The sequence below is a fragment of the Balaenoptera acutorostrata genome, chromosome 14, assembly GCF_949987535.1.
Source record: "Balaenoptera acutorostrata chromosome 14, mBalAcu1.1, whole genome shotgun sequence".
Taxonomy (NCBI): domain Eukaryota; kingdom Metazoa; phylum Chordata; class Mammalia; order Artiodactyla; family Balaenopteridae; genus Balaenoptera; species Balaenoptera acutorostrata.
In genome coordinates, this window is record NC_080077.1 from 86,094,280 (window position 1) to 86,642,920 (window position 548,641).

Consider the following 548,641-nt stretch of genomic DNA (forward strand, 5'->3'; position numbering starts at 1 on the left):
TGAAGTCCTGAGTGCTGAAGAATATACGAACGCTGGCTGCAGTAGGTCATAAAGGAAGAGAGATTATAAATAATCGAGGTCCCTAAGCTGTGAGAGTTTAAAATTTGAGACAAATTTTGATATGAATAGAACCACATGAAAATATAGAAAAGACCTTTACTACTACTTTTTGTAGTTTTTAGCAAAGCACCAGCGATGTAAACCTTTGGACGCAGCTCACTCAATTAGGGCACCAAGTTGGTGACCTGTACAAGGGCAAATTTTATCAGCTCTTGAAGGAGTTCTTAGCTTGGGGTTTATTTATTCATTTTAAAAATTTCCAATATAGACTATATTTCTACTTTTTAAAATGTGAACAAATGATGGAAACAGGGAAATAATTATACTACCCTGTAAGCTTGGGGGGTTTATGAAGAAAGGAAAATAATCGTGAAGGATTAGATGCACAGTGAGATGGAAAATGTACTTAAGCTTACGTTGCATGTGTGTGAGTGTGTGTGTGTGTGTGGACTCAGAAACAACAAATTATAGGAAGAACATTGGCTTTGGTGTCAGATAAACCAAACTTAGGTTTGGCGTGCCCTCTGTGTCCCTTAGCAAGTTTTCTAACACCTTTGAGCCTCACTCACCTCCCCTATAAAATGGCAGTGAGTTGTGTAGATTGAAGGGGATGACGTCTTTTTAAAGCATGAAGCAGTTCCTGGCATGGTAGAGGGATCCCTTCTCCCATATCCTCCTTATTTTGCACTTCTAGAAAAAGCCCCGGAAGCCTGGGAGAAGCCCTTGGTCCAGACAGACGGGGATGACACCAGTGGTCCCGATCCTGAACCTCTGTCAGCATCTCTGTACTTCCTGCCCATCTGTCCACTCCTCCTGGTCCATTCTGGACAGACGGCTGCCTGGAATCACTGTGCTCATGCCAGAGCCCTTTCAGCTTGCGGGGGCTCTAAGGTCAGCCCTTAAGGACAAAGACTCTTTATCACCTGCCCATGTGTCGGTTGCCATTGCTATTCCTGGCATCAGCCATGGCTTCGGGGATATTTGAAATGCAGGCATGGCAGGAGGCATGGCTCCTCTGCGGTGGCCCTGCTGCCTCTGGAATGCCTGCCACGCCTCTGCTGCTTGGTGGTTAGTCAGCTGGTTGTGAGTTTATGGTCCCACATGACTTTGGGTGAGAAAAGGAATGCCTTTCAAAAACCGTGAGCTGCTGGAAGAATCTGCCCCAGTTACTCAATGGTCCTTTCTGTACAGTTGTTCTTTAGAGGTTACAGCAGTAAGAATTAAAAGGTGTAATCTTGACTTCAGGGCTAAGTTCCTACACCTGGGCTTTGCTTTCTATTCTGTACATGCCACATCGCCGCATTTAAATTTGGGGAAAGAAAATGCTACCTTCTTCGTGACGTGTATTTACAGAGGTTGTGAAACTACGTAGAATATGATCACAACTTGCGCATAGAAAAGGAACTGGAAAAAATATCCTAAAATGGTAACAGTGAGTTGTCTCACTGAGTGATATTTTTCTTTTTCCTTCTCTATGTCTATATTTTCTACTTTTCTATAATGATCACATATTACTTCTAAAATGAAGAAACTGATTATATACAGATATAGATATATATGTATATAGTAAGCAGCAGTTTCATTGTTGTATCTGTTCCAGATTCAGTCAATAGACTTGGGTACCTCCGTTGTCACCATGAACTTAGGCAGCTCTCTTCCATCTTCACCAGGAAAACAGGATGGTCACATCTATCTTGTTGGCTTGTTGTGAGATACAAAGGAGATTAGGATGATAGATGTTCTTGAAGAACCACACAGCATTATGAAAGAGAAGGTTTTATTGAAGCTGAACTGAGCTTACAAGGCTTAATTAAGGGCAGTTTTGTAGGAGGAAGAATCATAAAAGTGTAGCAAACAGCCAAAGATGTGAGTATGGCAGGGAGGAGGGGGCTTCCGATTGGTTTACTTTGATAGCTGTAGGTGGGTTTTCCAGTAGTTGTATATTGCCTGGGAGTTTTCAGCTTCTAGCACAACCATACAACCCACACAGGGAAAGCTTTTCTAAGGAGATCTCAATTATCTACCGCTTGCCCCAGCAGAGTGGGACTGAGTGGGAGAATTATGTTTAAGAGAGTGAGTTACAGTAACAAAAACACTTGTAGCTGAAATTTATTGAGTTCCAGGCACCATGTTAAACTCTGGTTTAACCCTTAAAATATACCTATAAGGTGGATGCTTTTATTATTCATATCGACACATGAGGAAACTGAGTCACAGGGAGATTAGCGAACTCTTCTGGGTTTCCCAGCTAGAAGGGGGTAGTGTTGAGTTGAACCTAACTAGTTTGGTTTCAGAGCCCATACTCTTAACCTTGGGGATGGCCTGCTTAGTTGTAAGGCTCAGTTTGGTGGTAGTGAGGGGGACAGAGTGGATGGCTCACCTCTTGGGGCAGAGTTAAATTTAATTGTTCATTTAATGTCTTTCTCCTTCAAAAGACTTTCAGAACAATCAGAGTGCATTGTATTTGCGCATTTATTCTGAGAGCAACCCCAAAATGCAATCAGTTATAATACTCCAATATATACAAAAGGGAATAACCATGAATGGAATATTTGCATAAAATCAAAATTGTCTACTTAAAGACTGGAAATCAGATTCTAGTCCGATGCCTTAGCTTAGGTTTCAAATTTCAGGATTACACTGCCATCTAGTGCAGACAAAACATTTCCCCAGAGTGTGGAAGCTAGTGAATCCATATAAAATTTCTTGGGATGCAACATTAAACAATGTTTATGTAAGGCTTCTTTCATAAAAGAGAAAGAACAATTCAGAATCAAGGATCTTTCTATATATACTGATAAAGGGTAACATGGAATTCAGGAACGCACTTTCTAGTTTTTGGTTGATAGTTGATAATAGTACAGAAGGGAAGGCTTGGGTTCCTGTACTTCATTTAATTTCAAGTACATTTCTTTAATACATATCCAGTAAGGAAATTAGTACAGTTGGGTTATTTTTTTCATGATCATGAAAGTTCCTGTAGGTCTTATGAGTTCAATTGATAATTATTTTAAAAATTTATCCTGCAAACACTTATTAAATGCTACAGTCAATAGCAGCTGTAAAAAGGAGGGGTAGCTTAATGGAGCTGAAACCATTACTTTTACGAGCAGCCTTTCTTGACGAGTAGTACCAGCGGCACCCGGGAGCTGGCTAGAAATGTAAATTCTCAGGCCCACCTGAAATCTTCTGAATCAGAAACTCTGGTGGGTGGAGCCCTTGATGTGTTTTTAACAAGCCATCCAGGTGGTTCTGGTGTAGCTTTGGGAACAACTGTTAGAAAAGATTACAGTATGTAGAAAAACATGCTGAGGTACAAGAATGTGGAGTTTCTTGGAAGTAGAAAAAGAGGCTCAGGACACGTATCAGCTGCTACAAACTGAAGATCCACAAGGCAGCAGATGCAGCAATATGTGTTGGAAGCCCACATATGGTGGAGGAGAATTGATTTTTCTCTTTCTTGGGGAAAGGGAAATTCTCATATTTTAGAGAAAACAAAAGTAACACATTGAAAGGCTTGGGGTAGGGATGGGGTTTATGTTAAATAACACATTGTTGTATTAATGGTCTATGGCAAAGACACATTTATCTGTGAGTGATTTCAGAGAGAAATGGCTGTCATCATGGGGCTCTATTTGCTTGCTATATATGATTAGGCTACAAGTATAGAACCAAAATAAGCAGATTCAAAATAGAGCTTTGATTATGGTGAAATTTCTTTACAGTAAAAACTGAACCCAATGCAAAACTGTGGGAGTCCTGGTTTTAGCAACTCTCTGATTGTTAATCAGCCTCTCAGCCAGATTTCTATGATAAATTTCAGGCCCTTGCTGTGTCTGATTTGTGGCATCCTCACACAACTGACATGTGCCCTTAGGCATTTTGGGTCTTTTATTTTTAAAGACAAGAGAGACGGAAGAAAACTTAAGCCTAGATACTATTAGGAAGCTAGTTTTTAAAGTGCCTCTTCTTTGTTTTACTCTATAATGTAATTAATAATGGGAGTTGTGGCATCTTTAATTAATGATATAAGTTAATGGGAACTTCACAAGAATACTTTCTAAAAAATATAGTCGTGTTAAAAGCAAGGAACTTGTTCTACCACTCATGAGTTTTATGGGGCATCCCAACTATTGTGCCCCGTATGGGGAAATAAGAAGAAAGCTACCTCTTGCCATTTCTAGTGCAGCTGTATTCTAACCCAATGTTTTTCAAACCATGGGTTGCAGCCCATTAGGTGGTCCTAAAATCAATTTATTGAGTTGATCACATCACTAAAAAATGTAATAGAATAAAACAGAAAATAGAGTGCACCACACTTACATGGGTAAGTACTATTTTCTGAAACTTTTGTTTCAGTTTTATGTATGCATATTTATCAAATCCATTCAATCCATCTTTCCAGAAATGCCAGAACCATCTTTCTGAAGACACATCTGAAAAGTCATTCTTGACCTCAAACTCTTCACTCATTTGCTTAACAGCCAGAATGAAGTCCAAACTCTTTCAAAGATTTTCAAGATCCCTTACTCATCTCCTCCCGCATGGTCCTTCTAACTGTCATTTAAAAAGAATCACCATCTACTCAGTTACTCAAACTTCTACTTCCCCACCAAGTCCTTTTCTAATGTTCCACCCATCAGTCTTACCTCCTCATTCTCATCTTGTCTGAGTTAAAATTTACCATCTCAGATAAGCCTTCTCTGACAGCGCAGTCTAGATCACCCTCTAAACCCACCCTTCCCTTCCTCTAGCACACTTTACCCTTTTTTGTATTTTTTAAAAATAATAGTTCCAACTGAAATTATCCTGTTTCTTCTTAAAGCGTATTTAGTATCTGTCTCCCCAGAAGCATGTAAGCTCCATGGGGCAGGGACCTCGTCTTGCTCTGCCATATTTATGCGCTGAGATCCATTCAGGCCTCATGGTAGAAAAGTCACCATTAAGTATTTACCAAGTGAAAGAGTTCCAGAACTAAACTTATGGTTCCTGAAGTATACTCCTCTACCTTTTTGTCATGGTATCTGTTGTTTCTTCTGCCCCAAATGCACTGTACCTGTTTGTTCTCTTGGTAGGCATCTATTCATCCTTTAAGATTTCACCTCCTTGAGACTTCCTGGTTCAAGATGGTAGTGTAGGGAGATCCTGAGTTCACCTCCTCCATCAGACGCAACAAATCAACAACTATACATGGAATAGTTTCCTCTAAAAAAGACCTGAAGACTGGATGAACAGAGCCTCCACAATAAGGGATAAAAGGGCAGCATGGAGATGGGTAGGAGGAGCAGGGACACAGTCTCTCTCACACACACAAAACCCCACTCCAGGAACAGTGATCCAAAATTGAGAGGTATTTAAGAAAACGTCGAATTTTCCCATAAGGAGTGAGGGCTTTGTGTTCCACATCAGGAACCCCAACCCTTAGGCCCTGTACAGGAGCGATGAAGCCCCCAAATGCCTGGGTTTGAAAAACAATGGGGATTATGTCCAGGAAAACCGTAGTACTGTAGGGGAAGAAGAATCCATTCTTAAAGGGCTCCTGTGCAGACTCAGTCACCCTGGGATCCAGAGCAGAAAACACCAGCTTGAAAACTGCCTGGACCATATGTGAGGGAGACCCACTTACTAATCTTAAGGCATGAGCTGGAGAGGCAGGGACCTGCTGGGACTCTCCCTGGGACAGACACACAAGTGAGTACCATTTTGTGATCTTATTCTACCTTACTAAATAATGCCAATGCTGGTGGGAGCCGCTTTGTAACTCTCCCTCTAATGTGCTAGTGCTGGGAGGTGTACCCTGCCGAGAGCCCCACCCATTCCCATGCCACAGCTGCATGTCACAGCTGAGCTAGATGAGAGCACCCCCCATACCCATGCCACAGTAAGTGGGCATGCCCAGACCACACTGGGGACGCCCCTTGAGCACCCAGCTCTGGTGGCCAGGGGAGACTGTGCTTCTGGGCCCCATGGGACATCTCCTACCCAGGGCCACTCCTTCAAGATTGGGAGAAGTAGCTGATTTGCCTAATACATAAAAACAAGCACAGAGAGTCAGGCAAAATGAAGAGACAGAGGAATAAGTTTTGAATGAAAGAACAAGACAAAACCTCAGAAAAAGATCTTAATAACATGGAGATCAACAATCCACCTGATAAAGAGTTCTAAGTATTGGTCATAGGGATACTCACTGAACTTGGGAGAAGAATTGATGATCATAGTGAGAATTTCAACAAAGAGACAGAAAATATAAGAAAGTACCAAACAGCAGTTACAGAGCAGAAGAATACAAAAACTGAACTGAAAAAATACACTAGAGGGATTCAACAACAGACTGAATAAAGCAGAAGAATGGACCAGTGAGCTGGAAGACAAAGTAATGGAACTCACTTAGAGCAGCAAAAAGAAAAAAAGAATTTTAAAAAGTAAAGATACTTTAAGGGAACTTTGGGACAACATCAGGCAGAAATAGCATTCACATTTTAGTGGTCCCAAATGGAAAAGAGAAAGAGGGCCATAAAACTTCCTTGAAGAAAAAATGGCTGAAAACCTCCCTAATCTTGGGAAGGAACCAGACATCAAGGCCCCGGAACCCCAGACATTTCCAAACAAGTTGAACCCACAGAGATCCACACTAAGACACATTATAATGAAAATGATATAAGTTAAAGAAAGAATCTTAAAAGCAGCAAAAGAAAGATACCTTGTTATGTACAAGGGAAACCCCATAAGACTATTATCAGCAGATTTTTCAGCAGAAACTTTGAAGACCAAAATGGAGTGACATGGCATATTCAAAGTGTCCAAAGGAAAAAAAACCTTTAACCTTTAACTGGCAAGTTATCATTCAGAATTAAAGGAGAGATTAAAAGTTTTCCAGATAAGCAAAAGCTAAAGAAGTTCATCACCACTAAACCGGTCTTACGAAAAATGTTATACATATATATGCACCCAATGTTATGCATATATATGCACCCAACATAGGAACACCAAAATATATAAAATGAAAATTAATGAACCTAAAGGAAGAAATTGAAAGCACTACAATAATACTAGGGGACTTTAACACCCCACTTACATCAATGAATAGAGATCATCTAGACAGAAAATCAATGAGGAAACTTTTGCCTTAAACAACACATTAAATCAGATGGACTTAATAGATATACACAGAACATTCCATCCCAAAGCAGCAGAATACACATTCTTCTCAAGTACATATGGACCATTTTCCAGGACAGATCACATGTTAGGTCACAAAAGAAGTCTCAAGAATTCAAGAAAATTGATCAAGCATCTCTTCTGACCACTATGGTATAAAACTAGAAATCAATTACAAGAAGAAAACTGGGGGAAAAAATGTGGAGATTAAACATGTTATTGAATAACCAATGGGTCATTGAAGAAATCAAAGGAGAAATTAAAAAATACCTAGAGGAAAATGAAAACAGAAATATGACATACCAAAATCTATGGGATGCAGCATAAGTGGTTCTAAGAGGGAAGTTCATAGCAATACAGGCCTATCTCAGGAAACAAGAAAAGATCTCATATAAACAATCTAACCTTACACTTAAAGGATCTAGAAAAAGAACAAATGAAGCCCCAAGTTAGTAGAAGGAAAGAAATAATAAAGATCACAGCAGAAGTAAATGAAATAGAGACTAAAAAGACAGTAGAAAAGGTCAATAAAGCTAAAAGCTGGTTCTTTGAGATGATAAACAAAATTGGCAAACCTTTAGCTAGACAAATTAATAAAAAAGAGAGACTCCTCAAATAAAATCAGAAGTGAAAGATGAGAAGTTACATCTGATACCACAGAAATAGAAAGGAACATAAGAGACTACTGTAAACAGTTATAAGACAACAAATTGGACAATCTAGAAGAAATGGATAAATTCCTAGAAATGTACAATCTGCCAAGATTGCATCATGAAGAAAAAGAAATTGGAATAAACTGATTACTAGTAAGTACATTGAATCGGTAATCAAAAATCTTCCAGTAAACCAAAGTCCAGGACCAAATGTCTTCACTGGTGAATTCTATCAAACATTCAAAGAAGACTTAATACCTATCCTTCTCAAATTCTTCCAAAAAACTGAAGAGGAGAGAATGCTTCCAAACTCATTTTATGAGGTCAGCAATACCCTGATACCAAAACCAGACAAGGATACCACAAAAAAAGAAAATTACAGGCTAATATCCTTGATGAATATAGATGCACATATTGTCTACAAAATATTAGCAAGTCAAATTCAACAATACACTAAAAGGATCATACATCATGATCAAGTGACATGCAAAGATGGTTCAACATTTGCAACTCAGTCAACATGACATACCATATTAAAGCGAGGGATAAAAATCATACTATCATCTCAGTAGATGCAGAAAAAACATTTGTCAAAATCCGACATCCATTTATGATAAAAGCTCTAAACAAAGTGGGTATGGAGGGGAAAAAAGTGGGTATAGAGGGAACATACCTCAACCTATAATAAAGGCTATATATTACAAACCCACAGCTAACGTGCTTAATGGTGAAAGCTGAAAGCTTTTCCACTAAGATCAAGAAAAAAACAAGGATGCATACTCTTGCCACTTTTATTTAACATAGTATCAGAAGCCTTATTTAGGCAAACAAAAAAGCATCCTAACTGGAAAGAAAGAAGTAAAACCATCACTATTTGCAGATGACATGATACTATATATAGAAAATCCTAAATACTTCACTGAAAAACTGTTAGAACTAATAAATGAAGTCAGTAAAGTTGCAGGACACAAAATCAATATACAGAAGTCTGTGGAGTTTCTATACACTAATAACAAGGTATCAGAAAAAGAAATCAAGAAAGCAATTCCATTTACAGTTCAATCAAAAACAAACAAACAAAAAATACCTAGGGAGAAATTTAACCAAGGAGGTGAAAGACCTATACACTGAAAACTATAGGACTCTGATGAAAGAAATTGAAGAAGACACAAATAAATGGAAATATATTCCATGCCCATGAGCTGGAAGAATTAATATTGTGAAAATATCCATACTACCCAAAGCAATGTAGAAAGTCAATGCAATCCCCATTAAGATTCCAATGGCATTTTCCACAGGACTAGAACAAATAATTATAAAATTTGTAAGGAGCCACAAAAGATCCCCAAAAGCCAAAGCAATCTTGAGAATAAGAATAAGATTGGCGTTATCATGCTCCTTGATTTTAGATTTTACTGCACAGCTATAGTAATCAAAGAGTATGATATTGGCATTAAATATATGGACACATATATGTACAGTTAATTTATGACAGAGGATCCAAGGACATAAAATGGAGAAAGGACAGTCTCTTAAATAAATGGTGTTGAGAAAACTGGACAACAACATACAAAGAATGAGACCGGACCCCTGTCTTACACCACACACAAAAATTACCTCAAAATGGATTAAAGATTTGAATGTAAGACCTGAAACCATAAAATTCCGAGAAGAAGACACAGGTGGTAAGCTCCTTGACATCAGACTTAGTGATGTTTTTGTGGATCTGACTCCAAAAGCAAGGGAAACAAAAGCAAAAGTAAACAAATGGGACTCCGTCAAACAAAAAAGCTTCTGCACAGTGAAGGAATCCATCATCAAAATTAAAAGGTAACTTACTGAATGGAAGAAGATATTTGCAAATCAAATATCTGATAAGGGCTTAATATACAAAATATATCAGGATCTCATAGAACTCAACAATCAAAAGCCAAACAACCTGATTAAAAAATAGGCAGAGGATCTGGAGAGACATTTTTCAAAGAATACATACAAATGGCCAACAGACACATGAACAGATATCCAGCATCACTAATTATTAGGGAGATGCATATCAAAACCACAGTGAAATATCACCTCGCACCTGTTAGAATGGCTATTCTCAAAGACAAGAAGTAACAAGTGTTGGCAAGGATGTGGAGAAATGGGAACCCTCTAATACTGTTGGTGGGACTATAAATTGGTTGAGCCACTAATTCAAAAATATATATGTACCCTTATGTTTGTTACAGCATTATTTACAATACTCAAGATATGAAAATAACCCATGTCCATCAATGGATGGATGGATAAGGAAGATGTGATATATATATTCCATTGTATATATATATATATATATATATATATATATATATATATATATGTATATATATATACACACACACACACACGAAGAAGGAAAAAGACAAATACTGTACAATTTCACTCATATGTGGAATCTAAAACAAACAAGGAAACAAACAAATGAACAAAGAAAAGAGAACAAAAACGAACTCGTAGATACAGAGACCAAATTAGTGGTTACCAACGGGGTAGGGGGTTCGGAGGTCAGCCAAATGGGTGAAGGATCAATTGTGTGGTGATGGATGGTAACTAGACCTTCAGTGTTGATCATTTTGTAGTGTATACAGATGCCAAATTATAAAGCTGTGCACCTGAAACTTCTATAATGTTACATGCCAATTTTACTTCAGTTAAAAGAAAAAAAAAAGGTTTTTTAAATGAAAAATGTCCCAGTGCTCCTGGACTGAGTTCATACTTGTTTTCAGTGATGCTGCAGCCTCTTTCACTCGCTGTTTTGCAGTCATTATTGTATTGGATTCCCCACTGGGGCATGAGCTTCCTCAGGGCAAGGTTGTGTTTATTCATGCTTTTTGTCCCTTCAACTCCTAGCCCTTGGTAGCAGTGGCATATACTTGGGGTACATAGTGATTCAAGAAGTGTTTGTTGAATGACTGAGTAAACTGAGTAAAAGAAAGCAGATAATCAAGGCAGATGATTATTTGTGATGATGTTCCCTGATTTAAACTGTAAATAAATAAAATTCTGGGTTTATAGAAAGGAAAATATTAGTGTATATGTATGTTGTGTAGAGGACAGTGTGTCTGGGGTGGGGGAGGGAGTAAAGAAGGGTAAAAACACAGTTACTCTGTATCAAATACTTTTATTTACAAAATGGATCATTTAAAATATCAAGCTGTCAATGCATTGACAGTCTGATATGATTGACCAGATTTCATTTCCACATGGTTTTTCAGGGTCAGAACTGTTAAGTAAGGTGAGGGAACAGAGTTAATGATAAAAAATCTTGTGTGCCTATGATTTTAGGATGCAGCCTGACCCAGACAGGAACAGCTTGGGGTTTGCACTGTTCCCTGTGAGACTCTAATGTCATATTAGGAAATATGATTAAGAGAAAATGGGGGTGGGAGGAGGAGAAAACCTGTCCTAAATATGTGTGTGAGATAAAAATATCTTGTTTTCTCTGGATTTACATTCTTCCTTAATAGAGTTGTTGCTTGCTCTTCACCACCTTAAATAAAACTGCCAAGCTGGAAAGAAGCCAAACTACTTATAAACAAACCCATTTTCTTCTCTATTCTTTTATTAAAGTCTCCCCCACACTTGTCTTCAGATCCTAGCTGTAGAGGATTCTTCAAAGTGAGAGGGAGGGAAGGCAAAAGCAGAGGTGAGATCTCTAAAACACTTAACAAAAGGATTTCTCGACCACTTAATTCCATAGGGAAATCTGCCTCTTCTTTCCCAGAGTATTAATATTAGAGGATCTGTACTGCAGATAGAGAACTTCAGTGGAGAGGGTCCCTTTGGAAAAGGTCCTTTTCCCTGTGGAGCTAGGGCTGGCTTACCCTGTGTGATTTCAGGATGTCAGGAGGTCCCCAGCTGCACAATTTCTCCTCTGATGTCCTACCAGCAGAGGGTCAGTTCTTTGGGCTAATAAACTGCCCCATTTATGTAAGATAAGCCCTGGCTGACTTATAAGAATAAGCTAAGACCCTCTGTAATTCTGTGACTCAGCCAACATGGCTGCCCTAGGAAACTGCAACTTTGATAGATGGAAGAAGAATGACAGGGCCGTGTGGAAAGCCCCAGACAACGTGAGGAAATGGATGTCCCAACGCCGGGGGGAGACAGGAGTCCAACAGATATGTCATGAACAGAAAAGTGATGGGGGGCAAATGGACAGTGGAGTCTCAACTTGTCAGGCCAAACCCTCCAGCGACCTGAGAGAGGCAGAAGAGGAAAGGATTTTAATTTTTTCTGGGGTGGGGGGAGCACCAAACAAAACATAAGAAGCAACACTGCTTATTTTGCAGTGAAATAGAAAGTTTAATTAATTTAAAAATTAAAGAAACGTCAAGGAAGCAAAACAACTTCATGCTAGATACCATGGACTTATTAGGATCATTGGATCCTCCGACCCTGAAAGTCCTTTGATTTTGGGCTGGACCATCCTGAGTGGGTGGCATGGGAGCTTGCTCTCAAGCTGCTCAGGTTCTGGGAGAGGGTGGGTATGTGTGACACGGGGCTGATACAGATCTCTTTCTCCAGGTCTCTGCTCCTTGTAACTGGAACTCAACTTGTTTTTAGAGCATAATATGCTGCTGATTTCCAAAGATATTCTGCTCAGCTGTGGTGCTGTAACTATAGAGTTTAAGAAGAAATAAGACCTGGGCTTGATGTTACATTTTATCAAGATTTCCAGCCATCAAGTACAGAGAGCTTGCGTGTATTAAGTAAATTAGCTGTGCAACTTTGAAGTTACAAGTTACTTCATTTTCTGGGCCCCAGTTGTCTCATTTCTAGAATAGAGATAATTTTAGTCTTACCTTACAGTGAAATGAGAATTAAATGTTATCAGGCGTCAAGTACTTTCAATAGAGGGGCACGCATGGTGAAGTGTTAGCTACAATGGCAATGATTATGGGGAATAAGGATGGTTTTCCAAAGCCAGGTGTGAGGCTCTGCTATTTTGTTTGACTCTTTAACAATTGTTTGGGGTAACTATGTTCAACTTGTATTGCAGTTAAGGCAACTAAGTTACAGACAGATTAACTACTTTGCCTGAGGACAACAGCTGAAGAGCTTTAGAACAAACCGGGATTCAACCCTAGGTTGGCTGGGCACCAGGGCCCCTGTGAATTCCCACATCCCTGCCTTCCAGGGAGCCCCTTTTTACCCCTGTCCTCCAAAAGCTTGCAGTGTATTCCTAGAGCAGTTCTCAAAGCTTCCACTGTATTCCTATAGCAGCTTGCCTGGATTTTTCTGGTGAATTTCTCCACATCCTGATTTTTTTTTTTTTTTTCAGCAAACGTTCCCTTGCTAGTCCCTCCTTCAGTGTAACCTTGTTAGCTTTGTGGACACACCCCTGGCTAGGCCTGGCCTTACAGGGTGGCCTCTTCCCACCCCTTCCCTCTGCTTTGGCTTAAAGTGTCACCAGATGCCTCTGGTTCACTCCCTTTGCTTTAAGCCCTCACAGGGGCAGGAGGGACCGAGGCTGGCCTGGGGTGGCACTGAAGGGGTCCTGGGGGAGCACTGACTTCCCACAACCCCTTCTTCATTGGGACTGTTGGCAACAAAGGAAAAGCAGTTGGGAAAATGAAGAACTTCTGGTAAGACCTTGACGCAGAAAAGAGTGGTGGGGAGATGGGGCTGGGGACCCTTGGAACCCAAGGTCTGTGTTTTTGCAGTGGTGGTAGGAGGGGAGGAGGGGAGGGGAGAGGGGAGAGCAGAGAGACAGAGATAGATGACGGAGTGAGACAGAAAAGAGCAAAAATGAGAGACAGGAGAGAGACAGAGAAAGAGGGAGAAAGAGACAGCCACCCAAATGGAGATGCAGAAAAAGGAAGATAAACGAAAACAGAGACAAGGGTATGGGTGTAGAAATAGTGAGACAGGTAGGTATGGAGAGAGTGAGACAGAAATGTGAGAACCCATTACATCTCTTAATCGGATTTAATAAAGAAAATGGAAAAAGTAAACTAGACTGAGGGCCGGTCACCTGCATTCATCAGGTGCGCCGTATTTAAAATAGTGAAGTAGTCCCCACGTGGAGGGACTCCTGTTCGAGTCATTTTTCTTCTCTCCTCTTCAGGAAAATCCCAGCTCTCTTCTTTGTATGCAGCTTTGTGGGACCTTGGGCATCCGCAACTGTCAAGCGTCGCCCAAGTAAGGACCACAGTTTCTAGATTTCAAAATGTTCCTCGTTCTGGAAAGGATCAAGCAGGGCTGTGGCTGAGTGAAGCATCCAGGGCCCTTCACACCCTCCTTCTTCACCCCTGCCTTGGCCGTGGGTGTGCTCTATAGCTTGTTTTCCGTGCTCAGTGTTGCACATGGAAAAGTCCTGGCTGTGATTGCAGCTGGGCAGCAAACCTAATCTGTGTGCTCCAGTGCCTTGCCCAGCGCCTACCTGGCTCAGATGGTGATTGGTGATGATGGATGGATAGATGGATGGAAGCCAGTAATCTGGGGTCAGGGGACATATAAAGAGTACGTTTCATGTACTGAAATGGCCAGGCCAAAGCTGTGTAACTGGAAAATGCTTTTTCTGAAATCTAGGACATGTCTGTCACCAGGTGAGGCTCAGCAGGGCACCGGGGTTGGACAGTTACAAGAAGCCTTCTGTGTTGTTGAAAAAACTGTCCCCCCCGCTACAACCTTTCACTTGTGTGAGGAGCACCCAATTTCATTCTAGGATTTCTCATCCTTCTTGTGATTGAGGGTTTAATTCTCACAATTCTTTTCTTCTTGTTACTCTTCCTTATTCTAAGATGCTGGTAATAGTCTAGTTGGGATGCTTATTTGATCTCTTAGAATAAATTTATGAAATTAAGTGCATCCTCTATATTTTGTTTAGGGTTAATGAATCCTAAGACATGCTCAACTTGACAAAGATTCTTAAGAACTTCACTTTTCAGAAGTCCCATTGAGCTGGCTCTGGATTCTCTTAGGATTTCTAAAATTTGTGGTGTTAAAGGAATATCTTCTAGCCCAAACCACCAGAAGTTTTCCAAACAGTTTTCTGACACTGTACCATTCAGAACATCATGCAGCTCTGGTTCCAAAAAGAACAAATTCTGAACTTCCCCAAAGGGAACATTTTCCCAACACAAATTATTAAGGCAACTTTGTGCCTTGCCTCACTTCCAGGATGGGTTGAAGATGAATAAATTATAATCATAGAGTCATAGAGTTAAAGCCAAATACACTACTTGTAAGTAAATATAGCATAGTTTAGTATGTTTAGTATAACTTTGTACTTTAAACAGTTGCTCAGCTCATTATTATTGATATATCCCCGTGATCCCTGTAGGGGTTGAGGTAGGATGACATGTTATCTCTCTTGCAGGGTTCCCTGTTAATTCAAATTCTAATGGTGAAAATGAACTCTGTCCAAAGATCAGGATTGGACAAGATGATTTACCAGGTGAGTATCAGTGTATCCTATTGGCAATGCATGTTTTCTATAAACCTACCCGATACATCTTTTATTTGGGAAGGTTGTGGAAAGGAATGAAACCAATCTAATTTTAGACTTTTATTTTGTGTTCTCTTTCTGTAGGGTTTGACTTGATTTCTCAGTTCCAGATAGATAAAGCAGCATCCAGAAGAGCTATCCAGAGGGTAGTGGGATCAACTGCATTACAAGTAGCTTACAAACTGGGAGATCAGGTAGACTTCAGGATTCCAACCAGGTAACGTAAAAAAAAATACTTGATCTAATTATCTGCCTCAAGCGCAACTTAAAAAATGAAAATCTAATCAGTGTTGAGAGTCTTCTCCTGCTCAGTGTTTCTTGGATCATGATTTTATTTAAAGATGAAGGAATTTATTTACCTACCAACCTTTAGTACCTGAATATGTGAATGCTCTTCATGTTTTCAGTGTGTAATTTACTTTCCATTCCAGGAAAAAAGGATCACTGAGACTATTATACATTGATTCAGGACATGTTCTTATTACTTTGCTCTGTTTTTCTAAAATGTGTCTGGTTTTGCCTGAAAGGACCCTCTGTGAAAAGTGCCAGAGGTTAAGCATAAATTTTTTTTAACATCTTTATTGGAGTATAATTGCTTTAGAATGGTGTGTTAGTTTCTGCTTTATAACAAAGTGAATCAGCTATACGTATACATATACATATATCCCCATATCTCCTCGCTCTTGCAGCTCCCCATAAATTTACCTAGAAACCACTAAGTGGATAGAAGGCTCACGATGGCGCTGTTCAAGCATCCTGGTGCTGAAATAGATCCACACATCTAGTGCTTGGCTCCTGGCAGGGACCAAACAAAAGCAAAACTAGAATAATGATAACAGAAACAATGGTAGTGATAATACTTTAAAAATCCTGCATCTCCTTCTCTGGAACTAAGCCTTTTCGTCTTTAAATTATTATAACTGAGGTGGTTTAGTGCATGTGTAAGTTTTGAATCATGCCACTGCTAGGAATGAGCTTCAGGGTTTTCAGTTTTATATCACCTAAAAACCTTAAATGTGATGATGATGATGATGATGATTGAATGTTTTAGGGCACTGTAAAAAATGTAATTAAGATTCCTTTGGTATATGAATGAGAAAATTAGGGCTTTGATAGAAATTAAGATGTAAAGGTAAATAATGATTTATAAGAGCAGTAAAAGGATATCATGAAATTCTAAATGTTTATAGTAATGAAAATGTTGTTAAAATTAGAATATTCTGATATAGTGCCAGATTGCAGATAGAAATTCATGTTTTGAACATACTATATTTTATAAAACAAAATAGTGTACTGTATAAGCTCTTTTTATAGATTTACTAATTAACATCTTCACTACAATTTTGTGGTGGGGACATTATTATCCACATTTCATGGAGGAGAAAACTGAGGCCAGAAAGTTTGTTACCTGCATAAGGCCACAGGGTTAGGAGGTGCTGGGAGGATTGAAACCCAGGCAGAATCATTTCCGAAGCTGTGCTTCTAACCACTATCCCATACTGACCCTGGAAACCAGTCACATTTGGAAAGATTAAAGGCATGATAGCAGCCATTGACTTTTTTCTTATATTTTCTTTTCATGTGCTAGATGTGTTCTTAAATAAGCTTTAGAATACTTTGGTTTTTCTTTCTTCAGTAAAATAATTAAACATGACACAAGACCCTCAAGGTTGACCTTTCTTCTCTATAATTTAAGGTACAATCTGGACTGTCATTAACTCTAAGTTCAGAGGTTGATAAACTTGAGGCCATGAAGTCTTCCTACCTCCTGCTCATCTTCGTTGTTGTTTTTCTCTAAGTGCCTAGAGTGATCACGAAATAGTTTTCACAGGTAAAAATGTCACAGGACGTTTTTACCAATGTCCCGTATTTTCTGTCTCCTTGACTCCTTGCTCCCACAAAGACTAAAGGCTCTTGTTTTACTGGCAAGGCTTATTAAGATATGAAGAAAGAAGGAGGAAGGAATAGAAGAAGAGAGTAGCAGAAAGAAATAAAAAAGGAAGGAGGAGAGCCAGAGGGCTGAGATAGGTGGAGTCCCTTGGGCAAGCTGCTTAGACTGTCTTTGATTCTGTTCCCTCAGTTAGGAATAATAATAATGATGCCATTGGTTTGCCATGAAGAGAAAATGTTAATACATGGAGATGACGAATAGAGCCTGGTACATGGGTATTTGTGAAATGTTTATTGTAAGTGGTGGAGAGCACTAGAAGAGAGAAGTGTAGATGGGGGTGTTTTCACCTTAGTGGATTCTTTCTTTACGAGCTGCCCTCCAAGTCCTATTCACTCAAGAAAGGCAGGGACAAGAACTGCTCTCAAACCATGCATGCAGTAGACTGTCTTGGTTTTTAAGGGAATCTGTGCAGGAGAATATAGGCTCCGAAGGAGTGAAAGAAACTATTAGCAGGATCTTTCTGGGAGGGAGAGTATGGCATATGGAGCTAATGTGATAGAGTCACGATTCATCCTTATTTATGTTTTCAATTTTAAAAAAATATTAGGAGCCACATAATTTTGGTGCTTTATATTCTTTTTTTTAGGCATAAGAGTGCCACAATCTCAACTTGTACTTCAAATATATTGTGTCTGTTTGCAGTAACAATCCTTAGCTTTTCTTTGGGTTAAGGTCATAAACAAATGTTCCAAGGTTCAAAGATTTCTTATCTTTTATTCAAACCCTATGGTTCTCCTTTTAAGGTATTCTGTACAGATTGTAACATAATGAAATAAATCATTTATAGATTCAGCTTCTTTTAAATTATGTATCCTGTCAAGTTTACTTATCGATGTGTAGAGCATAGTTGCCAGAAAAGAATCTCAGTTGTTCAAAAAAGAAAATGGGACTGACTGTTCTATAAACTTATGAGGACTTTTAAATGGCCTTAGGTGTACACAAATAAACAGACACACATATATATTTTATTAATTTGAACACTAAAAGGAATTTTCTCTTCTCACCATGTTTTTCCTCTTACCATTCTCCTCTTCCCTCTTACTGCATTAACCTAGTTCGAAAGATTAATAGCATGATAATCCTGATGACATTTGTATAGACACACAAACACATATTATACTCATATATATGAAGAAAGAGAGATGGGTGCTCTTGGCTTCCCCACATGTTTATCATGAATCATTCTTCCAGCAACCTCAACCACCTACCATTTTAAAAAAGTTTTTGGCATTACATGACCAAGTCAGAAGTAAATGAAGACGTTTTGTCATATCCTACCTTCAACATAATCACTTTGTTCACTTAGCAGGAGAGATTGGATGAAGCACAAATTGGGAGAGATCCCTCTGTTAACCTCATAATGTCTTTGCAAAGGAGTCATGAGAAGTTACTGTGACTTCTAGGATCAAAACACCTAGACTTGTTTTTCCTAGAGACTGATGAAATTCTGCAGCCTTGCTCAGTACATCTTTAAACAAATATATAGGTGACACAGATAAGTTTTTTATTTTTTAAATTTTTTTATTATTATTATTTTTTACACAGATAGGTTTTTAAAAGCCTAGAAAATTAATGCTTTAAGGAAGAGAAGATAAAATATTAGGATTATCTTCCTTCTTGGAAAAACTCACACCTCAGCAATAACTATCTTGGGCTCCCCCTAAAACTCTTTAAGTATCTAGTTAAATTCAGGTCATTGATTGGAAAGAATAATCAAAAAATTTATAATTTAAATGGACACTTGCCAAATTTCACCATTGAATAAAACTTTTAAGTTATCTCCTAGCTCCAGATTAATCAAGGTTGGTTAAATGAGATGTATAAACTTCCATAAGGTTTTACAATTACACAGTAGGCAATATCTTTTTTTTTTCACTGTTTACAATTACTATTTTGTTGAACATTTACATTATTTCCAATTTTTTTGTTATTACAAATGATGCAATACATGTTTTGTAAATAAAGCTGTTTCACCATTTTGTGATTACTTTCTTAAGTTTCCAAAATGAAAAGTATTGGATCAAAGGGCATGAATATTTTAAGGATTGTGTATGGATCTAGTATTATCAATACTAACATATCAATATTAATTTAAAGTAGGCAACGTCTTATACTGTCATTAGTGAACCTTAGTTTCTTCTTTAGAAGAACTTCTGGAATAGGTGTAATCTGAGAAATCTAAAGTCAAAGGAAATATGACAAATAGAATCTATATTAAAAACAAATATCAAAATAGATATGCTAGACATCCTTTTTCTGGGAAAATAGGATAGTAAATAGTTCTTGCATACGTTCTTTTCTTCTTTAGTTCCAAACTGAATCTTCTAAAATGTACATATTTAAACCTCCTGTACACTTGACAGACATAAAATATATTTAGCAAATTGAAAGCTTTGCAATAAGAATAATAAACATCACCAGCAATCAGTTAAAAATATGAACTGAAAATTGAATTCACCCAGTGTTATAAATAAGAACTAAAGTCATATTAGAAAATAATGACTAAAGAAGTACTTGGATGATAAAAGAATATTCAGATGAAGCTTTCACATTTTTGTTATTTTTATAAAACTAACAAAGCAATGACATTTGTTGACATAGTTGACAGCTAACTATGACAGCTAAACATTTGGGGCTGAGGAAATTTTTGGTTTAGAACTTTTCGACCCCGACAATATATTTTAATGTAACTGCACAGTGCATATGCTAATACAATGAATTTTTATGTTATTCATATTAGTTTGTAACAAATTAAACCAGTATCCACTTAGCTATTTCTTCTTGCCTTTTCTTCTTTACACAAGAAGAGGGCTATAAAACAGGAGTTTGACCTGAAGGAAGGTTATTTGGGACTTTGGATCCTGGTCCATAACTGTTCAGACAAAATTAATTGACATCTAGTTTTCCTAGGATTTCTCCTTTGCTTAGGAATTTTTCTATGCTTATAAGGAGGAAGGTAGAAGGAAACAACCTTCAAGCCCTTGAAGCTAAAGATGTAACGGTGATGTTTACATTTACTATGTCCTGATTTTTTAAAGTTCGGTCTTCAGCTTTTAGCCTCTTGGCTTCAACAGAAGACCCAGGTAGCTGGTGCAGCTCCAGATGGCTACCTCCACAGAGAAGGGGGATGCAGGAGGGACTATGAAGTCTTATGCAGCCATTTAGAGCAGTAAAGGAAGTTGCCATGATACAGATTTAACTCGCAGATTGGGGAACAACTGGGTTGGAGTAGAGAATTAATAACTGGTCACCTTTCCCTGGTCACATGTCCAGCGACAAGCAACCAGCTGCTACTTTAACACACTCTAAAGTCCTTGGAAAAGACAGACACGCTCAGCGTGAAGGGGTTTCTTATGTCTGCAAGTGACCGATTCTCAAAATACTTATGAGTCTAGGTTATACTTGGGGAGGGGAAAATCCAAGCAATTATGGAAATAACAAAAAATCCTAACATATTACGTTAAAATAAAATTTCAAGAACCCGCTTTAATTAAAGGGTGTTCTAAACTGGTAGAGCTGATTTGGATTCCAAATGATCTCTTCTCTCATTTGTGGAAGAATGTTGCCCAGAACTTTGCAAGAATGTGGTTTTGGCGGAATGTGTTTTTTGAGGTGGAATTGCTGAATAGCAGCTCTTTAAGTAGCATAAATAGTAATACTGTTGGGATTATGTGACATTTGGGAACACTCCTTAGCTATGAGGGAGGGTTTTTTTTAATGTGTATTTTAAGATGAAACATTAATGTACATGAATGAACTTCAGTGAAGGTCTTTATGAACAGTCATGAAAGAACAACTTGTACATGGTTTTTCACACTGGAGCCTTTCTGTAGGTCTAGAATCTAAAACAGCATAATTAGGAATTATGGTAATATGCTTGGGTACAGAAAACAAGGTTTATATTTACTGTCTTAAAATTTTACTCAGGCAATTATATCCCAGTGGGCTGCCTGAAGAATACTCCTTTCTAACCACTTTTCGGATGACTGGAAGCACACTTGAGAAGAACTGGAGCATTTGGCAGATTCAAGATTCCTCGGGGAAAGAGCAAGTTGGCATGAAGATTAATGGCCAAACAAAATCTGTTGCATTTTCATACAAGGGACTGGACGGAAGTCTCCAAACTGTGACCTTTTCGAATTTGCCCTCCTTGTTTGATTCCCAGTGGCATAAGATCATGATTGGCGTGGAAAGGAGCAGTGCGACTCTTTTTGTTGACTGCAACAGAATCGAGTCCTTACCTATAAAGCCAAGAGGCCAAATCGATGTCGATGGCTTTGCTGTGCTGGGAAAACTTGTAGATAATCCTCAAGTTTCTGTTCCGGTAAGTATACAACCGTACACTGTGGGAGATTAAAACAAACACAGATTGATGAAAATTAATACCTCAGACATCTTTAAAAATCATCCGAATATCTTAAACAATGGACAGTTATTCATCTTTAAAAGTCATTCAAGCAGTTTTGCAAAATGCCTTCAGTGCCTCTTTTGAGCAGAACACTTGCCAGATGGAATGGGGAATCAGAGCAAGTTGAGTAGACGGTTCCTCATCCTGAGGAGCTTGAGGTCTACTTGGGAGATGCTACATGCCCACCTAGAGCACCCAGAATCCTTTGAGGCAACTTGAAAGAAACCCATACTTGTGTGGTACATATTGCTTATAAATAACCAATGAGCATATTCAAAGTAAGGTTAAGATGAGTGGTGGGTTCAGTTAGTGAAGAATCCCATGCTTCTCAGAAGCAATGAAACCTTGAAATGGAAGGAATTGAATTGGTAAAAAGAGGAGAAAGTATATTCTAGCTGAGAGAAAGAGCATTAAAGGAAAAAGAAGTAAGAGAGTAAGTAGGCACATTCAAAGATCTGGAGCCTGGCTGCTTTGGATGAAATGTGTATGTGAAAATGTGAGTGCGTGTGTGTGAGGGGGGGATGGTGAGGGCAGGTGAGAGGCAAGATTAGGAAGCTGTATGGTATCTGACCCACAAGAATGAAAATTATGTAGACGGCACAATATTTCTTTATTTAGAAGTAGGTCTCGCATGACATATTATGAAAGTAAAGGATTTTAGAGCTCTGTTCGTGATTTTGCTGTAGAGACCCATGGATATAAAGGTAAGGAATTATATGATGACACAATAATTGTGTCAACTAGTACCATATAGTTCTATCATTTTGAATCATTAAACTTTCACTGAGCTATCCTTTAAAAGGATATTTCATAATATTGTTACGGGAATTTAAAAACTATATCTTACAGGGCAAGTGATCTGTTAGAAAAAACAAAAGAATTTAGAGCTCAATAAATAAACTATTGATTCCCCCCCACTTCTGTCTCTCGTACAGAGCTGTTAAATTGTAGTCACAGAACTCATATCATGGAGTGTAGCAGAGGTGACACAATGAGTTTGAATGGTTCCTGTGCACTCGTCCAAAGAAAGAAAGGTTATCGGGCATCTCAGTAATGGAATTGTTCAAATAACTTATTTTCAAGGGAAGAAGTGTGGTTAGTGTGAAGGATAGCGTGAAATTTCTATATTCTGTGATGGACAGGAAGCAATTTGTAACTGCCACATTACTGCTCTGACTTGTGGACACTTGAGAAAGTATGTCTGCAAATAATGAGTTATCACACCTCAAGTGGCTGGGTTAGAAAGCCAGTGGGACCATCGTTGTGCCATCTTGAAATTTTGTGCAGCAAGATCTTTGCAATGGCACTGGGGTGGCTTTCAGACAACACAACCTCTGCCATGTCTGTGTCACTTCTGGACCATAGGTGAGGGAAGGAGACCTTAGGGTATGTCCTCACTGTGATGAATCTCGGTCAAGTACTTGTATAATGGATTTACTAACTCATTGCTCTTGAAAAACATTTCAAGTCATTATAATTCTGAATTCTGCATGCTAAGATGTTATTAAGTTGACTGATGGCCAAAGCAGTAAAGTCTCAGTATTACTTCGTTATATTATAGTCTAGCCAATCATGTTACAGCTGACTGTAGGTTGTCTGCCAAGTGTAGTCTCACATCACAGTGGAGACCAGTTGGGACCAGTTATCTTTGATTTTATTCTGCCGTGTGCAGGAATGCAACTAAGGTGCCGGCAGCTGGTGTTACATTTCACTTTTGTTCCACCAAGGAGCTTTTCAAAGTCAGCACACTGTCCATGTTAAAAGTATTTGGAACAGGCATGAACGATTTTTTTCTTTTGTACTGAATTCTGACTCTACCACAAGGAAACACAAAAGAGACTTGAGTCTAACGTGTCATTAAAGTTCCGTATTTGATGATGTGGTTGGTGGTGGCAACAATAACTAAAATAGATCAAGGTTATAGGTCCAAAAATATCCCACTTACGTCCAAGGACAGACTGTGACAATGTCAAACTCAAACTTGTCACCAAAACATATTCCTCAATTTTTACCCTGTATAAGACAAAGAAGTAGAAAACTCTATGTAATTAAATCCCATTTATGATTTTTAGCATCTTAATACCCCTAATATACCAATGTAAAGTTTTAAAAATACTTTTATTTCCATTAACTTACTTTATCCTTTCAACAATTTCATAAGAGAGCAAACACAGATTGGATTATCTCTATTTTTCAGTTGAAGACATGGCTTCATGTAGGTTTCTTGGCTTGTAAGAAGCAGTGTTAGGCATAAAATTTCTAATCTACCTCATTTTGTCTATGCCAACTAACTTTCCGTTGAGAAAAATAGAAACATATGTAATAACCACATATCTTTTCTTATAAAGGATCTCATCATTCTCATTTTGGAAGGTATTTGTGATTTGCGTAGATTTTTCAGAATTTACTTTGCAGGACAAATAAAATAAATTTTTTTAAAAGAAGGAAAACTGTGCAGTATAAAACATGTCCTCAGACATTGGTCCTACTTGTTATTCATTTAGTGAGATTTTGTTTTTGTTTTTGTTTTTTATTTACTTTCTGGCTGCACCACAAGGCATGTGGGATCTTAGTTCCCCAGCCAGGGATCAAACCCATGCCCCCTGCATTGGGAGGGCAGAGTCTTAACCACCAGACAGCCAGGGAAATCCTTAGTGAGCTTTCAGTTTTTGCCTCTATACTGGGTGTACAGAATTAAACAAGTCACAGGTCTTGTTCTCCCAGTTCCTGGGAGGGTGAGTGGTTGAGATAAGTAAACGATGACAATATAACACGATAAGGACCAGGAAAGTGGAGGGAGGCACAGGGAAAAGGCTCCTCACTCAGATGGGGGCAGGGAGGCATGGGAGTGAAATCCAAGGAGGTTTCCTGTGGGAGGTGGCCTTTGAGAGGAATCCTAGGAGGAGAGGAGAGTTACCCAGGAGAAGATAAAGTCCAGTGTTCTAGGAAAAGGAACTCTCATGTGGGAATTCCCATGTCTGTGAATTCTTCCCTTTTCTAGCTTTATTAGTTTTCCGACACTGCTCCTTACTTTTCTAGACTAAGAATAGTCAAGTACTCATACAAGTCCCCAGACGAACCCAAATGCCCACGAGTTGTCCCTACGCCTTTGTTTTTATTTTGTGGCCTATGATCTCACTTTGGCTGAAATCTCAAGTTGCCATCAATTACTGAAGTGACTGTCTCTTGGAAGACTTACAGAGTGGTGAACAGTGGAATCTGTGTATTCTGAGTGGTAGAAGACGTATACTGATAGGGCACTTTTCTCTTGATTTGGAGACAGCAAGTATTCAGTATTACTTGTGAGAAATTTTAGATTAAAATGAAATGTGCTGCTAGCATGAAAGCAACAAGTAACAGTGTATTTTTCTATTTTTCTTCATGAACTCAGATTCATTCTAATCTTTGACACTCCACATTAATTAAATACTTTTTTCAGGATCAGCACTTGCTTTTCTTTAGTAAAGCAAACACCCCTTATAAAGGTATTAACAGATGTCAAAAGGTAACCCTAGGAACTGCATAATAAAGATGCAGTGGAAAACAACATTTGATGGCACACTAACACTACGAGCCTCATTTATATTGTGCTTGTTTGCGATTTCTCCCGATCTAGCCCATCTTTTGTCTCTTTCCCTTTTCTAAATTGGAAAAGGAAACCAATTTCAAGAGGTTTCCATAAGACTCGCAGAACAGCTGCTCCCATGCTGTACAACTCAAACACCTTCGCATCATTCGTGGTTATTTCGTGGGCTCAGAGTATTTATATTTTCCCCAAAGTACTGCTATAATACATAGCTTGATTTCAAAGCAATAAATTCCATATTTTCTATTTGCCTTTGTGCCCGTATTTTAGGCTGGTGTCATTTATTCCACGGCAAAGCTCAGTTTCTCGGCAGTATACCATAAAAACGTTATTTTATGGCAGGTTCTTTATTGCTTGCTGGCAACGTGGTTGCCCAGGAGAGTTATTCGGTACAGCTCCATTCGAAAACAAAGTTAGCCCTTCTACCTTTTCAGGGATGTACACTAGGGGTTTGGGCTTGTTTGAGGGAGGATGAAAGCATATATGGCTTTACAAATACATGATTCAAACCCTTTATCTTTTTTTTTTACATTTGAATTTTGTTTTATTTTATGTTTTTATACAGCATGTTCTTATTAGTTATCCATTTTATACGTATTAATGTATACATGTCAATCCCAATCTCCCAATTCATCCCACCACCGCCACCCCCGCTTTCCCCCCTTGGTGTCCATACATTTGTTCTCTACATCTGTGTCTCTATTTCTGCCCTGCAAACTGGTTCATCTGTACCATTTTTCTAGATTCCACATATATGTGTTAATATACGATATTTGTTTTTCTCTTTCTGACTTACTTCACTCTGTATGACAGTCTCTAGGTCCATCCATGTCTCTACAAATGACCCAATTTCATTCCTTTTTATGGCTGAGTAATATTCCATTGTATATATGTACCACATCTTCTTTATCCATTTGTCTGTCAATTAGCATTTAGGTTGCTTCCATGTCCTGGCTATTGTAAACAGTGCTGCGATGAACATTGGGGTGCATGTGTCTTTTTGAATTATGGTTTTCTCTGGGTATATGCTCAGTAGTGGGATTGCTGGGTCATATGGTAATTCTATTTTTAGTTTTTTAGGGAACCTCCATACTGTTCTCCACAATGACTGTATCAATTTACATTCCCACCAACAGTGCAAGAGGAAAACCCTTTATCTTTTTAACTATGCATATTCTGAATAAACCAAGGCAGAACATGATTATCAGACAGATATAATGCTTTTAAAAATTATATTTCAACTGTGTTGCTCTATATTATTTTTGTTAAATTCAGAGAAAATGTGAGAGCAAATATTATAGAAAGAACCAGCAAAATCCAGGATGGAGAAGTTATGTCTTTCTCTCTATCCCACAGAATTAAGTCATACTAACTTCCCAGTGTACAAAGTTTCATGAATGATAACGGAAAAGATAAATTACGAGGTTGTGATTAATATTATTTTGGGTATTTGAGAAATATTATAGGAAAGTTATGTTTTCAGTGATTTAAGAAATGCATATCTACTGTGAAAAATATCTAAACTATTGTTTGCTTATTATGTTGCTTTTGACAAGTGCTTTTTACAAATACTCTTTCACTTGGAAGTATTAAATAAATATGAAAGAAATGGTAGTGTTATCTGTACATATCCATAGAAAATACTTTTTATAACACTTTGGCGTGATTTGATCAGGTTATTTTTGAACGTTGACTGTCAGTCTTTCAGAGATAAAACCTAGCTTGCTACATCTGCTGGATCTTGCACTAGGTGGCAATAAAACAAGAAGAGCACAGAAAATAGAGCTGCTATCACAGGAGGAGCCATGATGGGGGAAGGTGCTAAGGACAACCAGAGTGAAAACTAAATGACGGCCAAACTTGCTTTTAATGGAAAATTGAATGTATGAAAACTTTTATTGGCCTCAGCTGTGCCCAGACTGTTGCAATGAAAAAAAAAAATCATTGTTATTAGTATTCTATTTTTCCTAAAATGTTTACAGACTAAGATCATAAAGAAATCTTTGTTATGTAGACTGGGTGACTAGAAAGCAAGAGATTCATTCAATGGCATTTTTCCTTCTCTTCACGTTAATTTCTGTATGGTTAGTTTCTTTGGTTACAACATGGTGTCCATAGAATCATGGACTTTCAGAGCTATAGGAACTTAAGTCTATGTAGTTCCAACCTCTCAGTTTATACATGAAGAAATTAAAGCCCAGACAGGGGAAGGGGCTTGCTCTAAGTTGTAATCAAACAAGAAGACAAATACTATCAATACTTTCTTCATTATATTTCTTATCCATTTCTATGTATTCATTTATTAACACTCAGTAACTATTTACTAAACATCTGCTAAGTTATAGGCAGAAATTAAAGCTGCAATGGGGCTTACATTCCTTCTAGGGAGAGGCGATGGACACAGATGAGTAAATGAATACGTTTATAGTATGCCAGGTGGTCATAACTGCTGTAGAGAAAAAAGAAGACAGTTGGAGTGCCTGGAGAGAGAGCCTCCTTGAGAAAAAAAAACAAAACATGAAGGAGTCGGGGGAATTAGCAGGTATATACTATCTGGGGGAGGAGGATTCCACAAAGAGAGAGTGAATTAAAGGGACTGTGTTAGTGTTGTCGGCTGTCTTTGAGGAAAGCATGGAGACCAGTGTAGCTGGGATGAGACGGAGAGAAGCAGGCTCTGAGGCTGGAGAGGGACCATGATGTGAAGGTGAGAGACACTGTCAACATGCTGGCTTTCCTGCCATGTGTGAGATAGAAAGCTATCAGATAGTTGGGCTAGATAAACAACATGCTCTCTTCTTCTTAAAGCTTCGCTTTGGCTGAGTTTTGACAGTATATTGGAGGGGGAGATAAGGACAGAGCATTTAGGAGCATCTTAAGAGGAGATCTTTTTTTTTTTTTTTTGAAGTATAATTGATTTGCAATATTGCATTTGTTTCAGGTGTACAGCATAATGATGATTCAGTCTTTTTTCAGATTATATTCCATTATAGGTTATTGTAAGATATTGGGTATAGTTCCCTGTGCTATACAGTAAATCCTTGTTGCTTATCTATTTTATTTATAGTAGTTTGTATCTGTTAATCCCATACTCCTAATTTGTGCCTCCTTTCCTCCTTCTCCCCTTTGGTAATCATAAGTTTGTTTTCTATGTCTTTGAGTCTGTTTCTGTTCTGTATATAGCTTCATTTGTATTATTTTTTAGATTCCACATAAGAGTTATGTCATATAATATATATTTGTCTGTCTCTGTCTGGCTAACTTCAGTTAGTATGACAATCTCTAGGTCCATCCATGTTGCTGCAAATGGCAAAATTTCATTTTTTTAAAGACTGAGTGATATTCCATTGTATATATGTACCATATCTTCTTTGTCTAGTCATCTGTTGATGGACATTTGGGTTGCTTCCATGTCTTGGCTATTGTAAACAGTGCTGCTAGGAACATTGGGGTGCATGTGTTTTTTCAAATTAGGGTTTTCATTTTTTTCTGGATATATACCCAGGAGTGGGATCGCTGGATCATATGGTAGGTTTTATTTTTGTTTTTTAAAGGAACCTCCATACTGTTTTCCCTAGTGGTTGCATCAGTTTACATTCCCACCAACAGTGTAGGAGGGTTTCCTTTTCTCCACACCCTCTCCAGCATATATTACTTGTAGACTTTTTGATGGTAGCCATTCTGACCAGTGTGAAGTGATAGCTCATTGTAGTTTTGATTTGCATTTCCTCGAATAATTAGTGATATTGAGCTTCTTTTCATGTGCTTATTGGCCATCTGTATGTCTTCTTTGGAAAAATGCCTATTTAGGTCTTCTGCCCATTTTTCAATTGCATTGTTTGTTTTTTCCATACTGTATTGAGTTATATGAACTGTTTGTATATTTTGGATATCAATCCCTTGTCATTTGCATTCTTTGACAATGTTGTTTCCCATTCTGTAGGTTGTCTTTTTGTTTTGTTGATGGTTTCCTTTGCTGTACAAAAGGTTTTAAGTTTGATTAGGTCCCATTTGTTTATTTTTGCTTTTATTTCTTTTGCCTTGGGAGACTGTTCTAAGAAAATACTGTTATGATTTATGTCAAAGAATGTTTTGCCTATGTTCTCTTCTAGGAGCTTCATGGTATCATGCCTTATATTTAGGTCTTTTTTTTTTTTTAAATTAATTTATTTATTTATCTTTGGCTGCGTTGGGTCTTCGTTTGTGTGCCAAGGCTCCCCCTAGTTGTGGCAATTGGGGCCACTCTTCATCGCGGTGCGCGGGCCTCTCACTGTCGCGGCCTCTCCCGTTGCGGAGCACAGGCTCCAGACGCACAGGCTCAGCAATTGTGGCTCACGGGCCTAGTTGCTCCGTGGCATGTGGGATCCTCCCAGACCAGGGCTCGAACCCGTGTCTCCTGCATTGGCAGGCAGATTCTCAACCACTGCGCCACCAGGGAAGCCCTATATTTAGGTCTTTAAGCCATTCTGAGTCTATTTTTGTGTATGGTGTGAGGGTGTGTTCTAATTTCACTGATTTACATGTAGCTGTCCAGCTTCCCCAGCACCACTTGTTGAAGAGACTGTCTTTTCTCCACTGTATATTCTTGCTTTCCTTGTCATAGATTACTTGACCATTAATTGGTTTATTTCTGGGCTCTCTATTCTGTTCCATTGATCTATGTGTCTGTTTTTGTGCTGATACTGTACCACACTGTTTTGATTACTGCAGCTTTGTAGTATAGTCTGAAGTCTGGAAGGGTTATATCTCCAACTTTGTTCTTTTTTCTCAAGACTGACTTGGCAATTCTGTGTCTTTAATGGTTCCATATAAATTTTAGGATTATTTGTTTTAGTGCTGTGAAAAATGTGATGGGTATTTTGATAGGGATTGCATTAAATATGTAGATTGCTTTGGGTATTATGGCCATTTTAACAATATCAATTCTCCCAATCCAAGAGCATGGGATGTCTTTCCATTTCTTTGTATCATCTTCAATTTCCTTCATCAATGTTTCATAGTTTTCAGAGTATAGATCTTTCACCTTCTTGGTTAAGTTTATTCTTAGGTATTTTATTCTTTTGATGCAATTTTAAACAGGATTTTTTTTCTCTTTCTGATATTTCATTATTAATGTAAAGAAACACAACAGATTTCTGTATATTAATCTTGTATCCTGCTACATTGCTGAATTCATTTATTAGTTCTAATAGTTTTGTGTAGAGACTTTACAGTTCTCTATACAGAGTATCATGTCCTCTGCAAATAGTGACAGTTTTACCTCTTCCCTTCCAAATTAGATACACTTTATTTCTTTTTCTTGTTTGATTGCTGTGGCTAGGACTTACAATACTATGTTGAATAAAAGTGGCAAGAGTGGACATCCTTGTCTTGCTCCTGAATTTAGCAGGAAGGCTTTCAGCTTTTCACTGTTGAGCATTATGTTGGCTGTGGTTTGTCATAAATGGCCTTTATTATGTTGAGATATGTTCCCTCTATACCCAGCTTGGTGAGCATTTTTATCATGAATGGATGCTGAATTTTGTCAAGTGCTTTTTCTGCATCTGTTGAGATGATCGTGTGATTTTTATCCTTTGTTTTCTTAATGTAGTGTATCACATTGATTGATTTGTGTATGTTGAACCATCCTTGTGACACTGGAATGACTCCAACTTGATCATGGTGTCTGATTCTTTTTATGTATTGTTGGATTTGGTTTGTTAATTATTTTGTTGAGGATTTTTGCATCTATATTCATCAAAGATATTGGCCTGTAATTTTCTTTTTTCATAGTGTCTTTGTCTGGTTTTGGTATCAGGGTGATGGTGGCCTCATAGAATGAATTTGGGAGTGTTCCCTCCTCTTCAATTTTTGGGAATAGTTTGAGAAGGATAGGTATAAGTTCTTCTTTGTATGTTTGGTAGAATTCCCCAGTGAAGACATCTGGTCCTGGACTTTTGTTTGTAAAGATTTTTTTTTAAATTACAAATTCTATTTCACTTCTAGTGATCAGTTTGTTCAAATTATCTGTTTCTTCTTGACCTGGTTTTGTCAGTCTGTATGTTTCTGGAAACTTGTTCATTTATTCTAGATTCAATTTGTTGGTGTTATTGTCACCTTCTCTCTTCAGAACTCTATCCTTTAACCTCCCCATCTCTGTTTATGAAAACCTTAAATGCCTTCAAGTCCCTCCTTATGTATTCCATGTTATATGATCCCCTTGTTGATGACCTTAGCCAGAAATATATCTTTCTCATCTCAACTGCTGTCGTATTTATTTTCAAAAACATTTTTCAGCTTAGATACTGTCCTATACACTAAACATTTTTGTGTCTTCCATACTGTCTTTCTTGAAGCACATGAATGTGCTCTATAAAGATATGCTGACTTAAAACATGAGTAAATGACTAGTTGCCAGTCTGTTAACTCCAAGTCCACTGCTTTCCCCTTTCACCATTCTGCCTCTGCCTTTGGTGTGATTTGGATGAGTGTTGCCCACTCATATTTAACCACATTCTTAGCACTAAGTCTGGAACTGCATGGCCTAGTCTACAGAAAGTTAGGGGAATTTCTGATTTTGTTGCAACTCAGAGCCTCCTGCTCAGCTACCAGGAAGCTTCACCTAGAGGAGGTCCCTTATGATGGTAGAAAACAACATATTATCATAAACTGAAAAGAAGCATGAGATCTATGAATTCAAGTATTTATTTAAATCTTTGTTGCTACTGACTAGACAAAAAGCTTAATGAATCACCTCTCCTATCAAAGAATTTATCTTTGAAGAGCTAGTTTTTAGGCAATGTATATAAAATTTAATCAAAATTCAGTTTGCAAAAAATTAAGCCTTGTACCATTCTCCTTAATATAGAGTCAAGTTCCATAGTTTGTCATTAAAATTCTCTCTTGGAGGAAAAGGTAGTTGTCTGCTATTAGTTTTTGTTTAGTTCTTCTGAATGGCTTAAGTACCTTATTAATATTTGTCAATAACCTAGCAAAGTAAGTAGAAATCTCTAGCCCTATTAAAAGAGTAGAGAGTTGGGGCCAAAATTCCTTGGTTTAATGTGTTGTCAGCAGGACCCTACTCTAGCTTAGGGGATAGAATTATACCTTAGAGTCCTATTGAAAAGAATTGGATAATGATGAATCTAGGCAGATGTAAGACACCTTACACTCACACAACTCAGTTTGCCTTGAAACAATGCAGAGGTATTTTACGTTGAGAAATATGGATTGTCCTAGGGCCTTTTATGTTCTGCTTAACAGATTAAAAAAAAACTTTTTAGTTTTTATTTCTCTACTTGTATTTTTTTTTCGTGTCATATACTGTAAGCCCATTATGGGGAGGAGAATATCTGGTTCCTGTAGAATATTTCCTTAGTCCTTGGCTTATATTGGGACTTGAAAAATGTTTGCTGACGGACTAAATTAAAACATTAGTCACATATGTTTTGTCCATGGGTATTCAAAGTGAAGAATGATTCTTTCATCTCTATGAAAATAAGAGATGTGTGGAAATCAGCATTTTAGATGTATAATGAGAGTGACTTTTACCAGGGAACTCTGCCAATCTTCCTTGAAAATAATTAGTATGGAAATTGGAATTCATATTGTAAGCCCCCAAAAGGTTGTTGTATAGATGATTATTAGTGCATAGGTGGTGTTTATGTGGAAGCACAGATGTGTTCAGAAACCTCTGATCTGGGTGACACTCTGTCACAACCCAGCCTGTATTCACAGGTGAATTCCATTCCATTCCCCCTTATCCTGCACCACAACTGCATCGTGCGTACTTACACAGGTGTACCCATTTATCCAGACAATTACATTTTTGAGGAAATAGCTTAATGAATTACTTTGCATTTGCAATAAGTAACTTTAATGAACTATCTAAACAAAGGATATAGATTTCCTGGTTAGCCATATAATTAAAATTTCTCAAGGTGGTTAAGGTATGAATTATTTTTGAGAATCAAAGAATCACCCACATACAATGCATGCCTAGTTTGATACCAATTCACAAAGGACTTAGTGAATAACATTGTATGAGTGGTCTCTTTTATTTTGAGAGTTAGGGAGGGGGAGACACTTTTTCTTTTTCTGGTAAAACTTTTATCTGGTCATTGAGGAAAAAAAATCACATTTCCTATGTGATATTTTGTCATACTCATGAATATGTAACTGCATATAGAAACAGCTGCCAGTTTTGGGAGGAACAGTAGAAATTTTGCTTCTGGATCTGTTTCTATAACAAGCATGCAAGTAGGGTAAGTTTTGAATTCTTATGAAAATTTATTAGTCTAGTTCTGAAGTTTTCTAGTATATGTAGGAAGTAAGTTTATGCAGTTTTAATTTCTAGGTCTGTCTTCTTTTCTATTCATCTTTAATACAAATGTTCAATCACCACATGCGTGGGTTACCTGCTTAGAAAATCATGATTCATTCTGGAGAGATGTTGCGTTCTCCAAGGAGGCTGGCTGGGAGAGTAGAGAAAGTCCTTATTTTAGAGTCAGGAACATTTGGAATGCCAGCTCTGACGTTTACTAGCTGTGTGACCTGGCAAATGATTTAACCCCTCTGAGCCCCTTTACCCATGTGTGACTGGCCTCCAAGAGATGTTGGGGGCATGCCACGTATTTAGTAGTCGTTAAGGAAAAGGTTGTTCCATTCTTTCATCTTCCTTTCACAATTTCCTCTGCAGGTTGGAACAGAACCAAGATAAAATCCCTCCCAAGCAAACAAGACTATTCTGATGAAAAACAAAGTGTTTGATTAAAGTGATTTCCTTAGCTGCAAGCTATTGTGTGGTTTGGAAAGCAGTCCTTTTGTAGGATGTCAATATGCTATTGTTAAATAATTCACACCAAGAACACACAGATCAGCATAGTTTTCATACAATTTGTAGATAACTTTCCATCCTAAATTATGTCTTGATTTAGCTGCTCACTTTCTTTTCATCCCACTTAATTCGTTTTTCCAGTGTCCACATTTTCTGGAGAAAAGGCATAGTAGGGTTGAGGGAAACAAGAAAAATGGAGGAAGAGGAGAATTCCAGGGCAGTTAGTATCATGTGAGAAGGGGCACCAATGCAGGAATGTCAAAGCTTGATGTCTTATTTTCACCCCTTTATAAAATGTAAAACCTCCTTTTGGTTAATTTTCCCTTCCTCTGTGGGGAGAAGGAAAGGACTTCATCTTTCATTCCTTCCAACTTTGATCTTCCATCCAGTAACTTCAACTCTGGATGCTTCTGTAACAATGGGAAAAATGTGTCTAATTTAATTCTAGATCCAGTAGATGGAGTCATTTTGGCAGGAGGCATGGAGTGCAAATCACCATTGGATGAAAGAAAAGAGATTACCTTACATTAAGTTACCTTATATTTAAATGACATTATGTTTAGATTTGGGAACTGGACATTTGCATAATGCCAGGAGAGTCAACTGACCAAGAAACATGGATCCAAATAGAAATGCCTGGCAAGGAACTTCCTCATTGAAGAGGGGCCAGAGTGGCACGTGGTGGCAGGCTTCCTGTGGGGTACTTTTTTTTTTTTTTTTTTGCCTTTTCACCTGAGGCTTTCAGATTCAGACCTGGACACTCTTCCTTTGTTCTATTTCTCTCCTGTTCAGCTCTTCTTTCTCCCTTAACACCTGCTAAAAGGTAAGAAGTTGTCAAGACACACCTGACTTTCAACTGTCTAGGAGTTTTATATCTCTTCAACCAATGAATTAGTTAAACTGAAATTTTTTTATTATCTTGTTTTTTCCTGAGTCCTAAATTTCTCTCATTCCCTCCACTTCCAGACCTTCCTATTTCCATTTTAAGCTGTGACACTCCGTGGCAAATGTCTAGCACGCATATTCCCCCAGGACCCAATTTTCCTTTCTCTACTTTATTCCTGGTGCCGCCTCTTTTGCCGCCTCTGTTTCTAATCTTTTCCCGTGTGAAGTGTTAGTGCATATGTCCTCTGGGATCCCATCCAGACTCTGACACTTATTGGCTTGTGCCTAGGACAGTTTCCTGTTCTCTCTGAGACTCATTTTAACAGAATCTACCTCTTGAACGTTGTGGTGAGGACAGAAATAGAAAGTCAGTGCCAGTGGTGGGTTTCCTGCCTAGGGCTGTGCTGGAGCAATGCAGAGCTAAAGTCATCTACATCCAATGATAGGAGAAAAGTGGGAAGGGTTTGCAGCCCATTTCCACTGGAAAAAAATGGTATTCAGGAACAAGAGTCCTGGTCCGCTGAGATCAACCAGTTCAAGTTGGTGACCAGACACTTAACAATTGGACCACACTTACAAACTCATCTCCTTTTTAAATGACCTGCTTCTGTGCTCCAAAAAGACCTGAACTGGCTGCTGTCTTTCCCCAGTTTGAACTTCAGTGGATGCTGATCCATTGTGACCCACTGCGACCCAGGAGAGAAACTTGCCACGAACTGCCAACCAGGGTAACCGTGAGTCCCTGGACCACCTGCAAAGACCATTTCCACCCAGCGTAGCTCCCGCCGCCTCCTCAAAATCCCCCCCTCCCCACTCTCTTTCCCTAAAGAATCCAGGCTTTGCAGCCCAGACCAGATAGACAGTAAGGAAGCCCCGGTCCCACCCACAGCTGGGCGGGTAGAAACCACCTTGGGGCGGGGGTGTCTGTTTCTACCTTGGGTGGCTTACGACCCCCCCTCCTCCTCGCAAACATCTCCGCAAGAACACTGCCGGTCGCAGCCCTCAGTGGCACGCAGGCCATCGCCTTGGCTCCTAGGACAGCAGGATGCCGCCCTGGGGCGGGAGGGGCGCGGGCAGAACCGGCCTGAGCGGCCGCGGGGAAGGGGTTAAAAGGGACTGTTGTCATTCTATCCGTCCTCCCGGCCCCGCAAGCTCTCCTCCAATCCCCAGGACCCTCTCTGGGGCCACTCGCAAACAGGAGGAACTTACGCCTCTCTGTCTGGGGGCGCTCTTTGTGGGGACAAGTGCCACCGTGCGCGCGTGGAGGGCGGGCCCGGGGATTAGCAGCGCGCGGCGGGGATGGCCTGGACGGCGCGGGCCCGCGGGGCCCTCGGGCTGGGACTGCTGCTGTCGGGGCTCTGCCTGTGCGCGGCTCAAGTAAGTTGCGCGCGGGTTTAGGGGGACGCCTTCCCACTGTCTCCCCATCTTTTCTTCTCCAGCCCAGCCAGACCACCGACCTGGTAAGCCAGGGGGCGCAGCCGTCGGGGGAGCCGCGGGGAAGGTGCCGAGCATCCCGTGGGCTGCCGGGCCCCGCGCATCCTGCGGCGAGCACGGTGGGAGGCGGGGGCCCTAGGTGACCCCTACGGTCCCGGAAAGGGCGCCCCCTCGCCCACCGGGCCCCATGCTGCAGGCTGAGGCGGTGGAGGCCGGCGGAGGCTGGAGGCCCGGGTTTAATTTTCAGCCTGACTGCTCCTCCCCCGTTCCCCTCCCCCCTCCTCCCCTCCCCCTCCCCTCCCCTCCCCTCCCCTCCCCTCCCCTTCCCCTCCCCTCCCCCTCCCCTCTCCTCCCCTCCCCTCCCCTCTCCTCCCCTCCCCCTCCCCTCCCCTCCCCTCCCCTCTCCTCCCCTTCCCCTCCCCTCCCCCTCCCCTCCCCTCCCCTCCCCTCCCCTCCCCTCCCCTCCCCTTCCCCTCCCCTCCCCCTCCCCTCCCCCCTCCTGGCGCGGTCCAGGGCAGCCCGGCGGGAGTAGGCGGGGTTCCAGCAAACTTTGCATCCCTCCCGCTGTGCCCGCCGGTCGGGGTGGACCCGCGGCCCGGACTCGCCTCGAAATTTCGGCAGCTTCCCGAAGGCTCGGCGTCTCCTCCCTCCGCCCAGGACAGGACCCCGCGGGGGCAGGGGAGCCAGAGCCGTTTGAGGTTTCACTTACAAAGACCCCATTGTAACCTGTCTGGTCACCGGAGTTTAGAAAAACCAAGTTTTCCTTGATGAAAGAAGCTTTTTTCTTTCTTTTTTCAAATTTAGAAGAGAGAGAGAGAAAAAAAATCTCACATTCCCTAAGCAAGGTGTGCAAACTATTTCAGTGGCCAGCCTTCCCTCTAACACCATCAAAGCTGAGCTGCTTGCAGCTGATAGAAGGGGTCACCCCCTAGGGTCAGCCTGAAATTTGGGGTGTTTCTGAAGCGAGGTGCCCAGACCTCCTGCAAGAGGATCGCTGCAGGCGGATCTGAAAGGAGGCCAGGCGCTCGCTGGGTCTCACCGCTTCTCCGCCCCATCCTCCCTTGTCTGTCCCTGAGAGGATTCCCCCAGCTTTCTCCTGAGCACAGGAAGGACTACAGAATGACACTGTAGTTGATCTGGGCGGGAGCGCCTCTGCTCCCACCTGTTCAACTTTGGCCAAAACACTGACCCGCAATCACCGATTAAATCGAGGTGTTTATTCAGTGACCACCATCTTCAAGATCGAATCCCTCGAGGAAGAGGCCCCCTCTTCCTCACAAGCCCCCTTCGGTTGAGTGCTCTGTAGACGTGAGGACTCCACCCTGGGGGCCTGGGTTGTGCTCTAACCTCACTGTCAGCCTCACTGAGAGCCTTGAGGAGGGGAAGAAGTTCCCTTGGAAGTTCTATCCCCGTGTGTTATGCTGGGTTCAGACCCTGGCCTCTGCAGGGCAGTGTCTTTACCGGGCTGCGCCGGGGCCTCGGGCCCTGGTGCCCAGTTTCGCGTCGTTGCCCCACGTACTCCACTAACCCGTGTGCGCTCTCTTGTCAGAGGGGCCCCCCGGGTGAGCAGGGTCCTCCGGGGCCGCCGGGCCCCCCTGGAGTCCCGGGCATCGACGGCATCGACGTAAGTGTCACCTTCCCCCAGCGGCTCGGGTGGGTTCTTTGAGAGCGCCCGGAGCCCCCCACCCAAAGGCGGGATGGGACGTGGGTGGGCCTGGAAGCCTGGGAATTTCGGAGGGAGGAGGTCACGTGTCCTGTGGCCCCGGTTGGTCACGGACCAGCACCGTTTAGCCCGTCCCCGTCCCCGATTCGTGAGGGGTCCTCCCGGAGGGGTCCCCAGCGCCCCCCTCTCACGGACTGCTCTCCTTTTCCTCCCGTCCTCCAGGGTGACCGAGGTCCGAAGGGTCCCCCGGGCCCCCCGGTAAGTGGATCAGCGCCTTGGCCCTCCACTTCCTTCCTTCCTTCCGACGTGGTCTGCAGCCACGTGCGTCAGAAGAGTCTCAACTTTGCCCCCTTTTCTCTCCTTTTTTCTCTCCCTGCCTCGCGCCCTCCCTGCCCAGGGTCCCCCTGGAGATCCGGGAAAGCCGGGAGCTCCCGGCAAGCCTGGCACGCCGGGCGCAGACGTGAGTAGTGGGAACTGGGGGCGCGCAGCCGGGCCCAAGGCGTGTGTGCGTGTGTGCGTGTGTGCGTGCAGAGAGGCGCAGGCTGCAGGGGTGGGGGTGGCCGTGGTCCCAGCTGCAGCAGGGCTGTGGCCCTGAACTTGGCCTTGCGCGCGGGCTTGGCACGGACGTGGCCGTTTCTGCGCACGGGTCTGCGAGGGTGGAGGCTCCGCGCAGCTCCCTGGGGAGAGCACGCAGCGCTGGCATTTCCTGCTCTCGGAAAACATAGGTGGGTACCGGTTCCTGCCTCTAACCGTCCGCTCCCCTGCTCACCCGGCGCCGGGGAGGAGGGATCCGACTGGCCTCTGCAGGGGCTTCCCAGCCAGCCGTCTCTGCCCTTGCCTTCCGGCGCCCCCTAAATGCATTTAGAAGGAGAACCTGCAGGGGAAGGTTCTTGGGGTTCTCCTCCTAAATCCCAAGGAAGAGAGACGAGAAAGATGCTCTTGAGGGGAGGGTCTGAAGCGGGTGGGGATGGGTGGGAGCAGGGCTGGGGCAGGGAACTGGTCAGTACGCGGGGCACAGGAAATTCAAAACTAGTCCTCTCTCTTTCCACGGGTGTTTTCTTGGCTGACATCACTCCCAGAAATAAGCTGACTAGGGTTGCTTGAAGACCGGGAACCAGCAACCTCTCCCCAACCTACCCACCAGCACACCTGCCTTCCCCCCATCGGAAGGACTCTCAGATGCTGTGTGATAAACCTAACACTAAGTAACATTTCTTCAGAGTAAAAGGACTTCAGGCCTCTCGGCTTCTCTGTCCGTACACTGGACTAATATTTATTGAGGTCTCACTGCAGGCCACTCCTTGACTTTGCCGCTGGATATGAAGTGGAGTAAGATCCGGCACCTGCTCTCAGAGAACAGACAGGGCTGGGTCCCTCAAGTTATCCTTCAAGTTACCATTTCATGTGGTTTGGCCAAACTAAGGACTTTTCTAAATCAAAAAAAAGCACCCGAAAACCTATGATTATAGATTCCGAGAACTTTTGACTGGAGTTTAAGACAGAGCCTTCATTTTGAGAAAAAGAAAAACCAAACAGCTAGATGTTACTGGTTATTAAGATGTGCTTTCTTTATCAAGATTAGCATAATGAAAATATTTGTCTATGCTATTCATTGCCTTAGGAGAGATTGACTTTGTTTTATGCTTCAAAGGCCCTAGTTTGAACTTTTTATGTATGCAAAGTGGCAGTGCATGAGGTTCCCAGGGACTAATATCTGGATAATATGAAGTGAATATCAGCCTAATATTTGTATAATACAAACTGAAATTATATAACTTGTTGGCTATCAAGCTTTTCTTTGAAACTCCGTGAATTACTTATGACACATTATAACAAAAAAGTCTGATAAATACAAGGCCACTAAGTAAACCAGTAGCCCAACATAGGTTGGATTTATTTCTGCATTCCTTTGAAACGTGGACCTTGTTTTATGTGAAAAGAAAATTGATGATTAAATGACTATCATTATTATTGATTTTTGTGGTGGTTGAAGCATAAACCAATGACCTGAAGTCTTGTCTCACTATTGAGTTGCCATAATTTCAGACAGAGGACTAGAATTATGTGTCCCAATTTCATGGTGCTTTTGTAGCAGGCGCAACAAATTCTTCTTTACCTCTAAAGAGGAATAAAGACAATGCCTGGTTTTGCTTTAAAGTAATTTCCACACTTAAACAGAAACTTGGGATAAATAAAAGTTCTTCAAAATCTTCAGAAGTACAATGTAAATAACACTTACAAATAGTTTTTTTTTCCCTTTGTCTATAGTTGCAGTACCACAGTGCAGATTTCCAAATCAGATTTCCAAAGTTAAAAAGTGTAAAATAGTAAGGTTTCTTATATCATAGAACTTTGACCCTGGAAAGTCCTCAGGGAGAAACTGATGAGGGCATTGAATCAATCTTCTGGGATTGCAAAGGAAAGCAAGAGAAAAAGAAAAAGAGAAAGGAAGAAGAGATAAAGTAAGAAATTCGTGTATGTGCCAGTATTTTGGGCATTTTTAGAACTGAGCAAAAAATTAACTATACTAATTTGCATTTGAGTAGAACTTTTTTTTCAAATGCAGTCACAAACATTATTTCCTTTAACTTTACAATAAGCTGGAAAGTAGGTTTGGCTAATATTATTCTTCACAGATAAGGACACTGAATAATTATGAGGACGAGTAGTTTCCCCAGGGGCCCAGAGTTATTCAGTGGCTAAGATGGTGAAAGAAACCAGATTTCTTGATTTTTAGAGTCACTTTCTTTCCAGATAGCTTTGCCTCATGCAGATATGAATAAGGTTCTTAAATAGATGAATATTTGGAGAAAATAGGGAGAAAAAGAATGATAGTGAATTTTTGTTATCTGAATTACCAACCAAGAAATATGATATTAAAAATTCAACGGATAGTAAACATATTTTAATTGATATTTTATAATTATTTGTAAATATTGGTATAAATTTCATGTTCCCCAAATTTTGAAATGGAGACACATGCAACTTCCAAGATCCTGACCTGAAAAGTTTTTTTATTCCACTCTTTTGACACATCTGACATTTTAAACAGACCTTTTACCCTAAGTTGAGAATAGACCTTGAGACTAATGAAATACTAGAAACTGGATCAGAGTTCGCTGTTTGTCTCTGGGCTTGAGAGCGAAGTAAGTGGGAAAGCGTAAGTTGTCTTTCTTGGTAGGTGAACCTAAGTGCAGTGGTGGGACCTGAACCCTCCAACCTTGGTTCATTGCAAAGCTGTATTTTTTGGTAATGTTAATAAATGGTTAATCAGATGGTGTTTGGAAGGATCTGAAAGGAATATGGCTTAAAGGTAATTATCCTGAATCAAGTGGATTTTTGACAGAAAGTGTAAACGAGTCATGGCAGCTAGTCTTGTAGGGTTATGTGTTGGGTCTCTTGAGCTGAGTGGTTGGAATGTTGGAAGGAAATTACTGTTGATGGCTGGTGTGCTCTGCCAGGCAGCAGCAGGCAATTTCAGAACACAGTTGGCTTTAATAGCACCCCATATAGAACTTTATCTTCATAAGCATTCATATGAAAGCAATTCTTTCTGCCACTGGCGATATTTTCCTCTAGTCATTTCTTTGACAAATAAGAATGATTGCAAGTTGGAGTTGTATGCGTGCATCTGTAAATGTAAATTGTAGGAGATTTATGTACATACATATAAAATCCCTCCTTTCCTGCTAAGACTTTAGTAAGTTGATTCTTTTCCCTTATAGACATGTAAAATTAAAGAGGTCAGAGCTTGGTTGGAAGCTCTGCTCCCAAAGGACAACTGTGCTGTTATCATTCATCACTTACATTCTTACAGGCACTTTTGCTGTGGCATGCTTAGTGAGCTCTGTAAAGTAGTATTTTGTTTTTCATTCGTATAGCATCTATCTCAGATACAGAGAGGAGGAATTAGAGTTAAGCCATGCTACTTTTTACAGGAAAGAGGTTAGAACATCCTCTGAATGTATACAACTATCATCCCTGATAGATGTTATATGATTAGGATAGTGAGTCATAAAGAAACTACTCTGAAAGGTCAGTGTAAGTGGAAATAGGCAGCAAAAAAAAAATGTGAGGGGGGCCTAGAAGCACAGTGCCTGTGGTTAATACGTAGATTTTTTTGCTTGTTTATTTGCAGAACCCCTTCTGAATGAGGTTTTAAGCTCCCAGAGGGCAGGAGACATCACTTCATGTGAACTCTTCATTAGCATCTAGTGTAGTCTGACCACACAATAATGCTGATAATAAGAACAGCTAACATTAACTCAGTGTCTGCTCTGTTGTAAACACTCTGTGTGTAATATCCCAGTGAATGTTCAAAATTACCATATGAGTTAGATATTATTATACCTATTTTACAGATTAGGAAACTGAGGCTGCATACAGTTGAGCAACTTGCCCATGGTTCCACAGGAATTAAGTGCCAGAGTCGGGATTTGAACCAAAAGTAAAGATGATGTGGAAGGACAGGTGTGAAATCCCTCCACCCAACAGGCTAACCCAAATTAATTTATTCAGTAGTCGTGTACTGAGTGTGTGTTAGATGTCGGGACAATGTGCTAGGATTGTAATGGACGCAGTCCTGTCCTCATGGAGCTTATGCTTTTCTACATGGCTAGTTCTTAAAAGAGTTCACTGGATCATCGGACACCAGAATGTATTTTCATTAATTCAAAGAGCCTCCTAGTGATTAGACATAGTTTATCATGTCTTATGGAAGACAGTATAAATAAGAAGTGACTGGAAGCAGCCTCCAGGGCATCCAGCCATTCTGCTTCCTTATTATGGAGCTGAAGTTCTACCATACACAGTAGCTACTGTCCTCCAACCTTGTCAGTTATTTCAATCACTGAGTGAAGATGCTTAGCTGGCTGTGTGTGTGGGAACTGACCAGGATTGGTCTTGGAGGGTATATGCATAGAGTGGGCATTAGACGCCCCATTCGTCAGACATGCCCTGAGGTTTATAAAACCCATGTGCCATATGTGTTACCAGAGTGCCCCTGCAGGAATGGTTTGTTTGCTGAAATACAAAAGCCAGCGTTCCGTTACCGTAGGTGCTCAGCAACTAAGATGCTGGGGCCTGTTCCCAAGTTACAGCGTTACAGTTATACTGGGGAGACTGAAAATCTAAGTCTGTCAGAAACTCTTCCGTGTGTGTTTAATAACTTTCTTCTTTGCTAAATTTCCAATAATTAACATTTTCAACTCATTCTTTTCTACTTCCTTTGATTCACTCTTTGGAGTTATGAGGGAAATTAATTGATGTAGAGGGATGTAAAAGTGGTGATCCGTGAAATAGTTTTCTATATAAGCTACATGACTGCATTTTCTTGATATTTATGCAGACTATGACAGATTAAATATAGATTTTGGTGATTATTTTTAAGTAGTGCTTTCATATTTTCAAGGAATCCATTCCTCAATTAATGTCATTTTAGTCTTTTTTAAAATCTTGATAATGTATAGGTTTTATAAGGTATTTATATTGTATATGCATGCATATATGTATATGTACATATATGTATGTATATATCTATAGATACACATACACATATTTGTCTTTAGCAAGGTGTTCCCTTCAAGATTACATTATAAATGACAACATCTGAAAGTAAAGAAAAAATTAAAAAGATAAAAATGCATCTTTACCTGATGTGGAAATTTGGATGTACGTGTAGTGCTATCATGCTTTGATATCTATTAAGTCAATTACTGTGAAACACATTTATAACCATCATATGTAAAGCTAAAGCAGTTATTAAAGCATCACTTCCAAACATTGTCATTTTCCCTACTAATTTTCAGTAACTGACTTAAATTCTGCATACTGAGAGGCACACATGAAAATGTATACTTAATAATTAGCAGTTTTACTAAGGGAGATAACCTAGAAACATACATGCTCTCAAGTGATTCAATTTTAAAAGTTAATGTATTCCCTAAGCAGTCGTCTTTGCTAAGATGACTAGAGAGCTTTAGACGGCTCTAAGGCAATAATGAGATTGATTAGTTTTAATTACTATTGAAGGAACATTTTAACTCTCAAGACGTTATTCAGAAGCTACAGAGAGGGCTTCCCTGGTGGCGCAGTGGTTGAGAATCTGCCTGCCAATGCAGGGGACACGGGTTCGAGCCCTGGTCTGGGAAGAGCCCACATGCCGCGGAGCAACTAGGCCCGTAAGCCACAACTACTGAGCCTGCGCGTCTGGAGCCTGTGCTCAGCAACAAGAAAGGCCGCGATAGTGAGAGGCCCGTGCAATGCGATGAAGAGTGGCCCCCGCTCTCCACAACTAGAGAAAGCCCTCGCACAGAAACGAAGACCCAACACAGCCAAAATAAATAAATAAATAAATAATAATTAAAAAATAAAAAGCTACAGAGGCATACAGTATTTTTGTTTTATAAACAAAGTAAAGGAGGTACATAAATATGGCTAAATGGCAGAGCCAAGACCTGTTGTCCTATCAGATTTACCTATTAGAACACTGTAACTATTATTTTGCATTTTTCAAAGCAGAGACAAAAGTACTAAATTATTGAACCCTGTGATAAACAATGTATTTAGCAGGAAGTTAGGAATAGGATAGAATTTATCAACAGAAAGTAACTAACAGGCTGATCTTAAACATTAGCTTTGAGAAAGAATATGCAAAGGTATTTCTTTACAAATATTTGTACCATACATAGGTAACCATTCTGTATATAATTAATAAATTAAGTAAAATTATCCACTTAGTGGTTTGCCTAAGGATGCTGTATTAGTTCTAACATCATCTTGCTTTATTAGGGATTAACAGGACCTAATGGATCTCCTGGCTCCATTGGACCGAGAGGACAGAAAGTAAGTTAGCCACCTGGTATTAATTGCTGGTATTAATTAAGTGTGGAAGCATAATTTCATTGTGGTGTTTCCAAATCAACTAACAGATTAGTTGTGAAGTAGCTGAAATACACTTGTTCAACTAAAATCGTGTTTCAGTTGAATAAAATTACATCCGAAACACCAAGATGGAGTGTTGTAATGATCTCAATATTTACGCAGTTTGCATACTTACATATTCATTCTACTAAAAGCTAAGTACAATGGAGCTATTTTTATTTTTAGGGAGAACCTGGTGTGCCGGGACCTCGTGGATTTCCAGTAAGTAAATGTAAAGTGACGTGGTTGATAATCTCCTATCTTTAGGTAAAATTCTGCCACTGTGAAATTTTTCAATGTAGTTTTCTACATAATACACATCACAAAGGAGTTTACGACTTATCTGCTATGATAAGCATTCTGACTATGAGTAGAGAAATTTTAGAGCAATTTGAATGTATGGTGTAAAATACATACATCTGTTTGCAGGTGGCATTTCCCAATAGACATCTCCCTCTCTATCCCCACTGATGGAAAATGTTTCTTGCATAACAACAGCAAATCTAAGTATTCAGTGTTTAGACCTGGGCATCACCCCACTTTCTTCACAACTGGTTTTATCTCTAATGAAATATTGGCTGTCAGATATGTCAGATATCATCACCCACCTGGTTCCCTGGCAAGTCTTTTTCTACATTGCACAATCTGGCAGACTTGTGTTATTTCAGTCTACAAGAGAACTGGGGTCTCAGGCTGCTATCTTTTTTTTCTATTTTGCTCTTCATTCCTCTTTTATTCTTGTCATGAATCTGTATTTTTCCTCCTTGTTTTCTATTCTCACTGTTTTCTTTGCCTTATTTCAGTGTCTGTCAACTTTTCCATTATAAGTCTATTTGCAGAAGTGAATATCTTGCTGCCCTTTCTCCCATATTTTCAGGTCAGAGCTCAACATCTTATAGAGATGCCTTGTTTTTTTTTTTTTTTCAGGTTTAGTGAAATTTATCAAACCTCTAGGTCTCTGATAATGAAATAACTTATTGATTACTTTGGTATTGCCAAGCAGAACATTTATTCCCCAAATTGATCCACATATTAAAATGTTCAAATAGAAGTAATTTTTCAAAGAATGGCTTTAAAAAGTCCCACTTATCATTAAAACATGCTGGTCATGTGAAATTCATGCTTGTTGTGGCTGCCTAAATAATTAGAAATAATAATATCATTATCAGAGGATGTACACTGATTCCACTGGGTGCTTCATATAAGGATATTTTAGAAAAGGAGGTCTGGAAGTATAAGCTATCAGGAATACGGTATCAGAGACAGTTATGAATACAAGGGATTCAAGCCAACAGAGGAGAGGAAACCCAAGGCCGGGAGACTGACCCTGGAAAGCATAGAGAGAATAGGGGCTCTAGGTAGCTGATGCTCAGTTTTATTAGGTTCAACAAGCGTAGAATTAGAGCTTCTTATGTACTAGGCCCTGTGCTTGGAACTGAGGTTGCGAGGCTGCAGAAGGCGTGGTTTCAACCCTTGATTACATGCAGTTCAGCGTTGCTCAAGAGATAGAAAATGTAAAGGAGCGTGAGATGGGGTGACCAGCTCTAAAATAAAATTCAGCATACTAAATTAGGATCCATTGGAGGTTATTTCATGAGTGACACCGTTTCATTTTCAGTATCTCCTGGATTTGGTGTCTGGACATATAGCCCTACGTGTTGAAGGGTGTGTTTCTAAACCCGTTTCTTCTCCCCCGCCTCTCTGTGCTAAAGGGAGAGAACTTTAGGAAGTTCTCTCCTAAACTAGGGAGAGGAAGTTTGGGGAATTTCCAAATATCACATTATAAACTTTAAAGCAGTATTGTATTGCTTTTAGTGTAGGTTTCTTATAAAACACGACAAGTGATATCACTTATATGCAGAATTTAAAACATGATACAAGTGAACTCATTTACAGAACAGAAATAGGCCCACAGACATAGAAAACAAACTTATGGTTACTAAAGGGGGAAGCGGGAGAGGGATAAATTAGGAGTTTGGGATTAACGTATACAAACCACTAGATACAAAATAGAAAATCAACAAGGACCTACTGTAGAGCACAGGGAACTATATGCATCATCTTGTAATAGCCTACAATGGAAAAGAATATGAAAAAGTCTGGTTGTACCTCTTTGTGAGTAATGGTATTTTGGTTTTCTTTAAAAAAAGTTTGGAGAAAATATTACTGGTTAGCTTAGACATCAAAAGAATATTTGAGGAGCTGAAACAAATTTCTTCCTTTAGAAGTAGAGCTGTGTTTGCTTTTCTTTACCCAGTCCTTTCTGTAGAATGAACATCTTATGTTTATTTAGTGATAAACTTTATTGTTTATTTTTGAACTGAGTTATTTCTGCGTCTGTATTTACACTAAGTATGGGTCATGTACCGTAACAACTTTTATTTTAATCTTTTAGGGCCGTGGTATTCCTGGACCTCCTGTAAGTATTATCTCTTGGTTTGTTTTACATAGTCTACAAAAATGGCCCACTTCTCAGATCCCAACCCTAGGCTCCAGCTAACACTGTACCCAGTGGTGTTTATAGTGTCCTACCTGAATGATCTTAGGGGGCTACTATGACAGCACCCCTATTCTGCTAACAGTATTTTATTAATTTAAGGAATTTCTGTTAATTTAATTGATTTCTATTTAAGTAATTAAAATTTGGTCAAATGGGTCATCTCGTTGGAAACCAAAGCTAGCACAGATACATAATTCTAAGTCAGTTTATCGTATTTGATATCACTTGTCATAGATTGTAAAAACATCCGTAAATCACCGTGTCCCTTTAATTTGTTGACTGCAGGGTCCTCCTGGGGGAGCAGGGCTCCCCGGAGAGCTTGGCCGCGTTGGACCGATTGTGAGTACACACACACATACAGCGCATTGATAGACATTTGCTGATTTAACTGAAGATGTTACTAGGGAAGGCACATTGCCCTAACTGTATGCTTCCCCCTGCAAATCCAGGCAATGGCAGATGAATTTCCTTCCAGTTTATAATATTGATGAGGACCAGGGTAATAATGTTCCCTCGTTTTTGTAGAGTGATTTAAATTTTTTCCCCGAAGTTTTCAGCTAAACTTTTCTTCCCAACTTCTAGAATTAGTGATCAAGTCGAGAAGTGTCACCTTCGTTTTACAGACTCTCAGCCAGGATTGGGGTCCAGTGTCTTTTGTATTAGTCTCTCTGCAGGAAATGAAGTGAACAGTCTAAAATTACTACCAGGTACACTTATGTTAGGATCATGAAATCATAATCGAACTGACAGAACTTAACTTTAGTCCGTAAAGAGCTGAACTTCATGGAAGAAATTGCTGGTAGTGTGTTTGATGTTAATATTCAATAAATATTCAAAAAAGTTGAATCATTGATGTTATCTGAACGACAGATAATAGTAAATCCACTGAGAGTCTGTAGGTTCTCCTGTTTGACAAATTTATTTAGTGAATGATGAATGAATATGAAATGATTGTAAAATTGATTGTCAGATGCTTTTGACTTCTTATGAGAGAACATTAGGAAGGAAAAGTTGTGCCAGGAGTGAACTCTGGATATTAAGTCTAACTGGAATCCATTTTCATCTGAATGGCATATTTGAACTTAGCCATCTTGATCTTCTGTCCCAATTGCAAGAGCGTGCAGTGACAGACCGAGTGACAGCTTCTGGGTGAAGAGCCCCAGGGGTGGCTGGCCCTGCAGAGGTGACGACCTTCCCTGCTGCAGCTTCAGGCAGGCGCAAGCCTTCCTTGCTGCTGTTAGCTGGACGGCACTAGCAGTATTGGCTGTTCTGGTTCCCCTGAAAATCAACTAGAAAAATACGTAGTGTTTCCAGTTTGTTTGCAGAGTAGATTAAGTGATCATCCTATAGAGAAGAACTGGCTTTTTTCCCCAAGTCTCCCTCTGCCTTGTCTTATTACTTTGGTGAGACCGGAACTCCTTTATTCTTCTGGTTTTGTGGAGGTAATTGGATTGTGGGTCCCCTATCGATTTTGGTGGCAGGTCCATGCAGGCTGAGCTCTGCAGGGTTTCTAGGAATGTCAGTTTCTCATGCCTCACCAGTTTTATGCGCTATGTTTTGACATGTGTATAACCACTGTGTCACAATTTTCAAATAACTTAGGGTGACCCTGGGAGAAGAGGACCACCGGGCCCCCCTGGTCCCCCGGGACCCAGCGTAAGTTATTTGCAGCTTGAATTTCTCTGCGTCTGAGAGTTGGGATTAAAGAAACCTAAGAACCAAAAATGGAAGTACCTTTAAATCAAGTCATTGTCCTAAAATTCCAGAATGACTATGATTTTTTCACTTATTCAGAGCTGGTCTTTTTAGGCCAGAATAGTAGAGAAATCACAAGAATTTAAAAGATGGTTTTCACAGGGAATGGTTTACTCATTGTATTTGAAGTGCTTTGAGGGTTGTGATTTCTCAAATGTTCAAAACTTGGACATATAAAAGGAACATTTTCAAAGGAACTAGTTTTTACAAAGGATTTACACAGTTAAGTACTTTTTAAAATGCGGTTAATTAGGAGATTATCCTTATTTTTAATTTATGATTTAGAGTTCTCCATATTTTCTATTCTCTCATTTTATTTCCCTTCAATCCCCTGAAAGAAATAATCTACTGCAATTTAGTTTTCTCCAAACAGAATAGGCCAAGTCAAGTTTTTAGAATGTTAGCATATTATATGCTCTTTATTCCTTATAGGTTATTGAACAAATACATTGACTGTATTTTTGTCCAATGAACTTTCTGTTATTAGTAGTTTGAATGAAAATGTTTCACTATATTCTTAACTTTAGTATTTTCTTTACTTTAGGGAACAATTGGCTTTCATGATGGAGATCCATTGGTAAGACGTTTTCCTTTGAACAAAGTACAGTTTAGGTCAAAGACCAGGAATTCTCTTTAAAAGGTGAATTCTCTTTAAAATGACCTCACTGGAATATGCTGTATTTCTGTCTTTTACTTTACTCAGATAGCAGAGCAGTCGGCCGGACTGGTGACCTGGTCACTTGTGTACACTCAGAAAAACCATTTTTCATTATAGAAATATCTTTTTTTCCATAATCTTTTTACTTTATGACTAAGACATGCTTTTTTTTTTTTTTTAATTGAGGGGAGAATTTCTTAAATTTATTTATTTATTTATTTATTTATTTATTTATTTATTTTTGGCCGTGTTGGGTCTTCGTTTCTGTGCGAGGGCTTTCTCTAGTTGCGGCAAGTGGGGGCCACTCTTCATCGCGGTGCAGGGGCCTCTCACTGTCGCGGCCTCTCTTGTTGCAGAGCACAGGCTCCAGAGGCGCAGGCTCAGTAGTTGTGGCTCACGGGCCCAGTTGCTCTGCGGCATGTGGGATCTTCCCAGACCAGGGCTCGAACCCATGCCCCCTGCATTAGCAGACAGATTCTCAACCACTGCGCCACCAGGGAAGCCCTAAGACATGTTTTTTTTACCAGAGCACTGCAATGTTAGAAGATAGAAGTCAAATAATCCCCTCTGAGACTTGTTTTACTTGCAGACTGATATTCAAGTGATGTAGGGAAACTGCACTAAATGCAATTTTGGTCCATTTGTTGGGGGGACGTGACCCTTAGGACGGAGCTGTTGGAGTGGGGGGCAGGTGGGAGGGGACAAAGGTCAGGTCTTGGGACAGTGGCCTGTCTGCAATCATTTTATTTTTTTAACAAGTTAAATCTGAAGTAAATATGGCAAAATAGTAACATTCATTAAATCTGGGTGGCGGATACATGGGGAAAGGGTTTGTTATGTTCTCTGTACTTTTCTGTAAGCTAGGAATATTTCCGAGTTTAAAAATAAAAGAATAAAAAAGGAAAGGGGGTAGTCAGAGTTATTTAATGAATGTAATTGAATTGGGGTTCTGTAGCTGGAATCCTAAAAGACGTACCCTTTTGTCATAAAGTAGAAGCTCTGGTTTACTGTCTCTCTGTCTCTCTGGCAGTGTCCCCATTCCTGTCCACCGGGTCGCTCTGGATATCCAGGCCTGCCAGGCATGAGGGTAAGAGAATAATTTCCATGCTGGATTCTGTTTTCAAGAGTATTATCCACAGGAAAAGTAGAGCCTTTCCTTGAAGCACTGGCCTTTCTGGTGCAGAGTGCCCACTTTGACGGATTAGGCAAGTCTGTGTCGCTTATTCTGTGGTCCTTATACAGTCCTGGAGATTCCCGCTGGTACCCTGACAGACACAGATGCTTGATTATTCAGTGCTGTTCAGGGAAGAAATACCAGTGAAATGTATTGGACGGAGGGGCCCTACAACACCAAATGAAGGTTCAGAAGTTTGCTCCAGTGATGAGAGATGCGGGCCAGGGACCGTACACATAATGTATGTGAAACTGTCTTAGTTAAAAAGAATTGGAAAAACTGCAAAATAGAGAAGAAAAGAGACTTTCCAAAAGTGTTTTTCTCTCACTCTGCCATCATAACTACTTCAAAATTGCCCATAAAAATAAGAGAATAAATACCAAAAGCCGGGGTTAAATAGCTTTCTCTCTCTAGTCCAGACCAGGGAAGTTCTGCCAAAGACCTGAAAGGCTCCGAGGCCCTGGGTTTCCCACTGTGGTTTTCGTGGAGGTTAGCTTTGGTGGGTTCCCATAACTGCAGAAGACTTGGGCCTGGCTTGGTGTCTTGTTTTTCACAGAGACTTGCACCCTTGGTACAAGAAAGGTTCTGAGGGCGGCAGCTCTGACAGACTTAATTTCAGAATGTTTATTTGCCTCATGTCCCTGACCCAAAGCACACATATGCTTAGAACAGGTGGCTTGACAGTGAAAGATGGGGATTTCTGCTCATGCGCTGCAACCTTCATGGGCTGCTGCTTATAGCTTGTCACTGGCGCTTAAACTGTGTACAAGAAGAGGCAGAAAGTCGTGTGTCTGGGGAAGCCCTTCTTCTGCTTCTAGGAAGGAGATGGGCACAGAGGAAGCAGAGGGTTTTCAGGGGCGCCTCCAGAGAGCAGGGAGTAGCCCGTTGAGTGGGTCAGCCGTCACCTCTGGAGAGCGAGTTACTGATGCTGGAGAAGACGTCATGCCCTTCGCCCAACTGTGGGAGGGAGCTGAGGGGGGAGGGTTAGGGACCAGCTGGCAGTGAGTCATTGCCCAGTGTCTGAACTAGGTAACGGGGTGTTTGCTATTCTCGAAGAGTGTTTGTCTATTAACTGAAACTGATATTTATTATATACAGTGGTCATGTAGCCCACATGGTGTTATCAAGGTCTTCTAAGGCTGTCATTTCTCTGACATCACCTTTCTATTAGCAGCACATGGACATAGATTTTGGGGGAGCAAGGTCATTTTATGAGCCTTCTGACCACTTTCTGTGCCAAACTCAACACGTCTGTTTGTTTGTCTATTTATTTATTTCTGTACTTACGTACTTTTGCATTTGTTAGGGTCATAAAGGGGCTAAAGGAGAGATTGGTGAACCCGGAAGACAAGGTCACAAGGTAAGGACAATGAATATTTAGTGGGAAAATTGTGATTAGGAGGTTGTGATCACTTTCATTATAAAGAATTATAAGGAATAATCAAAGCATACTATTTTATCCTTCCTTTTCCAGTGATGATTAACAAGTTCTCAGTAGATGCGTCAATATTCTGATTAAGCATCATATTCTAACATTGTTCAGTTACAGAAGAAAAGAACAAAGAAAGCGCCATACACTTTCATTCTTTCCTGTATTGCTACCCCTTGCTTTCCTTTTCAAATCAGTCACACTCAGTTCTTTTCCTTGATGGTTTTGATAGTCAAATGTGATTCTAGCCGGTTGTTCCACTCCACTAAACAAAATTTTATGACAGGAGTAAAATTTTATGACAAGTGTTGCTGAGACTAGCAAACAGGGAAGTTGGAAATTGGCTCATAGCTTCTCATCTTAAGTTCTGAAATAGTTTATCTGTTTGTTTCTGACCTCATTTCAGTGTGACTTAGATTTTGAGTAATCTGGAAGTTAGCAATTGGCACTTATATTATTTTCTGGGTAGAAACTGAAATCCACAGCACAACTTGCATTGGGGCTGGCATGTCCTGCAGAAAAACCAAGGCTGAAATTTAAAGCAAGGTGACCTATTTGCTTTATCTTTTCATCCACTAGGATGAAATCGCTTTAGAGTAACTAAGAATTTGACTTCTTGTACGGTAGAATTTTAGTTCCGGTTAACTCCATAATATTTTACAAAGTCAAACTGTTCTTATCAATGCGGGTCTTCTAGACTTTGTTGAATATGTCCTTCTACACCTTTATTGGGTGGCAGAAGTCTTTTTCTTTAGAAGTTAAGAGCTTGAGAGGCAATTTATTAATACCTTCAGGCAGGCATTACTATTCCTTTTTTTTTGGCTGTGCCGCAGGGCTTGCAGGATCTTATTGCCCTGGCCAGGGATCGAACCTGGGCCCTCGGCAGTGAAAGCATAGAGTCCTAACCACTGGACCACCAGGGAATTCCCAGGCATTAATATTCTTGAACTCCTTAGGTAAAGCTGTTGAACAATCTCAGATAATGAGGATAAATAAGCCAATTTCCTGTACCTTATTACAGTGTGAACATTCATTTTAAAAGTCTTTTATTACTTAGGCTCTGAATAGTTAAGGCATTTTATTTATCTGGCATATAACAGCTGGGTTCTTGATGTCAAACTGGAGAAAATAGAAAAAAAAATCAAGTACTTTGAAAATTTCTCTGTGTGCTCATTCCTCCATTGCATTTTTCAATTTGTAATTTAAAAAAACCAACAAATATTTATTAAGTACCCATTATGTGCCAGAGTTTATTCTAAGCGCTAAGGGCGCAGAAATGAAAAAATGTCCAATATGGCTAAATTAAGTATGACATATCCATATAATAGAATATCATCTAACCACAAAAACAAGTGTGTAGGAATATTAAATCACACCAAATATTCAGGAGGTAATACGTATAATAAAGCAGATTTAGTAGACTTCTGCTATTTTTGATGCCCTACATCCCTTTCTCTTTTTTTGGGTGACCTCTTTTCTTTGGGGAACTTCCACTTCCCCATCCCATGGGTTTTGGGAATGGACCTGTCAGTCAGAGTGTCTCTCCTCTCTCCCACGAAACTAGCATTTTTTGAGACCTATACAAGTTAGTTATCTGGACTTTCAAATTTGGTTTGGTCTTCACTGGGGAACCTGCAATTTTTTTGGTGTGTTAGGTAACTGGGCAAAATTTTCATTAACAGTTGTTGAAAATTCCTTTAATTTATTTCACATGTTTATGTCACTTAAAACTTTCAGTGGTGTCTTTGAAAATCGACCTATGAAGATAAGATAGCTCCTTGGACAATGAATCTTGAAAAGGCTAATAGATGCTTTTAACTGTAGACTGAAAGCAGAAAGATGAAGAATTATGAGACTAGGGGCCTGAAGTTTGCTTTCAGATTCACAGTTCTGCCTTGAGTTTACTCTACAAATTAATTAATGAAGATTTTAAAAATTGTTTATAAAGATAAGAATGAATAGTCAAAAATCTTTCAGTAAAATGGTAATAAATTGCTATTCCTAAATTTGTCATTTAGCTTTGTGGTTATTGATTAGTTATTGTGTGCTATTCATCTGCTGGTGAAATATTTCAGTCAAATACATTACTCCAAGGTTTATCAAGAATCTATGGGAAAATACCCCAAAACCTGCTAATGAAAAATTACAGTCACTGTTGTTTTTGTACTTACATGGGGAAATACAAGTAGTATTTAATCATACGTATGTGTTGATTATCCGCTCCATGAACTAGCTTATTCACTGGCTTTCCTATCAGGACCACCTCCCTCCACTGTCAATCTTATGTTCTGATGGAATGTAATCTGAATATAATTATGAGACAAAGATCCACTCTGTAAGACTCTCAGAGTTCATTCAAAAATCAAGTGTAAATTATTTAGGTATAGCCTAGTTCTTTGCATTAGATGCCCAAATGTTCTATATTAATACTTCTACTAAATTTTTTGTATTTCTTTGTGGGTGTGTGTGTATGTGTATGTTTGTGTGCAAAAATCTCTATGTATAAAGTATAGCATGTGGAGTAAGAAAATGGGTGAATTGAAACATGTAATAAACAATAGAACTGGATTTTAATCTACCATTATGAACAAATATCAAAAACTAAGAATGTTTCTCATGATGAACTTCATAATTTAAGTTATTCATTACCATAGAAGATGTAGAACAGTATATCTATTGTGAAAATTAAAACCTTTGTCAGAGAGAAAATAACTTTTTTCCCAGAGTCCGTAAAGTAATCTTTCTGTAAGTAACAGTAGTTGGATTTCTGTTTAGAATATCCTAACATTTTAAAGTATATCAGAGATTATAAAATTAATATCAAAAAGTTAAACCAATAATTAGTTAAAAAACATAATGGAAGAAGATTCCATTGGCAATAGCCACCAGGTAGTCAAAATACTTTAGAACAAACTTAAGAAGTATTCAACAAAATGAAAAGAACAAAACTTTATTGGTGGAAAGAAAAAGAAAATGTTTTGACTAAATATGAAGATACACTGAGTTCCGAGATGGAAAGACTCAGTATTGTGAAGATTCTAACTCTCTCTATATAATCTATTAACTTAATGAAGTCCTAATACAAAGCAAGCAGTGTTTTGGTGAAGATCCGCCCAACAATTCCAAAGTTCATGTGGAAAGGTAAACATTTAAGAAAATCTGAAAATAAGAGTAACTATAAATGAAAAATAAAGGTAAAGGAATTCTCCCAACCTGAGATTAAAATGTATTATAGAATTTTGATAATTAAAATGTTGTGGTATTGACAACACCATACAGCAGACCAGTATAGCTGAATAGGAAGGAAGTCCAGAAACAAGTATATTTATCAATTTAACATACATTAAAGATGAATTTTTCAACCTGGGTGGAGAGAATCTATTATTCAATAAACGATATTGGATAGAGTGCCAGTTATCAGGAAAAAAAAAGATTTCTACTTTATATTTACATAAAAATAAACTACTGATAATTAAAAATTTCTATGTAAGAAATTATAAAATTACTAGAAGAAAAATATAGATGAATATTTATATATTTTGGAGGAGGCAGAGAAGGCTTTTCTGAGCAACATCAAAGGTAGAAGCCATGGAAGAAAAGACAGATTTAAATTTAAGTACAATTAAAAAAAAAACTGTACATGGTACAAAAACTGTAATGAAAAAGTTAAAATGAAAATCATAATTAAAAATATTATAGTTTAAGGAAAAGTTTGCATAGTGTGATCACACTTTCTTAATAATACACCCACAACACACATACTTAAAACATGAATGCATACACTCCCTCTCTCTCTCTCTCCCCCTCTTCCTCTTTCCCTCCCCTCCTCTCTCTCTCTTTAGAAAAGCTTTGAAAGGATAGCATCCAAAATGTTACTGGTGTTTATAGTGGAAAGGTGGGATTTGGGTGACTTTATTTATATACATCTCTGTATTTTCTGAATGTTCTGCAATTAATATGGACTACTCATATAAAATAATTTAAGAAAGTGTAGTAGACTAATTCAGGAGATGCCAGATGAACTTACCACGTGCCGAGTTAGACCGAGCCCATTTCAGTGTCCATTTGCTGGAATAGCATTTGATGCCCTTCTCTCTGTGGTTTTTCAGGGTGAAGAAGGAGACCAGGGCGAACTAGGAGAGGTTGGAGCTCAAGGACCTCCGGTGAAGTATTTTTAGAAACATATTTAACTATGTTGCCGGACCCCGGTGGTCTTTGGAGGATATCATTACTGCTTGCTGAACTTCTGGGGCTTGGGAGAGGATATGCCAAAATATTTCTGTAAAATTCACAGTTTTTCATTTTCTAAATATACAGCATCTGTCAAGGAACGCAAGATTTGTAAAAAGTATGCTTTTTGGAACACTTATGCACAAGCTCGGGAGACAATACGTGTCATTCTCATGTCTCTGCTATTGACCCAAATATTTCTGGAATTCTTTTTTGAATTACCTTCAGAGTCAGAAAATAAGCCCCACAAGAATGAGCAGCTTTAATCTGATTTGGCCAGATCTCACTTTGTGTCCTGAGCTGGATCACCCCGCCCATGTGTATTTCAGGCCATTCCTAACTGATCTACAGAGAACTGGGACTGACCTGGATGCAAAACAAGCAGTTGGCCATGGAGATGCCCCGTTTTCTCCAGTGAGAGCACAGGGAAATGACTGGCCTAGAGCTACTTTATCCTAAGCCATTGCGGACAGTCAGCAAGTTGCCCGGAAGTGGGTCCCCCGCTTTCCTGATGGGGCGTCTGCCCGCTGCTCCTCCCCAGGGGGCATCTCTACAGCATCTGCTTCTGGAGCCCTGCCTCTGTGGGTCCAGACAGTCAAGCATGACAACATTCAGTGTTGAAGGGGGTCCTAGGATCGACACCCTGCACCCTCATTTTGAGGATTACCCACTCCTGTGCCCGAGAAGGGAGGAGATGGGTTCCTCCTGCCCCAAATTGGAATTCAGAATGCCTTTTCTCGTAGAAACGGTGTAACGTAGAGTGATGGCAAGTGAATGACGGAGACCCCAGCTGCACTTATAGGAAGGAGCTTTTGTGGGCTGCCTGGGGACCTCTTGCCTTGGATGGCACACACCGGTGGGGAAAGATTAGTCCAAGGTTTAAAATCACGATCATGTGACCCGTAACCAAGTTACAAACCGTGAAGGAGGCAAAAGCGGCAGTGTATTCTGTGTGAGTTAAAAGTCAAATGCTCTATCGTCATTCTTTGATGCTCATGATACTTACTTTTTTGCCGTCAGTCATTGTTCCGATTCCAGATTTGTGTAAGTCTTCAGAATTTTTAAAAAGGGTTTTAACCATCGGAAGAATTCCTTTCGGATTTTTCTTCTAAACCAGGAAAGTTTGCCTGCAATACAATGTCACTTTTTCTCAGTGTTACCTTTGGTTATGATAACATCCTTCTTCTGGATCAGCTTTTGTGAGGACATCAAAGCATGTGTGCTTCAACTAGAAGAATTTACTTCTCTTTTTTTACATTTCCAGGGAGCTCAAGGTTTGAGAGGCATTACTGGCATAGCTGGAGCCAAAGGGGAAAAAGTAAGATCATGATGGTGATGACACACTACCAAACTGCATCAATGTTGAAGTTTTGGGCCACTTCAAATATCTCCTTATCTTTAACAACATCACTTTTTATTTCTTATTGGGTGCTTTGTAGATGTTTGGTTGGGTTCTTACTTTCTGTTATAAATGTAGACGATAGAAATGAGTCATACACAGGATACTTGTTATTATTATATATTTTAAATTCTTTTGGGTAAATAGGAGTAAGCAGGGCTGTTATGTCTGATCTCTTTTCTTTATCTGTAGTTGACACTGATAACTGCCACAGTACCTGGAGTGCCCGGCAAAGGCAGGAGGATGGAGAGGTGGAGCTGAGAAGGATGAGGCATTGCCCTTGGTGGGGTGGGGGAGGGCAGGGCAGGGATTGCTTGTCTGAGTGAATAGAAGAAGCAATAACAACGCAAGCTTGAACGTTCATGATGAGCTCAGAAATATTTTTCTTGCTGTGTGTGCGCGCGCGTGTGTGTGTGTGTGCGTGTGTGTATGTATGAGTGGAGGGCGTGTGTCTAGCTTCTCTCAGATGTTAAGGAAGTGGTCAGAACTTTTTAGAAAGTTTGTTAGGAAAGCCCCTTTGTAGGCTCCAGAAAATTAAGAACGGGGCTCTTTGCCCACCACCCCTCCAGACCCTCGCCTTATCCTCTGCAGAACCTCTGAGGCTAATTCATGTTGTTCTGCACAGAAGCACAGAGTCTTTCATTAGCAACCAGACAGGGATAATGGGCACATTGTAGGTACTCAGTAAATGAAATTCAACCTTTTTAAAAAAAAGATGCACATTTTTGTGGATCGAAGGAATTGCTTCATGAATAATTCCATCAATTTCATTTTTTCAGCCGCTTTCTCTGTCTCTCTAGGTTCTCTCTCTGTGCCTGTCTCCCTCTTCTGTTTCCTATAGAATTCTGTTTCTTTTCTAAAAACACTGTCTTTTTAAAAACATATTTTGCATTTCTGTATTCATGTTTCCTTAAGTAACATTCTGTGTGTACTCTTCTGTTATTAAATGATAAATCCCATTTATTTTGAAGTTGCTGATACCCAGGCCTTTGCTTTTTCTGGGTTTAAATCACTTCCTGAAATATGTGACCCTCACTTTGAAACCAATTACTGTTCTTGATAGGCTCTTTATTTGAGGCATTTTGCTACTTGGTGGTTTTCAAAATTTCTCATTTCCTCTGAGTTTTGTCAAATTGTTTTCAATAAAAAGAAAAAAGCTCTTCTGGTGAATTCAGACCTGCGGAGTGGTTACCTAGTAACAGCAGTTTGGGTCTGAGCTGGTGCTGAACAGCAATGAGAGAGAGAGAGAGAGAGAGAGAGAGAGAAAGGGACAGCAGCCAAGCCATTTCTATAACTCGAAGGCTGGCTCTGCTTCCACCAGGCAACGTGAGTGATGAATTCAAGGGCTTTTTCAGGTCTCCCAAACCTCTTCTTCACTGGTGGACGGAGAATGCCTTCTGCTGTATTCTAGTTTTAGGGATCAAAGACTTTCAAGGCTCTGTGGTGCCTCTGCTTCTTTCTTTGATTCTACCCATGTCTGAACCTTCTAGCAAAGGTTTTCTAATTTTTAATTCTTACTGCAGACACCGTCCACCTGGTTTTCTTGGCCTGACATCTACCCAATACCCTTTTGACTGTTTTCCATTTCTTTTATCATCTCCTCCTCTCAAGCCTGTTCGTTAGGAGACGGCTTGTTCACTTCAGGTGCCCGTCTGCTTTCTTGTTCACCTGGTAGATGAGAAAAAGTTTTAAACAGGGGGGTGTGTCTTGTCATGCAGCATATGTAGAGAGCACTAAAAACCCCATATTTTTGTTTTCAAATCACATTTTGATTCTTATAATGAAAATAGGGAGGCGATATGTACAATAGATAACAAAGACAGAGATAGTTTCATGATGATTAGATGTATAAAGCTCTGTAGTTTTTAGCCATCATCACTCGGCAGGGTAAATCTGTTGTGGAGAAAATAGATCAATTACTTTACACATACTGAACCTACCATCTATCCAGGATGGAAGAGGGGATGCTTCAATCCTTATTACAATTCGTTCCTCTGAATCACATGGCTGGACTCCTGATTCTAGGTCTGGGTGGGGATCTCGAGTCCCAGAAATCCCTCCCACTGGTGTGGGGGCTGTGGAGTCCACAGCAGCTACTATTTGGGTGGCCCCTTGGTCTTCACCATCAATGAGTTCCTGTAGGGATCCTGAGAACCCTGGAGTGTGATGACCAAACCTTTTCCAATAGGCTTGCCAAGTTCTCTAAACAGGTAGCTCATATCAGCAATCAGGAACGGACGCAGTGTTTGTTAACTTAAAATATTCAGGGTGGTAGCAAAGATTGGGTGTAGGTACTTTTGGTGGGATGAGAGAATGTAAACGAGTGTTTTAACATCTGAGGTTTCTGATTAAATACTCCTTGGGTTCACTAATGAATAGAGTATATATTACAAAACACAAAACCTCCTTTTTATCTGGCTCTCGAAGTTCTTTAGAAAGACTAGTGTGCCCTTTAGCATACATGGCTGATCTCAAGTTCATTTCTTTGTCTCGTTTATTTCCAGGGCGCTCGGGGCTTAGATGGAGAACCCGGGCCGCAAGGTCTCCCTGGTGCACCTGTGAGTAGTTTTCCTTTCATGGGATCCACTGATAGATTTTTTAGCAATGATCAATGATAGATATTTTTGCTGTATGTATGTGTGTGTGTGCAAGTGTCTTTGCATGTGAATAAAGTGGAAAAATGGGCAATAGTTTCTATATTTATTTAAAATTTTAAAATTAAGACAAGCATCTCTTTTTTGTACAGAGAAATGTTCTTCTGACTTGATATGGGTTTTGTTTTTCTCATAAGTATAGTCAAATTGTTAAGTTTTTATGCTTGCTGTGTTTTCCTTTTGCTTTGGTTGCTAGGATGCTTAGAGTCACAGAAACTGTCTCACTTTAAGTTCTTGGGTAGTTCTGTCCTTTTTCTCTCCTGTGATTTCTGATCTCATTATTTGATATTCTGACGGCCATGTGCACACGTGTCCTTATTGTGGACTGCCTCACACCTGTTTTGGAAGTAAATAAACCAAAAAGCTGTTCATTAATATCTCTCATACCACATTGAAAAGAAGAAAAGGTATAAGTAAAATAGAATTTCCAACTATCAAGGTCCAGTGGGAGGGACAGAATGTAACTGAAGGATAACATTTTAAGATCAAGCTCCAGAACACGTGGTGGAGGTAATGCACCAAGTGGACCTGAGAGGAAGGAAGGCCTGCAAAGCCGTGCTGGGAGGGAAGGGCAGCGAGCACAGGTGGGGAGGGCAGGGAGCACAGGTGGAGAGAAGCCCTGTTGGGGTGATGGGGGTGTGTGCTGCCTTAGGGCTGGCACGGCCTGGGTGGAGAGCTCCTTTTGAGAAGATGAACTTGAATAGATAAGGTAGAAGCACATTATGGAGAGTGTTTAATGCCCATCTGGGTGATCCGAAGTGATCCAGTGGCAACAGGAAGCCATTTGAGGTTTTAGAGCAGTTAAGCAGTTCAACAAAAGCTGTATTTTAGGAAGACACCTCTTCTCATCTATTACCGCCTGCACCATATATCAACATTAGCTGGATAATTCTGACAGAAATCATTATTATTGACTGGGGGAGTAAGTAATATGGAGAAAAGGTTGGCAACTCATCCAAACCTCAACCCACCATGATAGTCAATGAGGCTAGAGAATGTGTAGACATAGTTACTGATGTCAAGGTTACCTGCAGTGTGGACCTTAATTTTATTATACCTATTCATCCAAAGAGCACAGAAGCATTATGCCTTTACAGTGAAATCAATAGACATGTAAGTCTCAATTATCCTTATGGTAATATCAATTTTTAGGACAATATAATTTTTATAAAAAGATTTCTTGAGGCATCCATGATAGAGCAAAGCCATTGGGATGAAAGAACAATAGTGAGGTAAAATAGATGGTGTTTTATAGTTTCAAAAGTCTATCAATAAGTTATTTTGCTTACATAAACGCAATTTTATTTTCATACAGGGTGATCAAGGGCAGCGAGGACCTCTAGGAGAAACAGGTCCCAAGGGAGACAGAGTGAGTTCGAATTCGTGTTAATCACTGCGAGCATGGAGGTTGTGCTGATCTCTTTGATGTGACCTAAGTACACGTGGTAATTGATTGTGTCTTGTCTGTCTTCTCCCTTCTACCCTGCAGGGGGCTCAGGGTTCTCGAGGAATTCCTGGTCTCCCTGGGCCCAAGGGCGATACGGTATGTCCTGAGCTGTAGTCATCAAGCCCATTTTTCAAAGTGATAATTGTAATAAAACTTTAGAAAGTGATGAAGGGAAGAAGAATGTGTTTCTAAGAGACAGTGTGTTTCTTTGTGCGTCTTTAGGGCTTGCCAGGTGTGGATGGCCGGGACGGGATACCTGGAATGCCGGGAGCAAAGGTAGCTGTGTGATTTAGTCTAAAGGTGGTGGAGTCGTCCCTGCCAGGGGCCCGCCAGGCACAGGGTTTCCATTACTACGTCACTGGGACATTTATTGAGCTGGTTTTGGCTTTTTTTCCTCCTTTTAATTTTTTAATCAAGTGTCAATTCAAGATACTTATTAGAAGTCAGAAAGAGAAAGACAAATACCATATGACATCAATTACAAGTGGAATCTAAAACATGGCACAAATGAACCTATCTGCAAAACGCAAAACAGACTCACAGACATAGAGAACAGACTTGTGGTTGCCAAGGGGGAGGAGTTTGGGGAGGGACAAATTGGGAGGTTGGGATTAGCAAATGCAAACTATTATATATGGCATGGATAAACAACAAGGTCCTACTGTATAGCACAAGGAACTATATCCAGTGTCCTGGGATAAACCATCATGCAAAAGAATAATGAAAAGAATGTATCTATGTGTATAACTGAGTCACTTTGCTGTACAGCAGAAATTAACACAACATTCTAAATCAACCACCATTCAAAAAAAAATTTTATTAGAATAGAATGTTTGTTTGCTTGGTTTCAGAAAGGCAGTAAAATTGCCCCACTGATGAAAGTAAGCAGAAGGAAATTATGTATTTTGATTGCATTTCTGTCCTAAGTCCTATCCCATCTCCCCGCCCTGAACTGGGTCATGCTATAAAAGTGCACGTAAGGTCAGCTGTGCGGAGAGTCCTTTTGCTTAGAAGGTCTTGGTCTTTCCTTTTCTTAAAAGAAGGACAGCAGTTCATACAGATTCAACGAAAATTTTTTTCAGGGTGAACTAGGGAAACCTGGACCTCCTGGTGAAGCAGGGTTGCAGGGGTTACCTGTAAGTATTTGAATATTTAAATGTTGATTGGTTTATATACATAATTTGAAGATATGCACTTGGGGGAGAAACATGTTTTGTATGTAATTTGATAAGTTCTGGAGAAGAAATGATGCTTTAATTTTATATTTTTACAGTTTTACATTTACATTTTTGTACTTTTTCTCTGAATACCTAGTTATTTCTCTGATAACCACACTAAGCTTTAACTTTGTATTTTGCATCCCTCCTCTCTCTTTAGTTCACTAAATCTTCCTCATATCGTTTCACTAACCCTGAGCTGTGGTCCAGGCTTTAAACTTCCTCCTACTTTTAACCAGTTCTGAAGCTCTTGTACCAGGGTTGAGCCATAAGAGGTTGAGAGTATGTTCAGGGAACAATGTGAAATAATAAGATTTCATTTTTTGATCGTGTGCTATTTTGAATTATTCAAATTGGTGTTTTCCTGCATTAATGTGGTTGGAAGTTCATGTGGGTTATACCACGTGTATTCTTGGCTCTTTGGAGGCAATTATTTCAAGTTAAAAGGGATACTTGGTAATGATGAGGACTGCCCTCGGTTTATTATGATATCTGACACTTTAAAATACTCAGAGAAATCAGGCCTCCCAGTAGCACCAAATCTTAGACCCAGCATTCTTCTGCCATTCTCTTTCTCTATTTAAGGCTTAGAGTTTTTGATAGGTCCTTGCTTTGTATTCCATACATGAAATCATGCCAGGAAGAGCTCCTGTTGATCTGAAAATAGGATTCTAATTTGGAAGTTCATCCTTGAAAAGTAACTTTAGTTTAGAGCTAGAATTTGCTGTAAGGGTGTTCAGACATAACAAGGCAGTTACAGTAAAGTTGCCTTCTACACTGTGGGTAGGTCTATAACTGTTCAAATTGGGGAACTAGGAAGAATCTCCCTCTAAAGCTTTGAGGTTGTCACGATACCCCCAGCCCCTCCCAGCCCCTCGGCAGTATGCAGTGGGCTTGGCATCTCACGGATTCTCAGAGGAGGTGATTAAACCTAAGTTCTGTGTGCATTCTTTCAGGGGATACCTGGAATTCCTGGCGCAAAGGGTGTTGCCGGTGAAAAGGTAAAAGATGAAAACTTTGTAATTAATATTTTTCTCTATTTCTTTATTATTTACTAATATATTTTATTTATCATTTTATGTATTTCCAACCTGCCTTTTATTTTATGTTTGACCTTAAGGAGAAATCAAAAAGGCCTTAAGGCTTCAGAAGCTAATCTCTTTCCCAGCTGCAGAAATAGTACTTTGACGAAGTGTTGCTGATCGAACTTCCTTCTTGAAAGAGTCATCCTTTGCCAGTGTAAAACAGAGAAAGTTTTATTGCTCTTCACGATTTACTATGAGGATGATATTAAGCCATAGAAATTGTCGGTGCATATTATTAAGATGATTTACCTTAAACTAAAAGATATTAAGCATTTTGTTCACATAATGATCAGTTTTAAGTGCTTATATTCTGGCACTTAAGAACCAATAGTTGAAAGAAAAAATTAAAGGGCTAAAATATAGCTTTACTTTTTTTAAAAAAATTAATTAATTAATTTATTTTTGGCTGTGTTGGGTCTTCATTTCTGTGAGGGTTCTCTCTAGTTGCGGCGAGTGGCGGCCACTCTTCATCGCGATGCGCGGGCCTCTCACTGTCGCGGCCTCTCCCATTGCGGAGCACAGGCTCCAGACGCACAGGCTCAGTAGTTGTGGCTCACGGGCCCAGTTGCTCCGCGGCATGTGGGATCTTCCCAGACCAGGGCTCGAACCCGTGTCCCCTGCATTGGCAGGCGGATTCCCAACCACTGTGCCACCAGGGAAGCCCCCTAAAATATAGCTTTACTTTAAATAAAATAGATAAAGTGTGAATAATGTAGAAATTGATTACTGTTAGATTACATGGCTCCAGCCCTCCGATCGTAGTGGCTCATGGAGTCGAGCAGAGATGTTCGCTAGTAAGTGGACCACGGGCAGCTGATGGTGGCGTGGGACCCCAGACACCTGCTTTCCCTGGAGCCGGCTGGTGCATCCCTTATTTCCTCATGCTGCCATGATCTTTTACAAGTTTAATGGTGTCCATGTCAGGTATCAAGGAAAAGGCTCAAAGAAGTGTATTGGAGGCGGAAATGCTGAAGAAAGACATATATAATTAATACTGTAAAGAAAGAAAAATCCTCTCTTATTCTTGTCTGTCTAAAGACCTTCACTTTTGGACATCTGGCCTTCGCTTTTAAACATTTTTGACATCTTTATTATGCCTCTGGGAGTGACAAAACAGTATCCTAACCTAAATCTAAAGAACTTTGATGTACCCACCAAGAAAGAGAGTTTACATCTCAATGTAAAATCAGGAAAGTAATGCTATTTAAGTGTAAGAAATACCCAGTCTGGGTAAGACAGGTTGATTATTATGCTTATTTACTGCCTGGATTACTCTAAATATTGTATTTTATCTTCAGGGTAACACAGGTGCTCCAGGGAAGCCCGGGCAACTGGGGAATTCAGGCAAACCGGTAAGTTGCCATAGGTTACCTTTTCATACCTTATAACCTGTTGTAATCACTAAGCAAAGGATTAGGGAGTTTAACTTTTTCTTGACCTGCCTTCCTCATAACAGGGCCGCCAGGGGCCGCCAGGAGAGGTGGGACCCCGAGGACCTCGGGGCCTCCCTGTGAGTATTCCTTTTCTGTGGACCCCTCCCAAAGTGCCTTCCCTGGGCTTTGCTGGGTCTTCCTTCCCTCATCTCCCTCCCTCCCTCCCTCCCTTCCTTCCTTCCTTTATTCATTCATCCATTAACTCATCCAGGAATGCCTTCTGATGTTTTAATATGTGATAATCCAGATAAACAATGGAACAGGAATGCTACTTAGATATACAATATGCTTTTTTTCCCCTAGAAAGTGGAAACAAAAATGAAGTATTAAAAAAAAAAAAAAAGATGACCCTTTCTGCTCTCATCCCATGCTGAAGGAAATATTTTAGTGTGATTAAAAAAAACAACTCTATTGAGGTATAATTCACATACTATGTAATTCACCCGTTTAAAGTATACCATCCACTGAGTTTTAGTACATTTGCAGAATTGTGCAACCATCACCACAGTCCACTTTAAAACATTTTCATCACCTCAAAAAGAAACTCTAGATCCACTTGCAATTCAACATTTCCCCCCAGCCCTCTCAAACCTAGGAAACCACTCATCCGCTTTCTATAGATTTGCCTATTCTGGAAATTTCATATAAATGGAATCATGCAGTATGTGGATTTTTTAATGATTGGCTTCTCTCGCTTAGCATAATGTTTCAAGGTTCTTCTATGCTGTACCATGTATCAGTACTTCATTCCTTTTTACTGCCAAATAGTATACAGTTGTATGGACGTACCACATTTTATTCATCCATTCATCCATCGATGGGCATGGGGGTTGTTTCCACTTTTTGGCCATTATGATTAATGCTGCTGTGGACATTTTTCTACAAGTTTTTGTGTTGACTTGTTTCATTTCTCTTGAGTACATACCTACGAGGGCAATTGCTGGGTCATGTGATAACTCTATTTTAATCTTTTGAGAACCTGCCAGACTTCTTTTAGTGTGAACTTGTAAATGTGTCTATTTTGCAGCAAATATAGCTATGTGTATTTTCTCACTAGATACATTTTAACCCTTAGAGAGAAACTGATTTGGAAATGAAACATGACGCACTCAAATTTAACTTTAAAAAATTCTCCCTGGTCTTGATTTTAAGTTCTTAGTTTCAAAGCGTGCTGGGTAACACAAAGAACTCCAAGTGAGAACACAGAAACGTTCCCAAATATCATTGTTACTTTTTAAAGAGCATCTCTTGAGTATGTTGGGTGAGGATTTTCACACTTCAGAAAAGTGAAATATCCCAGGTATCTTGCGATATGAGAGCAGAGAGTGGAGTTTTTCCACTTCTCACAGATGTTCGTCAGCTGACCTGTACCAGGCGGTGTCCAGACGTTTCTCTGCAGCCAGTGAAACTAGCTGCTCCTCACGCCTCACTTATCCTTTTCTTCTCTCTTTCTGGGAGGCTGTGAATTTCTAATTAAAATACTTTCCCTCCATTGACTGTCAAAGCAGTGAGGTCATAGCTGGATCATATTTCTAAAGCATCAGAAAGACTGACGGTGTGGAGGAAGGGCGCTGGAGCTTTGAGAAAATTGACTATTTCATCGCGTGCTCACGTTATAGGGCAGAAAGCAGTCCAGTTGTAGGTCCCCCTGCTGATGGCAGGACCAGGCACGGAACACAAGCCGCCCGGGTGGACCGGGCTCGGCCCATCCCCAGCTCAGGGCTCGAGGCCGGCCTTCGGAAGCGAGGGCGTGGGGTGGAGGCGGTGCTGACTTCACTCACGGGACGGAGGCGGATCCGAGGAAGTTATGCTGCACAGGGTTTTGAGCCTGATTCCGGTTTTGCTTGTTCAGTTTCTGTTAAGCGTCCCCATTCTTCCCACTGTTGCCGACATTGCGGAGCACAGGCTCCAGACGCGCAGGCTCAATAGTTGTGGCTCGCGGGCCCAGTTGCTCCGCGGCACGTGGGATCTTCCCGGACCAGGGCTCGAACCCGTGTCCCCTGCATTGGCAGGCAGATTCTCAACCACTGCGCCACCACGGAAGCCCCTACCACCTCCTCTTTAAAGCCTCCTGTCGGACTCTTCTTTCTAAGCCCACGTCCACCCCCTGGCTCAGGTGGTTCACTGCTGCTTGATTATTGCAGTCGCTTCCTGATTTGCCTTCCTTGCTCCCATCTTTCCTTCTACTGCGGCTCGCAACAAGGTTCTCTTGGTACTTCGGCTGGGATATCTCTCCGTTCTCCAGGACTCTTGCACATCGCAGGGTGTCCTGCATCTAGAACTCCAGCCGTGTCCCCGCAGTCCTGGTGACAAACGTAAATGCCTGGGGAACGGTAGGGCTCCAAGTCTGCACATGCCTCCATATTGGTCTTTGCAAAGTACAGCATCCAGCATCATTTCTCTTCTTCATTTAAAAATCTTCAGTGGATTTCCACGGACAATAAGGGAACGTCTGAAATCCTAAACTGTCTGTTTATCCCCTAGTTTTACTTCCCATTTCTGCCTTGCTCAGAGCCTGTGTTCCAGCCAAGCTAGACTTCATGCTAATTCCCAAACACTCTCTGCACTTCTCAGCCTGCCTGTTTTCTTTGGGATGCCCTGCATCACAGGAGGAGATGGCTTTTTCCTCTATTTCTTTGACTGGACATCCCATGTGCCCTCCTAGATACAATTGAAGTGTTAGTTCTGCAACGGAACCATCTCTGATGACGCCCTACCCCCCAGATAGAAGTGATCTCTCCTTATTCTGAACCTGTAACCCTTGGTCCCTTTTTGCCCTGTGGTGTGGAAACTGCAGGAAGTCAGGAACATGTCTGATCCACGTTTGTGTTCCCTACATCTCTTTCCTCGGGGCCTGCCGTAAGGTCGTGCTCAATAAATATTCCTTGAAATGCATTGGATGGGAGGTACAGTAAATCTTTCTGTGCTGCTTCTGTTCATAATTGACTTCTCACTTACTGCCGTAAGGTCATGCTCAATAAATATTCCTTAAAATGCATTGGATGGGAGGTACAGTAAATCTTGCTATGCTGCTTCTGTTCATAATTGACTTCTCACCTACTATAAATTTTTCAGAAGAGTATCATGAGTGGTTATAAATATTATAGTTCTGGATCAGAGTTTTTACACCAAACGTACTTACTGAAAGATACATTTGTTCTTTCATTTTACATCATTAAATTCATTTTCTTGGTAAATTCACACACTGTCACCTATTCCCCACAAGTTTGATCAGTTTTTCCAGCAAATCTTAAATTGAGAAGCTGAGTAGAAGGAATGAAACCTATTTCTAATGTGTCCTGTGAAAGAATCAAGGTTAACTGAAGTCTGTCTTTGAAATTAAAGTGCCCTTCTCCCCTTTCCTCACCATTGTTTCATCAACTTTCGCCAATGCCACGGCAAAAAATACTGGAGTTTTGGCATCTCTAGGGATAACATATGAGCACATATCTTTACCACTTGTCTTGTGCTTCCTTCCGGCTTTCTCTGTCACATTCCCCTGGGTCTACACATGCGTCTGGGGGACTCCTGGTTTAGAGCCAGCAGGTGGCTGGGGCCTCTGATTGGGTCCTACCGTGTAGTGGCTCCTGGTCCATCTTCCTCTTCCAGGCTTCTCAGAACTTGCCAGGGCTTTTGTTGAGTGGGTTGTGTTTGCTCTGCTCTCGTGATTTCAACTGGGATGAGTGCCACACAGATCTACCCCCAGTTTTCTGAAGACTATACACTCGTGGAGTGTGGAAGCCTGTCTCCTCTCTCTTGAAGTCTTCTACCCTGACCCCATCACCAACAGCTTCAACACAGAGGTCCCACATGATGTGCTGTTGAGTGACCTAAGCTGCCTTCCTACCCCACCAGACTCTGGAATATTCTCCCTGTCAACACTTGGTGAAGCAGCTGTGATGGTTATAGTGTAAACAGATTGTCCTCTGCTTCTGTGTGAGGGGATATTTAAACCTACACTGGAGAGAAATACAAAATACACAATGTTGTAAAATTGAATAAATCTTAAAAAATATTTCTGTGGCAAGCCTAAAAATTATCCCTGTAGTAGGACTAATATGATCTGCCAATGTTAATATGAAAATGGGTTTGTAAAAGTAGCAGTCTTTAGCAATCATAACTCATCTTCTGGGTTGAACATCCTTTTTGCCAGAAAGAGGCATTTAGTGTGTACTACAGACTGAGTATAGAGATTTATAATTTCCCAGTTCTGAAACTGGCAAGGTACTAAGGATAATGTTCGTTCTTCAGTTACTTAGCATTTTGGGTTATCAGGCAAATACAACAACCATCACAATCTAGAGCACAGTGGAGTAAAATCCATTTTTTTGGTAAAATAATTACGACAACCCAAGTATAATAAAATGCATTTTTCGGTGGTATTTTAGAAGTCTGATAGTTCCATTTTGAAAGGGAGACTTCCATATTGAAGTATTTGTATTTATTAAAATGAGTTTTACAAAATAGCTCCTAGAATTTGTTTATAAAAAAGGCTCCTTCTTAGTGATCTGACAGAAACTTGAGAAATGAGGACTAGAGACTGGTTTTTTCCAAGCATAACTCATGCTTTTAAAGAAATTTGGAAGATTTGAAGCGAAAAGAACATTTAATGGAACATTTGATTAAAAACTATCATTTTGACTGATGTCTTTATTCCTTGGATAAACATAAATAACTAGCACATCTGTGGTGCCTACTATGAGCTGGATGTTGTTCTAAGTACTTCATGTATCTATTCAGTCCTCCCAAAAGCCCATTTTACAGATGAGGAGACCGAGGCACAGAGGGGTTGAGTTGCCTGTCTGGAGTCAGCTGGTGCATGGCAGAGCCGGACTTCAGACCTGGCCTTGGGGCTTAGTGTCCAGGTCCCCATCTCCACCCTCTAATGCCTCCAAAGTCAAGGTTCCGCTGGATGTTTTTATTTGAAGTTAGCTTGGCAAATTCTAACGGCACAAAACACATTTAGCAAATTTTAGTATTTATGGAGCTTTCTCAGTGAGCATTTAACAAGAATCTAAGTAAAGCTGGTGAAGACAAACGAACAGAACATAAGCCCCAGCAATTTCCTGGGTCTTACCCCAGACCTACAGAATCAGGACCTGGGGGAGAGGGGTGGAATGGGGAGGGGAATGGGGAGGTGGGGTGGTGAAGACACCAGTGAAATATATTTCTAAAACCTACTCAGGGGATTCTGATGTACAGCCAGGGTTCAGAATCACTGGTAGAGGGTCTGCATCTTTTCTTTTTTCTTTAAGCCTTGATTGGCTTCTTAGATAGGGATGAATTGGAAGATGTGTCTTAACATGTTGGAGATAAATAAGGTGGCACAGAGCACCCAAGAGAAAAATAGAGCATTTTCTTATGGTCTTCACATGTTCAGTGGTAGGATGTTGCCTTTTTTTCTGGTTCCTTCCGATTCTCTTGTTAAAACCCATAACTTTTGTCAACAGGTTTGTAAATATCAGCCATGGGACAGAAGAGCCATTTCCCCACCAGCCTCTCTGGCCCACATCTGAGAATGTGGTTTCACCATAGCTGTTGAAACAGAAGAGATTTATCATTTTTTTTAGCACTCTTGTTGTTACCAGGTTAGGGTGAATTGCTCCCTGCAGGATGTATTTAGTTTAACCTGTGTTTTCTTAGAGATTACTATTTATATCTCATTTGCTCATGTTCATCTTAGTTACAGGCGAAATTAAAGAACTTAGCGGAAGAATATGCATGTTTCTAGAACACATAGAAATCATAAGAATGGCCATGAGAAAATCTTGTCCTAACTTTTTTTTTTTTTGGTAGCTGTTTGGTCATTGTGAAAATAAACATTACCTTTTTGCACAGTGGGATGATTTCTATAGAAATACCTAAGTTCAGAATAGCCAAGGATTTATAAGCTAGACGTGAAATAAAAATGAGGACCCACACGCTATTTGTGCAGGGACAGAAAAGTGAATGCCCGTAATTTCACCCATCCCTCCCCTGGTCCTACGTGTGTTGCCCTGTCACGGCTATAGGTCAGCAGAGCAGGCTGGCTAGACTGGGTTCTGAGCCGTTCGTAGGTATTACCAAGGGCTGCCGGGGCTTGGAAAAGACTTCTGAACTAAATAATAAGAGCTCATGAAAGACAGAGAAAATAAGATTCCAGCAGAGAAAATCTTTGTCTTTGACTGAAAAGATAATTAATCTCTCCAGAAGTAAATGAAAGGTTATACAGTCCTTTCTTTTCATTTAGCCTTTTGGTTTGTGGAAGACGAAAAGAGTATATTAATCATTTTTGTTTTGGATAAGATGGCATAATGGTTCATTTATTTAGAAATGAATATGTGGAGTTGTATCGAGAACTTTGCTTTCCCTTTCTGACACCATTAATTATGTTTCCCACCAATGACTGTTAATCGTTCTGTGAATTAAAGTCATTTTATCTCAATGACATTTAGGATCTCAGTCAGGATGCAGTTCAGAAATAATTTGAAAATGCCAGCAGAGCAGATGTACTGAAGAAAATCTATCTTGAACTTTGAAGTGCTGGGTCAGTTTAATGGGGTGAAACCCAATCTTTATGTGTAGAGACGCATAGAAGAATCTATCGTAGTGGCTGGTTTTCACCTGACTTATCAATATATCCTTCTAACATCCGTCCTCATGGGGCGCTGCTTCTGGCTTCCAAGCTGCTCACAAGGGTTCTGTACCAATGTATTATTCAAACTCATGCATTAGACAGAACATTTATATAAAAGTTTCTGAAAAGCATTTAAGAGTATTTTGTTTAAATCACCTGTAAGTCATATGAAACAACTGCCATGAAATTATAGCTAGAGACTTGTAATTTGGCATACATTTCTCAGTCCTTTAGAGCAACTGAAAATGCAGAAGGTTTATAGATCTTGACATTTTGTTCTTTTTATAGATGAATGAATAACATATGGGTCAGATCAGGATAATCTTATCAGAAGCACTTAAAAATATTAAACATTAATATGAAGTTGTCATGTCATTTTAAGGAAAAACAAACTCAAAAGGCTACCTTCATTTTGTGTACACCATCCAGGAAATGTGATTATTTATCCAGCAACCTCAGTGTTCAGCTTAGTTGAACTTGCGTTAGAAATGAAACAAACTTTTGTCAGACTGCATACAAGTGTATGAAGTTCTCAGAGAAAGAAATTGAAGAGTTCATGGTGTTTCCTTTTCTCAAAGGGCTTAGAGTTTCAAATAAAAAATTGATATTGGCTCACAAAATGAAATTAGAGTGTTGCTTTTGGTGTATCTACATTATAAATTGTACTTTCCAAAGTCTATTTAATCTTTTAAGACATGCTTAAAACGAGTAGAACAAAGAATTTTCCAGAAGCTTTATAAATTTCTACTGTTTATGTCTTTTTGAAGCTACAGTAGTAATTTGAAGGCCAACATCTCTGTCCTTTTGCTTTTTCACTCTTTCGAGGTTCAAGATCATTTGCCAGATGCTGCTTTAAAATGTACTGTAGACCTGAAATTTACTCTGTGTGTTACATTACATTTATGTGGAATTCAAAATTTTACTATACCTATACCTCAAGAACATGTAGTCTAAATGAGAGGATAAAGCATGTACACAAGTCACCATAATCTAATTTGGATGGTGAAGTCGATGCTGAAAATTCCTAATTGCCATTTCTTGTAGATGTATCAGGTATGATGTCCATCGAACAGTCTGTATTCACAACAAACAGCATTAGGACTGTTAGAACTCAGGATGAACACTGAGGAGGCTGCAGGCATTTAATATAAAGGTTTCTGCCTGCAGTTGAAGATGGGGAGAATACTTTGGTGACCTTTATATTTAGACAAAAACCTAGGTAGCATGTTACTTCATTGAAATAGTGATTAAACATTTGCATTTCGGCAAACTGTCTGGTTGACCATCATGTTTGTGTGTTTCTAGGGCAGCAGAGGTGAACAAGGACCAGTAGGACCCCCAGGACTACCAGGTAAACTGGTAAGTAATATTTCTAGTCCCTGGCCGTTTATTTGCTTCATACGAAACACAATAAAATTTTTTAAAAGAAGCAAGGAGAGAAAAATAATTTACAAAGGGTAATTGAATCACCCTTACTTGATTTCTATTCCTATGTGAATGTGTGAAAATGTAAATGAGGAATTTCAAATTAAATCTAGGAGACCCTTAAAGGGTATTTTAATCAGCGTGGTTTGTAGCATTTATTGGAAAACTGGGAGAGATACAAAGTGCTACATTTGGCTCCTGGTTGTTCTTGGCCTTGGAGAGCAAGTGCGTGAATGCCGCCTTTTACTTCTCCAGCCGTGCTTGTTTACACAGCCAGCGAGGCGGGGACTCAGCTCAAAGAGCCCACTGTTGGGAAGGGGTGCTAGCTCTGGAGCTGGGGACCTCAGAGGTGGGATGGAGTCGGGGGGGGACTGGCTCTCTTCTCCTGGGAGCTGGGAGAGTGACAAATTTGAGAAGCAGAGTTAAACCAACACAGCACATTTATTCTAGCCAGGAGTCCACACACCCAAGGTTGTGTCTGGCTTATGTGCTTTCACTGTTGCGGTAGCATTGGTTCTGGGGACTCTGTGTTTGTCTTTCAGGGTTCTCTCGGCAGCCCTGGCCTCCCCGGCTTGCCTGGCCCCCCTGGACTTCCTGGAATGAAAGGTGACAGGGTAAGATACCTAGCTGTCCAGAAAGTTCCTTATTTGGAAGGGTGATTTCTACTATGTTGAGAAACCAAGGTCGCTTTTGGTCCAATGGAGAATTTTTCTAGAGATTACCATAGAGAGCTATCAAGAAAGATATCTTAAATTACTGAGAGTTGAGATTAAGAAACAAAAAAAAATCTATTAATATAGTAATTTATCAGAAGGGAAAAATAAAAGCTGAGTAAAGTAAAAATTTCAGCTGTAATCACACCTCTTATTTAGTTCTAAACTTCCAGTCCTACTAATTACATTTTACATGGATGTGATCAGAGGACACTTCAGGTTGCCAGTGATTTTTTTGGACAATTGTCAGTTTCTCCAGGTCTGACCTGACTCTTGCTAGGTGGTGAGGCGATGGGGATTATTCATACTTGTTCCTATTCACCAGCCCAATAAGGGGAGTTGGTTCGTTTGAAATTATATAGTTAAAAACCTCAAAACACTGAAAAAGTATATTTTATTCATTACAGGGTGTAGTTGGTGAACCTGGTCCAAAGGGTGAACAGGTAGGTGCCACGTGTGAAATGCAGCGCTTAATGTGCATTAATGTGCTTTACCAGCAGGGGGCACTGGCTGATCTGCGGTGTGGGTAAAACGTGGAGGCTCAATGTACTTCATAGTGAGTGAAACGCAGGGTTTAATTTGGTCTGTAGCCTTATCTACCATTTTAATAAGCCGGAGCGAATGATGGCTCTGCCTTCAAGAATACACATGGTCCTTCCTTTGAAGAGAATGGCCCTGTCTCTCTTACGCAACAGATGGGTTTACTCCAGTGTGATGAGGCCTTCCATAGCCACATCATAATGTTTTGTTTTTTCTTTACCAAGACCTTAGCAAATAAACAATGCATGTGAATTAGAGTTAGTCCTTGCCCTGGTGTTTTTTGTTGTTGTTGTTGTTTTTCAACTGTAAGAGCCCTTTTTAAGTATTACCTAATTATAAAATTGCTGGATATAGTCATTAATCCTTAACTTTAGCAGAAAGTCAACTTCACCTTCTGGCTTTTCTCTGGGCTGTTTTCTGGGTTGGACAAGCCCCTGACAGCTAGATAGGAAAACCACTGAGATCATTTTGTATTTCTGCATGATCTTGGGGGGGGCACCGCAGGGACTTTTGAATGCTTCTCAATGTTGACTGGTTAGAATGCTTCTCAATGTTGACTGGTTAAAATTGAGCCAAGGAACTAAGAATTTTAAAAATGTGACTTTTAATTTTTAGGGTGCCTCTGGTGAAGAGGGAGAACTGGGAGAAAGGGGTGAACTCGTAAGACACTTTTTTTTTTTTGGTTATTGATGGAGACTCACTGATTTTGAACTGTATTAGAAACATACATACTTTTTCTTTTCTCTGACCTTGCTATCCTTGCTGACTTCTTTAAAGGTAATACGTTTCCTACATAAGCTAAAAAACAACCCCCGAGAATCGCACCCAAGATCAAGTAAAGTGGAGGGGAAACACGCCAACATTGATAGACATGGCCTTAAGTGTTGGGAGGACAAAGCGTTCCCTTTGGAGGGCATGTTTTCTTGTGGTTTTCCATCTAGACATTCAAGGTGGTTCTTATATGGCTGTAGACAAGTCTATGAATAATGCCCACCACGGAAACAAAATTAAAGCTTTATTATAGTTTGTATTATAGGTTATTGTAGTTAGAGAGTTGAGGGTCCCAAGTTTGACCGTGGGTATTCTCCATGGCCTTTTGGAGTCTAAGACCCTCCAAAGAAGTGATTCCAACTACAGGGGAGGCTTCTGCTAAATCTCCAGGAAGGCGGGGAGGAGGAGAGCAAGTCATCACCTCCACAGCACTGCTAGGTCTGCTGGCTTATCCTTATGGTTATGAGACAATCTAACAGGACCTCGTGTGGAAACTTATGCTTGGTCCTTTGGGGGGTGTATGTGTGACAGAATTCTCAGAAAATAGTTTCAGAGAGCTTTTAGTACAGGAGAAAATGCTGATAGTGTTTTATTCAGAGTTTTAGGATTTCAGTTAACATCTGAATGAGGCAAAGCTTCCTAACTATTAAGTAAATTAGAAAAAGGGTGATTTCAATTTTATTTTCTGTTGAAACTGTTCATTTTATAAGCTAAGGGGATGTTTTATTTTTTAATTTATTTATTTTTAAATTTTTGTCTATTTTTGGCCGCACTGCGCAGCTTGTGGGATCTTAGTGCCCCTACAAGGGATCGAACCCGTGCCCCCTGCATTGGAAGCGTGGAGTCTTAACCACTGGACCTCCAGGGAGGTCCTTAAGGGGACGTTTTAAATCATCCTGTTTTGTAGTGGACATGCACTGACTTGCTAAGATGAGCTGAATTCATACCTAGAACTAGTGGTGGGAGATAGTCAAGGTTTTTTTTTAAGCATAAGAGCATGCACATTTGGTTTGATAGACTTTTGGGGATGAGTTTAAAAATATTGTTAGAGTTTCAGAAATGAAGTCATCTGGTTTAAATGTCTATTATGTTTTTTTTTTTTTTTTTTTTTAAATGAGGATCTTGAATCAGATGTGTATGTTTTTTTTTTTTTTTGATTGATTGATTGATTGATTGATTTTGGCTGTGTTGGGTCTTCGTTTCTGTGCGAGGGCTTTCTCCAGCTGTGGCAAGCGGGGGCCACTCTTCATCGCGATGCGCGGGCCTCTCACCGCCGCGGCCCCTCTCGCCGCGGAGCACAGGCTCCAGACGCGCAGGCTCAGCAGTCGTGGCTCACGGGCCCAGCCGCTCCGCGGCATGTGGGACCTTCCCAGGCCAGGGCTCGAACCCGCGTCCCCTGCATCAGCAGGCAGACTCCCAACCACTGCGCCACCAGGGAAGCCCTATTATGTTTTATAACAGCATGCTAGCTTAATGTCTTTTGACTTGCCCATTTCAGTTCTCCACACCTAGCATTTTAAATCTGAATGCAGCCATGGAGAGCTGTGATTCAACCCTATTATTTAACAGACAAGTTAGCCAAAGGCTGGGAGGTTACAAAGTTTACACTGGGTCCTGAAGTTAAGTAGCAGAGCTGGGACCAGAATCCAAATTGTTAATCTAATTTTTTTCTGTGGTGTCATGGTTCTTCTGTTCATGGTTTTCTATTGAGTTTGGCAGCATGATAACCTTTTTAGAGTTTTTAGTAAACATTGTTCTAATATAATTTTGTTTTATTGATTTAGGGAGATATAGGATTACCTGGCCCAAAGGGATCTGTAAGTATAATGAACAGTAACGGTATAAAAAATAAAAATATGAATAAAGCTATAGAAAATGCAATGCTCTGCTTTATGAAATCATTCTAGAAAATTCAATTCTAAAAGGACTTGCCTTTAAGGAAATTAACATCTACATTTATTCTTTAAGTAGTGGATTAGTCCAAAGAAAAAACCTCACAACAGTGTAAATGGATCTGCCTTTTGACCTAATCACTCTAAAGGAAGTTTTTTTTTTTTCATATTATAAGTGGCTCACTGAATATACATCGTAATTTCTTCCACAAATGGGTTATTTTATAAGAACTGACCTGTGCTTTGCAGTGACAAGAACATGAGTGAATTTCATGGTCAGTCATAGCATTGCAAATATTTCAGTAATTTTCTTAATCTTCTGTGTGTTCTCGTTGGGGAAGTAAGATATAGGCACGATACCTAAGAAAATACAGATAATTATTAGAGCGAGAAAATAACCATCTCATTCAATTTATCATTTTACCGAAACTAAACTGATGTCCTTAGAGATTAGATGTATTCAGAATTATAGAATCAATTAATAGCAAATCTAGAATGGCTTGCTAATTTGAAAGGACCGCACATCTAATAAAACAAGAAATTTAAGATAATACAAGCAGAAAGGAGGAAGCTCAGACTTCAGTCTCAAGTGCATCTATCACCAGCTTCCATTAATCTCCAAGTCTTGTTTCTGGAATCCCCGCCCCCGACTTCTCTCTGTCCTGGTCCAATGTGTTATCCTCGTGACAGCCAATGTCATCTAGATGAAAAGATAAAGCCCACTATCTATTCCTCCTCTGCTTAAAACCCTTTAAGAATAACATTTCAGAGAATAATTCAGACTCTTAGCAAATGTATACAAAGCCTTCGATGAAGTGGTCCGACCTCTCTGGAAAGTCATCTGTCTGTGGTTCTTTTTACTTGGCATATGCTGATTAATGCCTTGTGGTCTTCTCCTAGTCCAGGACACTCTTTCTCTTTCCTTAGAATAGTACCTCCTACCTAAGCTTTTAGCGCCATCCTCAGCTCAGCTTTCTCCGGGAGGACCCACCCAGCCTTGCATACAGTGCCCTGCCCCGGGCTCTTCACACAGCACTGAGATGGAAACTATTACATTGTATTACCTTACCTGTTTACGTACTGCCTCTAAACACCACGTGACAGTCTCAAGCTTCAAATAACAGCTTTATGCCTAAGAATCTTTGACAGAAATCATTTAGGATCGAGAACAATGTAAAGAGTAAACCTTGATAGAATTTGGTAATGGAAATCCTCCTTCACTGTCTAGAAATAATCAGTAATGTTCCAAGGTGAGAATTCAAGTTGTAAAAGAAAAAAGTGGATGAACAATGCAGGTGTGAAAATGAGTTAATTTCATTTAAATTTGGATATAATACTAGGAATGAGCTCTTGATTCATTACCTCCCTTCCTACCCCTGTCTTTCCTGACATTACCCAAGTAATACAGATGAAATTGAAGTGCACCGTCCCAGAATCAGGAGAAAAGAGTTACTAACAAAAAAGCTTTTCCTTTTCTCAGTGATTTCAGCAAGACAAAGCTGGTAAGTGGGTGAGGTCTGCACTCTGGTTTCTACATCAGCGTATCCCTCCTCAAGTGACGAATTCTTTCCCAAAGACCCAGGGCCCTGTGACGTCCTGGTCATGTTGGCCCTTGATCTCTTCATCAAAAATGCCCTGCTCCTTGTTCTAGCAAAATTTCAGATGTTGCCAGCAAGGTAATACCCAAAGACCCAGGGCCCTGTGACGTCCTGGTCATGTTGACCCTTGATCTCTTCATCAAAAATGCCCTGCTCCTTGTTCTAGCAAAATTTCAGACGTTGCCAGCAAGGTAATACACTCTGATTTGGCCTCCTTTGTTTTCCGCCAGCTCTTTTAGCACATTCTGAATTCATTTTGGCTTCTCCTCCGGGTTTTTTTAGAAGTTGCTATGGTCTTGCATACCAGTCACCCAACAGTTCCCCAGACTTCGTTCCATAACACATCCTTAGCTTTCCCCCTTGACCCTGACTCTAGAAATCTTTTAAGCCATAATTTCTTCATAGAGGCAATTTTGACAGGTTGACTTAGACGAATATCAATTTTTTTTTGTATAAAGAGAGATTGGAAGAAGCACACTCCGTGAGCTTTCTTTAGATGTGTCTAGTGAAAGCCTTGCATCATCACCTTTATTCCTTCAGTTTAAAACATGTGAACTTTTGAACAAGTTGGCTTTTCCTGGATAAATGTTGCATATGGAAAAGAAGCAGGATTGAGCTGCTTTATGAACATTCAGGTCTTGAGCAGTGGTGTTCCCTCCATGTCTCCTGTGCTTTTATCTTCTCGTTTTTATTCTGAAAACAACAGTCCACTGAAACTACTTTGCCACAAATTCCACCAGAGGTAGTTTAAGAAAAAGTGAATTAATTTAGTCTCTCTGTAAAGCAGTTTTTGTAGATGAGGACTTTAAAGATGCTTTTAGTGGTCTGCTTTCAGAAGAAACATTTAATTGGTATATGCTTTTGTACTAAGGAAATAATTGGTTTATTTTTAACATCTTTAATGTTTAGATTTTTAACTTCCTCAATACTTAGATAAATTGTGGACTCACTCTTTTTGTTCTGGCATTTTAAATGCACTGATTAAGTTTTATGTTAGTATTTTATAATTCCTGGATACATCTGGCTTCTTCAAACTCTCCAAAGAATGTTATAAAGGCTAAATAACTTACGTTCTTGGAAATATCTTTATTTTATGCTTTCTATATTGGTGATAGAGAATGTGACATGTCTTGTGAACTCAGTGGCCTTTTTGTGGCCAGAAAAAGTTAACACGTTTTATTAAAAATTAACGTGCTCTTAGAAGTGACTTCAAGTGTGAAGAATGTGGTTTTAAAATATATTATTCCCATTAACATTTTGAAATAATAACTAAACCCCAAAGAAAGATCTTTAAAACGTTTACTTGAGCTGGAATTCTAAGAGATTGGAGAGCTGCTGTGTGGCATTACGTGCGTTTACCTTGAGGCTTTGTAAGCTCTCAGCAAACACATCTTGGGAGACAGAGCGTAAGTAAACCCGCAGTTTCATGGCAGCGCTTGTATTATCGTGAAGCAGACGCATTCCTTGCGTCTAGCCTGGACTTACAGCGTGCGCTTGTGTTCCAGGCAGGTAACCCCGGGGAGCCTGGCTTGAGGGGACCCGAAGGAAGCCGGGGGCTTCCTGGGGAGGAAGGACCGCGAGGACCACCTGGCCCGCGAGGCGTGCAGGGAGAACAGGGCGCCACCGGCCTGCCGGGGATCCAGGGCCCTCCCGTGAGTGCTGGGCAGCCCCTGGGGTTTCCCTTTGGAGACTCCATCCCACGGCAGGGGGCGCGGGGGTAGGACCAGACCTCAGCGGCTCAGCAGCATGGGGCCAGCTCTTCTGGTTCCAGCCACCTGGTCCCTTGCCCAGCCTGTCGGTTTACCATTGGACAATGTCCCCTTTGCGGTGCGGCGTACAAGCTGGCTTTTGTCTCTTCTGTCCCAGGGCAGGGCACCGACGGACCAGCACATTAAGCAGGTCTGCATGAGAGTCATACGAGGTAAATGAATCATCGCCGCTTGGCTTTTTGCGTGCTTTAAAGGGGGGGGGGGATTTTGAATAACAGCAATTTCACGTCTGTTCTAGTTAATCGGTATATGCGTTTGTGCTAAGGAAATAATAGGTTTCTTTTTTAACATCTTTAATGTTTATATTTTTAACTTCCTCAATACTTAAACTATGGACTCAATCGTTTTGTTCTGGCGTTTTAAATGCATTGATTTAGTTTTATGTTAGTATTTTATAATTCCTGGATACATCTGGCTTCTTCAAACTCTCCAAAGAATGTTATAAAGGCTAAATAACTTAGGTTCTTGGAAATATCTTTATTTTATGCTTTCTATATTGGTAATATAGAACGTGATATGTCTTTTGAACTCAGTGGTTCGCCATGTGCAATAGCTTATAGCCTCAAGGAAAAATATTACCTTTCTGGGCTCGCCTGGATTTTTTTTTTGCCAGTGGGGTTAATTTACAAGAAAGCATGCACACACACACACACACACACACAGATACAGACACTTTTTTTCCCCCTTTGGAACACAAATTCTCAGGCTCTTTCCCCTCTTAATATCCTACCACTTGGTGTGTACCTGGCACTGACCTAGGCTCTCTCTATAGATTATATGAGAAGTAACTGGCAGACTTCTGCCCAGAAGAAGTCTGTGGAGTTTGCTATTTATTATTTGATTCTGGTTGGAACCAATTCTATCATGAAGAAACATCATCTTTTGTGTGTTCAGGAGATAGTATAATTTGTCTAGTAGAATCATAGAGTTTTTCAGAATGAAATGGTCCCCTCTATATTTGAAAACCAATATCGCAGACATCTTATCTTGAAAAGATATTTCCATTTTAAACATTAAGTGTTGAGAAAATTATGACTTTATGTTAACTCTTACTTAAATAAGGCCAACTGAGGATACTTGCATTTGAACAATTTAAAAATCTTGTTGAGAAATGTGTTTCCAATTCATTTTCTCCTTCATACCCTAAATTAAAAAAAAAAAATTACGCTAAAGTATTTCCCCTATTTTAATGGGAAAATGTTCTTGTTCTCCATGGTTTTAGTGGATGTTTCTTAATCTATTTAATGCTTCCTGAAAGAGCCTACACAGTTATGAATTTTTAAGACAGGCAGTGACCATTCCTAAGAAGCAGGCTTTCTTTAATGTCTGGTGTCTCTTCCAAGCATGAAAACCTTTTGAGAAGGAGAATTAATAGAAAGTCATGAATCCTCAGGGTATTTCATATTACTTAATATCTTCAAGCTAAAAACGTGAGCCTAGGTCTCAAATGGTATCTCAGTACTAATTCTGGACAATGTCCTTGCATTTGAGAAGCTTCTGGATGTCCACTTCTTTCTGTGTTGAGAAGCTCACTTTCTTTTCGTCCTGGCTTTTCAGGTAACCAGCCAGGTTCAGGTGACACACTTATCTCTTTGGACACTGCTCAGCCCTGAAGTTTAAGGTCTTTGATCCCCTTGTCTCACAGCAGCAGGACCAGATCCATCCAGGCAGGGCTGAACAAAGCAGCACCAGTGAAACTTCCTGGCAGAAAGCCCGTGGAAATGACCCAGCTTTATTCAGGCCTCACCAGCAGTTTTGAAGCTCTGGTGACACATTTAGAAAAAAGGCACTCGAAATAGTTCTTTTTTCGTTCGAATCACTTTCATGTTTCTGACTTCCCTGGACTGTTTTGTTTATTATCTTTTAGAGCATTTTGCTGAGATGGCTGCAAGTCTCAAGCGTCCAGACTCCGGAGCCTCGGGCCTCCCCGGGCGGCCTGGCCCCCCTGGTCCCCCAGGCCCCCCTGGAGAGAACGGTTTCCCAGGCCAGATGGGACTTCGAGGCCTCCCGGGCATGAAGGGCCCCCCCGGGGCTCTTGGTTTGAGGGGAGCGAAAGGTAAGGCATTTTGTCCACGTGGAACCAGGAACACACACTGGCTTTTTTCAGATGAATTCACTTGTCCAAAGTGCCAGGTATCTATGAGACAAGAAGATGACCTCTTTTACTGTGGTGATGGTAAAGATTAGAGAACTATCGTTTGATATTTTCTTGACCTTGGTGTGTGACGACAGTAGACCCAATACCAGAATTAAGGTCCCTTGACTTTTGGTGCTCATCTTTTACAGTTACAATGCTTTAATCGTAGTTCAAGATAAACTTTACAGGATCTGGTAAAGGATCTTTAAAGTTTTGTTTGTTTGTTTTTTTGAGACCTTAATATCATTGTAGAGCTCTTCTAAGATGGCAACTGGCCCTCGAATGTTTGTATCTGTTACTTCAAGTAACAAAATTTGTTAGCAGGACATCAGAAAAATCACAGCGTGAGTCAAAGCCGCCTCCCTCTTCTTTTAAAGAGTGACACTGGATATCAGTTTTGTTGGTTTTTTTTAAATTTTTGGCTCTGAGGTACAACTTTATTCCTTATTTAACATGTGAGAGGGTGTGAGGGAGTTTGTTTCTTCTCCTTTTATTTAAAGCAAGTTAAGCCCTGGAAACCAGCATTTTGTAGGAAAGCGGGATTGTGAGTGCGTTAGGTATTCTGCAGAATTTGCAGAAGAACTGGCTGCCTCTGATGATGTTTGCTAGATGAGGTGAGTATGTCAGCACGGGGGCCGGTGGGCCTGGGATAGTCGACAGAAGGGACTAAAAGTGCAGAGTTTCTGCATCATGATGAGCGACTGACAGCTCTCTGCGGGAACTTCAGAAAAACGTGGCATCAAAAACAAGAGAGGGACTTTGGATTTTTAGGCAGTGGTGCTCCAATTAGGGATAAATATTATGGTGCTAATGGTCAGAGGTCAAGCAAGATGCCTTTCTGGATCTGTAGATGAATGGCTGATGTGTTTGGCTCACGACACCCTCAGCTGGAACAGTGTTGTTAATTACTTTTTTTGTTTGTTTTGGCATGTGCAGAGATGCGTGTTAAAAAAAAACAAAATGAGCCCTAATTGGGGCCTCTTGTAAACCTGGCACGATTTCCATGTTTTTGGAGGCTGGACAGAATCATACGGAGGGAGCTCCAAGTTCACCTTAAAGAGAACTGGACCTCTTCCCTGAAAGAACCCCTCAGCCATTCATTCATCTTGGTCCTGCTTTGAGCTTGCGCTCAGGAATCCATAGCGGAGGTGCTCTCCCCATGGTCGGGCCCCGCTCGCTCCGTAAATCAGTCTAGGGAGCTCCATGCTGTGGGCGGACTGCTGGCTGGGCTGGCCCTGTGGTGCCCCAGCCCACGGATGCCTCCTCTGCCTTGGTGAGTTCACTGAAGTGAACTGAAGTACAGTGGTTCCGAAAGAGTGGTCCCTGCAGCACTGCATCACCAGAGGCCCCCTGAGTCAGCAACTCAGGAGAGGGGCCCGCAGGGGAAATGCCCAAGTGCAGGGTGGTCCTTACCCGACAGGCAAGCTCCCGCCTTCCCAGGGAAGGACCACCTCGTAGGGCCAAGAGGATCACAGCCCTGTTTTCTCTGGCCAAAAGGAAGTCTCCATTTTTGGGGCCGATCTTAACTTTGAGTTAGTAGGAACCCGCTCCTGAAGCCCCATCTTATTTCCTAAGACAGGAAAATGTCTGTGCACTTGCTGTACCAGGAGAGCCTGCCAAGGGCTGCCTTCTCCAGCCTGGGCTCCGCACGGGACTGACCCGAGGAGCTTTAAACGCTGCTCGTGTCTGGGTCCCGTTCCCAGAGATTTTGATTGACTTGGTCTAGGCCCCAGGCTTTGAAAATATTCCCCAGGTTATCTGAACAAGCAATCAGGGCTGAGAAGCTCTGGAAACAAAGGTGACATGATCTGGACACTTTCCGGGAAGCTGGGAATCGCAGCGTGGAATTGTATCTGGGTTGGGCTGGGTTGGCTCCAGTAGTGAACCTTATTTTGAAAGGAAGAAAAATATATTTCTATGTTTGGAACCTGGGAAATGTCTCTGGCACGAAGTTCATTCATCAAGCAGAGTTCGATGTTACAAGGGACTTCCTCCTATTTTTTCTGCAGTGTTTATGACATAGCCTGTAATCTAGACGTGAGATAGTTCTTTTCTTTTTGCTAAAGAACTTTCTCGCCCCGCCCTCCTCCATACCTTTCTTGGCATTGGGTTCCTTTAAAGCAGCATCTCCTCTGAGTTCTACTTCTTAAGATTTGGGGTGTGGGCAGAAAGGAATAACCAGATTTTCTATTTCAGTCGATGCTGTCATACATTTGGAGCTGTATGGTTTTAGGTAATTGGACTTGACCTTTCTTGTCCACCACATACATTAGCAGTCCTACTTAGTAGAAAACACATAGTGTTCTACTTCCCAAAGGTAGTAAAACAAATTTTCCTTGAGAATAAACACTCCACCATTTGAAACTTAACTGTTCCACCAATCAGAGAAGAGACGTGTTTCACTGTCACCTGTTGCTTTTTTGTTTTCATGCTTAACAAAGAAGGGATGGTGGAAGTCTTGTTTGCCATAGAGTTGCTTTGAGGGTCTTTTTCCAGAGAAATTGCTCTGTAGATAAGTTTTATTAAAACAAATAAATTTTACCAAACCTTTTAACAGTTCAGGCTATCACTGTTTTCTTCCTAAAAAGTTACTTTGAAAAACACAGTGGAACATTTTTAACAGGAGCTAGTAGAAAAAAGCCTCAGACCGTACTGAAAGCTTCCATCATGTTTGTGTATTTTTTTGGTTTTCACCGACATGTTTTGCACACTTTTACACAAACGCATTAGAGCTGTGTGTTCATTTCATGTGATGCTTGAGCAGAAACACGAGAGGCATCTGACTGGCCCTGAGTCCACTTTACTTAGGATTAAGGCAGTCTTTCATGTCATCAATACTCTTTTTAAATGTTCATGGTTTGTTAATTTTAAGTCCCTTTGAGGAGGGCTGTGTGTATTTTTAGATCTTTTAATGGGGGTCAAGCAGACGTGTCCCCGTGTTAACGAAGGCTTGGGAAGGTACACCGGGCATATCTGAGACTCACCTTTTCCAGTATTAATCTGCTCACCTGGAGGTGAAGCATCAATTATAGCTTCCAGATAGATGAAATCGATAGCAATTTTGGAGCAATGAGAATTTCTCTAGTTTCCCCAACTCTGTTCGTAAAGAGCTATTTTTTGATTCAAACTGTCTATTCCCTTCATACCTTATGCAAAGCTTATTTTACAAGCTTTTTATATGTCTTTTCTGACAATAGGCTAACAAAGGTGGACTTTAGTTCCCTGAGCCAGGTTTCCTATTTCTTGAAGGAAGACGTGACCAGTGTTTGAAGAAGTAGATTAACCCTGGGGGTTAGCAGAGCCGACACACGACGGCTGCGGCAGGTTGCAGTGTGGCTCTGTCCCGGGGCTCGTCGAAAATGTGTTTTCCCATGACTGACCACCAAAAACCAGTTTCAAAGCTAAGACAGGGGTCTTTTTTTTTAATTTGGAGAAAATGTTATTCTATATTATCATACAGTGCTGTTTATTATTGTCACCATGCTGTCTGTATTCCCTTTATTCTGCAGTGTCCAAATATGTTGGCAATCCCATCCAATGAATTTTTACTTTCAGATCTTGTGTTTTTCAGTTCTAGAATTACCATTTTTTTCCTTAAGAGTTTTCATATCTCTCCGGAAATCTCACATCACTTCGCCCATTATTTCCATCTTTTCCTATAAGTTTGGTAACATATATTGATATATAAAATAGTCCTTTTAAAGAGCCCGTGGTCTTACTCCTCGCAAACAACATTTTGAAGTTGTTGCGGCTTCACGCTAGAGCGTGCTTAACTGTCACGATCGCTGTGAAAGTTGCATTTTAATTTATAATCTTCATCTCGTGTCTTCAGAAAATGTGGCACGTTCTCATTGCCAGCCTCAGAAATTACAAGATGACATATTTAAATTGCTAAGTTAACAAGAGAGCTTAAGCTGTTAGTTTTAAAAATGCTAATTGTCATATTTTCCTAATACAGTAAGGCCATATTGATGGTGAGTGTAAGAAACAACTAGTTTATGTATGAGTTCAAGCTGAGCTCTACATCCTTTCACAGTATTTATAAAATTTAAATTGTTTTCAAAATGTAGTTGATTCACCATAAAAATGTTCACACAAGGACATTCACAGCTAAAGTTAAAGTATGGTAACTTTTAAACATTCATGTCACAATTAGAGACTTTTGACTATTTGACAAATGCGCAGATAGTTGTACAGATGTTCTTCCTATTTTTGTTGTGCACGTGACTTTGTTTTTTAAATGGTAACAAACCTGTCGATATTCAACGAGGTTGGGCGAATATATGGAAAAAGTGATTATGTATAGAATTTGTTGCAAAATGCTATTGCATCTTGTAACAATGTAGTAAAATAATAATATACTACTATACTAATGGGATGGTAGAACTTGTCTTGTACTAGGAGCAGCATATGTCATTTAGGACCAGTTAACTAAGGTATTAGGTCATCTTGTTAATGAGGCCAAGTTTCTAAGTTTGGTCTCTGCAGGGCCAGGATAATTCATGTAACTTTGTTCTGTGGCTGCCGAATCCCTGAATTCAATCAACTGTCTTGCAAACACACATGGTTAGTTGCTATTACAAATGGTATCTGTTTTCATGTTGGATCTGCATATTTCTGATTAAACGTATTTTCCTAGTTATTTGATAATTTAGTTGCTATTACAAGTGGGATCTTTGTTCACTACATCTTATCACTGATTGTTGTTTGTATATATGAAAATGATTGATTTCCATGTATTTTGTACCTTGCTACTTTACTGAATTCTCTTATTGCTTTTAGTAGATTTTGAGTTGATTTTCTAGGGTTTAAGATAACCAGTCATATCATCTGAAACTAGGGATGGCTCAAACCAAATAATAAATAATAATGATAAAGTGGGCATCTTTGTAATGTTCTGGCTATAATGAAGCTGCTCTTTGTGTTTCCTGTTAAGCATTATGCCAGTTTCAGGGCTGAGATAGATATACTTTATCATGTTAAGCAAATAGTCTGAGTCTTTTTTTATTGACTGTTGTATCAGGGATGCATGTTTAATTGTCAAATATCTTTTCCAGCATCTACAGATATGATCATTTGATTTTTTTCCCCCTTAGATCTCTTAATATAATTAACTTGATTTTTGCCTTGCTACATACTTACTACGACCTACATTGTGGCAACTTCCTACTTTTTGGTTTCTGAATGTAGGCTTTGCTTTAAGTTTAAAAATATGGAACTTTACTTTTATAGACATATAGAACAATAACATTTCTCTAATAAAACGCAGGTGACATGGGGGAAAGAGGTGATCGTGGCCCCCCAGGAAGAGGTCCCAAAGGTTTGCCCGGGGCTTCAGGTCTCCCAGGTAAGGATGAGCAGGATGGGGTGGGACCTTGGTAGCGAGTGGGTGGTCTGAATTGGATCACATTTTACAGAATTGCTCTTTGTTTACCTCTGCTTATCATGTGATGTGCAATAATGGCTGGCGGCCATCTTTCAGGACCAACTTTAATGAAGAGTTAAACAGTCTGTAAATCAAGTCTGTATTCTTTGAGAGAAAATACATGTCAGGGCTTGAAATATTACTTTCTTGAATAAATACTTTAAAAAATAGTGTCAAGGTCCAACAACAATGCACTCGTTATAAAATTCTGAATGAATGGGGTCCTGTCCACTTCTAGCCCAGTTGAGAGTTCCCTCTTCTTTTCTTTTAAACCAAAAAGTCAGAGCAGCAGGAAAACGAGTCCACGTCTTCAGCGATTCGTGACGCTCGGGGAGTAACTGACATTTTATTCTAAAAGCTTCTCCTTCAGGCATCCAGACCCTCCAGAGGCCCACATCCCCAAATAAATAAACCTGAACATTCCTACTCACGAAAATCATGCCCAAGGACGCATCCCAGCTGGGTCGACCGAGGTGACAAAGTGGCCTCTGTGTGAGAGCCCGGGTCCTCTCACTGGCCGTCTGTTCTCTTTACACACTGGCTGCTCTGTGGCCGGAGTCCAGGCTGCCGCACGTTGGGAATGACTGCCAGGTCGAACCACAGAAGCAGCCTCGCGGGCAGAAAGCCAGTTCAGTTGAAGAGCATGAATGGCCTGCAGTCTCCCAGCAAACGCTCTGATCACTGCTGGGCCAGGGCTCAGGAAGGGCCCCAAAGCTCCAGGGAGACCAGTCCGGGGAGGGGGGGCTTGTGCAGGAGAGTGGCCCACACTCCCACAGTGGATTTGGAAAACTTGGTTGAGGGAAATCTAGCAAAAGAAATGATCGTTTTTCTAATTCTGCCGGAGGCTTACATAGCCAATTGTGGCTATAATTGCAGCCTGAAGCATCATTGCTTTCTAATTATCCATTGCATTGCTCCTGGGTTTGGCTTTCTCATTTAAAAGAATTTTTAAAAAATACGAATACATTTGGAGATAGCTCTAACACTGCCTTTCTAAAACGGTGATTCACGGGCTGTCGAGATGTTTTCACAAACTGATGAATTTTTGTGATCGGAAAAGGAAGCCTTTATGATTGGAAAAGGAGAGAAAATCTGGTTGGAGTTCAATGGGACCAAGATGAGAAGATTTTAGTAAACAATAAAGTCTGGATTCATTGATGGATGTCTAGAAGAGAGAAAAGGAAAATAGAATTTACCGAGTGCTCTTCTCCTTTATCAATGGTAGGAGTAGGAGGTTTGAAAGCTGATAAAATATCGTCATTACCATTTACTTAGTTATCTATGTATTTATAGGAGAGACTAACAATTTCTCCTTTGAGCATTTGGTTGACAAATAACAGTTCTTGGATCAGTAACTTGCACTATTAGCACGATTTTCATTTATCAAAAATATATGATCATTTCTGGTGACTCATTTAAAAAAAAATCTGTTGATAAACCCCATTTTGAGTTTAAAAATGGGAAGGTCGAGAAAGACCAGCTTGGATTTGTGCAGTGTCCCGGGCTGCCACGAGGGGGCGCGTTATTCCTCATCTCGGGCTTACCTGGTGCTCCTGGGTCCTTGCTCTGCCCCAGGGGGTTCCACTGGTGGTTTTGCTTTTTAGCACACCTGTCATCTGTGCGGGTGAGTGGTAAGGTAGGGCAAGGCATCTCTGGCATCTCTGCCTGGCCCTCATTGCATTTCCCTTATGACAATGGTTCAGCTTGTTGCAGCTGGTCTTGGAATTAACACTTAAATCTGATTTCTTAAAAAGCTTCGTGGGCTTCCCAGTTCAGGACCCTGAAACATGCCCTTTTCCGTTTCCTTTCTGCCATTTGCCAGCCCTTGCCCCTCCCTTCCTGGTACCACTTGGAAATCTGGTCTTTCTTTTTCTGTGCTTTTATTACATTTTCATTGAGAGGATATTTGACATTATTTAGTGAAAAATCGGAGCTACAGATTATTCTTGAAAAAATTAAAGCTAGCTTTCTGAAGCGTGCAATTTCCTCGGTGCTTTACCACGCAGGCTCAAAGGGTCCATATTTATCAGTCTCCTTGAGGCACGAGCTGAGCTGGGGCTATGGCTTCGGGTCAGCTCACATCCCCTTGTCTACGCCTAAATGTACTCAGATGACAGTTTCCCAAATCCATCAAGCCCCTGAACAAGAGCTTTTAGGGCCATTCTGCCTCTAAAGTGAGTCCTCTGAAAGTGGACTCTTGGGAGTTTGGGTTCCATAAATCAGACATCTGGGCTCAAATCCTGACTGTCACTTACTAGCTTTATGACATCGGGCAAGTTCTTGACTGCCCAGTGCCTGTTTCCCCACTTACGAAAGAGTGATAATGGTCAATAATCACATCTCCCAGAGAGCCTAATTCTGAGAATTAAAGAAAAAATCAATCCATGTAGAGTGCTTAGGACAGTTTCTGGCTCTAGTGGGTGCTCAAGAAATGTTAGTTACTGGTACTATTATTAACGTAACAAATGCACTTTTGCGTTTGGAGGTAGATGAAGGTCCGAGGTGGACCCTAGTTCAGTCCCTGTGGCTTTTCCCCTGGCTCTCAGTAAGAAGATGCTACTCTTCTGTCAGTCGGCACCACCTCTGACACCTCGGACCTTCCCTCCGTGAAATCTACTTCAACTCCAAATCACAAATGCAAAGTGCTGGGTCACAGTAAATCATGTCATTAGTTCATTATCCACTGAGAGGCTGGGCCATTTTTCATTTCCCCCGTAGAGCTTGGAATGTGATTAGGAATGTGATTTCTGGTCTCTCACAAACATGACCTTACGAGGACTTCAGGACCTGGGGGGACCTTCACCAGGGCTGTGTTCAGGAACTTGTCCGAAACCTTCTAGGTAAATATACGTCTTATGTAAAGGAAGGAGCCTGCAGAACAGGATATTCTGTGACCCCCTTTGTTGTCCCGATTGTTGGATTTGGGACTTGAATCCTCCTGAATGGAAAGAAGATCCTTTGGTCATTCTTGGTGCTAACACATCTGATATCCTTGAAAAAAGGTCACTAATACCTTCATGATCTGTCAGTTGTCAGGATTGCTTTATTCTTTCTGGACTGTTTTAGTTCTCGGTCTCCCCTCCTTCTCTCAGCTTGTTCAGTGTTAAGTATTATGTGCCCGTTGGGTCTGTGATGGTACATCGCCTAATACGGACCACGGGTTATTATTATGACCAGGACGTGGACTGTCATTTTGGCCGTAGTGCTCTGTTGTCTAAATGTAGACCTAAATCACCTAGCTTGCTTCTCGCCTGCAGCCAGAAGCAGGCAGGGCAGATGTGTAAGAAGGATGGGCTCCAGAACCGGGCTGCCCTGGGGTAGGCTCTGCTGTGTCTCTCATTCTCAGCTCTGCCACCTCTGTGTGCGTCATCTTCTCCCCTGCACATGGGGGTGGTTTATACTCCTGCCTGCCCTATGGACTCTTCTAGGAGGGTCTGTGGATGTGTTGATACAGGGAAAGCACTTAAGTTAGTGCCTGGCTTATGGCAAACATTCTGCCATTTTAGCTCATGACTATTATTATTATTTTTCTTCCTTCTGTGTTTGAAGAAATACAGACTCACAAAGGTCACAGGCCCTGACAAAGGTCTCCCAGGTAGTAAGTGACAGAGGCCATGGTTCACATGTGCAGGTTCACGTCGTGGACAAAATGATGGGCTGGTGGTCCGGGTGTGTGCTGAGTCTATCTCGCCATCCTGGCACCCGATTTCGGCACGATCCCCTTTCTGCCTCTCTCGTGGAGCTGTGGGGACCACATTGAGCGAGACCCCTGGGACCTTAGACCCCGTCCCTGCCCCTACCTCCCGTCTCCTACCAGAGGCCTTCGGTGGGTTGTTTGATGTGGCTCTCTCATCACCAGTAACTATCTGCCTGCCTGGTCCACTGGGGACTAGTTCCTTGGCACTCTGGAGATTTGAAGAAAAGATATTTGCGAGTGGGTCTCGACTTCCTCTTTGTGCTTCTAAATGCACTGGGGGAAGGAGGAAGTTAAGTGACGGTCGTGTGTGAATGTGACCCGGAGGTTAGAGCTGACTCGTGGACATCATGCCGGGTTTCTTGTGCCAAATTTGCAGATAGGTGAGATTCACTTGTGAGTACTGAGTGGAAAAAGTCCCCAAGCGCGAGGGGCACACCCGTTTTAGGCTTATGTGCAGCAGTAGTCATTTGTCCTCTATTTCCACTGCTGTCCCGTTTCCACTATTTTATTCGGTTGTGGGCATCTTATGTAAACAGGCCACTTTGCACACCACATCCTTAAACACATGTGCTTTGTCAAACACCGCAAAAGTTAGCTCGGTACGAGGTGAGAAATGTAAGAGATTCCCTACTTAGTGCTGAAAATTATTTCCAGGTTTTGTTTTGTTTTTAAAGCCTGCTATGTACCGCCCCTTTTATTTCGTAGCAGGTATTATTTATTAGGTCCCAAAGAATGTTCCAGCCAGGATACGCCTCTGTCAGTGTAACACGACTGCCCTCTCCTGTCAGCTCAGAGAATGGCAAGACATTCATTTTTTTTTTTTAATTTTTTTTTAATTTATTCATTTATTTATTCATTCATTTATGGCTGTGTTGGGTCTTCCTTTCTGTGCGAGGGCTTTCTCTAGTTGTGGCAAGCGGGGGCCACTCTTCATCGCGGTGCGCGGGCCTCTCACCATCGCGGCCTCTCTTGTTGTGGAGCACAGGCTCCAGACGCGCAGGCTCAGTAGTTGTGGCTCACGGGTATAGTTGCTCCGCGGCATGTGGGATCCTCCCAGACCAGGGCTCGAACCCGTGTCCCCTGCATTGGCAGGCAGATTCTCAACCACTGCGCCACCAGGGAAGCCCAAGACATTCATTTAAAAAAAAAAAAATCATGAAAAGTTTGGCAATAACATTTTACAGGTCCTTGAAATTTCAGAAAACTGTGTAATCATTAGGCAGTTAGTGTAGCTAACACACCCATGAGGTAGGCAAAGCAGAATGAGAACACTTCAGGTCCGTGCTTTCTCTTCCTCATAAGAGTTGAAAAGTGGTTTATAAATATTTGCTAATGCAGCTGCTGGACTTCCTGAATGACTTGGTGTCACCCCCAAATTTGGCTCCCACATAATAGTCTTAGAGCACCTTGGAGGGTAAATACCCAGGGTCAGGGCTCACCAGAAACTCATAAGCTGTTATGGGAAGGCTGGTTTTTTTCTCTGGCCATTTTTACAGGGTGAAACCTCAGAAAAATAGCTTTAGTCACTTGTGATAGTTAGAGTTGCAGAAGAATCGTTAGTAATGCTTGGCTATTGTGTCTCTTTCTGCCTCTCTGTCAATTCAGGCTCAGTGAATTAAACCACACACTCACACACACTCACACACACACACACACACACACACACACTCATGCATGCACCTTGTCAGAGTTAGCAAATCAGTGGGTGTGGAAGCACAGTTAGGATGGAGTAGGGGTCCAGGGCCCGCATTTCTAACTCCAGCGCTTTCTAGCCCCGTGACTGTGTGACTCTGGACGTGATTTCACCTTCATTCTCTCAGTTTACACACCAGGAGAGTGGGATCGCCAGTGAGTGGCACAGGGTAAAGGGAATGCTGGGGGGAAGAGGATGACTTACCCAGCGCTCCAAAGGGCAACTTGCTGTGTTTGCCAGAGGAAGACTTGGACTCGATGTGCTTTTCTTAGAATAAATCCAGGGCAGACAGGACGGTTTCATCCACTCTTTCCTTGGAGGATGAGCGGGAATCTGGAGTAAACTCAGTCACTGAAAACACCCTCTCCTGGATTGTGTTAAAATGGGGGAACTCAACTTGAAAAAAAGTTTTCCTTCTGCTTTTTCATATTGCTTGTGTAGTAGAAAATAAACTCCCTGAAATTTTAGGTCTTAGGCAGGAGGCTGGCGTTACACATGTTAAAAAAGTAAATTAGTGGCTAAAAACTGAGAGCTATTTATTTAAAAAACTCAGCTTCTGAGTTGCCCTTGAAATGACCAGAGGTCTGGCAGCCCTGGCCCGTGTTCGCCGTGGCAGCGGGGACATGCTGGCATCCACTCTCCAGGTCACCGCATGCCTCAGCCCTTCCTGCTGTCTCCATAACCCTGATGTGTTACAGCTTCCATTACGTCTGTGGTCTCCCGTGAAGACAGAGGGCGAATTTCTATACTACATCAGGAGTCAGCAAACTTTTTGGGTAAAGGACCATACTTTTTGAGCTCTGCAGGCCAGGTGGCTTCTGTTACCGCCCACACCTGTGCCCTTGTAGTGCCAAAGCAGCTGGGGCAACATGGAAACTAATGGCCATGCTGTGTTCTGATGACACTGCTTACAACACAGGAGCTGGCTCATGGGCTGCGGTTTGCCCATCCCAACCTACACTCCCTGCCCCTGTGGTCACTGCATGTGCCACCTCTCCTTTCGGCGTTTTCTCCTCCTAATCTTGATTTGATTTTTGTTAAGCATCCTGGTATGTCTCAGTGGGAGCTCTGCTGATAGGGTGCGTGAAAATCAGCTTTTAAATGCATTTATATCTGAGCTATCTTTTTAATCCTTAAAAGATCAACTTAACCTTCAACTGTCCCAGCGCCAGGAGATCTGAACAGGCTCTGCTAAAGGCACGGTTCTGCTGAAGCCTTGTTGATGGGTGCTGTGGATTAGGGACAGACTTTCTCAGGTGCCTTGTCTTGAGAGGGAAACGCAGAATCATCTGCTTCATCACAACTTATTACAGTCAAATGAAAGCTCATGGGATAAATGAAGGGAAATTACTTACATCTGCTCGTCTACAGCCTTGAGATGTATAGAACCAAAGATAATTATTCTCTGAAAACTTAGTAATGTTTTGTCCTGTAATGTTGCTTTGTGTGGATCTAATTGTAAATAAAGCAGGAAAAATGAGGTGTTATATCTAAAGCAGGATCTCTAACCTAGTTTCCTTCTAAAAGTATGTGGGCTATGTAATAAGACAGCTTAATAAGACCAGATCACTGTAATGAGACCAACAAAAAGCACATGTAATAAGACCACTAAAATAGGAAAAGAAAACTAAAAACCACCAAGAAAGAAGGAAAGGAAGTAAACCTAAGTAAATATATAGTTGAACATATAGATTTGGTTTTCAACTTTTTGGTTGAACAGCCAAGTTAAAACAGTTGACACGAATGAGGATCTGTGTAAGACTGTATTATCCTGGCATAGACGGTTCCTTTTACACGGCTGTCTTATTGCCACCTTTGCAGTAATAGTATGACAGCGCTGCTGGTGTGATGAAGTAAACATTCAGCAGAAATGTCTCTCGGTTACGGGAGCCGTGCCTCACTGGTTCGTGGGTGAACCAAACAACCTCTGGACTTGAAGAAAGAAAGCGACGGCCACAAGAAACCTAGGACATCGTGTAGTTCCCGTTGGGGTAAAGTGCCTGATGAGAGGAATTTCCGGGAGCTTTGCGGGGTGCATTGCACGGTCTTCTAAGAGACATGAATCAGTAACATTCTAATAGTCATTTATTGGGTGCATTCAGGCTCGAAATTTAATTATCAGGCAGGCATCATCCATCCTGTAGAGGAAGAGACGGGGAGGTGAGTGCCTTGCTGATGTCACCTGACTCATAAATGGCAGAGCTAGAACTTCCAGCCACCTGTCTGCATCTTTCCACCACCGAGCTGTACCTCTCCCTGCCTGCAAATTGAGGACCCACTAGAAATAAGGGCAGCTGCTAGCGGAGTCCTATTCAAAGAAACCCAACATGAGCCACATGAGTTGAGTGTATAATTTTAAATCTGCTAGTAGCCACGTTAGAAAAGTCCAAAGAATCAGGTGAAATTCATTTTAATAATATTTAATATGTATATCTATAGTATGATTTAATAATTATTTAACCCACTGTGTCCAAAATATTATAATTTCATCGTGTAATAAGTCCAAAAGTTATTAATGAATTATTAAAAAATCGAAGTCCAGATGTGTTTGGCACTTCCGGTTCATCCCCGATTTGACATGGCCATGTTCCCAGGCTCGGTAGGTGTCTGTGTAGAGAGGCTACCATACTGTGCAGTTCAGCTCCTCTGATGGAAATAGGGGTGAGAGAGGTGAGGTCTCCTAACACTTTTAATTTTGAAGCAACCCAACTGCAATGAGGGAATTTTATGATATCATCATCATCATCATCATCTGCTTTAATGATCCTCTGTCATTTCTAAAAGCGTTTGTTAAGGGCCTCTGTACACGCTGCCGGGCGGCGGGCAGGGTGGAGGGTCCAGTGCCCTCTGCGTCTCTAGCCATGAGGGGACCCCTGCTCACATGTGCATCTTCTGTGTGTTTCAGGTGACCCAGGTCCCGCCAGCTACGGGAGGAATGGCCGGGATGGTGAGCGAGGCCCCCCAGGGGTGGCAGGCATCCCTGGCGTACCCGGCCCCCCGGGACCTCCTGGCCCTCCTGGTTTCTGCGAGCCAGCCTCCTGCACCTTACAGGCTGGGCAGCGGGCATTGAATAGCAAAGGTCCAGATCAATCAAAGGCTTAGTGCAGCACAGCTGTCTGCACAAACCATGCCTGGCGAAGGGGTTGGAGGAGAAACACCCCCAGAAGCCAGGGCACAGGTGACGGTGCATTACCTTCAATGTTATTCTATTGATAGAAGTCCCACCTGACCATCAGGTTTAGAACAATGGTGCTATTCAATAAATCCTCTTTCCTTTTCCTTGGAGTGAAGCCACAGAGTCAACAATCAAGCAAACAAACAAATAAAACCTTCCCTTGAAGTGAACTGACAGTCCTGTCCCCAGGATCTTGAACTTCCGTGTGCTATCCGTGTGTGTTATGTCATGGGCCACTGAGCCAATAAACAAAAACAGCTGTTTGGTTTACCTCAGTTGCAGTAGTTATTTTCATTTTTTATGGAGAGCTTGTTCTCAGATGATAGTTTCAGCTCTGTGATTACCAGACTAGTTGTGAAGAAACCCCACTACCGTCAATAGAGCTGGTGCTCAAAATCCCCATCACTGGGCTCTCGGGAGGGCCGGGGAAGCTGTGCCGCTGGGAGCGGTTCCTGTGGTGCACGTGTGGGTTCTCGCATCAGCTTGAATTTCTGTTGAACTGTACTGTATCCCAAACCCGCTACTATTTCGGGCTCTTCTGTGTGAAAGCAAAGAAGGAATCTTAACATCCTGCCATTCGTAAGTTTTATTGATGAGATTATTTATTTTAAAGGTTTGAGGTAATGTCTCTGGTTGTACCAAAGAAGCAATAAATACGGTTTCTTGATCTCTTGCCATGTTTTCTTATAGTCATGTTCAATGAAAAAAAGTCACTGAGATTATTTAGATACTTAAAACTTTCCTCCTTTCTGTAGGCGTATGTTTATAGTGTTAGTGATTTATTCTACAGAGAAATTAAAACGCCCTGACTGTTCCCCCGAGGGTGTTGTTTTGTGACAGAGTTCTTTGCACGTATGTGTTTGGTGGGGGACTGGGGGGAGATGGGGAGGGCTTCATGGACCTTTTTGAAATGAAATGAAAACTATGAACCCATACCCCAGAAGAACGCACAAATGCATATACGCAAATCTGCTTGCATGCTATGCCAGAGAGTTCACGGGGCCCCTAAGCCTAGCCTTGCTTGATTTCTAGGAGTGGAACCACTGACTTCATTTCAATGGTGCGTTAGCGCCCTCCTATTTAGAACTTCACTGATGCAAAAGTGATTTGTGTTTTGCCGTTTCTCTTATAAAGGCAGCTCAGCTGAAGCACTGTATTCTTATCAATAAGATAGGTATTGCCTGACCACTCAGGCACTTTATTACTACTTACATAATCACATTGGCCTGCTGTTTTATCAACAACATCTATGTTAACTATTGATCAGACTTAATATATTCGTTTTATGTCACAGTGCGTACGACTGACTTGCCCCAGGCCATAGCACTGTGCTCCAAACAGCCAATATCTTTTTAGTTTATGGAACTCAATTCTCTCACGTCAAGGGGAGTGAGCCCCAGTAGGATTTTTGATGCCATTTTTTTTCCTCGGGTGTACTTTCTCTACATTTAAAAACTTTAGCCCGATTCGTTTGGTGAAATCAATCATTATATAGTCTGTACTTGGGATTCTTTAAAACTGCTCACGGCATCTAGTTCTGTGCTTCTGGTATGGATTGTGTTTAAGGGAAATAATTCCAACTTGGCTGCAATAGATCAGGGCCATTTACACCCTGGGAAGGATGGTCTTCCTTCTTGGGGAAGAGAGAATCTTTGGAAACAGAGACATCTGTCATAACTACTTAAAATTGTCTTCATATGAATGGCAAACCTTTTCAGGTACTGTGGCATATAATCAAATAAATGCAAAGAAATTGCCTTGCCTTTTCACCAAGGTGGTTTTATTTTAACTGGAGTAACATAGTCAAATACAACAAAAGAAAAATTAGATAACCAAATAAATATGTTTCTCAGTTCTATACTTTCAGATTCATAAGAAAATTTAAAAAAAATAAAATTTCAAAGAAAAGTTGAATCAACTGTTTTCCAAACTTGATATACAAAAGGCGGTACAGCAAGCTTCACAGATACAGCAAGACTGGAAACAACCACTTACAGGGAGATTGGGCAAAATGAGCACATTCCAAATGGTGGGAACAATCCACTGTAAATCCAGTTCGGTCAAATAGTTTACAGAAGCAGTAAATACTTGACTGAGAAATTGCAAAGAAAAGCATCTCACAAATCCTCTCCATGAAAGAGAGTTGATGAATACTGAATTAGACCAAATCTCTCTCTCTAGCAAAACAGAAATCTTCAAAACCTTTGGGATATTTTTCAAAGTTGGATGAAGTGTCAGAGTTGCTGAGAAGAGTGTGTGAATAATTACAGGTGTTTAGAAAACGGGCATGTCACTTACTCAAGGGCAAATGATTTATTTCCAGTCAGTGCTTCTATGGCATCGTGATCTGATTTTCATCCCAAAGATCTGACAGGTTGGTTAAAAACTATGGACGTCACTTCCCAGGGTGATGGAGCACATCAATTGCCTGGCATAGTTTGGGATAACTGACTTTGTCTAGCCGAAGAGTATGAATGAGTAGTCACATCAGTTTCATGATAGATGTGATTATTTATGGACACTTAATACTTCAAGCTGACTAAACGAATATTGCTATTCTTAAACATCATAAATAAAATCTGATTTACTTGCAGCCTGAAATAAGCTGAATGTAAATCCCTGCTTTAGAAGATCACCTCTGATTGTAGTATTTAATTTTTTGGCTATTACAGCCTCTCTGATATCCAACATCTCTGAGTTTAAAAATAGATCAATATAGGGGGAAGATCACTAGAAATACATAAAATCACACCAAATATCAAGAAAATTGCTTTTAAACATTTTCTGGGAGCCCTGGCAAAAGGTGTGAAAAAGCAATATTAAGAAAAAAAAAAAAACTAGCCAACTAGTAATCCTGCTGTTTACAAACAGGGAATGGACATAAATTATTTAAAATATATTTTTAGAAGAAGAACATTTGTGTTCAATACATATACGTCAAGTCTCTCTGTTTTTTTCCTAGAGTAAAATAGATACTTTTCAGCGGTGTACTGAGTCTTTGTTAGTGAGCTTGTGATCTAGGACATGGCAGTAGTCATGCATATGGCTCGGTAAATATTAAATCAAAATTGGTTTACCATAAGAATGTATGACTATAAATACACATGCCCAAATGCTCTTTAAATGATTAACTAGAGGAACTGTAATGTATTTGTTAGATCTGATTATCAGAAAGAGGATGCTGACCGATCCTATTTTTAATCGTAATAAATGGGAATCCATGCTAACTTTCCCCTTAACAATGCCTTCACATCTTGCCCTTGACGCCAAGTTTTCTAAGAATACCCAGAGAGAGAACAAATGATGGAAATTGGCTCCAAGAAACTAACTTTTTTTAAGATTTATTTGAAATTGTCTCTGACCTCCAAGTTGAAAATTCTTGTATGAAAAGATTTGAAAATATCTTAGAGATATCTTAGCACACGGTAAATTTATATACTATGTCATAAGGGGACCTGAGGATCAGGACAGTTAAGAACTACATAAATCGTTTCCCAGTCTAGGCGGACATCTAAATCCACTGGCATGTTTTCATGTGATTCATTTCAGTTACGGAAACATGCTGTGTATTTAACCTTTTGTCGCCAATTGGCCTGTCACTCATGATGGAAGAGCTTATGTTTATGAGAAAAGTTAACTGTGACATTTCTTGTCTTGCTCAAGCCCACGTGATTTACTGAGGAGATCACTTTGTGGGACAAAAGTCACAAAGGCCTGGCTACTACTCTCTGACCTTTATTTCTGCTTTTAATTCTCATCCGAAATCATTAGACCAAGCTTTTTATGAGCTGCCCTGGAGATGGGCTATAAACTTAATTATTACGACCTAAGCATTGATTCATGTGACAAACGTAAGTGTTTGTCACCAGCATGGTGTCGAGCCAAACCCTGCAACAGGCCCATTTGCAGGTTCCTCGGGCATCCATGTGGCTCACGCGGGGCATGTGAGTGCTTCTGCAGCTGCCCTGTGGTTGAGACCCATCAGAATGATGGAAATGTGAGCCTTCAGCCAAAGAAGAGATGCTGTTAACAACGGCACCTCAGAATTCCCCGATTTATGGTCAAATCCTTTATTGCTGAGATAAGGGACAAGCTCATTATGCATCATGAACATACAGGACTCTAGGCCTCAAAGCATTCTATCCACGTGGGATCTAGCATAAAACTAGCGCCATTCCACTTCACATCAGTATGTTGAATTAAAGAGCTTGATGAGGTAAGACAGAGAACAAACAAAATGGGCAAAGAATGCATCCTAAATCTTATCTTAAAAATAAATAGCTATAAAATATGCCATAAAACAATCTGAATTTAAATACATTAATACACTGAAAAATATTTTTCCCTAAAATGTACTTTAAATAATACAGTCAGGTAAAAAATTGTCATGTAATTAGCATCTTTATACCCATATGCTTATAATCGTCAAGCGACACACACCCTTCTGATAAACTCAAAGCTTACTGAACTACCCCCAAATTTAGTGAAATCTCCTACTTTATTAGTATTCTCTTTTGACAGATTCATGAAGCAGGTAGGTGACTCTTTGAGCTGTAACCTGTATCACTCACTGCTGGCTCTGAACACGACATTTTTTCCATTTAGATTTTCTTAGACTTAGCTTGGTTTTATAAGCCTGTCTTATCTTCAAGGTAAATTTTTGCTATTCTGGGTCTGCTTCTCTGGATGAGTTTTCTGTGTTCACCTGGATCTTCATTCAATTTAACGAGCCTGACCAGTTACCCTGGCATGATTTGGCTGAGTGAAATGTTTGGGTTACCGCTCCAGCTATACTGCACAATAAAACTGAAGTTATCAATTTGTCTTGTTTCCTGAGACTGCTAGTAGTTAAACACATTTAATGTCATTAATGCTACCTTTACCAGGCAACTAATGAATGAATACAATTCAATGGGCTAAGTTGCTTTGAAGTAATAGGCATAAAAGACACAAATTCAATTCTGTCTGCATCTCCCCCTCTTGGAAGGCCGTGTAACCCATGAGAGAGAGAGAGGGGTATAAAAAGGGGTCTGACCCTCCACACTAGAGTATTGGGAAAGAACACGGGAAGCAGTGACAATAAACACTTGTGTGTCTTAAGAAGGTGGACACGGACAAATGTGAAAAATAATTTAAAAACGAGAGCAATGAACAAACCTGCAAAACTATTCTGAGACTTCATTGGAAAAAATTTAAGCATATAACTTAACCTGGAGGTTCTCAGTATCAGGATATTATTACCAGTGTTAGGAAAATTTAAATGGTATTTTGAAAAATAGTGTTCCTTATCTTACTTTTGTAAATAGTGATACATTTCTAGAAAAATATATTTATACAAATCTAATTGTAAAATTTTAAGTACTTTGAACAATATGGAGATTTGGACATTGTCTAATTCTGTAAATGGTCTACTTCTTGTGATAAGCCAAATTCTATTTGCCAAAAGAGACTTTCTATTCTGTTTAGAAGGTAAGATGATTCCTCGAGGGTTTTCATGTTAATCACTAAAACATAAGGGTAGCATACAAACTAAAGTTACAAACAGTAAATTTGCAAGTTAACTAGGCATATAAATCCCCTGATGAAATAAAATTGAAACAGCCAACAAATCAAGGGTTATTGTGCCTGCTTCATAAAGATACTTAAAATGAAGAAAAATATAAATTAACAAAACAAGATAACAAAACACAAATTAACAAGAAATTATTTACAAAAGTAAAAAAGAATAAGTGCAAAAGCAAAGGTTCTGACTGAGTTGTTGCCCACTAAACTGTTTCTAGATTTGTATTTCTGCAAGTCTGTTCAGTTCTTCTGATACAAATTGCCTTAAACACCATCTTGTGGACAAAAGGAGGTATATCACAGGTTCTCAACAGATGAGAAAGACTGCAGAAAAGCTAAATCTCATTTAACTCCTAAAACATATTCATAAAAAATTATTTTATAACCCAAACATCAAATGGCATCTTTTACAGATAACACATCTTAAGATAATTACTGAATTTCTATAATAAAAGTGACTACAATTTTAAAGTTTCAACAATGTCATGAAACATAGAAATAAGCATATGGGATTATCAATACTTCAAAGTCATTAATTAAATTACTTTGATCATGAGGTGAAAAATTTCAAAGGTTAAGACTGGCTGTGTTTCTGTTATGGTTATGAAAAAATGGTTAATATCTTCAGTAGGAAAGAACAATGAACAAACTCATGAATTATTCTTCCTTTTTCCTTTAGGCTCCAAAGGCCATAAATATTAATTGAAGTCATATCTTGTTCTTTGCATAGAAGGATTTCTATCTGACAGTGTTAACTGATCTTGGTATAAAATGTTAGACTGGAAATCAAACAAACTTATATAGGGCAAACACAATTTTAATTTTTAATAGCCATCATGGCCAAAATTATTTTGTACTTAAACACTTATGTTGTCTGGAGTCCAAACAAGAGATAATTCAGGAAATGTGGTCATTCTTCTTCCCTGCTGTGGACATTACTGACGTCTGTGTGAAAGTAAACAAAGGTTTTGGAATGGAAAAAACAAAAACAATACAAGAGAACTGGCAACCACCCAGCCAGTTAGGGGAAATTTTCACACCCGACTTTGGGGCCTTAAGTATCCACTTTCTTTTTTGTTAGAAGAATCAGGCAACTGCCAAATCTCCGCTTTATTTGGTGTTGTGTTAGCTGGACTCAGGCTTTCTTGCTGCTTTTGGCCACATCTCGTGTATAGAGATGAGACGGTGGACACACAGGTGGCTGAGCAGAGGCTCTCTCCACGTGACACAGCCTGTTCCCCTGGTTACGCCCCAGGTAGACTGAGTCACGTGTGCCGGTGGTTAAAAAACAGCCTGTGTCGTTGTGACAGCTCTACTTTGTAACATGCACCAACTCCTCAAACCAGCTGAATAAATCCAGATTCTTGAAACAGGAATAAACCAGCCTGGCCTTAATGGAATTTAGAACAAGAAAGGTTCCTAAATATACCATTTGTAAGAAAGGATACGTGACATATTCTCTGGAATTAAAATAAGCAGAATTGATAAAACAAGAAAGTGAGCCGAGTCTTCTTATGTCTGTGAAGGGATCGACTCAAAGAAAACAAAAATACGTTGATCACCATTAGCAAAAAAGTTCATGAAAACAGTAAAATGCTAAAATAAATACTTCCGGATTAGCAAAGAGGCAAAAGGATAACCAAACTATTAACTAATTTGAAAAAATAATCTTTGAAAACATATAAAATGTTGAGCTTTATGACAAATTCAAGTAAATTAATGAGTGGCACAGGAGTTGTAAAGCTTTCAGAAAATTCAACAAATTAAAGTTCCACAAATTAAAAGCTCAAGATATACACATAGCACCAGATTTTAGATCTCTGTACATTTTGGGGGCGGGGGGGAAATAAATGATCATTTTACTAAGAAAATGTGTATGTATATTCTGATTGTGTTAAGTCTAGAACACAGCACCATTGTAGGTATTGCACAGGAAAGAAAATGAAGAAGAAAATCAATTTAAAGTTAACAACACTTGAAATAAATAAAATGACCTTGGAAAAGAAAATAAATAAACTTGGAAGTGAAATATACAGCATCGTTCAACATGAAATAATGAAAAGGTTGCATGTACGCACGGCCATGTAGACAGTACCTGACCAGCAGTTCATCCGTCTACAGTGAAACCCAGTTCAAACCCTGGGTGCATCTGAACAAAGCCGCTTTCATGTAGCAACGCTCCCCACAAGACCCGGCTCGCAGCTTTTCCCAACTTGCCCCGCGGCCTCGGGATGGGGTGCCTGCAGCGGGAGGGCTCCGGGGGCTTGCTCTCAGCATCCCTGGGACCCACCACTTAGATTTCAGCAATTTCCTCATGCTCGGTGTCCTAGGAAACCCATTCTTTTTCAACCAACAGTTTCTCAAAATAATGTAGAGCCAGGCAATAGAAGAACCGTTTAGCCATGTGGTTGGCAATCACACCTTTTCGTTCCTGGTCAGAGGACGTGGTCTGGGAAGCGCCTGTTTCCCTGAAGTGCGTGGACTCTTTGGTCTCGGCGCTGGTTGCATGTTGGGTCTCGTGGCTTTCCTTCTCTGCCCTGCACCTCCTGCTGCAGCTTCTGAGAAACGTCATTCTCCATCAGAGCTTCTGGGCTTGGCAATATGCATCTGCTCACACCACACATTCATCTCCTAGGTCAAGGGGGTTTCTTTTCCAGTCGCTACAAGTCCCATCCTTTGTTCTGATGGCTGGTTCTTAAACTCTGAGAGTGATGAGGTCAGAAGGATAATGGACGCAGGGGCCCAAAGACCTTGCGAGGCCCTTTAAGCTTCGAAAGTACCAAAGACAGCTTGGTGCCTTCACCACCAGATACCTCCTGGGAAGACAGCTTCCTGTTTCCCAAATGAGAAACTCAGTGAAGGGGCCACAGTGCTGGGCTTTGACTTCTTTCCTCCCTTCTTATGCAGGACATACTCATGCCGGTGGGATTGCTTTGAATGGAGCGCATTACACAGAGTCGACAAAATCATTTCAGCAGTTGGCTATGGCAGGATTTTGGGCTCCTTGATAAAACAGCCGCCTGGGTTTTCTTCCAAAATATAAGTTATTAAGTGAAGGTCTTATGGCCTACCTATTTCTCTGCATGAGTAGAATGGATACAGGATGGTATAAGAATTCTTAAGCTATAAAAAGTAGTCAAAAAACATTCAGCAGGAGCAATGCACTATATCAAAAAAGGTGATGAGATTTTTAGCAATGATAGGAAATTTAAACAACAAGAAAACTTTCAGATAAGTCCGAAACTTTAAAATTCAGAAATCAAAGGCCAAATACAAGTTGATGAGATTATAAAACGTACATCACCATCAGTCTGCTAAATCATAGGATGTCATTTCCTCTTGAAGAACTAATGATAAGATCTGCTTGCATATTTCATAGAAAACTCTGAATAAAAATCATAATAATGGTGAAACAAGACATATGGAATGAATTTGGAAAAATTCTAAAAGGCTGATATCACCATTACTATAGGAATAGGATTCCAATTTTTGCTTTTAATGTCTGGCCTACATCAAAAAAAAAAGTCACCCATGCATCATGAGGGTCTGACAGTACTAAGAAAGCTCCAACAGCAAGGAGGGATGGCTGGGAATCAAATCTTCCTCAGGTATGGTTATTTCCCACCTGTCTGCTGACGGGCATGAGAGACGGGATACAGGCAGTCTCCTGGGTTACACCTTCCACTGGGTCCTGCGGGGCCCTGGGGCCCTGGGGCACCTGGTAAGCCTGGCAGGCCCGGAGCTAATGAAATAAAAGACCCCATCAGAACGCGGGTCAACATATGGCTCTTCCTCCCTCCCTCCAAGCAATGTGGGTCACTCAGTGTCACCTGCAGCGATACCTAAGGGCCATTGGGGAGCAGGCATGGCTCCTATTTTGGGAGGTTTGCTCATGTTGTGAAGACAATATCACTATTACCTGAGGTCCCTGGAAGACCTGGGCTCCCTGGAAGCCCCAATCCCGGTTCCCCTCTTTCTCCCTTCTGTCCTCGGTAGCCTAAGTGAGAGATATACAAAAAGAGAGACAAAAAAGTAAGTGTGTTCTCTGGCAACAGACTGATAAACATTCAGGAAATATTTTGAGGTGTATATTGAAAATCCACCCAGTGGAATATCTTCACACATTTATATCTGAAAACTATGTTACAGAGGTTCAATACAACCCTAGAACCCAGACAGAACACTGGAGTGAACACTAAATAGATACATACTCAAGTCTAAAATATCACCAGGATTTCTTTTATGTAAGTGACTTTCATTTAACAAACGTGAACAGTAAGGAGAAATGTTTGGACTTAGGGTCATTTGAAAGCACACTTTCAAATCTATATTTAAACATTTCTGCAGTAAAATAACATTTACCACCTGAGGTATATTTAATAGTTCAACCCAGCTCCCGCTATTACAGACACCTCGTTAAGGTGGCTCTCAAGTCATCTCAGTGAGGGCTTAAGATCATAGGCTAAAAAAATGAGGAAGAAAGAAAAATAAGTGAAGATACATGAACTTCCGATTAACAAGAGGGTTAACAACACTGAACACAATTCCAAATGAACAACGTAGGTGCTAAAAGCTACATATTTAAACTCAGTTCTCAGATTTCAACATAATGCAAAATATATTATTCCACATGGATTTCAGTGCATATGGTATCACAAAACAAGAAATAATTTGTGTATTTGTATAATAAGGTAATATTTACATTTCTCCTGTCAAATGTAACAACTTGTTTGTACAAATCTCTCATATCATTAGGTTAATACGGACCCACTATTAACAGATAAAGATGTTGAAGTGCACAAAGCACATGAGAACTTTCTACTCTTAACTTTCCTAATAAGGTCCCAAGCTCATTCCTTATGAAGGCTCCCCAAAAGCCTCAGGGTCTTATTTATTTATTTATTTTTGGCTGTGTTGGGTCTTTGTTGCTGCACACGGGCTTTCTCTAGTTGCGGCGAGCGGGGGCTACTCTTTGTTGCAGTGCGTGGGCTTCTCATTGCGGTGGCTTCTCTTGTTGCGGAGCACGGGCTCTAGGCGAGCGGGCTTCAGTAGTTGTGGCACGTGGGCTCAGTAGTTGTGACTCACGGGCTCTAGAGCGCAGACTCAGTAGTTGTGGCACGTGGGCTTCAGTAGTTGTGGCGCACGAGCTTAGCTGCTCCGCGGCATGTGGGGTCTTCCTGGACCAGGGATCAAACCCGTGTCCCCTGCACTGGCAGGCGGATTCTTTACCACTGCACCACCAGGGAAGTCCAGGGTCTTATTATTATTATTTTTTAACATCTTTATTGGAGTATAATTGCTTTACAATGGTGTGTTAGTTTCTGCTTTATAACAAAGTGAATCAGCTATACATAATTTTTTCACAGCAATATTTCAGATAGGAATGCTAATAAGGTCAATAACAACTTCTCCATTTTCTAGAATTAAGCTTTTCACCCCCTTAGGGTAGGCCTCTCTTGAAATTTGGAAAAGACGAAAAGGCTGGTCTAGCTTCAAACAGACATGTGTTTTCTGGGCCCCTAGGTGCAGGATGAGAGTTTGATATCAGTGTAACTTATGTAGGAAAAAATACAGAACAACAGCAGTGCCCTAATCCAAAGCATCTAGAGATTCTCATCATTGCAGAACTGTGCTTGCTGGAGTTTTTAAGGTGTTAGACTTTATCTCCATTTCAACACAAGGGATTTACTCCTAAAGTTGTAAATCAGTGCATTTACATGCATGCTGGAAAAATGAGGTCAGAAAAAGAGTGTTACTGGCATTTGGGAGGATGACTTTTCATGTGGGACCTTACAAGCTGTCTGCAAGCCTTCCACATTGTCTGGCCTGCTTGTTCTGGCCCGCTAATTGGCCACTGAACCCTTCACCATATGGACACACATATGCCTCCTATTTCCTAAGGCCCCTACTGCTAACAAACCTGAAGGGTCAAATCTGTATCAGTCACGTCAACTACTCTGTGGGCCACTGGCTTATACATAACAGGTGGTTTCTTCCATTACAAACCAATAACAGCTGAACTTTAGAAGTTCAAAAGTAAGAACCATCATTCCCAATACCACCCCTCCAAAATTGATGTGGGATAGAATGACTGGATATGTTTTCTCCTTGTAACCCCACATCTACTTGGTGTGCAGGGTTCTTTCTAAAATGGATAAGGCTTTCAAGTATGGTACCTATTCTTGAGGATTTTCACAGAGGTGGAAGATCAGCACGTTTTTGGAAGAAGTTTAAATCAAGTTCTTTCAAGGTTCCTGATCAAGGTGAACTAGAAAACCCTGAGCTCACCTCTTCCCACGGACACACCAGAACTACAGGTACAAATGAAACAACTATCTCTGAGAATGACCTGAAGATAGCAGAACAGATTTTCCACAGTGGAACATATACAGAAAAGGCTAGATCAAGATGGGTAGGAGGGGCAGAGAAGTGGTCTAGTTAGCACCTACTCCCCTGCCGTGCTGACCCACAGGGGGAAGGAAATCACAACTGTGAAGGTCCCCCTGAGGAGCGAGGGGTCCAACAGAGCCCATGTCAGGCTCGCCAGCCTGGGGGACCTGCACTGGGGAGACAAGTCCCCATACATCTGGCTTTGAAAACCAGCAGGGCTTACATCCAGGAGAGCCCGAGGGCTGTGGGAAACCAAGACTCCACTCTTGAGGGGCTCACGCACAAACTCACTTGCTTTGAGTCCCAGCACAGAGACAGCAGATTGAAAAGCACCTGGGTTGTCTGAGAAAAGTGATTCATTGGCTAATTTTAGAGCATGTGCCAGAGGGGCAGGATCTAGTGGAAAGTTCTCCGAGCACAGCAGTGCTGGTGGGCGCCAGTTTTTCTCTCCTTCCGCCTACTTGGCCAGGTGGTCATGGGCAGCATTCTGTCACTACCCATCCGCCTAGCTAACACGGTGCACCCCACCCCAGCACGCCTCTGGGGAGCTGCCCTGCCCAACCTGCCTGCCCCGGCCAGCACCTCCAAAGTTGCTCCTGTCCCACCCAGTGGGCAGCCCTGGATGGCGCTGGTGTCCCCCAAAGCAACTCCCACTCTTGGGGGCTGGGAATGAAGGACACCAAGGAAAGCGCTCCTCCCAGCGCACAGTGGGAAGGCAATGATCAGAAACCCACAGGATGGTTAAAATCTAAAACTGTCTGGAAATGCTTTTGAATTAAAAAAAAAAAAGGCATCAACAATTGCCCTTTGGGGAATTTAGGAAAAATGCAAACGAGGTGACCCAACTCAGAATCATATTGGCATCTATTCTCACTGCAAGAAGATCAGGTGCTGAAGGAGGGTCCACACGTTTCATTATCAGAGTCTTGGTAGGAGCAGTACCTCCCCTTTTCAAGTTGGATTGTTAACCTCTAATATAGGCACACCTGGTTTCATTGCACTTCCCAGATACTGAATTGTTTACAAATTGACGGTTTGTAGCAACCCTGTGTCAGGCAAGTCTATAGGTGCCATATTTCAAATTTTTTCACGATTATTATATTTGTTAGGGTTCTGCAAATGGAACAACAAAGGCTGGATGGCAGCACATCTGTTTACAACATGGCTTACTGAATATTTTAAGCCCCCTGCTGAGACCTATTGCGCAGAAAAAAAGATTCCTTCCAAACTATTACTGCTCATTGACAATGTGCCTAGTCACCCAAGAGATCTGACAGAAATGTTCAACAAGATTCGTGTTGTTTTCACGCCTGCTAACACTACATCCATTCTGCAGCCCATGGATCAAGGAGTCATTTTGACTTTCAAGTCTTATTATTTAGAAAATAACATTCTGTAAGGCTATAGCAGCACTAGGTAGTGATTCGTATGATGGATCTAGGAAGAGTCTACTGAACACCTTCCAGAAAGGATTCACTATCCTAGATGCCAAAAAGAACATTCGTGATTCATGGGGAGAGGTCAAAATATCAACATTAACAGGAGTTTGGAAGAAGTTGATTCCAACCCTCATGGATGACGTGAAGGGGTTCAGACTTCAGTGGGGGAAAGCTTTTCCCCCTGTGGTGGAAACAGCAGGAGAACCAGAACTAGAAGTGGAGGTTAAAGATGTGACTGAATTGCTGCAATCTCATGATAAAACTTTCAACAGATGAGGAGTTGCTTCTTATGGCTGAGCAGGGAAAGTGGTTTCTTGAGACGGAATCCACTCCTGGGGAAGAAGCTGTGAAGATTGTTGAAATGACAACAGAGGACTTAGAATATGACATAAACTTAGATAAAAAAGCAGCAGCAGATTTGAGAGGACTGACTCCAACTTTGAAAGAAATTCTACTGTGGGTAAAACGCTATCGAACAGCATTGCGTGCTACAGAGAAACTGTTTGTGAAAGGAAGAGTCAGTCGGTGTGGCAAACTTCTTTGTTGTCTTATTTTAAGAAATTGCTACAGGCACCCAGCCTTCAGCAGCCAGTACCCTGATGAGTCAGCAGCCCTCAGCATGGAGGCAAGACCTGCAAAAAGATCGCGACGCACTGAAGGCTCAGATGATGGTTAGCAGTTTTCAGCGATGAAGTCATTTTTAATTACATTGTTCTTTTTAGACATAAAACTACTGCATGCTTAACAGACTACAGAATAGCGCAGGCATAACTTTCATATGCACTGAGAAACCAGAAAATTCTCGTGACTCGCTTTACTGCAATGTTTGCTTTATGGCGGTGGCCTGGGACCAACCCCGCAATATCTCCGAGGTGTGCCTGTAGTCTCACGTCGATTTCTCATTGCTCTCTACATGTCTCCTGCTTCTCAGGTAAGCGTAGGAATCTTTATGAAACCCCTTTAAACTTGTGTCCTTCCCTAAAGATTAAGATAATAAAGGACTCATTCCATAGTGCATGTTTCAAACCAAACCACTTCATTTCAAATGAAAATGGATTTCTTTCCTGAAAAATACTGAAAAAAAAAAAAAGTCCCTTTTAGAAATTTCTGAAGAGCCACCATCAAACAGAACTTGTGAGTGGGCAGAACATACGGCGTCACGTTCAGGGCCCTCATTCCGTTTCCCTTTCTGTGCTGGGCTTCTCACTGCAGCCTTTCCTCAAACTCAGTCACGCTGTGTCAGGAAGAGGACTGATTCAGCCGACAGCACCTAAGGTTTCATGGTCACTAGGGTAACAGCATGTTTTTAATCGTCCCTCATGGAAAGGGTAACAGTTTTATATGCATACTTTTTCCTCTTTGAGAAAACTTTTAAATCGAGCAGAGCAAAGCTTTGAAGTTACATGCATAACTGCATCTTCTGAGCACTTCATATGTGTCTGTCTACCAGAGAAAAACCCTTCAGTTCCTGTCAACTGCTGGCGAGGCACCAAAAATTGACCAGCAGGCCTTTTCTTTTCTACAGTAAGATTTCCTGGTGTCTTTAGACAGGATTATCAATACAGCATGACTAACAGGCAAATATTTCTTAAAAACGAATCCCATATTTCACGAGTTTTATTTTTTGGCTGCATTTCTGGCATGTAGCAAATCCTGAAAAGGAGATATGCAAATGTTGAGGAGACACCTGAGTTATAATCAAGATATGTCTGTTGTCAGAACCCTCTGGTGGGACAAGAGTTTTGTTAAGTTTACTAAATGTTCTTTTTAAAAACGTTGGAAATCATATGGGGAAGTCTTTCAAATTATATATACAATGGAATGTTACTCAGCCATAAAAAAGAATGAAATAATGCCATTTGCAGCAACATGGTTAGACCTAGAGATGATCATACTAAGTGAAGTAAGTCAGACAGAGAAAGACAAATACCGTATGATATCACTTATTTGTGGAATCTAAAAAAAAATGGTACAAATGAACTTATTTACAAAACAGAAATAGACTCACAGACATAGAAAACAAACCTATGGTTACCAAAGGGGAAAGGCTGGGGGAGGGATAAATCAGGAGCTTGGGATGAACAAACACACACTACTACATACAAGATAGATAACCAACAAGGTCCTACTGTATAGCACAGGGAACTCTACTCAATATTCTGTGATAACCTATATGAGAAGGTTTGCTGCGTACTCACTTTGTACATTCAGGTGTACTTACTTTGCTGTAAACCTGAAACTAACACAACATTGTAAATCAACTATACTTCAACGTAAAAGAAGAGAGAAAAAACCCCTTAAAAAAGGAACTGGATCCGAAGCCCCGTCAGGAGTGGAAACAGTAGGTAAGGTCTCCTCGGCAGCACAGCAGATAAAACCCACAGAAATCTTTTGCGGAAGTGAAGGCCAATGAGTGGTGAACAGAGGTCTTGTTTCCAAAAGCTGCACGAACACTGCTGACCTGGCACGGCCTCTGCCCGAGAGCCTTCCAGATGGGCCTTCCCTGCATGGGAGGGAGCCCGAGACAGGGGTCTGTGTGGACAGGTGACTCTAGTTCCAGAAGGGCTTTCCTTCCTATCCGGACCATGCATTGCTCTTGCCCCCTTAGATGGCCACTGTGTGAAGCATCTGTCCAAGATCTTTCTCCTACTGGTGTTGACAGTCCTGGTTCTTCACATGGTTTGAGGCATCAAACATCTTCAGATGGGCTATCAAGGTCTTCCTTCCCATCTCCTATACTCTGAATTCACAACAGACCCAACTAGCAGAAGATGGTAATTAACCACCCTTTACACAATGGTACACACACAAGGCTACACCTGATTCTACACTTGCTTCCAATTCCCTGCCAAACCTCTCTGTGACCTAAGAGAAACTAGGTAGAAAAGACAGTTCAGGTAAACTAGAGTGATTCACTGCCGCTGTTTTACACTGTGCTAGCTAAACCAGAAGCCTTGTCAGTCTCAGTGGGAAGTTAGGATCCTAACAAACCCCACGACCGGGGAAAGCTGTGCCTCTTTCAGGGGAGGGAGGGCACGGCAATCACCTTCGGGCCCTTCCTACAGAAAATAGAGAAGCCATAGGAAGGAAAGTGAACTAGTGAAAGGAAAATAACTCTCCGCACATATAGTATTTTGAACTGTATTCCTATGTGATATTGGTGTTAACTTTCTCTTTTCTCCTTTATCCATTCATCTGTTGATGGACACTTAGGTTGCTTCCATGTCTTGGCTACTGTAAATAGTGCTGCAATGAACATTGGGGTGCATGCATCTTTCCAAATTAGCATTTCTGTCTTTCTCCTTTACACAAGCTTTTGATTATTCCAAGGAGAGCCCTTGAGTTCCTCTATAATAACACATGAAAAGCAGTGTCTCTGGCCTTACCTCTCACAGTACGTACTCATTGGATCTAATGCTTCCTTGTCAGAGCGGTGAATCTTCTAAACCAGGGTCCCCTTGGCCCCTCTGCTGATTGCCAATCACATTTCTAGAAAATGCTCTTGCCAGCTGAATTTAGCCAAGCTACATTTAAGATCATGTGTCTTGTCAAGTTATCATAAGTGGAGCAAATTTTTTGTTGCCAATTTAAGTCTTGCTTTGAAAAATTTAGAAACAATGAGAGAAATTTTTCTTTTTTTTAAATTCAGAAGTTATCATCCACAACTTTTGCAGAAGAAGAAAAAGGATTCTAAAATTTCTCAAAAATATATTTCGGACCCAAATCACTAATTATAGTAGCAGGTCTTAAGACTTTTTCCTCAGTTTCTTTAAGATACTAAGATACTAAGATTCTTGTTGTCTGCTTACATCAACAGTGAGGCATAAACAACTAGAAATTTGCAGATAATAATGATAAATAAGCACATTATTGCTGTTATTATCATAATAAGTATTGTTATTAAATACATTTAGATTAGCAGATAATTATCAGTCAGGTTTAAACTGGAATGAATAATAGTTAAAAATTTATTTCTAGAATATCAAATATTAACAAGATATCCTATATTAAATCATTATATATGCATATGTATATATAAATTTATAAAATACATACCAAGTATATATATTATATATTATATATAATCTAATATACATACTTTTCATGTATATTAATATATATTTGTAATGTATATTAATATATATAAGTTTTGCCTTAACTGTGATTAGCATGTTATAAATACTGAGAGTTAAAGAGTTGGTAAACAAATATTGTCCTCAAAGACGTACCTTGGGGCCCAGGGTCTCCTGGTGGCCCAGGTAACCCATCCTTTCCTGGTGGACCAGGCCTCCCGTGAGCTTGAGCAGCCAGCATTGCTGCTGGTAGCTTGAGCTGGGACAGGAACACAGCCATCCTCTCTTCATTGATGAAAGGGAAAATAACATGCATGTTATGGAAATACTTTTTATGTCAAAAGTTTTCAAATATTTTTACATAAAATTCAACAAAAAATTACTTGGTTTTCAATTTAAGCACATCTAGTTTACCAACTGGTCTGATCGTGGAGAGATTCTTTTGATTGTTCAAGTAAAACAGATTGTACAAAGTTGTTTGAAATATGGATACAGATGAGTTGTGTTGATCAGAGGATTGAGAACCTTCAGTGCTTCAGAGATGTCGCCAATCTGGCAGACAATACCCTAGAGCAGGGGTCCATGGCCCGTTAGGAACTGGGCACACAGCAGGAGGTGAGCAAGGGAAGCTTCGTATGTATTTACAGCCGCTCCCCATGGCTCGCATTACCGCCTGAGCTCCGCCTCCTGTCAGATCAGCTGCGGCAATAGATTCTCATAGGAGCACAAACCCTACTGTGAACTGCGCATGTGAGGGATCTAGGTTGCACGCTCCTTATCAGAATCTAATGCCTGATGATCTGAGGTGGAGCTGAGGCGGTGACGCTAGCGCTGGGGATTGGCTGCAAATACAATTATCATTAGCAGAGAGGTTTGACTGCACAGAGACCATAATAAATCAATTGCTTGCAGACTCATATCAAAACCCGATCTGCGAGTGGCAAGTGACAAGCTGCATCTCACGGAGTAGACTGGACATAAGCAACACACGTCAGGTGTCACTGTCCCCATCACCCCCAGATGGGACCATCTAGTTGCAGGAAAACAAGCTCAGGGCTCCCACTGATTCTGCATTAGGGTGTGTTGTGTAAGTATTTCATTATATATTACAGTGTAATACTAATAGAAATGAAGTGCACAATAAATGTAATGCACTTGAATCATCCCAAAACCACCCCCCTCCCCGGTCTGTGGCAAAACTGTCTTCCACAAAACCCGTCCCTGGTGCCAAAAAGGTTGGGGACGGCTGTCCTAGAGCCTAATTAACCTCTGGTAATGACTTGTGGAGAGAATTCAGGTTCATATTAAAAAATGGTTGTTATAATACATTTAAGCCACTTTCCAGCAATGTTGTGAATGTGCATGTGGTGGTTTAAAATACGTTGACAAGGTCTTTGACACTCCCTTCCAAATGGAATTAGGTGGAGCCTAATCCCGCTATTCTGGAGTGTGGGCTGAACTTCCTTTCACTTCTAATGAATAGAAAAAAGGCAAGTGGGGACACTAAGTCCTAAAAGCCTCGTGGCTTCCTGGCTGCTTTCTCTCTTAGATTCTCATTCTGGGGGAAGCCAGCTGCCACGTCGTGAGGGCATGAAGAGACCCACAGGGGGGTGAGCTGAAGCCACCTGCCAACAGCCACGTGAGTGAGCCCGGAGGTGGATCTTCCCGCCCCAGCTGAGCCCTCAGAGGACCTCAGCTCTGGCTGACACCCTGAAAGCAACTTCATGACAGACGCTGAGACAGAACCACACAAGTAAGTGACCCTTTAAGTCCCTGACCCACAGAAAACGCGCGATAACAAACACTGTTGTTTTAAGCCACTGAAGTTTTGAGATATTTTCTTATGCAGCAATAGATAACTCATATGGTATGTGACACTTTATATCCTTGAACAAAACTGCATTATTGATAGAGAGGTTTATTTATTGAAAAGATGGTCACTGGCTTCAGTCATTATGATTTCATGGCACTGTTTAATTTCTATATATAATTCTGTAATTAAACTTGCTTGTTTTGTTTATATTTTACATAGCTCATATTTAACAAATCTAATATATACGTAACTAGATTTAAAATAGAAAACTGGAGGAAGGCATATCCTTGCCACGACAAAAAAAGTAACATTTTTTTCTTTTCACGTATTTTCTTTAAAAAGCAAATTCAAATCATTTCACTTGTAAAACTAACAATTTTTCAAAGATATAGCTAGTGAGTAGTAAGAAATGACCCTTTCATGTGAAAAATTCAGCATAGGTTTGGTGCAGACAAATCTTCTAGAAAAATGTTTTACTGATTAAATTAGTGTTTATTTTGCAACTAAGAACCAAATGACAGTAACATATTAGAATCTATAGCTGCCAGTTAGAAAAAACAAGGGCCAGATCATATAGACCTTGTAAAGAATTACCTCAATTTTCTCCAGTCTCTTCGCTCAGTTTAATTCATTTAGTTGAACTTTAAAGACACTTTTCGCTTAAACAGGATGTGTATGCTTTACAAATTTTTGATAAAGAGCAAATGACTACTGAGTAAAACTTATTTTTCAATGGGCTTTCAATAAAAATTTTGTTTAAAAAAATGTAGGTCCCCCAGGCTCTTAAAAAAAAAAAAAAAAAAAATGTAGGTCCCTACACTGTTTAGGAAATAAAACCAAAATTCTTTTCAAATAGAATCATTAAGGGAAAAGCCCCAACAAATGTGGAGTATAAGCTGTAATTAACAAAAGGGTAATCACCCTACACTCACATTCTGAAATCACAAAGCAAGCCGAATGGAAACATGCCAGTACCCACAGGACCAGAATCTCTGATGCGGACTGATTGACAAAGATGATGAAGACCAATGAGGGTCTGATGAGTCATCCCTAAGAGTGACATTAAGTCACCGGCTTTCCAGTAAAACTTCTTATTACCTGACTTTCCACCTGGGGCATGTTTGGTTGATGTTAATACATTTGTTTCCAGTAACAACAGATAAAACAAATTTGCAATTAATATATATATAGTTTTGCAAATCATCACATTGAATCTAGATAGAATATCTTTATATTACATCGTAAACTGGGTGTTTTATAAAAAAATATGAAATTCAGTGATCACAGTTTGAAACTTTGCATATCATTTGTTGTTTTGCACTTAAAAGATAGATATATATTTCAGTACAATTTTTCTTAATTTGAAACATACCTCTTTGAATATCTTCAATGTCTAAACACAAATATTCATGGCACTAGTTTTTCCTCTTTAATGTAGGAATTGAATTTATAAGTAATTTGCTTTGGGTGCTTTTAAATATTTTTAGCAAAACAGAAAGTTCTTTTAAATAATTACTTCTAGCTGTAAATTATCTAGCTTTAAGATACACTCAAAAACAGTTATTTAGCACAGCGTAATTACCTCCTCTGAACCATACTCCAATGCTCTATAATTTTAAATATGTTTCTGAGCTGGTAAATAAATTGTAAAGACTTGTATTCTTAATTGCGTTTCCTCTGTTTTCAGGGATCTTTGGTCAATTAAACTGTTTTTGGCTATGCTTTCTAATGAGGCAGGAAATTGAAGAGTTTGGATAGGAGCTTGCATAAACCAAACTCACATAGGCCATCTGCTAAGGCAAACCCATAGCAGTCATTCTAACAAATGACACCAATGGCTGGCCTTCCTTGGAGAATGGGCTTGTTAATATCATGCAGACATTAATATTAACGTGATGATAAAGTACATTATACAGAGAAGGAAGGATGTCATCTGGCCCATGTCTACCTTCTATTTCACAGAATTTGTAAATATTTTCAAAGACAGAAATTCACTTTTTTCTCCTAATGTCCATTCAAATGTTTAATTGCCCATTTTCTTGGTATAGTTTCAACTTATTTCCTTTTGTTACCCCCTTATGGAAAACAGACAGTAGTTAATGAGTAGTTCCCTTGGGAAATCAGTCATCTACTTGATAATATTGTTACCTCTTAGCCTTCAGGTTAAATAACTTTTACTCATAGGCTTGGTAATCTGTTCTGTAAATCACTGTTTGGTTCCACTGTTCTGGGGTTTTTCCATACATCTCTTTTTTTTTTTTTTTAACATCTTTATTGGAATATAATTGTTTTACAATGCTGTGTTAGTTTCTGCTGTATAACAAAGTGAATCAGCTATACATATACATATATCGCCATATATCCTCCCTCTTGCGTGTCCCTCTCACCCTCCCTATCCCACCCCTCTAGGTGGTCACAAAGCACCAAGCTGTCTCCCTGTGCTATGCATCTGCTTCCCACTAGCTATCTATTTTACATTTGGTAGTGTATATATGTCCATGCCACTCTCTCACTTCGTCCCAGCTCACCCTTCCCCCTCCCCGTGTCTTCAAGTTCTCTACGTCTGCATTTTTATTCCTGTCCTGCCCCTAGGTTCTTCAGAACAATTTTTTTTTTTTAGATTCCATATACATGTGTTAGCATACGGTATTTGTTTTTCTCTTTCTTACTTACTTCACTCTGTATGACAGTCTCTAGCCTCCACCTCACTACAAATAACTTAATCCATTCATCTGTTGATGGACACTTCGGTTGCTTCCATGTCCTGGCTATTGTAAATAGAGCTGCAATGAACACTGTTGTGCATGACTCTTTTTGAATTATGGTTTTCTCAGGGTATATGCCCAGTAGTGGGATTGCTGGGTCGTACGGTAGTTCTACTTTTAGTTTTTTAAGGAACCTCCGTGCTGTTCTCCATAGTGGCTGTATCAATTTACATTCCCACCAACTTCCATACATCTCTTAAATGTGGAAGCAAACATTAATGGGCAAAAATATCAGAAGAGTAATTTCCTTCCATGTCTTGAGAACGACTTTCTAGCCTCATTTTCACTGTTAACTCAACAGCATCCTTGGTGGCTTCATATTCACCCTGCGGCACACCATGGTCCAAGGGTGGTTATTGCTACATTTAACCCTGGCTCAATTCTGTGTCACCTTTGTTGCTTTGAAATGTTATTATGAGTAAAGATGGTAGATTGAACACATGCATCTGCTTTCTCTCTTTCCTGAATCACTGCAAAACAATGGTAAGTTACTTTTAAAGGCATAAAACCACAAGAATGGGAGAATGTGAAAGGAGACGACATTAACCCTTGGAAGCTGAGAACCAGATGCCAGAGTGTGGATGACTTAGCGGACTCAAGAAAACCAAATCTTTACACCAGGAGCTGAGAAGCAGCCTGTGCTAAATCACCTAAAAATCCTTAAAACATTCAGGAGTTACACCTGGAAGTGGGAGTAAAGGAGGGGAACTAAAATAAGGGGGACTGGATGAAAGCCTGTTTAAGAAATGATCTCAGAAATCCCTTTCTCTGCTCTGTGCAGCTGGCTATTTGCCCCTTCCTAATCCCGGCAAAAGGCGGCAGGTTTATTACCTGAAAAGTGTAAATAGACCGTCTCTGCACTGGGGACCCCAGACTGTGTTGAGACTCAGGCTTCCCTACTGAAAACAAGGAGAAGGAATGGGCATTGCCTTCTTGGAGCTGAGGCCACCACTGCCCTATCCTCCTACCTTGCTCCCCAAATGCTGGCAACCCGGCAGGAAATGCAAGTGTTTCCTTTGGGGAATCTGACCAGAATACAAGGAAAGACTTCAAGACAGTGAAGTTGAGGGTCCCTTAATTAAAAACAAACAAACAAAAACAAAAAACCAGCCAGATTACCCTACAGTAAAGCTCGTGATTGGCAAGGCCACCATTCACTCCTAACTTTCCAGCAGTTTTTTAGAACCCATGCTTTTGTATGAGCAGATGATTGGCACCGAGGAAACCCTCTAAGCTGAATGATAGACCCAAACAAACAGAAAGAAGCAGATTGGAAGAGATAGAGACGATGATGTGGAAACTATTTTTAAAAACTATCTACGTCTCCAATTACGTGTATCTATGAGAAGACTGTACATATACAAATATGTGTATACAAACACATATATAAATTAATATCTTCATTGTAGAGATGTTGCAGCCTGGAAACAAGAGGACAGGATAATACATATTCATACATGTTCACACATATGTGGATGAAATTATGTATGAAAAATGGAGAAAGCATAGGTGAGGGGCTTTCCTGGCCCTGGCAATCTAGAGGCAGAAGCATTGCTCAGGGACATAGCCCCAGTCCTACTGTCCTCCCACAGACGTGGGTATGGCCTTGTCGCTTCCAAGTTTGTCTCAAGAACCCAGAGGGCCAGACGTTTGTCCACATGCCTGCCCAGGTTAGTAAATCCTGCCTGCAGGGTGAAATAAATCCCCAAATATGATAGGGTGGTGGGTGTCACAGCAAGAATTAAGCTTCTCAGATCTGGCAAGACCCTCACTTGTATGGGCAGCGCCACTGGCAGCTGCAGAGCCCTCATAAAACAGAAAGGGGCTAAGCTGAGACACACAGCTTCTGTCCCCTTTCTGTGTGGCCACCTTGCGTGCACAAGGATTTGACCTCTCGGCCAATCAAATCAAGAATCTAACGCAACTTTAGATTGGGTGTACATCTGTGCATTGGATCTGCCAGAAACCCAGACCTGGGATGGGTGGAGAACCATCTTCTTTCACCATGCTGGGTTTGGGACGGGGCATCAGGATGCTGAAAGAGGGCTCGGTGGCCTGGGGAACAGTCCAAAGTGTGAGATCTGTGGCAGTGCTATGTCAGCGGGGTCACCTGGGAATCCCCAAAGGGGTTGGAAACCTCCATGAGGAGGGCCTGAGCTTTGGGGCCTGGTCTAGGGCTTTGCTAGGGTCTGGATGTCAGGGTTGATGACGCGGAGGAGCAGGACTCCCCTGAGCCCCGCGGACGACCCACGGCTGCTGAGCCGAGAGAACCTCTCTCGAGGCTGAGGACGTGCAGGGCTGAGGGGAGCAGAGGTGATGGGCTGCCACGGCCACAGCTCTCTGTGAAGTGGTCCAGCCAGAGAGAGGCAGACAGGGGCTGCTTCACTGGAGCCCTTAACTGTTTTAACATGTGAGAATTCATCTTGGCGTTTACGGAGAAAGCTTTCTGCAAAGGAGAACTGTGACCTTGGAGCTCTAAGATTTGCGAAAATGGAGGATTTTGTTTTTCTCTTTTATAAATGGTGTTCAGAGGCAATGGAAAAGGTGGCTTTGAAGTGGAGGGTGACATGGACTGAACTGAAATAATCTTGGGACAAATGAACTAAAGCACCGAATAACTAAATTCTGGGTTCCAGGTACAACTTTGTTCGGGAGAAGACAGTTTTGTAGGGCTGGGGCCAACAGAGATAAAAAGAGTTGGGGGGAATCCCATTTGGAGTCTCAGAGTCTGGAAGTCTCAGGAAAAAATTTGCTTTGGGGCCACTTGAGAATATTGTCTTGACGCCAAGACATCTGGGGCCTCTGCGGGGGGCACTGACCACTCTACTGGGCCTCACCAGGCTGGGAGAGACTGGGAGAGACTGGGAGAGGGGGTGGGACAGATGGGTGGCGAGTGGCCCAGCTTCCGTGACCTCCGTCCTCAGGAGGCCGACAGCCCTTCCTGGGAGGACCCTCCCGGAGGCCTGAGAGGGCGGTGTGGAGGCGGCCATATCTCCTCCCCTGCTGGGCAGGCCACCAGGGCTCTGCCTTTATCCAGCGTCCCCAGGACTTGCAACACAGATACCTCCTGTATCTCCGCACATCACATTTTTCTGAGAGTGCTTGGCTATATTTTCTGACCTCCTTAACCAGCCTTTAAAAACTTAGACTAATTAACTACGGAACTATTTACTCTGTGTTTTTATGTAAAGTATTTTAAGAAATTGAAGCTTGAAGTTAAAGCTGCCTGAGATAAGAGATCACGGACGTGATAAAAGGAGATTCTAAAATGTAAGGGCAAAATTAAAATTACAAAGAGAAAACTGGTAGCTCAAAAAAAAAAAAGAGCAGACAATTGTATTAATAAACTATCATGTCAGAGCAAGGTAAAGACACTTCACAGAGATCAATGTGAAGTGAAATCAACAACATAAATTCATGACCTTTGAAAAAACATTTTTTTCTATTTTGTCACTGAAGCTACCAAAAGTCCCTGGGCTAATCTGTTCTCTCTCTAGTGCTCACGTGAAATAAGATAATGTGCACTCAAGCACTGAGATTTTGGTCTCTAAATCTAACTACTGCTTAAAATATTCAGGGCTTCCTGGAGAGAGGCTAACTCCATGTTGGAAGTGAAAGATTTAAGAGGAAATTAGCGCATCTTGTAATCTCACTGCTTGCAAAGTTCAACAACGCATTTTTAGCTTAGCAAAGGAAGGATGCTTTGCAAAAGAAGCGCAAACCATGAGCCAATGTAGATTTATTTTCTCAAGACAAATAATTCCCACCTTATAAGCTCACAGTTGAGGGACATGATCTTGATTTTAGCAAATCATTTGATTAAATCATGTAATATCCTTGTGACTAAATAAAGAAATGTAGAGTGGATTTTAAGACAACTATATGGATTCAGAACTCGCTAATGCCATAGATTAATAGATGATTTACGAATGAGCAGGAGAAGTGCAATGGCATTTAGACCTAACCCTCCTTAGTCAACATTTCTAGCAACAATTAGAATGATGACATGCCTAGGAAATTTAGAGATGACACAAAGTTATGAGGGTCAGACAACCTGCCCTATGAGACAAGATTCCAAAAGATATTTTCAGGTGAGAATGATGTTTGAACACCAATCACTTGAAATTGAATAAGAAGAAACGTAAAACCATACACTTAACGTTGTAAAAATGAACGCAGTGCATAATGAGAAACCCCTGATTTTTAAAAGTTCGTATAAGGAACATAGAGGGTTGTTAGTTAATTGAAAACTCAAAATGAATCAACAGTGTGATATGGAGACTTTTTTTTTAAGGAATGCTATCTTAGGCTGCATTATTAAAGTATCTACATCAGGCGTCAGAAAACTCTCTCTGCAAAGGGTCACATAGTAAATATGTAAGGATTTACAGGCTATACGGTCCCTGTCACATACTCAATCCTCCTGTGCAGCATGAAAGCAACCAGAGAAAATACATAAAGGAAGGAGTAGGACTGCACTCCAACGAAACTTTATTTGTGGACACAGATGTGAATTTCTGATCGTTTCACGTCACGCAATATTATTTTGATTTTAAAAAACCATTTAGAAATGTATCCTCTCCCCTCACCTTGCCCCCCCAGAAAAGGAAAAATGATTCTTAGCTGCCAAAATCAGAGGGCAGGTAGACCGGGCTGGTGGCTATGGTCCGCTGGCCCTGGTCTAGATCAAAAGATGCTGTCTTCTGCCCTGGTCACAATACTCGTGGGGAAGGAAGGCCGTTCATAAATGAAGTGTTTCTCCAGGGCGATGAGGTGGGGGAGCTGGGCACCCTCACTCCACAGAGGAGAAGACTAAGGAGGGGTACTGTGGGTGCGGAACAACATGAAGGGCTGTCATGTGAACGAGGAGGACGCCTGCCTTGTGCTGGTCAGCAGACCAGGAACGAAGAGAGAAGTCACAGGGGGGCAAACTTAGGTTCGTGTGAGCAAGAAGCTTCTATGTGAGCTGCCCCATCACATGGCTGGTCACTTCCTAAGGCTGCAGCTGCACTACCATCTTTGGAGAACGTTGCTGGAGGGACCCCCTACAGCTGAGGGGAGGGGGGGAAGCGGGGAAAACTTCAGAAATGTGTATTAAGCAAATCTCACCTTCAAAAATCCTCAGAACCTCTTGATTAATATACTTCTTTATTTCTTCAAATGAAACCATATCAGCCTAAAGAGGGAAAAAAAGGCCTGTTAATGCAGAACCTAGCACAAGTGAATAAAGAACAGAAATGCTGGGTTGGCGTGCGCGCTTGAAACATCTGTAGAGATCCATCAATCAAGCAAAATACTTTTGGCAACTGACCCCGTTAGGCAATAAATATCTTTTGTTTTGATCAAATGCTGGGAAGAAGTGCATAACTACAGCGCTTTAAAAGCCGTGGGCCGGCACCATAACCAGAGACGTGAACATACTTCCTGTTAGATTTCACACGATTAGGAAAGACATTTCCTATTACTTCATTTTCTGAAGTAATTGGAACCAGTGTTATGATGGGACCACTCCAGGCACATTTTTAACCTGTAACTAATCCCTGGACACTGGTAAAGTCAATATCTAATTGATTTTATTATGTATCTTCAAAGGAACAGAACTCCAAGTACGCTGAGAGATTCTTTAACATGTTTTGTTCATGGGATAAAACTTACTAAGTTTTACCCATTTCGCGGTTAAGTTTATTTGTAATCTGCGCATTGTAAGCATACTTGTATTAAGCAATTTTCTTTCCTTAATAGAAAATGCTGCGGGATCTGGTAAAGCGGAGTAGGTAAATGACGCCAGTTGAATTTTTAACCCCTTGCCAAATAAATCTACATGAATTCGACAAAGAACCTAACATTTATAATGGTATCTCACATTTATAACAGTAACGTTTTACTATAATACCTTGACATTTTTAAAAGGGAGCTATTATTTTTCATGATGGTTAGGGTTTCAAAGTATGTTGTTACTCTTCTTTGTATTTGGTGGTTACTATCCGGGGGTATATGTGTGGCATTAAAGACAATATGATGGGCTCATAAAGTGATGACTTCTGTGGGACAGAACAGTTCCAATTTCAATATTTTATTTTTACTGTTTATGGGGCAAATGAACTTGAATGAATGCATCTAATACCATGTACTGACACAGCACTGAGAGTTCACTGCATAGGCTTTATTCAAGCAGAGTGTAGGAAGAGTGGATAAACTAAAGAATATGGTGGGAATGCCCAATTCGGTCCAATCTCTGGGATTGGCTGATTATCTGAGGACGGCATGTCCTTAACCCCTGGCCTCACGCTAGGACTCCCCTTTCTTCCTGATGTGGATATTTTCAGATTCAGTTCCTCTGTGGAATGGCCATCCACCAGCCTCCTGAGGATGTTCATAAAGACATGGGCTTCCTTAGCCAAACACGCTTTCTTGGCCTAACAGGTTTCCACGTCAAAGCACCATACAGGGCAGATTTGTTGTTCTGATAGTCAACAAAATGGAGTGTTAACACGAAGCAGACGTGTGTTTTCCATGTAGTGTAAGGGGACACTATGGATAGTATTGAAGAGTGTGGCCTTGGAGTCGGTCAGGCCTGGGTCTGACCCACTAGATAACTGTGACGTTGGACAGGTCCGCACTCGGCTTCTGCATTCGTCAAGGCGGATGGACAGGCCACCTGTCCTCCCAGGTTAGTTGTGAGCATCTATTGAGGGACGTTTAGTGAGTACGAAGCGGAGGAGCCCACACATAACTTGAAATAAGTGACAGCTATTGCCACCCTTGTAGAAGCCAGCTTAGGTTCATTATATTAATCTTGAAAGGTTTATGACTGCTCTTGTTGTAAAAGGGACACGTGGTCAGTCCCAGCCACGAGTTCTCGGCCCACTTACCGGGGAGCCGGGGAGGCCGGGGTGGCCTGGAAGGCCTTGGTGCCCTGGGGATCCCGGGGAGCCCTTATTTCCTGGGGGCCCCATAGGGCCTATGTCCCCCTTTATGCCTGGAAGACCTGGTTTTCCACGTTCACCTTGTGGGCCTCGGTCTCCTGGAATTCCCTGATCACCCTGTTAAGGAAAAAAATGAATAAGAATGATCTCTTCTAGATCCACGTTAGCTGTGGTTAAAAGCAGAGGTTCTGGATTCATACTGGCACGTGCTAGCTGTGAGGCCTGGGGTAAGGGAATCGAACCCGCTCCACCCTGCTTCCTCTCCCTAAAGTGGGGTTATTAAGAGAATCCACTGAATAGGCGATGCTGAGAAGTGAGTTAACTCAGGTAAAGTGCCTAGAACAAGCCGACACGTGGAAAGCACTCAGTACAAAGTGACGATGTCACTTGTACCCGGGTGCCAGTCTAGAACGATGACACTTTTGAAAGTCAACAGTGGCTGTCACTTCAGGCCTGGGTCTCCTTTTCAATAACGAAGGAAGATGGTTAAGAAGATTTCATCACTGAAAGTTTTCACTCGGAAAAGCTTCAGGACACTCACAATCTCTCCTAAATCATGTGTTTTTCCTTTTTTCTGCTTTTTCCTGTATGTTTGGTCTTTAATAGTTTCTATGGGTTGGTTTCTGTGCACGTGTTTTACATGCACACACATGTATGTGTGTGCGTGAATGTGTGTGTGCGCAGTGGGTCTTAAAGACTCAGGAAGGTGAGAAAGGGAGCCTTTGGGAAGGTTCAAAGTAGGTGACTGGGGTGAAGAGTCATCACTGAGGTCATTTATTCAATAATGTAAATAAACTATAAGAGAATTCATTGATTACGATGCCACAATAAATTAGATGTGCCTGAATCTGAGAAGTTTCTTTAAAGTAGACTTTGACCCTGCAAGTTTTCTACTACTGTATGTGTTTGTGCATGAGAGTATGAAGGAGGGAGGGGGTGAGAGAGAGAGAGAGGGAGGGAGAATATGAATGAAAGAATACGTGTGTGTGTCTTAGCAGGTGTTTCAGTACCATATTTCAAATATTCAGTTTTACAGTTCCAGGAGGTGATGACCACACTGAATATGAAAGAATGGTGCATTGACCTGCCCGGTATTTCACGGTATTATTCTTTTATTTGTGACTATTCTGCAGAAGTCCAGACTCTATTTTTCCTGATTTAAAAAATAATAAAAATGAATGAACAATTACAAAGATCTATTGGATCATAAATGAAGAGATATAGAAAGAAGCCATGTAGAAAGAAGGAAAACAGTTGGACCTAATTTCAATTCTACTGTCTTGGTTATAAAAATATGTCTCATACAAGTATATCAACCAAGCTTGCATTTGGAGAAATATCAGAGATGACTAAGATTTAAAAAAAAAAAAGAAATAAAAGAACTACTAGCACACTTCGAGCATGTGCAAAATAAACACGATTAAAATTACTTATAGTTTAGGCACATGGATGTTCATTATAGTAAGGTTTTTTATCATGAAAATTAGAAAGAACCTAAATACCCAGGAAAAGGGGGCAGGGTATTTTCCAAATACCTTGGAAAAGGTATATCCAAACAGTGGAATAACATATAGCCCCTAAAATGTCCATGTGGATCTAGATTTACTGACATGGAAAGATGGTCGTCATATATTAGGTGAAAGAATTCACTTACGAAACAGTACGAACCAATTTTTTGAAAAGTATATATTCACTTGTACTGATGCATTAAGCAAACGTGTATATGATGTATAACAGTGAGATGGAAATACGTCCAAAATATCAATAGTGCTTATCTCTGCGTAGTGGGATAAGGTAGGCTTTTTTTTCTTTTTTCTATATATTATCTCTATTTTTGTGTTTCCTTCAGTTAGCATGGCTTATTTGGGTAATAATAAGTAAACTAGACACCAGGACACAAGAACATGTGTGCACGTGCACACACACACACACACACACACACACACACACACACACAAGCCCTCGCTAGAACCCCTCTGAATAACAATGCTCAGGGAACCTGTTGCCATGGAATGGATCCAATTCTAGCAGAAATGCTAAGGTTCCTTAGAGAAAAGAATGGGAAGCTGCAACAATGACATCAACAACCAAAACAATGAAAATAAAAGCGTACGCCATAACTGGCATTACTAGTAGCTCTACATGTTCATTTCCCCTTTGTCCTTCTCTTCCTCCTCGCCACCCCCCTTACTCAGCCTAGTATTATTCCCCCAGCTCAGGAGGTCTTGACAACACCTCTGCTCCCAGGGAGGCATTTGGAGTTGCAAGGAGACATTTCTGGAGGGAGGTTGGTTGTACAGGGTCTAGTGGGTAGAGGCCAGGGATGCTGTTAAACATCCTACAAAGCACAGGACAGGCACCTGTGACAAAGAATTATCTGCCCCAGATAGTAACAGTGCGGAGGTGGAGAAACCCTACTTCAGGTAAAGAATACACGGGTGACGGTTACAGTAGGGACATGTGTCTGAGACAGGAGGCTGATAGAAGCTTTCCAAACTGGAACAGCAAACCAGACTTAGTTGTGAATAAAGGCAAACCAGGTAGGGGTATCTGCCATACGCCCTGCTGCTGTTTCCCTGAATGGTCCCATTTTATGCCTGGCAGAGACCTTGGATCACATACACCCTAGCCTTTTCATATGCAGAGATTTTGAGGGTGTCTACGAACGTAACTGTGTAACTCAAATGAGGGGGCAGTTGTGGAGACAGACTTAAATAACAATCACAGTAGGAATGTACATACCCGTTCTCCTTTGGGGCCTCTCTCTCCAGGCTTACCCATGATGCCCTGAAAAACAAATGTCAGCACTAAAAATCACTGTGTGCCAAGATTTCTCATCAGGCTGCTGGATCAGGAACTCTGGCAGGTAACCTGGATGTAGTTTTGCATTAGAACATTTATTTTCAATAGTATTTTCCATACCTGCACACCTGGTAATCCATCTTTCCCATTTATTCCCTGTAAAGATAAAAAATGATCAATAGTTCTCATTCTGCATTAACAGACATAATTAAATGCAACAAAGCGTAAAGTTTCAAGGACTTTATCATATTTCTACTGAGATTTTGGTGAGGCAGTGTGGCGAAATGGAAAACAAAATCGATAGAGTCAGCCCCAAGTTTAAATTCTGACTCTGTCACTTGCAAGTTCCATTTACTTCAGGCAATTTACTTAACTTTAATAGCGTCAGCTTCTCCACTTATAAAGTCAGGATAAAATAATGGCCTTAAAACTAAGGATTTAGGGAAATAACAGAAAATGCCTAGCTCACTGTAAATAGTCAACAGGGTTATTTTCCTTACTGATTCCATTAGGTACATTCTGAGAAATAAGAAGGTTCCCCATGGCACTGGTTGGCTGGTGTATGGCATTTATTGTTCCCTTCTAACAAGTTTCCTACCAAAGAAAGTCATTCTCAGTAAATGGTCTCCGTTGCTGCTTGAGAAATCTCATAACATGGCCAGAGCCAGATGCCACTATGAAATAGACTGTCAGCCAGAGAACGATTGTTATTTTTCAGTTAGAAAATATGAAAGGACAGTGAGAAATCTGTAATCACGTTTTCTGAGAGTATTAAGTAGTGGCTTTTTCTTAGTAAATTGGAAGTTTCCCGAACTTTACAAGGCAGTTCTGGAGGTGGGAATAAAGCCCAGTTCTGCTTGCAGATTTAAAAGCCTCGGAGAACCACTGACCGGGAGGTGTAAGAAGGGAAAGCACCTGGGGTCACATCAAATACTGAGAGTGAGACAGCAGGTACGTCTCTGAGATTTGATTTGAAGAGGGAGATCAAGGTGAGGAAATGATTTCTTAGCCAGCAGGCAGGTGCATGGACTTGCTCCTCTGAAAAGCCTGGGAGACTCTGATTGTGCTGGAGTGCAGTCCGGAAGGATGGACCTGCAGAAAAGCCTGTGTTTTCACTGCTGTAAATCACACTAACACCTGCCACAGTTGGGAACCCAACCAGAGTCCCCCGGCCTTCCTGAAGAGCCTGGGAATTATCTAGAGCACTTTAACTAAGACCACGTTGCCCAAAGCATCAGGTTCAAAGGATTTACGTCATCCAGAAACACAAGCAAAAAAGGATAAAGCTGATGAAGGAGAGGATGTGAAAGAAACAACTGTGTTACTTGAATAAAAGAAGATAAATCTAGTGTAAAAATATAATTCATGTTTTTGGTAACAATGCAAGAAAACGAATAAACCTATAGATAATTTTTTGTCCCTTGTAATTCATCAGTGATTCTCATGTGTGTTCTCTTTTGTATGACGGTGTTACTAACTTGTTCTCCATGGCGGGGGGGGGGGGGTGAGTTCTGCTTTCAGAAATTTTTACAAAAATCTCAGTGGATTTACCTCTATCCCCCTGGTCTCAGTTATCTGCAAGAACCCTATGCTTTTTTCTAACTCAGAAAGTATGACCAGCTTTCCCTCCGCAGCACACCTGCGCCTGAGCAGCTGACTGTGGGTGAAGAAGAAGGGTTACCCTCGCTCAGGCGTTCTGATCTACACGTATGGCAGCAGCTCCCAAGCAGCCCCTCCGCATCACCAGCCATCCTTCTGTATTTCCTGACTTGACTCCTTCTTTCCAGAAGTATTTGCACATATTTTCCTGTCTCACGAAACCTCCAGCATCACCACCCCACTCCTCATGGTCAACTGATGACTTCCATGCTTCACTGAGAAAATGACAGCAGAGGACCCGCTCACATCCCCGCCGCCAGAGCCACGCACCTGTGCGCATGCGTACATCCCTGCCGCCAGAGCTACGCACCTGTGCGCATGCGTACTCGGACTTCCGCCCGCCCCCTCCCCGTGAGAAGCATGCTCTGCCCTGTTCCTTGTTTCCACTTGGGAGTCCAGTTTCCACTTGGGAGTCTTCTCTCCTTACTCTAAGTCCACTCTCCGGTATCTTCAAATGTCCCCTCTCAACGGGGTCATTCTTATCAAGATCCTACCGTGCTGTACTCTCCCCGCAATGAGGTCCACATTTCCACACCTGGGGGAGGATTGTCAGCTCCTTTGTTACTTTTCTGTATGTTTTCCTCTCGTTTCTCTTAAACACTTACCTCCCTCCACATGCAGGAAACCGCCTTCGCCTGGTTTTCTTCACATCTCACTGGCTGCACCTTCTCAGTCTTTCTGCCATATCCTCTCCTAACAGCCCTGTTCTCTTCCCAATTCGCGGTGACCCCACTGCATCCAGGCTCAGGTTGAAATACCCACATCAGTCTCTCCAGCCCTGGCCTCTCCATTAATTCCAGATGCACACATACACTGCTTACTTGACTAGAAATCCACTTGGATGTCGACTAGTGCTTCAACATGAAGCTTTACAGCAGAGAACTCAAGTTTTTCCTCCCAAACCCACCCGTCTCACCAAACATACCACCCTGACCCGGTTGCTCAGACCCCAAACCACGGCTTTGACTGGCCTCTTCCTCACACTCTGCATCTGTCTGGTCCATCAGCGAGTGTTGCTGGCTCCGCCTTCAGCGCACGTCCTAAATCTCCTCTTCCCACCATCTGTATTGCTCATGGGGATCACGGCGACGCTTCAAAGTTCTGCTCCCCACGCTCTGCCCTCTGCGCAGCACCCAGAGTACTCCTTAAGATGCAGTCCAGTTTTTCCTTCCCTGCTACAGATGCCCCAGTGGGTCTCCATCGGACTTCACATGAAACCCACCCTCCATTCCTGGCTTAGAAGTTCCTCGTGGTCTGCCACTGCCTGCCTCTCCCTCCGTATCTTTGCCACTCTCCTTTAGCTCAGCTCACTCCTGCCTTCAAGCCTTCTTCCCTTCCTTCAACACAGCAGGCTCTACTAGCCATTCCTTTTTCTTGGAACAAGGTCCCCCTGCCCCCCACCCTCCTGGCCTCCCCATGGCTTGAGCTCTCCCGTCATGCAGGGTTTGCTCAAGGGGTGGGCCTTTATGGACTGCCCTATATAAGTTCTACTCTAGGGCTTCACCCTGCTCAGATCATCTTCTCCCTGAAATTGTGTGTGTCTATTTGTTTGTTGTCTGTGTCCCTGTACTAGAATGTAAATCCGATGAGCTGAAAGCTCCCAGTGCTTGGCAAGTAGTAGGCGCTCAAGAAGTATTTGCTCAATGAACAGATTGCTCTTTGCATAATCCCCTGGGAACTGGATGGCAAGCATTTGTGAGTGGCTTACAGGGGCTGGGATAGGGAGCTGGTAAAAAGGAGGGAGGGGAGGTAGGGAATGAGACCAATATTAATGGGGCGTCTCCCACGGCAGGCATTGGACGTCTTACCATATGTCACGTTGCTTAAGTGACTCACAAACCCTTTGAGTCGTAACTCAAACCCAGATCTTCCTGACTCTAAATTGCATACACGTCCCGTGTGTTCATGTTGCCTTCTCTGGGGAGGCTGTGGCCAGGGAATGCCCTTACCCTGTGGCTTCACAGATTCTGAGCAGCCTCCTGAACTCTGCACCGCGCGGTCACCTTCAGCCCCCCTTCTCCTAACAGCGTCCCCTTCCCACCCACCCCACGGCGCAGAAACAAGCAAAGGGAGCAGGGACTTCTATAAGAAGCACACCCGAGAGTGAGGTATGTCTATTCCTCTTTATATCCCCTCCCTCGGGGCCCAGCACATCCTTAGCAAACGGCAGGGATGACCTGAGAATATGTGGAATTGAACTGAATTAGTAGGAATGGTTGTTACAGTGTCACAGCAATATTATATATCAGTAGCCAAGAGCTCTTTTAGGACAGGAGGGGATGATGTATTTGACAGCAGTGATTTATGACCGTGTAAGAACAAGGCCCACAGGTAAAGGAGGGGATCTGATACAAGAGCTTCTTTCCTCTCTAGCTTAACACACAGGTGTTACATCTGCGAGTCTTCATATTTCAGGATGTGACAGGCCATTTCATGTTTTAGCTCCGCTGAGAACATCAGACCTGAGAAATAATGAGTCTAATTTCCTGACATTTAAAACAAAAGACCTCACTGTTCTCACTGTGGTTTAAGACATAGAGATACTCACAGGGAGCTGGGCCCTCAGTGAGAACCACACCCCCAAAGCCATTTGCAGACCTGCTCTTACTTACTTGGAAACTACTTATTCCAATCTCAGACTTTCTGAAGAGAGAGGTAAGGAGGCAATGCTTAGCACATTTCTTAAACTGGCAAACAATAGATAAAGGACTTACAGGCTTTCCTGCGGGTCCTTCTGGTCCAGGGAATCCTATGTCTCCAACAGGCCCTCTCTCACCCTGTAAACGTGGCCACAGACAAACGTTAGCTGCCAAGAAGAGCTTCAAAACTGCACGCAGTACAACACAAGGAAAACGGCTAAGTAAGGAATGGGCAACTGACCTGTTCTCCTGGGATTCCTGGAGGGCCTGGGGCTCCGGGTTTCCCCTGGGAAGTCAAGCCAAGGGGAGATGTTAGGAGCCAGATTACTGAATAAGGCCATGCGCTTCCCTCCCCCACCTGAGCGTTTACCACCCGTGCTGCAGGTGTGGCTCTACACCGACCTGGTATCCCTACCGGCCAGAGTCCCAGGGACCACACTACACTGGGCAGACGGGAGGGCGGTCCCTCAGTGCACATGTGGGTGTGTGGTACGGCAGGGAGGATAGGCATTTTGAAAATATTAAGCCAGTGTATCCTCATTTCTGGAAATCCCTCTTGATGGGCAGATCTTCTTTACTTTAGGGGGAAGGAGGGCACGGTGGGTCAAAGAAGTCCTTCCTAGATTGGGATTTTCACAAGAAGGCTTTTCAGTTCATAGGGAGATAGCCTGAAAAGAAGCACGGTTGATTTGAAAGGCCGTTTTGTGGAAAGGAGGGGACAGGGTTGGTGTGACCCAGCCTACCACAGCCTGGAGGACTGCGGACAGAGAAACCGTGGGCGAGAGAGATCGCAGGAGGGATGAGAGAGGAAGACGGACCAGCAGAGACGGCAGTGGACACGAGCCCAGGCGTCCAGGCCGGGCCTAAGCGTCCTGCCTTTGAGAAGGAGCCGCCGCCTGCACCTTGAACCTCATGCGGCTGGAGATGCAGGTGTGGGGCTGAGACCATGGAAGTCCCGGTAGGTTGCAAGGGAAAGGAGAGGGAGGCCCTCTCCCCCACTTGCCGCATGGAACTCTGGGAGCAGACCGCCTGGCAGGCCAGCTACAGCTGAGGACCGAAGCGAGGCAGACACAAGGCCCCGGGATGGCATCCAGGCTCCCACCGCCCGCGTGCAGCAGGAGCGCCTGGAATCCCACGGACCTGAGTTGGGGGATGTGTTAGGGCTGAGAAAGCCAGCGTCCCAAAGGGTCTTGGCATGGACTCAGGGGTGCAGGGCGCTTGGGCCTGGAGCTCCAGACGAAGATCCCAAAGGCCGGGCGGTGCTGGCAGGGACCTCGGAGGCCCTGGGGAGGGCACGCTGCCCCCTCTGCCCACACGCCGTCCTGGGAGGGAGGGGAGGAAGAGGCCTGGGGAAGGCCCTGGAGGGCCCTAGTACACTAGGGAGGAAACAGACAGCTCTGTTCCAGGAAGAGCAGGACCGGGCCGCTGGGCTCTCAGCAGAGGCCCGTGATGTGCTCAGCAGGTAGACACATCCCTGCTTCAACCAGAACCATCACCTTCGAAGTTTTTTATTGTGGTGAAATATACATAACGTGAAATCTACCATTTTAAGCATTTTATGTGTACAATTCAGTGGCATGAAGTACACTCACACTGCTGTGTAACTGTCACTATTTCCAGAATCTTTGAACTATTTCATTTTCCAAGCCCCAGTGTGGTCCAGTTATAAAAAAGAGAGTTGCACATTTAACTACCCAGTTGTATAGTTGCAGTGTGCAAAACTTTTACCCTTCCGTATTTCTGTCATTGTCAGTTAATCTTCTTAATGATGAGATAGGAAAGCTGCTTTTTAGGGAAATGTATTATATCTTAGACATCCCAACAAGTGGCAGGCTAGCCTCTAATTTCAATCATGCTGCATCCTTCAAAATATCCTTGGAATTCTTCATTTGGATCGTCTTTTGATCCTGTCACTTGTTTTTTCAATACTTTCAATGGTTGCTAGTATTTTTTCTTTGAAGGTAGACTCAGTTTAGGGTAACGGCTGAAAGTAATTTATAGTCCCACCTGAGTGAGTGCTGTAGGGCATTACACTTCATTATAAGGTGGAAACAAAAACAGGCTGTGAAGGCACCCTGAGAGGCAGGTTGCAGGGGACTCAGGGCAATTCCACAAACAGTTGCAAATATGTTGCTAGGAGCGGTAGTGAGCAGGGGAAGGCGGGGAGGAGGGGGATAAGCGTGAGCCAGTTTTCAAGAAGAACGCTTTCGTGTACCAAAAATTCTGCAGTGCTTGCTAAAGAAAATATTTTCATGTTACTTTTACAGTCACACTAATACTTCACTTGATCTAAAGCAGCGAATTAAGGGGATGTTATCCTTCATACAGGATGCTTTGCTATGGAGTGTGGATGGGTTTTTATTTTTTGTTGTTAGATTTAGCAACTAAATAGAGTCAAGTAGAGGGGCTACCACTCCTTCTGAAGGATGGGGGTGCTGGGGGGGCGTGGTAGGAGGGTCTGGATGGTGCAGGGGGGGGGGGTGATAGGGCCCTTTTCTTATCTTCCTCACGTTCCTGTGGCTGAAGCACACGGTTTCCGTTGACTTTCCTACCCTGGCCCACCCTGCAGGGGCACCTAGCCAGGATAAGTGGGCTGACCACAAAGTTTTAATTAGAGCCTCATGAATGAAGATCAGAATGATCCCTAGGGCTCAGAGAAATGATTTTAACCTTTCCTGGAGCACTTCCTATTCATCTGGAAAGACCTTGATGAGATTAAAACATTCGACACCAGAGAGCAACAAAAATGATTGAGAGGCTGGAAGGGCTAGTTTACGAGGAAACATTAGCAGCAATAAAGCTCTGCTAATAACACCTGGCTGAGGGAAAACTCAGGCAGATGGCAGCTTAATAAGAAGGTCCTGAAGCACATGCCTGAGGTTGAGAACTTTGCCTTTTGATGATCAAGAAACCTTGAACTATGACAGGAATAGAGAAACCCAACAAGCTTCTCAGAGCTGTGCTATCTTAATGCATCGACACAGGTAACTGGGCTTCCCCTTCCCATGTGAAAGTGAGTTGGGGAGAAAAAAACAAAGAAAAAATTTTAAAAGATGAAAATAAAGAAAGGAGCATTCTTGAGGTGGGAGAGGGATGGATGGTTCTGCTTTTTAAACCGGAGGTTTAAGGTGTCACCACGTGCTCCCAGCCCTTCTGACGGTCGGTGCCCGTGAAACCGACGTGAGAGAATCTGGACTCACCGAGATTCCAGCCACTCCAGGGGGACCTGCCGGGCCTCGATCTCCCTGGAAAAAATGTACTATTTATAATGATATCTATAAAATCTCCACCGATGAAATTAATGCTCAAATAATAATTTGGATTTGGTAAAGCTTCTCTTTGGAACTTATAAATGTTACCCGTATCAGCTGGGTGAAGCTAGAGGCCAGATGGGAAAAGAACAAAATGAAAACTGCAGCCAGTGGAACCTACTAAAGTTCTCTCTCTCTCTTTCTCTTTTTTTTCCCCCATAAAACCAAAGCAAATAATAATCTTAATGAAAACGAGCATTCATGGTATCATTTCTGTGATCTATTCTTTTAAACAGAACCCCATACATACTTACAGGTAAAAATCAGTCAATAGTTTTATTCCACATATTCAAAGGTAATTCATTACCAATACTTAAAAGCTAAGCACACTGAATGTCTTCTAACAAGCTTTCGCTGTACTTGTCTCATTGGATGTAGGTTAGAATAAATGTGTTTAGAACTGGGGATTTTGTAGCTTCTCCTCTTTAGGCCAATAAGAAGAGCCCTGGAATTGCTCTGAACAGTGGACTGACTCAACCCTTTTTCCAAAGGCAATGTAGTATTTTAGATAAAGCCGACAAGGCTAAAAATACTTCTGATTATATATGGGGTAATAAAATGGCAATTTTTGTTGAGCAGAATCTACATTAAAAAACTTCCTAAGTTCCCTAAGGGACATAAAAGAAGACTTGATTAAATGGAGAGAGATGTTTTGTTCTTGGAGGGCATGACAGTGCTATAAAGGTGTCATTGCCACCCTAACTAATATATAAATTAATGCAATTTTTACAAATTGCAGCTTGATCAAATGATATTAAAGTTCACTTGGGATAATAAATATATTTGAGGATAAGAGAAAAAATAAAGGAAGAATAATAAAGAGGTTAGCAATATCATATTTCAACATACAATAAAGCTATAATAATTGAAATAATGGAATACTGGCCCAAGATTAAGCAGTATATCAATGCAATATAACAGAAACCTCAGAAACAAACCAACATTTATAATAGAATTTTAGTAAGGAAAGGGCTGTATTATTCAACAAATAGTGCTAATAATTGAATAATTTCATTGAAAAAATCTGATTCCCTTCTTTGCATTATACTCCATATAAATTCCATATAGACTATATAAAAATAAAATGAATTAATAAGAACTATAAGAAAATCAAGTCATATTATCTGATTTTGCTTGAGAATGAGAACAAAAGTCATTTCGTGCATAAAAGCAAAATAAGAAATCATAAAGGAAAACTTTCACATTTGACCACATAAAAGTTATATTTACATATAGAATAAGATTGAACATAAAAATGAAAGACAAGGACCAACCAGGATAAAGCCTCCACCATATAAGATAGTAGTATCTTTAATATATGAAGTATAGCTACAGTCAAAAAAAAAGAAAAGAACTAGTAGAAAAATGGGTAAAGGATGTAAACAGGGAATCCTTGTCAGTTCCACCCTGCACTTTTTTAATTACAGGATTTTTACCCTGGAAATGAATATACTGGAGCTTTTCATTCAATGGAAACATTTGGATATCTGATAAAGGTGAATGTTAAGAGGGCTCCTCTCTGATACGATGGTCCTTCCAACAATCGGGTCTCACAGTTCTTTGAACCACTCTCCCCTAATGGAATGGCCTCTTATTTCCATAGTTATACCTGAGACCTTGTCAAAAACAATAACTATATCCCTCCATAACCTCCACTGCATGCATTCCAACCTTGGACCATCATCTTCCATCATTCTAAATCACTCCCTTGAGTACCTTGAACCCCCAAAACTTTTGATGTCACCAAGACCTCTAATCCATCCATGATACAAATTTTTCATTATCCTTCATTGCCTAGATGGCCCCTCCTCCTTATTTATCTAGTTTAAATTCCACGGTCACTTGTTATAATCACTCCCTTGTGTATACTATTGGCTTCCTGGCTCATTCTTGCTTCTTGCACTCACTTGTCAAAACCGGAGCCTTGTTTAAATCCAGCTCCCCTCCTGTTCTGTGCCTTTGCCTGAGCGTATGTACATGGTACATAATCTCACTTTTCATGACCATGAACCTCTAGGGCAGCGGTCCCCAACCATTTTGGCACCAGGGTCCGGTTTCGTGGAAGACAATTTTTCCACAGACTGGGGTGGGGGAAGGGGGATGGTTTCGGGATGATTTGAGCGTGTTACATTTATTGTGCACTTTATTTCTATTATTATTACATTGCAATATATAATGAAATAATTATACAGCTCACCATAATGCAGACAGGAGGCGGAGCTCAGGCAGTACTACGAGCCATGGGGAGCGGCTGTAAATATAGACGAAGCTTCACTCACTCGCCCGCCGCTCACCTCCTGCTGTGCGGCCCAGTTCCTAACAGGCCACGGACCAGCCGAGGCCCGGGGGTTGGGGACCCCTGCTCTAGGGGGTTCTGCTCAGCCATCACACTCTGTGGTCCCTGGATTTTCCCTCTCTCTAAGAAGACCTCCTCCTTAAATCTCCAACCTCTTCTCCCTACCACACTCTCAGATGATGACCTTGACTCCTCCATCTCTGAGAAAACTGAAGCAATCAGAAAAGAACCTCTATAGACTCCAACCAATTCATGTGCCCACATACCAGCATCTGTACCCCTATTCTCTGATTTCCCAACGGTTACCACAGATGAACTATCCATGCTTCTCTCTGAAGCCAAACCCTGCATTTATGCTCTAGGTCCCCTTTCCTCTTAGCTATTTAAGGATGTCATTCCAGTAATTCTCCCCTCTCCTCCTATCTCGTCATCCCCCTCCCTTTTCTTCAGCACAGTAACAGTCTGCTACTTCTGTGGTCTTAAAGTTCATTTTAGCAAACCTTGCCCTATCTCCTCCAGCAGCTGCTGGCCCATTTCTTTACTTTCCTTTGCAGCAAAACTCCTTAAGCACTGTTTAAACTGTACTTGCTGTCTCTAAATCTTTTTTTGTCATTCTCTCTTAAACCCATTCAAGTCCAGCAATTGCTCCTACCAACACAGTGAAACAGTAATCATTCCTCTGGTGATACGTGGCCTCTATATTGCTGAATCCAATGTCAGTACTTCGCCGCCCTACTTGACCCCATCCTACTTGACCTATCTGCAGGATTTGAGACAGATTTTCACTCTCTCTTCTTGTTACATGATCTTTGCTTGATTTCCAGGAAGCCAACATTTCCTCCTATTTCCCTGGTCACTCCTCCTCAGTCTCCCTTGCTCATTCCCCCTTTTCTTCCTGATCTTAATGTTGGAGGGCCTTGGGGCTCAGTCCTTGACCCTCTTCCATTTTTTTGAGTGAATAAACAACATTCTTTTTGTTTTTAATTTTTTGTCTTTTAAATTAATTTTTATTGGAGTATACTTGACTGATCCTCTTCTCTTTTAAAAAAATCTACTGTCTTTTCTTGGTGATCTTATCCAGCCTTCTGACTTTCAGATAGCATCTATATGCTTAGACAAGCAATCTGTATCTCCACTTAGACTCTTTTTTAAAAAATTTTATTTATTTATTTATTTATTTATTTATTTATTTATTTGTGGCTGTATTGGGTCTTCGTTTCTGTGTGAGGGCTTTCTCTAGTTGCGGCAGGCGGGGGCCACTCTTCATCGCGGTGCGCGGGCCTCTCACTATCGCGGCCTCTCTTGTTGCGGAGCACAGGCTCCAGACGCGCAGGCTCAGTAGTTGTGGCTCACGGGCCCAGTTGGTCCGCGGCATGTGGGATCTTCCCAGACCAGGGCTCGAACCCGTGTCCGCTGCATTGGCAGGCAGATTCTCAACCACTGCGCCACCAGGGAAGCCCTAGACTCTTTATTATTATTATTATTATTATTTATTTTTTGGCTGCACCATGCAGCATGCAGGATCTTAGTTCCCCGACCAGGGATCGAACCCATGCCCTCTGCAGTGGAAGTGTGGATTCTTAACCACTGGACTGCCAGGGAATTCCCTTAGACTCTTTTTTAAACTCCATACTTTTCTATTGTACTGCCTACTCAATACCCCCACTTTGCTGTCTAATAGATACTTCCAAACTCAGCCCCATGTCCAAAATCATACTCCGGATCGTTGTGTATCTGTAGCTTTCCTCATTTCTGTTGACGACGCCCTGTCGCGCCAGTTGCTCAGGTCAACACCACGGAGCCGTCCTTGACTTTTCTCTCAGACCCACATCCCATCAGCCCTGTCGCTCTGCCTTCACAGCACGTCCATAACCTATCTGCTCCTCACGACCGCCACCGTTTCTGCTCTCATCTGAGCCGACATCACTCCCCCGTCTACAGGAATAGTGTCTTCCCTGCCCCATCCTCACTCAACAGCTGCAGGCCCCATCAGTCTACTACTCAGAAACCACCGCTGGCTCCGTATTCCCTCAGAGTGAAGGGTAAAGTCCTTATGATGGCTGGTGAGCCTCCTTATTAATTAGTGCTTCTCAGACTACCTGTGGGGAAGGGGCAGTTTATTTACTTATTTATTTTCTAATGCATCATGATCCAAGGTGAGTCTAGTGGTCGCATGTTTGGATATCATGGCAACGTCAAAAGTCAGGTTGCCAGACAAGTTGTTTAAATGCTTTTTCTCCATCTCTGTGCTTACCTTGCCCCAGAACCCATAACGAGTCTGCAGACTGGCACTGGTCCTCCACTGGCCAGTGAGTAGCACTGACTTCAACATGGCAGGGCTGCTCCTAACCGCCACCCCACCTCTCTGACCTCATCGCCTACCATACCCCCTCGCTCACTCCCCGGGTCTCCTTGGATGTACCAGGAATGCTCTGTCTCAGGGCATTTAGACCTGCTGTTTTTTCTTATTTTTAAAACATTTTTTTTTAGTTGTATATATTTAAGGTGTACAACATGATGATTTGATATACGTATACATTGTGAAATGATCACCGCAATCAAACTAATTCACATCCCCATCACCTCACACAGGTCACTGTGTGTGTGTGTGTGTGTGTGTGTGTGTGGTGAAAATGCTTAGCAAATTTCAAGCGTACAGTTTAGCACGGTTACCTAGTGTCACCTTGCTACACATTACATCTCTAGAACTTACTCAGTTCTTGCTTTCTCAGACCACCCGATTTAAAATGATACCCTTCCCTTCCGCACTCCTGATGCCCTTAACCTGCCTCTACTTTTTCTTTCCACAGCACTTACCAACGGTATTATTTAGTTATTTGTGTTTATTCTTTTAGTTTCTGTATCCTCTTCTTAGAACATAATTTTTGTCTCTTTTGTTCCCTTATACATCCCCAAACCTAAAACAGTTCCTGGTCCAACAGTAGGTGCTCCATAAACATTTTTGAATGTTGGATCAGTGATCACACGTCTAACCCTGCACTTACCTTTATACCAGGAAATCCTTCTAATCCTGGCAACCCCATTGCACCAGGTTCTCCCTGTTAAATATGAACATAGGAACACAGAAGCAATGGTCAAAAGGTTTCTTAAGCATTGATTTCAAAAGCAAAGATATTTTTTGCCTAAAAAATACTCCCTTAAACATCAATTGGTAATTTAGCAAGTAAATAGTACGCTCTATTTTCAAGCATCTGTATTCTTGCATTTGATATTTGGAAACAGTTTGAAAATAAAGCTATTCCCTGGAGAGGTATGAGTATATTTTCTAATTAATTGTTTTTATCCTGATGAAGAATCTGCTCTGAATGAATCCCTCTAGTCAGTGATAACCCCAATTTCAATAAGAATTAGAAGGAAAGACTGGGTTTTAATAAACTTTGCCAATTTATAAGGTACCTAAGCCCTCTAGATTATCAGAAAACAAGACTAAAGTCTTTAAGAGTGCATGAAGATGGAGCTCTCAAAGCAAAGTTTATCATCCCTCAATATGTCCTGGAGCTGGACATGAATTGTGGATGCTTCAGAGGACAGCCCAGGAGCAGTTATTTATGATGGCTCACTGAGAGGAGACAGGTAAGCATTTCTGCTAAAAGAAAAACCTGTTACATATGCTGGTGTCTGGTCCCAGCTGACTGGAGCCTGTAGGTCCTCAAGGAACCCCTTTAGAAAGGTCAGGGTGAAGGAAGCTGCCAACTTTGAACAATAAACATTAGGGGTTTTAAATTAAGAGAGATAAAGTGGGTAGTTTTTGATACCTCCTTCTTAATGAATTAATGTTAACTGCAAATATTTTCTTAAGACACTGGATGTTTTCAACATAATCACATAGAAAAGGTAGCTTCCCAAGGTCATTCTCTGTAAATGTATTTTTGCATGCCTCATTCTAATCTGCTTCAAAAATATTACCAACACTCTAACTTCCATTATGATTTATGATATTGTCCTTATCATGGGATGCTTAATGAGGAAGCATATCATTTGAGACTTTCTTTGCTTCAAAAGCCTTTTTAAACAACTACCAATATGTAACCTGTCAATCAGAAAAAAAAGATGTTCAGATTCTATTCTGCATGAAGCTCTGTAATAGAGGCTCTGGGTTATCGACAAAGGAAATAAGCTCTTTGATTCTCTTTGTTTATATTCTCAACTAACCTTAGGACAGGAATTGGTTGGACAGTGCTCAGCCAATCAATCAATATTTGTTTGAAAGTAGCTAATAATAAATATTTAATTGAAAGCCAATTATAACTTGAATACCAAGGGAATGAAATAGAGTGCCTCAGAAGATAATAAATTCAATTAAGGGTAATTTTTATCTGTAAAGGTTCACTGAGAAGATTAGAAACAGTGGTACCGATCTGGTGTCCTGGGATTTGAAGGATGCTGGAAGAGTATATCTCTGCCACACCTACCCCGATGGGACTTTTCCATTTTCTGCTCTGTGTGACCTGTGACTCGACCATTCCTGGCTTATCTATCTCTATGCCATGAGGTAGTTTTTCTCTATTCGGGGCAACTGGTCGGAAATGAGCTGCCTGGTGGTGGTGACATGGAGCCCAAAGGAATAATGTAAAGTTTTATCTAAGATAAACCTGAAGGTTTACTCGGTAGTTAATTTAATGATTCCACATTTCTGTTTTTGTGCTTCACCCACTTAATTCATGTCTCTAAAAGCAAGGAACGTCGTCCACTTAGTTTTTATTCTTTATTCTTTGTTGCAGCTAAAAAATTTTGAAGCCTAATCTCTTCAAATTCTACTCAATGCTGTCTACATTTTTGTTGCCACGCACTTTCCAATCCAAGTGAACTATAATTTATCCTTTATTATAACACTTTTTTAAAAGGTTTCTCGCCTTAATCTACAGTTACTAACTTAAAAACTTGGGTGTTCCAGAAAAGTCGGTGAGAAGCTTACGTGTCCCTGAATGATTCAGAAGGGATGCTTGTGTGTGTGACTATGAGAAGGAAAAACCAGGAGGAAATTTTTATCAATAAGATGAAAGGAGATTCAAATTGGAATGAAGGATATGCGAGCGGAGGTGAAAGCATTAAAAAACGTTACAGATAAAGGAAGCACAGCATGAGTAATGAAACAACGGAAACTTCTAAATGACATATTTGGGGTTCGGAAAATGCTGCAAACTGGGCATTTCATAGGGGAAAACAAATTGGCTTTTAATATATATTGCCCAATAACAAAAAATAAGCTCTTTCATGCATCTCCTTTGAACATCTATTTAGATGTAAAAAGATTGCTTTTTATGGCTCTTCTTTCGCTTGTTTAAAATTTATTCATCTATTTTTACCAAACAACTCCACTGTAATGAAAGGGCCTGCAATTTCTTCCCACGGCAATGTAAAGTGGTTTGAAAGTTTATTTCAGTTTCAGCTACATCTGAGTTTCAAGTATATACCCAAAGGTTAAAGGACACAGAAATGAAATATGAAGGACAGGACACATGCCTGAAAAGGACATGACAGGAAAATCTGCCAAGGAATAAAGGGAATCGAATTGCATCTGGCAGAACTTTTACAGTGCCGCTCCATGGCTGAGAAGTATGCTTAACAATCCTCATCCTTCGGAAGAGGCTGGAGCACAGGATCTCTTCCCAGGCTGAGGGTGAACCTCCTGAAACATCGCTCCTAATAAGCAGGGTTCTGACAGCGCACCACATCGCCTCCAGAACAACCGCCCAAGACAGTCAAAGCAAATAAACCGTCCCTGTCTTGTTGTAGTTGTTGGTGGGGGAGACGGCAGACCTATTAAGGAATTTCTTTCCAATAAATAGTTTTCTCCCATGATCTACTTAACATGGAATCAATCATCAAAATATTCCTATTGGAAGAAAGTGTCCTATTTGTCAGGAGCTTTATATGCCTCTTCCTCCAGCCCAGGGTGATTTTTAAAATCGCACTGATGGAAGAGCGTCAAGGTCAGGGACACATCAGGACCGAGGCATCCTGAAATGAGGAGGTGCCCACTTCCTCCATTTAACCAAGGGACATCTCAGAAGGCAGGCATCTCTCCTGAAGGTCTTCTTTCAAACGCGAATAAAGATTTATTTTCTAAATGACACAAAACATGGGAATATACATACCACCGGGCCAGGATCACCTTTGGGGCCCTGTAAGAAAAATATGAGAAGTCATCTTGAAAATAACGACCGAAGCAAAATTACAAACTATGAATAATTTTTATCCAATTTGCTTTAATACACATAAAAATATCTGCAACTTTTGTTTTGCTATGGTTTGGATTTGAAGCATAATAAGATGAGGAAATATAACTTGATGGAACTCCCATGACGGTGATTGCTTGGACATTGATTTAGTTCTCAGATTTCCAAAAAGTGACACCACTCCGCAGAATGCTGTTTTCCTTTATTTTGACTGTGTACATTTCCCCAATGTTATTAGAATTGGTTTATTTCCTCCTGCAGAAAATTCTGTTTATATTTGTAACACATACTTTTCAGTGAACGTAGGAGGTCTTTGTGTGTGTGCATGTGAGGCTGCTCAGCTAAAATATGCTTGGTGATAAACAACTGTACTCACAGGGGGGCCAGGTGGCCCTGGATAACTGGGAGCATTCACACCTCCCTTCAAAAGAAAAAGACAAAGGTGAGAAGAATTTGTAGTAACCCATAACCAGAAAGTGATTTGACGTAATTAGAAAAGTAGATACCTGGATTTTATATAAACTGCTCATTCCATTTCCTTCATTGAATGGTACACCCTTAGAAAAGAAATGACACATGGAGTTATCCTTTGAAGTTAACAGTGAGCATCTCTACCTTTTGTTGTTTCACCAAATGATATTTTTCCTACTCTGTTTTAGAAACTGAGTTCCATGTTATCGGTAAAAATTATAACGTTCCCATTTTTGGTTTTTCTAAAGCAAATGTAGAAGACAAAACCAGAAGGCATGTGAGCTCCACCCGGAGCACACGCACACACTTTTGGCGGGGCTGTGATGAATGTGCCGGCTTGACAGATGAGACACTAATGCATTCAGAGGAAAGTATTATTTGCTCATTAAAATTCAGTTTCGGAATTGCCAACTTATGCTAACTGTTTACAGCCTGCTGACCTGCAGGCCATAACACAGGAGTGCTGATGAAGATGTGAACAGGGAACAATTTGGCTACTGAAAGGTAATTTTTTTCCACACTCTCTTCATACTAAATAGAAAATTAAGGGAAATGGGGGAGATGATGTCACTCACAACCCTGTGTGGATGTTTCTACAAAAACATATTCTTTAGAACAAGAGGGAACGGGAACTTCCTAATAAATTGACCTGTGAATGCAAAGCCCCAGAGTAACTAACACTTAAAGAGAACTAAACTGAGAGGCTTTCAAAATCATACATTTTGGCATTCAGGAAAAATTTGCATATGAAAATTTTAGTTAGGATCTTCTAGCCTTCTTTTTAAAAATTCCCATAGAATCATAACCTGCGTTTTCCTTTATTGTGATTTCCACGTTTCAGCTGCAAAACTGAAGAGCCATCATTGCCGTTTTTGGACCACGGTGGTCAGTGGTGCTCAGGGCGCGTGATCTGCGTGCATCTTCCAAACACTTGTGAAGGAAGGAAAAATGCTCTGTTCATGTATTCCTTCAGTATTGCACTCCTTCATTTGACAACTGCTGAATGTCTACTGTATTTAGTCCTGGAGGGGGAAGGATACTTTTGTCTGAGATTTCCAGGGCCGCAGGGGGGTGCTTCACAGAAAAGACAACACTTAACTTGTTTTGAAGAATAAATAGTTTTGGAGAACCGGGGTGGGGGGCAAGGGAGATTTCTTAAGTCCATCGTAAAACAGAGGTCCCTTTTGGGAGCTCATGTTGTATTTTGCTGTTCTGTCCACTGGGGAGGGAGGGTATTTTAGTGGTTGAGACTCACATGCTGCCTGCCCTGCTTCCTTGCCAGGGGAGAAGGTAAGTAAAACAAAACCGAAGAGCATGTTTAGGGAAACAGAGTGTCTGTGTATTCACTGATGTGCGCACACGTGCGATCGCACGCCGACTAGCGATGTACCTTTGTTGTCTTCAGCATCTCAGGAAACTCTCATCAGTGGAGAAAGCTGCGACGTGAAACTGCATAGCAGCCATACCCTTCCTTTCTCTTGTTTTTAGCTGAGGACGGTACTTAAGGTGAGGACTTGGGCCATTTCAGGGCGTAACTCAGTTTTCCTGGATGTCTCCCTTGCATATAGGAAGCACACATGTTGTTAAACTTCTGATTGTTTTTCTCCGAAAAAAAACAAAGTCACGGATGAATTCTGCCCCTTGCGGGGGAGTCTGGCTTCTTCACCTCTCCCTCTGAGGCAGGTGGGAAAGAACGCTTGGCTGGGCGGACGCTGTGATGCTGTTTGAGCGAGACTCCACTGGAGGGCAGACTTGCTCCGGAGAGACGCCCTTGTCCTCCCCGGCCTCCCGACAAGGTAGATGCACGTCTGTCTCAATCCCTAGCGCGAAAGCAGCGGCGGCCCTTGTACATTTCATTCACTGGGCACCATATAAATAGCATTTCCTTTTGCATCTCGGGCATCATGGATGGTAATGAATACACACAGCACAACACAATTTTTCTACCAGCTCACATTGCCGGAAGGGATGTCTTTTTACAGCCCCTCTCTTTTCTGTGAATGAGGCTCACTGAGGTTAAATGACTTTCCCAGGGTCCCCCAGGCAGGAAGTGGAGAGTAGGAGTGCACACCTACCCGAACTGAGTCCACAGCAGGGAGGCCCACAGTCTGCAAATCCGAGCAGTGTGCCTCAGGGCTGAGCTAATGCGGGAATCAGGGCTCCCCTAAGCCACCCTGGCTGTCATTTGCATGTATACATAAAACTCAGATGACTTTTATCCTTGAGAATATCTAAATGTAGTCTGACCTCTGAGTCATAAAAGCTTTTTTTTGATTTCAACTATAGGACATTCTGAAAAAGCCAGACATATAGAGATAGTAAAAAGACCAACAGTTTCTAGCGGCTTGAGGGACGGGGAGGTGAGCAATGGACAAGTGTAGCACAGGACGTTTTTAGGGGAGTGAAACTGTTCCGTATGGTACCGTAATGGTGGATACATGAGATTATGCACTTATCAAAACTAATGGACCATACAACCGAAAAAGTAAACCCCAAGGTCAACTATACAGTTTAGTTTATAATAATGTATCAATATCAGTTCCTCAACTGTAAAAAATTCTACTCTAAGAAAGAAATTATATTACCTGGATAGTTAATGTGACAAATAATATATCTCAACATATACTTCATCATAATAATTTTGTTATACATGCCACTGAAAAATCATTATATCAGAGTTAGAAGGATCTTTACACATATGTTTTTGGTTTTTAAGCTGAGATAAAATTCACATACCCTAAAGTTTATACTTTTAATAAGAGTACAATTCCACACTAATGTAAGATATTAATGATGAGGGAAACTGCGTGTGTGTGGCAGGACCATATGGGAACTCTTTGTATTTTCTGTGAAATTTTCCTGCAAACATAAAAAATCATCCAAAAAAATAAAGTCTATTTAAAAAAAACAACAAAAAAACAAACAAAAAAAGTAAAATCCTTTTTTTTTTTTTCTTTCCCATTATGGTTTATTACAGGATATTGAATTTAATTCCCTGTGCTATACAATAGGACCTTGTTGTTTACACAAGTCTTAAGTAGATGCATGAGTTTATGTTTTAAACCTGAAACAACTCACAGGTGGTCCAGGTGGTCCGGGTCTCCCAGGGGGTCCCTCGCTGCCCTGCAAGGGGGTACACAGACCAACATCAATGGCTTAGACATTTCTGCTCCAGGTTTGTGAACCCGATCGCGCTTGCTCAGAGAGCCACATTCTGAAGTCAATATGACTTGTCATTTTGTTCACCCTTGCAAAGTCTTATTCAGCGGGGCTTTTCCCTTCCCCTGGGGAATTAACATTACTAGACCACGGGAAAGGTAAATGCCTCTTCCCACAGGCAATCGGATCCTCACGGTGTGAGCGCCAGGGATGAAGCTTATTTTTAGACGGAGCCAGACAAGCAGGTGACCAGGTCCTGGACTTCGAGTGCAGCTGAGGGAACTCTCCCCACAAGGGGGTGCAGAGCACACTTCCTGAAGGCTGGGGCAGCTCAGGAACACGGCTCTTTGGGTCAGACCCTCGCTCCTAGCCTCACCTCCACCACCTTCATTCTTCTGGGAACCAGAGAGGGCATCCACATGCTTTGACTAAAGTAGAAAATCACAACCTGTGTGTGTCTGCAGGAGGAAAACCTTCTTTCACATCCTAAGTGAATATCAGGCATGCCCCACTGAGCAGAGGTGACCGTGGTACAATGCTGTATAAGGGAAATGTTCTTTACAATGTAAACAGCCTCAGACATTCTGCTTCCAGGCAAAGCAGACTGAAAATGAAATGTGTGAGAAATGCATTCAAGTTGAAACTTGAAAAATGGGATTTCATCTATATTTTGATAAAACATAGGATGCTTATTGGTCCATGATAAACAGAGGTATGATACTCCTTTTGGTGCCTTTAACCAGTTTTTCCTGTAACTGCTTTTTTTTTAGAATAATAGTCTCATAAAATCTTTTGAGTCCCTCAATATCAGGGGCGATGGCAAGAAATGGTTAATTAAAAAAACATCCAGAGAGAGTAAAATTCCTACTTTAAAATGTCCAAGAATTTTGAGGGATTTTAGTCTATTTTCATAAATTTGATGAAGGATTTCATTCCAATCTCCCCATTTTTTCAGTAACCAAAGAATCATAGAAACCTTTTGATTGTATCTTTATCAATAAAAACCAACTGTAAAGTTTTTCTTGCAATGTATCTGCCTGAGAAGGAGTGACCATGAGTATACTGTATCTTTTCCCAAACTGCTCTGATGGCAGCTCTCTCTCTAAGACACATGGGGCTCTGCTGGCAGTGTCCTTCAGAGAATTATGTCATGGTTCTCATGAACCATGAGAGGACAACAAACAAGGAAAATATGCGCCTATTGAAAGGACTTTTTTTTTTCTGGCACAATTAATAGTCATATTTTCATTCTTGATTGTGCCCCAAAGCTCATCTCAGTGTGGAATTCCCATTAACTTCAAAAGGCAAATCTCTGACGGAATAATTTCCATCGAGAACAGATCAAAAAGGCTGGTGGAGTTGGGCAAGCTCCCCGGGATGCTATCAGAAAAACTGTGCTGAGACTGTCCAGAATAAGCACGTTGTTGCCTTTCAGTTTGGGGGGATCCCTTTGCTCCTCGATGCCATTATGCCCCATTGTGGTCATTTTGGGGTAGAAGCCACTTGAGTGGCTCACATGGACTCCGGATTCTTAAATCTCTCTCATCCAAAGAGTTAGTCCGTGTGACTCATGTGCTGGCTCTATCACACTGTGGGTGACACTTTAGATCCTAAATTGGGTAACTGTGTGATCTTCCTGCTGGGACTCCTCTTTTGCTGGTTCTCCCTGCTGACCACAGCAACCTATCTGTCCTGTCAACCGGACTCCCCAGGAAGCAAGCTGTGCTGGTTCTTTCGCGGATCTCCCCTACGACCCTCTAAGGACAGAACTTGCAGATTTTCTCAGCAAGCACGTCATTTACTGGAATCCTGGTTCTGAGAGCTAGCCTGCTGTCGGGAGCCTTGGCACCTGCGGCTGGACTTCCAGATACAAACTACCTTCCTGCGCCTCATCAGGAGGTGACCCTCACCCATCCTTCCCCACGGTGGATGCCCAGGACCCTGAGTTCAGCTTGGACGTTTGCTGTGTGGCACCCATGTGATATCCATCCTCTTCCCTGGGAACATATCTCTTGTCTTCAGACCAATTTTGGGACCTATTTCTTTCCAAGCCCACTTCCCTGACATCACTCCTATAATACTTTGAGGCTTTGCTTGATTTTATGGATTTCTCTGTAAGTAGGCTCAACTTGCCCCTACCCCAAGCCCCAATTTGGACAGTAAGTGAGGCTTTCCCTCTGTACCTTGTCACCCTTTGTTCCCGAGGGACCCGGATGTCCCGTTCTTCCCAACAAGCCCTGTAAAACACAAAACTAAGTTTGTTACAGAAACAACAACTAAACGGCCAAGGGTATTGGAAGTTGGTTGCTCAAATTGATACATTTCGAAGGTCATTTGATCCTAATTAAATCAGTCTTCTAAGCTTATATTTCTTCAGGCTGATACAGCAGCTGTATCCTGCTGATAAGCCCTTGGAAGGATAAAATTTGTATTTGTGGTCGCTTTTTCACCTTGGCCAACCACATTTAATGACCTTAACTGGAACCTTTTAATACATTTAAGAATTTAGCCTTGCTGTTTAAATGGCAATTTACATAGCATTATGCCTTCCTAAATGAGCTATAATTTTGGTAGTGATCAACATTTTAAATACTCCACAGAGCAGAATTAACAAGGTGAGTTATGCGATCTGCATTTTACCAATGGAAAATAAAATTTAGTTTAAGATCTTCTTTGAGAATAGAGTTAGCTATCATTTCCATGGCTCCTTTCACAACTCTTTCTCTTAACTTTTAATTTTAGTGTACAATTTAGAGCCAGGTTTGTTCTGTATAACTGTGGTGAAAGCATAAAGGGTAAAATTTTCATTATGGCAAACCCATGATTCAAAACATGAAAGAACACGATTACATTCCTACATACCATTTGCCTAGGCACTCTAAGAAGGAAAGAATTGGAAAAATTGAGGCTTGAGTAGGGTTGCTAGATTTAGCAAATAAAAATACAATATTTGGGACAAACATGCTATGAAAGTATTTATTTACATGAAATTCAAATTGAGCCTCATGTCCTGTATTTTAACTGGCAACTCTAGATTTGAGTTCTGCTTTAATGAGCGGCTGGTTTTAGCAGGTGCAAAAGAAAAAAGACTGTTTTAAGCAAACAGGGTAACTGAAGACAAAAAGGCCCTGATGCTGTGTTTGAGAGAGACAGCGGAAAAAAGTGCCGATTAAAGTAGAGCGTATTTTAAGTCAGAAACAGGAATAAAAGTAAATTGAACCTGATAATCCTTGACCCATTTTTTTTTTCTGTCTAGAGAATAAATTCTTAGTTTATGGCGCTTAAAAATGTAAGGGTGTAACCATCTGAATATCTCTCCCTATGGTTAATGCCAGAAAAATTATAGCTAAAAAAGATAACGCTCCTCTACATCCAACGTCTATTCAAATAGACTTGCTTCATCACAGACTGCTTTCTGGTCTGGTAGAATTTTCATGACAAGTCTCCACAACCCCGAGCAGCCTTAAGGAATACTAACAAATATCTGAGATGTTGGATGCTACTTTCCCCAGCAATAGCTGCATAATCCACACAGAGGAACAGAGAACAAAAAGCAATAAAGAATGTTAGTTCACTTTGCATCATACCAGCAGATATGAAGTGTGAGTGAAACCATTTTAGCAAATACTTACAGGGGGTCCAGTCGGGCCAGGAGCACCTGGAAGGCCCGGAACGCCTTGAAGACCCTAAAAGAGATAGTTCCTACCGTAAAATCTGTTATATCATTGGAAACAGAGCATTTTAGTTCATCAAATATTTTGACGATTGAAAACTACCCATCTTTGTTGGCTAATCAAGAAACACATTTGTCATCTGCAAACACCCGTTTTCTAAGAGTAAGGATGGCGGGCTAAAATGCCACGACATGGAATTGGTTACAAACATAATTTAATGTGTTGGTGATTCATAGAACATTTCTGATCTCACAGAGCCCCTCCATCGACAACAGCGTCTTTGAGAAGCTGGCACTGCTAAAGCATGAAAATACAAATTTCAGATGAGCAGAATGCCATCGAAGAAATACACGGTTACACTAATGCTTCTTTCAGCTGGTGGGAACAACGGACTCTGTTTTATGATACAGTATTTAGTTCAGTCGGCCAGTTCATTATAAGAAATACCGCTCATCAGCGAAGTGAAATTTAGAACCCTTTAATGGCTTAAGCGTAAAAGTAAAGGGATAGCCTCTCAGGCCCCGCCTAAGATTTGTAGTGTCATGCTAATTATACTGGATACATTTATATATTCAAGGAAGAATTGGTAAGGTTAACTGATAACTCGTGTAATTAATTTGTTCCTTTACCAAGTAAGTCAGCAACAGAATATTAGCTAAATAAGTTACATAAAATCCATAATATGTTTTGCAACTGTTAAAATCATGTTTCAAAAGCTATTGAATAACAAAGAAAAGGAAACGTTACAAAATGTTACATAGAGTAGGGTCCAAATTATTAAAAAATTAGAAAATGCACTTCATAAAATATGAGACTGATAGAGGCTCATAATGCCTTATCTGGAAACTTTAGTGCCAGGTGTGTTTCAGGGTTCTGAAGTTTCAGATTTGTTTCAAAGGGAACACAGTCTCATATTGGATACTACATAACACTCCCATGTCACCTGAGGCAGCACCTGCTAATAAACACACAAATATTTCTATAGCAAAACACATGATAGTCTCACCAAGTGGGATAAATAGACTAGCTCCATATGACTTCAGGTCAGATTTTGCTGCCAAATAAATCTGCTGCAAACTTGGGAAAAATTTCCCGGGATTTCAGAGGCATTTGAACTTTGGAATTGTGGATGAGGGGTTGTGGACAATAATATGACTTTTACCAACAGTGGGAGAAGTACAAATAGGAATAACTTTTGTCTTTTTAGTGCTTTTGTGTATTTCTCAAATTTTCTATAAGGAACTCAGATGACTTCTACAATGGGAAAAATATGCTTTTAAAAACCCATTTATTATTTCAGATAACCATATGACGTGTCAAGTTCTATTTTGAACGGTTCCACTTTTTCAGGATTGAAATTTCTTTACTGAGTAATCCTTTTATAGTGCCAAAGCATTCATCGTTATAATAAATTCCTTTACCCTTTACTGTGATGAAATATGCATTTTATACATATTATAAATATCAGGTGAAGTGACCATGGTAAAATTGCTACATAGTTATCTATGGGAGCTCTAGAGGATCAAAGTTCTACAGGATCAAGGTTCTTTACATCAATGGGATTAAGGACCAAGCTCTGCCAGGTCTGTCCATCTAATGCCTAATGGGATCATATATTCCTTCAGGTTTTTCCATGTGACAGGAGGTGAAGAAATGCTGGAAAGGCTCTCCTTGAATGTGCCGAAATTCCTCATGTAACAAGAGTCTTGGGTAAAATCTTATCTATACTTGTGTTAATGTGGACATATACTTTCTTCAAGATGGTATCATCCTCACTGGCAATGCTCAGTGTGTGTGCGCGTGTGTGTGTGTGCGTGCACACATGTGCCCATGTGCAGTTGTGGGCGGTACACATTGGCATGTTGTATTGACTCTTTTTATTCCCCCACCATTAACTTGTTTATGGGGTTATAAGTGGAAAGGAAACAAATTTCCTTTGGGAATGGATCTCTAAATGTCTGGAGATTATAAATGCTATGCCACAAATTGTTTTATCTCAAAACACCCACATTTCCATAAAATTCTCTCTGTATTTACGTGTATAAGATATGTGTGTTCATATGTATTCTTTTTTTTTTTTTTTTTTTTTGCTACTTTTAGTCTCAACACTGAATCAGTCTAGAGATGCTGAGTGAGTCTTTAGGTAGTCCAGTTTATAAGCTTGGGACTCATTAACCTTTGATGACCACATTAAACTTTAAAGTAAACCTCAGTCCATAAATAAAAAAAAAAATTATTCTCAGCCATCTTTCTCTGAACAAGCTGAAATTCTGTAGTAAGGGTAAAAGTTACTATGAATGTATAAAGGGCAAGCAGGTAATTTTACAAGACAAGAAGGTCATTAAAGAAGACAAATACATATTAAAGAGTAGAACAGTCAATTTAGCATATTGTACCAAACTAAAATACAAATTAAAATTTACTGCATAGTCAAGGATCATTAGAGCTAAGTTCTTTCCCTATTCTGATATTTTGATTTTGCAAGTCCTATCTCAGTTGCTACCAAGAATATTTATTTTTCCATTGCTACAACTTATGGCTGACAATATTTTTCATGTCCTGTTTATCAATTATTATTCTAAAATATTGTAGAAAGACCTGTATTCCAAGCAAGAATTCCCTCTGACTATGAGAGGTAAGTCTGTGTTCTATCAGCATCTGCTAACTTGCTACCTTGCGTTGTGAAATAACATCTGCAAAAACCGTTGAGGATAATGTCACTTTTGTAAGAGCAATAAACTGAAAGGCAACTCCTCTCTTTAAGTTCCTAAATGGATTAAATCGACCATTGGATAATTATTAAATAATAATTGGGAATTCCTCAAAGAGACAGGGTGTCCTTCTGCATCTTTTCCACTAAGGGTAGAACAGACATCTTAGATTTTGTATGATTAGATATTATATGCATATTAAAATAGTATAGTTTATTCGCCAGCTGGAAATACCTATGTTCTTGGGCAAAGTTTCATTCACTTAAACAAATTAACAAATTAAAATTTCAGGGAGTATCTGAGTCCAAGTAGAAGACAAGATAATATTCAATATTTCCCACCTGCCTGAGAGGGACAAGGTGCATTGCCCCGTTACCCAACAAAGGCCCAACTGAGCTAGTATGTTACTTCAGGTTTATTCATACTATTCATGTGATGTGAAGAAACAGTGAAGAATCTCCTTCTGAACCAGCTGGAATTGTCTATCTAAGTGTCTTGTGCAAAGTCTGTGTACGCTGTGTTAAAGAGTCAACAAGGTGTACTTAAGGAAAAGCACACTAAAATAGTGAAGGAATTAAGGAGGGATTTCAGTTCACCAGGAGTGCTAAGGATTCTGAAGAATCAATAAAAGTTAACTTCTAATAAATTTAATTTAGAGTCACTTATGAAAAAACCTGAATTCCAATTATTTCCTGATCTTTTTGTTATTACATTCTCAATTGCCTTTAAAGCCTACTTCTTGAGTCTAGGCAGTTAAAAGCTGTTAGACTATTAAAATCAGACACCGTGCTTGTACTTTAGTGCAACCTTCTGTGGCGCATGAAGATGCAAAAGCTCAATAACTCTTCCTGATTTAGAAAATAAGATGCCTTTACTGTTTTATTTACAGATGAAAATAAATGTTGTATTTCTTTGCTCTTCAATTTTTAACTTGGAAAAAAACCAAGCCAGTCCTCACAGTTTTCTTGAATAGAATCCATGTTAATTAAAAACAATAACACGATGATAATTTATAATGTGAAATATATAACTCCAACTCAAAAAACAGATCTACTTTACATCCTTTTGATTTTCTGCACTAACATCAAGGTTAATATATGCCAGATGGCTTACTTACTTTCATTAAGGATTATTAGTATCAAAACTGTTTAACAAGAATTCATCATCCTAATTGCTTTTCCTAAGCGTTAGTGTAAATTATGCAGGAAAGAATGCTATCCTGAGCATCAGTGCGGCTGAGAGTCAGAAAATTATGCCACCGTCTCAAGAGCACATTTGACTTTGAACCTTAGTGGGAGGGTGGGCCGCTGATTTAAACCAGTCCAAGCAGACCCGTTTGAGAGTTTTTTTTTTTCTTCCTCCCAAGAGTTTGAAAGTTGAGCAGAGATACAAACAAACCAAGGTCACTGAAACTGAGTCACGTTAACAGCAGCGGCCCAGGGAAGTTCTGCTGAGCTCTGGAGCTGCCCTATCCCTAGGCTGGCTGCTGACTATCCCTTCAATTCTATGAGCTCCTTTGGGATTCTTTTCAGTAAATCTCCTTTTCCTCTTTCTCCTTGCTTTTATCTTGAGAGAGCTGGACTTGTTACCTGCTATGAGAAAACAGAAACGTAGTAACTGATATGTTAACTTTGTGTTTGAATTCCCTTGTCTCAAAAACTGGATCCCTGGGGATAAGCATCCACGTATTATTTAAAATGTGTTAACGTTTGGAAAAAAAACCTGTCTTCGTTTCTATTTGTTTAGCATCAAACAGGAGATATAGGAAAACTGATGTCCTTTTGTTGTGTCACATGGAAAGAATCAACAGTAGGGCTGCGTGATCAGAGAAGAGCCTTTTACCTCATTGCCTTTCTCCCCAGGTATCCCGGGGTAGCCTCGTTCTCCTTTGCTCCCCTAGAGACACAATACGTTTAGTTAGTACACTCAGTCATTTTGTCATCTTTTGGGAAAATGAACGTATCTCTTCTCAGGACACTTGGGGCATGTCATTTGGACAGAATCGGGGGAAAAAAATAAATGACATCTGCAAATGGCTTTTACACCACTTTTCCAAAATATTTTTAGAAAAGGGACTGTATTTTAAAATGTATTTCTTTTTTTTTACCCTGAATTAAAGGTTGCACAGAGGAGAGACTTTCTTACCTTTGGTCCCTCTCTGCCTGGGACTCCTGGAGGACCCCGTGGCCCTACATCGCCCTAGAGGACAGAGCAGTCACAGCTGAGAGAAGGCACCATGTGTCACGTCCAGGGTCCACCAACACTTAGCCCCCTTCTTACCTTCCGGGCTACAGAATCAAACTGTCCAGGCTCACCAGTGCCTGCTTCTTCTCCTTTGTTGCTTTTCAGCCCAGGGACACTGGCTTGGCAGTTGCCACAGAAGTTCTAATGAAGATAGAGATAAGGTCACTGGAGATTCATTATTCATTGATTGGATTTGAACTTCTATTTGAACTTTTGTGAGAGTTGAGTGATAGCCATTGCTATGTCACTCTACTTTCAGAAACTTAATTTATTCAATTTGAAAGACTACTTTTGGGGAGGCAAAAACTATTTTAAAAGATAAACTCATAAGTCAAGAACACAGAGTTTCAATTGCTTAGCAGCATGTTTAAAAAGGGAGGTGGCAATAAAGTTTGGAACAACCAGCAAGATTACAGAGCTCATAAAACCAATAGCATAAATCATAAGAAAGAAAGAAAGGAAGAAAGAAAGAAAGAAAGAAAGAAAGCAAGCTGTGAAGAAAGGATTTCCCCTTTTGAGAGCCCAATCAGTTGGAGAACCCTAAACACAGCTTACTAACCTTTTATTTGTTAGGGGAAACACTCATGTGGGAAACAATTATTTGAGTGACTGGGACTTGACTTCTAAGTCAAATCCAAGTGCAGATAGGAAATATAAGTGGAATCACCTTTCCATCACCTTCTCTGTAATCTTTAGCTGATCTGCAAAGGCTTCAATTTAGGTATCTGAGTTTACAAGATAAACTTCTTATCACATAAAGCCTACAGAGGCTTATTTTTAAATAAACTGTTATAAAAATATGATCAGGAAAGGCATAAAATAGGGACTACTGAGTGGGGGAGACAGCTTAGATCTAACAACTGACCAAAGGTAGGACAATCTAAGCCTCAATTCTTCCATCCTTTTAACCAAAGGAAAGAATCCTTAAACATGAAGAGGGAATGGAAGCTTGCCGTTGATGGGAAGCTGGCAAGAAAGCCCATGAAGTTCAATATTTTTGACCCAGTGTATATCAGCACAAGTTTGATTTCCAAACATATGCTCCATGGAAGACTAATTTTGTATGATACTGAAAAGGTTCTGAGGCAATTTGCCTAAAAAATGCTGGGTCAGAACAGTTCTCTTTATGGTTGTCCTTCTTAGAGCTGGAATACATGAGAAGGAGTTGGAATGTGCAAAGTTTCCCAAACTAATTTTACCACTAGGATCATTACACTGAGCTAATGTGCTGGTACAGGAGTTAAGAAACACATACATAATTGTAGAACCACTCCTACTAAATCTGAAAAACTGTGAAGGTAGAGACGCTTGCGGACTTCAGAGAACCAAAAAGCTTTCCATATTTCAAAAAGTATAAAGAATGTCTACTGTATCTGTAGACATTATAACATGGCATATCAATATATAGTAACATTTTAGAATGGATTATTCAATTGTTTTTTTAATTGAAGTATAGTTGATTCACAATGTTGTGTTAATTTTAGGTAAATGGCAAAGTGATTCAGTTATACATACATATATATCTTTTTTTCAGATTCTTTTCCCTTATAGGTTATTGCAAAATATTGAGCATAGTTCCCTGTGCTACAGTAGGTCTTTGTTGGTTATCTATTGCATACAGTACTGTTCATATGTTAATCCCAAACTCCTAATTTATGCCTTCCCCCGTTTCCCCTTTGGTAACCATAAGTTTGTTTTCCATGTCCTGTGGGTCTATTTCTACTTTGTATATAAGTAACATTTTAGGATGGATTATTCAATTGATTTTTATTGAAGTATAGTTGATTTACAATGTTGTGGTAGTTTCATGATTGTTTTAATAAAACATAAAAAATGGAAATAATTACAAGTCAATAGGATTTTCTAGAGTCATTTCAAACTAACCTCATCTTCTTTAGGTTAGGGTTACTAGAATGGTAAATGAAGGAAAAGTGGATTTCATTAAGGTTCTTGAAAAAATATCTTTTAAGATTTTTCTCACGGAGAGGATAAAGACGCATCAGTTATTAGCTAATGCACAATCTCGTTCAAAGAAGGATTGCTACACAGATTAACCTGGAGGAAGGTCTTTGAAGGTATACATCATTCGGGCTGGGAAATACGTCAGTTCTTTTCAACACTTTATTCAAACACAGTTTTTGAAAACAGAAAGCAGGACGATCAAGTCCGCTAAAGACTTTAAGACAGAGTGGGGCAGTTAATGTATTGGGTGACAGGATTAGGATTAAAATTCCCATATGCTTTGGGGAACTACATGCTTCTCTTCTATTGAATACAGCTTGCTGGTACTGTCAGTCAAGGGTCCTGTCCACCTCTTGCCAACTGGCTCCCCTGAGACTCAGAACGTCTATGAGGTGATGCTGGGTCTGGACCCCGGCAAGGGCATTTATTAAGGGAATGCGGCCCTGGTGAAACTGTTGACTACCATGTCTGAGGCCATCGGAGCCCTGGTTCTTTCCCCTGTCAGAGCTTGTTTACAGTCTTTTTGTCTGTAGTGGGAGCTGCCCCACATCCTATCAGGATAGTCAATAAATTTTTTTAATCCTTAAAGAATCCTAACTGTTCCGGAATGATATAACTCCTACAGTCCTGCCATTTCCAACATCACTGCCCTCGTAAAGAACATGAGACTGACTGTCTGAGGACCTGCACTCCTGTGTTAATGTCGCACTTACTGGCTATGTGACTCTGAGCAAGGTACTTAAATTAACTCCTCAGAATTTAGGTCTCTCGTGTACAGAATGGGAAACTCCGCAGCCTGAACTCATAGGATTCTTGTGCAGATTAAGTGAGATGATATAAGTAAAGCAGTGTGTTGCCTGGCATGTAATCATAACTCAATAAATGTAAGATCCTCCTGAAGCCCCCATAAATACTATTTTCTGACTTATGAGAAAATGTTGGCTTTTGAAAGTCTTAAAACCCCCCTCTATATATTTATATTTATATCTACATTTACATTTATATTCATATACTATTCTCAAAACCTTTATCACCTGACAAATATATTTACTAGAATTCTAGCCTTGTGAATTCAATTCAACAAATATTCCTGCCTGCCTACTATTGAGTAAGTCGTTGCAGGAACCATTGGGCTAAATGCTGGGAATATAAAATAGATCACATATACACACACATAGCTCGTGAGTGTGTGTACAAACATACTGTCCATTCATACACTGACAGATACAACACATGAGGTTTGAGTGGAATATAAAGGGACAGACTTTCATTTGGGTTCAGTCTCAGCATTCCACAAAGAAACATGCAAATACACAACCTCCAGGTGTCCCATTATCAACCTCCCCCCATCTGTTTTTACAAATAAAATAGAGGAAAGTATCAGAGAAGAAAAATGGTAGCAAGATGAATTCCCTGTGAGGTGGATCATAGGTAGAGATCACTTTTATTTAACAGCGTCACAGGTGTTAGGTCCATTGTCAGCTATGGAATTTTGTAACTCACTTTGTAAAATCCCACGACATAAAAACTCAGCCTTGCAAGCTAGCTGTTTACTGAGCAGTATTGCTTTCCGCCCTGGACTGGCCAGGGCAGATACCGTGAGAAGGACTGGGTTTCACAGTGATGAGCCTGGGTGGGTAAACACCATTAAGAGAAGGCTATCGCTCCAGAGACAGAACGTCTACGCACGGGTGTTGATGACACCCTTCCTCTCCCGCAGCTCATCCCGGAACTACCACCCTCCTCCCCTGCTCCCCCTGCTCCTCCACACCCAAAATCAGAGGCTGGTAAAGAAGAGAGTGGGGAATGAGTATAAGTGGCACTAGACATATACAGACACGTGTTCCTTTTTCTATCTGAAAGATGTTCTGCCATTAAGAAATTGAATTTCAATTCAGGCTAAGCAATTAACTCAAATTCTCTTAAAGATTTCCTTTCTGATTTTTCCTGGAAATTAACACATAATTTCTTACATAGCCAGAGTACCTTGAACAAGGCCCCCATGTCTCCCAAGAGAGGAAGTGCAATCTGTGGATAAGGAGAAAAAAACCCCAAAATACGTGTATTTATACATATACAGGCACACAATACAATACAAACATAATAAATGTAGATATTTTCCCTCAAAACACCAGGCCAGCTGAGATTTGTCACCATGGTGACAAATGGTGGGGCTTAGAAGAGCCTCACCATCAGGATGGCTGGCCAACATGATGTTTCCTATCCAGAAACAGACACAGGACTCGGGCAGTGCTTTGGCCTCTGTCTTAAAGCGTCCTTTCAGAGAGACACCGTAAACCCCAGTAATGCTTTAAAGGTTCCCAGTCAATACACATACACACGTGATTCACTCAGCGAGGGAGTTAAAAGGCCAAGATACGCCTCTGCATGTAACTTATAATGGCACATGAGGCTCAAACGGTGTAGGAGGATTTGTGAGACTCAGAACCGAGAGGCCAGATTTGGGTTTTATTATACAAAATTCTTAATACAATGTCATATACCATATGGCTTCTTAAATTATAACTGCCGATTTGGAGGCGATTTAAAGGGATTTCACTGTCACTCAAAGCAAGGTTTAACCTAAAATAAAACTTTGGAACACCCATTTAGTGCCTAAACCTGTTCTGAAAAGGCTACTCAAGCCAGTTTTGTAATTTAACCATTTCAGCATTCTTAAAGCCATAGAATCAATAGATATGTATCATATTGTGGGAAATGTACCTGCAAACTTTCATTTCAAAAAATGAAATTCATTTAGTCACTAGCATTAGAAAGAATAGAATCTGTGGCTATGTATTTTAACTCAATTTTCCATGGGATTGAGACATTATACACCAAGGTTCAGCTTGGGGCAAAAATTATACAACCGAATTATACCCTCAGGAAATAAGTATTCATCACACACACAAAAACGCTGATGTAGCTTGAATTTTTTTCCCCTCTACAGAAAAATGGGGATAAACAAAATCACTAAGCAGCCACTGAGCATTCTAATTAGTTTGGACAGCAAAACTTGCTTGGTAGGCTGTTTGGCTTCTGGGTGCATTAAGGATACATAAATCAGGCACGGTCTGTCAACATACCGGGTCACCTGGGGGGCCTGGCAGACCTGGCTTTCCATCCCTCCCAGGAGCTCCCTGAAAACAGAAGCAGCATGTTCAAATCTTTGCACCTCGGCACAGGTTCAGATTAAAACAGGTGCGGGGGAGAGGGGAAGTAGGTAAAAACTGTCCTTACATCATTCCCTGGGGTCCCTGGAGCTCCTGGCAATCCAGGGAGACCTCGAGGACCCTGGAAAAGGGGGAAAATAGTTACTTATAAGGATAGTCTTTGAGTAATTGCCCCCATTCCCCCCGCCCCAGTCAGCAAGATGGATTTGCTATGCCAGATAAGTTGGTTAAGTAGCTTACCTGAATCCCTGGCTCTCCAGCTGGGCCTTGGGAGCCCTGCGTAGAAGGAGATTCAGCGATCAGAATTCTGCTGGGAATGTCCATAGATTACCCAAGTGGGATAAAGGGCCAAGCACTGTAATTTACATAGCGGGCAACAGGGCTTGCCACCCTGCACACACTGAAAGCTCTCTGCAAAGCTGGCCAAGAGCTCTGGGTGGCAGGTGAACGCCTGACCAGACGCAGTGCTGGAAGCGCCACCGTAACTGTGTTCAGACGCCTGGGCCGCCCCCGAGCCCGCCATCGGTCCCTGCCCACTCACGGGCGCACAAACAACACGCCCAAGTTCTGTCTGCTAGACGCTGGCCGGCCACAGGGTAACCGGCTTGGGGCTTCCTTTCCTTCCTGCTTTTTACTGGGAGTCATTTCTCTGAAGAAATTGCCAGAACCAGTGTTCAGGGATGGGAACTGGAAATAAAACTTCAGTTATTCTTTTCTACGTTAGAAAACTGGAATTTGGGGTAACTAAAATGAGGCTGGGAGATTATCAGTGAACCTAATGATGACAGATCCATCCCTATCTCACGACCATAGACCCGTGGACGAGGAACTGACTGACCACCTGGGTGAGTAAAGAGCTGGGGTCTCAGCACCTGACTTCACTACCTGCTCACTCCCTTTTCCCTTCTTACTTTTTAATAAATATTCATATTGTCAAAGCTACCTTTTTGCTTCCTTTCTATTTATACTGTGCGCTTAAGTTATTTTTGGTTTGTTGGTTTATTTTTCACTTCAACCTCCTTCACTCCCCTAATAATTTCCTGACCTACTTTTTTACTTTGTTTAATCTCCCATCTCAAGTGGTCTTTATATTCTCACCCTGGAAAATCAAACACCACACACAATATAACCATTCACTATTTACATCTTCTTTTACCTCTCACGATAATTTCATTTCAAGGCCAATCCCCAAATTAATGTCTTTAGGATAACCATCAATTTCACTTTTCTTGTCCCAAAATCTTTTATCTTTTTTCAAAGTAAATAAAAAGTTTTATCTCTTACTGCTATTTAGTCCACAAGTATGCATACAATGGTCATTATTATCATTATTACCCTTATAGCTAAAACATGTCAAAAAACTTTCTATTATTTGTCTTAACTATCAAAAACTATCTCTATTCTCTCTTCTCTAAGATATTACATAGAGATTTTTGATATCATCTCATTTACAGGCACTCCATTCACTTTAAAAGTAACTTTTCATTTTATTCTAATTAAAAACAAACAGTAATATATAGTAACCTAATATTGGGCATTCTCATAATCTTACACTCATTTGTACTTTTAAATGTATAGAATGGAGGAATAAAGTGTTCAATAACTTCTTCTAGTTCAAAATCAGTGTACGTGTGATTAGCATCTGTAAGTCAATAAACAGTGGGTACCTTCTGTGCTTAGGATATAACCACAATGCCCATTAATTCTTGCTCTCTGACTAGCATTTTCTGTATCTCCTCTGACCATTTCACTCTTTTCTCCGTATTCAAATTTGTTGCTGGATTTTATCTCACAACATTGGGTCAACAGGGTTTCAAAAACTTGATTGAATTTCACTTACAGTTCGGCCAGGAATTCCTACCCCTGGGGGGCCTTTGTCACCCGGGGAGCCGTGGATACCTGGCAGCCCTCTTTCTCCCTGTGCAATTAGATGCTTCCGTTAGTGTGAGGCTCAAGGGACACGGATTTTCCAGTTATATTTCATTCATTAGTAATTCTTTAAAAATTATCTATGATATTTTTACTACCTTTGGCCCTCGCGGACCAGGTGCTCCAGGATTTCCATCTGATCCCTAAAAGAAAAAAGAAGAGAAAAGGAAGTGAATACATTTCTTTTCCTAACAAGTTTAATTACATCTTAGAAGTCATAACTCAAAAATATTTCATTGCTCTTCATCTTTTTTGAATAAACCTTTTCTGTAAAACAGTAAGGAAGAGGGAACACAGATTTCACTAGGCTATAGATTTTGTATAGCTACTTTAAAATATAAGATGTTTTCATCTTTAAAGTGAGGCATCTGATATTGAGAACTATTTATTACTATTCATATAAAAGGTCAAAGGGGATGAGAAAAAAAGGCAGATGAAACAGGCATATGGGTTGGATTTTCCAGCTATCCAGTTTTCTATGTCCTGGGATTAGCCCAGGCCACAAGGACATTTTTTAAAGATGACCACCTATGGCTATATATGCAGAACCTCTAGAAGGGAAATTTCAGGCAGTTCTTCTGTTTTAAGATATTGTCCAAGGAAGGTTTATGGTTTAAAACTAGCATACCTTACTAAGCTTCATAGATCCCTAAATGTCCCTGCAGAAGCTTCAGGGGTGCCTATGAATCTCCCAAAATTGTATGAAAAATGGTGCGTGTATGTGCATTTTCTTCAGATGAGAGCCCTTTACTTGCATCAAATTTCCAAAAAGATTAGACCTCTGATCTAAAGAATAAGATGAATACTTCTTTTTCTGCAGACCTAAACATTCCTATGCCTGTGATCTGAAACTGGGAACACACAAACAGTAATTAATCAACTTTCAAAGGAAATATTAGTAAAAGGATTGGTACTTACTGGTTCCCCTGGCAGGCTTTTTCCTGGAGGACCAGCCTCACCTTTTGGACCTGGAAGTCCAGGAGGGCCTATCATCCCACCTGGGTCTCCCTGAGGAAACAAGGTAAGATTCTCACTTCATCACTCAGGTTCATGGTGGGACGTGTAGAGGCAGCAGTTTCCATAGTATTAAGTTGTCATCATAGCCAGTCACACTGCATTCTCTCACCCATTCACTCACTCATTCCACGATATGTACTGAGCATCCAATCCACACAGACACTGTCCTGTTATCTTAAGTGCACCTAGATCTTGTGGTGAGCTATGTTACAGCAGGTTTACAGTATCATGAAATGTATGTATGTGTATAAATAGATATGCGGAAAATATACAAATCTATTCATAGAGTTCTTTAGATGACCTTTATGTTTTCTTTAAGCTATTCCCAAGTAATGGTTCAGTACTAAAATACTATTTCCATGTAGACATCAAGAAACAGGTCCTGAGAGATTGAGACTTCTTAGGTCTATACCTGAGTTGCTAGCTGAGCCTGAAACAGGTTTTTTGAGTCCTGAGATCTTCATCTCTAAGGTAGTTCATTTTGTCACATTGCATTTTCAGTGCCGGAACCCGGGCTACCACAGTGTCCAGGGATGCCACTCATGCCATAGTTTATGCGAACATCAATCCCCTGCACAATCCCAGCTGCCCTGTCCTGTCCTTTCACTCCCTCAGTGTCCTTATGACCCTCTGTCTCTTCCTCCTACCCAGCTACTTAATATACAAAGTGAGTGAAACGGAAGCTATACCTTTTCTCCCTTAATGCCTTGTTTTCCTGGGATACCGTGTTCTCCTGGCAATCCCTAGAAAATTCAGAATAAAAGGGAGAGAGCAATTAGAAAATCTCTTATTGTAATAACATTTCTATCTGTGAGTCTTTGTCAGGAGAACAGAATTTTAACCTGTAAACTACATGGGAATATGTTGATTTTGGTCTGCTGGAGAGAGAAAAACCTTAATGAAAATATGTGGCTTGTTGTTTCAAGTGAGGTAACCTGAATGTAATGAGAAAGAAACTAAATAAGGGAGACCTGAACTAAATGCCCCATCCAGATTACTGCCAAAAGGCATGGAAGAATGGCTGTTGGTGGCATCACACTATGACTCAGAAAGACAATGGGGTAAATAGAAAATATGCTTTTACTGTGATTTGGCAAGAAAGGCTCTTTTATTTTATTCTCTATTTTAGCTCTAGCCACTATCACTTAACGTCCTTTCTTGGGCATCTTGTGGCTCCACCTGTGCCACCAGCATTTTGTTTCTTTTTGTAAGATCTTTCCACTAGGTACACCTGCAATGGTTCACTAAATGGCTTGGGGGTGCAACAAAAAGATTTGCTTCATGAACTGAATGTTCAAAGTACCAAGTGACCAAACGTGCTGAAAGATGAACCCCTGGAGGCTCAGTCAGGGAGCATGGAGAATGGAATAAGATGTCATGGGGCTGCTCCCAAGGTGATGGGAAAAGGAGAGATTCTAACAGTTGCATGGAGGGTACTCAAATCATGGCCAGATAGAGATCAGTGTCAAGAAGTGATGGTCAAGCATTTTTCTCATTTTGCTCAAGCGAGGATTCATAGTGAGGTTTTGGCTCCCAAGATGTCAGAAGGCTAGGGAGATTGTCCAAGGGACACAAGGCTGACATGGGGGAATGGATAGGAAAGTGCATTTATTCAATCAGAAAACAGAAGAGTGCACATTCTTTTCAAGTGCACATGGAACGTTCTCCAGGATAGATCACATGCTAGGCCACAAAACAAGTCTCAACAAATATAAGAGAACAGAAATTATATCAAGCATTTTTTTCCAACCAAAATGGTATGAAACTAGAAATCAGTTACAGGAAATAAAATGGGATAAACACAAAATTGCGGAGATTAAACAACATGTTACTAAAAAAACCAATGTGTAAATGAAGAAATCAAGAGGAAATCAGAAAACACCTCAAGACAAATGAAAATGGAAACACAACTTTCCAAAATCTATGGGATACAGCAAAAGCAGTTCTAAGTTTATGGTGGCATAGGCCTAACTCAACAAACAAGAAAAAATCTCAAATAAACAACCTACCCTCCCATGTAAAGGAATTAGAAAAAGAAGAACAAACAAAACTGAAAGTCTGAAGAAGGAAGGAAATGACAAAGATCAGAGAGGAAATATTAAATAAAATAAAGACCCCAAAACCCCCAAACAATAGATAAGATCAATGAAATGAAGAGCTACGTTTTTTGAAAAGATAAACAAAATTGATAAGCCTTTAGTGAGAGCTCATCAAGAAAAAAAGAGAGAGGACACACATAAACCAAATAAGAAATGAAAGAGGAAAAATGACAACCATTACCACAGAGATACAAAAAATCATAAAAGAATACTACAGTTATATGCCAAAAAATTGGACAACGTAGAAGTGGACAAATTTCTAGAAACATAAAACCTTCCAACACTGAATCAGAAAGTAATAGACAAGCTGAACAGGCTGGTGACTAGTAGTGAAATTGAATTTGCAGTAAAAAAAAAAACCTACAGCAAGCAAAAGTCCAGGACTGGAGAGCTTCACAGGTGAATTCTACCAAACATATAATGAAGAGCTAATGCCTTTCCTCCTCAAACTATTCCAAAAAGTTGAAGAGGAGGGAACACTCCCGAATTCATTCTATAGGACCACCATTACTCTGATACCAAAACCAGACAAAGACATTACGAAAAAAGAAAATTACAGGCCAATATCTCTGATGAATATAGATGCAAAAATCCTCAACAAAATGTTAGCAAACCGAATTCAAGAATTTATAAAAGGGACCATACACCACAATCAAGTGGTATTTATTCCAGGGAGGTAAGGATGGTTCAATATCTGCGAATCAATCTATGTGATGCACCACATTTACAAAAGGAGGGGTAAAAATTATGATAATGTCAAAACATGCAGAAAAAGCACTTCACAAACTTAAACATCCACTCATGATAAATGCTCATCCAAGTTGGTACAGAGGGAACATATCTCAACATCATAAACACCATTTATGACAAACTCAAAGCTAACATCATACTCAGTGGTAAAAAGCTGAAAGCCTTTCCTCTAAAATCAGGAAGAAAATGTGTATGCCCACTCTCACCAGTTCTATTTAACATAGTATTGGAAGTCCTAGCCACAGCAACCAGATACGAGAAAGAAATAAAAGGCATCCAAATTGGAAGGAAAGAAGTAAAACTGTCACTATTTGCAGATGCCATGATAATATATATAGAAAGCTGTAAAGTCTCCACCAAAAAACTATTAGATGTAATAAATGAATTCAGTAAAGTTGCAGGGTATGAGATTAATATACAGAAATCTGTTGCTTTCCTATACACTAATAATGAAACTATCCAAAAGAGAAAGCAAAAAAAAAAATCCCATATAAAATTGAATGAAAAAGAATAAAATACCTAGGAATAAACTTAACCAACGAGGTGAAAAATCTATAGTCTAAAAACTATAAAACACTGATGAAGGAAATTGAAGAAGATATAAAGAAATGGAAAGATACCCTGTGTTCATGGATTGAAAGGATTAATACTGTTAAAATGTCCATACAACCCAAAGCAATCTAAAGATTTAATGCATTGCCCAAGACATTTTCCACAGAACTAGGATAAATAATCCTAAAATTTATATGGGACCACAAAAGACATCACATTGCCAAAGCAATCTTGAGAAAAAAGAACAAAGCTGGAGATATCACACTCTCTGACTTCAGATTATATTACAAAGCTACAGTAATCAAAACAGTATGGTACTGGCACAAAAACAGGCACATAGCTCAGTGGAACCGAATAGATAGCTCAGAAATAAACCAATTATCGGTCATTTAACCTACGGCAAAGAAAGCAAGAATATACAGTGGAGAAAAGACAATCTCTTCAATAAGTGGTGCTGGGAAAACTAGACAGCTACATGCAAAACAATAAGTTAGAACATTTTCTCACACCATATACAAAAATTAACTCAAACTGAATTAAAGACCTAAAGGTACGACCTGAAACCATAAAACTCCTGAAAGAAAAAATAGGCAGAACACTCTTTGACATAAACTGTAGCAATATATTTGGATCTGTTTCCTAAGGCAAAGGGAACAAAAGCAAAAATAAACAAATGGGGCCTAATTAAACTTAAAAGCTTTTGCACAGCAAGGGAAACCATTGACAAAATGAAAAGACAATCTACTGAATAGGAGGAAATATTTGCAAATGATATGACTGATAAAGAATTAATATCAAAAACATATAAACAGCTCATAAAACTCAGTATTAAGAAAAACAAACAACCTGATTTAAGAAATGGGCAGAAGACCTGAATAGACATTTTTCCAAAGACATACAGATGGCCAACAAGCACATGAAAAGATGCTCAACATCGTTAATCATCAGCGAAATGCAAATCGAAACCACAATGAGGTATCACCTCACACCTGTCGGAATGGCTATCATCAAAAATTCTACAAATAACAAGTGTTGGAAAGGATGTGGCAAAAAAGGAACCCTAGTGCACTGTTGGTGGGAATGTAAATTGTTGCAGCCACTAGAGAAATCATTATGGAGGTTCCTCAAAAAACTAAAAATAGAGTTACCTAGTGATCCAGCAATCCCATGCTTGGTTATATATTCAAAGGAAATGAAAACAGTAATTCAAAAAGATACATGCACCCCAATGTTCCTAGCAGCATTATTTATAGTTGCCAAGATATGGAAGAAACCTAAGTGTCCATCAATAGATGAATGGATAAAGAAGATGTCATATACATACACAATGGAATGCTACTCAGCCATAAGAAGGAGTGAAATTCTGCCATTTGCAACAGTGTGGATGGACCTAGAGGGTACTGTGTTTTATGAAATATGTCAGATGGAGAAAGACAAATATTGTATGCTATCACATATATGTGGAATCTAAAAAATAAAACAAATGATTGAATATAACAATATATAACAGACACACAGATATAGAGAACAAACTAGTGGTTACCAGTGGGGGAAAGGGAAGTGGGGAGGAGATAGGGGTAAGGGAATTAAGAAGTGCAAACTACTGTGTACAGAATAAATAAGCAAGTAGGATACATTGTACAACACAGGAAAAATAGCCATTATTTTGTAATAACTTTAAATGGTATATAATCTATAAAAATATTGAATTACCATAATGTACACCTGAAACTAATATAATATTGTAAATCAACTACTTCAATTAAAAAGAGAAAAAAGTACATTTAAACGGTGTGAGGGTGTGTGTTTGTGTGTGTGTGTGTGTGTGTGTGTGTGAGAGAGAGAGAGAGAGAGAATTGTGAGCCCAGTAAAGCTAGATTTAATGCAACCTGAGGACCTTTCTCCAATTGCATGATATAAGTATTTTCAGCCAAAAGACTTGCCCTTTTTGGAGAATGTTGCAAGAATACAACAACAGAAGCTTTGGAAGTATCTTACTCGGATGGAGAATTGAACCAAAAGCCATGTATAATGATGTATAATGGAAATGCTAACTTGGGTTTCAAAGACTGATTTGTTAGGCTAATATTCAAAAGGACCTCATAGGACTATATGAAGATACTAATGTTCTCAATAGCCCCTGACATTAGGTGTGCTCAGTTTTATTGGTAGAGATGACCCATGCCTTTGGAAAATGTAGTATAACTCAGTCACATGAACAGATGTTGATGTTCTTTAAAACATGTTTTAGTCTCAATTTAATTTCCAAATATCAAAGACACATGCATCTACTATACATACAGTATCTCCTGGTGGTCCTCTGGGTCCCATAGGGCCTGCGGGTCCTTGCTGACCCTAAATAGAAGGTGATATGTACTTTAATTTGATAAAAATTAGATTGTACCTGAATATATGTAAAACATGGTGTGACCTTTATCTATAGAAAGATCGACTTTCCACCATCCAGCCTCCTCTATATAACACTGAAATGTGCTTTGGGCCTACAAAGATAGTTTCAAGATGTTGTCATTTAAATGAGTCCGTTCTCACAAGTAGGTGAGGCCTGGATAACTTGCCTTACCCACTGGTGGGGGCATATCACACGGATCTCTCCAGCACCTCCCAACAGCTGGTCTTCTTTGGGACGCTCCTGTAGAGTCCTGCATGGGCAACTCAAACACTTCTGGGTTGCATAATTTTGGCTTAGGAAATTGAATCCTGAATCCTGTTCTCTTTGAGAACACAGCTCAGGGTCATAGATGTGGCTCACACTGTTTACTCTTAAAGCTTTTAGGATGCTATTGTGAATATGGTCTGAAAAGAGCTTAAAAATCCCATTGTGATCCATAAGGCACAGTTACCATGTATGTAATAAATGCGGCCCGTGTGGGGATCGGGGACATCACCATGGAAACATGATAAAGTCTCTGAGCACATTTGTGACGAAAATGAGTGGTCCATCAGAGTTCCTTGTTTTACACAGAAATGGCTATAACTTTAAAATAATATCCTCATTCGTCTCAGTTATTTCTTATATACCTTTAGTCCTGGGCTTCCTATTACACCAGGGGGACTAGGATCTCCAGGCTCGCCCTAAACATATGGGTAGGAAGGAAAGTGAAATGGTTACTTTAATTTTTCACAATCTCATTATGCTGGAGATGCAAGAGAAGGGTGTCAGGGGATTACCTTTATTCCCTGTGATCCTGTTATTCCGGGTTCTCCCTGTAAATGAAATAAGGACCATACGTGTAATGTTTAAATATGGATGGAGAAGAGCATCTCTAATGCTGCAATTCATCTACTTCCCCACTAGCTGACATACAATAAAGGGGAAAATTATGGAAGACATGATGAAGTCAAGGAGGGTTCATTCTAAAACATGGGTTAAAATGATTATTGCTAATACGTAAACAATAATTTCCTATTTTTCTTTCTTCTCTGTAACAGTTTTTTCCCCAGTGTCACTTTTGACACTTTAACCATCATGGTCCATTAGCGGTCACTGAGTTCCCTACTTAGTTGACATTGTTATAATTTGCCGCCAGTTAATCTTGTATCTCAGTGAACTAAAACTGCAGGTGAGGGCGAAAAAGAAAGAGTAGAGTTTAAGTTGATATGTCATGGAGATTCTACTTTCAGGTGTATGTATTTAATGGAACAAAAAAACACACAAAAATTAAGGTTACACATAAGAGGACAATATTGGCTGTAATGAGTTCGCTTTTCTTATTTTCCATGACTTATCATTGATCCTTTCTTGTTTGAGAAATCCAATTTGTATCACTAACAAAATTTTTGAAAAAAATCTGTATCTTACATATTAATTTTGTATTTTAAATATCCTTAGTGTATACCTTTCATCACATTCATATCCAGTCACAAATAGTAATGGGTTAAAGAAAATATACACCACCCAAAGCCAATGTTGAAGTGTCATCACATGATAACACTTAACAAGGTTTAAGATTTCTCATTTATCAAAATAAAAGAGTCAAAATTCACAGAGGAAAAAGTAAAATGCTCAGGGAGCTGACCTTATCAAATGTATTAGACTCCAAAGTAAACATACTAGAAATCTGAGAGAAAGAAATCAATGAAGTAGAAAACCCAAGACAATGATAAAACATCTACTTACTCTGTCTCCCTTTTCACCTTTTGTAAAGGGTTCCCCCTAGGAAAATGGGTGGAAAACAGAATCATTTATAAACACGTTTAGAAATAATCTCTCCAAACCTGGATGTGGGTAAATCCTGAAGGCCAAACTCAGACTCCATTGCAAACATGCAGTGATCCAGAATGTCACATTGTCTGCCTATGCAGCTTAGAAGGACCATATGAAAATGAATTAAAAAACCCTTTCATATTTCCAAATGAACAGTAAGTTAATCATTTCAATGTTTTTTTTTGAGAATCCTGAGTGGTTGACAAATTACAATGCTGTCCAAGGCCAAAGCTTCTTCTTGCATGGTTCACACAGAAGATGGTCTCTCACACACACACACACACACACACACACAAACACACACACACATCCAATCAGAGGCAGAATGAAGGTGAAGATGCCAGAGTGATCAGTGGAAGGACATTCATTTGAATTTTTCCAGTTACTTAAGTTGGTGCTTAAAAATACAGAGTTTAAATTAGTGTTTAAAAATGAAAAATCATTATTTTAAAAATACTTTACTAAATTTCATTTTTCTTTTAATGAAAATGGCTTGAAGCAATTAATTACTGGGTGAATAACAGTACACGTCTGTGGAACTGATACTAGTTCTTGTTGGGTCTAGGTATGAAGGTTCTGGGGAGAGACAGAAGCTTTGAAGAAATGCCCCTTATTCAGTAACACTCTCTCTGTTGTCACTGTGTTACTAACACCACAACCCATCCTTCACACACACACACACACACACACACACACACACACACACACATGGGGGGGCTTCCCCTTATTAACTTCTGTTCTTGAAGGTACGTATCATGATGTCATTTAACCTTCACTACAGGGCTGTGAGGAAGATATTGTCCCATTTCAGGAATGAGGAAAGAGACTCAGAAAGTTTCTGAGTAACTGAGTTACCTCCCCTAAAACAGCATTCACCCACTGTATGTTCCCTTGTTTATCTTGCCTATAAACTCTGTAAATGTAGAGATATAATTCATCTTGACTATCATAGCATCTCTGGGGTACACTATTGGTGTCGAACAAAAGTTTATTAAATTAGGGAATTTAAAGTTTTACAGGTATAACAACAATAGCTGACATTTATTGAATAAAACACTTAACACCTGTTTTAATCACTTTATATACACTAACACAGTTAACCTCTTGTGTCAACAGGGCAGGTACTATGAGTACACTCATTTACAGAGGGGGCATCTGAGGCTCAGAGAAATTAAGTCATTTCCCCAAGGTCACATAATCAGTGAGAGGTCATTGAGGATTTAAACCCAGGCAGCCTGACTTCAATCCCAGGCTTTGCTTGCTCAGTCTGTTTGACTTTATTTGAAGTGTAGTTGATTTATTATTTGAATGGAGTGAATGGACCATAAGATGGATACCATACATTCTTAGTAATTTAGTAATTTTAGTAATTTTCTTTTGCATCTGAAAGTCAAGGGCAAGCGTGAGAACCACTATGGTAGGTAGTGCTGCTCTCAAAGGTCCTCTTAGGGGACCTTGACCTTCAGGTCACTATCGGGAGGGGAGTGGTTACTGAGCAAGCCTCGTGTCCCATGGCCTGGGGACTGTGGGCCCCCATCTTCTCCCTGGCGTTTCCAAGCTCCCCGCAGTCACGTGAGGCCAGGCAGCTAGTCCTGACCATGAAATGCGTGCAGAAGTGATGCGTGTCCCCTGAAGGAGCCCATTCATCGTCCCCCAGTCCTGCTTCCCTGGCAGTGGTGGCTGAGAAGGTTGCATCTGTCAGAGGACGTAGCTCCCGGGTGCTGATCAGCCTGGTGACGGGTTACTGAGGGTCGTGTGCAGCAGGACACCCACTCCTCCCAACCACGCTGGGCAGGCAGCCCGAGCAAGAGAACACCTTTCTTGGGTTAAAACCATAGATATTTCAGGGCTAATTTGTTATGTGGCATAACCTACCTACTCTGACTAATATGACCCATATCTATCCAACATCATTACGTCTCTTATTATTGGATAATTTCTATATATTAGATTAGGGCTTTATATTTTTGCTTTTCAGGCTTAATTCTAAAAATCAATTTGATTTTTAAGATAGGAGATGAAGTTAATTAGATGTGAGCAATGGGCAACATTGCTTTTGTAACTGCTTGTTTCTGATTATAGCACATTGCTTATCTAGAACCTCTGTCAAGCCACACTGACTAAAGTAACTGCTTGTAAAAGAAAAAAGAACCAAAATCAGGAGCCTGGTTATCTAGAGACCTGATATTTCATCCTAGTTCCAATGGCTACTATCTGGGGCAAGTCACTGACATTTTAGAGCCTCTTTTTCCTTATCTATAAAATCCTGGGGTTCAACTAGACGATATTTTAGCTCTGATGTCTAACCTAGTCATGTTCTAAATTTCCTATAATGGGGAACAAACTGCCATTTTAAAGTACCATTCAGGCTCCAAATTCAGATTTGGATGAAGACTATTCTTCTGTTTGGTCCTTCCGGTTATTATGCAAAGTTAAGTCCAGATCCTGTTCTGTATTAGAAAGGTTGAGATCACAAAGAGCTAAACTGCTTGGCTAATAATGTAAAATTTGTGTTTTTTCCTGTTGGGGGGTGAGGAGAAAGGCAGGCAAAGATGTGTAAGGGGTGTGGGATAATTCAGGGATTAAGAGGGAACTGACAAGGAGAAAAACTGAGGGGAAAAGAAGCTGGTTTCTCCTGGGTAAGGTAGATGGGGCTAAAGGTACTCTCAGGGGGTTGGGTCTTGGTGGCAGGATGGAGAACCACAGGGAAACCCTTAGGAACTGTGACATCCTCCAGCGCTTGCTACTCAAAGCATGGTCTAGGGACCCACAGCAGGAGCATGGCCTGGGACTTTGAGAAATACAGCCACTCAGGCTGAAAGCAGCTCTTTTGTCCCTTTCCTGTTTGCCCATTTCTGTTCCCGTCTAAACTTAAAAGAACCTAAATATAAAAATGAGGTCACTAAGCAATTGAAACTAACTCCTGACTTGTGCTCTCCTGAATGCACCCCATGCCTTGTCTAACCTGTTGATTCTTTTCCTAGATGAAAAGAAGTAAGAATGAAGAATTAAGCAGTTAAAAAATGACTAACCCTCTACCTCCAACAGCCCCCTTAGCAATCCTGCAGGCAGATCACGCGGGCAAGATAACATCTGAAGAAAGAGTCAGCCAGTCTGCATGCAATGGAGAAAGATGCAGAACCCAACCTCCTGCCTCAATGATTCACTGAGAGTCTTCCCCCATTTTTCCCTCTAAAAACTGTCATGGCTGAGCAGAATCTTTGGAGTTGGTCTCTTGACACAAGTCCACCATCTTCCCAGATGGCTGGCTTTTCTGATTAAAGCATCTTTCCTTTCTACTGACATTTGCCTCTCGAATTATTGGCTTATGAGCCGTCAGCAGCTGAACGTGGGTTTGGTAAAAAGCCCCAGCCAGACCTGCTGAACTAGGATTAGCATTTCAAAATGATCTTCAGGTAATTTAAGTTCACACTTAGTATGAGAAGCACTGCTCTAACCCATTCGGATTTCTCTCTTCTGCTCTACAAGTCCCAGCTATCCCAGTAGAACTGTAGTAAATCTTAGGGACTGGTCTGTTATGGGTCACGTGGCAATTAGGAGAAGGTGAGTGTCAGTGTTCCAGCATGGAGGGGAGACAGTGGGGACCCAGAGAGGTAGGTAAGAGGTGGAAGACGTGCCCGCAAGTGTGGAGTATCACGAGTGAGCGGGCAGATGGACGGGGCAGCAGACACCGGGCTGGATTTGTGGGACACGTGGACACATGAGATTTCCCAGAGAGTCCCAGGAAGGGCTGTTACTGGCCTGGATGGAATACTAAGGGCAAGCATGATTCCTGAAGTAGGAGAACTTCGGGGTACATGAGTGACAGCACTGATTCTAAAGCTGTCTGAAAAATGACTGTCATTGCCAAAGATGCTTCATTTTTAAAAAAATTAATTATTTTTGGCTGCCATTGGGTCTTCGTTGCTGCACACGGGCTTTCTCTAGTTGCAGCGAGCGGGGGCTACTCTTCATTGCGGTGCACGGGCCTCTCGTTGCAGTGGCCTCTCTTGTTGCGGAGCACAGGCTCTAGGTGCACGGGCTCAGTAGTTGTGGCACGCGGGCTTCAGTAGTTGTGGCTCACGGGCTCTAGAGCGCGGGCTCAGTAGTTGTGGCACATGGGCTTAGTTGCTCTGTGGCATGTGGGATCTTTCTGGACCAGGGCTCGAACCCATGTCCCCTGCATTGGCAGGTGGATTCTTAACCACTGTGCCACCAGGGAAGCCCAAAGATGCTTTTATTATTCATTTTAGCTATTATGTTTAGTTATAGCATGGCAGCTTAGTGATTTTTAAACCCTGGGTTCTGGAATCCGCCTACCTAGGAGTGATTCATGGTTTCAATACTTCCTAGCTGTGTGAACTTACAGAAGTTACTTAACCTCTGTGCCTCAGTTTCCTCATCTGAAGAATGGGGGTGATTTTTTAAAAAATGAACTAAGTGAGGTAATACATGTAAAAAACTTAGTACCTTGACTAGAGTACATGCTCAAATATCTGATCTATTGTTCCCTATGGCAGGGGCAACCAAGGTGCATGGAATTGGGGCTGATTAAGAAATATATTTTTAATTCTATCTTTTGGATATTCTTCCTCTGCTCTCAAAGCTAAAATACTTACAGATTCTCCTTTTTCACCTTTAGGGCCAATAGAGCCTGGAAATCCTGGTGGTCCAATTTCACCCTTTCAAGAAAAAGCAGAAGAAAGTTTTTGCAGGAGGCCAGGTGAGTCCTGTTGTGACTGTCAGGGTCAGAGCATTGCCTGTGCCCTTTCTAACCACGGAAATTATCTATTATCCCCCAAGAGGCAATGTGAAGTTCTGAATCCAGTTAGGCTATTCGCATAATAATGTGTTTGTCAGTGCTCCACGATGCCTTTAGGTCTTTTAGAAATCCATAATATTCATTAGGATCTTTAAAATTAATGTGAAACCAAAGTCAATTATTTTTCAAGGAAAGAACATTTAGAGGGAAAAAATCATAATTTCGCTCTACTGTATTTTGTTTTTGCAAAAAAAAAAAAAAAGAATTTTTGTGGTTTTAAAGACATGAGATAATTTAACTGACACAATAATCCAGACTCATTTTATTTCAGACACTTCTTTCTTTTTTCAGGTTGGGGGAGGTGGAGGGGTGAGGAGTCACAGGAAGAAAAACGCATCTCTCCACTGTTTCCAGCACTTATATCACCACTTAAATGGACAAAGAAGGCATTCTTGTTGATGTGGGGACAGTAGCAACTTAGAAATGCCTAAGAGGTTCTGGTCAAAAATCTTGAGAAGGGATTTGTATGTGACATATAAAGGGAATTTTGAGAAAATAAAATTTTAGAAATAATACTTGTGGCAAGGAAACGTATCGTTAATTAGACTTCAGGGATGTCCCAGCATTGTGCTTCCATTTAAGTGTTAACCAACATTCCCGAATACCAGACAGTTGTTAAATTAAATGCAGCCACTAGAAGTTACGTAATGTTGGTTATTTTCCAATCTCAGGAGCATTTTTGCAAAACAGTGTTCACCATTGCATTTCCAAGTATAGGCCTTTTTTGCCCATCTTGTCTTTTTTTTAATTTTGAAAAAAATACAAAACACATAAAGTTGAACATGTCAAACCTCCATGGACCACACACCCAAGATGGAAGAAAGAAAAAAAATTTATAATCGAAGAAGAAGTTTCAAATTCTCTCTCTCTTCCTCTCCCAGAGAGAGCCACTGTCATGAATTTAGTACTTATGTTTTCAGTCTATATTTTTGCACTTTTACTGCATATGTGGAACCATAAATAATATGTTATTTTGGATATTTAAAACAAATTCTATAGAAGCCATTGTTTGATCTTGTATATAATATTGTGACTTTTTTCCCCACTCAATGTGGTTTTTAATATCCATCCTCTATTAATAGATATATTTAGATCTAGCTCATTCATTGAACCCTCAGATAGCGTTCTATTGTGTTAATGTATCGGGGTTCACCTAAGCCCTACTGATGGGTATTTGGTTGCCTCTAGCTTTTCTCTGTTATAAACAAGGCTGCAATGAACATCTTTATACCTGTCCCCTGCGTGGATATGTTTATGCGTTTATTTTGAATCCTCAAACAACAATCTACCCAAAGTATTTCAAGTACTAGTTTATTACAGCCCTAAAACATTGTTTTATTTCTACATTTCTATCCTAATCAGTATCTTGTGATTTTAGACTAGAGGAAGAGGGAGCCTGTCATATATAATGGACAGACAAAGCCATGTTTTTATTAAGGAGGTACCTAGATTTGTGGAATATATTTTGTAAACGTAATCTTGATTTTATTAATACAAGTATTTTCCTTTATAGTGTACCATCCAAACATATAACGTACCATCAGTTTTGCACTTACCATATTGTAGGAGAAGCCATTTTTTTCTACAGATATTGAATTCTATCCATAGTACAAAGAGGAAGAAATTGGTGGAGACATTTAAGGGGCTGATTGCTGTTGGTTTGAAAGAATAAATAAACAATTGGCCTTGTACAAGTGTTAGGCTGTACAGGGTGACCTTCCTATTACCCATTTGATAGGTGCTAAAAGCTCCAGTGCATAGGTGTGATAGGAAAACCTATGCCTAGTAGGTTGCATAAAGTAAATGTAGAAATCAAGGAAAGGGTCTGGAAATTACTGTAAAAGTCACATCTGCTCAATACCAAAGGTAAGGGGAGGGGAATACACTTGGAGGAAAAGTAACTATGTTCACAGCTGCTAAGTGTTTGAACCAATGTATACAGGTCTCCACTGAAATGTAGAGGAAGGACCCAACAGAGGCTTTGGTCCATCTCTGATTGGTACGAAGGGGTGTCCAGGCTTGGAGGAAATCTTAGGGATCAGTTCCCTTATATGAAACTCTACAAACAAAAGCATTTCACACCTGAAGCACAGACACGTATGTTGTTTTTCATAGTTAGAATGGGTGTTCAGTGATTTATCACTGTGGCTATGAGCTGAAAGACAAGTGACGAATTTACTTAGCTTCAGGAAAGGCTGTCATTTAATTTGACACCTTGGATGCTATTTGAAAGGTCTGGTGGTGTTGAGCCGCCATCTTTTCCCCCTGACAACTGCCCTAAAAGACACCGCTAATTTCTCAGGAGTCCTTAGATATTCTGTCACCTATTCCACCGTCTCTATAAGGGAGCAGTTCTCCCCGACTGACCTGCAAACACAGCACCATCCATCCCCTCACCAGATCCCATCAGTCTCAGGTAGTCATTTCAGTCCTGGTAGACTGGTCACTTGGATATCATGGTCTCCATCGCCATTTATCATTAAAAGCCGGTAGTGTTCCTTGGTGTTTCTTCCTGTATCCCAGTGTTCTTGATACAGGATTTGGCTGCTAACCTAGGAGTGATTTGTGTGTTCATCCTACTGCTGTTTGCATCTGTTCTGGTGCTTCACTGGAAGGCAGGGTTCCAAATGGTAGGCTGGTTTTGTGATTCTACTCTGCCAGCCAGTGCGTTGAGAAGTGATGTATAATATAGCAATAAGTCAGTTATGGGTTGAAATTGTACTTCTGGTTCAATCTTTTATTCTACAGGATAAATTGAGTCTCAGCATTATGGTGGGAGAAGCAAAGATGATCAAGACCGGGTGTTAAGGATGGTAACAACTAACTATTAATATCAAAAAGAGATAAACGATACCTTATGAGAATAAAGAAAGTATGGAGTGGACAGATAGGAAAGAGCAAAGCATTAGTGAGGGCTTAATATGTGTCAGGTATTGTGCTTTGGGCAAGTTCATCTCATCTCATTTGATTTCAATCCTGCCATCAATTCTCTGTGTAGATGTGATTGTGTCCATTTCACAAATGAGAAAACTGACGCTCAGAGAAATAAAGTGTCTTTCCCAAGGAGACAGAGTTGTTAATGGCACAATCAACTTTTGATACCAAAGCCCAGGATCTTTTTAGCACTCAATGGTTCTCCACCCTGGCTGCCAGGTAGAATCACCTGAAGCTCTTTTAAATAATAGCAATATGGACCACCCCCGCGACTCCGCTGCTGCCCCAGATCAACCATATACATGGGCTCTGCCCCACACCAGAGTCTCTGGAGATGGAACCTGAGCGCTTGTACTTTCTAAAAGCCCTCAGGGGATTCCAACGTGCAGCCGGAGCTCTGAACCACCAGAGTCCACCACAGGTTCAAGCAAAGATCTGAAAGAGCAGCTTGAAGGAGCTTTAAATTCTCACTACAGTGACCCATGAACAGCATTATAATTTTAAGAACAAAAGTATAGATTCAGCCCAGGTACTAAGTGAGTGTGTATAGGTAGAGGTGATTCTACTCTTCTAGCAAATGTGGTGCTTATGTTTTTGAGTTTATCCTATGCATGATTTACTGGCAGAGTCGTTCTCCTTTTAATTAGAATTCTTACAAATCATTTCCTATGGGCATTTATATCAGGTTCTCTGTAGACTCTTCTGGGTTATTTCTTTGGGCAGGAAGAGGGAACAGTCATGCCACTGGCTTTTTCTAATTCCACTTAAGATTCTGAAGCAATTAGAAAAGATTTTGAGCCATAGAAAGGGTCTTTAGAGTTTGAAATACACCTGTTTGACAGAATCAAATTTCTCATCATTGAGGTCTTAAGAATTCCTAAGTAACATATGTTTCCTAATGAACATAGCAAAACCGGGGCCAGCTGTTTTGTTTCAAGAAATGAATCATCATTTAAATACTTTAAAAGTGCCACAACTCTCTTTGCTCAGCTGTCCTAAGTGACAAGCTTTGTGGCTTTCTTTTTTTTTCTCCTTAGTCTGCATGTGTCCAGCAGTAATTGCTTAAAATATAACGTGTTCCTTATGGTGGTGTAGGAATTCCGTAAGCTATCTGGTTACAGGAAATAATGCTAATGTACTAGCAGTACAATCCAAGACACATAAATGACATTATTGCTGTATAATCAATTTCTGGGATGCCTTTTTAAGAATGTCAAGGTTTTATTTGTTTACTTATCTGCAGGAAATTTCATTTTCAATGGTCAATCTATAAGAAGCCCCTATTTTCTGTTGAGACTATCTTTTAGCAGTTTTTTCTGGTGACGGAGGTATGATCTTGTGAATAGATTGGCTGCACTGATTTATAAGGCACAGAAGTCATATTTTCTTGGATTCATGTTGAAATACCCTGCCCTCAATCATGAGAATTTTTACTGGGTGAATGAATGAAGAGAGAACCCCCAGGCTATGTTCCCGCAGAGTATTTCCAACCTACTTGCCTCTGTCTGTGGATTTAACTGTGCATTTTTCCCCCTTGTTTTAATTGAAGTATAGTTGATTTACAATGTTGTGTTAGTTTCAGGTGTACAGCAAAGTGATTAGATTTTACATACATATATATCTATTTTTTCCGATTTTTTTCCCTTATAGGTTATTACAAAATATTGAGTATCGTTCCTGCATTTTTTTTTTCTTGACAATGGAACGTTCCCACTGAACCCAAGGTCATCCCAACTGCAGGATCGAACAGGAGTGAAACATCTTTTCGACCAGGCAAGGGCATTTGTCATTTTCACAGCTAATATAATTAAACCCGTGAATGACGATGATGAGAAGGCAGTGCGAATTCGTCAGTATTTTAATTGTAAAGCTGTTTTGAAATAATTATTTGGTTAAACCGAGACTGTACATGATAAAACCCCACCCAAAAATGCTCCTATGACAGCTTATGTTTGGACACTTAAGAAAACACAAAAATAGCGAGCCTCAGGCATCGTGTCAAAGGGTCTTTCAGATTGTTTTTGCCGTCTACATGGATCCATGAAACATCTAATTAAAAACCGAAACGTGTGTCCTAATTTCATTTACCTGTGACAGCTATTTCCCCTCGATGTGGACGTGTTTGTTCCCTTCCTGTAGGCAGCTACTCAGGGCCTTCTCCTGGAGGCCAGGGAGGCTCGTGCCCACCGCAGGCTGACTTGGAGCCCGCGGGGCAGTGGGGCTGCCCTGACGTGTGAATGGGTGAGTTGGTGTAAGATGTTTTTACTCACTTCGCAAATTTGATTACCTTCTCTCCTTTTGGGCCACCAGCTCCATGCTCACCAAGGTTTCCCTAGGTAAACATAAAACAAATAAAAAGACAAAAATCCATTTATTTTTAATACATTCAGTCCCTAATTAAACATAGAAATAGTGAGATAACAGCACAGTAACAGCTTTTTATGGATATCAATTTAATCCCGTTTGCCTCTCTCACGTTCTGTCAAATATTCCTGAAAAGCTCTAACTATTGAGACCCTACCTATCCTTGTTGTGACATCCCCCCAGGAGGTGACGCTGGAGAAATACAAGTCTCCAGGGGTGAATTAGCAATACTTCAAATTAACGCCCAGCAGCCTCACTCGGTGCCCATCCACTCCACCGATAGGACTGTCTAACGCTAGCAGTGATATCCTTGTTGCTCAGGGTAATGGACATTCCATTCACTGCCCTCTTGGCTGCACTTGGCACGTCATGACTTGTATCCCACACATTCTCCTGTTTCCTCCTGTCTTCTGACCTTTCCTCCCACACCATCTCCTAAATGGTCAAGGTTGGACCTCCTCAGGACTGGGTCCAGCTCTCTTGTTGTGACTCAATGTTTTGTCCCAGGTGCTCTTATCTACCCCATAGCTTAGGCATCATCTACACCAAGAAAGACAAATTTGTAAGCCCAGCACACATCTCCCTTCTGGGTTTTGGCCCCTATATCTAATTTTCTACTTGCCATATCACTTGTGAATTCTAGAAGAGATTTATATTCGACAAGTTCAAAACTGAATTAAAAAATACAACAAATACAGGCAATATAAGTGAGAAAGATGAGAATAGCACATTGTTAACATTTGTTAGTCCAGAAGGGGGAGAATGATAATTAACTTCTTCCTAATATATCTCTGCAGTTTGACTTGTTAAAATGAGTGGTAATTTCATTTTATAATTGAAAAAAATCAAGGAAAGAAAGTCTGAATTCATCCTCTCCCGTCTGTAGAGCTCTTTCTTCTTCCATCTGGGTGTCGTTGTTAACTCTGCCCTCCTCTATTCCTCGAGGACAATGTCATCCGGTCTGGTCGCCTCTGTCCCCAAATCTCTTCTCTCCACTCTACTCGCCTTCACTGGGAAGGCCACCATCACATCTCGCCAGGATCATTGCAATGGCTCCCTCATTGGCCCTATAATCCACTCTTGCTCTCCTCCCCACCATACGTTCTCTATAGAAGGTCGGAGAGTGATCTTTAAATGACATTCTGACCTCCTTCCTTCAAAACCTTAGCAGAGTCATATTAAGGTCTTCTCTCAGCTCTTCAAATGGACCGAGATCCTTCCCGTCCCTCCCTGTAGTTCCCCAACCTGTCCTCACCTCTTTGTCTGGTTAGAAACCTCTCAACCCTCAGGGCTCAACTATTGAGATAAAATGCTTCCTGTGGGTCTCCAGCCAGGTTCCCCTCATACCTTCCCATTGGACATGGTGTTTCTCCTTCATAATACTGACATTTAAAATGTTGTGTTTGTTTAAAAATTCTTGCACCTCTTGCATTGGCATGTAAGGTCCATGATGGCCTGGAACGGAATGGCCGCCCCATGCCTAGTGCCCTACCTAACGTATAGGAAGCACTCAACAAGTATTTGTTGAATAAATAAGCCAATGATTCTGACTTACATGTTTTTTTCCCGTTAACGTTTTTTTTTTTTTTTAATTAAAAATACCTATGTTGGTAGAGAAAATTCAAAGTACAGAAATGTTTAAACAACAACAATACACAGAGGCACTGGTTCAGATCACTGTTGCTACAGTTTAACGTTTTAAATGTGCCTCCATGTTACTCATGCTACTCCAATTAAAAATAAATAGTTTATAACTGCTGTTATTACTGGTCTTGTGATATTCTCTCATTTTTCCTACTTAACTTTGATCCGAGATGTCTAACTTGAAAATAAAAATGGTCGTCTCAAAATCCCGAGCTATAAATTATTACAGGGACATATTTGAAAATGAGGTATAACACTCCAAGACTGCTCATTGCAAGAATGAGTAGTAGAAAACGGTAGGTTGTTTGAAAGCAATCTGCACAGAAACACAGAAACTCTAGGAATTTCCTGAAAATACTACCACCTGGGCCTGGAGCCAATGACTGTGCACAACCCGTCAGAGTCTCTGCCTAGCTCTGCTTATGCTGCGACGTGTGGGGAAGGTGGAACGTGCTTGGTATGAAACACAAGTTGTCCAGAGGTGGTCTTTGGATTGGGAGGCCCCATGCTCTTGGCTTGCAGAGCAGAAGAGCACCCAAAGTACATTTGTTGAGAGCATCTCACAGTGTAGCACCTTGGTTTAGGTTCCCCTCCTCCTCTGAACCCTGGCAATCTAAAGGGCATCAGAGATGCTTCAGGGATGAAGAAATGCCTCTGCAGCACCGAGTCATATTATTCTATCCATATGCTCTATTGTTCTAAAATCTTGATTTTTCTGGAGGCTTTCCGATCCAGAGAAACAACATGGTATTTACTGCCTAGCAGAGTGCCATATGTTTGCTTCACTCCATAGCTAGGTCAGGAAACTCATCTAATCAAGGACTCACAGTGGCCTCTGTAGGTGTTCTCCACCCTTGGGCTAACAGTACTCAACGCAGAGGCAAACTGGAACTTCAGTTGCATTTATTTGTTGACAGGTGAGATTCTCCTTTCCGCTTTCTCCAAGTTAATTGTACCAGATAAGTACTTGGCTCTACAGATATAATGAGACATCGTCCTTGTGTTTCTGGAACCCACGGTTCTGCCTCAGATGTTATTCTAATTTTACGAGGTCATTTTGTGCCTTGCCGCCATGTTATTTGAATGGTTCTCATAAACCTTTTGAGTAGCTATAACAGTTGTACCCTCTTGAGTGTGTTTGTTGAAGAGCTTCTGTGGTGCAGTGGCGAGGGTTGTTGTGTGTGCTACTCAGCCTGCACATTTCAGGAATTCCGGGGAGATCAAGGTGGCAGAGTAGGAGGATGCTGAGCTCACCTCCCCCCACGAACACACTGGTAATACATCCACGTGTGGAGCAACTCTCACTGAAAACAAACTGGAGACTGACAGTGAGACTCTTATACAATCAAGGCTGTAAGAAGGATCCACACGAAATCTGGTAGGAAGGGAAGAGAAGTGATCAGGTTGGGACTTGCGCCCAGAGCGGGGGACACAGAAGAGAAGGGGGATTACACGGCCTCAGAGACCCTCCCTGGGAAGGAAGTGGTTTGAACCACATTTTGGGTGCCCCAGCCCTGGGGTCTGACATCAGGAGGAAGAGTCCCCTTAGCTGGTTTGCAAACCAGTGGCCCTGACAGCGGGGCTGTAAGAAACCTAGAGTCTGCTTGTGAAGCGTGTGCACACACTCGCTTACTCCCAAAACAAGGCGGAGGAAGCAGATGAGAACTACCCAGGACTCTGGCTGGTGACCTGCGGCCATGCCTGCAGGTTCCCCAGCCCAAGCTGAGCACCTGGACCAGCCCGCTGGCTCTGTGGTGCAGCTCCACACTAGAGCAAGGACTGCCACAGCCAAGGGGGGTGCACAGTTGTGGGGCGATGGAGCTGCCTTAGACCTGGCACAGTATCTGAGTGGGGGGACAGTGGCCATTGCTGTCACCCCTGGAGGCAGCAGACTGGGGGCTGCCCAGAACTCTAACGGTGCCAGGAACACCACAGCCCGCACCTCGACCCACACTGAGCAACCACTCCAGGCCCTCTTGCTCCAACACTGCTCCCCTCTGGGGCAAGGGCGGTGGTGGTGGAAGAGGGGAAAGCACACTCTTAGAGGGAACAGAGCCGTCTCAGACCTGACCCTCGCGGCTTCTGCTCCAGCAACCGGGAAACTGCCCCCACTCCCCAGTGGGGCGGTGATGGTCACTAAGCAGAGAAGCCCCGAATCACACCTGGCTCTAGCTCTAGACCCTCCATCTCCAGCCCCACTTCCTACCAAGGTGGGAGCGGCCAGCACACCCTGGAGGAAGACGTGCCTCAGGCTCAGGTTGGATCCAGCTCTCCCTGCAAAGCCACTGAGCACATGCAGACTGTAGAGGGAAGCTCCCACAAAAGGACACCCCTTCAAGACCATATAGGTAACTGGTTCACCTAACAAAGTTAGCAAAATGAGAAGACAGAGGAATTTGGTTCAAATGAAACAAAAGAAAACCCCTGAAAAGACAAGTAATTAAATAGAAATAAGTAATTTATCAGCTAAAGAGTTCAAAGCATTAGTAATAAGAATAATAACTGAATTAGAGAAAAGAATAGATGAACACAGTGAGAATTTTAACAAGGAACTAGAAAATATAAAAAAGAATGAGTCAGAACTGAAGAATACAATAAATGAGTAAAAAAGAAACACACTAGAAAGAATGAACAGCAGACTACGTGATACAGAAGAACATATAAGTAATCTGGAAGACAGACTATGAAAATCATCCAATCAGAGCAGCAAAAAGAAAAATAAATTCTAAAAAGTGAGAACAGTTTAAGGGACCTCTGAGACAACATCAAGCATACCAACATCATATTATAGGGAACCCAGAAGGAGAAGAGAGAGAGAAAGTAGTAAAAAAATGTATTTGATGAAATTATGGCTGAAAAATTCCCAAACCTGAAGAAGGAAAAAATATCCAGATACAGGAAGCATAGAGGGTCCCAAACAGGATGAACCCAAATAGACACACACCAAGACATATCATAATTAAAATGGCAAAAGTTAAAGAGAGAATTCTAAAGGTAGCAAGAGAAAAACAAAGAATCATATACAAGGCAACCCCCATAAGGCTATCAACTGATTTTACTGCAGAAACTTTGCAGGCCAAAAGGGAAAGTGCTGAAAGTGAAAAACCTATAATCTAGAATAATCTACCCAGCAAGGTTATCATTTAGAATTGAAGGAGAGATAAAAAACTTCTCAGATAAGAAAAAATTTTAAAAGTTCATCAATACTAAACTTACCCTGAAAGAAATGTTAAAGGGTCATCTCTAGGTGGAAAGGAAAAGGCTACAGTAAGAAGGAAGAATCTACAGGAAAGGAAAAATCCCACAGTAAAGGTAAATATATAGTAATGGCTGTGAATCAACAACTTAAATAAGCTAGTACAAAGATTAAAAGAAAAGAATTGTAAAATCAACTACAATAAACAGTGAAGGGATAAACATGAAGATGGAAAATATGACCTTAAAAACACAAAATGTGGGGGGAGAATAAAAAATGTAGATCTTTTAGAATGTGATTGAACTTAAATGACTCTCAGTTTAAAACAAGTAGAAATAGTTTATCAGTCAACATATATGTAACAACAAATCAAAAACCTAAAATAGATACACAAAAAACTAGAGAGAAAGGAACACAAGCATACCACTAAAGAAAATCATCAAACCACAAGGGAAGAAACTACAATAACAAAAGAACAGAGAAGAATTACAAAAACAACCAGAAAACAAGTAACAAAACAGCAGTAAGTACATACCTGTTAGTTCACTTTAAATGTCAATGGACTAAATGTTCCAATAAGAAGAAATAGGGTGGCTGATTGGATAAATAAAACAAAACCCATCTATATAATGTTTACAAGAGACTCACTTCAAACTGAAAGTGAGGGGATGGAAAAAGATATTTCATGCAAATAGAAGTGACAAGAAAGTGGGGGTAGCAATACTCATACTAGACAAAATAGACTTTAAAACAAAGTCAATAACAAAAGACACAGAAGGGCATTATATAATGATGAATGGATCAATGCAAGAAGAGGATACTATACTCGTTAACATATACGCACCCAATACAGAAGCACCTAAACATATAAAGCAAATATTAACAGATAGGAAGGGAGAAAATGACAGTACAGTAAGTCCCCTACATATGAATGAGTTCTGTTCCAAGAGCATATTGGTAAATCCAGTTTGTTCGTAAGTCCAACAAAGTTAGCCTAAGTGCCCAACTAGCACAATCGGCTATATACCACTGCTTTTACGCTTGCTTCCGGACATGCTGGGCTTGAAATAAAGATACTGTACTATTGTACCCTATACAATACTGAACAGTAAAGTACACAAAAGCTCAACCACTCGTAGAGGATGCATGCACATGACAACGTATGCCAGACATGTGAACTAACTTACCTGATCAGACATGCGAAGGCACGTTTGCATCTTTGAAAGTGCACAACTTGAAGGTTCATATATAGGGGACTTGCTGTACAGTAATAGTAGGGGACTTTAACACCCCACTTACTTCAATGGACAGATCATCCAGAAAGGAAATCAATAAGGAAACAGTAGTCTTGAATGACACACTAGACTAGTTGGACTTAATAGATATCTATAAGACATTCCATCCAAAAAGAGCAAAAGAAACATTCTTTTCAAGTGCACATGGAATGTTCTTTGGGATAGATCACATGCTAGGCCACAAAACAAGTCTGAATAAATTTAACAGGATAGAAAATATATCAAGCATTTATTCCAACCACAATGGTATGAGACTAGAAATCAATTATAGGAAGAAAAATGGGAAAAACACAAACATGTGGAGACTAAACAACATGTTACTAAAAAATCAATGGATCAATGCTGAAATCAAAGAGGAAACCAAGAGAGAGGAACTGGATGCTGTGGACCTAACTTGAAAACAGGAACTTGGAAGTAAAGGTTTATGCCCTGAGTTATGGAAAGCCCTTCGACTAATACCTTTAATAATCTTTAATAAAATACCTATTCCTGAGAAGAATATACTAGAGATTTTTTAGAATGGCAGTGAACGAGGAGAAGAACTGAGTCCTGGTCAAGGAGGCAAGAATAGAAACTTCCCATAGGGAAGAGAATCAGTATATTCAAAATGTAAAATTTGAGATACTGAAAGATTAAATATGTTAACATGTGAAAATACAAAACATAGGTACTTAGACCATAGCAAATACTCAAATGTTTACTTCTTTTCCTGAAACTTCAACTTTTCAGATGGCTGCTGAAATTCCTATTCATGTTTAAACAGGGAGAAGGTAGAATGATGGGACCCACTGTCAAACTAACTTTTAAAACAAAGGAAATAAAGGAAAAAAATTTTTTTTAAATAAAAAAAAAAAAAAAAAAAAGAGGAAACCAGAAAATTCCTTGAGACAAAAAAATAAATAAAATAAAAACACAACTTTCCAAAATCTATAGGATGTAGTAAAAGCAGTCCTAAGAGGGAAGTTCATAGTGATACAGGCCTACCTCAAGAAACAAACAAACAAAAAAACTTCAAATAAAAAACCTAACTTCTCATCTAAAGGAATGATAAAAAGAAAAACAGCAGAAGGGAGGAAATAATAAATATCATAGAGGAAATAAATAAATAGAGACAAAAAATAGAAAAGATCAATGAAACCAAGAGCTGGTTGTTTTAAAAGATAAACAAAGTTGATAAGCCTTTAGTGAGGCTCATCAAGAAAAAAAGAGGGAGGACCCAAATAAAATAAGAAATGAAAGAGGAGAAATAAAAACTGATACCACAGAGATACAAAACATTTTAAGATAATACTACAAACAGTTATAGCCCAACAAATTGGACAACCTAGAAGAGATGGACAAATTTCTAGTAAAATACAATCTTCCAAGACGGAATAAGGAAGAAATAGACTAAATGAACAGATCAATCACTAGTAGCAAAACTGAATTTGTAATTAAAAAAAAAAGCTCCAAGCAAACAAAAGTCCAGGACCAGATAGATTCACAGGGGAATTCTACCAAACATATTAAGAAGAGCTAATACCTATCCTTCTCAAACTATTCCAAAAATTTGAAGAGGAGGGGACACCCCCAAATTCATTCTACAAGGTCACCATTACTCTGATGCCAAAACCAGATGAAGAAACTACAAAAAAAGAAAATATCTCTGATGGACATAGATGCAAAAATCCTCAACAAAATATCAGTAAACTGAATTCAACAATATATAAAAGGGATCACACACTATGATCAAGTGGGATTTATTCCAGGGATGTAAGGATGGTTCAATACCCACAAATCAACCAATGTGATACACCACACTAACAAAAGGAAGGATAAAAATCACAGGGTAATCTCAATAGACACAGAAAAAGCATTTGACAAAATTCAACATCCATTCATGATAAAAATTCCCATCAAAGTTGGTGTAGAGGAAACATATCGTGACATAATAAATGACATTTATGACAAACCTATAGCTAACATCTTATTCATCAGTGAAAACCTGAAAGCCTTTCCTCTAAAATCAGGAAGAAAACGTGTATGCCCGTTTTTGCACTTCTATTTAATACAGTATTGGAAGTCCTAGCCACAGTAATCAGACATGAAAAAAGAAATAAAAGGCACCCAAATGGGAAGGAAAGAAGTAAAACTGTCACTTTTGGCAGATGACTTGATACTATATATAGAAAACCTCAAAGTCTCCATCAAAAAACTATTAGAACTAATAAACAAATTCAGTAAAGTTGCAGGATGTGAGATAAACATACAAAAATCTGTTGCTTTTCTATACACTAATGATGAACTATCTGAAAGAGAAAGCAAGAAAACAATCCCATTTAAAATCAAATCAAAAAGAATAAAATACCTAGGTATAAACTTAACTGAGAAGGTGAAGGATCCACGCTCTGAAAACTCTAAAACAATAATTCAGGAAATGAAGATGATACACAGAAATGGAAAGATATCCCATATTCATGGACTGGAAGAATTAATATTGTTAAAATGGCCATACGACCCAAAGCAATCTACAGATTTAATGCAACCTCTATCAAAATATCGATTACAGTTTTTCACAGAACTAGAACAGATAATCCTAAAATTTACATGGAACCATGAAAGACTCTGAATAGCCAAAGTCATTTTGAGAAAGAAGAACAAAGCTGGAGGTACTACAAGCCAAGGAGCCACCAGGAGCTGGGAGTGAGGCCTGGAATACACCCCTCCCGGCAGCTCCAGAGACAGCGTGGCCCTGTCAACACCTCCGGAGCTGTGAGATAACACATTTCTGGGGGTTAAGCCACTCAGTTTGCTTCAATACAGTAGCCCTAGTCAGTTAAATAGAACATGTGGTCTAAGAGGGCTGTGCTCACTTGGAAAGAAGGCCCAAGGCTGGCACTAAGTCCAGCTTCTCAGGTCCTCGCAGGAACACATCTCACCAGCTCCGAGTGTGGTGGGCCACAGAGGGGAGGGGCTGGGCCCAGGTGAGTTTCAGTTTCTCTGTAATACTGCTAAAATCCAAAAATCCATATATCTGTGCCTAAATCCATGATGTTTTCCAAAGCTAGTGGATCCTGGGGCACTGGGAGGGGGAGATAGGAAGTTAGGACTTAAATTTTATTTCTAAATCTTCCAGGCCCAGAAGGGTTGCCTCCAGTGTTTCCAAGGAGGCCTTCACTTTCTGTGCTGTCTTTGGGTTCAACTCACTGCTTGGAAAGACCTTGAGTATTTGATTCTGGAGAAATGTTTTCTGTCCTTTCTAGTCTGTGCGTATGAAAATGAAGTTGTGGTTTGATACCTGAAAGGAAAAACAGATGATTTTGCTAGCAAATTGTTTTTTTGGATCAACAATTTGGAGAAGTGAACACTGGAATTGGCTGCAGGGAGACGCAGCATCAATCTCCAACAGATGAGACTGATTTCTCTGAAAATTGCACGGAGGGTGGTGATGTTAAGATAACCAACTACACATTTTCCACGTGGATCTTTAAAAACCAATACGGAATGTAAAACCTGCAAGTACCTGGCCTCCACAGAGAATGCTTTTTTTTTTCTCTCTTTCCCATCTAGATTGTTGTAAGGAGCTCTGGATCTGACGGCTTTAGCAGTTGACAGAACCTATCAAATTTTTATTAAAATCCCCAGAGCTGGAGACAATGCAGAGCAGGTTGCTGGATTGTGAGCAGATTTTCCTTGAGGGGAAGAATATGCTCAGCCTTGCTGCTTCTTTGCAACCAGTCTTGCAGAATGGGAGCAGCGCTGTGCAAATTATTTGTGTGATGGAGAGGGGAACCTACCTTTCATTCCTTGCATCCTCGAGTGGGCGTGCAAAATACGTAGAAACATACTTATATAACTGTCTTGACCTCCCTCCTTAGTCTCTCTTTTCCTCACTTCCTTTTTTTTCTTCCCCAATTCTCTTTTTGATTTGTGCTGTGAGAGGAGAGGGCTTCTTAGCACTGAGCTTCTTCCTCTGATGACAAGGAAAATTGTAGGCGAAAAAAATCAACTCTTGTACAGGGGCCAAAGGCAATTCCTTTGCCTTTGAGGATTCCTGGGATGAGGGAATGAGCCAGGAGCTCTTTCAGGCGAGGAAGGGGAGGGGAGGTGTATGAGTGGTCGGCCACTCATTCTCCCAGGGGCGGCTGCTTCCGCAGAACCCAGGCTGCGGGACGCCTGAGCTGCTGCGAGCTGAGATGCCGAGGCCCAGGACTCAAGTGCAGACGTTACATAAATCAACGCCAATTTAAACGGGAAGATTATTTTAACCTTGGAATGTCACTTTGTATGTTTCAATACATGGTCCATTATTTACTCTCCAGGAAAGTCTCAATCAGGGCCCCCCTTCTCTCTGTGCTTATTCGCGATAGCCAGACCATCAGGCATGCGATGAACTGCAAATTGAAACAAGCTCAGTATCCCAAAGCAGTGGGAGTGGCCTGCTGGGGACAAGGCCAAGTGCAAACAGGCATCTCATTCACCATGGCACACTTGGCCCTTTCTTTTGTGAAGCCGAGGGTGAAGAGGTGGTGGTTACAACCCAGAAAAGTGCTCAGTGTAGGTGCTGAGAAGGTGGGCCCTACCTCCATCCATCCATCCTGGTGGGACCTCCCTGGAACAGCCCTAACTATTCTCAGAAGGAAACAGAGTCAAGTATTTGGAAAGTTACCTTCCATTAATTCCCAGGCGGGTCTAAAGCCTTCTGATGTTAACTGGTAACGGTGTTTCATTTGGGGAAGAGACGCTATGGTCTCCCCCCTTTACCCAGCTGTGCTCCAATTCTGAAGTCACCTTCTGAGCACAGGTGGACTAAACACCTGTGAGTCTCAGCCTTGTAGTAACAATAGCTGGAGTTCTTTTAGGTGAGTCAACAGCTAAATTCAGAGAACTGGTTTCCTGTTAGCAAGACTCTCCACTCACCTTCTCCGGTCAGCCTCATTTTGGGGGAAATAAAACCTTAAAGGAAAAAATTTATGTTCTCAACTTCAGATTCTAAAATATAAATGCGCTATATATCTTCATTTAAGGGAAAACTGACTCGTTGGCAAGATAAACTATATACAGAAGTAGCATTGAGAGACTTGTAAAGAGATGAGCATGAGAAGTTTTGCAAAGGATGCAAATATCTAAGTAGCTGAGTAGCGACTTGGTAAATTTTATACCAAGGGTGGTAGTAATACACAGTGTTCTTTAAGTTTTTTTTAGCTGACACTGTTATATCAGAGCCAAGTCATTCTCATTATTTTGAAGCATTTATAGGAGATCCTATTTTGTACCAGTAGATGTCATTACAGAAATGCAGTGTATTTTAATTGAGTAATTTTAGATATGCTTCTCTTACTTTTTGTCATGTGGGCCAAGCCTTATGGTTGTGAAAAAGCTAGTACAGAGAGATCTATACAGAAAATGTTTACTAAAGGATCATAAAATATACCTCATATGTTCCTGCTAATACAATATTCCCTGGAAAATCTAAGGAATGAGAAAAGTTAAGATAGGATTATGCAGGAAGTGAAAGAGACTTTCCACACTTTTGATTTTAAATTTATCAGCCACAAACGATCCACGTCTTCATGCTGAACTTAATCTGATGGAAGAATTGGGATTTCGAATTAATTAGCTTGTCATTTTCTGTGCACCTGCTGCCTTCAAGGCCTCTGCTGGCACAGGCACAGAGTGTTTCTTTGGGTTTTTAAACAGAGGAACAACAGTAGCCAGAGGAATCTACAGAAAGGGAGACCAAGAACACAGGACAGACATAAAGGGGAGTTTCTCCAAATTTGCAGCTTATCAGTGATAAACTATGATGTAATAAGGGGTCCGAGTCAGTGGCCAGAATGCCCCCCACAGAGCGATCAGACCCCAAATATGTGCTGAATGGTGAGCCAACCAATGGTCTCACTTAGGTCTCTGAGTCACACTCGGTTGCCCACACCCATTCTTCTCCGTCTGCTGTGCTTCCTTGTAGAATTGGGGGCAAAACTGTCTTGCCTTTTGGCCGTCAGATCCTTCCATGTCATATTCCATCCAAACCAATGGTAATTAAAAATCTCGGTGAAGTTAAAGTGGCTCCTTCCTGAAAGGTGGGAGACTTCAGTCTTGACCCATAGTATGTAAACCTTTGCTTGAGATTTAAGTGTAGCACCTGTTAGTTTGGTAAGAAATCTATCACCTGTTGCACTACCCAGAGCTCTAAGGTAGCAAATCATCTCTTTCTGCCCTCAGGGAAACCACATATATGACGCTATCAATGGTGAAACATGTCTTTTACGTTAATTTTTTGCATGAAATTTTGCAAACTTTGAAATAAACTTTTTAAAAGTAAAGATAGGGACTTCCCTGGTGGCACAGTGGTTGAGAATCCACCTGCCAAAGCAGGGGACACGGGTTTGAGCCCTGGTCCGGGAGGATCCCACATGCCGCGGAGCAACTAAGCCCGTGAACCACAACTACTGAAGCCCGCACACCTAGAGCCCGCAAGCCACAACTACTGAAGCTTGCATACCTAGAGTCCGTGCTCCGCAACAAGAGAAGCCACCACAATGAGAAGCCTGCGCACTGCAACGAAGAGAAGCCCCCGCTCGCCACAACTAGAGAAAGCCCGTGCACAGCAACGAAGATCCAGCCCAGCCAAAAATAAATAAAGATAAAATCCTGGTTTTGTAAAAAGATGCTGATCAAAATACTTTTTTGGAAACATATTTTCATTATGGAAAGATGTTAAGTATATGTGATTATGTTTCAAAGCCTGAGCAGTTAGCAATTAAGTTTATTTTATTTTTCAAAAACACCATCACATAAAATCTCTGTCTACATGATGTGAGTGAAAGAAGCCTTTCATACCTTGTGATAATATCCATCAGGAGTCTGTTGCATTCCTTGTATTCCAGGAGGTCCCTGTATTAGAAACAAATCAAAGACATACGTAAACATTTACCAAAACAATGTATATTTAAATAATGTATCTAAGAACTCTTAAGATCTCACAGGTAAGAAGAAGGGAGTGTCTGTTCGGTCAAGTATTCTAATTAACAGAGAATCACATGGACATTAACTTATCTGGTTCTTAAACGTATTTCTAGGTTAAATCCTGCATGGATCCAAAGAAAGGTCCTAACTGGGAACACGTAACATTTTACTAAAAGGTTGGCCATCAGCATATTCCTTATTAAAAGGAATCTTACCCATAAAACTCCTCAAAGGAAGAGGCTGAAGAGCTTCAGTTTATGTTTGACACTTCTTATAGGGCTTTTATCAATGAATTATGGAAATGTATGCCCACGTGTTATTACCTTAAAAAATAAGGGAAAAATATTTTTTTGCTATTGCTTTACTTTTTTGAATTAGTTGGGTGAAAATGGGCTTCCCACGGACTTTCAGGCCAGAAAAAGATATCTGCTATATAACCTTGGGCTTAAGACATTTAAATACATGTAGTTTTCAGATGATGTGGAAATATTCACGAAGCACTATGCTGAGCTTTGGGTGGATAGGAAGGAAGTAAAGACATTTGTCTGTCCCTAACACTTCCAGGAAGAGAGGAAGAGAAGCACTCTCTGAGTTTTTCAGGGATTAAATTTGGGGGAAAGGGGTGTAAGAAAATGCAAAGATTAACATGATTTTAATTTAGGTAGTTCAGGCCAAAATAGATTCAGTTATCTCAGAAAAGAGACTGCATATTTCATCCGCACCTCTAAAGCTCTTAGGAAGAGAGAAAATGTTACAGAAGCAAAGTTCTCAGAAGATAAGACACTGAAAGATCGTGATTCAGCCAACCAAAGTCACTATTATACAAAGATTATTATTTTAAAAAGGGAACGAAAGCTTTGGAAAGTGAAGAAACATTTTAAGGAACATCTGCTAGCTGCACTCACTGACATAGGTAACACCTTAGGTTATCTTGAAAAGATTAATGTTGGTCAACATTTATGACGGGTGTTTCTTAGGAACGGCCTGTGACAGAAGATCTGACATGAAGGCTTTACTTTGTGCTATTAAATGTTGAGGACAGCAAGATGTAGTGATGGATGATGGAAGGAGGCTGACATAACTCGTGAGAAAATAATAGGCCTTGTGAGGAACGGAGCTGACTGTGGTTGGAAAGACAAACGACGCTGTTACCTTGCTGGAATCAAAACAGAGCTAATGTCAGAAAAGAATTCTCAAGGCACTATGTATTTTTCAGGTTCTTTTTCCATCAGCCAGCTTTGTGTGACGTATTCCAGGTCAGGTAGTTGAAGCGAAGAGGAAAGCAATTACTGAGTTGGGGGTTGTTTCACAAAGTTTCCGGCCAAGAAGGTGCAAGTTAGGAACTCATTCTTGAAACTCAGGAGACATGAGACTCCATACACATTGATCCTTCTGCAACTATTTTTAACAAGGCAAGGAGAAATCTTAGATACCGTATGTAGTAGCATCAAAGGTAGCTTAGGGGTATCTGCATAGCAGGCATTGGGTGAATGGTGAATGTGTATTGATCATAAGGTCAATTAGATCAAAGACTAGTGATGTGGTAGGTACATTTAGCTTCAGACACATTCGTCTTAGCTAAAAGGGAAAGGCTTAACAAGTGGGGCTCCTGAATACAGCAGATCAACTAATAACGTCTGTCAAGTAGAGCAGAAGAATCCATCAAATAATCATGGCATACATATAGGTAGTGTGTATTGTGCGCCAGGCATTACACCGAGGGTTTCAAATAGACTAACTCATTTCATCTCTACGATGACACCACGAGGTATGTACCATCATTATTTCCAATTCAAAGATACAGAAAAATGAGCATTTGAAATGGTTAACTGGCCCAAGGTCACACCCCTGGTAAGCGGCAGGGCTAATATTTAAGGGAGGCAGCCTGGCCCCAAACTCACTTCTTATTTGCTCAACTCTTGTAACTTAAAAGCAGATTCTCAGCCTAAAATAACTTTTGCAGGAATTTTTAAAATTATGCTTATGGAAAGGAAAACTGTCCCAGTATCCTGCTCCTGTTAGTGACAGATACCATGGCTTTGCCCTATTTGTGTTGGATTGGGAGACACAGGACGCCCGAGTTAACAGGATAAGTAGACAATTACACAACAGCTTTAAAATGCTCATGAGCTCCGGGGAGACACACCTGTTCATAACCCAACTGTGCTCGCGTGTAATTACCGAAGCGGTCCATCAACCTGGCGTGGGGAGAGACCCTGATGTTGTTTCCTACTGCAAACAACCATGCCTGGTGTGATGAAGGGAATTATTAAAGATACATTCATCTTGGGAACATATATGCTCGGTAATAGTTTAAAGCATTTAAAAAGGGGTTTTTTTTGTTGGTTTTTTTTTTGGCTAAAATCTTGCTAGAGGTGGAAGACAGAGAAATATCCTGTCTGCCACCAGCGTCATCAGATGCTAGTGTGAAAATGATCAACTGTTTGCATTATCAGCTCCTTAGATTTCAGTTTGGGCTACAGATTCCCAACGTTTAAAGGATGGGAAGAGTTCTGTGTTAAAGCTTCTTCGGTCCTGGTCTTGGCCGCACTTTCACTTTTCAGCCAGTTCATGCAGCATGCGGAGCTCGAAGAATCCTCTTTTGCCTTTTTTTCCCTTCCCTGGTCTTTGCTGTGAACTCCCTGTGCCTGTCAGGGCTGGGCCTCTGGGTCAGCTGTAGCACACCCTTGACGTTCTGAATCAAGGTCTCCGCGGCTCCTCAGCCACTCTGCTCCCTCTCTGGCCCTCCCTCCTGAACTGTCTTCCTTCCTCCCTCTTCGCTGACAGCATCCTTCAGCTCTCCATAACTGCTGACTGAGTCTCCATGTGCCATCTGGGTACCACTCATCTCCACGCACCAACACTCTTCATTAGGAGCTCTCTCATTAGGGGCTCCTTTCAGGACTCACAAATACATATTTTCAGGTTGTACACAACTGCCTTCTGGCCCCGTGGGTTTCCAATTAACTTTGCTAACCACCTTTGAAATACCACAAACCTCTATGAAGAAAGTTGCACTAATCAACTTTTTCCAAAACATGCTAAAAAACAGCTTTGCTATAAGAAGAGATAGAAAGTTTGTTATTGAAAAGTCATTTGGGCTAATTTTCAAGAAATATTTCTAACTTTCTAATGGCTAGTAGAAAAGGCAAAGATCGGTAATTATTTTTCTGATATTAAAAAAATTATTCGCAAGCCTAACCTCATTCATAGGAATGGTAAGATGAGGCATATTTCAATAATACAGTAATTGCTGGGAAGGTTAATGTAAGAATGAGTTTTTCTCTTATACATATATTCTATCTATAACATTATATATAAATTAGTGAAGCACATTTATACTGATTTATGGTGGTTTGAGTACATGTCTATCTTTCCAGTTGGAATGAAAACTCCTTGAAGACAGGAGTTTCAATCTTTTTTATCTTATCATAACATATAGTACCACCACCCCAGTATTTGCTGAATTCAATAGAATCTTTTGCAAGAAAAAATTTGAGGGTATAGCCAATTTCTTGCTTGTTCATTTTGATTTCAGTTAGGAATGGTAGCAAACTGAGCAGGGGTCTTGCTGCTTCCAAACTCACAGAAGACAGGGCCAACAGATGTAGATTAATCTAAGAATCTGGCTAACTAACTGAAAACAAAGCTGCAGTGAGCTCCAGTTAAGTAGAAAAGAGCTTACGGATGGATTTTTGACCAGAATTACAACATGGAACGTTGTCTCCAATTCTGAGAGAAAAATCAATAAGTACTCTTTAGAAAATATTTGGGAAATCAATTTCTTTTTCTTTTAAACACAGATCCTTTTATTTATCTTAAATATTGGCTGTAAATGAATTTTTTCATTGTCTCTTGGGATTTAATTAACTTAAACAGTTGTAATTTTAGAATAGATTGTTTTTCAGAGAATGTTTCTGCTACAAATTTTTAGTGGCTAAGGAGATACCAGCACTCCAACCCCTCCCCCCCAAAATTGCTGAAAACTCTCAAATTGCAAAATATGATTTCTGAAGCAAGGAGGGGATTCATTAAGTGTTTATACTATGGTTATATTTCAACACAGAGAGCTCAAGTTCTCCTTTACGGGATTACAGTGGGGATGTGGGCCAGATAGCACATATTAGGTGAAATTTAAGGTTCCTGGGAAGGGGCTCTTATTTCTGAAAATGTCTCACCCACCTTCTGGTTTATGCCTGCCTAAAACTTCATAAAGAAAGACTGGTTTATTTGGTGTTGGGTTTTATCACCAGCTCGAACGCAAGTGTTCTTGGGAGATGTAATACTAATGTTTCATATTCATACAGCTCAGCATAATTCTAAATACGTTTTCACTTATATTTTCTTAGATGGCAGGGTAATGTGACTGCAAAACACATCATCTTATTTGATTCTCATAAAGACTATGTGAGATGGGTATGATTATGTTCTCCATCTGACAGGGAAAAACTGATAGATTTACCCCCAAATCACGCAATAAACAAATGGTAGAACCAAGTATAAGAGTTGTTCCACTTGAATATATTCTTTAGAATCATTCAGTAAGTATTTGCTGAGAGCAAGTTGGATGGGACAAAAAAGGGGAGGAGTAATGGGATGTTATATGGCAGGTGGGACAGGAGAAGACAGCACCGAGGGAGGAGATGGTACAGAAAAGGGGGGAGTGCAGATCCTGAAGACTGTGGCTTCGCAGCCCCCCAGGCCTTTGGCACTCACTTTCTGGCATGAGGCTCTGAGAAATGTAGTTAAGTCTTAAGACGAACTTTGATTGTAAAAAGTGGGACTCAGAGGAAAAAGCTATAGGATGATGCTAATCAAAGAACTTGGAAAGGTATCAACACTTTTGCTTTAGAAATGGGAGGTTCTGGATTAAATCCTGGGAAAGAAAGTAAAACATAATGAGCAGGTGGCAGAGAATGATAAAACGGGGTAATGATAATAATATTAATAAATAACAGTAGTAACCCTTGGAACGTAGTAACTGTGTGGCAGGTACATATGTTATTGCATTTTACTTTTACAGCAACCCAGTGAGGTAGGCATTATCCTTATGTTACTTATAACAAAAAGTTTACTATCTTACCCAAGGTCATACAACCAGCAGACAACAGCTAGATTTCAATCCAAGTTGGCCTGATGCCATAGCTTTGATATTTTAACTCTTTCCTTTATCTGCCTCACAGTGAGAGGGATGACAGATAGAGAAGAAAAAAAAAATCAATCATCTTAAAGCTGGTTAAGAACATCAAGTAGGGCATTCAAGGGTAAAAGATGGCAGATCTATTAATGAGAGACAAAATCTACAAGGGCCAAGCACAGGGAGCTCTGGGACACAGTGTAGATGCACTTTTTCAAAGACTGGGCAAGAAGAGATCAAGAGGAAAGTGACCAGAATGGGAGGAGGGTGAGGATAAGAGAGAGGAACCACAGGCAGATACAAGAAATGTGAAAATCAAGGAGGGCTTGGATTAGAGAGAGGTGAGAGGGAGACTGCTGAGAGGGAAAAGGAAAGAAGTTGGCAATCTTGATCAGCATCTTAAGTAACTTTTGAAGTTCAAATGGTACCAAATGAGGGGTAGAGTCTTGGCATTTATGAGATGGTAGGAGAAAAACAAACACAAAAATGGTCAGAGTTGGTGGGAAAAAGACTAGAAACAAGAGAGTAAGATTGCTTAGGGATCATTTTGATAGGCTGAAATTCCTACGAGCATGAAATTGCAGTGGATGAACAGTCACGGGAAAGTAGTCACACTTAGTAAGAAGATGAAATACCCTTCAAACAAAACTACAGTTGTGCCATTGTGTTCTTGTGGAAGAGAGATTTGCGTATTGCCATGTGGGATCTGGAGGATTTAAGTGATACGGCAATACACTGGTTCAAGCATTGGTCAAGGGCATCTTCTGGGGACTTCCCCTAAAAAAGGTAAGAGCAGTTTCGTTAGAAGCCGGCAGCCAACGTTTATTCTTGGTGAATCTCTGGAAATTCTGAGAGCAGCAGTGACCTTCTCTTGTCTCAGCCAGGTCCCCCTTGCCCCACCCCAGTGGCATATACCTGCACTATACTTTGAAAGATCAGTAGCTCCTAAGTGTCTCCGTCTGAGATATTGCCAGCAACCCTGGTTCAGAAGTGCAGAAGCAGCGCGAATAACAGGTGAAGGATTGCAGCGAAGGCAGCTTCTGGGTCTTGAATGAGAATTTTTCACATCTGCCACTTTGGACATTTTTCAAATGCATCCCTCTGTGTATTCCAGAAGTGCTCACTTGAGCTGGGCTTGTCTCTTCTGGCCTGCACACTGAGCTGTGTAATTGAGGGAACTCAAGCAGAGGCAGTTTATGGTTGTATGAATAAGCAAAATACTCAATATGTGACCTGATTGTTTTGCAAAATTCCACAGCGCCCGGTTTCACTTGTCATTTTGGAACAGGAGTGGGAGGGTGAGGCTGTGACAGCGAATGCATTCAATGGGTGTAATTAATCCATTTCATAAAAGCAGACTTTCTAAATTATGCTGTGAAGCTCAGAAGTTTTTAACACTTTACTTTCCAAGGGAGAAAAAAAAATCATTTTTAAAGGAGTTTATTTTCCCTGATACCATGAAACAAATCCATCTAATTGGTGATAAAGCCCATTGCATTCTTGACAGAGTGCCTTGCTGGGACACTGATGACTGATTTCCATGGCATGAGAGTCAGAAAGAAATGATTCCTCCCCTAATGCTGTGATTCTGCTTATCCATCCATAAAATGTTTCATACTCATTTCCCCTCAGTATGTCCTGCAAAAGCAAAAACGTTATGTGTCAGCTTCCTGTAACATAAGGAGCAACAGGAACCTCAAGAGGGGCTTGCCTCCCCACAGAAACCACATCACTGACGCTGCGTGAGGTGATTAAAGCCACCGGGGCATGAGAACCAGTAAGGATGGAGATGGTGAAACAAAGGATCTGTATCCAGCGGCATCGCCCAAAGTTCACCATCAACAGAAACCATACCTGGGGAACAGCTGAGCCTGCACCCCCCTGTCTGACCTCAGGAATCTCTCAATACACCTCTCAAATCTGAAGGGAGGTTGGCTTACACAGCCTGCAGCTATCAATGCTTTGAGATTCCACTTATGTAACTGATAATATTCACTCTCTTTAAAAGTGTTGGTACATGTCAATCCCAAACTCCCTAACTATCCCTTCCCCCCGCCATTTCCGCCGCCCACCCCTGTAACCATAAATTCTTCTCTATGTCTGTGCTCAACAGGATGTAACAACCTAAATGGGAAAAGAATCTGAAAAAGAATAGATACATGTATGTGTATAACTGAATCACTTTACTGTACACCTGAAACTAACACAACATTGTTAATCAACTATGCTCCAATATAAAATAAAAACGTTTAGAAAAACAAGTGTTGGTAGGATGACAGCGCTTCCTATGCAGAGAAAATGTGATTCCCAGGCAAACCGCAGAGACTTAAGACAGCCAGGCTGATGGCACTGGCTTACACGCTGCCAAGTTACGTAGAGGCCAAGGGCATGTACACAACTCGAATGGCTGGGGACATTCTGGACAGCTCTGGACAAAAGCAAAGTGAGGTTTTATTTTGTGGTGATTGGAGCCTCCACTTTCAACTTAAATGTCTGACATCAAGGTTTCTTTCTGATCTGTAGGTCATACTCATGATAAATCTGCAAATGACATTTCTTGGCTCAACTGAACCGCACGGTTACAGAGGGTACACTCAGGGAAGTTCTAGAAAAACATACTGAATGATTTCATTTTTAAAACACTTTGCCCCATTCTACAAAGGATTTCAGGCAAAAGAGAAGACGCTGACACTCTAGGCCAGTGAAGAAGTAATTAGTGATATTAACCTCAGCCTATCCCACAGGATGCTTTTCCTGTTTTGTCAAAGACATCTGGAATATTTCAAGCATGCTGGAAAGTATAGAATATAATATGATAAATGCCCATGAATCCGCAATCCAATGCTGTCAAGTCCTAACCATCGGCCATATTTACTTTAGATCTCTTTACTTTTTACTGAAATTACAGATATAACTGAAGCTCCTTCGAGTCTCACTTTCTACAGAATTTCCCCTCATGTTTCAGGTCCCCCGGATCATGCTGAAAACTTGTTGCTTCTCTACTCACATAACTTCTTTTAGTCTCTCCTTTGATGGAAACAATTTCCTACCAGGTTGTAGCTGCTGTGAAGAGAAAACTGACTGAATAGATTTAGCTAAGCCCCTTACTTCTGGAGGCCCAGACTTTTCTTATTGTTAAAATGGAGATAATCTTTTCTCGCCTGTTTCACAGAGTTATACAGCAGTAAAATTAAATGCCGTATGGAGATACTTTTGTAAACGATATCATCAAGTACAAATTATAAGATTATTTAGGAAACAAGTCTCCCTTTTTGAATATTTCTCAAAGGCCAATCAGATTTATCAAAACCTTACTATTTACCTCCCACAAAGAAACAGTATTTAATCTATGCACTGGCCCAATAACAAGTTTGATGACCATATATCAAGGATTTCAAATATTCTGTCCCATCATTGCTATACACAACGTCTGTCATTCAGAAGTCTTAATAGTTGGTTTCAATAACATGACCCAAAATGAAGAAAAGGAGTCAGTGGCTGTAAGAACATAAAATCCTTTTCTTCCCAAGTGTATCTATAATTAGTAAAAAAAACTCAGGCATTCAGAAAGTGGCTAATAATGTCTCACTGCTGCTGATCATTGGGAGAAAAAAAAGAGAAGTAATTAGGGAGTGGAACCCAAGTGCTGGTTTTCACATTCTCCACCTGAGACCCCAGCTGCCTCACATGCATGTCTATGGATTCTGTGGCCACACAAGGTGACACTGGAATGTTAGTAATGTTGGCAACAGCTGTTTTGTCTGGGACCATGGCCCCAGTGGGGGACGAGTGGCAATAAAAATGATTAACTGGCCAGGCCTCCATTTTATAGGTCTTAGGTATCTTTATTTTTAACTCTGAGGAAGTCATCTTATTTTTATTATGAATAAAATTACTATTCCCATTGACACAGATAAATGGTTAGGTTCTTTTCCTCCGAAGATATCAGTACAGTACATGGCCTTTATCCGTTAATAGACCAAAGAGACTAAAGATCTTTGCTGAAAGGAAAACTGAGAAACAGAAAACCCTGATCAAGTCAAGGCTTGTACACGGATGTTCAGACTATGAACTGGATTCCCACTGAGACACGATGGTCCTCAAAATGCACATAGTCACACAGAGTATTTTAGCAAGAAGTCAAATGTTTTAATTGGACATTTTTGTCATCCACTTTACTGAGCAGTCCAAAATGTGCCTGGGGGACTAACTTCCCTTAGGGGTGGGCCTTGCTAACATTAACTTTGCACCGTGGGTCCTCAGTGCAGAGGAAATAAGGCTGGAGATGAAGACGGAAAAGGTGGGGATAGTGATGGATAACAGGGCACAGATGTGGGAAGGCATTAGTTCCACAGTGTTTCCAGAGCATAGACTTTCATAGTTATAACTGCTCATCTCAACCTGCAGCCTATCAGAAAGGAAGCCTCAGGTGTAGCTGTGGGGAAGAGAGAATGACCTGTATGTTATGAGATTCTCCATCTCCAAGGAAAAACATGGTGTCCCCTGGATTCAGGCTGGGCTGAAGTGAAATGGGCAACTGTCAAAGCTTTGTCTGTTTCCTTGTTTTCTCAGCAAACAAGTCTGTTTCCTGTCCATGCAAAGACTAGAAACGATATGCTACAAAGATGTTGCCTTCAGAATTATCATTAGGAATAATCATTTCATCACATCAAAATAAAAATCTAACCACCTGAGATAAAAACACAGACAAAGACCTAGAAAAGGGAGATGTGACCAGTTGATTATTTTCCTTGCCACTTATTCTCCCCCCCGGCTCCCCAATTCCACTCTCATAAGGCTAAGCCACTCAGCTCCAAAGCCTCCTCCGGTACTGTTCTTCTCCTAGCTCCTTTCTGTTTACTGAATCCAGCAACCTCTCTCCCACCTCAGGCCCTTCGCAGTTCCTGATCTTTCTGGTTGGAAAGTTCTTGCTCTGGGCCTCACATGGCTGGCTCCTTCTCAAGTAATGTCACCTAGATGCTCAGAGATGCCACCTGGACCACCTTAACTAGGGCAACAACTCTTCCTTCCAAACCACTCTCACGCTACCCAGTTTATTCCCCTGCAGCACTGCATATTAAGCTGAAATTGTTTTGTTTGCCTATGGAATTGCCTCTTCACCATCGGTCCCTCACCCCCCCACACACATGATAGAGTGTAAGTTACTGAAGGTAGAGACCTGAGCTTTAATTTGTCTGTTTGTTGTTTTTTTTTTTTTATAAACCACTGTATACTCAAGGCTTGTAATAGTCATTAACACATCCTAGGTGATCGAGGTAAGTATGTGTTGGATAAATGAATTCAATTTCACATCCTAAATTCACTCTTTTAACCATGTACCCTGCTCTGTAACCATAACCTTCAGGACTGAGCAATGACTCATGCATTAAAGGTGAAAGAAGTTCTACACTGAAATTAAAATGAAAATGGAAACAACACGTTTGTATATGTTTTAAATCTTATGGTTGCTTTAGAAAAGAAGCGTAAATTACATCAGAGTTAGCTCCCACAAAAACTCACGCTGCAGAGTTTTATCAGCGTGTTACAATAAGTCAGCATTTTAGAGGAAGCTAAGGGCTTTCACTTCTAGAGGGCATCCAATTGACATTGAAAATGACTATTGATGAGCTAGTATTTGTATTTAAAATACAGGATAAGCATAAGATGCAACAAAATCCTGAAAATAAACGTTGAAAATCATGTAGATTTATAATTAAGCCTCAAACACTGAACAATCTCCAGACCCTGGACAGCCTCCCGAGGGCTGAAGAGTGTCATTCTTCTCCTAGAGCTTTTCCAGTGGGAACAGTAGAGGGAGCTCCTGCTCCACGTTACAAATTAGGTGAATTTCTGTGACACACGTGAGCCCACTGCCCGATTCTCTTACTGCAGTAATGAAACAATGCACAAAAACAATGCCAGAGGAAAAAAAAAAAAAAAAAAAAAAGAAAGGAAATCAAGGGCCCTGCCTGCAACAGAAAGGAATAATAACACATTTTCCAATTAATGTGGTTTTTAATAAACACATTTACAGTGATGATAAATGAGAAGTGAAGCAAGTGTCAAACGGGTGGGCTAAGACATGCCGCCTTTAATGGCTCATTAGTTAAACTCTCCTGTTCCGCCTCATTGCCAGCTGCTCTGCTCTCCCTTCTAAAGGAATGAAAACCTGGAATACTCTGAAATAAACTAAGGTATTTCAAGTCTCGAGACTCTCGAAGCCTCATCATCCTAACACGAGGCCACTATTTTCCATTCCTTTATGACACTCAGATAACTGGAAGGCTTGAAAGACAAAGAAATTTTTACTGGAGAGTGAGTGAGAGAATAAAGGTGGGTTTAGCGGTCCGTTCCTGGGTCTCAAGTCTACGACCCCTACTTATACTTGTGTGATCTTGGGCAAGTTACTCGACGTTTCTAAGCATCCTTTACCCTATTATAAAATGAGCATCATTTCTACTTCTCGTGATAGTTGTGAGGGTTACATAATGCGCTGGCAGTGGAGCACCGAACACAGAGCTAGTGCTGTAATCATCTCTCCCGGTCCATTTCTCTCTCTTTGGAATCTGTTTCCTCAGGAGTTACTGCTATTTCCTTCCCCAGGGAGAGGCTTAATGTTCTCGTGCTTCCTCTCTGAAAACTGCTCTCAATCATAATCTTAGGGGCTTCCCTGGTGGCGCAGTGGTTAAGAATCCGCCTGCCAATGCAGAGGACACAGGTTTGAGCCCTGGTCTGGGAAGATCCCACATGCCGCGGAGCAACTAAGCCCGTGCGCCACAACTACTGAGCCTGCGCTCTAGAGACCACGAGCCACAACTACTGAGCCCGTGAGCCACAACTGCTGAGCCCGTGTGCCTAGAGCCCATGCTCTGCAACAAGAGAAGCCACTGCAATGAGAAGCCCACGCACCAGAATGAAGTGTAGCCCCTGCTCACAGCAACTAGAGAAAGCCCGCGTGCAGCAATGAAGACCCAACGCAGCCAAAAATAAATAAATAAATAAATAATTTAAAAAATCATAATCTTAGTGTATTTGCAGGTATCATCAGTCCAAGACATTGCTACTTAATGGTTTCCCTCCAATGAAGAATATTCATTCAAAACAAGATGACAGAAGTTACTTGGGGGAATTTGGGAGCTTTTCCCTTTGTATAGGTAAGATCAGCTCTGCTTATTAACAGGAAATTGGACCAATACTTTATAAAAAGTGTGTTCATCATGAAGGGTGTGGCCAGCTCTGTGAACCAGTTAGCTGCCCCTCAATTACCAGCATCTCAATAAGAATAATTTTATGTATGCAGATTACATGTGTCTAAGTTTCAACTAAACCTTCCTTAAAGTGAGGAAAAATTGCTATTAAGTATGGGAAGCTAAATTGGAGTAATATATATGACTTTGATGAAACAATAATTCATAAAGAAAATCTAAGAACATTAGTTCAAAGATCTACTTTTAGTAAATATTCCTTTATTAGATTCTTTCCCCTAGAGAATGTACTCTCTCAGGGTGAAAAAGATTGTCCTTCCACACACGCAAAGTTGTGGGAAATTATTCTTTGTAAACAACTAATCTTTTTGGTACAAATGTTTCTTAAGAAAGTGAGAAAAGACAAATTTGGCTTCAGAACAAACAATCACAAATAGAATGGTTGGTTAAAATGTTTTAATTATTTGAGTTGCTTCAGGCCATTAAAGATTTCTTTCTTCTATTTTTTTAAAATCTTCATTGACACTCCCCTGAAAAACAACACTACCTTTGACGTAGGGAACATCTCTAAAGCCCTGAAGGGGAGAACATTTTCTTGAAGAAACTGAGCAAAGTATGCTGTTATCAAAGGATCCATGCCTCCTAAAAACTCCTATTCCTTGGTTCTTTTCAGACAATCCCACCGGTCAGAGTAAATCAACAAAAAAATTTTCCCTTAACTTTTCTGAAGGCTAATTGCTCAAACATAATGTAGTAAAATTATATGCTATACTATTCACTCATTTGAGGGACGTTATGTATTATTTAATTATTGCTTGATAAGAGAGAAAATTAATATTTTTTTATAGTTCACACTGTCATAAGACATTCTAACACATGCTTTAGGAATCTCAGACGCCAGCCAGTAGGGTGAGTCAGACACCTTCTCCCAATCTCAGTCGGAAGGATCTTGGTGCCTACCAACCTTTCCTTCTTTCTCTTGTTACCTTCCTTCCTGTTGTGAAGGGGGGAGGGCTCATCTCACATAAGGTACAAAGTGGAAGAAGACAAATAAAAAACAACAACATTTTGATCTAAAAATGCCCACAAGTAAAGGGGGACGTCTCTTAAGCTCTACGTCAGTTGTAATAAAATACAAATGACTAGTAAATACTATGATAGCTGTAATGGATCTCACTCTCTCTCAGCAATTCAACTACTGTGCCACTAGAGAGACCTATCAGGAAATCTGGCCCTGGGACTCTCCACTCAGAGCTCTTCACAGATTGTCCTGGCTTCTTGGGACATGTGGAGCTCACAGCAGTTGTGCCAGGACGCTGCCCGGGCTGGACCCGACTTGTCAGTGCTGTGGTCAGAGCTGTCTGGCCGCCGCCTGCCCTACTCCCCGGGGCTCAGCACTTGTGCTTTTGTTCAGGCTGCTTTCCTCTGTCAGCAGCTCCTAGCTTGCTCTCTCCTTCCCCTCTATTTGCTTTACTGGACAGACCTTCTCAACTTTTATAGAAAGAGCTTTATTGAGGTATAAGTGAGACACAAAGAACTGCATGTATTTAATGTGTACAATGTGATGAGTTTGGACAGATGCAAACACCTGTGATCTCATCACCACAACCAAGGTAACTGACATACCCAGCACCTCCCAGACTTTCCTTGTGTCCCTTAGTGTGTGCCTGTGTGTGGTAAGAACACCTAACATGAAATTTACCCTCTTAACAGGTTTTGAAATGCACAATACCGTATGGTTACCTACAGGCACTATGTCGTAGGGCAGATCTCTGGGATGTAATCATCCTGCCTAACTGAAACTTTATACCCGTGGAATAACACTCCCCAGTACTCCCGCCCCTATGTGTTCTCTGTTTCCATAAGTCTGACCATTTTAGAAATCTCATAAAGTGGAGACATGCAGTCTTTGTCTTTCGGTGAACTGGCTTATTTCACTCAGCATAACGTCCTCCGGGCTCAGCCATGTGTCATGAGGAGCAGGGATTCCTCCTTGTTTCTAAGGCTCAACCTTTATGCTTCAGCTGTCAATTCCAGAAGAAAACCACCCTGGCATTATCTTTTCTAAGTATTCTTCCTCTTCCAGAAAATTCACATTTTCTGTGAGTTAAACTTAAATACTTGAAGGGCAAGGGCCACGTCGTATCCATTTTTGCAAGCCTAGCTCCCAACACTGTTAGGCACATAGTAGGCCTTAAATAAATGTTTAATCGTTTGTGAAACTATTAAATGATGTGAATTAGGAGCAGGCTGATTTTTGTATAAGCTCATTTTCTTAAAATGTTAGTTAACATGATCTTGAAAGGACTGATTTTGAAGAACTCTGTTCATTTCTAACCATTTGGGAAATAACAGTCCTCTTGCTGAAGTACATTATGTTTAGGGAAATTAAACATGAAGGTGGCATAGAAGAATGTGGGGAGCCAGGTATTTCACTTTTCTTTTCAATGCTTCCCTTAACTAACTCCTGTAAGAATGACAAGGACTTTTTGCAGTATGGTGGTATGCATGTCATCTATTATGTGAATAACTTAAAAAAATACAAAAGCTGATGAAAAATGTACCCCAAGATAGAGTTTTGATAATACTTGTATCAGACAAAAGATATTTAATCCACTAGAGGAGTTATCCCAGAATCAAAAAGACAAAGAGTTTCTGTAAACCACAATTCTTATACAAAAATGAGCTGATGATATAGTCTAATACTTCTTTTTAAACAAGAGCTGACCTATGAATAAAAACCTTTTCTTTTTTGCATAGAATTTCCCCCTTTTTTGTGTAGTCTAACAAATTGGTATTTTATTATATTACAAAATAAACCACTTTTCTTTTAAATACCATGTACTCAGGATTTAATGAACACTGTGTATCAGACCCATAGCTGAGTTTAAATTCTAAATCTAATACTTGAAATAAAATAAGTACCTTTCTCCCCCAAACACTCTGGCAATCCAAACCTGTGGAACTGAATATTATAAACTCTTTCATATGGTCGCATATTTCTTAATCTTCTAAATTCTTCAGTAAACTCATTTGATCTATAGCTGAGGACTCATTCCAGGATGTGGTGTAATCCTCTTCTCTCCTAGACATTTGGCAAGCCTGTCATAAAGGCCTTCATCATTCAAATTCTTCCTCTGAGACAACAATTATCTTGTCTTGAAAGCAGCATCATGCATTTAGAAAACTATGTGAAAGTCTAATCTTGCCTGTTAGCTTGTACCAGCTTTTCTTGTTTATAGCATGAGACAATTACCAAAAATCCTACAATGAGTTCTCTCTTCTGCCAGAAAATTTGGGATAAAAATCAACAGAGCTGATTCCTTTAAAGACTGGATTCCGGGATGCCCAATTTATGCCATTTTCCCCCCAGTTGTTTCATAACCAGTATCAACTGACACCAGTACATTGCTAAGAGAACAATTTACTTGAACGGCTAAATGGATGAAATGAAATCATTGACAGAGCAGCAATCTTGTTCACCTTTGGCATGCGGCCACACCCTAAGTGATTCCTAAGGGGCTCAGTCTAGAGCCCTCTAGTGGTGGTGCAGGTGGCTCTGGCCTTTAAAAAGTCACTTATTTTCCCGCCTTCAATTTCTCATCTATGAAGTACATTCATTTGTTGACTCATTCATTCAATAATTAGTAATTACATGCTACATGCCAGAAACTGTGCTAGACAACGATGATAAAATAGAGGTTCAAGAAATATTCACAGGGCTAGACAACGATGATAAAATAGAGGTTCAAGAAATATTCACAGGGCAGTGGTCAGAAAGACAAGGAAAATAAGAGTCACAAAACAATGTGCTCTGTCTGCAGGAGGCATAAGCTCACAGGATTGCGGAGAATGACACCTCTCGTGCTGTGCTGAGAGCACCGGCAAGGGCTTCGTGGGAGACCTGGGGTCTGTGCTGCGTCCTGCAGGTGGGGGAGCTCACCTGGGCCTTGGGGAGAACATTTGCAACGTGTAGCATTTTGAGATCGTAACGGAAGATGACACTACAGGTTGCAAAAGAAGAAAGGGCACAGAGGAGGACAGACAAAGACAGGAAAAGGACAAACTTTGAAGGGACTAGAATGGCTGTAGAAGATATGGAATCCATCTGGAAGGAAAGGGAAGTTATTAAAGAGTTTTCAACCAAAGAGCTACGTGATCAGAGTTATGATTTAGAAATATTACCCCACTTGTAGAAGGTAGAGGCAATGAGACAGCTGGGAGAAGGCTACAAAAATATAGATACAAATTGACAAGGGCCTAAATAAGGTGGTGGCATGAGGAATGGGAGCTAATGGGAAGTAGAATTGACAAGATTTAGGAACTATTTGGATGTGGAGGATGAGAGAGAGGAAAAAAAAAATCTAGGATCATTTTTAGAGTTTAGTTTTGGACAGGCTATGTTTGTAGTACACAGGAGACCTCCAAGTGGAGATACTGAGCAGGCCGTGGGGTGTAGGAGCCTGGAACTCAGGAGGAATGTCTGGGTGGAAAGAGAAGACTGGGATTCTTTAAACCATACAACATATAAATAAGGGAAGCGGGAACAGCTTTACGGAAGGAGACAAAAAGGATGGCCTCAAAGGTAGGAGAAAATGATCAGCGTCAATGAACCAAGAGAATAGAGAGTTTCAAGGATAGAACAGTCAACAGCGTCAGTTCCTATATAGCAGTGAAATAAGGTGAAGCCTGAAAGGCACTCAGGGAATCTCGTGACTCAGAGATATTGGTGATCATAGAGAATGCAGGGCCGGCGGAGTAGCTTGGACATAAACCAGACTCTAGTGGGTTGAAGAGTTAGCAGAACCACAAGAAATGGCACACTTCCTCTAGAAGCCTGGGATAAAGGATGAGATCAGCTACTTGGCTACACGATCTTGATGGCTCTCTTTAGCAACACTATTCTATGAAATTCTACTAACAAAATAGCTGTGTCAAGAAAAGGAGGCATGCTTCCCCGGATGTCTGACTGACCACCAGCCTGGATGTTAAGAAATTGAGGAGATGGGGCTCAGGTGGGTTCAGCACGGGATTCGCTGATCTGGGACTCGGCTTGGGGCGCCCACGCAGGCAGTACACTTGCTCCTGTCCAGGAATGAAGGGGGCAGGAGGGGCACCCGGCCACCAGCCTCCCTGATCTCTTGGTTGGTGGTGGTGGGAGGTGTAGGGAGAACAACCATGTTAAACAGTGGAAAGACAGAAATGATCATCTACAGGGGATTCAGATAACCTTTCGATGAACACGCAGCAGTACAGAGGGACTCTGATGAAATACCCTGCTGTTTACTCACAGGTGGTCCTGGAGGCCCTGGTTTTCCTGGAGGCCCTGGTTTTCCTCGTCTTCCCTAGAAACCAAAGAGAAACAGACAACAGCTACTGTGATTCCATTTTATTTTAAGATGAGACAACATTAAATGGCAATTTTAAAGACTAAAAATTAACGAAGAGTTAAAAACCAATTCCAAGTCCACATGACCTTTAAAGACCTGTGAAGCCTAAAAGCTATGAGACAATTTTTAGCAGCCAAGATGAGAAAAATAGTGCCTGGAATGAACAAACTGTGACTCTTATTAGCAGCCCTTTAAAGGCTGTCTACTTTGGTACTCCAGCGAAGTGATATAAAGTATCTGAAAGATGGGCTAAGATGGGCATTTTATCTGATAATTCAGTGGGTTCAGGTGCAATAATAAATGCATTTATTATCTTAAATTGTTATTTCTCAAAGAGTGATCTGAATTCCAATTTTATAGGGTTTTCCTGAGAGTGCTATCAGGTATTAAAAATACATTTTTCTGGGCTCCATCCTGGACTTTACTGGTTTAGAATCTCTGGGGAAGGGATCCATGAATCCGCATTTTAAAAACCCCTTCAGGTAATACTCACACTCACTAAAGTTTGCAAAGCACTTCCGTAAGCCATATTATAATTATATATGTTGTGAAAAGCACATTAACTAGCTCTTTTCTTCCCTTTGGATGATTAAGCTGTTTTATAAGTGAACTAAAATGTTCACTCCTTGCTTATTAATCTTCATTATTGTAAATGAATGTTAACTCCCCAAGTTCACAACTAGCTAAATTCCAATTGTAAGAGCCAGAATGACATTTCTAAGTACCTGTGTATCTGTATCATTTAAAAAACATTTATTTATTATACATTTATTTTCTTAATTATTTTTTCCCTTTATCATAGAAGGAAGCAAGCCTAGGTACGGATAGCACACATTTTGAATGAGAAGCATTTCTGAGCAGGTTTTCTAATTCTATTTCATTGTTACTAATAACTTTATTTTATTACCATATTGGTAGTATGTTAATACATATTAAGGCTTGTTGTTACTTAAAAAGTAAAAGTACTAGGCTAATCTTTCAACTCTTTTTGGGGAGAATTGTAAGCATAAACATGGAACGGCCCATTTCACTGACAGATTTTCTTGCTCTGAAAGAGTCAGGCAATTTTCCCTTGATCTTTCTGGTCTTCATCTAGGCTTGGGGTGGGGTAGGAAATGCAATACCCACTGAAGCAGCAGAGTAAGGTTTGGAAGGTAGGTAAGCAAATGCGACACTGTGATTGGGTGGGAAATCCTTCCATTAATTGCTGAAGGCAAGTTAAGTACCTACTATCAAGGACTCCATATAAAAATAGCAGCTGTATTCATAAAAAATCCTGGCTAACAACTACAGAACAGATTTTTTTTAAATTTCATTAAAACCAGAAATATAATTAGTATTTTCATGTACCTTCTGTTTTAGAGATCTGAACCCTGGATTTCCTTTGGGGGGTTGTAAGATTGGAATGAATATATAATTTAATATTCTGTATACTGAATAAAAGTTACACACATGGACATAATTTTCTTGTTTTGCAGTTTACACATTCTGAAAATCAATATATTGGGTCTTTTAGTAAATGCAAGTCAATCAGCCCCTGAGGATCAATCAATGATAAAACGTTTACTTGGAAAGTGGAAGCACCGTAATTTATTCATTTACAAGAGCACAAAGAAACAAAATCAGTGACATTGGAGTAGGTGATTGGTTCTTTCTTTTAGGTTGAGGTAAGTTAAAACCATAGGATAAACTTTGTGTGCAGTCTCTTTCCTTAAAGGAGACGTATATATTGATTTGGGCAGGAAGTGGAGAAAATGAGGTTATTGATCAACTTTTATCACAAGAGTTAATGTTTAAGATAAACCAAGTCTCAGATATTGTAACATAACATTGTCATGTCTTAACATGAGGAGGAGAAGCATTCATGATTCAGTATGGTACGGGCAAGCTTCCAAATTCTTGCACATCAGTGCTGATTTACATCATCATTCAAAGCCTTGTGACTGTCAAGAGTGTACGGATATATCTCTGGAAGAGCACAGGGGAACGCTGATTGTCTTTATGCCTCCTTGCTAACAGTAGACATGCAGGTAAGATGTTTCTGAGGATCGTCAAATTATTGGAACATAATGTACACAGATAACTTCAGCCAGCACGTATTTTCAGTTTAAATGTGGTTTCTAGGCTTGAATTTCTAGTAACATCCTGAAGCAGATTTGAATACTTATTTCTTTCTCAGCTTTATTGAGATATAATTGGCATGTAATATTGTGTAAGTTTCATGTGTGACAAGTGATGCCTTCATACACTTATATGTTAGGAATAAAGTTAGTGAATACCTCCATCAGCCTACGTAATTACCATTTGTGTGTGTGTGTTGAGAACATTTAAACTCTACTCTCTCAGCAACTTTCAAGTATAAACACAATATTGTTAACTATAGTCACCATTAGATCCCCAAACTTATTCATCTTCTAACTGGAAGTCTGTGCACTTTGACCGGCATCTCCTCATTTCCCGCTTCCTCAGCCTTTGGCAGCCAACATTGTCTCTGCTTCGATGAATTAGGCTTTTTTAGATTCCATACTCTGGGGCTGGGGCTGTGCCTGAGAGGGCCACGGAATACCCTCCTGACGTCGATACAGGGACTGTTTTTGCGTGTTTGTTTCCACTTCTGTCTCCTCTTATTTCAGGCCCTTCATTCTAGACCCACTGTAAAGTGAGACCAAAAGTGGGCACTCGGATGTGGGTTGGGATGAAAATCCCAGCAAATAACAGATAAATGCTGAGCTGGGTGCGGCTTTCCTGGCTAGGATGCCTGGTCCCAGGTGGCCATTTGTTCAGAAGCAGCTCTGATCAGTTGGAGTCTGGCTGAATCTCCAAATGGATGGTTTCAGCAGCATTACAATTGGGCTAATCCAATACTTTTCTGAAAATTGGAGTATGAAGCATAAAATGCAGATTTACCGTATCAGGTTGCCCTGGAAACCTCAAAGTGCTCAACATGTACGTTTCCTGTTTGGCAACAGTGTAAAGGTTATCAGACAGCAGTTTAGGTATTTGTCTAATGATTTAAGCCCAGTGGTGCTCTAACCCGATCACACATCAGCATCCTCGGGAGACCTAGCTGAAACAGATTGCTGTCCCCACTTCCAGAGTTTCTGACTCAGCAGGTCCGGGGTGGGACCTGAGAACTCACATTTATAACAAGTTCCCAGCAGTACTAATGCTACTGGCCTTGAGACCACACTGTGAGAACTCCTGTTCTAAACCTCAACCTCTTATTTCACATTTAAAGTCAGGCAATCTTGCATAGCCCTTCCCTTAATCTTGCAAACCTTGTAGCTCAGAACAAAAGAGCTGGGTTGGTTTTGTGACAGCGTGGAACTTTAAGAATAAAAACCCCATTGTCAACTTCAGGACCACCTGGATTGGAATCCCAGCCTTTTCTTTTACGGAAGGTTCTTGTGTCAAGATGTCCTTGCTGTAAAATTGGCACTTACACTTTGAAGCCTGTTTGTTAAGAAATAAAAAAGAGATCATGTGTAAAATTCCTACCACGCACACACCCATTAGGATGGCTAGTTTCAAAAAACAAAATAAGCGTTGGTGAGGATCTGGAGAAACTGGAATGCTTGTGCACTGCTGGCGAGATTGTAAAATGGAGCAACTGCTATGGAAAACACTGCACAGATTTTTAAAAGAATGAAAAGTAGAACTACCATGTGATCCAGAAATCCCACTTCTGGGTCTATATCCGAAGGAATTGAAAACAGGGTCGTGAAGAGATATCTGCACACCTATGTTCATAAGCAGCACTATTCAGAATAGCCAAGAGGTAGAACCAATCCAAACGTCCATTAACAGATGAGTGGATAAACAAAATGTGGTACATACAATGGAATATTATTCAGCTTTGAAAAGGAAGGACATGCTGATACATGCTACAACATGGATAAACCTTGATGACATCATGCTAATTGAAATAGGCATAGTGAAATAAGTCAGTAGAAGACAAATACCGTATGATTTCACTTATATGAGGTACTTAGAGTAGCCAAATTTATAGAAACAGAAGGTAGAATGGTGGTGGCCAGGGGCTGGGGGGCGGGGATAGGGGAAGTTATTTAATGGGAACAGAGTTTTAGTTTTACAAGATGAAAAAGTTCTGGAGATCTTTTCACAACAATGCGACTATACTTAACACTAATGAACTGTACACTTGAAAATGGTTAAGATGGTAAATTTTATGCTATGTGTTTTTCTCCACAATTAAAAACAACAACAACAACACTCCTACTATAATATCTGACACAGTGGGAATAATAAATGTTAGTTCCTTTTCTCCCTGCCCTTGTACCATCCTTTATCCAATTATCCATTTTTTTTCCATTTAAAAATGTTTGATAATATATCAAGAAAACCTTCTAAAATCTGTGTTGCGCATCAGTTAAAAAAGCGTAACCAACTGTCAACCTTGTATAGGGGATTTTTTCATCTAAAACAACAATCAAGATGCCCATTAAGAGTAGAAATAGAAAAAGTAAATTGTAGATTATTCATACAGTGGAATACTATATAACAATGGAAATGAATGGAATACAACTATATGCAACAATATGGTTAAACTGTGTAAACACAACATTGATCAATTTATATAAGGAATAAAAGCAGGCAATACTAAGCTAAGCTGTTAGACGTTGCAATAGGTCACCGATGTGGGAGTGGGGAGCAACGGAGAGCATCAGACTAAGATGCTGATGTTCTGTTTCTTGAACTGTGTGCAGGTTACAAGGGTATTCTTGATTTGTGAAAAACCAACAAGTGGCCTCCTTAGGATACATACATTTTTCTGAATGTTTGTTATACTTCAATAAAAATTTTTTTAAAAAATGAAACCAGGAGATTTCCACAATGGAATGATTTTATTTGAATTATCAAATGACTTCATTCATCTGCATTTGCTGTGTACAAGACCACAGAGGGTCAATACTGTCAGGAAGGAAAAAAAAAAAAAAACAACCCAGGCCTATTTAAATAAATGACATCTACAAATTTTCAACAGTAAAAATAACCTGATGCTTCCAGGATGACTTGCAGTATGAGAGCACATGTATCGTAAATTAGCCACTTGATTTATAAACACTTGACCATCCAGGAGCATTAAGAAGGGAAGAATGCAAATAATGGACGACTGGTACTTATCTGACAGATGGTTTTTGTTGTTGATGAGGATGAGGAGGAGGAGGACAAGTTACAGTAGTAATCGGACTGAAATAAAGGGTGGTATGCAGACCCCAAGCCCACAGAGGAGACACGTGTGTAAGTGATCTCTCTAAATTGCCAGGTCTTCTAATGCAGCTGGCTCCTCTCCAGAATTCCCCTGTTCCCATGTGTGTATTTAGCACAGTCTTAGGCATCAACTCAACCTGAACAAGGTACCGAGGAAATGCTGAGGAAGAGGAGACAGGGCCTTGACGGGCACCCACAACTGTGAAGTAGGTGTTAATTACACAGGAAAACATTACAGACCATCTGGGAAGTTTAGTTTTCTTTTTTTACATTGTGAACGGAAATAAGATTAATGATTGATGTAAAAAGGTAGCACATTTTGAAATCAACGATACGTGAAAAAACGGGAACGGAATACTTACATGAGGAATGCATAACGTCTTAAGTGAATTTTATTTCTTAACATCTTTAAAAATACATCTAAGACAGCAATGAGGCTAGTCATAATGGTCTCCTTATTTCAGGGATCAGACAAGTGGCTCTTGTAAGGACACGGGAAGAGGATGTAATTCAGCATGAACAAAGAATCTGAAATAGGTTTAGAGCTAAGGAAAGATGAATCCATATTGGATGCTATTTCCGATATTGCTTTTCTCATTTAGGTTGGGATCTTAAAATTTCTAAATCATGTCACAATTTCCCCATCTCTCTGTTCCCTTCCTTTTTTTCCCTTTGGATGGACGCTACCAGTAACTAATGAGGCTTTTCAAAACAAGTTAGAAATGTGACAATATTAACTAAACGCCCTCAGCTATAATTGAATAAATGATAATCTGAATAAATGATAAAACTTCATCGAAACATTGGACTGGGCCAGATGGTCTGGTCTGTGGTCAGCATGGTCTACTGTCACTGTTTAGCATTCCCATGAAGTTATCATGGTGGTACCAATTTGGTCATGAAGATAAGTATAGTTAAGGTCTGACCTCTTAAGTCCCTTCTTATTGGATGAACCCCAAATCAAATTTTCCTTGTGTGCCCCAAGCCGTGCATGTACCAAGAAACATAAAAGTCTATGACAAATGATTATTAAAATGGTTACCATTGATCAAATGCTTGCCACGGGCCAAGCACTGAGTGCTAAGCATGGACTTACATTATTTCATTTAATCTGCTCAAAACTACTGTGGGTGAGTGGTACTGTTCCCATTTTACAGAGAATGAAAGATTAAACATCTAGCTCCAAATCACTCTGCTCTTAATTGGTGGGGCTAAAATTTAAACCCTAGTGTGTCTGATCTTAAAGCCCATAATCCTCAGGATTAAGGTTTCCTTGGGGGGGGGGCATATCCTGGTCATTCACGATTTCAGTTACTTTGCTGCTCTAATTGTTGAGTTTCTCTTGTTTTCTCACCACCAGGCCAGATTTTTAAATGTCCCATCGCCTTACGACTTTGTCCTTGGGAATTCAGGTCTTCCTAGTTCTCACCTGTTCCCCTGATGGCTGCTTGCCTTTGCCTTGTGCCAGCAGGACAACCACAACCTTCCACTTAGACTGGACTCCCGACTGTCTTGCCAAACCACCAACTCCCTCTGTCCCAATCGCGGGCTCCGTTTTCTACGCCTGCCATTGCCGATCTCAGCCAAGGCACTTGGTTCATCTCGGCTCACGGGTGGGGCACGGTAGGGCGTGGCTTAGCTGCTTCCTGACCATCTGTGATACATTTTAACATCTTTGTGCGGCAGCGAGAGGGTGGATGTTCCCTCCGTATTTGGAAGTTCGCAGCAGGACGCTTGCAGGCTGGAGGAGGAGAATCGGGCTTGGACTCTGCCTTCCTTGTCCGACAACTATGCCCATGCCCTGGGGTCCCCATCTCCAAGCACTCCTAAGGCCTCAAGCATCTTTCATTTTTATTAAGGAAACTGCTACACTTTTAGACTTAGAGAGTAGATGAAATCAACACGTAGAGGGACAAATAATGCACATAAACTGCTCGTGTCTTATTTAAAAGAAATGTTAACATGAAAACAATGTGAGAGGCTCCTCAACAAATTTCAGACGGGTCGGAGCCTGAGCCAGTGTAGAAGAAGGGGTTCAGCCTTGCCAGTCAGCACTGGGGCAAAGAAATCATTAATGACATTTCATATCCTGATTTCAATGAAGGTGAATTTATAGAAGTGCATTTTCAGCATTTTTGAGCCACGTACTTTAACATATGAAAGGTACCCTCAAGGGGTGGAATTTTGGAACTGCAGTTTCACTGAGAAGGACTGAATTGAGCAGCACCAAATAAATTCATAGGAACACATTTTGCAGCTATTCAGTAACTGCCCGTAAACAAAGAGAATTCCCAAGGATCCGGAAGATGCAAGTATGAAGGTCACCCAGTTTTGATACAGAAGAATTTTCAGGGCATAATTCTCAATCCATCAACTTAAATTTAATGGATTAAATTGCATTTGGATATTTAAATGCCAACTTCAAAGCCTATCAAAAAAACGAGTAAATTTATTCGGCAGAAATGTACTGTGTGTGTTTTACATACTGTTCCAGGGGAAAATATATGAATGACTAAGGTCTGGATCTTGCTTTCAGGGTAGAAGAGGAGGGACAGCTATTCACAACAGCTATTTGGAGAGTGCTGTTCATTTGGTTGCAGGTAAACTCAGGAGTTCTGGGGAGGGAAGGTGAGAATTAAGTTGCTTCCCAAACCTTTCAATAACTCTCTCAGCCTTTCATTTGACAGGGGAAGTGGTGGGGAGTTGGTCACCGGGATGGGATGGGAGGGAAATGTGGGTGGAGAAAGCCATCTGCACCCCCTTGGCAATGAGATGGGGTGCTAGACCCTGAAGAGTCCCCTCAAACAGGGACAGCTTCCCTGGACACTTGTGCCCCCATACAGATGTGTGTCCTCTTTGGTCCTTTTGTCCTCTGATACTTATTGCCAACCTTTCAAGCAACTGGGCTTGGAAGGCATTTCCCAGCTTGCCACTCCTTGTGCTTTCATGATGGACTTAAGTATTGGGACTCTGTATTGATGACCTTCAAAAACTGAATGCTTGTGGACATGCCATTATGTAAATACTGGGTATGTTTTTTCTTGACCTGAATACTCTTTTCATTTCCTTAAACCTGACACCCAAGGTCACTTGCCAGTGTGACTGGGTAAGAGGAACTCTGAGTCTGACCTCTTCCAGCTGCTTTCCCACAGTCTCTTTCTCCTTCAGCTCCGACCTTTTCCCAGAATAAGGTTAGGGTGTCTTGGGAAAGCTGGTACCTCAGTTGGCCCTGCCAGCCCCAGCTGTGGGTCATTTGCTGGATTCTTCTTATGTTCTCCTTTGACTTCTCAGTCCCCTTTAGAGAAGTATCCTTCAGGCAGAAACCGCAGCTACATCTTATCCCGAGCGTCCTGCTACATAGTACGTACATCCATCCATCCATATACAGACATCCATAAAGCCTAACCAACACCTACTCACAGGACTGACCTTCCTACGTACTTGCCCCAGGCCCCAGCGAGTGACTGTCCTTGTCAAAGGGGTGGTGAGGGGCCTGTGTCCCTCTGCTGGTTTCCCTGGTAACCGATGAGCCCACTTGACGTCAACTCCCCTATAACTGGTAACCGCTCCAGGACCTTGCTTCAGACGTGTAAGCGCCCCTGTCCATGAAACCACTGATGTCTCTGTTGCTGACTCTGGGCTCTTTCTTCGGTCTTAAAGCTGGGCAAGTGCAGGCCTTCTCGGCCTGCAGCCCAACAACCTACCACCTCTTCACTGTGTTTCTGCAGAACATATTTCCCATTCTCAGCTGGCATGTGCCCAGATTCCTTCATTAATTCATTCAACAAACATTTAATGAGTCCTTACTGTGGGCCAGATCCTTCTCTGTGCTCTGGAAATACCTTGAATCCATTCTGTCCTCATAGAGCTTATATTCTAGTGGGGACATTGATAGTAATAGAAAACACCTGGTCCCTTCTCTCTGCCAGACACCAGTCAAAGCAATTTACATCTATGTATTCATTATATCTTCAAAGTCCTAGTAATATCTTTGCGGTATCTCTGTTTTACAGATGAGTCAACTGAGTAACGGAGCAGCTTGCCTGAGGTCACACGTCCAGTTAAGCAGCAGAGATGGGACTTGAATTCAGGTAACTTGGCTGTGTCATCCCTGATCATCCCCACCCTGTTATACTGAGTGCGTATCTGATAAATACACGAGTAGAGATATAAATTCTGGATAACAAAAAGAATCTTAAAAAGTAAAGCAGGGTAAAGGGATAGAGAGTTAGAGAGGGTGGTGTGCCGTTTCAGATAGAAAAATCAGGGGAGGTCTCAGCAAATACCTGAACCAAGTGAGTCCGTGGGCCATGCAAGGGCTGAGAAAGGGCATCCAGCAGAGGGAACAGTGAGAACAAAGCCCTGGGTGGCTGGAGAAGAGCAAGCCGTGGATGGGCGGCAGGCAGGGCAGATTAGCTGAGCCTTGAAGACTGTGGTGAGGACTCTGCGTTTTCTTCCTTTGATTGTGCTGGGAAACCACTGGGAGTTGTCGTAAAGGGGCCACTTCGTGAGGTTGACCTAAACACTTGCCTGTGTAGATTAACAGCCACTAGGGTAAAACTGCTACAAACTGATCATGTAATTCAGAGGCTCAACAGAACTGACTGTAGGTTATCTGATTTAGGTCGCTTACGGGAACATTTCCTTCCATTTGTGCAGATAATCAGGAGTTGATTATCTGTATAGCATCTTGTGATGGTTAAGTTTATGTGGCGCCCAGATATTTGGCCAAACAGTTTTCTGAGTGTTTCTGTAAAGGTGGTTTTTGGATGAGATTAGCATTTAGATGGCGGGCTCTGAGCAAAGCAGGCTGCCCTCGGTAAGGTGTGTGGGTCTCACCAATCGGTCCAAGGCCTGAATGGAACAAAGATTGACCTCCCCAAGGCAAGAAGGAACTCTGCCAGCAGACGGCCTTTGGACTTGAACTGCAACTCTTCACTGGGTCTCCAGCCTGCCAGACTACTCCACAGATTTTGGATTTACTGAGACTCTACAACTGTGTGAGCCAATTCTCTCTGTCTCTGTCTCTGTCTCTCTGTATACACATCCTGATGCTTTCATTTCATTTTTCTGGAGAACCCTGACTAATACCCATTTCCATTTACAAGTACGAAGTATTTTTTACCTTCCTTTAACATCTTATGTTAATGAACATAATATCTATTATTCTCTGATATTTACCCAGTCCATTGTTTTCGACTGAAAAAAAGATATAAGGAAATGAGATCTATTTCATCCTTCACTGTGAACAATGGTTTTCAAATAGAGAACGCTGCATTGTTTAAGTAATCCTGCAAGACTTATATAAAGATATTAATAATTTAATGAACTTGTACTCAAGGGAAAAAAATGTTCTTGAAACATGTCAGGATGAATTTTCAAGGGAAAGACCTAATTAGCAGTGTCTGAAGTGTATGTCATCACATTTAGAAAACAAGGACTGTAGACAGAACGGTGAGTTAGACTTTAAAGCTTTAACTACTCCTGTTAATATGTATGATTAATGAGCAGTCTGTCAGTTGGTTGGCCTCAATAAAGCAAAAGACCTTGCAGGGGAAAAAAAGGATGTTTAAATTAATGTACACAGAAATATGCAAATGCAGTTTATAATCTTTTTTATATTATGATTAATTAATAACTTTAGAGTCTTTACTGCAAAAGGATGCCATAGCTTGAACATCTTTTAAAATATAGAATCAAAGCTATAAAGATGTCTGAAAGTAACAGATGGCCACAGGTCCCAGTGACTTTACAAATGAGAACTCTGGGAAGCTAATGAAAGCAAAAAAACTCTCAATGTTAGATCATGGCTGAGAAATCAAAAGCTGGGGAAAAAAGTATAAATTGAAGTAGTTATGTCATTATCTTTTCCTTACATATAATAAAGTATTTTTACCTGATGATTATTTGGAGAAAATCATATTGAAGAAACAAGAGTTAAGTCCATTTAAAGGAGAGAACATAGGAGGTGGGGTCTATTTGATGTCAAGATCTTCAGAGGCAAAGAGAAAATCCAATCATGTGTGTTAATGATTCTAAACATAAAATTATTTGGTAATAGTTGCACATTCATTTGGATGTCTGGGTTTCTGAAGACAGAACCTTAATTTAAATCCTTCAGAAACACTGATAACTAAAACTACAAGAGCTAATGTTGAAAGCAATCAAAATTACAGATCTGTTTGGTACCAAAATGAGAAATCAACTTCCAGAAGAACATAAATGAGTGGGAAATGCAGTAAACAGATAACCTTGCGTCAATGATAAGCATTGCTTCATTTATTAAGTGCTTACTGTATGCTGAATATTGGAGATTAAAGAGAAAATTAGACACAGATCCTACCTTTGAAGGTTTGGGGGGCTTTTAGTCTAGTATTAATTTCTCTTCTTTCCTCTCTACCAGATTTTCTCCACACAAAAAATTAAGGCTGCTTAGAGACATTCAAGGAAAGAGAACAGTAGCTCATAACTATTTTCAAGAGCTGGAGGTTGCATTAAACTTGGCCAAAACTGATATTTCTATTTTGGCATACTTTAATTATGTGGTGTACTTGCCCATGGTCATGCTTTTTCTATACAAAGGTAGAGGTGAATATAGATTTTAACTCATATATTTATGACAAAATAATTGATCATTGATTAACAATAAAAACAGAATGGAAAAGTGCGCTGTACTAAGAAGGGAGAGACCTGGCCATTAGTACCGTCTCTTGTATTTATCAGCTAAGCAAACCTGAGCCAGTTATATCATCTCTCAGCCTTAACCATTTATATATATATTTTTAAAAAGGACTAAAAACATATCTGCCTAAAAACAATGGGCTGGAATATATGAGCACCTGAGAAATATTTACTTTAAGAGAAATACCAAAGTTTGAAAAGAGCTTTCTATAATCTTTCCCCATAAACTTTCTTGAAGGCAGAGGGATGGTGCCTGGCATCAAGCAAGTTCTCCATCGGTGCCCACCCGTCCTTCTGGACAGAAGGTTCCAAGCTTTCCCGGAGAGGTTACACTGCATGGGGACATGGGGAAGGTGGTCCAACACATTCAGATATAGAGCTAGTGGATCAATTACATTTTTGGCAAATACCAAGGAAAAATATATCCCAAATACTCATTTTGAAATTTAGTACTTTGAGGCTACCCTCCTGGCCTAAACCAAAACTTTACGTAGAATGTGCTGTCTGATACTAATATTTCAGCCTGGCTGACTCATGGGTAAGATATGTCTGCAGAAATGTTTTTCAAATAGTAATAATATTCAGCCATCAGCTAGCCTGTTCTCTTCTCTGAACACTGGTCAGAATTGGCAGGATGGCCAGTAGGGTTAGAACTGAAATTTTCAAATGTAAATAATATTTTGCCTAAAAATGTGGTATCCATAGCTTTGGCCTCAGTCTTTGAATGAAATTAATATTCTAGACTTTACAAAGGACAAACTAGGGTCCTTACTAAGAGCAAAAGCCCAGCTCCTCGCCACGGCCTGCAGGGCTCTGCTACACATCCGCTGCTCTCACACCCGTCCAGCCACACAGCTTCCTGCAGCTCCTTGGACTTTCCACCTCAGGCCTTGGCACTGTCTGCTTCCCCCAGATTTCCACAGAGCTGGTCCGTCACCTCTTAGATCTTTGCTCCCAGGTCATCCTTGCAACATGGCTTTCTCTGACCTCCTCACAACACTCCCTAACCCCTACCCCTGCCTTCTTATTCTCAGTTGCATGTATCACCGCCAACCATTCTAAGACATTTATTTTGTTACTGTCTGTCTTTGTAATAGATTGTAAGCTCCATGAGGGTAGAGGTTTTTGTCTATTGCAGGGGTTGGCCAAGTTTTCCTGTAAAGGGTAAGAGAGTAAATATTTCAGTCTGGCAAAATACTCTGTTGTTGGAGAATAGTCATAGACAATATGTAAGCAAATGAGCATGGATGTGATGCAATAAAACTTTATTTACAAAAACACATGGACCAGATTTGGCCTAAGGGCCATCATTTGCTGAGTCCCAGTCTATTGTTGTCATTGGCTATCTCCAGTGGCTACAGTAATGCCTGGCAAATCGTAGGTGCTCAAGAAATATTTGTTCTGATTTTTGGCCTGAGCTAACAATTAAAATGGAATTAAGTGTAACGCTTTGAAAAGGTACCAGGCAAATGAACAGCCTGTACTAATGAGGAAAACAGTGTGATCTCATTCATTACTGTACTTTTAGACAAGGATCAACACCAAAACTGTGGGATTAATTATGTCTTAAAAGTCTTTAGGATCTGGTGATGTTTTTAATCGTTATTTTTGTTAGTGTTGTTGTAGAGAACACAAGACAAAAATTTCATTAGTACTTTGAAATTATTTTGCTGAAAAATTTTTTAAAATGCAGGTCTATAAAAAGAGTAACATAACAAATCATTATTTTCCCACAGCACAGAATTAACAACTGGCAGTATTTTGCAATATTTTCTTCAAGTCTTTTTAAAAATAAATAAAATGTTACAGATTAAATGGGAGTCATTTCTTCTAGGCTTGTTTCCCTCACTCCCCCTGAGGTGTAACTACTCTCACGAATTGGATGTCACCCTTCTGGTTCATGTACTCAATAAACACACACACATACACACACACATATACACATACACATCATATACACACATATATTTACATATATGAATAACTAAGTACTGCCCAGTATTTTGAAAGTTGTAAAAATTATTTTTTGTATGTATCCTTTAACAAATTTTTCTGTACTCAGTATTATGGTTTTAAGATCTATCCTTGTCAGGAATGTTTGAGTGTGTGTGTGTGTGTGTGTGTGTGTGTGTGTGTAGATAACATTTCCAAATAAAAATATTTCCAAAGTAGCAAAATACAGAAGTACAAAAAATGTAATGCTATTTATTTTATTATAAGGCACTCTCCATTGCTCTTTTCAGGTTTTCTGTATTGGGCTTTAGTGTTGCTGAAGTCTTTCACCCAAGAAAAGAACCAATGGCCCAAGGAATCCAGGAATTTAGCACCATTTCATTTTTCTCTCGTGGAAAACCTTTATCCTGTAAAATGTCAATTCAGTTATTAACATATGATCAGTGTTTCAATAGCGTAACTCACTTCCAATATTTCAATTTATGCAGCTAAATTTTAAAACACCTAGTTGGGGATAAAAGACTTCCGGTTACACAAAACATTAGTGGTCTCTGTAACAGCACGATAATGGCAAATATTTTTAAATGGAGTTTAACATGTAAACTGAGCAAGCCGAAATTAAATCTGGGTCTACTGATCCCAGGTATCAGTTTCTTAGAGCTTTGAAATAAGAGTATCCGTTTTCAATAACCTAGATATATGGTGACCTTAAAAAAGCCTTCTGTCGTATTTCATAACATCAGGGAATGGGAGGAGAAAGAATGAAGAATCCTTTTGAAACATCTGCAGTCCATAAAGCACTTCAAAAAATACTCTGTTGACCTATGTTATAAATAGTTTAGCCCTGCTCTGCTGCTTGGTAGTATGGCGTCTGTATAACAAAGAACCTCTCACAACTGTTCTAGAATACCAAATATTTGGGGGGACCCATTACAGTGAAAATGTATTCATCTAGCACTTTATTAAATGGAAAAGTCCACTGAGTGGTACTTCTAGCTCCCACACAATAGTGCTGACTTTGATGACCCAGAAGATGGGCCATCAGTGGCTGATCCAGTGCGTTTGTGCAAATGAGAACAAGGCACCCTTCCTCCTGCTGGCTGCAGCCCTACACTGGACACACAGTTGGTTAGTGGGTCACAGGCTGGATTTCAGCCCCTAAACACCTGGTGACTGGTTGCCTTTCTTCACGGCGAAACTATGCTAGGTGACAAATCCACAAAAGTCTCTGGGATTCTAAAAGAACCACCAATTGGTTTCCGTGGCTTTAGTGCTAGTGGATTTTGTTATGCTCAAAGACTTGGAAATTAATATCGTAAGTATGATATCATAAAGAGTGGTCATTGAGCCCTTGTTGTGTGATAGGCCCTGAACTGGTTGTTTACACATATATTTTTCTAGTCATCATTTTGGGATAGACATCATTAGCATCATTTCTGTTGTATAACTGAAGAGACAGAGGCTCAGAGAAGGTGGGTAGCATTCCCTGGGTCACAGAGCCAGGGTTTACCCAGGAATCTGCATCACTCCAGAACTTGTGACCTCCAAGGGGTTTCACTGATGGGGTGATGCAGAGTTTAACATTTTATTAATACAAAGTTCAAGGAACCAGATCCCCATACGAGACATTAACCAATCAAATGATAAATGGCCCTCCTGCCATTGGCTGGGTTTGTGGGTGGCCTTGACTCCCACCACCCAGGCCACTCTACAGCAGGAGAAGCATCTCCCCCACCAGCCAACATTCACGTGCACGAATTGTAGTCAGGGAGAGGAGGAAAAGTGAAGGGGTTGGGAGGGAGTGAATCAAGGCAGCCGCAGACTGAGGAGGGCTGGGCAGAGAAAACAGGCAGAATAGCTTCTGACATCACCCATTTTCCTCAAGATTGGTTAAACTGTTTTGTATATTCTGTTGTATTTGTCTAATTCTTAAAAAAAACAAAAACAAAAACTGATTGTGATCCATTAAGCCAATTTCTGACCTGCTAATGGATCATGACACAAAGTCTGAAAAACGGCTATTGTGGGACCAGGGTTTGGCAACAGACTTCTGTTAGGACCTGACTCCAAAAATTTCTTGCTCTGTGATCCTGAACAAATCACTTTAACTTCTTTAAGCCTCACGTCCTCATCTGAAAAGTGGAGAGAATAATCCTTAATACAGGAGGATGCTGTGAGTAACCGGGGTAATACAGAATTACCATACATATTATTTTTATTGCTACAATAGTGCATATATTATTGTTATCACTATAATATAGCACCAACAACTGATGAGATGGTCCCAAACCTGGCAGTTTTGTGATCAAGTCAGCTTTAGCCATGTCAAAATTAGGCATCATCTTACCCAAAGAAAGTTGGTCAGCGTGAGCCTAAGCTGGGCATGAAAGTTAGTTCTCTTCACAGACCCCTACTGGGCTACCTTCAACTGTATCTTCTTGTTTGCCTATCTATACACACCTATATCCATCATATTGTGTAAAATGGATGTTCAGATCTTGAAAAGGTAAGTCAGACTATTGGTCACACTTTACCCATTAACTTCCATGTTATCTTCCTCCCTGGGAGAAAACCAAGAGTGAGAGAGGAAGGCACTTTCCTCTTAGAATGGCTTCTCAGAGACTCCATTTACAAAAAGACTCCATTTACAAAGTCACTTTTCCCCCCACTAGTTGTCTTGACCTGCACAGAGATTCCAGGAGAACTAATTTAGGCATCAGGAATAAAGCAGAGCAGGCGGTAGAACACATTACCCTTCCGTACTTTATATACAATACAGCTGCTAACATAACTGCATAGCTGAGAACTCATTGCATATTTTCGTAGTTAATTCCTAGAGTTGACCTGGCTAAATGCACATTTCTCGTAATTATTACAAGTCTAAACTATTTTTACAAGCTTAATTAGCATTACTTAAATAAAATAAATACTCTCTGCTGGTAATAAAGTGTTTGTTATTATAGTTTTCGCCTGTAGTCAATGTAACTCACTAAGTCACTGGTTCTCTAACTCCATGGTGGAGGACTGGTTTTTAAATTTTCAATTTGTTGTAGACTGGTACTTTTATAAACTACAATAAAACTGAATTACTAGGAAAAAAGAGATAAGAACATACAGAGTATAAGTCCTAATGTTTACTATTGGATTCAATAGACATAAAATTACACTTTAATAAATATCAAACTAACAATGGAGGGGAAAAGGAACACAGTACAAAACTGTACAAACTGTTGAAAGTGAGTATATATGCTGATAAAAAAAGATTCACTGTTATACTTGGAACTTTTTGTTGTTCTGCAGTTATAATAAAACAAAAAGTTATGAGCAAAATAGTGATTCCACATATTAAATATCTATATACACTCTCTGAACAAATAAACACTATTATATCAGTATTAAAGTTTTTAATGTAAAAAAATGAGCTTGCTTCTTGCTTGTTAACATATCTAACCTAGGTTGAATTGACAACAATATTACTTATGTAAATCACCCCTTTTCCCACAGGATCTTTGACATTAAGAATTGTAATAGGGAAGGGCAAATCTGACTCCATATTGGCTTTGTCTCTTTTTCTTTAACCTTTGTATCTATTGCTTTTGCTACAAATTAAGAATGTTGCCTATATAGCCTGCAATATACAGGATAGCCCAATCTCAAGGCTCTGACCTTTAAAGGTTGCAGATCAGAGAATAACATTTGTCTTGTTGGAGGTTTATGGGAACACTATGACCAGACTTCCGTGGGCAGCTACAATAACAAAGAATTCTTGCACCAAGAAGTTTACAGCAACCAACCATACCTCTCCACCCCTTTAATTATGAAAAAAAGCCTGAATTCTAACTTGGGGAAGATGGTTCTTTGGGACATTAGTCCACCATCCTCTCGGTCTGCTGGCTTTCCAAATAAAGTCTCTATTCTTTGCCCCAACAACTCGTCTCTTGATTTACTGGCCTGTTGTGTGGCGAGCAGTGTGGCCTTGGGCTCAGTAACACTTGTTGCGCACAACTTTTATCTATACTGCTTCATTTTTTGTTTGAATGACTTTCAGTATAGAAATCAGTTTAACACAGGTATGTTAAAAGGAATGGACTAAGACCTTTCAAACTGGCTTCAGCAAACTCAGAAGAAAATCAAAATCATAACTTCTTTGATAATTGTTGTGAAACTATGGGAATATATTGTAACAATCTGTAGAAACTTCAGTTTTTACTCTTCAAATTTTTTTGGCCATTGGAAAACAAATTGCATTCTTTCTTTACATGGAAGTATTGATATTATTAAAAATACTGAAGATATGAGACAAAAAGCACATCTGTCTGTCAAACTGTCCAAATTACATTTTTAAAAAGGTGAGTAAAAACTGGTTTCTTTTTTTTTTTTTTTCTCCCAATTTCCCCCATCTCACAGTCCCTGGTAATCACCATTCTAGTCTCTGTTTCTATGAGTGTGACTGTTTTAAATTCCACATATAAGTGGTATACAGTATTTGTCTTTCTCTCTCTGACTTATTTCACTTAGCATAATACCCTTAAGCCCATCCATGTTGTCCCAAACAGCAGAATTTCCTTCTTTCTCAAGGCTGAATAATACTCCATTGTATGTGTGATATATCTATATCTATATCTATAAAATATCTTCTTCATGCATTAATTCATTGAAGGACACTTGGATTATTTCCAAGTCTTGGCTATTGTGAATAGTGCTGCAGTAACATGGGGTGCGTATATCTCTTTGAGATCCTGTTTTCATTTCCTTTGGATATATACCCAGAAGTGGAACTGCTGGATCATAGGGCACTTTTACTTTTAATTCTTTTTGAGGAACCTCCATTCTGTTCTCCATAGCGGCTGCACCACTTTACATTCCCACCACAAGTGAACCAGGGTTTCCATTTCTCCACATCCCTTCCAACACTTGTTATCCCCTGTCTTTTGATAATAGCCATTCTAACAGGTGTGATGTGATATATCATTTTGGTTTTGGTTTTGATTTGCATTTCCCTGGTAATTAGTGATTAGTTTCTTAACTTGCAGAAACAGTGATTTGATTCCCTAATTTTAACATTCCTAAGTTTTTCTCCTTGATAACCATCAAAGTACCTCACTATGCAATAATTGTTGTTTTGACCATTTTCCACATTATCTCAAAAATTTTAAATCTCACATTTGGCATATTAATCTTTACAAATTCACAATTTTTACCATGTCATTAAGCCTATTGTGTAATTCAGCTGACATTCCTTTGCTAGCAAGACTTTCTCGACGAAGGAAGCAGAGTGTGGATTTACATTCTGGTGTAAGCTCCCTAACCTGGAAAACTGCTCCAGAATGGTTCCCTACCGTTGCAGCTTCACCATCAGAACATATTCCTGTACAAAAATTGAACTCCAAACCATGTTTGTTGACAATGTTTTTGCATAGTTCAATGACTATGTTCATAGGTTTGTTTTTTTTTTTAACAGCTCACTGTTAGCTATATTTGTGGGCAAAGAAGCAGAAGAAAAAAATTCTTCCTAATATTACTATCATCTACAATTGCACATTTACCAAAAGAATTGCAACACGGGCATTACCTGTGCATTTGTCAAGAGGCAGCAAAAATGTTTTGCTAGTTTTGTTTGCTCTTTGAGTTGGTATTAGCTTGGTTTTCAAATATGTCAAGCAATGGAATCACTGCCACATATTCATTCAATATTTCCAAGCAAGTATCTTTGATGCCATCTTTCACTAGTGCCTTCGCAATTGCATGTTTATTTTCCAGCCTCAGAAATCTAAAGTACTACTTTAAAAGACATCTCCAAAACACTAAGGTTTAAATATGAGTTACTGAACTTTGCTTCCATTGCCTTTTAAGTCAGTGTTCATGCTTTCAAAATTGTTTTGGTTTTGAATTTATTTATGTTTCCTGTGTAAATGTTGCTTATGTCTTGATGATTTCACTGCTTCATTAGCCAGTCCACATCTGCGCAGAACATGCAATGATTTAATACTTCACCTTCAATTAGCTGAACTCAGTATATGAGTGATCATACTTCCTAGTAAAACTAGTATCAATTCTTTTGGTCTTCGTTTATTTGCAATCACTTCCATGGACATCAGGTAGTTTGTTTCTACTGAAAACATATGTCCAAAAAAAATCCCATGAAGCTTGTTTTGCCATTAGTTCATTAGGGTTAAAAAGGAATAATATAAATTTTACTTCCTTAACTTAATTTAAAGTTAAAATAATAAAAATTTATAATAGAAAGTAAATGATTTGGGTTTCTCAGATTTTTGTGGATTATAATTGACGAGCTAACCTTAAAATGCCTCATGTTGTAGTGTGACCCTACTGTGCATGACTTGTAGGCAGCTAGCACCCTTATGACTCTGCGTGTTTGTTCAACACACCAACTCATCCATAGCCTGCTCTACTGGATAAGTCCAACAATCACATGCTTGTTAAATTGTTATAAAAGTTTCTAAACACAAATTTTCAATTTCTGTGCTTATCATGGTCCAGTAACACTTTGAGCACCACATTTGAGTAGCATCGTATTACACAGCATTCATGGTTTATTAATGTTTATCTCTTTTATAAGGACAACTTTTTCAATTCTTCTACTTTCTTTTAGGTCCTTTTAACTAGGTGGACAGTAGTCCATGCTTTAAAAGAAAGCAAACACAAGGCTAGTTTTGAGGAAAATACAGATAAGGTAGGGTCTATTTTATCTAACTTTGTCTCCTTTCCTCTTTCTCTATCACACAGGTCTCCCAGGGATGCTGTAGGCACATGGTCCATGACAGTCTTTGTTTCATTGGCTGACTCTTCCCCACCTAATTAATCATCTGTCTTAGTGTTGGTTTAGCTCGTTACAATGTCTCTAGAAAGCGATGATGCTGACATTTTTGTAACAGAATCAAATTGAGGTTGATTAAGTGAAACAATTCTAAGTCACAGAATATTTTCCAAGAGTGTTCTAATTTGGTTTTTCAGGGGAAGACTTTCAAAATCTGAACATGAACAGTAATAAGATCTGAGAAAGTTTCATAGATTTGTTCAACTTTGTAATTATGCTATTGCTAGAAAATGTGTCTAATTGTTGGAAACGATGTGGCAGAAAAAGAAAGCAAATAAACTGTTTTTGAGAAAACTCATTATAGGTAATTAGATTTAAAATTGAATAGCAAGATATAAAGAAGGAGTATGGAGGTGAAGCATAAGGAAGATAATTAGGAATGTTGTAAGTCTTAAGAAGAAAAGATTTAAAATAAAGCCTCATCCCCCTAAATGCTGTGGGGGAATTCACCTATTTCATTTTTGTTTGTTTGTTTTAGTTTTTCTTATACAGGCATTATCTAATAAAAGTACATTAGACACACTCCTGTCATGCAATTTTGACAAAATAAAAGAGAAAGGGAGTAGGGCACAATTTTCAATATTAAATTAGAAGCATAACTTCTTTTGAATTAGTAATTTTTCTGCCATCTCTTGTTTTACCTTGGAGACGTTTTATCACTATGGCAACAACTACAGAGAAATACACCATATTCATTTCCATCAGCTCCGAATGAAAAAGATTTTAAGTCCATAGAAAGTTAGCAGGATAGTATACAAAAATTTATAAGTATAACCACAGGATTTATTGATAAAAAGACACAGGCAGAACTACTTATATGGTAAACCATACCCTTGACATTTCCTAGATTGGGAATTATACTTAATTAGCATGCTTCAGAAATTTTATATCATTCGCAAAAAAAAAAAAAAGAATGACAGTTTCCAGAATGTGTCCAGAGATATAAAAAGTGAAAATTGCCAAAAGCAATAAAAATAAGAACAATTTAATTTTGGCAATATTTTATTCTGACATCATTTACCTTATAATCAATAAAACAAAGTTTTCCAAGAAGTTAGGATTGTATTCTAGCAAAATGGATTTATAAAACAAAATAAGTGAATTCAGACAAATGGCTGATAACAGAAATGTTCTCTTAAGATGCCACTGGTAATTTACAAAGGAAAAGAGGCATGGATAGGAGTAAACCGAGGTGCCTGCATTTCACCAGCTGCTTGAGGAATCCAGCAAAACTCTGAAATTACAATAGACCTTTTTTTCTCCTACTGCCCTACCCACCCGACACCTATTTTAGTTCGGCTTCCTCTAACTTCTATATTTCTCTCTGCTTTTACTTGACTGAATTGGGCTTGCTGTTCATGGAAGAAGGAAGAAGTAGGTGTAAATCTCTGTGGCCTGAAAACAATGAACAGTCTTGAGACCCTTGCCTCTTATACACAGCAGAAGTCTCATGATATTATATCTACACTGGAAAATCCTTTCTGTAAGAGACACATAATGCCTTGATTCCTACTTGGCCCGCAAAGTGAGTGTCCACGCCCCTCCTCTCTTCCCATATGTTCTCATCTTGTGTCTTATCTTTCAACCTCCTCTGGTACTTCTGGATTGCTTATTACTATAAGTAATAATCTATGTTGCTTGCAACTTCAGTTTCTCCCTATTTATTGACTTCCTTGCCTCCGTTTGCAAATGTACTCAATTAAAAAAAATCTTTTTCTTGACCTCTCCAAATGTGATCTTACACCATCTCTCTTTACAGCTCAGCTGCTGAAAAGAATAGTCCCTAATCCTGTGGACAAAGAAAGTCATCTCTATTGCAATAAACAACAAATGTTGCCCTCCATCAAGCCATCAGCCACTGTAGCCCTGAGGGGAATTCAGGATAGAGAAAAACAGGAAACATTCTGTATTGGATACTGGCCGTAGGTAGTTAAGATGCATACCTTAAGAGTAATTTCAATGAGCCCAGATTTTTGCATCTTCCCATACACAGAAAAGCCCTAAAATCATTAGCTTGAGATGTCTGTTTTTTGTAATTAGCAGTAATCTTTTGATGTTGGACTACATTATTTTTTTCAGCAAAAACTCCTACATAGCTTGATTCCTCCCTTACCTCTTTGGAGCAGATCCTCAGAGCTATCTGAGAGGCTGTCTCCCAGGCTGTAGTCCTTAGTAAGGTCACCCCAAAAAACATAACTCGCAAGTTTTAGGTTGTGTGTTTTTTTCAGTTGACACCTCCCCACCCTGACTTTCTCAATACCTACTACACTCCCAAGACCTGTGAAAAGTCATGCCTATGTTTTCACAGCACAGCCAGTCTTAGAAACCAGCCTCATTCAAGGGCACCAATGGCTTTTCCTCAGCCCTCATCTGCCCTGATGCGTTGGAAGCACTTCCCATCAGGTGGCCATCTCCAGTCTCCTTCAAGACTTTCCTTTAGTTCTATTTCTCTTATACTTTTGACTCTCTCATTCACCTAACCACCCGTTCTTACATAGAGGCTTACCCTAATTTCAAAGTCTACCCTCAGTTCTTTCCTCCCTACAGTCTCCCCCTTGGTCATCCTACCCACTCTGACGGCTTCATTTATCACCCACACATTGATGACTTTCTAACAGTAAACTTTGTCCTTTTTCTTATGATCTTGATTCAAGTTTTAAGGGGCTGGTGCATTTCCATTTTCAGAGCCTTTCCGCAGCTCTAATGCTTTAGGCTTCAAACTGACTCATCTCCAAAAGAATGTTTTCCTCCAGCGTTTTCTACTTTGGTGTACCACCATTTCAGATTTGGTACTTCAGTAAACACTTTGATGCATAAATCCATTAACTTGTTTTTTGCTCATTCTCTCTCCTTGATGTCTGTCCCACCTGGTCATATCACTTGTTTTTACAAGCATGATCTGAGTTTAGCCTTTTATTACTTATTGATTAGACTAAAAGAATAGTTCTATCCTCTTCTCAGAATTGCTGGTTTTGATATTATGTTTATGTGCAGATGATTTCCTACCTATATTTTATGTGTGCCTTTACTGGTGAGCTTTTCCATTCGTAATTTTCTTGTTTCTAGTAGTGGCCTTTTCTTTTCCACTCAGAGAAGTTCCTTTAGCATTTGCTGCAAAGCTGGTCTGGTGGCGCTGAATTCTCTTAGCTTTTGCTTGTCTGTAAGGCTTTGGATTTCTCCATCAAATCTGAATGAGAGCCTTGCTGAGTCGAGTATTCTTGGTTGTAGGTTCTTCCCTTTCACCACTTTAAATATATCATGCCACTCCCTTCTGGCCTGCAGTTTCTGCTGAGAAATCAGCTGATAATCTTATGGGAGTTCCCTTGTATGTTAGGGTTAGGATTAGGGCTAGGGCTAGGGCTAGGGTTAGGGTTAGGGTTGTTACTTTTCCCTTGTTGCTTTTAATACTTTGTCTTTAATTTTTGTCAGTTTGATTACCATGTGTCTCAGCACATTCCTCCTTGGGTTTATCCTGCCTAGGACTCTCAGTGCTTCCTGGACTTGGGTGATGGTTTCCTTTCCCATGTTAGGTAAGTTTTCAGCTATTATCTCTTCAAATATTTCCTCAGGTCCTTTCTCTCTCTTTTCTCCTTCTGGGACCCCTATAATGCAAATTGTTGTGTTTAATGTTGTCCCAGAGGTCTCTTAGACTGTCTTCATTTCTTTTCATTCTTTTTTTCTTTATTCTGTTCCACAGCAGTGAATTCCACCATTCTGTCTTCCAGGTCACTTATCCGTTCTTCTGCTTAGTTACTCTGCTATTGATTCCTTCTAGTGTATTTTTTATTTCAGCTACTGTATTGTTCATCTCTGTTCATTTGATCTTTAGTTCTTCTAGGTCTTTGTTAAACATTTCTTGCATCTTCTTGATCTTTGCCTCCATTCTTTTTCTGAGATCTTGGATCATCTTCACTATCATTATTCTGAATTCTTTTTCAGGTAGGTTGTCTATCTCCATTTCACTTAGTTGTTCTTCTGGGGTTTTATCTTGTTCCTTCATCTGGGACATAATCCTCTGCCATCTCATTTTGTCTAACTTTCTGTGATTGCAGTTTTCATTCCACGGGCTGCAGGATTGTAGTTCTTCTTGCTTCTGCTGTCTGCCCTCTGGTGGATGAGGCTATCTAAGAGGATTGTGCAGGCTTCCTGGTGGGAGGGATGTGTTCCTGCACACTGGTGGGTGGAGCTGGGTCCTGTCTCTGTGGTGCACAGGGCCATACTCAGGAAGACTTTAAGCAGCCTGTCTGCTGGTGGGTGGGTTGTGTTCCTGTCCTGTTGGTTGTTTGGCCTGAGGTGACCCAGCACTGGAGCCTACAGGCTGTTGGGTGAGGCCACATCTTGTGGAGGAAATGGTGGCCTCCAGGAGGGCTCATGTCAACGAGTCCTCCCCAGAATTACCACCACCAGTGTCCTTGTCCCCACAGTGAGCCACAGCCACCCCCTGCCTCTGCAGGAGACCCTCCAATACTAAGTCCGGCCCGGTCTCTTATGAGGTCACTGCTTTTTTCCCTGGGTCTTGGTACACACAGGACCTTGTGTACACCCTCCAAGAGTAGAGTTTCTTTTCCCCCCATCCTGTGGAATTACTGCGATCAAACCCAGCTGGCTTTCAAAACCAGATTCTCTGGGGGCTCCTCCTCCCATTGCTAGACTCCCAGGCTGGGAAGCCTGATGTGGGACTCAGAACTTTCACTCCTGTGGGAGAACTTCTGTGGTATAATTATTTTCCAGTTTGTGGGTTGCCCACTGGCGGGTATGGGATTTGATTTTATCATGGGTGTGCCCCTCCTACTGTCTCACTGTGGCTTCTTCTTTGTCTTTGGATGTAGGGTATCTTTTTTGGTTGGTTCCAGTGTGGGTTTTTTTTTTTTTTAAACAATCTTCCTCATTTTTAAAAATTTTTATTTATTTATTTATTTATTATTTATTTCTGGCTGTGTTGGGTCTTCGTTTCTGTGCGAGGGCTTTCTCTAGTTGTGGCAAGCGGGGGCCACTCTTCATCGCGGTGCACGGGCCTCTCACTATCGCAGCCTCTCTTGTTGCGGAGCACAGGCTCCAGACGCGCAGGCTCAGTAATTGTGGCTCACGGGCCCAGTTGCTCCGCGGCATGTGGGATCTTCCCAGACCAGGGCTCGAACCCGTGTCCCCTGCATTGGCAGGCAGACTCTCAACTACTGCGCCACCAGGGAAGCCCCCAGTGTGGGGTTTTTTTTGTCAATGGTTGTTCAGCAGTTAGTTGTGATTCTGGTGTTTTTGTAAGATGGGGTGAGCTCATATCCTTCTACTCTGCCATCTTGCTAGCCAATCCCAAGACAGTTCTTTATGAAACATTAGGCATGTCCTTTTTTGCCCCTTTTCCTTCGTGCTTCATCTAGTTTCATTTGCTCTTAAGGTGTAGCGTATAGGCCTTGCACCTGGTGCTTCAGACCAGAGTTCCTAGTGCAAAATGGTGGTGCCTGGCACCTCAGCTCGGCCTAAAGGAATAGTTCTATCATCTGTTTCAACATAAAACACACACTCTCTCTCTGTCTCCAGGTCTCTGTCTCTCTCACTCTCGTGGTAGGTCACCATTACCAAAGTTTTCATCATGTCTTCATTTCTGCTCGAAAGCCCTTGAGGACTCTGCACTGGTGATGAGTATGGTCTTTTATTTCACCTCTGGTGCAGGTGCTGTTGGTGCCAGGCTTGGTGTCCAGCTGCCATGGGTGTCAGCTGCTAATGGCTTCTGCCTGTGCCTTTCCTAGAGGTTTGCTTCACTCTACAGGAGCTGACTTGCCTGGAGATACCTGAGAAGTTACTGCCCATTTCCCCACCTTGTGTGGTTGGTGGGTATCAAAACGTGGCCCCTAACCCCAGCATAGGACAGATTCTGTGGTGCTCCAGAGTGCCTCGTGAGATAATGCTGAGACTAGACTTGTGAAACCCCATTTTTGCCTGCACTCTTCTTTTTCCTGCTTTCCTCACTCTCTTACATATTTCTTCTGAAAATCACATGCACAGGAATCCCACTTTAGATGCTGCTTTTGGGGAAACCTGACCTAAGCCACCTTCCATGGTACCTCAACACAAAACAGGCACTCAGACGTTTCTTGAGTAAATAAATAGACTCTCAGGTCTCTCAGGTTTTTGTTCAAATGTAGTTGCTTCCCTCAATATAGGTCTTTCCCCTTATTTTCATCTTTTTCCTACTTTTTATTAATTATCTCTTGTCTTCTCCTCTTAGTGTACAAATTTTGGTTTGATTGGATTTATAAGACCCTCAAATTCTTCTGAAGATAAACTATGAACACAATTGAATAAGTGCACAATTGAAATGTTTAATTTAAATTTAAACACAATTTAAATGTATGCTATTGAAATGTTTCAGCAAAAAATTTGGAACATTGTAGAAACACATGGCCAATGGGGACTTGAAGTGACAACCTTCAGTATGGCAGAAAAGTGTAAATGTTTCCTTCAATGGTATTTAGCTCTTTTCATTATATTTCTAGGGTTAGTTTTATTAAGATATTATTATTATTGAATAAAAATATATTATCATTATTATTGAATGTGTATAAATTATATGTTTATAATATCAAATTGTATGTACAATCAAGGCACTAAATATATTTTTAGATATTCTTTTTCATTATCTCATAGACACACTGTAAACATCTCTGATGATACCAATACAAACAACAATCCTTGTTCAAGGTGTGCACTGTTTAGCGATTTTAGAACTGCAAGTCACAAAGAACACAGTATAGCGGTCCCAGCATATGTTGTATGTAGTTATGAATTTGAAAAGCACAATGATAACACCTACATAGATATATACACATACATGTATGTATATGTTTGTGCTGAACATATTAGAAGGGTCAAATGTATCTACAACAATTCATGAAAAAATCCAATTAAAAGTTTAGTGCTTTTAAAAGTAGGGTCTAAGCTATTTCTGCAGAGTTCAAGAGCTACTCTGAATACAACTGTTTCAAGAAATTTAGAAATGAGTACTGTGTAGTCTACTTACATCCCATAAGAGAGAAATTTCCGACTTTTCTTAGGACTGTTACACCACATTTATTTTGCTATAGCTCTGCTCTCCCCCGAGAATTGAAATATAACATACTGAAAAAACCTAAAGTGCCATAAAGCTAACCCTACTTTGAGAATTCCGCACTATCATCTAAGGTAACTGAAAACACTATGGAATTTTACAAAGATGAGGTCTTGTATTGTTCATTAGGAACATAATTTGCTGACTTTCAAGTTATTAGGCCATAAAAATGTTTCATGTTCCAAATGTTTTGCATTTTTGAAAACGTGTAAGTTTGTATTTCCCAAATTGATTAATAACTTGTGATTAATTCTTGGTTTTGGCCGCCACCCACATATATATTCACTGTGTCTCAAATGGATAGTTTACTTTGTACTTGACATTTCCAACGGTAAACGTACCAAATAGCCGCTAAGGGGTTCAGCGTGACGTTCTGAAGAAAGATACCGATGCGGGAGCATTAGCATGTCGCCACCCTGGCAGAAAGTGCCTCCTCCTTTTCCACTCTCTTTGAGTGTTTCTGTGGCTGAGCAGGTAATACTTATAAGACTCTTTCAGAGAACACTGGTCGCCAGAGTCCATTCAAAGTGCTTCTGGCTTAATCCTATAATATAACTGAGGGCTAAATTGTGATGAAACAGATTAGAATCTTGAGTGATTTGCCTGCAGTCACAAATTAATCTGACCCTACAGCTGGAAAACAGCAACTGTGACTTCACTGACCAGGCAGTGCAGGTTCCCAATTCCTGCTGCAAGATAAGCAGGACTCAAGGGCAGAATGTGCAGGTTTTACAACGTGTGGAGACCACGAAAGGACCAACTATACCTACCTACATTTGTCCCTCATTACGTGTGGCCTTAACTAGAGAAATAAAGTTGCTTTGGTTAAATTCTCAACATGCAAATCTGGATTTTGGCATGAGGCCACCAAACCGACAGTGGGCGCTTCTTACACAGAATAGTTAAAGAGGTTAATAGCCCTGCAGACTTGGAGAACTGCTAAATATTTCTGACCCTCAGTTTCCTTAATTGGTGGACTGGAATGACACAACAGCCTCCTTTCAGCTCTAAAATGTGACAATTTGATGTCCTTGAAATGGGCCCGCCCCCCCAGACCCATTCATCTGAAGTGGCTCCCAGTCTCTCTGGAACTCAGTTTCTGAGTGCCTCTACAGTTTGGAGAAGTCCCCATGAGATGGTGATCTTCTTCCACAGCAGAGACCAGCTCTTGGGTGTAATCACATAAATAAATAAGCCTTTTAGAGCAGGATCCTATTTGGAACATATAAAACATTTCCCCTTTACTAATCCAAATAACAGAGGTAGCTTATAAAGCCATGTTGCTACAATACAAATAGTGTCATTTGACCCTTCATTTAAATGAATAAGAACCTCAGCTCGTTGTGGTTTAATGATCTATGTATGTATTACTGGAACAAAACCACTGCTTACAATCTCGTTCTTGCTGCAGGCTCCCCAGGGCACTTGTGTCTTCTGCTTCAAGGGCACTGCAGGGACTCCCTAATTAGAGTGAAGTTCACCACAGTGGACCACAGGCTCACTGTAATTAACCAGCTGTGATATTTAACTTTATCTAAGGAGTGGCCTGGTCTCACTAAGACAGGGTTACGTCTCTACTGTGTCTCTTTTTTACCTGATTCTAATTAGACTGAGCTACAAGTTGTCTCCCAACAGCTAGCTTGTTCCGCTGATTTATCTTTCCTACCAGTCCTAGTATGAGGCAAAAGTGGGGGATTCTTTTCCTGGCCACACAACTATTCCCTTGGAGACATCTGCTTGACATTAATATATATTAGCCTCTTTTCCTTCTTCCTGCCTACTCCATTGCTGCAGCAACTCTATTTGAGGCAGTTTTGGAGACACCCAGCTAGAGTGGGCAGGAGTACCTGGGTGGCAGGATACTAGGAGAAAACGGTGAAGTACAAATTTTCAGATAAAACAGGCCAATGTCATTCCTTAAAATCTTTCTCAAAGTTCTCTGAAATTCTGATTCTATATCTTGAAGAACATCTAATGGACAAGAACTCCAAAATGTTATTAAGAAATCTCACAAATGTTAAGTCATACCTTATTATGTGAAGGAGTTGATGGTGAAGTCACGTGCTTAATAAGAAATCACATGCTGTTGGGGGCCTCATCAGTTACGACAAGCACAAGAAGTTAATATGCAAAGTATTGAATGATATACTATTGCTCTGAGAAATGTATCACATGACAAAGGGACGAAGACTATGCAATTTTTACATTCTATGCTGATTTCTCACCTAATCTCTGAAATAGGGACTAGTGTGATGGAAGACATAAATGACTTTATATTTACTTATTTATACACATATACAACATATAGCGCCCAGAGCACATAAGAAAAGAACTGAATAAAGTCAGATGACAAATGTGCGTGATTCATATATGTGATATATAATATCACAGATACTTACAATGTTTGAAAGCTTTATATTCCTAGGAGAAATGGTACCTCATATGACGAGAGTAAGAATGCAAAATAAACTGTCACTGGGGAGGAGATCAAGATGGCAGAGTAGGAAGACATAGAACTCACCTCCCCCGACAGACACATCAAAAATACATCTACATGTGGAATAATTCTCACTGAAAACTAACTGGAAACTGGCAAAAAGACTCCTGTACAACCAAGGCTGTGAGAAAGAGCCACACAGAATTGGTCAGGAATGGAAGAGAAGTGATCAGGTCGGGATCTGTGCCCGGAGGGGTGACACAGAAGAGGACGGGGATTACACAGCTGGAGACCCTCCCTGGGGAGTGAGTGGTGAGAGCTGTAGACCGACTGCCCCAGTCTTGGTGTCCCACGAAGGGGAGACAAGTCCCCTTGGCTGGCTGGAGGGCAGTGGGAAGCCCGGACTCTGCTCAGGAGGAGTGCATACATGCCTGCTTGCTCCCGAAGCAGGGTGCAGAGGGTGAATTGAAAACGCATGGGTGGCTGCCCAGTTTCCCATGACTGCCCCAGCTTGCATGCCCAGACAGAGCCAAGTGAAAGCTCCAGCCCCACGTGCTTCATGACACAGATCCACACCAGTGTGAGGGCTTGGCTGTGAGGCACAGAAGTGGCTCAGACCCGAAGCGACCTCTGAGTGGGACAGAGGCCACCATCATCAAGCACCTGCACCAGCAGGGCATCAGAAGTAGTCTGGGTCTCTGACCACGGGGGGACCACCAAAGACCCCACCACGACCCATGCTGAGTGCCCACCCCAGGCCCTCTTGCTCCAACACAGCTCCCCTCTGGGGTGGGGATGCCAGTGCTGGGGCGGGAGAGCACACACTTGAAGGGAACAGAGCCAACTCAGACCCAAACCTCAGGGCTTCTGCTCCAGCAACTTGAGACCGGACCCACCCCTGTAGGGCAGTGATGGCCACTGAGCAGAGTGGAAGCACAGGCTCAAACCTGGTTCTGGCTCCAGCCCCTCCAGCTCTAGTGCCTCCTGCTACCAATCTGATGGCTGTCAGCACACCCTCAGAAAAGACGTGACTTCTGTTCACATCAATCCAGCAATCCCGCCAAAGCCACAAAGTACATGCAGACTGTATAGGGACACTTCCACATAAGGGCATCCCTTCAAGACCACCATAGGTAACTGTTTCATCTAATTTCATAGAGACAGACAAAGTTAAGCAAAATGAGAAGATAGAGGAATTTGTCTCAATTGAATGAGGAAGAGAAGACCCCTAAAAAAAAGAAATAACGAAACAGAAATAAAATCTTACCAGATAAAGAATTCAAAGAATTAGTAGTAAAAATGCTAACTGAATTAGAGAAAATAAGGGGTGAACACAGTTAAAATTTTAACAAGGAACTAGAAAATATAATAAAGAATCAGACAGAAGCAAATAATTCAATAACTGAAATGAAAAACACACTAGAAGGAATGAATAGCAGATTAGGTGATATGGAAGAACACATAAGTGATCTAGAAGACAGAATAATGAACATCACCCAAATAGAAGAGCAAAAAGAAACACGAATTTTAAACAGAACAGTTTAAGAGAGCTATGGGACAATATCAAGCATACTAACATTCACATTATAGGGGTCCCAGAAGAAGAGAGAGAGGAAAGGGGGTCAAAAATATATTTGCTGACATGATAGCTGAAAACTTCCCAAAGCTGAAGAAGGAAAAGAGGCACAGGAAGCACAGAGAGGCCCCAACAAGATGAATCCAGAGACCCACACCAAGGCATATAATTAAAATGGCAAAAGTTAAAGATAAAGAGAATTTTAAAGGCAACAAGAAAGAAACAAAGAGTCACAGGGAACAACCATAAGGCTATCAGTTGATTTTTCTGCAGAAACTTTTCAGACAAGAAGGGAGTTTCATGATATATTTAAAGTTCTGAAACAGAAAAACCTACAATCTAGGATACCCTACCCAGCAAGGTTATTATTCAGTATTAAATGAGAGATAAAGAACTTCTCAGATGAGCAAAAAAACTAAAACAGTTCATCAATACTAAACTGACCCTACAAGAAATGTTAAAAGGTCTGCTCTAAGTGGAAAAGAAAAGACTACAACAAAAAGTGAGAATTTAGAAGAAAGGAAAAATCTCACTAGTAAAGACAAGTATATGGTAAAGGCTGTGGATCAACCACTTAAATAAACAAGTATGAAGATTAAAAGACAAAAATTGTAAAATCAACTGTAGCTAACAAACAGTTAAGGGATAGACATTAAGATGTAAAATATGACATAAAAAACACAAAACATGGGAAAGAGGAGTAAAAATGTCATTAGAACGTGTTTAAACTTAAATGTTTATCAGTTTAAAATAAGTAGATACAGTTATAGGTCAACATATGTGAACCACATGGTGACCACAAATCAAGACCCTACAACCTACAATTTCAAGATAGTCTATGGAATTATATAGTATAGGCAATATTTTAAAATACCTGAAATAGTAATCAGGGTAATTTTTGTAAAACGAACCTTTAGCAGTTTATTGCACAACTATATGCATGCAAACTGTCAGAATCAGAAGTGTGTCTACAGTCTTATCATTAAATTTTTTCATGCCTCCAAAAGTCCATTTTGCAAGCATGTTAATACTGGGTATGTTGTGGCATACGTTAAATAATGTTGATATATAAATTAATAAAGGAAAAAGCTTATAATTAAAAAAGAAAAGAAAAAGAAGCCACACCAGACCCATGCCCTGAGCCCTGCAGCCTGCACCCTGCGTCCTGTGTCAGGCCCAAGCCCCCCACCTGCCACCATCTCTTTGTCTGTACCCACCGCAGCTCTGGGGAGGCAAACCCCAGATCCCCAGAGCACCCGCTTTCCCACCCTCATGTCCTAACAAGGACCGGGATGGGGAGGAAGGTGCAAGGGAAACCCTCATCATCTCTACCCTGGGTGAGAAATCCTTTGAAACCAGCTAGGAGGAGCTGCCCACAGCTAAGTCAAGGGAGCATCCTCTCTGCCCTCCTTGCCCTCCGACCCTCCAGGGAAGACCCGGGGTGAGGAATCCCTGGGGAAAACACTGAAAGGCGCTGCCTACAGCAACTGAACTTTGGGAAGGACCATCCCTACTCTCCCTTTTCCTCCAGGGAAAGACAGGGTTAAAAATCCCACGAAACAAACAAACAAACAAAAGGGACCTACAATAGATACACAAAAACTAGAAAGAAAGGAACACAAGCATACCACTAAAGAAAATTATCAAACCACAAGAGAAAAAACTAAAAGAAGAAGAAAAGAACAGAGAGAACTACAAAAACAACGAGAAAACAAATAACAGAATGGCAATAAGTACATACCTATCAATAGGCACTTTAAATGTCAATGCACTAAATGATCCAGTAAAGTCATAGGGTGGCTGGTTAGATGAAAAACAAGACCCATCTATATGGTGCTTACAAGAGACTTACTTCAGAGGTAAAAACATACAGATTGAAAATGAGGTGATGGAAAAAGATATTTCATGAAAATGGAAATGACAAGAAAGTGAGGATAGCAATACTCATATCAGATAAAATAGACTTTAAAGCAAAGTCTATAACAAAAGACAATAAGGATATTATATAATGATAAATGGACCAATACAAGAAGAGGATATCACACTTGTTAATGTATAGGCAACCAAAACAGGAGCACTTAAATATATAAAGCAAATATTAACTGACATAAAGGGAGACATTGACAAAAATACAATAATAGTAGAGGACTTTAATACCCTACTTATATCAGTGGACAGATCATCCAGACAGAAAGTCAATAAGGCAGCCATGGTCCACAACAGACCAAATGGATTTATAGATATCTAGAGGACATCCCGTCCAAAAGCAGAAGAGTACACATTCTTCTCAAGTGCACATGAAACTTCTCTAGGATAGATCACATGCTAGGCTACAAAACAAATCTAAATACATTTAAAGGACAGAAATTATGACAAGCATATTTTTGTGACCACAATGGTGTGAAACTAGAAATCAATTACAGGAAGAAAAATTGGAGAAGCACAAACAAGTGGAGACTAAACAACATGCTACTAAGAAAAACCAGTGGGTCTATGAAGAAATCAAAAAGGAAATCAGAAAATACCTCAAGGCAAATGAAAATGGAAACACAACACTCCAAAATCTATGGGATGAAATACAGGCCTACCTCAAGAAATAAGAAACGCCTCAAATAAACAACCTAATCCACCATCTAAAGGAATTAGAAAAAGAAGAACAAACTTCTTCCCAAAGTCAGAAGAAGGATGGAAATAATAAAGATCAAACAGGAAATAAATAAAATAGAGACCAACAATCAATAGAAAAGATCTAAGAGACCAAGAGCTGTTTTTTTTTCTTTTAAAATAAGCAAAATTAATAAAACTTTAACAAGCCTCATCAAAAAGAAAGAGAGAAGACTCAAATAAATGAAATAAGAAATAAAAGAAGAGAAATAACAACTGATATCATAGAGACACAAAAAATCTTGAGAATACTACAAACAGTTATGTGCCAACAAATTGGTCAACCTAGAAGAAATGGACAAATTTCTAGAAACATATAACCTTCAAAGACTGAATAAGGAAGAAATAGACAATGTGAACAGACTGATCACTAGTAGTGAGATTGAATTTGTAATACAAAAATCTCCCAGCAAGCAGAAGTCCAGGACTGGATGGCTTCACATGGGAATTCTACCAAACATACAAAGAAGAGCTAATACCTACCTTTCTCCAACTATTGCAAAAAACTGAAGAGGAGGGAACACTCCCAGATTCATTCTATGAGCCCACCATTACTCTGATATCAAAACCAGACAAAGACACTACAAAAAAAGAAAATAACATGCCAATATCTGTGATGACTATAGATGCAAAAATCCTGAACAAAATATTAGCAAACCAATTCCACAATATATAAAAAGAATCACTATGAATACTATACACTATGCTCAAGTGTGATTTATTCTAAGGGAGCAAGGATAGTTCAATACCCACAAATCAATGTGATACACCACATTAACAAACTGAAGAATAAAAATCACACGTTGGTTTCAATAGATGCAGGAAAAGGTACCAAGAAATGGAAAGATATTCCATGTTCTTTAACTGGAAGAATTAATATTGTTTAAATGTCCATACTACCCAAAACAATCTACAGATTTAATGTGATCCCTATCAAAATATCAAAATTGTGACATTTTCCACAGAATTAGAACAAATAATCCTAAACTTTATATGGACCCACAAAAGACCCCTAATTGACAAAGCAATTTTGAGGAAAAAGAACAAAGCTGGAGGTACCACACTCCCTGACTTCACACTCTACTATAAAGCGACAGTCATCAAAACAGTATGGTACTGGCACAAAAACAAACACATAGATCAATGGAACAGAATAGAGAGCCCAGAAATAAACCCCACACACTTATGGTCAATTAATCAATGACAATGGAGGCAAGACTATGCAATGGATAAAAGACTGTCTTTCCAATAAGTGTTGCTGGGAAAACTGGACAGCTACATGTAAGAGAATGACATCAGAACATTTTCTCATACCATATACAAAATTAAGCTCAAAATGTTATTAAAGACCTAAATGTAAGCCTGGAGAGCATAAAACTTCTGGAAGAGAACAGCAGAATACTCTTTTGACATAAATTATAGCAATATTTTTTGGATCTATCTCCTAAGGCAAAGGAAACAAAAGCAAAAATAAACAAATTGGACCTAATTAAACTTAAAAGCTTTTGCACATCAAATAAAACCATCGACAAAACAAAAAGACAACCTACTGAATGGGAAAAAATATTTGCAAATGATATGACCGATAAGGGGTTAATATCCAAAATATAAATACAGCTCATACAACTAAATATCAAAAAAATCCAAACAACTCAATTAAAAAACGGGCAGAAGACCTGAATAGATATTTTTCTAAACAAGGCATATGGATGGCCAACAGGCACATGAAAAGATGCTCAACATTATAGTCACTGGAGAAATGCAAATCAAATAAATATCACCTCACACCTGTGAGAATAGCTATCATCTAAAAGATCACAAATAATAAATGTTGGTGAGGATGTGGAGAAAAGGGAGCCCTTGTACACTGTTGGTGGAAATGTAGATTGATGCAGCCACTGTGGAAAACAGTATGGAGGTTCCTCAAAAACCAAAAATAGAACTACCATGTGATCCTACAATTCCATTCCTGGGTATACATCCAAAGAAAATGAAAACACTAATTTGAAGAGATACATGCACCCCAATGTTCATAGCAGCATTATCTACAATAATCGAGATATGGAAGCAACCTAAGTGTCCATCAACAGATGAATAGATAAAGAAGGTGTGGTATATATATATACATTGGAATTACCGAGGAATAAAAATGAATGAAATTCTGCCATTTGCAGCAACATAGATGGGCCTAGAGATTATTATGCTTAGTGAAATAAGTCGGACGGAGAAAGACAAATATTGTATGTTACCACTCATATGTGGAATCTAAAAAATAAAACAAACGAACGAATATAACAAAACAGAAATAGACTCACAGGTATAGAGAACAAACTAGTGGTTACCAGTGGGGAGAGGGATGTAGGCACCACAAGACTGGGGTAGGGGATTAAGGGATACAAACTATAATGTATAAAATAATAAGCAACAAGGATATGTTGTACAGCACAGGGGAATATAGCCATATTTTGTAATAACTTAAATGGAGTACAATCTATAAAAATATCAAATCACTATATCGTACACCTGAAACTGATATAATATTGTAAATCAACTACACTTCAATTAAAAAAAAAAACCAACATATGATTATATCATAGAAATTATACCACAGTATACTTTTCTCACTAAGTGGTTAATTTAACTCAGTGTTTTCTCAATTATGTAATATTGACCTTTTATAAGTGTTATTTTTAATAGTCTTATAGATAAACTGTGGATAACTAGATAATCCTAAATGATAAGTGAGTTTCTAGAAAGAAAGCCAAATAAAGGCAAAGCTGGCAATATCAGGTACTGAAAAAACAGTAACAGTTCCCCAAAGTCAGGTACAGTACTCTGCATACAGGAGTCAGGTATGGAGATTTGATGATTTCTGTCCTCTGAGTCTCATGTTGGTTTTGCACATTCATGAAAGGCACTGGGGGAAAGCAGCATAGCTCTCTGGACCTGAACATGGTACACACTTTCCCAGTTTCCCATCTAAATGGCAGATGGTGCTAAAGATGGATGGTATCTCTCCGAAACTCTCTAATCCTTAAGAAGAAATCCTCAGGAAATATCACAGGAAGTAAGTGGAAAAAGATGTCATCTGAGTGCCAGGGAGTTTAAGACGTGCAATAAACACAAACCACTAGTTACAGAATGCAAAACCTCTAAGTTGCTATTTACAACATCTGTGTTTACATATTTATACATGGAGCCCAAGCAAAAAAGATGCTTTCCCTCCATATTTATGTTCTACATGGGACCAGGGTTAAAACTATTATTTAAAATAATGTGTTGACTTTTTTCTCTTAGCAATACTAATCCTTGGTACAAGGATACCAGGCATTGATTTGGGGACTGAGCAGAATTATGGATACACTCACTATGCATTCTAAAGGGCACTGTTGGTTTCAACACATAAAGATAAGAAGACAATCTTACATTCTCCTCTCACCTTAATGTGCAACTAACCAAATTACTTCCTGAAACTGAAAGTTCATCATTATCCATTCTTTATAAGTCTCCTCTCCCATGTTCAAGCACATGTAAAATAGTGGAATTACAACTACAGAAAATCATAGTGGTTTCTACCAGGCCCTGAACTCACTTCATTGAAACTCTGAGGTCATTCTACAGCTCTGAAGTCAGCACCCTCCAAGTAAGAAGAGATGCTTGTTTTTACCACACTGTGAAGCAGTTCTGACCTGCTTTACTGGCTTTGTGTGTGTTCTATTTAAGCTGCCACTGGTCATGGTGAGGCCATAATGGCATAATTTCACTTGAAAAATACGTCAAGCCCCATAAAAACAATTCAGCTTAAGGAAAATTTTACTTGGATGAGTCCTGTGGTGTGTGTTGATTTCACAGAAGCAGTGATTTTGACGTCCTTTTCCCTAAGGAGATGGATGTAACTCACTAATTATGAGAACATAATTTATGTTACTTGTGTTGCTTTAGGTAATGCATATAAACCAGCTCAGAAACAAACAAGCCAAAAGAAGAACAAGTTGTTTTTCCATGAATGCCTTAGTGAATTTATACATGATCAGCACAAATTTGTTCACAAAACAAACACTAAGGTCTTAGGTACTCCACAATGAGGACACTCATCTCTGCTTCTTCAAGGAAAATGACTTAATCTACTCAACATTTCCAAACTTGTTAATATACTTAAGTTTATTGTGAAATTGGATAAACATTGGGCTTCATAAAGCTTCTGGGGCATTAGAACATGAGCATGGGCATCCAGATAAAGTAAGAATTCAAGTAACAGTTAAATAAAATGAGTTCAACGGAGTGGTAGTTAAAGCAGTCATTTTACTTTCAGTACTTTTTCTTGACCAATTAGACATTCTCTTTAATCAAGTCCTAATACTCTGAGTTCACATACTTACTTTCCCGTCTGCACACAGCTTCAGATCAGCAGGCTGCAGGTGAGAATCATGACAACAGCTAACCCCTACCTGGCACGCTCCTTACAACAACTCTGCCAGGTAGGTAGGGGTTATTAGAATCTCCATCTTCTAAGTGAGGAAACTGAGGGGCGGAGAGGCTGAGGAACTTGCCCAAGATCACAAAGCTAAGAGGTGGTGAGGCTGGGGTTTAAATCCAGGTGATCTGAATTGCCTCCATATTATCCCCTATGTTGCTTACACACTGAGAAGCCAGCAGACACATGGCCTGCCCTGTCCTCTGTGCCTTTGCAGGACTGACCATCAGACTCCCCCCTCGTGAAGGAAATATGACTCAGTTCCTTTGCCATCAAGTCTGGGCTGGTGCAGAAGGACACACCCTGATGGGACACACCCTAAGTAGGGTGAGTTCTCCATGCTGTTTAGGACACAAGGAACCCTGACCCCAGACGCAGGCTTCAGGGTGGCTTGGAGCAAGCACTTCGAGGGAGAGTAAAAAAAGTAGAATCTGCACAAAAATGTTAAAAGGAGGCAATTAAATGGATGGCTGCTTGGAAGGAATAAAAATGAAAAAAAAAAGGACAAGCACAGGCAGAGAAGCTAAACTGACATAGCAGCACTATTTACAATAGCCAGTACATGGAAGCAACCTAAATATTCATCAGCAGACGAATGGATAAAGAAGATGTGGCACATATATACAATGGAATATTACTCAGCCATAAAAAGGAATGAAATTGCGTCATTTGTAGAGACGTGAATGGACCTAGAGAGTGTCATACACAGTGAAGTAAGTCAGAAAGAGAAAGACAAGTATTGTATTTAAAGGCATACATGTGGTATCTAGAAAAATGGTATACATGAACTTATTTGCAAAGCAGAAATAAAGACACAGACATAGAGAGAAAATGTACGGATACCAAGGGGGAGGTGGGAGGAATTGGGAGATCGGGATTGACACATATACGCTATTGATACTATGTATAAAATAGATAACTAATGATAACATACTGTATAGCACAGGGAACTCTACTTAATGCACTGTGGTGACCTAAATGGGAAGGAAATCCAAAAAGGAGGGGATATATGTATATGTATAGCTGATTCATTTTGCTGTACAGTAGAAACTAACACAACATTGTAAAGCAACTATACTCCAATAAAAATTAATTAAAATAAAAGACACGGGGTGGCTTGTAAGGCATTTAAAACATAAAATTTCTATTCAGGATCAAAATTAGGGTCCAGCAACAAAGAATGCAAGAGTGTGGTGTCATCTTGGTCCAGCCGAACAAACTTCTGTTCGGGGCAGTCACTAGCTGATTCACCAATAAATGTTCTTTCAGAGACCCAGAGGGACTTTAACAAAAGGCCCTGAGATTGTTCAGACATGCACTTTAATGTGACTATAAAGGAGAAATCCAAGGTTACATTAAAATGATACTTATTTTTTATGTTTTGGGTATTAGGGATATTAGGAAATCCTATAAGGAATCTACATCTTCGAGGGGATTTTTATAAATGCCAGTTCTTTTGAGATGTTTCATGTAAACTTCCACGAACATGGTCAGCCGTCTGAAATACTCCACTTTTCATTAAGACACCTTCTTGGGCTCACATCCAATTCCCGTCCTTCTCTTTCTCCCAGATTCCCCATTGCTGCCTCTCCTTCCTCACAATTCACCCCTAATTCCCTCACATCTTTTCTTGCAATTTTTTGTTTCTAATGCTCTCCCATTTATTTATTCAACTAAAACTTCTCTCTCAGCTGGTACCAATTCCAGCCACCTCTCCTTTTATCCAGTATCTCTCCCCAAAATTTGTTCCAAATTTTAATGCTGTTGAACCCTCCATGCATCTTGAAATGCTCTTCTGTTGACTTCCTGGCCCTGCAGTGTCCCGGTCCCCCTCCTGGTCCTCCTCTGCCATCATGGGCTGGACATCCTCTTGGTGTCCAGGCAGGTGGTCCCCATGCTGCTTTCCCTTACTGCTCCCTGACACAATCTCACCTGCGGCTCAGGGTCAATATTCAACATTAGCTGAATTTTTTAAATTGTGTTAATCTATAAAGGATGTGAGATCCCAAAATATGCCAGCCAAATGTTTCACTTGTAGGACTTCCAAAAGATAACAAATGGAAAAAACAATGGCATATAAGAGATTCAAATAAGAAATAAGGAGGTTAAGAAAAAAAAAAAGGCCACAAATCTCAGATATATATCACCACAAAACATTGTTATGGCTAACAGCAGCTTTTAAGTACAAGAAGCATACTACTACTATGTTTTATTAAATGAACACTTATCTAAAATTTAGTAGCTTACAAGACAATAAAGAGAATAAAGTCAACTAATGAAAATTTCAAACAGAATTTTGGTGTGGTACTTGGGAAAAAATAATGTTTTTATCGTGCTTATAGAAAACTCTACACAAAGGGTTAAAGAGAAAAATTTTTTATATTTATATTTATTTAAGCCTTAATACAAGAACAGTGGTATTATTAGTAGTATTATTAACATTTTCTATAATGTTTGGTACGCTTACATGTGACAATTAAGTTTGAAACTCACTGTAATTGAGAGATATTAGTAGAATACAGGCTAGCCTTTATTTAATCATTGAGGAAAACCAACAAATCAATGATTTCTTCTACTTTCCTTAAAGACATTATGCCTAGGAGTAAGGTGCATAAACTTGCACATATTTTATATTTCATTTCAATAAACTTAGTGATAGTCAATTCATTCCTGATCAAACACATGTAATCAAAATATGAGTTTTCTTGACAATGGGTCAATAGAAAAGAATTTTAAATTCCTAGATTTTTCTGTTGTTTTCTATTGCAAAGTTCAGTGAAATGAAAAGTTACAGGTCTTAGCTTTCAGTGTGTGTGTGTATGTCTGTGTGTATGCACACACACACATGCATATACATGTATATTTGCATGTCCAAAAGAGCTGAGTGCTGCCTAACTCTTGAGCAGAGAAGAAATGGTGGCACTAAGATGGGTCTAAATGTAAATATGTAAGAATGCTTTTTCCTTTAATCTGCTTCACTTTTAAGTAACTGAAAAAGCAGAATAAATCTCTGAGTACAGTTGGAAATAATCATTTGTAAATGTGTATAACATAAATAATACCTGATCTAAATGCTCTCCTCTATAAATATGGCATTTGTGAAAGAGCAGTAGTAATAATGATAAACCTTGCCTAACATTATCTACAAAATTCTATTACATTCCTTAGTTTCTGACACTGTTACTCGTTGATAAGTTAGAATAAAAGTAATATAAAATTATCTGAACTATACATATTTATAAATGGAGTAAATTTGCATAATATAGCGGTTGAACTTTACAATTTGAATACGTTCCTCCAAAATTATCATGAAGACTACATAAGTTTAATTTATTCTTTAATTCACCTTCTTCTGAAATGTAAGCTTCACTAGGGTACAATTTCAATTTGAAGCATTACTATTTTCAAAGAGCCTCATCTGAATAGTCTTCATTTCATCTAGTCTGACAAAGACTCTCATAATTATCTTACAAGCCAAATTAAGAAATGTGGGTTGGAAGGAGGGAGAGTTCGAATGTATTTGTACATGACTTGTATCATGTCACACGAATATCAATGGTAGACAAGATGGAGCTTTGCTGGTGTTACTCAGAGTTTTCAGGCCCTTTTCTGCTCAGGATTTATTAGTGATATGAATGAAGACTCAGCGGGTAGGCTTATCAAAATTTAAGGTGATGTAAATCTGGGAGCTATTTCACTGGAAAAAAACACAATAGAATGGTATTAGAAACTAAAATCCAGAAGATGAAATTTAACTATCACAAGGGTCAATTCCTACTCTGTGATAAAGAAAGGCAACTGCACAATCACAGGATGGATGAAGATCTGACTGGGAAGAAGTTTTCATTAAAATAAAGGAGGAGGCACCTTGAATTGACCACATGTCAGTACAAGTCAGAAGTACAAGTTCCTTGTATGCTTAAAATTTCTTAAGGGAGACGATCTCATGTTAAATGTTCTTACCACACAAAATTAAAAAAAAAAAAAAGCTCTGCCACAGGGGGAAGAAATCAGACATACTGCCTAGCTTCACCCACCTGACTCCATAATTTCCATCTCAAACCACCTAGGGTTTTTTTTTGGAGCTGAAATTAAAAATCTATTTATCATTGTACTTTACTGAGTTATTGTTGACAATTAAAATTTTATATATTTAAGGTATACAACTTGATCTGATATACTTACGCATTGTGAAAGTCACCACAATCAAGCTAATTAACATATCCATCCCCTCACAAATAGTTACTTTTTTTGTAGTGGAAACACTTAAGATCTACCCTTTTAGCCAATTTCAAGTATACAACACAATATTAACTACAGTCTCATTGTTGTACATTAAGTCCCCAGAACTTATCCATCTTGTATAACTAAAAATCGTATCCCTTGACTGACATCTTCTCTTACCCCCTTCTCTACCCAGCCTCCAGTAACCACCAGTCTACTTACTCTCTGTTTCTATGGATTTTACATTCTCAGATTCCACATGCAAAGGCGTATTTGTATTTCTGTGTCTGGCTTCTTTCGTGTAGCATAAAGTCCTCCAGGTTCCTCCATGTTATCGCAAGTGGCAAGATCTCCTTCTTTATTAAGGCTGAATAATATTCGACTGTGTGTGTGTGTGTGTGTGTGTGTGTGTGTGTGTGTGTGTGTGTGTATGTGTGTGTGTGTGTGTGTGTGTGTAATCACATTTTCTTTATCCATTCATCTGTCAATAGACCTTTAGGTTGTTTCCATATCATGGGAGTATGCATATCTCTTCGAAATACTGATTTCCTCCCTTTAGATATACACCCAGAAGTGGGATTGCTGGGTCGTAAGGTAGTTCTATTTTTACTTTTTTGGAGGAGCCTCCATACTCTTTTCCACACTGGCTGTACCAGTTTACATTCCCACCAACAGTGCACGAGGGTTCCCTATTCCCCACACCCTGGCCAACACTTAGTGTCTCTTGTCTTTCTGATACTAGCCATTCTAGCTGGTGTGAGGTGATAGCTCACTGTGGTTTTGATTTGCATTTCCTTGATGATTAGCTACCTTTTCATATACCTGTTGTCCATGTGTATGTCTTCTTTTGAGAAGTGTCTATTCAGGTCCTTTGCCCATTTTTAAATGGGGTTATTGGTTTTTTTTGCTATTGAGTTGCATGAGTTCCTTACATATTTTGGATATTAACTAGGGAGTATAATTTATCACTCAGTTTCCAGGAAGGGGTAGTTACTAGAAGGAAAATGTTCCCTGGATGCTGCAGACAGAAATTAATTCAGAAACATGGTCCTAGATACAACAGACATCTTGGTCATTACTGTGAGAAAATAGAATAAGAAGCTTGGAAATTAACTTCACATGATCATTTCGTCTAGTCCTCTGCCCCCAGTGGGTGAAAACGCTTAAGGCAGCCTCAAAAACACAGATCTAGGGAAGTAATCGTCTATGTTTCCCCAAGACTATTTAAAACATTGATCACGTGGATTAATGAACACTTGGATAGAGAGGGGCTGGAAAGGTAAAAGGGGAAACTATAATTGTACACATAGGTGTTGAGACTAGAACCCAAATGTGACTATTTTGTAAATACTTTTAAAATATCAGCATAGTCCACTTACTAGCAAAGTGTTTGAACTCAGTTTTCTCTGTGAGGGCTATCGTAGAACCTACTTCAGAGAGCTATTGTGAGAAATAAATGAAATATGAATCATTTAGCACATGTAGGTAGCTGATAAATGTTAGCTATTATTCACAAGATTTTCCCTTTTATTTTCTTAGCCATCAAAACTTATTAAGCCTTTTTTTGTTCACTGAAATAGCCACTGGGAATAAAAACTGGACATAGAAATGTTCTAACTGAGAAAACTTAGACATCATCTAGTCTAGTGGGCAGAACTGGGAATAATAAATTTAAATGACTGAAAAGAGATTTGGGGTCAATAGACTGGGACAGTAAAAAAGAACACGGGATCCAAAGCCAGAAGCCCCAAATTCAAGTCCTGGCTCGACTTTTTAGTAGTTCTATGACTTTAGGCAAGTCATCTACACTCTGTGAGTCACACAACTCTCATCCCTAAGGTAACAAAAGTTCAAAATACTCTTCATATAAGAAAGCACACATACAATGTTTGGAGACTTAACACGATTTGAAAACAGCTAATAACAACTAGCGACAAGAATGGGGTGCCCCCTTGCAGAAAGTGTTCATGCAGAGCCGACCAATGATCTGTCACTGCAGGGGTTCCTTTTAGGGGGAGCCAGTAAGCCTAACTGCCCTGGAAGGTGATTGCTATCCTCCCACGGCAAGTACAAAGTACCCACATACTACATATTTTATCTCAAAGGCAGGAAAGTAACTACAAAGAGTCACGGATGTCAGCGATTTAATTTGGCTAAAGAATGTAGTTGATATCCACAGTCTTTACAGAATTCATGAACAGGCTAGAACTCCACAAATATAACCCATCGAACTTAACTCTGCAAAGATGAGCTTAACTCAAAAACCCCAAAACAGGACCAACGTGCTCCAGATCAAATTACGGTTAATTCATTTCACCCAAATTATATCTCCACATTTGTGCTGCCGATCTGGAAACTATATAGAATTTTCTGGATTGTAAAAGCGCTGTCAAAATCTCAAATCTCAAATTTCGGCTTTCAGGTAGTTGATATTCTCCTCGTGCCCATCTGCTTGCTGTATTTTGATTTTATTTTTATAAGTGTTCAGAAATAAGTAACCCCTGAGTTAGTAATGCATGCCAGTTGTTCTGTGTTTACTTACCCTCTGACCCTCTTTTCCAGGTGGACCTTGGGGGCCTTGGATCCCCAGGGAGCCCTAGGAGGAAAAAGAACACATATTAATTGATTGTTTCAAGTATACCTGCTTTGCAGAGAATGTTGTGAAAATTAATACCTATTTTATTGATTATAGAAAACTTTTAAAGTGATTCGAACTCTTCCAAGCCTAGGCTACCTAATACATTAATAATGATGAACTGTCCTTCGACTGGTTTATCTTTGGAGTTAACACCAGAAAAGAAAAAAAAGGTGATTCGTAACCACGTGTGAGGGGCAGTGTTCACCCCCAGTGGCGACTCCCATATGATTGGAACCATGTTTTATCAAACTGCCATCAATAAATGGTAACAATATTTGCAGGCAGAAAGAAATGCTGCTTCATATATTTAAACTCTATATATGCAATGGCATTTTTGGTTGAGAGTGGCTCTGTGACTATCTGCTGAGAAAACACCTAGTTATGACGTTGGCTTCAACATTCATCTACTCCTAACATTTAATTTTTAGCATCATAGACATTATTTAATACTTACCCATAACATTGTCAAGTGGTAGAAAAAATAACCTTTTTTTTTTTTTCAATTATACAAAAGGCCCAGGAAATCCCAGGTGCACGAATCTTAAAGTCAGTCTCCTGGTTCTCACAGACAGTTACTATTACACAGGAATTCTCACTCAGCATGAAAATCAAAATGATGACACTGCTGATTTTAAAGTCTCCGGCATTGACTGCTAGTTGTTACCTCTCTGAAAGCTTCTTAGTCTCCCCTGCTGCTTCCTCCTTCCCTATTCAACCTTTCAGTGTGAGGGTTTAGGCCTGTTTCTTCCCAGTCTATACTCTCCCACCATGGTCTCATGTACCATGAACTTTGGATTCTCCAGGCCAATGATGCCAAGATTTATAACTCAGTTTATCTCTGAGTTGCAGGTCCACACATCCAACTGCCTGCCTGACACGCCCACTCTGCTCTCTCACCAGCACTTGAATTTAGCACAGTGACACCACATCTAGGACCCTCCCACCAAAACCGGGTCCTCTTCCAGCACCCCCCAACTCCGTAAACCCACGCACCATCCTGCTAGGGCTCCTGCCAGGAATCTATAACTAGTCCTCCATGCCTGCCTCTCTCACTTCTCTTTCACATCCAGTCCCCAAGTCCAATTGCTGTAGCTCCACAGTAGATTTGGATCCATCTATTATCTCCCTTCATCCTTCAGCTCCATCACCCTTCTTGCTTGCTCATCTATGAGAGTCTCCTTGGTGACACTAGACATGGCCCCCTCCATCCTACACAGCACAGCCAAACCTGAAAACCCAGCCTGACCTCCTCCGGTTGTCCACGTGAAGAGATGAATGCCTTGTTTCATCAGTCGTAGGGTGCCTTGTACTTGTTCTTTAAAGTACTTATCATAAGTCTATTTAAAAGATTATTCAGGTAATGATTCACTAGGCTCTAAGGACAACAGGTAGAATCAGTGTCTTATTCAACACTAGATGCCTGTTAATGTCTGAGTGAAAAAAAAATCATAATGGGAAATCAATTCACTGTAAAAAAAAAAAAAAAGCTTTTTGGTAAAGCCAGTACTGTTCAAAGGGTTTTAAAAATATGTATGGCTCAAGATGGTGGAAGAGTAAGACGTGGAGATCACCTTCCGCCCCACAGATACATCAGAACTACATCTACATGTGGAACAACTCCTACAGAACACCTCCTGAACGCTGGCAGAAGACGGCAGACCTCCCAAAAGTCAAGAAGCTACCCACGTACCTGCGTAGGGCAGAAGAAAAAAGAAAAAACAGAGACAAAAGAATAGGAACGGGACCTGCACCAGTGGGAGGGAGATGTGAAGGAGGAAAGGTTTCCACACACTAGGAAGCCCCTTCGCGGGCGGAGAGAGCGGGTGGAGGAGGGGGGAAGCTTCTGAGCCACGGAGGAGAGTGCAGCCACGGGGGTGCAGAGGGCAAAGCAGAGAGATACCAGCCCGAGAGGCTTGTCTGCTCACCCGCCGGGGCGGGCGGGGGCTGGGAGCTGAGGCTCGGGCTTCGGTCGGATCCCAGGGAGAGGACTGGGGTTGGCGGCGTGGACACAGCCTGAAGGGACTAGCGCACCACAGCTAGCTGGGAGGGAGTACGGGGAAACGTCAGGAGCTGCCGAAGAGGCAAGAGACTTTTACTTCCCTCTTTGTTTCCTGGGGCGTGAGGAGAGGAGATTAAGACCGCCGCTTAAAGGAGCTCCAGAGATGGGCGTGAGCCGCGGCTATCAGCGCGGACCCCAGAGACGGGCATGAGACGCTAAGGCTGCTGCTGCCACCACCAAGAAGCCTGTGTGCGAGCACAGGTCACTCTCCACACCGCCCCTCCTGGGAGCCTGTGCAACCCGCCATGGCCAGGCTCCCGTGATTCGGGGACAACTTCCCCGGGAGAACGCACGGCGCGCCTCGGGCTGCTGCAACGTCACGACGCCTCTGCCGCTGCAGGCTCGCCCCGCATCCGTACCCCTCCCTCCCCCCGTCCTGAGGGAGCCAGAGCCCCCAAAGCAGCTGCTCCTTTAACCCTGTCCTGTCTGAGCAAAGGACAGACGCCCTCAGGCAACCTACATGCAGAGGCGGGTCCAGATACAAAGCTGAACTCTGGGAGCTGTGTGAACAAAGAAGAGAAAGGGAAATTTCTCCCAGCAGCCTCAGGAGCAGCGGATTAAATCTCCACAATCAACTTGATGTACCTGCATCTGTGGAATACCTGAACAGACAACGAATCATCCCAAATTGAGGCGGTGGACTTTGGGAGCAATGATACATATATTTTTTTCCCTTTTTCTATTTTTGTGATTGTGTATGCATATGCTTCTGTGTGTGATTTTGTCTGTATAGCTTTGCTTTTACCATTTGTCCTAGGGTTCTGTCTGTCCCTTTGTTTTTGTTTTTTTTTAGTATACTTATTAGCGCTTGTTATCATAGGTGGATTTGTCTTTTGGTTTGGTTGCACTCTTTTTTCTTTTTTTATTACTTAAAATTTTTTTTAATAATTATTTTTTATTTTCTATTTCAATAAATATTTTGTTTTATTTTATTTTCTTCTTTCTTTCTTTTTTTTCTCCCTTTTATTCTGAGCCGTGTGGATGACAAGCTCTTGGTACTTCAGCCAGGCATCAGGGCTGTGCCTCTGAGGTTGGAGAGCCAAGTTGAGGACATTGGTCCACAAGAGACCTCCCAGCTCCACGTAATATCAAATGGCAAAAATCTCCCAGAGCTCTCCATCTCAACGCCAAGACCCAGCTCCACTCAACGACCACCAAGCTCCAGTGCTGGACACCCTATGCCAAACAACTAGCAAGACAGGAACACAACCCCACTGATTAGCACAGAGGCTGCCAAAAATCATAATAAGGTCACAGACACCCCAAAACACACCACCAGACATGGACCTGCCCACCAGAAGACAAGATCCAGCCTCATCCACCAGAACACAGGCACTAGTCCCCTCCACCAGGAAGCCTACACAACTCACTGAACCATTCTTAGCCACTGGGGGCAGACACCAAAAACAACGGGAACTATGAACCTGCAGCCTGCGAAAAGGAGACCCCAAAAACAGTAAGTTAAGCAAAATGAGAAGACAGAGAAACACACACCAGATGAAGAAGCAAGGTAAAAACTCACCAGACCTAACAAATGAAGAGGAAATAGGCAGTCTATCTGAAAAAGTATTCAGAATAATGATAGTAAAGATGATGCAAAATCTTGGAAATAGAATGGAGAAAATAAAAGAAACATTTAACAAGGACCTAGGAGAAAGAAAGAGCAAACAAACAGTGATGAACAACCAATAAATGAAATTAAAAATTCTCTAGAAGGGGTCAACAGCAGAATAACTGAGGCAGAAGAACAGATAAGTGACCTGCAAGATAAAATAGTGAAAATAACCACTGCAGAGCAGAATAAAGAAAAAAAATGAAAAGAATTGAGGACAGTCTCAGAGACCTCTGGGACAACATTAAATGCACAAACATTCGAATTATAGGGGTCCTAGAAGAATAAAAGAAAAAGAAAGGGACTGAGAAAATATTTGAAGAGATTATGGTTGAAAACTTCCCTAATATGGAAAAGGAAATAGTTAATCAAGTTCAGGAAGCACAGAAAGTCCCATACAGGATAAATCCAAGGAGAAACACGCCAAGACACATATTAGACAAACTATCAAAAATTAAATACAAAGAAAAAATATTAAAAGCAGCAAGGGAAAAACAACAAATAACATACAAGGGACTCCCCATAAGGTTAACAGCTGATTTTTCAGCAGAAACTCTGCAAGCCAGAAGGGAGTGGCAGGACATATTTAAAGTGATGAAGGCGAAAAACCTATAACCAAGATTACTCTACACAGCAAGGATCTCATTCAGATGTGACGGAGAAATTAAAACCTTTATAGACAAGCAAAAGCTAAGAGAATTCAGCACCACCAAACCACCTTTACAACAAATGCTAAAGGAACTTCTCTAGGCAGGAAACACAAGAGAAGGAAAAGACCTACAATAACAAACCCAAAACAATTAAGAAGATGGTCATAGGAACATACATATCGATAATTACCTTAAATGTAAATGGATTAAATGCTCCCACCAAAAGACATAAACTGGCTGAATGGATACAAAAACAAGACCCGTATATATGCTGTCTACAAGACACCCACTTCAGACCTAGGGACACATACAGACTGAAAGTAAGGGGATGGAAAAAGATATTCCATGCAAATGGAAATCAAAAGAAAGCTGGAGTAGCAATTCTCATATCAGACAAAATAGACGTTAAAACAAAGACTATTACAAGAGACAAAGAAGGACACTACATAATGATCAAGGGATCAATCCAAGAAGAAGATATAACAATTGTAAATATTTATGGACCCAACACAGGAGCACCTTAATACGTAAGGCAAATGCTAACAGCCATAAAGGGGAAATTGACAGTGACACCATCATAGTAGGGGACTTTAACACCCCACTTTCACCAATGGACAGATCATCCAAAATGAAAATAAATAAGGAAACACAAGCTTTAAATGACACATTAAACAAGATAGACTTGGTATTTATAGGACATTCCATCCAAAAACAACAGAATACACTTTCTTCTCAAGTGCTCATGGAACATTCTCCAGGATAGATCATATCTTGGATCACAAATCAAGCCTTGGTAAATCTAAGAAAATTGAAATTATACCAAGTATCTTTTCCAATCACAACACTATGAGACTAGATATCAATTACAGGAAAAAATCTGTAAAAAATACAAACACATGGAAGCTAAACAATAAACTACTTACTAACCAAGAGATCACTGAAGAAATCAAAGAGGAAATCAAAAAATACCTAGAAACAAATGACAATGAAAACACGATGACTCAAAACCTGTGGGATGCAGCAAAAGAAGTTCTAAGAGGGAAGTTTATAGCAATACAATACTACCTTAAGAAACAAGAAACATCTCAAATAAACAACCTAACCTTACATCTAAAGCAGTTAGAGAAAGAAGAACAAAAAAACCCCAAAGTTACCAGAAGGAAAGAAATCATAAAGATCACATCAGAAATAAATGAAAAAGAAATGAAGGAAACGATAGCAAAGGTCAATAAAACTAAAAATTGGTTCTTTGAGAAGATAAACAAAATTGATAAACCACTAGCCAGATTCATCAAGAAAAAAAGGAAGAAGACTCAAATCCATAGAATTAGAAATGAAAAAGGAGAAGTGACAAGTGACACTGCAGAAATACAAAGGATCATAGGAGATTACTACAAGCAACTATATGCCAATAAATTGGACAACCTGAAAGAAATGAACAAATTCTTAGAAATGCACAACCTTCTGAGACTGAACCAGGAAGAAATAGAAAATATGAACAGAACAATTACAAGCACTGAAATTGAAACTGTGATTAAAAATCTTCCAACAAACAAAAGCCCAGGACCAGATGGCTTCACAGGCGAATTCTATCAAACATTTAGAGAAGAGCTAACACTTATCCTTCTCAAACTCTTCCAAAACATAGCAGAGGCAGGAACACTCCCAAACTCCTTCTACGAGGCCACCATCACCCTGATACCAAAACCAGACAAAGATAGTACAAGAAAAGAAAATTACAGGCCAATATCACTGATGAACATAGATGCAAAAATCCTCAACAAAATACTAGTAAACAGAATCCAACAGCACATTAAAAGGATCATACACCATGATCAAGTGGAGTTTACCCCAGGAGTGCAAGGATTCTTCAATATACGCAAATCAATCAATGTGATACACCATATTAACAAATTGAAGGAGAGAAACCATATGATCATCTCAATAGATGCAGAGAAAGCTTTCGACAAAATTCAACACCCATTTATGATAAAAACCCTCCTGAAACTAGGCACAGAGGGAACTTACCTCAACATAATAACGGTCATATATGACAAACCCACAGCCAACATCGTTCTCAATGGTGAAAAACTGAAACCATTTCTTCTAACATCAGGAACAAGACAAGGTTGTCCATTCTCACCACTATTATTCAACATAGTTTTGGAAGCTTTAGCAACAGCAATCAGAGAAGAAAAAGAAATAAAAGGAATCCAAATCGGAAAAGAAGAAGTAAAGCTGTCACTGTTTGCAGAAGACATGATACTATACATAGAGAATCCTAAAGATGCCACCAGAAAACTACTAGAGCAAATCAATGAATTTGGTAAAGTAGCAGGATACAAAATTAATGCACAGAAATCTCTTGCATTCCTATACACTAATGATGAAAAATCTGAAAGTGAAACTAAGAAAACACTCCCATTTACCACTGCAACAAAAAGAATAAAACATCTAGGAATAAACCTACCTAAGGAGACAAAAGACCTGTATGCAGAAAATTATAAGACACTGAGGAGAGAAATTAAAGATGATACAAATAGGTGGAGAAATATACCATGTTTCTGGATTGGAAGAATCAACATTGTGAAAATGACTATACTACCCAAAGCAATCTGCAGATTCAATGCAATCCCTATCAAACTACCACTGGCATTTTTCACAGAACTAGAACAAAAAATCTGAAATTTGTATGGAAACACAAAAGACCCCGAACAGCCAAAGCAATCTTGAGAAAGAAAAACGGAGCTGGAGCAATCAGGCTCCTGGACTTTGGACTATACTACAAAGCTACAGTAATCAAGACAGTATGGTACTGGCACAAAAACAGAAATATAGATCAATGGGACAGGATAGAAAGCCCAGAGATAAACCCACGCACATATGGTCACCTTATCTTTGATAAGGGAGGTAAGAATATACAGTGGAGAAGAGGCAGCCTCTTCAGTAAGTGGTGCTGGGAAAACGGGACAGCTACATGTAAAAGAATGAAATCAGAACACTCCCTAACACCATACACAAAAATAAACTCAAAATGGATTAAAGACCTAAATGTAAGGCAGACACTATTAAACTCTTAGAGGAAAACATAGGCACTCCATGACATAAATCACAGCAAGATCCTTTTTGACCCACCTCCTAGAGAAATGGAAATAAAAACAAAAATAAACAAATGGGACCTAATGAAACTTAAAAACTTTTGCACAGCAAAGGAAACCATAAACAAGACGAAAAGACAACCCTCAGAAGGGGAGAAAATATTTGCAAATGAAGCAACTGGCAAAGGATTAATCTCCAAAATTTACAAGCAGCTCATGCAGCTCAATATCAAAAAACAAACAACCCAATCCAAAAATGGGCAGAAGACCTAAATAGACATTTCTCCAAAGAATATACACAGATTGCCAACAAACACATGAAAGAATGCTCAACATCATTTATCATTAGGGAAATGCAAATCAGAACTACAATGAGATATCATCTCACACCCGTCAGAATGGCCATCATCAAAAAATGTAGAAACAATAAATGCTAGAGAGGGTGTGGAGAAAAGGGAACACTCTTGCACTTTTGGTTGGAATGTAAATTGATACAGCCACTCTGGAGAACAGTATGGAGGTTCCTTAAAAAACTAAAAATAGAACTACCATACGACCCAGCAATCCCACTACTGGGCATATACCCTGAGAAAACCATAATTCAAAAAGAGTCATGTACCACAATGTTCATTGCAGCTCTATTTACCATAGTCAGGACATGGAATCAACCTAAGTGTCCATCGACAGATGAATGGATAAAGAAGATGTGGCACATGTATACAATGGAATATTACTCAGCCATAAAAAGAAACGAAATGGAGGCATTTGTAGTGAGGTGGATAGACCTAGAGTCTGTCCTACAGTATGAATTAAGTCAGAAAGAGAAAAACAAATACTGTATGCTAACACATATATATGGAATCTAAAAAAAAAAAAGTCATGAACAACCTAGGGGCAAGACAGTAATAAAGACGCAGACCTACTAGAGACTTGAGGATATGGGGAGGGGGAAGGGTAAGCTGGGACAAAGTGAGAGAGTGGCATGGACATATATACACTACCAAATGTAAAATAGATAGCTAGTGGGAAGTAGCCGCATAACACAGGGAGATCAGCTCGGTGCTTTGTGACCACCTAGAGGGGTGGGATAGGGAGGATGGGAGGGAGGGAGACGCAAGAGGGAAGAGATATGGGGATATATGTATATGTATAACTGATTCACTTTGTTATAAAGCAGAAACTAACACACCATTGTAAAGCAATTATACTCCAATAAAGATGTTAAAAAAACATGTATGGTTAACCTATTATATATTAAATGTCTTAAACTCTTTGGAATATGAGAAATCTATTCAAACATATCTGAATTCACCTTCATTCTAGGAGAAACATTCTTTTATTATCTAATTTTTAAAATTTAGGATTCATTTTTATAATGTGACTGTTTCCTTTAAAGTCATGACTACCTTTAAACTAAAACACCAGGTGTGCTTGTGATGACCTATAATTATTTATTATGTATACATTTTTTGGTGTTTTATAGAAACTGAATTTTCATAAATGTCATAACATTAAGTTCACCATCTAATTTTATTTAGAATAGATTAAAAGGTTATAGATATATTTTAATTTTTCACTCAGTTTTCCTTTGATTAATATTGTCAGAATTTAGTGTAAATTACTATAAGTAATTTTGAAAAAGCATTAGTACAAAACATCCTGGATGTATCACCCATCCTCAGTGTTCCCCAAATCTTTCTGAGTCTTTCTCCACAAAATATTCATAAAATATATGTATTTATTAATTTCTTTTACTTATTTTTGGAACACTTTAATGTTATAGGGGCATGTAGAACCTATGTTTTATTGATTTAAGCAGGAATAAAAACCAGGGAATGAAAAAGGTGATCAGTTATGTTTGTTTTTACCAAAAACACCTGGCAAATGGTATATAACCAAGGAAAGTTGGCTAATTAGGCCAACTTTAGGATGGTAAATTCCTAACGTGTATAAGAAAATCAAATTTTGAAATCCAAATACACCAAATATTAATTACAAGGTAATTACAGGGAGTTGTGTCATTTCTTACAAGATTGACACAATCTTGGCTCCAGATAAAACTCTTCCGCTTTACCCTTAGGAAACTATTTTCATTTCATGAATAGTCAAACTTATACGTAACATTTTTGATATCCATCCAAATGTTGACAGCTCTTTCAGTGTTTCTAATCATGACCTACTAAAACATACACACACCAAACATTCATCAAGGGAGTACAATTAATTCTGAGCCACATGTAATCAAAATTCCATTCCCTTTACTAGTTGGCGAAATTATATAGCAAAAGCCTACATAAGACGATAATATTAAACTTGATTTGGAATGTATTTCATGGATTCAAAAAAAATTTATGAGAACCTTTTGTGTGAAAAGTCCAAAAGTAAGATACGATACACTCACACACATAAACCCACTAATATGCCTCCTGTACGGTCATGATTCTGAATAATCCTCCCCCACCCCTTACCTTTGCTAAGTCGGGGACCCAGAAAGGAATCTGATGAAAAAGTGGGATTAGAGTCTGCCTGCCAATGCAGGCGACACGGGTTCGTGCCCCGGTCTGGGAGGATCCCACATGCCGCGGAGCGGCTAGGCCCCTGAGCCACAACTACTGAGCCTGCGCGTCTGGAGCCGGTGCTCCGCAACGGGAGAGGCCGCAACAGTGAGAGGCCCGCGCACCGCGATGAAGAGTGGCCCCCACTTGCCGCAACTGGAGAAAGCCCTTGCACAGAGACAAAGACCCAAAGCAGCCAAAAATAAATAAATAAATAAATAAATAAATTTAAAAAAAAAAGTGGGATTATTCTTAATCTCCAATGAATTATTCACTATTTGAATTATCCATGACCAGGTTTTAATCCTAGCTATATTACATTAATATTCAGAATATTTTTGATCTGACTTGATTGAATATTACTAGTTGACATTTACAAAGAACAATGATATCAATATTGTCATTAGTAAAACATAGGTCATCCAACTGTGGAAAAATCATATTTTTTCCCAGAAATAAGAAATTAAAATTTGGGGATGATACATTATTTACAATTCTCCAGCTAACTACTCCTTGCATTTAGTAAAGTCAAACAATGGATTAACCTACCACTTAGCATAAAAATTGTAGATATACCTAGGCTGATGCTCCTCAAATTAAACTTGGGTAGAGCCCAGCATTTGTGTCAGAACGCTTCCCATAATTCCTTCCTACTCTGACCTTGTAAATGCCATGTTTGTGCTTTACTCATCCTCTCAGTTGATTATGAGTTCTAGAGAACAAAGAATCATTTTTTTCTATCCTTTACCACACTTACAGAAGAGACTCAATAAGTACTTACAAAGTTGGATCATAAGGAACTAAACGGAGATAGAATAACACTGAGCGGTGGTAGTGGTAGGAAAAGGTTTCTGGTCTACATGTAATTATATTTATTTTCAATACTTGGCCTTGGACTTAAATACCACATTGGAGGACTTTCAATTTTGTCTGTATTTCTCATCTAAAGTGATCATTCCACTCTCTGATTTCTAAGAGTAAAATTGCCTTACAGTTCATTGAAGAATTAATCATCTACTCTTATTGTAATACAGAAGAGTTTGTTCTGATTCTTGATCTGGATTTTGGTATCATGGTTGTGTTCAATTGCTCTGATTCTTGATCTATATGTTGGTAAAGTGGATATATTCAATTTGTAAAAACTCCTTTGAACTACAACTTGTGATACATACTTTTCTGTATATATGTTATATTTCAATAAAGAAAAAAATCCAAAAGCCTGTGAAAGCTCAAATTAAAAACAATCATCTACCATTTTTGACATCATCTCCATTATGGAACCTATTTAAATCTTTGACAATTATTTGATGTTTTACAGGTTTATACCATTTTTCTAGTTAGAGAATCATATTTAAGTATCTTTGTGCACATGACATCTTTGCATAATCTGTGCATTATTTTCTTCTTCAGTTTAATGTGGTGAAGAACAATGCCTATCCATTTTTTTCTTTTTCCATCTACTTAGGCTGCTATGAAAATTACTCTAAATTGTTTTATTCCTAAAATTTCACAAACATGAAGATTTCTTGCTTTTCTGAAAGAGAAGCTTAAGAATGTACTTAGGATATTCACGATGTAAACATCTGCATACATCTATACAAGCATTCATTTTAAAAAAAGAATTCTGGACATTAAAAACGTTGACAAGGAAAGGAATTCCTAAGGCTGTTACCCCTTTTAGCTAGGATAAAAATATGCAAAAAATAGTCCCAGCCAGCTAAACCATTTTAAGTCCCAGTGGATCGCTATAACAGTGTGTTACACTGCACATAGCTCTCTCTGGACAATCTGCTGATTGTTTAAGACAGGCGAGAGTTTATCATCATGGAAGCCCATGTAAATATTTAACTGAGAAATTACTTAGAATTAACTGGTTCAGAGCAAAGTTTTGAAGTTTCTAACAAATACAGCAGATGTTTATAGAGTTAATAGCGTAGATTAATTGCATTTGAACACATTTTCATTTGTGAAATGAAGGCAAGATATATTCATAACTTCTCAGTCAAAGAAAGGAGCTGAAGTAAAAGATGGAAGTTTCATTTTAAAGTATCCTTTGTACTCCCTTGCCGGGAATGTTGCAGAACATATGATACCTAAAACCCACTTCAGCAAAAATGTTATGCAAGTAAGTGTATTTTAAGTGTTATGATTATTGTTTTAGAATATGCTTCATAGGCTTGAAACATAAGATTAAGCAGAATCTGCATAAATTCTTAGAATACCACTAGAGCATTTTCTGTGTTTCAAATAGCGTGTAGAAAATTAAGACGGAAAACACAGTTTTTCTGTCTTTATAGAAAATTTCATGCATTTAACATGAGAACAATTCGAACAAATTTTATAAGTTGGAGGTATCAGAACAAAACACAAAAAACAAATAAGTAAAAATATCACATATAGTCCACAGTCATGGGAAGTGATTTTCACGTTAGCTCTGAGAAGCGGCATTTAAGAATATTTATGATGAGAAATTAAAGGAGTGACCAGTTTTATGCTATTTCACAGAATTGTCAGGATGCAAGAAATAATTTCCCTTAGGGTGTGTAAGTATTTGGAAAAGAAATTCTATGTTATACATAAAAAGCCTATCATTTTATCATAAGCAGTTGTCATCACACACTAAGAAATAGATGTTTTTGAAATAAAAAACAATAGAACCTCTTCTATACACTAAAAAAGCCCTTGCAAACCTTTGCAGTAACACTGACAAGAGAAGGATAAGAAGAGCTGTCACCAGAAAGAAAACTCTATGAAATATTTGTGTAGACAGGAATGTTTCAATCATTCTCAGTTACAGTAAACAAGTTCCATAATTGGATGGAGAATTTTATCTTACTTTCAACAATTTAAAAAATAGAGGTCATTCGTCGTGCTTTCAAAACTTAACAATTTCATTCAAAAGCTCTGGCAGTATTTTAGACATGAGACATAATGAATTATGAGTGTTCCTTGTGGTTGCAGGGATAAATTTTAATACTAATCTTTTTCTATGTTTTCTGAACTCCGAAATCACATTTCTTTTTATTATATAGATTCTGAAATAACGTGTTCTCAGTCACCATTGATTTAACCAATAAAACTAGAAATATTATAAATTAAACAATAGAACACAGTCTGTGACTCTAGAATGCTGTGGGACATCCGTAAGTCCCACAGTTTCCTCTAACAATGACTTTTCCTCCTATGATGAGGCGTTCCACTTCACAAATTATATATATCCTCAGTTTTGTTCCCCTTTGCATCTTACATAGCAAAATGGACTGCATTTAGTAGGTGTTGAATGGACAAATGGCTGCTAAGATTCTGATTCTTTACACTTCTCCTGGTACTTCTCCTGTAGTGAGAATATTAATTGCCATAGCTACAGAAATTACAGTTTAGAAACCTATATTCTTCATCCACAAATCCCACTTGATACCAAAATAATCCAAGTTATTTAAAATTCTTACGTGGTAGTACTGCAGAATAGATGCTACACTTCTATCTGGAGGAGTTTGCCCTTCATCAGAAGAAGAAATATAAGCTTCTGTCTTTAATTTATCTCACACTGATGAGGATTAAGTACTTACTTTTTAAAAAAAAAAATGAACTGCAGTGGTTAAAGTATCTATATAAACCATTAATTACAAAGAAGTAGATCCAATCTAATTATTTAAAATGCTTATATCACCTAAAAAATGTAGTTTCCTATTTGGCAATTATTCTTGACTCGCTTTCATTTATTTGTCATAAGTAATTTCATATTTGTAATTATTCTTGACTATGAAAATCTTTATGTCGGCCCTAACTTAATAAATGAAATAGTTTGATTTCAGTTAACTCAAGGCTCTGTTGACAAGTGAAGAATCTTTGGGCCACGGTCTGTCAAATCCATTTGTATCATCTGTCTTAATGATTTATGTGAGGGAGAATATGATTGTTTCAGTTTTAATGATTAGTCTGATCATCATAACAATCTGTATTTTGGATTGGCTTTGCCATAGGTCAGTGGAATATGGTTCCACTGCAGAAAGAGGGATAATCTATACATAGGTTGTCTTTATACCTCTTCCACTGTCTTCTGAATGACAGAGGTGTAATTCCAAATGTAACAGCATCAATAATGTTTGCATTTGGGCTATGCAACATACATAACCAGACTGAAGAAAACAAGCTAGTAAATTTAGGATTAAAATATAAATCGGTACAGAGATATTCACACACCACATGAGAGACCTAGGTATTTAATCAGATAACTGAAGATGGTTTATACAATATCACATTAAGTGAGTGGCAATTGAGTAAGGTGGTGAAAACCAAACTTCCAAGAGGGGAAAATGCTCCATATGGTAATAAAGAAATTTTTTAAAATATTAAAAATATATATTGAAGACTTTTCACTTTTTAACCTCTTTCTACTGGCCTCTTTCTACGTCAGAAGTATCCATTTTCCTCAGGAAGATTAAGATAATAATAGCAAAAGTGTAAAGAAAATGGAAGAGTCAACACAGACACAGACAGGGGGCTGGAAATTAGGCTCTGTTAACAGAAGAGTGTTTCTAAATGTCAAATACCTTATCACCGTATATCGGGAGATGTTCCCATAGATCATAAAGTTTAACTATGAATCACATGGCACAGAGGAAGGAGTAAATGCAAGGATAATTCTAACCCAACCGGAAAGGGAATGGAAAAAACGTTCCTCCCCTCTGTTTCCCTGAATGAAGAATTTCGGGAGAAGAATGATGAATTAATCAGATACTAAAATTCTTGCTTTCTCTAGAATTCATAAGGCATTAGATTTCTCAGGAGCAACACTGATGCTAAAAGACAATGATGCGAAACCATTATAATTCTGATGGAAAGAGCTTTGAACCTAGAATTCTATACCAAGACAAGCTACCAATCAAGTGTGAGAGTAGAATAGAAACATTTTTGTATTTATTTATTTATTTTATTTTTTATTTTTTTGGTGGAAAGGAACCCTTGCTTTGTTTTGGATGCTGGCAACCAGGGATGGGGGTGGAGGTGGCGGATGCCTGTCCAAAGGGCAACTCCCCCCCCACCCCACTCCTGTGACAATCCGGGGATAAGAGCTTTTATAGGTGAAGGGAGGGGGCTACATGCAGAACAGCACAGTCAGCTCTGACAGTCACCTTGAAATTGGTCATCAGCGGTCTGACTAGTGTCATCTTGATTGTTGTAAGTACAATTAATCTTCAGTTCCAGGGTTGGTTTGTTTCCATCGAATTTTATTTGATTTATTTTTTATACAGCAGGTTCTCATTAGTTATCTATTTTATACATATTAGTGTATAGACGTCAATCCCAATCTCCCAGTTCATCCCAACACCAACATCCCCCTCCCCGCCACTTTCCCCCTTGGTGTCCATACATTTGTTCTCTATATCTGTGTCTCTATTTCTGCCCTGCAAACCGATTCATCTGTACCATTTTTCTAGGTTCTACATATATGCGTTAATATGCGATATTTGTTTTTCTCTTTCTTACTTCACTCTATGACAGTCTCTAGATCCATCCACGTCTCTACAAATGACCCAATTCCGATCCTTTTTATGGCTGAGTAATATTCCATTGTATATATGTACCACCTCTTCTTTACCCATTCGTCTGTCGATGGGCACTTAGGTTGCTTCCATGACCTGGCTATTGTAAATACTGCTGCAATGAATATTGCGGTGCATGTGTCTTTTTAAATTATGGTTTTCTCTGGGTATATGCCCAGTAGTGGGATTGCTGAGTCATATGGTAATTCTATTTTTAGTTTTATAAAGAACCTCCATACTGTTCTCCATAGTGGCTGTATCAATTTACATTCCCACCAACAGTGCAAGAGGGTTCCCTTCTCTCCACACCCTCTCCAATATTTGTAGATTTTCTGATGATGCTCATTCTAACTGGTGTGAGGTGATACCTCATTGTAGTTTTGATCTGCATTTCTCTAATAGTTAGTGATGTTGAGCAGCTTTTCATATGCCTCTTGACCATCTGTATGTCTTCTTTGGAGAAATGTCTATTTAGTTCTTTGGCCCATTTTTGGATTGGGTTGTTTGTTTTTTTAATATTGAGCTGCATGAGCTGTTTATATATTTTGGAGATTAATCCTTTGTCCGTTGATTTGTCTGCAAATATTTTCTCCCATTCTGAGGGTTGTCTTTTCGTCTTGTTTGTAGTTTCCTTTGCTTTGCAAAAACTTTTAAGTTTCATTAGGTCCCATTTGTTTATTTTTGTTTTTATTTCCATTACTCTAGGGGGGGATCAAAAAAAATCTTGCTGTGATTTATGTCAAAGAGTGTTCTGCCTATGTTTTCCTCTAAGATTTTTATAGTGTCCAGTCTTACATTTAGGCCTCCAATCCATTTTGAGTTTATTTTTGTGTATGGTGTTGGGGAGTGTTCTAATTTCATTGTTTTATATGTAGCTGTCCAGTTTTCCCAGCACCACTTATTGAAGAGACTGTCTTTTCTCCATTGTGTATCCTTGCCTTAGTTGACCATAGGTGTGTGAGTTTATCTCTGGGCTTTCTGTTCTGTTCCATTGATCTATATTTCTGTTTTTGTGCCAGTACCATATTGTCTTGATTACTGTACCTTTGCAGTATAGTCTGAAGTCAGGGAGTCTGATTCTGCCAGCTCTGTTTTTTTCCCTCAAGACTGCTTTGGCTATACAGGGTCTTTTGTGTCTCCATACAAATTTTAAGATTTTTTTGCTCTAGTTCTGTAAAAAATGCCACTAGTAATTTAATAGGGATTGCATTGAATCTGTAGATTGCTTTGGGTAGTATACTCATTTTCACAATATTGATTCTTCCAATCCAAGGACATGGTATATCTCTCTACCTGTTTGTGTCATCTTTGATTTCTGTCATCAGTGTCTTATAGTTTTCTGAGTACAGGTCTTTTACCTCCTTAGGTAGGTTTATTCCTAGGTATTTTATACTTTTTGTTGCAATTGTGAATGGGATTGCTTCCTTAGCTTCTTTTTCTGATCTTTCATTGTTACTGTATAGGAATGCAAGAGATTTCTGTGCATTAATTTTATATCCTGCTACTTTACCAAATTCATTGATTAGATCTAGTAGTTTTCTGGTGGCATCTTTAGGATTCTCTATGTAGAGTATCATGTCATCTGCAAACAGTGACAGTTTTACTTCTTCTTTTCGAATTTATATTCCTTTTATTTCTTTTTCTTCTCTGACTGCTGTGGCTAGGACTTCCAAAACTATGTTGAATAATAGTGGTGAGAGTGGAAATCCTTGTCTTGTTCCTGATCTTAGAGGAAATGCTTTCAGTTTTTCACCCTTGAGAATGATGTTTGCTGTGGGTTTGTCATATATGGCCTTTATTATGTTGAGGTGGTTCCCTCTATGCCCACTTTCTGGAGAGTTTTTATCATACATGGGTGTTGAATTTCGTCAAAACTTTTTCTGCATCTATTGAGATGATCATATGGTTTTTATTCTTCAGTTTAATATGGTGTATCACATTGATTGATTTGCATATATTGAAGAATCCTTGCATCCCTGGGATAAATCCTACTTGATTATGGTGTATGAGCCTTTTAATGTGTTGTTGGATTCTGTTTGCTAGTATTTTGTTGAGGATTTTTGCATCTATATTCATCAGTAAAATTGGTCTGTAATTTTCTTTTAAGTAGTATCTTTGTCTGGTTTTGGTATCAGGGTGATGGTGGCCTCAAAGAATGAGTTTGGGAGTGCTCCTTCCTCTGCAATTTTTTGGAAGAGTTTGAGAAGAATGGGTGTTAGCTCTTCTCTAAATGTTTGATGTAATTCACCTGTGAAGCCATCTGGTCCTGGACTTTTGTTTGTTGGAAGATTTTTAATCACAGTTTCAATTTCATTACTTGTGATTGGCCAGTTCATATTTTCTATTTCTTCCTGGTTCAGTCTTGGAAGGTTATACCTTTCTAAGAATTTGTCCATTTCTTCCAGGTTGTCCATTTTATTGGCATAGAGTTGCTTGCACTAGTCTCTTAGGTTGCTTTGTATTTCTGTGGTGTCCATTGTATCTTCTCCTTTTTCATTTCTAATTTTATTGATTTGAGTCCTCTCCTTCTTTTTCTTGATGAGTCTGGCTAATGGTTTATCAATTTTGTTTATCTTCTCAAAGAATCAGCTTTTAGTTTTATTGATCTTTGCTATTGTTTTCTTTGTTTTTAATTTCATTTATTTCTGCTCTGATCTTTATGATTTCCTTCCTTCTACTAACTTTGGGTTTTGTTTGTTCTCCTTTCTCTAGTTCCTTTAGGTGTAAAATTAGAGGGAGATTTTTCTTTTTTCTTGGGGTAGGCTTGTACTGCTATAAACTTCCCTCTTAGAACTGCTTTTGCTGCATCCCATAGGTTTGGATCGTCGTGTTTCCATTGTCATTTTTCTTTAGGTATTTTTTGATTTCCTCTTTGATTTCTTCAGTGATCTCTTGGTTATTTAGTAACGTATTGTTTAGCCTCCATGTGTTTGTGCTTTTTACGTTTTTTTCCCTGTAATTCATTTCTAATCTCATAGCGTTGTGGTCAGAAAAGATGCTTGATATGATTTCAATTTTCTGAAATTTACTGAGGCTTGATTTGTGACCCAAGATGTGATCTATCCTGGAGAATGTTCCGTGCCCACTTGAGAAGAAAGTGTAATCTGCTGTTTTTGGATGGAATGTCCTATAAATATAAATTAAATCTATCTGGTCTATTGTGTCATTTAAAGCTTGTGTTTCCTTATTAATTTTCTGTTTGGATGATCTGTCCATTGGTGTAAGTGAGGTGTTAAAGTCCCCCACTATTATTGTGTTACTGTCGATTTCCTCTTTTATAGCTGTTAGCAGTTGCCTTATGTATTGAGGTGCTCCTATGTTGGGTGCATATATATTTATAATTGTTATATCTTCTTCTTGGATTGATCCCTTGATCAATATGTAGTGTTCTTCCTTGTCTCTTGTAACATTCTTTATTTTAAAGTCATTTTATCTGATATGAGTATAGCTACTCCAGCTTTCTTTTGATTTCCATTTGCATGGATATCTTTTTCCATCCCCTCACTTTCAGTCTGTATGTGTCCCTAGGTCTGAAGTGGGTCTCTTGTAGACAGCATATATATGGGTCTTGTTTTTGAGTCCATTCAGCAAGCCTGTGTCTTTTGGTTGGAGCATTTAATACATTTACGTTTAAGGTAATTATCGATATGTATGTTCCTATGACCATTTTCTTAATTGTTTTCGGTTTGTTTTTGTAGGTCTTCTTCTTCTTTTGTGTTTCCCACTTAGAGAAGTTCCTTTAGCATTTGTTGTAGAGCTGGATTGGTGGTGCTGAATTCTCTTAGCTTTTGCTTGTCTGTAAAAGTTTTAATTTCTCCATCAAATCTGAATGAGATCCTTGCTGGGTAGAGTAATCTTGGTTGTAGGGTCTTCCCTTTCATCACTTTAAGTATATCATGCCACTCCCTTCTGGCTTGTAGAGTTTCTCCTGAGAAATCAGCTGTTAACCTTATGGGAGCTCCCTTGTATGTTATTTGTTGTTTTTCCCTTGCTGCTTTCAATAAGTTTTCTTTGTCTTTAATTTTTGCCAATTTGATTACTATGTGTCTCAGCGTGTTTCTCCTTGGGTTTATCGTGTATGGGACTCTCTACGCTTCCTGGACTTGGGTGGCTATTTCCTTTCCCATGTTAGGGAAGTTTTCGACTATAATCTCTTCAAATATTTTCTCTGGTCCTTTCTCTCTCTCTTCTCCTTCTGGGACCCCTATAATGTGAATGTTGTTGCATTTAATGTCGTCCCAGAGGTCTCTTAGGCTGTCTTCATTTCTTTTCATTCTTTTTTCTTTATTCTGTTCTGCAGCAGTGAATTCCACCATTCTGTCTTCCAGGTCACTTATCCGTTCTTCTGCCTCAGTTATTCTGCTATTGATTCCTTCTAGTGTAGTTTTCATTTCAGTTATTGTATTGTTTATCTCTGTTTGTTTGTTCTTTAATTCTTCTAGGTCTTTGTTAAACATTTCTTGCATCTTCTAGATCTTTTCCTCCATTCTTATTCCGAGGTCCTGGATCATCTTCACCATCATTATTCTGAATTCTTTTTCTGGAAGGTTGCCTATCTCCACTTCATTTAGTTCTTTTTCTGGGGTTTTATCTTGTTCTTTCATCTGGTATATAGCCCTCTGCCTTTTCATCTTGTCTTTCTGTGAATGCGGTTTTTGTTCCACAGGATGCAGGCTTGTAGTTTATCTTGCTTCTGCTGTTTGCTCTCTGGTGGTTGAGGCTATCAAAGAGGTTTGATGGGAGGCTCTGGTGGTGGGCAGAGCTGACTTGCTGTGGTGGTCAGAGCTCAGTAAAACTTTAATCCACTTGACTGTTGATGGGTGGGGCTGGGTTCCCTCCCTGTTGGCTGTTTTGCCTGAGGCAACCCAACACTGGAGCCTACCTGGGCTCTTTGGTGGGGCTAATAACAGACTCTGGGAGGGTTCACGTCAAGGAGTACTTCCCAGAACTTCTGCTGCCAGTGTCCTTGTCCCCACAGTGAAACAGAGCCACACCCCCCTCTGCAGGAGACCTTCCAACACTAGCAGGTAGGTCTGGTTCAGTCTCCCCTGGGGTCACTGCTCCTTCCCCTGGGTCCTGATACACACACTATTTTGTGTGCACCCTCCAAGAGTGGGGTCTCTGTTTCCCTCAGTCCTGTCGAAGTCCTGCAATCAATTCCTACTAGGCTTCAAAGTCTGATTCTCTATGAATTCCTCCTCCCATTGCCAGACCCCCAGGTTGGGAAGCCTGACATGGGGCTCAGAACCTTCACTCCAGTGGGTGGACTTCTGTGGTATAAGTGTTCGCCAGTCTGTGAGTCACCCACCCAGCAGTTATGGGATTTGATTTTACTCTGATTGCGCCCCTCCTACCGTCTCATTGTGGCTTCTCCTTTGTCTTTGGATGTGGGGTATCTTTTTTGGTGCGTTCCAGTGTCTTCCTGTTGATGATTGTCCAGCAGCTAGCTGTGATTCTGGTGTTCTTGCAAGAGGGAGTGAGAGCACGTCCTTCCACTCCGCCATCTTGGTTCCTCTGTACCACTATTTTTTTTGTGGTAAGAATTTTTAACATGAAGTCTACCTTCTTAACAAATTTTTAACTGCACAATATAGTATTGTTAACTGTAAGCATAAAGTTTTCCAGCAGACCTTTAGACCTTATTAATCCTTTGTAACAGAAACTATATAGTTTTTACAGCAGCTCCCTAATTTCCCCTACCCCCAGCTCCTGGCAATCACTATTCTACTTTCTGTTTCTATAAGCTTGACTATTTTAGATACAAGTGGAATCATGCAGTATTTGTTCTTTTGTGACTGGCTTATCTCACTTAGTTAATGTCCTTCAGGTTCATTCATGTTGTTGCATAGGGCAGAGTTTCCTTCTTTTTTTAAGGCTGAATAATATTCCATTTTATAAATACACCACATTTTTTATCCATGTATCCATCAATGGACATTTAGGTTGTTTTCATATCTTGATAATTTTGTCACAGACATATGAAAAGATCCTTAACATCATCAATCATCAGGGAAATGCAGGTCAAAACCACAATGAGATATCACCTCATACCTGTTAGAATGACTACTGTTTAAAAAAAATAACAAGTGTTAGCAAAAATGTAGAAAAATTGGAACCCTTGTACACTGTTGGTGGGAATGTAAAATGGTGCAGCTGCTATGAAAAACAGTACAAAGGTTACTAGAAAAATTAGAAATAGAATTATCATACGATCCAGAAATCCTGCTTCTGAGTATATATCCAAAAGAATTGAGAGCATTGCCAATCTTGCAAGTGAAAACTAGTATCTCAGAGCCATTTTAGTTTACATTTATTATAAGTGAATTTACATGTCTTTTAATATGTTTAAGAGTGGTCTTATTCTTTCTTTTCTATGAACTCTGTTCACATCCTTTCTTTAATCATCACTTTGTCTTTAGATTCAACTTTGTACTTATTGATGGCAAAAGAAAGGAGTGGCCTTTACAGATTAAACAAGCCTTGTTATTTCTGCAGAACTCTTGAAAAATACCAGGGTGGTTACTTTAATATTGAATGGTTAATTCTTAATTTGCAAAATCAGTGAGAACTCCCTGGGAATTAAGAATTAACTATATGGTGCATTTTAGTAATTTGTGCACTAATGGGTAAAGTAGTTGCATTGTCTGTTTATTGGTTTTTTTGTGAATGTTAAGTGAGAAAATGTGTGCTAGCAGTTTTTATATTGACAAAAAAGACTTATCCTTGAAAAATATTAGAATCCTGAGACTTATTTAAATACATTTGAGAGCTAACTGTTTCTGTGGAAATTATACTGCAATTCAATGGACGAATCAGTCTATATATAAATACTGTTTAAAACACAACCTTTTAGAAATGGGGTCAAACACTTACCTTACTTAATCACATTTATTTTATAGCCTGAATTAGTTAAGGCTGTATCAGTGTAACTCCAATTCAGTGCAAGCCACATCGAGATTAGTTGTGATGTGTCACATAAACCCCCCAGGATGTTGTTCCCGTGCCACTTTTTAATCTTCTGGGTTAGTAACATGATGTGTCTTCTAAATAACCAGATTGTGATGCTATCAAAGCCAGGAACAAACCCCTTAATTTTCAAGCTACCAATCAAACACTAGAAAGTTGGCATGAAAGTTAATTATAATTAATGTTTTCTTAATATTTCAATGAAGTGGAGCACGCAAAAAGTTATTTTCAAGCTTCTGATAAAGAGTAACTAGTGTATCAAGTGAACAAATCAAGATAATTTGAGAGTCAATGTACTAATATAAAGCTGTAACAAGCAACCAATAGTAAGTAAAAGGACAAGGTGAACAGGATAGAAAAAGACTCTCCTGTTTGCACAGAACCAAAAGGCAGATGCACTAGTGCAACCTTTCAGCATCATTTCAACAAACCCTTTGATGACCTCCACACACTCACAATCATAAATTAGGAAGAGTACCTGCTATTGCACCAGGAATTCCACTAGCCACTTTAAGTGATTTTATTTAATTCTAACAACTCTAAGAAATATAATTTCGCCCTTTTATAGATGAGAAATACAAACTTCCTAGATATAACACTGCAAATAAGTGCGGGACCTGAGCTCTAAACTTAAGTACGTCTGACCCCAAAACCCTATTCTACTTTGAATATATTCTACTTCTACTTCCAAAGAATTATTTGGAGCATAAGATTTATTTGAATACACATAATCTTAATCCATGAATTGTGTTTCAGGTCAATCGTATCATATTTAAGACCCGCAGCATTTTTGATATATGAAGATATTAAACTTTCCAGAATATATTATACTGGGAAACTGAGAGTGGTTGTGAAACAGGATGGCACGCTATTAAAAAACGGAATGAAAAGCCAACAGCACAGACTGAAGGGAAGTTAAGAACAGCAAAGCCCCAAAAGGCATCTGAGGATTAGAACTGGTCAGAAACTGGAGGAGGCAGCTGTACAGTTAGCAGTGCTGTGGTAAATAAAAGAGCAATCATCTGCCAGGACTTGTCTAAAAAGAGATGCAATACACCAGGGCTGGTTGTTGGAGAAAACTCTCCATGAACCTTGTGCATTTCTGCTTGTGTTGTGAGTGAGGCGCTAACCACTCTTGTGTTCTGAACTACCTTTTCACCCTTCGGAAGGTGACCTAGAGAATTCAGATTTAATTCTGGCTCAGCTACCTAGATGCTCTTGTTGGCTTGATGTGGCTCTAGATCAGAAAGATAATGGCCACTTGGTTTAGGACACTGATCACTCAGCACCCTTATGACAGCCCACCCAGCTAAAGTGACACACACAATGGGTCTCTGTAAGTTTTATTAAAAATGTGTGTGTCCTGACTGATGTACCGGGATTGATCCTTCAAGTCAAGGGGAAAGGTCAGTTCAGAAACTTGGGAACATCATCTGGTCTCCTAAGATAGACTTGGATGCTTCAGAGGATTTGCTAAGCTGGTTGGGTGTGGGATTCTGGGGAACATGGTTGAGATCAACACTACAGGTTGGCCTCATCTACTTGCTTGGAGTCCTGTTAATAGTAGACCTTGTTAAATGCTACCTGAGACAGATTGAAAGTTTGGTCCCAGCCTCTTTTGGTGAGGCCAATCCGAGAGGTTGATTGAGTGGCACACTCATAGGAAAATTTGCCAGAAGCTCAGACAGTAGAGCAAGAGGGGTGGCTGTTTTGGGGAGACTATGGGTCTTCCCATGGGTCTTGCATGTTTCTGTGTATCTTGTGAGGGAAGTACTAATTGCCCTTTCATTCTGAACTATCTTTTTAAGGATGTTTGTATAAGAAAGCCCTTCCTCTGGGGCAAAGGGCCAGTTTTCTTGCAGTCCATTACAGAGGATTTGGATTCCCTAAGCTTGGGTTCTCCATTGTGACAGAAACCCGCTGCATGTGCAGCACCTACTCCTGAGGCCTGGCTGCAAGGACAGCCCACACAAACACGAAGCTCATGCTGCCTGATGCCATGAGCAATGATACCTTTGTCTCTGACCCAGGAGTCTCATTTCTACTGCCAGAACCCATGAAACTGTTACCTTGCAAGTAGGGTAAAATTTCATACCTTTCATAGTTCTTGAGACTGGCAAGTCAAACCCTTTCTCCATACTGAGGATATATCTGATTTAACTAAACTACTCTTCATATTTAGTCTGTATCCTTTTAAAATAATGTGACAAAATAGGATTTAAAGAAAAACATTATTAAAGGGATAGATAGTAGATCATATGTAGCTAAACAAATGAGAATCCCTTAGGAAATGTAAAAGAGGACATAATAGAATTCTGGAGTGGGAAATCACCTTTAAAATCCCTAAATATTAGTAAGTGACATGTCCAAGGTAAAATAAACAAACAAGTAAATAATTAAACAAAAATAGTTGCACCTTTCAGGATAGATTAGGGTTTCTAGGTCCCACATCCAGTGTTTCTTTACTTCTCAAAAGCTGACTTTAATAATGGATTAGAATATATAAAGCTTCTGTTCATGTTTGCAGTATAGTAAACAGAAGGTAGGATTCTTCAACTAAGGCGATAATTCCAGTTGCCCACAAACAACGTGTTTCTCAAACTGAATTAAAAAAAAAAAAAATCAGGGACAATAAGTGATATCAGAACCGCCATTCTGAAATTGAAAAATTTCAGCATGGGAGAAGGAGAATCCCTGCCCTAAAGTAATTAGCTTCGGCTGGAAAGAGAGAATCTACTCTCTTCATTACGATGTTCAAGTTGGTGATTTTATATTTTCCTATAGATATTTTAACTGTAGGATTTGGTGGTATTTTGGTTTCATAATATGTCTGTCAATGAAAAATATTTGTTTCCTCTACCTATGAAGAGGAAATATTTATTGGGTCCCTACACTGCACCAAGTACTTTTAGTCTCTGGGGCTACAGCTGTATATAAGTTAGACAAGGCTCTGTCCTCATGGAGGTTATACTAGAGGTAAAAAAGAAAATAGCTCAATTCAGTTTACATTTACTAGTTTTACTAGTTTTCTCAAGATGAAAGAATTCTACCCATAAAGACGACTATACAAAAGTTCTCTCTGAACATTTCTCAGCAAGTACTTCATAAAGGCCTCATTCCCATTGATGTTCATTCCTATTGATATTTTTGCAACTGAATAGTAACATAATAGTGATAAGAATACCTGCTAAAAGTTAAATAGTACTTACTGAGAGCCAGTCATTATTCAAAAGATTTTACATGTACCATTTAATCTAATCATCACTACAACACTATGCAACAAGAAATATCTCATTTTTAGAGGATGAAACTAGGGCACAGAAAATTCAAGTAACATGGTGAGGTTCAAAGCCACTCAGTCTGGATCCAGGGTCTGCATAACTCTTAAGCTATCATGGATTTTTGGTTTGCTAAAACCAATGGAATGGTTAATTGTAATGACTATAACTCAAATCCTTTTAGAGAACAATCATCTTAAAATACCACTTTATAGATCAATATAAGGTTTCTACCAAATTTTTTTTTAATGTTTAAACAGAGTAGAATTGAATTAAACTAATTTCTGTGTAGATTTATGACTTAAGTACGTTTTTCTGCATATAATTTTTCAAGTCTTACCCATTTTATAATTTTCTAATGGCATTTGAGATACATTTTAAGGTATTTTTCTAGGTTGCTGAGCATCTCAACTTTCCTAACAGTCCTAAATTGCCAGTGTATAGCACTTTTAGGAAAGAAAGTTTTACTGTTGAGTTTTAAAATGCATAATTTAGAATTTTGGTGAAAACAACTTGAAATGTCTTTTGAAACAGAAGCAAACTATAAACAGAAGGGCAGAAGGAGCTATTCTCAAACCATTCATCTAATGAAAAATACATAAATCACCTCCTTGTCAAATGAGCTGATGGTAGGTTTTTCCAAAACATAAATCTTCTCTGAGGCTAAACATAAATCTTTCTAGGGCCTTAAGCATCAACTCCCCTACATTTCTGCACAGAGTCAATAAAAATGGATTTATAGTATAGAAACACCCTCTATTTTAATCAACTAATTTATTTATGTAAGTCTTTTGCCTACAAATTTAAAAAAGCATTAATTTAAAAAAAATATTTCAACTGCCTTCTTTCTACTGATCCACTAGTACCCTAAAAATCCCAATATTGTCCTGGATCACCAGCTTCAGAAAGTTAACAAGAATTAAATATGAATTATGTAACTTTACTAGATTAATATTATTAATTCAAATTCAGGCAATCCATAGAAAGACCATATAAATAACAGATTTTGAAATGTAAGGAATTCAAAATAATCTTAAATTGAATTGCCTGTCAATTACTATGCTACAGTACATATTTTAATAGGTAAATATAAATATGTATAATTCATAAATGCTATAGAACATGTATTTATTCTGATAAGAACAGAAAGAGAAATTATGTTCTATGGGCATTTAACAAGAATTTTTCTACTTCATTCACCTAAAAAGAAATAGTTATAGTTCCTTAGCAATTTTAATAAGAAAGCATCATTTAGTAGTTGAGGCTGTGATTTAAATGTATTCAAAGTAAATAACTGTTTAAATTACAGCACGAGAATTCTAGTAAAAAATGATTTTCTCTGAAATAATGTTTTTGTGTAGGGCCAACAGAACTACTGTTCTGTTGTGTACCAATACTTGTACACTATTTGTATATTAATTGCAAACGATCAGTTTATAAAATGATCAGCTTTAACCATCTGGTTGCTTTTTCTTAAACCAAATAGGTCCCAAGAAGGCAGTGACAATGAGTATTTCTGGTGTCTGAGATATCTAGTGTCTGATACATAATTAGCATTCGAATAAGTAAAAGTAGGTAAAAGGGAAGGAGAAGCTAGGGAAGGGACCATGTCATCTACTGAACTGATTTTGTATCTTGTACACACTAATTTAGAAAAAAGCCTTATTTCAAGGCTCCTCTTAGGTGAATACTATATGATCTCTTGTGCATTAGGGCCATCTGTTAATTTGTGTCATTTGATCTATAAATGACCAGCTGAGATTGTCTCTCAGTTACTTTTGGTATTTAAGGTAGTTTTTATAGGGTGAAGTCTGTGCCCCCCCCCACCTCTGTGCCTGTAACTCACATAAGCTGGATTTATCTGGGCCCCAGGACTGCACTTAAAGTATCATTTAGTGAGCATGCCTAAGACACTTCTGCTGTTGATTGACTTAACCTTTGGCTTCTGTGTAAACATTTGGTACCATCTGGGTGAGAATTTAATGACTCTCCAAAGAGACATGGCCAGAGCCACACAGGCATTTTCCTGGGAACTAAAATAAGTGGATACATTGAAGTAGCACTGTTGCACCTTCCTTCACCTGTCGCTTCTGACATGAGGTGCAAAGGCCAGAAGAGCAAAGAAGGAAGGAGACAGAGGTGTCAGCTGACTGCCTCATTTCAGTAACAGTCGCTGCCTTGCTTCTGGAGCTTCAGCAAAACTTTACTGAAAAAACAGTAGTATATTATCTAGTGGAGGAGAAGTTGGTAATAGTAAGAATATAAAACATACACAACAATTTTAGAAAGTTATATATAAAGACGTACTACATTTACACAAAATTAAGATTTTAACAACAAATGACAAAGAATAAAGAAAATGTACTTATTATACCTGCATATTTAAATGTAAGGGTTTATATCTAATATTTAAATGTAAAGAAAATGCTAATGTAAAATGTCATAATTCAAATAACGTGAATTAAACCATAAAATACCTACCTTTAATAGAGGATTATTAGGTCAAAATCTTGGTGATTTCAGAATAATTTATCAGAATCTATTTTTAACATAAATTTGCATTATGCTCTTAGAATAAACTGTATTTTGATCAAACAAGTTTGGATGTTATTATAATGTTTTCCTTATTCAGTGTTGGTTTTAACTCATATAAATACATATCTTCTTTGTAAGTTATAAATACCAACAGAAGAGACATTACAAATTCATCAGTAACTCACTTTTTTCCCCAGATTTATTGGGATATAATTGACATATCACATTGTGTAAGTTTAAGGTGCACAACTTGATGATTTGAGATGCGTATATATAGTGAAATGATTACCGCAGTAAGGTTAGTTAATAGCTCCATCATCTCACATAGACACACTTCTTTTGCACGTGTGGTGATAACATTTAAGATCTAGTCTTTTACCAACTTTCAGGTATATAATACAGCATTGTTAACTAGAGTCACCATGCTGTATATTAGATCTCCAGAACTTATTCATCATAAAACTAGAAGTTTGTACATTTTGATCAGCATTTCCCTATTTCCCCCGCCCTCCACCCCTCCCAACCACTATTCTACTATCTGTTCCTATGAATTCAGCTTTTTTATCTTCTGCGTACAAGTGGGAACACATAGTATTTGTCCTTCTGACTTATTTCATTTAGTATGATGCCCTGAAGAACCATCCATACTGTCACAAGTGACAGGATTTCCTTCTTTTTATGGCTGAATAATTTTGTGTGTGTGTGTGTGTGTGTGTGTGTGTGTGTGTGTGTGTGTATCTCCATGTTCTTTATCCATTCATCCCTTGATGGACACTTCTTAGGTTGTTTCCATGTCCTGGCTATTGTGAATAGTGCTGCAATGAGCACGGAAATGCAGATATTCCTTTGAAATACAGATGACCCTTTAACAACACAGGGGTTAGGAGTGCAGTCAAATATCTGTGTATAACTTTACAGCCGACCCTCAGTATCCATGGTTCCATATCCTTGGATTCTACCAACCATGGCTCGTATAGTAAATTCACATATAAATGGGAATTCATGCAATTCAAACCTGGGGTTATTCAAGGGTCAACTGTACTGACTGCATTTCTTTGGGATATATACTCAGAATTTGGATTGCTAAATCATATGGTAGTTTTATTTTTAATTTTTTTAAGGATCCTCCATACTGTTTTCCATAGAGGCTGCACCAATTTACATTCCCACCAACAAGGCACAGGGCTCCCTTTTCTCCACATCCTCACCAACACTTATCTCTTGTCTTTTTGATAATACTCCTTCTGACAGGGGTGAGGTGATATCTCATTGTGGTTTTGATTTGCATTTCCCTGATGACTGGCAATGTTGAACATCTTTTCATGTACCTGTAGGCCAAATGAATGTCTTCTTTGGGAAAATGTCTATTCAGGTCCTTTGCTCATTTCAAAATGTGATTAATTTGGGCTTTTTGCTGTTGAGTTAAATGAGTTCCTAATATATTTTGTATATTAACCCTTTGTCAGATATACAGTTGTAAATACTTCTCCCATTCCATAGTTGCCTTTTCATTTTATCGACTGTTTCTTTTGCTGTACAGAAACTTTTGAGTTTGATGTAGTCCCACATTTTTATTTTTGTTTTTGTTGCTGTACTTATGGAGTCATAGCCAAAAATTCATTGCCAAGACCAATGTCAAGTAGATTTTCCTTATGTTTTCTTCTAGGAGTTTTAGTTTCAGCTCTTACATTTAAGTCTTTAAATCATTTCAAGTTAATTTTTGTGAGTGGTGTAAGATAGGGGTTCAGTTCAGTCTTTGGCATGTGATTATCCAGTTTTCCCCCAAATCATTTATTGAAGAGACTGTATTTTCTCCAATGAGTGTTGTTGGCTCCCTCATCAAATATTAGTTGACTGTATATGCATGGATTTATTTCTGGGCTCCCAGTTATGTTCCAGTGGTGTATGTGTCTATTTTTGTGACAGTACCGTACTGTTTTGATTAATACAACTTTGTAATATAGTTAGAGGTCAAGAAGTGTGATGCCTCCAGCTTTGTTCTTCCTTATCAGGATTGCTTTGGCTCTTTAGGGTCTTTCATAATTTCGTAAGAATGTTAGGATTTTTTTTCTATTTCTGTAAAAAAATGCCATTAGAATCTTGATAGGGATTGCACTGAATCTATAGATGGCTTTGGGTAGTATGAACATTTTAACAATATTATTTCTTCCAATCCATGAACACAGCATATATTTCTATTTGTTTGTGTTTTCTTCCAGGTCTTTCACCAAAGTCTTGTAGTTTTCACTGCACATATCTTCTTCCTTCCTTGGTTAAATGTATTCCTAAAATGTTATTGTTGTTGTTGATGCTATTGTGAATGGGATTGATTTCTTTATTTCTTTTTCAGGTATTTTGTTAGTGTATAGAAATGAAACTGATTTCTGTGTGTTGATTTTGTATCCTGCAGCTTTACTGAATTTGCTGATTATTCCTAACAGTTTTTTGGTGGAGTCTTTAAAATTTTCTATATGTAAGATCTTGACATCTGCAAATAAAGACAATTTTACTTTTTCCTTTCTGATTTGAATGCATTTTATTTCTTTTTTCTTCCCTAATTTCTCTGGTTAAGACTTCCAGTACTATGTTGAATAAGAGTGGGAAGAGTGGGCACACTTGTCTTGTTCCTGATCTTAGAGGAAAAGCTTTCAACCTTCCACTGTTGAGTATGATGTTTGCTCTGGGCTTGTCATACATGTCCTTTATTATGTTGAGGTATGTTCATTCTATAGCCAATTTGTTGAGAGTTTTTATCATGAAAGGTTGTTGAATTGTATCAAATGCTTTTTCTGTATCTATTGAGATGATCATATGATTTTTATCTTTCATTTTATTAATGTGGTATATCACACTATTTGATTTTTGTATGTTGAAACATTCTTGCATTTCAGGGATCACAGTGTATAATCCTTTTAATATGATGTTGAATTCGATTTGCTAGTATTTTTTTGAAAATTTTTTCATTTATAATCATCCGGGATATTGGTCTGGAGTTTTCTTATAGTGTCCCTATCTGGCTTTGGTATCAGGGTAATGCTTGCTTCATGTTATGAGTTTGGAAGTGTTTCCTCCTCTTAAATTTTTTGGAACAGTTTGAGAAAGAGTGGCATTAAATCTTTAAATGTCTGGTATAATTCACCAGTGAAATATCTGGTCCTGGACTTTTCTTTATTGAGAGGTTTTTTTTATTACTGATACAATTTTTTCACTCATTATTAGTCCATTCAAATTTTCTATTTCTTCATGATTCAGTCTTGGTAGGAATTTATCCATTTCTTCTAGGCTGTCTGATTTGTTGGTGTATAATTATTCATAGTAGTCTCTTATGATCCTTTGTATTTCTATTATTTGTAATGTCTCCTCTTTTATTTCTGATTTTATTTATTTAGTCTTTTCTCTTTTTTCTTAGTTAGTCTAGCTAAAAGTTTGTCAAAACCAGCTCTTAGTTTAATTGATCTTTTATATTGTTTTTCTGGTCTCCATTTCATTTATCCCTGCTCTGATCATTGTTATTTTTTTGATTCTGCTAACTTTGGACCTTGTTTGTTCTTCCTTTCCTAGTACATTTAGGTGTAAAGTTAGGTTGTTTATTTGAGATCTTTCTTTTTTCTTAATGTAGGCATTTATAGCTATAAACATCCCCCTTAGAATTGCCTTTGCTGCATCCCATAAGTTTTGGTATGTTTTGTTTCCATTTTCATTTGTTTTAAGATATCTTATTTCCCTTTTAATTTTTGACCCATTGGCTGTTCAGGAGTGTGTTGCTTAATTTCCACATATTTTTTTATTTTCCAGCTTTTCTATTTTTATTGATTTTAGTTTCAGACTGTCTTTTCTCCATTGTATATTCTTGCCTCCTTTGTTGTAGATTGACTGTAGGTGTGTGGTTTTATTTCTGGGTTCTTTATTCTATTCCATTTGCCTATATGTCTGCTTTTGTGCCAATACCACGATGTTTTGATTACCGAAGCTTTGTAGTATTATCTGAAGTCTGGGAGGCTTATGCCTCCAGTTTTATTATTTTTCCTCAGGATTGCTTTGGCAATTCTGGGTCTTTTGTGGCTCCATATTAATTTTAGGATTATTTGTTTTAGTTCTGTGAAAAATGTCATGAGTAATTTGATAGGGGTTGCATTAAATTCGTATATTGCTTTGGGTAGTATGGCCATCTTAACAATACTAATTCTTTCAATCCAAGAGAAATGGATATCTTTCCATTTCTTTGAATCATCTTCAATTTCCTTTATCAATGTCTTATAGCTTTCACTGTATAGGTCTTTCACCTCCTTAGTTAGGTTTATATCTAAATATTTTATTATTTTTTTTGATGTGATTTTAAATGGGATTTTTTTTTTTTACTTTTTCTGGTATTTCATTGTTAGTGTAAAGAAATGCAATATATTTCGGTATACTAATCTTGTATCCTGCAACCTTGCTGAATTCTTTTATTAATTCTAACAGTTTTTGTGTGAAGTCTTTAGGGTTTTCTATATAGAGTATCATGTCATCTGCATATAATGACAATTTAATCTCTTCCCTTCCAACTTGGACACTTTTATTTCTTTTTCTTGTCTGACTGCTGTGGCTAAGTCTTCCAATTCTATGTTGAATAGAAGTAGTAAGAGTGGGCATCCTTGCTTGTTCCAGAAATCAACAGGAAGGGTTTCAGCTTTTCACCAATAAGTATTAAGTTGGCTATGGGTTTGTCATAAATGGCTCTTATTATGTTGAGATATGTTCCCTCTATACCCACTTTGGTGAGAGTTTTTATCATGAATGAATGTTGAATTTTATCAAATGCTTTTTCTGTGTCTATTGAGATGATCATGTGGTTGTCTTCTCTTTTGTTGATGTGATGTAACGCACTGGTTGATTTGAGTATGTTGAACCATCCTTGTGACCCTGGAATGAATCCAACTTGATCATGGTGTATGATCCTTTTCATGTACTGTTAGATTCAGTTTGCTAATATTCTGTTGAGGATTTTTGTATCTATATTCATCAAGGATATTCCTCTATAATTTTCGTTTTTTGCAGTGTCTTTCTCTAATTTTGGTTTCAGGGTGATAATGGCTTCATAGAATGACTTTGGGAGTGGTCCCTCATCTTCATTCTTTTGGAATAGTTTATGAAGCATAGATATAAATTCTTATTTGTATATTTGGTAGAATTCCCCAGTGAGCCATCTGGTCCTGGGCTTTTGTTTACAGGGAGGTTTTTTGTTTTGTTTTTTTAATTACAGATTCTATTTCACTTCTAGTAATCAGTCTGTTCAAATGATCTGTTTCTTCTTGACTCAGTTTTGGCAGGCTATATGTTTCTAGAAACTTGTTCATTTCTTCCAGGTTGTCCAAAATGTTGGCATACAACTGTTCATAGTATTCTCTTATGATGTTTTGTATTTCTGTGGTATTGGTAGTTATCCCTCCTCTTTCATTTCTCATTTTGTTTACTTGGGTCCTCTCTCTTTCCTTCGTGGTGAACCTGGCTAGAGGTTTGTCGATTTTATTTATCCTTTCAAAAAACCAGCTCTTGGTTTTATTGATCTTTTCTATTGTTTTTTATCTCAATTTTATTTATTTCCCCTCTGATCTTTATTATTTCCTTCCTTCTGCTGATTTTGGGTTTTGTTTGTTCTTATTTTTCTAATTCTTTTAGGTGATAAGTTAGGTTGTTTATTTGATATTTTTCTTGTTTCTTGAAGAGGGCCTGTATCACTATGAACTTCCCTATTAGAACTGCCTTTGCTGCATCCCATAGATTTTTTTTTAACATCTTTATTGGAGTATAATTGCTTTACAATGGTGTGTTAGTTTCTGCTTTATAACAAAGTGAATCAGTTATACATATACATTTGTCTCCATCCCATAGATTTTAGTAAGGCTACGTTTTCATTGTTGTTTGTCTCAAAGTATTTTCTGATTTCCTCTTTGATTTTATCATTGACCCACTGGTTTTCTAATAGCATGATTCATTAGTCTCCATGTAATGTTTTTTTTTTCCTGTTTTTCTTTCTGTGGTTGATTTCTAGTTTCTTACCATTGTGGTGAGAAAAGATGCTTGAAATAACTTCTATCCTCTTAAATGTGTTGAGGCTTGTTTTGTGTCTTAGTATGTGGTCTATCCTAGAGAATGTTCCATGCGTGTTTGAAAAGAATGTGTATTCTGGGGTTTTTGGATGTAGTTTCCTGTAGATATCGATTAAGTCCAACTGTTCTATTGTGTCATTTAGGATCTCTGTTGCCTTACTGATTTCCTGTATGGAAGATTGGTCCATTGATGTCAGTGTGGTGTTAAAGTATCCCACTATTATTGTATTCCTGTCAATTTCTCCTTTTATATCTGTTAGTATTTGTTTTATACATTTAGATGCTCCTATTTGGGTGCATATGTTAATGAGTATAATATCTTCTTCTTGTATTGACCCCCTTATCAATATCTAATGCCATTCTTTGTCCTTTGTTATAGACTTTGTTTTAAAGTCTATTTTGTCTGATATGAGTATTGCTACCCCTGCTTTTTTGTTGTTTTCATTTGCACGAAATACCTTTTTCCACCCCCTGGCTTTCAATCTATGTGTGTCTTTCACCCTAAAGTGAGTCTTTTGTAGCAGCATATTATAGATTCTTGTGTTTTTTTAATCCAATCTGCCACTCAATGTCTTTTAATTGGAGCATTTAGTCCATTGACATTTAAAGTAATTATTGATAAGATGTATTTATTACCATTTTAAACCTTATTTTCCAGCTGATTTTGTAGTTCTTCTTTGTTCCTTTCTTTTTGGTTTTCCTTTTGTGGTTTGATGGTTTTCTTTTGTATTATGCTTGAGTTCCTTTCTTTTTGGTTTTTGTGAATCTGTTGTATGTTTTTGATTTGTGGTTACTCTGGTTTTCAAGTATTTTAACCCAGAACTATATCTACTTGCTTTAGACTGATAGTCATGTAAGTTCAGACACATTCTAAAAAACATACACATTTTTTTTTACTCCCCTCTTCTGCATTTTGTGATTTTGATGTCCTATTTCACATATTCATATTTAGCTTTTTGCTGTTAACTGTAGTTATAATTGCTTTAACAACATTTTTTTATTGTTTTTTAATCTTTGCACTGGCTTATTTAAGTGATGTTTAATCATTTTATATATTGGCCTTTCCTACTGTGTTTTTCCCTTTCCTATAGATTCTTGCTTCTTTTCTATTTAGAGTAGATCTTTCAATATTTCTTTTAGGTTAGCTTTAGTATTTCTGTATTCTTTTAGTTTCTGTCGGAGAAATTATTTGTTTCTCCTTCTATTTTAAATGATAATATTGCTGGGTAGAGTATCCTAGGTTGCAGGTTTTCCCCTTTCAGGACTTTGAATATATATTGCCACTCCCTTCTGGCCTGCAAAGTTTCTGTGGAGAAATCAGCCTATGAGGGTTCCCTTGTAACTGACTCTTTGTTTTTCTCTTGCTGACTTTAGAATCCTCTCTTTAACTTTTGCCATTTTAATTATGATATGTCTTGATGTGGGTCTGTTTGGGTTCATCTTGTTCAGAACCCTCTGTGCTCCCTGTACCTGAATGTCTCTTTCTTTATTTAGGTTTGGGAAGTGTTCAGCCATAATTTCTTCAAATACATTTTTGATCCCTTTCTCTCTTTTTTTCCTTCTGGAACTCTTATTACGTGTAGGTTAGCACACTTTATACAATCCCATAGATCTCGTATGTTTCTTTCATTTTTAAAATATTTATTTATTTATTTTTGGCTGCGTTGGGTATTCGTTGCTGTGCGTGGGCTTTCTCTAGTTGCGGTGAGTGGGGGCTACTCTTCATTGTGGTGTGTGGGCTTCTCATTGCAGTGGCTTCTCTTGTTGCGGAGCACGGGCTCTAGGCGCACGGGTTTCAGTAGTTGTGGCACGTGGGCTCAGTAGTTGTGCCTTGTGTGCTCTAGAGCACAGGCTCAGTAGTTGTGGTGCAGGGGCTTAGTTGCTCTGTGGCATGTAGGATCTTCCCGGACCAGGGCTCGAGCCCATGTCCCCTGCATTGGCAGGTGGATTCTGAACCACTGCGCCACCAGGGAAGCCTTCATTTGTTTTTTCATTTGTCTTTCTGTCTGCTGTTCTGATCGGGTGATTTCCATTATTCTATCTTCCAAATCACTAATTTGTTCTTCTGTATTATTCAGTCTGCTTTTAGCTCATTTTTTATCTCAGCAATTGAGTTGTCTAATTTTGATTGTTTCTTCTTTATAGTTTCTAGTTCCTTGTTTCAGTGATCTGCATTTCTATTGAAAATCTTTCTTAATTCCTTTAGCATTTTAATTACCTCCTTTTTGAACTCAGGGGTCTAGTAGACTGAAGAGGTATGTTTCATTAATTGTTTTTTAGGGGATTTCACTTGTTCTTTTTATTGAGAGTAGTTCCTCTGTTTCTTCATTTTACTTATATTTCTCTGACTCTATGAAGTTATCTACTGTGGTCTTGGAGGGCTGTTTTTATGTGGGAGCATCCCTTTGTAGACTATGTAAGTCTAATATTTTTGCTGTGAGAGCTGTTTTCATAACGGATGGCTGCCACATCTTTCCTCAGAGTGTGCTGGCTGTTATCCCCTTGATAGAGGGTATGACTGGTGTTGTGGTGTCCAGTTCCTGCCCTGCATGTTGGGCGGGGCCTCCTCTTTGCTCCGTGGATGTCACAACCCTGTTGAGGGTGGGGTCTGCTCCCCAGTTGTTTCAGTAGAAGCCTTGAAGGTTGGGTTTGATATGGCTCTGTTGCCCTTAAGTGTGTGCTCTGTCCCAAGGAGGTGAGTGCTGAAGCAAGAGAGGCCCATGTGGTCACAGTGAACCTATGCACCACCTACTCAGGCGTCCACAGTTCTGCTCAGAAGCAGCCCAAGGTCACATCCCTTTCTCTGTTGTGTTTGTCCCAGACCTAGTGTAAGCCTGGCCCTGGGGATCAGGGCATTGTAGCTGCAGGAACTGAAGTGGTGTGCTGCCACCTGAGACCTAGGCCTCCTCTGTGGTAAGGCTCTCCCAGGGCCTCTCCCCCTAGATGCCAGCTCCAAGCTTTGTGTGAGGTGGGTGGAACTGGAGCACCCCTGCTGGGAAAGGAACCTCTGCACACTTCTCACCAGGGCCTGTCCAATGGAGATGTACGATTCTGTGGACATTGCCCCCCACTGGTGTGCACACCAATGAAGTCTGCTTCTGCAGGACCCACCTCCCACCTGCCCCCACTGTGGGAGTGCTGATTATGGGCTCAGGTGTCAGTGCCTGCCCCACAGTGTGTGCACGCACAAAGCCCACCAATGGAGCAGTGTCCCGCATGGGCATGCTAATAGTGGGGTCCCTATGGTGGGCCCACACCCTGCCATGTGTGCACTAACAACAGGCTCTGAGGTTAGGCCTGGACTGCACTCCAGGCCCTGGGGGCTGTCTACGCATAGCTAGACTGAGTCCTCTCCCAGGGTTCGTCCACAGAAGCCCAAGTTTCAGCTCCCACCTACTCTGTGTACTGGCAGCCCCACCCAAAGTGCGTTTCAGGCTGGGAAGTGGGTGAGGTGGCAGCCATCAGTGCCAGTCTCTCTGTGCCCTGACTGCTAACAAGCCAGCACACACACACTCCTCGTGGGCAGAGTGCAGGCCCCTCCGGCTCCTCTATCTGTCCCGGTGGACCTCCCAGCTAGTGAAGGCTTTCCAAGGGCGAGGGGCTGCCCATGCGGGCCTTTCCTCTTCCACAGCTCCCTCCCAGGGGCACCGGTCCTGTCCCAATGACTTTCTTTTTTTGTCCTACCCAGTTATGCGGGAATCTTTCTTTCAGCTTTGGCTGTATAAGAGATCTTCTGCTAGCTTTCAGTTGGTTTTCTGTGAGGACTGTTCCACATGTAGATGTATTTTTGATGTGTTTGTGGGGGGAGGTGAGCTCCACGTCCTCCTAATCTGCCATCTTGACCTCCTACTTTAGCGTCTCTCTCATATCTTTAGATAAGTGTAAAAATCAGCTTGTACTCCTTTGGTGTCTGCCAGCTGAATATTGCAAACAGACATCTACAAGGTGCTACCTGGCAGAAAGATGTCAGCTGTCACTAAAAATCCACAAGATAGATATAGTCCAATATAATATTCTGGCTGAGGGGTCAAATTTGCTTATCGGGTGAAATGATACAGATAGAGATTGCATTTTGGTCTTCAAACACAAGTTGAAAACGACTAGGTAATCAGATAACTACGTGGAATGATTGAGCACATAACTCAGTTGAAGAAAAGCAAGCATGTGATTTAAATAAAATGAGCAGGCTTAACTCGAAATCACTGCCAAATAATTTAAGAAATAAACTCCACAAATTATAAAAAATTGAATAATAAGCATTTAAAGTCTTCTCTCAAATAAATAGTTTTTATTTCCGTCTTGAAAATCAAAGCTTCAAGCAGAGAATTCCACTGTAAATTGAACTTGGATAGCCCTAAGAAAGTCATTTGTTTGGTTCCTTAGATTTTCCATTTATGAAGAAATATTTGCCCTTCAGGTGAGCATTGCAAAGATTATCTGTGTAAGACATTATTAACATAGTGTTCAGAATGACATTTTCAAGTACAAAGATAAATAGGAATGTTATCAAAGTCACACAGCCTTTGAGAGTCCTGTGCTGCTCCGCTGGAAGACCCCCATCCAGATGCTAGAAGACTTCTTTATACCTAACCTATGATCACGACAGGTCTCGGAAAACTGATGATTTAAATTCTTAATTTATGTCATTAGATGATAGCAACATAAAATTCAAGAGACCTCAGGCTACACATGATCTTACGTAAAAGCCTTTCCTCTTTCCCATTAGGCTTAGTGTCATTCTCAGACCAAATCTTTAAGTTAAATGAGAAACCCTAATGGACGACGAAGAAAATCAGTAACAGCAAATTGTATCCAAATATAAAAGCATTACATACTTACGATTAAATGTTTAATAAATGATGAACCATTTAATTGAGAGCAATCCCATTATGCGCACATTATAAACTTTTCTCATAAATCTGTTTCTGAAATACTGCCATTTTATCATGTGCAAATCTTAGAAGCAACTCACATAGGAAAAAACAAGAGTCTTGAACAGGTTTTGGAGAATGTAACAGTTTAAATAGGTAGCTATATTTATATATTGGGTGATTATAATTTTGTTCTTTTACAGTTTTTAGAGTAAATAGAACTGTCTCTGCTTCCATTAACTTTAAATGTCATGTTAAGGATGTATAATCAAACTTTTAAGGGGCAAAATTATGAACCATATGGAGGGTGGAGAAAATTGCTTAGGTTAGGTACTGCTTCCAGGCTTTTCTAGAACTACTCGCATGACCTCGGGTTAAGCCCTTCAGTGTTGTGGGCAGATGTCCCATCTTTAAAATCTGGAGGTTTGCCTAGATTTACTCAAGTCACTTTCAGTTCTCAAAATATCCAGTGGCTTAAATTCTGGTTTAATCATGATGTAATGTGAATAATAAACAGGATAACGTATTTCAGTTTTGAATTTTGACTTCAAGAACACTTACAGTTAAGGCTGGCGGTCCTGGAGGTCCCATATCTCCCTAAAATAGATGAAAGAAAAGCTGCAATTACCAATAGTCCCTTTTTGCTCATGTTATTTATAAATTTTCTGAATGGATCGAAGCAATATCTAGATAAATCTGGAAGAAAAGTAGAATTTTACCTTGATAAAGGTCTCTGCACAATGAAAAATTGATCATGTGCTTTTAGTTCTCATGATATAAATATCGCCTTGTGCATCCCCATGCTTTCTGCAGTGGCAGAACTTGTTTTGAAAAGCTAAAATAATCTAGTTTCCATCCTTTTGTCTACTAATCCAAAATTAGAAAGAATATCTCTTCAAATATGGTTGCTTGCCAATGGAGCAGCTGGGAATTGTCACAACGACAGATTATATTTCTGACAAAGTTAGCATGGGGATCTGCAGAAATAATAAGTGGGTCTCCCCACTTCATGCCTTCCAGCTGCAAGCAGCAGTCCCACTGCCTCTTTTAAAGCTTTGCTGAACTGGCCTTGCACTTGCCAACAACTGTATGAGGCTTTGCCTATATTCACGTGTTTTTAAATACTAACGTTGCTTTGCTGACCTATGTGAATACAAATTACCAGGTGGATATATTGACAAACTATTCAAAATCTAAAAAATATGGTTAATCTAAAAGTTTATCATTTTCCAATTTATAAATATGTCACCTATATGCTTTATTGTATCAGCATCCCTATTTATTTCATGAGAACTCTTAGTTATTAAGATCAAGCATCACTGGGAAAGGCAAGATAGGGGTAAAGGATTAAGAAGTACAAACTACTATGCATGAAATAAATAAGCTACAAGGATATACTGTTCAGCACAGGGAATATAGCCAATATTTTACAATAACTTTAAATGGAGTATAATCTATAAAAATTTTGAATCACTATGCTGTACACCTGAAACTAATATAATATTGTAAATTAACTATACCTCAATAAAAAAAATTAAGTTTTTTTAAAAGGTAAGTCTTAGAATGTTAAATTTGACAGACTCTTAGGGACCCTCCATCTCATCAAAACCCCTCATTTTGCAGACAAATAAATCGAATCCCAGAGTGCCGTTGGTGAATTGAATAAAGTCATTGCTTAAAAAAAAGTCAAGCATCACTGCCATAATCCCCCTTCAAATGGACATTGTGGAACCAACACCATGTGGCATGGGGCACTGGCATGCTGTATTCTCGTGTTGGGAGTATCTCTATGACGTTCTCTTTTTTCATCTAACATAATCACCTCAAAAGTGAGGACTTAGCCTTGTGTAATCATTATTTTGGGAACAACTGAATAAAAATAACCAATAGCTGTTAAAGAACATTGAGGTAGCTTAAATCAGTCATTGGGGACCAATTTGCAAAGTCAATTTTAATGTAGAGGTAAATATTGAAGATAGACAAAGATTTCTAAATGTGCTGAGAATGGAGAACAAAATACAGTGCAAACCATCTACACGTACAACTGTCATCAAACGAGTATCATCCAAGGACCTTACTCAAAACAACTTTTGCTTTCATTATCTCATAATTTTCTTTTCAAGGTCGCTGCCAATAGGCCACTATAAAATGACATATGAGAAAAGGTGCTAGGAAATGGGGCATTTAGGTTAAGACTGAGATGCACAGTCAGTCTCCTTCCCCCCAAAGGCCGCCTGCTTCACCATCGTGGTAGCAGCTCAGTGCTACTGGCAAAGGTCCCCAGTACAGGACATGGCTGCTAATTTGGTGACGCAATACTTAATGCAGTTAAGCAAGGGAGAGAAAAGGGAAATCTTATAAACACAAATTAATGTCGATTAGCAATGGTGCATTTAGTCTCCTCAAACTAATTAAATGAACCAAAAGGCTTTTCTTCTTGTTCAGATGCTTTTAACATAACAGCCTTTGGTTAATTTTAACAAAATTAACTTTTGGCAGTTAAACAGTATCAATGAAAAGTCACTTCATAGGTTCTCAGGGTTTGCTTAAGAAAAGATTGGCACTTTCCTGGGTGAATACGGTACCTTTTCTCCTTTTGGGCCAGGTGGACCATGATGACCCACGTCACCTTTCAAACCCTGCGCAAAGAACACAGCTAATGTGATTTCTATATACAGTTCACAGAAAGCTTCAATTTCTAACAAGTCATTAGTCGCAAAATAAATCATAATTTACTGAACTCCCAAATCCCATTCTTCAGTGTGTAGTACAGAAAAACTGGCTCTAAAATGATATACAACATCTGTGCTGTGGTGGGTACAGATACATTAAATCAGTGTGAGGCCGCAATACTGCATATTTGTGCAACTTTGCTTCCTGCTAAAATTACATTAATTCACCATCTGGGGGAACATCATTTAGATCTATATGAGCTTCTAAGTATCCACTTCGGCTTAAATTTGTAGACGTTGTAAATACCGCTGATTTAGCATTGATTTGGCCTTTATAAAGCTTGCCCCCAAAATTCAAGATTTAAATCAAAAACATTTTTTTGTCTCTATCGAGAAATCTAATTGTGGGGGTAAAAGGGATGAAGGATGTATTCTTTTCCCATCCCTCACAAAGCTGGAGCTAAAATGCAATCTCTCTCCTGTTTTAAAGTCTGGTTTAGTTCTCTAACTCCTATTTCTTTTTTTACCTGGATTTATAAAGCTATCAAATAAAACTACATAAGACATAGACAGCATATCAGATAAATATATTCATGAGTCTTCTGGACTCTTGGGTGTTTTAGTAGGTATTTGGTTGATCCGATTCAGAAATGACAGCTGTCAGGAACACCACAATAGATTTCACTGGAGGAGATCAGTGCTACAGCTGAATGTATTCACAGTGTAAACAGAAGGAAAGTTAGATAGACACGTCCCGACTGTATGGTAAATAGGAAAAAATATATTTTCTCATCCTTAATTTAACACATTGGGTGAGGGAAGAACAATAATGGAAAAAAGAAATATTCTGAAGCCACAGAATGCACAGTAAATCCGAGCATCTTACTGTTCCTAGCTGAGGCATCCCACTCTTACTACTCTGACATTTTGTAGTGAATAAACAATGCCAAATGCCATCACTTGTAGCTACTCAATGTAGAAGCTGAGGCTGAATTTAAAGGAACAAAAGTAAACGAGATATTTAAAATAATCTTGTTACAAAGGATATGTGAAAACTGTAGCCTTATACTTTAAGAAAAAAAATTTAATGGGTGAAAACATCTATTCAATCATTGGTTAAAATAAACACCTTTGTGGTGCATAAACAACTTCGTGGATAAAATTCATAGCTATGTTTCTTCCATCATTACCTCCAGGTATTTATAGAACAAGGATGAGTGAAAAATTAAATCATATTTGAGATGTGATATTCTCTTTATTATTTGAAATACCCATTCTTTCCCAAATCAAGCAACACATACTCTATTTATACATGCCTCTGGAGTAAAACTTGGCATCAACATATTCTAGACACTTGTGGAAAGAAAACGGCTATTTCTGTGATTATGGTTTATTCTTAGTTCGCTCATGCATTTATTCAGTAGACATTTACTGGATACCCTCTGTGCAGTCACCCCTGCAGTTGTCATATCTGTACTGCCCGATAGGTGGCCCTGGGCCTTGTGTAGCTTTTCACCCTTGAAACATGGCTAGTCTGAATGGAAATGTGCCGTGAGTGTGCAATACCATCGGGTTTTCGATATTTGGTACAAAAAAGAATGTACAGTAGCTCATTAATAATTTTTCTGTTGATTATATATTGAAAAGATAACATTGTGGATATGGGATTACATAAGATATATTATTAAAATTAGTTTCACCTGTTTCTTTTTACTTTTTAAAATGTGGCTATAAGAAAGTATAGTATCTTTACCTTTGTCTTGAAATTGTAATATTAAATTTTAAAATATAATATATTATACTTTATTTGTACTAGAGAGTGTTATTGAGAGACACAAAAAAGAACAGCAAGTTGACAAAGACTCCCTCCTTAACGAAACTTGAGCCAGGCCTCAACTTCGGGCCCATCCTGTCTGTCCTTGGCTTGTTTGGCCCAGTTTTAGCAAGAATCTTGTTAAGTCACTTTAGAAAGAACTCCCCAGCCTTGATATCTGATCAAGTCCCTCATCCCCCTCTTTGATGCATAAGTCTTTGGTGTGCCTTTAGCAAGAAGCCTGTTAAGGCAGTTTAGAGAAAATCCCCCAGCCTTGATGTCTGCTCTTAGTAATATTCCATTCGCTGACTACATCGCTCTACCCCTTTGCTACAAATCCCCACTCATCCTTGTTGTATTCAGAGTCGAGCCCAATCTCTCCTCCCTATTGCAATACTCATATTGCAATAATCTTGAATAAAAACTCTTCTTTACCATTTTAACAAGTATCATAATAATTTTTTCGATAACAAAGTCAGGATTCCTGTCCCAGTGGAATTCACGTTATAGAGGAGGGTGACCGACGATGAACAGGTCCACGGGCTGAATGCAATGAGTGCGGGGCAGAGGCTGCTATTTCAGTGGGGGTAGTGGCTGGAAACGGCCTCTGGGTGGAGGGGATGTTTGTTTCACAGGATCCAGTCATGCAGTGATCCTGGAAAAAAGTGTTGGGGCAGGCAGAGGGACGGATGGGTGAGGCAGCAGCAAGCACAAAAGCCCTCCAGGTGGAAGGAGTGTCATGAGCAGGTAAGGAGGTAAAGAGCAGGAGATGAGGTCAAGGTTAGTCCAGGGTCATAGCACATAGAGAACTGCAGGTCATGGAGAGAAGGGTGGGTTTTGTTCTAAGTACAAGGGGAAGCCACTTAGGGTTTTAGCCTAGAAATGGCATGATTTGACTGTGTTTCCAAAAAAAAGATAGTTTTGGCTACAACATGAAAGTAGATTGTACACAGCAAGAGCAGAAGCAGAAAAGGGGTTCTCACAGCTTTGCAGGCAAGAGAGCAAGAAGGCTGAGGGTGGGGATGGACTTGCAAAAACGCTGGAGGTAGGGCCAGGGAAAGGGAGGTACCAAGGCTGATGTGTACTTGGCTTAAGTGACTGGCTATTCCACTCACTGACCATATCTTTCTATTCTTTGTCCATAAGTCCCCACTCATCCTTGTATTCAGAGTTCAGCCAAATCTCTCTTCCCTATTGCAATAATCATATTGTGATAATCTTCAATTAAAAGCCTTCTTTACCATTTAAAAAAACCCTCAGGAGAAAATATTTGCAAATGAAGCAACAGACAAAGGATTAATCTCCAAAACTTACAAGCAGCTCATGCAACTCAATATCAAAAAAACAAACAACCCAATCAAAAAATGGGCAGAAGACCTAAATAGACATTTCTCCAAAGAAGATATACAGATTGCCAAGAAACACATGAAAGGATGCTCAACATCACTAATTATTAGAGAAATGCAAATCAAAACTACAATGAGGTATCACCTCACACCAGTCAGAATGGCCATCATCAAAAAATATACAAACCATAAATGCTGCAGAGGGTGTGGAGAAAAGGGGACCCTCTTGCACTGTTGGTGGGAATGTAAATTGATACAGCCATTATGGAGAACAGTATGGAGGTTCCTTAAAAAACTAAAAACAGAACTACCATATGACCCAGCAGTCCCACTCCTGGGCATATACCCTGAGAAAACCATAATTCAAAAGGAGTCATGTACCACAATGTTCATTGCAGCTCTACTTACAATAACCAGGACATGGAAGCAACTAAGTGTCCATCATCGGATGAATGGATAAAGAAGATGTGGCACATATATACAATGGAATATTACTCAGCCATAAAAAGAAATGAAATGGAGGTATTTGGAGTGAGGTGGATGGACCTAGAGTCTGTCACACAGAGCGAAGTCAGAAAGAGAAAAACAAATACCATATGCTAACACATATATACGGAATCTAAAAAAAAAAAAAAAAGGTTCTGAAGAACATAGGGGCAGGACAGGAATAAAGACGCAAACGTAGAAAATGGAATTGAGGACACGGGGAGGGGGAAGGGGAAGCTGGGACGAAGTGAGAGAGTGGCCTGGACATATATACACTGACAAATGTAAAATAGATAGCTAGTGGGAAGCAGCCACATAGCACAGGGAGATCAGCTCACTGCTTTGTGACCACCTAGAGGGGTGGGATAGGGAGGGTGGGAGGGAGACGCAAGAGGGAGGAGATATGGGGATATACGTATATGTATAGCTGATTCACTTTGTTATAAAGCAGAAACTAACACACCATTGTAAAGCAATTATACTCCAATAAAGATATTAAAAACAAAAAGCCTTCTTTACCATTTTAACAACTGCCAGAGTGCCATTTACTGCTGAGAAATTTACTAAAAAGAGGTATTCTCTCTTCTTGCTGGTAGAACATCATCCAGAGAAAAACAAACATGAAGAAAGAAATGGCGGAGAAAGACACCAACTTTCTATTTACACAACAAATATTATGGAACATCTACATACATGCAAGACTGAACCCGGTACTCCTACAAACAGATAAGTAGGAAGTCATTGTTTTATTTATTTATTTAGTTAGTTTTTGAATTTTTGAATTTTATTTTTTTATACACATCAGTGTATACATGTCAATCCCAATTTGCCAATTCATCCCACCACCGGCCCCCCCCCAACTTTCCCCCCTTGGTATCCATACGTTTGTTCTCTACATCTGTGTCTCAATTTCTGCTCTGAAAACCGGTTCATCTGTACCACTTTTCTAGGTTCCACATATATGCATTAATATACGGTATTTGTTCTTCTCTTTCTGACTTACTTCACTCTGTATGACAGCCTCTAGATCCATCCACGTCTCAACAAATGACCCAATTTTGTCCCTTTTTATGGCAGAGTAATACTCCATTGTATACATGTACCACCTCTTCTTTATCCATTCATCTGTCGATGGACATTTAGGTTGCTTCCATGACCTGGCTATTGTCAATAGTGCTGCAATGAACATTGTGGTACATGACTCCTTTTGAATTATGGTTTTCTCTGGGTATATGCCCAAGAGTGGGATTGCTGGATCATATGATAATTTTATTTTTAGTTTTTTAAGGAACCTCCATACTGTTCTCCATAGTGGCTGTATCAATGTACATTCCCACCAACAGTGCAAGAGGGCTCCCTTTTCTTCACACCCTCTCCAGCATTTGTTGTTTGTAGATTTTTTTTTTTAATTAATTTATTTATTTATTTTTGGCTGTGTTGGGTCTTCGTTTCTGTGTGAGGGCTTTCTCTAGTTGCGGCAAGCGGGGGCCACTCTTCATCGCGGTGCGCGGGCCTCTCATGGTCGCAGCCTCTCCCGTTGCGGAGCACAGGCTCCAGACGCGCAGGCTCAGTAGTTGTGGCTCACGGGCTTAGTTGCTCCGCGGCATGTGGGATCTTCCCAGACCAGGGCTCGAACCCGTGTCCCCTGCATTGGCAGGCAGATTCTCAACCACTGCGCCACCAGGGAAGCCCTAGATTTTTTGATGATGGCCATTCTGACTGGTGTGAGGTGATACCTCATTGTAGTTTTGATTTGCATTTCTCTAATAATTAGTGATGTTGAGCAGCTTTTCATGTGCTTCTTGGCCATCTGTATGTCTTCTTTGGAGAAATATCTATTTAGGTCTTCTGCCCATTTTTGGATTGCATTGTTTGTTTTTTTTAATATTGAGGTGCATGAGCTGTTTATATATTTTGGAGATTAATCCTTTGTCCATTGATTCATCTGCAAATATTTTCTCCCGTTCTGAGGGTTGTCTTTTCATCTTGTTTATGGTTTACTTTGCTGTGCAAAAGCTTTGAAGTTTCATTAGGTCCCATTTACTTTTGTTTTTATTTCCATTACTCTAGGAGGTGGATCAAAAAATATCTTGCTGTGATTTATGTCAAAGAGTGTTCTTCCTATGTTTTGCTCTAAGAGTTTTATAGTGTCCAGTCTTACATTTAGGTCTCTAATCCATTTTGAGTCTATTTCTGTGTATGGTGTTAGGGAGTGTTCTAATTTAATTGTTTTACATGTAGCTGTCCAGTTTCCCCAGCACCACTTATTGAAGAGACTGTCTTTTCTCCATTGTATATCCTTGCCTCCTTTGTCATAGATTAGCTGACCATAGGTATGTGGGTTTATCTCTGGGCTTTCTATCTTGTTCCATTGATCTATATTTCTGTTTTTGTGCCAGTACCTTATTGTCTTGATTACTGTAGCTTTGTAGTATAGTCTGAAGTCAGGGAGTCTGATTCCTCCAGCTCCACTTTTTTACCTCAAGACTGCTTTGGCTATTTGGGGTCTTTTGTGTTTCCATACAAATTTTTAGATTTTTTTTGTTGTAGTTCTGTAAAAAATGCCATTGGTAATTTGACAGGGATTGCACTGAAACTGTAGATTGCTTTGGGTAGTATAGTCATGTTCACAATATTGATTCTTCCAATCGAAGAACATGGTATATCTCTCCATCCGTTGGTATCATCTTTAATTTCTTTCATCGGTGTCTTATAATTTTCTGCATACAGGTCTTTTGTCTCCCTAGGTAGGTTTATTCTAGGTATTTTATTCTTTTTATTGCAATGGTAAATGGGAGTGTTTCCTTAATTTCTCTTTCAGATTTTTCATCATTAGTATATAGGAATGCAAGAGATTTCTGTGCATTAATGTTATATCCTGTAACTTTACCAAATTCATTGATTAGCTCTAGTAGTTTTCTGGTGGCATCTTTAGGATTCTCTATGTAGAGTATCATGTCATCTGCAAACAGTGACAGTTTTACTTCTTCTTTTCCAATTTGTATTCCTTTTATTTCTTTTTCTTCTCTGATTGCCACGGCTAGGACTTCCAAAACTATGTTGAATAATAGTGGTGAGAGTGGACATCCTTGTCTTGTTCCTGATCTTTGAGGAAATGCTTTCAGCTTTTCACCATTGAGAATGATGTTTGCTATGGGTTTGCTATGGCCTTTATTATGTTCAGGTAGCTTCCCTCTATGCCCACTTTCTGCAGAGTTTTTATCATAAATGGATGTTGAATTTTGTCAAAAGCTTTTTCTGCATCTATTGAGATGATCATATGGTTTTTATTCTTCAATTTGTTAATATGCTTTATCACATTGATTGATTTACGTATATTGAAGAATCCCTGCATCCCTGGGATAAATCCCACTTGATCATGGTGTATGATCCTTTTAATGTGTTGTTGGATTCTGTTTGCTAGTATTTTGTTGAGGACTTTTGCATCTATATTCATGAGTGATATTGGCCTGTAATTTTCTTTTTTTGTAGTATCTTTGTCTGGTTTTGGTATCAGGGTGATGGTGGCCTCATAGAATGAGTTTGGGAGTGTTCCTTCCTCTGCAATTTTTGGGAAGAGTTTGAGAAGGATGGGTGTTAGCTCTTCTCTAAATGTTTTATAGAATACACCTGTGTAGCCATCTGGTCCTGGACCTTTGTTTGTTGGAAGATTTTTAATCACAGTTTCAATACCATTACTTGTGATTGGTCTGTTCATATTTTCTATTTCTCCTGGTTCAGTCTTGGAAGGTTATACCTTTCTACGAATTTGTCCATTTCTTCCAGGTTGTCCATTTTATTGGCATAGAGTTGCTTGTAGTAGTCTCTTAGGATGCTCTGCATTTCTGTGGTGTCTGTTGTAACTTCTCTTTTTTCATTTCTAATTTTATTGATTTGAGTCCTCTCCCTCTTTTTCTTGATGAGTCTAGCTAACGGTTTATCAATATTATCTTCTCAAAGAACCAGCTTTTAGTTTTATTGACCTTTGCTATTGTCTTCTTTGCTTCTATTTCATTTATTTCTGCTCTGATCTTTATGATTTTTTTCCTTCTGCTAACTGTGGGTTTTGTTTGTTCTTCTTTCTCTAGTTCCTTTAGGTGTAAGTTTAGATTGTTTATTTGAGATTTTTCCTGTTTCTTGAGGTAGGCTTGTATAGCTATAAACTTCCCTCTTAGACCTGCTTTTGCTGCATCCCATAGGTTTTGGATCGTCGTGTTTTCGTTGTCATTTGTCTCTAGGTATTTTCTGATTTCCTCTTTGATTTCTCCAGTGATCTCTTGGTTATTTAGTAACGTACTGTTTAGCCTCCATGTGTTTGTGCTTTTTACGTTTTTTTCCCTGTAATTGATTTCTAATCTCATAGTGTTGTGGTCGGAAAAGATGCTTTATATTATTTCAATTTTCTTAAATTTACTGAGGCTTGATTTGTGACCCAAGATGTGATCTATCCTGGAGAATGTTCTGTGTGCACTTGAGAAGAAAGTGTAATCTGCTGTTTTTGGATGGAATGTCCTATAAATATCAATTAAACATACCTGGTCTACTGTGTCATTTAAAGCTTGTGTTTCCTCATTTTCATTATGGATGATCTGTCCATTGGTGTGAGGTGTTAAAGTCCCCCACTATTATTGTGTTACTGTCGATTTCCTCTTTTATAGCTGTTAGCAGTTGCCTTATGTATTGAGGTGCTCCTATGTTGTGTGCATATATATTTATAATTGTTATATCTTCTTCTTGGATTGATCCTTTGATCATTCTGTAGTGTCCTTCCTTGTCTCTTGTAACATTCTTTAGTTTAAAGTCTGTTTTATCTGATATGAGTATAGCTGCACCAGCTTTCTTTTGATTTCCATTTGCATGGAATATCTTTTTCCATCCCCTCACTTTCAGTCTGTATGTGTCCCTAGGTCTGAAGTGGGTCTCCTGTAGACAGCATATATATGGGTCTTGTTTTTGAGTCCATTCAGCAAGCCTGTGTCTTTTGGTTGGAGCATTTAATCCATTCACGTTTAAGGTAATTATCGATATGTATGTTCCTGTGACCATTTTCTTAATTGTTTTGGGTTTGTTTTTGTAGGTCCTTTTCTTCTCTTGTGTTTCCTACTTAGAGAAGTTTCTTTGGCATTTGTTGTAGAGCTGGTTTGGTGGTGCTGAATTCTCTTAGCTTTTGCTTGTCTGTAAAGCTTTTGATTTCTCCATTGAATCTGAATGAGATCCTTGCTGGGTAGAGTAATCTTGGTTGTAGGGTCTTCCCTTTCATCACTTTAAGTATATCATGCCACTCCCTTCTGGCTTGTAGAGTTTCTGCTGAGAAATCAGCTGTTAACCTTATGGGAGTTCCCTTGTATGTTATTTGTTGTTTTTCCCTTTCTGCTTTCAATAATTCTTCTTTGTCTTTAATTTTTGCCAATTTGATTACTATGTGTCTCGGCATGTTTCTCCTTGGGTTTATCGTGTATGGGACTCTCTACGCTTCCTGGACTTGGGTGGCTATTTCCTTTCCCATGTTAGGGAAGTTTTCGACTATAACCTCTTCAAATATTTTCTCTGGTCCTTTCTCTCTCTCTTCTCCTTCTGGGACCCCTATAATGCGAATGTTGCTGCGTTTAATGTTGTCCCAGAGGTGTCTTAGGCTGTCTTCATTTCTTTTCATTCTTTTTTCTTTATTCTGTTCAGCAGCAATGAATTTCACCATTCTGTCTTCCAGGTCACTTATCCCTTCTTCTGCCTCAGTTATTCTGCTATTGATTCCTTCTAGTGTATTTTTCATTTCAGTTATTGTATTGTTCATCTCTGTTTGTTTGTTCTTTAATTCTTCTAGGTTTTTGTTAAACATTTCTTTCATCTTCTTGATCTTTGTCTCCATTTTTTTCCCGAGGTCCTGGATCATTTTCACTATCATTATTCTTTATTCTTTTTCTGTAAGATTCCCTATCTTCACTTCATTTAGTTGTTTTTCTGGGGTTTTATCTTGTTCCTTTATCTGGTACATAGCCCTCTGACTTTTCATTTTGTCTATCTTTCTGTGAATGTGGTTTTTGTTCCACAGGCTGCAGGACTGTAGTTCTTCTTGCTTCTACTGTCTGCCCTCTGGTGGATGAGGCTAAGCGGCTTCTGCAAGTTTCCTGATGTGAGGGACTGGTGGTGGGTAGAGCTGGCTGTTGCTCTGGTGGGTAGTGCTCAGTAAAACTTTAATCCGCTTGACTGCTGATGGGTGGGGCTGGGTTCCCTCCCTGTTGGTTGTTTGGCCTGAGGCAACCCAACACTGGAGCCTACCTGGGCTCTTTGGTGGGGCTAATGACAAACTCTGGGAGGGCTCATGCCAAGGAGTACTTCCCAGAACTTCTGCTGCCAGTGTCCTTGTCCCCACGGTGAGCCACAGCCACCCCCCGCCTCTGCAGGAGACCCTCCAACACTAGCAGGTACGTCTGGTTCAGTCTCCCCTGGGGTCACTGCTCCTTCCCCTGGGTCCTGATGCATACACTACTTGGTGTGTGCCCTCCAAGAGTGGAGTCTCTGTCTCCCCCAGTCCTGTCGAAGTCCTGCAATCAAATCCCACTAGCCTTCCATCTCTGGGAATTCCTCCTCCCATTGCCAGGCCCCCAGGTTGGGAAGCCTGATGCGGGGCTCAGAACCTTCACTCCAGTGGGTGGACTTCTGTGGTATAAGTGTTTTCCAGTCTGTGAGTCACCCACCCAGCAGTTATGGGATTTGATTTTATTGTAATTGCGCCCCTCCTACCGTCTCATTGTGGCTTCTCCTTTGTCTTTGGATGTGGGGTATCTTTTTTGGTGAGTTCCAGTGTCCTCCTGTCAATGACTGTTCAGCAGTTAGTTGTGATTCTGGTGTTCTCAGAAGAGGGAGTGAGAGCATGTCCTTCTACTCCACCATCTTGGTTCAGGCTCAATAATCGGAAGTCATTGTTTTTAATAATGGCAGAGACCGTGAAACACAACATTCGGGAAAATGGTTAACTCTACAGTGCACATGGCGTTAGGTTGAGCTCTGGGTAGATCGGTGATCCAGTTACTTCTATAATTCATAATCATCATATATGTGACATGCCACGAAAATATTATTTGAAGCATAAAATAATACATTAAAAACTTTAACATTCCTGCCTGACAAACTAACCCTAGTTGCACCTTCTGGAGTAGGGACTTACTTGCTGTTGTGTCAGCTAACTATCCCTGGTTTAATCAACTGTTCGGGGAGGAGGTAGGGTAATAAAGCAACCAGCTGCAGGCATGACGGGAGCAGTGAGGACTATGATAGACATGTGCACAGCAGGCATGACAGGAGCAGGTCTCGGAAACGCCTCATTCTCCTGGATGTGCTCAGGACTTCAGACACGTGGAGTTCAGGACAGTCAGGAAAGGACTTGTGCATTATCATGGGTGCGTTATTTAAGCTTCCCTATACAATAGGTATAAATAATAGTTGTCTTCATGGAAACAACCTAAATGTCCATCAACAGAGGTATGGATAAAGAAGATGTGGTACATGTATACAATGGGATATTACTCAGCCATAAAAAAGAATGAAATAATGCCATCTGCAACTACATGGATGGACCTAGAGATTATCATACTAGGTGAAGTAAACCAGACAAAGACAAACATCATATGATAGTGCTCCTATGTGGAATCTAAAATATGATGCAAATGAACCTATCTATGAAACAGAATCACAGACACAGAGAACAGACTGGTGGTTGTCAATGGGGAGGGGTTTGGGGGAGGGAGGGAATGGGAGGTTGGGGTTAGCAGATGTGAGCTTTTATATATAGAACGGATAAAAAACAAGGTCGTACTGTATAGCACAGGGAACTATATTCAATACCCTATGATAAACCATATGGAAAAGAATATATATAAAAAAGATTGTGTGTATATATATATATATATATGTATAACTGAATCAATTTGTTGTATAGCAGTAATTAACACAACATTGTAAATCAACTATACTTCAACAAAAGAAGAAAGTAATAGCTGTCTTGAAGAGTTGTTCTGAGATTCATATGTTGTAAAATTACTTAGCACAGAGTAGACACTTAATAAATGTTGCTTTTAATTTTCAAGCCCAAGTCTAAGGGATAGTTAATTGTTCTGTCCAGTTCTGTACTCAGTTTGATGGATATGTAACAACTGTGCTTTAACTCACATACAATAAAATGCAATTGGGAAGTACTGCACTCATCGAGCTTCTACTTTTATTGGCCATTGACATGGGACAATGGAGCTCATGTCCTCCTGTGATCAAGTACTATGTTGTTAAGGCCATGGCATCATAATAGGCTCCGAGAAGTAGATCAGTAATGCTTTCCTCAAGTGCAATTTTTCTCCTCGTGTGACATTAGTGTTGCTATCAATGGATATTGAGTACTGGGGAGAAAAAGACACAGCACTCACCATAAGTGAGTGAGAATAAAATGGAACAGACTCTGAATTTAATACTGAATAAGACGGGCATCTATTATTAAGGTTCTTAATAAAATTTGTGTATATAAAGATGCTCAAAAGCACAGAAGTGGGCTCTGTATGTTATGAGAGACAGGCACTCTTATCCAAATGCAAAATGAACTTATCTACAAACCAGAAACAGACTCACAGCCATAGAAAACAAACTTACAGTTACCAAAGGGCAAGGGGGGAAGTGATAAATTAGAAGTTTGGGATTAAAATATACCCCCACTAAATATGAAATAGATAGCCAACAAGGACCTACTGTATAGCACAGGAAACTATACTCAATATCTTGTAATTTTATTTATTTATTTATTTATGGCTCACTTTGCTGTACACCTAAAACTAACACAACATTGTAAATCAACTATATCTCAATAAAAAATTTTTAAAAATGTAAGCTGAAAGCTGAAGGACAGTATCACAACTAAAATTATAAAAGCAGGTAGACCATGAATTAATTTTTATTGGATGACCTGCTTACTGGTGGTATGTAGCGTCTTTAAACATCATTTGATACAAGATAATGTTATTTGTTGAAATTTTTAACCCAACTATTCATTATTTTCCCCATCTTCCACCCACTGCATCTTGTTCCCTAGCAATGGCGCCAGCTGTCGCCAGCCGATATCGCACCTTTGTGATTCCAGTATTTTTGTATTCAGTGTACAGATTGCATTGGTGTAAGGAGATTAACGTGACCATTTTAGAAACATCAGATGCTGTAATTCTGATAAGCGTTGTTTGAAAGACAATAACAAAGATGCAAAGGAGAAGACTAAACTAAATAATTGAAATCTACTTTTCCAAGATTACATAACCCCACAAAAAATAAATAAAAAGATCTATCTATCTACCTATCTCTATATTAGAGAAAATGTGCTTTATTTAAGTTTCTAATAATAGCAAATGCTTATATAGCTCTTACTGTATGCAAGGCACCGATCCAAATGCTTTATGTATGATGACCCCTTTAATCATAAAAAAAAAAAAGACTATGAGTTAGTGCTACTAATATTATCATCCTATTGTGCAGATGAAGAAACAGGCACAGAGACAATAAATAATGTACTAATTAGTACGCCAGCTGGGTAGTGGCAGAGCTGGGATTTGAGCCCAGGTAGTCTGGCTTTGAAGATCATGTTAACAACTTTCTAAGATTCCCCCTCAAGTCTGTTTTAAGGTGCCATTGTTGAATGCATCTCACAGTAGGTCACAGTCAAAATCACTTAATTATAAACTAGAATATGTGAAGCTGAGGTCTTATATTTTGAAGGCTAAATTCTAGTAACTCAAAGTTTTGAAAATTTCAATATATATTTGGTATGCATTATTTAAACTATTAGGGAAATATGAGCATGTATAGTCCAATACCCCAGTACCTTGAAGATCAATCAAAGTTTACACACACACACACACACACACACACACATGGATGCACTTAGAAAGATATCAGAACATTTTTTTTTTGTCCTAATGACTAAGAGCTGCTACTGGTGATTAGTTGGTGAGCCTCAAGGACACTATGCATTCTGCTCTTGCACGATAGTCCCACGTGGCAAAGAACCATCATGACCAAAATGCCAAGAGTGTCCCATTAAGAAAGCTGAACTGGCATACTTCCCTTTAAAGGAGGTTTACATTGTCTGAAGTGAGCTTGTCCACTTTGCGGGAAAGCTGGCACAGATGAAATTATTAAAAGATACATTTACATCAAGATATATTTAATATACAAGAATAAAGACTATAAAAAGGCTTTGAATCTGTTTCACAGGAATATTAAATTCTTCCAATTTTCTCTGACTTGAAAAGTAGCTGTCATGACCTGGCCCACTAAGGTTATTCACTCTGCATTCCAACAGAATGTTCCTGAAGTTAAAATGTCCATCATGGCTTGACTTCAATGCAAACTGAGATAGCTATTATAATGCCCTTCATTCCCTAAGAATGTGTACCTGTTCTTATTGAAAGGCAGAGCAAACTGTCATAAATGCTGAATGATTTTGGTTCATGGAGTCAGTTTATTTTACCATTGAGAAAAATAGACAATGAGAAATGCGGCATGACTTAGTGGGAAAATTAAGAGACTTTTCAGTCAAACAAGGGATAAAGGCTGATTTTACCATTTTCTAAAAGAAAATTTCTTAATTTCATAAGCTCTTATTTCTTGCCTCTAAAAATAGGGATGCTATCACCCCTTGCACCTTCTACCCCATAAAGTTGGGGTAAAGACTGAATTTCAAATTCCTCATGAAAACAGTTTTTTGGACTACGGCACAATATTAAAACCACCACCGATGGAATAAATAACAGAGCATGTGATTCTTTACCCCTAGTAAGAGTAGAGGGGTAAAAAGAGAACTTTCATTACTTTTTCTTATTTCTCCTTAGTCATGACCTCTGAATACCTTTGGCAAAATTAAGGGAAGGAATATTAATTAAGTAACCAGATGAGAAAACTTAATGTGCTTTGTCACGCTTTATAATGTACCTAATGAGCTATATGAGACAGTGATGGTGCTAGAGGAATAACACACCCGTGGATGGGGGGGTGTGAAGGGCTCTTCCCAGACCCTTGTCAAAGAGGAAAGGTCACACTACCCAGTAGGCTGGGGGCTCTCTCAGCAAGATGGTCGTTAGATCTGGGCAAGTAGAAGGCACTCATATCTATGTGTGTACAACTGATTAATTCTAAAAAGCCAAATCACCTTACTTTAAGATACCGTAAGAAAAGTTTTCAAATCTTTAAGTTAATGTGACTATATTTCAGGCTCCAACCCCTCAAATCTCCTTCCAGTTTTATTCGAGTGTTTGGATAAATCCTTTCTCTATTTCAATTCTAACACTATCTTAATGAACTTCTAAAAATCCTTGTTTTGGGACTTCCCTGGTGGTCCAGTGGTTGAGAATCCGTGCTTCCACTGCAGGGGGCACGGGTTCGATCCCTGGTTGGGGAACTAGGATCCCGCATGCCGCGAGGCGTGGCCAATAAAATAAAATAAAATAAAAATCCCTGTTTTGCTCCTGTATCTCGGGGAGCGGCATACATGCAGCTTGGTTATCTTTTGCAACGTTGTAGTTAATCTCTCTCAACACTCCTACATTTATCATGAGATAATATCCTTCCTGTAATGAATGGTCAAAACCTTGGGCTATTTTTGAGTTTTCACTGCAATCAAGCACCAAATTGCATGTATTTTACCTCTGCAATATCACTGTGCACTCCCTTTCACCTCTGTTTTCCTAGTTTAGGTTCTAATTACTTATATTTTAGACTATTATAATAATCTCTCAAGTTTTAACATGAAAATTTAGCAACTAATTATTGAGAACTTACTCCAAACATCTACTAAGTACTAGCGACTGCAAGAAATGGTCTTTGCTCTCATAAAGAGTATGATAGGAAGAACAAAAGCACAGGCAAAGGCCTCAATTCTGTGCATTTTGCAGAACACGCTGTGAAAGGACTCTTCCTTTAAAACAACACAAACCGCATCACCCCACGCCCCCAGCCAGAGGAGGAAAGGCGAACACTTTCACACAGAGCACTGCCCATGCCTGGGCTCCAGCTGTACCCTCTTTGTGTTTTCCCTACATTGCCTTACATGCAGCTGAAAGTACAAACACCTGAATGAATGCTTCAAGTTTCATCATGCTTTTCAAGACTGTAATCCTAATTAATCTTAGTAATCTCTTTGTATTAAATGATAGGGCATTGCAGTGATGGGGACTTTAGAATCTATTCTAAGGCTATCACCTTACAGACTCTGAGAAGTGATTTTCTCAACTAGTGACAGAACTGGGACATACACTGGGCTCTGACTTCCCACGACACCAGGATCTCCCGTGACAGGGTCGGGGGTGGGGGGTGGGGGAATTAGATGCTCTATTAAGTGTACGGGCCAATGGTTAGGACATTCAGCATCCTGATGTACTGTAAGGAGGCAGAGAAAATGCAGAGACTCCCTTAGCTCCAACCACTGGTGCTAGCTCCCAGTCTCTGGTGGAGAAAAATCCCTTCGAAGAAGACAGAAACAAGAAGGATGCCATATTAAAGATGTGAATGGGGCTTCTTAGGAAGTAAGAGAGTAAAGCTGTGGGGGGCTAGAGCCTCAAGCCCACGGTAATTAGTAGGGTTAACTCCTGGGATGTTTCTCTCCCGCTCCCAGTATCCCTCTTATTTGTCCACAGGCCCCAGGGACAGTTCAGCCTCCCTTCCCACTGTGTGCAACCATCTACTGCAGACCAGATGGATTTCATAGTACCTCTAGGGCATTAGGGAACTGGATCTAGCTTCCTTATTCTTTTATCCAGAAAGTAAGTAGTATGGTCCTTCAGAACCTTTCTGAAACACTTTTATGCAAATGAATAAGGGAACTGTGAGAAAAAATAATTTTCATTGTGGATACCTGCCTTAGTAAAGTTAGTATATCTACAGTAAATGGTGCATCTCATGTCCTGAAGGGGGAGTAATCTACACTTAGAGGGAAGCCCAGATTTGGTCTGTCCTCCGAACTCCATCATAAGAACCCAAGTGAAGCTCCGGGGGGACAGCTGTCCTGGGCGGGGGGCGGGGGTAGGGTGCAGGGGAGGACTCAGAGATGTTCCCTGGGACAGAGAGAGGAGCCCTGAGGTTGGGGAATAGGTGCAATGGAGGGGAGCGACACAGATACACATGGTTCCCTCCCTTCTTCCCTTTCTTCTCATCACTGAGATCAACCTCTGCAGACCCCTCAGTAGATGGAGATTGGGGGTAAGATGAAAAGTAACCTGGGTAAGAACACAGGTCACAGCAGAACACAGGCAAGAAGAAAAAAGACAGAGAAAGGAAGATAGAAGAAATGCAAGCCAGAAATAGCAAGGAAGAAAGGGCTGTGAAGGATGAGTACACGTAAGAGGCATCTAAAGCCAGGGAACTACCTGGTCGTTACGAAACTAAAAATACTGGCGCCGCATGTGTCCTTCAGCCATTTCCTAAGAAGGTCCTCATTTTTCTTTAGCACCAGAAGCTGGCCGAGGACCACATAGCTCCCCCTACCCGGTCTGTTTCATGCTCTTTGGCCCTCTTTTGGGCAGGATAGTCACGGTCTCTGTAAAGCTTTTTAAATCAATAAAGTCAGTGGCCTTTAAAAAAAAATAAATACTGGGGCTCCACTGAGCCACGTAAAAAACGACCTTGATTCTTGACTTCGCAATGACTGTGGCTAGTTCTTCCAAGCATAGTCAAGTCTCAATAGCATTAGATAGTTAGCATATTTCAGCAGCAAAATGTTAACACAATGTTAGAAAAAAGAAAGTTAGGCTTACATCTTGCCCATTAACTCCGGCCAAACCTGGATCTCCTTTTTCTCCTTGTGCACCCTAGAAAGAAACAATTTATACAATGAAAAATGTTACATCTGAAAACCTTTACTAAGAAAAAACAAGGGAGTTGCTGTTGTTTGGGTATTTATAATGACATGATTACTTCGCTAATCCCTTGAAAGAAACATTTATTAAAAAACAATTCTGAGTCCTAAAACTGAAGAGAAGTTTAAAGGTTCAAAAAAAGCTGCATGGAAATGATAATGATTAAAGAGTATAAATAGAACAAGGATTATTTATTTTTTTCTATAAGCAACAAAGAATTTCCTGGAGGGCAATTTGGCAATATATATCAAGGGTCTTAAATCTGCTCATGTCATTGGGCCCAGTGATTTTGCTGCTAAGAATGTATCCTAAGGAAATAATCAGAGATGAAAAGTTTTAGGCAGTAAGATGTAGAGTGCAATGCTATTTATAGTAGTAAAAAGAGAAACATACTAAATGTCCAATAATAGGGAACTGGGTAGATAAATTATGGTATATAGATACAGTGGAATAAGCTGCAACCATTAAAATCATGTTTATGAATTTTATTTTATACTATAGGAAAGCTCTCACAATATAAAAAAGATACAAGTATTTGATTACCAAATTTAGTGAATAAATGTTAATATCTATTTTTATTACTGTAAAGTTATAAATGTTCAAAATGGCCACTCATACCATTGTTGATGACACATCTCATAGCTGCATATATTTTTGTCTGATTACTATCTGAAAGGTATATACTTTTATTGGTACACCCTGCATAGCTATAGTATAATTCAAAAAATTTTATAAAAATGCTTGTCTACCTGAACATCCACCTACCTACCTGTGTATAAACCTACCTATGGGTCTTAGAAACGCTATTGGAAGAAAACAAATCAGAAAAATAAAAATAAATAATCTATGCATGCTGTGACTATGGATGATTTTATTTCCTTCAGTATACTCTTCAGTGTTTTTCAATTTTTAAACAATAAACATGTATTATTTGTATAATTTGTAAAGTGTTTAAAAAATAAAAGAATATATTATGTGTAGAAAGAACTCATTCAAGTTCCAAGTGCATCACACATCACTCTGCGTGTGTATAGTAGTAATAGTAGTAGTTGTTGTTATCTCTGCTTTGTGCCACTAGGGTGATTTTATTCCCTTCTTTATATATTCCTTTGCTCTTCATTTTTTAAGGCAATAAACATTAATATTTTTATTTGCAAAAAAGGAAAAGCAAGCACCTCCTGGGCCAAGATGGTGGAGTAGGAACCTGAGCTCACCTCCTCTCCTGGGTACAACAAATTTACAACTATTTATAGAGCACCTACCAATGAAGACTAGCAGAAGGGATCTTCTACAACTAAAGAGATAAAGAAGGAACCACAACAAGACAGGTAGGAGGGGTGGGGACCCAGACCCATACCCCTGGGTAAGTGACCCACAAATGGGAGAATAATTACAATTGCAGAGATTCTCCCCAAGGAGCAAGGGGTCTGGGCCCCACATTGGGCTCCCCAGCCTGGTGGTCCTGCACTGGGAAGACGAGCCCCAGAACATTTGGCTTTGAAGGCCAGTGGGGATCACTTTGGGGAGAGCCATGGGGGCTGTGGGAAATAGAGACTCCACTCTTAAAAGGTGCACACAAAAATCTCACATGATCTGGGACCCAGGACAGAAGCAGTAACTTGAAAGGACCCTGGGTCAGACCCACCTGCTGATCTTGAAGAGTCTCCCAGAGGAGAAGGAGGCAAGTGGAGCTCACCCTGGGGACACAGACACCGGCAGCAGCCATTTGCGGGAGCTCATTCTACCGTGTTGACACTGGCACTGGGATTCCACTGGGCAGTGGAATCCTCCTTCTAGCTTATCAGCCCCAGGACCCAGACCCACACTGGCTCAACAGCCTGTAGGTGCCAGTGCTGGGACATCTCAGGACAAGCAACTAACTGAGTGGGGGCAAAGCTCACCAGCAAGCAGGTTGCCTTAAGACCCCCTGAGTCCACAGCTGCCCCTGGACACATCCCTGCCCACCAGAGGGCTGAAGATCCAGCTCCACACACCAGTGTGCAGGCACTAGACCTGGGACTCCCAGGGCCCTGAAGCCAGAGACGTGGGGCCTGGCCCCGCCTACCAGCCAGCCTGCTCTAGCTTCAGGACCAGCCTCACCCACCAGTGGGCAGACACCAGTTACAGGACACCCTGGGATCCAACCCCACTCACCAGCAGGCCAACACCAGCTGTGAGACACCATGGGCCACTCAGCCAGCTGCCCCAGGATCTGACCCCACCCACTCACCAGCAGGCTGAAACAAGCTTCAGGACACCCCAGACCCTAAAGCCAGCTGTGTCAGGAATTGGCCCACTCTGGGACGCCTGGGCTCTGCACCTAGAGACCCCAAGACCTGGCTCTGTCTGCCAGTGGGCAAGACAAGGGTCTGGGATTAAGAGATACAAACTACTATGGGTAAAATAGAAAAGCAACAAGAATATAGTGTACAGTATAGGGAAATATAGCTATTGTTTTGTAATAACTTTAAGGAGAATATAATCTGTAAAAATACTGAATCACTATGTTGTACACCTGAAACTAATATAATATTGTAAATCAACTATACTTCAATTAACAAAAAGGAAAGCTGGGGTGGCAATAATTTTTCAGACAAAATAGACTTCAAAGCTATAAACAAGAGACAAAGAAGGACATTACTTAATGATCAAGGGATCAATCAAAGAAGATATAACAATTATAAATATATATGTACTCAACATAGGAACACCTATATACATAAAACAAATATTAACAGACATAAAGGGAGAATTGTAACTAACACAATAAGAGTAGGGGACATTAACACCCACTTACATCCATGGGCAGATCACCCAGACAGAAAATCAATGAGGAAACATGGGTCTTAAATGACACATTAGATCAGATGAATTAAACAGATATATACAGGACATTCCATTCACCAAAAAAATGAATACACATTATTTTCAAGTGCACATAGAACATTCTACAGGATAAATCACATTCTAGGCCACAAGTCTCAATAATTTTAAGAAGATTGAAATTATATCAAGCATCTTTTCTGATGACAATAGTCTGAGACTAGAAATTAACTACAAGAAAAAAATACAAAGAAACCACAAACACGTAGAAGCGAAACAATATGCTACTAAACAACCAATGAATCACTGAAGAAATCAAAGAAGAAATGAAAAGATACATGGCGAAAAATGAAAATGAAAACACAACAATCCAAAAATCTATGGGATGCAGCAAAAGCAGTTCTAATGGGGAAGTTTATAGTGATACAAGCGTACCTCAAGAAACACGAAAAAGCTTAAATAAACAACCTAACCTTATACCTAAAGGAACTGGAAAAAGAAAAATGACAAAAATCCAAAATTAGTAGAAGGAAATAAATCATAAAGATCAGAGGAGAAATAAATGAAATAGAGACTAAAAAAACAATAGAAAATATCAATGAAATAAGAGCCGGTTCTTTGAAAAGATAAACAAAATTGATAAACCTTTGGCCAGACTCATTAAAAAAAAAAAAAAAAGAGGGAGGGTTTAAATCAATAAAATCAGAAATGGAAAAGGAGAAGTTACAACCAACACCACAGAAATACAAAGGATCATAAAAGATTACTATGAACAACTATATGCCAATAAAATGGAAAACCTAGAAGAAATGGACAAATTCCAAGAAATGTATAATCTCCCAGGACTGAACTTGGAAGAAATAGAAAATATGAACAGACCAATTACCAGTAATGAAATTGAATCAGTAACAAAACAAAACAAAACTCAAGTCCAGGACCAAATGTCTTCACAGGTGAATGCTACCAAGCATTTAGAGAAGAGTTAACATCTATCCTTCTCAAACTATTCCAAAAACTTGTAGAGGAAGGAATGCTTCCGAACTCATTCTATAAAGCTAACATCACCAGATAAAGATATCACAAAAAAGAAAGAAAACTACAGGCCAAAATCACTAATGCAAAAATCCTCAACAAAATATTAGCAAACTGAATCCAACCATAGATCAAAAGGATCATACATCATGATCAAGTGGGATTTATCCCAGATGCATGGATGGCTCAGTATTTGCAAACCAGTGTGACACACCACATTAACAAATTGAAGAACAGAAATCATATAATCATCTCAATAGATGCAGAAAAAATTTTTCAAATTCAACATCCATTTATGACAAAAACTCTCCACAAAGTGGGAATAGAGGGAACGTACCTCAACATAATGAAGGCCATATATAATAGGCCCACAGCTCAAATCATACTCAACAGTGAAAAGTTGAAAACATTTCCTCTAAGATCAGGAAAAAGCCAAGGATGTCTTCTATCACGACGTTTATTCAAGTAGTATCGGAAGTCCTACCCACAGCAATCAAGACAGAAAAAGAAATAAAATCATCCGAATTGGAAAGGAAGAAGTAAAACTGTCACTGTTTGCACATGACCTGATACTATACGTAGAAAACCCTAAAGACACCACCAAAAAACTACTAGATCTCATCAATGAATTCAGTAAAATTTCAGGATACAAAATTAATACACAGAAATCTGTTGCATGTCTATACACTAACAACGAACTATCAGAAAAAGAAATTAAGGAAACAATCTCATTTACAGTTGCATCAGAAAGACTAGAATACCTAGGAATAAATATAACTAAGGAGGTAAAAGACCTGTACTCTGAAAACTATAAGACACTGATGAAAGAAATTGAAGATGACACAAAGAGATGGAAAGATATACCATGTTCATGGATTGGTAAAGTTAATATTGTTAAAATGACCATACTACCCCAGACAATCTATAGATTCAATGCAACCCCTATCAAAATACCCAGGATATTTTTCACAGAACTAGAACACCTAACCCCCAAATTCATATGGAATTAGAAAAGACCCCAAATTGCCAAAGAAACCTTCCAAAAAAAAAAAAAAGCTACACATATCACATTCCCTGACTTCAGGCTATACTACAAAGCTACAGTAATCAAAACAGCATGGCAATGGCACAAAAACAGACAAATAGATCAATGGAACAGGACAAAAAGCCCAAAAACAAACCCACTAACCTATAGTCAATTAATCTATGACAAAGGAGGCAGGAATATACAATGGAGAAAAAACAGTCTTTTCAATAAGTGGTGCTGGGAAACCTGGACGGCTATTGTATATGTAAAAGAATAAAGTTAGAACATTTTCTCACACCGTATAGAAAAAAAAACTCAAAATGGATTAAAGACCTAAATGTAAGTCCGGAAACCATAGAACTCCTAGAAGAAAACATAGGCAGATCACTGACATAAATAATAGCAATATCTGTATGGATCTGTCTCCTAAGGCAAAGGAAACAAAAGCAAGAGTAAACTAATTGGAACTAATTAAACTTAAAAACTTTTGCACAGCAACAAAAACAAAAAAACAACATAATGAGTGGGAGAAAATATTTGCAAATGATATGACTGATAAGGAGTTAATATCCAAAATACAAAAACAGTTCATATAACTCAATATCAAATAAAAAAAACAACCCAATTAAAAAATGGACAGAAGAGACAGCAGAAGCAAGAAAAACTACAATCCTGCAGCCTGTGGACCAAAACCCACAGTTACAGAAAGATAGACAAGATGAAAAGGCAGAGGGCTATATATCAGATGAAGGAACAAGAAAAAACCCCAGAAAAACAACTAAATGAAGTGGAGATAGGCAACCTTCCAGAAAAAGAATTCAGAATAATGATAGTGAAGATGATCCAGGACCTCGGTATAAGAATGGAGACAAAGATTGAGAAGATGCAAGAAATGATTAACAAAGACCTAGAAGAATTAAAGAACAAACAAACAGAGATGACCAATACAATAACTGAAGTGAAAACTACACTAGAAGGAATCAATAGCAGAATAACTGAGGCAGAAGAATGGATAAGTGACCTGGAAGACAGAATGGTGGAATTCACTGCTGTGGAACAGACTAAAGAAAAAAGAATGAAAAGAAATGAAGACAGCCTAAGAGAGCTCTGGGACAACATTAAACGCAACAACATTCGCATTATAGGGGTCCCAGAAGGAGAAGAGAGAGAGAAAGGACCAGAGAAAATATTTGAAGAGATTATAGTCAAAAACTTCCCTAACATGGGAAAGGAAATAGCCACCCAAGTCCAGGAAGTGCAGAGAGTCCAATACAGGATAAACCCAAGGAGAAACACGCCGAGACACATAGTAATCAAAATGGCAAAAATCAAAGACAAAGAAAAATTATTGAAAGCAGCAAGGGAAAAATGACAAATAACATACAAGGGAACTCCCATAAGGTTAACAGCTGATTTCTCAGCAGAAACTCTACAAGCCAGAAGGGAGTGGCATGATATACTTAAAGTGATGAAAGGGAAGAACCTACAACCAAGATTACTCTACCCGGCAAGGATCTCATTTAGATTTGATGGAGAAATCAAAAGCTTTACAGACAAGCAAAAGCTAAGAGAATTCAGCACCACCAAACCAGCTCTACAACAAATGCTAAAGGAACTTCTCTAAGTGGGAAACACAAGAGAAGAAAAGGACCTACAAAAACAAACCCAAAACAATTAAGAAAATGGTCATAGGAACATACATATCGATAATTACCTTAAACGTGAATGGATTAAATGCTCCAACCAAAAGACACAGGCTTGCTGAATGGATACAAAAACAAGACCCATATATATGCTGTCTACAAGAGGCCCACTTTAGACCTAGGCACACATACAGACTGAAAGTGAGGGAATGGAAAAAGATATTCCATGCAAATGGAAATCAAAAGAAAGCTGGAGTAGCTATACTCATATAAGATAAAATAGACTTTAAAGTAAAGAATGTTACAAGAGACAAAGAAGGACACTACATAATGATCAAGGGATCAATCCAAGAAGAAGATATAACAATTATAAATATATATGCACCCAACATAGGAGCACCTCAATACATAAGGCAACTGCTAACAGCTATAAAAGAGGAAATCGACAGTAACACAATAATAGTGGGGGACTTTAACACCTCACTTACACCAATGGACAGATCATCCAAAATGAAAATAAATAAGGAAACAGAAGCTTTAAATGACACAATAGACCAGATAGATTTAATTGATATTTATAGGACATTCCATCCAAAAAGAGCAGATTACACATTCTTCTCAAGTGCGCATGGAACATTCTCCAGGATAGATCACATCTTCGGTCACAAATCAAGCCTCAGTAAATTTAAGAAAATTGAAATCATATCAAGCATCTTTTCTGACCACAATGCTATGAGATTAGAAGTGAATTACAGGGAAAAAAACGTAAAAAAGACAAACACATGGAGGCTAAACAATACGTTACTAAATAACCAAGAGATCACTGAAGAAATCAAAGAAGAAATCAAAAAATACCTAGAGACAAATGACAATGAAAACACGACAACCCAAAACCTATGGGATGCAGCAAAAGCAGTTCTAAGAGGGAAGTTTATAGCTATACAAGCCTACCTAAAGAAACAAGAAAAATCTCAAGTAAACAATCTAACCTTACACCTAAAGAAACTAGAGAAAGAAGAACAAACAAAACCCAAAGTTAGCAGAAGGAAAGAAATCATAAAGACCAGAGCAGAAATAAATGAAATAGAAACGAAGAAAACAATAGCAAAGATCAATAAAACTAAAAGCTGGTTCTTTGAGAAGATAAACAAAATCGATAAGCCATTAGCCAGACTCATCAAGAAAAAGAGGGAGAGGACTCAAATCAATAAAATCAGAAATGAAAAAGGAGAAGTTACAACAGACACCGCAGAAATACAAAGCATCCTAAGAGACTACTACAAGCAACTTTATGCCAATAAAATGGACAACCTGGAAGAAATGGACAAATTCGTAGAAAGGTATAACCTTCCAAGACTGAACCAGGAAGAAACAGAAAATATGAACAGACCAATCACAAGTAATGAAATTGAAACTGTGATTAAAAATCTTCCAACAAACAAAAGTCCAGGACCAGATGGCTTCACAGGTGAATTCTATCAAACATTTAGAGAAGAGCTAACACCCATCCTTCTCAAACTCTTCCAAAAAATTGCAGAGGAAGGAACACTCCCAAACTCATTCTATGAGGCCACCATCACCCTGATACCAAAACCAGACAAAGACACTACAAAGAAAGAAAATTACAGACCGATATCACTGATGAATATAGATGCAAAAATCCTCAACAAAATACTAGCAAACAGAATCCAACAACACATTAAAAGGATCATACACCACGATCAAGTGGGATTTATCCCAGGGATGCAAGGATTCTTCAATATACGCAAATCAATCAATGTGATACACCATATTAACAAACTGAAGAAGAAAAACCATATGATCATCTCACTAGATGCAGAAAAAGCTTTTGACAAAATTCAACACCCATTTCTGATAAAAACTCTCCAGAAAGTGGGCATAGAGGGAACCTACCTCAACATAATAAAGGCCATATATGACAAACCCACAGCAAACATCATTCTCAATGGTGAAAAACTGAAAGCATTTCCTCTAAGATCAGGAACGAGACAAGGATGTCCACTCTCACCACTATTATTCAACATAGTTCTGGAAGTCTTAGCCACGGCAATCAGAGAAGAAAAAGAAATAAAAGGAATACAAATTGGAAAAGAAGAAGTAAAATTGTCACTGTTTGCGGACGACATGATATTATACATAGAGAATCCTAAAACTGCCACCAGAAAACTGCTAGAGCTAATTAATGAATATGGTAAAGTTGCAGGATACAAAATTAATGCACAGAAATCTCTTGCATTCCTATACACTAATGATGAAAAATCTGAATGAGAAATTATGGAAACACTCCCATTTACCATTGCAGCAAAAAGAATAAAATACCTAGGAATAAACCTACCTAGGGAGACAAAAGACCTGTATGCAGAAAACTATAAGACACTGATGAAAGAAATTAAAGATGATACCAACAGATGGAGAGATATACCATGTTCTTGGATTGGAAGAATCAACATTGTGAAAATGACTATACTACCCAAAGCAATCTACAGATTCAATGCAATCCCTATCAAATTACCAATGGCGTTTTTTACGGAGCTAGAACAAATCATCTTAAAATTTGTATGGAGACACAAAAGACCCCGAATAGCCAAAGCAGTCTTGAGGCAAAAAAATGGAGCTGGAGGAATCAGACTCCCTGACTTCAGACTATACTACAAAGCTACAGTAATCAAGACAATATGGTACTGGCACAAAAACAGAAACACAGATCAATGGAACAAGATAGAAAGCCCAGAGATTAACCCACGCACCTATGGTCAACTAATCTATGACAAAGGAGGCAAAGATATACAATGGAGAAAAGACAGTCTCTTCAATAAGTGGTGCTGGGAAAACTGGACAGCTACATGTAAAACAATGAAATTAGAGTACTCCCTAACACCATACACAAAAATAAACTCAAAATGGATTCGAGAGCTAAATGTAAGACTGGACACTATAAAACTCTTAGAGGAAAACATAGGAAGAACACTCTTTGATATCAATCACAGCAAGATCTTTTTTGATCCACCTCCTAGAGTAATGGAAATAAAAACAAAAATAAACAAATGGGACCTAATGAAACTTCAAAGCTTTTGCACAGCAAAGGAAACTATAAACAAGACGAAAAGACAACCCTCAGAATGGGAGAAAATATTTGCAAATGAATCAACGGACAAAGGATTAATCTCCAAAATATATAAACAGCTCATTCAGCTCAATATTAAAAAAACAAACACCCCAATCCAAAAATGGGCAGAAGACCTAAATAGACATTTCTCCAAAGAAGACATACAGACGGCCATGAAGCACATGAAAAGATGCTCAACATCACTAATTATTAGAGAAATGCAAATCAAAACTACAATGAGGTATCACCTCACACCAGTCAGAATGGGCATCATCAGAAAATCTACAAACAACAAATCCTGGAGAGGGTGTGGAGAAAAGGGAACCCTCTTGCACTGTTGGTGGGAATGTAAATTGATACAGCCACTATGGAGAACAGTATGGAGGTTCCTTAAAAAACTAAAAATAGAATTACCATATGACCCAGCAATCCCACTACTGGGCATATACCCAGAGAAAACCATAATTCAAAAAGACACATGCACCCGAATGTTCATTGCAGCACTATTTACAATAGCCAGGTCATGGGAGCAACCTAAATGCCCATCAACAGACGAATGGATAAAGAAGATGTGGTACATATATACAATGGAATATTACTCAGCCATAAAAAGGAACGAAATTGAGTCATTTGTTGAGACGTGGATGGATCTAGAGACTGTCATACAGAGTGAAGTAAGTCAGAAAGAGAAAAACAAATATCGTATATTAACGCATGTATGTGGAACCTAGAAAAATGGTACAGATGAGCCAGTTTGCAGGGCAGAGGTTGAGACACAGATGTAGAGAACGGACATATGGACACCAAGGGGGGAAAACTGCAGTGGGGTGGGTATGGTGTTGTGCTGAATTGGGCAATTGGGATTGACATGTATACACTGATGTGTATAAAATTGATGCCTAATAAGAACCTGCAGTATAAAAAAACAAACAAACAAACAAACAAAAAATGGACAGAAGACCTGAATAGACATTTTTCCAGAGAAGACATACAGATGGCCGACAGGCAATGAAAAGATGTTCAACACTGTAATCATTAGAGAAATGCAAATCAAAACCACAATGAGATATCACCTCACACCTGTGAGAAGAGCTATCATCTGAAAGACCACAAATAATAAATGTTGGCGAGGATGTGGAGAGAAGGGAGCCCTTGTACACTGTTGTTGGGAATGTAAATTGGTGCAGCCACTGTGAAAAACAGTGACTGTATGTAGGTTCCTCAAAAAACTGAAAATAGAACTACCATATGACCCAGCAATTCCACTCCTGGGCATATATCTAAAGAAAACAAAAACACTAATTTGAAAAGATGCATGCACCCCAATGTTCACAGCATTATTTGCAATAGCTGAGATATGGAAGCAATCTAAGTGTCCATGAACAGATGAACAGATATAGAAGATGTGGTGTACACACACACACACACACACACACACACACACACACACTGGAATACTACTCAGCCATAAAAAAGAATGTCATTTTGCCATTTGCAGCAATATGGAGAGGTCTGGAGGGCATTATACTTAGTTAAATAAGTCAGATGAAAGACAAATACTCTATGTTATCACCTATATGTGGAATATAAAAACATAAAACGAATGAATATAACAAAACAGAACTAGAAAACAAACTAGTGGTTATCAGTGGAGAGAGAGAGGAAGTAAGGGCACCATAGGGCTATGGGACTAAGAGGTACCAACTGCTATGTATAGAACAAATTAACTACAAAGATATATTATACAGCACAGGGATATACAGCCATTATTTTGTAGTAACTTTAAATGGAGTATAATCTATAAAACTACTGAATCACTTTGCTGTACACCTGAAACTAACATAATACTATAAATCAATTATACTTCAATAAAAAAAAAAGAAAAGCAAGCACCTGATTTTAAGAGATAATATTTTAAATATTTTACAAGTAGAATTACACATGTACAGTCCCAATTAAGTGCCAGCAGCACAAACCACCCCAAAATGTGCCACTTTGGCATGTGGACTGCATTGAACTAAAGGCAATTAAGCCCCATAAGACACAGGAACAGCTTTTTTCCCTCTCCCTTAATTGCCTGAAAGAATTTAATAGGGGGCTTGGCCCAGAAACAGAACCATTACCAGAGATAACTTTGTATCTAAAGAACTGTCTACATGACAGGCAAACATCTGATTACCACACATATGCCCTTCTCATCCTTCTGTGAGTTGTCTTCCTCCCCTTCCAAGCCTGGCCCATCCCACTCCTTAGGTCTGATGGCAGATAAGCCTCAACTGCCTGACTGCCTTTGGGTGTCGTATTTTTATGGGGCTCTGGTACTAAAATGTTCTTTTTCTCCTGTTAGTCTATCGTATGTCAATTTAATTATTAGACCAGTCAAAGAACCTAGAAGGGAAGAAGGGAAAAGTTTTCTACCCCTATGCAATCATCTAAGACTATGCATTATTACCATATTGAAAACACAGGAAATGAAGTAAAAATAATTTGATTACTTGTAATACAAGAAATACATATAATGTATAGGATAAACAAAAGGCCACACAAATACATTCAGTGCAACACATTCAAGATATAATGAAACTGAAGACGTTAAACTGGAAACGGAGGGTAAGGAGATGCTGCAGAGCTGGGCTCTCCAGGCTCGTAGCCGCTGGCCACACATGGCTATTTCATAAAATTTAAAATTCAGTTTTTCAGTTTCCCTAGCCACATTTCAAGTGTTCAGTAGTGCCGACTATATTGGACTGTGCAGCATAGAATATTTACATCACCACAGAAAATTCCACTGGACTGTACTAATCCAGAGAGTGGCATATATGATAGAAAGCAAAATAGAAATTAAGAGGTTCAGAAATACCCAGAAAAAAATATCTAGTAAGGGGATCCAAAACAACACAGTGTCTAGATATCGATATAAAATGGATTCCGCACAAGTTAATAGAATAAACTGAATTTTCTGACACAAGAAGACAAATATAATTCCATAGATATCATCATTGACTTTCAGAATGTAACTAAAAATGAATACAGTCTTTATTCAAAATTAATGGTTCTCATAGACAGAAAGTGTAAGCAACTCTAAATATTAAAGAGATATGTGCCTACAAGGAAACCTGCAACTTGTCGGTTATAAAAGTTAAATAATAATAACAACAATAATATAGAGAACAGAGCTGATGGTCTGATGGGGTTTATGCGGCATGGCAAGGGCACAAGAAATGTGGCAGATGGCTAAAGAAGAAACATGCCGCTTCAAACTGATCAGTGGCAAAAATCTGCAATCAATTTTAAAAAGTATTACTTTTAATATAAGAAGTAGGGGCCATGGTGATCAAATAAGGTTCATTAAAAAAAAGTCATTTACTTTATTATTAACACTGTCACCAACCCTTCTATAATGTTTACTATGTGCCAAGCACTGCTTTAAGCATCCTGCAATTCTATGACAATCTGGGGTAAAGATACGATTATTACCCTCATTTTACAGATAAGGGGACTGAAGACAGAGAGGTTAAGTAACTTGCCCAATGTCACACAACTTAAAAGGGGCAGGATCCTGATTCAACCCAGGCACTATGGCTCCACAATCTGTGCTCTACAACTATTAAGCTCATTTGTTTTTAAAACAGACTGGGGATAAGCAAAAATACAATGTAGAAATCTGGTTTTCTGCAAATCAGGAGGCAAAGTCTCTGACAATGCCCCTCAGGGTAGGAAACAAATATCAGCCAGGTACTATCACTATTGATGAGCCTGTAACTGGCAGAGGACCTCTCAATCAATCAATCTCTCTCTCTCTCTCTCTCTCTCTCTCTCTCTCCCTCTCTCCTCTCTCCGATCAAGATCTCTTACTCTTGGCATCATTGACGATTCTTCCTTGCAAGGGCTCTCCTGTACATTATAGGATGTTTAGCATCATCCTGGCCTCTATTCACTAAAGGCCAGTAGCCAGCCTCTCCTGAACCCTACCTACCTGTAGTCTTAACAAATAAAATATCTCCAGATATTAAAATATCTCCAGATATTGCCAAACTTCCCATAGAGGGCAAAATTGTCTTCATCTGAGAGCCACTGATATATATCATGAACATTTCATTTCATATTCATGATATGAAATGTTAGACTGAAACAATATGCTATATAAACACCATGGACTTTATTAGGAGTAAGTGCAATCTTGCATTAAAGTGAATTCTGGATGGGTTAGATAGCCCACTTAAAAATAAAAATGTTAAAGGAGCAGAAGAAAATATAAGTGAAACATAGCTTAGAACTCATGGTGAGTAAGGTGTCTCTAAGTATAGAAACAAAAAAGAGAAATTCATAAAAAATAATATATTTGACAAAATACTAATTATAAACTTGTAAGGCAAAAATATAAACTGAAGGGCAAGTGACAAAATGGGAAAAAAAGCATCATATGGTGGCTTAATGGTTAACATCATTAATACACAGAGGTTTTATCATTTGTAAGAAAAAGAATAATATACCAACCGGTAATTGAGCAAAGGACACATCAGGCAATTACCCACGAGGAATACAAAAGAAATGCTAGATGACAATTACTAATATTTTAACTAGTATTAATTCATCAGGTTATATACTGGGACTAGGTGAGCTCTAAAGCTTCGTTATTGTAAATTCTATCATTCTTTGAAAGCAGTGGGAGTTCTATATCCAGACAGAAAAAAAAAAGATATTCAAGCATTGCATACTTAATAAATCCCAAACAAAAGAAAGCTGACAATAGTAACCAGCTGTTCCTTTTTTCTCCATTGAGAAGAAAATGAGTGAAAACAAAACTACAGCATTAATAAGCCAGAATTAAAGAAAATTTGACATCAGAGGTTGTTAGAGTGTAGTTGCATTTAGATTGTTTCTCAGTGTTTGGATAAATTCAAATGCAGAAGATTCAAAAACAAAACCAGTAGAACATCTCTGGAGATTTCTTTGAAAATACAATCATTCTAGTCTGACAAAACTTAAATGCAATCCCAACCAAAGGAAAGAGGATAAATGGAAATCAGATTACATTTAAGATTTTTCCCATACCCATTCTTTGATGAAACTATTTTCAAAACTACACCAAAATTTATGAAATAATGCCATTTGCAGCAACATGGATGGACCTAGATTATCATATTAAGTGAAGTAAGTCAGACAGAGAAAGACAAATATCATATGGTATCACTTATACGTGGAATTTTTAAAAATGATACAAATGAACTTATTTATAAAACAGAAACAGACTTACAGACATAGAAAACAAACTTACGGTTACCAGAGGGGATAGCAGGGGTGGGTACGGGGAGTAGATAAATTAGGAGTTTGGGATTAACATATACACACTATTATGCATAAAACAGATAAACAACAGGGACCTACTGTATAGCACAGGGAACTATATTCAATGTCTTGTAATAACCTATGATGGAAAAGAATCTGAAAAAGAATGTATATGTAACTGAATCACTTTACTGTATACCTGAAGCTAACACAATACTGTAAATTAACTATACTTCATTAAAAAATGGTTTAAAAAAACCATACCAAAATTTAATATCCTTCAAAACAAAATCACAATGCCTTGGTATGCAAAATATTGTGTTCAGGTAAGTAGTGAAACTCTTTTACAGAGTTTGGATTAATCTATTATTATCCACAATGCAGGTAGTTATTAACATTACTGATATTTCAATAGATAGTAGCAATAATACACTGGCTTCTATTCTGTGTGCTTTACTATAGGCCAGGCTCTGTGCCGAGCACTTTACATAGAAAGGGCTTGTGTTACTTGTAGCAGTAACTCTGCAACTTGCATGTTCTCATCCCCTTTTACTGATGATAAATCAGTAGCTCAGAGGACATATGTAACTTTCACACACCCAAAGAACTCCTCCTACTATCCCAAGTTATTTGCTGTTACTTTGACCTCATAGGGACTTTCCTTCACTTGGTGTAATTTACCTTGTACCACATGCCCTAGGCTCAACTCTCAGCTGAAGCTGTGTTCCGTTCCCAAGGACTCTTAGACACTGTCAACATCTAAGGGGGTGGGGGGAATTTAAGAGCCCTTGAAGCAACCCTCCACCAAAGGGTAACTGGAGTTGGATTAATGTGCCAGCCTCCTGTCCTGTAGAGAGACAACTGTAAAGCACATTCTACAGGGTTCCTCAGGGATCCCCAGCACGTCTCAGCCTCAGCTGCCTACAATGATAAGCAGCTAAAAATGTGCCTTTTTTTATTAGCTTTTCCCCATCCCCTTACTCCTGCTTCTTGAGACCCCTGTTAAATAAACTACCTGCTTCTAAGTCAGGAGAACCCAAGTGAAAAAAGTGTCCATCAGATCCCAGTGTCTTCATTTCTGTCTGCATTCTTACTTCATCCACTCTTTCACCACTACTCTGAACACACTTGTTCTTCTGTCTCTCTGACGGAGCCAACCTCAAGGAGTCCAACTGTCCACCTCTTGTTCCTCAGCTGCTGACCAGTCCTAGAGAAAGTCACACAACTGGGCCGATAAGTGCCATTATAGAATCGCGATCACTAACCTCATTCTAGGTCCTTACACTACCCTGTTTCCTTCAAACCCTCGGCATTAAGACTACTGCTCTTACCCTCGGGTGAGCATGGTTCCCACGGAGAAAACAGATGCTGACACACAAACCTTCCCTTAATGCCTTGAAATCTCCGAATTCACTTACATCGATACCGTCCTTTCCTCTATTCTAAAGCATGGAAGAATTGTTTCATCCTCTGTTCCATCCCCTTGCTCCTGCTGAAAGAGGTTGTTGAATCTTCTATTAAAGCAAAACCTCTCACTTCCCTCTCCTGTTGGTCTCTGCTTCATCTGCTCCTTCTATTTTCACATAAGCTTTGGAAACAGGCTCTGACACTTCTTGTCTGCATTCTGTTACTTCTCACTCACTTTGCAGGCCACTCCAGATTGACTTGGACCCTCCCTGTTGCTCAAAAACCGCTCATGCCAAGGTCTCAGGTGACCATCAGAAGCCGTACAGTCTTTTTCCTCCTTTGACCCATCGGTAGCATTTGATATCTTTCTGACCAAACCCTCCTAGAAATAACTGCTTGCTGAGACGCTATATTTGTTTGGTTTCTATTCTACCTCAGTAGCCGCATTTCCTCGTTTTCTTTTTTTGCTGCATCGTCTAAATGTTGCTCTTCCACAGGGATCTGCAGAAAATAGCTTCTTCTCTTTTCCTTTTCAGCAGACTTTCCTGGTATCATCTCTACTTTTATAGCTAGAGTCACCATCTATATGCTGATGAGCCCCAAATTTCTACTTCCAGCCTAAGTATCTTTTTTTTTTTTTTGAACATCTTTATTGAAGTATAATTGCCTTACAATAGTGTGTTAGCTTCTGCTTTATAACAAAGTGAATCAGTTATACATATACAATATGTTCCCATTTCTCTTCCCTCTTGCATCTCCCTCCCTCCCACCCTCCCCATCCCACCCCTCTAGGTGGTCACAAAGCACCGAGCTGATCTCCCTGTGCTATGCGGCTGCTTCCCACTAGTTATCTATTTTACATTTGGTAGTGTATATATGTCCATGACACTCTCTTACCCTGTCACATCTCACCCCACCCCCTCCCCATATCCTCAAGTCCATTCTCTAGTAGGTCTGTGTCTTTATTCCCGTCTTGCCACTAGGTTCTTCATGGCCTTTTTTTTTTTTTCCCTTAAATTCCGTATATATGTGTTAGCATACTGTATTTGTTTTTCTCTTTCTGACTTACTTCACTCTGTATGACAGACTCTAACTCCATCCACCTCATTACAAATACCTCCATTTCATTTCTTTTTTTTTTTTTAATTTTTTTTTTAATTTTTATTTATTTAAACACTATTTTATTTATTTATGGCTGTGTTGGGTCTTCGTTTCTGTGCGAGGGCTTTCTCCAGTTGTGGCAAGTGGGGGCCACTCTTCATCGTGGTGCGCGGGGCCTCTCACTATTGCGGCCTCTCCAGACGCGCAGGCTCAGTAATTGTGGCCCACGGGCCCAGCCGCTCCGCGGCATGCGGGATCCTCCCAGACCAGGGCTCGAACCCGCGTCCCCCGCACTGGCAGGCAGATTCTCAACCACTGCGCCACCAGGGAAGCCCCCATTTCGTTTCTTTTTATGGCTGAGTAATATTCCATTGTATATATGTGCCACATCTTCTTTATCCATTCATCTGTCGATGGACATTTAGGTTGCTTCCAGTATCTTTTTAACAGATTTATTAAGGTATAATTTATGCACCATAATATTGGCATGTTCAGGTCACTGAATTTTAGTAAATTTATATAGTTGCGCCATCACCACCACAATTCAGGATTAAGACACCCTCACCCGGAAAAGTTCCCTCGTACCCATTTGTAGTCAGTTGCCCGTCACAGCTACAGCCCAGACAACCACTGATGTGCTTTTTGTCTATATTTTTGCTTCTTTTCTAGAAATTTCGTATAAATAGAATACAATATGCAGGTTTTTTTATTTTTTGGTCTGGCTTCTTTGACACAGCATAATTCTGTTGCTACATGGATAAGTAGCTCATTTCTTATTTCTGAGTAGTGTTCTTTGTATGCATATATCTCATTTTGTTTATCCACTCAGCAGTTTCCCATTGTTAGCTATTCTAAATAATTCTGCTATGGACAATGGCATAAACATCTTTGTGTGGACACGGTTTTTATTTCTCTTGGGTAAATACCTAAAAGTGTAATAGCCAGGTCACATGGTTAAGTGTATGTGTAACTGTTTAGGAAACTTCCAAACCGATTTCCAAAGTGCCTGTATCATTTGCCATTCCCATCCTCAGTGTAAAGGTGTCAAATTACTACTACTCCTCACCAGTAGTTGGTATTGTCAGCCTTTTTAATTACAGCCATTCTAGTCAGTGCATAGAGTTATCTCATTGTGGTTTTCACTTGCATTATCTTAATAATTAATGATTTTTTATGTGCTAATTAGCCATTCACATATCTTCTTCAATGAAGTATCCATTCAAATATTTTGCCCATTTTTATGTTTGCCTGTCTTATTACTGCGTTTTAAAAGTTCTTTGAATGTTACACACGCAAGTCATTTATCAGATACAATTCGCAAATATTTGCTCCCAGGATGTGGTTTGGCTTTTTATTTTTGTCAAGGCATTTTTAAATTTAAAAAATTTTAACACCTTTATTGAGGTATAATTAACATACTGCACATATTTAATGTGTGCAATTTGATAAGTTTTGACGTATGTATACAGCCATGAAACCATCACAACAATTAACAAACATTTGTATGGTCTTTTAAAACCTGTTTTTTGTTTTTGCATTTCGTTCATGACTATGTTGAGCATTCTTTCATGTGTTTATTTGTGATCTTTATTTTTTGAGTGGTCTATTCAAATCATTTATTCATTCTAAAATTTGGATTGTTTAGTGTTATTTATATATTTTGGATAAAAACCCTTTATCTTATATGTAATTTGCAAAGATTTTCTCCAGTGTGTGGCTTGTCTTTTCATTCTCTGAGCAGAGTCTAAGAGACAGTTTTAATTTTGATAAACTCTAATGTAACAACTTTATCTCTTAGGGATTGGACTTTTAGTGTCATATCCAAGAATTTATACACTTATTTATAAATAAATGGATAAATGTAATAGATAACATGGAAGATAGGGATTGAAATTCTTCCTTTTTGACATGAATATCTAATTGTTCCAAAAGTTTTGTTGAAAAAACTATCCATTATCTGCTGAATTGTTTTTGTACCTGTGTTGAAAATAAGTTGTACATATATATGTGGGGTTATTTTTAGATTCTGTACTTTTCCATTGGTCTATTTGTCAGTCATTACACTAACACTACACTTTCTTAATTATTTTATCATAAATGTTGAAACCAGGTAGTTTTAGCCATTCAGGGGTTTTTTTTTTTCCATTGGCTTTACCTGTCATTTGTATTTCTGTATGACTTTTAGATCATGTTTAATGTAATTATCAATAATTACATCCTTCTACCCTGTAGATGTATTTTATGTTTCATATAACATAACCTTGAACAGCACAGGTTTGAACTGCCTGGGTCCACTTATACACAAATTTTTTTCAATTGTAAATATGTACAATACTACAAAATCTGTGGTTGGTTGAATCTGTGATTGAGAAACTGCAGATACAGAAGACTGACTATAAATTTATACCAGAATTTTCAACTGCACAGAGAGTCGGCACCTTTAACCCCTAGAGTTGTTCAAGGGTCAACTCTGTGTGTGTATCAGTGTAAACCTTTAACAAAATAAACTTAGTACGGGGACTCTCTGATTTGTGTTATTATCTGGTCTATTGAAATGGAGATAAATCTACTCAATATAGGAGATCAGAAACAATTAAAACACACTTCTTTTGTGAATTGTTAAGGCTCAAAGGTTTCAAATAAATGTTCAACATAATTAATTTTTCAGTTATTTAAACCATTAAAATATCTTGTTTTCCATTCACTAGTAAGAATCAATAAGTTAAGAAATACCATTTTAAGCAAAACCCCTTTGCCTAAATGTTGTAAATTTGAAAATTAAAAGAATACACCTGTAGTATTCACTTGACTCTTGAACAACGAGGGGGTTAGGGGCACCGATCCTCTGAGCAGTGGGAAATCCACGTATAACTTTGAGTTGGCTCCCCATATCTGCTGTTCCTCCATATCTAAGTTTCCGCCTCCGTGGATTCAACCAACCACAGATGGCGTAGTACTATAGTATTTACTGCTGAAAAACTCCGCAAGTAAGTGGACCCACACAGTTCAAGGGTCAACTGCACTACTAACTCACATATATATGGATTAGTTAATGAAAGGCAGTTACAAAAAGGAACTTTTCTTTTCCAAATAAGAAATTCTTTTCTAACTTAAAGATATCTGTGACTTACCATCTTAATATAGCTTACAATCAGTACTAATTTAGTGCTTTGTTATTAGGGAAAATGAGAATGATAAAGATGTGACTGATTATGTCTCTAGCAGCTAAATATATACTAAGAAACGTGATAGATTCTCAGAAACTGCCAAGCCAGAGCTTAATGTTCCAATTGTGATCTAGTGAAGTGAGTCTGGTGCTAGGAAACAGGAGGCCTGAGTCTAATTACACGTATCTCTACAGCTGTGTAAAGTCTTTACCATTATTGGCTTTTGGATTTTTAACTAGGAAAAGCAAATAACTTCTAAACCTACCTGAATACTACTGTTGCAATGCTGAGATGAAAGAATGTATATGTAAAGTGTTACATTATGAATTACATTCCCAATATTCTTTTAAAATAATGACTTCCTGAGGCTCTAAGAATGAATAGAGATAAAGGCTGAGACAACTTCGCATTCAGAGACAAGTGCCCCTGTTTTTCAAAGTCTCAAAAAGAGTCTGTCTTGATAAACTTATTTGTTACGCCACAAATTGTTCAAAAGTCTTTTATCTAAATGGATAGGAGCCAAGATTACTCACCTAACTGCATGTGTCACATAAACCAAATTATGTTATCTCTCCAAGGAGGAGAAAGAACTTAATCTAACAAAATAACTTTTATAAAATCAGCTTATATCAATTTCCTTTAATAACTAAAAATGCAGATCTATTGATAATTATATTGTAAATTTAATTTGGTTCATGTTTCATATAAGAAGAGCAAATCCTCTTTCAAGAAACACTCTCACTGATGTATCACAAACCATTTCCAAGGTCTAGCTGATGGTCCACTACTTCAAATAATTTTAAACACAAAATGTTAATATAATTAAAGAATCTAGATGGTCCTTGGAGTTCAAAATAGCAAGAAGTGGTCTATGCTTTGATTTACTAACAAAACAATGGCATAATTCTGGTTAAACAAACACATGGTTTTATACAAGCTTAAGTCATCCATTATTAAGTTTCCTTAGCCGTGGCTGCCCAGTTAACTGGCTAATTGCTATGGTAGGAAAGCCACCCAACTGACATTTGTATGAGGTCTAAATTCAAGACTCTCTTCTTGAAAGCTATATCTTTGGAAAATCCACTATTAGGCAGTGGTGTTTTATGTTTGCTAATGTAGCCTCTGAATTTCCAAGTTTCTTAGAAACGGATTCTGTGGTACAGGGACAAAGGAAACATTCAAAGAACTGCTGTCGTGACTTCTACAGATACTAACATGTGACAGTAAACTAAAGCATCTGTAGAAATGGTCCCAGTGTACCATGATGACAAGATGGTATGCCACAGCTCACCCTTCCCACTGTGCCTAAAATTGTGGTGACTACATTAGGAATGACCATTAAGAAGACACAAGTTATTCTCATATTGACTGATGGGGGTTGAGGGGGAGGGGGAGGGGGGAATATGAATGAATTTGATTATAAAGAGATAAAGAGGAGGGAGGCACCACAGCAGGAATACTCCTGGGTGATGTGACACACCCAGAGGTGCATCCTTGGGGAAGCCAGGCGTGAGGTGATGTGTGAGCAGGTGGATAGAGCATGGGCAGGACATGAGGATGGGTGGGATGGGAGACGGGCCCAAACTGAACGGCCTTGTCGCGTATGCCCATGGGCGGAGGCACACAGTGGGTCTCCCACAAATGTCTCCCAGATGAAGTATCATCAGGAAGAATTCTGAGTAAAATAATGGCATTTTAAATGACAGTCTCTAAAACTGATTTGGAATTCAAGTAGAATGAATTCTCAAAACTGCCACATCATCTGTGTGTTAGCATGAAAATTTCCAAATTACAGCAATGTCTGCAATAATATTACAGGCCTTTTCAAAATTCTACATTTCATTTCATTTTGCTGATGAGGAAAAGAGCTGAAACTTTACACTCATCTGGGAGAGACAGCTCAGTCCTTTGCAAATGCTTCCTGAGAATCCAGTGAGAATGACAGATCTACAAGGAAACACTCTACAGTCATCACAGGCAAATCTCAACCAGACCAATGAATCACTGCTCCCATGGCTGTCTCTAACCTGCTCTTGGTCTGACTAGGATACAACCCTTCTTTGCTTGTTTTGGAAGTAGATCTTCTATAAACTTTTCTAGGAAGTCTCACTTAACTGGAGTTAGCAAGACATAAAGAGCAAAGAACTAAACATCAGCAAAATTATAACCTTTCTGAGCTTGTTTCCTTATCAACAAACAGCCTAATAATATCTTCTATCTCTTGGCATGATGTTGAGCTGCTGCCTGCAAAAGGTGCTTACAAACTGCCAGTAAATGTTACTTAGTTTTCTTAAAATCTAAACATATAATAAATTAATGTAAACTTATGAAACTGATACTTATACTGTTGTTATATAAGAGAATATCCCTATTCTTAGAAAATACACAAGCAAATATTTAGAGTTAAGAGGCCATGATTTAAGTAACTTATTCTCAAATCATATGAAAAAAGTTATATGTAAATATTATTATATAATACAAATATGTATAATATACAAATATGTATGTTATGTATAAATATAAAACACATAATCTATTACCTATATATTATATGTAATGTATTATGTATATTATTATGTAATATAATATATATGATATTAAATATGATGTTATATATATTTTATAGAGATATATATTATATGTATATTTTATAGCTAGGTAGGTAGGTAGATATGAAGAGAGAGAGAGAGAGGAACAGAACACAAATGATCTACCATTTCAGGTGAAAGATATATGGGTGTTTTCTGTACTAATTTTTTTATAATTTTGCTGATATTTTATAAAGTTTGTGGTTTAATTTTACTCACTGAATCTTGACTGAAGAAAGCACATCCAATAATACACACAAGATCAGAAAACTACTTGATTCTCAAATCCCACAGTACGCAAGATTATTCCCATTAAATTCTTGAAGGGTTACATAACTTTAAGTCTACTTAAAAAAAGCAACATTACGTAATCAAACAAATCGACTTCATCAGGTCCTAGGCAAGGCCTTCTTCCAAGCACTGGGGATGTGAAGACTGAACGCTGCCGTCTGGGGAAACCAGCCTCTGATGACTGGCAAAGACCCTACAACTTTGAGGCTGAAGGGCTTCAGTGGTGAGGTGAGTGCTGTAAGCAGATGTGGGCAGGAAGCCTTCAGGCTGGAGGTAAAAACTAAGGCCCTGCAGCATGGTTAGGACTTAAGTCATACGCAGGAGCATGGAACGTGTTATCCATGGAAGCTGTCAAAGATGCCTGATTCACATCAGAGAGACCAGGAGGCTGACTGGAGAGGTTCCTACTGACCACGAAGAGGACAATTTGAGAAGCAATAAGGGTAACTACAATGGAAGAAAAACAGGTTCACAAAACTGACAAAAAACAAACAAAATAAAACATAAGTGGTAACCACTGTAAGATACTAGAGAATCAACTCATTATTTTGAAAAATGGTGTATAAATGGAAAGAATCAAGCATTTAGCAGGACTTTCCTATGTGAACCATACCACTGAGTAATCAGAGAGCAGATGAGGGGAGGTTCTTCCCTATAGAAATATTCCAGCCAATAAATGTAGAGGGGATGAGGAAATTAAAATATTACCATTTTGCAACCCTAAATGAATTAATGGGCGTAGGTATTAATGATCAATGGCTGCTATCGTCACAAAAAGAGAGATTTCTGGACATTAGGTCCCTTCTGATAGAAGAATCCACACCACTTATGAAGTGATCGCGCCCAGAACAGCATACCTAAGGCTTATCTAACTCCCCATTTGAAGGGAACACAGAGGAGAGAGGAACATATTAAATTACACCACAGAGATGTAATCAAATCCACACCGGCAAACCCTTCGGTACAAAGAGCCCCGCTTCCTTAACAAATAATATAATGAAAACGAACAAAATAACAGAGAGATAGAGGGGAAATTACAGATTAACACACCTAAAAGCACAGCAACCAACTGGAATGTGTGAGCCTTTATTTGGATCCTGACTAAAGCAAAATGTTAAAAAAAAAAAAGTTCTGATTGTTATACCATTCTTGAAATCTGAACACCATACGATTACCTAATGACGTTAAGAAGTTATTGTTTAACACTTTAAGTGTGAAATTGGTATAGCGGTTATGTTTTTAAACAGTTCTTCTTATTTGGAGACATGTACTGAACTGTTCATAGATGAAGCATAGGGATCACTCCCACAGTAACATGGACAGGGTCGAGTGGAGACAAGATCGGCCGGGCGTCGAAGCCAGCTATGCACACGTAGGGATTCACAAGCCTCCTTTATTGACGTTTGTGTTTGTTTGAAATTGTCCTTAATAATTTCTTTAATATGCCTGAGTACTAGTTCTTTATTTTACCTGAAGGTAAGTGAAGTGTATTTTTCATGCCCACAATTATAGAGATAAGTTACATACACATATTCATTATTAAACTTTCTGATACCTATAAAAGAATTTGCTTAAAGGGTAAAGCCCTAGAAATGAAGAAAACAGTTACTCATTCACAATTGGTGTCTAGCATTTATATAACATCTTACATGCATGAGACACTATTCTCAGAGCCTTAACTTCAAGTAAATAAACTTCACCACAGCACCATGCGTTAGATACTATTGTTTTCCCCATTTTCTAGATGAGGAAACTGAGATAGAGAAAGAGTATCTTGACACACCAATAAGTGGGAGAGCCAGGGTTTGAACGCCAGCAGTTTCATTCTAGGGCTCAGGCTCTCCAACTTTAGTCTGTATTTAACTCTGTCCCTAATTCCTGGGCAAGTTCTCATGTTTTAGGCACAGTCTAGATCAAAAGAAATGAGGGGAGGCTATTCCAGAACAAGGAAAAGGTAGAAGTAAAGGCACAAATCTGAAGGACCAGCAAGTTACTTGGTTTCAGTGAAGCACAGGATTCTGCAAAAGAGCAATGCTATGAAAAGAAGTCGGCCAACAGGGAGGATTAAGTGTGAAGGACCCTGATGGGTAAGTTAGGGAGCGAGGACGCCCTCGTGTAGCCATGGCGGAGGCACTGGCTCCTTTTGAGCAGAAGATGGGCACTGGACTTTTTGGAGATGAACGGAGCGAGGCCTGTAGGACACATTTTGGGGAGGGGAGAGGTTAGAGGTAGGATTCAGTTAGGAGGCTATACCAGCAGACTAGCAAGAGCGAGGAGGGCTGGAACTCGGGACAACGGCACGGGAATGAAAAAGCAGGGCAGCTACAAGAACTGAGATGCAACCGAAGCAAGAGTAATAAGAGTTAACAAAAACTACAGGTTTGGGCCTACGCAAAGCTCGGGAGGATGGTGAGGTCATCACCACAAGCAGAAAAGAGCAAGTGCAGGAAGAGGAGCAAACGGCAGAGGAAAGAGGGAAGGGGATGGGTTTCGTCTGAGACACTGACATCCAGGAGGACAGGTCTTGGGGAGTTTGGAAAGTGAAGCAAACTCCAGGAGAGAACTCAGGTGCAGGACACAGGTTTGGGAATCACCCTCCCGAGGGGTGATGGTTGAACTGACGACAAATTGAGTCTGCCGAGGGGGGAGAGGAGGTAGGCTGGTTTGAATCTCCAGCAGTGTTGTGCGTCTCTTAACACATGGGTCTTTTTCCTTCAGTTGTTTTTACTGAATGCGTCTTTAAATTATATAGTGTTTTACAATTTTCAAAAGTTTCACACACATGATTTCATATAGTTCCATGATAATAATTTTTCCTACCCCTATCGTGCCCCTCCACCCTTCCCTCTCCCTGCTGGTAACCACTAGTTTGTTCTCTACATCTGTGAGTCTGCTTCTTTTTTGTTTTATTCACTAGTTTGTTGTATTTTTTAGATTCCAAATAAGTGAAATCATACAGTATTTGTCTTTCTCTGTTTGATAATACCCTCCAAGTCCATCCATGTTGCTGCAAATGGCAAAATTTCATTGTTTTTTATGGCTGAAACCATTCCATTGTGTGTGTGTGTGTGTGTGTGTGTTTGTGTGTGTGTGTGTATTAATTACATCTTCTTTATCCATTCATCTATTGAGGGACACTGAGATTGTCTCCATAACACATATATTTTAAAAAATTCCTCCAAAACATCTAGCACAGAACTAAGCAAACTCTCTTGTCTGATTCATGAGGAGATATAAGAGGTGCTAGGAGTCTTCTCATAATCAGAGTTCTGATCTCCCAAATGATCCCAGTACAGCATTTATTTATTGGTAGTGAGGATGGTTTTTTCCTTACTGTCTCATCTGGGAACAAACTAACAGGGAAAGGCCAAATCCCAAAAGCAAACTTGTAGTGGAGGACTAGGAACCCTTTCCAAATCATTCAGACAACACAACTCTACTCTAGACTGAGGATCTAGATCTTTATCTTCCGGCCTTTATTACTCAAAAACTGATCATGTCAGGATTCACTATTGAATTGTCAGTCAAGTCCAGCTAGTGGGAAAAGTAGATGAAGTGATGTACGTTTTCACCTGTCTCTAATGTAACAAATCACTCACAAATAAGACTGCAGTTAGTTGAGAAGGAAACTACAGGAATGAGGAGAGAAAACTGTAAGAACTCTATACTTTTGCACAATTAAATCATTTCTAATTTAAGTTTAAAACAGTAAAAACTAAAATAAAGACCTGTTTCTAACAGCAAGGCCAACAGCATACCACTTCTGAGTGTTTCCCAGAACCTATATGAGTCAAATAATTTAGTTTAAAGCTTTAAAGATCCAAATAATTATCCTTTTTTTCTTTTACTTATTCAGTTTATTCTTCCCATGTCAGAACTTGATGTTCATACTTAATTTCAAACTTTTCACATTTTCCATTTGCTGCAACCTTGGGCTAAGAAAGCCCACGACTTCACAAGATTTTATAGGGCACTTTTATGGTATTAATAACTCTATTCCGGTAGGGCTTCTCTACAGGGGAACGAAGAGTATTAGTCAGAGGGCTCCTAAGTAAGCACAGCTGGGAATCCTTCTCCACAATCAAGAACCAACCCCCACCCGCCCCCCCCCCCAGGCCATTAAGCACAGCCAGGAGGCATTTTGCTCCATCCAAGTCCTGGAAGCCTATGAACTGAAGAGCTTTGATACCAATGGTGGTGCTTAGGACTCTAACTTTTAGAAAACTTCTCAAGCACATAAGCACCTCTAGATGATTCTATGTGTTACAACCACTTTGCTGTGAGTGAAACCAGTAACCAGGCAATCCTTTTAAGGACTTTAAGCCATTAGTGTAAGATTCGTTTCGAATTTATTTCAACCATCAGAGTTGATACTTCTCGGTAGCAAATGAAGAATTTTCCTTCAATGTAGCCTTGTAGCTGGGGCACAGATAAATGCAATTTTCAGTGGCTCGAGAGGCTATTGTTTGTACTTCTAAAAGAAGAGAAAACAGTGAAAAAATTCAGAGATAGGGTTATTCGTTATTAATATAGTTCCGTTTTTGAGGAAGACAACGAGACAGCACGACAGAGGGTTTTGTTTCGCTGTGGTTTTGGTGTTGGTGGGTCCAGTGTTGTGCTGTAGGTGAGGGTCGGTTACCATCACTGAGCATCCCTAGGCCCTGAGTGGGTGGTGCCTTTAGATTTTGAACAGTCAACATGATACGTATTCCTTGAAGAACGTTTAAGGAGTTATAGCATACACTGCGCGGTCCGAGTGTACACCCAGGCAGCAGGGTTCAGTCTAGATAGGACTCCAGGATTTGATTACGTTACAGGTTTATAGATGAAAATTACTACTGCTCTTACATTTTTCTTGGTGTGCAAGAATCCGTGAGGGAGCTGATTAAAATGCAAAAACCTAGGGTGGGACTCAGAAGCAGGCATTTTAAGCACCTAAGAGATTCTGATGTAGGTGGTTTGCAGATCACATTCTGAAAAACATTGGATATAATTTACACTCAGTGCTTTTCATTAAATATATCTGTTGATAACTAACAATTAATAATCTCAGCTTAACCAGAAACACATATACCTTCACATTTCTGACACAAAAAAGGAAGATTTTTTATACACAGTAATTTGTAAGTCATTAAAAACTTTTACTGGCAGCTATTATTCTTAACTGACACTTTTCTCTGTATGTGATTTGAAACTAAGAACAATTCAATTAATTGCAAAATTTGCGTTCTTCCTGACTTAGTAGACTGTCTCACTGAAAAAAACTTACTTTTCGATTTTTATTTTTAACTAAGCAAGACAAACACATTCAAGCTCTAGGTTACTAGAGCAAATTCCCTAAGTAGAATATGACACCAAGAGAATATACGTTTTAACAAGACCCTGAACTATGTTTTCCAAAGACCCTAATGGTCCCACTGTAGTTGTTACAATCTATTAAATTCAATTTATGTAAGTGGAAGCTCCTTAAATATGCATTTTACGATAATATGTGTTTTAAGATGTCCCCTGATATATATTATACACACTGCTAGACCATAATGGCTATTAACTCAGTAAAATTAATAATATGCATTTTTAAATAGCCTGAACTTTCAAAGACTCCCAGAAGAGACTTTTTTGAGCAAAGTTTTTGAAATAAGGTAAATTTTTACAATTTTGTGGACAAAGAAACGTTTCAGGAACTTCTGAAGATGTTCTGTGGTGGTGAAGGGAATGCAGGCTCCAGGGCCCCTGTCTCCACTCTCCACCATCTGCACTCACTTACCAGTGGTCCGGGTTTTTCCGATTAAGCTCTCTCTCCACCCGACCTAACTGCAAAGTCTCTGCGTCTCCTCTCATCCTCCTCTTCTTTTCTAACGGTGCTGAACTCACACTGGACCACGGAACCATGGGTATCTGGAAGGGTGTTTCTACTCAGAGGAAGGAGTAAAGCAGTGATTGTCATGCCTCCGCATTTGGCTTTAGTCCTTTTCCATTGATTCACTTGGAGGCTCTTCCACTGAAAGCTAGAACCTGGCTACAAGTGGAATCAGTAAGCTAAAGATTCCAAGACCATCCCACACAGGAAAACTCAGGTTAAATATATCTTTTAACCTTGTACTATCAAAATTTTAATAGTGAGGAGTTCTTTTTCAAGTATTATAATGCCCAGGGAAAAAAATATCTTCCTTAAAAGACATGTCTGAGGTATACTTTATGTTCTGACCCCAACTCCTCAGGTAGGGAGACTTTTTGTACTTAGCCGAATTAAGTCTAAAAAAATCAATTTCCCTCAAATGCTACCAGCTCTTAAATGAAGCCCTTAAATTACACATTTGATTATAGTATTTGCATTAACTCCTTCTTTAAGTGAAGAAAATTATCAATCTCCTACAAAAGGTTTTAGGCTGGTCGCACATAACTCCACGGCAGCATTCAAAATTCAATGTTAGTAGCAATGGCTAAAACGTCCCTCAAGGAAACAAAGAGTGTCCCAAGAACTATAAACCCAACTACATTGTCATTCAAGTATAAAGTAAAATTTGTGGTGATCGCCACATACTCCATATGTTTTTTTTCATAAACTTTTTGAGAAGGAACTACTAGAAGACAGACATCACCCAACCGAAAGAATACAGAAGCTGTAGGTAAAGGACTAACAATGAACACAGATTCCATTTAGCTGCAGGAGTGAAATAAAAAAGGAAAATCACGAATTGTGATTAAAGAACAACATGTAATTACTATAAATACATGTTGAAAAATCTTGAAATTGTACATCTAACAAAAATTAGAAGAGAGATAGAGAATGGTAACGTGGGTGTAATAATTCCTTTACCTTTTGTGATGAGGTATTAAAATTTGTCTTTAAAGCTAAAACATTAACAGAGATAAGCAAATCAATAATACCAATGTAAAAACTAAGAAAAATAATAATTCATTGAAGTCAGACAGTGGCAGAGATGGAAGTGGAAATATATTAATTCTGCCATTCCAGAGAAGGAAATCAATAGATACTGAGTGGAAAAATAGATATCACAGTTTACGAATATAACCATTGGAATAAAAATTTTCCAAATTTTGAGGAGACATGCAAAACAAAGCAATTAAGTAATACAAAATAACTAAACCCATAATTTAAAATATTTCACAAAGAAACCTCCAGATCCTGTTGGCTTTTCTGGTGAATTCTAAGAAACATTTAGGAAGAATTAACACAAATAGTATACATACTCCTTCAGAGAACAGAGATAGAGATCACAGTTTTCAGCTCATTTTATGAACCCAGCATAACTCTAATACCAAAATCTGACAGAGAAATTACAAGGAAAAAGCTCTCAAGTTTTCATAAACACTGCTTCGAAAATCCTAAAAAAGATATTAGTTAATTGAATCCAGTGATATACAAAAAGGGATAATATATCATGAACAAATGAGTTTTATTCTAGGAATCCAAGTCTGGCTTAACATTTAAAAATCAATCAGTGCAGAAAAGAAAGAAATAGAAAAGAAGGAAAATCATAGTATCATCTCACCAGCTGCTGAAAAAACATTCTAAAAATTAACTATCTGAATGGGTATTCAGGAATAAGCTCAGAACACTATATTCTTGATACACTTATTATGATAAAGGGTCTCTACAAAAACCTAAAGCATACTTAATGATAAAGTATTGAATTATTTCCCCATGCATTCAGAAAAAAAGACAAGGATGTCCACTATAACCACTTCTATTCAATAGTGTACTAAAAGTCCTAGCCAGTACCATATGACAAGAAAAAGAAATCCAAGCGATAAGAACTGGAATGGAAGAAATAGAACTATTTATTCACATACAATATAATAATCTACAAACTAATAGAATTTAAATTAGTTAATTAAGCAAGGTTGCTGGATACAAGGTCAATAAACAAAACTCAGTGTATTTCAATATTCTAGCAAATATCAGTTGGAAGTTAAAAATCTAAAATTATCAAAAATAGTATTAGGGCTTCCCTGGTGGTGCAGTGGTTGAGAATCTGCCTGCCAATGCAGGGGACACGGGTTCGAGCCTTAGTCTGGGAAGATCCCACATGCCGCGGAGCGGCTGGGCCCGTGAGCCACAATTGCTGAGCCTGCGCGTCTGGAGCCTGTGCTCCGCAATAAGAGAGGCCACGATGGTGAGGGGCCCGCACACCGCGATGAAGAGTGGCCCCCGCTTGCCACAACTACAGAAGGCCCTCGCACAGAAACGAAGACCCAACACATTCATAAATAAATAAATTTAAAAAAAAAATAGTATTAAAAACATCAAATACCTAGTGATAACAAAAATTATGTAAGAAGCCTACAGTGAAAATTAATTACTATGAGACGATTTGAAAAACCTAAATAAACAGATATACTATAGATTTGATGACTCTATTATTAAAAGGTAAACTCCTCCCAATCAATCTATAGATTGAAAGAAAACTAATTCAAAACCTCAGCAGGGGGCTTCCCTGGTGGTGCAGTGGCTGTGAGTCTGCCTGCCAATGCAGGGGACACGGGTTCGGGCCCTGGTCTGGGAGGATCCCACGTGCTGCGGAACGGCTGGGCCAGTGAGCCACAATTGCTGAGCCTGCGCGTCTGGAGCCTGTGCTCCGCAGCAGGAGAGGCCGCGATGGTGAGAGGCCTGCACACCGCAATGAAGAGTGGCCCCCGCTTGCCACAACTAGAGAAAGCCCTTGCACAGAAACGAAGACCCAACACAGCCATAAATTAATTAATTAATTAATTAATTAAAAAAAAAAAAAAAAACCTCAGCTGGTTGTATGTATGTGAGTGTGAAAATTGACATGCCGATTTAAAAATTAATATGAAGATGCCAAGGTCCTAGGTTTCACAAGACAATCTTTTTTTTAACATCTTTATTGGAGTATAACTGATTTACAATGTTGTGTTAGTTTCTGCTGTATAACAAAGAGTATCAGCTATACATATACATATATCCCCATATCCCCTCCCTCTTGCATCTCCCTCCCACCCTCCCTATCCCATCCCTGTAGGTGGACACAAAGCACCGAGCTGATCTCCCTGTGCTATGCAGCTGCTTCCCACTAGCTATCTATTTTACATTTGGTAGTGTATGTATGTCCATGCCACTCTCTCACTTCGGTCCCAGCTTACCCTTCCCCCTCCCTGTGTCCTCAAGTCCATTCTCTACTTCTGCGCCCAAGACAATCTTAATAAGCAAGTTGAAGGACTCACACTACTGGTGCTTTCAGTGCAATACTTACTATAAAATGTCAGTAATTTAGGCAGTGTTGTATTGGTACAAGGGTAGACAAACAGACCAACGGATCAGAAGAGAATCCTTCCTCCCTTCCCCCACTCTTCTTTCTTCGTGTATTTTCGTTTTTATTCTTGTTAGATTGCCCCTGTTCTGCCTGATCCTGCCATTACCATTATCATAATCCTAGTTCAATCTCATTTATGTATTATTGTAGCAGTTAGCTAGATGTTTTTCATTCTTCAATCCATCTCTCTTGTACTTGTTTCTCAAATTAAAAACTCACCTAAAACTTACAGAAATTTTACATAAATTCCTAAACATGATCACATAAAATATATATTTTAGTAGATTTTTAAATGTTGTCTTATAAAATATTTGATACATGCTCAAGAATATATGTATGTGGATTTATATAGTATATGAATATATTTATACATATATCTTATGAATGTAAAATTTATGAATACGATATATTAAATTCATAAATATAAAATATTTCATAAATAGAAATTTTTTTAATATAAATATATATATATATAATGTAAGTAATGAAGCATAACAATAAACCATACACTTCCTCCCATACTTTTTTATTTGTTTTTACCCCTTCTCTGAATGCCAGACCTTTGTTTTCAACTCTGTAGGTATCCTTCCAATTTTTTTCTCCAAACTCATATAATCATTGCTGGATACACACACACACACACACACACACAGAGTCACACACACACTATGGATTTTGTTTTTGTTTTTTTTTTTGCATTAAAAATTGGTTATATTATAGTCTGAAGTCAGGGAGCCAGATTCCCCCAGCTCCATTTTTCTTTCTCAAGATTGCTTTAGCTATTCAGGGTCTTTTGTATTTCCATACAAATTGTGAAATTTTTTGTTCTAGTTCTGTGAAAAATGTCAGTGGTAGTTTGATAGGGATTGCACTGAATCTGTAGATTGCTTTGGGTAGTATAGTCATTTTCACAATGTTGATTCTTCCAATCCAAGAACATGGTATATCGCTCCATCTATTTGTATCATCTTTAATTTCTTTCATCAGTGTCTTATAATTTTCTGCATACAGGTCTTTTGTCTCCTTAGGTAGGTTTATTCCTAGATATTTTATTCTTTTTGTTGCAGTGGTAAATGGGAGTGTTTTCTTAATTTCACTTTCAGATTTTTCATCATTAGTGTGTAGGAATGCAAGATATTTCTGTGCATTAATTTTGTACCCTGCTACTTTACCAAATTCATTGATGATCTCTAGTAGTTTTCTGGTAGCATCTTTAGGATTCTCTATGTATAGTATCATGTCATCTGCAAACAGTGACAGCTTTACTTCTTCTTTTCCAATTTGGATTCCTTTTATTTCTTTTTCTTCTCTGATTGTTGTGGCTAAAACTTCCAAAACTATGTTGAATAACAGTGGTGAGAGAGGGCAACCTTGTCTTGTTCCTGATCTTAGTGGAAATGGTTTCAGTTTTTCACCACTGAGGATGATGTTGGCTGCTATAGTAATCAAGACAGTATGGTACTGGCACAAAAACAGAAATATAGGTCAGTGGAACAAGATAGAAAGCCCAGAGATAAACCCATGCACATATGGTCACCTTATCTTTGATAAAGGAGGCAAGAATATACAGTGGAGAAAAGACAGCCTCTTCAATAAGTGGTGCTGGGAAAACGGGACAGCTACATGTAAAAGAATGAAATTAGAACACTTCCTAACACCATACACAAAAATAAACACAAAATGGATTAAAGACCTAAATGTAAGGCCAGACACCATCAACCTCTTAGAGGAAAACATAGGCAGAACACTCTATGACATAAATCACAGCAAGATCCTTTTTGACCCACCTCCTAGAGAAATGGAAAGAAAAACAAAAATAAGCAAATGGGACCTAATGAAACTTAAAAGCTTTTGCACAGCAAAGGAAACCATAAACAAGACCAAAAGACAACCCTCAGAATGGGAAAAATATTTGCAAATGAAGCAACTGACAAAGGATTAATCTCCAAAACATACAAGCAACTCATGCAGCTCAATGTCAAAAAAACAAACAACCCAATCCAAAAATGGGCAGAAGACCTAAACAGACATTTCTCCAGAGAAGATATACAGATTGCCAACAAACACATGAAAGAATGCTCAACATCATTAATCATTAGACAAATGCAAATCAAAAGTACAATGAGATATCATCTCACACCGGTCAGAATGGCCATCATCACAAAATCTACAAACAATATGCTGGAGAGGGTGTGGAGAAAAGGGAACCCTCTTGCACTGTTAGTGGGAATGTAAATTGATACAGCCACTATGGAGGACAGTATGGAGGTTCCTTAAAAAACTAAAAATAGAACTACCATACGACCCAGCAATCCCACTACTGGGCATATACACTGAGAAAACCATAATTCAAAAAGAGTCATGTACCAAAATGTTCACTGCAGCTCTATTTACAATAGCCAGGACATGGAAGCAACCTAAGTGTCCATCAACAGATGAATGGATAAAGAAGATGTGGCACATATATACAATGGAATATTACTCAGCCATAAAAAGAAACGAAATTGAGTTATTTGTAGTGAGGTGGATGGACCTAGAGTCTGTCATACAGAGTGAAGTAAGTCAGAAAGAGAAAAACAAATACCGTATGCTAACACATATATAAGGAATCTAAAAAAAAAGAAAAAAAGAAAAAAAGAAAAAAAAATTGTGAGAAGAACCTAGGGGCAAGACAGGAAAAAAGATGCAGACCTACTAGAGAATGGACTTGAGGATACGGGGAGGGGGAAGGGTAAGCTGGGACAAAGTGAGAGAGTGGCATGGACATATATACACTACCAAACGTCAAATAGATAGCTAGTGGGAAGCAGCCGAATAGCACAGGGAGATCAGCTCGGTGCTTTGTGACCACCTAGAGGGGTGGGATAGGGAGGTTGTGAGGGAGGGAGATGCAAGAGGGAAGAGATATGGGGATATATGTATATGTATAACTGGTTCACTTTGTTATAAAGCAGACACTAACACACCATTGTAAAGCAATTATACTTCAATAAAGATGTTAAAAAAGAAAAGAAAAGGATGTTACAAAGGAAAAAAAATTGGTTATATTATATACATTTTTATGCATTTTTATTTTCTCCCCCCAACATTACTTTCCATAAACCAATTTAGATTACCCAGTATAGTCCTAATTTATTCTCTTCAATAGTTCCATAATATTCTATAGCATAGATGTACCATAATTTGTTCAAGTGTTTTTCTGTTAAGGACTATTCTCTGTTTCCACTTTTCTACAAATTATGCTGCAATAAACATCATGCAGGCAATCTACTTTACATAGATCAGAGTCTTAAGATTATGCATTAAAATTTTTTAAAAAATAGATGTTGCCAAATTGCTTTCCACAAGAGTCTGTAGCTCTAAACATCCCACCAGCAATGTATGGGAATGCTTTGTCCTTGAATCACATCCAGCAACAGCTGTCAGGCTGATGGTGTAAAGTCATAATTCATAATTGCTTTAAATTACATATCACTGCCTACTGGTGAATCTGAGCCTTTTGTATGTTTGTTAGTATTCTGAGTTTTCTCTTTACTAAACAACCTGTTCATACATTTTGTTCACTTTTAAAAATTAAATTGTTCATCTTTTCTTGTCCATTTTTAAAAACTCTCTGAAAAGTACAAATGTTAACTGGCTGCCTGCTAATTACATTATAATACTACCAGAACCATCATTTTCTAATTGATTTTGACTACAGTCCTTCACCATTGAAATGTTTAATCTTTATGTCTAATATATTTGCCTTTTACTTTATAGCTTCTGGGTTTAAAATCTTGGTTAGATATACCCTTGTCCCTAGGCTGTACAAACACAAAATATTTATTGTTTTGTTTTGATTTTTACATAAATCCTTTGTCTATCTGGGATTTATTTTTGTATAGGGTATAGGGTATTTTTCATATGTATAGAGTCAGTGGTAACAGAACATCAATGGAATAATCCATCCCTTTCCACTGAATTGAAATATAATATTTATTAAATTCTCATAAATTCAGGGGTCAATTTCTAGATTCTCAGTTTTGTTCTACCTATCTTTATACTACATGTTATAACATTTATATTATTATGGTTACTTTAGAGGATGGTATAATGTCTGGCAAAGCAAGTCAACCCTTACTATTGTTCTTGAAACATTTTTGACTCTTTTCAGGTATTTATTTGGCCCTATAAATTTTAAGCAATCTTATCCAACTCCAAAACAAATTTTAAAACAGCTCAGCATTTTTATTTGTATTGCATTAAATTTACATATTGACTTTGAATTACTGAACTTTTAATATTGAAACTTTTAAGGTAATGGTTTGTTTATTCATTTAGATCTTCTTCATATGCTTTGATTTTCTTTGTATACACTATATTCCTTTCTTATTCAAAATTTCCCCAATTCTTATTGCTTTTATAACTTACATTCAATATTAATAGAATATTTCCTATTTACCTTTCCAGATGTTTATAGCGAAGATAAAGAAAATCTATTGTTCAATACATCTCTGATATCTAACCCAATTCCTCAAATCTCTTAGAAATTGAACATTTTTTCCTACCAAAGTCTCTTAGGCTTTCTACATATGCAATCCAATAAAAAGGTATAGGTTTACCTCTTTTTTCCAATTCATACAAGTTATTTAATTTTCTTGTGATTCAATGGTGATGGCAATTTTACCTCCTTAGGTCTTAATTTTGCTTATTTAACAATTTCTAACATAGTTTTGCCTTTTTTAAGAATAATATTTGCTGTTGGATTTTAGTAAAAATATTCCATCAATTCCTGTTTTCCTCGGAGATTTGATTATGAATGATCATTGCATTATCGTGTATTATCAAAAGCTTCTGCATCTATCTATATGATCACAAAAACTTTACACTTCCCATGGTTGATGTCATGTAGTATGCTGATAAAATCCCTTAACTTGAATCATCCTTGACTTCCTAGTATTGAACTTCCTTTTGCTGAACTGTTGAATTCTATATGCTAATATTTTGTTTTTAAAATATATCTATATTCATAAACAAAATTCGGTTACAGTTTTCTTTTTGTTTTGTATTAGACTTGGCATTAAAACTGTGCTGACGTCTTAGAAGCTGTCCATCTTTTCTTTGGTCTAAAATACTTTAAATAACATGAGCTACGTAAACCCTGCTGAGAAAACACTTAGTCCTTGTCCTTTATTCAGTGGCAGACCTTGAATCATCTCTTCAGTTTCTTCCATATAATTAGTGAAGTCATATTTTCCAACGATTCTTTGTCTATTTTTTACATTTTGGGGAGGAAATCATCCATCTTTCTAGGTCATCAAAATCCTTTCTTTAGAATCACACATAGTAGTCTCTCGGAATCTTTTAGCCCACACACTATCTGTGGTCAAATTTATGTTTATAAATTTCTTTCTTCTTTCCAATTTGTCTCATTTCTAATTTTTATTTTCTGTTTCCTTAACTGAATTTTATTTATTTTTTTGGCCATTTTATTAAACCAGATTTTGGACTTATTTATCCTTTTAACAATTAAAAAAAAAATTCTGTTGGAATGAAATTCTGCCATTTGCAGCAGTGGGGATGGTCCTAGAGGATATTATACATCGTGAAATAAGTCAGAGAAAGACAAATACTTTATGGTATCACTTATATGTGGAATCTAAAATATAATATAAATGAATGTATACAGCAAAACAGAAGACTAACAGACACAGAGAGCAAACTAGTGGTTACCAGTGGGGAGAGGGCAGGGGGAAGGGGCCAGTTAGGGGTATGGGATAAAGAGATAAAAATTACTATGTATAAATTAGATAAGCAACAATGATATATTATATATATAGCACAGGGAAATATAGCCATTGTCCTGTAATAACTTTTAATGGCATATAACCTGTAAAAATACTGAACCAATAGGCTGTACACCTGAAACTAATGTAATATTGTAAGTCAACTATACATCAATAAAAAAATTCTGTTTAACAATTTTAGTGATTATACTTATTAATTCTCTACTATTTTATTTTGGTTTATTTGTTGCTCTATTATTGTATGAGATAAAAACTTATTCCCTTTCTTTTTATATTTTCTCCTTTATACTTAAACATGTTTTGCACTGTATATTTTCACCCACAGTATAGCTTTTTCATGCTCCATTTATTTTGATATAAAGTATTTTCTTGTTCATTAATTTCTATGAATTCCTCTTTTATTTACTCTTTGGCTCAAGGGTTATATTTAAGAGTATTTTTCTTCATTTCTTGATTTCTTTATTATTGTTTATATCCAGGAATGTGTCTTGCAAAAGGTCTGCTTTTTAAACTTATTTTTTTCCCAAGGAATCATAATTTTTTCTAAATATTCTATGAACAAACAAAATAACTGTCTATTGGATAACTGATTCTGTCTCTCTGTCTGTCTCTGTCTCTGACTCTCTCTTTATAGATATATAGATATCAGCAATCAACCTAAGTGAATGGAGATACAGCAAAACCTGCAGGTGCCGGCTCAAATTAGACCTGAAATTTCTTCCTCTTCTTCTTCTCAAGAACCAAAAGAGGGAATGGCAGCAGCAAGGCCTACTGCTGACACACACACTGATCAGAGGTAACACACACAGAATCCCTGAGAATTCTTGTGACAACCTGAGGAGGGAGATTATAAGAAAAGACTCAACATCTGGCTAGTAATTATTGGAATTCAGATCAGTAAATTGGGTTCTTCTATAAATATGACCACGGCTATTTATTACCACATAAAGCCAGGAATTCACCCCTTAGACTTTATGATCAAATGCTAAATCTCATTTGACTCATAAAAGAGGTGGCTATATCTCATGCTCTTTTCTTTCTTTAACTGAATAAAGGATAAACTAATTTAGATGAACTAGCCTTAGGACAGCAACTAGCAGAATAAAGCAAGACTACAGCTCAAATCCACTTTCCCTCTTAGGCTAAAACTTTCGGTTTCTATAAACTGCAAGAATAAAGAAAATAGAGAGCTTCAGAAATTCCTAGTAAACGCCAAGCAAAAGGCTGAACTAAAGTTTTATTTAAGCCAGCCTGAGTCTTTCACAGGAACACTGGCCTTCAGATGGGTTTTCTTGTGGGATGATTCTTCCAGAATATCAAGGCTCTCCACCTTACTGACTGCTTGCTTGGGAGGCAGGTGGTGTCCCTACCAGGGGAGAGCGAGCTGAACTGGCCGCCTACAGGGAACCTCCTGATATTCTTTCCTGGCAATTCTCCTGAAAGGTGCTCTGCCTGAAGCTGTACTTTAGTCAGTTTTTTGAAAGTTCTTTCCTTCTTTTTCCCTCTGGTGGTCCCTGCTTTTCATTTTGTTGTACAATACACTCCGTCTGGTTCCCGTACAGCTCATACTTGTCCCACGCTGTGCCTTTATAAGTGGACTCTTCCATTTGCCTCTCCCTTGTTCTGGAGAACTCCTACTTATGCTTCAAGACTCACTAAGGAGCCCTTTCCCAGCTCACTTCCCTCTGCCAGGCAGAGTTTTCACTCCCTCCTCTTCCTTCCCACAGCATCCTTTACAAACCATCCAACACTTCACACATGCTGTCTGAAAGAATGTTTTCTCTTTCATCTCTGTTACACTAGCGCTGCACAGTGTCTGGTACAGAGTAGATAGTAAATGATCAAGTAAATGGTTGCTTGAACAAGCGTGTTCTAAAACCTAGCATGTGTTCAGAAGGAAACTTCAGTCTCAAGTTGGGTTCTAGTTGGCATCAAACTGCTTTGAAAATAAATTAAAGGCTTTTTAATTCATTGATTCTAGTTAACTACCCTTGAGACCAAGACAGACATTAAGATAGGAGAGGACAGATTAAGCACAGATAACTAAGAGCTCATGGAAATTAGCCACTAACATGAATTTCTGAGAATCTCGGAGAAGAAAAGGGCTAGATCCAACAATGTTTCCTCATTTAAAGAATACACATGAGTAATGAGTACGTTGAATATTGATCCTTGGCAAAATTCTACAATTAGTTATTAAGCAAATTGGTTTTATGCTCTTTGTAAAGAATAAGATGATTATCAAGAAGGTACATCATGCCAAAAACCAAAGATCATTCAAACGTTATGAGATTGGTTTATTTCATTCAGTAAGACATTTCACAAAATGTCTTAGCATGTGTTAGATAAATGTGGGGTAAACTGCAGTGAAGTAAGTGGTTAAATATGCTAATTTTATATCCATTTATGTTTAGCTGTCATAGAAAGATTTCTCCAAGGGTGTACCACAGAGCTGTGCCCTAGGCCTTGTCTTATTCAATGTTTATATCAGTTACTCAAAGACTCAGCATTTATGTACACGAACTTGGTGGCTGTTAGGAAGCTAAAAAGTGACTGTTGCACTAGACGTCAGAGTCAAGGGTTAAAGTTTCCAAGTAGAAACACCAGGGGAAAACCCCACAATAAAACCTGGCACATATAAATGTCAATGCTTACATTCTGATTCAAGGAAACAACTGCCTGACAATAGTACAGACCTTTTATACTCTGAGATTCATTCCAGCTCTGAACATTTGTGCTTCCAGAGGTAATCTAGCCTTGCCCTCTCCTTTTACAGATGGAGATTCTGAAACAGCCGTGCCATCAGCTAAGCTGGAGCCAGGATTAGGGCTCAGCCCCACTAAACCCTCCTTCACTCTATTCTATCGCCTGTATGATCCACTCCTCAAACACACCAGAAGATCTTGTCCACCTGTGAGCATCACACTGACAGTACCCTGATAAGCTGTAGCATCACAAGGTGAAGTCTGTGAGGACCAGGAGGGGCCTCTGCATCCATGAGGCACAACAGAAAAACCAGAGATCCTAACGTGCAAATGTTCAGAAGACATCTGCCATGGTCAACTCTCCAAAAGCTTGTCAGTCACTTGAAGAAGGAACAAGCCGAGAATGTATTCTTCCCAAGGGGATAAACTGGTCAAACTGGGATAAACTGGTCAAAATAACAGGGAATAGATTTTGACTTAAAATGAAGAACTTAGAATTGTCTGTTATTAGCATTAGTGAGCAGAGCCTGGAAGCTGTCAAAATCCAAGTAACGGATGAGGGTCAACGGAGATGACCTCCTGAGTTTCCCTCTGAAAGGAAAGAGGCCTTCATTTGACCTCTGTCTCCTGGGTGCTCCTGTGTGACTCAGCCCTCGATTTTCACCAGGACGTCAACGCCATGAATCATCTGTACACACAAGTAAACCTTAAGTGGGAGGAAGGGCCACTGCCAGTGAGTCCTGGAACACAGACAGCAGGTGACACCATCGGCATCGCCACACTCCGCCCCAGGGCTGGACAAGTGCGGGGACTTAAAATAACATCCCACAAAATGTCTGCCCAAAGCATTTGTGTTTTACCATTTTGTCATTATTTTGGATCTCATGGTATGATGATCTCATGATCATGAAGAACATCAAGGAAGAATGCAGGAAAGACAAAGCCAATATTAATTGCTTTCTGTGTCTTGCCTCATTCATCCTCTGTTGCTATCACAACAGGTGATGGGAGTTACTCTTATGGCCTAAAGAAGATTGTGAAGATTAGCAAGCAAAATAAGACCCAAAAATAAATTCTTTAAGATATTAAACGAAGAAGCAATAGACGATCCTAAGTCCAGACAATAACTTGTCACACAGGCGGTTGTTTGTACAACGTCCACTGGGACAGCAGCTGCATCACACCTCTGCTTTCTGAGCAGTGGAATTTTGCTATGTAGGTCTGGCGGGACACTTGTTCAGCAATGACTATACAGTGAATTGCTTTTACATTGACTGTGAAGGAAGCTCACATGCCACTGCGCTCTAAATAAAAATGATGCACCTGTCATCTAATATTTGGTGACCATGAATTAATGATTCCCCTACCATCTGGAATCACCTCCAACAAAGAGATGTGGTTATGTGAGGTATATGTATTAACTGAGATTAAGTGAAAACAGTGAGATACAATGAATATTTGATGATTATATGAAGCAGAAGCAATTGCCAGATAAATTTTTAAGTCCATTTCTTTTTTCAGTTTTTAAAAACCACATCTTTTTCAGACACTAAAATCTCTGTCACCAAATGTGAGGGTTGCCTTCACCTTCCTCTTAATTTACAATCCAGTCTGATTCAGGAATGCTCTCGTATGAGAGGGGAACTGCATAACAGATCTCTTCCTTGTTATTGAGTCCACAAAATACTCAAGTCACTTGTTCAGGAATTTTTATGTTTACATTAAAATTTATCTTTCCTTCTCAGAGCTACCTGAAATAAAAATGGAAGGAAAGTAACTCGAAAAGGGAACCAGGCTTGGACGGGGTGAAAGCAAAATAGCTGGAAGAGAAAGCCGGAGGGGCGGCAGGATTACCAAGAGGCTGTGGAAAAAGGAGCCTGGGGAAAGTGGAAGAGACTAAGTCTATAGCAGAGGGTGACCCTGAGCAAGGCGGAGGGGACTAAAGCACAGGAGCGGGCACCCGAGACAGTGCCGGCGCCTGGAATGAAGAAATAGGGTAACTGGAATAAAGGTCAAAATAAGAGCAAAATTCAGACAAACTGTAAACCACCCTTTGAGAATACTCAGCCCCTACTAAAGAGAAAAACTATCCAAAGTCAAGTTGTCTTAATCATCATGTGAATGAGGATCGTGACTTTTCTACTCATCTCTCGTTATGTGCCCCAAATTTCCATATTTCTTTGTCCTTAAATTACATAAAATAGTTACTGAATAAATTTCCATGCAAAAGCACCTAAGGTTACTGCTGTCAATAGTTCCAAAAATTCCACTGTAATTGCAACTAAAAATTATGACAAAAGACTCAATAGATGACCCTTAACACTACCACAAAGTTAAAAAGACACTGTAATATCTGGTATTAAAAGAACTGTATTATTTTGTTTTTTAGAGTAAGGAACTGAATAGTGGCTTGCCAAAGGCAAGGTCCTTCACAAGTAATGAAAAATGGAACTATGTCAACCGATTACTTCTCTGCACATTTTCGTATACTATTAAATATAGTTTACTATTAAATATGTTTTATATACTGTCTTTTTTTGAAACAAAATTTATTTTTTAAAATTTATTTTATTGAAGTATAGTTGATTTACAATGTTGTGTTAGCTTCTGGTGTACAGCAAACTGATTCAGTTTTATATATATATATACACACACATTCTTTTCCATATTCTTTTCCTTTATGGTTTATCATAGGATATTGACTACAGTTCTCTGTGCTATACAGTAGGAGCTTGTTGTTTATCCATTCTATATATTATAGTTTGCATCTGCTAATCCCAAACTCCCAGTCTATACCTTCCCCTACCCCCCACCTTGGCAACCACAAGTCTGTTCTCTATGTCTGTGAGTCTGTTCCTATTTCATAGATAAGTTCATTTGTGTCATATTTTAGATTCCACATATAAGTGATATCTTTTAAAGACAAATACCATATGAAACAGAATTTCAAGGATCATACGTGTGAAACTAATTTTGATCTCTCACTCCACCTCACAAATTCAATAGCCGGAATCTAAAAAAGCAGGGTTGATACTGAGTTGAATAAATCAAAATAACAATTATTGAATACTTCAGAAGGTTGAAAAGAAACACTAAGCCTTGTCTACACTAATCTCCTTCAGCATTGAATTAACCAATTGAATTCTTCTATGTGCTCAGCATTATGTTGGTTGTCTGAGATAAAGACGTAAACAGATACGGTCCCTGCTCTTATGAAGCTACTGTTCTACTGGGGGAAATAGAAAAAAAAAAAAAACCAAAAAACCCATGTCAGTAAATTTATAATTATAAATTGTGATAAGTGGTATAAAGGTGAAGTGTAGTATTAAAGGTACAATGAGAAATTTTAAAAAAGGAACGGAATTTGATTGGAGTATCAAGAAAGCCTCCCCTGAGAAAACGACTTTGAAGATGTAGATAGAGGTTAGCCAACGGAAGGGAAATGGTGTTCCAAACAGAACCAACGGACAGTTCTGAGGCAGAAGACAGGCTGGCGAGTTCAGGGAACTGCGGCAGGAACAGAAGGAGAGAAGGGGAGTGAATGAGAGATGAGAGGCAACTACAGGGATTGGGGATTTTCACGTAATGGGAAGCAACTAAATGTTTCAAGCACAAAGAGCCCATGAGTAGTTTTGTAAAGATCCATCTCTATAATTGGAGGATGGATGAGAGAAGAGAGAGAGTGAAAACAGGAAGATTAGTCAGGAGTTGATAATAAATGATTACAGCTTGGTGGTGTTGGGGGCTATGGAGAGAAACAGATAGATGCAAACTATAATTTGGAAGTAAAATTGACAATGGCCGGAAATTTCAGAACACTGTTAAATAATAATGGTGATACCTTTGTCTTGTTCTTGATTTTAATGGGAATTTCTTAACTATTACATTATCATCGGCATAAGTCTGACATTCCTTATGAAACGTTAGACATTTGCAGCTCTCTGTGTAAGTGAGCTTGGTCTGTACTATTCTTTGGGGTTCTATCTTAATCAAGAAGATTTTGCTCTCAAGGACTCAAGCTTGCTTTGGATGTTGGTGCATTAAAGTTTCTTCTTCTACAATCCATACCCCTCGGCTATTGCTGTGTCCCCTCACCCCTCACAGATGGTTCTTGAGAGGGTCATCTGCATGCTCTCTTTACTTGTCCGCCACTCTTCAACATACTGCACTTGATGTCTACCCTTATTATTCCACCAAAATGACCTTTGCCAAAGTCACCAGTGACCCATAGCAACAATTTTACTTGCTCATCTAGGGAGGCAGTGAGTTAGAGCTCTGGTGTTCCTTCTTAATTTTTCACCTTCTGCCCCTGTTTCCTCATCTACAGAGTGGGGATAATAACAGCAGAGAGTTTCTGGGAGGATTAAATGAGGTAATTCATATGAAGCTCATAGAAGAAAAATGGCTGAGCATAGTGAACATTCAACAAATATTAGCTACTGATATTGTGATCTGATTTGACTGCTAAGTACATTTTGAACGTTTAAACACTCACTTTCTTCTACCTGGCAACACATTCTACTGATTTTCCCTGTACTTCTCCAGATGCATCTTCTCTATGTTCTTCTTCTTCCTCTATTCAACTTCTGAATGTTTAAGTTCCTCAGCTCCCAGGCACAGGCCTTCTCCTATTTCCAACCCCTCTCCTTATGCAGTCTCGCCCACTCCGATTGCTATGTGCCGACCACCCCTCACTTGTAACTGGAGTACAGACTCTTTTTTTCTGAACTCCAGGCTCAGACCTAATTAGATGCCTCACACACACCTCAAACTCATGGTATAAACCCCTACCCAAATTTGTTCCTCTTCCAATGTACAACGGCCAGAATGTGACAGTTATCTCTTATCACCACCTTCTCTCTTACACCTACATCACTAAAATCAGTTGGTGCTATCTCAAAGTTATATCTGAAATCTATCCACTTCTCTCCACCTCCAGGAAAATTACAAGCTGCAATCATCTCTTGCTTGACTACTGCGGAGTCTCCTAGGAGCACCCTACAGCAAGACATGAAACATGAAGGGAGCTAAAACAACTGGAATGAAGAAGCCAGAATGCACATTTCCTATGACACTGCCACATACAGCCCATTGCTTTCAATGGAAAAACTAACAGAATTAATAAAATTAGGAACTAGATTCAAGAAAAGAATTGGGTAAAGTGACTAGATACTAAATAGAGATACAAAAATCAAGAGCTTTCCCATATATCAGCAATACTCACAGACTTATGGCTGCTTTTTTTTTTTTTTTTTCTCAGCCCATACCCCTTCTTATAAATCCCATGCACTCTCTGTAAGTCAGCTGAGTTGGCTGCAGGGCTTTCCAGACTCAGGTGATGGAACCAGAGGTGAGTCAACTAGATTCTCTATACTCGGAATGTGGGTATGACACCTCGTGACGGCAGTGTGTTACTGGCCTTGGGATTATGAAGGTGTGCAAGCTGGGGACAAGGCTGCCACTCTGGTGTGGCCATCTAATACTAAGTTTACCAATGAGCAAGCAGAGTCAAGATGTAACACGAGAGAACAGAGCGGTTTCACAGAAAAGAGAGATCACGTAGCCAGAGAAGCAAAGAGAGGATGCAGAGGCGTCCAAGTTCCTGACTCCACTCCTCCGAGGCTCAGCCACACTCTGCTCCATCCCAGAGCGATGGGTAGAGTTAACATAACACCAATTGGTAGTTGTACCAACAGTAATATCGATACTTTGGAACTAGGAGAACTAAACTAAATTCATAAAGAAGACAAAAATGAAAGCAAACACTTTTTCAACATCTGACCCTATGCCAGGCACTAGTTTGGATCCTTTGATGACAACATCATTTAAGTTTGACACAAACCCAATAAGATCAGTATCATTATTATTCTGGGTTCAAGGATGAGGAAATCAAAGAGTGGGTAACCATCCAAATTTAAACATGTAGCAAGTAGCACTATAAGTGGGTAAAAGTATGCAAGAAAACATTTTAAAAGAAGAGTAATGAAACTGTGTTTCCAGTGCTAGATGTTAAAATGTATTGTAAGAGCTAAAATAATTAAAATAATGTGGCAGCAATACAGTAATCAATAGACAGAATACATACCCCTAAAATAATCTTAGTATATAAGAATTAGTATATGATAAAGAAAGCATCATGAACAAACGTGTAAGGAAATTATTATCAGACATGGTTTTGAAGGAAAAGTCAAGTTTCATCTTCATCTCTAACAGTTACCAAAATACATTTAGGTGGAAGAAAGGGTTACAATGTGTAAAAGCAAAACTAGAAGAAAATGTGAGTGAATATTTAACTGATTTCTTGAAAGCACAGGATATCAAAATACAGAAGGAATTAAGGAAATCGTTAAAGAAACACCAACTGTCAACAAAGAAATTTAGAATTTCTGTATATCAATTCACAGTAAACGTTAAAGACAAACCTTAAGATGAAAATAATATTTATAATATATACGACAGAATTGTGTGTATAAATGTTTAATGTGATGTAGTTAAAGAAATACAGAAATAAAGAAATAAAATTTTAAAGGGAAATAATGTTTATTGATTAAAAATTGTAAACATTTGAAAAACTTAATACTTAAAGCTAGTGAGGGTGGAATAAGGATGCAACCACTACGTATGAATGTGTAAACTGATTGAAAAAAAAACTTTGGAGAAAGTAATTTGAGTATCTGTATCAAGAATCTTAAAACTTTCAATACTCATCAACCCAATAATTTTAATTCCAGAAATCTAGTTTAAAGGAAGAACAAGAGATATATTTAAAGATGCTTATCAAAGTATGCTGAGTCTGCATTACATGTACTAGCGAAAACATTTAAAAAAACAGAAACAAAAACAAATAAGGACTTAAATTTCCAACAAGGGAATGGTCAAATAAAATATTATATATCCATACAGTGAAATATTAAGCAATTATTAAAAATAATACTTTAAAAGACTAATATTCATGAAATAGTACAGCCCTTGATGGTTATTCTCCTCTTTTTCATGTCTCTTTTTTTGACATTTCACTTTTTCTATAACCACTATTAAAAGATGTAGCAACATATTTCACATAATCTAGAGTTATTCACTAGCCCCGTAAAGAATGAAGGAAACGACACACAATCAGTGAAGACTAACGTTAAGCCTCCAGCTTGGCTGTGGGATTACTATTACACTTCCCCACTGCCTGCTACCATGGCTAATTGAAAGTTCGCATGGTTGCTCCCATACCAATTGGCATTGGCCACAGATAAATTGCTGTGTATTTTGAAATCATAGTTATTATTCTACTCCATCTGTTCTCTTCATTTTTCAAGTCAACTGTCAAATTAAACAAGTAAGCCCTTCCTAAAAGTTGCAGAAGTGTTACATGTTACCAGGGTAAATGAAACAATTGTCCAACATGCTGATATTCAGCAAATTCTACAAGGGGAACCAAGAGAGAATTCACAGGAAGTGAGGTGACATGCCAACAGTTGTTTTAAAGTGATGATGGGAAAGTGCTATATTTATAATAACAGTATTTAACATTCTTGCATTCATTCTGAATGCTAAGCATTAACTGCCAAGAAAGCTTTAATAGTGAAATCCTAAAAATACATTTCAACTCTGACCTGCTTTTCCCAGTTGTTCTGGTCTCAGTATTACTTTAGCTAAAATTAATAAGCACATGGAACTATGTAAAAGTACTAAGTCATTCCTTGGTTTAGCTATTTGACACCTTGTATCTCTCCCTTCCCATTCTAACTGAGAATTTCATCTTTCTATAATATTTTCCTATTACACATAAAGCATCTCTACCATTTCAAATATAGAAATGTCTTTTGACACAGTCTCTGAGTCCCACTATGGAAACATAACTTTAACGATTACTGTGCAAGTCATGGGAGAAGGAGAAGGGAAATGAAGTTGCTAAATCTATTCACCCTTTTTGCTCTGAAGTAGAGTTCAACTGTTATACTAAAATAAGGAAATTTTATCTCATTTGTGTTCAATTTATTACAAAAATGGCCCCATTTTTCACCCCTCTATGTAGCCATACCCCTTGAAATGCGACTTTGTCGCTATCAGGAGGTGGCATCTGTTTTCCCACCGCTTGAATCAGGGCTGGGTTTGGGACTTGCTTTGGCCAACACAATGTGGCAGAGTTGATGGCATGCTGGCTCTGAACCAGGGGCCTCGAGAGGCCTTACGTGCTTCTGCCTGCTCTCTTTGGACCCCTGCCATTACCTTGAGAACAGGACCAGGATAATCGCGGAGGATGGGAGACCATCTGAGTAGACATGCTGCCCATCAGAGCCCGACCTAGACCAGCCACCCTCAGCCAACCCACCAGCTGAGCACAGATACACAGCAAACCTAGGCAAGACCAGCCGGGAGCAAAGTCACTGAGCTAATAAGCCCAGTCTAAACTGCTAAGCCACAGGAGAACGAGCTAAACAAATGAATGTGTTAAGCCACTGAAGTTTGGGGTGATTTGTTACACACCAGTAGCTAACTAATATATCCTCTCATCTTTTGCTTCCTTATTTAGAAGTAAAATTAGGACGTAATACTAGGCAAATAAAAAATTAGACATAGTAATTATATCAAATCTATTTTCCTCAAAATACCAATATTTACATTTTTTTCACATTTTGGCTGTTGGGGATATTAACATTTACTGAGCACCTTTTAGTTACTAGGCACTTGTTTTACTCCTACAAAAATCCCATAAGTATGAATTATCTTTATCTTATAGAAAAGGAGAGTAAGGTAAAGACAGCAAGGAACATGTCCAGGTTCACACAGCTGGCATGGCAGAGCTGGATTAGAACACAGGACACAGGAATGTGAATCCATTTATCCTATGATAGGTCATCATCAGTTCCACAATGAACTGTTAAGTCTAGGCTCTCCCTGGAGTGATTCTCCAGAAACTAGGAATGCGTGTTCCCTGCCAAATGACATAGATGCTACCCCAGAAGGTTCTGAAGAATAATTTATGCATATTATATAGGCATACTCACTTAGGCTTTTTCTCATTCTCCAATAAAATTTTAAATGGCAAAAATACCACAGCTATGCCTTCAAATTCTCAACTCAAGTTCTATGTGCAATTACCATAACAACAATTGGATGGAAAATTGACTAATGAAAAGTGAAAATATCTTCCAGTATAAAAGGTCTTGATTTATTTGAAGCCATAATTGTTGTTTCTAGTAGCAAATGATTACTATTGACTGCCTTATTGACTATAATCTCATGATATTTAATGCTAGAAGGCAAAAGGCTGCACATCATTCATAAAATCAACACTAAGCCTAACTGTATATTTTATTCTAGGATGGCCAATGAAAATTTGAGTTATGTCATCTGAAAATTAAGAAATACAAATGATCGGATGCATGCCTTAATTATAAATAACCGAGATAGTTTTGGATTAGTAAAGCATACTTATACTTAACCATACATTACAATAGACATTTTAATAATTTTATTCATTTGAATATCACATTTTCTACTAAATTATATTACAGATTATACTATCTTATATTGCAGTAATATAATACAATAACACGTGGTTAAATAAACCAACTAAAATGGGCATCAGTTAGATGTTTTTCCAGTGGATTCTGTCAGGTAAAATATTTGCAACAGCTATAAAACCAGAGTAATAAATATTTAAATATAATTTTCTGATTTAAATAAATATATGACATTTCAGGACCTAGACAACACTCTGGTAAGAAGACAGTAAAAATCACAAGTCACTGGAAATTTACAGCAACCAGTTTTCCAAAGTTTTCAGAGATAAATTAAAGCAGGAATCATACGCATTTGTTAGTGTTATGGTTATGGTTATTGTTATTAGTTTAACTCAGGGCGAAAGAAAAGATCATTGATCAAGATGATGAAAGTAGGTAATGCCCGTAAGTCAGAAACTGTTGAACCATGAACACTCTAGACTATAGAACATGTCAACTGTTGCACACTGTCCACATCTCCTGGGGCCACATGGTTCATGACAAAAAGCAATTGGGTTGTTCTCTTTTCTTGTCATTAAACTTAAGAGATCTTGAAGAGACCAGATAATCTCAATATCAAATGGAAAAGTTTTACACTTGCTGAAACATCTTAGATCCCTGTAAAGATTTGCTGCCGTGTGTGCCCATATTATCTTAAATGTCACTCTTGAATGAACCAAAATCGACAACATTTTAGCTAGAAAATGTCAGGAACACTGTGACGAGAGTAACAGTTGCCACTGGATGTTTCTCTCTCACAATCAAATGATATGTTAACGGTAAAGTGCAGCAGAATCAAGTTTAATGCTGAAGAAATTAGTTTTTAAACTTTAAGTCAGTTAGGGTTTGACTGATAACATACAAGAATGAGAATTTTAAAAGCAAACTAAATTACATGATCTGAAGCAATTACTTAAAATACTGAATTCTATTATGAAGCAGATGTTTACATTTGCTTTTCTATTTGCTCCTTTTCATAAATGCAACCAAGTAATATTCCTATTTTCACAAAGATCTAAAGTAAGGATCTGGGCTCAGCGTTTAGGAATGATGATCACTTCATTGAACCCCTGCAAGATGGCCTTTTTCTACAGTGATATTCAGAGCCTAGCTCTTGCATCTACCTTGGTCGTATAACAAGAGTTGGTTTGACTATGTCATTACGAGGAAGGCTGACAGTGGGGATAACTGTCATCAAGAGTGGACTCTTCACCACCTCACACCAGTCAGAATGGCCATCATTAAAAAATCTACAAATAATACATGCTGAAGAGGGTGTGGAGAAAAGGGAACCCTCCTACACTGTTGGTGGGAATGTAAATTGGTGCAGCCACTAGGGAAAACATAATGGAGGTTCCTCGAAAAATTAAATATAGAACTACCCTATGATCCAGCAATCCCACTCCTGGGCATATATCTGGACAAAACTATGATTCTAAAAGATACATGCACCCCTGTGTTCATAGCAGCACTATTTACAACAGCCAAGACATGGAAGCAACCTGAATGCCCATCGACAGATGAATGGATAAATAAGATGTGGTACATATATACAATGGAATATTACTCAGCCATAAAAAAAGAATGAAATAATGCCATTTGCAGCAACATGGATGGACCTAGAGATTATCATACTAAGTGAAGTAAGTCACACAAAGACAAATATCATATATCACCTATATGTAGAATCTAAAATATGACAGAAATGAACTTATCTACAAAACAGAAACAGACTCACAAACATAGAGAACAGATTTGTGGTTGCCAAGGTTGGGGAGAGGGATGGAGTAGGAGTTTAGGGTTAGCAGATGCAAACTATTATATATAGGATGGATAAACAACAAGGTCCTACTGTATAGCACAGGGAACTATATTCAACATCCTGTAATAAACCATAATGGAAAAGAATATGAAAAAGATTGTATATATATGTATAATTGAATCACTTTGCTCTACAGCAAAAACTAACACAACATTGTAAATCAACCATACTTCCATAAAATAAATTTTTTTAAAAAAGAAGAGTGAACTCTTCATTTTGTTTACTGCTAGTAGTAGCCATATAACATCTACAGTAATACTGAAGGAACCTAAGGAAAATCCCCCGAAGAAGGGATGTTTAAGACCACTCCTATAGAAACAGAGAAATCAGAATGTAGACCTCAGCTGGGGGTCTATTCCTCAGCCAGAATACAGACATCCCCTCTCCTGTCGCATGGGCTATGCTGTCAGGGATCCAGGGATCCTTGAACGATGCTCCAGCCAGTAACAGGTCAGTGGGGTGAGGTCATTCCTAAGATAAACCAGAACGTGGCAAACCTGAAGACAGCTGTCCTCTGGGAGAGTCTTGCCAGCATCAGAAACTAATCTTTGAGAGAAAGAACCACCCCTTCAAATAATTTTCTCTTCAGGACTGACTTGGCTGAACTGTGTTTGCTTAGGTAATGAGGCGTGAGTTTCTGCCCTGTTATAAGTTGCTATAGAGACTCAGGAATATGCTTTCAGATGAGGTCCTCTATACTTGCTCAAGTTCCATGGGTTATTTTCTGGACTGAGGGCAGCATCTTCAATACACTGAGGAACCCCGTGATAGTCCGGCTTGGGTTCAGCTGGCCTGAAAGCTAGTTTTCTAGCCATAAAGAAAAGCAGCAGATTCCTCTATGTGGTTTATACTGGATTACAGAAATATCACCTGAAAACCATCATATGGTATTTTCTCTTTGATAGTTGATAAACTTCCTTTTTTGGTCAGTAGCCACATGGCTTCGGTAGATATGATATCTCTGAACAACAGCAACTTCCTGAATTATTTCATTTTACAACTAGTGAATTTTGTCATTTATAACAGTCAGATTTTAAACACAGTGGAGACCACATTAAGGTAATTAGAGAAGAAAGGTGAGTCTTATTTTCACTATATATTCAGTTTTCCACAAGGAATTGAAATTCAAATCAGATTGTCTTTATTCAGAAAACGAATTGTGTTGCAAGCAGTCCAAGAATCTCATTTTGGTGTCACACAGAAATGAGTGCCTCACATACTTTTTCTTGTTTAATCTAGAAACAAAAAGTTTCTAATCTAGAAACGAATACTTGGATATCAACTATTTCTCTTATGGAAAAATATGTGTGGTCATGTATCATAATATACAGCATGTAACACTGAAGAAACTCAAACATCCCATATATGGTAAATAAAAATCAAAGCAGAACATATTTTTAACATAAGCGTTGTTATGTGAATCTTACATTTGACTATAAACCATTTAAGTTGTAATTCTCATTCAAGACATTGTCTTTTCTACTTGGTGCTTTATTTCTTCCTGATAACTCAATCATATTCTCCGTAAATATTTTCACCTCTTGGTGACATGGACTATTTGAAGGCAACAGTCAACAGATATGAGGAATTAGAAGGGAAATCTTTGAAGCCAGATGTACTGTTTTTCAATACCTCATAGACTGTGAGAATCTATTTATTACTAAGCAATACCAACCGTGTATCTAAAATATCAAAATAGCCACTAAGATTTTAGTGAGATGGCGACTTTAAATTACAGAGAATATATCTGTTTTCCTTGCTTATTCTTACTTATTCCTACAGGTAAAGTCCCGTTAATAAAACAGGAATATGTAAAGCATTTATTTAAAGCCATGGTCTTGCAATGACGGTTATTCTAAAGCAAAAATATTCAAGAGATTCCTAAGAAGGAGGATCCACTTAAAAAATAGTCATCACTCAGTGGACTTCTCTTCAATTATACGATAATTATATGGCTATCCTTCCTTCCCCCTCACTGTTCTGTGAGGAAAAGTAATTAGCAAGTAGCTTACAACATGTGTAATTTGTCTTATAATTATAATAGACGCTCATTCTGTCTATAAATACTTACCGAAGAAGCAAATAACTGATAACTGCTCAGAAAACTCAACACAGGCCACACAATCTAATTTGAGATTATCTCTTCCCCTTTCCAGCCTCCCTCTGGCTGTCCAATTACATGGCAGTTTATGAAACAAAGGAATGGTGCTGTTTTTGTTCTATTTGAAAATAAAACTAGACATATGAAATGCAGAAGAATGCAAATGACTGTGTGAAGGGAAATTTTGGATGACTAAGACATTTCTATCCTCTACACTTTGAGTACAAAGCTGTGAATGTGTGAAACGATTGCTTGAATGGGGAGGTTAACAGCTTCTCTCAGCTGCAACCTGCAGCCCTCTCCACATGGCTTTCTTTACCTCTGAGTCTGGTAACCGGTAACCTGGCAGGGTTTAAGGAGTTCCCTATAACCCAGGCTGGAATATTGCACAATCCTTATGGTTTTCCTAAATGTTGCCCCTGCCTTTTAAACATTCCCTTTATTCAACTCTTCCACACTATTCTATTTTGAATGTGCCAGCCCTTTTCTGTTGGACCTTGACTATTACAATTAGTTCTACTTACTTATTTCCTCAGGAAAAATTCCACTGATAAACTAGGTGTACATATAAACAAAGCATTTATTTAGACTTGGACATTTCATGAGCACATCAATGATGTTACAGCACAAAAATATAATGCTTAATAAATGTTTGAATTATTTATGTATCAATGGAATGATTTAACTAGAAATATGTGGAAATAACTACCACCTAAACAAGTGTAGAAAGATTTATGACAGGCATCGATATGGTAAGTCTACCTTAAGTGAAGCACATATTTTAAATTATTTCTATAAAAATCACTGAATTGCTTTTATGGAAAGCACAAAAACAAGTTAAATATTCTAGTCCAAAATATTTTCAAGAACACAATTTATTTTTACAAATGAGTATGAAAAGTGATCTTTACCTTTTCACCAATTTCTCCTTTGCTACCTTCAAAACCTTGCTCTCCCTGTAGAAGAGGAATATGATGTGTATAATAACAGGCACACTACTTTTAACACGAGTAATAATAATAATAATAGTTTCTAATATCGTTAATAATAGTTTCTAATATTAGAAACTAATAGTTTCTAAAATCAATAATTGTATATATTAAAACCATTTCTAAAATGGAAGCTCGAAGCCAATATTAACTTATACAAAATTTAAACACTCCTAAACACTGAAGGAATAATTTTCTAGGGTAAAACCTATAGCTTCACTGCTTGCAATGCAATTTAATCCCCATGAACCGGAATTTCTGCAACCAAAGTACCTTTCTCATAGGTGTTTGGAGAACTGAATGCATCAAATAGTGTGCCTGGCACAGACCCAGTTAGCCATTACTGTTGTTATTACTACCACTACTTATTCCACCAGATCCAGGAGAAACATCCTTCGCAAGCTGACCTCCACGGAAGACTGTCCCAGGGAGAGGGGTGTGACGAACGAGGCCAGGATTCGGGCTCGGGCTCTGACTCCGGCGCCAGGCTCTTTCCCACCCAGACGGCCGGCCTCTCCAGCACAGAACGGGCGTGGGCTCTCACTCACCATCTTGATTCTGAGAGGTATAAACCCCCTGTTCTTCAGGTAAAACCTCTCTGATCTGACAAGCTTATTTTCCCACTTAACTCTGCACAGATATTTAGAGTACTGATGTTTCATTCATATGATCAACAAATATTCATTGAACGGCAAATATACATCAGGCACTCACAACAGCGTAGCCAGCAAGGGAATGCTGGGGGGTGGGTCATACCCACCCCTCCACGCACAGGAAGTGCTCAGTAAACCGAGAGGAGGGATGGAGGGTTTCTTATCTCCAGTTTTTATCTGCAGTGCTTCAAACAAGGTGACACTTAATGTAATTAAAATCTGTATGTAAGAAAAGGAATGCCTGCTTTTTACTATGTGTACATTATACATACACTCATACACCTGATGACACACACACACACACACACACACACACACCCGATTAAAACATTATTTCTGGGGCTTCTGGTGGCGCAGTGGTTACGAATCCACCTGCCAATACAGGGGACACGGGTTCGAGCCCTGGCCAGGGAAGATCCCACATGCCGCGGAGCAGCTAAGCCCGTGCACCACAACTACCGAGCCTGCGCTCTAGAGCCCGCGAGCCACAACTACTGAAGCCCACGCACCCAGAGCCTGTGCTCTGCAACAAGAGAAGCCACCGCAATGAGAAGCCCGCGCACCGCAACGAAGAGTAGCCCCCGCTCGCCACAGCTAGAGAAAGCCCGCGTGAAGCAATGAAGACCCAACACAGCAAAAATAAATAAATAAAATTTAAAATAATAATAATAATAATAATTACTTCTGCTTTATCTACCTTCAAAACAGGTACAGGAAAGAAAGTAAGTTAGTATTTGGGTATATCTGCCACTGAATGTGTGGTCTATCTTGTTCCGACCACGTTTCCTAAAATGTAGACTTTAACTTGATGTGCTGATGCAAGCTGCCACACCGCTGCTGAACGCCGCCGTACGTCGGCCACGATGCCAGCGTGACGCAGCCACCACAAACAGCTGCTGGAAGGGCCTAAACTGCTTCCCGGAAGATAAAGCTACACACCCCTTGGCTGGCAACGCGACTCACAGATGCAGCACCCGCTGTACCAGTGGGTTTTGTCTAGAACTGCTGTGAAGAAATGCAGAAGCTTGCCATTTCATCACTGCCAGTTCAATCCTAGTATCTTCAGCAAGCAAGTAAAGGAAGATTTTTCAAAAGCTGTAACTATAAATGCGTGCATATCTTTTTAATGGTAATTTTTAAGCTACAGAGCAAAACCTAGATGCGATAGTAACTTCTGGCTTCCTGTTGCTAAGATCTGTAAAACTTCTCCAGTGCATAGAAATGATATGCTTGGCTTTGGTGGGCATGTAATATTGCACCAATAATGCTCTCCCCTGTGGCGGGGTTATCTGGGTGGTATCATGACAGCTGACGGCACCTGCAGGGGCTCCCCATCCCTTCAGGAAATCGGAATAAACCAGTCTCTGTGTCTCCAATAGTGTTGGTCACATACAATCATATTTCTTCCCAGGAGGAAAAATCAGCCCATGGACAATAAAGGGGTGAAATGAAGTTTACCTTGGTAAGGAGAAAGATTCTAGGCCCAGAAAGAAGCACCCTAGCCAATGCAAAAATCCCTACTGATTATGAATTTATCATTCTGAAAGAATTTTTTGAAGAGATTAGTTGCAGCATCTTTGTAATATTTAATGTTTTATATCATTGTAACCATTACGTTTAGCTCAATCTGGGAAATACAAAACGGAAAAGAAGTAACCACACACTGTCAAAGGTAGTAAAGCCTGTTCCAGTCTTCATTTTAGACTCAACAGTGAAAACATTCCCAGAGCAGCTGTGCTCACTCCCCGGGCCCCCATGAAGTATCACTGCCCACTTCTCCAGAGAAGCATGTGGCTAAACCTCTCTCATAAATCTCCCTCCTAAAGTAGGTCCTTTGAGAAGGGATCGCTTCCATGGGTTCTCTTTGGAAAGAAAGTTCAAGTGGTGGTTGACTCAGGGAATTCAATTTCATTAAACACATCTTCTAAATCTTCACTATATTATGCGCACATTCAACTTTCAAGATGTTAAAGTTCTTAACTAATATGAAACATTAAAAATCTCTTTACCTTTTGACCAGGTAAGCCTGGAGTTCCATGTAAACCATTTTCGCCCTAAAAGAAATACACAGAATAAATTTTGTTAGCCATAAAAAACAAGTGAATAAAGAAATGCTTGTGTTTTTTAACAACTTGTTCTAGGGTTGCGGGGAAAGGCAGCCTAATGCTGAACGTGTATCAAGTACAGGGGGCTTTGCACCCATCCCTCATCTCCCAACTCCAGGACTAGTACTTGCATTCAGAAAATAAGAAAACGGAGGCTCTGAGCGGTTCGGTCGCATGCTCAAGGTGACCAACTGTGAGCATCACCTAAGATTTGAATCGAAGTCTCTCAGACTCCACAGCCCATGCTTTCCCACGTGCTACTTAGTGCCCTTTATTTTATTTTCTCTCTTTTAAACCTCTGGGCATAATATTAAAGTCTGACACAGGCTGTCTATGGGCCAGGCACTGTTCTCACAACAAATCTATCAGGTAGATACAACTATTATGACCATCTTCTTACAGATGATTACACAATCAGGATATAGACCCGGAATTCAAGTTCACCTACTTCGTCTCTGCGCACCTAATCACCCACCTGCACTGTCTCATGGAAAAGATCTCATTTTGGCTTGTAAGTGACCTCTTATCTAAAAACTAAATATATATATATTTATTTATTTATTTATTTAAAATCTTTTTATATATATAAAGCGTATCTACTTTCTTTCTCATTCCCATTGATTGCCTTTAGATCAGTTTAGAAGACGTGCCCAATGCCGTTCTACTTGAAACAGTTACTTGGGAGAATCTTGAGTTCTGCCCATCCGTCTGGTTCCTGTGTTGGGTACCAAGGTTTTCAGCAGATGCCTATCAGTTTCCCTTACTGGAATGCATGGGCCACCTCTTTGATTGACAAGGCCGGTTTGCAAACGGCACACAAGCTAGAACGAGATACTCCTGGGAGGATGTGCACATTCCCAGTGGAGCCTCAGGAATGCTGCTGCTTCAAGGATGTGACTTGGGCTCCCAAGTTTCCAGGTTTAGAAAGCTCAAAATAAACTAACAATTCTACTGACCCGCTTTATTTCTAGCAAACATTTATGAAACAACAGTTTTTTTTTAAAGTATTGCCTAAAAGGAAGTTAGATATCACTTCTTAGAGTTTTTAAAATAAAATTCAAATATATGAAGAAAAAAAATCATATCTTCACATTTTAAAATAGCAATAATATGTTCTATTTAAGCCTACAGAGATCGTTATCGTTTCATCAATTAATACATTTTTGGAAAGGCTTAGTCATTTTTACCAGCAGTGTACTGCCATATACACAACATATTTTAAAGACTAAGGCTCTTCTTTGACTGGATTAAATTATCTGTGCTGCACAGTGTTAACTGTTATCATCACAGAATATACTAAACACTAAAGGCAAAACTTTGTGGCCAAGTGTTGAAGCATCAATAAAATACAATGTACTTATCTATGTAATAAATATATTTCTATCATTTAAAAAGTTGTTATAGTTCTAGACCTGAGGCATCTCACAAATATATTAGAAACTTCCCATTTCACTTAATAAAGTGACAGTCAAAGCACATTAAGTTTTTGACACCAGGGAACATTCCATGGAAACGGAGCTGTTACTCATCACAGAAGTATGTCCACTTGTCCATGAGGAGCAGAATTATTTTCATTGGTTGATCCAATATAATGTTTTACATCATATTACAAGTTACACACGATAACAAGATATGGTTTGTAATCCGGTAAGGTACATTGACACAGTCTACACTGCCAAAAATACTTTTTGGAAAAAAGAAAGCAATGTCAGTAGCTCTTTCCCTTTTTCTTTGCCCACAGCTCACTCCTATGTGTCATGTGCTCCAAAGACTGGCACCTAAAGGCCCACCTCTGGCACACGTCAGGTCAGGGTCACACCCAGATGCACTGTCAACTGGGTACCATTCTTCCTTGACAGGAAGAATGCTTCTCTCTTTAATGGACACTGGTTTTACGATTGTTGCAATTAAAGTGTTTTCCTATGGCCAGTGTTAATTGGTCTCTGCTTTTTCCTGACCAGAAATTTGTTTTGTAAACATAATTCTAAGCTCCATGATAGCCCAATGGACACCACTGATTACTCTTCCCAGGAAATGAGTGGGCTTTACGTGACACAGCAACATGTGAAAGATTTTGAGATACTGGGAAACTTTTGAAGCTTCAAGTCTGTAACTTTGGTATTCAGAAACCAATTCATTTTCTTCTCACAGATTTTCTCAAAGTTACCAGAGATGTCTGACATAGACACTTATAATCATGTAAAATCATTCGTCATTTTTCCAGTCCCTGAGGGATAAATTAGCATATTTGTTTCTAACTATATCTCAAAAAAAAAAAACAAAAAAAAAACTACTAAGTAGCATAACAACTAAAGAAGAAAATAGTCTTAAAGAGCAAATTTTTGTTTAACAGATTAACAGACTATGTTTCTCCTGTCAGGACTTTATCTAAAACCTAATTTATGTCAACAGAATGAGCCCTTCTTTACTCTGAATCACAGTTTCAAAGCTCTGGTGCCCATACAGCTTGGGGTCAAATTGAATTCTATCCAACAAATAAATGCCTGCCTAAAATTACTGGATGAGCAGACGTTAGCTGCTTTTTCTAAACTCTTGCTGTCCCTCGGTGCTCCCAGTCTCAGCACAGGAGGAAATAAGAAGCTTCTTTTTTGGCTTCCCATCAATACTTTAGCCCATTATTGAAAGAAGATTATAATCAATGTTTCCTGTATCTACTATAACTTTCAAAATTTGTTTCTCCGGCATATACTTTCTATTACAGGTTTTTCCATCAAAGGGCCTGCGTCCCTTTCGTATCACAAATTCAAGCTCCAGATGGGCAATGTATGAATACGTGTAATACAAAGCAGGGCAAAATCTAACATTGCTGCTGATAGCATCGATGCCATGTTATTAGTGTAATACAGAGCGTGTCTTCAACTTCACAGAGCAACCCAAAAAACCCTTTCCAGAATTCAAAGTAACCTCTTTGGAAAGTTTTGGAAAAAAACTTAGGTGTGATTTAGGAGCAACCGGTGGCTTTCTGAAAAGCTGATCAAAGGATTTCATTTTACCTCCTTTTTATCACTGCTCATTTCCCGGAAGTAAGCACAGCTAGGCATACAAGATAAATTATTAATTTTCCTGATTTCTTTGACATTGGAATCAATGTCTTTTCTTATGCAGGAAATACATGTTGTCTGAAAGACATTTAATAAAGAATCACACTCCCTAGGGCTGTAGTTTGCAAACCTAGTACCAATGAGACCAAGCAAAGAAAGGCACATTAAGCAGGTAAACGAAAATTCCCTTATAACTAGACCTAAGCCTGGAAAATAGAAAGTTATAAACTATGTTTTGGTGATTTTTTTCTTTAAAAAGTTAGGCATTCAGACTTTGATTAAAAAGTCTGAGATCCTGCAGATGTAGAGAATGGACTTGAGGATACGGGGAGGGGGTAGGGTAAGCTGGGACAAAGTGAGAGAGTGGCATGGACATATATACACTACCAAATGTAAAATAGATAGCTAGTGGGAAGCAGCCTCATAGCACAGGGAGATCAGCTCGGTGCTTTGTGACCACCTAGAGGGGTGGGGTAGGGAGGGTGGGAGGGAGACACAAGAGAAAGGAGATATGGGGATATATGTATATGCATAGCTGATTCACTGTGTTATAAAGCAGAAACTAACACACCATTGTAAAGCAATTATACTCCAATAAAGATGTTAAAAAAAAAGTCTGAGATCCTATTTATAACACTGTTTCCATATTTAAAAATGTAATTTGACCTATCATTTTACTTAGAGCAAGTTTCCCAGGAACACAATCTTCTGTTTGAATTTACTGTATACTCAGAAGTATATCAATATTTTCCCACTAATTAATTCATATTCATTAAGAGTAAATTTACTTAAATTGAGTTTTGAGTGCAACAGCTGGAACAAATATCTGAAGTGGAATGCCAGAATCCTAGCATGAAAACCAATAAAGGAAGCAGCCAAAAGTAAATCTGATTATGATTTTGTGTATCACTAACTTGACCTCTACAATTCCAACAACAGTCCTGCTGTACTCAGGCCATAATCTTTCGAGATTTAATTTTTATATGGTTCTAAATTCCTGCCACTCAACTAAATATCTCAGGAAATAAAACATGTATCTCCTATATTTTTTCCGCTATCTCGTCCAATCAGAGTCCTTTTATTTCAGGGAAGAGTATTTTTTCCTTCTATATTCTGGGACTTCTTTCCAAGAAATAAATTTTTAAGTAAAAAAACTATGTACTTCATAGGGTTTAAAACTTCAAACTTTTTGAATTCTTTGTATTTGTTGGATCCTTCATGCAGCTAACACATGGGGATATATTATCATATGAATACTCAGAATAAGGCAAATTTAAAACATTCTTAAACAAAAACGAATGAGACCCTATTATTACTTATTCTTATGGTCATTTCAAAGAAGAGAAAGCCAGCCCACCATCGGTAATACATGGTCAATACATGTTTTAATCATAGTAATATAAATGTGGGGAGTTAGTAGCAGCTGAACCCAACATCTACTTTCTCAAAAACTATTAACCTGAGTGTATCTGTGTGCACACGAGTACATGCAAGGGCACACACCTAGAAAACAAGCAGGGTGGGTATTCTTAAATACAGGAACAGGTGTAAATTTATACATTTGTATCACCAGCTCCACCAAAGAATCTGCTAAGGTACTGACCCTATTGAAAGCTTCTTAAAGTCAGGCTAGTTGGCTGTTTAATTTGCATTGTGGAGAGCAAAACAAAACAATTTGATGTATGGATATTGAAACAATGCCTTCTGAACCCAAATTAACCTTTCCCAAATTTCTGCCCATTGGTCTTATTTCACACAGGACAAATATCATATGGGATTTATACATGACATCCCTTTGTGTCACCATCAAGCCTATTCAGTAATCCAATCATTTTTCAAATGATAGTTTGGAGTCCCTTAATATTATAGTAACTGTTGCCTGGGCACACACTGTCCTTTAAAAAGTGGCACTGAGAATTCAGCACATCACTCCAGATATGGTCTCAACCACACAGAGATTAGGACTGGCATACACACCCATACACACACACACCTTGTTCTGGATACTATACAATACCTGCATTACTACAACTTGCTTTTTTAAAGCTAAGTTGCTTGTGCATACATTGAACTTGTAGTCAACTAAAACCATTAAGTTTTCCTTTCAAAGAGGATATTTTTACAATCCTTTTTCAAATTACTGGAGTGCAAATTACGCTGACTTATTCAAATAAAAAACAAATAATTTTGAAATGGTTTGGGGACGTAAACGTTTCTTTCCACTTAAAGCAAAGTTAGGGAATTGAGCCTTGGCCAATGTTGTAAGACCCCATTACAAAAGCTAGGCTCCTATGTCATCGGTATGGTTTTCTTAAAGTGGATCTGTTAAGAATGAGTGTGTGGGCTTTTCACTTTCTTGTGAGACTAGCGGGAAGGCAGTCTTTAAGTAAACTTGAAGCTTCACAAAAGTACCAGGGAAACAGAGGACATTTAGTGTAAATCATCCACTGAACTACGTAGAGTGGAGTAAGTGACATCTGAATCAAGTGTTCTAACACGAGATAACTGAAGATATACAGAGAAGCACAGTGTCATCAGTAAGCTCCTGCTTGGAGACAGTGAGACACCAGTAACTGCAGACTATTTCTGGTCCGAAGTAGTCCTCATGCTGAGTAATTTAGAGTTCCACTCTGTATCAATTACTTCTACTGGAGTTTCAATGCACTGAAGGCATTGGTTACTTATCTTTAGACCTGAGATAAATGGCTGTGAAGGTCTGGAGGAAGAACATGCCTTAGCAACGTTGTAAGAAAGTCAGGAGATTTCCAAACCTAGTACGGAGGACAAGGCAGCAGAATCACCTAGAGATTTATGCTGGAGAGAGGAGGGAGACATGTTGTCTCCAAGGGAAATGGGAAGCCAGTTCTGGGGCTGCACACTCTTCCCTCTCTTTCTGTTTCACCCCCGGAAGCACCCCTGTCAGCTTCACCAGACATGGGAGAGTCTCTGGCCCTCCTATTCCCTGAAGTGTGCTTCTGCAGATAGCACAGGAGATTTGGAGCGAAGCCTCGCGGCCTCTCCTCTGGGGGCCTTTCCAATCCTCCCTCGGCGTGGTTTTCTAGCAATCACCCTCTGATTCTCTTCTCTATTGACTTGAGCTCTGAACCGCTCAACAAACATTATGCAGAACCAAGGAGGTGCCGCGCGCTGGGCCAGGGGCTGGGGTGACAGGTGTGAGAACGACCCCTAGCACTTGTTCTGCAGGAGCTCACAGTGGGGACCGAGACACACAGACTATGTGGGTGATGTAAACAAAGTGCTACACGAGCAGAGTGCAGGGCTGCTAAGTCTGCCTGGTGGCCAAGGAGAGTTCATGAAATAGATGCAACTTTTCTTGAGCTGTGAAGTCAGTGATCTGTGAAAATGCAGTGATGGTGGGAGAAAAGAAAGACACTGACTGTGGTCATCCTCTCGAGTCTTCTTCTCTTACCCAACAAGTTCATGCATGACCTTCCACAGGCTATGACAGCCCTGACTACACTGCAAAAAGCTCCTTTAGACACAGCCACATTAAGAATATTCTATTATCTGAACCTGTAGACAAAAAGCTCCTTTAGACACAGCCACATTAAGAATATTCTATTATCTGAACCTGTAGACAAAAAGCTCCTTTAGACACAGCCACATTAAGAATATTCTATTATCTGAACCTGTAGACAAAAAGCTCCTTTAGACACAGCCACATTAAGAAAATTCTATTATCTGAACCTGTAGACGTCTGTATAAAATAACAACTCCATCTCTAAACTCCCTACTGAGTATCTCAGTAATCTACACCAGAAATAAAATAATTAGGACAAAACTATAATTAGAAAAGATACATGCACCCATATTTTCATAGCGGCACCATTCACAATAGCGCCAAGGCATGGAAGCAACCTAGATGTCCATCAACAGATGAATGGATAAAGAAGATGTGGTATGTGTGTGTGTGTACACACCACACACACACACAATGGAATATTACTCAGCCATAAAAGAGAATGAAATAATGCCATTTGCAGCAACCTGGATGGACCTAGAGATTATCATACTAAGTGAAGTAAGTCAGAAAGAGAAAGATAAATATCATATAATATCACTTATATGTGGAACCTAAAAAAAATGATACAAATGAATTTACATACAAAACAGACACTGATCCACAGACATAGAAAACAGACTTGTGGTTGCCAAGGGGGAGGGAGGGAAGGATTGGGAGGTTGGGATTAGCAGACGCAAACTATTGTACATAGGATGGATAAACAACAAGGTCCTACTGTAGAGCACAGGGAACTATACTCAATATCCTGTGATAAACCATAATGGAAAAGAATATGAAAAAGAATGTATATATATGTATAACCGAATCACTTTGCTGTACAGCAGAAAGTAACACAACATTGTAAATCAACTCTACTGGAATAAAAATTTTTTTTAAAAGACTAAAATAATTAGCCACTAAACTATGCAGAGAAACAGAGACTGTGTGATCTTTTTTATGGCAATATTTTAATATCTGTGTGCTAGATTCTCACAGTGCATTAAACCAAATAGGAACATTAGCAGACTAGCTTGTTAAAATCTGGCTAACCGTTCAGCAAATAAAAGTCGAGTGCCGGGGTGCAGATCCACTGCATGTGTTGAGCCTGTCACCCACCTGCTCTGTTCTCTGCCAACTGCTCCACTTGGGGTGCGAGTGGAAGGCATTAGGAGGCAATAAGAAACCACTAAGAAATAAAATCAGCTGCAGAGTGAGCAAGTCTCTTTTTCTTTTTCCTATCCTTCTATTACCTCTGTCCTGCTCCGGTTTCTGCTTATTTTAGTGCTATCTTGTATCAATATACTGCCCACAGATAAGACAATTAAATGAGACTTACTCCAGGTAAAGGCAGTCATTTTTCACTGATAATTCAAGTATCATTCTTGTAACTTTAGTAAGTGAGGTCAAGAAGCAGGCTGACAAAACTGTTTTCTCTGTGGTCATTTTTACCATGAATAGAAATTGGTTATGATAAAAAGTTCAATCCTATGTCCAGATTTGACTATACCTTTATTCGCTGCAGGATTTTCTGAAATACAGGAGTATGTGTGTGATTCTCTGTTTAAGAGGTATTTTCTCCTAACATGGAGCTCATACTTGTTTTATAAACCTTGACAATTTCACAGAAAGGAAATATCCCATTTTTAGAATAAAGCTGTGTTGTACTTTTTTTCTCCTCATTTAGTGTTGCGATTTGGACAATAAATTGTCACATACTAATAGATATTTTAACTTTTTTTATCTTGGGAGGAACTCTGAAATTAATCTTAATTATGAATTTCACTGGCAAACTGGATGAAACTAGATAATGCAGGGAGAAAGCCAAATGACAAAAAAAAAATTCTTTAGCTTTCTCAATAAATGCCTGTAAGTTTCAGAGTATCTGAGGCATTAATACTACATCTGGACCAGGGCTGTTGCAGAGTTCATTATAATTCACAACAGCTACCGGCCTTGTCTGCGCTTGCATAAACTGTAACAGCATCTGCCTTTATTTCCTGAAGCTGCAGTCTTTTCATAAAATGTCTTTTTAAGGGAAAACCAAGATTCAAAGATCACAGTCATTTCATTTTCCAACAGAAAAGAAATATAAAGACAGTTAGGGAACAATGGATCTGTCCAGTTTGGTCTCACCCTCCTGCAAAGAGCTGGGGCTTCAGAGTTGATGATGAAAAGACCTGGTACACAAAGCAGCTCTTAATGAGGACAGTTAGCCCAGCTATTTTTAATACATGCAACTTGGCAATTCTCTCACCACGCTATCAGATACACTTCTTAAGCGCCTTAATGCATATGGCTTTTTACCTCTACAAGTTTGATTTTTTTTTAAAAAAAGAACCTCACGGTACTAGGTGAAACACTTGTATTTTTGATCAAGTAAATATACAATTTATAGATATGTTTGATCAAATGAATATAAAATTCACACACACACACACACACACACACACACACACACATATATATATATATATATATATATATATATATATATATATATATAATATCAAAAGCATATTTGGAGAAGAGCATAAATAGAGAAGTTTCTAGATTAGACTCTGAGGTAAGGTTTATCTGGACAGTGTGGCCATGATGGGCCTGCCTGGAGGTCAGACAGGATCTCCAGAGAGTCAGGTTTGGGAAGTTTTGAAGCATATTTTAAATATAATTTGGAATTTGGAAACCACACAAAATAAAACTGCATTGTTTTCATAATACTTATTTCAGAAAGTAAAGCGAGACACAATCCTTTCATTTGGTGAAAAACATATGATGATGATTTTCAAGAGATGGACACAGTTTTCTGAGGCTGGGAGAGTTATCTCTAAGGATAGGCAGACTTTAAAAGGGTCCATAGATTTCAAGACAAGGGACACAGCTCTCCCTGGAGCAGGAAGGAAGGAAGTCCCCTGTGCAGTTCCCTCTCTAGCCTGCAGATAAATGAATTTAAGATCTAATTCAGAACTGTCTGCAAAGGAAATGTGAGCACTTGAGGGACGCTTCAGACAAGGTAATATGGTAAAGGTGCCAGAGCCATGGATTCACGTGGGTAGAGATTCAAATCCTGACTTCACTAGTAGTTAGTGATGAAACTTTGGGGAAGTTTCCCCATCTGTGAAACAGTGATGATAAATCGTACCTCACAGAGATACTGTGGGAAATGAATGAAATAATGTAAAGAAGTCTCTTGATAGTATTTAGCACATAATAATTATAAAGTAAATGGCCACTATTATTATTATTGTAAAAGTTTGTACTCATATTTTTTGGTTAGGTTGAAAATTCATTAGATTCCTAATATCCAGTTTGTTTTAAGAAGTCAAAGTTTTCTAAGATATGTGACTTTTATTTTAACTTTTCCACTCAATATTTTGAATAAATAATATAAATTCCCTCAAATGAGTTCTAGTTCAGTCTCTTAGTAACCTAGAGTTTAGAATAATAGAATCATTAAACTGTTTTCTTTTAAAATTATATCTATTGTTTACCAAATATTTATTTATCAGGCACTGAGCTGGCAATCTCATGAATTATTTCATCTAATCTTTAAGACAAAACTAGAAGTAGGTACAATATAATTCCCATTTCATAAAAAGAAAACTTAGAAGCTGTAAGAGACATGTCCCAAATTACACAGAGCAAGGATTTGAGCTGGGATTCAAACCCAAGATGTGTATAACTCTGGATATTTAATAATTGAATGATAGAACAATGAGGGCTATCACTTACTGCACACCTACCCCACGAAAAATGAAATAAATTTATCAAAAGTTTTCTCACTAAAATAAACACTTTAGGACAAATTCTAGGCAATTCAGCAGATAGAAAATTGGTTTTAGCATAAATTAGGTTCTATATTTATTTAATTTTTTACTATCATGTTATTAGGATTAAGATTATTGGAAGATAGTTATTCCTATTTTAAAAAACTATCCCTACTTCTCAAAAAACATATCTGATACATGACATACACAAGTGAAACAGGGAGTGAGGCAATGTTTTGTTGGCAATATTCAAGGAGCAAATGCAAGCATGCTTTGAGTGTGAAGTCTGGAGGTAGGACAGTGGGCAGGATTTGCTCCAGTGGCCCAATCTCATTTTCCCACTACATATCATGAGGAAGTGAGTTGTGAGCACCTGTGTGTGTGTGTGTGTGTGTGTGTCTATGACATATGTGTGCATGCCCTTGTGTGATCTCATGCATTAAGCCACTCAGTTCTCTTGGAAACTGAACCATCCAATTTACTTGTTTTGACTGACAGTGGCTTCTGTCCAACCAAGCTGACCAGAAGTCACCAGTGACTAATATCTAAGAACCCTTGCAACATAGAGTAGATTTTCTTATTTGCACCCAGAACAGAAAACTTACCAAATATCTTAGGCAAAATCCTAGCTGTGCTGAGTAAACGTAAAGGGGACAGATATTTTTCTGTGGTGTGCTGGCAGTAAGGCTATATATCTATCAGGTTAGAAGGCCTATGCAAATCTGTACAAGGTGATGCGTATTATAATTACAAAAGAGCATAATTAAATGCTATAGTTCTTCATCTTCAAAGTCTCCATGATTCCATATTACATAAATTCTCCTGGGCCTCAGAAGAAAAATGCCACCTCAAGAAACTAATACTTTGTTCAGGGCCTTGACTTAAAAAAAATTTATTGCTATCACCTCACCAAACTTCAAAGTGTAGGTTTATTTTAGGATAATGGGATTTATATGCAAATCACTTCATTTATTACTGTATCACACTGTATGTAAGTATAAACTGCAGTTAATATACAAATTCTACTCTACGCTGCTCAGAATAGGCTTCCCTCCATTCATATAAATCAGTTTTCTAGTTTAAATATTAAACCTTAAAAAGAAACTTCACTTTGAGAATATTATACCTGAGATATAGGGTCTATGGCACTTTACATACGTTCTTGCTCCAAGTGAGCAAATCCATCTTTTTTTATTTTGTCTTTTAACAGAACTCTTAAGCACTTCTAATTCTAAGAAAAGAACCCCAAAGAATCACAACTGTTGAGAAGCAGAATCCAGGCCACGCTCGGGGACACTGTATGCATACTCTGGGAGATGCATTAAGACCCTGTGGGAGACATGGCTCTGAGGATACATAACACTTTAAGAATAATTTTTCTTTGGAAACTTAGAAAAATCAATCAAGTTATTTGCATCATAAAATAACGGAAGTACTGTACCCCAAACCTAAGTGCCCATCTTTACAACTATAATTTAAAATTTCTGAAATTTAAAAAATAAAAAAAATTGATGTATCTTCATTGGAGTCAAATATTTAAAACTTATAAAGCATGCCATCTGATAACATAGTAGCTTTCTTGTTATTTTCATTTTGTGTATATTCATTAGAGATATCTTAAATAAATGGTAACCTGTGGATTACAGAAGTGAGAAAAGCATTCTTGAGGTGACATTTCTTCACTGATGAGCGTTATATACGTTTAACAGCTAAATGAAGTGACAAGTTAGAAGTAGACCCGGCACCACCAGTGACTGTGCCCTTGAAGAGAGGATATGGTCAAAGACTTGGTGATTCTACAGATATTGGGAAGGTCCCTGAAGATGCCTGAAACCAGGACCCAAGGGCTAAGTGCAGCCTCATACCATGGTTAGCACCACAGGAAGCTGCACAAATTCTCTGATTGTCTGTGAGGCTCTCTGAGAGCAACTCAAGTAAATTAAACTCGTGGAGACTGCTTGGGGAAACATGAGAGAGAGTTTGCCAGGACAGTATGCATTGGTTTTAGAGTACCATGGATACGGCCTCTCCTTCACTACGTTAGCGCTTTTTTTTTTTAACATCTTTATTGGAGTATAGTTGCTTTACAATGGTGTGTTAGTTTCTGCTGTATAACAAAGTGAATCAGCTATATGTATACATATAGCCCCATATCCCCTCCCTCTTGCGTCTCCCTCCCACCCTCCCTATCCCACCCCTCTAGGTGGTCACAAAGCACTGAGCTGATCTCCCTGTGCTATGCGGCTGCTTCCCACTAGCTATCTATTTTACATTTGGTAGTGTATATATGTCCATGCCACTCTCTCACTTTCTCACAGCTTACCCTTCCCCCTCCCTGTGTCCACAAGTCCATTCTCTACATCTGTGTCTTTATTCCTGTCCTGCCCCTAGTTTCATCAGAACCATTTTTTTTTTTACATTCCATATATATGTGTTAGCATATAGTATTTGTTTTTCTCTTTCTGACTTACTTCACTCTGTATGACAGGCTCTAGGTCCATCCACCTCACTACAAATAACTCAATTTCATTTCTTTTTATGGCTGAGTAATAGTCCATTGCATATATGTGCCACTTCTTCTTTATCCATTCATCTGTCGATGGACACTTCAGCTTTTAAGTTCCCTGGAGACAGCGTCTTCACACAGATCTTGTGAGACTCACTCTTGTCACCAGTTTGACCAAATGGTCCCAAAGGGCTGAGGCTTTCGATTCCCAGAATTACTACGTCCAAATGATTCATTGCTAGCTAGTATATTCCCTTATACCTACTGCAGTTTTACTTTAAGTGGAGTGTTGGATGAATCATCTCATGAAATTCTTTCTCCAGATCTGGGCTTCTAGGAAAAGCAACAGCGTCTTTAATTCTGAATTGTGTTTGCCTGGAAAACCACATCTTGCTCCAGCTCTTTCACTCAGTGCAAAATGCCCTTGCTTTTCTAAGAAACTCAATTTTTTTCTGGAGAATTTCTTGGCCTGCATGCTTAACTTCCCAGCCTGCTGCTTTCTTACTCTCACGGTCCTTGATGAAGATTGATTTGATCAACTTCTGCAGTGGTTGAGCCTCTTGATTACTCTCTAGGTCCTGTACTGCATCCTGCCTGCTGAGAACTCCTTTTCGGAGCTGAGAGCCTCCTCCAGAGCCAGTCAGCAGCACCATATGCCTGGTTTCCGCAAATAGGATCCAAGAGATGTCACCTTGTTGCACCGAATTCAATTAACAGTATTTTTTTTTTTAGACTTTATTTATTTATTTATTTCTTGGCTGCATTGGGTCTTCGTTGCTGCACGCGGGCTTTCTCTAGTTGCGGCGAGCGGGGGCTACTCTTCGTTGTGGTGCTCCAGCTTCTCATTGCAGTGGATTCTCTTATTGCAGAGCAGAGGCTCTAGGTTCACGGGCTTCAGTAGTTGTGGCACGCAGGCTCAGTAGTTGTGGCTCATGGGCTCTAGAGCGCAGGCTCAGTAGTTGTGGCGCATGGGCTTAGTTGCTCCGCGGCACATGAGAGAAACTTCCCGGAAGTTTCTAGAACCCATGTCTCCTGCATTGGCAGGTGGATTCTTAACCACTTCGTCACCAGGGAAGCCCCAATTAACAGTATTTTATACCAATCTTAGTAAATTCTGTTTTAAAATATAACAGGGGAATTTTACCCACTTTCCCTATATTCATTGTGTAAACCCAATTAAATCTTATTTTACACCTCACAATAAAGAAGTCTAGAGAAGAGGGCAGACAGCAGAAGCAAGAAGAAATACAATCCTGCAGCCCGTGGAACAAAAACGACATTCACAGAAAGACAGACAACATGAAAAGGCAGAGGGCTATGTACCAGATGAAGGAACAAGATAAGACCCCAGAAAAACAAGTAAATGAAGTGGAGATAGGCAACCTTCCAGAAAAAGAATTCAGAGCGACCTTCCAGAAAAAGAATTCAGAATAATGATAGTGAAGATAATCCAGGACCTTGGAAAAAGAATGGAGGCAAAGATTGAGAAGATGCAAGAAATGTTTAACAAAGACCTAGAAGAATTAAAGAACAAAGAAACAGAGATGAACAATACAATAACTGAAATGAAAACTACACTAGAAGGAATCAGTAGCAGAATAACTAAGGCAGAAGAACAGATAAGTGACCTGGAAGACAGAATGGTGGAATTCACTGCTGCGGAACAGAATAGAGAAAAAAGAATAAAAAGAATTGAAGACAGCCTAACACACCTCTGGGACAACATTAAACACAACAACATTCACATTATAGGGGTCCCAGAAAGAGAAGAGAGAGAGAAAGGACCAGAGAAAATATTTGAAGAGATTATAGTAGAAAACTTCCCTAACATGGGAAAGGAAATAGCCACCCAAGTCCAGGAAGCGCAGCGAGTCCCATACAGGATAAACCCAAGGAGAAACATGCCGAGACACATAGTAATCAAAGTGGCAAAAATTAAAGACAAAGAAAAATTATTGAAAGCAGCAAGGGAAAAACAACAAATAACATACAAGGGAACTCCCATAAGGGTTACAGCTGATTTCTCAGCAGAAACTCTGCAAGCCAGAAGGGAGTGGCATGACATACTTAAAGTGATGAAAGGGAAGAACCTACAAACAAGATTACTCTACCCAGCAAGGATCTCATTCAGATTCGATGGAGAAATCAAAAGCTTTACAGACAAGCAAAAGCTAAAGGAATTCAACACCACCAAACCAGATCCACAACAAATGCTAAAGGAATTTCTCTAAGTGGGAAATACAAGGGGAGAAAAGGACCTACAAAAACAAACCCAAAACAATTAAGAAAATGGTCGTAGGAACATACAAATCGATAATTACCTTAAACGTGAATGGATTAAATGCTCCAACCAAAAGACACAGGCTTGCTGAATGAACACAAAAACAAGACCCATATATATGTTGTTTACAAGAGACCCACTTCAGACCTAGGGACACATACAGACTGAAAGTGAGGGGATGGAAAAAGATATTCCATGCAAATGGAAATTCAAAGAAAGCTGGAGTAGCAATACTCATATCAGATAAAATAGACTTTAAAATAAAGAATGTTACAAGACACAAAGGAAGGACACTACATAATGATCAAGGGATCAATCCAAGAAGAAGATATAACAATTATAAATATATATGCACCCAACACCAGAGCACCTCAATACATAAGGCAACTGCTAACAGCTATAAAAGAGGAAATCAACAGTAACACAATAATAGTGGGGGACTTTAACACCTCATTTGCACCAATGGACAGATCATCCAAAATGAAAATAAATAAAGAAACAGAAGCTTTAAATGACACAATAGACCAGAGAGATTTAATTGATATTTATAGGACATTCCATCCAAAAACAGCAGATTACACTTTCTTCTCAAGTGCACACGGAACATTCTCCAGGATCATTACATCTTGGGCCACAAATCAAGCCACAGTAAATTTAAGAAAATTGAAATCATATCAAGCACCTTTTCTGACCACAACGCTATGAGGTTAGAAATCAATTACAGGGAAAAAAAACGTAAAAAATACAAACACATGGAGGCTAAACAATACGTTACTAAGTAACCAAGAGATCACTGAAGAAATCAAACAGGAAATCAAAAAACACCTAGAGACAAATGACAATGAAAACATGACTATCCAAAACCTATGGGATGCAGCAAAAGCAGTTCTAAGAGGGAAGTTTATAGCTAAACAAGCCTACCTCAAGAAACAAGAAGAATCTCAAATAAACAATCTCACCTTACACCTAAAAGAACTAGAGAAAGTAGAACAAACAAAACCCAAAGTTAGCAGAAGGAAAGAAATCATATAGATCAGAGCAGAAATAAATGAAATAGAAACAAAGAAAACAGTAGCAAAGATCAATAAAACTAAAAGCTGGTTCTTTGAGAAGACAAACAAAATTGATAAACCATTAGCCAGAGTCACCAAGAAAAAGAGGGAGAGGACTCAAATCAATAAAATTAGAAATGAAAAAGAAGTTACAACAGACACCACAGAAATACAAAGCATCCTAAGAGACTATACTACAAGCAACTCTAGGCCAAAAAAATAGACAACCTGGAAGAAATGGACAAGTTCTTAGAAAGGTATAACCTTCCAAGACTGAACCAGGAAGAAATAGAAAATATGAACAGACCAATCACAAGTAATGAAATTGAAACTGTGACTGAAAATCTTCCAACAAACAAAAGTCCAGGACCAGATGGCTTCACAGGTGAATTCTATCAAACATTTAGAGAAGAGCTAACACCCATCCTTCTCAAACTCTTCCAAAAAACTGCAGAGGAAGGAACACTCCCAAACTCATTCTATGAGGCCACCATCACCCTGATACCAAAACCAGACAAAGATACTACAAAAAAAGAAAATTACAGACCAATATCACTCATGAATATAGATGCAAAAATCCTCAACAAAATACAAGCAAACAGAATCCAACAACACATTAAAAGGATCATATACCATGATCAAGTGGGATTTATCCCAGGGATGCAAGGATGCTTCAGTATACGCAAATCAATCAATGTGATACACCATACTAACAAACTGAAGAAGAAAAACCATATGATCATCTCAATCGATGCAGAAAAAGCTCTTGACAAAATTCAACACCGACTTATGATAAAAACTCTCCAGAAAAGTGGGCATAGAGGGAACCTACCTCAACATAATAAAGGCCATATATGACAAACCCACAGCAAACATCACTCTCAATGGTGAAAAACTGAAAGCATTTCCTCTAAGATCAGGAACGAGACAAGGATGTCCACTCTCACCACTATTATTCAACATAGTTCTGGAAGTCCTAGCCACGGCAATCAGAGAAGAAAAAGAAATAAAAGGAAGACAAATTGGAAAAGAAGAAGTAAAACTGTCACTGTTTGCAGATGACATGATACTCTACATAGAGAATCCTAAAGATGCCACCAGAAAACTACTAGAGCTAATCAATGAATTTGGTAAAGTAGTAGGATACAAATTGAATGCACAGAAATCTCTTGCATTCCTATACACTAATGATGAAAAATCTGAATGAGAAATTATGGAAACACTCCCATTTACCACTGCAACAAAAAGAATACAATACCTAGGAATAAACCTACCTAGGGAGACAAAAGACCTGTATGCAGAAAACTATAAGACACTGATGAAAGAAATTAAAGATGATGCCAACAGATGGAGAGATATACCATGTTCTTGGATTGGAAGAATCAATATTGTGAAAATGACGATACTACCCAAAGCAGTCTACAGATTCAATGCAGTCCCTATCAAACTACCAATGGCATTTTTTATGGAACTAGAACAAAAAATCTTAAAATTTGTATGGAGACACAAAAGACTCCGAATAGCCAAAGCAGTCTTGAGGGAAAAAAACGGAGTTGGAGGAATCAGACTCCCTGACTTCAGACTATTTTACAAAGCTACAGTAATCAAGACAATACGGTACTGGCACAAAAACAGAAATATAGATCAATGGAACAAGATAGAAAGCCCAGAGATAAACCCACACACCTATGGTCAACTACATGTACATGTATACACGTGTACATGTGTACATGTACACATGTGTACATGTATACATGTGTACGTGTATATATGTATACACGTACACATGTAAATGTATACAATGGAATATTACTCAGCCATAAAAAGGAACGAAATTGGGTCATTTGTAGAGACGTGGATGTATCTAGAGACTGTCATACAGAGTGAAGTAAGTCAGAAAGAGAAAAACAAATATCGTATATTAACGCATATATGTGGAACGTAGAAAAATGGTACAGATGAACCGGTTTTCAGGGCAGAAGTTGAGACACAGATGTAGAGAACAAACGTATGGACACCAAAGGGGGAAAGCGGCAGGGGGTGGTGGTGGTGGTGTGATGAATTGGGCGATTGGGACTGACATGTATACACTAATGTGTATAAAATGGATGACTAATAAGAACCTGCTGTATAAAAAATATATATATATTTGTTCATATGGTGGTATAAGTAATCCCTCTCTTGTATGTACAAGAGAGGGATTACTTATTAAAGACTTAATTTGTCTTTTCTGTTTTGCCTGGCATTTTACTGTTTCTATAGTCATATGTATGATTTGATTTAAAAAAAAGTAGCATAACTCAGCTATAAGATGTGCAAAAAAAAAAAAAAGAAGTCTAATAATCTATTTCATAGTCCAAGTTCTCCAGTGATTCTGTACTTGGCAAAAAAAAAAAGAGTTCCCATATTCAAGTAATTTTTAAAATCCCAGTGATCTGAAATCTAAACAATCTGAAAAATATATTTTAGGAAGAGACTGGTGAAATGGGTATATAAAGCAAATTTGGACTGGGCAATCTCTTCAAGAGTTAGGTGATTAAGTAGTATTCTCTTGGGGAAACGGCATTTTGAAGGAATCAGACCTTTAAACAAGTGTCTGAAGGAACTTTTACTTATTGAAGTGTCTTCGTTTAATGTCATCAGAAAGATTAAGCAAGAGGACAGCAGCCCAAATAATCATCAGCTTGCAGCAAGGTATCATTGTTTACAAAGTTTGTTGGGTTTTACTGAGTCTAACATCTACAGGAGTAAAAAATTTGCATATCAGGCTGAATAATTTCTAAAAGAAAGTAACATCAGTGAAGCAGTCAGATATCAGAGACACGTTTAAGAAGGACTCAGAAAATAAGTTCTGAACCTCCTACCACTTCAGCTTCAGTTCCCCTCATGACAATGATAGCTTCATAACCACAGGGATCATGACCCTCTAGATAATGAGGCAAAATGGACTCACTTGATAATTAGTGCAGCTAGAACAGCTATGGAAATTTATGTTAAATTTATTTTAGTGAAGAAGAGAATTTTCTTAGCATCAACATGTGAAACTCTAATAATTCAGCAATTTAAGTGAAAAATAAGACAAGGTAATTGCAGTTTAATTTACAAATATAACAATTTTTTTAAGTTTCCTGAATAAGTATACTAACCTCTTGTGAGTGGATTCATTATTTAGAATCATCTTTACAGTATTAGAGAAGACAATGTGAAAATCATTTTATTGATGGATTGAAATATATTTCTTGTATTTTTATTTATCATATTTCATGTGGTACTGTATTTTTAAATGTTTATTTAATTTATGTCTGCAGTGAAATACATATTAAAAGATCCTATATCATATGGTCGCTTATTTGTGGAATCTAAAAAATGATACAAATGAACTTATTTACAAAACAGAAACAGACTCACAGACACAGAAACCAGACTTACGGTTACCAAAGGGGAAAGGGGGGGAGGGATAAATTAGGAGCTTGGGATTAACAGACACACACTACTATACATAAAATGGGTAAACAACAAGGGCCTACTGTGTAACACAGGGAACTATATTCAATATCTTGTAATAAACTATAAGGGAAAAGAATCTGAGAAAGAACAGATTTATATATATATATATATATATATATATATATATATATATATATATATAGCTGAATCACTTTGCTGTACCCCTGAAACTAACACAACCTTGTAAATCAACTAGACTTCAATTTAAAAAGAAAGAGAGAAAAGATAAAACATATCGATAAGTAACCCTCCCCCCCAAAAAAGATACTATACCAAACATAAAATAGTGAAATTAAGAAGCATTGGGTCTCTTAGAATAATGACTAATGTTCTGAAGCAAGTGTTTTCTGCAAAGGGCCAGACAGTAAATGTTTTAGAATCTCTGCCACAATTACCAGACACTGCTGTGTAGCACAAAAGCAGCCTTAGCCATTATGAAGACACATGAGCATTGCTGTGTTCCAGTAAAACCTGATTTACTAAATCATACAGCAGGAATTTTTGGCAGCCCTCCTGCAGGGCCACAGTTTGCTGACTGCCCCCCGCCCCCCGAAATACCAGACTTGTTCCGTGTATTTTCCCTTCCTATCTGATACAACCTGGTAAAATAGCTACAAAGCTTAATCAAGGATCAGATCCACATACCTTTTCCCCAGGAATTCCAGGAGCACCCAATTCACCTTTAAGACCAACTGCACCCTGAAATATAGAAATTCTCATTAGGAGTTTTTTCAAAGGTGTATTAATTGCTAAGGGTGTCATAGATGAGTTGCTTTTTCTCGCACCAAAGTGTGTGCCCGTTAAGTTCTTTTTTCCTATTATTCACAAGTCATTAAACTACACTTTTGACAATTAATAAATTATCAGAAAGTTAATAATAAATATCAGAGTGCTAATCAAAACTCAAACTAGACATTCTCCACGCAGACATACGCAGTACAGCTTTCTCATTTCTTTTATATTTATCAAAGGGTAAGGAATGATTCTATTGCTGTTACTTCAACTAGTACCTGGTACTTTCAATTCAAATAAGTCATGAAATTTCACACTCCAAGGTACCCATATTTTTATATTTAGTGTGCCTGACCTTCCATTACATCCTCAAGGAAAACACTCCAAAGCTGGGTCAGTCCTTTTGTCAGTTTCCTTGCTCATCCACGTAACTGGAAAAATCTGCTCAGTGAAGCTGATGGGCTACCCTGATGGGCTATCTGCCTTGATGGCTCTTTCACAAATTCAGTCTAATAAATTTATCCTTGAGACAGTGGACAATAATGTAAACTTTCTGAATGAATTTCTCTATCACTAATGCTTGGTAGAGATTAATAAACACATTAGAATCCTATGAGTATATAATACCATTATTACCCTGATATTACATGTTAATTTCAGATTTAAGGCATACAAATAAATGTCAACTTCAAGTTCCTATAGATTAGATGAGATTATATCAGATGGAGTAAAATTACAAAAACAAAAAAGGACCTGTCAATTAATCCAATATGCTCAATATTGGATTAGAAAGGATGAAGAAATATTCTTTATTTCTCATATTGACATAGACAAAAATTCAAAACCATAAATATTAAATCTTGCTTCTTTGAGGTTATTACTAAGGGAAAAATATTCCTTCTTTTAAAAAATTATGAACATATTTTGATTCAATTATTTTTTATTGGTGTGGTGTGTCTTCAGAATGGGCACATGAGTAATGTCAGATTGGAAACAAAATAAAGTCACTAGTAATCTCTGGGTTAACACACTAGACCACTCAAAATGGAAACTTCCATACAGTGAGATTAGAGAGTAGGGGTAGTAGAAAAAAAACAATACCAAAGTTTTTGACTATAGAGTCAAGTAAGTTAACATTTCTCTTAAATTATTTTGATTTTCTCTAAAAGTATACCTACAAAGCAATCATTTCATAAAGCCTACACTTTTCGGGAAATTAACTTGATATGGAAGGTAATAATACAAAAATAAACTGGAAAATCATTCCCCAAATAGACCTCAGATCATACTCCTCCTTAGGTTCAGGAACATTGAAATTGAGCTGCTATTTTATAAAACTGAGGGAATTTCAACTCTGAAGTGGGTGAAGGTATTAGCAAGGGTATTAAAGAACTGAAAAAGTAATGTGGTTGCTAAGTAATTAGGCTGCTAACCGCATTTGCTAAGAAAAGGGAATTAAAAGATTCAGAAAATTATAATAATAATTGAGTCTAAATGAAAGAAAAGTATTAATTATTATTTCAAATAATGTCATCCAGAGTTTAGTCTTGGACAGAGGGCATGGTTAGGATGGTCTGATTGGGTGGCCTGATACAGAAGATTCCTCACAGCTATGTGTTTATAAGCAGTGGTTGAATCTCAAACTATCTTTCTCCATGAGAGGGGGTCATAAGCTTTCTGAAGAAAAAAGAAGCAGTAAATCAGTGTGGATGAGAAAATAGGCAAATAAACACTAAGTCATGCCAAAACTTGTGGCTTTTCTCCAAATATTTCTGACTCACCATTAACTAGTGGGTAACATCAAGCTAAAACTAATCAGGTCACTATGTAAAATTTTTTTTAAATGCTTTTGTTTGTAAAGGAAAAAGTGTAGTAGAACGTTAGTGAATAATATAACAGTTCTTAATGATTTAGCTTATCTAATAGCTCTTTCTCTGCAGACTGACTCTTCGCCCTGCTTGGCAAGGTCCACTGGGCAACTGGGACATAGAATTCACAGGTTCTAGAAACAGCTGAGTTGATGATTTAGACTTTCCTTGTGGTAGAATGTTCATTCATTCAACGTATTTTTAGCTCCTATTATGTGCTGTTCTATGTATGAACAGCTCACAGAACTCATATTCTAGTGGGGGAATAAATAGAGGTATAATGATAACATGTCAAGTGACAATACAAGTGCCAAGAAAAGAAAGAAGATAGAGGTGGAATGAAGATGTCAGAAGAGGCCTTTCTACTTTCAAGTGATTTATGAGAGAGAGCCTAAATGACGTGAAGGAAAGAGAAATGTGAACACCTAGAAGAACATTCCAGATATACGTAGCCTGGTGCAGAGACCTTGGAACAGACATGAACAAGGGGAGAGTGTAGGGGCCACACTATAGGGAGGGGTAGTGGGGTAGGGAGAGCTCTACGCATTATGGGAAACCTTGTGGCCCGTGGTTAGAGCTTCAGTGTTACCGTGAGGGAAACAGGAAGCCATTGGTGGGTTTTGATCCAGGTGGGACAAGATTTACTTACAGATTTATTCAGAACAGTTGTCTAACTCGTAGTGTACAGGCATAAATAAAGTAAAATTTGCTCTTTATAAAGCTGCCACAGATGAGAGTAAGGATTCTCAAAACGTAAGACCTTCAGCAATATTGTAATGAGCAATACATAATTTGGAAAGAGACCTGGGAACTGTATTCTCTAAACTTTTCTCATTTTATCTCGTTGGGCCAAAAGTAAAATGAGAAAAATGAGAATGAGAAAAATTAAATTGCAAAAAGTAGCACACTATATCTAAAAACAGTCTTGTCAAATAAGATTGGGAACAAAAGACACAGATTTGAATGAAATACTTAAATCACTGAGTGATCTTTTGAAGAAATGACTATCACTAAATTATTAATATTTACTACAAGTGGCATATAACAACTCAAGGTTTTTATAACCTAAAACATTTAATCAATTGAAAATTCTAAGGAATTATTTCACAAAATGAAGATGTGTTTGGTTTTGTTCAAACCACATATGAAACTAAACTCAATCTAAAAGGATTACCTCTACCTCTCCTTCAACACGTGAACAATTACACTGTGGATAGAAAAGTAGAGGAAACATACATTTGCTAAGTATCTACTGTGTACCAGTTCCTGGTACTAAGTATTCCTTCTTCACAATAAGCTGTTGACTCAGTGTTATTAAGCATCATTTTCAAAGCAAGTAAGAGGTGGACAGGATTCAATCCCAAGTGATTCAGGCTCCAAGTGGTACTCCTTCTAATATACTGTCCTACAGCCCCTAAATATACTCTCTTGGTCTTACACACCAAAAGAAAAACCTTGAGAACAACATCTGGTTGCCTTAGTAACACTGCACTTCTGATCATTTCACAAAATCAACTATTCAATATGCCTTAGAGCAAACATGACTTTTGATCTTCAAACTATGCAGGCACTATTTTGTGCACCTGCTCTAATAATGAAACTTATATACAAGACTCAAACACAGATGGAAAGCCATCTTTATTTACTGCCCATTAAAGTTGCAGGATCACGTACTACAATAAGAACGGAAATGTACTCATCAACTCCTCATAAGGAAAAATACATCCATGTTTATTAAAAAAAGCTGATCACATTCATGGCCATGGTCATCTGAAGTCGTATTTGCACATCAAGGATTATGCTGGTTTAATTAAATGCTGGTGCATGTACTGAAACCATAAAGGAAGTATAGTGATTATTTGCCTTCTTTTGTAGATTATCAATTTATTTTATTCCAGCTGTCATTGCCTTGCCACTAAAATCTCTTGCCATTATGAATTTTGTGTAGTCTGGAAGTTAAAACAAATGTTATTATTTTTTAAATGTATCATAAATGGGAAATTATGTAATACATTATAACTCTAAGATACATTTTGCATATTTTATAGATTTGGCATACAATAAATTTGCTAATAATTATGCTCTTTTGTATTTCTGTGTTATCAGTTGTACCATGCCCTCTTTCATTTTTTATTGTTTATTTGAGTCCTCTCTTTTTTTCTTGGTGAGTCTAGCTAGCTATAGGCTTGTCAATTTGTTTCTCTCTTCAGAAAACCAGCTCTTAGTTTCATTGATCTTCTCCATTGTATTTTAAGTCTCTATTTCATTTATTTCTGCTCTAATTTTTATTTCCTTCCTTCTACTAACTTTGGACTTCATTTGTTCTTCTTTTGCTAGTTCATTAAGGTGTAAAGTTAGGTTGTTTATTCGAGCCTCTGCTTGTTTCTTGAGATGGGCACTTATCTCTATGAACTCCTCTCTTAGAACTGCTTTTGTTGCATCCCACAAATTTTGGTATGTTATATTTCCATTTTCACTTGTCTCAAGGTAATTTTTAATTTCTTTTTTGATTTCTTCTTTCACCCATTGGTTGCCCAGTAGCATGCTGTTTAATCTCTACATTTGTGAATTTTCCAGTTCCTTTGTGTAATTAATTTCTAGTTTCACACCACTGTGGTCAGAAAAATATGCTTGATATAATTTCAATCCTTTTAAATTCTTTAAGACTTGTTTCATGGCCTAAAATACGATCTGTTCTAGAAAATGTTCCGTATATATTTGAGAAGAATACATTCTATTGCTTTCAGAGGGAATGTTCTGTATATATCTCTTAAGTTCATCTGGTTCATCTGTCATTTAAGGCTAGTGTTTCCTTATTGATTTTCTGTCTGGATGATGTACCCATTGATGTAGCGGGGTATTAAAGTTTCCTACTATCATTGTATTACTGACTACTTTTCCCTTTAGGAGTGTTAATATTTGCTTTATATATTTAGGCACTTCTGGGTTAAGTGCATAAATATTTACAAACGTTACATCCTCTTGTTGGATTGACCCCTTTATCATTATATAAAACCCACCTTTGGCTCTTATTACATTCCTTGTTTAAAGTCTATTTTGTCTGATATAAGTATAGCTACTCAGCTTTCTTTTGATTTCCATTTGCATGGAATATCTTTTCCAATCCCTTCACTTTCAGTTAGTGTGTGCCCTTACATATAAAGTGAGTGTTTTATAGGTAGCATATAGACGGTTCTTCTTTTCAAACTATATTATAAAGTTATAGTAATTAAAAGTGTGGTATTTGCATAAAAACAGACACATAGATCAATGGAACAGAACAGAGAGCCCAAAAATAAACCCACACATATATGGTCAATTAATTTATGACAAGGGAGTCACAAATATAGAGTGGGGAAAGGATAGCCTCTTCAATAAATAGTGTTGGCTATTTACAATAGCCAAGACATGGAAGCAACCTAAATGTCCATCAACAGATGAATGGATAAAGAAGATGTGGTATATATATAGAATGGAATAATACCCATAAAAAAAGAATGAAATGATGCCACTTGAGGCAACATGGATGGACCTAGAGATTATCATGCTAAATGAAGTAAGCCCTACAGAGAATGACAGATATCACATGATATTGCTTATACATGGAATCTAAAAAAGAGTGATACAAATGAACTTATATGCAAAACAGAAATAGACCCACAGACATAGAAAACAAACTTATGTTACCAAAGGGGAAAGGAGGGAGTGATAAATTAAGAGTTTGGGATTAATATATACACCCTACTATATATAAAACAGATAACCAACAAGGACCTACTGTATAGCATGTAGAACAATACTCAATATTTTGTAATAATCTATAAGGCAAAAGAATCTGAAAAAGAATATATATAGATAACTGAATCACTTTGCTGTATACCTGAAACTAACAAACACAACACTGTAAATCAACTATACTTCAATAAAAAATAGATAAAAATTTTAAAATAAATAAATAGTGCTGAGAAAACTGCAGAGCCACATGCAAAGAAGAATGAAACTTGACCACTATCTTATACCATACAAAAAAAGTAATCCAAAATGGATTAAAGACTTGCACGTAAGATCTGAAACCATAGAACTCCTAGAAGAAAACATAGGCAGTAAGCCCCTCAACATACATCTTGGTGATAATTTTTTTGAATATGTCTCCAAAAGCAAAAGTAACAAAAGCAAAAATAAACAAGTGTGATCTCAAGGGCAAAAATAAATGCCCATCCCAACACCAAGCATTTCTTCTCAAGCACTTGCTTAGGTGCCAGAAGTTCCCATGGAAGGTACAATGGTGGACTCCCCTTTGGGAGTCAAAAGACCAAGGATGGCTTGGCTGAAGCTTGCTGTGCAACTTTGAGGCATCAGTCATTTCACAAACTTCAGTCTCTTACCTTTTAAAATAAGGAGTCCATGAAGATTATATAAATAATTTAGAACCATGGACTTCCAAGTTAAGGCATGAAAAGAATTTAAATCTGTTCTACCTTGGAAAGATAGTAAGAACATAATCAACTCCTAATCTTAGCAGAAATTCACCTACCTAGTTAGCTAACAAAAGACGTGACTCATAGAAAACAAACTAATGGTTACCAGAGGGAGATGGAGGGGGAGACAAATTAGGAGTTTGGGATTAACATATACACACTACTACATATAAAATAGATAGCCAACGAGGACCTACTGTATAGCACAGGGAACTATACTCAATGTCTTGTAATAATCTATAATTGAAAAGAATCTGAAAAAGAATATACTTATATATTCTGTAAGATTATAGATATATAATTCAGTTATAGATTCAGTTATATATATATATATCACTGAATAACTTTGCTGTACTCCTGAAGCTAACACAACATTGTAAATTAACTATACTTCAATTTAAAAAATGGTTAATAAAAAGACCTGACTCAAAGAGTGGGGAATAGACAGTTTCGTTTTGAGAAGGACATGGAGAAAGGAAAGGCAAGTCTCTAAGCATGGATCCTGGCTAGAATCAGATCCACACAGGTCCAGCTCACCCACCATCTCCTCCAGCAAACTCTCTCCCCAGTCTCCCCAAGACTGTTACCTCAGGGCCCCTGCAACCCTCCTATAGCACCTAACTGGTGTGGCCTTGTAAGGTCTTCTATCTCCTTCCAGATGTAAAATCCCGGAACATAGCCTATTCCTTCTATCCGCTCTAACACCCAGCACTAGGCCTTACACAGAGCAGGTGCTCAACAAACGTGAGCTGTATGAATAAAGGGTGGGGAAGAATCTTCAGTGGAGACCTATCAGCAGACAGAGAAACAGGAGTTCGTCAGGTATCTGGAGAAGAAAATACTAGAGAAGGCTAGAGCCCAACTAAAAAACAGACTTTCTTGCTTCACAATTTTGCTTGTGGTTTACAGGTACATTTTAGGCCAGCCTTCCAGTAGGAATGCAAAAGCAGACTTATATGCCAATACAGTCTTCCTTATTTCAGTGACCAGCACTTAACTACAGCCCTCGATAGCCTTTCACAGAAATGTGCATTTGTATGGGACACAGAAAAATGAGTTGGACACAACTGTGAAGTCACTTTTGGACAAATCCTCTTTTGTCCCGACAGCGTTGGCTGGTGTCTTACCTGCTCTCCTTTGTCCCCTTTCTGTCCAGGTGAGCCTGGAACTCCCAGTAATCCTGCTTCTCCCTGAGCAGAAATGAATTTTGTGTTATCAAATATTCTGTCACATTGAACTAAAAACACATAGTTTACAAATAAGAAGCTGACAGTAGTAAGACAAAGCTTTGCTTTCCTGGGAGCTGACACAGGTCCCTCCGCTGGGAGGCCCTTCTCCCCTCATGATAAGGCTCGCTACCCCCTATTCCAAACGCCCGCTGGCATCATCTCCTCCCCGAGACCGTCCACGGGCTGGAACATGTGCTCTCCTCCACGCCCGCTGCACCTCGCACATGGCTTTGGCACGGAGCTTCCTGTGCAGTGCTCTTCACTTGAGGACATGTAAGCTTCCTCTAAACTTCCACCTCTCCCTCCTCCCCACTACTCCAGCCAGGAAGGAAAGTGGCGCAGGGTGCTCTAAGCCGAAGCACGCATCAAGTCATGTGCCGGGGACCTTCTGCTCCAGAAGCTGGGGCAAGTTTCCCTTCCCTTTGTACTGGTGTAGAGCAAAGCCGTCCAGAGATCACTCAGGCCTCTGAGTGCCATTAACATCCACAAAAGCCGTTCGTGCAGCCCGACGGGCCCAGGCTTCCTGACCAGGAAGGGACAAGCAAAACAAATTCTTTGGGCAATAACAGAGCTCCTCTGCACTTCCTGTACAACTCACTGCAGAAAGGAGAGCTGGCTGGATATTTGGGATACTGGACAGACACGGTCTCCACACTACATAGAGTATCTTTGGGTTTGTGTTGAAGGGCAGGCACTGCGTTTCCTTCATCTGTGAATTCGCAGAATTGAAGCCTATTCCTGGCGTGTGTTATGTCCTTGTGCTTAGCTGTGGTTCCTCTCTTTATTTTCTTCTACTTCCTACCCAGGAAAGAAGGTCAGATGGCCTCAGAACTATCCAGATCGAAATCCAGGAGATCCTATCCCCAGCCCCGCTCTCTTAACCCACCCAGCGACTGAGAGGCCCAGGCACCTGATTCAACCAGCACTAGAGGGCAAGACCAGGGCCACACCCACAGGGCCTGGCTCCCTGTGTGGCGTGGCTCTTCCATGGGCATAGGTGAAAGGCAGCATACCTTGTGTGGAATGCACTGGCACTGGTCTGTAAGTTCCTGCTTTGCTGGCAGAAATGCAGACATTCTACTGGCATGAGCGGGTACCAATGATGCTGCAGTACTTGCAAAGCCATGCTGCTCTGGGCACTAAAATCCAGAAAGAGGCTTTAGGATATGGGGTCAATTCCAAACATTGTGACATTCCCAGCACTGACTCTCACCAAACTAGACATGACTGGAGTTTCTTGCAAGAACTTCCTTCTAATAACCAAAGGTTGACACCAACCTGTGAAAGTCCGTAATGACTTTGCCCTTCCACTAGCCCCCTACGTTTTTATTACTCTGACAACACACTAGAAATGCATTAAATTGTTGGTTTTGGTGAGAAATTCTAAAGTTATTATAGGTGACTTTATGACAAGTACAGTAATATCAAACATTTACAAGAATTACAATTGTTACAATAAAATACTTTATACAAATAACATTGGTACATGTGCTTTGGGAACAAATTTTAAAATAAAAGAACGTAATTTGAACTTTTAAAACATCGTTTACTTCAAGGAGATGATTATAAAGGCATGTAAAAGTAGAAAATAAACTCTTTTTATGCTCTAAGGTAGTATGTATTTAATTAATGTATATCTTATTCCAGTCTATTGTTCTTTATTCAAAAGTCTCCACTGTAACAGACAAGTGATGACTTTTATAACTTATCCAGTGTGTTCAGAACATGTGGGGACAGCCACATGAAGTGAAATTTGGTTACAAAGCAATGAACTTTTTTTCTGTCAAAAAATAAATCCAGATGGCCGTCTGAAGAAGATAAATGCATCCTTTCCCCTCAACATCATTTACCAGAGTCCTTACCACGCTTTGTAACTCTGAATTTGCAGTTTCATGAATTTGCAATTTCATATCTCTGAATTTGCATTTTAGGGGGAAGTGTTCACACATTACTTTATATACTACAAATTATATATGCCTGGAAAAATACTGTCAGGATACAAAATTAAAATATTGTCTGTGGTTATTTATTGTGATGAGATCATGGCTGATATTTATTTTCTTCTATGAAGTTGGCTATATTTTCCAAATTTTATATAGTAAACATAACATAACTTTTCAAACAAAATAGTATTTTGAAAAAGTGTGTAGCATTCTAATGCTTGTGAGCACAGTAAACACGGTAAGAGAAATAGCTCCCAAAAAAACTGGGACTAGTTTCCTGTCTTTACCACTAGTTCTATCACATTTACTCTCTGCAGATTTAATGATTAGCTGTTTAGTTATCGTCATACGTTTCCAAGTCCACAAGTCTAAAAATTACATTAGAATGAAACACACAAGATTATCCCCAAAACGATCCACTTATCTCATATGATTTGATATGGTTTTCCAGCCAGTTCCTGCCCCGTGCCCCATGGGTTCAGTTAGATAATCAGGACCTATTCCGAGCTCACAGTTTTGCTCTGGGTAACTGATTCACTACTTTAAGACTTTAAAAGTATGTCTCAGGCTTCACTATAAAACTGCCCACACTTTCCAAAAAGTGCCTACAGGGAACATAAGATGTACAAGTAAGGACCCCCTGCTTCATAAAACCTCTGGTTTTGATATGACACATATTTAGTTAATTAGCCCTCAAAATTTTAATCATCTTTCTCATTTATTTTCAACAAATGTTGTTGATTTTCTCCTCTCTTCCTATTTATTCTTCATTCTCTCTGTCTAGGTCTGTAGTCATGAAATCTGACTGCTTCAGAAAGAGAAACCCTAATTAATAGCAGCAAAGAAGTATATTTATAGATTATCCTGAATAAATTTCACTTTTGAAATATGCTATAAAATATTATTAACAGAAAGGATGTCTGATTTGAAATTACAGGACAAAATTAGATTTTTAAGCAAGTACATTAAAATTTGTTGAGTTCAAGTATTTTTCAAAAAATATAGTTGATGCCAAAATTATAGCAGATGCACTTAAGTATCTTTTATATAACTATTTACCTTCCAAAATATATATTTCCATTAAATGTAATTATAGCACATATCCATTTCCTGCTAACGGTTAACAGAATGGTGATGTCCGCCCCCAAATACTTATCAGCAGGAAAATAAGCAGTCTTTTGTTATTTTTTTTCCAAGGTTGGAGACGATTTCCTACCTTATTTTCTACTCTTTAAAACCAAATCTTTTTCAAACGTGATTTAAAATTTTTTTTCATGATGTGCGGGGTCATGTCACCGCTTTTAATTATCAAGCCACTCCACTGAATCCATCACCTATTTCCTTAAACAGTTTTCTCATAATTCAAGTTGGAGTGACTACTGGTCAAGAGTATAATATTTAGGTACCTCCAAACATCATTTTGTAACTTTTCAATCAGGGAAAATTCGTATTTTAAAAGCTCTCACATAAAAGAAGCATAATTAATTAAAGACAAACTTCTGGAGAATTCACGTCTTCACGGTTTAAATGTGTACCTCCAGGAAGTCTAGGTATTTCAAGTCTGTAGACTGGCATTCTACATTACCTTTCCAGATATTTATAGAAAGATATTTGGCTGGCTCTCCTTGCAATGAGAGCCATAAACTGGGTTGGAGATATGGTTTATAAAACCAAGTTACGTTAGCAAAACATATAATTTTTACAGACTTAGCTATGCTTCGAGTCAGTTGATCACATTATTATTCTACTACCCAAAGTGAGTGATAGAAGTTAAAAATATTTTTTTTTTTTTTTTTTTTTTTTTTTTTTAGAGACATGGAATTTTTTAAACAGATGTAACTTTATTTATTTATTTATTTATTTTCGGGTGTGTTGGGTCTTCGTTTCTGTGCGAGGGCTTTCTCTAGTTGTGGCAAGCGGGGGCCACTCTTCATCGCGGTGCGCGGGCCTCTCACTGTCGCGGCCTCTTGTTGCGGAGCACAGGCTCCAGACGCGCAGGCTCAGTTAAAAATATTTTTGAACTACTAAAACTATGAATAAATCTTACAATTTTCAATGGTAAGCTTAGAACTTCTGACCCAAAGAATAACATTTTCACCTTTTACTTTTACTTTTCATATGTTCTTTCTGTAAGACTTTTCAGAATTAATCCCTTTCAAACACCAGTCAACAAGTCAAGAAACAATGTTTTGACATCTTTTACAAACAAAGCACTAATCATAAAAGAAGGGTACAAAAGTATAATTCCCTTCAATGAGTTTAAAAGGTAGCTGAATAAATTAAAAACAAATACAACTATATCTAATAATATAAGACACACACATGGCCATTGCAATAAGAGATACAGAAAGTACTGAATTTAGTGGGGTTTTTTTAATGGAAGGTTGGTACAAGAAAGTAATAGTTGTAGAGTTAGGTTGAGAATATTAAGAATGAGAGACTAAGAAACTGAATTTCTACCTTGTTGCAAACAGGGAGTAACCAAAGGCTTTGAGGGTGAGATAAACAGAGGACCGGGAATGTGCCTTATTCACGTCAGCCAGCCTTGTTCCTTAGCACAGTGTCTAGAAGATCAGTGTTATTGAATAACAGATGTTTAGTGAAAGAAGGTAAATGAACCTACAAAGCAGTGATGCAGAGACTTATTCTGGCTATGTGGGGACAGAGAAGGCGGATGACACAATGATGAGACGATCCGGGCACGAGGTAAAGGTGGACCACGGCGGTAACAGGAGAGGGGAAGATGCAGGTGAAAAATCTCTCACAAAGGAAAACTGGCCAGGAAGGGTGACGGCTAGGAGAGGGAAGTGAGTGAGAATAACGTACGATCACAGACCTAAAACCCCTGTAACTGGAAAATGCTGATGCTACCGTCAGAGCATGGTTTAGCGAGAAAGGCATAAATTCTCTTTCACTCATGTGGAGTCCAAAGTGAGGCCATATCTTTCCTGAAGTTCAAGATGAAGCACTGGGATTAAAATTGCGACAACAGATGATGGGACAGCCCCATGAGGGGTCTCTTGCTTGGAACTGTTTGCTCGCCTGGCTTCAAGAGAAGACGTTCAGTGCTGCCCTACACGTGACTCTACAGCCCAGGCAACTGGCCTTCTACAGTCTTCACACACCAAAAACTGAGCTTACCTTAGGGTCTGATATCTCACAACACGTTTCTTGAGCTACGATGCTCGAGTTACAGTAGATTTGAAGTTGGTGAATTTCAACCTATTAAAAAATTAGTAATAAGATATATCATTAGTTTTTTTCTTTTTGAAAATCACATTTAGGCATTTGAGAACGATGGTAATTTAACTGGAAAGAAAAATAGAAGCTAATAGTTATACAAATAAATCACCGGCAGATATTTTGGTTTTTACTTAATTTAGGATTCATGATTTTATGGACCATTTGAGAAACAGAAATGGATTTGGCTGTTGAGATAGATCTATATGTAAAGGAAATCAAGTAATAGAGCAATTGCAGATCTTTGCTCCTTGTTTCAAACCATCAAAAAGAAGTATTTAATTAAAGAGAGGTAATGCACTACGATAAGAAGAAAAAAAAAAGGTATTTAGTTTTTATCTATTTTTCATGGATACTGTCTAATACCTATGGATTTTATGTTACATGGCATACTCCTGAGCAAGACTCACAGTATTTTTACAAAAATAATTGATTCTTCTATTTGCTCAGCAAATTCACATTTGTTGGCATTTGGACATGAAATTAAAAGTAGTTTCAGGAAAGTACAATCATGTCTTCAAGTGCAAGATCAAACAACCACATCAGAGAAAGTAAATGGTACAGACTATTGACAAAATTTCAATATGACAGATGCACAGAGAGGCTGCTTCAAATTAGTTTGTGGTTGTAAATTTAATAATTTAATTAATAATCAATCTTATGATGATTTGACATATAACATAGGTCAGAAACAACCTCTTTCCTCCCCCTCCTTCTCCTCCCCACCTTTCTCTCTCTTTCTCTCTCTCTCCTCTTTCCCCATCTTTCTCTGTCTCCTAATGTAACAGAGGTAGATTATGTATTTCTTTGAGGTCAGTAAGTACTTTCTATAGTAAGACCCAACTATAATAATATAATAATCCTATGATAATAGAAAGCAGATATCTGAGGTTAGCTCTGAATCGCTAACCCAACACCAAAAAAGCAAGAAAGGAGGGGAAAAGCTGTAACTATTACTCTACACTGAGGTGAACAAAATCAATTCAGCTCATAGAAAGCATTAAGAATTCCAGACATCTTTTGGATTCATGAGCAGCCTAAGATTTGCAGCCAATGCAAAATTCTGAGATGAAATGAAACTTAATGATTTCTCTTCTAAAACTGTTTGCAAGGTTACTGAAGTAAACTTCTATTTATAAAGTTTAAATACACTGTCTTATATAGTCTAATGAAATACCAGGCAGTAACATACCCATTATGTAGCATGAAGAATGTAGAGACTCCAATTAATTAATATTCTCCTTAACTAAAACTAATTTATCATCAACACTGTTATCTAAATAGTCAATAAATACTGAAATTCTATTATGTATCATCCACTGTGCTAGGGCCTTCATATGAATTATTTTACTTAACTGAAGATAGATGATCAATTTTTCATGGATTAGAACCTAATAAAGTACCCATGACACTGAAACTACAGTCAGCCTAGTTTAATTATGCTTTTTTAATTCATTAGTTGCTTTAGAATCCTTCACTGACATAGTGCTTTAGAATGAGAATGCACTGACCCTGTCACACAGAATTTTTTTGTTAAAAAAAAAAAATCCTTTTATCAGTTTTGTCACCTATTTCTCTGCATGAAAGCACACGGGTAGCATATGTAAAATAAAACCTAATCATTAGAAGTTTTTTTTGATAACTTACGTTCTGAATAAACAAAACATTTGCACATTACAACACATCTTATAAATCAGAGCTTGTATGGAGATGATAAAAAAATTAGTTCACTTAGAGTTTTAGTAGGACCAAGAATCTTTAAAAACTAAAACATGTATTTTGTTTGTTTGTTTAACTTAAACAGTGACTCTCTCCTCTAAAAGCTCCATCATTGTGACATGGCTTTAATATTATTTCTTAAGTGAACTAAGATTCCACATTAAACTATGAAAGTGTTGTAAGACTATAATTTTCCCATTGTGGCTTTTCATCAGGACACACAGTGATATTCTTCAGCCTCAGGTTGTTCCCTTGAGTAAAAAGTTAATTAGACACAGGACACAACACTCAACCTTCAGAGGGGAGCTTGGAGCCAGGACCCCACTCTTGGAATAACTTGCTCCTCTCTCACTGTCATCTCTCCCTCAAAGGTTATGAATTTATATCCCAATCCTAATGTTCTCTGGTTCTTGCCATTCCCCACTTTGCCCTCGCTAGTCCTGCAGGAGATCAGATTCCCGTCAACACCAGCGCTCCAGCAAGGGCTACCGCCACCCCTACTACTGTTACTAGAACTCCCTGAAGATCACTTCCCGTCTACCTACACTCCACCCACTGCTGGAAGTCACACCTTTGAGGTTTAGCTGCTGGACTCCACTTCCTCCCTTGACTCTGGAGAGACCTTTCTGAAAGGTCTGTCTAGGACTGTTGTCATTACAATTAACACTGTGATTATTATTGGCAGTCACCATTGCCTGACACAGACTTGATCCATCGTTCTGACACAGACTGAGCCTTTAAGATCTTTGAGAGAAGAGCAGATTTTGCCGTTGTTGTTTTCCACTCTCTTATGCCAGGGTTGACCGGCATGTCTGGCCCTAAATAAATAAATGAATACACAGAAAACTGACCACATACTATGCACTACGGCACATACGCTATGCAATTATAACGAGGGGGTCTACCAATATTATTTTATAGTTTAGGATACCGAGACTCAGATAAATTAAGAGTGAGCAAGATAAATGAGCAGATCATGAGCGTTAAGTGGATGAGCTAGGATTTACAATCACATCTGTCTGGTCCCCAAGCAAGCTCACTCTCCCTGATGCCACGATGTCTTATGTCCAGAATTGGCTTCTCCTGCTCTGGGGTATTTTGATAATCATCACTGAACCCTAGTTATGACATTCTCACTGATTTGTTCATTGTGTCTGAGAGAAGACAGTTTAAAAATAATATTTTATTGGAGATATATATATATATACACACACACACACACACACACACACACACACATATATAATATCTATCCATCTGTCATCTATCTCTGATGCCTTCCACAGGGGCCTTTAGAAATAATATGCTGGCCAAACATGTATGTGCACAGAACTGTACTTTTGAAACAAAAGTGAACTGTTAAGGGCTTTGCGTTAACAATTCCTATTGGTGACCTGCATTCAGATTATTTTTATGGGTTTTCCCATCATTCCACCCATAAGAAACTGCGAACTCATCAAATTTAGATATATCCCCCTTTTTAAAGATTATAGGCCTTTGGGAAATTAATAATAAATCTGTATCATGTGAGCATCAAATATAATTTTTAAGGAAACTTTTCATCTGAAAAGGTTTTACTAGACAGTTGTTCTCATCCAAATGACCTACTGTTGTGTTTCAGTCCAACAGAACTCTAAAAAAACATTATAAGCTAATGAAAAATAGTCTGCAATACAAACACTTATGATTCTGAGGATGAATAAATAACCTATTATTCTCGAATGAAAACACCAGATAATCTGGAACCATTTAACTTAAATTTCATCTTTTTCCAGTCCTTTCTATTCAAGACATAGGAACTTAGACCAAGCTTACTTTTGTATAATATTTTCAATTTTTATTAACATTTAATTTTAATAACCTTATTTTTTAAGGCATAACCTAGTTCCTTTAAATTCACAGGCTAGGGAAAAATGGGTGAAAATAGATAGAAAATAATATATGTAAAAATATAGTTGGAAATACATAGCTACGCTTCACACATCTGATAGCAAATTAATTTAAACAGTGTTGAGAAGGGAATATCTTATACAGTTATTAAAGGAAAAAGGTTTTAATAAGATATTTTATTTTAATTTATAAATGTTACTAGTTCACAACTCACGTCCACAGGCTTGCCATCTGAAGCTCGGGCCGCAATAACAGTCCTTCCGTGGAAGTCCACAGCGCCCTTTCCATCAATATGCCGGCTTGCAACTAAGTTACAGTCTGTATAGACCGAGATGGCCCGGGATTGTACACTGAAGCCAAGTTTATGCCACTGACGATCAAACAAAGGACGGAGTTCTCGATTTTTAAAAATGTAGTTCAACACGTCTCCCTCCACAGCTCGGAACATAAATTCCACCATCTTCTTTCCACCATCAACTACTATAGAAACCTGCAAAAATGCAAATGATCTTTAAATGTTTGAAATTCAGTTTAAAAATTATTAAAACACACAAATCAAACCTCAAGGTGCTACCATATGACCCAGCAATCCCACTACTGGGCATATACCCTGAGAAAAGCATAATTCAAAAAGATACATGCACCACAATGTTCACTGCAGTTCTATTTACAATAGCCAGAACACGGAAGCAACCTAAGTGCCCATCAACAGATGAATGGATAAAGAAGATGTGGTACATATATACAATGGAATATTACTCAGCCATAAAAAGGAACAAAATTGGGTCATTTGTAGTGATGTGGATGAACCTAAAGTCTGTCATACAGAGTGAAGTAAGTCAGAAAGAGAAAAACAAATATTGAATATTAACGCATATATATGGAATCTAGAAAAATGGTACAGATGAACCTATTTGCAGGGCTGGAAAAGAGATGCAGACGTAGAGAACGAACTTGTGGACACAGAGGGGAAGTGGAGGGTGGGACGAATTGAGAGACTAGCATGGACATATATACACTACCAAATGTAAAATAGGTAGCTAGTGGGAAGCTGCCACATAGCACAGGGAGCTCAGCTCGGTGCTTTGTGACCACCTAGAGGGGTGGGATAGGGAGGGTGGGAGGGAAGCTCAAGAGGGAGGAGATATGGGGATATATGTACACATATAGCTGATTCAATTTGTTGTACAGCAGAAACTAACACAACACTGTAAAGCAATTATATTCCAATAAAAAAATAAAATAATTGAAAAAAACCTCAAGCTGCATGTTAGTAGAACTGAGGCACTCAGTAAAATGTTTTAGATGATACTTGTGTCCATTGGATTTGTTAACATATAAGAACAGCAAACATCCAGCTACAAAAATGGTTTAAATATGGGATATTTGGTGAATGTAATATGCTCCTTTCTTGAGAGGACATCTAGGAGTGTGTGTGTGTGTGTGTGTGTGTGTGTGTGTGTGTGTGTGTGTGTATCTAAGTATATACATAATTCTGTATGAGTGATTCAAGAATTAAATGTTACTAATTTAAAAACAATAAGAAATGATCACTTCTCTTAGCATGGAAACTGAGATCAACTTCTTTAACCTTTGATGATTTGCATGGTGCAAAGAAAATACATTTTCATAGAGGACATATTCTTTCTGTTCAAGTCATATTTCCATCTTAATATTGTGACTATATAATAACATATTAAAAGGCCAGTGAAATGAAAAACATTTCAATGGATATGTACGGAAATAAACACAGATGGATGGTGCCCATAAGTAATTGTGATGTTTACCTCCCCTCCCTGGAGCACCTGCGTCCCCTCCTTTCTGCCCAAGTGCCACATCTCCCACAAGTATTCCTAGACCCCTGCTCTTCTCGTGTCCCATCTGGGGAAGCTGTCCTTTCCATGCTCGCACAGTCCCCACCCAACTCCAAGCTGTCCTCGGCCACCACACTTGTCACCCTGTGGTCATGCTCCAATAGGCTGTTCCCATACGTGGCATCCCCAGACCTACGTGCTCCCTGAGAAAAGGAATCACGCTTTGCCAGTCTCTTATCTTTGTCACTAACTAGCATCTAGCATGTGTTCAATTATTTTTATTGATGGAATCAATATTTATATTGCATCTCTTGATTCACTAAGGATTTTCAGAGGAAACAATGAACAGCTTTAAAATAATGTATAACATCAGAAATAATAGGAAATGAAGAAGTCATTAGTGAGGTGGTCTCGGGGTCAATGAAGCAGTTGTAAAGGAAGGGTAGTTAGAGTGTCTTCAGACAAAAATAGGAACCTAGTAGAAAAAAGCAAACAGAAAAATAAAACAAAAACAGAAAACAAACTAATCTTGCCTCACCCACCAGGCTCTCCCATTACAAATCTCAGCAAGATCCTTCTAACTCTGAGAATACTTGCATTTCCCTGTGGATGATTCCTCTAAAAGACAGACTATCCGTGCATGAGGTCTGTTCCCAAATTTATGCCCACAGTTCCAAGATTCACCTGGCCTAATCCCACCAGAGGACACAGATCAGTACATCTCTCTGGTTCCTTACCTGTGGCATATTCTGCTGGTTTAAAACCTGCCACAGAAACCACCGTTCCTTTTTGGTGCTTCTTCGTACCCGAAACACGGCTGCTATGGCGAACTCCTCAGGAAGGCCTTTGGGAAACACCTTACTGTGGGAGAAAAACAAAGAACCATTGTGGGAAAACTGAAGGCAAGGACAGAAAATCTCGGTATGCAGGTCTCTGCAACACATCTTAGTCACATTTTCTCAATGAGTTTAGAATTCATTATGCATGTTTATAGCATTCTACCAAATGCATACATGGACGCATCCACGCCTATTTTTACCTATGGAATTTGTATCCTTGTTCTTTCCCTTTTAAAAAATTTCCCGGGAAGCTGTTGTTAAAGCTTGAGGTGTGTAAAAGCGAGTGACTACACTATAGTACTATGGGGCAATATTCATTTACTGAACAAGATGTTCCAACAGAATCTCAGAATTCACTGCAGTCTGGCAAACAGTAGACATTTATAGAGGAAATAAATAGTACCCCTAGGCTTTATCGGTAGAGAGAAGTACAGAGCATTTCAAAGAACACTGCTGGCAATTAAATGTATACTTCCAAAGAACTTTTGTCATATTAAACCCTTGCAAAATGAACTCCTAATTCTGATTTCCTAGTAGGTATCAATTTAGGACTGAAACTAAATATAATAAAGACATTTTAGCTTATTTTTTATTCTTACAGAAAATAAGTAAATTATTTCTAGGTAGCAGAGAGAAGCCTAAAGACGGTCCAAATATGCTTCTGCCTCAACCTTGTTTCAAAATACTGGTCTCACTGGATCCATGAAGAAACTTGGGGAAAAAAATTCACCATGAACATAAATCATATTCAGGCTTTCATTGGAAAACACGGAGAGATACAGTCCTCCAAGTTGACTTTTAAAGTTATCTGCATTGTATGTAAAAACTCATCAAGGCAGGAATCTTGCTTTTCTTTCAAGAAATCATGAGGAGTAGTAGGTAAGAATTCTCTTAAGTATTAACACAGCCAGAAGTTGTTTATATAAATAAAACATCATACATTGAGATGGTAACTACTCACTGGGAATATCACACCAAGGTCCACTGAAACTGACAACCAAACTCATGGAGAATTCTGAAACTTTGGTTTTACACTTTGTGTTACAGAAAAAGTCACAAGTGGCAGGGAAATCAGGAACAAATATGAAAAGAAAAAAGCTATGCTGGCCTAAAGTTCTTAGTTGGTTAAACTCACGCGCGTGCGCACGCACACACACACACACACACACGTATATAGTGTATGAATTTAGGTATATGTACATAAGCATACCTCAGGGATATTGCAGGTTTGGGGCCAGCTCACTGGAATAAAGTGAATATCACAATAAAGTCAGTCACACGAATTTTCTGGTTTTCCAGTGTGTGTAAAAGTTGTGTTCACACTATGCTGTACTCTATTCCATGTGCAACAGCATTATATCTAAAAACGTACATACCTTAATTTTTAAAATGCTTTACTGCTAAAAAGAAATATGCTAACCATCATCTGACAACCCAGGGTTGCCACAAACCGTCAATTTGTAGAAAATCCAGTATCTATGAAGTGCAATAAAGTGAAACACAATAAAAGGAGGTCTGCCTCTAAATACATATAAACTCTAGTTTTACCTTCTTCACTAACCTGCTTACCCCCAGTCCGGAGGCTTTCTGGCTCTCAGCTCTTGTCTGGCTGGCTGAAGAAAGAGGAGGCAACCTGGGGCCTCATTTTCATCACACACACACACACACACACACACACACACACACACACACACACACACACACACACACACACCCGCCTCCCCGGCATGAGCCTCTCCCGTGCCCGGGGAGGTACCCCAGCCCACGTGCCAGCAGCACCCCGCCCTGCGATTCCGAGGTTCTATCTTCCTCCTCTCTGCTGCCTGTGACCCCACTGCTTCCCGTCTTCTAAGGATGTATTATGTCTGTCTCTGTGGCTTCATCTCCCACTCTACAGTCATTTCTGCACTTTAGAGGATAAAACTCCAATTCCATCTCCCATCTCTCCCTCACCGACGCCCCTCTTATCTCGGTTTACAAAGGTATGCATATCTTCACCCTCTCCCCTGCTGTAAAACAGACAAAACTCCCTCCATCCTCGCTACAGCATTATATTACCCTTCCAGGTATCCACCAAGTTTCTTAAATGAAGACTCAGAACGTCACACTGCCACAGCCCTCCGCCCCGAGCCGTCCTGCATTCTAAAAGCAGTCCCGTGGGCTCTCGCGAGGATGCTCGCGGTGCGCCCCTGTTCCCGAGGCGGGCCGTCACGTGAGCGCTCTCACCCAATCGGCGAGCGGGCCTGGGGCGGGGGTGGGGGAGCCGCGGTTCCCGCCAGAAAGGAGCGCGCCGCTGCGGGCCTGAGGGGGAACCGCAGCGGCCGCCCGAGGGGAGCTCGAGACGCCGCAGGGCAATGTTGGAGGAGCCCGGGCAGCGGCCACAGCCACGATGGCAAAAACAGCCTAGCTTACCCAGTCAAGAAGTTAATACAAGAACCGGATGGGCTTATCTCCGAATGGGATTTCCACCCATAATGAATAACTGCGGGATTTGTACTGGGGATGGCGAGCGGATCAGAAAATGTGCTCTTCGGAATTCAGGCAATATCCCTGCTGTGGAAGCTTGTCAGTTTTTTTGGCTTTTGCTTTTAATTAGGATGTTGGAAAATAATGAAAAGATAACCCCTTTTTAAACTTAAGGAATTCCCCCCTCCCCCTCCGCCAAGCACTGCAAGGTCGATCATTTCTGGAGCATCTGGAATGTTGAAGTACCGACGGTCGCTCTTCATTCTCGCCCTAAAAAGACGGCCTCCCCCTCTTTCGGTTTCCGCCCTTCACGCGGCTGAATCTCGTCCCGAGGGAGAAAACCCACGGCACTAGGGGCTCTCAGAGCGCGCCTGCGCGGAGACAAGTCCCCGAGTTCGGAACCCCTTTGGACCACTTGGAGGAAAGTTGTCATGTGGGTTCCGACCTAGATTTTAGGCCGAAACTTGGTGACGGGAAGGGCCCCTTGGGTACTTGAAGAAGGAGGCGAGTGGAAACCGGTATGGGCCAGGCCGTGGGCATCATCGCCTGGACGGAGGGCTCGAGTGACCCACCAGGCGGCACGGTGGCTACAGTGAACTGAGTTCTGCAGGAGGACGTAACCGGGTCACAGAAGAGGCCGGAGGAGACGGCGCAGCTGGAGGCTGGTCCGAGGGCTGAGCTGGGGAGTCCTGGGGAGGCCCTTTCGGACGCTCTGCGCCGAACGAGGAGGGGGCGCTGAGCCCGGGCCGCAGACAGGCGTGGACGTGCGGGGGCTGCCCGGGCTGACGGGGGTGGAGGCCGCGCTCGCGGGGGACAGGCCTCAGCGGGGCCGGCATCCTGTCCGAGGGACGGTGCCCGCGGTCGCCCTGCAGGATCTCCTGGGCCAAACCCAGGCCCGTCTCCTCCCGCCACGCCTTCGGGGCAGGCCGGGCCATCCCCGAGTGGGACACAGGGTCCAGCCCCAGAGGACTGTGTCCCGGGCCACTCGTCCCCGGAGTCCAGCCCCAGAGGGCTGTGTCCCGGGCCACTGTCCCCAGTGTCCAGCCCCAGAGGGCTGTGTCCCGGGCCACTGTCCCCGGAGTGCAGCCCCAGAGGACTGTGTCCGGGGCCACTCGTCCCCGGAGTCCAGCCCCAGAGGGCTGTGTCCCGGGCCACTGTCCCCGGAGTGCAGCCCCAGAGGACTGTGTCCCGGGCCACTGTCCCCGGAGTTCAGCCCCAGAGGACTGTGTCCCGGGCCACTGTCCCCAGTGTCCAGCCCCAGAGGGCTGTGTCCCGGGCCACTGTCCCCGGAGTGCAGCCCCAGAGGACTGTGTCCGGGGCCACTCGTCCCCGGAGTCCAGCCCCAGAGGGCTGTGTCCCGGGCCACTCGTCCCCGGAGTCCAGCCCCAGAGGACTGTGTCCGGGGCCACTCGTCCCCGGAGTCCAGCCCCAGAGGACTGTGTCCCGGGCCACTGTCCCCAGTGTCCAGCCCCAGAGGGCTGTGTCCCGGGCCACTGTCCCCGGAGTGCAGCCCCAGAGGACTGTGTCCGGGGCCACTCGTCCCCGGAGTCCAGCCCCAGAGGACTGTGTCTGGGGCCACTCGTCCCCGGAGTCCAGCCCCAGAGGGCTGTGTCCCGGGCCACTGTCCCCAGTGTCCAGCCCCAGAGGGCTGTGTCCCGGGCCACTGTCCCCAGAGTACAGCCCCAGAGGGCTGTGTCCCGGGCCACTCGTCTCCGGAGTCCAGCCCCAGAGGGCTGTGTCCCGGGCCACTCGTCTCCGGAGTCCAGTCCCAGAGGGCTGTGTCCCGGGCCACTGTCCCCAGTGTCCAGCCCCAGAGGGCTGTGTCCCGGGCCACTGTCCCCAGAGTACAGCCCCAGAGGACTGTGTCCGGGGCCACTCGTCCCCAGAGTCCAGCCCCAGAGGGCTGTGTCCCAGGCCACTGTCCCCAGAGTCCAGCCCCAGAGGGCTGTGTCCGGGGCCACTCGTCCCCAGAGTCCAGCCCCAGAGGGCTGTGTCCCAGGCCACTGTCCCCAGAGTCCAGCCCCAGAGGACTGTGTCCGGGGCCACTCGTCCCCGGAGTCCAGCCCCAGAGGACTGTGTCCGGGGCCACTCGTCCCCGGAGTCCAGCCCCAGAGGGCTGTGTCCCGGGCCACTGTCCCCAGTGTCCAGCCCCAGAGGGCTGTGTCCCGGGCCACTGTCCCCAGAGTACAGCCCCAGAGGGCTGTGTCCCGGGCCACTCGTCTCCGGAGTCCAGCCCCAGAGGGCTGTGTCCCGGGCCACTCGTCTCCGGAGTCCAGTCCCAGAGGGCTGTGTCCCGGGCCACTGTCCCCAGTGTCCAGCCCCAGAGGGCTGTGTCCCGGGCCACTGTCCCCAGAGTACAGCCCCAGAGGACTGTGTCCGGGGCCACTCGTCCCCAGAGTCCAGCCCCAGAGGGCTGTGTCCCAGGCCACTGTCCCCAGAGTCCAGCCCCAGAGGGCTGTGTCCCGGGCCACTGTCCCCGGTGTCCAGCCCCAGAGGACTGTGTCCTGAGCCACTGTCTCCGAGCTCCTCCTCCCCCACCCGTGCTCCCACATGGCCCCTCCCGCCTCCATGCCATCCCAGGGGGCAGATCTCCCCAGAACCAGTGCTGCTGGAATCCAGAGGCCTCTGGGTCCGGCCCTTCACTCCTCACCCAGGGACACCATCACCCAGATGGCTAATGGCGAGTGAGTTGGGCTGCGGGCCAGGTCCTGTGACTTCCGATGCAGAATTCTTTCCAACATGGAAAGCCGTTGGGGTATTCAGTCCCGCGTACCCTGTGATTTGCCGGTGGTCCCGTGAAGTGCCGGTGTGTCACTGCCACCCTGGTAGCCTTGTTCACGCCTCCTTAACAGTGCTGGTCACCTTAGCCACATAGTGACTGTTGGGTGTCAGTGGGCGGCTGGAACCCTTGGGTCAGCTCCCTGCCCACCTCCTGTTCCAACAGACACTCCAGGGACGTCGCTGGTAAGCAGTCAGTAAGGTTGGTGAAGAGAGCCCCAGACAGTGGGAAGAATAAAAGGGGGCACTCTGTAGGGTCAGCTCTGGTCAGCATGGCCGCCAGACTTAAAAACCTCACCCAGAGTGAGGAGGACAGGAGAGACCTGGTACCATGTTTAAGAACCCAGAAGGGTGACTTTGGAAATGTCTGTTTTTGTTATTGGCTTCTCATCAGCACAGTGACAGATGTCTCTGTGCTCATCTGTTATTAAGGTCCTGTGGGTAAAACTGATAAAAGCAGTCAAAATAAAATAAAGTAAAATGAAATGAAATAATATAAAATGCAAAGTAAAATAAAATAAAAGTATTCCCAATCACCTAATCCCCTGGCCTCTTCTAAATCCTCACTCCCCTTGGTCCTTCTGAAGTTTTTAACACTGAAGACATCCTGTCTTCATTGATGTAAACCAAGAGTCACAACCACATGGCTCTAGGGCCCAGCCAGGAAACTGGAATGTAAGCTTCCTAAGGTTCTTTGTCTATCCTGTTCACCAGCATCTAGAGCACTGCCTGCACAAGGTAGGCACTCAATAAATATTATTAAAGGAATCAATTAATGCCCTGAATTCAGATGTAAAAAATCTGTAAACCAAAAGAAAAATAACATATGGCCCCCTCTAAGTCTAGCTTTAGTTTTTCTGTCTTGGATAGAAATGTGCATGTAAGAAATTTTCACTTTCCTCTTAAGAATTCTATAGTAAAAACAAATAGAGCAAGTGAGTTAATAACAGCACTGTTACCCGTTCTCACGTAGAGGACACACACGTAGACTAAGGGAAATGCAGAGTCCAGCCCATCTACAGGGGCAGCTGCTAATTAGCTCCAGCCAACTCTTACCATATGGGGAAGCGGGTCCAGGGTTGCCAGTTCATCCCATTTTTCAAGACAAGCCAAATACCCAGATTTTTATCTGAGAAGTTTAGAGTTTTAATTTTGGCAACTGTTTCAGATTTTTCATAAACACTGTCCAGACCAACATTGTGCAAAACCAAACAAATCAGTGACTGCTAGTTAGCAAAGCTGGATCTACACAAATGTTTGCTGAATCCCCACAGAGGCTTACAAAGATGGAAAAAAGAAGATTCCTGCCCTAATCAGTTCTTAAAATCAGTTAGGAGAGGAAAATTAGAACTCAAGGTTATGAACGGAAAACCTAGTACTAGGAATGGGACTGCTTTTAAAATCCTATAACAGCAGGAAAGTTTCAGTCCTTTTAAATTTATTGAGACTTGCTTTATGACATAACATATGGCCTACCCTGGAGAATGTTCCACATGCAGTTGAGAAGAATGTGTATTCTGCTATTGTTAGGTGGAATGTTCTACAGTCTGTTAGGTCTAAATAGCTTGTGGATTTGTGCAAGTCTTCTATTCCCTTACTGGTCTTCTGTCTAATGTTCTATCTATTCTGAAAATGGGGTATTGAAGTCTCCAATTATTACTGTTGAATTGTCTACTTCTCCCTTCAATTCTGTGAGTTTTTGCTTCATGAATTTGGGGGCTTTGTTTTGGGGTACATATTTGTGATTGCTCTATTGTCTTGATGTATTGACACTCTTTTTAAATTTTTTTAATTGAAGTATAGTTGATGTACAATATTATATGTTACAGGTGTACAATATAGTGATTCACAATTTTTAAAGGTTATACTTCTTTTATAGTTATTGTAAAATATTGGTTATATTCCCCATGTTGTGCTTAGCCTTGTAACCTTTTTTTCCATTGCCATCTTTATTTTTTTAATTTTTTTGAAGTATGCTTCATTTACAATGTGCTAATTTCTTCAGTACAGCAAAGTTATTCAGTTATACATATATGTGTGTGTGTGTGTGTGTATATATATATATATATATATATATATATATATATATATATATTCTTTTTCATAGTCTTTTCCATTATGGTTTGTCACAGGATATTGAATGTAGTTCCCTGTGCTATACAATAGGACCTTGTTGTTTATCCATCCTATATATAATAGTTTGCATCTGCTAGTCTCAGTCTCCCAATCCTTCCCTCCCCTACCACCCATTCCCCTTGGCAACCACAAATCTGTTCTCTATATCTGTGAGTCTATTTATATATCATAGATATATTGATTTGTGTCATATTTTAGATTCCACATATAAGTGATATCATATGGTATTTGTCTTTCTCTTTCTGACTTCAATTAGTATGATAATCTCTAGGTCCATCCATGTTGCTGCAAATGGCATTATTTCATTCTGTTTGATGGCTCAGTAACATTCCATTGTACATATATATACCACATCTTCTTTATCCATTCATCTGTTGATGAACATTTAGGTTGTTTCTATGTCTTGGCTATTGTAAATAGGACTGCTATGAACATAGGGGCGCATGTATCCTTTTGAATTATAGTTTTGTCTGGGTGGGATTGTTGGATTATATTGCAACTCTATTTTTAGTTTTTTGAGGAACCTCCATACTGTTCTCCATAGTGGCTGCATCAATTTACATTCCCACCTATAGTGTAAGAGGGTTCCCTTTTCTCCACCCCCTCTCCAGCATTTGTTACTTGAAGACTTTTAATGATGGCCATTCTGCCTGGTGTGGGGTGGTACCTCACTGTAGTTTTGATTTGCAATTCTCTAATAATTAGCGATGTTGAGCATCTTTTCGCGTGCCTATTGGCCATCTGTATATCTTCTTTGGATAAATCTCTGTTTAGGTCTTCTGCCCATTTTTTAATTGGGTTGTTTGCTTTTTTGTTATTGAGTTGTATGAGCTGTTTGTATATTTTAGAAATTAAGCCCTTGACAGTCGCATCATTTGCAGATAATTTCTCCCAGTCTGTAGGTTGTCTTTGCATTTTGTTTATGGTTTCCTTTGCTGTGCAAAAGCTTATAAGTTTGATTAGGTCCCATTTGTTTATTTTTGCTTTTATTTCCATTGCCTTGGGAGACTGACCTAAGAAAACATTGGTATGATTTATGTCAGAGAATGTTTTGCCTATGTTATTTTCTAGGAGTTTTATGGTGTCTTGTCTTATATTTAGGCCTTTAAGCCATTTTGAGTTTATTTTTGTGTATAGTGTGAGGGTGTGTCCTAACTTCATTGATTTACATGTGGCTGTCCAGCTTTCCCAACACCACTTGCTGAAGAGACTTTCTTTTCTCCATTGTATATTTGTGCCTCCTTTGTCAAAGATTAGTTGACAGTAGGTGTGTGGGTTTATTTCTGGACTCTCTGTTCAGTCCCATTGATCCATATGTCTGTTTTTGTGCCTGTACCATGCTGTTTTGATTACTGTAGCCTTGTAGTATTATCTGAAGTCTGGGAAGGTTATGCCTCCTGCTTTGTTCTTTTTCTTCAGGATTGCTTTGGTAATTCTGGTTTTTTTTATGGTTCCATATAAATTTTAGGATAATTTTTCTATTTCTGTGAAACATGTCATGGGTAATTTAATAGGGATCGCACTAAATCTGTAGATTGCTTTGGATAGTATGGCCGTTTTACCAATATTAATTCTTCCAATCCAAGAGCATGGGATATCTTTCCATTTCTTTGAGTCATCTGTAATTTCCTTTATTAATGTTTTGTAGTTCTCAGCATATAAGTCTTTCACCTCCTTGGTGAGGTTTATTTCTAAGTATTTTATTTTGGGGGGGTGCGATTTTAAAAGGTAATACTTTTTTACTTTCCCTTTCTTATATTTCATTGTTAGTGTAAAGAAATGCAACCAAATTCTGTATGTTAATCTTGCTACCTTGCTGAATTCATTTATCAGTTCTAATAGTTTTTGTGTGGAGTCTTTAGGGTTTTCTATATATATTATTATGTCATCTGCATATAGTGACAATTTTACCTCCTCCCTACCAATTTGAATACCTTTTATTTCTTTTTCTTGTCTGATTGCTGTGGCTAGGACTTCCAATACTATGCTGAAGAGAAGTAGTGAGAGTGGGCATCCTTGTCTTGTTCCAGATTTTATCAGGAAGGCTTTCAGCTTTTCACCATTGATTATTATATTGGCTGTGGGTTTATTGTAAATAGCTTTTATTATGCTTAGATACGTTACCTCTATACTCACTTTCATACCGATTTTTATCATGAATGGATGTTGAATTTTATCAAATGCTTTTTCTGCATCTATTGAGATGATCTTGTGGCTTTCATCCTCTCATTTGTTGATGTGGTGTATCCCATTGATTGATTTGCATATGTTGAACCATCCTTGTGACCCTTGGGTGAATCCAACTTGGTCATGGTGTATGAACTTTTTTATGTGTTGTTTGATTCAGTTTGCTAATATTCTGTTGAGAATTTTTCAGTCTATAATCATCAAAGATATTGGCCTGTAATTTTCTTTTTTGGTAGTGTTTTTGTCTGGTTTTGGTATCAGGGTGATGGTGGCTTCATAGAATGTCTTTGGGAGTGTTCCTTCCTCTTCAGTCTTTTGGAAGAGTTTGAGAAGGATTAGTATAAGTTCTCCTTTGTATGTTTGGTAGAATTCCCCAGTGAAGCCATCGGGTGCTGGACCTTTGTTTTTAGGGAGTTTTTTTTATTACAGATACTATTTCATTTCTAGTGATTTGTCTGTTCAAGTTATCTATTTCTTCTTGATTCAGTTTTGGTGGGCTGTATGTTTCTAGAAAGTTTTCCATTCTTCTAGGTTGTCAAATTTGTTGGCATAGAGTTGTTCATAGTATTCCCTTATGGTTTTTTGTATTTCCGCAGTATCAGTTGTGATTTCTCCTCTTTCATTTCTTATTTTGTTTATTTGGGTCTTGTCTCTTTTTTCTTGGTGAGCCTGGCCAGAGATCTGTCAATTTTACTTACGCTTTCAAAGAACCACCTCTTGGTTTTATTGACTTTTCCTAATTTTTAAATCTCTACTTCATTTATTTCCTATCTGATCTTTATTACCTCCTTCTGCAGACTTTAGGTTTTGTTTATTTTTCTTTTTCTGATTTTTTAAGTGGTAGTTTAGGTTGTTTATTTGAGATTTTTCTTGTTTCTTAAAGAAGGCCTATATCACTATGAAATTCCCTCTAAGAACTGCTTTTGCTGCATGCCATAGAATTTGTATGGTTGTGTTTTCATTGTCATTTGCCTCAAGGTATATTTTAATTTCTTCTTTGATTTCATCACTGACCCATTGGTTTTTTAATAGCATGTTGTTTAGTCTCCATGTAATTGTTTGTTTTCTTGTTTCTTTTTCTGTGGTTGATTTCTTGTCATGCCGTTGTGGTCAGAAAAGATGCTTGAAATAATTTCTATACTCTTAAATTTGTTCAGGCTTGTTTTGTGCCCTAGTATATGGTCAATCCTAGAGAATGTTTCATGTGTACTTGAAAAGAATGTGTATTCTGCTTTTTATGGATGTAATGTCCTGAAGATATCAATTAAGTCTAACTATTCTACTGTATCATTTAGGATCTTTGTTGCCTTATTGATTTTCTGTCTTGAAGATCTGTCCATTGATGTGAGAGTGGTGTTAAAGTCTTCTACTGTTATTGTGTTCCTGTCAGTTTCTCCCTTTATGTCTTAGTATTTGTTTTATGTATCTGGGTGCTCCTATATTGGGTGCATATATGTTGACAAGTGTAATATCCTCTCCTTGTATTGATCCTTTTAGCATTATATAGTGTTCTTCTTTATCTTTCTTTATTGCCTTTGTTTTAAAGTCTGTTTTGCCTGCTATGAGTATTGCAACCCCCATTTATCGTCATTTCCATGTGCGTGAAATATCTTTTTCCATCCCCTCACTTTTAACCTATATGTGCCCTTGGCCCTAAAGTGGGTCTCTTGTAGGCAGCATGTTGTAGGCTCTTGTTTTTTTATCCAATCTGCCACTCTGTGTCTTTTGGTGGAGCATTTAGTCCATTGACATTTAAGGTAATTATCGATAAATATGCATTTATTTCCATTTTAAACCTTGTTTTGCCATTTATTTTATATTTCTTCTTTGTCCTTTTCTTTTTCTTTTTGTTTTTCCTTTTGTGGTTTGATGATTTTCTTTCATATTATGCTTATGTTCTCTTCTTTTTGTTTTTTGTGACTCTATTGTATGTTTTTGATTTGTGGTTGCCCTGTTTTTCACGTATGTCAACCCCTTCCTATATAGACTTGCTTTAGAGTGGTAGTCGTATAGGCTCAAACACATTCTAGAACAAAAATCTACATTTTTTTACTCTCCTCCCCCACATTTTATGATTTTGATGTCCTCTTTTGCATCTACATGTTCACCTTTTTGCTGTTCACTGTAGTTATCACTTTTCCATAAATTTTTTGTTTTCTGGTTTTTTTAAAATCTGTGTACTGGTTTATTTAAGTGATTTGGTTTCCAACTGTGATTTTCTCTTTCCTATAGATTCTTACTTCTTTTCTATTAAGAGAAGACCTTTCAATATTTCCTTTAGGGTAGGTTTAGTATTGCTGTATTCTTTTAGTTTTTGCTTGTCTGAGAGATTCTTTATCTCTCCTTCTATTCTAAATGATAATCTTGCTGGGTAGAGTATCCTAGGTTGCAGATTTTTCCCTTTCAGGACTTTGAATATATCTTGCCACTCCCTTCTGGCCTGCATCATTTTTGTAGAGAAAACAGCTGATAGCCTTACGAGGGGTTCCCCTGTAATTAACTCTTTGTTTTTCTCTTGCTGCCTTTAGAATCCTCTCTTTAACTTTTGCCATTTTTATTATAATATGTCTTGGTGAAAATCTGTTTCGATTTATCTTGTTTGGGATCCTCTGTGTTTTCTGTGTCTGAATATCTGTTTCCTTTTTTAGGTTTGGGAAGTTTTCAGCCATAATTTCTTCAAATACATTTTCAATCCCTTTTTCTCTTTCTTCTCCTTCTGGTATCCCTATTATGTATAGATTGGCACACTTTATATTATCCCATAGGCCTCATATTGCTTTCATTTTTTTTTTTTAATTTGGCTTTCTGTCTGCTATTTTAATTGGGTGACTTCTATTATTCTATCTTCTAGATGACTTATTCATTCTTCTGCATTATTCATTCCACTATTCATAGCCTTTAGTTAAGCTTTCATCTCTTCAAATGAATTCTCTAATCTTTCTTGGCTCCTCCTTATAGTTTCTACTTCCTTTTTACAGTAATCTGCATTTCTATTGATAATTTTTTAATTCCTTCAGCATTTTCATTACCTCCTTTTCGAACTCAGTGTCTATTAGACTGAAGAGGTCTGTTTCATTGTTTGTTCTTTCAGGGGAATTCTCTTGATCTTTTAATTGGGAGTGGTTCCTCTGCTGCTTCATTTAACTTATATTTCTCTTACTTTGTGAGTTTAGGAGAAACAATTATCTACTGTGGTCTTGGAGAGCTATTTATATGTGGGAACATCCCTGTGTAGCCTGTGTGGGTTTAATATTTTTTGGGTGCTAGGGCTGTTTTTAGTATGGATGCCTGACAACTCTTTCCTCAGTATATGCTGGCCGTTATCCCCTTGATAGGTGAGACTGATGTTGTGGAGACCAGAGCCTACACTGGATATTGAGCAGGACCTCCTCTTTGCTCTGTGGTTGTCACTACCCCATCAGGTACAGGGTCTGCTCCTTAGTTGTTGGAGTAGAAGCCCCCAGATCCATTTCTGAGCTGCTTTTCTGATCTGCAGTGTTGGGATTAGAGCACTCCCACTGGGAGAGGAGCCACTGAGTATTCCTCTGCTGGAGCTGTGAGTGTGCTCTGTTGTGTCACCTTTCACCCATTATGTGGACTAGCTCATGTTACATATAATAGTTTGTACCTCTTAATCCCCTACCCCAAAGTTGCCCCTTCTCCCTTCCCTCTTCCCACTGGTAACCACTAGTTTGTTCTCTATATCTGTGAGCCTGCTTCTTTTCTATTTTATCACTAGTTTGTTGTATTTCTTAGATTCCACATACAAGTGATATCATACAGTATTTGTCTTTGTCTGACTTATTTCACTTAGCAAAATACCCTCCAAGTCAATCCATGATTTTTTTTTTTTAGTATTCCATTGTATATATACACCACATCTTCTTTATCCATTTATCTGTTGATGGACACCTAGGTTGTGTCCATACCTTGGCAATTGTAAATAATGCTGCTATGAACACTGGGGTGCATGTATCTTTTTGAATTAATGTTTTTCATTTTTTTGGATATATACCCAGAAGTGGGATTGCTGGATCATATGGTAGTTTTATTTTTAGTTTTTTGAGAAGCTTCCACACTGTTTTCCACAGGGGCTGCACCAATTTACATTCCCACCAACAGTGTACAAGGCTTCCATTTTCTCCACATCCTTGCCAACACTTGTTATTTGTGTTCTTTTTGAGGTTGGCCATTCTGGCATGTGTGAGGTGACACATCATTATCAAAATGCCCTTCCTTGTCTCTTCTAATAGCTTCTCCTTAATTCCATTTTGTCTGATATTAGTGCTATGGACTGTATTATGTCTCCCGTAAATTCAAATGTTGAAGCCCTAACCCCCAATGTGATGGTATTTGGAGATGGGGCCTTGGGGAAGTAATTAGGTTCACACGAGGTCATAAGGGTGTGGTCCTCATGATGGGATTAGTGCCCTTATAAGAAGAAACTAGAGAGCTCCCCCTCACCCTCTCTCTCTCTCTCTCTCTCTTTCTCTCTCTGTCATGTGAAGACACAGAGAGAAGACAGCTACAGCAAGCCAGAAAGTGAGTCCTTACCAGTACCATGCTGGTACCCTGATCTTGAACTTCTGGCCTTCAGAACTGTGAGAAATAAATTTCTATTGTTTAAATTACCCAGTCCATGGTATCTTGTTATGGCAGCCCAAGCTAAGATAATTAGTGTAGCCACTCAAGGGTCTTTCAATTTCTGTTTTCATGATATATCTTTTCCCCTTTACTTTTAATGAATCCTTTTTACTTTCACTTTGAATCTAACGTGTATCTTCTTTTTTGAAAGCATATAGTTAAATTCTGTTTTCTGTTTTAATCCATTCTGCAAACCTTTGCCTTTTTATTTAAGTGTTTAATATTTATATTTAATACAATTACTGCTAAAGTAGGATTTGTGTTTGTTATTTTCCTATTTGTTTTCTCCGTATTTCATCTTTTTTTTTTTTAGTTTCTTTGTTCCTCTATTACTGCCTTCTTTTGTGTATAATATGTATTTTCCAGTGTGCCATTTTTATTCCCTTGTTTTGTTTACTGTGTTTTTTAAGGTATTTCCCCAGTGGTTGCCCTGAGAATTACAATTAACATCTTAAATTTACAACAATCTAGTTCAGATTGATACCAATTTAATTTCAATAGTATACAAAAATACTGCTCCTAAAAAGTGGTTTCCTCTTCCTTCCTTTGTGTTATTATTGTCTACAAACTGTGCCTTTAGACTTTATATGCCCATCAACTTAGATTTATAATTACTGCTGTATTTGTTTGTTTTTATGCAACTGTATTTTAAATCTGATAAGAGAATGAAAAAGTTACAAACAAAATACATTTATTCTGTTTTTTATATCTATCTATGTAATTAACTTTACCAGTGCTCTTTATTTCTTTGTGTGAATTTGAGTTTCTGTATAGTTTCCCTTCATTCAGCCTGAAGTAATTCCTTTAATATTTCTTGTAGGGAATATTTCCAAGTGATGAAGTGATGAATTCTCTCAGTTTTTATCTAAAAATATCTTAATTTCTTATTCATTTATGAAGGATAGTTTTGCTGGATATAAAATTCTTTACTGGCATCCTTTTTCCTTTAGAACTTTGACTGTCATCCCACTGCCTTCTGGCTTCCATGATTTCTGATGAGAAATCAGTTTCTTTTATTGAGAACATCTTGTTGATCTCATGATGAACCATTTCTCTCTTGATCCTATTAAGATTCTCCCTTTGTCTTTTGGCAGTGATCAGGTGTTGATCTCTTTGAGTTTATCCTAGTTGGAATCCTTGACTTTCTTGAATGTGTAGATTAATGGTTTTCATCAAATTTGGGAAGTTTTCAGCCATTATTTCTTCAGATAGTCTTTCTGTCCTTTTTGTTTTCTCCTCTCCTTCTGAGATTTCTATTATGCGTATGTTGGTATGCATGATGCTGTCACACAGGTCTCTGAGGCTCTGTTCATTTTTCTTCATTTTTTTTCTCTTTTTCCTTCCAGACCATCTCATTTGACTTATCTTCAAGTTCTTTCTTTCTTCTGCCACCTCATATCTGCTCTCGAGCCCTCTTATAAATTTCTTATTTCTGTTACTGCAGTTTTCAACTCCAAAATTTTGTTTTGCTTCTTCCTAATAATTCCTATCTATTTATTGGTATTCTTCCTAATAATTCTTATCTATTTATTGGTATGTTATTGAGTTAACATTGGTTTATAAAATTATATAAGCCTCATTTATACACCATTATATTTCTACCTCTGTATACACTACAGCATGCTCACAACCAAAAATTTACTTTCCACCCGTCACCATACAGTTGATCCCCTTTACTCATTTTGCCCTCCCCCCTGCCCTTTCTCCTCTAGTAACCACTACTCTGTTCCTTGTATTTACATGTTTGTTTTTGCTTGGTTTGGTTTGTTCATTTATTTTGTTTGTTTTTTATACTCCACATATGAGTGAAATCATACAGTATTTGTCTTTCTCTGTCTGACTTATTTCACTTAGCATAATACCATCTAGATCCATACATGTTGTTGCAAGATGGCAAGATTTCATCTTTTTATGGCTGAGTAGTATTCCATTGTATTTATATAAATATGAACCACATCTTCTTTATACATTGATGGGTACTTAGGTTGTTTCCCTATCTTGGCTATTGTAAATAATGTTGTGAGATAAACATAGGAGTACATATATCTTCTTGAATTAGTGTTTTGTCTTTTCTTTGGATAAAACTGAAAAGTGGAATAGCTGGGTCATATGATAGTTCAACTCTTAACTTTTTTAAGGAATCTTCATACTGTTTTCCACAGTGGCTGCACCAAGTTATATTCCTACCAACAGTGTATGAAGATTCTCTTTTCTCCACATCCTCACCAACACTTCTTATTTCATACCTTTTTGATAATAGCCATTCTAACAGGCATAACTGATACTTCATTGTGGTTTTGATTTGCATTTTTTAAATAATTAGTGATGTTGAACATCTTTTAATGTGCCTGTTGGCCAACTGAATGTCTTCTTTGGAAAACTGTCTATTCATCTTCTCTGCCCATTTTTTTAACCAGGCTATTTGTTTTTAGTTGTTGTTGAATTGTATGAGTTCTTTATATATTTTGAATATTAACCCTTTATTGGATATATGATTTGCAAATGTCTTCTCCAATTTGGTAGGTTGTCTTTTTGTTTTGTTGGTCGTTTCCTTTGCTGTGCATAAGACTTTTCATTTGATGCAGTCCCATTTGCTTATTTTTTTTATCATCTTTATTGGAGTATAAGTCCTTTACATTGTTGTGTTAGTTACTGCTGTATAACAAAGTGAATCAGCTATACATATACATATATCCCCATATCCCCTCCCTCTTGCGTCTCCCTCCCTCCCACCCTCCCTATCCCACCCCTCTAGGTGGTCACAAAGCACTGAGCTGATCTCCCTGTGCTATGTGGCTGCTTCCCACTAGCTATCTGTTTTACGTTTGGTAGTGTATATATGTCAATGCCACTCTCTCACTTCGTCTCAGCTTACCCTTCCCCCTTCCTGTGTCCTCAAGTCCATTCTCTATGTCTGCGTCTTTATTCCTGTCTGGCCCCTACCCTAGGTTCTTCAGAGCCCTTTTTTTTTTTTTAGATTCCATATATATGTGTTAGCATACGGTATTTGTTTTTCTCTTTCTGACTTACTTCACTCTGTATGACAGTCTCTAGGTCCATCCACCTCACTACAAATAACTCAATTTTGTTTCTTTTTATGGCTGAGTAATATTCCATTGTATATATGAAGCACATTTCTTTATCCATTCATCTGTCGATGGACACTTAGGTTGCTTCCATGTCCTGGCTATTGTAAATAGTGCTGCACTGAACATTGTGGTACATGACTCTTTTTGAATTATGGTTTTCTCAGGGTATATGACCAGTAGTGGGATCGCTGGGTCATATAGTAGTTCTGTTTTTAGTTTTTTATGGAACCTCCATACTGTTCTCCATAGTGGCCGTATCAATTTACATTCCCACCAACAGTGCAAGAGGGGTCCCTTTTCTCCACACCCTCTCCAACATTTATTGTTTGTAGATTTTTTGATGATGGCCATTCTGACCAGTGTGAGGTGATACCTCGTTGTAGTTTTGATTGCATTTCTCTAGTGATTAGTGATGTTGAGCATCCTTTCATGTGTTTGTTGGCAATCAAACTGGACAGCTACATGTAAAAGAATGAAATTAGAACACTCCCTAACACCATACACAAAAATAAACTCAAAATGGATTAAAGACCTAAATGTAAGGCCAGGCACTATAAAACTCTTAGAGGAAAACATAGGCAGAACACTCTATGACATAAATCACAGCAAGATCCTTTTTGACCCACCTCCTAGAGAAATGGAGAGAAAGGCAAAAATAAACAAATGGGACCTAATGAAACTTAAAAGCTTTTGCACAGCAAAGGAAACCATAAACAAGATGAAAAGACAACCCTCAGAATGGGAGAAAATATTTGCAAACGAAGCAACTGACAAAGGATTAATCTCCAAAATATACAAGCAGCTCATGCAGCTCAATATCAAAAAAACAAACAACCCAATCCAAAAATGGGCAGAAGGCCTAAACAGACATTTCTCCAAAGAAGATACACAGATTGCCATTTGTTTATTTTTATTTTTGTTCCCCTTCCCTGAAGAAGCACAACCAGAAAGTTATTACTAAGACTGATGGCAAAGAACATACTGCCTGTGTTTTCTTCCAGAAATTTTATGGTTTCAGGTCTCATATTCAAGTCTTTAATCCACTTTGAGTTGATTTTTGTGTATGTAGTGAGGTAGTGGTCATTTCATTCTTTGGCACGTGGCTGTCCAGTTTTCTCAACATTAATTATTGAAGGGATTATCCTTCTCCATTGTATATCCTTTGCTCCTGTAGGTGAGACTCCATTTTTATAATTTCCTTTAGTTCATTAGACAGCTTCCTTTTGTTATTTGAACATAATTTAAATAGCTGATTTAAAGTCTTTACCTAGTAAGTCCAATAACTAGATTGCCTCAGTAACAGTTTCTATTAACTGCTCTTTTCTCTGTGTGTGGGCCATACTTTGTTTCTTTGCATATCGTGTAATTTTTTGATTGAAAAGTAGAAATTTTAGATAATATAATGTGGCAACTCTGGGAATCAGATTATTCTCCACCCATCAGTGGTTTGCTGTTGTTGCTATTTGTTATTTTTATCATAATTGTTGCTGCCGTTGTTTGTTTCCTTAGTCACTTTCCTGAACTAATTTTGTAAAGTGTGCTTTCTTTGTCATGTGTGACCACTGGAGTCTCTGTTCAGTTAGTTTAGTGGTCAGCTAATGATTGAACAGTTAAGTGCCTTTGACCTATAAGCATCCAAGCCTCTGCTGAGACACTATGTGCATGTTGGAGAATGGCTTCAATGCTCAGGCAGGCAGCTTACAACTCTCCTTAGCCTTCTCTTTTTGCTTGTGCAGAGTTTCAGTGTTGGCCAGGGCAATGAGCGTAGGGCCTTTTTGGAGGTTTCCTGGGTTTCCACAAATCCCTGTGCCTACACATATGTGTAGATAGCACAAATACGCTGGAGGTTTCTAATGCTTTCTATGGGCATCTCCTCCCCCAACTTTTCCTTTTAAATGTTTTTGGTCATCTTCTCATTTGTCCCAATTGTAATTGCTCTCTTGGGTAGCTGCAATGTTAAACAATTACTATTGATTATTTTCAACAAATGCCAGGGGAAAAAGGCTGTACTTATTGAGTGAGCTGAGTCAGGTCAAATAAAGACAAGCCCTGTAAGTTGCAGTTTCCAAGGAACTACCAGTCAGGTAAAATAATGACAACTTTCTAGAAATAGGGTTTTTGTTGACCTCTAAACCCATTCTCCTCCCTTCAATGGCTGCTAGGCTGCTAGTTTGCACTTGTGATTATAGAGCTGTTGGTTTTCAAGTCAACCATTGTGGGAGAGAGTGGGATGTGAATAGGACAAGTTTAAAATGCCACAAAGCTAGCTGTTCTTACCAAGAGTCAGTCTTTTTCTTGAATAAACACCCATTAATTGTTGCAAGCCCTTGGTTAATTTCCAGAGTTCTGAAATATTGATTTTGACTGTTTATCCTGTGTTCTTACTGTTTTTATGGATGGGTACGTTTTCTGGGCTTCTTCCTTTACCATTCCTTCTGACATCATCAGTAATATCTTCTTGGATCTTCCAGTTCAGCCTGACTGCAAGCGTAATGCAGCTCAGTGACCTGAGTGAACATCTCATGAAGCAGAACCATGTGGATAAATCCTGTGCCTTTTTCTAACTCAGAAAATCATGAGAAATAATAAATTGTTGTTTTAAGCCACTAAGTTTTGCAGTGGTTTGTTACAAAGCAAAAAATAATGAAAACACCATTTTCCTCACTTTCTACTTAGGATTATAGTCATATAGGTACCTGTCACATTGCATCATGAGATTGCAAGCTCTTTGAAGGCAAAGATAACATTTAATCTATTTTTGTATCACCCACAAAGCCTAAGTACAGTGCCAACAGGGCAGTCTATAACTATTTGTTAAATGAATGGAGTGAGCGATCCAGCAAATGAAACATTTTGATATGATTCTTTAATACTTCATAAATAAAACTAAATATAATTATTTTTAAAAATTAAAAATGTAACTCAAAAATTCAAAATATTTTATATTCCATGAAAGGTTTCTTCTGTGACAAAAATAATAAAACAAAATAATGTTATTAATATTAATAATGTTTATAATAAACAGTCTTAAAATAATACATTGAAATAAATTTAGTTATGTTTAAAGAAAAATTATTTTTTCTTAGTCTAAGTTTATAATGGATGAAAATCCTTATAATTACTATATTTCCCTTTCAGAAATTGATATTCTGCTTTCAAGGCCAAAAATGATTTTGCTTGCCTAGACTGTAATTTTTGAAGAAAAAGTTTTGTATTTTAAAAATAATACATTACAAAATATATCTACTCTTACAGACTATGTTTTTTGTTTATATCACACAAGCACAAACACTTAACATGACACAGAATAATTTCTCTGCAGCTTGCCAAAGTTTCTATTATAAAAGACGCCATATTGGATTACTGGTCTGTTACCAGAGAGATATAATGACAGCTTGCAGTGTCTAAGATATCCATGCTTGAGTATTTTTGAATGGAGTGTAATTTCCTATAAGAAATTCTATCCATTGCTTATTCAGTGATACTCCCATTAAGAAAAATACTGTTGAGACTTACTTGCCAAAGTCATTCGTAGGTATATTGGGCTAGAAATTCTCAATGGGATATTTTCTACCGTCCCTCCATTTTATACACATTGTACCTAGTTCAAGGCTGTAAATGAGAAGTTCATCCACAGAAATTAATATTAACCTACATTTGAAGAGCTCAAAGTTTAGTGAAATAGAAGTATAGTTAATCCTTTATTTCCCATTGTCTACTTTTCTTCACATTAATAAAAGTCACCTAAATATTCATGGACAGGTGAGAGAAGAGGTATGCCAAATTAACAAAATGTTCAATCTAAAATCAATTTTTACAAGATATAACTAAGTAAAAGTCATAGAGAGCCAAAATAAAGTCATTCCAAATTACCCACAGGAGCCCAAGAAACTTACTGCCTCTGAAGTCCTCCTTACACTAGCCCCCTGAGAGTTCTAGATATAATCTGGAGTGTCTCTGAAGCCTTGTAATTCACATATTTTAGACTCTTTTGAACCTGTAATTTATCTCAATGTTAAGAAAAATCTAAAATTTAGTTTTCAACTGCTCTCTGATATTCTCTATGTATAGCAGCCCTCAGTTCAATCGTAAAGTAGAAGGAAATGCTATAAAACTGTAGAGGAAGTGGTGGAGAATCAAAAGTGGGGCTCCTTATAATGACCAGCTATGGAAGAATGCCCAGATGTGAGACTTTGACCTCAATACAAAATTTCATAAAGATCTTTACATTACAGTGCTTCCCTCTTGGTATTAAAATTAAAAGGTTTTTATGCAATAAGCATAAATTGTAGGAGTGATCTTTTTTTTTTTTTTTTTGAAAGCACTACTATTTTCAGTTTAGGAAAAAATAATCCTAACCTTTAAAACAACCTATAAATTAACCTTATATTCTTCAAGGACAGAGATGAGGGAGAATTAACACTAAAAACATTATTTTTGCTACTATGGGAGGTTAAAAATAAGTCACAAAATCTACAAGTCCCAGCCTATAGCCTTCATAATAAGTCACTGAACTATTAAGATGAGAAACTTCAAATGAAAATACACTTTTTCCAATACTTTCTCCACATGCTTCAAACAGAATATTTAATTACAAAGTAGTAGTAACTATATTTGTGGAGTCAGATAAAAATTAACGTCTTATTAACCATAAGGGATTTACTGTATAGGACTCTAAGAATGGATTGTATTTGTCTAAATAGCATAATAACTACATTCTCTAGATCTTTTTTCCCACTTGACTAACGAAAAATACTTTCCTGGTCAGAATTTATTTAAAATCATTAGAAAATACAAGGATTTCCCTGGTGGTCCAGTGGTTAAGAATCCACACTTCCACTGCAGGGGGCATGGGTTCAATCCCTGGTCAAGGAACTAAGATCCCACATGCCACGTGGTACAGCCAAAAAACAAATAAATAAATAAAAGCAATAGAAAATACAAATAAAATGATGATGTCTATGAGGCATCTATATTACAGGAAAGATCTTGGCCTACGATGAAGTATTTAATCACTCTGTGTGTGTATACTTGTTATTAAATATTCAATGGAACTCTGCATCTACTGTCTTTTGTATATGCGGTATGGACTCAGAGATACTCACATTCTCCCTAACTATGACGTACTTTCACTGACAAGCCAAAACACTTAATACTCTACTATGAGAGAGCTTTCTTCCTCTCTGGAAAATGCATTTTATAAACACAAGCTCTGTTACCATTAAAATAGTCCCTAGAAACCAGTCACGCATTACTAACAAATTGTCTAATAATTAATTCTCTCCTTGGAAAGCAAAGAACAGGGAATCTATGGGGATTGTTGTAAAGCATGGAAGTTTAAATGGGGAAGGAACAGGGAGGGAGGAATAAGTCCAGAGCAGGAAGCACCCCTAAGTCAGCCAGACCAAGATGAGATGCCACGGTTGTGAGCCCTGGGCAGCAAACGTGTCCCGTGAAGGCACTGAAAGTTTGGGAAGAAGGTTCCAAAAAGAAGGAGGGGAAAAGGGGAGAGGCAACCAAGATAAACCTTGACTATTCCCCTTACCTGTACTGTGGACTCACACACCTAAATTCCTACTTGTCATCTCTACTTGGATGTTAAAGGCATGTCTCAATAAATAACTGAAATTGAACTTTTTGCTTCCTACCAAACACATCCCTTTACAAGGATTCCACATCTCAGTAAAAGACATGACCGTTCACCCAGGTGCTCCAGCCAAATACCTAAAAGTCATACCTGATTCTTGCCTTTCCTTTGTGAACTCCAATCCCAACCAACTCATTGGCAAGTCTTACTGTTTCTACCACCGAATGGATCCCGACTCTGTCCACTTCTGTCCAGCTCCACCTTCACTCCCCATCCCAAGCTGCCACGTCTCGCCCCGGACTCTTGTTACACGCCCTGGTCGCTCTCCCTCTTTTCCCTCCTTGAAGTATAGCCTGCACACAGCGGTTAGAATGAGCTTTTTAAGTGAAAATCAGACCAGGTGCCTCCCTTACTTATCACCTTCCTACAGGGCCCCGCGGCTCCTAGAATGAAACGCACATCACTGATCACGGCTCACAAGGCCTAGTGCTCTGACCCTTGCCTTAGTCTGCCACATCGTGTCCTATTCCAGTCTGTGTGGCACCCACGCTCCAGTGGCAGTGACCTGAATTTTGTTCCTTGAACACCTCATTCTATTGAGGTCTTGGGCCTTTGTACTTCCTGATTCCTTCCTGGGAAAGTTGTTCCCAGGAGTCGTCATATGGACACTTCTCCTCACTATTCAGGTCTCAGCTCTAATGTCCCTTCTCTGAAAGGTCTATAGTAATACAACACTTGCTCTGTTTTATTTCCTTCATAGGTTTATAAAAGCCCAACTTTTTTAAAAAATGTATTAGTTTACACATGTATTGCCTGTTCCCAACCACTAGAATGTGATTTCCGTGACAACAGGGGCTCTGCCAGACCTGTTGCTCTAAATCAAGCATCTAGACCAGTCCCTGGCATATAGGAGGTGCTCATAAAAATGTGTTCCAGTCATGGAAAATCCATGATGATGCCTATGACCGGTCCTGGTAGATATCAAACACTTGTGTTCAGTATGAAGTCTGTATCACTCTGCACAATGCCTTAAAAGTCAAGGCCTTATGAGACTGGGCTATATCACATTCATCATGAAAAAAGCAGAAGGAAAAACCAAGCCCTATGCAAGTCTGAAGCAGGTTAATCAAAACGTTTGACACAAAACAATTCCAGGAACAAATACAACCAGTATTCTTACTTTCAAAAAGACGTTTAAAATCTCTACAGACTGTAGCAAAACAGAATCTCTGCTCCAAGAAGATTTCTCCAAAAGTGTCTTTGAGCAGAAGTCTTCCCATCCTTGGAAATGTTTCCGTTATAAGAAACCACACATGACAATTTCCTGTAGTCCTACACTCCTAAAGCTGAAGGGGAACTTAACAGTGATTTAGAGCAGCCATCTCCCTGGGTAAATGAGAAATTAAAGCCACAGAAGTTAAATAACTGCCTCTGTTAAATAACAGAGGTCAGGATGGGACTTGAACTCGGGACTCTTAGTTCCGAGGTCAGATTTTTCCAGTATATCAAGTTGCTTGTGTCCTCTGGGCTAAAGATAAAGTTTCCCTCATCGTTACTGACCTGACTTAAAAGTAATGCTTTGGGACTGTAAGGGAGAAAAAACTGTTTTCTGAGTACTGCGTGGGGCAGGGTCGGTGTAAATAAATATAAAATATTAACGTCAAGAAATGAAAAAATAATTAAAATGTTTAACATCATACTATAATATTAACAACAACAGTAAATCACATTTTGGGCTCCGAGCAAAGGATTCATGATGACATTTGCACATCCTAGGTGACTAGTAGCCCTGAGGGGTAGATTATTACAGTTCCTTCTTCTAATGATATTTTGAGCACAGATCAGGAAGTATCACAAACCACATACTAATATCTTTAAAATGGGGATAGTGTCTGTTGGGTTTTAGGAAAGAAATGTATGCTATAGAAGGTGATAACCAATCAGGAATATTTGCCCTGTATTCCTTAGAGATCACTTATTAGAGAAAACAAAATAGGATTTTTCACCAAACATTTCCTTTAAAATGAGTACAATTTGGGGAATGTAGTGAAAAATATGAGAACAGTGTATATACTAATAACTATGTAATGTGAAGAAAAGTATGAAGTGTTCTGATAAAAACTGCCTCCATTTTTATCCTACTGGCGAGAAGTTATATGTTGGGATTTTAATGCCTAAGGAAGAACATCAATAGAATGGTTACCTAACTAAAAAGACAGGTAATTCCCTGAGATGTGAAAATAATGATCATAAATGTGACTCTTTCAAGTGATTATGGAAAGAAAGAGAACCCTTAGCACTGACCCTGGCCCAGGGGTCAGTGGAAGCTTCCATCCCATTCACCCCCTGAGCTGTGGAATCCATGACTAACATAGCTATACACAAAGTTACCTTAATGAAGGGGCGGTGTCTAGTCTCTCGGGGACAGAACAATGTCAACTGAACAAATAATGGACATTCCTGGCTGTCCAATTAATGAGAAACCAATAAGCACTGCCTTAAGAGAATAAACTTTGCTTTTCCACACTCCCTTCCAGATAGGGAGCACGGCAAGCATGGCAAAGCCAGGGAAAGTCATAAAACTTAAAAATAATGCACTCTTGGACTTCCCTGGTGGCTCAGTGGTTAAGAATCCACCTGCCAATGCAGGGGACTCAGGTTCGAACCCTGGTCTAGGACGATCCCACATACCATGAAGCAACTAAGCCCATGCGCCACAACTACTGAGCCTGCAAGCCACAACTATTGAGCCCACGCGCCAAAACTACTGAAGTCGCGTGCCTGGAGCACGTGCTCTGCAACAAGAGAAGCCACTGCAATAAGAAGCCTGCACACAGCAACAAAGACCCAACGCAGCCAAAAAAATTAATTAATTAATTAATTTAAAAAAATAAGAGTAATGCACTCTTTTAAAGTAAGTACATGCAAGTATTTATTGCTAAAGTTGTTTTATGGGGAGATGGAATTAGGGAGTGGATCTCATTTTTTCCCCACTATGCCCTAGTAGTGTGTCAAGAAAAATAAAGACCATAATGAAGCTCATAAATTTGTTTACTCCTTAGTATATTAAGCAATTGGCAACTTCATCGTACAACAAGTTCAATTTGATGTATTTGTTCAGTGTTCCTAAAAGAACCTTAGTTTGTCATGTGGCAAGTAATATCTCTGTTTCATGTATAGTAAAGTAAAGAACAAAACCAAACTACAGACTAAGAGAGGATTAGAAAGAAAAACCCATGACTACCAGTTTCTTTTCTGTTCTTTTACCTAACTAAATAATAAGGAATGTGAGGCAAGCAGTGCAATGTAAAAAGGAAAAAACAAAGATGAACAAACTTTCACTATTACAGTCCTTAGAGACTGAAAAGCAAGATGACACAATTATTCTGGAGAAATTTCCTTTTGTAAGTGGTGTTCCAAAAACCAAGTGTGATATACACTTAGAGAACAAAATGTTTAAGAAGTTTAGTTACTAATTACAATGATTCCAGGGCTAATTCCACCAGCTCATAGCGCAAGCCTTGAAGCAAAGCCCTTTTTTTAAAAGTCTATTTTGGTAGAGCCGAAGTGAGTTTTCCAGATCATATTTAGCAAGACCAACCTTTATTTTTTTGCGTTAACGGCTAAATGGAAAAAAATCTATTTTTAAATATCAAGAACTGGCTTCCAAATTAATTCTTCCATTCTAAATAAGCGTGAGTCAGGCTTTATGAAGAACTTCCGTATTTACAAGTATCAGTGGGGCCTCTGACTTGCTGAATATCTTCCAGGAAGAGAAATCTGATACAAGTTACATTTCCTGAGAGTGAAGTGAGAGATGCTTGGAGTTTATAGTAAGTCATTTCTTGCCCAGCTGACATTCACCATCACCTGTCACGTTACAAGCAGTTTGGCTCGCAGGGCCTGAAGGGTTTGTCTGAAATGCCTTCACCCCGCCGTGGGGGGCTGGGGGAATGATGTCTGAGTTCCACAGTCGCAGAGACTCTGAAATCTTAGCCTTTCTGTGTTTGTCGGGGGATTCAGCCCCCGTAGGTTGCTAATGGGAAAACAAAGCTTGGATGGCTCTCTAATAATCTTATGCCTGTTACGATTAGCATTTGTTCATTGTGACGTTGTAAATGACTTCCCCTTGAAAATGAGCCCTCCTACTAGATGACATTCTGATAACAAAAATCGAGGATGGACCAGAGAAGCTGCTCTCCAGAAAGGTTTTTTCACTGTCCCCCACCCCCCAAAAAAGATAAAACAAATCCCGGGTCAAACCCCGCTCCACCCCCAAGAAGTCCTCTGAATTGTGAAGTGTCCTTCTGAGTCTGGGGGCTTGGCTTCTGCTTCAGGGTCAGCCCGGGAATCCCGGGTCGCTACCCAAAGCTGTGATTGTCCCAATGGCATATACTCAGCTTTTTGATGGTTGGTTCTAGAATGGAACGTTATTGCTCCCACACCTTCACGCTTTTGAACATGGCTTTCTTGTGGTATAACTGATACACTCAGGTTTCTCTTCGGAGCCCAGAAATCTTTCACTTTTTACTTTCCATTTTTACATGAATAAAGTTCTAACCCCTTAGCCTGGCACGTAAGGCCTTTCAGAACAGCACCTCAGCTGCCCCTTCAGCTTCCTTCACCACCAGACAGTCTCTCCCCTCTGTGTACTAACCCCACGGGATTCCTCACCAGTCTGCAAATTACGCTGACCTTGAAAACCACCATGATGCCCCCTCCAGCTACCACCTGGCAAATTTGTGCTTATCCTTCAGGCCTTTTTTCACATCCCCTATGAAGCTTTTCCTGGTTCCTGGAAGGGTTCGTCCGTTCTTCCAGAGTTCATCAGACCTCATATCTAAAGATTGCTACAAATTCCGTAATTCCCAGACAGAAATAACTAGGACGCTGTCTTTATTTATTCTTAAATCCTCAGTGCCTGGCACATAGTGAGTATTCAATGCCATTTGGGAATTGAGTGAAATACTTTGTTAGAATTTCTTCTTTCATTGGCATCAAAGCTGAACTTAGAAATAATGGTGACTATATCATGAAATATTTTTTCCTACATAGCTCTCCTAAGCAAAGGGAATTTTATTTTCTTCTCATGGGTAAATTAGAAGAGAGCCATTGTCTGTGAAGATAGTAGAGAGGATTGCCTAGTATCCGTATCGATGAGCTTTAGAGCCCCACAGAGGAAGGAGTGCCAAGAGTTAGTCATTAAATACACTGTGAGAGGGAATTCCCTGGTGGTCCAGTGGTTAGGACTCAGCACTTTCACTGCCGTGGCCCGGGTTCAATCCCTAGTCGGGAAACTAAGATCTTGCAAGCCGCATGGCGTGGTCAAAAAAAAAAAAAAAAAAATTACACTGTGAGGCTCTGTACCCAAGCAGCACTGCTTTGGAATCCACGGGATAGCTAGAGGGTCACTGAACCCATGTCACCACCCTCCAAAGCACACACACACACAGAGCAACTTTGGCCTTGAAGGCTGAGGATAAGCCGCCTTGAGCAGAGGTTGGCTGGGTCCCAGGAAGAAGCGTTCTCATGGAGGGGACCCACAGCAAAGGCCGGGGTGACATGCACTGACAAGATTAGGACACAAGAGCAGAGGCAAACTAAGTGAAATAAGCCAGACACAGAAGGACAAGAATTGTATGATTCCACTTATACGAGGTCCCTAGAAGAGTCAAATCACACAGACAGAAGGCAGAAGGGTGGTTGTCAGGGGCTGGTTGTAGTGTTGACCAAAACGAGGCAATGAACAAGGCACTACCGAACTGATGTGAGTGAGTCACATATAATAACATAAGCAGCTTTATGGCTACCATGCTTATTTTCTGATTAGCCTTGATGGCTAAGTTGAAATGATAATAAATTAATGATTTATTAGCTGACACTATTCTTCTTGGATTCACAGACATTTCAGAGTTTGTCAGTGAAATCATAATTGCATCTTCCTATCTGATTCTGTGTCTGAGAATGAGAATTAGACTATCCAATGCTATTTTATGAAACATGGAGTTCTGTCAATCCACAACAAAATCTGTAGAGTTGTTATAAAGCTATTCTTACGCACTAGTATAACACAACATCATCTATTACTACAGTCGATGCTCTGGTTAATTCATAAATTTAAGGTCGTGCTTAAATTTGGGTTTACAACCATTATAAAAGCAGCACATTTGCCCCCACTGAAGGTTAATAGCTAATGAATCCTCATAGCATTTTTATGGGGCAAATAAGATTAAAGATGACTGAAGTATGCGGTCCCATGCTTTCTTTCTTTTGTATATTCTGGAAACCTGCGGTGCACATTCCACAGATACATACATATAACCCGCACCCAAGCAAAACCTCTGCTGTCTCTTATAAGATTTGATTCATAGGATAAAAAGACAAGTAAAGACAGAAAAAAATGTAATACATAATCCAACCATGGAAGTAGATTCATTAATGCCTGTCAAGCTGGCCTGAGTAATTACCAAAATAGGACACCTTAATTTTATTACTTTATGATGACATCTGCATTATTATGACTCCTAAGTAGGAGACTTAACTGGTACTTCACTTCTCTCAAGGTAAATGGCATCAGGACATTTTAAGATAAGATAATTTACATGTAATTGGCCATAATAAAAAAGAGATCGGCTGTATAACATTGAACTTATAGTCAGCAATGACATAGTATTCACTTAAACCTTTGTTAAGATGGTAGATATGTTGAGTGATGTTTCCAAAATAAAATAAAACAAAATAACATAGATATGAATGTTGTAGAATCTATATACATAAGATCAATTACTGATACTTTTTACTTCTCCCTCCGAAATACTGAATTATATGAAATCTGAAGGAGGAAAATCACAACTTACTTAAAATTGTTGATAATATTAAATGTTTCCAAAACTGTTAAATGAAACTACTGAACTGGTAATATTTCATATTATGTTACATTTTAGAAGTATTGGAGGAGGTCATTGAGAGGATTTGCCCACCAATTGACCTGTGAGCTGGACCCGGGCAACCAGAGGTTCCATACCCCCTCCCCTGTCCTTGGGATGTACTTTCTGCCCACCATTCCCACGTTAGGAGTTGTTTCAAGCATGCAGCCTGGAGAGAGTAATGTGTAGCTGAGACCGTCTGGACAGTGTACATGACTGACCCCCATTAAGGCCTCTACATAAACTTCTATGATTCCGGCGTGTGGGTGCAGAGATTTACTGCTCTCACCGTGCCCAAGACAAGCCTTGTATGTACGTTCCCTTGCTCAGTAAACCTGCCACCTACCAATCTGGGGGGGCTCTGTCTCTTTCTTCGGTCTCTCCTTGCCCTCTGTGTACAGGGGCCAATTTCAGGTTTTACCAGGGGAACTCCCGTGGTTATGAACAAACAAGTAGCCATTTCAACCTGAAGCAATTTATTATTGGAACATATTAACATCTCTTAATTTTCTAGAAAAATATAAAAGAGGTTCTTGTGATAGAGAAGTAAATATTTCCGTGCATTCTTAAAACTGCATAATACTCTTAAAATTCTTTTCTATCTAATATATAAAATTTGGCTAAATTGAATTAAAAAGAATGAAATGATGCCATTTGCAGCAACATGGATGGACCTAGACATTATCATACTACATGAAGTCAGAAAAAGAAAGACAAATACCATATGATATCACTTATATGTGGAATCTAAAATATGACACAAATGAACATATCTACAAAAGAGAAACAGACTCACAGACATAAAGAACAGACTTGTGGTTGCCAAGGGGGAGGAGGGGTGAGGGAGGGATGGATTGGGAGTTTGGGGTGAGCAGATGCAAACTACTATATGTAGAATAGATAAACAACAAGATCCTTCTGTATAGCACAGGGAACAATATTCAATATCCTGTGATAAACCATAATGGAAAAGGATATGAAAAAGAATGTATGTATGTATAATTGAATCACTCTGCTGTAGAGCAGAAGTTAACACAACATTGTAAATCAACTATACTTCAATAAAATAAATGTTAAAAAATAAAAATAAAATAAAACTTGGCTAAATTGTATGATTTTAAAATTTTAGGGCTTCCCTGGTGGTGCAGTGGTTAAGAATCCGCCTGCCAGTGCAGGAGACATGGGTTCGAGCCCTGGTCCGGGAAGATCCCACATGCCGCGGAGCAACTAAGCCCGTGGGCCACAACTACTGAGCCCGCACTCTAGAGCCTGCGAGCCACAACTACTGAGCCTGCGTGCTCAGAAAGTGTAGCTTTTCTGAGAGGAGCTGTGGGCTTTGAGTCCTGTAGCCTATGCTCGAATGATAGGAGGGACACAGCTCAGTTTCTTCTTGGGTCAAGGCAAGAGCAAAGTGTAGCTTTTCCTTGCACTGTGTATCTCTCCAGCAGGCTTCAGGAAGGCAAGATGAGACCTACACTTTTCCACCAGTGCAATCCCAGAGCTTAATAAAGTTCTCAGTCCATAGTAAGCTCAGTAAATGTTGAATAGAAGGGTGAGCTCTGGACTAGACTGAATTCATTTCAGTGACTTATTGAATGCTACCTCTTATTCACCCTAAGTGGAACAGAAAATTCCGGGAACCCCTAAAATACTTATATAGTAAGCCACAACTTTTATTTGTAATTGTTACAAGTTTTCAGTTAAAAACAAAACTTAATAACAAAATTTTTAAGTATAATATCCAATGCTACTAAAGAAATTGGGTAATATGCAGAAGAGATGGATAAAACAATGATGGAACATAATTAGAAGTATATTACCAAGATCTCTAAAAATGAACTTGTAATTCTACTTTGAAAAAAATCAATCTTACGAATTTTTTTGGCTCAACAAATGTTTACTGAATGAAGGGACACGTGAAAAATAAACAAAGGAGGTGATGAGTAAGTGGTGAGTCTTAACTGGTCTCTCTAGCCAGAAAAACAGAGGGAACAACTTTCCTGTATGTGGTAGTGTTATTTATAATAATAAAAAGCTGACGGTAGTGTGAAGGTCCATGTAGAAAAGACATGCCCACGGGGTGAATCATTCAACAGGAGCAAAGACCAGGGCTAATGATGCTGTGATACACACAGCAGCTTTCCCCATATTTAGGAATATTTCCAAGGGAACTGTTAAGGTCCAGAGAACTTTAAAATCTCCTACAAAACGCTATACATCTTCTAAATATTTAGAAGGATTGCTGAGGTTTATTATGTATTACAAAACACAAATGAAAAGGGCTTCTACCAGCTCTTTTCTTCCATGTAAAGCCATGAAACTAAAGAGCCCTTTGCTTCCAGAAAGCAACCACCAGTTTAATGAAAGGGACAGAGAGACGACTCCTCTTCAATGGAGATTTATTTGTTTGTAACAAAAGCAAAGGGGACCATATCTATCAGGTATGCCACTGTTTCTAGCTACACTATCCAAGCTCATAAAATCTTAGTAATCTGTGCTGATTATTTTTTCGCACATAGTCTCATTTCCCCCCATTCTTGGGAACTGCTTCAGCTGCAAAAGCCACCCACTCACACGTGTCATCCTAAATCAGAGACGCTACAGACTAGACTACAGACTACAGCCCTCCCTTCCCCCCTCTTTTCGCGAATGGGCCGCGAATGGGCCATAGCACGCCAATCTGCTGAACTCAACAGGACCTCAGAAGCCTTCTCAACACAGTATTCCAGATAGACATAGAACCTGAGAGATAAGGCTCTTTACCATCCTTGAATTCAGTAATAAATCAGGAATTCACTTTTCTGTGACATTTTAAGTTTATTTATTCAACTACTAACACATTTTTATTTAAAAACCTGTTTATATACAAGCAACCAATGAAACATAAGAATTATGTTATACCAAGAAAATAAGGTGTTCCATACCATATGCATGTTCTGTGTATGTTTTCTCTCAAAACTTCACCATTTTGCCCTGATCATTGCCAAAAGACAATTTAAAGATAATCAGAGTATGATCATCTGGGATATTGCTCTCAATCTGTAGAGAAATAATTATTTCTTTCACATAACCAGAGATACTTGTAGATACAAGAAGCTGAGAAAATTTCCTCTAAAAAGATGCTAATTCTAGAAAACTGGTTAGCATGCCACCCAGAATCTTTTAAAGCACCCCAATATTTACCATTTGCTATCCTAAGGAGTACTAAAGAATGGACATGAAGAGAAAAGAAAACCAAACATAGAAACCTTGTCAGATGTTCCCTGAGCCTGTGCCACCTTTTTGGGTACAACAGTCTTGATCTGAAGGACCCTTGCGAGAGCTGCCTTTGGGTCCTCACATTAAGCCAGGCTCAAGGCACTAAGTGTGCCCAGTGGGTACCTGACCAACAACTCATGAGATCTCACCCCTCGTAAACCTCACCTGGAAGGTGCCAGAACAATAAAAACAAGCTCAGGCACAGAAAGAGTCCCAATTTCCATATAAACTAGCATCTGCCTTTTCCCATGCTGATTCTGCAAGATGGCTCATTTACAAATATATAAATAGCTGCAACTTTACTCCAGTCTCATTGAAAAATCAGAATGGCATCATGTGAGAGAAGCATCCTAGCATCCTTGGCTCACGGAGCGAAATGTAAGTGGAGCTGGGCCAAGCTACTTGACACTCGCTAGTCAGCTTAACCAGATCCCCTCCAGTTTCCTGCAGTGGAGGGACCGGGTTCTGCTGACAGAGCCTGAGACTTCATGCACATCAATTGCCCGGCACTCGCACCGTGATTTAGAGCCAGAGGTCGGAAAATAAATTTCAAGTAGTACCTAATATTTATTATCATACGTATTCAAAAGAGAATGGCAATGTCTAAATGTGGCAGGAAGTTTTCCAATGTAGCTACTTAAAATTCGCTACGTCTTCGTATACACAGGCTCAATGAATTTTCAAAGATTGTCTCTCCAGTACTCTGGCCACCTGGCCAGACTTAGAGGGGTTTAAATCATCAGGAAAAGGGCGAGAGAGAAAATGCATTTTAATTTTTGGAAGGGAATTTATTGCCTTGCTTAAATTCATTAATTAAAGTTATCTACTTGTAGTTAAGAAACATCTAAACCAATATACATGAAATATAGATGAGATACATGTTGACTTTTCTTTGCTGCATATGAATACCCAAATAGGAAGCTGTCAAGCCCTGAGGGTTTAATGCCTGCATGTGAAGCCACCTTCAGGCTTAAGACGCCCACAATAGCATAGGTCTGTACAGTGACATCTGCTGAAGTTCTCCACCAGACAAATCGCCCATTACATCCCCTGGTATCAAATTACCCTCTTCCTTAGTCCTCTGATTTCTTAGCAATTACTGAGCAGTTTACTTTTAAGGAACCATATCATTAAACTAAAAGTATCTAAAGTATCACAAAATAGAAAGTTTAAAAGAAACTTTGCTCAGGGAGTTAGGAACTTGGTTTATACAGTGCACCTGAGGATAGGCAACGAGATAATTAATGCTATTTCCCTTTGAGAATTTCAATGCTGAGATTTCTCAACAACCCTGTCTGGTAACTTAAATATTAGAATACCCATCAGGAAGTGAAAACATCCATGTATGTTTTCACACAAAAACATCTGTGTTGCGTATTAAACCAAACAGAATTTGATGCTTTATTCATTGCAGTGTATCCATACCCTGGAATGTTCATCTTGGGCTCAAAGGCTGACTATCAGGACCATATACGCTGTATTTGCCTCCCTGATGACTCAAGCTTTCTGAATTACTATTGATCCATCCTCCAATTACATATAGCCAACCATATGGGGAATTATTATTGCCTTGTATAATTGCTGACAAATTGTCAGTATTTAAATGGCAAGTCATTCTTCTTAATCTCATATTTATCAGAAGAAATAGTATAGTAAAGATAACAAACCAACAATAAAAAAAAAAACCTTCAGTAAATTCATTTTGAAATGAAATGAGTAACAAGACCAAAAACAAAGCTTTTCTTTACTATATACTCTACACAATATATAAAATGAATATACAATAAGGGCTAAGTTCTTTTATTTTAATTTACCATGGAGCTTATCTATATGCATGAAGCATGTGGAAATACATATAATAAATATCACTCTTTTGTCTCTAAGTCTACATTGTGTCTTATGTTTAAAATTCACATTTTAAAATCTAATTTTGGTTATGTCTATTTAAACATAAATAATATTTCTTCAAAAACAAATTTAATTACTATTCTGTAAAGATTATGCCTCTATCTATACATGTAAATTTACGCTATAGAACAAGATCAGTTTGTAAAGATTACTAAAAACCACAAAGAATCAAACAACACATTTACCACAGCATTCAAGTGATTGTGTTACTGTCAACAAGACTTTTTATTTTTAAACAAATTATTTGGAATCTCTTTAGAAAGTAGTTTATGTTGTATTATTAAAATGTAAAGAAAGGGCTTCCCTGGTGGCGCAGTGGTTAAGAATCCACCTGCCAATGCAGGGGACATGGGTTTGATCCCTGGCCCAGGAAGATCTCACATGCCACAGAGCAGCTAAGCCTGTGCGCCACAACTACTGAGCCCACGAGCCACAACTACTGAAGCCCATGCACCTAGAGCCCGTGCTCCGCAACAAGAGAAGCAACTGCATTGAGAAGTCCTTGCAACTCAACGAAGAGTAGACTTCTCTCGCCGCAACTAGAGAAAGCCCGCACGCAGCAACGAAGACCCAACGCAGCCAAAAATAAATAAATTAAATAAAAATAAATAAATTTTTTTAAAATGTAGAGAAAAATTATTATTTTACTTACATGGTGTCTCTAATAAGAAGTGAACTTCCCAATTTGAAGCAAGTTTTATCACCTTCACAAAACACACGTCTCAGAGAAAAGCGCTCTCCTAGGTCAAAACCTGAGAAATGTGACAAATGACTTAATCCAGCAGTTTTATTAAATTTAGTAAATTCACAGAGATACCGACTTTTAAATAGGATTTTTTGTAGTCCTTATCTGTAGACTGACTTATTTCAAGTTAAATCTGCTCTTTATGGGATCAGCAAAATTTCTTGATTTCTTTTTCCTCTGTTTAGGATATAGGAGGATGAAATATATGTCAAAAGATTCAAGTATTAATTTTCTTTGGCCTAGGAGTTATTCTAAATAAGTAATCAGAGTAGTTTATTGTAGCAGCTCTGATAGCCAAAGACAGAGAATTAGTTAAGTAAAAAATACTACAGCCATTCAATTGAAATCTAAGCAGCCTTTTAAAAGAAATCGTGCTTTAGAAAAATATATGTTGATGTGGGGAAATGCTCGGATTTCAAATGCAGTATATGTATTAGGATTACGTGTGCGTATGTGGGTGGGGGAAGGGTGGGAGAGAAAACGGGGGATGAAAGGAAAAAAGAGAAAGAGAAAGATAAGAATGTTGCAAAAAGGGAATCATGACTGTATTTGGGTAGTGAGATCTTCTTTCTCATACATTTTCTTTTCTTTTTTTCAAATTTTCTACAATGGATACAACTTCTAAAATTTTAAATAACTTTTGTTCTCCAAGAGGTTGAGTTGTTGGTGGTCCTAGATTAAATGATGTAGAATTCTGCGCTCAGAAATTTTTGTACATCACTTGACTTCTTTGCTTTTAATTTTTTAGTATTGGTGTTATCTTAAATTACAATGTGAAGGAGTCACCTACAATACACTACATGTTTGGTGATAATTTTACACAAAAATGTTTCTTTGTGAAGAACTGTAATGCTTACCTGCAACTTCAACTTTATCTCTGTAGTCTGGTGTAAACTGGTGTCCCTCTTTCCTCAGTATAGGACATTGTTTTTCTGTTAAAAGAAAAAAGGTATTGAGAATTTTCACTACATTGTCTATCATTTTTTTCAAATAAATTTGAATCATACGATACAATCAGAAATGTAAGATAAAATGGAAAGAAATTAAACCGCTTTATTAAATTTCTTTTAAATAAGGATAAGAGTATTACCCACCTCACAGTGTGTTCGTCAGGAATACACGTGGTTATGTATGTGAAGTCCCTGGTACACAGGGAACGCTTGTCAGTGTTAGCTACTGTTTGCTCTCATGTTCTAATTGTCGCTCTATACTTGACATTAGGAAATTAGCTCACTTTAATATCGTTAAATTTTCATATTCAAAGTATATTCTAATGTTAGAAGAAGTGACCTACTACTATTTTCACACACCTTGGATTCAGATTTAGGTATTAGTGATATTAAACTTTAGAGTAGAAGGAGACTGCACTGGACTAAATGTATCCCTCCCTAAATTCATATGCTGAGGTCTTAATGCCCAGTGTGGTGGTATCTGGAGACGGGGCTTTTGGGAGGGAATCAGGTTTGCATGAGGCCATAGGGACGGAGCCCTGGTGATGGGATGGATGTCCCTACAAAAGGGTGGAGGAACAGGAGCTCTTTCTCTCTCTCTGCCTTGTGAGGAAACCAGGAGGAGGGTTCTCATCAGAACTTGGTCAGGCTGGCAGCCTGATCTCGGACTTCTAAGCCTCCAGAACTGTGAGACATAAACATCTGTAGTTTAAGCCTCCAAGCCTATGGTATTCTTGTTAGAGCAGCCTGAACTAAGTTATTAAAATAAAACTAAAAAGCAAAAGCAAAGACCTCTGCCATACCAAAGTGGCCTATAATGAAAAATAAATGAGATAAAAATCATTGAGAAAGTATTAATTATATGCTAAGGCAATTAACGATGTTCAAAGAAATAAAAGATAAAGTTTGCCTCCACTTACAGTGAATTTACATATTCACTGCACCACGACACAGTAATATAGTAATGTACATACATACACTAATTTCTTATTATCTGGGGTTTCTTTAAATTTAATTCAGGCTAGATTCTAGGAAATTAATAGCCAATCCAGACAAAACTGCAGCTAGTTTTTATAATATGCCAACTGTACAACTGGACAGTTCTTAAGCTAAATTGATGAACTATTTTGGCATCATGCGATCACAACCTTAATTTTCTAAAGCGTCTAAAATTCATGTTTGGGTATAATGACCTCAAAGTTTTTATGACAGAGAGGAGATAAACTGCTGAAAACCAAACTGATCTCCTGCTCTATGGAAAGTGGAAACTATCAGTTCTCCTGGTCAAATGCTCAGCCTCTCAGCCCTTCATTTAACAAATGCGTCAAAGGCTTCAAGGGTGGTGACAGGGCATCAGCTTAATATATTTAACCAGGAGAATAAATCGGATTATAAATAGTGCTACCACTTAGATTTAAAAGCTGCAATCCACACAATTAAAATATATGGCACTGAATATTTTAGAGATTACTTAGTTACTTTGGAAATTCCTGTCTCAGAGATCTTAACATGATTGCAGGTCCTAAATAATACTAAAATTGGGTCTCTTGTAAACACTACCCATTTTTTGAGAAAATTGAAATCATACCCATTTTTTATCTGAGTTCGTCATCATCTTTATAAAAACCAAGCATCTCATCAAGATTTCTGCACTGAAAACTAGAGAATGTTGCAGAGAGAAATTAAAGTCCTAAATGACTGAGTGGATTAACCAAGTATTTAGACTGGAAGACTCGGTATTGTTAAGATGTCAATTCTCAATTTTATATCTAGACGTAGTGCAATAACAATTAAAATCCCAACAGGGTGTGTGTGTGTGTGTGTGTGTGTGTGTGTGTGTGTGTGTGTGTGTCTGTGTCTGCAAAAACTGCCAAGCTGATTCTCAAATTTAAGGTGAACTCCAAAAAAAATAGAACAGCTAAGGCAAAACTGAAGAAGAACAAGCCTGAGAACATGTACTGTTGGACACCAGGGATTTTTATAACGTGATTTTGGTGCACATATAAATAGATTAATGGGACAGAGAGTCCAAACACAGACCTGTGCACATGTGGTCTCCTTATTTACCACAAAAGGGCCACTGCAATTCGATGGGAAAAGGATGGTCTTTTCAGTCAGTGATTCTGGATCAACTGAACGTCCATGTAGAAAAACACTGGGGGCTTCCCTGGTGACGCAGTGGTAGAGAATCTGCCTGCCAATGCAGGGGACGCGGGTTCGAGCCCTGGTCTGGGAAGATCCCACATGCCGCAGAGCAACTGGGCCTGTGAGCCACAACTACTGAGCCTGCGCGTCTGGAGCCTGGGCTCTGCAACAAGAGAGGCCGCGATAGTGAGAGGCCCGCGCGCTGCGATGAAGAGCGGCCCCCGCACCGCGATGAAGAGTGGCCCCGGCTTGCCGCAACTAGAGAAAGCCCTCGCACAGAAACAAAGACCCAACACAGCCAAAAATAAATAAATAAACAAATACTTTAAAAAAAGGAAAAACACTGGACTGTAGCCCTTACCTCAAACCATGCACAGAAATTAATCAGAGATGATCTTAGACCTGAACACGAAAGGTAAAACAATAACGAACTACAGGAAAACATAAAATCTTCATGAACTGAGGGGAGCAAATATTTCTTGATAGGGACACAGAAAACATGAAAGGTTGATAAACTGGACTTCATTAAAATCTTAATAATCACAAGACAACATTAAAAGAGTGAAAAGGCTAGCCACAGACCATTACAATACGTATATCCAAGAAAGCATCACATCCAGAACATACAAAGAATTCTCACCAATCAATGAGGAGAAAATTGAAAACCCTATTTTGAAAATGTGCCAAAAAACTAAGCACTTCACAAAAGAGAATATCCAAAATGCCAACCCGCATATGAAATAGCGCTTAACATCATCAATGATCAGGGAAATGCAAAGTAAAACCACAACGGTATACCACTAAATGGCCAAAAATGAAGAACTGACAGCCTCAAATACTGATGAGGATGTGGAGCAAGAGGAAGACTCCTCTACGTTGCTCGTGGGAGTGAAAATCAGTACAACCATTTTAGAAAATTGTTTGGCAGCATCTCCTAAAGCTAAATATTCATGAACTCTATGACCTCGAAATTCAATGACCCAAGAGAAATGAGTACAAAAATGGTGTAAATGGCTCTTTTAGAAGAGAATATTCCTCGCAGCATAACTCATAATAATCTAAAACTGGAAACAACTCAAATGTCCATTGACGAGAGAGTAAATGAACAAATTGTGGTAAATACAATGAAAAAGCATAGAAAAAAGAATGAACTACTGCTACATGCAATGACCTGGATGAATCTCAGAGACACAATGTTAAGTGGAAAAAAGTACCATTCCCCAAAGAACACAAGCTGCAGAATTCCATTTATATGAAGTTCAAGAGATTGCATGACTGATCTATGTCAGAGTACTGATTAGCTTGGTGGGGTGTCAACTGGGAGTAGTTACAGGAAAGCCTTCTGGGGTTATGGAAAGTTCTATATTTGGATCTGAGTGGCAGTTTCACAGATGTGTAAATACATATGCAAAAATTCATTACACTGTGCACCTAAGATTTGTGGACCTCAGTGTGTGTCATACAAAACAGCATGTCTGTGAGAAAACACTTTAAGCTAAAAATAACTTTTGCAAAACAAAACACCAAAATTCTGATCAAATTTTGTAATGCCTTTGAATGACTATATGACTGTAGAAAATGAGGTTAACTTTAAATTCTTCACAACGTATATAGGGAAACCCCAGTAGATGATTGGCAAAGCAAATATCCAGACTGTGGAAGGAACTTCCTACTGTGACACTTCGGTAATGAGTGGAAGCTATGTTAGCTTATTGCCAAGTTGGAAACAGTATATATCTTATTTAAATTCTTCTGAGGATCTAATGAATATATGATGATGTCAAAGTAATAAACCTGTCACTTTGAAGTGAAGAAAATTGAACATTTCCAGCAATATTTATGAAAGTATTTCTTCACTAAAGTCTTTATGAAAATCAAATACAGCTTTATATCTCTAGAATATGTACTCTGATATGAAAAGCTGAACAAAACAAATGAAAACTAAATGTTAATTTAAGTTAAGTAAGTCAGACAAAGAAATATCATGATATCACTTTATATGTGGAATCTAAAAAATGATACAAATGAACTTATTTACAAAACAGAAATAGACTCACAGACATAGAAAAACGAACTTACGGTTACCAACGGGGAAACGGTGGGAGGGATAAATTAGAAGTTTGGGATTAACATATGCACACTACTATATATATAATAGGTAAACAGCAAGGACCTACTGTACAGAACAGGGAGCTATACTCAATATCTTGTAATAACCTATAATGGAAAAGAATCTGAAAAAGAATATATATATATTCAATTTTAACTCAATTTTATTCAACTTCAACTTAAAGTTTAAAAAAACAACTAAATGTTAATTCTTTGGGGTAAGACTCAAGGCACAATAAGCTGAATGCATGAGTCTCATGGTCCATTGCATAAAAATGGCAACACAGTAGAAGTGGCTATTGAAAGTTGGATATGTTAATTTCTTTAAGCATTGACACTTGCATTTTAATATAAAGTAAAGCATACTTTTTGCGTAAATGTGCGTGTTATCTTGAAGAACTACTGATAAGACCCAAATATCCAAGCATCCTGTCAGGTAGACAGGAGAATCCCGGCAGCAGTGTCATTTCAAAGGCTCTTGGGAACCTTTCAAAAGTAATTATTAAAACTTCACCACAAAAGATGCACTACTTAGGGGCCCTTAATCAACAGACCTTTTGAAACATAAATGCAGAAGTTTTTGACAAATTCATGCTAAGACGCTGTCAGTGATTTTCAGACCCACTTTCCTCCTGACTTAGCTTGAAGGATCTGGGCAGCTTATAGGGTTGGAAGGATATTGAAAGGGGGTAAAGGAACCAGAAAAGAAGACAACTAGGTCAGATTTGGGGAAGATTATCTAGATTTTATCTAGATTATCTACAAAAAATTACATACATTTTACCCTTCTCTCCCTCTGAAAATTAGAAACCTGAGGACCTAAGAACAAATCATTCAAGAGAACTTATGTGATTTTCCCCCAGATCACATAGTAACTCAGTGGTAAAGCTGAAATAAAACTCGTTTCCCATAGTCCAGCTTTTTTCTCTATACTGAACATCCTTCTCAAAAACATGTTCTAAACAAAATAATAGAGTACCTATAATACTCTCCTCATTTTTTAGTGGAAATATACTTTGTCCCCACTCTCAGTTTGAAACACGTGCTTAAAAAAAATCACTTGTTCCCTTAATCTCTAAATGTTTATGCTTGTTTTCACCTGCTGACTTGGCCTCCTTTTATATTGTTAAGCATTCTAGTCTGGAGATTAGATCACATGTCTTTTAAAACATATTTTTCCCATCATTGTTCTGGTCTTTCTATCCCACTCATATATAAAAGTCTTCAGTTTAATCACGGAAGGCATGTTCAATTCCTTCTTTCTCCTCTCAAATAGCTAAAAAGCCCAGAACAGTTAAATCCATTCTTTTAATTTTCCATTTTCTTCCCTGCTGATTGAATACCTAAAAGATGTGTGTATTTTGCTGATGCTCATACAGAAAACGGACCAGTCACTCTCTGTGGCCCCAGAGGCCTCTGGCCTTAGGAAAAACCAGGAGTGAAGTCATTCCTTGTGCACCACAAAGGGGAAAAGTCAAAATGAGAGGCATCCTGAAAAATAAATGTATACATGTTCTATTACACCTTTACAATTTGTAGAGGGTTCTTAGCATTACTTAAGCTATTAATATACCACTTTACTGACTGCAAAGAAAGGAAATATATCATTTGTCTAGTGGATATATAATTTATATTTTAACTTTGCTAAGTGCACATGTTTCCACACATTTGTACTTAAATGTATCATGAATAACTCAGTATTACAATATTAAACTACCTGTGAATTAAGGCTTGTTGAGAGGTCTTTAGGGAAGATATGTGACTGAAAGATATAAATTCAGAAGCCTACCCGTTGGTAGTCCTAGAGGGCAAGGTTTTAGCATCTCCCAAGAGGTCTCAAAGGGCAGCGTCTACTGCCCTGGTGAAGTTTACCGGAGTCCAAGGTCTAGCCTTTGAGCTTGCAGGCTCAGAAATCAGATGCTCACAACACATAAAGCACAGTTGCATTTCTGAGGAGCTCGTGCCCCCTCTCTTCCTCCTCCTCACTCACTGGACTCCAGTCTCCCGCTCTTTCTCGTTGTTCCTCCTACACGCTGAGCACGCCCCTGCCTCGGGGCCTTGGCATGTGCTGCTTTCCAGGTGATCACGTGCTTCACTCTCTCACTACCTTCCTGTCTCTGCTTAACTGCCCCCCCATGATGTCAGCCTTCCCTGACCACCCTCTAAATAATGAAACAGCCTTTCCTCCCTTCATACCATGTAGGATTGCCAAATACAGCAAATAAAAACACAGGTGCCCAATGAAATCTGAATGTCAGATAAAGAACAAAAATATTTTTAGTATATGTATTTCTGATGCAATATATGGAGCATACCTATACTAAAATGTTTTCATTATTTGTCCCACTTCAGACTTAACTGGATGGCCGGTATTTCATCTCGCAGCCTCACCCACATGCTCATAGTCTCGGAAGCCAGATAGGGTGGTAACTTAAAGAGGTGACACTGAAAATGGACAAAGGGGAAGGAACTGAGACACCAGAATGAACAGGACGGGGACTTTGCTGGTGGTGCAGTGGTTAAGAATCCACCTGCCAATGCAGGGGACATGGGTTTGAGCCCTGGTCCAGGAAGATCCCACATGCTGTGGAGCAGCTAAGCCCATGCGCCACAACTACTGAGCCTGCGCTCTAGAGCCCGTGAGCCACAACTACTGAAGCCCACGTGCCACAACTACTGAGCCCATGCGCCTAGAACCTGTGCTCCGCAACAAGAGGGGCCACTGCAATGAGAGGCCCGTGCACCGCAACGAAGAGTAGCCCCCACTCGCCACAACTAGAGAAAGCCCGTGCGCAGCAACGAAGACCCAGTGCAGCCAAAAATAAATAAATAAAATAAATTTTAAAAAAATTTCTTGTAAAAAAAAAAGAATCAACAGGACGTGATAACAGACTGAACGTAGGGAGGAGGGGGGAGCTGCCTTGCTCAGCTGGGTAACAGGTGAGTTTACTGAAATGAATCCCACTAGAGGAAGAAAAGGAGATTTGATGAGGAGTGAATTCAGCTGCAGGGGAAAATTGACGGAGTTAGAAATGTCAAGTTCAAGGTGCCATTAGGAAATACCGGTATGGAACGCAAAAGAGGGGCAGGCTGTGAGGTAAATTTGGGAGTGATTGACATACAAACCATACTTAAAGCCACAGGGATGGATGGCGTTACACAGGAGGTAAGGCCTGAAGGGAAGAAGGGCAACAGCTATCTCCTGAGAAATTGCAATATTTCTCTCTCTTGTCCATTTCACCTGCTTTATTTTTTCTATTTCATCATATCCTCTGGAGTCCACACAACATATTATGGAATTATTATTACCTGTAAAATCACAGTTAAATCTGCCCAGTTTCACAGGCTTTCTGTTTATCACTCTTTTTTTATCGAGGTATATTTGATGTACAATATTATATGTTTCAGGTGTACAACATAGTGATTCAAAAATTTTAAAGGTTATACTCCATTTATAGTTATTATAAAATATTGGCTGTATTCCCTGTATTGTACAGTATATCCTTGTAGTTTATCTATTTTATACATAATAATTTGTATCTCTTAATCCCCTACCCCTATCCTGCCCCTCCCCTTCCCTCTCCCCACTGGTAACCACTAGTTTGTTCTCTACATCTGTGAGTCTGTTTCTTTTTTGTTATATTCACTAGTTCATTTTATTTTTTAGTTCCACATATAAGTGATAACCTACAGTATTTTTCTTTCTCTGACTTATTTCACACGGCATAACACCCTTCAAGTCTGTCCATGTTGCTGCAAATGGCAAAATTTCGTTCTTTTTTATGGCTGAGTAATTTTCCATTGTATATATACACATCTTCTTTGTCCATTCATCTGTTGATGGACATCAGATTGCTTCCATGTCTTGGCTATTGTAAATAGTGCTGCTGTGAACACTGGGGTGCATGTATCTTTTCAGATTAGTGTTTTTGTTTCTTTCGGGATATATATCCAGGAGTGAGATTGCTGGGTCATGTAGTAGTTCTATTTTTAGTTTTTTGAGGAACCTTATACTGTTCTCCACAGTGACTGTACCAATTTACATTCCCATCAACAGTGCACTAGGTTCCCTTTTCTCCGCATCCTCTCCAGCATTTGTTATTTGTGGTCTTTTTGATCATGGCCACTCTGACAGGTATCTATCTTGTTTTCTAACATGCATTAGGAAAATTGTTCTCTTTACCTTTAGTGACAAAACTCATGACACAACATTTGTCTCAAGATCAGGTTTGGGGAAGTTGAAGAGCAGTAATTTACCACAGACATAGAACTTGTTTGTTTTCTTTTCATAAATTGATCCAAATAACAGCCTTTAGGTGTTTTGCTTTTTTTTTTTAAAGGCTGAAAGACTTCCCATTGACAGAGGCCTTTCATTTAATTGTTACTAGTTGCCCTAGGGACCCCTGTACACTTCATACTTTGCTAATACGTCTGATGAAGGATTACAGAGTATCCTAGGTTGGGAGAAAAACAATGGTTAACAATAAGAGGTTAGCACATTGGACCAGAATATAACAAAAAAATATGGAAAAGTGACCAAACGAGAAAAAAATGGGAACACAGCTATTTTAACAAAGAGGTAACGAGGGGTCACAGAACCTTCACTGCTAATTTTTTATCCAAAACCGTTCCCCCAGAGGAGTATACCAGGTTAGGAGCTATAATCTTTATTTAATAATTGTGAAGCTTTCCTGCACTTTAAAAATTCAGGAGTTACAAAGTACATTTGTCAGCAGTAGGACTCTTACCCGGTACCATACCGAACATGAGGAATTCTTCAAAACACAAAATAAAATTCTCTACATAATAGCATACTTCTACTCTGAGTTTAAGAGTGCAGCGTGTGTCAATTAGTAAAAGCCAAATTTCAGAAGAATCGTTTTTCCTTATAATCAATAGAAAACTAGTTTAAAAGGGTGTATGTGTATAGTTTGGGGCCTAAGTTTATAATCAATTCCATCAAGACACTTAACCTGAAGTTTTACCATAAGTGAAAGGGATGGCATTCTATTATCTCTTTATTGAGTCTGGCTTTTTTTGCTGCTCTTTCTTACCTTATTTTCTGTTTTTATTACTTTTGATGGTAACTCAGTACTTTTGCCTTAGAACAGATTAAGGGAAATGCAGGAGAAAGAGGAACCATTATGAGACATAAGCTTCTATCATAGAGAAAAGTTTTAAGAAAGTAATTAAAGCAAGTTTTGAGATGATCTCTGTGATGTATATTTATTAATACAACTCTCTTCCCCACCCTCTTTTGACAACTAAACTGAAACGGCCACATTCAAATTGTTTATCTGCAGTGTGAAAATATGCAAACATGCCTTATGTCATAATCTCAACATAATAGTAAAACTGACTAAAGAATATGGAATAGCTAATTCTGAATAGCTTCAAGATTTTAATATTAAAGGTGTTATCGAATCCCTCCATATTACTCTTGAATTCCATCCCAACTGGGCCAATATTGCAAGCAATCGTTAGGCACACCGTTGGGTTAAGTAAAGCAATTAAAAGACTCGATTTATCCTTCGTGTATTTAAGTTTAACAGCAGATTGTTGACCACTTCACAGACTCCAGAGCTGAAACCCTAGCCTCTCCCTCAGATTTGTTATATTTTATTTTTAGGCTGTAATCACTTCCCTCCGGTAAATGGTTAGTGACCACAGGCGCAGGTCTGCACATGAGGAAACTAAAAAGGGAACTTTATGCTGTGAATCAGACACACAAGACATGAGAAGAGTCCCTGTCAGGCCAGGCCCGAAATGTTATACTCTTCAATAATCCTCATGACAGCGCTGTGCTGACATTTTCAATGAACGCAAACGATACTTGCAGTTAAGCAATTTCCATGGCAAGTTTAGTGTGGGCTGTTTCACAAGCATCTCCTACCAAATGCCCCGATAAAAAACAACTCTTCATTGTTTTTCTTTAGGAATTTCCCTTAGTGCTTCAGGTTACGTGAATCTTACTAGAGTTCCAATTAATTTGGAATTCTCACTCTTGGGAAAATCTTTCAGAAAGATTAATTTGGTAGGGTAAATTGGGACAGAATATATGCATTTCAGTCTTCCCACATAACAATATAACCTGATTAAAGAATTGAGATAGCCAAGCTACAAGAGCAAAACATTCAGGGGAATCCCAAGATGGAGAAGTTTCAGTTACGCAAGGTGATCAGTACTGTTCACAAGATCTATAGCGAACAGTACTGTATTATATACCTAGAAATTTGTTACCAGAGAGGAGCTCATGCTAAGTGCTCTTACCCCTCCCAAAAAAGTTATTAAAGTCTAAATAAATAAATAAATGCAACCTGGTAGTGTAAGGTGCAAGACAACCAGCTAAGAAAAAAATAATAATAATAAAAAGAAATAGGGCTTCCCTGGTGGCGCAGTGGTTGAGAGTCTGCCTGCCAATGCAGGGGACACGGGTTCGAGCCCTGGTCTGGGAGGATCCCACATGCCGCGGAGCAGCTGGGCCCATGAGCCACAACTACTGAGCCTGCGCGTCTGGAGCCTGTGCTCCGCAACAAGAGAGGCCGCGACAGTGAGAGGCCCGCGCACCGCGATGAAGAGTGGCCCCCACTTGCCACAACTAGAGAAAGCCCTCGCACAGAAACGAAGACCCAACACAGCCAAAAATAAAAATAAATAAATAAATAAATAAATAAGCTCATTTGTATCATTAAAAAAAAAAAAAGAAATAGTTAATCATCCTAAAGGTGAGTGTTCCTCTGTTTTCCACAAACATACAGCATTAGATTCACCTGGGGAGCTGGTTAAAGATGTAAATTACTGAATCCCACCCCAGGCTGTCCCGCATCATAGGAATCTCTGGGAGTGGGACTCTGGAATCAGTACCCCAGATGATTCTTGCTCACACTAAAATTGGAAAACCATTTATGTAGATCCTTCAAATCATTATCATCAGGAACATTTATTTATTACACACTAGCATGTGCCTAGAAACTGATTCATTCTCCTTTTGAACCAAAAAAGTCCTATCCCCTCTGATTAAGTAGCAAATTGCATTTCCTGCTATGTCTCTTAAAAGGAAGAGATGTAAAAAAGATTCAGAAGAGGGACTTCCCTGGTGGTCCAGTGGGTAAGACTCTGCACTCCCAATACAGGGGGCCTGGGGCTCGATCCCTGGTCAGGGAACTAGATCCCTCATGCATGCTGCAACTAAGAAGTCTGCATGCCACAACTAAGAGCCCGCATGCTGCAACTAAGAACTGGCGTAGCCAAAATAAATAAATATATATTTTTTTAATTCAGAAAAGTAGCAACATTATCAGAATAAACTCCCTGCCCTATGGACTTCTTTTTGCCATGAGTCACGCCTGATTTTTCTGAAAAAAGAGTTTCCCCCCAAAAAAGTATTATAGCCACAGGATGTCATTTGTACAGTGTTAGAATATTCAAACTTTCATGTAGATTATTTTATGAAATGTACCTCTTGCCAAATTAGTAAAAACTCATAAAGACTTACAAAACACTCTGAGAGACTCAGATGTGTTATATCTTTATAAGAGATTGTTTTTATTTTATGAGTGCTTCAAACTCAAAAGTCTCTACTAGGGTATGTTTATACCTGTTTAGCAAAAATTCTGAAAGAAACATTCAAAAGAATAAGCACAATAAGACTCATCGTCTCAGGACACATCATCATATGTGACCATGGTCAGAATATATCATATGTGATCCTTTGCATAGAAGGTGAGTTGAAGTTTCTCTTTGCTCAGCAAATGGCTTTTCAATGTGTCTAGTTCAACTTTGTAATACGAAGTACATCGAGGTCAGTAACTTACGCATACTCAATGTTCAAGAAAAGCCTTCCAAATTAGCCACCGGATCATTTTTAAAAATCAGAGGTGGAAGTGAATGTTTCAAATTGCCTTCAAGTCCTTTGGAAATATTTATGAGGTTGATAACTGAACAGCTGCAAATAAATGTTATCTATTTAGTTCAAAAAGTGCTCTCACGACTGTTAATCTTTTTTTCGCCTCATCTGAGATACTACAAAATTGATATATAATTAAACTACATTTCCTTTTCTATTTCTTATTCTATTTTTCACTTTTCCCTAATTAACATTAGCTATGTCCTTGGTTAATCCTAACTGGGGATGGGTTTCTGTACTTACAATGTGAATAACTTGAAAAACTTCATTTAAAGGGGAAAGGGAAAAATAGACACACACAGAGATGTACATACATATTTATATTTGTAAATATCAGTGAGAGAAAGAAAAGGCTATTTAGACTAATATAATATGCATATAAAAATGTAATTTTAGACATTCTCAATGTGCAATGTGAAGGTCAATGGGGAAAACAATAAATTATTATCTATTTTGTGCTAGTAGATTTATCTATGGCCTCTTCAACCCTAATAAGATTTATTTTTAATAATTCTTTAAAATAAAGACTATAAATAACATTTGGAGACTGGACAAGAGGTGGCCTGGATACCTGGCTTGTCCCTGCTCACCACGGAAGCGGAAGCAGGAAGCAGGAGCATAGCTGCCCAGAACCAAAGCTTCCAAGAGCCAGCGGGTGTCATGGCGTCTCAAAACCATGGGATCCAGTGGCCACAGACCTGCAACAGAACAAAATATCTGAATTGAGCTTATTGCATACAGTTCCCTTCATCATTATCTCCAGAAAATCCTCGTCACCAAAGAGAATGCAATAGATTTTTACAACATATATAATTATATAATTGGATATCTGATTATATATGTAATTAGACATTATATATTAATATATACCTTATTATGCATGAAAGCCTCTGAAAATATTTTCAGACTAGTTCCTAATTAATTATCAATGTCCATACAGCCTCTTATAACTTAAATTTCTCTTCTTCTAAATTTTTGTAAAGCCACGCTACTTACGATGATTTGTATATATCTTTATTTTTAATCCTGGTAAAATACGCATAACAAAGTTTACCATCTTAACCATTTTTAAGTGTACAGTTCAGTGGCATTCAGTACCTTCACGCTGTATAATCACCACCACCACGCGTCACTTTTCATCCTGCAAAACTGAAACTCTGTATCTATTAAACAGTAACTCCCCATTTCTCCCACCCAAACCCCTGGCAACCACCATTCTGTTTTCTGTCTCTACAAATTTGACTGCTCTAGGTCACATGCACATGGAATCACGCTGTATTTATCCTCTCGTGACTTTATTCACCTGGCATAATGGCCTCGAGGTTCAACCATCTTGTAGCATGTGTCAGTATTTTCTTTCTTTTTAAGACTGAATAACATTCCACTGTACGTACATACCACATTTTGTTCGTCCATTCCTCCCCCATTGATGGACGCTGGGTGCTCCCACCTTGTGGCTATTGTGAATAATGATGTTATGAACATGAATGTACAAAAATCCATTCAAGTCCCTGCTTTCAATGCTTTCCAGAAATGGGATTGCTGGGTCATATGCTAATTCTACTTTTAATTTTCTGAGGAACCGCCATACTGTTTTCCATAGCAGCTGCAACATTTTACATTCCCACCAACAATGCACCATGGTTCCAATTTCTCCAATCCTTGTCAAGATTCTTTATTCTATTCTGATTTTTTGTTTTGTTTCATTTTTTTTGTTTTTGTTTTTAACAGCAGCCATCCTAATGGATGTAAGATGGTATCTCATTGTGGTTTTGATTTTTATTTCCCTAAGGATTAGTGATGTTGAGCATCTTTTATTAACTATTTGTATATCTTCTTTGGACAAATGTCTATCAAAATCCTTTGCCCATTTTTTTTTTTTTTTTGGCCTCACGGCATGTGGGATCTTAGCTCCCTGACCAGGGATCGAACCCATGCCCTCTGCATTGGCAGCATGGAGTCTTAACCACTGGACCAGCAGAGAGGTCCCCTTATTTTGCCCATTTTTTTAAGCTGGTTGTTTGTTTTGTTTTTGTTGCACCGTAGGAATTCTTTATATATTTTGGATATTAACCCCTTATCAGACATAATGATTTGCAAACATTTTTTTTCATGTTGTGGGTTGTTTTTTCACTCTGTTAGTTGTGTCCTTTGCTACACAGAAGTTTTTTATTTTTATGTAGTTTAATTTATCTGTTTTTTTTTCTTTTGTTGCCCATTCTTTTGGTCATATAAAATGATTTGTATTTTTAAAATAGAATTAGAGTATTCACAATTCTGTTTTCTCTTCTGAATATTAGTGTTACATATTTTGGCTTAATTTATATCATTACATTTTCCGTAAGCCTAACTATGTTTGTTACTGGATTGAATAGTCACTGCTACTGGAGTGATTACTGCACACGTGAAAAGTAATCTTTCCTTCTATTTAAAGAAAAAAATGGATATATGCAATGCCTACCTCATCTGACCCTGCCATTGGCATCATTTTTAACTTTAGTTTGTTACCTCCCATAATTATTTGTCTTTCTGAATGTAGATTACTACTTTGCAGGTATTACAATAAAAGATTCATTAAAAAGAATCCCTGTAATGAAAAACTTAAACATTACTTAAATTAATTTTTTATATTGAAGTAACTAACATGGAAACAAACTGCAAGTAAAAATATAATGGCCCTCTCAGTGTATTTAACAATTTCAGTATTATTAGAATAGCTATTGTAAGAGTATTAAATATACAAATAATGTTATATTATTTTTTGCCATAATTCAAAGTTTATTCAAGTCAAATATGAAAGAATGCATCACACCAAAGCCTAGATGTTGTCAATAGACACTCTTTAGAAAAAACTAAAGCCACTATCTTTGATATTCTGTATGTGCCAAATACCCTAAGATCAGCATTTTTAAATTAATTCAAGATTTAGATATTTATGGATGAATAGCTAGAAGCAGAAATTGCAATATTAAAACCACATGTGTGGTTCTAAAAATCAAACAGCTGGTTTTATGCCTTATTTCTTTTGAACTCTCTCATCCAGCTACGGTCGTAATCCTCATGTGACTTTGGAAACTTTTCCTAGCTATTATTTCAAGGCAGTTGGTAACTGTTAAAGTAATTAATTCTATTTCAAATAAATGAACTCACAAATATGGATCAACTTTCAGAGAGATCCTTGATTGTTTGCATTTTTAACCAAACTGATTTTTTATGAGTTGATAAGTTAGCAGTATAGCACAGTGCTTAAAACTTCATGCCTAGGTTCCACCACTTATGAATGAGTTACATGATTTCACCAAGACTTCATTTATTCATCTGAAAACTGGAAATATTACTAGCAATAAATTGTTTAATACCTGGAAATAGCATAGCACAGGGCATTGAATACAGTAAGTGTTCAAAAAAAGTATCTGCTATTGTAATTGTTTGCTCCACATATTCATAAAAAATAACTAGTAAAAATTTAGTTATATTTATCTATTCATCCTGAGATTGATAGTGATGTTTGAACAATGGAGAAATGCCAAAGCATCCTAAAAATTTGTGTTCATTGAAGCTTTGGTCCCTGTTTCAGCAACAAAGAATGAGAGAGCCATATAGCCATAAGCATATGAATTCAAACTTGAGGTTTCCCAACTATTTCTTTGAGTCATTTAGAGGATAAAAGTACTTAACTTCACACTCATTTCCTCAAAATGTTTGAAGAATTGATGTTATGGTTAGTTGACTAAATGTTCTAGTTACAAAAGAATTGCCATTCCACCACTCTACTGAAATGTCTCCAGCCAAGTTCAGCAAAACTTGAAAGAAGGATCCTTTTCTCTTTGCATCTAATTCAACTCTCCGTGGCATTTCCAACAGCTGATCACTCCCTCCTTCTTGAAACCTTCACTCTCATTGGCCTCCCTGCCCTCACACTCTCTGGTATTTCCTTCTAATTCCCCTTCTTATTCTTTTTTCTACCTGATTTCTTAATGGTGGGATCTATGGGTCCTCCTCTCCTCTCTCCTTATAATGTCTCTTAGGTAATCTTACCAATCCTCTTGGCTTTAAGCAGTATCTGTCAGATGATGGGTCTAAAATTTACCTCTCCAGTCTAATCCTGGTCTCCGGACTTTAGACTTTGCATCCAGCGGCCTACTCACTATTCCCTCTCAGACATCACAGAGACATCTATAACTTCATACAAATCGAATGCTTGGTTCTTAACCACACCTTGTTCCTGTCGTGCTCTTCCCAGTCTCCATGATTAGCCCCCATCAAAGTGCTCCAACTAGACACCCAAGCATCACGTGGATTCTTCCGCCTTCCGTACCACCATCTCACACATCCTCGTCAACAAGTCGCATCAGTGTTACCCCAAATACATCTCAAGCCCACTAACCATTGCTCTCCACTCCTCTGCCACTAGCCTAGCTCAGGTTGCCCTGGTGTAGACTCCTCCAAAGCTTCCTGATTCCCCATCCACGATGGGCTCCTGACCAAGTTCACTCTCTACATAGCACTAGACAGCTTTCCTTAAAGTCAAGGTTGGATCACGTCACCCCCTATTTCTAACCCTTGAATGGTTTCCCACTGAACTTCGAATATAATCCAAAAGCCTTTCTATGGCCTAGAAGCCCTGAGTAAACTGGCTCCTAACCAACCTCTCCTGCTGATGTCCTATTCCTCAAATTCCCTGACTCTTTCCAGCCTCAGGGCTTTTGCACATGCTGTTTCCTCATCCCTGAACATGCTGGGTACTGTTCATCCTGCATCCTTCCATGTAAATGTTACTACGTGGAAGAGCCCTTCTCTGACCAATAGATGCCCTGGCCCCGCTCTTCTCTAGCTCAGACTTTTCTGTCTGTACACATGTTTATGGCCCTCACTCAACTCTAAGCTCCTGAGGGCAGGGACTAGGTGTCTTGTCCATCACTGTATCCTGGTGCCTGGCACAGTACCTGGAAAAGCAGGACTCAGTAAATATTCTTTGAATTGAAAAGGAGGAAACTGCCAATTTTTAAATCTTGAGATACAGTGAATTATACTTACGTTTGAATCTGTAGTGACAATAGTTTAATCTTTCAGAATTCTTAAGGCATTTCAGAATCTTATCATATTTAAGGGTCATTGTAATGTACGTCCTTTCTTTTTGCATGTTTCGAAAAACGTGTTTGCTATTGGAGGTTTCTGTTGTTTCGATCCTGATTAGACATGTACGCAGCTACGAACCTCTGAAAAAACTTTTTACAGGGTCTCAAAATGAAGGCTTGTTTGTGTAAAAAAAAAAAAAAAAAAAAGACACCTTTCCCAGATATTTTCCCTCTGCTGCAGGCAATTTCAGGGTTGACCCCAACAGAAGTGTCAAGGGCAGAACTTCCCTTGAGGTCTTCCTGGACCTCTCTCCCAGATCCTTCCCACAGCCCCCAGATACCTGCTGTCCTCAGGCTGATTCTAGCTGTTCTCCACTCACCTCTGGTGCCCTCCCTGGATTTCTCAATTCTGGGCTTTGTCCACCATCCAAAAATCTCCTTCCTCACTGAAACTTGCATGTTTTCTCTCCTGTGCCCTCAGATCCCAGCTCGTGACTATCAAGATAGTTTTACAAATGAATCCAAGCCAATGTTATCACAGTGTAATGGGTTGTTCTTTCCAGGTAAGATTTAAACTTTAACCTTCAATACTTTACCAACTGAGTGACTGACATAGAACCTCGGGATAATATACGTAGATGCTGAGGTTTCTTAGGGCCCCCAAATCACTTTTTTCCAGACTTATACAAAGATGGCTCTTGATGCATTTTAAGAAGGATATGGAGATTGCTGGCAACATACTTGGTCTCATTTTCTGAAGCAGAATTTCTTTTATATATGATATTTTATTTAATATTCGTAATAAGTTGAGAGGCAGGCATGCCTGCTCCTACCGTTAGCAGGGTACAGGGCAAGAGATCCGCATTCCGTATGTCTAAATATTTAGAAGTTAAAAATAAAGCTAATAAAACTGATAAGAAGTATATATTTTCTCCTTTCATCTTGACAAATAAACTTTCACAAAGACCTAAAAGCCAAGGTCACGTTTAAAATTGAACAGAGCCGGCTGCAAGGGATGCAGTGGCCTCTGGCCTAGGCGACGCTCCTCCCTTACTGTTTCCCATTCCTGGCTCCGTCTGCGTCATGAGGGACCTCACTCACACATGTGGGAACATGCCAGTAGGCCCAAGCTTTGTCCACAGCACCTGCAAACATCTCTCCTTGACCACCCCTTGGGCTTAGGATTGTTCACACCAGTGGCTTGGTCTGTCCCTGGGAAGATGGACCCAAGGAAGAGGTGTCCAGATCCTGCAAGATGACTAAAGGTCATTTGGTCAGGGAATGTCAGGACCGTGGATTCCCACAGCCTAGTTTAGAAGCTCTGGCTTTGTGTGGGCAGGTCCCCTTACCTCTGTGGACCCTTACTGCTGAAAGCAGGTGCACAGACAGAGCAAGACCTTCTAAAGTGTAGAGCCCAGAGCAGGGACCTTCTTGCCTGGTACAGACATGAAACATTAAAGCTCATAGAGAGGATCCCAGAGCCTGGGGTTCAAGTTTAGGTCTGCTTGACTAAAAATCCTCTGCTGTTACCCCATGATGTTTACTATCAGGATATGGGACAGACCTATCACATCCCTATAAGCTTCCTTTTCAAATTTCAGCTAAACTCCATCAAGATTCGAGCCAGACCCTCCACAGTTCCTTCCCAGTACGAAAGTCACCATCGTGAGTGTGCCTGGCACTGGCCACCTTGAGCAGACAACACTCCTGGGGACCAGGAACCCTCTAAGGTCATCCAGACAGCCCTGCCTGCAGCTGGTTTCTCATTGTCTTAACAGCAAAGAGAAGTCAGCTGCCTGAAGGCTGGCCTCTGACCTCTACCAAAACCCATTATTCTCACCATCCTTTGCCAACCAGAATATCTATGGAGGCTGGTTGGGCTTAGGGAATTTTAAAGAGCCACTGTCCTTTAAACTTCTTTAATCCAGTTCTTGAAATCTTAGATGGCAACTATAAAAACTGAGAATATTTGAATTAGGACATAGATTTCTAAAATTTTCTTATTAATGTATATTTGTGTACAGAGACCACAAAGAGGACAGAAAGGAATATTGGGAAATCTTAATCTTTCATCCCATCGACAGGATGTGGTCCTACTATGTGCACTGTGGACACCAAAGCAGTGAGCCAAACAGTCCCTGGGTCACTCTGGTCAGGGAGATGGCAAACAAACAGACACATACGTCATCTTTTAGAGACAGACACTAGGAAGCAAAGGAACGCAGAATCAGTAGACAGAATGATGGAATGGGGGCTGCCTAGATAATATGTTCGGGGGCCATCTCAAAGGAAACCAAGCCAAATCTGCCTACAGAGCATGAATAATTTGACTCTATGCCATCAAATAGTTAATAATGCTCATTCTGCATCTCTGAAATTTGGTCTTAGGTAAAGGGGCAGAGCATTAGATCTAATACCAAATAGAACATAACATGCAAAAGATAAGTGAAAGGAGAAAACAGAAAGGCAACATTGATTCGCTTTACGTAAGCTGTTAAACAAGCAACACATGTCGACTTTAAAAAATAGGCTTGAGTTGTTAAATGGCTGAAAGAAGCCATGTTTTCAGAACATTCGTTATAAAAAGAAATGCCATGTGAGTGGGTAGGTTGATTTTTAAATCAAACCTCCTTGACTACCCTCCAATGTGCCTGTACATAACTCCACCAAGGAAATCTGGCCTTACTGTTATGAAGTGACACATCTTGTAAATAAGCAAAAGCAACAGGTGTTACACATCTGTTCTTTTACCAATCTTTAGAATCTATCTTTAGTGAAGCTATAATAGAGTCTATAAACTATTGTAAAAAATTGGCTGGAAAGTCATGCCTATGCAGTTAAAAATCCAAGCCCACAACAGGAAAAATAAATCTTCAAGAGCTTAGGACTCCATCTAGCATTATTTCATAATTTTGCTATTGACCGTAGTCATGAAGTTGAAGTTATTCTGCAAGGTCTTTTGCAGCTTCAGCAATGTTTCTGCCCTTCTTATATTCTACAGAAACCTCTTGATTTTTATCTTTTAATTACAGGCATCATCTTTAACTTAGGAATCCAGGCTAGAAATTTCAAAATCATCTTGAATTCATTCTTCATCCCCCCTATAAAATCTCTTTCAAAATCTATCAAATCTACTTTTGAAATGTTTTTTGAATCCATACCAACTTCCCCATCCTCACAAAAGCTGCCTTAGTTCACCTCCCTACAATTTTGAATCTGGAAAATTGCGATTGACTCCAATAATCTCCTCTCCTCCAGGACTGTTCCCTGGAGCTCCATCTCCCTACTGCCCAGGAATTCTATTTCTAAAGCAAAGACCTGGCTTTCGTGTTCTGCCTTCTCAAAGCCTCCTGGTGCTTTCCATGCCCACTCCTCAGGGCAGCAGGCACTCAAGGCTGTGTTATATCAGGGCCTCCACTCATCCGACCAGGCTCGTGTCCAAACAAACTCTACTCCATCAAACTATTCCCAAGCCCCAAAATGTGCCAGGCTTCTGTGCATGCTGGAATGTTCTTCCAGCTCTCTTCCATCTAATCTGCCCTCCACATGTAGTTCAAATGCTGTGTCCTCTGTGAAGTCTGCAAGCCCCATCTCAGAATTCATTACTCACTGCCTTGTGATCTACCAGCGCTCAGGATCCAGCCCTGCTTCAGCTTGGTCTACACTGTATTGTAGTAACTTGTGTGCATTCTGTGTCCTCTCTATACTGAATATCTTGGCGAAAACAGGTTGTATCTGATATTTGCATTTTGTTTCAACTTGGCATTTAATAGATCCTCATTTGATCAGTTTGTAGGATGACTATAGTCTAAGGCAATCCTATTTGGACTAAAATTAAGCAAATGAATGGTTGAAACCAAGTAATATATTCTGGTAGGGACTTAACAATTACAAAAAATATGGATGAAGTGAAGAGTTATAGAGAAATAGAGGAGAACTACTGAAAGAAGGTTCAGGGAACGTAATTTCAGTTATTTAGTGAGACCAAAAAAATACTATTGAACTTTTCTTCTTTTACCGAAAACATACTTCCTGGTTCTTAATGTTTCTAGTTCTCTAAAACTGATCAACTCTATCACGTTTCCTCAAAGTTCTGTTATTTCTCCTGTCACTTCAAAACTAGTGCTGACTTCCCAGGGGGTCACCAGGCTTAGGTTCCCTTTTAGCAGGTTTAACCAACTCTCTCCACCCTCAACAACCTGTTTCTTTCATTGACTCACTTCTCTAAAAGACAGCTGTCACCATCAACTTTCTGGATACTATTCTCAGTTTCAACCATCATGACCGACCTATATTTTGTCAGATTTTAATTCTCTAGCTCTGCCTCCACAGGTATTTCTATATCAATGACCCAATGCCGCTTCAAATTTTAAATAAATATTGTATCTTTTTGCCTAATCTATCAACTTTTCCTGATGTTCCAATTCGGAAGCCTCTACTAATGTTCTGATCGAATAACCTTGCAATCTCAGTACTATCTTTGCTTTCTCTCCGAGAGGGATCAGAGGTGCTTTGGGCCTCACAACCTCTGCATGGATAAGAGAGGCCTATTGTTCCACTCTTTTTTATTTTTATTTTTTGATACCACGCTTGCATTTCTCATCTTTCTATCATTTCCAAATTCGATGTGCAACTTCCTCACCTGGTTATCTCACTCGTGGCCTGCAGAATCACACCCTATCGAGCCCCTGGCCCTTCAGCTCTCCTCTCCAATCTTTCCTGAGCAGGTGCTATCTGATCTCCTCATCTCTGGTTTCACCCCAGCTAGGATTCTCCAACTTCCCAGGCACATGACGGCTCACGCCCGCATCTAAGCCTCCACACGTGCCTTTCCTTCTGGCTGGAAGGTCCTCTCTCCTGCTCTGTTCTGCTAAGCCTCCTTATTATCTGCCTCTTTAAGATCTACTCCTCAACGTGGCCCACCTCAAATATTTTTTCCAGCATCCTCTCCAGGTTATATATTGCATCTCTCTAGCTCTGCTAGTTCATATTCCTGCTAATTTTTCACTCTTCACTTGAATTTGTATTTATGATGCCAATTGGCTAGACAACCATGGTCTCTATCTGCGTATCTTCTCCTGCCTTTAAACCATCCATTCTGTGTACCAACCGGGCATTGCTGTCTGCTGGGGGAAAAAAAAAATGAACTAAAATTGCAGCAGGAGAGATTAAACTGAAGGACCAGAAAGTAGATGGGAACTTTCTATTTCAGGAGAATACCATGGGTTTCCATCTGTTTTAGGTAGTTTCCTTGGATGATGATGATTCAGGCACAGAGACAACGTCCCAACTGTGAGGATGAATAATCACACTTGGTTTTCTGTCATCTTTTTGCTCTTTCTCTGACCTTTTCTTATCAGGTTCAGGCTCTCTCCCCTGCTCTATCACCCACCTTCTCCCTCCTTTCTCAGGAAACCCCACTTAGGTTCCTGACCAGTTCTAGAGATCAGGCTGGACAACACCTCATAGAAGCACCTGCCTGTAACTTTCTCCATTTTCTATCCCCCAGGGGGAGAATGAACTTGCCACCCTGGGCATCACCGTCCTCTTTTCCATCCTCAAGAGCTGTTCCTCAGGAAGGGGTTTTAGGGACGTGTTGCACCATCTGGAGACCTAAACATCTCTGCTCCCCTTCTGCAGGCACACGTCAAAGATCTCTACTTAGAGAGGGTCCCACCGTTTTTTCCCCACGGACCAGAAGCAGATGCTGAAAGACTGTCACTCAGTTGAAGAGGTTTATTATTAAATCCCTTAAAGAATGACAGTGGCACTTGTTTTGGGGCAGAAGAAGCACCATTGCTCTCTCCCTCTCTTTTTTTTTTTTTTTTTTTTTTGTCGGGATGGGTGGGAAGGGGGCTGTTGGAGAGGTTTTATCTCCTCCGCTCCATTATCAGGCAGATATAAAACCCTTTTGCGCGTCCGGACCATCCTCCCATCTGGCCTCCTCCCCCAAGCAGAAGATGGAACCAAGTAGTCTTGGCACCCGGGGAAGGGGGAGGCAGCTCAATGATTTCCTTTAGGCTCCCATTTCCCAGCCTTCAGCTGTGGCTCAGGTCACCCAGCTGCTACAGTTCCTGGATGGTTCGATTAAAACTATGCATTCGCGGGAATCTGGGCCCTCGTCTTCTTACCCCCAGCCTGCTGGCCCCTGAGGCTGGCTGACCTGCGTTCTGGAACTCCGCTCCTCCCCACCCTCTGCCAATCCGCGTCTCTGCGCCTCTGAGGCTGCTGCAGCCCTGCCTGCCCACCGGCTCGCCTCGCTTTTCTCCCCCTCCCTCCGTAACCGACTTGAGGCAGCTTTCGCTGCCACGCCGCGCGCCCCGGAGGAGCTGGCGAGCCCGCGGCCGCGGCAGGCTTGATTCCGGGCCAACAAACTTCTCCGGGACCCTGCAGTGCCCGCCTCCTCCCCGCGGCCGCGGCGGATCTGGCGGCGGCAGGGCACGGCGGGGACCCCGGCGCTCGGCCCGGCCTCGCGGCGCCGGCTGCGGGGCGATCAGGGCGCAGGGCCGGGCGCGCCGGGACGAGCGGGGCCGGGGAGGCCGAGTCCCGGGACCCCCGCCGGCGCCGCACCCCCGGGAGCCGCGCTCGGAGAAGCAGCCTCGGGTCAGAACGGGTAGGGGAGGAGGCGCCGCAACCCCGCGTCTCCCAATTTGTCCCGTAACTGTCTGCTCGCTTCTAGACAGAGACCAAAAAATAAGCTCTAACGGCCTGAGTGGGTTTCTTTTGCGCATTCCACCCCAGAGATCTTTGTTTCCTCTGTGTTCGGTGCCTGTTCTCACCGCATCAGCAGGGGTCCTGGTTCTGCGCTACAGACACACAGAGCCGGCAGAACCACCTAGAACTAAAGTATACAGCCCGCAGCCTGCGTTATGGGAACACAGGAACACGACCTACGGTCTACGCAGCGTGCTCCAGTGGCCAGACCCTGCCAAACGTTGCCGGTCCCAGGGTTAAGCTACCTATGGGAATGCGTAATTGCAGGTGTGCGTTATTTATCCGCCCAAACCCACCTACGAGGGTAGCGCCGTTTTCGGATTTTCTGGGAAAGCGGGTGCACGCGAAGGAGCCCGAACGCGAGCGGCGACCCGGAGCCGCGTGCGTGCGAGGGAGCGGGCGACGGGCAGGGTCGCGGCGCCGCGCACTTACCTTGACCGCGCGCGGGGCCCTCGGAGGCGCGGCGGAGACCGCGCGCGGCTGCAGCACCGCCAGCACTGAGCGCCCTGCGAGTGGGGACGGGGGACGCCTCGCTGCCCTTATTAGTCTCTCCCCGTGTGACCCTCCCCCTCGGCGAGGACCGAGGACTCCGCCAACTCAGGCCCAGGTTTTCCTGCATTACAGCCACGTCGCCCTACACCCGGGAGTTATGCCTTTCGGGTTTCTGTTTTATTCGCTGGTTCCCAGATAGAAGGACGGGTGGATGCAGAGGCTTCAGAGTTTCTCACTCCTGATTACGAAGTGTCATCAAAGTATTGCATGCGGCGAGCACGCACAGGTAGAGAATTGGCTTTTTAACAGTTGAGCTAAAGAGGGACATCATTTACGTTTCAGTTTGTGCTTTTCCGTCAGTTTAGATGAATTTGGTCAGCAGAGCCCGCCAGCCTTTAATCAGGCTCATGTGCACAGGCTTGCGTGACACGGTTTTGTCTCAGAGTACACAAAACTATTTTGTGATTTTAAATATTATATCTTTCTATGGATTGGTACTGCAGATCCTGGGTTTTGAACGCTTTGGAATCCCTTAGAACCTGTGAAGGTGACATTTTTCTGCAGATCAGTGTGTGGGGACGTGTGTGTAGAGAAAGTATATATAGACGGTATGTATGTATACTTGTAGGTATATATATATATACATATATATATATATACATATATATATATATGTATATATATATATATATATTTGAAAGAAAAGTAGAACCATTACAGAATTCAGAAAAGTAAGTCAGGCATTAGAAAACAGATAACTTGGTTTAACGTTCAGTATTGCCACAGTTGGTGAAATTGGGTAAATTATAATATTGATCCATACTGGTGGAAATCATTAAGCTTAAAAGTTATCTTAAACCATAGCAATAGGCTTCACAAACGTCTGGGCTCACAGATCAGGAAATAAAATCAGGCTGGCAAAAAATTTTAAATGTTAAAACAAATTGTTAGAAGACAGCTCATTTCCACTTCACTGAAGTGAAACTGTGAAAGAGTCAACTGGTAGTTTTTAAACCTGTCTTTCATCCTGATCAAAACCCCTGTGGTTTTAGAGTCTTGCATCCATAGTGATGCAAACCATGTTTACAGGTCAGGACTTAAAACCTCCTGATGTGTTTTCTTCTGTGATTTTCATCACTGGTTTTTGGTTGACTGTGGAAAGAGGCCAAGGAGGGAGGATGTTACATGAGTCACGCTGCTCAGATGGCCATCGAAAACCAGGGTTCCCATACCTGCATCAGACTTGTGGTGACCCTTCCCTACTTTTTTAAATAGTATTACCCCTCTTTGAATATTTTTTCCTCTCAAAGCAATTGTACTTTACCTTTTAATTGAAATGAAAGCATCCAGGTTTTATTTCTCCCATAGACAATTAACTTTACATTGACATTTAATTAGTACTATTTAAAATAAGCCTTTAAAACTACCTAACAGGAAGCCTGAAATTTTGCTTCTAATTTGTGCTTTAATACAAGTAAATCATCTTCGTGTCAGCGTTATTTTCATAAATATTTTAATAATTTCATAATCTTTAAGAGGTTTTAGAACCAGCCAAACACTGTAATATTTTTGTTTCTCCTGAATTGCTCATTTTCCTACTCAAAGTATTGAACTAGATAAGAGTTTGGAAGAAAGTGAAAAATAAAGAAATACAATTAAAAATTATTATCTACTGCTTCCTTTGTCCCTAGATACGCCAGTATCTCTAGATCAGTAAATCCTCCTGTGTTTTGCTTTCAGGAAAGCGTCTGAATGTGGGCTGGCTTCATGATCACGAGCTATCAGATCCCTGTGATTTGGTCCTTTATCCAATTCCTTTCACTGAATTTTAAAGTGACTTCGAGTAGAGAGATCTCCTAACCAAGCACATTTTATTTATCTGACCCCAATACTGTTATAAACTATGCATTTTCCCACTTGCTTCTGAAGCTACCACTGGTGAAGGAACATCTGAAAATTACAGGGGAATGTGACAGGACTTTGAATTCTGGCAAACAGCTCGGAGGGCTTCTAACGCCCAGTTTAGCTGTACGCATGTGTGACAAAAAAAAAATTTTAAGATTTCAAAAACAAACAGTTTTCAACATTTATGGCCCATGGGAGACATGCTTAACTAGTATTTTTTATGCCTTAAGAGGACTAAATTCCATTTGAAATGCATTTTAAAAAAACTGTTCCATATTTTTAATGCCCCACCTACATAATTTAAACGTTTAAATTAACACTGAACCATAGTTTGATAATTGCCCCATAATAAGTTTAAAGAATGCGTGTTTTCTAAGCCTCACTTCTCAATCGCTTCTGTTTTAACATGGCAATTTCTTTTTCCTTTTCTTCGTTTTTGTGTACTTCTGTACTCCCAGCCATGTTGCTTTACTTTTTCCCTTTTGTAATTGCTTTCACTTCCTCTCCCCTTCATAGTTTCCATTTTCCAAGAAGAAAGAATTTCAGCATTGCCCCCAGCTAACTTCTTAGTTAACAAGCCATAAGAGTGCTCATTCTTTATTGAATGGAGGGGTACAGGCACAAATGACTCCTATACAGACCCCATGGAAATTCTTCAATGCATCCATAGAGGAGGAACAGACGTCACTGTCAGCTGTAATTACCAACTCTGACTTGTCATCGAGAGCACGTACTTCCCTTTCTATTCCTTTTTAGGCTGGTCCTGTGTCTCGTATTCGTATCACACAAGTAAGGGTAAAAAGAAAGTAGTCCTATTAGTTCAAAATGTTTAGTAATCGGCGAAAGTAAGTTAGGGCACTTTAAATTTTTAAATGCTATTTTTACCATTGTTTCAAAAAATAATTGTCCTCATAGAGAAAATAATATTCCACTGGTGGTTGCTATGTTTGCTTCCGTTCCTGGAAGACATTTAGCTCCTGACATTGACTCAGCTTAGAAATGAGAGGAAGAGGTGATCATGGATCTGACTTTCACTTAGGTTATTAGACCCTTTTCCTAGGGATCGGTGATGCTGAAAGGAAATATGTTAAAAGACAAACGCCTGACTGGAGAAAATGTTTATTACTACACACCCAGCTCTCAAAAATCATTTTCTAAAAAAGGAGAGAGATATGTATCCCAATTTAAAAAAAATAAGCAAAAATGTAAAGAGGCAATTCACAAAGGAAATACAAATGGTCAGTGAACACATGAAAAAATATTCAACTAAATTACTATGCAAAGAAGTGCAGATTGAAAAAGGGGTGATTTTTCCTCCACCCATTTTGACAGGATTAATATTCTCGACATCAAAAGAAGGGGCACCAAATAGTTGCCCTTTCTAAAGGGCAAATTGGCCAAGTGTATTAAACACTATAAAAAAATGCATGTTGAATCACTAATCATTAGAGAAATGCAAATCAAAATCACGAGGTATCACCTCACACCAGTCAGAATGGCCATCATTAAAAAATCTACAAACAATAAATGCTGGAGAGGGTGTGGAGAAAAGGGAAGCCTCTTGCACTGTTGGTGGGAATGTAAATTGATACAGACTCTATGGAGAATAGTACAGAGATTCCTTAAAAAACTAAAGATAGAACTACTATACGACCCAGCAATCCCACTACTGGGCATATACCCTGAGAAAACCATAATTCAAAAAGAGTCATGTACCACAATGTTCATTGCAGCTCTACTTACAATAGCCAGGACATGAAAGCAACCTAAGTGTCCATCGACAGATGAATGGATAAAGAAGATGTAGCATATATATACAATGGAATATTCCTCGCCATAAAAAGAAACGAAATTGAGTTATTTGTAGTGAGGTGGACGGACCTAGAGTCTGTCATACAGAGTGAAGTAAGTCAGAAACAGAAAAACAAATACCGTACGCTAACACATATATATGGAATCTAAAAAAAAAAAAAAAAAAAGGTTCTTAAGAACCTAGGGGCAGGACAGGAATAAAGACACAGACGTAGAGAATGGACTTGAGGACACGGGGAGGGGGAAGGGTAAGCTGGGACGAAGTGAGAGAGTGGCATGGACTTATATATACTACCAAATGTAAAATAGACAGCTAGTGGGAAGCAGCTGCATAGCACAGGGAGATCAGCTCGGTGCTTTGTGTCCACCTACAGGGGTGGGATAGGGAGGGTGGGACGGAGATGCAAGAGGGAGGGGATGTGGGGATATATGTATATGTATAACTGATTCACTTTGTTATAAAGCAGAAACTAACACACCATTGTAAAGCAATTATACTCCAATAAAGATGTTAAAAACAAAAACAAAAAACAAAAAAACCCAAAAAAACAAAACAAAACAAAAAAATGCTTGTTGAGTCCGCTTCATAAACTCCTCTGAAACAGTAGCTGTGGTTACTTCTGAGTTAGGATATGGGAGATTCTGATTTCTTCCTTTTGCTTGTCTGTAATATATAAATTTTCTACAGTGAACATGTATTGCTGTTGTAATAAAAAGTACAACAAACATGAGCAAGTGTGGTGTTTTATATATCGCCAACAAATTAACAAAGCAGTGGGTTTAAGAGAACTGAGAAATTGGCCTTTCAGGTACCCCTTTCAATGATTACCAGCAGGAATCTTCCAGATAAAAATTAGGATGCAACTTAAAACATTTGAACTTAGCCTAGCAATTTCACTAGGAAGCAAATACTAATTAAACCGTTTATTCATTCAATATGAATTTTTGAACGCTTCTTAAACTAAACACTGTAGGGTATACAAAGATAGGTTAGACATGGGCCCCACCTCCTGCGGTTTAACATTTGGTAAGAAAGAGATGTATATGTGTATAATGACGATCTGAAATAAAAACACAGAATGTAATAAGCAAAGTAGATATAAAATACTGGGGGAGTTCAAAAGAGGGGGAAACTGTATTCATACGTGAAAGCATCAGGATCAAAAGATTTCAGTGAACAAACTTTAGTTGACCCTTGAACAGCACGGCTTGGAACTGTGTAGGTCCAATTGTACGTGGATTTTTTTCCACTAAATACGTACTACAGTACTACAAAATCCCATAGTTGGTGAATCCCTGGTTGCAGAACCACAGAGAGCTGACTGTAAAGTTATACTCTGATTTTCCACAGCGTAGAGGTTCAGCGCCCCTAAGTCCCTCACACCCCAACACACACATGGTTCAAGGGTCCATTTTTTGTCGTCTCAATAAATATATTTACAAATCATCAGAGCATCCTAGTGGGCACTTTCACTAAATAATTACACGTGAAATGATGAGTTTACTATTTCTGTAATAAAGATTTGTTGAAAGAACCAACAGGGAACAAGCTCACTTCTCCCCTTGTTCAGATGAGGAAAGTGAATTGTCTTGTTTCCTACTGAACTAAATCCTTTCCCTGGAATTCGAGGCCCTAAACCGTGTAACCTCCACCTCCTCACCTCAGTTCCCTTAAATGCACATGATGCCATAACCAGGGTAATGACCTGCGACCACAGAATGAACAGCCAATGCTTTCTCACACTCTCTTGTTGTAGCCGCCAACTGAAATGCCAGGTGGCTCTTGAAATCCTGCTTATTTGAGGTGTTTTCTATCACACAGTTCCTTCCCTGGCCTCTTCCCACCTAACAGACCCTCCCTGCCTCTGTACAGTGGAGCGCAATTTGCACTTTTTAATGACAGTCTACTTGACACCTTGTTTCACACACATTTCTGTATTTGGCCCTGACTTGATTGTAAACTCCTTGAGGGCTGGAACTGTGTCTTTTCCTTTTTTAAGAATACCCAGAGCATCTAAGACAATAAATTATTTTTCCTTAGTATAATCTTCAAGTATTTGTTGAAATGAGGCCATGGGGGGTTAAGTAACTAAGGACATACAATTTTCTAATGACATCATATAGACTGAATCTCAGAGTTGGTACGGAAAAACGGTAGGTCCGTTTGGTATTTATGTCTAAGGGAATTAAATTACCATATTGCCAAAATAATCACAGGATAACTTGTTCTCATCTGTAAAAGACCCCAGCGCAGAGGCTCTGAGGACAGCAACACATCAAGACAACAGATTCTTATTAGTTGCAAATGTCCTCATCCTATGTCCTCTTCACTCTTTTTCCAAACCTAAGGGAAATTTTCATTACTGAAAATGAGAACACACTCTGTTTAATCTCTTATTATTCTTAGAACAAGAATCTCTAATTATTCTCTAATTAAACTTCGTACTAACTCCTGATTGTTTTTAAAGAACCAATCTTATATACATCTAAAAAAATAAAAATTCAGTGCTGGAACATCATAAATGATAGCTTGCCTAGAACATTATGTCAGATTTATGTCTATAAAATTGTGATTCTTTTCATTGTAACCTCTTTCTAGAATGTTTATTTTCAATTTAGAATTTATTTAACTTATGATTCTCATGGAATCACTTAAAAAAAATCACCATGTGGGCTTCCCTGGTGGCGCAGTGGTTAAGAATCTGCCTGCCAATACAGGGGACACGGGTTCAATCCCTGGTCTGGGAAGATCCCACATGCCGCGGAGCAGCTAAGCCCGTGCGCCACAACTACTGAGCCTGCACTCTAGAGCCCGCGAGCCACAACTACTGAGCCCGTGCACCACAACTACTGAGCCCGTGCGCCTAGAGCCCATGCTCCGAAACAAGAGAAGCCACTGCAATGAGAAGCCCGCACAGTGCAACGAAGAGTAGCCCCCGCTCACCACAGCTAGAGAAAGCCCGTGCATAGCAACAAAGACCCAATGCAGCCAAAAATAAAATAAATTTTAAAAAAAAAATCACCATGTGTGGGACTTCCCTGGTGGTCTAGTGGGTAAGACTCCATGCTCCCAATGCAGGGGGCCCGGGTTCAATCCCTGATCAGGGAACTAGATCCCGCATGCATGACGCAACTAAGAGTTCGCATGCCGCAACTAAGAAGTCCGCATGCTGCAACTAAGAATCCCGCATGCCTCAGTGAAGATCCTGTGAGCCACAATTAAGACCCAGCACAGCGAAAATTAATTAATTAATTAATTTAAAAAATCATCATGTGCTAGGAACGGTACTAAGTACTTCACATGTTTTATCTTTTTAAAATCATTCAACAACCCTGTTGCCCTATTTTTACAGCTTAGGACTAAGGCTCTGAACCAATCCCTGACAGAGCCAGTATTTGCACCCAAATACTGTCTGATTCCACAGCCCAGGCTCTCAGCCACTCTGCTCTGGCAACTTTTCTTCTGCAAACACCTGTTTGCAGCCCTACATCACCCAATAGACAGGATAAAGGGGGACTCAAGACAAAGCAGGGTCCTCAAAGGTACATGGTGACAACATAATCCCCTTACAAGACAATGTGAAATAAACCTACAAGTCTCTGCTGTAAGACAGGAATCAATTTTAATTAAGAGAAAACCATGAACTAAATTGGTTGGTCTTAAAACCACTTTATTTATTCAGATGCTGTGTTGCAACATGCTTTAGTCTATGCTGACTTAAAAAGAAATTCCAAGATAGTGAACTAGGCAAAGTAATAGTCAACGAAGACAAGGTAAGATGAATTTGACTAGATTCTGTTTCCTATCAAAGGTGACAGATTTACCTGTCTTTCTGATACTCAAGGACATTCTTGCTGTCAAATTATTTTACCATAAACCCATTTTTATCCATCTTTTTTTTTTTAACATCTTTGCTGGAGTATAATTTTTATCCATCTTAAATGTAAACTCTTATGTTTATAAAGCCCCTTTCAAGTAATTATGAGAAGTCATAAAACATAGCTAGTGAAGGAAATAATGATAGTTCATAAATCTACACTTATTTTTAAGCACGTCAGGTGTTAACCAAACTCTACAGAACATTTTTTTTTCTTTTCCTATACAGAACAGTTCTTTATTTTTATACAAACCTCACAGTAACTTTTAATGTTTTGATAGTCATATTAAAACCCACTCTCTTGTATCTGAAGACTTGCTTGCATGGGCTGCCGGACAGACGCTCTGTGCTGATCCTCTCCCTAACCGAGGTCACTGCTCAGCTGGTTCTGCTGTGGTGCTACCACCCAGTTTTGGCCCCAGCCTGGGGATGCTCGTTTCGTCAGGAGACAGGGACTATCTGAAGCCAAGGAAGGGTCTGTTTTCTCCATCAAGGTCAGTCTCATGTCAGTGGTTTCTGTCAGAATGGCAATCTCACGGTAGGTGACACAAATGGTCATGGGCGGCATTCAGCTTCTTTACTCCACGTATCTTTAGCTATCATAACGGATCCCAAAACTCAGTAGCTGGAAGCACAACCAATTTTTCTCACGGGTCTGCTGATTGAAGTTCATTTGTCTGGGCTCGGTGTGACTGCTCTCAGCTGGGGTCTCCCCTGTGTCTGTCGTCAGCCGGCGGGTCGGAGGCTGGTAGTAGGTGTTTCAGCTGGGACAGGTCATCTCTCCCCTCATCCACCCTCCAACAGGCTGGCCTGATCCAGGAGGTCACAGGGGTTCAGGACCGAGTGGAAGCTGCAAGGCCTCTTGAGCTTAAACCCAGAACTGGCCTCCGTCACTTCTACCATATTCTATTGGCCAAAGCAAGTCACAAAGCCAGATAAGAGTCAAGGTTCCATCCCTTGATGGGAGAAGCTTCCAAGTCACATTTCCAAGAGCAATGACATAAGAGAGTGAAGCACGTGAGTCACCGGTAGTTTTCCGTGGTTAGGAGGATGCACAAAGGGCATCTTCACTCACTCAGCCCCACCAGGGCAACATCCCACATCCTCCCCTGGATCTTTGTTGCCTCTAGAACTGCCGCTAACCAGCTACCCGTGCAGCTCTGCAGACCCTGTCCCTCACTCAGCCAACCCAGCCCCTCTCACTTGGGATCTTCTTCAGAAAGTCTCACCACACCTCCAGGGAGATCGACCCAGCACCCCAAAAAGATGAGGGGGAACAATTTGGTAGCTCTTTGCTCTCTTTCTTGCAGAGGAAGCCCTCTTTCTTCTGTAGCTCCCATGGCTTTGCTGGTGACACACTGTCAAGCCAGGTGAGCCTTCTTCAAACTGAGAAGGACCTGGGAAGCTAAGGGACCAGGGCCTTTCTCCTTTTGCACCTGGCCTTGGGAATTTGGCATCTTTTTTTTTTTTTTTTTAACTGTTTGCTCTCTCTATAATAATGTGGAGGTGATGTGATAAAAAAAATTACTAGGCGAGAGTGCAAAAGACAACTATAGGTGGGATAGCCCTAGAAAGCATCTCTAAGGGGTGATATTAGAGCTGAGACGTGAATGCCAGCTCCGCAAAGATCAGAGACAGGAGAAGCCAGTGCAGAGGCTCTGGGTGGGCAGAGCTGGGCCTGTTCATGAACTTAAAAAGACCTTCTTGCCTGAAATGGGTGGCAAAAGAGGGTGTGGTCAGAGATGCTGGGGTCCAGGGCCAAGTCCTGCAGGACCTCTTAGGCCCCAGTAAAAAGGGTTTGAGCATGGGAATGATATGAACTGATTTTTGTTTTGCAAAGACCACTCTGGCTACCCCGTGGAGAATGGGAGAGTAGAAATGAAGACACCAGTTCCGAGGCTGTGGTAGCCAGGCAAAGGATGACAGTGGCTATGATGAGGGTGGTGGTTGTAAAAGGAAAGAAGTAAACAAATTCAAGGCACGTTTTAGAGGTGAACTTGACAAGACTTGCTGAAGGGCTGGATGTAGGGACTGAGGTAAACAGAGAAACAGAGAACAAGCCTGTATGTCAGGAACACAAGAGACCTTAAACATCGCTTGGACCAATCATGTTTCTGTATTCATTTTAATCAATACAATTAAATGCAAAGTTGCTTTGTTTTCAGAAGCTCATCCTTTAGGCAAAAGGGGGAAAGGGAGAACTACGTAATAAGTGACAGACAAGCCCTGTGTGTTGCAGTTTGTGTTTGAGTGCGGAGGAGGGGCATAAGCCCTCCTAAGCGATCCCCTGTCACATTGCTGGGGAGAAGGGGGCCAGGGGCAGGAGGAGGTGACCGAGAATCACGTGAGCTTCTCCAAGATTCAACAGATTGAAACAGCAAGTTCTGCACATGAAGCCAGATTTTCCCCACAGAAGGTAACACATTAGCAGCTGTTTTGGTCCTTGGACCTGGACGGGAGTTGCTCTAGACCTGGATGACTCCTGTCCAACCACCTTGGAGAAATTGAGGGAAAAAGGAGAGAAAGAGGCAGTGGGGAAGAAGAGGGGGTGCCGGAGAGAGAGAGAGCCCAGAAACAGACTGCTTTCTTTTCATGAACCCTGATTATCATTGTGCAGCAGAGACACTTGCAGACATGCAGAAGTGAAAGGGAAAATTAAACACTGTATTTTATGGACTTGGTGAAATAAATCAAACTTAAAAATTCTGTGTTGAGCTAGTGTTTAGGTTTCCTTGCATAAGACTTGGCAGAACACTATTTTAATAATCCAGCGATTTAAATCTTGACTCTGGTTTTATAGCTATGTAAATGGCCACGTGCACTCACATAATTCCCTAATAAAGCGGGGAAGTTAAGTATGTGAGTGGCTGAGGGCAGGCTACTGCTCAACACAGCACCCTTGGTCATCTTAGAAGGACAGGAACCCCTACCATGTCATGTTGTGGTCAGTGGGAAAAAATAGTAGGACGCGATTTCCTAACATTTCCTCCTTTATTTAATGATCTTTCAATATTTTGGAGGATTTATTTTGGGAAAAAAGAAGGAAATAATAACCCTGTTATGAAAAACTGGTATTCATGTAATTTTTTTTTAATATTAGAGTCCCATTAGGTTCATATGAGCAAGATCGAATTTAAAGTAAAAATTAATCATATTTTAATATAATTTATATAAGCACATGAAAACATAATTTTGAAATGATTGACAAACAGCAAGATGTATTCTTTAAATGATCAAAAGTAAATCAATTCTTAGGCTTTTCTGTTCATCTTAATGAATCTCTTCAAGGGTATGGTCTGCAAAGGAGACTCTGGATAGATACTGCCTATGACAAGGAATCTGTTCACTTTACACAGATGGGTTTGAATAGGATGACCAGATCATTTCTTTCCAAGCAGGCACATTTTCAAGAGTGAAAGGAGGCTCTATGACTATTATAACAGGACAATGGGTATAAATGTCTGTGAGACAGCCCCATATTTAGCGCATACAGTAAACAAGCAAAGTGTCGATAGAAGGACAGGACTTTACATATAGATCCTTTATATTTGGGATTGATTTCTAGGACTCGGACTGGGACCGATGTAACTATGGCCCAGTGAAAGCCCCGATCACTGCTGCAACACTGTAAGCTTTCCTAAGAGCAGTGTTAATTGGCCACCTTATCTTCAGGGCCTGAGGCGCCCTCAGTGCCTGAGCTGTGTATCTTCTCGTTCTAAAATAACTCTCAGGATGCTTGTAGGAGTTAATGTGCTTCTCTAAGCACCTTTAACCAGAGCGTGACTTGTGCTGTGTTCTAAGCAAAACTGAGTCTCCTGTTTCAACATCTGTTTGTTACATATTTAAGGTAAGGTTATAGCTCCTAGTATTGTTGTCCAATTTCTTCGTGGTTTTATATTGGTCTCCATATAAGTGAATTAATTAGTATCACAGGTATCTTTTTATAAATAAAGTAGAAAACTTCAATCCTATAATATGTAGCCTCATGCTGTGTAAACATAATGGAATTTTAAAATGAATACGTGTGTGTGTGTGTGTGTGCGTGCGTGTGTGTGAGCTTCAGAGAATGTTGAAAGCATTGTTGGGCCTTAGGAGTCCTCGTAAAGATAGATTAAAAAATGGATGCATGACCTAGAGAGATCAAGTGCTATATAACACTAAGGAGAACACATGCCCGAACTGACTTCTTATAAAAAGGGACATTTGTAAGTTGCAGCTGGCTTCCGTTAATACCTTGGTAATTTACAAGGTTGGAGCATTTGGCTTTGTGTTTTATTTGAAGATGCAAGAGAAAATAGAATCTTTCTTCATCAAATAATCAAGAGATTCTGAAGACCTAGAGCTTTATACACTGTAGGATAATACATAATATATATATGTAAAAACACACACATATATATATTCTAATAAGTATATTTTTTAATACAAAAAATATTTATTGAGCCCCTCACACTGTTTTTACTTCTTGGGAAACAACCACTAACAAGACAGATAAGATTCCATGTTCCTTACATGAATTGTGATGGAAAAGTTAATTGAGATGGAGATACCTCCAAATATTTCCATCAATACTTCTGGCTTAACCAGTTGCAGATATGTTTAAGGATTCTTCTAGATGAGATGAGATGAATGCATAGCAATTTTTCATATGCCAATGTTATGTTCTAACTGGAAGATTAGACTTAATTTCTCTGAATAATTATCTCCTAATGGCTTAGCTGGATTGAAAACCTTCTGAAAATTCTTCACAAAATATTGTGTATTCAATATTCATTGATTCAACAAATACTTATAGAGTGCTACCACGTCTGAGGCACTGTTGAGATACGAGTGAACAAAATGAATTCTCTTCTCTCATAGGATTTATATCCCAAGGGAAGTGATGGATAGTTACTTCAGAAATTAGTGACTAATATATGTCAGATGGTGACACATGGGATGGAAGAAAATAAAGCTAGGAAGGAGATATTGCCAGGGTGGGTGCTGAGGCTAAGGCAGGGCCTGTGTTACTCTTTCATAAAGAGAGGTCAGAGGCCTCACTGGAACGGTAACATTTGAACAGAAACCTGAAAGAAGGAAGGGAGTGAATTATGGAGATACAGCAGGTAGACTGGAGACATTCAGGCAGAAGGAAAAGTTCGTGCAAGAGTCCTGAGTTAGGAATGTGCTTAATGTATTCAAGAAAACCACAATTGCCAGAGATGCTGAGGACGAGGAGGGAGATGGGGGCTGGGGTCTGAGAGCGGGGCTGCCTCTAATTGCTGCGTGTAGCCAACCTAGACAGGAGACGCTGGCAATAGAAAGGTGCTCATTGGGAGAACAGTGGACACGTTAGAAGCAACTGCTCAACTCTCCTTTAGTCTGTTTATCCTATTAAATTCTTTCTAGGCTTTTCCTTTCTCATCCTTGTGATAAAAAATATGTCAGCTTCAGGGCTACGGGCATAAAATGAGATTTCTGAAATAACTTTGCTCTCCTGAGGGCATTTTTTTGGCAAACAATACAGCATGCACTCACTGAAGTGTCATTCAAAAAATAATTTATGAAAAATAATGCAAGAACATTTATTCCCAATTCTGGAAATCAATGGTCTGTTAAGTTACTAGACAAATGAAAGATTTTCTGGCCCATCTTCTGTATGTGTAGCTGTGTATGTGTAATATGTATATTTGTATTTTTAAAAATCTATTTCTAGTACATGAAGAACCTAGCCCTAACTCAAATTGTATAAAATCTTTAAATACTCTCATTGGCAGGTGGGTTATGGATTGGTGGGGAAGATATTGGATACTTTCTTACAAGTTTAGGAAAAGTATCAATACCAAAGAAGAGGAAAAAAATAAAACCTCCAGAAGCAAGGAATAGTTCTCTCTTTTAGGTATGTTAATATATATCTTCATCTATCTATCTATGTCTATATAACTAGGTTCATATATTTTTAATTGCCTATGAAAAGACATTTTTTCTGTCCTTATGCTTTTTATGTCCCTATGATGCTTGAGCATCATAGCGTAATGATTAAAGGCTTTGGGGTCAAACATACCTGAGTCTGGATTCCATCTTTGCCATGTTCAGGTAGGGAACATAATCTCACTCTAAATGCCTGCCTCACAGAGAAACTGTACGTGTTATGTGACATAATATGTATGGAACATTCAGAACAGTATCTAACATGCAGGAATTGCTCAGTTGAGTGTAGGGATTCTCACTTCTTAACTCCTCCCTCTTCTTTCGGTTCCTATGTTCAGTCAATCACCATTTTTCACCCTTCAAGAGAAAGGCTGAGTTTTATCACTTTATCTGTATTTCTTTTTTTTTAATTAAAAAAAATTTATTGAAGTATAGTTGACTTACAATGTTGTGTTAATTTCTGCTGTACAGCAAAGTGACTCAGTGAACATATATATATTCTTTTTCATATTCTTTTCCATTATGGTTTATCACAGAATACTGAATATAGTTCCCTGTGCTATACAGTAGGACCTTGTTGTTTATCCATCCTATATATAAGAGTTTGCATCTGCTAATCCCAACCTCCCAATCCATCCCTCCCCCACCACCCTCCCCCTTGGCAACCACAAGTCTGTTCTCTATGTCTGTGAGTCTGTTTCTGTTTCATAGATAGGTTCACTTGTGTCATACTTTAGATTCCACATGTAAGTCTTTTGTCTGTATTTCTAATACAATTAACTCAATCACTCATTTAATCATCCAACCAGTACTTATTGAGTGCTCCAGGCACTGTACTGGGAAACAAAGAGAGCATTGAAAAAGACAGAGAATTGTCATAAGACTTTCAGTCTAAATAGTACTGCCTTGAGTACTAAATTCAGATCAAATATCCCCTCAGTATCTAGCACAGTGCCAAACATGAGAGCATTCCAAAATAACCCTAGACTTAGTCTTGCAGAATTAGAGAAGTACCTAGAGATAATCCTGTATAAACACCTTACTTTTAAATAAAAGTTTGTGGCTAAGCACAGCTTAATATTGTAAGGTGACGCTTCAAGGAGTATGAACAAAGTAGTTTTGTTTATCACATTAACAGACCTCTTTATTTAGTAGATGAGAAACAGTGACATTAGGACTTCATATTTTCAATGCTAGAAACGTTGTTAGAATCAGAGGTGGGACTGGCAGACACTGTTCAACACATGAACTTTAAATTAACTATGAATAACATGGCCAAGAAATTAAATGAAAAGATGGAGAATTTTTAACAAAAACTTAATTTAATGAAAAAGAATCAAGTGGAAATTCTAGCTGTTAAAAAAAACACACAATAATTTAAGTAAATAAATGGGTTTAACAGTAAATTGGACACAATAGAAGAAAAGGTTGGTGAAACTGGAACAAAAGTCAGTAGAAATAACTAGCTGGAAGTATGAAGACCAATGAGTAGAAAATAGCCAGAAGATCATCTGGACAAAGTGAAATATCTACATGTGTGTAATTAGAGTCCCTGAAGGAGAGGATGTAGACAATAGGTTGACAGTACATTTGAAGAGATAATGGTCAATATTTTCCCCAAGATTGATGAAAGACATGAAGCTACAAATTCAAGAAGTGCTATAAATCTAAATGGGATAAATGCAAAGAAAACAACATCTATGAACATAATACTAAAGCTGCAGAAAATTAGTAGCATTTGGAGAAAAAAAGAGACATTTTCAAAGGAGCAGCATAAGATTTACAGCTTAATTCTCAAAAGAAATAATGCAAGACAGAGGCAATGAAATGAAGCCTTTAAAGTATTAAAAAGAAATAACTGCCAATCTAAAATTTCAGACCCCAAAATTATCTTTAAAGCAAAGAGAAAATAAAAGCATATCCAGATAACAAAAGTAAGCTATTTCATCACCAACACATCCTAAAAGAAAACACTAAATGTATTTTTTCAGACAAAAGTAAAATAATTCTAAATGTCAGCACAAAATTTCAAGAAAAAAGGGAAATCAAAGGAAAGGATAAACAAATGGATAAAGCTAAACAGATTTTGACTGACAAAACCAAATGTAATGAATTTTTGAATTTAAATTATATGTACAATTATATATATATTTATCATGGAAATAAATGCTTGATTAATCTGAAGAAGGCAAGAATAAAGGACATAAGGTTTAGAAAGAAAAAGTAGAACTCTCATTTTTCATAGATAATGTGTCGAATAATAGAAAATTAAAAAGGGGCTTCCCTGGTGGCTCAGTGGTTGAGAGTCTGCCTGCCAATGCAGGGGACGCGGGTTCGCACCCTGGTCTGGGAGGATCCCATATGCCACGGAGCAACTGGGCCCGTGAGCCACAACTACTGAGCCTGCGTGTCTGGAGCCTGTGCCCCGCAACAAGAGAGGCCACGACGGTGAAATGCCCGCGCACCGCGATGAAGAGTGGCCCCGCTTGCTGCAACTAGAGAAAGCCCTCGCGCAGAAACGAAGACCCAACACAGCCAAAAATAAATAAATAAATAAAATGCTGGCTTAACTCCTAGAGAGTTTCATTATATATAAAAAAAAAAGAATTTTAATACTACTAGAATTAGTAAGAGAATTCAACAATGTTATAGATCAGTATATAAATATTATCTATATTTCTTTACTAGCAATGTTTAATTAGAAAATGAAATTTTCTTTTTTAAAAAAACATTTACAACAGCAATAAAAACAAAATAAAAGGAATAATTTTAATAAGGTTATGTGACTTCTACACAGAAAAGTATAAAATGTTATAGAGGTCATTTTAAATAACTAAATAAGTGGATGCATTTACTATGTTTGTGATTTGGTAAATTTGCTATTGTAAAGTTACCAGTTTCCCACAGATTAATCCATTTCAATGCTATACCAATCAAAATATCAGAAGTTATTTTTAAAGTATGTATCAATCAACAAGTAGATTCCAAAATTTTTCAATTTATTTTCAATAAATAATGCAAAGGTGCATGTCCTACATGACACCATATTTTTTAAAAAACTCAATTCCAACTGGATTACTGATGTAAAAGTAAACATAAAAGCACAACTTTACAATATAATATAGCAAAATATACTCACTGATGATTAAAAAATTTTTAAAATAGAACCCAAAAAATATGCTAATCATAAAATGAGTGAATTTGCTTTATATTTAATGTACCTTCTCATTAAAAATTTTTTCTCTCAAATTAGTTTCTCTATATTTTTTACTACACAGTGCTTTGCACAAAATATATATTGTTGAAAATCTTGTTCAGTGTTGATTATTTAATCTTATGCTTTTGTTTAGTGACTCTTTTTTCTATAACTTTTCCATAACTCATGAAATATTTTAAGCATGTAAAAACTTTTAAAATGCATTATTTATATTCTTTTTTATAAGCTCCCCTGCTGGATAGTAATGCTCCATTTCCATATCATAATGGCAACAATATTTTGAAAGAAATCTGAAACTATCTTTTTACGCTCATTATCTATAAACTGCAGATCACAGAATTTTAGAGTTTGAAAGACTGGAATAAAGGGATTGCATTGGATAATGTCTGCAGTGAAGAAAACTAGAGTCCAGAGATGTTCAAATCCATCAGCAACACAATTACTGTCACAGCCAAGAGAGTAGGCAGGGTTTTTCTCACCCAGAATGATGCTTTCTTTCTTTATACATTTTAGCCATTAATAAAAATTCCTAACTACATAGTGGGTATTTGGAAAACAGAAAAATAATGCCTGAGACTCCTACTATTCTGATGTAAGCATATTTTAGATATATACTTGTTATTAGATATAATAATAACATACCTAAAATCTTTAAGTGGATTTTATTCTTTAAGCATGAAGACAAACATTTTGTTTTGGTTCTAATAACCTGTATTCACAATGCCTGCATAATATTCAGATGATTATGATTAGATGTAGTTAATCATTCTCCCACTTTGGAATGTTTAGGTGGTTTCATCTTTTTTAGGGCTAAAAACCATGATGAACATGTTTATGAATCTAGAGTTTTCTACATTTGAGGTTATGTATTTTCTTAGGTTATTGGTTCCCAAATTTCAACCATCTTATGACTCTTGATATATACTGCAAAATTACAAAAAAGCTTACAAAATCACCAGCAATATATAACATGCTGTTTCAGTAGTGAGAAAGGGTCCTTTTTTTATTTATACAAATCATTTATATGATTTGTCTTCACTGAAAATAAACATTTTCCACATATTTCTTTTTGTTTTTCCTTTTTTGTAAATTTTCTGTCCCTATCATTTTCCTTTGTAAATATGTACTTTAGTGTTTTTTGTGCCCCATGTATTACCTACCTATTGATCAATTGATCAATCGATCAATCTATCTTCTATAAATAGGATATTAATTCTGTATCTGTTATATTTGCTAAAAATTTTTTCTACTTTCTTTTTTAACCTCTACTACTATTTCCATTACAAAATAATCGAGTTATTTAAAAAATTATAAGCTTTCCTAAATCTACCGAGAAAAAAGGGTAACTAATCACTCGGATGGCTAGTAGATTTTCCTTCTTTTTCTTACTTTAGACAATGATCTGAAGGTGTTTTTGAGTGCTCCTTTTCATTATGAAGGTATCATTCTTCAATTGGGTCATAGTAGGGTTTATGAGGCTCAAGTTTAGCCTTCTATGGCTTTAACATCACACAGAGTTCCCAGGCAAATGTCCATGGGGAAATTAACTGGTCCTAAAGCTAATTCCTTTTTTTGTGCATCAGGATTGCAAATTTATATATTCCACAATTTGGATGTGCATATGAATGTACCTCCATTTCTCTGCAACTGATCTAATCTTCATGACCCTACCTACTCACTCACTAGGAAGAAGGATTGAAATACCAAATTTATCCCCATCTGACTCAAATATTAGGGCATCCAATGATCTGGACAGATTATTAGCATAATCCTAAAGTAACCCTGCAACAATGCCTCATTCTCCATCCCCTGTTTCTCTTCAAGGTGGCATTTGCATGTGTAGGAGGGAAGTGTAAATCACTGCATGGCATTGGGGGAGGGGGAGGGCCAGCCTCACGCTGGTCCTGTGATATGCACTAACTGGCCAACCACGAACATTTGATTGTCATTTATTGATTGTGATAGTAAAAACTTTTTTAAAACCGGCACGACAAGGACACCTAAGAAAACAGACGCTGGCTATAAACAACAAGTACAGTCATACTACGCATGCTGGATGAATCACAGCTCTGCACCTGCTGTGTCTGATGCTAATAAACCCCTGTCTATCCCCTCTCAGCTCAGTCAGGATCCTCTGGCTCCTTCTAGCTGACTAGGTCTCTCCAGTCTGGTACTAGAGATCGCTGTCCTGCCTTTGACTCCCCAGTTCCCCGCACAGCCCTGGACAAAGGGGCAGGCTTCCACTACATCCTAACCTCTTCCTTCCAGAGAAGGCCTCTCCCTCCCTCGATCTCTTTGCCTGGAACTATAAAGGTGACCTTCATGTTGGGAGAGAAAACCAGCTTACCAATAAGGAAAAATCTCAGGAATTTGTTTTAAAAATAGGTTATACTTGTATCATATGCAATGACAAAATAAGAAAAGGGTTTTATAGAAATACTACAATAATAGAGCTTAAGGTATGCTTTAAAAAAATGGATTAAGGTACTTCAAATCCTTGCTTCCTTCACATTGACCCAAAGCGAGAGATAATTCCTTGTAAGCTTGCTTCCAGATGCTCTATCTGTCCTTCATTCTGATACCATAAAAATCAAGATGAACCCACATTCTCACTGTTAGTCATTTCAAACTCAAATCAAGTATCATATTAGGAAAAGACAATGAGTCAGCAGAAGTCATCAAGCAGTAAGTGGACCAAAATGCCCTACATTTGAGAGTAAGATAGACATTTATTGTTTTTTCCTATTTAGCATCTTTCTTCGGTAATATTGTACGGTTTTCCTAATAGGAGCCACCTCTTGCTCATGGACAGTCTATGTGGCTTGGCTGGAACTGACAGCTTTGTGACCTCCCTGGACACAATGAGAGTATTTCTCCTCCCTTGCTTCAAGGATGTGTGCATGGTCCAAGTCACCCCAGGATACCTAGAGCTCGACTTTTATTGGAACTATTGAGGAGAGAACTCTAGTTCTAACAGTGAACCTAGAGCTTCTGGAGGCCACCTTGTGTCGATGACTTGCTTGAAGATTATAACCAACACAACGCAAATGATAGCTGGGAAATGAGTGGGAGATCTCTTGAGCATCTGAATTTAGCAGTCCCCAAAGCAGAACCTAACCCGCAAGTTTTCCATGATGTTAGTCAATGAATTCCCTTTTCTCTTTTAGTCGATTTGAATTTAAATTTATATTACTCATAAACAAACAAACAAAAAAACCCTGCTGAATAACGTAGAACTGCAGTGCTTCTACTTTGTACCACACCATTGCCAAGAATTTATCTGCCTCTCTTATAGTTTAAGTTCTTTCCAGAGGACTAAATTTAGATTTATATGGAAATATTTTATATGCCATTGCTCCATGTAAGAGAAATAGAGTTTCTGTTTACTGTCTCTCAAGAGATATCATTGTAATTTGGTAAAGAATAGTGCCTTGCAAACTGTGCATGTATAACAATTAAAAACAAACAAAGAAAAAAGCAAGCAGTAACAATGTGACCAGAAATTACATATTAACCTCTTCCAGGCATGTCATTTCAAGTGCCAAAAGGCAATTCTTTTGCTACTTCAAATGTAAATGAAAGTCTAGGGAGAGAAATTCCAACATTACCAGGAATAATTAACTACAATATTTTAAATATGATTTTAAAATGTAAATTATATCTAAAATATGTGATTGCAGACTGATGGATGACTTGAAAGCCTTTAGTAATATTTTGCTGACAAATTATTTTAAATATTATTCTACGGCATTTTTGTATATTCCTAGAAGACTATGGACCAAACTTATCAACTTTTAACAGCAGAAACAACTTTTAACTATTATAAAAATGGTCTTTGCCTATATTAGAGTGTCTACAGATTCTGCAAAAGTCAAGATTTTCATATTCAATAATACCATCATAAAGACATGTGGGTCCTCCAGATCATAGACATAACTACGAGCAAAATGTTAGGGTTCTGGAGTATCTCAGAAATAATTATATTTATCTTAAAAATAGACCATGCTTTCTACCTTTGGTGTTTGTTTTTTGTCAGAGTGGGTTGGGGAGATAGTGTATCATTACCAAAATTTTTTTCGCATTCACCATGTAATTGTAACATGTACATTATGTATTGAACCACGTACACTCTGCTTTGAAAATTAGATATGCTTGACCTTTTCAAAGTCTGCTTTGTGCAAAACAATTCTGAGTAGTCTCATTAGGAACAAAAAAGAGAAATTTTCATAGCTCCTTATTGCTATTTATATTATTGAAATTAACCAAAGAAATCAAAGTTTTAATAAAATGGAGACTGAGTATGCTATCATCAAAATTTTAATATGAGAAAGCTAGTAGCTTTATAAAAATAAACCAAGTTTGAAACTCAATCTTTTATTATTTCAAGAACTATATATATAAACTTGGACTAAACACTGAATGTCTGAATTCATTAAGAAACACACTGCTTTCTTTTTACTCCATGTAATTCAGTTGGCAATTTATGATCAACAATAGCCTTGTATCTTTCTTTAATAAAAATTAACTGTCAGAGTTGGAACTTTCTTTTCATGAATAATTGACATAAACCACTTTGTGACTTACAAGTTATACTCTATTGATGCAGCACAATTAATACTACCTCAAATTTTAAGCTTTCTTTAAAAGGAAAACATTTAGAAGACACAATAAAATATAGTATTTTTATTTGTATGGGGTTTTTTTGTGTGTGTGTTTTAAACACTATGCTGAAACTTTTAATAAAAATAAATCTACCCGATTGGTTTATATCCAAGTCAAAATGTTAAATGAAACAAAACATTTCAAACAAAACTTGTTTCTTTGGCTGCACTTTTAGCAAAAGTGTAAAGTGAGGATCTTTATCTATTTGTCTAAGATGTTGTTGACAGCATTTTTTTTTTTTTTTTTTAGTCTACAGAAATTTTCCTGATGTCACCCAAACCTCTTTGACTTACAGGAAGCTCTCTATCAATGCATAAAGAGCAGGGATCTGGGGATATCCCCTCACTGACAAGACTGCTCTCTTCCCTATGTACCCTCTTGGTATTATGTTTACATTCTTTTGTAATGTTATTGCATCCTTCTTATTTATTTTTTTAAATTAATTTTTATTTTATATTGGGGTATAGTTCATTTACAATGTTGTCCTAGTTTCAGGTGTACAGCAAAGTGATTCAGTTATACATGTACACATATTCACTCTTTTTCAGATTCTTTTCCCTTATAGGTTATTACAGAATATTGAGTAGAGTTCCCCGTGCTATACGGTAGGAACTTGTTGATTATCTATTTTATATACAGTAGTGTGTACATGTCAATCCCAAACTACTAATTTATCCCTCCTTCCCATGTTTCCCCTTTAATAACCATAAGTTTGTTTTCCAAATCTGTGAGTCTGTTTCTGTTTTGTAAATAAGTTCATTTATATCATCTTTTTAGATTCCACATATAAGTGATATCATATGATATTTGGCTTTCTCTGACTTACTTCAATTAGTATGATAATCTCTAGATCCATCAATATTGTTGCAAAAGCATTATTTCATTCTTTTTTATGGTTGAGTAGTATTCCATTGTATATATGTATCACATCTTCTTTAACCATTCCTCTGTTGATGGACATTTAGGATGTTCCATGTCTTGGCTATTGCAAATAGTGCTGCAATAAACATTGGGGTGCATATATCCTATCAAACCATGTTTTCCTCTGGATATATGCCCAGGACTGGGATTGCTGGATCATATGCTAGCTCTATTCTTAGTTTTTTAAGGAACCTTCATACTGTTCTTCATAGTGGTTGTACCAATTTACATTCCCACCAAGAGTGTAGGAGGGTTCCCTTTTCTTCACACCCTCTCCAGCATTTATTGTTTGTAGATTTTTTGATGATGGTCATTCTGACTAGTGTGAGGTGATACCTCATTATAGTTTTGATTCATATTTTGCTAATAATTAGTAACGTTGAGCATCTTTTCATGTGCCTGTTGGCCATCTGTATATCTTCTTTGGAGAAATGTCAATTTAGGTCTTCTGCCCATTTTTTGAATGGGTTGTTTGTTTATTTGATATTGAGCTGCATGAGCTGTTTGTATATGTTGGCGATTCATCTTTTGTCAGTTGCTTAGTTTGCAAATATTTTCTCCCATTCTGTGGGTTGTCTTTTCATTTTCTTTATGGTTTACTTTGCTGTGCAAAAGCTTTTAAGTTTAATTAGGTATGATTTGTTTACTTTTGTTTTTATTTTCGTTAATCAAGGAGGTGGATCCAAAAAGATATTGCTGCAGTTTATGTCACAGAGTTTTCTGCCTATGTTTTCCTCTAAGATTTTTATAGTATCCGGTCTTACATTTAGGTTTTTAATCCATTTTGAGTTTATTTTTGTGTATGGTGTTAGAGAATGTTCTAATTTCATTCTTTTACATGTAGCTGTCCAGGTTTCCCAGAACTGTTTATTGAAGAGACTGTCTTTTCTCCATTGTATATTCTTGCCTCCTTTGTTGTAGATTAATTGACCATAGGTGTGTGGTTTTATTTCTGGGTTTCTATACTGTTCCATTGATCTATATTTCTGTTTTTGTGCCAGTACCATATTGTCTTGATTACTGCAGCTTTTTAGTTTAGTTTGAAGTCAAGGAGCCTGTTTCCTCCAACTCTGTTTTTCTTTCTCAGGATTGTTTTGGCTCTTCAGGGTCTTTTGTGTCTCCATACAAAGTTAAAAATTTTTTGCTCTTGTTCTGTGAAAAATTCCATTGGTAATTTGATAGGGATTGCATTGAATCTGTAGATTGCCTTGGGTAGTATAGTCATTTTGACAGTATTGATTCTTCCAATATAAGAACATGGTTTATCTTTCCATCTGTTTGTGTCATCTTTGATTTCTTTCATCCACATCTTATAGTTTTCAGAGTACAGGTATTTTGCATCTTTAGGTAGGTTTAACCCTAAGTATGTTATTTTTTTATTGCGATGGTGAATGGGAGTGTTTTCTTAATTTCTCTTTCTGATCTTTCATTTTTAGTGTATGGAAATAGATTTCTGAGTATTTATTTTTTATCCTGCAACCTTACCAAATTCTTTAACGAGCTCTAGTAGTTTTCAGGTAGCATCTTTAGGATTTTCTATGTATAGTATTATGTCATCTGCAAACAGTGACAATTTTACTTCTTTTTTACCAATGTGGATTCCTTTTATTTCATTTTCTTCTCTGATTGCTGTAGCTAGGACTTCCAAAACTATGTTGAATAAAAGTGGTGAGAGTGGACATCCTTGTCTTGTTCCTGATCTTAGAGGAAATGCTTTCAGCTTTTAACAGTTGAGTATGATGTTAGTTGTGGGTTTGTCATATATGACCTTCATTATGTTGAGGTAGGTTTCGTCCATGCCCACTTTCTGGAGAGTTTTTATGATAAATGAGTGTTGAATGCATCTATTGAGGTGATCATATGGTTTTTAACTTCAGTTTGTTAATGTGGTGAATCACACTGATTGATTTGCAGATATCGAAAAATCCTTGCATCCCTGGGATAAATCCCACTTGATCATGGTGTATGATCCTTTTAATGTATTGTTGGTTTTCATTTGTTAATATTTCCTTGAGGATTTTTGCATCTATGTTCATCTGTGATATTGGCCTGTAATTTTCTCTTTTTGTGGTATCTTTGTCTGGCTTAGGTATCAGGGTGATGGTGGCCTCATAGAATGAGTTTGGGAGTGTTCCTTCCTCTGCAGTTTTTTGGAATAGTTTCAGAAGGATGGGTGTTAACTCTTCTGTAAATGTTTGATAGAATTTACCTGTGAAGCCGTTTGGTCCCGGATTTTGTTTGCTGGAAGTTTTTTAATCACAGTTTTAATTTCAGTACTTGTGATTGGTCTGTTCATATTTGCTATTTTTTCCTGGTTCTGTCGTGGAAGATTGTAACTATCTAAGAATTTGTCCATTTCTTCCAGGTTGTCAATCTTATTTGCATATAGTTCCTTTTAGTAGTCTCTTATGATTCTTTGTATTTCTGTGGTGTCAGTTGTAACTTCTCCTTTTTCATTTCTAATTTTATTGATTTGAGCTCTTTTGCTTTTTTTCTTGATGAGCCTGAAAAAAGTTTATCAATTTTGTTTATCTTTTTGAAAAACCAGCTTTTAATTTCATTGATCATTTCTATTGTTTTCTTCATCTCTATTTCATTGATTTCTGCTCTGATCTTTATGATGTCTTTCATTCTACTAACTTTGGGTTTTGTTTGTTCTTCTTTCTCTAGTTGCTTTCAGTGTAAGGTTAGGTTTTTTATTTGAGATTTTTCTTGTTTCCTGTGTAAGATTGTAGTGCTATAAACTTCCCTCTTAGAGCAGCTTTTACTGCATCCCAAAGGTTTTGGACCATCATGTTTTCATTTTCATTTGTCTCTAGGTATTTTTTAATTTCCTCTTTGATTTCCTCAATGATCCATTTGTTGATTGATAGCATATTGTTTAGCCATCACTTGTTTGTGTTTTTTACAGTTTTTTCCTTTTATTTCCAGTTTCTCTTGATTTCTAATCTCATAGTGTTTTGGTTGAAAAAGATGCTTGATATGATTTCAGTTTTCTTAAATTTACAGAGGTTTGCTTTGTGGCACAGCATGTGATCTATTCTGAAGAATGCTCTATATGCACTTGAGAAGAATGTGTATTCTGCTGCTTTCAGATAGAATGTTCTATAAATATCAATTAAGTTCATCTGGTCTAGTGTGTCATCTAAGGCCTGTATTTCCTTATTGATTTTCTGTCTGGATGATCTGTCCATTGATGTAAGTTGGGTGTTAAAGTCCCTCACTATTATTGTGTTACTGTCGATTTCTCTTTTTATGGCTCTTAGCATTTGTTATATATTGAGGTGTTCTTATGTTGGGTGCACATATATTTACACTTGTTATATTTTTTCTTAGATTGATCCCTTGATCATTATGTAGTGTCCTTCTTTGTCTCTTGTAACAGTCTTTATTTTAAAGTCTATTTTGTCTAATGTAAGTATTGCTACTCCAGCTTTCTTTTGATTTCCATTTGCATGGAATACCTTTTTTCATCCCCTCACTTTCAGTCTGTATGTGTACCTAGATCTGAAGTGGGTCTCTTGTAGACAACATATATATGGGTCTTGTTTTTGTATCCATTCAGCCAGTCTATGTCTTTTGGTTGGAGTATTTAATCTATTTACATTTAAGATAATTATTGATATGTATGTTCTTATTGATAGTTTGTTAATTGTTTAGGATGTTTTTGTAGGTCTTTTTTCTTCCCTTCCTCTTTTGTTCTCTTCTCTTGTGATTTGATGACTATCTGTAGAGCTGTGTTTGAATTGCTTTTTCTTTGTGTGTGTGTGTATCTATTGTAGATTTTTGGTTTGCAGTTACCATGAGGTTTTAACATAGCAGTCTATATATATATAATATATATATGTATATTATATATATATATATATATGATTGTTTTAAGTTGCTGGTCTTTTAATTTCAAATGCATTTCCAATATCCTGCATTTGTACTCTCCTCTTCTCATGATTGCTGGTTTTGATATCATATTTGTGAGTGGATGATTTCCTACCTTTACTGTATGTGCCTTTACTGGTGAGCTCTCCCATTTGTAAGTTTATTGTTTCTAGTTGTGGCCTTTTCTTTTCTGCCTAGAGAAGTTCCTTTAGCATTCATTGTAAAGCTGGTTTGGCGGTGTTGAATTCTCTTAGCTTTTGCTTTTCTCTAAATCTTTCGATTTCTCCATTGAATCTGAACAAGAACCTTGCTTGCTACAGTATTCTTGGTTGTAGGTTTTTCCCTTTCATGAGTTTAAGTATATTGTGTCATTCCTTTCTAGCCTGCAGAATTTCTGCTGAAAAATCAGCTGATAACCTTATGGGGAGTCCCTTGTATGTTATTTATTGCTTTTCCTTTGTTGCTTTTAATATTTTCTCTCTGTCTTTAATTTTTGTCAGTTTGATTACTATGTGTCTTTGCATGTTCCTCCTTGGGTTTATCCTGTATGGGACTCTCTTTGCTTCCTGCACTTGGGTAACTGTTTCTTTTCCCACGTTAGGGAAGTTTTCAGCTATAATCTCCTCAAATATTTTCTCAGTCTCTTTCTCTCTCTCTTCTCTTTTTGGGACCACTATAATGCAAATGTTTGTGTTTTAGTGTTGTCCCCAAAGTCTCTAAGACGGTCCTCATTTTTTTTTCAGTCATTTTTCTTTATTATATTCTGCAGCAGTGATTTCTATCAATCTGTCTTCCAGCTCACTTATTCATTCTTCCACCTCATTTACTCTGCTATTGATTCCTTCTAGTGTATTTTTCATTTCAGTTATGGTATTGTTCATCTCTGTTTGTTTATTCTTTAAATCTTCTAGCTCTTTATTAAACAATTCTTGTATCTTCTCAGTCTGTGCCTCCATTCTTTTTTCAAGATCTTGGATCACCTTTACTACCATTACTCTGAATTCTCTTTCATGCAGATTGCCTATGTCCACTTCACTTAGTTGTTCCTTTAGGATTGTTTCTTGTTCCTTCATCTGGAAGATATTTCTCTGTCATCTCATTTTGTCTAAATTTCTGTGTTTGTGGTTGTCATTTCTCAGGCTGTAGGTTTTTAGTTTCTCTTGCTTCTGGTGTCTGGCCCCTGGTGAGTGAGGTTGGCCCAGGGGCTGTGCAGGCTTCCTGGTGGGAGGGACTGGTGCCTGCCCACTGGTGGGTGGGGCTGGGTCTTGTCCCTCTGGTGGGCAGGGCCATGTTAAGGGGTGTGTTTAGAGGTAGCTATGCACTCAGGATGACTTTAGGCAGCCTGTCTGCTGATGAATGGGGCTGTGTTCTCACCCTGTTCGTTGTTTGGGCTGAGGCGTCCCAGCACTGGAGGCTGCAGGGTGCTGGGTGGGGCCAGGTCTTGATGCCAAAGTGGTGACCTCCAGGAGAGCTCACATCAATGAATATTCCCTGGGTCCTCCACCACCTGTGTCCTTGCCCACACAGTGAGCCACAGCTAACCCCTGCTTCCGCAGGAGACCCTCCACTATCTGCAGGTAGGTCTGTCCCAGTGTCCTATGGAGTCACTGCTTTTCCCTGGTCACAGTATGTGTGAAACCTTGTGTGCGCCCTCCAAGAGTGGAGTCTCTGTTTCCTCCAGTCCCGTTGAGCTCCTGCACTCAAGCTCCACTGGCTTTCAAAACCAAATGCTCTAGGGACTCCTCATCCCGATGCCAGACCCCCAGGTTGGGGAGCCTGACGTGGGGCTCGGAACTCTCACTCCTGTGGGAGAAACTCTGTGATATAATTAGTTTCCAGTTTGTGGGTCACCCACCCAGAGGGCATGCAATTTTACTGTATCACGAATGTGCCCCTCTTACCATTTCACTGTGGCATCTTAGTATGTATGTAGAATATCTTTTTTAGCAGCTTCCAGTCTTTTTTGGTTGTTCAGCAGTTAGCTGTGATTTTAGTGTTTTCATTAGAAGAGGTGAGCTCAAGTCCTTCTATTCCACCATCATCTTCCTCTCCAGATTTGTTTTAATTTCACAATTCAATATTAATTTTCAAGTTGAACTGACTGGGCAGACATGCATGGCACAGACTAAGGACAGAAGTGTCCTGTAAATGTCTGGAACTGTGAACCCCAGAGGCAACATGTCCAGTCTCACCAACCACTTCTGAGCAGGCTTCTCCTGCCTCTTTCCCAGTTGGCCACCTCCACCCTCGCCTCTATCCCATCCTTTTTAGTTTGTTGCACAAGAACCAATTTGAGAACAAAAAATAGTTTATTTACTTTGCATTCCCAATATTTTGTATTCCAATGTCTATTTTAATATTTGTAAAAGGAATGAATAGGTAACAAAGGTTAGAAATAGAAATAGAAATAGAAAGGGGAACAAAAATGTAGAGTCCAGGTTTACACTCTTCCCTCTGTCATTTACATGTCACCAACATTGGATAAAGCATTTCAGCTCTCTGGGTCTCAGTTTCCTAAATGGTAAAGTGATAGAGTTGGACTAGATAATATCTGAGCTTTTCCTGACCTAAAAGTTCTATGAACCTCTGAGAGGGCTACTGTCTAGACACCTTTGGGACAAACATTCCTAAATGTATACCCTATTCTAATGTCTTATAGCTATAAGAAGATAAAACTCCCTGAACTTAATATCTTTTCTGTCCTGTTTAAAATCTATCAATATCCTCTATATCTTTTTTCCACGTCTATGTGATGCCAGTAATAAATAAATTTAATATCATTGTGAGCTCTGGAAAGGCAGATTTCATTCAGGTTTTTATATCCTCCTTAGTGATTGCAAATAATATGGATTCAACACCTGTTTATTGAGTAAGTTGTTAAAGAATGTGATCTTTAACCTTTTTGCTTATTTATTTTTTAATGTTTTAATCTTTTTCCATTTTCCCTTTTCCACTGATTCCAACTATACAAGGGTCCTGAATGCTGAATCTATATCTTTATCAGTAATATAAAATTTAAAAATTTTAATCCAGATAAATATTGACTCATGAGCCTTGTAAATAATCATTATCTACTTTCCTAAATCAAGTATACCAACATAGGGTGAGTAATTATATTTTGGTACCTAATTCTTGCTTTAGCATAACTGAGCCTACCCACATCTGCTACTCACAGATGAAAATATAGAAAATGATTAAAAATAAGAGTGAGGAAATCAAGAAAAAACAATCTCAGAAGAAATTCAAGCAAGAGAATTAAGACAACGTTGGCAGTTTTCTTTTAAGATTGAAAGGCATAAAAAGACACATATAGTAAAGAGAGAAAGATACTACAGAAAAAAATTGACTCTGTGAGAAAGGATATGATAAAAATGTTTCTCAGGTCCAACCCTAGAAATCTAGGTAGATATTTCTATTGGAAATACTTGCCTTAGTCCAATTTTTTCTACATTTCTTTTCATGTATCAAAGCAATCAGAGGATGTGAAAATGTTTTGGATTAATTAGTAGTCAATGATTTTGAAATGCCTCTAAACACAGGTTCTTAATTAGAATGGAAAAAACATACTAGGATGTCCTGTTAATGGAACTACTGACTAATTGAGAAAAAAAGTTAGCTAGAAGACTAAGATTAGGAGCTTTCAGGGTATATGGAGAAGTTCAAAGTACATGACCTCAAAGTCAAGGATGTGGAAGGATAAGAATGCTTTGGACATATTTAGAAAACTGAGATTGGAGAGGAGGTAGTTCTGTGAATAACAGGTTGAAATATAAGTAATTCAGAGCCTGGCTGATGCAAGAGAGAGAGAGAAAGAGAGAGAACGACAGATTGGATGTGGCAGCCTGCTTACATTATGGAAATAGAACAAACACACAGAAGAAACAAGAAAGAATTCATCCTAGTAAAAATAGGTGGCAACAACGTAATAGAGAGCTTTCAAGCACAGTATCACCAAAATGACCTTGTGGAAAGATCTTAGCTCTCATGGGAATTCAGAGGGTCTGGTTTTGAAGTCTCAGCCCCAAACCAAAATAGCTGAGTGACCACAGGCAAGGTATTTCTTATCTAGGATCATTCAGTGGTATACACTTCAGCTTGCATTGACTCAGTTCTGAGCCAGGCACAGCCAGGAGTGGGAGGGGCACGGCTGTGAGTGAGGTCTGACTTTGCCCTCAGGGAGCTTAGATTCTAGAGGAGTAGACAAACATGATAAGGGCTTTCTGGTTCAGAAGAGAAAGATCGAGTGTTAACTAACACACTGTGAGTCTTGAGAAAAGAAACAATTAATCCTCCCTTTGGGGAGCAGAAGAGAAATGTTTAAAACTGGCTTAAAATACAGCATAAGCAAAGGCTGAACGTCATTTCAGGGCTCATGAGCAGACTGACGTCAACTGGAGTGTGGGTTGTAGTGCAGATGAATCTGGAAAGTTGTTAGAGATTGGGCCTTGCAAGAAATGTCATGTTTTCATCTTTTGGCAACTGACTGCAACTACAACTTTTTTTCAACATGTATAATCTGATCTAACCATTAATCTCAAAAATATTTTTCAAAATTGGCTATTTCAACAGCTAAATGTGTGTCACTAGCTATTTCAAAGGCCATTAAATAATTGTGTGGCCATTTGCAAATTGAAAGTTAATATAGCACATTGTTTAAGGACAAACTCCAGAGTTAGACACTTGGGCTCACATCTCACATCTGCCACTTATTAGCTGTACGAATTGGGCGTGTTACTTAATCCCTCTGTGTCTCAGTTTCTTCACCTATAAGATACATGTGCATGGCATATAGCAATCATTCCACAACCGTAGGCTGTATGAAAGGGAAGACAATGACCATCACAATGATATGAAAGAGAGAAGGAATAATGAAGGTCATGTGCAAGTGAAAAAACCCACTGGGATTAATCAATGAATTCTGTAACGTTGCAGGATATAAAAATCAACATATAGAAATAAGTTGTGCTTCTATACACTAACAATGAAATATCTGAGAAGAAATTTTTTAAAATCTCATTCACAACAGCTTCAAAAATAATAAAATACTTAGGGACAAGTTTAACAAAGGAAATGAAAGATTTGTACAATGAAAACTAGAGGACTTCAGTGAAAGAAATTGAAGAAGGCATGAACAAATGTAAAGATATCATGTGTTCATGAATTGGAAAAAGTAATATTGTTAAAATTTGGTCTACCCAAAGCCATCTCTAGATTCAATGCAAACCCTATCAAAATTGTAATTATATTTTTCACAGAAATAGAAAAAAAAATCCTAAAATTTATATGAAACCACAAAAGACTTTGAATAGCCAAAGCAATTCTGAGAAAGATGAATAAAGTCAGAGGCACCACACTTGCTGATTTCAAAGTACAAATCTCCAGTAATTAAAACAGTATGATACTGGCAGAAAAACAGACACGTAGACCATTGGAACAGAATAAAAGGCCCAGAAATAAACTCCTACATATATGGTAAACTAAAACTTGACAAGAGCGCCAAGGACACTCAATGGGGAAAGGATATTCTCTCTAACAAATGGCGTTGGAAAAACTGGATAACCATATGCAGAAAAATGAAATTGGACCCCTTTCTTACACCACTCGGAAAAATTAACTTGAAATGGATTAAGGGCTTAAACGTAAGCCCTGATACTGTAAACTTCTAGACGAAAATATAAAGAAGCAGCCGCTTGACATTGGTCTCGGCAATGATTTTTTTTTTTTTAATTTTATTTTATTTTTTAAACATCTTTATTGAAGTATAATTGCCTTACAATAGTGTGTTAGCTTCTGCTTTATAACAAAGTGAATCAGTTATACATATACAATATGTTCCCATTTCTCTTCCCTCTTGCATCTCCCTCCCTCCCACCCTCCCCATCCCACCCCTCTAGGTGGTCACAAAGCACCGAGCTGATCTCCCTGTGCTATGCGGCTGCTTCCCACTAGTTATCTATTTTACATTTGGTAGTGATATGTCCATGACACTCTCTTACCCTGTCACATCTCACCCCACCCCCTCCCCATATCCTCAAGTCCATTCTCTAGTAGGTCTGTGTCTTTCTTCCCCTCTTGCCACTAGGTTCTTCATGGCCTTTTTTTTTTTTCCCCTTACATTCCGTATATATGTGTTAGCATACTGTATTTGTTTTTCTCTTTCTGACTTACTTCACTCTGTATGACAGACTCTAACTCCATCCACCTCACTACAAATACCTCCATTTCATTTCTTTTTATGGCTGAGTAATATTCCATTGTGTATCTGTGCCACATCTTCTTTATCCCTTCATCCGATGATGGACACTTAGATTGCTTCCATGTCCTGGCTATTGTAAATAGAGCTGCAATGAACATTTTGGTACATGACTCTTTTTGACCTATGGTTTTCTCAGGGTATATGCCCAGTAGTGGGATTGCTGGGTCATATGGTAGTTCTATTTGTAGTTTTTTAAGGAACCTCCATACTGTTCTCCATAGTGGCTGTATCAATTTACATTCCCACCAACAGTGCAAGAGTGTTCCCTTTCCTCCATACCCTCTCCAGCATTTATTGTTTCTAGCTTTTTTGATGATGGCCATTCTGACCGGTGTGAGATGATATCTCATTGTAGTTTTGATTTGCATTTCTCTAATGATTAATGATGTTGAGCATTCTTTCATGTGTCTGTAGGCCATCTGTATATCTTCTTTGGAGAAATGTCTATTTAGATCTTCTGCCCATTTTTGGATTGGGTTGTTCGTTTTTTTGTTATTGAGCTGCATGAGCTGCTTGTAAATCTTGGAGATTAATCCTTTGTCAGTTGCTTCATTTGCAAATATTTTCTCCCATTCTGAGGGTTGTCTTTTCGTCTTGTTTATGGTTTCCTTTGCTGTGCAAAAGCTTTTAAGTTTCATTAGGTCCCATTTGTTTATTTGTGTTCTTATTTCCATTTCTCTGGGAGCTGGGTCAAAAAGAATCTTGCTGTGATGTATGTCATAGAGTGTTCTGCCTATGTTTTCCTCTAAGAGTTTGATAGTGTCTGGCCTTACACTTAGGTCTTTAATCCATTTTGAGTTTATTTTTGTGCATGGTGTCAGGGAGTGTTCTAATTTCATACTTTTACATGTTCCTGTCCAATTTTCCCAGCACCACTTATTGAAGAGGCTGTCTTTTCTCCACTGTATATGCTTGCCTCCTTTATCAAAGATAAGTTGACCATATGTGTGTGGGTTTATCTCTGGGCTTTCTATCCTGTTCCATTGATCTATATTTCTGTTTTTGTGCCAGTACCAAACTGTCTTGATTACTGAAGCTTTGTAATATAGTCTGAAGTCAGGGAGCCTGATTCCCCCAGCTCCATTTTTCGTTCTCAAGATTGCTTTGGCTATTCGGGGTCTTTTGTGTTTCCATACAAATTGTGAAATTTTTTGTTCTAGTTCTGTGAAAAATGCCAGTGGTAGTTTGATAGGGATTGCATTGAATCTGTAGATTGCTTTGGGTAGTAGAGTCATTTTCACAATGTTGATTCTTCCACTCCAGGAACATGGTATATCTCTCCATCTATTTGTATCATCTTTAATTTCTTTCATCAGTGTCTTATAATTTTCTGCATACAGGTCTTTTGTCTCCTTAGGTAGGTTTATTCCTAGATATTTTATTCTTTTTGTTGCAATGGTAAATGGGAGTGTTTTCTTAATTTCACTTTCAGATTTTTCGTCATTAGTGTATAGAAATACAAGAGATTTCTGTGCATTAATTTTGTATCCTGCTACTTTACCAAATTCATTGATTAGCTCTAGGAGTTTTCTGGTAGCATCTTTAGGATTCTCTATGTATAGTATCATGTCATCTGCAAATAGTGACAGCTTTACTTCTTCTTTTCCAATTTGGATTCCTTTTATTTCTTTGTCTTCTCTGATTGCTATGGCTAACACTTCCAAAACTATGTTGAATAATAGTGGTGAGAGTGGGCATCCTTGTCTTGTTCCTGATCTTAGTGGAAATGGTTTCAGTTTTTCACCATTGAGGACAATGTTGGCTGTGGGTTTGTCATATATGGCCTTTATTATGTTGAGGAAAGTTCCCTCTATGCCTACTTTCTGCAGGGCTTTTATCATAAATGGGTGTTGAATTTTGTCGAAAGCTTTCTCTGCATCTATTGAGATGATCATATGGTTTTTCTCCTTCAATTTGTTAATATGGTGTATCACATTGATTGATTTGCGTATATTGAAGAATCCTTGCATTCCTGGGATAAACCCCACTTGATCATGGTGTATGATCCTTTTAATGTGCTGTTGGATTCTGTTTGCTAGTATTTTGTTGAGGATTTTTGCATCTATGTTCATCAGTGATATTGGCCTGTAGTTTTCGTTCTTTGTGACATCTTTGTCTGGTTTTGGTATCAGGGTGATGGTGGCCTCGTAGAATGAGTTTGGGAGTGTTCCTCCCTCTGCAATATTTTGGAAGAGTTTGAGAAGGATAGGTGTTAGCTCTTCTCTAAATGTTTGATAGAATTCACCTGTGAAGCCATCTGGTCCTGGGCTTTTGTTTGTTGGAAGGTTTTTAATCACAGTTTCAATTTCAGTGCTTGTGATTGGTCTGTTCATATTTTCTATTTCTTCCTGGTTCAGTCTCGGCAGTTTGTGCATTTCTAAGAATCTGTCCATTTCTTCCAGGTTGTCCATTTTATTGGCATATAGTTGCTTGTAGTAATCTCTCATGATCTTTTGTATTTCTGCAGTGTCAGTGGTTACTTCTCCTTTTTCATTTCTAATTCTATTGATCTGAGTCTTCTCCCTTTTTCTCTTGATGAGTCTGGCTAATGGTTTATCAATTTTGTTTATCTTCTCAAAGAACCAGCTTTTAGTTTCATTGATTTTTGCTATTGTTTCCTTCATTTCTTTTTCATTTATTTCTGACCTGATCTTTATAATTTCTTTCCTTCTGCTGGCTTTGGGGTTTTTTTGTTCTTCTTTCTCTAATTGCTTTAGGTTCAAGGTTAGGTTGTTTATTCGAGATGTTTCCTGTTTCTTGAGGTAGGCTTGTATTGCTATAAACTTCCCTCTTAGCACTGCTTTTGCTGCGTCCCATAGGTTTTGGGTCGTCGTGTCTCCATTGTCATTTGTTTCTAGTTATTTTTTGATTTCCCCCTTGATTTCTTCCGTGATCACTTTGTTATTAAGTAGTGTATTGTGTAGCCTCCATGTGTTTGTATTTTTTACAGATCTTTTCCTGTAATTGATATCTAGTCTCATAGCGTTGTGGTCGGAAAAGATACTTGATACGATTTCAATTTTCTTAAATTTACCAAGGCTTGATTTGTGACCCAAGATATGATCTATCCTGGAGAATGTTCCATGAGCACTTGAGAAAAATGTGTATTCTGTTGTTTTTGGGTGGAATGTCCTATAAATATCAATTAAGTCCATATTGTTTAATGTATCATTTAAAGCTTGTGTTTCCTTATTTATTTTCATTTTGGATGATCTGTCCATTGGTGAAAGTGGGGTGTTAAAGTCCCCTACTATGATTGTGTTGCTGTCAATTTCCCCTTTTATGGCTGTTAGTATTTGCCTTGTGTATTGAGGTGCTCCTATGTTGGGTGCATAAATATTTACAATTGTTATACCTTCCTCTTGGATCGATCCCTTGATCATTATATAGTGTCCTTCTTTGTCTCTTGTAATAGTCTTTATTTTAAAGTCTATTTTGTCTGATATGAGAATTGCTACTCCAGCTTTCTTTTGATTTCCATTTGCATGGAATATCTTTTTCCATCCCCTCACTTTCAGTCTGTATGTGTCTCTAGGTCTGAAGTGGGTCTCTTGTAGACAGCATATATATGGGTCTTGTTTTTGTATCCATTCAGCCAGCCTGTGTCTTTTGGTGGGAGCATTTAATCCATTTACATTCAAGGTAATTATCGATATGTATGTTCCTATTCCCATTTTCTTAAATGTATTGGGTTTGTTATTGTAGGTGTTTTCCTTCTCTTGTGTTTCTTGCCTAGAGAAGTTCCTTTAGCATTTGTTGTAAAGCTGGTTTGGTGGTGCTGAACTCTCTCAGCTTTTGCTTGTCTGTAAAGGTTTTAATTTCTCCATCGAATCTGAATGAGATCCTTGCTGGGTAGAGTAATCTTGGTTGTAGGTTTTTCTCCTTCATCACTTTAAGTATATCCTGCCACTCCCTTCTGGCTTGCAGAGTTTCTGCTGATAGATCAGATGTTAACCTTATGGGGATTCCCTTGTGTGTTATTTGTTTTTTTTTCCCTTGCTGCCTTTAATATGTTTTCCTTATATTTAATTTTTGACAGTTTGATTAATATGTGTCTTGGCGTGTTCCTCCTTGGGTTTATCCTGTATGGGACTCTCTGTGCTTCCAGGACTTGATTAACTATTTCCTTTCCCATATTAGGGAAGTTTTCAACTATAATCTCTTCAAAAATTTTCTCAGTCCCTTTCTTTTTCTCTTCTTCTTCTGGTACCCCTATAATTCGACTGTTGGCACGTTTAATGTTGTCCCAGAGGTCCCTGAGACTGTCCTCAGTTCTTTTCATTCTTTTTTCTTTATCCTGCTCTGTAGTAGTTATTTCCACCATTTTATCTTCCAGGTCACTTATCCTTTCTTCTGCCTCAGTTATTCTACTATTGATCCCATCTAGAGTATTTTTAATTTCATTTATTGTGTTCTTCATCATTGCTTGGTTCCTCTTTAGTTCTTCTACATCCTTGTTAAATGTTTCTTGCATTTTGTCTATTCTATTTCCAAGATTTTGGATCATCCTTACTATCATTATTCTGAATTCTTTTTCAGGTAGACTACCTATTTCCTCTTCATTTGTTAAGTCCAGTGTGTTTTGAGCCTGCTCCTTCATCTGCTGTGTGTTTTTCTGTCGTCTCATTTTGCCTATCTTACTGTGTTTGGGGTCTCCTTTTCACAGGCTGCAGGTTCGTAGTTCCCGTTGTTTTTGGTATCTGTCCCCAGTGGCTAAGGTTGGTTCAGTGGTTTGTGTAGGCTTCCTGGTGGAGGGAACTAGTGCCTGAGTTCTGGTGGATGAGGCTAGATCTTGTCTTTCTGGTGGGCACGTCCACGTCTGGTGGTGTATTTTGGGGTGTCTGTGGCCTTATTATGATTTTAGGCAGCCTCTCTGCTAATGGATGGGGCTGTGTTCCTGTCTTGCTAGTTGTTTGGCATAGGGTGTCCAGCACTGTAGCTTGCTGGTCGTTGGGTGAAGCTGGGTCTTGATGTTGAGATGGAGATCTCTGGGAGATTTTTGCCGTTTGGTATTACGTGGAGCTGGGAGGTCTCTTGTGGACCAGTGTTCTGAAGTTGGCTCTCCCACCTCAGAGGCACGGCCCTGATGCCTGGCTGGAGCACCAAGAGCCTTTCGTCCACACGGCTCAGAGTAAAAGGGAGGAAAAATAGAAAGAAAGAAAGAAAGAGGCTATAATATAGTGAAGTAAAATAAAGCTACTATAAAGCAAAGCTATACAGACAAAATCTCACCCAGAAGCATATACATATACACTCACAAAAAAAAAGGAAAAGGGGAAAAATTAATATCTCCTGCTCCCAAAGTCCACCTCCTGAATTTGGGATGATTCGTTGTCTATTCAGGTATTCAGCAGATGCAGGTACATCAAGTTGTTTGTGGAGTTTTAATCCGCTGCTTCTGAGGCTGCTGGGAGAGATTTCCCCTTCTCTTCCCTGTTCGCACAGCTCCCGGGGTTCAGCTTTGGATTTGGACCTGCCTCTGCGTGTAGGTCGCCTGAGGGCGTCTGTTCCCCGCCCAGACAGGACGGGGTTAAAGGAGCAGCTGCTTCGGGGGCTCTGGCTCACCCAGGCCGCGGGGAGGGAGGGGTACAGAGGAGGCGGGGCGAGCCTGCGGCGTCAGAGGCGGCGTGACATTGCACCAGCCTGAGGCGCGCAGTGCGTTCTCCCAGGGATGTTGTCCCCGGATCCCGGGACCCTGGCAGTGGCAGGCCGCACAGGCTCCCGGGAGGGGAGGTGTGGAGAGTGACCTGTGCTCACACACAGGCTTTTTGGAGGCGGCAGCAGCAGCCCCAGCGTCTCACGCCCGTCTCTGGGGTCTGCGCTGATAGCCGTGGCTCGCGCCCTTCTCTGGAGCTCGTTTAGGCGGCGCTCTGAATCCCCTCTCCTTGCGCGCAGCGAAACTAAGAGGCAAGAAAAAGTCTCTTGCCTCTTCGGCAGCTGCAGACTTTTTCCCGGACTCCCTCCGGGCTAGCTGTGGTGCGCTAACCCCTTCAGGCTGTGTTCACGCCGCCAGCCCCAGTCCTCTCCCTGCGATCCGACCGAAGCCCGAGCCTCAGCTCCCAGCCCTGCCCGCCCCGGCGGGTGAGCAGACAAGCCTCTCGGGCTGGTGAGTGCTGGTCGGCACTGCTCCTCCGTGCGGGAACCTCTCCGCTTTGCCCTCCGCACCCCTGTGGCTGCGCTCTCCTCCGTGGCTCCGAAGCTTCCCCCTCCGCCACCCACAGTCTCCGCCCGCGAAGGGGCTCCTAGTGCGTGGAAACCTTTCCTCCTTCACAGCTCCCTCCCACTGGTGCAGGTGCCGTCCCTATTCTTTTGTCTCTGTTATTTCTTTTTTCTTTTGCCCTACCCAAGTACGTACGGGGGGAGTTTCTTGCCTTTTTGGAGGTCGGACGTTTTCTGCCAGCATTCAGTGGGTGTTCTGTAGGAGCAGTTCCACGTGTAGATGTATTTCTACTGTATCTGTGGGAAGGAAGGTGATCTCCGCGTCTTACTCTTCCGCCATCTTCTCGCCACCTCCCTTCGGCAATGATTTTTTTGGATAGGACACCAAAAGCACAAGCAACAAAAGCAAAAAATCTATAAATAGGACTACATCAAACTGAAAAGCTACAGCAAAAGAAATAATCCATAAAATGAAAAGACAGTGTACAGAATGGGAGAAAATATTTACAAGTTGTATATCCAACAAGTGGTTAATGTTCGAAATATATAAAAAACTCATACAACTCAATAGCAAAAACAAACAAGCAAACAAACATTTAAAATGGACAGAGGAACTGTATAGACATTTTTCCAAAGAAAAAGATCCACAGATCCAAATGGCCCACAAGCACATGAAAAGATGGTCACTATCACTAATCACTGGGGAAGTGTGAATCAAGACCACAATGAGATATCATCATTAATTGTTTTTCTATCGCTTTTAGCATCTTGATTTCTCATCAAGAAAAGCAAAAAATCAAGAATTTAAATATGTATTATTCGGATATATAGATATATATATTTTTTGATCAAGAGCAAACAAGTAAATAGCCCTTTTTGCATGTATGAAAGCAGTGATTCTTGACATGTGGTCCCCAAAGCAGCAACAATAAAATCACCTGGGCCTTGTTAGAGATGTAAATTCTCTTGCCTCACCTCAGACTTATTGAATCAGAAGCTCTGGGGTGTCGGTCCAGTACTAGGTGGTTTAACAAGCTCTATGGGTGACCCTGGTACACACTGGCATTTGAAAACCACTAGGAGCTAAGGTTTTGCTCTAACTTGTAAGGAGCTTCTAGGGGTACTCAGGGAGAGGAATCCTTTCCCCTTCACTGCAAAAGTTTATGCAGCCCTAAGTAACTGGAGTAGGCCGAACTTGCTGATCTGAGAACCATTTGAGAACCCACCTTTTGTCCCAGGGAGGAGACACCATACCAATCTGGTAGTTATGTCACGTATATTTGCATATCATCTTCCCTAGGAGACAGGGCAATTTTTCAAATGTGAATATACTTTTAATCATGTATGTTCTTTTTAAGTTCTCAGCTAAGTTCCTTAGAGTGCCAAAGCGAACTTGAGATTTGTGCTGGGGATGAGAAAATGTTAATGCAAAATAAATCCATGAAGAGGATAAATAAACGAAATATTAAACGACCATGATGGAAAAAAACTCTAAAAGTCAGCAAAAGCAAGCAACTTTAAAAATCTCTCTTGCCTTTTAAATCTTAAAACACAAGTGGAATTTACCAGCTAGAAGATACTGAAGCAAATAGTTTCGTGAGAGTGAAAAAACGGTAACACATTTATTTAGCTAAGAATAGAAATAGCAGTTACAGTACCCTAGATAAAATTACAAGGACTGTAAATCTTTATCCTTTAGGGTATACTGCTGGGATTAGGAAGAAAATCTACTTATGATTTATACTTTTCATAGTTCTGAGATTTCTAAGGGTCTTTTCTTTTTACTCCTTATATCTGCTTTGCCCAACCTTCTACAGCATTTGGAGGATACTTTCTATAGTGCAAATACACTGTATAAGCATGATCTGTGGTCAGTGTCTCAGTAACAACGACATCTTATTAATGCCTATTGTCAAGATACAGTGTCTTGTCGAAAAAGTTTTGAGTCCAAATTCTAAGTATTTCAGAGCAAATAGCGTCAGGAAATGGAAGAAAATGCAGTCAGCTGTGAATTTGGACTGAAGGGTTTCACCAGCCTGGTGAGACTTGGTGGGCTCAGCTGGGAGTTCCTAAACACAATAGCCAAGCAACCTCTGTGTCCTCGGTTTATGTACAGACAAAGCACAGCACAGGTATCCCAAGAATACAGTGAGAAAAAGGGACACTTTCTCTGAGACTGTTTATTAAGAGCCGTGAAGCTCCACTCACAGAGAAACTCAGTGCTGAATAAAGACAAGGATCTGGATAGACTGAGCAATAACAGTTTAATTTTTTAAAGTTATTTTAGCCTTTATTATCTACTTTGGTTGTTTATATTGATCAGATTCACCAGGTAATCACCCAATTCCCCAGACAGCTTTGAGTTATAAATGGACAGAAGCTGTTTACCCAGGGCAAAAATAAATGAGTTTTCCGCTGTGGGACCCACCTAATAATTCATAATGGAGTTGATCAGAACTAAATATCCTAAAAAACTTGATGCAAAAGTATTGTCAAAAGTTGCAGTGACACACGAGTGTTTTTGATGATGCGAAAAACATCTAACATAAAGAGAAAAATGAATCTCTTGGTGAAACTTTAAGATTTACGGAATTGAGTGGAAAAAAAGTTTTTTCTTTAAGTTTCACTATAAGCCTCTTGAATTTCCAAGTAGGCAACTTGTAAAGCCAATCTTGATGAGAAGGTGATAATTTAAAAACAAAGACAGGAGTAGAGTAGAATAAAAATGATATGGAATGGACCTATGACCTACAATTATTTATGTTTCCTGCCCTTAACTTTCTGATCTTGATTCGTTAACCACCTAGAGGAAATTCCAAATAGGAAAGTGGTAAATGCAGGGAAAGCTACTGACGGCACTTATTCTCTGTTGAATACATAGCCTTATACTCACACTTTTACCTGGCTGGGACATGCCTCACCAATACAATATATGCACACTTCCTTTCTGACCCTGAATTTCTCAGCTCTCCTGAGGAGAAGATAGCTTTGATTCCTTACAAAGAGCCATGATATATTTTATCCTATTAAATCCTAAAACCTCTGTGAGATGCCAAAGAGGTCATCAAACCCGTTGTGCTCTACAAAGAGAGTCAGCAGAGTTCAGCCCGAGTTTGCAGCCAGGTTCTGTCCCTTAGTAGCTGTGGGAATTTGAGAAGTCACTTACCCTCTCTGTGCCTCAGTTTATTCATCTGTGAAATGGGGACAAAAATAGTACCTCCCTCAAAGGGTTGTTGTGAGGTTAAAATTAGTTAATATTTACATGTAAAGTGCTTAGAGTCCCACCTGGCACGTAATAGGTGCTAAACACACATGAGCTATTTGTACTCGATTTAGAGTCAGGCCTAATTGTGAATCCCAGTTTCATGGGACCCACTGGCTGTGTACCCTGGGAAAAGTCCCTTTATTCATCTGATCTTTGACTTCCTCGTGGGTAGTTTGGAGGTTACAAACTAAAATAAAATTGCACAGAGGTGTTGTGAAGATTTAAGGGGATAAAATGTGTCACAGCTCTTTGTAATCCGTAAGACTAAAAACTGACCAGGACGGTTGAGGAGTTTTGGTGTCAGAAATCAAATGTCCACACGTGATGCTGACTGAACTAGACAGCCTGTTTGCAGACTCTCACTTCGGGAATGCAGTCCAGACGGGGCTGGTAATACACGAATGTAAAATTGATCCCACTCCATCAGGCTATCAAAGCCGCACCTACCATGGGAAATGAAAATAGTAAAAATTTCACCTCTTACACAATGACCATAGTTTTTCATTTCAGTGTGAGCGCCATTCCCACTTACAAGACAAATGTGTAATCAAACAATTTGTGTAATCAAATGTTGAGAAAAGCTAATGAAATACTACAAAATGTCAACTGTAAAATTAATTTTAGTGGGTCAAATTTGAGAATTAGAAAAGGGAAGTTGGTTGGGAGTAAGGTCATCCTGATAATTAGCCAACAGAAAAAGTCTCACTGAGCATGACTGAGGTCACATTGAGGTTAGCTGCTAAGCTTCTGAATTATCATGAATCAGAAAGTGAATAGTAATCAGAAATCAGTGGAGAAACTAAAGACTTTCAGCTATGCAACATAAACAATAAGGGTTTACACTTTGACGATAAACACTTTCTTCAAGTCTCCAAATACAAGGCAATCGTGACAAGCCAAGCAGAAGTGGGTGAAAGATTGAGGAGGGAAGGAACACAGCTTGCCATCTGGTGAAGGGACCATTTTAAGGGTCCCTATACAGATATGGGTTTCCTCTAAACCAGGCAGGAAATGAAAGTCTCATCCCAAGGCCAATGGCATTTCTTCCACATGGTAAGTGATTTCCCCAGAATTGTGTCCAGACAAACGCATCCATGACTGGGTGTGGTGCTACCCGGTGGGTCCTGTCCCACAGTCCTCTTGGTCAGGAGCTCTGACCGCCTGCAGTACTTATTTTGGATGAAGCTGTCAGTAAATAAACGTGTAATGAATAAATCTTTATATATGTTTTACCCAGTAATTTATTAAGAACATAAGGGAAGAAATCATGTCTTCTATTTATATTCTTTATAGTGTATTTGGCATAATTAAACATAATTGTAGGCAATTGTTAAAATTTAATTGAAGACCAGCAAGGGCCTACTGTAGAGCACAAGGAACTATACTCAATATTTTGTAATAAACTAAAAAGGAAAAGAATCTTAAAAAGAATATATATATGTGTGTGTGTGTGTAACTGAATCACTCTTCTGTACACCTGAAATGGAAACTAACACAACATTATAAATCAACTATACTTCAACTAAAACAAAGAAAAACAATTTAATGAAGAGTCCTATTTGTATTCTTCGGGAATTACTTTATGGTCATAAAAACGTTATTGATTGCTCATTGACTAGCAAAACTGTGAAACAAGATAGTTTATGGCAATTATATGAAATAAAGCAAACAGCAAAAATATATGACTTGACCATTTTCATGTACTTAAGTTTTATCTTAAAACAGAAATTAATTATCAGAGGACTTATATTCTTATCTGGCATTGCCACTGACTGGCGATCTGAGCTTGGAAATTTCACTTTCTATTCATAGTGCAACAGAGTTGGCTATTATATTAAATGAGATAATAGACAGGATTGTACATTGCACGGTATTGACCTGGAATTGTGGCACACTCACTGTAGACAGAGTCTAGAAAAGAGACAATTACCAGTTTTCTTGGATGCCTTAATTACAGTTGTAGAAAACCCCATTGATAATCCTTGATCTGCCATTTATTGATCTTGGGGAGTTGTTCAACCGAGCGCCAGATTCCTCATACATAAAGGAGAGATCATTCATTCACACTTCCTCTGATTGCTTCAAAAAATAAGTACGGAAACACATGTCAAGAGCTTAGCTCATTGCCTGGCACACAGAATATGCTTCTCTGTGAGGTTTTCATAGTCCTTCTCTCTTCCTCTTCCTTCTGCTGCTTCTACAGCAGATCCTCAGGGTGGAGGACAGGGGACACTGAGGTTATTCAGGACGGGAGTCAAAACTACTGTGATGGGGAATTCCCTGGTGGCACAGTGGTTAAGAATCCGCCTGCCAATGCAGGGGACACGGGTTCGAGCCCTGGTCTGGGAAGATCCCACATGCCGCGGAGCAACTAAGCCCGTGCGCCACAACTGCTGAGCCTGCGCTCTAGAGCCCGCGAGCCACAACTACTGAAGCCCGCGCACCTAGAGCAGGTGCTCCGCAACATAGAGAAGTCACCGCAATGAGAAGCCCGCACACAGCAATGAAGACCCAATGCAGCCAAAAATAAATAAATAAATAAATAAATAAATAAATTTATTAAAAAAAAAAAAAAACTACTGTGATGATGGAAGAAACAGCAGCAACCAGGTCTCACCCTGGCTTTTCTAACTCCTTCCCATAAATGAATTCCGTCTTCCTGCCCATACTTTCTCTTCTGGTTAGGGAGGTGGCTAGCCTTGATACTGCAAAGGCAAGAACATTAATTCTAGCCAAGAGTTTGGCTAGTTGTGCAACGCAAATTTTTCCCTTAAATATTACTGTAGGACTTGATTTCTTTATCAATATGTCTGATGATTTTACAGGTGTTGAGGAAGGACTAAGAAGTGGGGCAAAGAATCACTAAGGCAATAAACAGAGGGAAAACATGTCTCATACTCCCTAAAAAAGTCTATAGAGGGAACTATACTCAATATTTTGTAATAACCTATAAGGGAAAATAATCTGAAAAAAATTTGATGTATATGTATGTGTAACTGAATCACTTTGCTGTACACCTGAAACTAACACCACATCGTAAATCAACTACACTTCAATAAAAAATTAAAAACAAAGTTTAAAAAGTCTATAGAAGAAGAATAGGAGATGGTCAAACCTGAAACTCATCCTTAATTAAGTCATAAAATACATCCTTAATTAAACCCTTGATTCCAATGAACAGTAAACCTCTGGAAATTGACTTGAAGCACTGATAATTGTAGAGCGCCATCTAGTTTTAGCTACTAGAACTGCAACTGAGTCTTCTGATTCCCTAAAGCATGTGAAATAAATTTTCTGGGAGGTGGGGACAGAAAAACATTTTCGTGTCTTGAATTTTTTAATTATTAAAATTCTAAATTATATCCATTGATTCCCTATCAGCTCAGAAAAATAAGCATGCTTTGCAACAGCTGTTTGTTGACATACTAGAGTTTCTAAGGAAAAAATAAATGATCCATAGGTAAATATACCAACAGATCATAATATCAAAGATTTATGTATATTTTAGACAATGTCAGTGCTTCCAATATGAACTTTTTTTCCCCCACAGCTTATGGATCAGCTGCATAAATTTACAGTGAGTGTAATCTAGTGTATAATGAACTCAAGCATATTTTAGAAGCAGTCAAATTTTTAATAAAATCAATATTTTATAAAAAGAACAAGATTTCACTTAACTCAGCAGTTTTGGTTTCAAAAGTATATTTTAATCTTGAATGAAAAGTTAAGTTATGGTTCTCTGAAAATATTTTAAAACAGAGAATGCTCTTGCTGTCTTCATTTTTCCTTGGCTTAGAGATTACATTTTTCATTTTGGCTAATAATATATATTACCCTTTAAGATCAACTTAAACACTCCTCAGTTGGTTTTATTTTTGAGGAAACAATTATTTTTATTGAAAAATGTGAAAGTGAAATCTTATATTTATTGTATTTTTTTAACATCTTTATTGGAGTATAATTGCTTTACAATGTTGTGTTAGTTTCTGCTGTATAACAAAGTGAATCAGCTATACGTATACATATATCCCCATATCCCCTCCCTCTTGCGCCTCCCTCATTTGGGTTTATTGTGCATATGTAACTAGTTGGAAATAATTTAAAGAAATGGAATGACATTTTAAAAATGTCATTTTAAAAGACATTTTAAAAGAAGGATTTTTAAAAGAAGAAATCCTTTTAAAAGAAGGAATTTTTTTTAAAGAATCAGAATACAGGTCGATTTAACTAAGATGAATTCCATTTATAAAAAATGCCCTTTGTATTGGCAACTCACCATGGCATTCATGTTATATTTCTATGTAAGCTTTAAAAATATCCATTAGCTACAATGAGGTTAATCATCTATAGTCTGACAAAAATCTTTCAAAAAGAAAGATTACTATAGGAAAAAATATGACAATCAGTGCTTCAAAACCATAATAGTTTGAATTTATATAGCATTGTGGCATCTTAAAACAATATTTAGGAGCTTCCCTGGTGGCACCAGTGATTAAGAATCTGCCTGCCAATGCAGGGGACATGGGTTTGATCTCTGGTCCAGGAAGATCCCACATGCCGCAGAGCAACTAAGCCCGTGCCCCACAACTACTGAACCTGCACTCTAGAGCCCACGAGCCACAACTACTGAGCCAGTGCACCACAACTACTGAAGCCCATGTGCCTAGAGCCCATGCTCCTCAACAAGAGAAGCCACGGCAGTGAGAATCCCGCGCAACACAATGAAGAGTAGCCCCGCTCGCTGCAATTAGAGAAAGCCAGTGCACAGCAATGAAGACCCAATGCAGCCAAAAATAAAATAAATTTAGAAATAAATAAATTAATTAATTTAAAAAACAATATTTAATAAATCACTCATCAAAGAGGAAGGATTGTTTCTCTGACAGAACAATACGCTTTATGTGAGAGACCACTTTAACCTTTATATTTTCTATTCTTCAGTTATTCTATATACAAATAATGAAACTTCTGGACATTATTTTTTTGTTATTGGAGTTAAAAATGTGTTTGTTACTCCAGGAAAATATTTAACGACCTGGTGCTAGGGTTCAGTGGATGTTGGGAGAAGTGAGGTCCCAGTGTTCAAGTTATGCAGCTTTGAAGCTTCTCAGAAGCTGAAACAATCAGGTAAAACTGATCCTGATGAGACGCAAAATGAATCCCCCTCAGTGTAGTAGCTTCTACCGTCCCCATGAATTGGTTCCCCACCTCCTGATCCAAGCACGCAGTGCGCTAAAGAGGATTCAACACTTTGGTCAGTTTTCCTTAAATAATCACCTTTATTTAAGGCCAACCCTTCAAGATCATATCATATTTTTAGTTTCCATGGAAATCATATTTCCCATCTTCTCCCAAATATTGCTTAGGGTTCTAACCCAAAGCAAGTATTACTGAGTCAGTTTCGGGTAAAAAAAATTATACATAACAATGATCAGGAAGTAAATTCAGGGGGACAGGTAAGAGGAAAATGGTCAAATCGCTGGCTTTCCAAATAGGACAAAACTCTAGTTTTAGAGAAGGACAAACTGTGGAGTGATCAAGTTTGTCAAAATAAAATCAGAATGTTTTGGACCTCTGAATGAAATTTGCAGATATAGTTACGTTTTTATTTTCAAGTTAGTTTTTGTTACTCAAAGCAAATATTTGAAATGTCAAGGACTAAAAGTATTTGTAACCAATTTACAAGCATGAACATATATCTTACTTTTGCAAAGAATTGTCCAATTTTTGAAAATATAATTTAATTTGTAAATATTCTTCTCTCCAAAATAGAATTGCTCTATTCTTATGCTTTCCTGCAATTCAGGAACTGTCTTTGAACACATAACTGCCTAAAAATTATTATTTAAAATTTTTATTCATATAGATAGAAAATTCAAAAATGATACATGAACTATATACTAGAGTCCCCCCGTGTAATAAGTGCTCCGAAAGAGTGTATTTCTCAGAATCAGTAGAAATACAAAACTTTTTAAGTCTTCTCTAAGAAATTTGGGGAAAAATTCTCATCTTTCTGGAAGGACTGCAGCAGCTGGCAGTAAGACAATAAAGATCAATCGTTAGAACCAAATGCACAAAGGCGTGGGCTTTGATCAGTTATCTAAGATTGATTCTCTTGGGATCTTGACGAGTAAGCTTATGTCATCTGACCAGAAAGAATCCTAAAACAAGTATTATATTTTAGGAACTTCTTCTTCTTGCTTTGTATTTGTAAGTTGGATCATGCCCCTGGTTATTGCTGTAAGGAGCTTTTCTCTAATCCAAAATTTCCCTGGGGATAGCAAGATTCTATTAATAAAAATGTCAATTAATTGCCAATGGTATCTTGAAACTAAGCGGGTTCCGTGATAAATGTGTGAATTTTATAACAATATCACCAGTCAAGTCTTCAGTTATATGGAATCTTGTCATTTAGTGTTGACTTGCTAACAGAAAGTGACCAGACAGTGGGAAGAGGAAGAGGTGAAATCGGGAAGGAAGAAATAGTTAGAGTTGTATGCGACACAGTGGCCAACCTGAGCGGCAGGGCAGGGCTGACAGAATGGGTAGAGTGCTGGCTTGGCAGGAGGTGACACGCCTCTCACATCTCTTGAGAAATACAACAGTCCCATAGTTGTAGTATCAGTTTCCCATTGGCTCTATTTTTTTCCCTTCACCTAGAATAGAGATGGTTAAGAGGCACGTGAAAATATGTTCAACATTGCTAGTTATTAGAGAAATGCAAATCAAAACTACAATGAGATATCACCTCACACCAGTTGGAATGGCCATCCTCAAAAAATCTACAAACAATAAATGCTGGAGAGGGTGTGGAGAAAAGGAAACCCTCCTACACTGTTGGTGGGAATGTAAATTGATACAGCCACTTTGGAGAACAGCATGGAGGTCCCTTAAAAAAACTAAAAATAGAGCTACCATATGATTCAGCAATCCCACTCTTGGGCATATATCTGGAGAAAAACTTGGTTCAAAAGTATACATGCACCCCAATGTTCATAGCAGCATTCTTTACAATAACCAAGACATGGAAGTGACCTAAATGTCCATAAACAGAGGAATGGATAAAGAAGATGTGGTGCATATATACAATGGAATATTGCTCAGACATTAAAAAGAATGAAATAATGCCATTTGCAGCAACATGGATGGACCTAGAGATTATCATACTAAGTGAAGTAAGTCAGACAGAGAAAGCCAAATATCATATGATATCACTTATATGCGGAATTTGTATCAAAGATACAAATGAACTTATCTAGAATAGAGCTGTAGTATTTTATCAAACATTTTCCCTATTATATTTATATTTGTCATGAAAATAAGTTCAATCAAACATAAAAAATAGTCCCAAAACATTAACGTTAATGGAAAAAGTCAAATCTATCAAGTGAAATTTAATCCTTCCTTGATTTATATTCCTCTTGTAACAATTGGAATGTTCAGTGGTTCCAGAATTTAGGCTGACCTAACAATGATGAAAAGATTGATCAAATTGCCACATCATCTCTACGATATTTTTGATCCATTCCTCTGTCGTTTTAAAACTAGTTAGAGACCACATTTTCTCATTTTGTTCTGTTATAAATTTATACAACAAATGGAGTTTTCCATTAATTATAAGATATAAATAATTCAAAATTAATATACATACTAATGTATACTCTTAAAGACTGTAGACCTATTACAGTTTCTTTTGTCTGCCACAGTATAAGCTGAAGATAATGTTGTGGACATTTTTACTCTCTTTGGCCGTCCAACACGTGAATTCCTTTTCCATGTTTGGGGAATTCCCACCACACAAGGCTGAACTCCTCCCACTGTAAAAGCTGAAAATATGAGATAGTCTCTCTCCCAGCTAAGTGCACAATGAAGGAAGCAGTGGTGTTTTCACCAGACTATTTCTGTGCTGCGATTTAGTCATCTTTCCTTGTTGTATAGCCATGAAGAAGTTGGGTGAGTTACCCTGTATCTGTTTAACAAGACCATTTTCTGCTTCCATCAAGCCGAGTTAGTTTCATTTGCTGAACGACAGAGTGAATGAGGAGACATGGTTGCAGACCACGATCCATCATGGGAATAGGAGGGCCTGGCTGGAATTGAGAGCAGTGAAAATCTAGCTTATATTAATTGATGGAGCCTCAGGAACTCAGAACATCAAATTATTTACTAGGTTATTGAGATGAAATACCCACCGAAGACAAGGCTTTGGGGAATTAAGGGGCCAGTATTCTGGAGCAGAATGAAGGGCGTAAAGAATTAAAGGGCTACGGAAGGGACAGTTATTTCTAACAGCACCATAAAGTTTTTACATAAAGAGAATGACAAGGTCAAAGCAGATAGCCAAGGATAATTCTGCTCCTTATTTAGGGAGCAAATTTACGCATTGGCCTGCCTTTGTTCCCTGGACATGTATTTCCTTCAAGGAAATTCACAGTGGGATGGGTACCTGATAAAGCACTAATATTGACTAAAGTCAACTCCTTTCACAAGATCTTTAACATGAATTTTGCATTATGTTTCCCTATATTGGAAAGTTAACTGATACCATTAGATGATAATTAAATCAAACATAGGTGAGGAAGTAAGAACACATGTAACCTTTACCTGTGTTCAAATATCCAGGTCCAGATAAGTGAAGTAAATCATTTATTAGGCGGGTTAAGGTAGAAGGCAGGTTTCAGTCCCTGAAAATGCAGGGTGGGACAGAGCAGTTAGGAAGAAGGAGTGAGCAGGAAGCTGAATTTGAGTATTCAAGATCTGAACACTGGAGGAAGCCAAGCTGACCACCAAGATTAGCCCCAGGGAGAGGAATAAGTGCTCAAAGTTGGCCCCGGCAAGGCTCCAGCCAGCGTTGACACAGAAGGTTTAATTTCAGAGGCAGGGTAAGGTAGCAGGGGAATCTGGTTAGTTGTCCAATTCAGAAGTAAGCAGAATCCCCACCCCTTGACATTCCCTAGGGAAGGAGGGCTTACAGTAATTAGCTGTGTTCAAGCTGATGTCTCAAGAGGCTGTACTAGTTAAGAAAACAAGAGAACTAAAATAACTAAGGGTTAATATACAAGTTATGAATGTGGGAACCCAGCCTGGTAATCCAAACCTGTACAGAAGCTGAGTGGGGAATATAAAGATTTAATATTACCACAGGTAACTGATAACACAGTCTCAGAACAGCCCAGGAGTTATGGCAGTGCAATCAGTTTCCTGATACAGAAAGCAAGGCTATTTTCAAAGCCCCAAATGACAAAAATTCCCTGCCTCGGCTGTAAAAATGGACTCTTCAGGAGGTAGATTGATACTGATTTTTAAGATTGTGTGGCATCAAGATGACTGAAGAAAACAAAACAAGACAAGGTTTGAAAAACTACCTGAGAGATAAAGCTTGGAGATTTTGTCATCGTGTTTTAGAGATCACAGGAAACGGGATTGCTGCAGAAGAACAGAGGTGAGTAAGCACAGCCTCAATTTCCAGAAGAGAAAAGTAGATAAATCACTTAAAATTTTTTAAAGTAGATTTTAAAATAGCGGCATCAAGAGAATGAAAAGACAAGCCACATATTGGGAGAAAATATTTGTAAAAGACACATCTCATAAAGAACTGTAATTCAAAATACACAACTCTTAAAGTTTGACAATAAGAAGACAAACAGCCTAATTAAAAAACGGTCAAAGTCCTCAACAGACACCTGACCACAAAAGATATACAGAAGGCAAGTGAGCATATGGAACTATGCTTCACATCATACGTCACCAGGGAAATGCAAATTAAAACAACCGTGGATACCACTACACACCTATTAGAATGACTAAAATTCAGAATACTGACAACACCAAGAGCTGACAAGGATGTGGGGCAACAGGAACTCTCATTCATTGCTGGTAGGAATGCAAAATGGTGCAGCCACTTTGAGAGACAGTTTGGCAGAGTCTTACGAAACTAAATATACTCTTACCATGTGCAATCCAGGAATTGTGCCCCTTGGAATTTACCCAAAGGAGCTGAAAATTTTGTCCACCCAAAAACCTGCTTTATTCATAATTGTCAAAACAAGATGTCCTTTGGAAGGTGAATGGATAAACTATGGTCTATCTAGACAATGGAATAGTATCCAGATAGAAGGAAATGAGCTCTCAAGCCATGAAAAGACATGGAAGAACCTTAAATATATATGACTAGGTTGAAAGAAACCAATCTGAAAAGGCTACATACTGTATGATTCCAACTATCTGACATTTTGGAAAAGGCAAAAATATAGAGACAGTAAAAATATCAGGATTTGGGGGTTGGGGGAAGGATCAATAGGTAGAGCACAGAGGATTTTTAGGGCAGTGAAAATTCTCTGTATGGTACCATAATAATGGGTACATGTCATTATAGCTTTGTCCAAATCTATAAGATGTACAACATCAAAAGTGAACTCTTGGGCTTCCCTGGTGGCGCAGTGGTTGAGAGTCTGCCTGCCAATGCAGGGGACACGGGTTCGAGCCCTGGTCTGGGAAGATCCCACATGCCGCGGAGCAACTGGGCCCGTGAGCCACAACTACTGACCCTGAGCATCTGGAGCCTGTGCTCCACAACAAGAGAGGCCGCGATAGTGAGAGGCCCGCGCACCGCGATGAAGAGTGGCCCCCGCTTGCCACAACTAGAGAAAGCCCTCGCACAGAAACGAAGACCCAACACAGCCATAAATAAAATAAATGAATGAATGAATGAATTAATTAATTAATTTAAAAAAAGTGAACGCTAATGTAAACTATGGACTTTGAGTGATAATGGTGTATCAGTATAGGCTCCTCATTGTAAAACTGTGAAATTGTAACATCTGCTGGGAGATGTTGATAATGGGGGATGCTATACACATGGCGACAGGAAGTTTATGGGAAATCTCTGTACTTTCCCCTCAATTTTGCTGTTAACCTAAAACTCCAAAAAAAAAAAAAAAGTTGTAATAAGAAAGATGTTTAAAGTAAATCTTGAAAAAAAAAAAATAGAGGTAGACCGTGCTGCCTGGGGAAAAAAAGTTCATTTGGATCATTAAATAGAGGAATTATGAACTTTGGGAAAGTTGTGTAGTAAATACGAAATGAATTAGTGAGTCACTTAGATAAGATATACCAAGAGAATATCATTTCCTTTAAAAAAAAATAGGATTTCTAGACTGGTGGTAAATAAAGAACCAAATGTACAGTGTACCTTGAACTGAGCCAAAGTATTTGATTTAAACCTTTCTTGATAGGCCCATAGAAAAGATAATGACATGTCAACTGGGTAATAGTGTAAATATTTAGAGTGTAACTTGTTTGGAAAGATGCTACACATTGGATATGAAGTTGAAACATTTTTTCTGACTATAAAGTGTCCTCAAATATTAAGGATATTAATTTTTCAATTTTTTATGGAAATATAACTTAGGTCAGAAGGCCTAAGATGGAGTTAATGCAATGAATTTAAAAGTATATATAATCATCAAATAACGCCATATTTTCCCATTTTTTCACAATTTTCACATCTTCATCACAGTTAGTTCTGTCAAGTAGGCTTCAATGGGGGAGAATCAGATGGAATTGAGGTTTATATCTTGCCTTGGCCTGCATTTCTTGGCACCCTGTGTTCTCCTTGTTAGATGTGATGTAATGGATAACAGTTTTTCCAACATCATGAAATTCCTCCTCTGAATACAGGACCACCTGGGGATATCTGCTTTCTCTTTTTACAGGTTCTGATAAGAATGAACCTTGACGGCACCTTCTCTGTTTGTGTAGATGGTTTGTGACCCAGTTGCTCCTCTTGCTTTGACGTGTGGACATTCATCTTGAGAAGTGAATCTGGAATACAGAATCTTTGGTGCGTGGGGCTTTCTGAAACTTTTGTTACTCTTGCTTTCCAATCTCCTAAAAGGTGGGCCTGCCCCCAGGAACTGTCCTTTGGTCTCATTTTTCCTACTGGCCAACCCTCTGCTTTGATGGTCTTGTCTAATCTCCTGTTTCCTACCATCTCCTCTGTGAGAATGAATCTCACCTCCCTTTTCTAGCCCTGACCTCTCCTAATCTCCAAATTTACAGTGTGAATGCCTGGGTAGTTTTACAGAATATCCAACTTAAGATTTCCAAAAATTATTCTTTACTCCTATACTTTCATTTCTCAGAAAAAAAAAATTTTGCTTTTACAATGAAAAAAATGTTAGAAGTGCCATCACTACTACTATATTCCCATGCGTTAATCATGAAAGCTCAGGTCTTTTTTTAAACTTCTTTGTTGTAGACCACGTTGCCTACAATAATACATTTTACTTTAATAATTTTGTATATATATATATATATATACATATATATACATATATATATATGTATATATATATATATATCTGCCTCCTCATGTTTATCCTAAAGCTACTCTGTAGTTCAGGCTCATTTTGCTTAGACTATTGCAATAGTTTTCTGCTGGATTCCCACCTAGAAGGCATGCTATATATTGTTGCAACACAGATTCTTAAAGCGTAGGGATATGCAAATCGAAACTACAATGAGGTATCACCTCACACCAGTCAGAATGGCCATCATCAAAATATCTACAAACAAAAAGCGCTGGAGAGGGTGTGGAGAAAAGGGAACGCTCCTACACTGTTGGTGGGGATGTAAATTGGTGCAGCCACTATGGGGAACAGTATGGAGGTTCCTTAAAAAACTAAAAGTAGAACTACCATATGACCCAGCAATCCCACTACTGGGCAAATACCCTGAGAAAACCATAATTCAAAAAGACACATGTACCCCAGTGTTCATTGCAGCACTATTTACAATAGCCAGGACATGGAAGCAACCTAAATGTCCATCAACAGAGAAATGGATAAAGAAGATGTGGTACATATATACAATGGAATATTACCCAGCCATAAAAAGGAATGAAACTGGGTCATTTGCAGAGACACAGATGGACCTAGAGACTGTCATACAGAATAAAGTAAGCCAGAAAGAGAAAAACAAATATCATATATTAACACATATATGTGGAATCTAGAAAAATGGTACAGATGAACCTATTTGCAAAGCAGAAATAGAGACATAGACGTAGAGAACAAATGTATGGACACCAAGGCAGGAAACGGGGGTTAGAATGAATTGGGAGATCGGCATTGACATATATACACTATTGATTCTATGTATAAAATAGATAACTAATGAGAACCTACTGTATAGCACAGGGAACTCTACTCAGTGCTCTGTGGTGACCTAAATGGGAAGGAAATCCAAAAAAAGGAGATATATGTGTAAGTATAGCTGATTCACTTTGATGTACAGCAGAAACTAACACAACATTGTAAAGCAACTATACTCCAATAAAAATTAATTTTAAAAAATCACAATATTAAAGATAAGGGGCTTCCCTGGTGGTGCAGTGAACCCGCCTGCCAATGCAGGGAACACGGGTCGAGCCCTGGTCTGGGAAGATCCCACATGCCGCAGAGCAACTAAGCCCGTGCACCACAACTACTGAGCCCACATGCCACAACTACTGAAGCCCGCGTGCCTAGAGCCTGTGCTGTGCAACAAGAGAAGCCACCACGATAAGAAGCCTGTGCACCACAACAAAGAGTAGCCCCCGCTCACCGCAACTAGAGAAAGCCTGCGCACGGCAACGAAGACCCAACCCGACCAGAAATAAATAAATAAATAAATAAATTAAAGAAATAACCTTTAAAAAAAAAGGTAAGGAAGCTGAACAAATGTACTCTTCTTCACCTATTATAGTTACCTCTGGTGCCTTCATCTGACACACCAAACCAAAAAATAAAAAACATAAAAAAAAATTTAAAAAAAGCATAGGGATAATCATGTCACTTTCCTACTTATAACTCTGAATGTCTCCTCATAGTTTACAAATTCAACATAAAGTCATCTGACATCTTGACAGCCCCCCTAATCCTACCGTTTAAAAAAATTCTTTTAAACTTTTTATACAAGTTTTAAAGGTTACTTTCCATTTACAGTTATTACAAAATATTAGCTATATTTCCCATGTACAATATATCCTTGTAGCTTATTTTACACCTAATGGTTTGTACCTCTTGCTCCCTTACCCCTATTTGACCCCTTCCCCCCATTCCCACTGGTAACCACTAGTTTGTTCTCTATATCTGTAAGTCTGCTCCTTTTTTGCTATATTCACTGGTTTGTTGTATTTTTTGGAATCCACATATGAGTGATATCATACAGTATTTGTCTTTCTCTGTCTGACTTATTTCACTTAGCATAATACTCTACAGGTCCATCCGTGTTGCTGCAAATGGCAAAATTTCATTCTTTTTTATGGCTGAGTAATATTCCCTTCCCTTAATATACTTAAATAATATACCACATCTTCTTTATCCATTTAGCTGTCAATAGACACTTAGGTTGTTTCCATGTCTTGGCTATTGTAAATAGTGCTGCAATGAACATTGGGGTACGTTTATCTTTTCAAACTAGTGTTTTGCTTTTTTCGGGTCCCCTCATCCTGACTTTTGACTTCATCTTCCACCATTCATCCCAGAGATGAGTGACGATGTCTCTGTAGCACTTGCATTCGAATCCCTGGATGTTTTGTCAAAATTTGTATTTCTGGGGCCCAGTCTACTTATGGAAGCTAAATCTCTAGGGGTACAGGCCTGGAGTTTTCATGTTTAAAAATTTGTTACATATTCTAAAGTTTTAGAACCATTGTCCAAAATTCAGACTAAATTGACTCTTTGCATTGACTGTGCATTTGTGCCTCTTTCTCTTGTTCATGCTCCTCCCTCTTTCCGAATGCCCTCTTCCTTCCAAACTCTACCTATTAAATCTTACCCATTCTTTGAGAAGTACACATACCACATGCCAGGCTCAGGGTAGGGGAGTAGGTCAACAGATATATTTACTATAGGTCAACAAATACGTGACTTTCCTTCTTGGCAAGTTCCTCAACTTCTCTAAGTCACAATTGCTTCAGTGTCAAGAAGAATGTGTTTAACAAAATGACCCTTAAAGTAATGGTAACCTTCTAAATTATCGTTCCTATTTTTACATTTCTTTTGATGCTTATCATAATCTGTCTAATGTTATTTTTTTACTTGTCTTTTCACCTTTATACTATAAAGGTCTTAAGAATACAAACTCCATTTGTTCTTATCCATGCCCTGCACTGCTTTGCAATATTCTTGCCACACAGGTGACATTCAAAAAATAACAGATTCATTGCATTGCATTTCAAGGAGGTAAATAGATATTTAAACTTTTGCTATGCTTTTGTATCCTGGGTTTTCCTGCCTTGACTATAATAATTAAGGCATATATACTTGATTTATAGCAAGAATGAATCTGAATTCCTTCCAAAAATTAAATTATTTAGTATTTATTAAACACTGCAGTGTTAATGGCATTTACTGTTGTATTAACATAAAAGACTATGAACTGTGAGACATGGAAATCAATATTCCATTAGAAGAAGTGACATTTTTTAAGTTCCCTTCAGAAGCGTTTTGATAGTTCCATGTGTTTATGATTCTAGTGGTTCCTTAATATGCATAATAAATAAAGGGCAATGCAATGTCAGCAAAGAAAAGGCTTGATTTGAAAGAAGTTAACACATATAAGTTAATTACATCGAGTTCTGCAGTGCGAAAATGCCAAAAGAGATCATGTTTTACATCAAAGTATTTTAAGAACTGTGTCTAAAGTTTAGCCTGCAGATAGGAGGCTGTCAAGGGATTTGACAATTTCTGGAAATATGCAGATGTACGCAGATACATCCTCTGATAATGAGTAAAGATTTCCACTGGAGTAATTCAAGAAAGAATTAAGTAAGCTTCAGCAGGAAGACTGATGGTTAGATGTCAGGCAGAACTTGGGAGCACGCTGAAGTCTATAAAGTCCTAGCAATAGTATTAGAAAAAGGAAACATGGAGGCTCTCCACAGAAGATGAAAAGATCACTATCTTTTCAATCTGGTTTATGCAAAGCGGTCACAAACACACACCACCCAAGCCATGTGTACAGACATAAAGTAGGGGTTATTAGGGGGAAACGTACCAATAAAGAAGTAGCAGAGCGCGCACACCACTGAGCCCTGCTTATCCCGAGGCCTGGGCTGGGCGCAGGTTGCAAGCACCAGGCCTAACGGTCCAGATGAGACTCTCCTGCGTGGCTTTGTGCACATTGAATAAGGTAGGCGTCAGGGGACCTCTCCGTGATCACGTAACCATGGAGGCTCCTGTTTGAACAAGCGGCCTTGGTAGAACGGGGTGACCTTGGAGCCCGGGGGCTGGTACGGGCTGCACCCGCTCTCCCTGCAGAACCTGCTGTCTGATGCGCTGCTGAAGGGGGAGGTGGTCAGCCTCCAGGACCAGTCATTGCTGCTCCTCTTCAGCCAACGCCCTGGCTCTCGGGGGCCGTTAACCCTGCACAGCTCCCGAAGGCTCTGGGTGTGGTGCTTGCACAGTGGCCTTGGGAGCGTGGGTTCTGTGTCCCAGGCTGGAGGGAGGCACCCTTTCGGACCCTGTGCCAGACACCAGTGCCGGCCAGTTGGAGCAGCTGCCGCTCGCATCTCTCATGAATTAGAACCAGGCGCTGGACAAAATATTACAGAAACTACCCCAATACTGAACGGCCAGCAGATTGGGGAAGAAAGACAAAATCTGAAGAATGGCTGGGATAGTGAAGGTAAGTGTTCTGGTTTTCTTCTTCCTCCCTCCCTCCCTTCCTCTCTCTCTCTCGTTCTTTCTTTCCTCCTTTATCTCCTGGTGTTGATGCTGGGACAGGCAGAATCAAGTGAAAGCAAAACTAAAAACTTCAAGAGAAACCGTCCTTCTACCCTAAGGGCCAGCAAAGTCTCCTGAGACCAGCGCTAGTTGCAGAACTGAATTGCCATTACTAAGGAACCCATGACAGTGAAGAACTTCCTGTCACTGTGAAGTGACACGCCTGTGCTCATGGCGGGTCCCACGCACCCTGAGAATCTGGATAGAGGAGCTGGGTGAAGGGCAGGAAAGCCACCTGTTGTACAAAGAATAGAGGGTGAACATCCTGGTTGTTTTCCTTTCTCTGTTCCCTTGAAACCTCACGCCAAGGGTACACACAGATCGCACAACAGCATGGGGGACTAAACCTCTGAGAGAATCCAAATTTTTTGGCCAGAAAAACCAGGGATATCTGGGAGCCAGAGAGCAAGGGACAAATTCCAGAGATTAGAGAGCTAACTAATGTCATTTGCAGGTTCCCCCAAACTGAGCTTGTACAGAACACAGCCAAAGAAGTGTAACAAGAGCTTTAAGAACTAAATTATGAGCTAAGCCAACATTCACATCCCAGACTAGCCTCTGAGTGGCTCAGATGTGGGGCAGAGCTTTGCAACTGAACCTACATTGCATGCATGTTGCTTCACAACCTCAGGAGCCTCCTGGTGAAATCTGAAACTGGTCCCTGTACACAGAGGGCAACAAGAGACCAAAGAAAGAGGCCGACCACCCCGGATGGGTAGGTGGCAGGTTTACTGAGCAAGGGAACTTACTTCCAAGGCTTGTCTTGGGCGGCTGTAAGACCAGTAGACCTCTGCACTCACCCGCCTGAATCGCAGAAGTTTATATAGAGACCTTAGCGGGGTCAGTCACATATATCATCCAGGGAGTCTCAACACCACATTTCTGTCCCAAGGCTGCTAAACGGCTCCTAATACGGGAATGGTGGGTGGAATGCACATCCTAAGGGTGGGGGAGGGGTGAGGAGCCTCTGATCACCTGGGTCCAACTCAAGGGTCGACCACTGATCACGCCCTCTCAGTGACCTCCTCCAACAATACAGAAGATGAGCTGGAACTTTGATCACCTGTGAAAACAACAAACAAACAAAATCAACATTCTTCAGAGAATTTTAAGAGGATCCAGAATTTCAAACTTAATGTTAAAAATGTCCAGGATAAAGTAAAAAATTACTTGACATACCAAAAATATGATGCATTTTCAAGGGAAAAGACAATCAACAGATGCAAACTCCAAGATGATCTAAATGTTGGAATCATCAGGCAAAACCTTGCAGTAGCAGGTAGAACCCTCTTCACTGAGGTAAAGCTGAACACCTCTTGAGGTGAATGGAAAGCTATAAGTTCTCTGAAGACACAGTTTTGTGAATGTTCCCTATGTGTTTAGAAAGAAACATATTTGTGTTTGTTGGTCATCATGTTCTGTATGTGTCCATTTGCTCAAGCGTGTTTCCTACATTCTTTAAACTTCTGTATCCTTATTGATTTTCTGCCTGCATTTTATAAGAATTTCTTAGAGAGATTTGATGATTTATTTAGATACTATTTATAACTTCTTGTGATTCTACCAATTTTGACATAAATTTTAAGCTCTATGAAGTGTATACAAATTTAATATTTGATATCTTGTTTAGATATTAAACATTTACCATATGAAGTTACTCTCCTTATCCTCAGTAAATATTTTAGAATTAATGTCTATCTTTTATATTAATATACAATATTAATTATATTAAATATATTATATATAAGCATATATTTTGCATATTAAATTTACAGTATTACTATCTCTCTTTCATTTAGATTGTGCCTGTTGATGGATTTTTTTCCTTCATCTTTCACTTTAAACCTATCTGCACCTTTAGTTTTTATATATGTCTGATGTAAAGAGCATATAATTAGAATTTTAAAAATACAATCCGGGAATTCCATGGTGGTCCAGTGGTTAGGACTTGGCGCTTTCACAATTGTGGTCCCGGGTTCAATATCTGGTGGGAGAACCAAGATCCCACAAACCGCACAGCACACACACACACACACACGCAAAATCCAATCTGACAACATTTGTCTTTTACTGAAGCATTTGGCCTATGTACAAAAAAGAATAGTTGGACTTTAATCCTCCATCTTATTTTCTGCTTTTTTTTGTAGCCTGGTCCATGTTTCTTTCCTCTTGTTCTTTTGAATTATTTTTAGCATTTCATTTTTTCTTACCACTAGTTTGAAAATTGTATACTCTGTTTTTTCCTTTTCAAGATTATCCTAGAAATTACAATTATGTATTACTTCTCAAAGTGCTCATGAATATTTTTATTCTCTTCACAAATAATACAGGTAATACCAAGATTTACAACACTTTATATTTATCTGATATTTGACACTTTTTCTAACATAACTGGTAATGTTACTTATGTGTTCACATAGTTGTTTGTAAGTATTACGTCAGTAGACACTATGTCTTTTTTAAACTATTAATATTTTTTATAATTATGAAATATATCAGACATAGATGAGTATGTGTATTGTCTAAGTACATTTTAAAGAATGATAATAAAATGAGCACTCCTACATCCCTAAGCCTATGAAATCAAGCTTTGAAACTCTGTTGAAGCTTCCTGTGTGCCACCCCGCACAACAGTTTTCTTTTTCCACAACAAAGGAAACCACTGTTTTTATATTTACCATGCCTTGGCTTTCTTGGCAGCTTTACCACAATTGTAACCCTAAAGAATATATTGCATAATTTTACCCATTTTAAAGTATTATAATGACAGAATTATACTGTATGTATTCTCTGATAACTTGCTTTTTTGCCCAACATAAATTGAGATCTTTTCAAAGTGACGCATGACCGTAGTTTACTTTCATTACCACAGGTATTATTTCATTGTGTAAATGCTCTACAACGTATCTATGTGAGGGGAGAAAGATTGGGTTGTTTCCATCAAATGTTATTATTATTAATGTTGTTATTATTTTTAAAATGCTGCTAAAACATTCTGGAATGTGCCTTCCGTGAACACATGCAGGAATGTCTCTCAGATATAAATCTCAAAGTTACAATGCTGGGTTGTATCATATGTGCATGTTTACCTTTACATAATAATGACGTTTTATTTTCCAAGATGGTCATATTTCCCAAGATACCTCTAAAACAGCTTTCACTGCTTCAGGTCCCTGCCACCACTTCACTCTTCAGCCTTTAAGATGCTTCCCGTTGGGTGATGTGAATAGTTTCTCAGTTGTTGGTTTAATTTGTATTTCCCTGATTACTAAAGAGTCTGAGCATCCTTTCATATGTTACTGGCCATATTTACTCTGTGGGACTTCATATAATAAGGTCAAAAATAGGCAAGATTAATCTGTGGTGACAGAGGTTAGATTAATAATGACCATAGTGATGAGGAGATGGGTGGTTGCTGATTGGTAGAGACCATGGAAGCTTTTAGAGGCACCATATACATTCTACAGCATAATCTGGGTGGTGGTTACAAGGGGTCTTCTTAAGTAAAAAATCAACACATAAACTTAAAATTTGTGCACTGCACTATAGATGTTATATAGCAATAAAAATGAAAAAATCTCTGATGAAAGGGGAAATGTACATGTGATTACAGAATTTCTAAAACAATAATAAAAGTATTACATAAAAGAATCTTTAAGGTACAATTAAAATAGCAGTTTGAGGCAAAAATTATAATCTTAAAGTATATCATAGAAAAATAAACAATAAAGATAAAAGCAGAAATTAATGAAATGGAAAAACGATGAAACTAATAAATCAATCAAAATATTGGTTCTTGGGGCTTCCCTGGTGGCGCAGTGGTTGAGAATCTGCCTGCTAATGCAGGGGACACGGGTTCGAGCCCTGGTCTGGGAGGATCCCACATGCCGCGGAGCGGCTGGGCCCGTGAGCCACAGTTGCTGAGCCTGCGCGTCTGGAGCCTGTGCCCCGCGACGGGAGGGGCCGCGATAGAGAAAGGCCCGCGCACCGCGATGAAGAGCGGTCCCCGCACCGCGATGAAGAGTGGCCCCCGCTTGCCGCAACTGGAGAAAGCCCTCGCACGAACCGAAGACCCAACACAGCCAAAAATAAATAAATAAATAAATAAATAAATAAATAAGAAAATCCTTTAAAAAAAAAAAATATTGGTTCTTTACATAGGCAGAACACTCTATGACATAAATCACAGCAAGATCCGTTTTGACCCACCTCCTAGAGAAATGGAAAGAAAAACAAAAATAAACAAATGGGACCTAATGAAACTTCAAAGCTTTTGCACAGAAAAGGAAATCATAAACAAGATGAAAACACAGCCCTCAGAATGGGAGAAAATATTTGCAAACAAAGCAACTGACAAAGGATTAATCTCCAAAATATACAAGCAGCTCATGCAGCTCAATATCAAAAAAACAAACAACCCAACCCAAAAATGGGCAGAAGACCTAAATAGACATTTCTCCAAAGAAGATATACAGATTGTCAACAAACACATGAAAGGATGCTCACCATTACTAATCATTAGAGAAATGCAAATCAAAACTACAATGAGGTATCACCTCACACCAGTCAGAATGGCCATCCTCAAAATATCTACAAACAAAAAGCACTGGAGAGGGTGTGGAGAAAAGGGAACGCTCCTACACTGTTGGTGGGGATGTAAATTGGTGCAGCCACTATGGAGAACAGTATGGAGGTTCCTTAAAAAACTAAAAATAGAACTACCATATGACCCAGCAATCCCACTCCTGGGCATATACCCTGAGAAAACCATAATTCAAAAAGAATCATGTACCACAATGTTCACTGCAGCACTATTTACAATAGCCAGGACATGGAAGCAACCTAAGTGTCCATTAACAGATGAATGGATAAAGAAGATGTGGCACATATATACAATGGAATATTACTCAGCCATAGAAAGAAACGAAATTGAGTTATTTGTAGTGAGGTAGATGGACATAGAGTCTGTCATACAGAGTGAAGTAAGTCAGAAAGAGAAAAACAAATACCGTACGCTAACACATATATATGGAATCTAAAAAAAAAAAAAATGGTTCTGATGAAACTAGGTTCAGAACAGGAATAAAGATGCAGATGTAGAGAATGGACCTGAGGACACGGGGAAGGGGAAGGGTAAGCTGGGACGTAGAGAGGGCATGGACATATATACACTACCAAATGTAAAATCGATAGCTAGTGGGAAGCAGCCGCATAGCACAGGGAGATCAGCTCGGTGCTTTGTGACCACATAGAGGGGTGGGATAGGGAGGGTGGGAGGGAGATGCAAGAGTGAAGGGGTATGGGGATATATGTATACGTATAGCTGATTCACTTTGTTATACAGCAGAAACTAACACAACATTGTAAAGCAATCATGCTCCAATAAAGATGTTAAAAAAAAAAGAATATTGGTTCTTTAAAAATCAGCAAAATAGGGAATTCCATGGCAGTCCAGTGGTTTGGACTTGGTGCTTTTACTGCTGGGGGCCCAGGTTACAAAGATTCTGCAAGCTGAGCAGCAAGGCCAAAAAAAAAAAAAAAAAAAAAAATCAGCAAAATAGACAAATATCAAGAACACAAAATAAAAATAGCTAGGAGAAAATAACCACTGAAAGAGAGGTATTTTTTTAAAAACGAGACTACTTTGCACGTAACTTTGCAAATAATTTTTAAAATATGGATTAAGTGGATAATTTTCAAGGAAAATGCAAATGACCAGCATTGACAACAGTTTATATAGAAAGCTTTAACATGCTATTTTCCATGGCATAAAGAAGTTGTTTTAGCTGTCTCTACTAAAGGTAGACATAATGTACCATGAGATCAAGTTCTTGTTAAAAAAAAAAAAACTACCACAAAAAATATAGTGTTCTTTTCATAAGGCAATTCTATAAAATCTTTGAAGTTAATAATTGAGGGATATTTATTTTAGAACTTAGAAAAAATAGAGAAAACTTTCAAATTATTTTTAATGAAGCAGGTATAAAATTATGAAATAGCCTTAAAATGCACACACAACAACCAGTTAGAATATATAATGTAAGAGAAAATCTAAATTATAATCAAGACAAAAAAGATAAAAATACTGAGACGTAAACTCAACAAGAAATATGAGAAACTTTAAACATTCCTAGAATGTTGAGTAGACTTGAAAGTTGAACACACAGAAATGTTGTATATCTATATAATTACCAACAAGTTTTATTTTCTGAAGTCAATTTTAAGTTCTCAATTTTAAAATTTATATAGAAAATTAAATATGCAAGAATATCTAGAATAATCCTGCAGAAGGAGGTCAATGAGGGCTGTATTTGTTTGCTAGGACTACTGTAACAAAGTACCACAAACTGGATGGCTTACAAAATAGAAATGTATTGTCTCAGGTCTGGAGGCTAGAAGTCCAAAATCAAGATGATTTCTTTCTGATGGCTGCAAGGAAGGATCTGTCGCAGGCTCTTTCCTTGGCTTGTAGATGACCGTCTTCTCCTCATTGTCTTCCCCTGTGCATGCCTCTGTGGCCAAATTTCTCGTTTCTATAAAGACACTAGTTATATTGGATTAGGACTGATGCTAATGACTTCATTTTAACTTGATATCTCTGTAAAGTCCCTATATCCCTATAAGGTCATACTCTGAGGCCCTGGGGATTAGGACTTCAACATAAGAATCTTGGGAAGACACAGTTCAACCCATAACAAGTGGGAACTACCATTGCTGCTTTCATTACATGTTACACACATTACATATGATGCTGATCAGAATAGACTGACCTGTACAACAGAATAGTAAGTACAGAAATAGACCCAGGTATGCAAGAAAATTTAATATATGATAAAAGGTGGCATCTCAAGTCACAAAGGGAACAATGGTCTTTTTAATAATTGATATTGGACAGCTGATAGCCATGGAAAAAGGTAAAACTGAACTTATATCTCACACCATATACCAGAATAAACTACAAAGGGATCTGAGATGTAAATGTAAAAGCCAAAACTGTACCAATAATAGGGGGAAAATGGGGGAATTCATTTATAACCAGAATGTGCCAAAATCCTTTTAATTCTGACTTTCTTTAAAAAAAAAAAAAAAAAAAAGACTGATAATGCAACTATACAATATTTTGTAAAATTTACTTGGCAAAAAAGCACAATAAGCAAGGTCAAAAAGAAAAGAAAACCCAACTGGAGAAGAGAAAAGTATTACAGAGAAGAGAAAAGTATTACATATATTACAGTCTGGCCAATATCCTAAATATCAAATCATTATGTTGTACTCCTAAAATTAATACAATTTTATATGTCAATTTAAAAAATCAATGCGGATACAATGGAATATTACTCAGCCATTAAAAAGAATGAAATAATGCCACTTGCAGCAACGTGGATGGGCCTGGAGATTATCATCCTAAGTGAAGTAAGTCAGACAGAGAAAGACAAATATATGATATCACTTATACGTGGAATCAAAAAAAACAAAGATACAAATGAATTTATTTACAATACAGAAACAGACTCACTGACTTAGAGAATGAACTTATGGTTACTGGGTGTGGGGGGAGGGATAGATTGGGAGTTTGGGATTGACATGTACACACTACTATATAAAAAATAAATAACCAACAGGAACTTACTGTATAGCACAGGGATCTCTGCTCAATATTCTATAATAACCTAAATGGGAAAAGAATTTGAAAAAGAATAGATACATGTATATGTATAACTGAATCTTTTGCTATACACCTGAAACTAACACAACATTGTTAATCAATTATACTCCAATATAAAATAAAAATTTAGGGACTTCCCTGGCGGTCCAGTGGTTAAGACTCCATGCTTCCACAGCATAGGGTGAAGGTTCGATCCCTGGTCAGGATCTAAGATCCTGCATGCCACATGGTGTAGCCAAAAAATATAAATAAATACATAAAATAAAATAAAATAAAAATCAACGGGGAAAAAAGGCCAAAATCAATAGAAAATGGGTACCAATCCAAACAAAACCAAACCCAAATAGATCTCAGAGAAATTATAATGGCTCTAAACATATAAAAAGAAGGCTCAATCTCAGTCGTACTAAGGGAAATGCTAATGAAAATTGTATTGATATATTTCTTACTTAGATTTGTAAGCATTCAAAGAAGCTTGACTACTCATTCTGTTGATAAAGCACTCTCATTGCTGGTGGGTGTGTAAATTCCCTCTGGAGAGAAATTGGTTATTATTTAAGGAAAACTGCATATGGATGAGACGTAAACTCAACAAGAAATATAAGAAACTTTAGACATTAAAGTTTTTCAAAAAATAAATATATTTTTTGACCCCAAAAGTTCCACTTTTGGAATTTACTGTGAAGATTAATTAACTCCTACAAATACATAACAACATATGTACAAGGTTATTCATCATAGCATTATTTGTGAATGAATGAATAGTAATGCCATTAACTCATTGAGAATAAGGAGCAGATTTCTGAGAGAAGATGATGAGTTCAGATTCAAATTCAAATATGTAATCTTGAGATGGAGATGATCCAAACAGAATATCCACAATATATATCTTTTCTTATTTTTATTTTTGGCCACACTTTGCAGCGTGTGCGATCTTAGTTCCTCGACCAGGGATCAACCAGGGATCCCGGTGCCCCCTGCCTTGGAAGGAGGAGTCTTAACCACTGGACCGCGGGGGAGGTCCCTCCACAGATTAGGTCTAGAACATCATAGAAACTTTTGAGGAGACTGGCAACAGCTGCCACAGTGCTTGGTGCCTTGCACTGAACTTGAGAGTGTAAGAAATACAGCTGCTATTTCACTTCTGACCTCCAAATCTTATGCAAACTGTCTTCTGTGGCCGACACTAGCTGGAACTCTGAAGGTTAGGGGATTCTAGGAGGTGTAATTCCAGTCTAACAAAGGCAACACAGTACAAGACCACAAATGGTAAACTGAGCCTCTGAAGGTTTTAGTTTTGTATGCAAGAGCCCGCTGCAAGTGGGCTGTATGTTATTCGATTCTATAGCTGGTGTTCTTTCTGGTGTGTTATATTCAAATTTTTACCCAGGGCTGGCTATACACAGGTGGGGGGAAAAGGACCTGTACACGGAGGCCCTTTCTTTGTGTATAATCATGCCCACACACAGTGGAATGCATACCTTGCTTGTGTGGGTAGACACGTAGCAAAATAGATGAGATGTGATTGGAAATGCTGCCAAGGAAGATGCTGGAGAACCAGCTGCTGCTCTCACGGGAGAGATACCTGCGTCCTCTCTGCTCTTTGTTCCTGGAGCCACCAGTGAGATGCGAGGGTGCCCAGGCTGCTATAACGAATACCACCGACTGAGTGGCTTATAAACAATAAGCATTTATTTCTTGAAGCTCTGGAGGCTGGACGTCCTAGATCAGGGTGCTAGCATGGTCAGGTGAGTGTCCCCTTCTGGGTGGAAGACTTCTTGTTGTACCCTCACAGGGTGGAAGGGGCTAGGGGGCTCTGTGGGATCTCTTCTGTGTGTAAAGTCTTTTGATTTTTTTCCCCACGTTTACTGAGCAATATTTCACGTACATCACTGTATAAGTTTAAGGCATACAGTATGATGGTTTGACTTACATGTGTTGTGAAATAATTATTGCGATAGGTTTAGCTGACATCCGTCATCTCATATAGACGCAACAAAAAGAAAAGAAAGAGGAAAAGAAAAAAGAATACAAATGTTCTCCTTGTGATGAGAACTCTTAGGGTCTACTCCCTTCACAGCTTTCTTATATATCATACAGTACTCTTAACTACAGTCATCGGGTTGTACATTACAAACTTAGTACTTATTTATCTTATACCTGGAAATTTGTATCTTTTAACAACTCCCTTCAGTTCTCCCTCCCCCCCACCCTTTGCCTCTGGTAATAAGATGTCTGATTTCCTTTTCTATTTGTTTTTAAGATCCCACATATAAGTGAGATTATACCATATTTGTCTTTTTCTGTCTTAACATAATGCCTTCAAGTTCCATCCATGTAGTCACAAATTGTAGGGATTCCTCATTTTTTATGGCTGAATAACAGTCCCTTATTCCATTTTGTGTGTGTGTGTGTAAAATCTCACAACTTCTTTACCCCTTCATCCACTGATGGACATTTAGATTGCTTCCATGTCTTGGCTATTGTAAATAGTGCTGCTATGAACATGGGGGTGCAGATACCTTTCTGAGTTACTGTTTTTGTTTCCTTTGGATATATTCCCAGAAGTGGAATTGCTGGATCATATGGGACTTCGATATTTATTTTTGGGGGGAGGCATCCTCTGTACTGTTTTCCATTGAGGCTGCACCAATTTATAATCCCACCAATAGTGCACAAGGGTTCTTTCTGTGGGATCTCTTTCATAAGGTCACTTATCCCATTCTTGAGAGCTCCACCGTCATGACCTAATCACCTCCCAAAGGCAACCACCTCCTAACACTACCACATTGGGCATTGAGTTTCCAATATGTGCATTGTGGGGGGACCAGCCCTTCAGACCATAGCAGGCAGAAAGTGGAATGATCCCCAAACACTACTGGCAAAGGGAGGCCATTCATGGAGCTACCGACTTGTCCTTGGACTTGTGTTTGGATGGACAGGAGTCCCAGAGGACAACAACATATTTTATCTGTTAATCTGCTTTGATAAAGAGAGACTTGTAACTTCTGCCAGGCGGATGAATGGACAAGCAAAATGCTGCTAAAGGGTATAGTCAGGGTCAGCTTCATGGGAATGTAATCATATGGACGACGCCATGCTTGGTCTAATGACCTATTATTCTGTAATTATTAATACTTATATTTTTAATTTGTTTGAAGCTCGATTCAAGAACTGTATTTTTGAATTTTTAAAGTGATGTCCAATGGGGAAGTGGAGCGTATGCTTTAGGAGAGGAGAGAAGTGGAGGAAACAAAAACCTTTCTATTTTAGTGCCTTTAAAGGCACTTTTTCCTGCTTTTAGAATAAAGAGCCCCTCATTTTTATTTGGGTCCTGCAAATTATGCAGCCAGTCCAGAGTATAGTGGTAATAGGAAACTCGCTCCCTCCAAAATGAATGAAATAGGCATTTTAAGTATGCGTTATAACTGACATCAATAATTAGGAGTTGAGGGGTGTGGCCCAGATGGCAGAGTAGGAAGACCCTCTACCTGGACCTAGGATGACTTCAAATGCTGGATAAACCTTTAAACTTAGCATTACCTTCATGATGTGAAACACTTATTTTATTTTATTTATTTTCACTCCTCCCTCAGGCATACCAAATTTATAGCTAATTACAGAGCAACTCTCAATGAGAATGATCTGAAGATTAGCAGAAAAGATTTTTCACAATTCAAGACATAAAGAAGGAGACAGGTAAGAGGGGCAGAGACATGGTGTAGTCAGGACCCACACCCCTGGGGTTGGAGAACCACAAAGAGGAGGAACATCACAAATGCAGAGGTTCTCCCCAAGCCAGGGAGGGGTGTGAGCCCCACA

General features: G+C 39.3%; 2 protein-coding genes across 5 annotated transcripts; one reads left to right on the plus strand and one right to left on the minus strand.

Annotated features, from left to right (window-relative positions):
- Positions 1-13,430: 13,430 nt before the first annotated feature.
- On the plus strand, positions 13,431-98,107 carry COL9A1 (collagen type IX alpha 1 chain). Its single transcript, XM_057527924.1, has 38 exons — positions 13,431-13,501; positions 13,984-14,057; positions 15,238-15,315; positions 15,451-15,583; positions 21,245-21,641; positions 35,659-35,736; positions 36,448-36,468; positions 37,992-38,066; positions 38,328-38,363; positions 38,503-38,565; positions 44,895-44,948; positions 45,213-45,248; positions 47,422-47,445; positions 47,812-47,865; positions 49,129-49,182; positions 49,826-49,858; positions 50,970-51,026; positions 52,420-52,473; positions 56,652-56,705; positions 58,037-58,090; positions 60,676-60,729; positions 62,141-62,194; positions 62,315-62,368; positions 62,495-62,548; positions 63,355-63,408; positions 64,446-64,490; positions 65,873-65,926; positions 66,031-66,084; positions 73,929-73,982; positions 74,591-74,662; positions 75,169-75,204; positions 75,917-75,961; positions 77,857-77,889; positions 81,068-81,214; positions 81,429-81,483; positions 83,199-83,387; positions 88,738-88,815; positions 97,189-98,107. The coding sequence occupies exons 1-38, from the start codon at positions 13,488-13,490 to the stop codon at positions 97,383-97,385; spliced, it is 2,772 nt and encodes a 923-aa protein (XP_057383907.1). The 5' UTR covers positions 13,431-13,487; the 3' UTR covers positions 97,386-98,107.
- Positions 98,108-99,312: 1,205 nt separating this feature from the next.
- On the minus strand, positions 99,313-478,583 carry COL19A1 (collagen type XIX alpha 1 chain). 4 transcript variants are annotated; one of them, XM_057528155.1, is made up of 52 exons: positions 478,464-478,583; positions 466,811-466,937; positions 453,987-454,061; positions 453,037-453,136; positions 417,304-417,427; positions 414,967-415,242; positions 411,045-411,125; positions 406,974-407,099; positions 405,859-405,921; positions 398,299-398,352; positions 377,863-377,907; positions 375,123-375,167; positions 319,405-319,458; positions 301,898-301,951; positions 299,874-299,909; positions 259,958-260,011; positions 214,136-214,189; positions 196,377-196,430; positions 183,343-183,387; positions 177,919-177,981; positions 173,213-173,248; positions 172,264-172,299; positions 172,114-172,167; positions 171,376-171,429; positions 166,363-166,416; positions 165,575-165,664; positions 164,755-164,799; positions 164,568-164,645; positions 162,968-163,003; positions 162,795-162,848; positions 162,641-162,694; positions 161,541-161,582; positions 157,629-157,733; positions 157,494-157,547; positions 157,191-157,244; positions 152,596-152,649; positions 151,147-151,200; positions 148,883-148,927; positions 145,840-145,890; positions 145,710-145,754; positions 145,253-145,279; positions 142,139-142,192; positions 136,727-136,771; positions 133,768-133,812; positions 133,602-133,664; positions 129,349-129,384; positions 129,169-129,213; positions 126,373-126,543; positions 124,610-124,676; positions 115,079-115,207; positions 106,940-107,017; positions 99,313-106,762 (listed from the first exon to the last, which is right to left on the minus strand). In XM_057528155.1, the coding sequence occupies exons 2-52, from the start codon at positions 466,899-466,901 to the stop codon at positions 106,635-106,637; spliced, it is 3,477 nt and encodes a 1,158-aa protein (XP_057384138.1). In that variant the 5' UTR covers positions 466,902-466,937; positions 478,464-478,583; the 3' UTR covers positions 99,313-106,634. The 4 variants fall into 4 exon arrangements, with proteins under 4 accessions (XP_057384138.1, XP_057384140.1, XP_057384141.1 ...); XM_057528157.1 differs by lacking the exon at positions 375,123-375,167; XM_057528158.1 differs by lacking the exon at positions 319,405-319,458.
- Positions 478,584-548,641: the final 70,058 nt, after the last annotated feature.

Bases quoted from the DNA above. Each gene is read 5' to 3' on its own strand.
- COL9A1 (XM_057527924.1), top strand. The intron at 35,737-36,447 runs GTAACCGTGAGT...TTTCTTCTCCAG, and splicing joins GCCACGAACTGCCAACCAGG to CCCAGCCAGACCACCGACCT. The intron at 63,409-64,445 runs GTAAGTATTTGA...GCATTCTTTCAG, and splicing joins CAGGGTTGCAGGGGTTACCT to GGGATACCTGGAATTCCTGG.
- COL19A1 (XM_057528155.1), bottom strand. From the start codon at position 466,901: ATGACACCCGCTGGCTCTTGGAAGCTTTGGTTCTGGGCAGCTATGCTC. The intron at 375,168-377,862 runs GTAAAGAGATTT...CCTCTTCTACAG, and splicing joins CAGGCTTACCTGGTCAAAAG to GGAGAGCAAGGTTTTGAAGG. The intron at 124,677-126,372 runs GTAAGTGGGCCG...TTCCCTCTTTAG, and splicing joins CCGGCCTCCCCGGCTCCCCG to GCTGATATGGTTTCATTTGA.